The 551,409-nt window shown below is 40.4% G+C and overlaps 2 protein-coding genes and 2 pseudogenes across 4 annotated transcripts; 2 read left to right on the top strand and 2 right to left on the bottom strand.

Annotated features, from left to right (window-relative positions):
• Positions 1–25,568: 25,568 nt before the first annotated feature.
• On the bottom strand, positions 25,569–29,732 carry YAE1 (YAE1 maturation factor of ABCE1). Its single transcript, XM_079786455.1, has 3 exons — positions 29,568–29,732; positions 28,146–28,267; positions 25,569–26,509 (listed from the first exon to the last, which is right to left on the bottom strand). Exons 1-3 carry the CDS (start codon positions 29,694–29,696, stop codon positions 26,080–26,082), a joined length of 681 nt encoding a protein of 226 aa, XP_079642581.1. The 5' UTR covers positions 29,697–29,732; the 3' UTR covers positions 25,569–26,079.
• Positions 29,733–94,161: 64,429 nt separating this feature from the next.
• POU6F2 (POU class 6 homeobox 2) lies at positions 94,162–519,828 on the bottom strand (the record flags this gene model as incomplete). The annotated part of the gene is made up of 10 exons (XM_079786518.1): positions 94,162–94,666; positions 98,052–98,220; positions 105,278–105,446; positions 119,621–119,827; positions 146,401–146,547; positions 215,233–215,603; positions 333,681–333,909; positions 337,270–337,361; positions 430,014–430,185; positions 519,724–519,828. 10 exons carry the CDS (start codon positions 519,826–519,828, stop codon positions 94,162–94,164), a joined length of 2,166 nt encoding a protein of 721 aa, XP_079642644.1.
• LOC307108698 (pancreatic progenitor cell differentiation and proliferation factor-like) lies at positions 198,012–198,685 on the top strand (annotated as a pseudogene). The gene has a single exon. The product of its transcript is annotated as a pancreatic progenitor cell differentiation and proliferation factor-like (transcript).
• Positions 519,829–535,981: 16,153 nt separating the features above from the next.
• Positions 535,982–536,528, top strand: LOC307107911 (ferritin light chain-like; annotated as a pseudogene). The gene has a single exon. The product of its transcript is annotated as a ferritin light chain-like (transcript).
• Positions 536,529–551,409: the final 14,881 nt, after the last annotated feature.

Genomic DNA, 551,409 nt, shown 5'->3' with positions numbered 1-551,409 from the left:
CTGGGGTCAGGTGCGGGGTCAGAGGAGGGGTGTGGCAATGATGCTGTTTTGGTTTCGGGGGAGGATCAAGGTAGATTTTACCAAAGGAGATAAGTAAGGGTGGCAACCAGATGGGGGAGGGGTGCAGCACAGAGTGCCATTTTGGACCTGATGAGTTTGAAGTAGCAGTGGTGTGGTCAAATGGCAGTTGCAATATGGATCTAGAGCTCTGGGGAGGATCTAGGCTGAATTTAGAAAAACCCCAGGTATGTATTACCACATCCAGGCAGACGGCAGTCGCACTTCATTTGAGCAGTTTCAAAACCGCTTCTCCTTTCTTCCTATGTTTTCTTGGGAAAATTGCTGAAGTGTTACATTGAAGAAACCCCCCCCCCATGTGATGATTTGTGCACATCTATAGACTTAATACCCAAATGCTTAATGGTCTGAGGATCATAAAGGTTAGGCTTACAGGGAACTCAATATGACAGTGGTAACAGTATAACATCAGAAACTTGTCAAATGAAATGTTATTTTAATGAAAAGATATTTTAAATTTGATCATTGACATTGGACAGGTTCGTTAAGCTGGCCACAGATGAAGGATTGAGGATGGCAGATTGTGCAAATAACTGCTGAATGGAGAACCAGAAGGAGGATGACTTTAGGAATGAGCAATGGGTACACAACGAAAGACAACTTTAAATTCATTAGCCTGTCTCAGCTGTCTGGGTTGTTCACAGCTGTGCTAGCCTGTCTTAAAGCCCTCAGAAATAGTATGGATCATTTTGAGCAGAGGCTTCAGAAAACCACAAATAGCAAAAGCCCTATAAATAATAGCTACAATGTCAAAGATTATTAGGTTTTATTTTATATTCCTATAGAGCAGCATTTTAAACAAAACATGAACTCTCACTTTCAGTTCTTAGATTAGTTAAGTACATTATTCTTAATTTTCCTAGAGTAGAAATATACAGGGTGTCCCCCCAAAATGTATACACCCCTTAGGAGCTGATAGCTCAATTTTGAAAATGAAATGTATTTTTATAAACCCTGCCTTTATAATTATTCAAATTGTGTGTATACATTTTTTGGGACACCCTATATTTAGGTATTAATAAACCTAGATGATCTTGAGCTTGAGTTCCTTTTGTTTGTTGTTGTTTTTTTTTTTAATATATTTTTATTGATTTCAGAGAGGAAAGGAGAGGGAGAGAGAGATAGAAACATCAATGATGAGAGAGAATCATTGATTGGTTGCCTTCTGCCCGCCCCCTACTGGGGATTGAGCCCACAACCACAGCATATGCCCTTGAACAGAGTCAAACCTTTCATTCCACAGGCCAATGCTCTATTCACTGAGCCAAACTGGCTAGGGCCCTTTTACGTTTTGTTCATTGTATGATCTTAGAAAAGTCACTTAACTCTTTATGACCTTTCTTTTTTTATCCTCACCTGAGAATATGTTTTTATTGATTTTAGAGGGAGAGGAAGGGGGAGAGAGATAGAAACATTAATGATGACAAAGAATCATTGATCGCCTGCATCCTGCATGCCCCCCATTAGGGATTGAGTTCCATACCCAGGCATGTGCCACCAGAAATTGAACCATGACCTCCTCGTTCATAGGGCAACACTCAACCACTAAGCTACCGTGGCCTGGCCAGTTCAATATTTTTAAGGGTTCTATGATACATTTTGGCAAAGTCTAGGAAAATATGCCTTTGGTCAGCATCTGTTTCTATGAAAATTGGTACCCTTTTATTTTTGTCCAGTTTTATAAGTTGCATTATTTTTCCACATACCTAGCATCAATTTCTATTGGCTCCTGTATTATTGTGTGTGTGTCTGTGTGCACACACACAGAATACCTTCATATCTTCATGCTGAATGCTAATTTAGTGTTTAATATACTTCATTAAATTAATTCTATCGTAAATGGATTGATTTGTCCTGGGAAAGCGTAAAGGTAGGGATAGATCAGAAAGAAGGTATTTATAAAGTCAGGAAGGCCCTAGCCAGTTTGGCTTTGTGGGTAAAGCGTCAGCCTGCAGACTGAAGGGTCCCGGGTTAGATTCCAGACAAGGGCATGTACTTTGGTTGTAGGCTCAATCACCGGCCCTGGTTGGGGAGTGCCTGTAGAGCCAACCAATCGATATTTATCTCTCACATAGATGCTTCTCTCTCTCGTACTCTCTAAAGATCAATGGAAAAATATCCTCGATGAGGATTAACCAAAAAATAAATAGAGTCAGGAGGGATCTGGTAAGTAAATAGATTAGATCTGAGAAGCCAGAAGGAGGAATTAGTTAAGGAAAGAGGATTAAATTTATATTTATTGAATATTTACTATATTTCAGACTTTGTACCAGGCACCTTACAAAATAAGGAATATCTGGCTAAATTCTATAAATCTAGGTAGTTTAAATCTTGGCTCGGAGTCCGAAAAATAGTATTAACAAGCAGGACACTTGAACAAATTATATTCCTGACTTTCATTGTTTGTTTTCAGAGAAAGGAAGGGAGAGGGAGGGGTAGAAACATCAACGATGAGAGAGAATCATTGCTCAGCTGCCTCCTGCAGGCCCCTTACTGGACCAAGCCCAAAACCCAGGCATGTGCCCTCACCTGGAATTGAACTGTGACTTCCTGGTTCATTGGTCGATGCTCAACCACTGAGCCATATTGCCCAGGCTACTCCCTGTCTTAAAATACTTATACTATATAGTTTATTATAAGTATTAAAAATTACATGAGCTGGTGCATGTTAATTAGTATAATCAAACCTCCAACTTTTGAACCATACCCATCCCTTCATTTTTTTGAAGGGAAGGCCATCATTCAGTCTATTTGGATCTCAACTCCTATCTACTTGGGAACCTTGCTCCATTAATTATTTTCTTTCTATTGTTTCTTCAACCTCTCAGAGTACTGGTTCCTTGCCATTAGCACGCTCAGTTGTTTAAAATGTGTCCCTCATATATATTCTTCCTCCCTCTAGGTTCTGCCCAAATTTTCCTTCCTTTCATTAAAGAAAAAAATTTGAGAGAATTTTCTGTGCTTGCCATCTCTACTTTGTCATCTCCAAGTTCTCAATCATTTTGTAATCAGGCTTACATTCCCAACACTGCTGTGAAACTAGTCTCAATAAACTCACCAATGTCATCCCTATTATATGATGTCTTAATTTTAACAGCATTTTAACTGTTGACCATTACTTCCTTTTTGAAAAATTTTTTACCTTCTTTAATAACACAATTCACTGTTTGTTTCCTTTCTGGCCACTCATCATTGTCCTTTGGACACTTCTATTTTTACTTAAATATTGCCATTCCAAGGAATTCTAAGGCTCTTGTCACTCTAGTGCAGTGATGGGCAACCTTTTGAGCTTGGTGTGTCAAACTTCGCCAAAAAATGAGCATAACTCGGGTAGTGTGTCACTTTGAGGAAAAAACTAACTCCAAGACTCTAGTCGCAAATGTTTCATCCTCAGGAGCAGCAAATGTTTCATCCTCGGCATGCAGCCACGTGTCATCAGAAATGGCTACGCGTGTCAGTGCTGACACGCGTGTCATAGGTTCGCCATGACTGCTCTAGTGTAATGTACACCTTCTTCTTGGATGATTTCATCTATGCTCATGATTTTGCTTTCTATACATTGGTGACTTCCAGCCATGAGTTGACTCCTAAGCTTGAAAACCATATATTCAATTCTCTAGTTGGTATCTCTTAGGTGTTTTATAGGCATCCAACTCAAACACTGCATGTCCAAACTGAACTATTGCCATCATACATTAAATGCCCATGGAATCTAAATGTTTTTTAAATTTCTATCTTTTTCCTCAATATCCACTCAGTCATCAGGCTGTTAAAACTTCCTCCATAGTATGTTTTGGAATCATCCATCCCACTCCATTTCTACTACTACTACTTCCCTAATTCAAGTTATTATTTATTACCTGCTTACCGTTACTGCAGTATAGATAGATCTCCAGTAGGTTCAGCCTTTTCCTTCTCTAAATCCAACATTCATACTGAAACCATCATGATCTTTCTGGAAGGCAAATAGGATCATGTATCTTCTCTGCCTAAACTTTTTCAATACTTCCATTAATCTCAAGATAGTCTGTATTCCTACAATCTAATTTCTGTTTCTTTTCAGTAGTCTCATCTCTGGTCACTTACTGTTTCCCTCACCACACACACACACACACACACACACACACACACACACCTGGCTCCAAAAATATAGGTGCCTGCTTTGTACATATTGCAGTCCAAAAAATGAAAGTTAAATGAGTAAAAGTTAGGTTTTAAAGATTATAAAGATATAAAAATTCTAAAATTCCCAATTGTATAAATTTGTATAGATTTGTTGTTTTTTGTTTATTGTATAGATTTGTTGTTTTTTGTTTATTTTTCTTTTTTACTCCCTCTTGTTTTGTTTCTTTATCTTTTTTTGTTTTTTGTTTGTTTGTTTTTAAGTTTCAGTTTTGCCTGGCTGGTGTTGCCCAGTAGTTGAGTATCGACCCATGAATCAGGAGGTCATGGTTCAATTCCCAGTCAGGGCACATGCCTGGGTTGCGGGCTTGATTCCCAACAAGGGGTGTGCAGGAGGCATCTGATTTATGATTCTCATCATTGATGTTTCTATCTCTGTCTTCCTCTCCCTGTCTCTGAAATCAATAAAAACATACTTAAAACAGTTTTAGTTTTTAATCCCTGCCATGTGTATACATATATATTTAAAACATAGATTAAACATAAAATACCATAAATTAATTTCTTTACTCACATTATGATCTCATTTGTGGTGACATTTAATAGACAAAATTTATTTTCACATTGGAAAGAAGTTGATAATGTAGATTTTGCAGTATTGGTGCCATTTCTGTTACTGTTTTATAAACTTTGAAAAATTACTGAAAATTTTGAATTCCAGCTTTCTGTTGATAACAGATTCCTTAGTAAGTTGCATCCCTATTTTCATTTATCCTATGTTCTTTCTGTGTTTAAATCATTGGAATATTTATGGATGTAATTATCAATTGATAATTTTAATGACCTTTCCATCTCTTTTGTCACTGTATTTTATGTCTTAGACACAATTGTCTAGTATTTCCCAAATGTTCTTTAATGTAGTTCTTTTCCTTTACATATTCTTAGTCAATTTCAAGTCCAATAAGCATCTGATTTAGGCTAAAGATTCACAACTTTAGGCCAACCTAATGATTTTTTTTTTTTGGCCTTTGTCTCAATGATACTGTTGTTAGCAGCACTTTAATTTTCTCATTAAGTTTTGTAAAATATTAAGTTCAAATGCAGAAAATTATTTAAATAATTGCACAAATAATGTTGTGCAAAGGTGGCATTACTCTGAAGTTAGACTATTAATTGACAATTACCACTATGTAATAACAGCTTCACTTTTTATCAGTGGATGTGTTGTGATCCCAATTCAGCCTAGAAAAAGTAGAGGGTGGGGAAGGAGGAGATTAATGTGTAAAGTCCAATGCCACCTCTCTGTGCTCTTATCCCTGCTGTTTTTTCTGCCTGGAGGAAAATCCTATGCTCCTCCCCGTTCAACCCCCTACTTCCCCTTCATTCATCTTTTTATCACTTCATCCAGGAAGCTTCTCCTCACCTTCCCATAGGTGGTAGGTGACAGAAGCCTGAGCTCCCTTTGTGCTCTGTACTTTCCTTGGCACATATCACACTTTATTGGGATTGTAAGAAAGAGAGTTCTTAGGAAGGCAGGAATTAGATCTATTTTGTGTACTGTAATGGCCCTATATTAGATCAATATTATTTTTAAATGAATGAATCATGGCAAAAAAATTATGAGGGGAAGTGCTTATCTGTTAATCAAGATAAGGTAGGTTATAATGCAAGAACAGAAAGCAGAAAATCTCAGTGGCTTAACATCACAAAAGTTTATTGCTTGCTTTTGATACACTAGAGGCCCGGTGCATGAAAATTCATGCACTGGAGGGGGCGTCCCTCAGACCAGCCTGCCTCCTCTCACAGTCCGGGAGCCCTCAGGGGCAGGAGGTGACCCGGCGATCAGGGGAAGGTGATGCCCCCATCACACCTCTGCTGCTGCCACCGCCAGCAGCGCAAGCCTCGGCCGGCCCTGGTTACCTGAGCCTCGGGCGGCCCTGGGCAGCTGGGCAGCCACCATCCGAGGCTTGCCTGTGCCTCGAGCCAGCCCTGTGTGGCTGGGCAGCCAACATTCGAGGTTTGCCTGTGCCTCGAGCCAGCCCTGTGTGGCTGGGCAGCTGCCATTGAGGCTTGACTGCACCTCGGGCCGGCCCTGGGCAGCTGGGGGGCTGAGGGCGGATCTGGCCGCACTGAGCGCCTAAATGGACTTTGGGAATCAGGTGGCAGGCACAAGGAGTAGCTGGACCTGCCTGAGGGCTGAAAGGACTGGGGGACTCTGGCAGCGCTGAGGGGAATGGGTGCCGCCATCTTGTGGCTATGGGTGCCGCCATCTTTGCGACGGCGTGATGGTCAATTTGCATATTCCCTCTTTATTAGATAGGATATGCCAGTTTGCTGGGATTTTCTCCTCACTGTCACTTAGGAACTCATCTGTTGGAGGCACCAAGTGACAAGTGTTTCCACAATCACTGCAGGCACCGAGAACCTGGCAAATCTTTCACTTGCTCTTAAAGTAACATACTTTTGCTCTTAATTTATTGACAGAGCAAGTTATATAGTCGTGCTATTCAAAAAGGTAACCCCCCACATGCCCAGAAGGAGAGGGAAACATGAACATTTATATATAACCCAAAGATACCATACTCTCTGTCTTAGTCAAGACTCTTTTAGTTGCATGTGACATAAATCCAGCTCAATCTAGTTTAGGAGATAAGGGAATAATAAGATCTTAGAGCTGAAAGAGATTAAACCACTCAAAATGCAGGAGTGGCTCTGAGTTGTCATATTTGTAACCAAGACTTTTCCAGATCTTTCTCTGATTCTTTCTGTAGGTTGGCTTTAGCCTCTTCCAGTTCAGAATGGAAGCTATCATATGGCCACTGATAGCCACTGATATCTTCCCATCTTTACTTCTCAAGGCTGCCACCACAAAAGAGAGGGCCAAGTGTTTTTTCTAGATTCCTTTAGTACATCCTTAGTCAGGCCTTTGTATAGTCTTGTGGGTGTGATATGTCCACTCTTAAACCAGCCACCTGTGAGCAGGAGTCACAGAGCACAAACATGGTGCCTGCCACCCACTCCTCAAGAATTGGGGGCTGTGGTGGTTAATTTTATGTGTCAGCTTGGCTACACTATAGTACTCAGCTATTTAATTAAACTCTAGGTGTTGTTACTGTGAAGGCATTTTGTAGATGTTTAACATCTACGATCAGTGGATTTTAAGTAAAAGAGATTACTCTTGATAATGTGGGTTGAATTTGAAAGCCTTAAGAAAAATAACAAAGATTTCCTGGAAAAGAGAAAATTGTGTTTCAAGTCTGCAATGGCAACTTCTGCTGAGTTCCCAGCCTGCCCAATGAATATATGGATTTGGGGCTTGTCAGCACCCACAATCACGTGAGCCAATTCATTAAAATAAATTTCTCTCTATATAATTGGTTCTGTTCCTCTGGAGAACCCTGACTGATATAGGGACCATTTCAGGATATGATAGAATCACTGGACTGGGAGCCAGACAGCTATCTCAGCAGTATATCAGTGACAGGAAGAAAGGAGATACATAGGGAGTGGGGAGGAAAAAAGGGGAGGAGGAATAATGAAAAATATATACGGTAAAGAATATTAGAATGTGGCTAAGCATTGACTCACATATGACTATCCTTTAGTTACCTAACCTTGTTCTAATGCATAATAAGTGATCATGTAATCATATTCAAATTATCCCTTTCTAATTCAGATTAATTTATTCCTTCATTTTGAACTTTTGCCAGTAGCTGGTAAGTTTCTATAATTCATGTCTTAGCATGTTCTATTTTTTCTTATCTATTTTCTAAATAAATGTATTTGTTTTCTCGTGCTGCTGTAACAATTACCACAAATTTAGTGACTTGAAGCAGACAAATTTATTATTTTACAGTTCTGAAGCTCAGAAGTCTCACGTGGATTGTTGGCAGGCCTGTGTTCCTACTAAAGACTTTAGGGGAGAATTCTATTCTTTGCTTTTTCCAGCATAGAGAGGCCACTCACATTCTTTGGCTCATGGTTCTCTTTGATCTTCAAAGTCAGCAATTGTATCACTCCAACCTCTGATTTGTCATCACATTTCCTCTTTGACTCTGCCCCTCTTGCCTCCCTCTTATAAGAATTTTTATGATTACACTGGCTTTATGAGAAAATCTAGGATAATTTCTTGATTTAAATATCTTTAACTTAATCACATCTACCAAGTTTCTTTTGCCATATGAAGTAACATATTCACAGGTTCCAAAATTTTAGGACATGAACATCTTTGGGTGTGGGCAGTATTCAGCCTACCACAATAAATCATTATCAAACTGATACACATACTGTAAATAAAAATATAAAATAATATTGAAATCCCTTTTTAGCTTTTACACCTGTTTTTTCCAGTATATTATTTTCATGTTTCTCAATAATGGGCTCACACTGTCATTTCTTATTTATCAGCTGTAAACATTATCTGTTGACTTGCAGTTTGATAGATAATGATTTGGCTCTGTTATAAATAACCCCCTCAACTTTTCCCTTCCTTCTAATTTGGTAACATCATTTATTCTTAATAAACCAATAATGAATGTTTATATCATTATGATGATGTAAATATTGTTCATTATAGAGCCAAACAGAACTATGGTTGCATTTCCTTTTTTAAACACTTGTTTGTCTTTGTATACCTGCCTTGTTTTGCTTATATAATTTGCTATCAAGGTGCTCTTGGACTTTCAGATTATATTTTAATCTTTTTATACAGTTTACATTCAATATTATCTTGTATTAGTTTCAGGTGTAGAACACAGTGGTTAGACAATCATATTTGTTACAGTGTTCCCCTGATATTTTTAGTACCCAAAGGTTATCCTACATAATAAAAGGTTAATATGCAAATAGACCAAACAGTGGAACCACTGGTTGCTATGATGTGCACTGATCACCAGGGGCAGATGCTCAATGCAGGCGCTGCCCCCTGGTGGTCAGTGCATTCCCACAGGGGGAACACCGCTCAGCCAGAAGCCCTGAGCCAGGTTCACGGCTGGCAAGCGCAATGGCGGTGGCGGGAGTCTCTCCCGCCTCTGTGGCAGCACTAAGGATGTCCGAATGCCGGCTTAGGCCCATCAGACATCCTCCGAGGGCTCCCGGACTGCAAGAGGGCACAGGCCAGGCTGAGGGACCCCCTCCACTGAGTGCACAAATTTTGTGCATTGGGCCTCTAGTTATTAATATTACGTTATTAATGACTTATCTTTCCTGTACCGTACTTTACATCCCCATGACTATTTTCTAACAACTAATCTGTACTTCCCGATACCTTCACCTTTCTGTTAGCCTGTTAATAGCTGTGGGCCAACTCTGACAACAGTCTTTCATGTACATATATATCTGTTGGAATTTAGGATTAATTTTCAGGTGGTTATGTCTGTGATTACCCAAAAGAGAGAATAGCCAGGCCCCTGGAAACCCCAGGAGCTCCGCATCTTCACACATGAGCTTAACTCATGTGCTGCAGACTCTGCTACAGAACTAGCCCTGCTTCACCTTCTCCCACCCCCAACAGCTAATGTAAATTCCTTCAGAATGACTTGGTGCATAAAAGTGCTTGCAAAACTCTTGGATGTTGGACATGTCTTTTCTACCTAGCCAAACTGCTCGTGGTTGACTCCATGACCCAGGACCGGTGTTTTTTGTTTTTGTTTTTGTTTTGCTAGCAATGACCTAACCCTTATTTTTAAAAAGACTTTCAGTCCAGCAAGTTAAAATTTTTTGTTTAACAGTAGAGAAGTAGGGAGAGAAGAGAGGGAAAGAAAGGCAGCCAATGCAAGTGTTATATTAAGCTCTGTAAACAGCCAAAGTGGGCACTCCACTATAAAGGCCTGAGAGGATATTTCTAAAGATTATAGTAATTAAGAGGACAAGCTTTGGAGTCTGGCAGATATGGGTTCAATCTTACTGGCTATTTATCTGTAAAATAGGAATATTATCACGTAATGAGAATAAAATAACAGTCTATGTAAAACCCTTAGCCAGTATTTGACACATTTTAAGTGCTCAATAAGCACCATTATTTTATCATTTAATTTCATGACAACTCTGAGATCATGTAAATGATAATTTCTTTAAAAATATCTCCAGTGCCCTAACCGGTTTGGCTCAGTGGATAGAGCGTTAGCCTGCAGACTGAAGGGTCCCAGGTTCAATTCTGGTCAAGGGCATGTACCTTGGTTGCAGGCACATCCCTAGTAGGGGGTGTGCAGGAGGCAGCTGATCGATGTTTCTTTCTTTTTTTTTTATAAATATATTTTTATTGATTTCAGAGAGGAAGGGAAAGGGAGAGAGACATAGAAACATCAATGATGAGAGAGAATCACTGATTGGCTGCCTACTGCACACCCACTACTGGGGATCGAGCCCGCAACGCAGGCATGTGCCCTTGGCCAGAATCGAACCCGGGACCCTTCAGTCCGCAAGCCAATGCTCTATCCACTGAGCCAAACCGGCTAGGGCTGATCGATGTTTCTAACTCTCTATCCTTCTCCCTTCCTCCCTGTAAAAAAAATCAATAAAATATATTTTTAAAAATATCTCCAGTAATTAAAATGATTAACATTTAAGTTATGTTTGATTGACTATGATGTTAACTATGTTATTATGGTTTACAGTATTTAATACAATGTCTTTGTAAATACTTAAAACACTAAACACTTACATAGTATATATTCATTAATAATTCATTTATATACACAAATTTTCACATTGATGGGGTGAGCTGTACTGAAATTATATTCCTTTGTGTTTGGAACCTCCTGTTTCTATAATCACATAGATATTTTACTAGTGACAAATGTCAGGTGTTATCTGTCTCTAAATCCCAAGGTTTGGAAAGGGGATTTTGGTGAGTCATCGTCTTATGTCTTGTGGTGATATGTGACCTTTTCATCTGCCTACTGCCTCCAAGCAGAGCTTCCTGAAATAAGGCTGCAGTTCCCTAAATGCTGACTGATCGCAGTAGCTTTGTTACTGATGTAGATGCTGCCACTCAAATTCCTGAAATTGCCCTTGATAGGCATCATAGGGCCTCCTGGCAAACAGGAGGGTATTTTGTTACAGAGATGTCAGGTACTTTAGTAAATTACCTTTAATTATGGAAAACAAAAAGGCTCATAACAGAATTAATGATCAAAATGGATTATCCTTTTATTTTCAGTAAGAGAAATAAAAATTTAAATATAGAAGTTTTAGCCTCACATTTTAAAAAGCAATGTTCAGATCATATAACTGAGACTGAAAGACCCAATTTACTTTTAAAAAATATTTAAGAGAATGTTGAAAACATATTTTTAATAGTTTTATTTTTATTAAAAGCATGATAAAGATATTATTGACTTCAATAAAAGAAAAAATTTGTATGTGTATTATAAACAGTATGAGAAGTTGAGAGATTTAAAAAATGAATTGTACTCTCAATAATAAATATATTTTAAAAAATAATGAATTGATTAAAATATTCACTTACAAGGTATCAAGATGGTAGTGGAATAGGTGGAAGCTACACTCACCTCCTCCCAAGACCAAACTGGAATTACAACCAAATTATAGAATAATCATCCTGAGTAACCAACTGAAGACTAGCTAAAGAGAGGTCTTATAGCCAAGGATTTACAGAAGAAGCCACATCAAGACTGGTAGGAAGAACAGAGTCATAAAAAGGGCTGGCCCTGCTTTCATGGGCAGTGGCTGAAGTTCTGGAGCAATATTTCAGCTAAGGGGGTTCCCCCTGAGAAGCATGAGGTCTAGACTCTAAGCCAGGCTCCCAGACCAGAGCACCAGAGCCAGGAAGAGGTGCCCACATAACATCTGGCTGTGAAAATTAGTGGTTCTGTTCATCAGGGAGAGATGAGAGTCCACTAGAGACACAGGTGCCCTCTTAAAAGGCTGACACACAAAATTTCATTCACAGCCACTCACCTTGGGCTCCTGCAAAGGAGGAGTGGAGTAGACCAGAGTTGCATGAGGAGAGCCTGGGGCTTGTGTTTCTGGCAAGAGAGCTGAAGGGACAGGCACCAGGATCCCTGTGCTGAATCATTCTTCTATACCTCAGATGCCATCTTTCTTAGGTGGAACACTCCCCTATGAGTAGTATCTGCCTGGAGGCCACAACACCATCTTCCCAGAAGCCTGCCCAGCACTCCCCCTTACGGGACAACCACTTGCCCCAACCTGGTGACTCATTCTGAACCTACCTCAAGCAATATGAGTATTGCCAGAGGCTCTTTCAGTGACTGAGCCTAAGAGCAGCAAGTAGGTGAAGGCCAGCAGAGGCGGATCTCTGAGTGCCTTGAGACTTTTACTGACCTTCCCCAAGCCTGGTGCTGGTAAAAGCCAGTCTTGGTGTGTAGCTTCATTCTTCCCTCATTCACACACTCAGACCTTGAAGAGGTAGCCACAAACTCTGGATCTCTTGTAGCTACAAACAGGTTACCTAGGGCCAGTCACAGACAGCATCTTACATTTTTTTTCTTTTTTCTTTATTTATTTATTTATTTATTTATTTATTTATTTATTTATTTTCTTTCTTGTTTTCTAGTATCTTACATATGCCTGCACCAGATTCCTTCCCAAGAGACCCAGAACCAATACACCCAGTGGCCAGCATCAGATAACATCAGAGCAGGATCTAATTAGCTTTACAAGCAAGATTTCTAAAGGGTGATATCAGCAGGCACCAAACACAACTGAGGTAAATTCTGCTTCAGGTGGTCAGCACCTGCACAGAAGCTCTCATGTGATGGTCAGGGTTGAGCCTCAGAGTCAGCCAACCTGAGGGTCAATCCATGCATAAAGAAGCCAATAGCAATCAAGACTCAATAACGACAAGATGGTCCATATGACCCACACAAGGGACATACCTGGAATACCTAGCTCAGGTGATCAAGGAGACTACACTACTGGATCCCCCAGGACACCTATTACATAAGACCACCACACAAAGACTTGGAGCCAAAATAGGGAGATAAAGAATCAGGCCCCAAATGAAATGACAAGATAAATATCCAGAAAAAGAGATAAATGACATGAAAGCAAGCAATTTATCAGATAAAGAGTTCAAAGTAATGGTTATAAGGATGCTCAACAGCATGAGAAAGGACATAGAAACCATAAAAAAGGACCAATCAGAAATGAATAATACAATATCTGAAATGAAAAAATACACTGGGAAGAAGGCACAGTAGATTTGATGAAGCAGAGGATCAAATCAGTGATTTGGAAAACAACATAGAAAAAACACCCGATCAGAGCAGCAAAAAGAAAAAAATTATTAAGTAGAATGAGGATAGTTAAAGGGACTTTTTGGACAACATGAAGCATAACAACATCTGCATTATAGGGATACCAGTGGGAGAAGAGAGAGAGCAAGGGATTGAGAACCTATTTGAAGAAGTAATGACCGAGAACTTCCCTAATCTGGTGAAGGAAATAGACATACAAGTCCAAGAAGTGCAGAGAGTTCCAAACAAAATGAACCCAAAGAGGTCCCCACCAAGACACATCATAATTAAAATGACAAAGACCAAAGACAAAGTGAAAATCTTAAAAGCAGCAAGAGAAAAGCAGTTAATCACCTACAAGTGAGCTCCCATAAGACAGTCAGTAGGTTTCTTAACAGAAACATTTCAGGCCAGAATGGAATGGTATGAAATAATTAAAGTGAGGAAAAGCAAGGACCTGTAACCAAGACTACTTTACCCAGCAATGCTATTATTTAAAGTTGAAGCAGAAATAAAGAGCTTCCCAGACAAGAACAAGTTAAAGGAGTTTGTTTCCACCAAACCAATATTACAAGAAATGCTAAAGTTCCTACTTGAAGAAGAAGAAGAAAGGGAGAAGGAGGAGGAGGAGGAGAAAACAGAAGAACAAAGTTTAAAGAATAAAATGGCAATAAATATGTACCTACCAATAATCAATTTAAATGTAAACAGCTTAATGCTCCAATCAAAAGACATAGGGTAACTGAATGGATAAGAAAACAAGACCCATATATATGCTGTCTATAAGAGACCCACCTCAGAATGAAAGGTATACACAGACTAAAAGTAAAGAAATGGAGAAAAATATTTCATGCAAATGGAAATTTTAAAAAGCTGGAATAGTAATACTTATATCTGACAAAATAGACTTTAAAACAATGGCTATAATAAGAGACAAAGAAGAGCACTACATAATGATAAAGGGAATAATCCAATAAGAGAGTATAACCCTAGTAAACATTTATGCACCCAATATAAAAGCATCTAAATATGTAAAGCAAATAGTGATGGACAAAAAGGGAGAGATTGACAATAATAAAATCATAGTAGGGGATTTTAACACCCCATTGACATCAATGGGTAGATCTTCTAGACAGAAAATCAACAAGAAAACAGAGACCTTAAATTGCAGACTGGATATGATGTATTTAATTAATATCTTCAGAGTATTTCTCCCCAAAGCAGCAAGTATATATTCTTTTCAAGTGCACATAGATCATTTTCTAGGATAGACCACATGTTAGGACACAAAACAATTCTCTATAAATTTAAGAAGATTGATATCATATCAAGCATCTCTTTTTATCATAATGGTATGAAACTAGAAATCAGTCCAGTAAAAAAACCCAAAAAACTGAAAAACACACAAAGATATGGAGGCTAATTAACATGTTACTAACCAAAGAATGGGTTAACAATCAGATCAAGGATGAAATAAAAAGATACTTTGAAACAAATGAAAATGAGAACACAACAACCCAAATTCTATGGGACATAGCAAAACCAGTCTTAAGAGGGAAATTCATAGCATTAATGGCCTATTTCAAGAAACAAGAAAAATCTCAAATAAACAATCTAACTTTACACTTAAAGGAACTTTAAAAAGAATGACAAACAAAGTCCAAAGTGAATAGAAGGAAGGAAATAATAAAGATAGAGCAGGAAGAATGAAAAGGAATAGAGTCTAAAAAGACAATACAAAAGATCAAGGAAACCAACAGCTGGTTCTTTGAAAAGATAAACAAGGTTGACAAATCTTTAACCAGACTCATCAATAAAGAAAGAGAGGACCCAAATAAATAAAATCAGAAATGAAAGAGGAGAAGTAACAACTGACTCCACAGATACAAATAATTGAAAGAAAGTGTCATGAACAACTATATGCCAACAAATTCAACAATCTAGAAGGAATGGATAAAACCCTAGAAACATACAGTCTTCCAAAACTAAATCAGGAAGAATCATAGAATCTGAGTAGACACTAGTGAATTTGAAGCAGTAAAAACAAAAAACCAAAAACTCACAACAAACAAAAGTCCTGGACTGGATGGCTTCACAGGTGAATTTTACCAATCATTCACAGAAGAAATAACACCTGTCCTTTTCAAACTATTCCAAAAAATTCAAGAGGAGGGAAAACTCCCAAGTTCATTTTATGAAACAGGCATTATCCTAAGTCCAAGACCAGATAAAGACACTGAAAAGAACAAAAATTATAAACCAATATCCCTGATGAATATAGATGCTAAAATTCTCAGCAGAATATTAGCAAATCAAATCTAGAAATACATTAAACAGATCTTACACCATAATCAAGGGATTTATTCCTGGGTTGCAAGGTTGGTACAATATCTACAAATCAATAAACCACATATACCACAAACAAAGTGAAGGATAAGAACCACATAATCATATCAATAGATGCAGAAAAAGCATTTGATAAAATCCAGTATTTATCCTACATAATAAAAGGTTAATATGCAAATAGACCAAACAGTGGAACCACTGGTTGCTATGATGCACACTGATCACCAGGGGGCAGATGCTCAATGCAGGAGCTGCGCCCTGGTGGTCAATGTACTCCCACAGGGGGAGCACCGCTCAGCCAGAAGCCAGGCTCAGGGCTGGCGAGTGTAGTGGCGATGGCGGGAGCCTCTCCCGCCTCCCCCGCCTCCCCCGCTTCCCCCGCCTCTGTGGCAGCCAGGGCTAAGCCATCAGTCGGACATCCCCGGAGGGCTCCTGGACTGTGAGAGGCCGCAGGCCGGGCTGAGGGACCCCCCAAGTGCACGAATTTCATGCACCGGGCCTCTAGTTTATAATAAAAACGCTCAGCAAAGTGGGACTAGAGGGAACATACCTCAGTGTAATAAAAGCCAAATATGACAAACCAATAGCCAACGTCATACTGTATAGGCAAAAACTACAAGCGTTTCCCTTTTGATCAGGAACAAGACAGTTTGTCCAATTTCACCACTTTTATTCAACACTAGAGGCCCAATGCGCGAAATTTGTGCAAGAGGCTTGGTCCCCGCCGCGGCAGCGGCCGCCTCTGCCTCAGCCCCTGCCACTGCGGCTTCATCTGGAAGGACATCCAATCTAATTAGCATATTACGCTTTTATTATTATAGATAGTACTGGAAGTCCTAGCCACAACAATCAGAAGAAAAGCATCCAAATGGGAAAGAAAGAAGTAAAACTGTCATTGTTTGCAGATGACATGATACTGTATAGAGAACCTTAAAAGATTCCACCAAAACTCAGTTTACTAGAATTGAGTTCAGTAAATTAGCAGGGTACAACATAAGTATCCAGAAATCAGTTGCATTTTTATACACCAATAATGAACTATCAGAAAAGGAAACTAGGAAAAATATCCCCATTCAGAATTGCTTCAAAAAGAATAAAATACATAGGAATAAATTGAACCAAGGATGTATAAGAGCTGTACTAATTTTAACTTAATTGCCTCTTTAAAGGCCCAGTCTACAAGCGGTCACATTTTGAGGTACTGAGCTAAGGATTCAGCATGAATTCCCGGGGGACACAATTCAGTCCATAACAAGTGGTAATATGGAAGACTTATTTTTCCTAAATAATATATTCTACAATGTTTCTATAATGTTTCAATATTTTACAAGGAGCCTAGTTAATTTTATAACTTAGAAAAACAATGCCAGAACAAAACAAATTCTTTATGTTTATATGTAAAATATAATTAGATTCTAGGCATAATTATAAACAGGTTTTTCATTTACATGAATGTCTTCTGGGCATTTGAAAGTCATGAGGGATGCAGTACCATTCTTTGTTGTGAAGGATCAATCCAAGCATTACAGGACCCCTCTGCACAACTATTGCCAGTAACACCCCTCCTCTGTCACTCTGGCAACCAAAAAATACCTCTACAGTTTCCCAAAACTCCATGGATCATCACACTTTAAAGTATCATTTTATAAGTAATATGTGCAAATGCTTAAAATGTGTTCTTGTTTCTTTGTCTCCCCTTTTCTTTTAAAATAACAACAGAGGAAGAAGTCATACTAATTACTTTTAGCTATTCCTGTGGGATGTTTGGTTGTATCTGAGTCATGGCAGAGCTGCACAATAGCTAAAGTTGTGTAAGGCTAAATCTCTTTTGCTGAAGTTTATCCAAAGTGCAGGCATGATGCACTGAATATGTGCCAGGCACTGTCCTCAGTACTCTGCATATACACATTCATTTATCCTTTACAACCACTCTGCGAGGTAGGCACTATTATTTGATAGGTGAAGATACAGGTACAGGACAGTGAAGTGACTTCCAAGTAACGGAGCTGCGCTTCAGAGCACGCAATCTGGCCTCAGGGTTGCCATGCTTATCCACCATAGGGTACTGGGTGACTGACTGAGTTAAGCCCTCTACACACATTACAGCACGTGATGCTCTAGAAACAATGAGATTGCTACCATTGTAAGATGAAAACGAAGAGGCTCAAATCTCTTGGAAAGCAGACAGCTTATATGCATACAGTTTACAAACATGTACAAAATAATGGCAAACTTAACCAAAGTTATCCCCACAATCAAAATGTGGAGAACCAAAGAAATTATATGAATATATTTTCTCTTCCAAATCTATTCATGTTAGTAGTCAGTCACTTCTTATTGAATTTTCTGAGGTCCTATGTGTTTTATTACGGGATAAGCTGTATTGTGAAGTGATTTATATGGATATTTGTTTCCCCCCGGAATTAATGAAAAATAACTCAATTGGGCTAATAATAGTCCCAATTTTGTGAAGTGATGTTTCTCTTTTAAAACAGAAGCAATATTGTGACAAATCCAGCAAAAGGTTTTATTTTTATTGTGTTTTATTTTATTTTGTTGTGAGAAGGCAGTCCCAGAGATTTTTAAAGAAAGCCAGTTTTCATGCTACTGAGATTATACCCCAAATTTCCAGTATCAGCTAAAGGAAAACCTTACAAACGCTGTCAGAAAATGCATAACAGGCAAATAGGACTGATCCATACCCCTTTATCTTCCATTGGGGTTGAAAGTTGCTTATGAATAATACGTCAAGAAGTAAATTTTAGGTTTTGACATAATTGGAAAAAAAGGTTAAACTTAATAAACTTTTCTGATTTTTTCTTGTATTCCCACATACAGATAGATAGTCTGGGGATTTTTTCTGATTTACTATTTTGAATTAAGCACATTTGCTTTTTTTCCAGATTGAGTTTCAGGATAAAGCCTACATAGCCCTTTTTCATTTTTCTTCTTCTTTTTCTTTCTTTATTGATTAAGGTATTACATATGTGTTCTTATCCCCCATTGCCTCCCCCTCCCACTCATGCCCTCACCCCGCTGGTGTCTGTGTCCATTGGTTATGCTTATACCTATGCAAGTCCTTTGGTTGATCTTTCTCTCTTACCCCTCCTATCTCTCTCCCCCCCCTCCCCCCGCCCACCTTCCCTCTGAGGTTTGAGCATCTGATCGATGCTTCTCTGTCTCTGGATCTGTTTTTGTTCATCAGTTTATGTGGTTCATTATATTCCACAAATGAGTGAGATCATGTGATATTTATCCTTCTCTGACTGACTTATTTCACTTAGCATAATGCTCTCCAGCTCCATCCATGTTGTTGCAAATGGTAGGAGTTCCTTTCTTTTTATAGCAGCATAGTATTCCATTGTGTAGATGTGCCAAAGTTTTTTAATCCACTCATCTGCTGATGGGCACTTAGGCTGTTTTCAAATCGTAGCTATTGTAAATTGTGCTGCTATGAACATAGGGATGCATATATCCTTTCTGATTGGTGTTTTTAGTTTCTTGAGATATATTCCTAGAAGTGGGATCACTGGGTCAAATGGAAGTTCCATTTTTAGTTTTTTGAGGAAACTCCATACTGCTCTCCACAATGGCTGCACCAGTCTGCATTCCCACCAGCAGTGCACGAGGATTCATAGTTCTTTTTCTTAGAAAACAATACTTTCCAAATATTTTCTTTTTCTTATTGTAATACAGTGCATCAACATAAAATTCTGAAAAAAAAAACAACAACCTCTCTAATCATACCACATTAATACATTGAGAATACTTTTCCAGTTTTAATCTGCAAAATACACATTTTTAAACATAGTTTGTCTATATTACATTTTCACTTAAAATATACCACAATTATTAAATTTCAGGTGGGTGCCCTGACTATGAACCCAACCGGAGACCTCTTGGTTCATGGGTTGACATTCAACCACTGAGCCACATGGGCCAGGCTGTGCTGAAAGTATCTATCACCTATTTATTTCCTTAGATCAAATTTCTTGGGATACCTTTGATTTGATACATTCCTTGCTGTAGCAGACCAAAAGCTATATCAAGGTTCTTCTTGCTTCTTTGTCAGCATCTCTGCTCATTCTTTCCATCAACTTTGAACATTTGTCAATGGCCACTCACTCCACCTGACTTTTTCCATTTGTCCCTTGGCTACTTCCTTGAAGACAACAGTCAACTGTGATGAGGTGAGAAGGCTCAGGCTCACAGTGAAGAGGCAGAGCCTGTGAGCAACTGAGTGACCATGGCTCACATCTCTGACCTCACTGCTGCTGAGCGCAGGCCTGTGTTAGCATACTGAAAGAAATAAACAAATGGGGTCACAATGAACACTGTGCCAGATTCCAGCTATCATCTGAACCTCATACAGGCCTATAAGATGACACGACACAGACTAACAATGTGTTACTTGGCACCTTGAATAGCAATGTGATTTCAAATAAAAAATAGTTTAATTGGCTCCCACTTGAAATTTAAATGTCTAAATGCATTAAATGAGTTTTCCTTCCATAATCAATTCAACGTCAGTAATTTCTAGTACAGCTGACAGATTAAATTTTTTATGGTTAGTTTTTAACAAGTAAATGATTTCATCATTGAAGGTTCCTAAGTATAATTTGATGTTTCACAGTATAGTTTATAACCACAAATTAGAGTCCCTGATTATTTTAGGATCTGACTTTAAAAAACACACACGTATTTTACAATGTCTCCAAATAAGAAAAAGAAAGGTATTTTATTTTAAGGTTATTTACATTATACCCTCATTTCAGTCCAGTTCCATTTATTGGTAAGAACTGTCAGTACTATTGTTGTAAATCTCTCTTATTACAAGGGATTTGATAAATCATTTGTTTAAAAATTCCTTACAGAATCATATAATTATTTTATAAATAACAAGGCAATATTATATAATGGTGATTATGCAATTCATAGGGAAATAGGCTTAAATATTAGCTGGAATGAGTTGTATTCGATGTGAGGCAAACCTATTTGTAGACTAAAAAAGAATGGTTATGAAATATTTAATATGTTTCCAAGATAACTTGTCTCTCCATATCTTTAAATTGTAATTAATTTAAAGGTACGGAGACCTCTTGTTCATGGGTTGACACGCAACCACTGAACTACATGGGCCAGGCTGTGCTGAAAGTTTTGATCTAGTTTTCTGAAGATGAGAGAAAGAGAGAGAGAGAGATAGAGAGATAGAGAGAGAGAGAAGAGACTGATTTTTAGTTTAGGTTCAGTCCTGCCTGACAAAGATGCTTCAAGCATATGAAATTATAATTTTATATTACTTCTGATTAAAGGCTGTATGTTTTGGATTCTAGGTGTTTATTTTTAGGCCTCAGGGGTTTGGAGAGAATAAAATGTGCTTTTTTTCTTGTGAATGGGTTTCCTTATGATTGGTTACTTTGCTTTAGAAAAATTATCAGCCCAGAATTAAAAAATGGAGGGTACCTTAATTTCCTGAGTTTTTGGACATACCTCAGAAAACTGTCCTCACCCACCCAACCTGACAAACGACTCTGTTTGGCACCGTTTTAGGGATAATCACTGGCTTTTTGTCTTTGTGACCATGAAAACTCAGCAAAGAGCACATTACAAATCAGGATGCACCAGCACCACCCAGTGGCCTTGAACGTATTTAGCAGCTCCTTGGAAATATGACCCAGAAGTCCAGCGCCTCTCTGGATGGTGTATTACATGCATGAAAGCACCAGGATTTAACTTTTGCAGAATTGAATTCATTGTAGGTAGTTCTGATCTTACTTTGTTATCCTACTTTCTGGAAAGATCAGACAATTTATAGGACAAGAAAATGGAGTTTGGTTATGTTAAGGACTTTTGGCTCTTTTTGGCAATACATGTATTTGTAAGTAATGAGCTAATGTCTGTTTTTGAAAGTTAAATAGGAGTTTATAAGAGCTAAGAAGCATCACAAAATGAGTGACACAAATCATCCTCTCCACCAAGAGTATGGCAAGTCTAAGGCATCCAAGGAGAATTTAGTTTCTGTATAAGCTCAAGACACCTTTCTATACCACTTCCTAGGTGACAAAGATTCTCTTCTTCCAATAGGGAATGGTATTTTTTTTCCTAGATGGATAGCAAACAAACTTCTGATAAATTTTTTGTCCTTTGTAGCTGCTGATTAATATACACATTATAAACAATACTTTCGGCTGGGTTAGAATTGAAAAGTGCACAAAAGTAAAAATTAACAAGGGGAAAATATAGTTCATAGTCCCTCTACTAAACACAATGACTGCTACTGTCACTATTTTGTGTGCCTCTATCCTGAGCAAACTGTGGAGCTAGATTTGCCTTGCTTTAAATCTCAACTGGACCATTTGGTGGCTGTGAAATGGACAAGTTACCCAGTCTCCTCGGTGTCCCAGTTTCCTCATCTCTAGGATGGGGATACATAATAGTTATGCTGATAGGGTTATGAGGATTAAGCAAATTAATATATGTAAAGTTTTCAGAATAGCACCTGCATATCACTAACACCATGTGTTAGCTATTACTTTTCCATTCCTCTATTTCTTCCAACTCCTTCTTACAGTTATTAGATACTAGGCACCAGGCATCCTGATAGAAAATATTTTTGGGTGTTCTTCCAGGTTTTTTTTTTTTTTTGCTGTTTCCTTCTGTCCTTTATTATGTGAAACTGTACTATAAGCATAATTTTGTATCTTTAAATATTATATTGTAATATTATTATTCATTAGTGCAATTCTTTTAGTGATTGATAAATACGATCGTCTGTTATAATTTAGCCTGGTACAAGACAACACAATTTGTAGATGTGGACTTTTATTAACATGAAAATGAAAATAAACATTTTTAAAAAAGGCAACAAAATGGTTTGTTTTTTAAAATAAAAAATATAACATGATGTATTTTGGAATCTTAAATTTCCAATTTTCATTGGTAGATGCATTTAAATATTTTTTTATCTCACCAAATACCACCTATGCATCTATGTACAGGGAATGGTGCTAAGTACTGGTGATGTAACAATCAATAAGGCACTTTCTTGAAAAAACAAAACAAAACTGAAGTCTGAGATTCTCAAAACAATGCAGAGGGAACACTGGGAAGAGCAACTCACTCAGTTGAAATTTGAGCTGTAATTGAAGGATAAATAGGATTTTTCTGGTAAGGAGGGATGTGTAAAAGTATTCTGGGCAGAACAGTCAGGAATGAGTAATATTGCAAGTTGGGAATTATCCATATTGTCTTATCATCCATAATGAAGTGTGGTGTGTATCGGGGAGCAGGAGGCAGGATGAGATCAGAATGACAATGTTGCTTGGGCCCAGAAAAACTCAAGTGTATAACTGGTACAGTAGAAATAAGTAGTAATAATAATAAGAAAAAGTGCTGCTGTAGAAGGAAGGATTATGAAAGTAGAGATGGTTCATGTTCAGTGATGGAGACATGTGATAGAACTAAAACAAGTCAGGGGCAGTTGTGTGATTTTGGCCACCAGTGACCTTAGCCAAAAGCAGTTTGAAGCTGAGGAATACGAATGGGAAGAAAACAAGTTGAGACAGTGACAAGACTCCTCTCCTAGTATTCAGTCAGGAATGAGGAAGAGGAGTAAGATTGCTGGGGAAAGGCAGTAGAGAGCCAACTGATTGTGAAGTATCTTCATGATGGAGCTTTGAGAATTTCTGGAGAGCAAGAATCTGATTGGTAGTTTATTAACATAGCATGTGATATTTACTTCATCCATTGGTCTGAAACTAACAATGACTTAGAATTAAGTTAGACTTGCCCTGGCTGGTTTTGCCCAGTGGATAGAGCGTGGGCCTGCAGACTGAAGGGTCCCAGGTTCGATTCTGGCCAAGGGCACATGCCCGGGTTGCGTGTTTGATCCCCAGTAGGGGACAGGCAGGAGGCGGCCGATCAATGATTCTTTCTCATCATTGATGTTTCTATCTCTCTCTCCCTCTCCCTTCCTCTCTGAAATCAATAAAGATATATATATTTTTAAAAAAAGTTAGACTCTATTCCTATATACTGAGTGGCCAGATTATTATGCGTTCAGAGATCATAATAATCTGGCCACTCAGTGTATATATCAATATATCTTCAGTCTCTTAGACTGGAACACAAACCTTTAATTTTAGTTTGAAGATGGGTGAGGACCACAACTTGGATTTGGTTCAAAGCTTTCATTTTGGTTTACCACAAGCAGTTAATAAGCAGGGTTAGGATATAAATGAAATAAGGATGCAGGTAGGTGAATTTAGTTGCCCAATTCCTGTCAATCACAAAAAATTTTGGCGGCCTCAGCAGCTCTAGCAACTGAAATGTCAGAAAAGCCTAGTATTTTGGGCTTCTTTACCCTCATCTTTAGGAAAACAACAAAATGCCAGATATATCAGCACCTAGAAATAATATACATAAGATGAAATTCTGTTTTTAAGGGAGCCATATCAACCAGACCTAATGACTGTGTCCCAGGCCTTGAAACTCTGGCTGCCTGTTCTGGGGCAATTTTGCCTTGCATTTATGTTCAGTCAGGGCTCTTATATGGCAAGACTTGTCAGGCCTACATGTGAGACAGGGTAACACACAAGGTGAGCAAGGTTTCTTCCCTCACTCTGGTTGGTTCTAACGGAGGCTCATGTAATAAAAGAAACAAAACACAAAAGGAAAATGAACAAACAAAAAAAGAGAAAAAGGGAAAAAAATAGTAGAGGCTCGCATTCATAGATCATAGGTATAATGAGCATACCATTAATATTCTTTTGCAGTCCAGGAACTTCTGTGCTTTTTAAAAGTCAAAGCAAGTTTAAGGAATATTTTCAATCCAAAAGCCTCATCAACTCAACTAATTTTCTTGATTTTTCCTATGAACATCTACACAAAAACACCCTATTTCCAATGGTGGCAAGGGCTGTTATCTTCAGGGAATCTTATCAGAATGAACCCTATAAAATCTCAAAATTGGCTACACTCATGACATTTTTTACTCAGGGTGTCTTTCTTGAGTTGTATTATTAGATATTTCATATCTAATATGCAGGGCAGAGCAACATGAAGACTTTAGAAACTGATAATATTCCATGAGGATTTAAGATTTTTGCTGCATCTATAAATGTGAAAAAAATTAGTAAATCTCTGAAATATTGCCTACATCTAGAGATTAACATACTTTTAAAAAACCAGCTGTCAAGTCACTTGATATCTTCAGCATGTTTCAGTAAATCCTGAAACACTATATGATCTTCTGATTTCAAATGTTTCAATTCCTTAATGTCATGTGAACTTTTCAGGAGGTTGTAAGATCACAGTAGTACATTTTCTTTATCTCTTCAAAGACATATTTTATCAATTTTTCTTACTTTCCCAGGATGTCTGCTTTTTAGAGTAGATGGTAGATAAAAATATTAGTGAAAAAACAATTAAGGCTATCAATATGGGCAATTATTTGGGTGTCTCTGAAGTCTGGTATCTCACATAAATATTTCAGGCAAAAAAGTGATGAAAAATCTTTTCGTAATTTTATATACTTAGGTCCTGGAAGAAAAGTTTGAATCTAATTTTATCTATGCCAGACTAAGAATATTATTACAAGTCAGAGATTCCAGTGTTTATTCCTATGAGGATATGAAGCAGAACTACAGTTTAGATATAATAATCTGGTACATTTGCTAGGCAAAACTAACTCCTAAATACTTGGAAAGACTAAGTAGTACTTGAGCATGAAATGTATTTTCTGTATTTTTTCAGGGAATTATGTTTTTACTCTTAATTAACATTAAAATAAACTCTAATCGATTTTAGTATTTATAGCATGTTTTTAGTCATCAGTATAAACACGTCTTCAGTTTCTTATACTATGGCCTCTTATTTTCAATATATTATCTACATATCTTTGTGTGTTTATCTATTTACGATGTTAGCCATTATATTTGGTAACCTTGGTCTGACTAGCTGGAAATGAGGTCCTAACTAACTGATGGTGACAGAGCAGAAAGTAGGGTTAGGTCCTTACAAAATGTTTGATTCACTTTGGCTAGTGAGTCTGAAAATGGTTTTGATCAGAAATTTGAAAATGACAATGATAACTGGAATTTCTGAACATAATAAACTTCGTAAAAATTACCAGTGACAGAGAAAAAAGGCTTATATTACATTTAATAGTGTTAATTCTGAAGATGTTCAAACTTCCACGAAGGATGGTGAAGTGTTCAATGTAGAAACCAGTACAAATTTTGGTAAACTTGTTAAGAAACAAAATGCCCCAAGGAATGTTCTGAACATTATTTTCACCAAAAAAGTGAAATTTTCATAGTTGTTTGAGGTGCTGTAATATGTCTACTGATACTCCCAGCTGTTTTACCAAACTAGCTGTCTGTTCTAAAATCCAAGTGAGGCTTGGGTTTTCAGAATGTGTATGCTCCCGTGTTCCACAACATTCTAAAGATGAACAATCTACCCCACTAAGACTATTACTACAGCTTTTGTTAAACTCAGCATTATTTTCACAGAGTCTTTCATCTTCAGCTTCATAAATCTTTTTCTCAGCTGGAGATACATGACAAAGGTCCATGTCCTGAATGGAGTCCAATAAATCTACAACATGCGGCTGTGGGGTGATTGATTTCAGATGTTTGAGCACATACTCTTCACAATGGCCAACTGCATCCAGAAGATTATTTATTTTACTGATCAAAGCCGAACTATTATCATGAAGGTGACACCAGGAGAGCAAAGCACTGAATGAAAATATAAACAGGAGTTACATAGGGAAAAAATTAAACAACCATAGGCTTTTAGAACTTTCTATGCTACATGTTTCTTTTCTACATAACACCATGCAAAACGAATTAATAACAATAATGCAAGTCAAAATAAAGAAAGTAATAATGGCAAAATAGGATTAAAAAATATATATCTTTTAACAGAAATTAAATAATTGGGCTTGACCATATAAACTGTTTCTATATCATAAGCCCTCCTTCACAGATCTACATCCACTTTTCCTCATTTTAGGTTTTCCCCTTATGACCGTGTAGCTTCTGTTGAAGAGGGATACAACTCAGAGAGAGAGAGAGAGAGAGAGAGAGAGAGAGAGAGAGAGAGAGAGAGAGAGGCCAGAAAAATTAGTTTTTCCTTTAAAGACATCAAAAAGCTTCTAAACTAGTGATTCTCAATCTTGGATGCACATTAGAATCACGTGGGGAGCTCTTGAAACTATCAAGATCTAGGTCATCCCAGACCAATTAAACCAGAATCTCTAGGGGTATTATTTTTTAAAGCTGCCCAGGTGATATCAAGGTGCAGCCAAGGTTGAAAACCATTGTTCTAATCATAATACAGCAGTTGCTTGCCATCAAAACTGAAGATTAGGAAAATAAGTTTTTAGGCAACTTCACTTTCCCAACTTTGTTATAAGTAGACATGGTTTGCTGAGCTAACTAACAATTTTCTTGAAGAAGGTAAAAATCATTCTATTCCTAATAAATATTTTTCTTTACTTTTCTAGTACAGATAGTACTTTTGTTTTTTGATAGTTCAGATAATCATGACATAAAATAGTTGTGAAAAGTAATGATGTTTTAAAATGGAATCAATTGATGAAAAAGACTTAGCAATAAGCTTTCTAAGCTTATAAAAGATTTAACCTGATGTAAAGATGAACATGATCATTTTCCTATGGTAGCAGACTACATATTCTGATTCTTACCATTGAATTTTCTAAAACCTTAGACACAGTACATTTTTTGTTGTTTTGATAACTTATTTTCTACCCTTTTTAAAATCATTGATTCTTTGCAGCATTTTCTCTACTGAGGGCAATTTAAAAGATACAGAGAATCAAAAAGGACAACTCTGTCATGCTCTTAGCTCCATGTGCCGTTTGGCCACTTGGCTCTGAAATATGCCATTACTGCTATGGAATCTTGACAGGTACTCGATGTTCAGGACTAAAGTAAATGGGATCATTTTTCTCTCTATTACCAGCTATAATTTTCATCATGTACCTCTAGTACAGACTTCTGTCATGATGTGTTCTGCCACATGTGCAAGACTAAAACCTTTATTCAAAACCTGAAGATCTTTTAAATGACGTTGAGATATAGACTGGTGATAGTTCAGGTAGTAAAAAATACACACTTTCCTATCTTTTCTTTTCTATAAAGGACACCTGGCTCACATATTAAAGTGGATGAACTGATAATCTTGACCTTTTGAAGGCAATATTATTCGAATGCTTTGCAGCCCTCTTGTGGATTTAACACTAGGAAAAGCACTTTCGTTTAAACACTTTGTTTTTACATACTACTTTTATAAAAATCTCCAAGTAGTCCTGAGGTTAAAATGACTCCAGATTTAAGTTTTAAAAATTACCTCAACGTTCCTCTGAGTTGTCCATAGTTTATAATGCCTTCTGCACCTTCTTTATAACCTTGATTGAAGCCTTGTTGAAGGGCAACTGCTTTGCCAGCTTGTAGTCCATCTCTATAGCCTTCCTAAAAATAAGTAATGAAGAACTGCAGCTGTAACAAACATCAAGTGAACCATTGTAGGTTTTTCTAGAAAGTCATAGAATCAATTTAGAAAATCAATGAAAACAAGCTTTTCCTGTGTTATTTAATATCATGGTTCTAAAACATATGGCGTAGCTACACAGAGTAGACTAGACTATACTTCTCATGTAAATATATTATTGGTCCTATCCCATTGAACATGCTATGTTAGCAATGGCTTCACAGAAAGGATACATAGAGAATTTCATGCCTGGCCCCTTTTGCAAATGATTGGATTGGTAGGGTAGGTGAGGAAGCAAGGCAGTAAGTAGGGTTATCAAAGGTCTTGGATAATTAACTGAAGTAGGGAAAGAGGAAATTGGTTTAGCAAAAGGAAAATTAGAAAGCTAGCTTTTGAAATTTTTGCTTGATATCTAAATTCAACTGAACTGCAAATTCACAGCGGGCAGGGATTTTTGTCCTGCATCTCCTCTGGTGCCACAGCACACAAAAGATGCGCAGTCAAAAGATGCCCCCCGCCCCAGCCTCACATACAGCGTTTCTGAAATTGACAACATGGTTGTTGGGCTAAGCAATTATTTGACTGAAACATTAAACAAAAGCCGACTTAGGGCAATTTAATTGTTGGCAACGGTAGTGAGTGGAAGTGGACCTCACCATTTGGTCCTGTAATAGTTCGAGCGCTCCCCCTGGAAATTGGGGGTGTGGTATTAAGCTTAATCTCATGAATAGTGAAACAAATCAGAGCTGGGTAAATCACACCTAACCAATACAAAAACCCCAACGTTAACACTTCCTCACCTAGTCACCAGTATTCCATATTACTTCCCCTTATGGCCCTTTGACAACATCCTTACATTCCCTGTTTCCATATACGCACATTGATGAGCATCACCCCTAACTTTAGGCTCCTCACCCATTCAAGCAATCCTGTAAACTGGGTACAAGTCCTCTCACAGCCATCATTAGTACAGTCAGGGCACACAGTTCCCCCACCCGCTTCCCTGCGACCCTCGGCACACACCGATCTCTGCAAAGTCTGGCCAGCTGACTGCGGTCGGACCCAGCGTCCGCCCCACCCCGCGGGCGGGCGCTCGAGGAGAGCGCGCCGTGGTTTCACACGCCTTAAAGGAACCCATTGGGTCATCTTGGCAGGATGCGGGCCGCACTGGGCCAGGCCACACCGCTCTGGCCTCAATGCCAGGCCGAGATTCTTCACAAGCCCGCGCCCCTCTCCCCGCCACCCGGCACAGCAGGGACACCGCGCCCCCCGCAGCTTTACTTTGACTCGTCTCTGCATCTGGCTCCGCCATTCCCGCTGCACCAGGAGCGACTCGTCTGCTTCCTCGTCAAACACTTCCCCCTCCTCTCCGCCACCCCGGACCAGAGGAGCTGCTTGGACCCAGGACATCACCGGGCTACCCCAAGGCCCGGGGAGCAGCAGGAAGCGCCCGCAGCCCCTTCCGGTCTGAGGGGCGGGGATGACTGGAGTCCTGACTGGCTGGGCGTGGGGGGCTGCGCATGCGCAGAGGGTGTGCAGGTGGGCGGGGCGGGCTCGTGGGAGCTGGCCGTGGCTGGAGCTTTGCCCTCACTGGGGTTCCTGAGCATGTCAACTTGAGAAACGTTTAAACCTGCAGAGAATATTTAGAAGTTTATTTGAGCCAAACTGACCACAATGGCCGGGGAGCAAAAGCTCAACGGATTGAGAAAATGCTGCAGAGAATGGCAGCTTTGCACTTTATTTTATGCATTACACCCAAAGGAGGAGGCCCGAGGGGTTACATGAAATCCACTGGTGATAGATTAGGGAGGTGGGAGAAAGCAAAGTCTCTGGGATTGGATAAAAAGTAAAATGAATAGACACATCTTTTATATTGGTGGGTGCAGGATAGTTAACGATGAACATTTACAACACAGAGAGATGGAACAAGACAACAATGAGGGGGTTCTGTGGTCTGTTCTGGAGGGAGATTGTGCCCTGAGGGGTATGGCAAAAGGGAGTTATTCTGACATTCATAGATGCCAAAAGACAGTGACAGCAGATAGGCTCAGTAAAGAGGGGCTTTTTGTCAAGGAAGATACTGGCCTAAGACATGACTACCCACCACGATTCGCTTTTAGTTAGGAAGTTTTAGTTTCAGACAGTACTATGTGGTTACTTTAGGTCTCAGTTTGCGAGACCCTGCCATGCAGGCCTCCCCTGAGCTTGTCAGGTTTAGTATTTGGTCCGTTTTTTTGTCCACAGGCTTCTTCAGTTGACTCGAAGTGTCAACTTGCTCCTGTTGTGGGTAAAGTGATTCCTTCCTCACATCAGGGCCCTCTGACCTTGACCTCTGCCAAAGGCAGCCTGGGTCTCAGAGAAACACTTTCCATTTCCCCAGAGAGTCTCCAGAGTAGTTTGAGTTTTGGAGAGGCTGGGTTTGTAAAACCATTCAAGGTAGTTCAGTTGATGGGTAACTACTGGCCAAGGACTGCGTGTCTTTTAGAATCTCTCTCAGTGCACATAAGGGATTTGACAGCTGACGTTTTAGTTATTAGGAGTGTGGAGCAAAGGAAAATAGAATTAAAAATTAGATACCACGGCCACTTTGAGATCAATATACAGGGTGGGGCAAAAGTAGAGTATGTTTATAAAACATACATTTCTTATTGATCACAGTATCCTTCCCTGGCTCTCTAAAAGTAGACTATTGGCTGGCTTATACTCAGCTCCAACAACTAGGAAACACGAAGGGCCTAATCACACTAGAAAAATTGGAGATTAAATATTTACTGCAAAATAGCATGGAGACATTTTACAGTTAAATCCTTTTTAAAGAAAAATAGAGAATAAAAAAATTTTTTTTACTATTCTCTGGCAGAGAAAAAGATGGAAACTCCTTAAATAACTTAATGAAGCCAGGCTTACTGTAACCTGACATAGATAGAATCACATCCTCTCTCTCCCCCACTCTCCCCACCAAAGTTCAAGTTAGCTTATGAGTATGTACTCAAAAGAGAATTCCATACCTTATCAAAAGAATAATTCAAGAGATTTTATTCCAGGAAAGTCAACTGTTGCAATATTAGGCAATTTATATGGATATTTTATTTCTTCAACAATTTAAAGGAGACAAGCCATGTTATCTAATAAATGCTGAAAAGTTACTTGAAAAAATTTAAAAACCATTCTTAACAAAATAAAATAGTAACTACACATTGATAAAGATGTTATTAAAAAATCCAACATCAGGTAGTATTCTAAACACTCAGATGTTAATATATTTCCTTTAGAGCAAAGAGAGAACATCTGGTGATCACCATTATTCAACATTCTTTTGGAGACTAGTGAATGCAATATGAGAGGTAAATACAGTAATCTGTATAAATGTTGAATAATAAGAGATGGAATTATTTCTTTTTGCTGTTTAAAGGTTATATGCCTAGAAAACCCAAAAGCCATTAGTTAAAAACATCAGAATAAGGGAATTTTATAAGGTCTTTGGGCATAAGAAAAATAGACCAATAGCCTCTTTATTTTCTGCAATAACTGTCTAGAAATGTAAATGAGGTCAATATTCCACTTGCAATACCAAGAAATACTGTTAGGTATAGTATTTATATATTTGTTTAGTATTTTGTAGTTAGTATAGTACTTATAAATGTCAGAAATATATTTAAAAAAATCAGCTTTATGCCCTAGCTGGTTTGGCTTAGTGGATAGAATATTGGCCTGTGGACTGAAGGGTCCCAGGTTCGATTCTGGTCAAGGGCACATGCCAGGGTTGTGAGCTCAATCTGGAGTGTGGGGCATGCAGGAGGCAGCTGATCAATGATTCTCTCTCATCATTGACGTTTCTCTCTCTCTCCTGCTCCCTTCCTCTCTGAAATCAATAAAAAATATTTTTAAAAAGTCAGCTTTATTGCGGTATAATATTCATTATACACAGTGATTCGCATACATTTTGAGTGTACAGTTTTGACAAATATACATACCTGTGTAACCACTCCTAATCAAGATATAGATATTTCCATCACCCTGTAAAATTGCCTCATACTTCTTTGCAGAAATTTCCACACCCTCTGAGGCAACCCCTGATCCAATTTCTATCAATCAAAATTAGTTTTGCCAACTTTTATGTATTTGGCTTCTTTGACTCAACATGTTTTTGAGATTTATTCATGTAGTTGCATGTATTATTAGGTTGTTATTTTTTCTTGCTAAGTACTCTTTTCATAATTTATTCTTTCACAAGTTGTTGGACATTTGGATTGTTTCCAGTTTTTGGCTATTTTGAGTAAAACTGCTATGAATATTCTTGTACAAGTCATTTTGTGTATACATTTTCCTTTTCCTTGGGTAAATATCTAGATGTGGGTTTGTTGAGTCAAATGGTAAATAAAAACTAACTTTATAAGAAACTGCCAAACTGTTTTTCAAAGCGACTTTACGCTCCCACCAGCAGTGTATTTGAGTGTCAGTTGCTCCACATTCTCTTCCTCACTTGGAATTGTCAATCTTTTTAATATTAGCTCCTCTGATAGGTGTGTAGTGGCAACTTATTATGCTTTTTATTTTCATTTTCCAGATGCCTTATGATATTGAACATCTTTTCATGTACTGACTTTCCATTTTTCTGTCTTTGGAAATGAAGTCCTTGTCCTTTTAAAAAAATGGGTTGTCTTATTGCATTTTAAAGTTTCTTTATATATTTTGCACATAAGTTCTTTGTCAGATACATGAATTGCAAATATGTTCTTTGCAGTAGTTATAATCCATCAGGGGACAGCTGTGCAGAGAGAGATAGTTAGGAGTTCTTGAAGTGTTTTAGGGATAGGGAGCATAGTGCCTGTGAAAGATAAAAACAGGAGGAAACAGGGAAAGCCCATAAAAAGGGATGCTGAAGAGTGCTGAGCAAAACAAGCCAGTTCAAGAAAGACAAGTATCACATGATCTCATTCATATGTGGAATCTAATGAACAAAATGAACTGATGAACAAAATAGATCCAGAGGCATAGAAGCATGGAACAAATTGGCGAATCTCAGAGGGAAGGTGGGGAGAGATTAACCAAAGAATTTATATGCACAATCCATGGACACAGACAATAGTGTGGCGAAGGCCTGGGAGTGTGGATGTGGAGTGGAGGAGGTCAATGGGGGAAAAGAAAGGGAACATCTGTAATAGGTTCAACAATAAAGATAAATTAAAAAAAGGGAGGGGGGCCCTAACCGGTTTGGCTCAGTGGATAGAGCGTCGGCCTGCGGACTGAGGGGTCCCAGGTTCGATTCCGGTCAAGGGCATGTGCCTTGGTTGCGGGCACATCCCCAGTAGGGAGTGTGCAAGAGGCAGCTGAATTGATGTTTCTGGCTCTCTATCCCTCTCCTTTCCTCTCTGTAAAAAATCAATAAAATATATTTAAAAAAAAAGAAAAGGTAGGGGGATGCTGATCTTATCCCTACAATAGGAAAGGAAGGAGGAAGCAGGATTGGGCTGAGGAATCTTCAGATCGGTATGTAGACCTGACAAAGTCTTGGCCAATATAAAAGGGAGCTTTGGGGCAAAAGGCAAAGAGAAGTTCTGTGTTATGCACACAAGGCCTGGCCTTGGTACCCCTGCCACGCTCAGTTATTGGCTGGGGCATGACTTTGTAGAGTGTGACCTTGGTAGGAAATCCGAGGCAGATTTCCACTTACTAGTAGTCCTGTAGGTGCTAACAGCTGGAGGCTGACAGCTGTATGCCTTTGTCAAGAACAAGATGATCTTTCAAGGTCCTTTCAAATGTGATTCTATTTTTTTTCCAAAATAGCGTTTCTTTTTAAAATGAACTGTAAATAACGGTGACAATCCCCTGCATAAATTTTGGTGTCACAGCGTGAACTTACTCAAAGTATTTAGAAACTTATCTTGCAGTTCAATATTTCTTATATAAATACTCTATGATGAGGAGGTCAACCGTTAGGATGCACTAGATTTTTTTTCCCTATTCTGTTTATCCTTCATCCTGTCTTTTCTTTCAAAGGCCTCCAACAATTCTTTTTTATGTCCTTCTATCTCCCATCTCCTGCTAAGTTTCATTCTTTATCTCAGTTTCCTACACTTTATTTGTGTCTTTGTGAACTGCTATTTGGTAGTTGGTATAATAAGCTCTAAAAGGGCACAGACCTTTTTCTCGGTTCCTTGCCAAAGTTTCTAGCATACTGGCTTTAATCATTAAGTCTGGCAACCAGCCAGCAGAATTCCTGATTTCTATTTGTCAAGGGAAGTAGTTTTCCATTTTTCCTTGTCCCTTCTAAACTTTCATATCTTTTATGAACTTCAGTGCTGTTCAGTTGACTAAGTCTTTGGGTGTCATCTTTTAATTTTAATATCATGTTTTCTCTAAGGCTGTATTAAAAATATAATTGTTGCTAGTGTTGAAAATGTTGGGAGAATATGGCTTCTAAAGAGGGCTTTAGAATAAGTACAGTAGGTAGGTTGATTCTGGGTAGAGTTGCCTTTATTTTAAAGTATTGTGTCTACAGAAGATCCCAGTTATAATATAGCTGTCAAAGCTATGAGGAAAATTATTAGTCCAATATGGAATGTTTGTTGAGTATTAGATAAGACAAAGTAGAAATGTCAGACAGGAAGGCTGATTGGTGTTTCAAATGGCCAATTGATGGACAGCTATGTCTGAAGCATTTAAGCATGTTCAAATCCGTCTTATATTTCAAAAATGCTTTCCTCAACTCCAAGCTCTCCTTTGGCTACTCTGGGGGGTAGGGTAAGGAAAAATATAGATCAATTGTCTCCGGTATGTGTCTGGACCAGGGATCAAACCTGCAACCTAGGTATGTACCCTGACTGAGACTCAAAACTGCAACCTTTTGGTGTACAGGGATGATGCTCCAACCAACTGAGCCACCTAGCCAGGGCTACTAATATTCTTGAAGAGACTATCCTTTTCCCATTGACTATTCTTGGCTCCCTTGTCAAATATTAGTTTAACGTATATGTGGGGGTTTATTTCTGGCCTCTCTAGACCTGTTTCATGGTGGGGATTTTTTTTGGCCTGTTTTTATGTTAGTAAAATACTTTTAAAAATACGATAGTTTTGTAATACAGTTTAAAAGCAGAAAGTGTAATTTCTTCAGTTTTGTTTTTTCTCATGCTTGCTTTGGCTACTTGGGATCTTTTGCAATTCCATAGAAATTTAGGATTCTTTTTCCTATTTCTGTGAAAAATGTTATTGGAATTTTAATAAGTATTAACTTAAATCTGTGAATGGCTTTGGTAGTATGGACATTTTAATAATATTAATTCTTTCTATCCATAAATACGGGATATGTTTTCATTGGTTTATGTCTTCTTTAATTTATTTCATCAAAGTCATATAGTTTTCATTGTATAGATCTTTCACTTTCTTGGTTAAATTTATCTCTAAGTGTTTTATTGTTTTTGATGCTATTGTGAATGGAATTGTTTTCTTTATTTCTTAGGTATTTCATTGTTCATCTATAGAAAGGCAATTTACTTTTTCTTTTTTTTTTTGATTTGGATGTCTTTCATTTTGCTGTCCTGTGTGATTGCTCTAGCTAGGATTTCCAGTACTAGGTTGAATAAGAATGATAATAATGGTCACCCTTGTTTTGTTTCTGATGTTAGAAGATAAGCATTCAACTTTTCACCATTGAGTCTGATATTAACTGTGTTTTTCAAATATGGCCTTTATTATGTCGAAGTATGTTCCTTTTATACCCAATTTGTTGAGGGTTTTTAAATAATGAAAGGGTGTTGTATTTTGTTAAGTGCTTTTTCTGCATCTATTTAGATGATTATATAATTTTTATCTTTCATTCTAGTAATATGGTATATCAGATTTATTGATTTCATATATTGGTCCATCTTTGCATCCCAGAGATGAATTTCACTTGATCATGGTATATGATCCTTTCAGTGTGCTGTTATATTTGGTTTGATCAATATTTTGTTGAGAATTTTTTCATACCTATATATATCAGGAATATTGGTCTATAATTTTATTTTCTTGTAGTATTCTTATCTGGCTCTGGTATCAGGGTAATGCTGACTTTGTAAATAAGTTTGAAAATATTTTCAATAATTTGGAAAAGTTTGAGAAGGATTGGCATTAATTCTTTCTTAAACATTTAGTAGAATTCAATAGTAAAGTCATCTGGTCTTGAGCTTTGCTGTGTTGGGAGGTTTTTGATTACTGATTCAATCTCCTTACTCATTATTGGTCTGTTTACATTATTTTTCTCTTCATGATTCAGTCTTGATAAGTTGTGTGTTTCTAGGAATTTATCCATCTCTTCCAGGATATCAAATTTGTTGGCATATGCAGGGTGGGGCAAAAGTAGGTTTACAGTTGTGAGCATGCGAAACACAGAGTTTATTCTTGTATTATTATTTATTGCATATTTTCTGTAAACCTACTTTTGCCCTACCCTGTAATTGTTCCTAATAGTCAATTATGATACTACTAGAGGCCTGGTGCACAACATTTGTGTATGGGTAGGGTCCCTAGGCCTGGCCAGTGATCAGGGCCAATCTGTGGGGCAACCGGTGGGGCGATTGGGGGGCCCCACTGGCACCCACCTTGGCAGGCCTTGGCTTGTGGGCTGGGGCAGTTCCTGCATTGAGCGTATGCCCCCTGGTGGTCAGTGCACATCATAGTGACCAGTCGTTCCACTGGTCATTCCACCATTCAGTCGATTTGCATATTAGGCTATTATTATATAGGATATATTTGTGTGATATTAGTTATAATGTCTCTTCTTTAATTTCTGATTTTATTATTTGCTTATTTTCTCTTAGTTAATATAGTTAAAGGTTTGCCAATTTTGTCTACATTTTCAAAAAAATTTTAAAATTAGTTTTGTTATTTTATATTATTTTTGTGGTCTCTATTTCATTTATTTATTTTCTTATTTTTGTTTAGTAACTTCATTCTGGTAACCTTTGGGTTAGTTTGTTTTTATTTTTCTAGTTCCTTGAGGTTAACATATATCAAATATGTTACTTATTTGAGATATTTAAAAAAAATATATGCATTTGTTGCTATAAATGTCCCTCTAAGAACTACTTTTGCAGTATCCCATGGATTTTGATATGTTGTGTTTCCATCTTCATTAGTTTTGAGATATTTTTTTAATTTCTCTTTGGATTCTTCTTTGACCTTTTGTTTGTTCAGGGGTGGGTTGTTTAGTTTCCACATGTTTGTAAACTTATTTGTTTTTCATTACCTTGACAGCCCTATGGAGTACTGGCTTGGTATCCTGTAGACTGTCCCCAGTATGAGTTTGCCTGATATTGTTCTCATAATTAGACTGGAGTTAGGTTGTTGTTTTTTATTTTTATTTTTATTTTTATTTGAAAGAATACTAGAAGGGTGAAGTGCCTTTTTCATCACATCATATCGGGGTAAATGTCATCCACATGACATACTGGTGATGTTAACTTTCATCACTTGGTTAAGGTAGTGTTTGCTAGGTTTCTCCATGGTAAAATATATTATTTATTGTCTGTCTTCACCATTAAAATTTAAGATCTATCAGAGTAGAGATGATATATTTTGTTTACTGCTATATCCGCAGTGTCTAGAACAGTATATGACCCCTAGGCACTCAATAAATATTTGTTGAATGAATTAGTCAGTAAATTGAAAGATGAATTAGATGATACTTAGCTTCCAATTTTGATAAATTCTTTTTGAAAAGTTGTTCTGGCCTTACTTGTGATTACTAAGAGCAATTATATTAGGTTACATAGTCTATATGTATGAAATATAGTACAGTGCCTGACACAAATTACCTAACATGTATGGACATTAGCACACATTGGTTGATAGATGACTTACTTATTAAGACTATATTTAATTTTGTCTTGAAAAGCCAGGGCAAGATTATCTAGGCCAACTTTGTCCAGGTTGGGAATTTGTATACAGTATTTGAATGAGGTTAGGTTTTAGTAAGACCTAGATTTTTAAACCTTATTTCTACCACTTCTTAGTATTGTGTTTCTTGGCAAGTGATCTAGCCTCTTTGAATGTTTTCATTTCTGATATGGGAGAAATTGTTCTTTTTTTGTAAGTTGATATTAGAATTTAGTAAAATTACATAGCAAGTCATCTACTCAGTGCCTGACATTTTGTTCAATAAATGCTGGTTTCCTTCATTTTCTACAATCTTCTGAAGCATGGTATCATATTAGTTCTCTTATTCTGGAGCAGTCATTTTCTCTGGAAGATCAGAGCAGACAATTCTATTTCATTAGAGAACTGGTGATTTAATAATTTACATAGAAACAGGCTAAAACTTTCATTATAAAACTGATCTGGCATATGTGCAAAGAAACATTATTATTTTCCTGGTGGAATGTAAATATTTTACAAATGTGCACCGAACAGTTTACCCTCATGCAATGTCTGCCCCTGCAGTTAATGTAGCTCAACATAAAATTTGTCACTTTCTAAGCACTTGAAATATTACCCATTTCTTATACCCCCGCACTACACTTGCTTACTTGATAACGTCAGTCTGCCTCCTTATTTCAGTAGCTGAGTGACATACCTCTGTTTTACTGGTGTACCGGTTAATAATGGCAGACTTTGTAATCAAAGAAAACACAATAATTTCAAGAAAAACATCAAAAAGTGCTTTATTCAAAGTAATGTCCATCACTAGCTACACATTTCCCCCATCTTTCAGGTAATTTGTGGATGCCGTCCCAGTAGAACTTTCCTTGTTTTGAGGCAAACCATTCAGAGACCCAATTTTCCACTTCTTCGTACGTTTTGAAGTGCTGCTTTGAAAGTGTGTGTGCCATCAATCGGAACAAGTGGTAATCTGAAAGAGCAAGGTCTGGTGAATACGGCTGGTGGGTTAAAACTTCCCAGGCAAGATCTTTTTCACGTGTCTTTAACTGGTTTTGAAGTGTGTGATGGTGTGTCATCATGAAGCAAAACTGCTGTGTCTTCTGGAACATCTTGTCATTTCACGATCAAAGTGTGGTTCAAATTGATTATTTGCTATTGGTAGTGATCAGTATTAATGGTTTCACCTGGTTTTAGAAGCTCATAATACACCACACCTTCCTGATCCCACCAAACGCAGAGCATTGTCTTCTTTCCGAAGTGATTTGGCCTTGCAGTCGATGTTGATGGTTGACCTGGATCAACCCATGATTTTGTGCATTTGATATTTTCAAAATAAATCCACTTTTCATCACCAGTCACAATTCAATGCAAAAAAGACTTTCTTTTGTGCCGTTGAAGCAACATTTTACTGATGACTTTTCAGTTTTCCATTTGTCTTTCGTTCAGTTGATGTGACACCCATTTTCCTTCCTTTAAAATCTTTCCCATTGCTTGTAAATGATCGGAAATTGTTTGCCGAGCAACGTTTAATCTTTCTGCAAGTTGTTTTTGAGTTTGACATGCTTCTTCATCCAATAATGCTTGTAATTGTTGGTCTTCAAACTTTTTCGGTTGACCTGGACGTTCTTTGTCTTTCACATCGAAATCATCACTTTTAAAGCGTTTAAACCAGCGTTCACAAGTATCTTGAGATGGAGCATGTTCACCATAAGCTTCCCGAAGTATATGATAACTTTTTCTTCAAAATAAAGTAATGAATTAAAACTTCCTGCAAATGCTCTTTTTTTGGCACAAAATTCGACATTTTTAAGCATAAAAATACCTATGATGTTAACACCTTCAGAAAATTTGATATATGAAGTTTTGAAGCTTGCTGTCAATACAACAAAATAGCATACATATCAAATTGCATATATATCAACATATGTGTAACTCCATCTAGTGAAAAAAGTCCGCATTATTAACCGGTACACCTAGTATAATTTGCCAAGTGATTGAAGGGGCCAGGCAAGTCTGTATTACCCAAGTAACATCACTAATTCCTAGTTTTTAAAAAAGAAGAGAGGACAGTAAGACTTAGCTTGAGGGTGATATGTTCTGTGGGAATGTATATTCTGTGCAAGTTGTTTATGATATTTTTCTGTACAGCCAGAGGAGTGGAGGGACATATTTCAACTTCCTATTGGCATGGGCTCCCAGTTCTTTTATAAGGATTTGTAAAATTCCATCCCTTTGAATCTTGCCAGTGATCTCTGGATATCCTCTAGGCTTTCTTTCATAAAGCTTTCAACACACAGAGTTCAGTGAACTGGGCAGGAAAATGTGTATGTGAAAGTGTGTGTGCGTGTGCGTGCCTTTGTGAAACTGCCTTGATTGAAATGCCGATATTCTGTCACTTTCTGGTCTGAATTTACTCTGGTAATAAAATGGAAGCATCCCCCTGTATAGTGAAGTGTAGCCGTCAAGTCTCACCTTTTATTTAGTTGAGTCAGCTTAATGTAGTTCAGTGTTCAGTTCTTCCTTTTGTTTCCTTTCTGTTTATCTTCTCTAGAGCCTCTCATCATGTGTTGAGTTCAGGGGAAAATCATTTCCCTGGAGCTGTGACAATTCTCCATGTGAATAAAGACAGGGATCATGTTCAATCTTCAGGGATGACAAGGGTGAGTGAAATTTGCCAAGCGTTTTATGGTTTCCAAGTGTCTACATTTTCTATTTTCAACTTTTCAGGGGAAAGTATAAATCACTTAAACGTTGGAGAGGCAATGTTTTCCTTCGCAAATCATCTGACAATAATCGGTGATGGAGGTTGTCCAGCCACACAAAATTTTTATGACACCACCGGGGCAGAAACCATTTACTTCACACTCTTGCTGAGGAGGAGGAGGAAAGCACCCAGAGCAGACTTGCTCTTATAGTTTTGGAAGCTGGAGGTCCAGGGTGCTAGCCTCGTTGGTTTCTGGTGAAGGCCCTCTTCCAGGTTGCTGACTGGTAACTTCTTGTGCCCTCACTTGGTGGAAGTTGGGCAAGTGAAATCCCTGTGCCTTTTTTAAAAAAATAAAGTCTAGGAATTGAAAACAGGTTAGTGGAGCTGGGATATGATGAGCCTTGGAGAGAGTGATAGGAGATGGAGTTATAGAGGTAGTCACGGCCAGCTCTCCTGTAACGGTGTATAACCCAATAGGAAGTTTGAATTCCATTTGAATGCATAGGAAGTCCCTGAACTTTCATAAGCAGAGGAATGACCTGATTTTATTTACGTTTTAAAAAAGATTACTCTGACTACAATCTGGAGAATGGCTAGGAGGGAGATAAAGAGCAAAAAGAATGATGTACCCATCTCTGGGTTAGGAATCCCTCCTAGATATTCCTAAAGAACCTGGTACTTTTTTTTTTTTTGAACAAAGCACTTATTAATCATAAAAGCAATTTTCCGTTTATTTGTTTATCATCTCCACCACTCTGAGAGCTCCTTCAGGGTAGGGACTGTGCCTTAAATCTCCATGCCATACAATAAATGTATTTTTTTAAAAATGGGGGAAAAAAGCACTAAACTGAGCATCAGAATTAACTTTTTCTTTCTGAGTCACTAGCTCTGTCATCTAAAAAAAAAAGTCTCAGTTAAGGACCTGTCCAGATATAAATTCTGTAAACTATGTTTGGTGGAGAAAAAGGAACACTTTCTATGAGGTATCACAGTAAAAGTTCTGAAAAAGAGTGGGATGAACAGAATGCATATATAGTGGAGGTAGGGTGTGGATAGGAGATAAATTAGGTGGCTCAAGAGTCATTATTTTTTAACTTTTAAAAATTTATTTTTTAATTACAGTTGACATATAATATTACATTAGTTTCAGGTGTACAACATAGTGATTAGACATTTATATACTTTACAAAGTGATCATCCTGAGAATCTAGTGCCCATCTGATGCCATAATACTTATTGCAATGTTATTGACTGTATTACCTATGCTGTACTTTACAGCCTTGTGACTATTTTAATCACCGGCAGTTTGTACTTTTTAATCCCTTCACCTTTTTCACCCATCTCCTCAACTCCCTCCCATCTGGAAACCACCAGTTTGTTTTCAATGAGTTTGTATCTATGAGTTTGTTTCTGTTGTGCTTGTTCATTTATTTTGTTTTTCAGATTCCACGTATAAGTAAAATTATATGGTATTTGTCTTTCAATGTCTGATTTATTTCACTTAGCACAGTACCCTCTAGGTCCATCCACGTTGTTGCAGATGGCAAGATTTCATTATTTTTTATTGCTGAGTCATAGTCCATTGTGTATATGTTGCTTCCATATCTTGGCTATTGTAAGTAATGCTGCAATGAACATAGGGATGCATGTATCTTTCCTAATTAGTGGTTTGGATTTCTTTGGTTAAATACCCAGAAGTGGAATTGCTGGGACATAAGGTAGTTCTCTTTTTATGTATATGCTGTTATTCCTTCAGCCACCATATATCTTTTGATTGGAGCATTTTATTCATTTCCATTTTAAGTAATTGTTTATAGAAATGTAGTTATTGCCATTTTATTATTCATATTTTTTATCTTTTTTTCTTCTCTTTAAAGAAGATCCTTTAACATTTCTTGTAATACTGGTTGGGTGGTGATTAACCTCTTTAGTTTTTATTTGTCTGGGAAGCTATTTATCTGTTTTTCAATTATAAGTGATGACTTCATTGGGTAGAATAATCTTGGTTGTAGGTCCTTGCTTTTCATCAGTTTGAATATTTTGTGCCACTCCCTTCTGACCTGCCAAGTTTCCATTTAGAAATAAGACGACTGTCTTATGAGAGCTCCCTTGTAGGTCATTAACTGCTTTTTTTCTTGCTACTTTTAAGACTCTCTGTTTGCCTTTAACCTTTGACATTTTAATTATGATATGTCTTGGTGTGGGCTTGTTTGGGACTCCCTGCACTTCTTGGACTTGTATGTCTGTTTTCTTCACCAGGGAAGTAAGTTTTTATTTATTATTTCTTTAAATAGGTTTTCAGTCTCTTTCTCCCTCTTTTTTTTCTGGTACACCTGTGATGCAATTCTTGGTACATTTGATGTAGTCTAAGAGGTCCTTTAAACTATCCTCATTTTTAAAATTCTTTTTTTCTTTTTGAGTGAATGTTTTTTGCTACCTTGTATTACAGATCACTGATTCAATTGTTTGCTTTATCTAACCTGCTGTTGATCCCTTGTAATGTGTTCTTCATTTCAGTTATTGCATTCTTCATTTCTGATTGTTCTTCTTATGTTTTCTATACCCATTTCTATGTTCCCTATTTCTTTATTTTATTTTATTTTATTATGTTTCCTATTTCTTTGTTGAAGTTTTTACTGAGATCATCTATTCTTTCCCTAAGTTCATCAAGCATTCTTATAACCAGTGTTTTTAACTTGGCATCTGGTAGATGGTTTGTCTCTTTTCTAGAGTTTTGTCCTGTTGTTTCATTTGAGACAAGTTTCTTTGTCTCCTCACTTTTTTCGACCTCCTGTGTTTGTTTCTGTTTATTAGGTAGATCTGCTATGTCTCCCAGTCTTGACAGAGTATCCTTATGTGGAAGGTGTCTTGTGGGGCTCAGTGGTGCAGTCTCCCTGGTCACCTGTGTGGGTTTTGCATGTGGATGAGCCCCAATTGCCATTGTCAGTGCATTGGGTTGACTCAGACTGACTGTGAATACAACAGATGAGCTATTGTGTGGGGACTGATTCCACTGAGTGCTCTCAACTTTAGCAAGGCTCTGGTGCCAGCTGAGTCTGGCCTCAGGTATGTCATTTGTGAAGCTGGTTGGGTGGTGCTTTGGTGTGGTCTGAAGCCAACCATCAGGTGTGTTGGTTATAGAGCCTCTTGTGAGGTGTTTCTGGGAGGCAAGGCCAGACATTCTTTTGCCAGGCTTGGGGCCCTTTGGTAGGAGCTACAAAGTGATCTGTGGTTGGTTGCCACTTGTGCTGTGCTTGGAGGTGCCTAGGAGAGGCTATGTTGTGATTCAAGGTCAGCTGCCACTTGTGCCATGCTCAGAACCCCCTGCTGGGCACCCCAATGTGCACTGAAGTCAGCCACCACTTGTGCTGGGCTTGGGGCCTCTTAGCAATTGCTACAAGGCATAGTGAAGTTATCTGCTGCTCTTGGGGGTTTGTGGATCTTTAAGAGGGTTTTGGAAAGTCCACAGCATGAGCTGAGGCAGGCTGCTTGTGTGGAGGAGCTGTTGGAAGACATGGGTGAGTTGGCTGGGGTAGGGTCTCAGGGAATCACCAGGGTGGAGTGAGTGGTGTTAGCTATGTTAATGGAGAACATAGATATGACATCAGCCTGTTTCTGGCTGGGTAGGTCAGAGGGTGTTCAACAAAGGAACAATGGTACCTGCGGGCACTTCTGTCCCCAGAGAGAGTTGTCCTGACCCTTACCCCTTCAGCCATTCACCCTGAAGCTAGTCAATTCCACTTCCCTTCAAGCTGTGGCTCCAGCACTGGAACTCACAGCCAGTGCGTTTGTGAGTGAGTGAGTTTGTGTGCGGGCCCTATAACAGGACGTCCGTGTCTCCACAAGTCCTCTGTCTCACTCAGCTGCAATTCCCGTTGGTTTTCACAGCCAGATGTTATGAAGACTCCTCTTCCAGGCACTGGTACCTTCATCTGAGAAGCCTTGTGTGGGGCTGGAGCCCCTCACTTCTTAGGGGGGACCTCCATAACTGAGATATCCCTCAAGATTTTTAACTGCCACACATGAGTGTGGGACCTGTCTGATCCTTATCTCTGTCACTCCTGCCGGTCTCAGGGTAGCTTCTTCTGTGCATCTTTAGTTATAGGAATTCTGTTCAGTTAGTCTTCAGGTGTTTTTTAATGATGATCGTTCTGTAATTTAGTTGTAATTTTGATGTGGTTGTGGGAGGATGTGAGCACAGAGGTTACCTACTCCACCAGCTTTACTGGAAGCCACATAAATAGCTATTTTTAATTACTAGAGATTTCCTGGGTCGTGAAAAAAGATTCTACATGTAGGGAGAAAACAGCCAAATCCCTCTACATTCATCAGGGTAAAAACAAGGCTAATGTCCACTTGGGCAACCCACTCTCAGAGCTCACTTTGACTCGTCTACCTAAAGCAAGGAGCTAGCAAGCTCTTAACTCTCAAAAGTTTTGCAGAATGAGAATTTATACACCAGGCCCCTGTTTCCATGCCCTAGCACAGTGAAGATAAAAAGTGCAACAAGTTGTGTGAATGAAATTAAAGGTAGCTATAATAAGATAAATTTAATGTTTCATAAAATCATTTTGAGGGAGGGAGAACTCATCAGGTTGTAAAAATGGATCACAGTGAAAACAGAGTCCCACTGGCAGAGCATCAGTCACTGCAGAGTAATTCTGCGGTTGTCATGGGCCTCTGCATGGAGGGTGGATTGATGATGAGCCCTTCTTTATTGAAATTTTGTTCTCACATCTCATTTATGTTTATGCCTGCCAGGTGGCAGAGCTCTTATTTGTCACTGCATTTCTTAGCCGTTTCTTAATCTCTGAGGCTTGAGTGCATAGAAGCTGAAGTGGTACAGTAAGTATGCCTGGCGAATGCATCAGTAAACACTAAGATAAAAAGACAATGCTGAGGACATAAGCTTATTCCACAGAATAACAGGGATGAAGTTACGAAAAGGAAAGATGGATGTTCAATATCAGGAAAAATACCCTGGCCATTCTACTTGAAAAGAATAACTTCCCAAGGGAAGCTGTGAAAATCCCATTGCTTAAGGCATTTGAGAAGCGATTGGATGACATACTGAAGATTATCCTGCAGGGAATCAACTGTGCTCTGCTCCAGAGAGTGAACTAAAATAGCCACAAAACCCACAAAATGGTCTTTTGTGGTTATGATCCTGGGTATCCAGTCAGCTCTTGCTTTATTGAATCCTTTGCTGCAACCAATATGAATTTCTCCAGGCTGAACTTAAGAGTCACACTTTAGTGTCTGAGCCTTGGGAAGCCCACATGCCCATGTCCTGGCTAGTTAGGTATGGCACCTGTCTTGCACATTGCACCAGCTGATCCCCTCCTTACCTCTCCCCACAGCTCTCCTCTCCTTCCTTCCTCTCTCCCCTCTCTTTCCTTCCTTCCCTTCTCCCCCCTCATTTCCTTTTTTCCTGCTCTTTTTTCCCTTCTTCTCCTCCTTTCCCTTACTCTCTTCTAAATAAAGAAAATGATATGGGATGGCAAAGGCTTGGAAAACATTCCTCTGAGAATGAGTCATTATGGTGTTTCTTAGGATGTCTGCTCTCTGCTGTTCTCTGCTTTGTGGTTTGGTGTTTGGAGGAGAATATAGGTTTAAGCCCACCAGAGTCAACATGAGATGTAAGAATTAATGAGATGTGCTGGCCATTTCACAATGGATATACATACACTATTTAGCCTTAAAAATGATTGCATGAAATCTCGCCATTTGTGATAACATGGATAAACCTTAAGGCTTTATGTTAAATGAAATACACCAGACAGAGAAAACCAAATACTTCATCATCTCACTTATTTGTGGAATCTAGAAACCAACCAACCAAACAAAAACAACCAACTAACCAACCAACCAACCAAAAAACTCAAGCTTATGGACAAAAAGAACAGATTGGTGGTAACCAGAGGTGGGAGTGGGGTGGGCTGAAGGTGGGTGAAATGGGTGAAGGGGGCTAAAAAGTACAAACTTCTAGTCACAAAATAAATATATCATGGGATATACAGCATGGGTACTATAGTTAATAAAACTGTATTGTATATTTTAAAGTTACTAAGAGTAGAACTTAAAATTTTTTATCACAAGAAAGTAAATTTTGTAACCTGTGTATGATGTTAATTAGATTTATTGTGGTGGTCATTTTTATAACATATACAAATATTAAATCACTAGAGGCCTGATGCATGAAATTCGTGCAAGGGGCTCGGCCCCTGCTGCCATGGCGGCCGCCTCTGCCTTGGCCTCTGCTGCCACAGCTTCATCCAGAAGGACATCCGGAAGGACGTCCAGTCTAATTAGCATATTATGCTTTTATTATTATAGATTATGCTGTACACCTTAAAGTAATATAATTTTATATGTCAATTATACTGCAGTTTGAAAAAGAGGCCGAGAAGGACTCAAGTCAGTTCTTGGGGAGTTTCTCCTCATTAGTTCAACTTACCTTACATTTTCTCAGTTGATTGGGCTGTGCAGCAGTTTTTCACATCCTAGTAGATTCTAACCATTTATAGTTGTAACTTTTACAGTTTAAGACATTTGAGTGTGATTTGGAAATCCATGCTAAAAGAAAAAGTGCAAAATATTGCTTGGGCATAAATTGGAATAACCAAAACTGCCAGGGAGCTGTAGCTGAGAGTCAGTTACCTAGTTACCAGACCTATCTTGTTGCCCAGCTTCTACCTTTTATCGTAGCCCTTTCCATTCTTTCTTCCTGTAAGGTTTGGAGACCTATCCTTGGTGAATACCACGCTTCTTAAATTATTCTGTGTAAGATTTGGAGACTATCCTTGGTGAATGCTATGCTTCTTTTTTTTTCTAAGCATGGAACGAACTGAAGAATTTCAGAGGGAATGTGGGGTAAGGGTGGGTGGGTGGGGTGAGAGTTAACCAGGGAACTTATATGCATATATGCATAGCCCATGAACACAGACACTAGTGTGGTGAAGGCTTGGGAGTGGCGGGTGTGTTGTGGAGGGGATCAGTGGGAAAGAAAGAAACAAAAACAAAGGAGACCTCTGTAATACTTTCAACAACAAAGATAAATAATAAAATAAAATAAAATGAAGTGAGGGATCTATAAATAGGATTTGGTCAGGGGGAGCTATTGGGACTTTAGATTCTAGGCATGATAAGATGCATTTGCTGGTTTTCTCCAGAGAAACAGAGCCACTAGGATATATATCTGTAGATGATAGATAGATGATAGATAGATAATAGATAGAAAAGAAAACTATGGACTGATCTGTGTCTCCCTAAATTGTTATATTGAAGCCAATCTCCCCAATGTGATAATATTTGGAAGTGGGGCTTTGGGGAGGTAATTAGGTTTATTTATTTATTTCTTAAATTTAGATTTTATTGAGGTAACATTGGTCAACATGAACATATAGGTTTTATGTGTGGATTTCTAGGTTACAAAATCTGTATATAGCACCATGTGCCCACCACTCAAAGTCAAATCTTCTCCTGTCACCTCCTATTAGGATCCCCTTTTCCCCCACCCCATCCCTGTGGCAACCACCACACTTAATGCCATGCTTCTTAAATGTCTGGTGACTACAAGCCATAGCCCAGCCTAGTCCAGCCTGGCCTTCCTAAACATGCAGGATCATGAAAAAGATCCAAGGAGCAGTTGACAAATAAGAACCTATTTAATATTATTTATTCACTAGCGTTCCCGTTGCAGGAAAAATCCTGCAATAGGGTTTCCTGCTGCACTCTACCCCGCCCCGCCTCCGCTCCTCCCTTGTCCCCCGGCCCAGCCCGCCTTCTCCACCAGCCCGCCCCGCTCTCCTTCCTTCTCCCCCGGCCCCGCCTCCGCTCCTCCCTTCTCCTCCCCCTGGCTTGCTTGCTTCTCCGCAGCTTTGCTCCCTTCAGCATCTCTTGGCTTCTTTTTACGCTGTCTTGATATGCAAATTAGCCGCCATCTTTGTTGGGGTAATTTGCATACTCGCCCTGATTGGTTGGTGGGCGTGGCTTGGGCATAGCAAAGGTTCGGTCAATTTGCATATTTGTCTATTATTAGGTAGGATTAGAGCCCCGGTGCATGAAAATTCATTCACTTGAGGGGGGATCCCTCAGCCTGGTCTGCCCCCTCTCACAGTCTAGGAGCCCTCAGAGGTGGGAGGTGACCTGGCGATCAGGGGAAGGCACCACCCCCATCACACCTCTGCTGCTGCCTCTGCTGGCAGTGCAAGCCTCAGCTGGCCCTGGTTACCTGAGCCTCGGGTGGCCCTGGGCAGCTGGGCAGCCACCATCTGAGGCTTGACTGTGCCTTGGGCCGGTCCTGGGTGGCTGGGGGGCTGAGGGGACTGGGGGACTCCAGAGGCAGGCGTGCAGAGCAGCCAGATCCGCCTGGGGGAAGGCCCGGCCGTGCCATGCGCCTGCTGCCCCAACAGGGTTGAGGGGACTGGGCACTGCCATCTTGTGGCTGTGGGCACCACCATCTTTGAGGGTGTGACAGTCAATTAGCATATTCCCTCCTTATTGGCTGTGGGCACCACCATCTTTGTGGTGTGTGATGGTCAATTAGCATATTCTATCTTTATTAGATAGGAGCTTAATATAACACAGGCCCTGTGCTAGGTGTTGTAAGAAATACAAAGATGAATATGAACACAATTTTTGTCCTCAAAGAAAATACAACCAAAACAAGGGCAGGAGGTCCCAACACAAATGACTGCATCATAGCACAGTGCCAGATAGTCATTTTGGGGTGTTTACATGCCAGCGAATAATTTTCTGATTCTCTAGACACCAACTAGGTGTTCAGTGATTCAGTTTAATTCTGACACTACCTGAAGTTAGTGCAGATGCCACAGGTCTCAGTCCCATAAGATTTCCCCCTTCCCACTTCAGATGCCAGTTACAAATACTGGGCCTCCCCTACTTCTGACCCATCAGCTATAAATTGGGAGATCCCATGACCAACTTCTTAGGTTTGTAATTTGCTAGAATGTTCACAGAACTCAAGAGCACACTTTACTCACATTGACTGGTTTATTATAAAGGACTAGAGGCCCAGTGCATGAAATTCATGCACGGGGGTGTGTGTCCCTCAGCCCAGCCTGCACCCTCTCCAATCTGGGACATCCCTCTCACAATCCAGGACTGCTGGCTCCCAACTGCTCACCTGCCTGCCTTATTGATTGCCCCTAACAACTTCTGCCTGCCAGCCTGATCACCCCCTAACCACTCCCCTACCAGCCTGATTGATGCCTAACTGCTCCCCTGCCAGCCTGGTCATCCCTAACTGCCCTCCCCTTCAGGCTTGATTGCCCCCAACTGCCCTCCCTTGCAGGCCTGGTCCCTCCCAACTGCCCTCCCCTGCTGGCCTGATTGCCCACAACTGCCCTCCCTTGCAGGCCTGGTCCCTCCCAACTGCTATCCCCTGCTGGCCATCTTGTGGTGGCCATCTTGTGTCCACATGGGGCAGCCATCTTGTGTTGGAGTGATGGTCAATTTGCATATTACTCTTTTATTAGATAGGATACAGCTGAAGAAGTACATAGGAGGAGGTCTGGAGGGGTCTCCCATCCTGTGGAGTTGGGGGACAGTACCCTCCTACTACATGGATATGTTCACCAACCCAGAAACGCTCTGAATCTTATTGTTTTGAGGTTTTTATGAAGGTTTCATTACATATACACAATTGTTTAATTGGCCATTGGTGATTAAACTCAAGTCCCTGGTTCCTCTCCCTCCCCAAAGATTGGAGGGTGGGGCTGAAAGTTCCAAGCTTTTAATCAGACACTTGGTCTTTATGGAGACCAGTGTCTGATTAAAAGAAGCCATTTAGGGGCACTCAGCCATCAGTCCTCTCATTACCATACAAAAGACACTCATCACTCCAGAGATTCCAAATGTTATTATAAGAGCAATGTGCTAAGAACTGGGGACAAAGACCAAATATTTCTTATTATCTCACAACCACCATCAGGAAATTACAAGGAAAGTGTTACATGATTAAGAGAAAAGGAAGATCAGATACATTTTTTCAGATCTCATATTGTGATAACACAGTATCACGTAATGTGGAAGAACTTGGATTCTGGAATCCGGATTTGACTTCTGGGGCAAGTCTCATAGCCATTCCCCTGCCTCTTTATTGGTATCTTCAATCACAAAATAGAACAATGTCAACCCCCTGGAAAGAGTGTGAAGTACCTCTCACAGGACAGGAACTTCTTGCTGTACAGTGTTGTTTGGTTTGCTTGTCTGTTTAGTACTTTATAGAACTTAATTACGTTGCCTTTCTACCCCCGCCCCCCAGAAAGCACAATAAGATGAGGAGATTACTGCTTGAAACTTGCAATCCCATTATCTGTCAGCCTATGAAAGATAGAAAGTGCCACTAGTGTATCCAGAAAGTCATTTTTCAGTAGCCATGGGTGACAATAATTACATTTCTTTACCAGGACATCTTGATGTGGCATATCATAAATATTCAGGTTCTGTAGACTTTAAAAAAAGATACAATCTCTCTCTCCCTGTTTTTTATTTATTTTTTATTTTTTTATAGAACACTTCTTCAAGGTCAGATTCAAAAATAGAAACTAGGGCCTTAGCCAGTTGGCTTAGTGGATAGAGTGTCAGCCTGTGGACTGAAGGGTCCCGGTTTGATTTCAGTCAAGGGCACATATCGGTTGCGGCTTGATCCCCAGCCCTGGTGGGGGCGCATGTGGGAGGCAACCCATTGATGTGTTTCTCTCACATCGATGTTTCTCTCTGTCTCTCCCCCTCCTTTCCACTCTCTCTAAAAGTAAATGGAAAAATATCCTCTGGTGAGGATTAACAACAACAACAACAAAATAGGAATTAGGAATTCTTATACTTGAGAGAAAAGAGCAGTTGGGAGTGGGCTGAAGAGGATTGAGAAACTAGAAACTGAAAAGTGAAGTAAGAGTCAGGGTATGGGTTTAGAAAGCATATGCTGGGGTGTATCCTTAGACCCAGGCAGATGGGCCTCTGCTCTGATTCCATGCTTTCAAGGGCATGTCTGTGGCTTTCCTTCACTGTGCCTTTGCCATGGGATGAGAAGTCCAGGAGGCCAAGGAATGTGCCCACCTGGAGCCAATGCCCTTATGTCTAGTCTATCTGCTAGGTACCAGGGACACTGGACTTACCTGCCCAAACACCAAGCCTCGCCTGAGTTTCTTCCCTAGGTCTGTCCTTTTGAGGGCTAATGGTGCCACCTGTGTGCCCAAGGTGTGGCCAAGGAGTGCCTGATTGGCAGGGGAGGGGAGAAATATAGATTGGCTGGGTGAGCTGGGATAGCCATACGCATATGGAAAGGGGCTTTTATGATATGAGTAGAACCAGGGGTGGAAAGAGAGAGGAGTGGGCTGTGAGCCAGGGGCCTACATTTGCATTATTGCCTTAGGTCTGCAAATGAAGTAGGCCTGTGCAGGAGTCCAAGCTTATAATTTACAAAAAAACCACATTGAATTTTCAAATAGTTCCTGTTAGAATTGAGCTGCTATGTCACTAGTAGGGCAAATAGTTCATGGTAATGAACTAGTCCATAGTATGATCCTTGATATACTGGAGTTACTTAAAAGAGAGAAGACTGTCTGGTTTAGAATTTAGGAGCATCCCATGATGTGCACACATTCTTAGAGGAAGGAGGTAGTATTCTTTCTGAGACTGACTCAGAGAGGGAGACCTTCACCGAGGCTTTAAAAAAATACCTTTATTGATTTCAGAGAGGAAAGGAGAGGGAGAGAGAGACAGAAACATCAATGACAAGAGACTCACCAATTGGGTGCCTTCTGCATGCCCCTTACTGGGGATCGAGCCCACAACCCTGGCATGTGCCCTCGACTGGAATCGAACCCTGGATCCTTCAGTCCACAGGCCGATGCTCTATCCACTGAGCCAAACCAGCTAGAGCTCACAGAGGCTTTTGAATGAAGTGCAGTCTGTCCTGAGACGTAGGCCCCTGACCCAGTCTTATACCTCAGAGGACTCTATGGAATATCTTCCTTGAACTTTTCTTATTTCATTTCTGATACTGGAGATAGGCAGGAGTAGCAGGGCCATCCAGGTGGGATTCATTGGCCCTGCACCAGGACTCATGTGGGGCTTGGTGGCCATTTGTCCCCTTTAGGACATTCTCTTATCCTCTACCATTCATATGGGGTTGATCAGATGCCTCAGAAGATCTGCAACTCATGCCTGTGATGTTCTGGGATTAGAGACCCAGATCCAGTGGGCAGCCGGGAGGGAAGATAGCTCGCACTCATTGGCTGGCATTTCTTTTGTGGGATCACATGAGAAACTGGGCCAACAGCTGTGCTGATACACAGATTTTGGTGACTCAAATTGTTTATATAGACAGAGGCTCTGCATACAAATATTTGCTAGGGTCCCACACACCGTGACAGGAGCTGCCCTGCTTAAGTGCTTGTGCAAATAACAATTGCTTCCCCCAATTTTCCTCCTAATTCTGCTCTCTCCTAAATCCGATAACAAGGATCCCAGGTCTAAAAAGAGCAAAAACAAAGAGACAGAGGGAGAAATCCTGAGCATTTAATTCCCTCAATCTTCTCTGACATAGATGGCTTAGCTACCTGACTTCCCAGCTACACGGAGCCTTGCCTTTGATTTTCACATCGGATGGTGGCCTGGTTGAATCTTGGCAGGGACTTTAAGGTTGGCAATGTCAAATCCCTGTCAGTGGCCAGGGGAGGAGGGGAATTGAAAAGGTCTTCTATCAATAAAATGGAATTCCTAGCCCATTCTGCTAGGTCCAAAGTGGCCTCTTTCACCACCCAAACCTCTGTTGTGTCTTCTCTAAGAAAGGGTGGGTGGAGGAGAGAAGATGAACACCCTGCTGCTAATCATGTGGAGACAGCAACTCACATCCACTGGGCACATTATATTCATTATCTGGTTTAACCCTAATTACAAAGCTTGAGGTAGGTACCGCTATAATTTCCATTTCATAGAAAGGATATAGAGGTCAGTGTAGAGAAATAATTTGCCCAAGATCACCTAGCTCAGTGGTTCTCAACCTTTCTAATGCTACGACCCTTTAATACAGTTCCTCATGTTGTGGTGACCTCCAACCATAAAATTATTTTTGTTGCTACTTCATAACTGTAATTTTGCTACTGTTAATGAATCGTAATGTAAATACCTGTGTTTTCCGATGATCTTAGGCGACCCTGCTAGCGGTTCTCAACCTGTGGGTTGCGACTGTAGAACCGCTGCTGTAGAGCCTAAGACCATCGGAAAACACAGATATTTACATTACGATGCATAACAGTAGCAAAATTACAGTTATGAAGTAGCAACGAAAATAACTTTATGGTTGGGGGTCACCACAACATGAGGAACTGTATTAAAGGGTCGCGGCATTAGAAAGGTTGGGAACCACTGAGCTAGCTGGTTAGGGGTGGGCAGGAGTGGACCCGGGTCTACCTGCCTGCTTTAGGCCTGCGTGTGCCCTGAGGGACTTAGTGCTTGGGGAGGTGAGAAAGATCTATCCTGCCAGAGGACACCTGGGGCCCGGAGGGTTTCACTGGGGCTCAGGAATAAGCTCTTTTGTTGTTTTTAAAAAGCTTTTAAGTACGTTCAGTGACCAAATCCTGATGCCAAGTGAGCAGCGTTGGAGCACCACAAACTTCCGCTGCTCTTAAAAGGTAACTGAAAAGTGGGTGCGAGGTATTGACATTAAAAAATAAAAATAAAAGATTGTGTTATGGTTCTTTTCACCCAAGCACTTCAAAACCTTTCTAAAACACCTCGTGGGAATCCTGTTATCACACTTTGCAGAATAACAACTGGCCATACTCACTCAGGAAAGCAACGGCAGATCAAGTTTGCTTTGGAAAAATGGAGCCAGGTGTAGGCCTGACTCACAGCTCAGACCCAACCCTGCCCTCAATTAATCACATCTCAATGGGGCCACTCCGGTCCCAGGTCACTTAGAATCTGGTCCTAGGTGATTTGGAATCTATGTTGTCAGCACGTTTCTTTTGAATTCTTTCTTTTTTATACGTTATTTTTAAAGGAGTTTTTTTAAAAACAGGTTTATGAAGGCGTTGAAGAATACTCGAAATCTGACAGGTTAGCATAGGAGCCTAAGAAAGAAGTGAAAGAAGAGCAGGGAACGAAATGGAGCCTGTAAGGAGGCAGAACCAAACTGTCTGAAGTCGGAACCTGTCATTCTTCGGCGAGGTGCCAGGGCCGCCACACGCCTGTAACTTCCTCCAGGGAGCGCCGGGCCCAGCAGCAGCCTTTACGTTTGGGACCCCCTCTGCCATCACACGGTTCTTGATGCCATACTCAGAGCCAGGCAGATCTGGCTCAAGTCCAGCTCTGAGTTAACTGTGTTCTTGGACAGGAGATCTCATATTTCTGAGCCTCGGCTTCCTTATCTTCAAAAGAAGATCATAAACTCCACCTCTGTTTACTGTTTGAGGCATCACTGAGAGGACAAATGTAGAAAGAACACTTAGTGCAATGGGCTGAATGCTGTGACCCCCGGCAATTCATATACTGAAACCCTAACCCCAAAGTGATGGCATTAGGAGGTGGAGCCTTTGCGAGGTGAACAGGCCATGAGCCCTCATGAATGGGCCTAGTGCCCTTATAGCAGAGGCTACAGAGAGCTCTCTTACACCTTCCCAGCCTCCATTACCGTAAGAAATAAACTTCTGTTGTTTATCGGCTACCCAGTCTATGGTATTGCTGTTATAGCTGCCCGAATGGCTTAAGACCCTTAGCATAGCTTTTGTACCTTGCAGGTTCTTAGTAAGGGTTATACACGTCTCTCTCCCTTCTTCTGTTTTTCCTCCCTTCTTTCTTTCCTTAAGTTTCCTTTGGAAAGCAATATAATCAACTCAATCTTTCTCTTAGAATTGGTCAAACCTTAAACTGTACTCCTAGGAGAGTAAACTGGGCAAAAGTATTTTTCTGCAGGGAGGGATATTGAAATTCTAAGGCACCATGTACAGTTCCCAAGGAAGATAAGGCCCCAGGTGGCCACTATAGGGCAAAGTGCAGGGCCATAGAGGTGTAAGGGGTGGGTCGGAGGGGAGGGGTGTGTGTGTGTGTGTGTGTGTGTGTGTGTGTGTGTGTTTAAGTGGGCACAGGTGTGGATACATGTGTATGAGTGTGGTTGTGGCTGTGCATAGTTGTGTATCCATGAGAGTGTGAGTGCATGTGCGTGGAGGTACAGGTGAGGGTGTTTGTGTGCGTGGAATCAGAGGAAAATGTCTGATAGCGCAAGACTTGCTGCTCACTCTGGAGGTTAAGAAACTAATGAAGAGTCCGCCTCAGGCTTTTGGTGTTCATTGAAGACTGGAGGCTTTTTCCTCCGCTCAGAAATCCCTTGCAGGACATGAGGGTGTAAGAGAAAATGTATAAAGGCACCTTTGAGCAAGGCTCTCTTTCTTGCGGTGTGAAGGGGCTCTCAGGGGTCCCGGCAAGAAGTCAGGGATTCTCAGTCTCCCATCCCCCCTCCTCGGTCCTTTCTCCTCTCTCACTCCAGTTCCTCGATCTGCTTCAGCCTCCCCTGCCCCATCTTGTTTCCCTCCCTGCATGTCCCTCCTTTTTAATTTTTTTTTCTTTCACCATCCTCCTCATTCTTCTTCTTTCCTCTCATTTTTCTTCTTTGCTTTTCATCCAGAACGAGGCAGATACTTGGTAGAAGGCATCTCTATTTCTCTTTTGCTCACATTCCTGTTCAGCACACCTGTAGGCTTTGAGAAATGTCGGTTTCTTGGTCTTTTTTCTTCTTCTTCTGGAAACCATTATTTATTTAACATTTTTCTTCTGCGGAATATTCCTACAGACAGAATTGCAGAGCTTGCTGTTTAGAAACACCGCTGTTTCCTTTTTTCTGTCACCAAACAATTGCCAACTTCTTTCATATCAGCCAAAGGGGGAAAGACACCTGCACACGGCAAACCCTCCTAAACTCACAGCCTCCGTCCTTTGTACCTCAGTGGTCGCCGCGCAGGAGTGGGTATAAAACTTAAATATTTACCTGAGGTGTTATTTTTATTCTTGTTAGTCAGAGCCTTTGTATGAACAGATGTCTCCTTTTTAATAAATACCAGAGGAATTGGAGTCCAATGGTTCTCATATTAAGGATGGACACAGATTATACTTTTAAAATTATTTACAGCCAGTCAGCACCTGTGGCTTTGAATTGTTGATGTTGTGATAGTTCCCATTAGTGAGACCAAGCCCTTCCCAGAGGCAGCAGCACTGGTGACAGCTGGGTAACTCAAGGCTGGCTTGATCTAGCACCCTACCCATTCTGGACAGGAGAACAGATTTGTGTTGTATTTGACACAGGTCTTTCCCGGGAGAGGGTTATTCTGATTCTTTTGACAGAAGTGGGTTCACACTGAGCTTTGCTGCTAACTAGCATCGACACTGGGCAAGTAAATTAATCTCTCTCAACACCAGTTTTCTCTTCTGTCAAACATGGAAAGAATAGTCAACACGAAAACTCTTGAGGAATCAGAAGAATCAGGTGTGAAGATAAATGAGATGATGCATGTTAAACACTAAGAACAGTGCTGGGCAGATAGCAAATGCTCAAAAGTTATTTTGATGATAACTATTTGTTTGACCAATTCCCTCTTGGTTTGCCCTCTCCACTTAGAACAATACACTCTTGAAGAACTTATTTCAGATGACATGATCCTCATCATCCAATAGCTCAGGGCCTTCATCAATTTCTTTCAGGTCTTGACTCCGTGGGACAGGTTATATGTGAAAATTTTCAAATATGTATTCATTTGTAAGTTCAGCCATGTTTGGTATAGTCTGGTTTAATTAATAGAAATGTTTTGCTGCACTCAATTTTAGGGAATAGTATAATGAAAACACACACATCAACTTTTAAGGTACATCCCGAGATCTGAGTAGGTGTTTGTCTTCTGTATATATACTTTATTTTCAGAATGATAACTTTAAGGCCATATCAAAGCTCCTATTATTATTTGTATTTTCTCAGGGAGATGGGCACTAACATCCTTATTTTATAGGAATATTCTAAAATATGAAAAGAAACAAACTCAACATTTTTTTGGTTAACTCTTTGCTATGGGTAAAAGTCAATTAGAGCAGTGGTTCTCAACCTTTCGAATGCCGCGACCCTTTAATACAGTTCCTCATGTTGTGGTGACCTCAACCATAAAATTATTTTCGTTGCTACTTCATAACTGTAATTTTGCTACTGTTATGAATCGTAATGTAAATATCTGTGTTTTCCGATGGTCTTAGGCTCTACAGAAGCTTTGCTCAACCTGACCCTGAGGGTCGCCTAAGACCATCGGAAAACACAGGTATTTACATTACGATTCATAACAGTAGCAAAACTACAGTTATGAAGTAGCAACGAAAATAATTTTATGGTTGGGGGTCACCACAACATGAGGAACTGTATTAAAGGGTCGCGGCATTCGAAAGGTTGAGAACCACTGAATTAGAGAGAGCTTACCTTTCTTTAAACATTTTAATTACTTGAGGCATTTTTCTTTAATATTAAGCACTATGCAGGTGTCCCCTGCTGTACAAAAGTTCGCTTTAGGCCACTTTGCTTGTAGGAGACTTAAAAGACCTACCCGTATCATTATCTCTTTCACTAACCAAAAGAAATCCGAAGAGAATTTTTGCTTTTAGGAAAAAAGGCATAAAGCCAAAATGGTGTTCAGCATGTAGCGAGCCCTCACAGAGGCAGCGAGCACCCCGAGCAGCGAGAGTGGCCCAGCCGAGCTCCTTCCCAAGCTCCCCCGAAGAACACAACCAGAATCTCAAGCTACCGCCATAGCTTTGAACTGTCTATGAGCATCTGTGCTTTATCTCCATTTATTTTGTGTATTCCTGCTTTTATTATGTTTTTTTTTGGGTCTCAGAACATTACACATTTTTGTTTGCATATAAATTGATGGTAATTGCATTTATTATTTTTATCATTTAAAAAATCTTTATTGTTGGAAGTATTACATATGTCTCCTTTCCCGCTCCCACCCTCTGCCCCAGGCCTTCACCACCCTATTGTCTTTGTCAATGGGTTATGCATATAAGCATACAAGTTCTTTGGTTGATCACCCCCCCCTGTCACTTTTATCATTATTTTTTTAATTTTAGCAAGGGAGGATGGGAAAGAGAGAGAAACATCAATGTATCTTCGGTTGCCTCCCACACTCTCCCCAACCAGACATAAAACCACAACCTAAATATGTGCCCTGATCAGGAATCAAATCCATGACCTTCCGGTGCAAAGGACAATGCTCAACCAACTGAGCCACTCTGGCCAGGGCGGTCAAATTGCTTCTTTACATTATACCATTTCAACTTACAAAAGGTTTCATAGGAACGTTCTACTTTCAGATAATGGGGAACACCTATATTTGTTAGATTTTTCAAGTATCTATTATTTGTGCCTCACAAAAGGCAATTCATTGAAAATTTGAAAAGCTACTATATCTTCATTACTAAAACTTATTTTAAATTCCCCTCTTTTGAAAATAACAGAGATGGCAATAAAAACAATTATGGTTGCTCTTGCTTTTACTGTGTACTATGCCCTGTGATTCACTGGAAGAATGGCAATGCTAATGTTGTTCTTTCATCTGAATGCTACCTATGTTTGTGAGCTCGGCACTGTATAATTAGACTTTTCTGTGGTTAGGTCTTCTAGAAAAGAAATTTATAAAGGTATTTTTAATTTTGTTGGATAAAAAACTGGTTAGAATAGTTAGCACCAGGTGGCGCTAAAGGACTGAGCTTGGAAAGAGATTATTTGGTACAAACATGATGCTTTTTTAGAAGTTTTATTTATTTATTATTAAACTTTTTAAAAAATTGAATTTATTGGGGATACACTGGTAACAAAATTATACAGGTTTCGGGTTCACAATTTTACAACACATCATCTGTGCACTGTGTGTTCCCCACCACCGTCAAGTCTCTGTCCATCACCATTTATACCCCCTATGTTCTCCTCCACCTCCGGCATACCCGCTGCCCCCAGCAGTCATCACACTGCTGTCCGTGTCCATGATTTTTTCTCTTTTTTCCTTTGTTGTTCGATACCTCCACTCCCCACACCCCACACACACATAGGTCCCCTCCCAACCAACAGCTGTCAGTCTGCTTTCGATCTATGAGTCTGTCTCTATTTTGCTTGTTAGTTCATTTTATTCATTAGATTCCACATATGAATGAAATCATATGGTACTTGCCTTTCTCTGACTGGCTTATTTCACTTAGTATAATATGCTCCAGGACCATCCATGCTGTCACAAAGGGTAAGATTTTCTTCTTTTTTTTTTTATGGTTGAGTTATATCAACTCATCTACTGATGGACATTTGGGCTGCTTTCCAATCTTAGTTATTGTAAATAATGGTGCAGTGAACATAGAGGTGCATATATTCTTTCAAATTGCTGTTTTGGTTGTCTTTGGATAAATCCCCAGAAGTGGAATCACTGGGTCATAGGACAGTTTCATGTGTAATTTTTTGAGGACCACCTATACTGTTTTCATAGTGGCTGTACCAATTTGCATTCCCATCAACAGTGCCATTTCTCCACTTGATATTTGTGGACTTACTGATAATAGCCATTCTGACAGGTGTGAGGTGCTATCTCATTGTGGTCTTAATATGCATTTCTTTGATGATTAGTGAGGTTGAGCATTTTTTTTATATGTCTACTGGCTGTCTATATGTCCTCTTTGGAGAAGTGTCTATTCAGGTCCTTACCCATTTTTTAATTGGATTTTTTTTTGGTGTTGAGTTTTATAAGTTCTTTATAAATTTTGGATACTAACCACTTATGAGGTGTACTGGTGAATATATTCCCCATTCAGTGGGTTGCTTTTTCATTTTGTTGATGGTTTCCTTTGCTGTGCAAAAATTTATTAGTTTGGTGTATTCCCATTTGCTTATTTTTCTTTTGTTTCCCTTGCCCAAGGAAATATTTCAAAAAAAATATTGCTATGAGAAATGTCCAAGATTTTATTGCTTATGTTTTCTTCTATAATTGTTATGGTTTCAAGTCTAACATTTAAGTCTTTAATCCATTTTAGCTTATTCTTATGTATGTGTAAGAAGGTGGTCTAGTTTCACTTTTTGCATGTATCTGTCCAATATTCCCAACATTTTTATTGAATAAACTATCTTTACCCTTTGTTTTTGCCTCCTTTGTCAAATATGGATTGGCTATAAAGGGGTGGGTTTATTTCTGGTCTCTCTATTCTGTGCCATTGATCTATGTCTATTTTTATGCCAGTACCATGCTGTTTTGATTACTATGGCTTTGTAGTACAGTTTGATATCAGGTAGGGTGATTCCTTCAATTTTGTTCTTCTTTTTTAAGATTATGGTTGCTATATGGGTTCTTTAGTGGTTTCATATACATTTTTGGAATATTTGTTCTAGTTCTGTGAAATATGCCATTGTTATCTTGATAGTAATTGCATTGAATCTAGAGATAGCTTTGGGCAGTATAAACATTTTAATGATGCTAGTTCTTCCTATCCCTGAACACAGTATATGCTTCTACTTATTTGTATCTTCTTCAGTTTCTTTCTTCAGCGTCTTATAGTTTTCTGAGTACAGGTTTTTTTCTATCCTTGGTTAAATTTATTCCTAGGTATTTTATTCTTTTTGAAGCAATTGTGAATGGGATTATTTTCTTAGTTTCCCTTTCTGATGGTTCATTATTGGTGTATAAAAATGCACCTGATTTCTAGATATTTATTTTGTATCCTGTTACTTTAATGAGTTCACTTATCAATTCTAGTAGTTTTTTTGGTGGAATCTTTAGGTTTCTCTATATGCAGTATCATGTCATCTACTAATAATGACAGTTTTACTTATTCTTTCCCAATTTAGATGCATTTTATTTCTTCTTTTTGTCTGATTGCTGTGGCTAGGACTTCTAGTACTATGTTGAATAAGAGTGGTGAAAGCAAATATTCCTTTTTTCTTCCCAATCTTAAGGGAAGTTCTTGTAGTTTTTGCCTCTCGAGTATGATGTTGGTTGTGGGTTTATAATATATGGCCTGTATTACATTGAGGTATGTTTCCTATATTCCCACTTTACTAAGAGTTTTTATCATAAATGGGTGCTGGATTTTGTCAAATGCTTTTCTGCATCTGTTGATGTGGTCATGTGGTTTTTATCCTTCATTTTCCTTATGTGGAGTATGGTGTTAATTGATTTGTGGGTAGTGTACCAACCTTGCATCCTTGGAATAAATCCCAATTGATCATGGTGAATGATATTTTTAATACATTGCTGGATTGGTTTGCTAACATTTTGCTGAGGATTTGAGCATCTATGTCCATCAGGGATATGGGCCTATAATTTTCTTTCTTTGTCGTGTCTGTATCTAGTATTGGAATTAGGATAATGCTGGCCTTGTAAAATTCGCTTGGGAGTTTTTCCTCTTCTTGAATTTTTTTGGGATAGTTTGAGAAGGATAGGTGTTAGTTCTTCTTTGAATGTTTGGTAAAATTCACCTGTGAAGTCATCCAGTCCAGGACTTTGGTTTGTTGGGAGTTCATTGATTACTGCTTCAATTTTACTGGCTGTAAGCTTTCTATTCAGATTCTCTGATTTTTCCTGATTCAGTTTTGGAAGATTGTATGTTTCTAGGAATTTCTTCCTTTCTTCCAGATTATCCAATTTGTTGGCATAGTATTTTCTTACAACCCTTTGGTGTTAATTGTTACTTCGCCTCTTTCATTTCTGATTTTACTTATTTCTTTTTTAGAATAGTGCTTTTTATTTAACTTTTGGGCTAAAAAAGGAAGGGCGAGCATTGCCCTTCCTGTGCCCTGTTACCAGCGATGCTAAGGATTGTCTAGGGTCCTTCCCCGGAGAGTTGACACTCCCTAAAGCAGGGGTCCTCAAACTACAGCCCGCGGGCCACATGGGGCCCGCCGAGGACATTTATCCGGCCCGCCGGGTGTTTTTGCCGCCGCTGCCTGTCCTGCTTAGTAGCCAACTTAGCAGTGTGCATAGGAATTTGTTCATAGTTTTTTTTTTAAACTATAGTCCGGCCCTCCAACGGTCTGAGAGACAGTGAACTGGCCCCCTGTTTAAAAAGTTTGAGGACCCCTGCCCTAAAGGTATGGATCACACAGAACCTTTACTGAGGTCTCAAGTGGCAAAAATATTCACAGTTTTCCTAAAGAAAAAAGAAAACAAATCTCACCTAAAATTGTTTTTTGAAGGGGATTCAGTCCTGCTCTCACCATTGGAGGTACCCAGAAATGTAGATTGGACAACGGTAGCAAGAGAAGAAATAATATCCCCTAAAATTCCTTTTTTCAGGAAGAGACTGCAAAAGCAACTTTCATGGCTCCATGCTCACTCACTGTGGGATGCCTGGGATCAGCATTCCCACCAGCTTGGCTGTTACTATTTAATGCAATCCCCCTTTCCTGGAAGCCTCCACTGTGCTCATGAGTGTTTTCTTTAGGACTATTATGAGGAAAATAAAATCTCAAAACAGAGACCATAGATTTAAAAATCAAAATAAACCCCCAACTGCTTCCAAGGAGACAGAAAGTAGACAAGCAGGAGGTGAAGTAAAAAAGGTGTGCAACAGGTATATGCCTGAAATATGGAAGCTATGACGTAAAAGAATGACAGGTCTTTCTGGAAGGAATCAAGGAACATAGAGGACGGTTCTTAGGGAAGGAGTACGGGAATAGTGAGAGTGAAGGTCTGTGGGAAATGATTTGGAGACCGGGCTATGGAAGGAGAGATTTTTTTAAAAAAGTGAAATTTTCATTAGTTCTGCTTTTTATGAAGTCAAGTCCACTAAAACAACAGGGCAGGAGTCAAGCATCTTGCTGGTTTGGTTGCTTGATTTACAGGAATATCTTGCAGAGTGGTGCGGCCACTTCTTTAGAGGAACAGTGCACATCACTGAGGGACATTTTTGATACAACTTTTGAACCACGTAAGTCACCCTATTTCAGTAACCCATCATCTCACCTAACAGGGTCTGACCTGGCACCCACAGGAGGTGTGTGGTCCCTGTCATTCCCTGTTCATGTTATTCTCCTGCTGTCAGAGGGAGGCCGAGCATGCACAGTCTTGTGTGGGGTGAACTCCACACCCAGTAGCACCAGGGATTTCTGATTTAAAGTAAAATAATTTCTTCTCTCCCCACTCTCTTCTCTCCATGTTTCAAGGTCCTCTAGGAGACAAGGGGGAAGAGAAGGTGGCGGGGAGGGTTAACTGTCTTGGTGTCTTTAGCTTAGTTCTAACCATTTTGCTTCGCAGAACCATTTCACCAGGCAGCAGAACGGAAAAAGCAGCCGGAGAGCAGCTCATTCCTGGCCAATAGGGAACAACTTTTTCTCCGAGGTCTTCTTTGTTCTATTTATTTCAACGCTCCCTTTTGGAACCACTATTTAGATATGTTGATGCTAACTGAAACTTGCTCAGCCTCTGAGAGTAGTAGGAAGAGAGAAGGAATATTATTAGCTTTTTAAAGAGTTGACCCTAAGGTTAGAAGTGTGATTAAGATAATCTTCTCTTCCCCTAGCTAGCCAATGATTCTACATTACTCCATACTTCTATAATATCTTTCATGTATGGTTTCAAAAGGATTCTAAAAACATGTACTCATACAGGCCAAAATATAAGATAGGTTTAAGATAGGAAAATCATAAAGACACAGTAGTTAGAGACCCAAGTATGAGTTTAGGCATAATCAATGGTTTGCTGTGGTGCAAATCCTTCAAGTGTCAATTCCTCATCAGCAAAATGAGTGGGATGCAAAGGAGGTGTCCCCTTTACTCAGTACTGGGGAAGACGGGCAACGCTCCCTATTTCCCTGTCCTCAGATCCGCCCTCCCAATATGACAGGGGGATTTCCCACTCACCATTTGGGGGCTAGTACTGTCCAATTATTCTGCTCCCCATGATAGCGTCTCTGTTTCTCCAACAAGAGTGCCGGGGGCTCCTCAGACCCCCAGAGAGGAGCTGGTGCGTCTCCTCTCAGGGTGAATTTCCCAGGACAAACAGTAATCCTCAGCACTGGAGGAGTCTGAACCTATAGACAAATTCTTCCTAACTGCCCTGACACTAGGCAAGCCACTTCCTCCCGGTGGCTGTGGTAGGGAAGGTTGTTATTTTCTGGCAGAGTTAGTCCTTTCACACTTTTGCAGAATGGTTTCTGTTGACGCTACTTACTATCTGGTGATTACAAGGAAACACCATTTCACCAGGTGGCAGGTCGGAAAAAGCGTCACCTGTGTAGTACCCGAGGCGGTTCTAGCCAGCCATCGTCTCTAAGAATACGGAGCTAAATAACCAAGGTGTGGGCACAGGCTCGCCACACTGTCAGCCAGGAAAGCTGATGTAATCCAGACTTGGGTGGTCTGGAGGACGGGACACTCGTGGGCAAAGCCATTGCAGACAGTGTTGAGGGGAGTGTCTCTTATTTTCCTTTCGAAGGCGACTTCTTACTGCGTCATGAAACACTGACAAATGCCTTGATGCTTTGGGGGACGTCTCCCTGGGTAGATTTTGTTAAAGATGTGGGACCCACCATATGAATCAGCGTTGTACTACAAAACCACCTCTAACTGGGAGGAGATTTGAGGCTGGAAATTGGGCAGGGACATACCAAGGACCCGCAGGGACATCAGCCTCTCTTCTGTCCACTCAGAGCAGAAGGCCCTGCTGTTCTCGGTGGACAGTACCAGGCAGCACGGAGGGTACTTAGAAAACATCTGAGGCCTTCATTACAATTTAAAGTGATGTGTTGAGAGTTTGTATATATCACCCAGGTCTGTTAATAACTGTAAAGCCTGAAACATAACGTGCTATTAAAAATCTCCACATTTAAGCTACTCTGTGTATGTGTGCGCGCACACATCTGCTAATCATGTTCACTATTGCCATGCTGTTTGTATTTTAATGAATACATTTGTCATTGCAGGGAGTATATTGCAGATGCATTACTGTATTCCTTTAGTCACTGAAAGCTTTTAAGAAGTCAGAAAATTTGAACTAATGGAGATAATGTTTTATGTAGTCCCTTAGTGCATCTGATCATGTAGCAAAGGAGTTCATTGAAATAAATGCTGCGGTTGAATTTTTAACAATGACTGCATAAATATGCGGCCGTCTGTAACCTTCATGCCCGTGGGAACCAGGAAAATGATCTGTATAATTAACCCCTTGATTGATCTGGTCTTTCAGCTGTCAGGGTGGAGACTGATTTTTCATGCACCTGTAGAGTAGGATGCCGGTGAAGCTCAGGATAGATGAATATTTTTGTAGGGGAAAGTTTATTTTGAAATAATAAGGAGACATTCATTTGACAGAATCCTTCAAATAGTCCACCTCCTTAAATTTCTCAATTTATGCTGAACTGTTGGGGAGGTATGAAGAAATCATCAAAGATTTCACATTAGTTACTCTGACTCAAAAGGTGTGATATGTAGAATTCTGAGATGGCCCCAAGATTCCCACCCTGTGTAATACCCTCATTGAGTGGTTATATCATATGGCAAAGGTGAGATAATCATCATTATGTTATACTGCATTATATTATTTATGGTTTTTTCTTAGCAGTCTGTAGAGATTCAAAACAAGAGAAATCTCCTGCAAATTATCTGTGGAGAAGGCCACGTGGCATCCTTTAGGAGCAAGAATGGCCCCTGGCTGACAGCTATCAAGAAGGCAAGAACCTTAGTCCTATAACTACAAGGAACCGAGTTTTCCAAAAAACAGTGAACTTGGAAAAGAACTCCAAGCTTCAGGTGAGTTGACAGTCCTGAGCAATGCCTTGATTCAGCCTGGTAAGGCACTGAGCAGAAGAGTGTCCCTGACTCCTGACCCATGGAAACCATGCATGTAGTGCACGTGCTGGTATGTTGCTTTAAGCTGCTGAATTTGTGGTAATTTGTTAAGCAGTGATGGAAAACCAAAATAATAGCCTGGGTCTTGGGGTGTTCGGCTGAGAATTTTTGGGGTGTCCAGCTGAGAATTTGCATTTGTAAAAATTCTCCGGTGATGCCCAGGACGTTGGTCCAGGAGCACTTTGAGAAACACTGTTATAGTTCAACTTCCCTGGCAGCTGACTTATCCGCGATGTCAGGAATGGACACTCACTATATGCTTCTGGGCTAAAACTAATGTTAATCAGAAGCAATTTAGCTGTATGTTTTAAGTCACAAATGCATATAAGTAGTATGGTTTAACCCTTTAAGAGATCATTTATATGTGGCCAACAAAAAAAATACAAAATGCAATATTCAAAAAGCAGTTATGCCCAGCTGGCATGGCTCAGTAGTTGAATGTTGAATCACGGTTTGATTCCTGGTCAGGGCATATGTCCGGTTGTACGCTCAATCCCTGGTGTGGGGCATGCAGGAGGCAGCAATCAACGATTCTCTCTCATCATTGATGTGTCTATGTTTTTCTCCTTCTCCCTTCCTCCCTGAAATCAATATATATATATTAGTAGCCCATCGCGTGTTATCGCGCATAGTAGGCCACCTGCCGCTTCCGCTGGGAGCCTCGCTGCTTTCCCAGGAGCTGGGAGGGACCCGCACCGATTCCGTGGGAGGTGGGCCCACTGTCTACTCTCCAGGCCTGTGTTCAGCCACAGAGGCTGCGGGTCAGCCCCCCTGTCCCTGTCCCCCTGTCCCTGTCCGTGTCAGCTCCAGCTCCAGGGGGCCGGCCCAAGCTGGGTGCGGTGATGAAGCAAGCATTCCGCCAGGCGGCTCACCCTGCCTGCTCTCAGCAGCCGCCCCCTCCTTCCCCCCTGCCCCGTCCCCCCTCCCCGGGACTGGGGGACTCCAGCGGGGCTGAGAGGACTGGGTGCCACCATTTTTGTGATGGTTAATTTGCATATTACCCTTTTATTAGATAGGATATATATTTGTACAGTTAAGATCAGGGCTTAGAAAATAAAGGTAGGATAGATAATGTAAAGTGAGGTGTGAAGTTGATATACAAAGTGTGTACATCACTATTAGTTCACACCTATGTGGCAAGAGAGACTTAACTATTACTGCCTGCTTCTCTTTTTGAGAACCAAACCCCATCTATACTGCTTATGAGTAAACTTCATATTCTGACTATACTTCATTTAAAAATTAAGTGAAGGTTTATAACATGACATAAACTTTCCAATGTCCACCACAGAGAGAATGAAAGACAGTGCACTCTTTTTTAATTCTCCAAAACATTGGTAAATTCTCTGGCATTGCTGAATCTGTGGGCGTAATGGCAGTGCCTCTTTTATAGGTAGAAGAATAGCTTCTGTGTCTCTAACTCTGTGCGTCAGCTATCTTCAAGTACTTTCCAACCCTTTCTGCGACCAAATTATTCCTCCTCCCCTATCCCTCTCCTTGTTTCCACTTGTTTTTGTTGAGTAATTTTTGAAGTTAAGAACATTCAGCTTCATTGAGGTTTTCCTGGTAGAAAACAGCTAGAGTCCTGCTTAATCCTGAGGCATTTACCTCTCTCCTAGTAATCCCGGTTCCCCCTGCTTTACTATAGGCTTACTGCTGGGACTCTATTAGCTGAACCATCTGGATTATTGTTCTATTTAATACTGTACCCATCACCCAAATAGGAAGGCTCTGCTCTCCCCAGCCAGGTGTTTCATATAGCCAGGTCAAGGGACTCCAAGGAAAAAATAGGAAACTTGATTTTGAAGCTATTTTGAATGTTGCTGGATATAATAACTGCCCAGCCCAGGTCTGTTGGACTAGGAAGTAGGAATATGAATGTGAGTGTGTGAGAGCATGTGTGTGTGAGTGTGTGAGCATGAGCAAGCGTGTGTGCATGTGTGTGAGTGTGTGTGTGTGTGTGTGTATGGTGGGTGTAGTGGGGGTAGTGAGGGACTGGAGGGTAATAGTCATTATGGGTGATGATGGGAGAGAGGGCCTGAGGAGCCCTGTGGAGTTATTTATCCTTCTGATATAAATACCACATTCTTTTATTCAGAGCCAAAGGCAGTGAAGATATTTTTTTTCTGACCCCTTAAAATAGCAACTGTATTTTATAACTTTTTTTTTCTTTTTAGAGATATGCAGATTCTCAGACAGCCATCAGAAGGTAAAAGTGTGCAGGCCTCTGACCCCCTGCAGCACCCTGTGCTAGATCCTGTTTCCTTAAGAAAGGAGACTCTAATTGCACCAGCTGCCTTTTCAGAGCCACGTGCCTGAATCTCTGTGTTAAGTTAGTAATTGAGTAGGTTTCTTTTCTGTGTAAGATAGGAAGTAGGGAAAAAAGAAACCTTATGTATTTTCCTTCTATTTTAACTTTAGTATCCTTCCTCATTAGGAAAGCTTTATAAGCAAAATAAAAATGGACCACTCCCTAAAGCCTGGGGAATTTTATACAAATTTGTCAAACATGCGTATGATATCTAAGTGTAGATCCTGTAAGGTGGTTGGATGCTTGCGATGCTCTCTGTTTTATAGATTAGGAAATGGAGGTATAGAAGGATTGTCAGCTTCCTAAGATAGTCATGGGGACTCTGGTCCACGCTGCCAGTCTGCAGATAGGCAACCATGGCAGATAAGATTATTATTCAAATTAACACACAGGGTGAAAGACTTAGCTTGATATTATGGCTTTAGAAATCTCAAACTTGGCAAGCTGAATTCCATTTCCATTCAGGAGCAATTATGGGCCCTTAATAATCATGCTCCTAGACAGTGAATTTTGTCTAGAAAATATACTCAAATTGGAAAATACTTCTTGTGTTCTAACCAATTTATTTGTTTAGTGATGGCCATTTAAAGACAAGGAGTATTAGATCTATAAGTGGTGGTTAATAGAGATTGTGAACTCCACTGAGAAGTTTTGGGTTCTGGTAAGTCCAACTCACCTAGCAGACGTATTCTCTGTCGGAGTAACTTCTCTGACAATGGCTCCTTGTCAGCACTGCCTGTGCCAGTCTTGTCAAACTGTTGCCATTGGAAATACATTATCAGCTAGCTAAGAAGGATGGCAGGATATCTGAATTATGAGTGGGCTTTGGAGCATGGATCTTAAGTTTGAAGTGTTTAAACCTATTTGTCAGTTAATCTCGTAAATGCTCCATTTATCCATGGCACATCATGTTTTCAACTTTGTGCCTGGTGTTAAGTGACCTTGGAACATTTATCCAGGAACAGCTTCAAGAGCTTCACTGTGAGGAGACTGTCACCAGCTTGGCTGAAATTCAAGATATGCTCTATCTAGAATATGTGAGCTCCTTTGGAATGAATATTTGATGATGTAGAGTGGATCAAGTCAGCTCAGTGATTCATAAGTGAAGATGGACATGATCTAGCTTGGTGAATCAGAACTAAGAGAAGAGAAATGGTTAATATCTAGGAGGAAGACTGCATTAGGGAGAGGGGTTGAACTTCATTAAACTGGCGTGGGTTTTCAACTTTTAGTCCATGATAGTTTAGATGGTGCTGATTAGAGTGTGGGGAGAAGACTATGTAGAGAACTAACATCTCATTTTAACCTCTCCAGGGCAAGATTTCCCGACTTGTGTGTTAGAAAACATTAGGGTTTCTCAAGATGTTGAGACATTTCCAAAATCAAGTAATTTTCACAAACACTCTATAAAATGTCTCAGTTATAAAATTTATAATGCATATTGGCTTACTAATGGTGATCAAAATTCTGTAGAATGGAAACCTATTACAGTAAGATGACCAATAGATGTTCAATGGGTGACCCAACCTTTCCTGGTTCAGATTTATAATCTTGTGTTTCTCCTCTGCTTGTCTCTAGAAGATTCTGAGGACAGCAGGAATAAGGGCTAATTTACATTTTCACAAGAGCAAAATACGTAAAACATACTTTAACAGTGATAGTCACAGTTCTCTATTTACCCTTCCAAGTTTACCATGATTTAAATTTTTAGTAATCTCTTGAGGCTCCATCAATTAAGAAGATGAGTAGACTGACTAGAAATCTGGATCCAATATTCAAAGAAATGAAAAGCAAGGACCTCCAACCAATACTCTGCTCATCAATTCTATAATTTAAAATTGAAAGTGAGATAGAGTTTCTCAGATAAGAAAAAGCTAAAGGAGTTCATCACCACCAAACTAGTATTATAAGAAATGTTAAAAAAACTTCTTTAAGAAGAACAAAAAATATGAACATAGATATGAATAATAAAATGGCAATAACTACCTACCTATCAATAATCACTTTAAATGTAAATGGTTGGGGTGGTAAATACACAATACAATATATAGATGATGTATTATAGAACTGTATACCTAAAACCTATATAACTTTATTAATCAATGTCATCCCAATAATTCAATATGAAAAAACTTAACTAAAAATTTTAAAAAATAAATGTAAATGGATTCAATTATTCAATCAAAAGAAATAGGGTACCTGAATGGATAAGAAAACAAGACTGATATATATTCTGTCTACAAGAGATCCAGTTCAGATCAAAAGACACACACAGACTCAAAGTAAACGGAAGTAGGAAGATATTTCATGCAAATGGAAAGGAAAAAAGAAAACCTGGGGTAGTAATACTTATATCAGACAAAATAGACTTTAAAACAAAGATGAAAAAAAACATTTCATAATGATAAAGGGATAAATCCAATAAAAGGATATAACCCTTGTAAACATTTATACACTTAACATAAGAGCACCTAAATATATAAAGCAAATTGGGATAAATCCAATAAAAGGATATAACCCTTGTAAACATTTATACATTTAACATAGGAGCACCTAAATATATAAAGCGAATTCTGACAGACATAAAAGATCAAGAATAACACAGTTATAGTAGGGAATCTTAATACCCCATTGTCATCAATGGATAGATCTTCCAGACAGAAAATCAACAAGGAAATAGCAGCCTTAAATGGCACATTAGACCAGATGGATTTAATTGTTAGTTTTAGAGCATTTCACTCCAACATTTTTCAAGTGCACATGATACCAGCATTAACCTATCTAATAAAAGGGTAATATGCAAATTAACCATCACTTTGTCACAAAGATGGCAGTGCCCATAGCCACAAGAGGGCAGCACCCAGCCCTCTCAGTCCCGCTGGAGTCCCCCAGTCCTGGGGGGTGGGGGCGGCCGCTGAGAGTGGGCAGCGTGAGTGGCCTGGCGAAATGCTTGCTTCATCGCCACTGTGATGAGGCAAGCGTTCTGCACCTGACTGCGGATGGGCCTCTGGGTGCGGAGAGCCTCCGGGCAGTGGGTATGGAGCAGCTAGGCCCTGCAGAGAGCTACTGGTGCACGGATTCGTGCGTAGGGCTACTAGTTTACAATAGCCAAGAAATGAAAGCAACCTAAGTTCTCATCAAGAGACAATTGGATAAAGAAGATGTGATACATATATACAAGGGAGTATTACTCAGCCATAAGAATGAAATCTTACCATTTGCAACATGAATGGACCTAGAGGGTATTATGATAAGTGAAATATGTCAGACAGAGAAAGACAAATGCTATATAATTTTACTTATATTTAGAATCTAAAGAACAAACAGAACAAACAGATTCAGAGATACAGAGAACAAATTGATGGTTGTTAGCGGGGAGAACTGTTGGGGGCTGGGTGAAAAAGGTGAGAAGTACAAACCAGTAGTTACATAAAATATTTATGGGGCCCTGGCCAGTGTTTCTCAGTGGTGAGAGCATCGGCCTGCACACCGAAGGGTTGTGGGTTTGATTCCAGGTTGAGGGCACGTACCTGGTTTGTAGGTTCAATCCCTTGTCCAGTCGGGGTACATGTGAGAAGCAACCAATCGATCTATCTCTTTCACATCTCTCTCTCTCCCCCCCCTTCCCTTCCACTCTCTCTAAAAATCAATGGGAAAAAATATCCTGGGATGAGAATTAACAAAAGAAATAGCTATGGGGATGTAAAGTACAGAATAGAGTATATAGTCAATAATATTGTAATAAGTAAGCATGGTGCCAGGTGGGTACTTGAAATATTGATGAGATCACTTTTTAAATTATATAATTGTTGAAAGAAAAAAAAGTATTAAATAAAGAATCATTAGTAAGTTAATTAATTGAAATCCCAAAAAATAAAAATTAAAGAAGTACAAATTGGTAGTTACAAAATAGTCATGAGATTGTAAAGTACAGCATAGGAAAAATAGTCAATAATCCTACCTAATAATAGACAAATATGCAAATTGACCGTACCTTCGCTATGCCCACGATTGGCCAGGAGGCATGGGGAGGCGGGACTCAGGGTGGCTGGGGTGGCTGATTGGGCCGGCAGGATGCTGAGCTCGCGTCGCCAGCGGCGGCGTGAGCTCAGTGTCTGCGCCATGGCTGTGCTGCGGCACAGAAGGGGCCTCTGGGGCAGCGAGCCCACGTCCTACTGCGGACCATCAAAAGCAGGGAGCGAAAGTGGGGGAGCTGGCTGGCTGTTCGCTCCGGCACCAGCAGACAGACAGACAGCTCCCCCGCGATCGAAAGCCGGGAGCTATGTGTCCGCTCCAGCACCAGCGGACCCCCTGCCATCAAAAGTGGGGAGCAGGCTGCTAGCAGTGTCCATGGAGCGTGCTAGGCTTTGCGGGGCAGTGGATATGGCCTGGATGGCAGGTTAGGCCTAGGGGACCCTACACGTGCATGATTTAATCATGCACTGGGCCTCTAGTATTATAATAAGTATGTATGATACTAGATGAGTACTAGACTTATTGGGGGGATCACTTCATGAATTATATAAATGTCTAACCACTATGCTGTACACCTGAAACTAATATAAAATAATATAGCATGGCAAGTATAATTGAAAAAAAGATATTGTTTCTCTATAACTTCCTTTACATGTTTGTGAAAAAAGCCAATTGCCCACATATGTGATGGTCTATTTCTTAATTCTCTATTTTGTCCCATTGATCTATTTGTTGATCTTAATGCCAATGCCATATTGTCTTGATTACTATAGCTTTATAATAAGTCTTGAAATTAGCTAGTATCTCTTTCAAAGTGATTGTGGCTATTCTAGATGATCCTTTGCATTTCCATATGTCAGAATCGGTTTACCTATTTGTAAAAAAAAAAGTCTGCTGAGGTTTTGATTGAAATTGAATAGAATTACAGATCTAGTTGGAGAGAAATGACATCTTAACAATATTTAGTCTTCTGAACATGACACATTGTCATTCTCCATTTATTTAGGTCTTCCTTAATTTCTCGCAACAGGGTCCTGCAGTTTTTCATGACTTTTGTCAGATTTACCCCTAATTATTTCATATCTTTTGATGTAAATACTATTTTTTGAATTTTAATTTCTGATTATTCATGGTTAGTATAAAATACAATTGAGTTTTGTATTTTGATACAGTATCCTGTCACCTTACTAAACTTAATTATTAATCCTAGTAGCTGTTTTTCTGGTAGATGCCATAGGATATTCTACATGAATATTCATGCTATTTCTATAGAAATAAGGCCAGAACCTCCAGTACAATGTTGAATAGAAGTGGTGAGAGTGGACATTCTTATCTTGTTTCTGAGTTAGGGGAAAAGCATTCAGTCTTTCATCATTAAGTATGATGTTAATTGTGGGCTTTTCTACTTTGTCTGATAAAGGACAATGAACTTTATGTATGACTTTCCCTCAGAGTTTGCAGATGTAGTTTACAGAAGTTAATTACTTTTTTTTCTCTTCAATTTCACTGAGCTGCCCTAGAGTTTTCCTATAGCAGAGTGACTGGTCAATACCTTGCTAGCTACTTGGTCTGTCAATGCCATCAAAATATTATTTAATAGTTTAGGAACAACCATGTAATTTTCTTCCCTAGCAAGAGCAAATTAGGCACTTACTAAATAATTGACAAAAATACTTAATTTTAGGGATGTCTTGAAGATTTGCTATTATTAAAAAAGAATTTGAAATAAAATTTGCCTTCAACTATTTGACATGCTACTTTTATTTTCCTGCCTGGTGATGAAAACTATATTAGAGTTTGTCCCCCTACCAATCCCAATTTCCTGACTCAAAAGTGGTTTACAAGTGTCTGTAGGGTGTGCATTGCTGGGGCTTAAGTGGGTTTGACAAAACCCCTCTTCTTTAGGCCTTTACCAACCAGGAATACCAATAGGGGCACCAAGAAATGTTGGTCCTTAGAGTTCTAATTTCAAATAATGAGATGCTGTCACCAAGGAGAGTCACACTTGGAACCCTTTTCCCTGGCCGCCTGCCAAGGCAGGTGCTCCCACGTGGTCAGGCTGTCGGGCTGAGATCTATCTATCCAGTCAGGCCCTTTCTTAAATACCCCGTTTGCAGGCATTTTACTCAACACTTAACTACTGAAATGCCCTGGGCAGACTTACAATTCATAGGCCAGCATATTAACCGTCAACTTTACAAGTTAAAGGGGAAGGGAAAGAGTAGTACCAAGTCTTCTGTCCCTATTTCAATAGTCACTTTCTAGAATGTTCTATTCTCACTGTTCACTCCCAAAAGGACAAGTCCAAGAATAATACGTTAAATTATTCCAATAAGAGTCTTTCTCTCTCTCTCTCCCTCTTTCTCTAACATTTCTCCACATTGACCTAACACCGAGGGAATGTAGGAGAGCATCAGCCCACCTCTCTGATACCACGCTCTCCCTACCTGGCTCCTGAACACTGCAGCTTCCCGAGGAGCTGACATTCCTTCAGTGACCGTCACGTGCTGAGGACTGTTCTTGCCCCATTGGCAGCATGAGTCACAGGTTGTTCCAGAATCCTTGAACCCTGCCTCAGTGACAGAGACCCAAAAGTTATTCTAGAGACTACCTTGATGGATGATGATACAATCAGAATTCCAGCAGAGGACAATGTTGAAATCCAGGCTACTTTTTTTTACTTAAAAAAATTTAAAAATTTTGTCAATTACAGTTTACATTCAATGTGATTTCATATTAGTTTCAGGGGTACAACATGGTTGTTGGACAATCATATACTTTATAAAGTGTTCCCCCTGACATGTCCAGTACCCAACTGGCACCATACGCCGTTATTACAATATTATTGACTATATTTCCTATACTGTATTTTGCATCCCCATCGCTGTTTTGTAACTACCAATCTGTACTTCTCAATCCCTTCACCTTTTTCACCCAGTCCCCCAAAACCCCTCTCCTCTGGCAACCATCAGTCTGTTCTCTATATCTATGAGTCTGTTTCTGTTTTGTTTATTTGTTTATATTATTCATTAGATTCCGCATATAAGTGAAATGACAGGGTATTTGTCTTTTCTGATTAACTTATTTTACTTAGAATAATACTGTCTAGGTCCACTCATGCTATCACAAGTGGTAAGATTTTATAAAAATATGGAACACCACAAATTTGTATGTCATTCTTGCACATGGGCCTTGCTAATCTTCTCTATATCATCCAATTTTCATATATGTGCAGCCAAAGCAAGCACCAGGCTACTTTTTACACAGGGGTTATGATCAAATACACACATAGCAATTGAGATAATTAATGAGTATTTTAGCCTTTCCTTGAATCTCTGAAAGCACATTAATAATAGCACATGTTTAAAAGTCTTGTTCTTTTTCCCTCTTCTTTTCACACATTTTGTGGCCCTTGAGATATGCTCTCTCTATAAACCTCCCTCTCTCAGCTCTGTTTCTCAGGTCTTCTTGGCACCTGCCCCCGTCCATGCTTTGGCTTTTGTTTCTGATGGCCTCAGAATTAGCCTTCATTTGATTTAAATATCACAGCAAGTGATGTTTACAGGTATCAGGGTGTGGGATGAAATTCATCCCTGCCGCAGATCTAACGGCACCAATTGGGAAAGGCCCCGAAGGTTGAGGACATTAGCACAAATAAAGAGCTGGAACCTGCCTCTTGCAAAAGTTTCTAGTTGAAGAAACCTAACAGGTAGGAGTGAGAGGAATGTTACTTTATCTATGACAAAGACATTACATCGTCATTAATATTGCAGGTCACTGCTTTGGGTGCGGGGGGTGGGGGGTGGGATTCTTGTTTTATTTTAAGATTTTTAGTAGGGTTTATTCTGAGGTCTGGAAAACTCAAGAGAGTCGGACCTTCCAGACAAATGCATTTGCCTTGACAGAACACATTTGCAATATTTTCCCAACAATGGCCTGGAGACTACTCTCAATTCACATTGGACTTTTAAAAAATATATTTTTTTATTCTGTTTTGAAAATGGACCATGTTTGGGGCACTGATTCACATAGCTACCACACCCACTCTTTCTGCCTAGAGAATGAGGAGAATGACTGGGTCAACCAGCTGACATATTTCCATCCAATTTCAAGTATGGAATGTGTTCGTTTTCTGACTAATGGCATGTCATTTTGCAGAAGCCTTTGGTCGCAAATTAATCCTGGAATCAAAACAGATTTTCCGGGGAGCAATCTTCCATCAAGTATTGATTTTTTTACACTCATGGAGTCTGTACTCCCTAATTTAACCTGACAATGATTCTGCACAATGGCCTGGGAGCACCTTGGCAGCTCGCTGAAGGAACTTTTGCTATCTTTTCTTTCTGAAAAGTAGAAGGGAGAAAGCCCACGCCAGCTAGCCCAGGCAGTCACTGGGGGGCACTTATGACTTGATACTTCACTTCTGGCAATTTGGAATGGGCAGAAAGCTGCCTTCTAACTTTTACAACAGTTCTAGGAGCGAGAGCTTTCCTTTGCTGAGCCTGTTCAAAGGAACATTTTTTAAACTGCCAATATTAAGCAAATCTGTAATATATTGTTCAGTCACAGCCAATGTTTTCAAATGATGCTGTCTTGCTGTACCCACCAAACAGGAGAAAATGAGGAAGCATTTTCCAAAGGGAGGCTTTGTTTCTGAATTTCTATAAACCTTGCTGCCTTTTTTGCCCCTCTGTTTTCTCAAAGGTGCTTTCAGATCCCTATGTTCCTTGGTCTGTATCTGATTCCTGTGAACTCGGCAAAGATTCTTGAGCAGTGCTAGGTTTTAAAAGGGGCCTTAAAGAGCTGAATATAACATAGTCCCTGACTTCAAGGAGCACAGGGGTCAGGAAGTGTAGAGAAAACAAGCACATCCCATCTGTGGCAGAAAATATAAACATTGCAAGGCATGAACCTGGCCCAGTATGGTGTAGGGCAGTGGTCGGCAAACTCATTAGTCAACAGTGCCAAATATCAACAGTACAACAATTGAAATTTCTTTTGAGAGCCAAATTTTTTAAGCTTAAACTTCTTCTAATGCCACTTCTTCAAAATAAACTCTCCCAGGCCGTGGTATTTTGTGGAAGAGCCACACTCAAGAGGCCAAAGAGCCGCATGTGGCTCATGAGCCACAGTTTGCCGACCACAGGTGTAGGGTATTTGGAGCTAAAATGACACCACACCTATTTGAGGAGGATTGCAGAAAACTTTGTGGAGGAAAAAAACATTTGAGTTGGGCCTTGAAGGATGGTGTGTCATAGGCTGTTAATAATGTCTATGTGCTGCCTTCCATTTCTTAGCTTCTCTTGTAAGCGAGTTGGGACCATGTGACCAGTTCTGACCAATGGACTAAAAGTGGAAGAGCCATAGAGTCACTTTTATGTTAAGGCAATTGTCCCTCCTCCCTCTGCTCTCTTCTTATGTTATAGGGACTAGAGGAGAGTCTTGCTTTCCAAAGCAAGGACTTGTGTGAGCTAAGGCCAAACTTTTAGGTTACAAAACCACCAAGAAATCTTGGTTTATTTGATATCACAACATAGGTTAGCTGAACTAACAAATGGGCAGAATTACTTAATGAGAATTGATGTCAAAATCCAGAGTGATGTGATTAAGAAGATTCATTTATAGACAAGAATTTTGATAGACCCAGGAGCCCTGAGCTCATAAAAAATAAGTGCTTAAGCAGCTCATAGAAGCCAGTGGCAGGTTTTAAGTGAAGTTGAATTATCTTGTACTTACTGAGCTATTGTTTGGAAAGAGGGCATGTACATTTATTATAGATGGAAAATAGAATCAATAAACTAGATAAATAATGCATTAAGTAGTGTTAGTGAGTCCCTGAGTCATAGGTATCCTAATAGATTAGTGTGGTTTGGAAGTCATGTCCTCTGCATTCAATATCTTTCACCTAAAGAAGAATAAAATTATTATTAGTGCATTAATTGAACAGGCACCTGGAGAGACAGGAGAAGCAGAGGTAAACTTTTGGCCCTTGGAGAACTTACAGTCTGGCTGGGGAAGCAAGATTCCAAGCCCTGTATGGAGCGATGAAAGAAAGAAGTGAGGGATGATTAGCATGGACAGTAGCATGTCCAAGAAGGGTTTCTGGAAGCTGAGAGTTGAGTCCTGGAGGAAGTGAGAATTATAGACTGCCAGAGAGTCCCACTGGAGGAGTGAGTAAAGGACTCAATGGCCTAAGTTGTTGATGGACAGAATTCATTACAATTTTTCAGATCCTTGTGGCCAGGTCCCTTTGGTGGGCATAGTGGAATACATGTTGTCTTTCCTATGTGGGCATTTAGAACAAAGACAATTTGGGGGAAGAATTATTTCTCCCCCACCTCAAGACCTGATTCTAGAATATACATTTTTTCCTTTTTGAACATCTATATTAAGTACTCCTCATTGGTCATTGGTCAAATCTAGATTCATTTAGATTGCTGAGTAAAACTAGGTAGACAAAAATTACATTCTGTATAAAAGTTTGGAATTAATTGGATTTTGTGTTTCAAATAATATAATCCCATGGTCAGAGGAATGAGTAAAGTGTCTAAGCTTGAATTTTGAAACCTTAGGAGCCATTCAAAAGTGCAATAAAACATAGAATTGATTTGGATAGTTCAGAAACAGTTGAAAAAAGGAAGAATCATAACTTTGTATTTTAATCTGATGTGGGTATTTATTTCTATGGTTTAGCAAGAGTTTTATAATGTAGGATGTTTTTATAAAAAAAAAATAGCTTTGGGATCTATTTTGTTCACTTTTATCTCAAAGATTCACCTATGCTCACTAAGTGATAGATAATGGTCATTTGAAATAAGGAGATTTAAAATCCCACATAAAAAGTATGAAGCCATGTAGTAGTAAAGAACATTAAAATTTTTTTGTGTGAAGGTTTATATTAGGTGAGCCTAGAAAATACACTTTAAGAAAACAAAAAGGCTAATAAATCTGGTTTTCAGTATGTAAAAAGCCCTACAGTAATTACACAGTAAAACAACTTGCAGTTGGCATTTTTCTAGGATGTTTGCATTTTAATTTGGGGATTTTGAATTCTTTCTTTAAAAAAATATTTTATTGAATTAATTGGGGTGACATTGCTTAATAAAATTATATGGGTTTCAGGTGTACAATTCTACATGAGATTCTTTCTGCTCAACTAAAATTTTTGTAACAAAATTTGATTGACATGAGCAAAATTTCTGATGTGTAATGGGAAAATAAGAATCTTAAATTGTTAGAAAGCACACCATCTTTGTGTATTTAATTGCCATTGACAGAAAAAAGGCCATTGGGTAGGAAAGATAATCATTGTTCAGCCAAAAGGCATTATACCGGTTGAAATTAAGGAAAAAAGTCTATTAAATTAAAAGAGCTGGAAAATGAAATCTAATAAAGCAACTATTTAATTTAAATGATTTGCTTTATTTTTTATTTTATTTTTTTGGGTCAGTGAACTTTTTCACTGCAAATGTGACATGTATGACTAAATATCACATGTCTAGGCCAGGTATAAACTGATATTTATTGATAAATGTCAATCTTGAGAAAAAAATAATGGACCTACTGCTTTTAAGTTTATTGCATTTCCATACCAAGCCAATTTCTTTCTTTCTTCTTTTTTTTTTTTTCATGGCTTCAGAAGAACACTGGCTCACCTGACCTATGGGCCCAGGAAAGGCATTCTGGGCAGACATTTTGATCGAGCAGTTCACTTGTAAAGGGATTCAGACAAGATCACAGCAGCTGGGGTTCCATTTCCCTTCCTGAGTTGGACCATAGCTCAGATGAAGGTATCTGTCTTTCCCAACTGAGGCTTGTGTTTGTGTTTATGAAGTCTTCTGTTTCTTCTGTTTTCCTTTCTTCTTCCTCTCCTCCCCTCCCTCCTCCTTCTTTTTCTCCTCCTCCTCCTCATTTGCTACTTTATAAGTTTCCTTTCAAAGCCCATCCATCTGCCCTTTGCAGACCACTCCCTCTTAGCCCTCAACCCTCACACTGAAGGATTATGGCAGGTAAGGCTTTTCTAGGTGACCATGTGATTTAAAATATTGTAAAGTATTAATGTATACATGGTCTGAAGTTGTGTGAGTTTTTCCTCCTCTCCCAGAGTCTAAGTCTCTGTACTGAAGACAGGCAGCATCTCCCACATCCATATTCATATTCATGGATCCAGAGGAGGTCCCAGGACCAATGTTCATCCACTCCGGACTCAGACTTGCTCACTCTACTTTCGCTCCTTCTCATCAAGACTTCCTCCAACCCTGGATGGGTACTCTAGTATGTTTTCTCTTCCTCATTCTGATTATTCCTGTCACAGGAAAGCAGGTCAAGAATTTGCACTTAGTATTTGGAGGGGAAGCAAGAAATGGTAGAAGACTATATTTAATAGTGTTTATTTTCTCTGTGGAGTGGGCGGCAAATTCAGTGCCCAGAGGCAGGGTAAAGATTAAGAAGAGTATTCAAGTGTAACCTAGGTCACTCTAGCTCTACATATTTTTCACTAGGTCTAGCAACCCTTAAAGATGCCCCACAACTATTTCAGGAGTTACCAGAGTGTCTTTTATATGCTCAGGAACATGTTCATTCTGTGATACCAGGGTCTCCATAATGCTTCCTGGGCACTGTTGGTTTCTTGCCAGTGACCCCAGTGGATGGCTGCTACTGTACAGCCACATACAGGGGCCACTCCTTTGACCCTATGCTGCTTTTCTGGGCTTTGGTCTATATACTGCTTCTTCTGACCTGGCAGTTTCCTACTGCTGGTTCCTCGGGTTACTCTCCGTTAGCATATTCCAAAGCCTGCATGGGCTTCAGTGTGAAGAGAAACAGCTCCTTCAGTTTTTATTTCTTTCTCCCTGGTATACAGACAAATACCCGAGGACTGCATTAGGCATACATTTGAATAATAGCCTCACAAGACTTCTATCTTGAAGGCATCTTCAGATTCCATCATCATCTCCTGCCTCACACCACTGTATCGTCTAAAACTTAGCTATGGGCAAATCTAGGTCCCATGTCAGCAGACTTCAGAGAACCCTCTCTTAATACCTCCCCTCAACATATCCAGACAGGCCAGAACATGACCACATCAAACTGAGACTTAAGTTAGACTGCATGCCAGGAAAGTTTTAGAACAGCTGCCTAGGGAATGAAAAATCTACAAGACCAAGAAAAAGTTTCAAAATTGCTGAACTCCACTCATTGCTCCATGGAGACCAGAGACCTTTGATTGAAATGGTTCCTTTCAGCATCTGTCTGTAATTTTTCTAGCAGCGTTGGCAGCCCAGGAAGAAAAGAGAGGTTTGAATTGAATCAGGGTTGAGGATGAGCGGGGTGCAGGCCTGGTAGGGCATAGAAATACAGAGTGAGGGAACTGAGAAAGTTTGTAAAATTGTTGGAGTGATTGATTGGGAAACTCAGCTGGGTGGAGCAGAGAAGGAAGGGGAATCTGGGGAGTTGATGGAGTTATTTGTTTAGCATTTATTGGTCACTGACAACATGCCAGGCAGCTACAGGCACAAGTTCTGAGAAAACTGCCCTTGAGAAGTATACAGGCTAGTTGGAGGGGTAGATAATGAAATAGTATAGTGTGCTAACTGCTACAATGATCTGGGAGCTGGAGGAAAACAGATGAGAAGCATCTAACTTTGCGCTGGAAGATTGGTTGAAGGAAATTACACCTACATGGAGACCTGGTAGGCAAGAAGGAGTTAGTCAGGAGGAGAGAGGAAAGTATGCTCCCAAGTAGAAAGACCAGCTGTGGTGAAGGCTTGGAGATGGGAGAGAAAGAGGATGGGAAGATCAGTGCAGGATGCTGAGGCATACAGGACTGTGGAGGAGTAGTGAGGGATGAGGTTGAGAAGTAGTCAGGAACCACATCAGCAAGGGAAATAGGGTCTTATAGTATACATTCAGGGCTGTCTACCCAGCCCAGTCCTTTTGCCTTCCACTGAGACCATCATTAAACTGCCTTGCCATCAAGGGTAGAGCTCAGAATCTAAGTTTGTGTCATGTTGACTGTGCTGCCCTAGACATAGCTGATTAGACCAGGGTGGATATTTAAGGATCATCATCTAGCATATTTACAGAGGAACATAGAGAGCTGGTTTATAAAGAGATAGAAATAAATCAGTGAAATTCAAAATCAGGAAGCCACTGACTTAACAGATAAGAAAACTGAGTCTCAGAGAGGCTGAATGATTCCTACCAGCCCTAGCTAGTGCAGATAAAGAGACAGACCTAATTCCCACAAGTGCCTGCTGCTTCTTCCCATTGGCTCAGGGACATGTTCATTCTGAGATACCAGGGTCTCCATAATGCTTCCTGGGCACTGTTGGCTTCTTGCCAGTGACCCCAGTGGATGGCTGCTACTGTACAGCCACATACAGACTACCCCTTTGACCCTATGCTGCTTTTCTGGGCTGTGGTCTACCCACTGCTTCTTCTGACCTGGCAGTTTCCCTAAGGCCCTGAGTTCATCCACCCCACTCAGACTTGCTCACTTTACTTTTGCTCCTTCTCATAAATACTCCTTCCAACCCCGGATGGGCACTCTAGCATGTTTTCTCTTCCTCATTCCTATCATTCCTGCCACAGGAAAGCAGGTCAAGAATTTGGACTTAGTATTTGGAGATGAGGCAAGAAATGGTAGAAGACTATATTTAATAGCATTTATTTTCTTTGTGGAGTAGGAGGCAAATTCAGTGCCCAGAGGTAGGGTAAAGATTAAGAAGAGCATTCAAGTGTAACTTAGGTCACTCAAAATCTCCATATTTTTCACTAGATCTAGCAACCCTTCAAAAAGCCCTACAAGTATTTCAAGAGTTACAGGCTAAGAAAAGGAAGGAACCAAGGAGGCTGGGAAGCCAAGTGTATAGCTAAGGCCTCACTGCTGAAGTGTCTGGTTAAGGAGATGCCTCTGGAGCCACTGGCTCTTTGTACCTCCTTTGCTGACTCTTAGCTCTGCCGCCATCAAAGTGTCTACTAGTCACCGTGCCTCTAAGTTACTCCTTCATGATCCAAAGTTCCAAATGGGAGCATCTGAGCCACCTTGCCTGGCCCAAGCATCCACACCCTATAGCTACCAGAAAGTGGGGGAGAGGAAGTAACCTCTGAGCTATACGGTGAGAAGAAATTTTCTAAAGAGGAAAAAGTTTTGAATTGGGGTAGCAAGAAATGACACATATCCACCGAGGACTTAAGTGGACTTCTCAGAACCTTGGCCGATGGGAAGAAGCAGCAGGCACTTGTGGGAGTTAGGTCTGTCTCCTCATCGGCACTGGCTAGGGCTGGTAGGACTCATTCAGCCTCTCTGAGGTTCAGTTTTCTTATCTGTTAAATGTGTGGCTTCTTGATTTTGAATTTCACGGACCAATTTTTTTTTTTTTTTGCTTTGTCAAGTAAAGTATAATATTGCTTAAAACAGCTATTTTAATACTAAGAATTAGGAAGAACATTATGTCAGAGTACCGATTAATTCTTTAAGTTGAGTTAGGTTTTGGAAAAACTTACTTTATTGGCTTTTTTCTAACTTTACTTAAACCAGCGAAAGACTGGCTCTACAACATGGGCTAGTGTTTGGAAACAGTCAATCTTAACAGCTTTACCAAGATTATAATCCTGGGATTTCTGAAGGCTGGAGAGAGGGATTTTTGCATAGGTTTGTCAATGGCATTGCAAGCTTTTCCTTTTTGAACCCCAAGCAAACCTTGTTTGGATGACCCTCAGAGGAAGACATAAAGTCTACCTTTAAATGTGCATTTAAAAAACTCTCGAGTGACAAGAGGAAGCCTTTGGGACAAGAACAATTTACCTCTTTATGTTGCTTAATGTTACTATTATAGAGGTACCCAGAGACCTTGGCAGTGAGCACACTTTTATAAATCTTAAAAACCAATCAACTGATCAATAAGTAGGGAGGGCAGGTAGAAGTGCCCACTTAAAGGACTAAATGCCTGGCCCAGCATGGCCTTTCTCATTATTGAGAAGACATTGATAATGGGGATATGCAAAGGATCATAAAGATGACTCTTGTCTCTCCTCCCACTCTTTTCAAAATCATTCAATTTGAAGGCAGCTGGGATCAAGGGAACTGAATCTGCATATTTTGAAGGAAAGAGACCATTGCTGTGTCTATAAATAGCGAGGAGTAATAATGGAAGGAAAAGAGACAAGTTATCAACTGTGGTTAAAAGTATAGTAAAGAATAATGGGTTCCATCAGAATACTGGAAACTTTTCAGTTATGAGGATTCAACTTCCCAACAATGTGGGGAGTAGGGAGAGGTTTGTAGACAGATGTTCCTCTCTGGGTGTTCAGAGCCAAGAAGATGAAAAACGAAAAGGTTTAGTACAGAGAACAGTATCCCTTCACCAGGGGCTTTGTATGGATGGTCCTAGTGGTTTGCTTTTTCAGCTCTAAGATCTACAATTCTATTTTTCTTTGTATATTTTCTGTCAACTCATTTTGAGTTCTTTATTTCTTCCCTCCCCTTGCCCTCCTGTGCCTGTGGTTGCTTTTTAAAATTTTATCTTGTGAGTCCAGTTTGCTTTCCTTTTTGTGCTGATCCTTTTGGTTCATTGAATGCATGTCCATGTTATTCCTTCTTATGTTTTTCCTTCCAACTTTCTCTTGCTGGCATGGATTCTAGGCTATTTGAACACAATAACTACCTTTTAAAAGAAATCTTTCCTTTACTTACTTTTTTAGCCAAATTGCCTATTGCTGCTCTTTGCAAAGCTCATGACTAACAATAATATTGTCTTTGCACATAAAGGATGTTTTGTTTTGTTTTTTATATGTGGGTACATTTATTCTGGTACTGTGAGGTAAAACAAAATAAAACTGATTTCTAAACAAACACCAGCATTTACTTAGAAAAACAAAAACCCAAACTATCTCTCCCAATAGCCTCTTTATGCTACTGTCAAAGGTAAAACAACACAAACATTCAAAACAAACCAAAACACCTCTGGACTCCTCTTTTGAAATTGCCCTTAGAGCTTATCTATAAATCATACTGGAAAAGTAGCTTAATTGCTTATTAATCACCTCTTGTTATTTGACAAAAATTATATTACTTAGCATTATCAACCCAACTTATTTAGTTAAATCTGTTTCATATAGTTATATACAGGATGATATTGAAAATATTTGACAACACAGGTTGATTAGAACAGATGCTGGTTATGAGGCATACCTATAGTGACGTATATACTTTGAACATCAGTTCTGCTTTATGCTATCCCAAAACACTTTTTAAAAATAAAATATCACATTTATGGTGAACTTTCATATTTTTTGCCTTTCCAATGTCCAATTCTAGCTGCTGTATTGGGGGTAATCCCCACTGTGTGTGGCTTTCATGATGTTGTGGCTGGAATCCACTCTCTTGCTACTGATGGTAAAAGGCCCAAGACTTTTCTCTCCCCACGCCCTGGCTTTGAGGCAGGTGCAGAGTCTTGGCTAATTAGATACTCTGTTTAGCAAATCCAAATAAGACAAAGGGATTTTCATGTTCATTCAGGATGGAGGCAGCATCATGTCATGGGCAATGGCAATGGTGTCTGCAGGTGGTAGCTGAAGTAGCTTAGATAGATTATTTCTACTGAAAAAATAATTGTCCTTCCTGCTTCTTAGTCCTCAAAAGACAGTTCCTACACATTTTCTTAGCCTGGTTTTCTGGACACATTTCAATTCTCTGAGGTCCTAGTTCCCTCTCAATAAGTCTTCCTTTTTAATCTAAGAAAGTTATAGATGATTTCTTTAATGTGTGATGAAGATATCCACTTAGGAGCTGCAAAATGTTGGCCTTCGATTTTGAGAGCAAGCAGATATTTTATTAAGTGACTAAATCAATACGAGAAACACCTTGGTGGACTGGGATGTGAGCCCAAACTAACGAGATGAAATTAAACAGGAATGCATACAAAATCCTGCATTTGGATTAAAAACATAAATTAATTTTATGAGGTGAAAATATGACAACAGCAGTTCATGTGACTGTTCTGTGGTTTTATCTTGACTTACAGCTCAATGTGAGAGATCCTTGAGGTGACAGGATCACCAAACAAACCATCATTAAGGAAAGAAGGTGGTCCTAGGAGCCTTATATTTGGTTCTGGGTATTTATTCCTTCTGAAACCAAATTAATTTTTAGAACATTCAATCTATCTTTCTATTATAATTTTTCTAGCTCTAGTAAACAGCTCAAGTGCCCATTAGTAGATGAGTGGGTAAAAAAGCTGGGATGTTATGCAGGTATACAAAAGAAGGATCTCTTACTCTTTGAGACAACATGGATGGACCTGGAGATTATTATGCTAAGCAAAATAGGCCAGTCAGAGAAAAACAAATATCCCATGATCTCAATCATATGTGGAATCTAATGAGCAAAATAAACTGATGAACAAAATAGGTTCAGAGACATGGAAGCATGGAACAGACTGACAGATCTCAGAGAAAAGTGGGGAGGGAGGGTGGAGGAGATTAAGTAAAGAACTTAAATGAATATATGCATAGCCTATGGACACAGACAATAATGCCGTTGAAGGCCTTGGGTGGGGCAGGAGCTGGGTTGAGAGAGGCAAAGGCGGGGGGAATAGGGGCCTTCTGTAATAGTCTCAACAATAAAAATAAATTAAGCAAACAACAACAAAAAAAGAAGTACAAGTTGGTAATCACAAAATAGTCCCAGGGATGTAAAGCACAGTAGAGGGAATATAGTCAGTAATATAATAACTGTATGGTGCCAGGTAGGTATTTGAAATATTGGGAGGACCACTTTGTAAAGTATATGATTGTCTAATCACTGTGCTGTACACCTAAAATTAATATAAAATAATATTGACTTTAAACTGGAATTGAAAAATAAAATTTAAAAGGGGGAAAGAAAAAGAAAAAGAAAAAAGAGAGAAGTAGAAAGTCTAGGGAGAAGAGAAGCATATGTTTAGATAGATTTTCATTCAATACACTAGAAACCTCTTCAGATGCCTTCTTCCCCTGACCAGGACTTTCCTCATGGCACAGCAGATAAGCCAAATGGGTCAGAGGTGCTGTTTGCTTGGACAATGGATGAGGAGCCCAGACCTGCTTGGGTTAGTAAGGAGCTGGTCTCATCTACTTTGTGACTGATTGCTTTTGAACTCTTCCCAACCATAGATTTTTTTTTGACTAAACTTATTAACCATTGTCTCTCTATACTCGCCATTAAATAGATTATGTGTATATGGTTGGCTTAGTGGAAAATTATTATTGGAATGGCTTTTGGAATCATTTAAAACAGATACTGCTGATTGACTTGTACACCTAGGCTACTTCTAACCATTCATTTACTGTTTCGATGTCAGCCTCAGAATTGCTTTTCATCATTTTAATTCAGAAATTGATTTTATTTGTGAAATGTTGTAGTACCAGAAACATGAGATAATTTTAATTTCTGGGGAAATATTACTGGTTTTTGCACAATGAATATGAGTTTTTTGAAGGCAAGGATTTTTTAAATTTTATTTCTGGGTCCCTAACACATAAAAATTTCTGGCACATATAAAATGCTTAGCAAATATTTATGGAATATGAAACTAATCGAATAATGGCTATCTTTTATATTTTTATTGATTTTTTACAGAGAGGAAGAGAGAGGGATAGAGAGTTAGAAACATTGATGAGAGAGAAACATCGATCAGCTGCCTCTTGCACACCCCCTACTGGGGATGTGCCCGCAACCAAGGTACATGCCCTTGACCGGAATCGAACCTAGGACCCTTGAGTCCGCAGGCCGACGCTCTATTCACTGAGTCAAACCGGTTTCGGCAAATAATGGGTATCTTTTAAAATTATTTTTATTTTTTAAATTGATCTCAGAGAGGGAAGAAGGGAGGGAGGTAGAGGGAGAGAGAGCGAGAGAGAGAAATATCGATGTGGGAGAGACACATGGATAGGTCACCTCCCACACACGCCCCCACTGGGGATCTAGCTCACAGCTCAGGCATGTGCCCTGCCTGGGAACTGAACCCAGACCTTCGGCACAGGATGACACTCCAACCAACCGAGTCACACCTGCCAGGGCTGATGGCTATCTTTTTAAAAGAAGATATTTTAGGGTAATAATATGTATCATAGGCAGTACCTTCACCCAGAATATTTTGAGTACTTTAGATGGAAAGAAAGCTTGAAAATGACTTGATTTTGCCTTTCTCCACCCATGAAAGTAGAAGCATCAGCATCTTTGTGCTCCTCTTAAAGTCAGCCTGGGAGCTTCCCGGCCACTTTCCTTGACCGTTTATAATGTATGGGCACTCAGATTTTTGGTCCCGTTGCTTGCTCCAAAGCACTTCTTATCAATCATAGCATGAAGTTGATATATGGGTCTCTAGATAGTATAAGAAATATTTGCTAAAGCTCACTAAAAGTATGAAGATTATGATCCACATAATCCACAAAAATTTTATTGGTATTTTTAGCAAAAGCTAATTCACTTTTGAATTAGCAAATTATCCAGCAACATTAACTCACCCCTCCCATCCACATTAAACTTCAAGCAGGAGCATGTTTTACATTCGAAATCTCCCAGAATATGTGATGACAGGCAGTGCAAAGAGTAGCAAAACCTCTTTCCCAGCAGAGTTCTCAATAACACCTGGCACACAGCTGGGTCTTAGTAGCAGACTGCGATGGCTCTGGGTTTGTCTGCCTACTTGTTCCTCGTCTTCTGACTTTTCATTGAGACGTCCTCCTTCACCCCTGTGGTCCGCACGGTTGTTATCATGAGGCCCCTTACCCTATCCCACAGACAGGGCTGGGCCTGTGATCCTGAATGGCCTATTCAATCCCCCAATGCAGAGCTTAGTTTAGAGACAGATGTATGACAACGTCTGGGGTCTTTGAGAAAGAAGCCAAGCAGGACAGGCTGATGGCATCTTTGGAACCACTGTATCCAGCTGGTCTTGTGGTCCACAATCAGACTCCCCAGTCAAGTCAAACAACATAGTTTCTTTTTGGGTAACCAAGTTGGATTTCTGTTACTTGCAACCAAAGGAGTCCTAATTCATATAGTATTTCGTTTAAAGTAATCACATTAACCCTTTCCTTTCCTTAACATCTGGGGTTGTAACATATTCATACTTACATACTTACAATGTAAATGACATATATGGGGTTAAGACACAGTTAGCCTAGAAGCTCATGTCAAACAATTCTTTATTTTTTTATGGTACAAATTAAAAGTGACAGATCTGAAGCTGTTAAGAAATACACAAAGTGCAGCTTTACTGACCATACAGATATTGCTCTAGATTAAGTACAGTTTTGTCAGTTTTTTTTTTTAAACGTTAAGCAACCTGTGCAGATAAATCAGCTTTGGTTTCAATGTTAGAGCAAATAAGGAGCTTTTAAATATCCAGTTTGGCTTCTTGGTCACAAGTCCATCATGTCAACTTCTCATCATGATGATTTTTCAAAACAACCCAGTCTGTTTTCCTTGTCCTCCAGCCTCTGCCTGCTCCAGGCAGGGGAGGCGGCTCCTTCGTGGTGCCTCGTCAGGGACCCTGGTGACCAGTCTAGATCATAGCACGTAGGACAAAAAAAAAATCACTCTCTTAACAACAATTAAACAAATGTGCCTCACGTACTTTCAAGTTGAAGACAAACAAATCACATGACAAAAAAGCTCATTACAAAATGTTATCCAAACAGATTTTACAGTCAAACATTTAAATGAAAATCAATTTCCTTTTCTCCATTTGTTTAAGCTTGGTCATTAACTGGTACAAGTAGAGTGCTGAGGTAAAACATTGATGAACAGTTTGTACTTTTTTTATTTTCTTAAAATAGGAACAGTTTAGTATTGCGAGATTGTCAGCAACATTTAGCCATATCTATACAATGTGCATATACCTACAAATATTGAGCTTTGGTCCAGCATAGAGAAGATGAGCAAAGGCATTTCGCAATTTCTTTTTGGTTATAGCTTGAGTTCTTTGATACGCCTCTACTTGTTTGTTTGTTTTTTTTCCTAGCTCCTTTTGCCTTTTTGTTTTCTCTTTTGGTGTGTGTGTGTGTTTGTGTGTGTGTGCGCACACACACACTTGAATGTGATTTATGTGATTACAATAGTGAAACCAAAACCTTGCAATGCAATTAAAACTCTCAACTGTTCAAAATGTTTTCTGGTTGAAAAAAACTCCCACAAAACAAGTGTAAAATATAACACCAGTCGTTTCTCTTTTTCATCAAACAATAGAGAAAATGAAGATGACAGTAATTTAAAAATATGAAAGAAAAATATTGAAGCTTGAAATACAATCACATATGCCCAAAGTGGCTTTTATTTTTTGTTAGTGGCAACCTTTACCTTCAGTTCATGAAAACATATAAAACACTTAAATGCTATTGGCCTATGAAGTTGTTTACAAGTGAAAATAAGAAATGTCATAATAAAATTAAGCAATAGGTGTGGTTCCGAAGACTTATATACACAATATAATTGATATTCTTAAGAATCTGTTCAGGCACCTTTTTATGCCTTGTAGCAAAAAATTTATCTGTAAAAAATCAATATAAGAAGCATTACAACACCTTATAAATAATTTATAAAACAATACAAAATTATAAAACTATAAAAAAATGAATGGGTTTACGACTGTGGGATAAATATATTTCTTTTATATTCCATTTTGGAAGACTACTTTTATTTTATATCTTCACTGTCCTAGTTGTACCCTCCCAGTTATAGATCTTGAAACTGAGCAGGCCTTATGTCACTGCTGCTAGCACATGTTTAAACACTGAGCATTCTGTTATCTTGTTAACTTTTCTTTGGGAGCTTTTCTTGGTGAAATTTGGAGCAGGTCTTGGGAGAATACATAATCTGTTTAATCCATACACGTTTGGATGTCTGGGTTGTTGGTATTTGTACAGTTTCGGAGGTGGCGAAACGGGTGCCACGATGTGATTGCCATTGAAGATCAAGTCAGCTGTGGTCCAATTAGTATCAGACTGGCAAAATGGAAACACCTTTGCAAGTGATCACTTCCTCTTCCAGGCTTTTTCTTTCAGAGTTTCCTTGCTGGTGATGTCCTGATTGCTTCATGAATCATCGGTGGTGGTGGGGGGGGGGCAATTATACCATTGCATTTACACAACCAGCAAAGGGGCTACCAGAAGAGACTCAAACCCTCATCAGGGAGGGAACATGGCATTTCTCATCAGTTGGGCAACTTGAGGTGGGCTTTCTCTTTTTTCTTTTACAATTTACTTGTAGAGAGTACATGAGCATGCTTATTCATTAATTATTCAGGAATATTTACATTTTAACAGCAGGCATGTGGATGGTTTTTCTTTTTCCCTGCTCCTTTAACAGAACACCTTTTGCCTATACTTGTAGAAAATACCAACCACAGGGTTCAAGTGCTCAACTGCACAGCCATCCTCCCATCTTGCTTTTCCTTCTGGCTTATTAGGTTATTTTGGCCCACAGATCTTTTGAGTAACTTATTTTGAAAAATGAAATAATCCCTAAGTTTTAATAGTGAAGGCTATTCTGACATGGTAGATAAGCCACTCTGTATTTTTCCTTTGAGAGGAGGCACTTCATCATTAAAACTTCTTTTCCCCTCAAGAACCCAGAGCCCCATTCCAGTGGTTTAAATTTGTCTGCCAACTTTCTGCTCCATTTATATATTCCAAGAATAAGTGACCACTCCCCCCACCCCCCGGAAAAAAGTCTGCCATTGTTATTGGAATGAAAGAAGTAGCAGAAAAGATGGGATTTACAGGATACGTGATGGCCTTTAAAGATCCAGTCACTCTATCTTTCTTTTTGGCCCGTTTTCTTTGTGTGTGTTTATGTGGGTCTGTGCATGCTATGTGTGTATTATGACTGAAATCTCGAGACATTTCTTTGGCTATCAGACTTCTGAGAGAAATTGCTTTGCACAGAAGCATAACATAGATGTAAGTATTGAACCAAATGTGCAGCTTATGTTTGTTTATATTACAAAATTAGTTTTGATCAGCTCTCCATGTACGTGGCCAGCAGACTGAGAAAAAATCCCAAGCTCTGGTGTGGACAGTGAGCACAGTGACAGCTTATGCCATTGTTGACAGTTCATCGAGCAAAGCCCTAGTTATTCTGGAGTCTCTCCTGCATGTCACTAGGATCTGAGTGGAAGAGACACTGTTCACACTCCGTGGCCTTCCAGCAGATTGGAGGCCACGTATGAGGGAGATGGAAGATGGAGGGGAAAACAGAAGTGCAAGCTCCATTTTCTTTTCTCAAACCCACAAGTCATAGTGAGAAGAAAGCAACAAAATGCTTTGGCACACAATCCAGGATGGCCCCTTTTCCAAAAACAACAACAACAAAAAAGAGAAAAGAAGAGAAAAAAGAACCCTGTCCAGACAAAGTAAAAGCAAATCGTGAGCCTCACAGAATGGCTTCACCAATGGCACCCACTCCATAGGTGACAACAGATGGGAAAGATGGGAGAAACCAGCTTCCCAGTTTTCCAGGAAGTACAAATGTGAAAATTTGTAACACAACTTGACACGCAGAGAAGAGCAGACTGACGATCGCATTGGCAATGACTTTGGTTAATAGGTTTCGTAGTGAATCAGCACTTAGAACCTGAAAGCAGGCCATCCTTCCTCCAGGTGGCAGGCTTGTCTTCGCTTTGAACAGATCAAAGTTTTTGTTTGTTGGTATTTCTTGTGTGTGTGTGTGTGTGTGTTTGTTTTTTTTTTGGTTTAGTTTTGTTTTTCTTTTTCCTTAAAATGTGTTCACATTTTCATACTATGCAGAAAAAAGTATGTGGTTATTTGGTTCGCTTTTAGTCCATTAAAAAACGGGCTGTGGGGAGACAGGTGGGGGAGGGAACTAGCTTACCACACACACCTGCAGTGTGGTGCATTCCTTGTTTAAAAATGTTCAAAAACAAATTCTTCTTTTTTGGAAAACCAATGGACCCATATAAACCACTCTGTCCACTTGGTAGGTTTCTTAGTCTTTTACTTATAAGGAGGATGACGAGGGCTATTTTAAAATTTTATTTTTAATTTGTTATGTAATTTGTTTGTTTCTTTGTCTGTTGGTGGAGTCCCAAGGATGGAGCTTCGTTTCTGTGGAGTTTGCTTCTGATTCTGGGTGGGCGTCCCTTTAGGAGTTTTCTTCCAGAGAGTCTGTTAAGGGCTCCAGGGGGACAGCTGTGGCAGGCTCGTGCTGTTTTAAGCGTTTAATTGTGTTCTTCAGGGCTTGCCTCTTATTGCAGAACCAAACTCTAACTACCTCCCGGTCATAGTTCAGCTTTTCGGCAATTTCGGTCATTTCCTGCCCGGAGGGGTGTGTGTTCTTCTCAAAGTGGGCATTGAGGATCTCAAGGGCCTGGGGTGTGAAGGAGGTGCGCCGCTTGCGCTTTTTGGACGGTTCACTCCCAATAAACTCGGTCAGGTTCTGCATACCTGCTCGATGGCGGGCCTCAGCCTCAGCCATCCACCGCTCAAGCACCGGCTTGATCTTCTGGGCACTTTTAGGGGTGATGTCCAGCTTTTCAAACCTGGCAGGATACAAAAGGCCAGGGTTCAGTTTGGCTGTCAGACTGCTAGCTATAGTGTTCTCTTGGGCTTCCTGTGGTAGGAAAAAGTGGCTTCTCAGGATGGTGTGTCTGGGGGGAAAATTGAGAAAGAACAGTCTTAAACTGAGTCCTCTGCCAGGGTGGGCCTCCTGCCTGCCTGCCTGATTGATTGGCAGAGCGAATCCACTCCAGATTATCAGCCAGCTGCAAGGTAGCTGTGCCCGCTCAAGCCAGCACCCACCCCCCCGCATGCCTCATGCCAGTGCATGCAGCCCAAATGCGCGCGGACACAGACCAGGGCGGGGGAAGGTGGAGACAGGGCGACGCACGAGCCTTCACAATAGAACCAAAACCACTCCTAGATCTTTTTCCGGTAAGCTTTCGAGATACAAGCTTTTATTTTAATCACACCACACCATTTCCCCAGTCTTCAGAACTCCAAGGTAGAAATTAACACCAGAAAGTGACATCAAAGACAACAGCTCTCACATTCTTCCATTTAAAACGATTCATTTTAATGTTTTCCTTAATTCCCCCATTCATCGGACTATAGGAATATCTCTTATAACAGTTAGTGATGGCAACGAGGGCCAGTTTCTTTCACAGCTCTCTTTTTCATCTCTGTGTCTCATTGTAATCTCTCTCTCTCCCCTTTCTCTCACTCTGTCTCTGTCTTCCACGCCAACCCTCTGGTAACAAACAATTTTCACCATATGTATGTCAACAACATGTTCCTTTTTCAGGTCAAACATGTCCTGTTGCTACTTTACTGCTGGACTCAAACAGCTGGACACACTGTAATTACCGTGAACACCCCTCCCCGGATGTGCTCCGGCCACCTCGTGCCCTCCAAACCCTGCCCAGCGTCAGTGAACTTTTGCATCAAGCTGGGTTTCGTGTGTGATATCTGCAACCTGTACTTGAATGATACCATTTTCTGTAAATGAGGCCTTCTGTACATCAATTGCCATCAGCAACTCTTTGCCACACTGACTAAAAAATAGGGAGCATCCTGGACAAAATTATGTAGAGTGCTTTAACATCTTGGTATAAAAGTTATGCTCATTTTCAATGAAATACAAAAAAAAATGCAGTTCCTCTTGTTTGTTTGTTTGTTTATTCTAAATCCAAATTCACGACCCTCTAATCCGACAACTTTGGGCACACAGAATTCTCCTCTCTCTTTTAAAGTCCAGAGCTGTTGAAAAATAACCGTCGGATGGCAGAGTGCATCTTATTACAATAGTCTGTTTTCATGGAGCCAAAACGAACCTGCTTTAGTCAGTCAGAGTATGTTCTGTAAGGAGGCTTGCGAAAGGACACAAAAGGATAAGCTTCCTTTATGTGCCATGATCTTATTTTTGGAGCTGCATCTTAGATATCTTATGTTGTGATAAATAGAGCAAACAGTATCACATTTCAATGCAATTCTTATAGCACTCACTTCCAAGCATAGTTCAAGGAGTTATTGGTTTATTTTATAAAAATAAAATGCAACTTCAAAGTCCTGGTCATAGAGGGAAGGAGTACATTTTGCTTTCAATGAAAATGAATTTAATGAATTTAATGTCATTTAATGAGCTCATCACTTGTGGCAAGCTTCCCCAGCCCTCTCATTGTCCTGTTAATTGCCACATAACACATTTTACCATCATTCACTATAAAAGTCCTAAAGCTCAAACTCTTCACAGCGCCATGGCACAGGGAGAAAGCCTATGATAGGGGCGTCCAGTCATATTGGTGGTGTTTTTTCCTCTGTGTCTCTAATTAGGAGGAACTTATCAAAACAGCACCTGGGAGTCCCTGCAGCAAAGAAGGGAGAAGTGAACCTGGGTGTGCAGGCTCAAATGCAGATTCCTTTTCACCTTTGAATGAACTTGAGTTTCTATGTCAGATTTTGGTTTCTTTCAAGACTTTTTTTTTTTTTCTTCATGGTAGTGAGCTCGTAAAATTACCTCACTGAAATACCAGAAGCTACAGAAAGGCCAAAGAGTCAAGGCATTGACATATTCTTTTATACAATGAATTCCCAAGTCTCTTTTCATTTCAGCCATAGCTTTTTGGCCTCCCCTGGGGAAGACTTTAGACATCAACATATTTGATTGGGAATGCGCAAGAAACACTCCCTATGTCAGTGAAAACATTAGATGGCACTTAAACCTATAAAAAGAAAATCAGATTTTAGGACTAAAAATAAGCCAAAGAGGACTTTAGTAACAATAGCAAATTGGCAACAACTTAAAAACCCGTGGCTGCCTTTATCACAAGGCTGTCAAGATGATCCAAAATTAATGTTTCCCAACAGGGAGCAACAGTGTTCGTATCATGGATGCTGCTTGTTAGTGTTGACGTTTCTGTACATATTGTTTGGAATAACATATACAAGCCTTGAAACAAATTTCCCAGCAGCGGTCTCCTTGTGTAGACTGAATAAAGGTTATTTTCTACAGGGAGGTATCTTATAAGAAAAAACAGTAGGGGAGGCCATAGAAGTGAGAGGATCCTATGGAGCTTTTTGTATTTAACAACAATCAATGGGTTTTATGGAAAATCATTGAGCAAAATGTAAGCTGCAAGCTACTACCCCATACTGATGTTATTTATAACCTTAGTCTCAAACTGCAGGAAAAGTACACTTCCGTCCTTTGGGGAATACATTAAAAGTATAAAGAGCAGATAAAAAGGCAGCATTTCATGGATCACCAAGAACAAAATCCACTTAAATGAGTTTAGAGTTGGTTTCTTGGCTTTTCCTGATGGAGGAGGACTCGGAAGGCATTGCCCAAGAGGAAAAAGCTCTTACCGAAGTGCCTTTCTTGCCTCATGCATAAACAGCGGGTTAGTGCAACACACACATGCACGCGCGGGGCTGCTTCGGGCGGCTTGACCCAGGTCAACTTGAACACAACCAAGGCTGGATTCTGTCCTTTATTTATTTAAAAAAATTTTTTTTCGGGGGGGTGGGCCACATGAGGCCAGATTTTCATTACCCCTTTTTGGAGCCATGTAAAGCAGGTGCTTCTTTTTAAAAATGTGCTTTTAAACTTATATCTGAGAAGGAGAGTTAATTTGTCTTAAGGTGAGTTTTCTTGGGAAATCCTGACAGCCATCCCTTAACAGAAATGGTGGGAGCATTAGCACCCACGGGGACTGGCAGCTTTCCATTTGCACACCACACCCACCTGCAGACAGGAGGCGGCTGTCAGCCTGGGAGGAGGGTGGGACAGGGTATTTGCCAGGAGGCCGCCTTGGAGGTTATTTGTGAGTTGACAGGGGTTATCAAGCCTTGGCCTGCAAGTCTGTGTCAGCACCTTCATTTCCAGCGATACCACCAATTTCAACATAGAGCCACCCCAAACTTTGTTCCCACCCTGGACCCCTCCAGCTTTGCCCACCCGAAGAAGAAAAGCCGAGCTGAAAGGTCAAAGGAGGCCCAGGCCGGCCAGGAGAGGTGAAGCATGCAGGCGCGGGTTACCTGCAGATGGCTGACTGGCTGTACGCCGGGCCCTCTGTGGCACTGAGAGCCTGTCCCACCTGAGTCTGGGTCAGGCCCAGGGACAGGCGCCGGATTTTAAAAGCTTTGGCAAATTCTCGGATCTCCTCCAGATTAACCCCATCCACCTCACCCGCTGCCGTTTGGGGATCTGTAGAGATGTTTTTAAAAATAGGATCAATATGTCAGCATACATCCGAATAATATCTGTTTATTATGGCTTATGGGAAAACGGTCCTCTTTCAAACAGAGCCGTGGGGAAACAAACATTGCATGATGTTCCCTCTGTCTCCCAGGCGAGGTACCCAAGCCCCCATCCTCAGCACCTCCACAAGTTATCCTTCAAGATGTTCGTATCCCAGATAAAACCATAGGTTGCTCACACTGCCACTTCCACAATACAAGAGCGTCTTCCTTAGGGCTTAACAAATAGCCAGGGCAGGAAGGCACCTGCTATGGGGGGAGGCAACATAAATGTGTCCAAATATTGTGCAAAAATATAAGATGGGCAAGGTTTCAATTTGAAATGTCTTGATTGGAATCTCGAGTGGTAAAAATTGCCCTTGAGGAAAATAGCATTTTGTATTTTTCCTTCACTCAGTCACCAATGCAGCCAGGCTAACAGATGGCAAAATTGCCTAATTTCTTATGTTCGCATTAACCCTTCAAAAGAGCATGCTTATGATGAAGCTGTGAGGATAATATATCCCACCCCAACAAGGCAGTGTGCGGGCCCTGCCGTCTTTGTCCCTGGAAAGGGCACATCATAAAAACTGCCTACTGCGGGAAGGCTCCTTTGGTGCCAGATAACTCGGTCAATTAAGGACTTACCAAGGGAAATGACACAACAGCTGGAGAATGAAACTCCCCTCCCCTGGCTACTGATCCCTGGATAAATGAAAGCACACACCAAGCTGGAGACAGCATGGGTTGGGGATGGTGGAAGATTTCAAAGTGCGGCTGGATCCCGCCTGGAGCGAAGCCATTCTCCCTGCCTGCCGATTCCATTGTTCTTCAGCTCGTTCCTAGGATGCAGGTGAAAAGTTTTTCTCTTCCTCTGTCTGCACAATAACCCATCCATTTCAATAACTTTGAGTACTTGTCTAAGGATTGCGGTGGACTATAGTATCCTTCTGGGCTCAGGGGTCTAGACACTCTTGTTATCATGAAAAGAAAGAAATATTTGCATCCCAAGAGCCAATTTTTCTAGGACTGGATTAAATCCCACCAGCACAGCAGCCTGGCGCAGCTTGAAGGGTTTGCTAGGGATTCTGGGAGGTCTCATCCACACACAACAGCCTTGAATCCCTCCTCTAATTTCTTACTTTAAACGATTCCTAGATCAGAAGCTAAAAGCGAGCAACTTTTCAGCAAATAAAACTCAGCTTTTATGATACTTACACATTTGTTTAATTACTTGCAACATTTAAACACTGGGAAGTTTCTAAAGAAAAATCTAGATTTTTCATGTTCTTTTGAAACGTTAGAAGATTTGGCTGCACCAGGGCTACATTTGAACTTGGGAACAACCAGTTAGCTGGAACCGACTCTGGCTGCCTCCCCTCCTTCTCCTCCTCCTCCTCCTCTCCAAGCCCTTCTCAGACCTGCTGCCTTGCTGAGCCCATTTTGCATTGCCAAGGCGAGACTGGTGCTGTGTGGTGGTGGGGAAGGTGGAAAAGTCTTAGATAGCACAATGGTTCTGGCCCCCAAAAGGCCACAGTATATACACAGAACAGGGGTGCAGTATATCTGTGGTATTAACATTTCATGGGGGAAGGAGGGCAATTATGATAAAAAAAAGTGTAAAAGTTTCCTTATGGGGTTGGGTGTGGGGATGGGAGGACTATCCTATATAATAAAAGGATAATATGCAAATTGACCCTAACAGCGGAACGACCAGGAACAACTGGTCGCTATGACGCGCACTGATCACCAGGGGGCAGACACTCAATGCAGGAGCTGCCCCCTGGTGGTCAGTGCACTTTCACAGGGGGAGCACCGCTCAGCCAGAAGCTGGCTTATGGCTGGCCAGTGTAGCAGCAGTGGCGGGAGCCTCTTCCGCCTCCGCAGCAGCACTAAGGATGTCCGACTAGTTGGACATCCCCCGAGGGATCCCAGACTATGAGAGGATGCAGGCCGAGCTGAAGGACTCCCCCACCCCCCGCCAAGTGCATGCATTTTTGTGCACCAGGCCTTTAGTAGTAAAATAATCATGGAAACACTCTGGTTAGAACAGAGAGGGACACTTGTAAGAAATGGCCCAGTGAAAGAGGGGCCTGGCCTCTCTCCATGAGAGCAGACAGAGGGGCTTGGCAGACTTGCAAGCGTGGGTAGTGTAGCTTCAAAACCGAGGGTGAGAGAATGGAAGCCAGAGACTTTCCTTGTGACAGTGTGGTTTGTAGGAAGGTGGTTGACTTAATTTGGCTGGTGTGAGAGTTACCTGGGGTCCAGGGATGTGCATTTTTAACACGTACCACAGGGGATTCTGATGCAGCAGATCCACGGTCCGCACAGACAGAGGCCTTCTCTGTGGCTCTGTCATGACCAAGTCTGGGCATGGCACCTTCCGCATGTCACTGTCTTTTTTGAATCCTTTTGCCATTTTTATTCACCAGGTTCCACTCCACAGAGAACTTGCTCTACCACTTGTGTAAGACTGGTGGGCCAGAAGGGAGGGGCTCCTGGTTAGGCACCCAGTCCTTGCTCTTCCCCACCCCAACCTGCACTGTATACAGCAAGTGGCAAACATCTGGGTGCCAGTGGGCTGGGGTGAGCAGTGTGTAGTCTGGAGTTGGGGAGAGAGTTTGTTGCTGAGCAAAGCTAAGTAGCCTGTGTGGGAAGTGAAGTTGTGCTTTCATGAGGCCCATCTCTAGATCAATGGGAATCAATTGAGTCCTCCAGCAGGTGAGGGGTGGGTCTTGAATCTGGAAGGATGTCCCTCATCTACTCCAGTCCCAGGGCCTGCACTGCCACCAGAATTAGCCATGCAGTACCAGGCCGGTTTTTGACTTGGGCTGAATTTTATGTAAATTCATTCAACCTTATTTCTCTCTCTTTCCCTGCTGCTTTTATCATTTGTCTCCTTCCTAGTTCCTTGAGAACAGGAACTAAATCTGTGTGTGTGTGATTGTGCAGGTTGCCTTTTGCCAGATCACTGACAACAATCAGCGTTGGAAAGAAAGCTATGGACTCTTACCCCCCGGCGCACTGAGCAGTGTTGCTATCGAACTTGACTCTAAGGCTCACAGAGGTGGGCGCCTGTCTCACTGAGCCCAATGGCTTCCACAAGGCCCCACACAGGCATTTATTACACCGGAGACAGAATTCCTTCTTCCTCCTCTCACACGTTTCCCACTCTTGTCTTTTTCCTGGTTCTACTTATGTAACTGATAAGATAGATTTCCTTGGGAAATTGAAACAGGGTGATGGTGTATTGGACAAAGGCCCAGGGAGGAGAAATCAGTATCACATTGTATAATTCGTTGATTGCTGGAGATGAGCGGCCTGGCTTTCTTTATGTTAGTGCTCTTACCCGTAACATCAGATGGCAAAATGTCTTATTATGGTTTTGATCCATAGGTCTCAAGACCACAAAAGTCTCACCATGCAAAGAAGGGGTTCACCCCTGGAAAGAAGGGGCCCATCCACGGACAAATGTTAGTTTTACCCTGATCACCACATGTGTAACTTCTCTTCGCACATTGCGAGAGTTCATTAGATGGTGTCTATAAGATGTTTTGAATTAATTAAAAAAGTTGTTGCTACCTTTTCTTTTCTGATCCCAAAGTTTCTGTCTTAAACTCTTGAGGTTTTTTTTTCCCCTGCTGTTTGAACAGTTCTTTAAAGGGATAAAGGGGTGGGCAAAAGGCAGTTTATGATGACAAAAATACAAGAATAAACTCTTGTGTTTTGCATACACACAACTGTAGATCTACATTTGCCCACCTCCGTATGCTTTTCTGATTGAGCAGGGAAATGAAAATAAAAAATGAAGCCTTGTAAGTGGAAGCCCTCCGAATGTCACCTCAGCTCTCAAATTAGCTCAGAGGTTGACATTCCACCCTGGGATACGTCAATCTGGCTTTCTGTCATTCATTCTCCTGGCTCTGGGAGGTTGTATCAGTTTTAAGGTTGAATCTGAGGCCATACTGATGGGGACCTCAGAGGGAGCCCTCATGCGTGCACAGGGTGGATTCAGCACCTCCAATCAGCTCTAGGACCACCTAGTCTGGGGTTTCTCTGCACTGAAGAGGAAGTGGCACCTTTTATAGAAGTTTGCTCCAGATTAAGTCAGCCCAATATATTAATTACAGGGCCAGAAAGCACTAGCAATGACTGCCAGGGTCCACTCTGAATCTCTCCCTTGTTAGAGGAGCCAGAAGACCAACCTATATGGGGTCTAACTGACCTGGAGGTTTAGAATGAACTGGCATTGAAAATCGGCAGTGACTTGTAATATAGTGATGATGTTTCCCAGATTAATCTGGAATGCATGGGCTGAAAAGCAACAAGATTTTTATGGGCGCTAAATGCAAATGGTGTGAAAGCAAACCCGCTCTGTAGAACCCGGGTGTGTGGTCACTGGGCCAATACTGAACTTGAAAAATGTCCCAAATGAGTACTCAGGACTGATGTTTTGTTTAGTTTTTAAAATCTAACTCCTTCCAACTGTTAGCCTGGGCATCCGTGTAAGGGGTTGTTAAATGGGTTGTTGAATAATCACCACCTCTCAATATCACCCTTCTATAACCTCTGCTTGTGGGATTGTTATAGGAGAAATATCCATCTTTAAAAAAGCTGCCACGCATGAATTAACTGCCTTATGTAAACATCCATCTGCTTTTTAGTGCTATTCTCACAGCAAATAATGGACAAATTTACCAAATATTTCTGAGAAATAAGAAACCATTTGGGAGCATACAATGCAATTTGGGAGAATAGCTTACTTGCAATATGGTGACTTCATTGGGTTGTGGAAAATGTTGTGAATTATGATTATGTGAACCAGGGGTTCCTCTGTGCCACAAGCTGTCGCCATTCACCTTTAGGTTCACTTTATAGTTTTGGTTTTTCTGGTATTGACGATGAGCCCTTTGTTGTCTAAGAATCAAGTTTATAGATCAGGGATTCAAGACGAGTGTACTGAAAAACCAAACCCAGCAAAGAATAAAAAATTCAAAATCTACCTATATTTAAACAGTACCGTGTAAATCAACCCAATTTGGGACATATTTCAAAACAATTGTTTGACTCTTCTAGACTTTCCAAAAGCTCTGCTTATAGAAAGTATATTCACCTCTGACGACTGTAGAGCCTGATCAAGGTTTAACATAGGGCAAGCTGTGTAGGTTCTGTGAACAGGCATTGTGCAGATGTCCTAACGAATGTGCATTTCTGGTAATTCTGAGCCCAGATGTGGTGTTCTTTGCACATGAAGATCCCATTATCATTGCTAACACATTAATTCTGCATTCTTTTGCTTGGAGTGGGGAAGATTTTTGTATGATTTGCCCACTACAGTTCATCTGGAACAATGAGAGGTTGTTCAACCCTTTGACTATGATATGGGGCTGTTCATTAACCAGGGTTTCGACCATAGTTTCAGCTATGACCTTGCTTTTTGGAGGGATTTGTTGCTCCATTTACCATCTGAACTCAATTTAAGGATTAACTACTATAGCAAGTCCTTCCATTCTATCTCAGCTTCTAAAACTGAGATAACCATCTACTATATCTTCATCGTCCCTATACATATGTTGATCATAGCATTCATTTTGCTTTGTTCTCTGTATTTCTTTGTAATCAGTTCCCCGGTATACACATAGTGCTCAATAAATGTCTCTGTGTTTTTCTTTTTTCTGTTTAGGTTGGCTGAACCTTTGTTTTCCCTGTAATTTAACCTACATGACAACTACATCTGAAGTATGGGGTTAGGGCTCCCCACATTAGCCTAGGTGCAGATTAGGTGAATTTAACCTTGGACAAAAGAATTTTAACTGCATATTTCATGCTTGATGATATATTTCCTAATACGCAAGATGTCTAGTTTTCCTCTTCAAATTGGCTCAGAGAAAAGATTTTATGTTTTAATGATAAGGCATGGGCCCAGGCTTTTAAAAATATTCAAAGATATTGAGGCGATTTGATATATTTTACCATTCAGATTTCACTGGCTAAAACTCATGTGTAAGCATTCACTCTTTTATAGCAGCTGTGGTGTATGGAATATATACAACCCATTGACTCAGAGTCTTGGGTTATCATCCTGGCTTTGTCACCCATTATATTGGTCATTCAGGGTGTCAGGGTCTCTCAACTAAGACTGAGTCTGGTTCCTCTGACATAAGATGGTCAAAAGGGTTGCAGTTTCCAGGTTCTACTTGATGCTAGGTTCAATATCTAAAAAGGAGGATTTACAATGCCTTGTGAGTATTAAAATGAGTAAAATATTGAAAGCGCCTTGGAAATTCTACAAATGAAGGCTCAAACAGTAGTTTGAGAAATCACTCCATGTACTATTATTCATCAGAATACACTGCATGTGCTATTCATTCTGTAGTCGGGTTTTGAGACATAAGGGAATTAACCAAGTAACATGCTCAAAATATGTAACGCCTGTAAGTCCAGCGATGGATCTAGCCCATCAGCTTCCCCCACATGCCACTGGAGGCAGCTCATTGTGCACACACAGCTACCCACCCACAGGCACGCTCTCTTTTATTTCCTCTGACACCTACAAATAGAATGGCAGGAGACTTCAAACACACAGAAAAGCATTTTGACCTGTGGGCTGAGTGCCTGCTGTTGGTTATTTCAGTTCTGAGCTATACGGCTCATGCCCTGCAAGCTGATCAGTTTCTCCCTTCTGAAGTGGCAGGACTGACTCAGCACATCAGAAAGCACTTGAAATGGAGACCAGTCCCTACAGGTACTTATGGAGGAGGTGTGCTTCGGGGGCCTGCATCCCAAAGGAACCATCTGGCCCACGGCATGGACTTCATGGAAATATTGGCTTAGCAGGGCCAGAAAATCCCTCTTCAAGGTTGAGATAATAAAAAAGAGAGAGGAAGGTAGAGTATGAGAGAAAGAGAGAAGAGACGAGAGGAGAGGAAAAGAGAGGAGAGGAGAGAAGAGAGGAGAGAGGAAAGCATTGCAAACAGATAACAAGGAGGCCATTATGACTGAACTGAGCCAGAAAGGATACTTACTGCTGACTAACTGGCCCACGCTCAAAGCTGAAGAAGAGGAGGACGAGGAGGAGGAAGAAGAAGCCTGCTGGACAGGGCTTTGAGACATGGATGCTTGGCTGTGAGCCAGGTGCAGAAGATTGCCTTGGGAGGCTGCTTGACCCACTGACGTCTGGGAGGGTTGGTGGAGCTACACGGGAGGATGTAAAAAACACACAAATGAATGAAAAATTAGGAGAAAAATGCTAGGGACCAGAAGTTTCATCTGGGGTTGAATCATTTTATTTCCAAGAATATGTACTTCTTAGGAAGAACGAACATCCTCCTACACAGCAGGCAGGATTTTTTTTTTTTTTTGGTATGTAATATGTTGCTGCTTGCTTGACAGGCATTTTATTAGTAATTCTGAATATATTATTAATCCCCTACTTGGCTCACTGGAGCACCCAATTTTCTACATTTCTTCAACACCGTGTATAGCAGAAGTCTTTCTGCCTGTTCAAACAATTACACCACATTTGACCAGCTTCGCAAGTACATGTAGATGAACTATAATGCTTACAATCAACTTGGAATGCAAAACTCAATTATAAAGGTCTGGCTGTGTCCAGCGATTTGTCTTAGGTAACTGGTATTTTTAGGCAATTCCCAATTTAATATGGCTGAGTGAATATGAGAACTTTCTGCTCTCCCAGACCAAAGAGTCTGGGTGTATTCCTGTGGAGCCAGGAAAAAGGCTCTCTAATATCTTATGGAAAATTGAGAAATTGGGACAGTCAGACAAAAATACCTATTAACATTTGTAGATCTTACCGGTCACTTTCCTACTCTCCGCCAGCACTCCATTTAGGACTTTCATGCACTCTCTCATTTAATTCTCATGTCAGCCTGAAAATTTTTTTTGTTAATCCTCACTTGAGGATATTTTTTCCCATTGATTTTTAAGAGAGAGTGGGAGGGAGGGAGGGAGGGGGTGAGAGAGAGAGAAAGAGAAAGAGAGAGAGAGAGAGAGAGAAGGAGAGACAGAGAGTGAGAAACATCAATGTGAGAGAGACATATGGGTGAGTTGCCTCCCACACTCGTCCTGACCAGGACCAGGGATGGAACCTGCTGCCCTTCAGTGTGCAGGCGGACACTCTAACCACTGAGAACACCGGCCAGGGTGCGGGTTAGTATTTTGACGGCTTTTTTATAAACAAGAAAGCGGAGGCACTGAGAGGTTAGAGGTGTTGTAGGTACATCCGGTAGGTGTGGGGGAGCTGGTCCCTGGACATATGACCTCTGACCCTGGGCTCAAGCTCTTAGGCACAATGCCACAAGCAAGAATTTACTTAATTTAAAAAATTTTGTGTGACTTCAGGAACTCTGTTTTAATGTCCATTTATTCATGACTCCTTCACAGGTTATGAAAGGACTGTTGTTCTGAGGGGTGAGGAGAGCTCCGCTGAGGAGAGGAAGGAGAGAGGAAAGGAAGTGAGTGCGGGTGCCAGGAAACTAAGGCCTGGGAGGCATCTCTTGATCCGTGCCTTGCCCTCCTAGAAAGCTGACACAAAGGCAGCCCGGGACCCTGAGCAGGCGCAGGAGAGGCCTCAGCAGTGGCCACCTGCCACCTCCGTTAACTGGACACAGCGCTTTTTGGCTTGCAAAGTGCTTTCATGGCCATCATCACACTCACAGAGGGGTAGGAAGGTTTTCATGAAAGGAAGTCAGCCTGGGAGTAGAATCAGATCAGGCTCTGAACTTTGATGCGATAGCCAACGACAAAACAGTCACCAATCTTTGACACCTCAGGATGTGAGAGCCTGAAATGTTACAATGTCACATTTGCCATTGCTTTCCCAATATGTGTGTGTGTGTGTGTGTGTGTGTGTGTGTGTGTTCATTCCTTTCACTGAACTTTATTGAGATATAATTTACACATAATAAAATACAATCCATTTCAAGCATACAGTTTGATGAATTTGTCAAAGATATACACCCGCGGAACCACCATCATAAGCAAGATATAGAACCTCCCTATTATTCCACAAAATTTCCTAATTCCCTTTGCAACCAGTTTTCCCTGAACTCCCAGCCGAGAAAACCACTGCTCTGCTTTCTGCCTATGGACTTGTTTGACATGAATCTAGAAATGGAGTAATTCAGGATGTACTTTTTTTTGTACCTGGCTTCTTTTGCTTGGATACTATTTTTGAGATCCACCCATTTTGTTGCATATATCAGTAGCTCATTCCTTTTTTATTGCTGAACTAGAAGCCCAGTGCATGATTTAATCATGCACGTGTAAGCTGTCTGTCCGCTGGTCGGCAGCTCCGAAGTCCCTGGGCCCCTAGGGCGAGGCGGGGCGGGGGCGTGGTCCTCCTGCGGCCGGAGCCCAGGCCAGGGTCTTGCCTTTGCCTCCCGCCCAGGAAGGCTGGGGCCACCGCCACATGCTCCTGCGGCCCAACTGCCGCCAGACTCCTCCCGGGGGAGCCGCGCCGCCTCCAAACCTCCAAAACACCGGCTCGCTGCCCCGGAGGCCTGTCTGTGCCGCAGCACAGCCATGGCGCAGACGCTGAGCTCGCGACGCCGCTGGCAACGCGAGCTCAGCGTCCTGCCGGCCCAATCACCACCCCAGCCACCCAGAGTCCCGCCCCCTGTGTCACCCGCTGGCCCAATCATGGGCGTAGCGGAGTGATGGTAATTTAAATATTACCTTTTTATTATGTAAGATGGTATGTATAGTATATATCTATATCTAAATCTATGATATAACTTGTTTACCCCATTCATCAGTTGAGGTACATTTGGGTTATTTCTAGTTTGGAGCTTTTATGAATGAAGCTGTTATAAACAAGCCTTTGTGTGTCCTGTGTTTTCACTTCTCTTATGTAAACACCTAGGAGTGGAATTGTGGTGATCACTGGATCATACTGTAAATGCATATTTAATTTTAAAAAAACCACCAAGCCAATATCCAAAGTGATTGTAGCATTTTATTATTCTCACCAGCAATGTATGAAAATTCTAGTTGCTCCACATCATTGCCAACACTTGGAAATATCAGTTTTTTAATTTCCTAAAGTGTTTTGAACCACCAATTAACATTTGCCTTCAAACAATTGTTAGTAAGGTGCTACTTTGGAAATGTGTTTAAGAAGCTATCCCCTTTGTGGTTCCCCATGATAATGCTTTTGCTCCCTGGATTCACACCATATTCCTATGCGGCAGATGTGCCCGGCATGATTATGAGACTTAAACGACTGGTCCAAGGCCATGTGGTCTGCTGAATGTTAGAATCCAGATTCCTACTGTAGTTCAGGGCTCCACGAAGCCATCCTGTCCTCTACAGAATTGCCAGCAGTTACATTTCAAGTGAACATCCTTATCGTTACAAGACTGTGCTAAGTGGAGGCTACATTGTAAACTAAAGATAGTTATAATCAACATGGAATCCAAATTAATATGCATCAAGCATCTGCCTAAAGTAACTAGCCAATCTGCTGAGCATATAATCAACAATTATATCCAGTAAATTCTGTTCTAGGGACACACATTAAAGATTAAATCTATTTTAATTTGTTCAATAAAATGTGATGGATACTTGCATGTCAATCTCTTTCCCCTAACCTATTGAGTTGTCCTTCTAAATATTGTTATGAGACAAAAGCTTTTTACAGTTTTGAGTTTCTGAATCATGAGATGGTCTTCAGTGTTACCACTTCATCAATATTTTATTGGACCTGGGTATGGTAAAGTACCATCAAGGAACTGGATAAGACAATAATCAATTTAAATTTTCTTCCTCAGAACAACTCAGTAAAGAAAAAATGACAAGGCTGCAGTCTCACTTAGAAGTCACTAAAGCAAGCTAGGGTTTATGCATTTAGCTATGCAGGAGGAGGAATTTGAAAGGAAAATAAAATAGTTCTTTTAAGAGCTTATTCTATGTTTACACGGTCAAAGAGAAAGATGAATCTAAGATATCCAAAAATATAAGGAAGATACATTTCTTCCAAAGGAAATAAATCTATTTTTAAAGACTCTGGGGGTCCTGCTTACCTTCTAGAGTTCAATCAGACAGTTCAGAAAAACCAATACAAATTAGAAATGTTTCTTACTTGTCAAGAATCAAGATTATATAAGCAGTATCATCCTAATGGAGCCCATATATCTCCTTCCAATCGCCAATATAGACACGTATTTGTTAATTCCAAAATCACTTGTGAGCCCAGATAGACTAGCTTATTAGGCATATCAAAATCATCCCAGAGATTGACTTCTCTTTCATAACTTCTTCCCTCAAAAAAAGAGAATATTAGAGGTAACATTTCTGTTACCTCCCATGCCTAAAACTACAATTCTTTCAGGTAAACTCTATAAATAGTCCTATCTTTAATATGCTTGGTTTAAATATTTTAGTCCATTAATCTTTAGAAAGAAATATTTCTGAAGATTAATGCACTAAAATACTCATATTGAATCACAGAGTTTTTTTCATGAAGTAGCTTAAAACTGAGATTGAAGCTACTTCATGAAATATCAATGCTAGGATTCAATATAAGTATTTAATATAATTTAAATAAGCAGCATTAGAAAGTGTTATTTATTTTTTAAAAATATATTTTATTGATTTTTTACAGCGAGGAAGGGAGAGGGATAGTTAGAAACATCGATCAGCTGCCTCCTGCATACCTCCTACTGGGGATGTGCCCGCAACCAAGGTACATGTCCTTGACTGGAATTGAACCTGGGACCCTTCAGTCCGCAGGCCGATGCTCTATCCACTGAGCCAAACCAGTCAGGGCTAGAAAAATGTTATTTTATTAGATTTAATTATGTTGTTTTTTCAGACACTGACAACTGTGAAAATCATATGTACTTGTATTGATAATAATTGGCAAAAGAAATAGGTATATAAATACCTAAAACATAACTGTCCACAAAAATTGACATAGATTAGCAAAAGAAAATGCAGGAGTTAGGGAATAACTAGAAGCACAAAGGCTCCTTTTCTTTCTTGGAGAGAAAGGGAAACTTAGGAGCTTCTATAAAGGTAGATGTTTCATTATATTGCCTTAATCTTAAGAGGCCACCTCTATGGACACCATTTATAAGACGCTTCCTACGTGTTTTTATATACATTACTTTTAAATCTGGGACTAGCGCTCTTTTATAGGTACTGATAACCATCACAGAAGAGGAAACTGACTTTACAAGGCTACATGGCTTATCTGGTATAAGTACTACGCAGCTGGTATAAGTGAGATTTGAATCCAGGTAAGTCTGATTCAAGAGTCTGATTCATATAATGGTTGATTATATGCTCAGCACTCCTTCCACCAGGAGCCTCTTAACTCCTGGTGACCACTGAAGATGAGTGGTTATGAGTCCAGGAAATAGCAGGAAGCCTTAGTTGAGAGGCGTGGGAACAAATGAGATGTGTTCTAGCTGAGCATGGTGACCTGCACTTTAGAGTTGATAGCACTTGTGTAGATCGTGATCTATCAGTTTGAACACATTTCATCTGTTTTCTGAAATGTGAAAATGTAAATATTTTTCTAGTTTAGGATTATTTTCTGCAGGTGCCAAAGTCTGTAAAATATCATATTTTAAACACAATACTCTTAGGTGGCTAGAATGTTATCTAAAAATGTAACGATTTTGGGGTAGTCTAGGATGCTGTAGGAGTTGCCTATAGATTGTCCTTTGCTTAGTAAAATTAATCCTGGTTACCTGTTGTACCCCAAACTTACTTTTCTGTTTCCTGTTTATATGATCATATTTTCTATTTATTTACGATAGCCCCACTAGACTGCCTAAAGGAGCTGGAGTTTACCTCTGAGTTCCAATAATCACTTTTTTTGCCTTTTTTTTTGAGCTGTAAGTCAGATGTAAATAGGCTGTGTTAGGGGCTGAATTGTGTCTGACCCTAAATTCATGTATGTTGAAGTCCTAACCCCCAGCACTTCAGAATGGGACCATATTTGGAGATAGGGTCTTCAAAGAGATAATTAAGTTAAAATGAGGTGATTAGGGTGGAACCTCATTTAATATGACTGGTGTCCTTATAAGAAGAGGAGATTAGGACACAGACAGGTAGAAAGGAAAGATCATGTGAGGACACAGAGAAGATAGCCATCTGCAAGACAAGGAGAAGCCTCAGAAGAAACCAACCCAACTGACACATTGATCTTGAACTTCTAGCCTTCAGAACAGTGAGGCACTACATGTCTGTTGCTCAAGCCGCCTGGTCTGTGGCACTTGCACTTTGCTATGGCAGCCCAAGTTGACTAATGCAGGCTGAAAGAATGGAGAGTCTACAAAAAAAGAGTTAAGAGGCAGTTCATGTTAGCCTGGGGCTCAGCATTATCAGAGAGGAGGGAATGGTGTCCATTCCAAACAGGGAACGAATGAGACACAGGGCACACCAGGATTCAGAGTCTGAAAAGCTTTATAATAGGCACATCTTGTTTTATTGTATTTCACTTTATTGTGCTTCAAAGATACTGTGTTTCTTAAAAAGTGAAGCAAGACCCTCCACCAGCAAAAAGGTTACGACTCACTTTATTGTGATACTTGCTTTATCGTGCTGGTCTGGAACTGAATCTGAACTATCTCTGAGACATGCCTGTACTTCCTGCTGCCGCTCTCAGGCTGGCTTCATTGGTTTGTTAGTGTTGGCTGGCACTGCCAGGGTGTTTAATATATTCAACAAAAATAGATTCAAGTACAAGCACACTTTCAACGCTTTCTTGATTTTCTGTGCCACTGCTCCCCATATATCTTCTGTGTGTAACACAGTATATCCTTAATAATGTTTTAGTTTCTGGAGTAAAGCATCTTCTAATTAAATTCACTATCAATATAAAAATAAGTGGTGTGACAAGTGTCTTGGAAAATGGAATAATATGCAGAATGTGCTAGACAAGTTGGAAAGGTAAATGCATATAAGCGGTAAAATTCAAATGGGATTAAATATAGAGAAATTCCTTTGGGGAGGACAGAACTCTCCAAATGCTCAAATGCAAAAGGAGGGAGGTCTGGCCTTTTCTAAATATGCCAGGGAGCCATATGGACCACAGGCTAAGTCTCCAATGGGGGCAGTGGAGAAAGTGAATATAACCCTGGGAAGTTGAGCAGAGGTGAGAACAAGCAGGACATGTGACTCTCCCTGCCCTCCGCGCCCTCCCCCGCCCCCCCCCACCCCCCCGGGATGGCATTTTGTGAGTACTTTGTACCTTGTAATAGCTGGAAGAGAAATTAAATCAGTGGTGCTCAAGATTTAGCATTTGGCTGCCCCATCCCCAGAGTGTCTGATGCAGTACCTCTGGGATGGGGCTCAAGAAGTTGTGTTTCTAACAAGTTCCCGGATGATTGTGGAAGAAGCTTCTCTTAGAAAGAGGGGTAAAGAAAAGGAATTTATTATGTCTAGACCAGAGAAGCCAGAACTCAGATTTAATAAGAACCGTCAATAATTAGGAGAACATAACGAACACCTGGATGTTATTGAGGAGTCCTTCTACTGGGGACAGGACAAGACTGCAGGTCTTAGTTTTGCTGAAAGATTTACGGTTGACATCAGGACAGTCTAACTTGAAAAAATGTGAGGGACATGAGATCTAGGGGAGAGTTTAGTTATCTTTGTGGAATATTTGAAAAAGCAAGTAGGGAGTGATCCTTCTGGCGGAGTTTAGGAGACGTACTGGGTCTCCCTTCCAGCTGCCTTCCACAACTTGGAAACAGCTCTTTAACCTAAGCAGGAGGAAGAGCCCCAAATAGGAGGCTCCATTTCAGACACTTCTTGTCTGCAGGGAAGTCAGTATGGGAGGAGCGACCATGGTCTCAAGAAAGAGAGCTGAAAGCAGAGTGGCTCCTGCCAGGCTGTGAAGATGTGAAGTGAGGGGAGTAGAATAAGAGCAGGATTCAGTGAAGACCAGGCACAGGCAGGGAAGGCCAAAGCAGTCCTCAAACAAGGTTGGGACACACAACCAGGACTCAGCAGGGACAATGACAAGCTGGGGGTCAGATATTAGTGCAGAACAGAAAACGAGGGATTAAATGTAGTTGAGATGATGAGGTGGAAAGGTGTGGCAAGAGGAGGGCTTTGATAATTTTAAAAAAGAGATAAATAGAGAAGACAGTGCTGTGTGGAAGCTCTTCCCAAACTCCCTGCAGGGGCTAACCTGGAACATAACGGAAAATGACAGAAGACACAGAATCAAAAAGCCACAGGAGGGCCTGAGCTGGGCTTCTCTGGAAGCATGGTTCCGGGATGCTGGTGTCCTGGATGGAGAAACACTACAGTTCGGCAACAATTCAATTGAACACAATAGACTGAGCATCCACCATGGGCTGGATTCCGAACAAGGCTGAGCCAGTCTGGTCCCTGCTTTTCAGGAGTAGATTCTTAAAGACAGTACAGTTTGATGAACATGAATGGAGCATGGGAAAATCAGAGATGAGGGAACAATGCAGGGAAGCTTCATGAAGAAGGGGTCCTGGACAAAGGGCCAGTGGCAGGAGATTGGCAGGCAGAGGATGTGGGTCAGGTATTCTTGTCCAGGGACCCAGAAGGTGCAGGGAGCATGCCCTCTGTTGGCTGGGCTTGACAGGGAGTGACAAGGGGAGACCTGAGAGGTGAGATGCCCAGATGTGTGGCTGGGAGGTCTAGGGCTGTTTGCACAGGGGCCACTAATACGCATTTCCTTCTTCTAGGAGCAGTACCCCGACGGTATTTTAGATCCTCTGTGGTGGAAATGCTTCGTTTATGTCTCATTCTGGGTAGCTCCGAGAAAAACTCGGAACCACTAATTTAAGCAAGTGCTGGGAAGAGAAATGCATTTTCAAAAATAGATAAGCAAGAATATTTTTGTATTTAGTTGAAAAAAAAAAGAGGATAGATTTGGATAATCATATGGCATTTAGAGAGTTAATTTAAACCATCCTCCTTTCACTCCCTATTAACATGGTTACCTTTTGAAGAAAAATTGACTGCCTTCATGGATTGTACTCTCCAAGTATTATAGCTATTGTTATAATTTCAATGCTTTGATTTTACAAATTGATTTTACCAATTGCAACATGTTTCCTTTCAACTTCTGTTAGGATTTATTCAACAGAAGAATAAATATATACAAAAATGATGTCTGTGCTACTTATGAAGAAATAATTCATAGTCACAGGATGATAAAGGTAAACCAGGGGTCCTAGGGCACTCTAACTATGGGGGATTGGAGTTCACCACCATCCATCTTAGCTGAAAAATCCCATGGAGGGAACAAAAAGTTACTTTAGAGCTCCACCAAATATTTTTGAATTAAGTAATTTTTTTTTCATGCACAAGAAGATTCTCTCTCTCTCTCTCTCTCTCTCTCTCTCTCTCTCTCTCCGTGTGTGTGTGTGTGTGTTTCTCCTAGTCCTTTTCTGACTCTTATTTTCTTGTATTGCTCACCAAGGATCTCTGATGTGATACTGGAAGCTATATCTAGGGCTATCAAATCCTGGTACTATATATTTTTTTAAAAAATGTTTGTATTTCAGATGATAAAGTTGCAGGTCATGGAGCTTTCATCATTGAAAAAAATCATCATCAAGAGTAGTTGACCCTTCACTCAGATTTTACTCAGGCTCTCTTAGTTAGGGGAGGCAGATAGAAAAATTAAATTAAAGATGTAATTATCTCTCATCACTCCAAGTCATCTGGTCAGAGAGCCCTGTACTTTACTCCATAAAGTGGGACTTCCTTCTGAGTGCAAGTTAAGGATCTCTGTGCTCCTGTAACTTATGACTTATTTTATTGTTGGAACTATGCTCTTGTGAGATCAAGCATTTGTCATAAATCACATGAAAAAATAAATTGAGAAACTTCTCTACTGCATGATAGCTTATATTTAAAGAAAAAATTGAAGAACACTAACCTCACATCTCCAGCTCTGAGCTTTTTACTTTGGGACTCTGAGCATTTTATGATCCTTTATCCTCAGAATCCCAGCTTTTATAAATGGGACTCAGACTTGTGAATCTCCTGTCAATTCATCCAACTTGTTAATTTACTACATGTTCTAAGGCATTTTAACCACAGACGATGCAAAAAAAAAAAAACAACAACAACAAAAGTTATTCATCTATCTCCACCATTTCCCTGATATTTCTGACCAGGTTCACCACTGGTTCCCTTGATCTTACTGGAACTAGAATAGACAGCTGGCACATGCCCTGAACAAAAGGGATGGGGGTGCTGTGATTTGGAGATTCAGTGCCACTCTTTTGATCTGTGAGTATGTGTCCTCTCAGTGCTCACATACATGCAAGGAGACTCCGCTCTCTGGGATGCTGGCTGTAACTGCCATGAGGTGCCATTTGCAAGGCACTCCCCTACCCCCCAAGAGGCTGTTTCTTCCCAGTTGCTAGATCTCCAAATCTACAGTGACGAGGACGGTGGTGGTGGTTACACCAACAGAGGACCAGACGTTCCTGCAGGGGTAGTGAGGTTTCATTGCAGGGGCCAACAGTGCGCTATGAGAAAGCTCCTGAATTTGTGCTTATGAGAGAGACTGTGGAAATGGATTAATGATGTCTACTGAGGGCAAAGAGTTGAGGAGTGGCCCCAGACCTGCCTCTTATTTGCCATTTCTAGGTTAGGTTCTTCTCCTGGTTTAAAAGATTACTTACTACCTCAAATCCAGAGCTGTAATTTTATGTAACTGCAATAGTTTATCACCCAAATACCCTCCTTCAAAATTCAAGGTGAAAGCGGGAGCTACTTTGTATTAAATGTTGATGATTTCTAATTACTTCATTACTTTTTTGGGGGCAATGTACAGCTATTTGCTGACAGAAATAGTTTTTAACAGATTGTATGAAAAGAGGTAATCTCTTCATTTACCCCTAGAGATAATTTTGAACATAAGTTTGAACAGAGAGAATTAGGGCTTAATGCCTGGCAGGCCTGGCTCAGTGGTTAAGCGTGGAACTGTTAACCAACAGGTCACGGTTCAATTGCTGGTCAGGGCACATGCCCAGGGTTCAGGCTCCATCCCCAGTGGGGGATGTGCAGGAGGCAGCCAATCAATGATTCTCTCTCATTCTTGATGTTTCTATTTCTCCCCCTTTCCCTTCCTCTCTGAAGTCAATAAAAAAATATTAAAAAAAATAATTACGGCTTAAAAAGGCAATGTAAGAGAGAGAGAATCTTGCCTTATTTGGGGAACTATTTAGAAAGAGGATACAATGGAATATTGTAAATGGCAAAATAAATAAACCAGCTGAGGGATGGGGGCTGTGGAGGGGATGAAAGTCCTCAATGACATATTTAGCTGGGGCTGCCCCACTGGCTGAGACAAAGCTGAGGAAGAAGAGTGTGTCTGGGAACCTTGGCTCCCCAAGCAGTGATTTAGATTTAGAGTGAAAATCAGAAGGATTAAGATGGCAGTCTCATCCCTGGGAAGTGTGCTCAGACCTAGCTTGCTTTTCCTTTCCTTGTGTTGAACCCCTCACTGGAGGAAGTCCCTGTGCTGAACACCCTCATAGATCCCCTTACTACTCCCCCATGGCATCTACTGAAGATCTTGGGTACATAGTTGTTGATGAATGTCCATCTCCCTCACTAGACTGTAAACCTCATGAAGGAAGGGCTCATGGTATCGTCTTGTACACCAGCCTAGTTTCCATGTACAGTGCCTGACAAATAGTAGGTAGCCAATAAATACTTATATTGAAAACGTTTTATATTTATTGGACAAGCAAATGGATATTTCAAGGATAGCCTCCAAGAGAGCCACCACGAATAGGCTGTTTCCATGGTTGGCTCAGAAGCCAATGGCTGAGGTCTCTGGAAGGACAACTCCACTTTGTTGCCAGTGAATGACGCATCAATGGTTTCTTCTTTCCTTTTCCTTTGTATTTTATTTCCTTGCTAAATCCTTTACATTATACAGTCTCCCAACAACTCATCAAACCCTGTACTCAGTCATGCACTCACTGCCAGTCTCCATCATTCTCTCCACCACCTTTGATGTGCACCTTCCAACTGTAAATCTGGGCCTTAGCTGTGCCCACTTCTTGCCGCCTAACTCACCCAGTTACTCGTTTCAAATGTTTCAAACACAGACAATCCAGGCTTTAAGACATTTCAAAAAAGAAATAGAGGAGATTATGTTTCTCCACGGCTTTACCTGATTTCATCTCTGCAGCTTTGACACTGTTGTGCACTTCCTACCTTTTTAAAACTCTTGGATGCTAAATCACCATGCTCTAGGTTCCTTTCCTACTTACCCAGCCATTTCTTCTCTCCCTCCCTTCCCCTTTCATTCCTTAAATACTGATGTTTCCCAAATGACTTCTTTGTCTTCCTTCCACACTTGCTCCTCATGATTTCTCTGGTTGTCTTGCTTTCAGCTACAATATAAGTGTTCATGATTCTCAGATCCTGTCCTGAGCTCTACTACTATCCCAGACCCTTGGTTTCATCTATCTGGTGCCTGCTCTTATGGATTTCTAGTCGTATTTTGCTATAGTTTCCTAAATAGTGTGTTTACAATGGATGCTTTACCACTTCAGTCCAACCTCCGTCTGTTACCTGTTTTCTTGAAAAAATAAAACCGAGAGTGCCAACTTTCTCTTAAACACCTCTTACCGATTCCCAGGTCTGCAGGGTAAATCATCATCACCATCATCATGACTATATGAGTGTCTGCTGTGTGCTTAGCACTGTTCTAATCATTACATTGTGGGGAGCCCGCACGGCCATGGCATACTCAGCCCCAGGGCGCCTTATGTACCGCGCCAGCTCAGCCATGTTCAGTGAACCCGAGTGGGGGCGGTGAAGGATTAGAAAAGACAGACAAGAGAATGAAAGCTGGGACTCGGTGGGACGCTGCTTCCCTGATGGGGACCCAGCAGTGCCACGGACTACAAGCCGTGTCTTTATTTTATAGCCAGATGCACGAGGCAAAGTAAGGGCGTGGTCAAGATGTTTACAATATTCTCCTGGGTTTCGATCCTACTCAATTACATGCACCTGATCAAGCTTTGTTTACTTGCAGCCTATATCACTCAGGCACGTGGGGCCACGTGTTCGGACCATAGGTTCAAGCTTACAACTACAGCTGTTGGCTATAATTGTGCTGGGAGGGCTCTGTCCTCCAAGCTGGGACTTGCACGTGGCCACGAGAGGACTGTGCCCTCTCATCAGTCCAAGGCTTGGACCTGTCCAAACACTGTAGCCGCGCCCCACATTTCATATACAACATATTGTAATTCTCATACCACACTGGGAGGTAGGTACTGGTTATCCCCATTTTACAGATGAGGAAACTGGGGCACAAAGATGATGTGTAGTGTGTTCAGGATCGTACAGAAACAGAGTCCATCCTTTTCAGCTGGATTACAAAGCCCTTTTCACGACCGCTCTCAGCCTCCCTCTATTCTCCAAACGCATGAACCTTTCCCTTGTTTCTCAACACTCCTCCCTCCTTCACATTCCCCTGCCTTTGTGCCTGCTGTTCCCCCTGACTGGAATGTTTGTTAACTCATCATTTACCTGGTTAACTTTTACTCATTCATTAAGACTCAGTTCCCAAATAATTTTCTCCAGGAGGACACAAAACTCTCTGGGCAAAGTTGGTCACTCCCATCTCTGTGATGATCCCTAACTTTGTGCCCATTTGTCCTGTCACAGGACATTCTCTGCTTTATTGCACAATGGGGCTCTGCTTTGCACCTGTGTCCTCTGAGCTCCGTAAACCCAGGAAGGAGCTCATTGTCTTCTTTGGCTCCTTCAGGAGGGGCCTGCTATATAGTTGGTTATCAAAAAATGTTTGTTGGAGGAAACAAATAACCAGAAGCTCCCTGAGGTTAGGGACCACATTTTTCTTCTTCAGTGCTGTGTACCCAACCTTTAGCACAACACATAGAAGGTGCTCATTGATATTTGAATTAAAAAAAAAAAAGAACTGGGTTGTCAGGGTTTTAATGAAATTCAACCTCGTAGAACTTCCTATTTTTCGCATTTCCTAATTTGTAGGCTGCAGTCTCAGCAGCACGAAGATGGGATCTCTTGGTGGTTAATAATTAAAAAAAAATTAAAGTTAAGGCATAACTTGTCTTGGTTTCTCTTGACCCCTTTTTAAATTTTCTGAAAATAAAAATCATAGTGTAAATAAAGAAGAGTGCATCCCTATTTTAGACCACTGTCTTTGTTTATAATTTAATAAATTCACATTTTATATTACAGAACTATTTAGATCTCACCCATATCCACTAAAAATAAAAAGTAAAGCTAACTTGCTTTAGAAGGATTGATATATTAGTGGAATTAAAAATTGCTTTCCATTGATTGAAACCAAACAGGTGGAAGGTGGTAAGGAGAGGTGGAACCTTTACCTGCTGGCCGGGCTTGATGGGTGAGAGTGTGATGCCCTGGGTGTTGATCACTGGCAGGATCTGGTTCCCGATGACTGTGGCGATGATCTGGCCCTGGGCGTTTGTCAGGAGCTGGGGGGTGATCGACTGCACTTGGAGGCCCTGAGTGCCACTCGCTGCCTGGCTCGATGGCCCCGGATTTGGCATCAGAGGAATGGTCCCAATTATCTGCAAGAGACAGGCCCAGAGGTGAGGTGCCGGCTCTGCCCTGGGTCCCTACCTGCACCTGAAGACCACGCCTCCCTGGTCTCTGTAGGAGGCTCCACTCAGGATCTGTGAACAGATCTGGAGACCTGGAGATGCGAGCAGGGAAGAAAGTGGGAGGAATGAGAATACGAAGGACAGGTAGGCACACATGGACTGAAGGGGAAACATCTTGTTTAAAAATAAAATCAAGCACCGGTGATGGCAGAAACATGTGATTGCTGCCAGGGCATCACAGATGTCTGCTTTGGCTCAGAATCAGCGGGAAAGCAAACTTCCCTTGGCACTTACGGCCCTCATCCCGCTGGGAGCCACAGCCCTCGCCCACAGTGGCTCCTCAAGCACGATGTCCCTTCCTCCTTTCCTCTCCTCAATTCCCCTCCGCTCGCTCCCTCTTTTCTCCTCCCCTTCATCAACATCCTGTGCCTCTCTAAAGCCAGGGGTCAGCTCCCTGACCCCCAGCAGGATCGGGGGCCTCAGCGCCCTGGTGCTCAGGGTTGAGAGGCCAAGTTTTGGAGTCAGGGGGATACCTTCCAGAGCTACCCATTAGCTCTGTAACATTGGTTGCAGCGCCTAAGCTTTCTGAGGCTTGAGAGAACTGGGATCATCAACAAATGTTTGAAACTCTTAAAATAAAGGCGAAATGACTACTGAGGGCTGAGATGGAAAAAAAATGCATTTTAAATGGATCTGAAGGTTAGAGGTCAAGGCTTCTGTGGCAGGTGGCAGGGAAGACCCTCTTCCCATTTGGTAGCCACTGGCTTCCATGGTGCGATCGTATGGAGCGCCACAGGAGGGTCTGACGGGATCCCATTACTGTGCTGAGGAGAAAGGGAGATGAGCGGAGGCAGCAAGTGTGTAGGGTATCTGTGAGATCTAGACGCATTCAGACATCGTCAGAGACAAATTAACTCTGCAGAGAACAAAGGATTGCTCTGTTTCCAAGGTTATAGACTGTCCTGGAGGAGTCTCGGAGCTTGGGCCTGGAGGCTTTGCCCTCCACGCTGCTCAGGCTGGTTAAGCAGCTCTGCTCTGCTGGTCATCTTCCATGGCCACCTCCCAGACCAGCGCTGTGGCGATGTGGCCTGGGGGCCACCACCAAGACATATTAATAATGCTTCCCCGTTGAAATGATTTCATTTCAACCCACATTCTTACAACAGGGGTGGCTCTGCTGTGACTTGATGGAGGACTTTGTAAGTGATGCGGCTGGAGCTGGAGTCCAGGTCTGTCTGACCCCCAAATGCTTGCTTTTCCATTATGTCACCTGGCTCCCACCACAGGGAGAATACTGGAGGGAGCCAACTTTTTAAAAAGACACTGCATTTGCCCTGGCTGGTGTGGCTCAGTTGGTTGGGCATTGTCCGGTACACCAAAAGGTCACCCTTTCAATTTCCAGTCAGGGCACATGCCTGGGTTGCGGGCTCCATCCCCAGTAGGGGGCCTGCAGGAGGCACCCAATGGATGCTCCATTCTCACATCGATGTTTTTATCGCCCTCTCTCTAAAAAACTCTATAAAAATATTTTTTAAAAATTCCCTGTACCTTCGTCCATTATAGCCATCTTTACCTGTAAAATCTTAAAAAAAAAAAAAAAAGACACTACATTCTGCCTGCCATTTCCCACCAGACAATAAGCTGCTTCAGGACTGAGTTTACACATACATGATACTGTTTTCCACCCCCATGGTACCCCAAACAGGCTTTTAAACACAGCCTCTCAAGAAGTGTCTTTCAAATAAATGGCTTCCAGACTCTGTAGTCACTGGATTCGAAGTGAAGCTTCAGCTCTGCAGAAGAACTACGAGACCACACATCCAGCGACAAAGATTAGGACTGCAAATTGCCCCTCTGCCTCCCTCCTCATTGGCCGTTACCTCCACCACAAAAGCCTTGTGGGAGAGCACTAATGGAGGAGCTGTGCGAATATCAAGTATCAATGGCAGTTGTCAATGGATGCGATACAGATCGAGGAATTATTGTGAGAGTGGTCAGCAGTCCCGTAGGGAGTTTGCAGCCCCTCAGTCTCACGGATTGAGCCTGTGATGTCTATCCCACAGAAGCAGGAACGAGCATGTCCCATCAGTGCCGGCAAGGTCAGGAGAAGTCCACATCGATAGATCAGAGCACGTAAGTACTTTATTGATGAGTGGCCTTGCATTAAGCAGCTGAGTATCCAAAGGCTGTTCCTGTGACCCCACAGGCAATGTGAAGAGGCCTGCGGAGCCTGAGAAGGGTCCTCCTCCGGCTCCCACACTGTATACTTCACCTCTGCACACTTGCCCTGTGAACTGTGCATCCCCCTCTGCACACTTGCCCCATGAACTGTGCATCCCCCTCTGCACACTTGCCCCATGAACTGTGCATCCCCCTCTGCACACTTGCCCCGTGAACTGTGCCATCCCCCTGCACACTTGCCCCATGAACTGTGCCATCCCCCTGCACACTTGCCCCGTGAACTGTGCCATCCCCCTCTGCATACTTGTCTCGTGAACTGTGCCATCCCCCTCTGCACACTTGCCCCATGAACTGTACCATTCCCCTCTGCACACTTGCACCATGAACTGTACCATCCCCCTCTGCACACTTGCCCCGTGAACTGTGCCATCCCCCTCTGCACACTTGCCCCGTGAACTGTACCATCCCCCTCTGCACACTTGCTCCGTGAACTGTACCATCCTCCTCTCCACAATGCGCTATGGAAACGCAGTAGCTGACCCATCCACTCTGGCTTCCCCATGTCATAAGCCTGAGGAGCCCCACTCTGTCTGACTGGCCTGAATGGAAAGCTGGGTTCATTTAGGTGGCAGGGTGCGGGTCCTATTTTAGGCAGGATGCCAGTGCATTTAGGAGCCGTGTGAGTGAGGAGCCTGGGCGAAGGCTTCGGAGTGAGGCACAGCACCTGACAACTAACATACACACTGTGATGCAGAGGCAGGTGTTCTGCTTCTAGAAGATTGACACAACTCTGTGCTCTCTTTGTGTAATAGATGCTCTGCCTGCTTTCTGAGTGGAGAGAAGAAGAAAGGCAAATGCAAATGACTCACCAGCTCCTTTCCTATGTGCAACCTCGCTTCCACACACTGCGCGGGGACATGATTAAAACACGGCACTGCTTAGTTCCTTCCTCCCCGGCTCCCCTCTTCTTTCTTAGTCCCTAGCACCACTTACCGAGGATAGGACAGCACTAGTGTCAGAGCCAGAGGGATCTGGAAAGGCATGACTGAAGGAAGCCTTTAATAAAGAGAGTTTGCCTTCAAGGTGGGGGCAGGGGTAGGGGTCATTCTAGTCAGGAAGCTTCTGTGAAGTTACGAATTTCTCATTCTTGTGGGCCTTTTGTGGGAGCTGGGATCACTATCTCAGCACGTCAAAAACTCAGCAGTGCACGCCGATGACTTTCCTAGTACTCCACAATGTATTACAACATGCTGGCTTTAATTTGCTCCCATTAATCCAAGAGTAAAGATGACTCCACATTGTGTTGCCCTAAAAATTGATGGATGTGCTTATTTCACTTAGGCTGGTTCCCACCCCCCTCGACACTTCCACAGGTGTCCCCAAAAATTCCTCCTCAGACTCTGATTTCAAAGATCAAAGAAGGAAATGAGAGGAACCGAGGCGGCCAAGGTGTGAGGCTGTTAGGACTCCTGAACAGCTGGCAATTATACCTGTGGAAATTGTATTTTAAATGAAAGGCCTTTGCTATTCAAGGGAAGTATTTGCATCTACACATATTTCAACTATGTCAGGAAATTAAAATTGAATTTTGATATTAGGGAAATTCTGACTTGAGGGCAAAGATAGAAAGAGGATGCTTTTGAGACACTTGTAGTTCTGGAAGCAACTTTTGGAGTTTGAGTTTCTGGCTCCCAGAGCTAAGGATTTACTGATAAGAGAAATCAGTGGAAAGACATGTCACTGAGCAAACACAGCTGCTAGGCTAGGGCTCCCACTCAAGGCATTCACTTCCCAAGACAGATTCCAGCTCTGTTTAGATGCTGACGACGCTGGTAGAGCCACCTAGTACCTGCAGACCATTCTCTATGTAAGGCATGATGATGTCATGTGCCATGGAGGACACCAGAAGATGCTATTGGGGAAGGGGACGGGGAGATAAGACAGGTACATGGCATGCAAAGATTCTAATAATCCAACAGAGCAATGCTATGCTCCATAGGAGAGTCCAGGACTATTCCCCAAGAATCTCTGTACCCATGTGGAGGATGATCAAAAGAATACTGAGAACGAATGAGTGATTTCAGAGAAAGAAAGGTGGGGTTGGGTGGGAAAGATTTCACAGAAGAAATGGGGGCAGGACAGTGTCTTGGAGATTGGATGAGATATGGAAAGGCAGACAAAACAATTCCAAACAAGATCTAGCCTGGAGGTGAAAAACATGGATGGATACCAGTGAGGGTAGAGAAAGTGGAGAGATGACAGGTTAGTCAAATTCCACCTGGCAAGGGGTTTCAATGAATGGTTTTTGAGGGGCTGGGGAGGAGTGCGGAAATGGAGCTATTTCAGGTGTGAATGTGACAGTGTGGATAGAATGGACTGAAGTGGCAAGAGACTACAAACCAGGAGCTCAGTCACTAGGATGCTATTGTAGTCGTCCAACTGTGAAGCAAATGCCTCAATGAATCCTTGACATAGGGGTTGCTTGATTGGTTCGCTTCCACTTCAATTCAAAAGCACGGCCTACTTTATGCCTGGGTTGCAACATTAGAAATTTTTGAGTGGGGTTATTGCCCCATCACTCCCACAGGAAATAGCTAAGGCATCGTTTGCAATGATCCTGTATGTCTTTGCCCTGACTCTAACAGCCATGATTCATCTCTGATGAATGCTTTAACCAGGCCAAGGCCCACACTGGTATTGTGATGATAATTTTTGACCTAAAAGAGTTCCGGCCTCTCTGACAGGAGACTTACTTGATTGTTGCTATTCATGTTCACCTGTCTATTTCCTCAGAGGAGTCAAGAGCATGAAACACGACTGAGAATAATGTCCATGTTGCAAGAGCAACCAAAAAAATCATTAAAATGACTACTAGTGGTCATTAGCACACGTATCCCTATTTCCCTAAGAGTTTGGGTGGCTTACACATAAATGAGACTATTATTAATGCAGCAGCTATTATAATTTTAGCCACCATAAAGCTTATCTTGCAATTGTAGAAAACTCTGGCAATTCAGGACCATGTAACCAGGTTTTTATTACTATGCCCTTATGGACTTTAGTCTAGTTCAGGTATTCAGTAGGGATGAATTATGACTAATGGAGGGTAGCATGTGCTGAATTTATTCCCTGCCAACATGTAGGTGTCATCAGTTGCAGCTGAAGGTGATATCACAGAAGTCCAGAGCCTCCAGACAAGTTGTCTGATGGGCCACATGTTGTAATAGTCTATGACATGCTGTTAAACTCTGCTACAGAGTATGAGATTGCAGATGTCAAATTGACAAGTAATTTTGCTGCACACATATCTTTAAGAAAAGAACCCACCGATGCTGTAGATTGGTGTCTTCCTCATGTCTTTCAATCCATCACCAGAGACAAATATTTGTGTAACCTCAGTACTTTTTGGCCAACAGGCTTTTGTTAACAGTAACATCACTCTGTCCATTCTGGAACAAAGTGCTTATAGCATTTGAGAGCCAAGGAGCTGGTGGTGAGCCTTCACCAGAATGAAAACAGCCTTCCCCTTCCTTGGTCTGGCCTCAGCCACTCTTCTCTCTTCCTCCGAGGGATGATTTTGTCTTCTTTACATAACACATTCATTTTAGTCTCATTGTGCTCCAAGCTTTAAGGTTAAACTCACAGAGTTATTTTGGCAGCTCTGATGTTGATTCCAGGAGGAGGAGTATACAATTATTTCCCAAACAAAATTTATTTTTGCAAGATGCAATCTAGTGCCTTCTTGCATTGAGCTTTGTTCAAGTTGGGGAACAAGAGAAGTGTGAATGTTGAGAGGGTCCTCTAGCAGAGTGTCTGAACCAGAGAAGAGTAAAAGCATGAAGATAAGCAGATGAAGGAGTTCAATTAGCAAAGCCACTCAACTAAGGACAAATAGAGTTAACATTGCAGGCAACATCAATCAGTTGGCTTCCTCAAGCTCTGGAGGTCGCAGGGTTTAGGGAGAAACAGCACCATGACTGATTACCAATGTCTGGCATGGGTATGGGCATAGGGAATGGCAGTGTGCCCAAAGGCGGCATAATTGAAAAAGCCCAGGATATGAGACAAATTATCTTAGACCAACTTGAAAGCAGTGGATGACACACATTTTCTTAATGAGCACTTGTGAGAAAGAACTTTATAAGGTATACATTTTCATGCTTATATCATGAGTATTGATAGGTATCCTACCCTAGGGAATACCTACCTAGTCAATATTTTTCACTGTCAGAATTAGGATCCCTGCTGGGTGTGCTGTATTTGGTTTCAACTTTAGAAACACATTCACAGACAAGACTGAAGAATTGGAGTTGTCATGATCTTTAAAATGTCACTTTCAGTCACATTATAAGATAAGTTGCATGAAAATGGATGTTGTAAAAGCAGCAATAACAACAATAAAAGCAATCTTCTCCCCTAAAAACTTTAAAAGAGTAATTAGAGGTAATTATATATATATATAACAAATTTCCCATTGGCTGGATTCAAGCCCAGGCTTTGCCACTAACTAGTGGGAGATTGTTGGTGAATTACTTCACTTCTTACAACCTGTCTACTCATCTCTAAAATGGGAATAATAATTCCCTTTCATAAGGTTATTGTGAGGACTAAATAAAATAATGTATGCAAAACACCCAACACAGTGCTTTAACAACCAAAAAGGTGTTCAATAAATGTTTTTTCATAACTTCATTTTGCTTAAATGCTTTTGTGGTCACTCCTGGGCTTATGCACTAAGTTGTAAAAGATCTTCTGAAATTTTCTGAATGTTATAACTTCACCATGAAAACAGTTTACTGTGAAGAACAGAAAACAGTTTACCCCAGGGAAAAATGAACTCTTCCTTGTCTTGTAATAGAATGCTAAGTTGGAAGTTTCCATAGAATCAACAGGTGCCACATTCTGGCGGAGGGAGGAGACCTTCAGACAGTCCAGAACTCAACCCTCACGGTTTGAAACTGTGTGTCTTCTTCCCTCCCAGGGATGGGGCAGGGGAGGCTTTCTCCTTTCCTCAAGATTAATGAAAGTGGTTGAATAAATATTGTTCCCTTAAATTTAAGGGACACCCCCCTGAGGAATTTATGGGTGAGAGGCCTTTGAGCTGAGAGGGGAGGAGAAAAAATGCAGGGAAAGGAAGAAGGAGAAGGAGAGGAAAAAGAGAAAAAGGAAAAGGAGGAAGGAGGAGAAGAGAGAGAACGGCACTGTATGGGCACCAGCTACACTCTCACGGATAGCAAGGCAAGGATATGTGGGTGTTCCCCAGGGCTTACTGTCATGAGTCTGAGCCATTTATCATCCTGTCCCAGAGAAACCCCCTGGCGAATGGGCACTGTGGCAGAATCACAGAGAGAGCCTTGAGAATGGGCCTGTGGAAACCAAGCCCTGAGAAGGGAGTGGGCACAGGAAGAAAACACATTGCCCACAGCAGCGCACCATTGCAAGGTCCCAGCTGGGCCTCAGAAGCCCTCATGAAAGTGCCTGCAAGAGTTGGCTTGAACCATCTGCTGGCCCAGAGAGCAGTAACCATCTTCTGACAGTTCAGCAAAGTGAAGTCATTGTTATGCCCCACCTGGCCCTTCCCCACCTTCACCTGACCTGTCAGAAACAGGGTTAGCAAGCCCAATGGGGCAGGAAGTAGGACCTGGCAGCTCTTTCCCATGTAGCAGGCAGCAGGAAGAGGGCTCAGCTGGGGCTGTGGAGGTGGTGGTGGAAGTTTGTTAGGGTCGCAGTTTTCATTATTGTCAGGAAACCGGGCATAGAAGATTGTAGTCCCCAAGAGTGCCCAAGAGAAGTCATGGGAGAAGACTCCCAGCTTTTATCAAGGGGGAGGGGAAGGCCCAGAAAGTTGAAAGGGACAGTGCAAAGCTTTGATGATTATATCCCCAAATACCAGTTCTGTCCTCTTTCCCCACTCATATGGGAAGGGGTTTGATAATCACAAATTACTAGACAAAGAAATTCAAGCTTGTAATTCTCTCCTAATCTCCCAGCCCCTCGAGGCTCTCTTACTGTCATATGTGCAAGGGGGTCAAGTGTGAGAGTAATGTACTGTCTTTTTATTTTTAAATTTAATGTTAATGTTTTAGGTCTATAATTAAGAAGTTTGTATAAATTAAACATGGCTTATTCATTAATATTAGCAAGTATTTTTTAAGCCATTGCTATCCATAATTTTAAAATCAGGTAAAGATAGAGACTGCCGTTATCTTAACTAAGGTCAATAACACTAAAAAAGGAGATTTCATGGATTATACTGTCAGGACTTTGTTAACTAAGAATGCTTGAAAAAATAGAGGAGCAAGGAAGGCAAGAAGAGAAGCTGGAAGGAAAGAGAGGAGAGAATTTAACAAGTTACCAGAGGTAGAGAGCTTGAAATTGTGAGCAGAACATACATGTTCCCTTAAACTAGGAATTTAGTTTATTTCTTCGAGGTAGTTGCTATTTATCACACTGATTGTCGAAGTTTCAGTTGACTTAAAAATGGATACTATTCAAATGCCTCAGTTGCTGAAGTTCTTCTGAAGCTTTTGAAAACCTGAAAATTATAAGAGAGCCAGTACCTGCCACAGGAGAAGGTAGTGACAATACATAAGAAAAGAGTTGGGAGGAATTTTGACACAATCATTCAAAAATTATGTTAGCAAGATTTTTCTCACTAGTAATTAATAATATTTATAAGGAACAATAAAGATGTGCATTTATGGTTCTCTATTCCCCTCTTATCTTTAAATGAACACAAAACTAACCCAAACTCCCAAACTCACTATTGAACACAGTCTTTCATTGGTTTAATTGTTGGGAAGGAAGAAATCTAATGTGTATGCCTTTGTTTTCCAATTACAAATGATGAGGTGGGGTTAAAGGATCCTACTAGATCTTAATGACATGAGACAGGATGAATGATGTCAGTTTCAAAGGTGTTTTACAGGAATATGTTTATGGAGCATACAACCTGAACCTTGGTTATGCAGCCCATTAGCAGCAAACATCATGGAAGAAACTCCACTTCTAGGAACTGACAGGTCTACCAGGGAAGAGTTAACTCAGTTGATACAATGCTCATTCTTATTGGACCCAAATCTTTCTCATGTCCTTTGGCAAAATGAAATTAGCAGCGGCAGCCATGTTCTAAACTGTTGACAGTTTCTACTACAATAACACTACAGCTGAATCTGGCATACTCTACAACTCTGGAGGCAAGCGTTTTTTTTTAATTTTTAGTTTTAAGATGCATCATAATATCTGTTCTTACATATTTTACTACTAGAGGCCCAATGCACGAATTTCGTGCAAGAGTAGGCCTTCCTTCCCCCAGCTGCCGGCACCGGCTTCCCTCTGGCACCTGGGACCCGGGCATCCCTCCTGCCACCAGCAGGCACCTGGGACTGGGGCTGACTTCCCTTTGGCCACCAGCAGTTACCAAGGACCCAGGCTTCCCTCTGGCCCCGGCTTCATCCAGAATGATGTCCGGAAGGATGTCCAGTCTAATTAGCATATTACCCTTTTATTATTATAGATAATTATGAGACTTGCTATTTTCTCTGTTATTTGGATTCCCACTCAAGTGCTAGGAAACATTGACAGAATAAAAGTTTTGATACAGAGTATAATCAAAATATTAAATTAAATTTACGCAAGATGATATTACATTGAGATGAAAATTAGTGAGAAGTCATTGTAACTGCCTACATGGCTTATTCTTCTGGAGTGACTAGTGGGCAGGGATTAGAGTCCAGGAAGTCAACCATTCTTCTTCTTCTTCTTCTTTAACACATTATTGGTGCCCACCATCAACAGAAGTTTAAAAATTATACCTGAATTCTAGACCTACTAAACTGAAAAGTGTATTAGCAAGTTCTGGATTATTTAGAGATTGTTGGTTTTTCCATGGCGCTGTTTTCCTTCCACTGCTCTGCTCCTTGTTACTCTACGGGAAGGTGGGATGAGGAAGATAGAAGAAGGGAGAGTCAGTTTTGCAAAAGGTTAGCCTTAGGCCCTAAGGTTTGTTTGGGCATGATACTGGAATCAAAGGTTTATTGGCTTCATCTGTGACTGTGAGAGATACTCCATGATACAAAGTAGGTTCTCCCAGCAAAGGTCAAGTAAGCAAGACTCTCAGTACTACCTGCAATTCTCCTGGGGCAAGGAAAGTGGGATTTGGAGAGACTCTTTGGGAAAAGTTGGAGAACTTGCCACTTGCTCCATGGCTGAGTTTTTCCTTGGAAACGTATTGCCTATTTATTAGCATATATGGAAAGGCTTTGGATATATGAGTTTAGTTGCTTATACAAATATTAATACTTTACATTAAAAGTATCCCTAAATGAATAGATAATACAGACATATTGGCAGCAGAAGTGGAGGGATTGGGATAACTGTAGATAATTCTAGCAGATGAATAAAAACCTCCTCCACTTTGTCTGGAAATCTAGTAAGTTGTTGTAATCTCTTTGCTTTATTCTGAATGATTTCAGAATTAAGAGTGTTGTCTTATTGATGCATTGATTCATGCCCAGATTGATCACTCACATACTCACCCACCCACTCTCTCAGCAAAGCCTTTCTTGGGCATCTGCTGTGTGCCCAGCATGAGGCCACACCACATGGCTCACATTCCTGTGTAGAAGATTGGGAAATTAGCCATCTGAATTCATGAAAATAGCTTCGTTTGGCTTAATAGGAGTATTCTGTAAATCTTGCTATCTAAGGCACCAATAACCCACCAGTGAAGAAGAAAGTCACAGGAGAAGGTAGTGACTAATAGTTAGGATAGTCAAGATGGTAGCCTTTACATAATGCTAAAACCCCTGCTCTTTAAAAAAATTTTAAAAAAAAAAAAATTTTCAGTTACAGTTGACATACATCATTACAGTAGTTTTAGGTGTGTACATATCCCAGTGATCAAATCATTCTTAACTTAATACATGATCATCCCAATAATCTTGTACCCATCCAGCACCATACCTAGTTATTGACTATATTCCCTATGCTGTACTTTACATCCTCATGACTATTCTGTTACAACTAATTTGTACTTCTTAATTTATTCACCTTTTTCACTCACCCTCCCTCCCAATCCACCTCCCCTGCTCTTGACAAGAGTCCTGCCTGATCTTTTCTTATACTGGGAAGCTTCTGTGATTGTGAGGTGATCTCCTGTGACTGTTTGCATGCTCAGATATGTCATTGGACTACTGAATTCACCCTTCACTGAAATATGTTCTTATTTTCTCCTGAAAAAATGATAGTTTTTTAAACTTTGAAGAAGTCCAATATTATATAAATTTGATATCAGGCACTGTTTTAGACTTTGGAAGTCTAAGAAATATCTGATGACCTTAAATTTTGTCTTTAAATCATTTCGATTGTAAAAAAGAAGATGACTAAAATGCTTGCAGAAGTCAGACAGTAAGCAGGGCTGAGTAAATTCATGGAGACCTCTGGTCCCCAAGAACATAACTCCCACTGGAGAGTAGAAATGGCAGACACACAGTGGGGAATGCCCTTCAGTTTGCACAGAACAATGTCCCTCCTCAGTGACCACAACCCATTCATAACAACCTCTGCTATCTTGATTCCACCACCAGGACCAATATGAATTCATTATGTGGTAAACAAGGTGGGCTCAGCTCCTCCAGGCTCTCAGAGTTCCCCTTCATCTATAAATATGCTATATTAATTTACATAATTTTAATATTATGATCTTTATATAATTTTTTAATCTATAGAATCCTAATTGTGTATTTCAATCTATAGCTATTTATAGCAAGGGGAAGTGTGACATGTTACACAGAGGCAAATTCCTTCAAGTCAATGAGAGGAAATGAAAACATTTGTAAATATGATCTAGTACTTCAATTTTCAACTTTCTTCAGAGGTTTTACATTTTTATTATAATTATAATATTAGAGGCCCAGTGCACAAGGCTGGGCTGATCGGGGCCAGGCCTGTCCAAAGGAGGAGACGGCAGGAGGTTGGCCAGCCAGCCGGCCCCGATTGAGGCCCAATCAGGGCCAGGCCATCTGGGGGGAGGGGCCGTGGGAGGTTGACCGGTCATTCTGGTCATTACAGCGTTCCGGTCACTGGCTTTTTATATATATAGATTCATTACCATATTTTCCAGCGTATAAGATGACTTTTTAACCCAGGAAAATCTTATATATTCCCAGTCGTCTTATATGCCGGAAAATATGGTATGTTTTTCCAGTAGGACAAAGACCAGAAACAAAGACAAATTCTTAAGGATGAACTGGAAAAATTTCTTTTCATCATCTTTTTCCACTTTCCCATATTGACTACAAATTAAACTATGAGTAATTTTCATTTTCTTTGCAGCTGCCAATCCTGAAATTTCTAAAACATTTTTTTTCCTTCAAAAGAGAATCACTACTATGGTGAAGCCATAATTTTGCAGCAAGACCAACTTTGTAAGCTTTTATATGGCTTTGCCTAAGACTTAAATTTTTAATGCCAGTAAAAAATCCTTAGCTGGGGTAGGGGTGGGGGTGGCCAGGGCAGTGTGAAGGTGGGCAAAGGGGTTGTGGGGGGGAAGGTGGACGTCTGTAATATGCAAAAAATACAATACAATACAATACAATACAATACAATACAATACAATACAATACAATACAATCCCAATAGTAAAGAAATCTGTTAAGAAGAAAAAAAGGATATATTTACAATAATTAAGATGGGCCATTATTTTGAGCCTAAAATTCATGTCAGATATTAATATTAGATAGTCAGAGATATGTGGCATGCATTGCTATGGAAATAAAAGGTTTGAATAGAAAAAAGGAATTTGGGCAAGTATTTCTGCTTTGCCTGCTGATGCCAGATGAAGTGGCTAAATCAGACTAGAGTTATTTATTGCTTGGGAGAACACCTTTTAGTTTAACTCAGCTTTGGCCCTTAGAAGCTTTAGTAAACATTCCTAAATGAAGCCCTGGACCTATAAGCTGTCTATATTTCTTCCCAAATGAGAGAAAAAAAGAGCTAATAGCAATCAGAGCAACCTCCCCCCACCCCCCACAACACAACAAAACAAAACAAACAAAAAACCTAAATAGGGGACCAGTCATCTCCAATATTTCAAATTGTTTGGAGCAATGGATTTTGGTGAAGGAAATATTTGGCAATTCCTCAAGAAAGTGCTGCTCGCATTTAGTATCTCTAGTGCTGAGTGCAGTCAGGCCATAAAGCTGAATTTAAATTCGTATAAACAACAAGCCAAGCCTCTAAGGAAAAAAAAGGATGTGGAATGAAGGCACTCCAGGTGTCATTCAAGATGCATCTGTTTATCACACTCAGTTTCATGAGTCCAAGATGGTTCATAGGATTTTTGTGAAGAGAATATCTATTGTTGTGGCAAAATTAAATGTATTTTGATATTTGCACGCAATATTTATCTATCTGTTCAATCAAAAAGTGGTTGTCCTCATCACTCTAACACACATTACTTTTTCCAGTTTCCTCTTATAATCTTTTCTTAACGTTCTTTAGAGTGAGACCATGAAATTTCTCATTTCTCACAACAAAGACCATAACTCATTAGAATTATACTGATGAGTTTTTCCTCATAAAATTGTATTCTCATTTTCATAAGTGACCAATCTGTACTCTTACCCCTAACCAACAGGCAAGTTTTGACAGATACAGGTAAAGGGGGCCACTATATTCTTCCAATTGTGTTTTCTCACAGTTTTCTGTCCTATGGTTAATGCATTACATTCAATTGAATCATGCAAAGGCCTACTTCTGTACACTGAACTTGAACCTAGTTCTTCACTGTTCTGTGATGTGACTTTCCATTTCTACCTATGTACGATCTATTTCTCATTTCTCTCTTATTGTCCTGTGAGTTGACATGAAGTCTAGATCTTGAAGAAGAATTCATCATGTCAGCAACTTACGGACCAAGGAGAAAGTTGGGTGCATTATTGGCATGTGATATAGTAAATGGAACAATGAACATTTATTTGGAAGTTGAATGCATCTCACATGTGAATTTAATGTTTCCCCTTCTCTGATAATGCTCTGCTTAATCTTAAAATTGTTTGTAAAAAAACACAAAACAAACTGATGTTGTTCTAGGAATTCTAAGTTGAAATTTAGAATTTCTTCCCTTTCATTGTCCCCAGACCCAAATCAAGTTTAATTTTCATTCTCTATTTAGAAAACTGAGATGTAAATAGTTTCCTCCTCCATCCCTAACTTTTTACTAGAAACTAAATACTAAAAAGAGAGCCATCAGCAATAGCCCAGTATATAATCATTCTGATACTGGTTTTGGTTAAAGCTATTTAATAAATAAACACATATTTCCTCAATTATAAGACTCCACATTTTTTAAATTAAAAAAATGTTTTTATTGATTTTAGAGAGAGAAGAAAAGAGAGGGAGAAAGAGAGAGAGAAAAACATCAATGTGGAGAGAGATACATAGATCAGTTGCCTCCCATTGAACCCAAAACCTGGGCATGTGCTCTGACTGGGAATCAAATCCGTGACCACCTCAGTGCATGGGACAATGCTCAACCAACTTAGCCACACTGGCCAGGGCCATTTTTTACATTTCTTAAATTTGTGAAAGTGGCTGCCCCTAACCTCTGACACACCCACAAGCCACGCCCACCATCCAATCAGAGCGAGCATGCAAATTAACCCAAACCAAGATGGCTACAGCCACAGAGAGCAAGGTTTCCTAGGTAACAGAGGAAGCCAAGCTTTCCGCCTGCCCTGGCCAGGCCTAAGCCTCCACTCAAGCTACAAAGTTTCAATTATAGAAGGTAAACAAATTCAAACAAATGGCGGCAGAATGGAGCTTGAGAGAGCAGGCCAGGGTTGCCGCCGGCAACAGGGGAAGCAAAGCTTTCTGCACACCCTGGCTGGGCCCACCCGCTTAAGGCAACAAAGTTTCAATTATAACCCCCACACAAATGGCTGCCGGCCTCTCAGAGGGAGCAGCAGGCTTGGCTCCGCTCCAGGCTACAAAGTTTCAATTGTAGAAGGTAAATAAATTCCAGATACCAGTGCCTCCGCTTGGGTTGCCAGGGGGCGTGGCCGGCCTGCAAACCACCACAGGCCCCTCGCTCAGGCCGCCCCACACCCCAAGGGAACCCCCACCTGATCCGGGACACCCTTCAGGGCAAACCAGCTGGCCCCCACCCCTGTACCAGGCCTCTATCCTATTTAATAAAAGAGTAATCTGCAGATTGATCATCACTGCAACACACAATATAGCTGCCCCCATGTGGTCAAAGATCCTGCCCCCATGTGGACACAAGATGGCCACCACAAGATGGCCAGCAGGAGAGGGCAGTTGGGAGGCACCTGGCCTGCAAGGGAGGGCAGTTGAGAGGGACCAAGCCTGCAAGAGAGGGCAGTTGGAGGTGATCAACCCTGCAGGAGAGGGCAGTTAGGGGTGACCAGGCCGGCAGAGGAGGGAAGCTGGGGGCAAACAGGCTGGCAGCAGAGTGGTTAGGGGGTGATCAGGCTGGCAGGCAGAAGCGGTTAGGGGCAATCAGAAAGGCAGGCAGGCAAGCAGTTGGGAGCCAGCAGTCCTGGATTGTGAGAGGGATGTCCGACTGCCCATTTAGGGCCTAAACGGGCAGTCGGACATCCCTTGAGGGGTCCCATATTGGCGAGGGTACAGGCTGGGCTGAGGGACAACCCTCCTCCGTGCACGAATTTCGTGCACCGGGCCTCTAGTAGTAATATATATTTTTCTTTTTCTTAGAGAGGCAGCCTCCAAAGGGAAGGATCTAGAAATGTCTGGGGCCTACCACTTTGGGAGCTTAATTTATTCTAAAATCATTTTGCTCGGCGATGTTACAAAATGCCCAACAGAAGATTCATTGGGAATTTAGCTCCGAAAGGCTCACTTGCTGAGCCCCATTTGAAGCACTCACCATGCATTGTGTTCTCTCTGGATAGGATGCCTCCTGAAAGGCAGCAGACCTATAGACAGCCAGACCCAGGCGCCTGGAGGCTGATTTTCTCTGGCAAGATTAAGTGGAGACCTGAGGTCAATTTATCAAGATTATCTCATTGCTTTAGAGATTTCCTTGAACCTACTTGTCCAGTTCCTTTGATCAGCAAAAATAATAATGGTGAGAGTATTGATTAAAATACCCTATATTTATTTTGGCAAGCTTTACAGCTCTTTAAAATTTTCAAGTGTGTGAGTGTTTATATACCTTCAAGAGAAATCTGAGGTTGATAGGTCAAGAATTACAGTTCCTGTTTGCAGACAATGAAGGTTCCGGAGTGACACATTTATGGAGCATGGCGGAAATGAACCTCGGTCTTTGAACCCAAGACTGTGAGGGAGGTAAGAGAGGATGGGTGTGGACTTTGGGCTCCGATCTCAGTTCTGCCACTTACTGAAGGTGTCATCCCTGGGAGCAGACTTAACTTGCAGCATTCTGAGAATTTGCTGATCTGAGCAGCTGGGATAATCACACCTACAGATTACAGATAATCAAACCTGTGCTCCAACAGGATCACAGATGATAGCAGCCTGTTGTGAGGGCTCAGTGCAAGGGAGATATCATTGTTTTCATGATCTTTTATAGAAATCACTTAGCCTGAAGGAACATTAGGCTGAAACCTAGCTCTGCTCTAGGAAATAAGATGATTAAAGAGCATTGCACACTGAAAAGAGCCAAATGAACCTTAGAGTGATATTATTTTGCTATAAGGGTGCACTAATTAGAATGTAAACTATGTTGGTGAAACAAAGATCCCAGAAGTCATACTAGCTCTGAGAAGCTGTCTATATTTTTGTGGACCTCAATTTAACGAACTTCAGATTTAAAGGACAAAATTTCCAGTCCATATGTCATATGTGAAAATTAACACTGTTAATTTTAAAATGCTCTTAACCAAGATTTGCTTATAATTAACAGATTATTATTTTTTATTAATTCGCTGTTATTTTCAACAATTTTAGTGAATAGGCCATAAGTTGGGGAAAAATACTAGTTATTTTGCCGACATAAATAAATATTACATATCTACAACCATAGTGTCTACATACTTAAATCCAAGAGTCACCACTTGTAAACGATGTCTGGGGAATGATTAGCACGTGATCACACCATATCTTACAGTAACTGGTTCTGTTGTCCCCCGGCATGACTTTCTGCAGCACTTTTAACCCAAGGGGGCAGATAGATGTTCAGAGGAGCGCCAAGCCACCCCCCAGGCGTGTGCGTTTGTTTATTCTTGGTGACTGGTGAATGCACGCATTTACTAGACCTATTCAGTATAAATTTAAAATTGCAGTAATACTGTATTTGAAGAGAAAAATGTACCCTCATCTAAGGTTTCAATTCTGACCAACAGGTCAAAATCCTCAGACTTGGCATTACTTGCTATTTACAGTGAATATTTACCATTCATACTGGGGTGGGGGAGAGGGGCAGAGGGATTGGTCAAAAAAAGAAAAAAAACTCATGGACATGTAAAATGCTGTGGTGATTGTGGGGTAGGTTTTGGGAGGTGGAGGAGGGTAAAGGGGGAATACATGATGATGGAGAGAGATTTGACTTGGAGTGGTGAACACACAACACAGTGTACAGATGATGTGTTGTAGAATTGTGCACCTGAAACCTGTATAATTTTGTCAACCAGTGTCACCCCAATAAATTTAATAAAAATAAAAAAATAAAAAAATAAAATAAAATTTCAGTAATACATATAGAAACCTTTTCTATGAAATTAAACTTTTCATACATAGTGACTTTTAATCACACAAATGTGTTTACATAATTAAAAACTAATTTATCAATTTTTTTAAACATACCCATTCAGAAAACCTACTTTATTATATAACAGACTTTCAGCTTTAATAGACACCCCCCCCCCCCCCCCCACCAATTAGTCCGCTATAGCAAGGTTTTACTGTAATTGATTACCTGTTTAGAATTATGGCTATTAGATTACTCCATTAGTTAATTGGCCCTTTTCCTATTCTTTAAGGATGTGCCAACAGGCTTGATCCAAGAACCTACACAAGAAAACATTTCCCTATTCCCAGGAAAATGAAACACTCATGGGATGAAGAATAAAAAAGAAAATGCAGTGGCCAGGAAAAAAAAAAGTAACGGCACAACAATCCAAAGCCCTGCTCTAGATGGGAGAGGCCTTGGTTCTCTCCGGCTCAGTCTTCGGAGGCGGCCCCGGAGCTGGACTGTTTATTGTGGAGTGTTGCGCACCCCTTTAATTATAGGGGAGGTGGCACTGCTGAGTTGCTGGGGAGGAAGGCAGAAGGGTTTCCGAGGGTGCTTTCCCTTCACTTCTCCGCCGGCTCTTTGGGCTGAGGACACTAATGGGATTAACCCTTCCATGTCAGAAGTGGGGGAGGTGAGGCGGGGAGGGATGGGAGGGACGGGAGACCTTTGGCGGGGAGGGAAAGGGAAGGTCACAATGAGGGACAGAGCCTCGCTTCTGCTGAGGGCGCTGGCCGCCTCTGAGGCCCGATTATGTCCCGCGCCTCCTGAGTCACGACAGGAGCAAGGCCTCCCAACAAAGCCATCTCCCGCGTCATCGCCGCGGAGCCGGCCAAGGGCCATTGGGGCTTATGAGCGCCCTTCGCCATCAAGGGCGCCCCACTCTTCCGATCTGCAAGAGCGGGAGGGGCAGCCCCGTCTCACTCCGCCCCAGCCCCAGCCCCCCAGTCCCAGCGTGTGGCCGAGCGGCCCGGGAGCGCCCGCTCCTCCGCCCTGGGGGTGCCCTGCGCCGTCCCGGAGCTCTGGGGGCAGCGGAGAGAGCCCCCCAGCTGCCAACCTGCTGTGCAGGGGTGCGCGCTCCCAACGGCCTCGCGGAGCCTCCTGGAGGCCGTTCCCTTCTGATTTGAACCGAGACCGCGCTGGGGACCGCGCGGGCAGGGACGCCTGTGAACTCCCTGCAGCATTTCTAAAGCTGCGCTGCCACCCTGTTTCTAGGACAGGTTGGGAGGACGGTCAGTTGGGAAAAGCGGGGTTAACCAAGCGAAAGGGGGCGCGGCGCGGCAGCCGGGTGCGGGGCCATCCGCAGCCTCCGGGGGCTGAGCCGGGCGCGCCTCCCCGCGTCCCCCCGGGCGCCTCCTGCGTGGAGCGGGTGAGGGGCTCGCGCTCCCGCCCACGGAGGGAAATAGCGCTTCCGTGCAAAGGCCTCTTCTGAACGGGAAATAAAGCTCTCAACCAGGCTCGCCGGGTGCATTTGAAATGTTAGTAGAAAGACTGAGGCTGTTTATTGTTGTTATTGTTTTATCGTTATTACTCAGATGAAGCCAGGGTAAAATTCTTATAATGTTACGAACCCCATGAACCAACATATCCCAGCCTCTAAGAAAGAGCCGATTTTAAAGAATGTTACTCTGTTTAAAAATGCCGTTTGATAGGCACTTAACTGGATGTGATCGGATTTTTACACCTTTTTAAAAACTTCACATTATGACATTTGCAAATGAGAAAAATAAAATCTTTGGCCAGACATTTTGAGTTTTGGTTTAGGAAACAGGGCCAAACCCATTATTAGTTCAGCATATTGCATAAATAGATTGCTCTGACCAGAATATTTGGGGGAAATATACAGACAATGACTGAATTCTTAGATATCTATGCTGAATTTTCAAAAGGTGTTTATTATTTATGCAAAATGTCTTAAGCCCAGCAGGGTGGCTCAGTTGGTTGAGCGTCCTCCTGCCCCGCCCCCCCCCCCCCCCCCCCGAAAAAAAAAGGTTGCGGCCTTTGATTCTGGTCAGGGTACACACTAGGTTGCAGGTTTGATCCCTGGTCGGGGTTCCGGAGGCAACCAATAGATATCCACATTTTTCTCTCCTTTTCTCTTCCTCTCTCAAAGCAATGAAAATACCTTCGAGCGAGGATTCAAAAAAATGTCTTAAGAATATATTCAATTTTTTTTGTATTTAAATGGTATTCTGTATATATGATTTTGCACCTATTTTAAAAAATTAACATTTTTGTATTAAAAATGCAAAACTTGCACAAAAGAAATCACTAATTTTATCACAGTAATCACCTTGGGAAGGGAAGGAGAGGAATGGGAGAAGAGGATGTTAAACAGTATTTTTATTTCTCTTAAAAATAAGCAAAAGAACAGAACTGAAGCTTATGTGGAAAAATGTTAATATCTGGGTGGTGAACAAGGATGCCTTTTATATTAATTTTTTGAAAAAATATTTTAAAAGTGTTTCTATACTTTTAATACATTTCATTATTAAAAATGCAGCAAAAGAGTATGTGTGAAATTTCCCAAATTCTTGATCAACCGGCATTAGCTGTGTACATCTAATGCACTTCATTTGCTCTAGTAACATTGTCAAAGTTATACACTTTCTCTCCTTTGCACAGGGTTTGAAATTAGTTTTACAAATGCGGGCAGCTCAGCTTTGTTAGTGCTCCTACACAGATCTAATAAACCCCTGGGAGGGCGCAGGGACACTCACTGAATGAATTGATTATATCTCAATCCTTTGGTTAAAATCTGCATTTATTACAACTCAATCTTCGTTCATCTTGTAGTGCTTTTCCTCTCTAAAAGAGTCTCATCTTTCTATTTAAATGATGTGAATTACTTTAGCAACCCATACATAGTTCAGAGTCAATGGCTGTTATTTTACCCTAAAAAGAATAGCTGTAACATTCATATATTGATAAGTTAATGCAATTTATTAAATGCTTAAGCCATAGCAGGCACTGTGCTAAGCACTTTTCCTGCTATTACACATTTAATCCCACCACCAAAAAGTATGTGAGAAGTCTTATGACTTCTGTTTTACGGATGAGGAAACAGAGGCCCAGAAGAGTTCTGTAATGTGTTCCCATCAGACCGGTTTCCTTCAAAGCCCATGCTCTAACCTACTCTTTCATCTTCTTGAGATATCCTTTAGCTCACTATTGCTATAATTCTGAGGAATATCCTAATGTAAGCATCATGTTTCTTCCTACGATATGTACTTTTCACCACATTTGAAAGTTATAATACTAGACTGGTCTTCCAGTTGGTGTGTGGAGCTGGTGGTGTTCCGGCATCTCTACCCACCTCTATCCAGCTCAGGGCTGTTGAATAGAGGGGACTCACCAGGAATGGTTTTGTACCATCCAGGGTGTAGCTCTAACCCACAAGGCACAGGCCTCTGTTAGTATTAACAGACTGTTTTTCATTACTCAGGGCCTTGTGGTCCTTTTAGGAGGCAACTCCTGTCCCATAACAAATCCTTTTCCCTCCCCAAACCAGCTCCCCTCAGCCATTGTTTATTCATAAAATGGTGTGCGTATTTGTGGCTAACTTGAATGGATCCTTTTAATTTTTTCTTCTTTATCTATATTAAAAACACATAATGTTTAGTTGATTTTTTTTTTTTTTTACTTGACTGGATCTTTAAAGACCCAAGGGGTGTCTTGGACTTGACTTGGTGCCACTTAAGATAATTTCACAGCAGTCAAGAGGTAATTTCATCAAGAAACATTCTGAGCTTCAGTTAAAATGTAAGAGGCTTTTTTTTTTTTTTTTTAGCCCCAGGATAAAATAAAATTTCATTTGCTTTTATTTTTCTGCAATAATGCCAATAAGGAGATATTGCCAGGGGCACAAGGGAAGCCAATTCTATAGTTGAACAAATCGATGGTAAATCTACTTGCCAAATCCTAAATGTGCCCACTGAATGAGTGTTATGAACACACACACACACACACACACACACACACACACACACGCTGAACTATCCAGGGTAAGGATGAGTTCCCCTAAAATAACTTAATCTCCTATTACTAAGATTCTCACATTCTCAAACTCTTCACACATGAAGTGGATTTGTTATGAACAGTTATGAATTGAAACTACATAGCATCTTGATTATTAATAACAGATAGCACTTACTGAGTGATAGCATTACTGAATGGCAACTCTGTGCCTGACTCCATTCTAAGCACTTTAATCCTGGAAGCTGGTGCCATTATTATCCCCATTTTTCAGATGAAAAAAACTGAGGCACAAAGAGGGTAAGTCTATTGCTCAAGGTCTCACAGCTAATAAATGGCAGTCTTATTTCAAACCTTGTATTTTTTTTTGCCTGTACAAAAAAAAAAAAAAAAAATATATATATATATATATATATATATATATATATATATATATATATATATACAGGGTTTGAAATAGGGTTTGTATTGCCTCTTGCTGTATCTTCAAACCAAATATAGGATTCCAGAAAATGCTACACAAAACTCTAAATGATGATGATGATGGCAACCACTTACTGAGTCTTTATGTATAGGCACTATGATGGAGTGGAGATGGCCTTTCTTTTTTAACATATCTCATTTAATTTTACTAATCTAGGGATTTAGATTTTATTATCCTTAGTATAGTAAAATTGAAGTTCAGAGAGCTCAAGTAATTTGCTTTAGGTCACAGAGCGAGTTATTGACTGACTTGGGAATTCAAGCAAGTCTATTGCTAGTGCTCATTGCATTGCCTAGCTTCCACACTTGCACGAGTTCCTAATTTGGTAAGTAAAGAGAACTAGAATATTCTTCTAAGCACTATAATCATCATTATAAAATTTATGATCACTAATTACCAATAGGAAGCTTGTTATCTTCCCACCTCAGAGTGAAGTTGGGTATAATTTTAAAATACCTTAACATGGTAATATATATACTTTGTGGCTTTATAATTTAGTATTTCTGTTAAAATTAATCACTCTGTAGAATAGTGTCTGACTTTTGAATTAAATGCAAATGAATGGCAGGGTCAGAAAGGTATAAACAATGACTGCCCTTTTTCCTTCATATTTGCTCATAATTATTGATTGGGAGGGAGAAAGAACAGAAAATAAACATTCTTAAATAAATCAAGATTTTCCATCCCTTTAAATTTACTGAGATCCAGTAAATGGAAACATAGTCCGATTCCAGACAATAAAAGCAAAACGACAAGTCCCAGGTGGTGGGGTTTCGTGTTGAGAGTTGAAGGCCGAGAGTCTGAAGAGTGATTTAGAAAAGTCTCCCTGTGAGGAGAGGCATCTGCTTCCTAGGCCTCTTGCCCAGCAAGCACAAGCCGCTGGCCCAGGCTGCCTCATAGAAGTCAACGTAGAAGTTTGAGGATGAGGTTCTGGTTTAGGAAGGTTAAGTCACTGCCCCAAGTTCATACAACTAGAAAAAGGTGAAGCCTAAACCTAACCCCAGGCAGGTCTGAATTCAGTCAGGGCTCTTAGCCATTGGGCCATTCCACCTTGGTTTCTAGTTAGCCAAGAGACTCAGCAGTGGAGATGGCTTCTCTGTAGGCTTACCTCACCAAATTACCAGTGGAGTAAAACATGCTTTTCAAATGTTCACTGGATTTTAATATTACTTCTGGGTGCATTTTCAAATATGAAAAATAGTTAATATAAAAAACTTACAAGAAAAGAATCTCCAAATATATTAAGAGTTTTCTTTTTGTACCTTTTCTGGGAAAGCTCTTTGGAGATTTTTAAGGAAATGAAAATGGGCTGGGTATAGTAATCCTATATTATGCAGTGTTTTGAGCAAGGCTAATTGTATTAACCCAATTACAACATATTTTTACTTTTCGTACCACATTAATACAAACCAAAGAACACACACTGAGCAACTAATTTTTGCCCTTCTTTTTTGTTGTAATTTGACCACTTTGTACAGATTCAGGCATGTACTTTTTTTCTGAGAAGATGATGGTGTTTATATTACAAAGATTAAAAAACACACACACAGTGCTACATGAATGTGGCCAAGTCATCTCCTTGGAACTGTAAGTATCTTGGTCTCTTCTGGCCAAGGAAAACATGATGCCATTGGGCATGTTTCTAAAACTCTCAGACAAGATTTCATGAGTGGGCCCAGCCGGCATGGCTCAGTGGTTGAGCGTTGACCTATGAACCCAGGAGGTCACAGTTCGATTCTCGGTCAGGGCATATGCCCGGGTTGTGGGCTCTATTCCCAGTAGGGAGGCAACAGATCAATGTTTCTCTCTCATCATTGATGTTTCTATCCCTCTCTTCCTCTTTTTTCATCTCTGAAGTCAATAAATATATTTTTTAAGATTTCACGAGTAGGCAATATTGATTTCTCTGTAAATGTATTTCTTTTTTCACTTTAGAAGGTTTGTGTACTATATAAAATCAACTATTTTAATACAGTTTCTGAAATAAAAAATTTAAATACAATCAATGCTTACTCACTATATGCAGAGTACCAATCAAGCTTCTACTTTGAAGCTCATTTCCTTATGAGTAATTATGGGCTGGGAGAGATGGGAGCAGGCAAAGGCCAAAGCGAAGGATGAAACTCTAGCCCGTGATAAGGAGATGGGTTTGTAATTGGCAAAATGATCAGCCATTAAATTATGAGAAGAACAAACTCCTAATAATCCTTAAGGAATTTTCTCCATCACAGATTCTCAAGTGGTGGTACATTTTACTTGGACACTGGAACAGAAAAATCAGAGGGAAATACACATCAGTGGACCGGGTTTCTATCGTGCACTCTTAAATTCTACCTCGCAAGGGCCAGCGGCCTCGCAGGAATAAATTGGGGTGTTCTATTTTGGGCATAACTCTAGGAAACAGCTTCTAGGATTGACCTGATCTAAGAATGAGTTATAGATATTATAACCAACTTTTCCTCCACACCAATACCCGTCCCTCCAGAAATCTTAATAGGCTTTTGAGAGCCCCCATTTAGAGCCGCTGCATAAAATGATACTTTGATGAAAAGGGATTGGAACACGGGTTAAAGCCGACATTGAAAGGTGACTGTGGAGGGCACAGCGTTCATACAATCCTCCTTTAATATGTGTGGTGTGCACCTGTGATAAGATGATTCATTACCTGGGGCCGCTCTTTGACAAGCTCTATCGTTCAGCCCTCGGGGTTCTGACGGGACAATCCTGCACCCGCCCAGGAAATGTAACAAGGTCAGCTTTTTTTCCCTGGGACCTAACTGGAGATGGGTTAGCTTATAATGCATCTCTGTTTACTCTTTATGTAAAATAAAAGCAGGGTTCGAGATATCACAATTCCTGTTCTCCACAGAGCAGGCCAAGCAGGGGTGCATAAACTCGCTGTCAGGTAAATAACTGGGAGGAAGAATCTTGGAGAGGGTGCAAGCTCCTTCTCCCTGGTGTGTCATCATCAGAAATACTTTCAATAGAGATGAAAAATGCATGTAAACTACACACACACACACACACACACACACACACACACACACACACACACACTAATACAATAATAGCTGGGGAAATAAGATTAAAATGGTGAGCCTAGGGCCGTGGTCGGCGAACTGCGGCTCTCGAGCCACATGCAGCTCTTTGGCCCCTGTGAGTGTGGCTCTTCTACAAAATACCACGGCCTGGGCAAGTCTCCTTTGAAGAAGTGGCGTTAGAAGAAGTTTAAGTTTAAAAAATTTGGCTCTTAAAAGAAATTTCCATCGTTGTACTGTTGATATTTGGCTCTGTTGACTAATGAGTTTGCCGACCACTGGCCTAGGGGGAAAAAAAGAAATGGTAACATTTGAGATGGAGTGTCAGGCCTCTGGATGGAGGGCGCCCTGACACCACCAGCTTCAACTCTGGTTTGTTTTTCAAGCAGCTTTTATATTAATTGGGGTTTTGAAGATGGAGCCACCCTCATCTTAAGCTCCATCAGTATTTTGGTGACCACAACGCTGGCACGTAGGTGGTGTACCGCTCAGGACGTGAGGAAGGGCCCCCGGCCTGGCAGACTGAAGGAAACCTACAAGCTACAAGAGGCCACCGAGCTTCCGTGAGAATCAGCAGGAAGCTAGGCATGTGCAGACTTCACTCTAACTCACCCTCTTTCTTTGAGTTTTTACACAAGTTTGTCAGTCTTTTCCGATCACCTCCCCATACATTCAGAAACTGGCTTATAATGTCAATTGATTAAGTTTAGAAATTTTAGAGCAATTAGAGAAGGAAACTTACCAATTTCCAAAATTACCCAAGTTGTAAAAGAATGAAAAAATAAAAAAGCAAAACCAAAATTTTATTTTTAAAATTTATCTTTTTTTTTTAAAGAATACCCTATTATGAAAAGTTAGTTTCTTCAATTAAGGTCTGAAAACAAGTCACCATATAGAAATAAAAACAAAATGTGACAGACATTCTGGGGAGAAGGAAAAAAAAAAAATCTTCCTTCTAAAATATAGAAAAACCTCCCAACCCTTCTCCTATTCTTGACATTGCTAGTAAACATTATTTATTTGCCTCATATAGATGTGGTTACATATCACTGTCATGCAAAAGAAATTCATTTCCTTTCCAAGTTCAATCTGCCATAAATATTCACTCTTGTTCCCATCTCCCACTCACCTGTCCTTGTGCATTAGTAACTAGTTGACCTGTGACCCCCTGAAGACTGGAGAGGGCATTGCCAAAGGCCTGTGAGCTGGCTATGGAGCCCATGGCTGCTGCTGCTGCAGCCGCTGCAGCCTGACTTGCTAGTGGATTATTAACCAGCTGCAAAGAGAGAAAAGATCAGGGTGAAACCACCGAGAGACGCACAGGTACAGCACACGAATACAACATTCACTGGAGGGAGAGTTCTCGCCCCAACTAGCTCATGCAAAGGGCCCGGAACCCACCGGAGGGGGCCTGGTGCACATTCCCTCAGAAGCTGTGGGGGTTAGGGGGTGGCTGGAAAGGAGGCTGGGAGAAAAATATTCTCCACCAAGACTAGGGTGCTTAAGGGAGCCTGGGTGAGGCCTAGGCCAGGAGAGAGTGAGGTGGGCCATTACGGTCTTCCGAGGTGGAGAAATGATTTGGGAGAAGTCCCTGCATTTTGTCCTCTAGACTAAATCAAACTCTGAGGAAATGTCCACTTTCCTTGAGGGAACCAAACAGAATGTGGGATTAAAACAGGAATAGGAGTGAAAGAGAGGAATATATGTGTTTGTTTTTTGGATTTTTTCAGATACATTGATCTTTTTCATTTGGGAATTGCAGTTTCTTTTAGAGTTATTGGGTAAGGCAGATGGCTCACTCCACTTCCTTCTCTAAAGAAGAAGGAAACCAAAGTCAGCAGAAAGGGAAGCCTCCAACTTCTGTGCCTTCAGAGGGTGAGACTAGAGTCCCTTTTGGAGGGACTCACCCTGACCATGAGATTCAAGGCCAATGAGAAAGGTCCTGACATCTGCTTACTATTTTAGCTAATATATACCGTTCCGTTGGCCTCTTTCCTGGGACAAGAGTGAAATAGAAAGAAGAATTTGATTGGGGAGGGGGGGCACTCAACAGGGAGGTTATGGCTGCCAAAATCAGTTTTTCATGGAGACCAATTCAATATTCTTTATCCTGCCAATTTTCCACACCACAGGTTTTCAGGCCTTCTGACCATGAGGCAGAAGTGTAGCTTGAACTAAAATCTGCATTTAGGTTAATGACTAGATATAAATTCAAGAAATATTAAAACTATTTTCACAGTATTGGTTTTGATACATGAATTTCATTTGTATTTATTCTAGGGTGTTATTTTTTCCCATATAGTTCCTCTCAAGTACAACAATTGTTGTGTGTAGCAATGCATTTTCCATCACCAGTTCCCACATCCATGAAATTCCTGCATTTTAGCAGGAACCTGCCAAGACTAAGACTTGGGAGAAAAAGAATTAATGCCATACTTAATTCAACTCCTAGAAGCTCTTTGAAAGATACCTTTTTTTTTCTTTCTTTCTCCATTCTTTGTCTCAGTCTCTTTCCTTTCTCTCTTTCTTCCCCCTTTCTTTCCCTCAAAAAAATATTTCATTATTTAATAACTTTGAAAATTTGCCTAGAATTTATACTATTTCACAATGAAGGAAATACTAGTTGTCAAAGAAACATAAAAAATAGGAATTAATAATTCTTTTTTCATAAATGTGATATCCTTATCTTATTGGTTTCTTTATTCATTTATAATCAATTTTCACATAACTAGTTCTACAGTAATTCCATTGACCTAGCACATTTTTTAAAAAAATGAAAATCCGTTTTAAGCTCATTCCTTTATGTCTTTTGCCTTTATCTCTCTCCTAAAAGACAATAATGATTTTCTTTTTAAGGAGAAAAAAAATTCTCATTCATCAGCCTAAAGAGAAACCCTGTCTTATGCCAGATTACCACCATGAGATTTAAAATTCAGGTTGCCTTGATCTTGGTTTCCTGAGTATATTTTGACAGTGTCTATGAGGCAAGTAATGGTAATATTAAGAGAAAACTCTTCTTGATTTTGGCTTGACTACCTAAAGTGATAAAGTTCATAGTGTGTTCATTTTTCACTCGTAAAGCAAAGATCCCTTAAGGAATCTCATCCCCAAACTGCCAGACAGGGACTGCCCATTGGTATACTAGTCTCAGATTGTCTGCCAGCTGCTATGTTTACATTTCTTTTATGCAGTACAAGTTGAAATCATAATGAAATTCCCGAGTTTCAGGGAGATCTCAAAATAATCTTCTTAATCCTCAAAGAAAGATTAAATTATGTGGAGTTTGGTTTTAGTGTTGAATATACAATTTTGGATGAAAAATTTAAGTCAGCATATATGGAATTCTCTCTGAAGAAAATAGACACTGATTCCTATTTAATGAAGGGAAAATATTTTTAGAAATTGTAAGACATTTCTTAACATCTAGGTCAATCAAAAATTCATGTAGGAAATTATGGAATTGCTCTCTGGATACAATACAATAGTGCAGAGTGAGAATTTCCTCCATTTAGGACACTTGTATGTTGTTCAGCTATAGTCCTATGTATTTACTGTAAATACAGGCATCACATAAAGGTTAAATTATTATTCTAAACGTAAAACTGTTGGAAGCCGCCCATTGTCCTCACTAGCAGAGAGGTGTGGACCAGGAACCCAGAAGGCTGGTCAACCTTGAAGCTCTGAAAGGTCAGAGCCAACCACCCATTGAGACATTGGTAGCTGAAGCAACTTCCAGCTTTTGGTTTTATGTAAATCCTTGCTGATTGGCTATTATTGGAATTGCTTGCCTAACGGCTATGGGTGTATCCCATAGTCTTCATAAAAGGGATAGCAAGGACAGAGCGGGGTGGAGTCCTTCCCCTTGAGTTGGGCTCCTGCCTGGCCCCCAATATTTCCAAATTAATATTTTCTAGTCTCTTTCATTTGTGCATGGCCTCCTCCAGAGCCCGAACCCTGAACCACACGGGACATGAAAGGGGTTCACTACATAAAACCAAGTAGATAATTAACAGTGGGCTCTGAGTCTTTGTGTTATGGGGCCAGGAATGGGTACCTTTCTGCTGCTTTGGAAGATTGCTTCAGCAACCACAAATGTACAGATTTTGTTCATTTTTTTTTTCTTCTTTTAATATATATTTTTTATTTTATTTTTTTACAGAGAGGAAGGGAGAGGGTTAGAGACCTAGAAACATGGGATGAGAGAAAAACATGGATCAGCTGCCTCTTGCACACCCCACACTGGGGATGTGCCCGCAACCAAGGTACATGCCCTTGACTGGAATCGAACCTGGGACCTTTCAGTCCGCAGGCCGACGCTCTGTCCACCGAGCCAAACCGGTCTGATTTTGTTCATTTTTAATGTTTATTTCCTCTATATGTGGGCCTAGATCGAAACCCAGTTTGTTCTTTTTTGGTGCCTTTCTTTCTTAATGGTGCAAATGCCAATGGATGACTCTTTTATCTCCTGTCTGGCATCCCTAGGACTTGGTGAAAAGTGAGTGGGCTCTCGGGAGATGCCTTGTTGGCCCCTAGAACTAGAGCTAGAACTAGAGGCGAGGGAGTGTGGTGCATGCAGACAGTGGCTACAAGTCAATCTGTAAGCTGACAGCATTTCAGGTGGACCATGGGGCTGTTGATGGATACAACTTTATATCTTTTGGCTTTCCTGTCTGCAACTGCCAAGGCAGGGATGTTATATGCATAAGACATGTGGCAAGGAGGGGGGAGGGGATGTACTCACAAGTGTTCTCTTCATCACCTCGGGTCATGTCACTCTGTATTGTCCCCAGTCATGTCATATTAGCAGTGTTCCTATCAATGCTTCCTCTTGATTGGAGACTCAGGGTAGATTTGGACAGCGGGGCGCCCAGGCACAATAAATGCACATAATGAGCATGCTAACGTTCTGGGATCGACTGGATATTTTGAAGTTGCTGCCAAGTTTATGCCTTCAGATCTTTCATTGCCAGTGTGCCTGACCAGCCAAGGATGGCCCAAATAAAATCTGACTGCATTACATACTTGTGTTTTCAACAGACCAACTTGAAAGACATGCTGAATTCTGGTGCATGCTATTTATAAACGTGGAAGATCTCAAAGCAAGGATGTGCAGAGGGCCAGAGTTCTTATGTTCCATCCAAATGGATTCTGGTCTGTGAATACATCACGCTATAATTCTGGGATCCTCAGATAGTCTAAAAACCTACTAAGAGAAACACTAATTTCTTAAGATACCATCTCCCAAACTTTTAGAGAAGAAAATAACAGAATAATTTTTAAAAATAGTTTTGTTCAAGTAAAGAACCTCACAGAGCCCTGTCTTCCATTCATGCAGTTGGAGGCATCTGCTCTGAAACCAGACTGCCTGGGCTGTGACTTTTAGTAAACCATGCCTCCTTTTCTCATGGGTAAAATGGGTATAAAAAGAGTATCCATTTTACTATGTAGAAAAATGGAAAATGTTTATGATATAAGTGAATAAAACAATACAAAATGAAAAAATATGCATTAAAAAATAGCAGTTATTTCAGGTTCTCGCTCACAGAGTTATGATGAGAATTAAGTGAGATTACACAAGCAAAAGTTTGAGAACAATAATTGGCACATATCACGTTCTTAATAAATGCTTGTTATTATTCTCACAGTTCATATTATGCTTAAGAATGTTGAACTAATCAGTTTATCAGAATTAGAACTCAACTCAACAAATACCTTTCCACTTTTGAAATATTGTAAGACCAGGTATAGTCTCTATTTTTATATTTTAACTGTATTCTCTAATTTTGCTGTACTTATTTTTTAAAAAATATCTTTTTATTGATTTCAGAGAGGAAGGGAGAGGGAGAGGGAAAGACAGAAACATCAATGAGAGAGAATCATTGACCAGCTGCCTCCTGCATGTCCCCCACCGAGGACTGAGCCCCCAACCTGGGAATATCCCCTTGACTGGAATCAAACTTGGGACCCTTAGGTCCGCAGGCTGACGCTTAATCCACTGAGCCAAACTGGGTAGAGTACTATACTTATTTTTTTAAAAAAATATATTTTATTGATTTTTTACAGAGAGGAAGGGAGAGGGATATAGAGCTAGAAACATCGATGAGAGAGAATCATCGACCAGCTGCCTCCTGCACACCCCCTACCAGGGATGTGCCCACAGGCAATGTACATGCCCTTGACCGGAATCGAACCTGGGACCTTTCAGTCCGCAGACCGACGCTCTATCCATTGAGCCAAACCGGTTTCGGCTGTACTTATTTTTTAAAGGGTAGTTTAAAAGAAAATATTAGCTAACTAACACAATTATTAGATGAGGTGAGTTTCATGATTAAAAAGACAAGTTGGTTAAAAATATTTCAGACTGACCCAGCCAGTGTGGCTCAGCGGTTGAGTGTTGATCCAGGAACCAAGAGGTCTCTGGTTCATATCTGGTCAGGGCACATGCCCAGATTTCAGGCTCAATCCCCAGTAGGGGGCGTGCAGGAGGCAGCCTATTGATGATGTTCCTTTCTCATCAATGTTTCTATCTCTCTATCCCTCTCCCTTCCCATCTCTCTCAAAATCAATAAAACATATAAAAATATTTCAGACTGGAGGACATCATAAAGAAGTATTTAAAACATGATTTGTCCTGCTTGTCTTGGGCTTCTCATGTTTGATTATTTATAGAGAACTTTATAGAGAAAATGGTGTTTTAATTTTGAGGCCAGGGTCAGTGTGACAGACCAGCAAGGGAAACCTCCTTTCTAGTACATTATCCACACACTTAGTTTACATTTGTTAGATTTCTACAAGGACACCCATTTTGGAGTTTAATTCCTGTCTTTTCTCAAAATAATGTGAATAAATCTATCCCACACTTGCTGATTTGATAGTGGAGCCATGCAGGAAGAAGATTTAAATTTTTTTGTAAAATTTGCAATTTCTACATCAACATATCAACATTGGTCTTTGGGTATAAATCTATAGCGCTTTTGTGCACATCCTTGTTATCTGTGGACACAAAAGGTAAATGGTAGTGAGGAGAAAAACTTTGAAAAAGTCTCTTGAAGGCACACTCTTAAATGATGTCATATATGTATGACATCAAATAAGTGTTACCATACATGATGGAGGGGGTATCTTGATCCAAGTCTTGCCCCATCTTCTCTTTCTCAGAAATATGCACATTCTACCGCTTGGTAAAAAATTCAGCTTTTTTTGGAATCTGAACATTAGTAATAGCAATACTTTTCATGAAATTTGGTGATGATGTTATTCTATTATTAGAAATATTATTTACAAAAATATGGCAGCAGGATGAGGCAGTATAGCTATGGTATTATATTCCCATGTTTATGCCTTTATTCCAAGAGGGCCTTATGAATGCAGAGGCCTTATGAATGCAGAGGCTCAAAACCTTCCTTCGGAGCTTAATGGACCCATGATCTATAGTTTTATCATTCTCTTCATGAGCTATGTGGATTTTATGGAGTATGGATTTTGGAGCAGCTTTCTTTGCTACTAACTTTTCAATTTAGAATCCTGAAAATGTGGTGCAATTTGTTTTTAAATGAAGATGTTCATAAATGCATTCATCTCACTCAACTCCTTATTTAAGGTACAAAGTGACTTGCAGTGGCTGCCTGGAAACAGGAAGACAAACGTGGCTTTTTTAGTTCATTCACTTACATTAGGTCTTGCTTTTCTTACACTGTACATGTGAAAACTGTGTCTCAGTTCCTTAGGATTCTTTTAACCAAATCAGTACTTCCACGTCTTACCCTCAAGTCTTCTCTTCAAAGGTCAAGGAAATTCCAGCTGTGATGGGGATACATATAGGAAGGGTGGTCATATTCATCTCAATCTCCTACTTGATGTGTGTTTTAGCCTACTAGGCTTTCCCCTGTGGTCTCATGACTGATTTGGGTGTGGCTGCAGAGCCTAACCCCGGGGCCCCGTCACAGCTGACTTGGGTGGAGCTGCAGAGCATGCCCCCAAGGCTCCGCCAAGACTGACGTGGGCAGAGCTGCGGGGACCCTCAGGGCCCACCACAGGAGGAGATATATAGGCCAGAGCCTCCCCACGAGTGCAGTTCAGGCTTTGGATCCGGAATTCCCCTGGACTAGCAGGTCTGTGAAATAAAGGTTAAACTTGCCTCCCTCAGAGTGCTGGCTGATCGTTCTCCCGTGCATTCTGACACAACAATCACCTGTTATAAAACTCATATAACAGTCAGGAATAATGTACTAAAATACCTTGATTCATCAATGTAAAAATCACATTGAGTTCAGTAGAGTTTTAGAATAATTTATATTTTAATTTTATCGTGGTAAAACTTTAAGTATACTAACTTTCTATTAATGCTTTAAGACCCAGCCATGTTGGTTAACAGAGGAATTTTAAAGTTACTACTAACTTTTCTAACTCTTAGTAACTTTTCTAAAAGAAGGTTCCTACTATCTTTTCCAGAAAGGATGAGGAAGGGAGGAGTTCCGATCCCCCAGGGAATCTGGAGTGTGCGTTAGGTCTGGCTCTATCTAAGGCAAAGAAGCTGGGTGTTCCTGCTTCACTGATAGTCCCAGGAAATAGCTCCTGGGTAGAGGAGAGGGCTGGGAATGAAAGCCCAGGCCATGTCGCATGGTTGGCTCTTTGCTCTTGGGGGAAAGTGGAGTCCTTGGAAGGAGGGATGCAGGTGCTGCTCATTGAAACGCCTGCCTAAGGGGTGAGGGAACTCACAGAAGAAAGGGATTCCAAGGGATCTGGGTGGAACATTAGCACTGCCCGCTACAGTGCAAATGTCACTTCCTTCTACTCATTAATGCTTACTCCCATAAACATGTATTCAGTACCCACTATGCTTTGGGCGCTGTGTGAGGGGAGACTGTGAGTGACAGATTGGCATGTTCCTTCCCCTCATGGCACAATTAAATAGGCAAAGAGCTTTTGGTGGGAAGGAATGGGAAGTAGAAAAAGATGAGTGGGCAAGGGGGCAGGATCCAGACCTTTTTATGGATCCTCAACTTTGCCAGGATGTTTGTATTTGCTGTTTTTAAGTCTATAACTCTCCCATTCAGAGATCTCTTTTCCCAGGCTTACTCCTAAGAGACACCTTCTTGACTACCCTAGCTAAATGGCATTCCCTTTCTTTTAGAGATTCATGCCAAAACACGTATGAGCACATGATATAATGCTTGTGTTTATTTCAAATTAATCCATGGTGGGGTGGGGAGAGTGAGTAGGGAGAGAGATAAGGGTCTTGGTTTGATCACTGCAGAAGCATAAAGGTGGATATTGACCTTCAAACAACATGGTTTTGAACTCTGGGTGTCCAGTTATATGCAGATTTTGAAATAAATACAGTAAATATATTTTCTCTTATGATTTTCTTAATAGCATTTTTCTTTCCTCTAGCTTATTGTAAAGAATACAGTATATGATACATATATCCAAAAATATGTGTTAATCAACTGTGTATGTTATTGGTAAGGCTTCTGGTCAATAGCAGCCTATTAGTACAGTGGGCCCTCCTTATCTATAATATCTATCCAATGGTGGATCAAATATACCATGTTTGATCTGTAGTTGGTTGAATCCACGGATGTGAAACCCATGGACATGAAGGGCTGACTGCAGTTAAGTTTTTGAGGAGTCAGAGTTACACATGAACTTTTTGACTGCATGGAAAGTTGATGCCCCAGCCCCCTGTTCAAAACTATTTTTTCTACTTTTATATTTGCTTGCAATTTTCCATAATAAAAAGTTTTAAAAATTTATTTTTCACTCTCCATCGCATCTTCTTACTTGTTTCACAGCATTTTGAATCTAACAGTATATTACTCATTTGTTTACTCTTTTCATTCCTCTCTCTAGGATTTAAATGTTTGCTGACTGCTAAATCTTCAGCTCCTTCAATAGTACCAGGCACTCAGTAGGCCCTCAACCAATGTTTATTAAATAAATGTGCGAAGTGAGTTGAAGATCTCTAGGCCTCACTGGGAACCTGGTGGGAGTTTGACCCTTCAATATTTATAGAAAAGAGTAAAAATTTTGGAGGCAAATTTGTCTAAACTCTTCTTTTCTGACATCATCTTACTTTACAGCAAGTATGTCAAACTCACCGGCTAATATGGGCCAAATAAACAAGGTTTACTAGTAAGTTTATGTGGCCCACAAAAAAATAAAAGCTTCAATTTTCATAGAAACATAAATTTATTTCGATAGAGACATGCTGAGTAATCTTTAACATAAAATAATAGAACATTTTAATAAAAAATAATTTTTCTTGGACATTAACTTACCAGATACTGAATAACTGCACAAATTAATAAGCATAATGCAAATAAACCTATTTTTCTTGTTATCCGAAAGCGAAATATTTCCTGTTGCTCACTCCAGGAAAGGTTAAAGGAAAGTTTAACCTTTAACAAGTCAGTACAAGACTAATGATGTGGCAATCGCGTGCTTAAATATTCGCTGCTAGTATTAGTGGAGAGAAATGGTGTGCCTGTGTGCAAAGTGAGTAAGGGAAATGAATGCAATATAATTATTGTAATCAGTCATTAGCGAACGCTGTAGTTCGTTATTAATAATTATATATAACAGGATATTATAAAAATTAAGTTATGAAATATTTATTAAAATGTTTCTTACATACTGTTATTTTGGCTGGGCCGCAAAAATATTCCTTGTGGGCTGCATGTGGCCCACGGGCTGTGAGTTTGACATGCTTGCTTTACAGTCTCCCACACCACGCTGACTGACTGGTAAAAGCCTAGAACATGGGTGACATGGTTCTGAGGTTCTTGAATAACCCCTGCTGTGTCAATCATGTGAGTCGGCACCAGCCCTTACAGTTTTCCTTCAGCTGCCCAGATTCCCAGAAGGTGGAAGGGGACTGGACAGCCTTTCTGACTGGTTGGGAATACTCCAGGATGTAAAACTCAACAATGACAGCATTTAAAGATGAAGACCCAGAGATACCCTGGGCATCTTGGATCAAAAGTCCCCTGACATTCCTAGAATTTGCATGGCTGGAATTGAGTGGGGACATGGGTGGGAAGAGGGCTTAATCTCTAGGTTTGATATTATTTGGGAGCTGAAGGATAAGGTGGCAGTGAATGAGGATTTTTACATTTATCCTTGGGCTGTGGTGGAAGAGGTAGAGTTGGGCTATGGAGCCTACATTTGTACCCAGCCTTGTGGACTAGAACAAAGCCCATGCAGACAACAGCATGGCCAGGAGCAGAAGGATGGACTCAGGTGCTTCTGGGCACAAGCAACGCTGCTTTGAGGCCAGGTTATGGGGGCGACATCAATGAATGAGGGGGCAGGCTCTCCCTTTGTGCAACCTCACTGTGGTGGAACTTCACAGGATATCTGCCCACTTGGGCATTTAGATGGTTTGTGGCTCCTAGAATCAGTGGACACAGGGTCAAGGGTAAGACTCTAGTCAGATGAAACAAACCTTGGACATCATTGCATCTATGAGCACATGTGGACACCTACGGGAGTGTTCTAGAAGCACACCGAAGAAAGAGGTAGATTCTGCAGGTCAGATTGTGCAGGATTACCTATGAGATCAACACTGAGGAAACAGGGACCGCTTGAAAGAGGAGAAGGAAATAAACAAGTCTGGTCGGCACACTATGATTTGGTAGCAAACTATAAGGAAGCTCTCCAAAGGGAAGCATTTCTCTTTTAGTTTTAAATTTACTGATAAAATAGTCAAGTCCAGAGTTGAGGGGGAAAAATAGCTTTTAACTTATCCCAGTACATTTGATTTTGAAGTAGAGAGGTCAGCATTATGGAAACACACCAACTCTAAATCAGATTTCATCTAAGTTATATGTAGACAAACACTGTGTTACCACAAGCCTACACATCTCATTTCCTTTTCTGTCTAGTCCTCCATTTAATAACCTGAAAATCTATCTTTTTATTGAGTTTGGTGCTATTTTCTTACTTACATACAATAGTGCTACTCTTACCAATTGCCTATTGTCATGGCACATTAGTTAGGTGAATTTGTTGATATTTCTGTGTTTTTTTATTCTATCATCCAGTTTAAACAAGTGATTGGGAGCACTCCTGTGATGAAAGAAAAAAGGTTATACTTTAAAAAAAAAGAAATAAATTGCTGCCACAGTACAGTAGTTGGTATTATTTTAGTTTGGACCTATAGGAACACACAGCACACTCTTCCTGCCCATGCCCAATTTACTTAAGTTACTTCCCAACACTTGTTGAGACCCTGCAGGGAAAACAGGTGCTATCAAAGGCAAAAGAAAGAAGAAAGGATGCAAGACAGAGTATGGTCTGCCCTAGGGAGCCTCAACTCTGTTCATTAGCTATTTCCGATAAATAGCCCTGCCCCCAGGCTAAAGCAGTGGTGAACAAGGCCAGAGCCTCTTGCCTTGAGGAGCTTCCAGTCTAATTGATCAACTGTTGATTTCTGTCCCTGGAAGCCCTGCTGTTAGAATGTGGAGCAGGGAGTCCAGATGAGGCCTCAGACAACCAAACCACTTAGGAACCAAATCTGAAGGGAATTTTAGGAGTTGACTGGGGAAGGGGAAGGGGAGAAAAAGGCTTCCCAACCACTGGGAATAGTGTGGTCACAGATGTGGAGGCGAGAGACAGCGTTTTGTGGGTGTGGAGCCACTAGGCTGGCACTTGGATATCTTGGGAAACAGAAAGTGAAAGAAGGGAAGTGGCAGATGATGAGGTAAGGCGCGAGCTGTGGGTATGACACTTTATAGGGCTTGCCTTTCATTCTAGGGCAGAGGAACATGATCAGATCTGGTTTAGAATGGTCACTTTGGAGACTGAGTTGGACTGGGGTGGGGGCAGATCAGACTGGAGGAGAAGGAGAACTGGAGGCCCATGAAGCAAAGACAGAGGCAGAAGGCTGCCCTTCACTAGGATAAGGGTGTGGCTTGGGGTATCTTTGTATATGGAAGCACAGTCTAGCTCACCATTCATTGATTCAGCAAACATTGAGAATCAACTATATGCCACGTACAGAGATGTGGTCTCTTTCCCAAAGATCTTCCAGGATGTACAGAAATAGATATGTAGACAGATAAATTATGAGCCAATGGGTCCCATGGTAGGGGTGGGCTCAGTGAGCTGTGGGTGCATTGGAGAACTGGCTAGCTCAATGCAGGAAGAAGAGGGGTATCAGGGAAGCTTCACAAAATAATTGATAGCTCAACCCTGAGTAAATGATAGGTCTAGTAAGCAGGCATTCAGAGCTGAAAAAGACCAAGTTCTAAATTATGGGAACATCTGAATGTCTGGTATGTTCTAAATGTCCAGAGCAAATTAGGCAGGAAAATTTTGAGCTGGGTTCTGAAGGCACAAAAAGCAGAATGTATGTGTGTGTGTGTGTGTGTGTGTGTGTGTGTGTGTATGAATGGCAAGCATGTGTTCATATGCTGTCTCCTGGGCAATTTCCCTGTAAGCTGTTGCTATGAAAACACATAAATATTCAGACCCTTTTGCAAGATTATGGAGATAACCTTAACAGCTTTGCAGCTTAGGTAACAACACTGATTGCTAGTCAGCAGGTCTTAAAATACTTATTTATTTTATTAAAGGGAATCTAAACTGCTGACCAAAAGTTAACTATTGAATTTTGAGTAATCAAAACAAAGTCATCATCTTTTGTCTGTTACAAAAAAATTACAGACATGTATTATGAAGGGCCACCATTGTATCCATGGCTGCCTCTGCATGTGAAGACTGAGCTGTGAATTTTTAGAAATTATAATGTATATATAAATTAATTATAAGTTTATGATAAGATTTCAGGTCTCTGAAAATCTATCCAGACAAGATGGAAGTCTCTTATTTACTTTGGGGTTATTTTACTCCCAAATATGTGTATTTTTTATAGATATTAGTTTTACCATTGAAACTTAAGAAACTTTTTATAAGTTCAACCATTCAATTGATCACTTATAAAGAACAAACAATATGTGCTTTTTTCCTTCCATCCCACTAACCACATTGGTTATTAAAATGTGATTGTAACAAATGTTATGCATAATATCTTGGTTTTATCCACCCATGGGCAAGCTGTTATTAAATTTTATTGTTATGCATAATGGCTTGCTTGCCTCATAAAATTTATTCACTGAACAGCTGTTGTAGAAGAAAGCTAGTCAGAAGACACGCTATTCTTCCCACAAAGCAATACTACATTTGGGTCATACATTATTTTTTCCCAAGGACCAGCAGAAATCAACCCACTTATTGTTGGTGTGCAATTAAACTTTTGAATATCTACTTTCTTGAATTCACAATAAGGATCAGATTTTCCATTTAGACTATAAGGAGAAGAAAATGGCATTTCTGGTCATGTTGTCTTTAAGTGAGTGCCCATATGCAGCCATGGGGTAAAAACCTATGATGCTTCTTTCATTGTAAAGAGTACAGAGGTGCCCTGGCTGGTGTGACTCAGTTTGTCAGGTGTGATCCAGTGAGCTGAAAGGTTGCTGGTTCTATTCCCGGTCAGGGCACATACCTAGGTTTCCAGCTCAATCCCCTGTAGGGGGCATGCAGGAGGCAGCCAATTTCTCTCTCTCTCTCTCTCTCTCTCTCTCTCTCTCTCTCTCTCTCTCCTTCCTCCCTGTAAACAAATCAATTAAAAAAAAGAGTACAGAAGTATTTTTGGCAGATACCATACCCATGTCAGATTAGCTGTGGCCTTGGTGCCCAGAGGAGAACTCTACCATTAGAAAAAACAAATGTCCAAACTATTAGAGAAAATATGGCTGTAGAAAGAGGAAGATAAATACATGAAAGAGAAAGCAAAAAACATCAGAATGCTCAGTAAAAAATAAAGTTCTTCTGTGTTCACAAAATATATTGGTTATAGGTTGTTGTAAAAAATTAAGCTAATGGTAAGGACCACTACCTGTAGGAGCTGTAAGCCCAGAGAATAAAAAAGTTGTTGTATAGATTGTTTTGGAACTTCCCATTAATAAAGCCAAACATAGGCTAAAAAAACATAAAGCTTAATCTCACCAAGAGCAAAAACAAAGCTGTGTCAGAATTTTCCTCATTTAGAGAGAAGAGATATAAAGTCATTGACTGAAGAAATCAATCTACTAATCAGCAAAGAGGAACATCTGTTTAAAAATTTTGTTACAACACTGGTAACTATTGAGAAAGGACTGGCTGTGCATTTAGAGGCAGAATCTAGGTAACTAGTGATGGAGAAGGGAATGTGAAATCATTGCAAGTCAGGGCACCTGGGTCCTCTTCTGAGTCAGCAGCTAACTGGGCATGCCATCTTGCCTTGCCTGAGCCTCCATTTCCTACTATAAAATGAGAAAGTTGGACGCAATCAGGAGTTCTCCAAAATGATCCCTGATGGGTAGAGAAAGGCAGATGGTTTTAGGGACCTGTGTTACTAAGTTAGTCTTTCCTAATGAATGCCTTGGATAAGCATGGAGGGCCACAATCCCTCATCCCTCATGCTGCTCTGAGGTCTGGAGAAATCACGATTTCCTCCCTTCTCTGACAGCTCCGTGGGGTTTGGGTTGAAGGCCAGCTCCAGGAATGCTCAGGTTCTCCAGACAGGCCGGAAGACAGGGCTTCTATCACAGAGGTTCTCAACATGGGGGGCCTGGGACTAGCAACTTCAGCCTCACCTGGGAACTGTTAACAATGCATTTCTTGGCCTCTACCCCAGACCTGCTGATTCAGAACTTCTGGGGTGGGAGCAGCAATCTGAGTTTTAACTACTTATCCGGTGATGCTGGTGCACATTAAAGCCTGAGAACCCTGAACTAGATGATCTCTAAGGCTTCTTCTACCAGCAAATTCTACCATGATGCTAAAATGACTGAATAACATTCAGAACAGTACTATAATTTTTCGAGTTCTATTCCTGCAAGAGTTACTAAATAAATATGTTATAAATGTTTTCTAAATCTTCTTTAGCAAGTGGAGAGTAAGGCTGGAAGTTAATGTTTAGGTAACAGCTTATAGCCAGTTTCTAATGACGGAGCTGTTCATTAACTTCCGGGCTGGTTTCCAGCAGCCAATGGGCAGCAAGCAGCACAGTCCCCGCCCATCCTGTGCTGAGACTGCGGCTATGAGCCTTTCCAACATCACCAGAGCTCTCACAGTGTTCTTTCATAGGGAATAGTGATAGAATTTGAATTATATAACAGATTTTTAATAAAAAACGAGTTACCTGATGTTAAAAATTAAATAACTCCAAGTCAATCAAGCAAAAGCTTTTGATGGTGATCACAAAAGCTAAGAACAGGCCTATCCCAGTATTGCCAAATATTGAAGAAAACCACTGCAGAAGGGAGAAAAGAGGGCTGGTCATCAGGCAGAGATACCTGCTGGGGATTTGTGTCAGTATAACTTTACCTGGAAACACCTGAATTATTTGGCTGGGGCGATATATTCATGTGCCTGGATGGTAGAGAGTTTTACTCATGCTTTATTTGATTTTTCAGATCAGCATGTACACAATTTAGCTCCTGTTGGAATATCACTTTAAAAAAATAAGAGCACATTTTAAAATTATTTATGCCTTTATGCTTCTCTATTGCAGTATACGGAGGAAAAATAAAGCAAAATGATCAAGTGTAAAAAGGGAAGAAAATATATGTACTTTTTAGAGGTGACTATATAATCATTTTATAGAAAATATCACTTAAATAAAATAAAATATAGAAATAGAAAATAAAAAAACCCTATTAAATAAACAGGTTTACTTTTAAAAGATTTTGGTTCAAGAACTCAAACAAATTGACCAAGATAGTCACATGTATACTAGATTTAGCGGGGTGATAACTTTGTAAGGTATATAAATGTCTAATCACTATGTTATACACCTTAAACTAAAAGGTATATAAATGTCTAATCACTATGTTATACACCTTAAACTAATATAATATTGTATGTCAACTGTAATTAAAAAATAAATTAAAAAAATAAAAGCCCTCCAAAAGCCATCAGATAACAAAGGGAAATGTAATTTCTAAGAATTTATCAAAATACATTGGAAGTTCATGTCTTTAGAACAATCTATTTTTAGCTTGTAGATATGTGCTAGCAAGCAATGGCATTTTGGTAGAACAGTTGAAAATTACAGCAATTCCCAAAGTGTGTTTAGTGCAACTCTGGTCCTGGGATTTGTTGTGGAATGCAAGGTTTGGAAAACACCATGTGAAGCATTAACTTCTTGGTGATTTATTTTTTATTATTAAATATATATTTTAATTGATTTCAGAGAGGAAGAGAGAGGGAGAGATAGAAACATCAATGATGAGAGAGAATCATTGATTGGCTGCCTCCTGCATGCCCTCTACTGGGGATTAAGCCTGCAACCCAGGCTTGTGCCTTGACCAGGATCAGGAATCAAACCGTGATCTGGTTCATAGGTTGACACTCAACCACTGAGCCACACCAGCCAGGCTCTTGGTGATTTACAATGCATCTCAAATGTTAAAGCTTCTGAAAGTTGTCCACATGTAAAGAAATGTTTATCTTTTTTAACTCTGTATTTCCCAAGAACATTTGATCCTAGTGTCCCCTTTGCAAGCAACACTAACGTTTGTTCTGTTATGCACTCTGAGAAAAGTTGGATGATAATTGCTTTGTTATCCGAAGATTTAACAAATGCGCTAATGGCATAAGTTTGAAATCCACCTTGGCTATTCTCATCAACTATATCTAAATAAAGGACTTTATATTCTAAAACTAGCTGCTCCACAAACCATCTAAGTTTGAACAAAATTCCCTCTGGTGCTTTTGTTAATGTTCATGCAAATTGGTTTGGATAAGATTTACTGATTTAAGATGAATCCTGAAGAGGAACCTTTGAGAATTCACAAATACACCTGCGTTACCATTAAGTGTGCACAAAGGTACTATTTCTCCTTAGCTACTAGGTGAAATGTCATTGTTAAGAGGGCATGATGGTGTCTGATGGTATTTTCATGATTACCACCTGAGGTAGCACCTTTCACATCTCAGAAAAAAAAAAAAGAAGAAGAAGAAGAAGAAGAAGAAGAAGAAGAAGAAGAAGAAGAAGAAGAAGAGGAAGAAGAAGAAGAAGAAGAAGAAGAAGAAGAAGAAGAAGAAGAAGAAGAAGAAGAAGAAGAAGAAGAAGAAGAAGAAGAAGAAGAGGAGGTCAGAATGGAATAGAATTATAGAATTCAATGGAAAGCAGCACACCTGCTAGAGAAAAACCATTAAGAAAGGAAAACTAAAAGATAGTTCACTGTACTGGCATGTGGAGATTTGATATAGGTCCATGTGTGTCTGTGTGTGTCTATTTTAAATCATATAGGCTTTAAACTTGATCTGTGACTAATGTGCCTACTTTTAGTTTCAAAGTAATACTCTATTATTTTCTATTGCATGTACCCTAGTAAATAATTGCTAAACAGAGGGCAAACAAATGGCCACTAAGGCTTTCATTTTGTTTTAAAACCCTCAATGTTAACAAAACCAAGAAACACACATTTTCATATATCTAAGATTTAAATTAAGAAAAATTATTTTTTTGTGTATTTAGAAGCAAATTTACATTTGTTCCTCTATTTGTTCCTCAATTTACATTTGTTCCTTTGTTTCTGTTACCGAAACATTTTTTAACCTTAGAAATATTGGCGGCTAAATTTATTTGCACCTATTGATCTGTTGCTTTAAAGGCAAGTTACTCAAAGATGTTGATTTGGCTATATCCAAAGTTCCAAACAAACAACCAAACCAAAAATTCAGTTTTCTTAACACAAAATACAGTTCTTGTAAATTATGATTAAATCCTACAATTAAAAGCCTGGATCCTAAAACAAATCAATTTTGTTTTAGAACTTGTTAATGACAAGGTTGCATTGAAGCATGCCAGTATAAAACGAAAGTATGTAAAATTATTGTTCTGGGAAATAAATTTATTTAAAACATGATATAATCATATGCTTCTGTCTTTTTCCTTAATTTTCACTATGTGTGTAGAAAGTAATATAGTACAGTGACTTGATATTTCTGAAAATGGATGACACTATTTTTGCTTGTTATAGCCATTGTTACTAACACTATCACCACTACATATATAGTTTTTGTGACAAACACCTTCTCTAGGAGGGAAGAGAATCAATGAACTGATGGATACAGATGTCTATAAATTGCCTGAAGTAAAACAATAAAACTATGTTAAGTAAACCCAGGAAATGTAGTGAAAATTGCATTTCATTTCAGAAAAAAATTGGAAATAATCCTATAATTTTCTATACATTTTTTAATGCACCTCTCTCTCATGAACTTTGTCACCTAGTATTCAAATAGTAGTCCTGGAATACATTATAAAATAGGTTATTTCAAGTAGCGATGATTTCAAATATAAAATTGGGTTAATGTACTATATATTAATTTAACAGAATTGAAAAAAGATGAAGTTGGCAGGAAAATAAGGGTTTCACCCAGGGAATTCAATTCATCATTAAGAGAGTCATTTCACAGCCCACTTTACTTTGTTAAAAAATCATTTTTTATAAGAAAATAAGGATACCAACAGGACATTCAAATAATAGAGGTAAGGAGATGACTTTTATTGACTGGGGTCTGTGAGGACTCATACAGAAGTTCCCTCCTGTTCTTCGGGTAGTTAAATTTTCCATATGAGCACTGCACAAAACAGTGAAACACTGCATTGTAAGAACAGATATGTGGTCAGATATGAAGGTTGAAAAGCATCTATTCGGGTCCTTTCTTGAAGGGTTATAACCCAAGGTATTTTAACTTTCAAGAAATAACTCCTGGTGTCCCTTGTATAGACAAAGTTAGGACCTTCCACCATATGGAGATTCACAGTGATACCACGTTATGAATCCCCAGCAGACTAACCTTATGCCAGCATTTAATCGCAATCCCCTTTTCTTTAAAGAGGAAAATGTATTTGCTAGAGACATAATGGAATTATAGAAAGCATACTATCAGCTCTGTTTGTGGCATATCTTCGAAGATGGAAAGATAGACAATAAAATAAAGATGATAAGCACCTTCTCATGGAGACAAGGACTGTGGAGATTTAGGCAGGACTTCCCACTGGGTGGCCCAGGCTCTGGGAGATGAGCGTGAGTCCCAGTGACTTCCTGTTCCCACAGCAGGTTGTGCTCCATGTGGGCTCAATCTGCCACCAGGCCTCTCGGTACAACTGGTTCCAGGCAGCTCATGCTCCCAGCTGGTACACAGCTTCTCTGAACAGTTGATGCTTAGACTGTTTCTGCCCCACATTCAAGGCTGATGCCAGGAGCCCAATAAAGGGGAGGGGCAGGAGGAACGCAGCATTAACTATGAAAGTCATCTCCCTACTGCCTGTGGGCTATGTATTCCAAGCCCTCTTTGTGCTGAAAACAGACAGGGAGTCAACCATCTATCTGTTTTATGCACAGGATAAGTGTGCTCATCGCTTGTAGCCCATCACTCTGACCCAATTTATTCTTGCTCTTTTGCGTTACTTTCAGAAAGTTAAAGAAGGGATTGTAAATAAAACAAGGAGGAACTGTGACCTAACCACAGCCATTATGAAGATAAAGCGACCTTTTCCCTTGTCCCTGTGCTTTTGGCAGAGTGACTGTCCTAAAACATATGCCGATCTCACGCTCCCACTTAAAATCTTTGCTTCTTCTCCCTTGGACACAAGGTAACATCTCACCTCTTTGCAGTGACACAGAAGAGCATTCACAGTCTGGCCTAAGTTTACAATTCCAGCCTCATCTTCACTCTGCCTCAGGTATCAGAGTAGGACTAGAAGCTCTGGAGTCCTATGGCCTGGGTCCTGAACAAGGTTTCCGTCTAACCCACCCGTCACCTTGACTGCGTTACAGGTGGGTTCCACGGACAGCAGACTCGGACAACTTGGCTGGCAGGACCCCTGAAGGAGGGCGGTGGAAGCAAGAGAGAGCGGAGGAGAGGCTAACAGTGATAGGTTGCCATGTTAAAAACCCGTAGAGAATCACAGTTCTGTGCAGAGGGAGAACAGCAAGTACAAAGGCCCGGAGGTAGAAACAAGCAATGATGTTTATAAGCCCCAGGCTTGAAAAACATTTGTAATTATGTCAATATTGGTTACTTTAATTCGTACCTGGTACACATGGCAGATTTTTTTTTAACCTTGGTAAATAATCACAAATCAGCTGTAGACTCCAATGGACTCTTCAGTTTCAACTCGTACATTTGTATAGACTTCAGCACAATCACCAATATCAGTACACTTTGAGTTGCAGTGTATTTCCTTAAAACTTTAAAAAACTTTATAAGGTTTTAGCATGGCAATCTGTCATTGTGATTGCAAAAAGGAAACAGACCAACCATGGTGTCTGGTTCAAGCCCTGGAGCATTTGATCCAAACCAATTGCAAGCATTTCTAATGATGGAGTATCTATTATTTTATGAGCCACAACCAATAAAATTCCTTTCTCCATATGTTAGTGGAACAAACCAGAACCACTGGGGCCAGTTTGAATTTATCCCCCACTCCCTGACCTCTAACTGGGCAGTGCTTTAGATTATTGAATGAGCTTTTGGATCAAAGATCTTTGCACTCCTTATGTTTGAATTTTTTGTTATTTTCCATCCATTTTAAGACAGCTGGGAGAGGGGAGAGGGGGAGGGGGGGAGGAGGGTGGCTTTCATCATATTAAAATGAAGCATTTGGGGAGAAGATCGAATTAAATTATGCTGCCCTTGCAGAAAAGGGTAAGTGAAAACAGCAAAAGTTGAAGATGCATTTCCAGGTGGTCTCACGCAACAGGAATAATGAGAGGTAGGCAACGGACAAATGAAGAACTGAAGCTCAGAGAAGTTGTCCAGGTTCTTACAGGCGCAGAAGGCCCTGACTACAGATGCTTCTTGATTTACAATGGCATTACATCATCAATTGAAAATATTGTAAGTCAGAGCACCACTTCGTTCTCCCAGCCTCCCCATGGAGTGTGGCTCTGTCCTGAGCTCCAGCCTGTTCCGCAGGGCCTGTGTGGTGTCTGTCTAGTGACTTCCTGGGTGTGGGGCTGTCTCCGCTGCTGGGATCTGCGGCTGAGGTCTGTCCCTGCACCTTGGTTCTTCTGGATCCTTCCACCCTGAGGCTCAGAGCTGGTGTTGCCCTCATGGCTACAGCACAACTTGCACCCTTTGCCTCGACCGGACACAGGCCCAGAGGGCTGTGCTTTCTGGGTTGTGTTTCGGTATCTTCCCGTCCTGAAAGGCGGTGACATTTTTCTCAGCCGTCTTTGGCCCTGCTCTAAGAGCGCCTCTCCCTCTTCTTACCTGCTGCTTATGATCTGGTGTGACTTTTGCAACCAGATACAAATCTCATGGGATCTGGATGAGAGATTAAGTGTCTTTTCTGTCCTCTAAATAATGTGAATGGATATTTTGATAAACATTTTACAATTTCATCATTACTTGTTGTTGCTGTTATTATTATTATTATTATTATTTGCTTGTCTTTCGGTTTTCAGCTGCTTCAAAGAGGTAAGTTGCTGACCAGATGGGTTTTTGATAGGGGAGTTATTATCCTGGTTGTGAGGGAAAAATTTTGTTTCTTTTACATTTCGTCTGAAATTATGTAGCTCAGGAGAATTCTTAAAGATATAAACAGTTTCTAGAAGAGTTTGTATAACTTTACTAAAGACATAAACTGGGTTAATAAACAGAAATCAGGAATCTAATCAACTGATTATGAGACTCCATTTCATAATTAGGTCATTTTTCTGTTTAAATTAGAACAGGGGCATGGTCCCTTGCAATCATGCAAATACCCTGAGGAAGAAAAACATCTATGCATACAAATCAGTCTTTTGCAACCCATAACAAAAGGCTTTATTGGGGTTCTCTGGAAAATAGCTTTGGATGGGCTGGTGAGTGGTGACTCAAGCTGAAACCTCAGTGTGTAGGGAGGAGAAAGAGAGAGCCCACCAAGTTTATAGAAGTGAGAAAAGAGAGACTGGACAGACTGCTGATCACATCTTTCCTACATCACATACATGCGGGGGCTCTTCCTGGGTAGATATCCCTCATCTGGGGGTGAGGTAATGGAAGGGCAGATGACTCTCCCCTAAATGTTATGTGGCAACTTCCACAGGGGACCACTGGAGAAACCAATGGTCTGAGTATGAGTAGAATCTCGGATGGACATGGTACCATGAAGCAGGACGTGGGGATCTGTTTTGAAATCTGTGTCACATTACTAAATATTACAAAAAGGGAAGACCTCTGAGAGCAAAAGGGTAAGAGGCAGTACTTCTGAAACTTTTCATAGTTTTGCCTCTGTACAGAAAGTTATCACAGAAAGAGATAAATGTTGATATGAGAGTAAAAAATAGTTACACAAATGAGGATTCAATTTATGATTATTATTATTTTTTGCTCTCATCTAGCACTCTTACACTTATAATATTCTCATTTATGATACTTTAGACATCTCTTACAAGTTGCAATACAAGCAGTGCTGAGCTGAGAATAAAGGTGTGAAGCATAGCACCCCCTCCCCAGTAGACTAGTAGAGTGGTATATAGCCACAAGACTGGAGATACAAACAGATTCTTGCAAAATATGACTTTGTGCATGTGATAATATTTACCATGTAATGTAGAATAGATGTCAGATGCTTAACATCTCACAGAATCCCATAGGACTGTGATACATAGATCTTATTATGCTTAAAGTTCAGTAACTTGACCAAGGGGCATGAACACAGTTATAATGAGAACCTGGGTCTCACTCACTGCAGGGATTATGCTGCCTTCTTAGAGCATAACAAATAAAAGACAATTTTGTAGGCCAGCTTACACAGCCCAAATTAAATGAAAATATCCAGTGAGAGTATCTACATTCCTCATGTGAATAATATGGCAATTTTTTTCTGAGTTATCTATATTTCCTCAATTGGGTTGGGATGAATAGATCATTTCTAAATAAAACAGGAGAGCATAAAAAAATGAAATGAATGGGCTCAATCCCAGTTGAAGCAAGAAGAGTAAAATACTTTTCCCTGCTTGAAAGAAAGCGATTCATCTATTTGAGGTTCTATAAATGCCCTCTTTCAGAAAGTCATACCGCTCTGTCTAGAAGGGCATTTTACCTCTAAATGACGAGAGCTTTCATTTTGAGGAAGAACATCCTCTCACGCACTGACCCAAGTGAAGGGCGGCTCTGAAAACCAGCGGAGTCAGTGTTGGTGATGTGGGGGTTGGGGGTCGGGGGGGACGCAGGGTGGTAGAAATGAGAGAAGAAACTGGCTCTGGATTTCATTTTGTTTGAAGAAAATTAAAGAAAGAAAAAGAACAATAGTAATCATGTGGGAAATAGCAGAGCTTGTAAACTATCTGGCTCCACTGTAGGATTATGGGAACTGGGTAGAATTTTACCTGAAAGCATTTAATAATGGGTCATGCACAAAAGAAAAATAAACAATTTATATGTGTTCCTAGACATCTAATTTAGGAGGGTTGGAACTTAAGAAAAAGAGCTGAAATGATACTGAAAAAAAGTAGGTGAGAGGTGAAGAGGGATGGTAGTTTGGGGAAAAGAGGAAAGTGGCTTCCTAAGTGGCTACATGGACTTTCAAAAATGCAATAGTGACTACAGAGCTTAGAGTGTAAAAGCAGGGAAGTGACTGCTGGAGGAAGAGCAGGGTATCAAAGGCCATGTTCACTCCAGGAGAGGTTCTAGGAGCTGTGACTTCCATAGGAAAATCTATGGTTCTAGCTCTCACTTTGGCCTACCTCCAGACAAATCGCAAGGATGTGTTGTATATTTTCATGTAGTGATACACTGCACCTGAAACTCAGCTTGTTCATAAGGAGCTCAAGCTCCTCCTCCCAGAGCCTCTCCTCCTTGATTCCTAGGTCATTCTTCCCTGCTTCCTCTCTCCTCACCAAGATTCAATCAGTGACTAAATCTTGTCATTTTGACTTTGAAAGTCCGTCTACTTCTCCTTTCCGCTGCTGTTGGCTTAGTTAAGGACCCCATCTTTTCTCATTTGGATGATTGCAAGATCCTCCTCCTGAATCTGCCCTTAACATGCTCCATGTTTTAATTTCTCCCCCAGGAGAAAATCTCGAATAGCTACATAACTCAGTCACAATATGAACACTAGACATTTCTCTGCTCACATTAATTGCCAAGAATGACTTCAGTCTTTCAAATGATCAAAAATAACCTAATAAGCATCTCACATTGGTCCTCTGAACATTTGGAGAGTTCTTGCCACTTTTTGAATGAGTCAGGCTGCAAGGATGATACCCATGCTTCCTTGGGTAAATGCCACAATGTTGGAGAAAGAAGGGGTCTTACACATGAACTATGGATGGGCTCATTTTTCAGAAATAGAAACTGAGGCTCAGTGATGGCAACAGATGTACAGGGCAGGGTGAGAGGCAGAGGCAGGACCTGCTCAAACGCTCTCTTCTGATTCTTTGGGCTCATGCTCTTCCATGCCACACCATACCATGTCATGGCACTTCACACTGTGTCATACCACACCATGGCAGGTTATGCCACCAACATAAATTGATCATTGCTCGAGTTCCAGGAAGGCTGACTGGTACAGAGGATGGGTTGGGTGGCATCTCAGGGAAGCAAGGAATCCGGGAAGAAGGTCAAGAGCTATTATATTCTACTTGTAACCAGGATGGTGGCAGTGGGGGCAGAGAGAAAGGAATGAATTTAAAAAGGAAAACATGACCACTCACTCCTCCCACGCTTATTGTGTTTGTTTTATAGCACTCAGTGTTAGCCTCACTATCTGTCTCGTGTAAGGTTCAAGCAGCACTGTAGTGGAGAAAAAAAGAAAGTTTCTGTCCTAAGGTGGGACTCCAACAGCACATTTCCATAGCTCATGGCACTGAACAGGTCAGTAGTGGAGTCTTGAATGATACCACAAGGCAAATTAATTACCAACGTGCAACACTCTCTAAAAGGGCACAATTGAGTTAACAATACAAGGTACAATTTATAGAGGGCAAATGGCAGAAACTGTGCTAAGTGGTGTTTTTGTGTTTGTTTGTTTTTTGTTTTTTGCCTTCAAATAAAAATGCCTTGACCGGTGCAGCCACAGTGGAAATCAGTATGGAGTTTCCTCAAGAAATTAAAAACGGAACTCCCATTTTACTCAGTCATCCCACTTCTAGGACTATATCCTAAGAAACCTGAAACACTCATCAGAAATTTTATTCTTTATTGTGAATTCTTTGCTTCTTGTGATTTTGTTGAGAAATAGTTTTCTTTTTTTCCTCCTGTGAAAAGTAGAGGTATATATGATCCTCAGCATTTAAAAAAATGTTTCAAATATTTCATATTATAGAGATTTAGGAGGTGCAAGAAAGATGGTTGCATAGCATCTGTCTAAGGCAGTAGAATCTGTGAGTTTCTGAGATTTTATAAAATGTTTCCTTCTATATCTAAATCATTGTATTATAATAAAAAGATAAACACACACAAAAAAAGAAAATGCCTTAAGAGGTAAGTACTATCATGGACCCATTTTACAGATGAGGAAATGGAGGTTCAGAGAGTTTTAGCAGCTTGCCCAAAGTCACACAGCTAGTGAGTGGCGGAGTAGGATTTAAACTCAGTACAATCATGATGCTCTACTACCTACTGAAAGGGACAGGGACAGACTTTGAGGTGGGGGGAGAGAAGCTACAAAACAATCCTTTTCCCCATCAATATATTACTCTCTCAGCTGAAGTGTCTCGGGAATGAAAGCCGCCCTGAATACTTAGACAAAGGACAGTTCGGCGTATGTCTCTTGGGATTAAGTCTCTCCTTTAGGGCTGTTTTTTTCTGGGGGGTAGGGGGAGCTGTGTTACATTTTTTTCTTTTTCATTCCCTTCCAGGGAGTTTTTATATTTGCACCGTTAAATAGGAACCCTGAATATTAGAAAGAATCAAGGAGGAAGCAGGCCTTGGCCAGAGAGCTCATCAACCCGCCATCCAGACAAAGGGAAAGGGGGCAGGGTAGAAGTCTCTAGAAAGAGCACCGTTAGGCTGGCTGATGGGTGGGAGGGGGGGTGGGGGGATCTCACTGGATGGCCCCGAAGGCTGGGGGATGCCAGGGGCACCAAAGGCTCAGGGCACAGCCTGCATGGAGGTTGAATTTCCCCACCCTGAGCTCATCCCTGAGTGAGAGCTGGAGAGTAAATGAAAATAGTCATCCCCAGGAGAAAAATACTTATTCATTTAATGGCGGAAACAAAATGCCATCTCTGTTGTGACAACAAAAGGTTTGACGTGCGTTCCTGTCGGTTCTCAGTACACTCGTGGTCTGGCTCTGGGTCAGATGGTGCAACCGTCCATGTAATCCCCTGGACGGAAAGAAATTAGGCTCCAAGCGCCAAATGGACGCCCACAACATGATATCTGGTAAAACAAGCATATTCTTCCTCCCGCCCACCCCCCCACTTCCAAAACCTCCCCAAATGTTAGAGAAATAGAGAGAAATTCCAGTCATTTCTCATTACTGTGAAGGTCAGCCTGGCTGGGAAAATTGTTTCTGCTTTACAATTCCCCAAACTGTAGAAAGCAGTTAGACTTCTGGACAAAAACTAATGTTGCATTCAAAGGGAAAAGAGGCTGAGGCGGCATTGCTGCAGTAATAAGAGAATTTTTTACTCTTTCCACTTCCCTGTGAACCTAATCAACTGTGACATGAGAAAATATACTGGGCTCACCCAGCCAGAATCGGACTGCCACCTGAAAATGTCCTTAATATCCCACTGTTTGGGACTTTACAATGATCCTTCCGACATCAATTTTGTGCATGTACATCAAAATGCCATTAGAAATGCCCGCACACTCCCCTGGTCACAGGCCCGCCCTGGGCCTCCAATCGGAGTCTCCCAGCAAAGATTCCCCGGGATTGATGAATGGTTCCTTTCTGTGACTCATGTGAAAACATTTGCTTATATGGAAAGTTGTATCTTACCTCTAAGGTTCTCTAGGCTGACCTCTCTCTATAAAATAACTTTTGAAAATCATGGGGATACTAAGAATATGAGGGGATTTAAGAATCTACCCTAAACCTTTGATTAACATTCACTGAGTTATTGAGTTCCAAGGCTTTTCTTCAGACCCAGAGAGTGGTCAGCATCCTACCGTAGATTGGAGCTCAAAAAAAAAGTGAACCCACGTATGTTTGTACAGGGGCTGCCGCACAATCCTAGCAGCTGTCAGACACTGTGCTGCATGGGCCAGTGTAGGTGGACAGGCACACAATTGCTCTTCACTCTATTCTCCTCCATGTCACACGTGCATGCGTGTTTCCTGGGCTCATACACAGACACATATACATGCATAAATACTGTGCTGCTGTTTTGACAAGTGCTTGGCATATAAAATGAAATTCGTGATGACATTTTATTATTTTGTCAGTTATGTGGAGTTGAACAAATCTGATGTGACTCTTCACAATGGCATTATCATCTGTTCCCTTTGCCCTAATATTTACAGGAAGTATTACAAATGTTTGACATATAAATTCAGCATTTGACTGACTTTAATAACCATGTGATCAATAAGAAGTGATATTTTTATAGTCCAAGTTCAATATTTAAAGGGTCATGGATAGCAAATCTTCATCAAGGCAATAAGGCTAGATATTTTTATTTTTCAAAATCCATTATTCCATTTCTTTTTAAAAAATCTTCTATTTGAAATGAATAGAATTAAGAGTTAAGATCTAAGAACATTGGCCACATTACAAAGGTGTGGGCATTATAGGGGCACAGCTATATAGATACATAAGCTTTAACAGTGGTTTGATGTGGGGATATGGAGAAAAATTCAACATGATGAGCAGAGATAGAAACTGGATAGAAAAATCAATGAATGTAAGTCTGGGAGCTTATTCTTTATTCAATAAAGACACCATTTCCTAGCCTCTTTGTAAAATTATTGCGTCTCTAGTAAACTCACAGTTAGCTAAGACCAGGTAGGTAAGTCTGTCTTTCTGAATAATTTCTGAAGGTAAGTACCAACATTCTTCCATATCCCTTTCTCCCCAGCCCATACTCCTCTGAGTTTATAGGGTCTTCAGAGTAAATGAAACAGGAATAATACTGATGGCTGGGCTACAACATAAGACCAGGACTTTTGGTGCTTGGAATACAAGAGTATGTCCCACATTTGAGTTGCTAGTAGGGCTAGTACTTTTATTTGCATTTTAATACGGAGCAAACAAGCATAGAAGAGCTAAACAAAGTGCCTAAGATCATGCAGCTACTAGGCAAGAATCAGAACTCTAACCCATGCAGTTAGGCGTTAGCTTCCTCTCCTAACTGTACACGACACTTATTTTTAAGGGCATAACTATTATTATTATCATTAAAACATCATTCTGTAGCAAGGGTTGGCAAACTACTGTTCACAGACCATATCTGCCCCTCAGCTTGGTTTTTTATGGTTCATGAGCTAACATTTGCAATTTACTTGATGAGGAGGACCACTAATTCTGAAACCCAGTTAAGTAAAATGATATTCCCCTGTGATAGCTAGTGTTATGTGTCAGCTTGTCTAGATTACTTGCTCACACATTATTCTGGATGTTTCTATGTTTTTAGGTGAGAATTTACATTTAAATGGGTGGACTTTGAGTGAATAAGACTGCTCTCATTCAATCAAGTAATAGAACTAAAGGTTGACCCTCCCCTAAGGAAGAGGGAATTCTCTTGCCTGTAGGCTTTGAACTTTAACTGGGGAATTGGCTCTGCAGATTTTGGACTTGTCATCTTCCATAATCACATGAGCCAATTAATTAAAAGAAATATCTTTTTATATATATTTAATATTTATTATATGTATCTTAATCAATGGATATATATGCAGTAAATGTATTTTCTATAAATATTTATATATAATATATAAAATACCCCCAAAAGAACTTAACTCTTCTCATTAGTTACCTGTATTACAAAAAGTTTTACTCAGTTACTATTACTATATTTTTAATTTCATCAGTAAAAATATGTATGGAAATTTACGCTCTTTTGTTATACAAATACAAAAAGAATGTCTTCAATTTTGCCTCTCAACACTTAATGTCTAAAATATTTACTATTTGGCCCTTTACACGAGATCTTTGCCATCTCCTGCACTATAGCAATGAGCCTGTGGTGGAGATCTGAACTAGTTAGAACCAGTGGATCAATTGCTCACATTGATTGAGTGTTTGGCAAAAGGTGACTTTCGGTGTTAGGGAAAGCCACAGCACTGGCTCAAGGGTAAAACCTGTACAGGAGACATGATGACTGGTGAACTGCTTTTGAGTAGAGCAGTGAAGGTTGAAACAGGGCCTTTATGCTCTGTGACTTGGTTATTCTCAGGTTGAACTTGGAGAATCTCTCCCCAGAGTCTGGCTTCTTTTGCAACAGGAACGTCTTTGAACCTACCTAATTTCTTCCTTTCACCCACTACACAGGTTTATACTCGGCCAAGGAGAATTGTATTACCTCTGTCTTTCTGAAAATTCATATAATTTATGAGAAAGATACAGTATTAGTCAGGATTCTACAGAAAAGTGATACTAATAGGGTGTGTATGTGTGTGTGTGTGTTTATCTTACAGAAAGAGAGAGACATTTATTTTAAGGGATTGGTTCATGAGAATATAGAAGCTGGCAAGTCCAAAATTTACAGGGTAGGTCAGCAGGCTGGAGATAGAGAGAAGAGCTCATGTTGAAGTTCAAGTTTGAAGGCTGTCTGTTAAAGAATTCCCTCTTGCTCAGGGGAAGTCAGCCTTTTGTTTTATGTAGGCCTTCCACTGATTGGATGTGGCCCACCCACATTATCGAAGGCAATCTGCGTTACTAAACTTCCACTGGTTTAAGTGTAAATATCATTAAAAAATACTTTCACAGAAACACCCACAATAATGTTTGGCCACATATGTGGACATGATGGCCCAGTCAAGTAGACACATAAATTAATCATCACAGAGACTTATTTAGGTGGAAGGGAGAGTGATGGGAGAAAGGGACATTTGACCAAGGCAATGGTACACACCTGCAGCAAAACAGAGATATGCAACTGAATAGCTACTGCTGATGCAAATACCCAGGAGCACGCTTACTGTAGCCTCTGGCTCTTCTTGCCCTTGTAAATTCTGCTAGAACTTTGGAGCCCTGCTTAAGGTCCACTGCCTCTTGCAAGTCCTCTCAGACATTCCAGTCCTCATTGACACCTCTTTGGGTCTCTGAGGGCACTCGCTATCTGCCCACACAGTAGTTTGATCCTTCATTACCTTCTCTTATATTGCATGTTATTCTTGCCTTCTGGGAACATCTTTATAATCTATATAGACAAAAATGGCCCAGAGTCCTCAGGAAGTAGCAATTATGTTCTCTTTCATATACATTTGGGAAATTCACACCCTGTGACTGTCCATCTCACCAATCTGTCAAATCTGTGTTATGCCTACTTCACCAGGATATTGGAGGATAATATAAGATAATGTTTGTGAAAGTACTTTGTAAACCACAAGGAATGATACAAATAGAAGATTTTTATTACTGTGATACTGTGGTTAAGAACACAGGGGATGGGAGTAAAATGCTTTTAAATTATTTTCATTTTAGAAGTTTTATAGTTATAGCACTAAAAGGTTTAACCCTTAGCTTTTCTGGGAAAACTCAGCTATCAACAGAAACTTATTTCTTTGAGGGTAATGGATATCAAAGATGTTCCTGTACTATCCTGATATTCTTCCATTATGTGTTTCTAAAAGTACATGCCTTCTCATATTTAAAAATTAGGTTTATTTTCATGTAATGGGCACCTTACCTATTAGATAAATGGCTTCCCAGGTTCATTATACATTTGAATGTTTTAATTTAAAATTAAAGATTAAAATTTAAACACATCAGAATTTTCTGAATAATCAACGTCTTTATTTTTTTTGATAAATGACTTAAGTGTTTGGCATGAGTGAACAGGGCCCAAAAACCTCCATGTGATTCTCAAAATATTGCCCCTCTCCTAGTCTCTACCTCTACCTTTGGGAATGAAAATAAGTCCCAAAACTTGGTACTTTTGAAAAAATCCCCACGCCTGTGTCCTCTGAGCTCTCAAAACTCCCTTCATAGCGTGTGTTGGAGGCCACTAGGAGGAAGTAAGTCATCTATCCTATGTCCTTATTTGTGTTTGTCACCTTTTGCCCCCACAGAAATCTGGTTCTCCCCTGAGGGTACTGTTTCCCTGAAGACTTCAGAGCTGGAGGCTGCTGTCTACTATTCCTGGAGTCTCTGGGCCTGGAGGCAGAGTAGTGTCCTGCTTGCTTCTCATTTGTGCTCTCAGGCCACGCACCCTCCAATCTCCTTGAAAACCCCAGCTTTGAAGCTCATGTCCTCAGAATATACCACTTGCTACCCACTGTTGCAATAATCTATAGATGTCTAAGTATTACTCCACTTCATTCCTTGAAGTTTTTGCTCCTGACTCTCTGTTACTCTCTGTGGAATCAAAACTGCTGTGTGTGTGAACACACATACAATTTTTGTATTCTTCCGATACCCTGGCCTCTTAGTTGTTTGACTTGCTGCTCTCTAAGGAGCATGCCCATCACCTTACCTCAGCCATCTCTCTGAAGGTCACACTCTGATATTGTCCAATAACCACATCCCTTTCATCAACTCAGTTACAAACGTCCCACTCTCTGGCCTCTCCTACTATGTTTCTAGCTCATTCCTCTAGTACTTCAAACTCCAACAATTCTTTATCTCACTGGAATCCATAATCCATAAATCCTACCACCTTTCTACTACACCTCACCTCCCTGTCTTGAGTCCTTTTTTCCTTTTTTCCTTACTCAGCTTAGATTTCATGGTCCAACTTTCTTTTTCTCTGTGCCTACACCCACACAGATGAACTTGGCTGGAGAAAACGTCATAACTGCTTAGTTGCCTCACTTTAAATACAGAACCATTAACCTCATGTAGACAGATGCTTGTTACCACCTAACAAGCCTATGACATTTCCCAGGTCAGTTCACTCTCCCACTCTCTAGGAAGACCATTTTACATCTTCTCATTTCTCTTCAGACCTCCAGGACCTCCCTGACCATTATTGCTCTCAGCTGTTGACCTTGATCCTTAGTTCACTGAGAAAGAAGAATCGATCAGAAAAGAACTTCTAGATTGTTTCATTGCTGTAAATACCCATCCACAACATCTATGTTTGTGTTTTACCTGCGTATGTTTTGTTCTGATAGATGAGCACACTGAGCTCCTTTCTAAAGCAAACCTCCCACTAGTGCAATAGATCCTGTGCCTCGCCTATTCAAGAACATCCTGGATTTATTAAATCAAATTCCCCTATCCACAGCAGCTCTATGAACTGCACATAATACAAAGTTTCAGTTTTCATCTTATAAACCAAAGCAAAACAAAGCCTTATCTTAATCCCACACCTTTCCAGCTAACTCACTTTTGCTTCCATTCACAGCAAAATACCTGGAAAGATTTCTTTCTTTTCCTTCCTTCCTTCCTTCCTTCCTTCCTTCCTTCCTTCCTTCCTTCCTTCCTTCCTTCCTTCCTTCCTTCCTTTCTTTCTTTCTTTCTTTCTTTCTTTCTTTCTTTCTTTCTTTCTTTCTTTCTTTCTTTCTTTCTTTCTTTCTTTCTTTCTTTCCTTTCTCTCTCTCTCTCTCTCTCTTTCCTTCCTCCCTTCCTCCCTTCCTTCCTCCCTTCCTTCCTCCCTCCCTCCCTCCCTCCCTCCCTCCCTTCCTTCCTTCCTTCCTTCCTTCCTTCCTTCCTTCCTCTCCCTCTCCCTCTCCCTCTCCCTCTCCCTCTCCCTCTCCCTCTCCCTCTCCCTCTCCCTCTCCCTCTCCCGATTATTGGATAGCTTTGGAAATTAGCTTTTGCTGCACATTTGAAAATGTTTCTTAATGAATTCAACTTATAATTATAAGACAGAACCATGCTTATATGTGGAACTTATACTATAATAAGTAATTTAATCAACTAATGTTATTTCCTGAATCATGAGTAATGCCAAGCTGTTCTATTCATTTCTTGTGTTGTTAAATGTTAAAACAAGATCTGCATTCTACAGATATTTGGAATAGGTACATTTCCCAAAATCAAACTGTAGCTACATCAGCATTTTCACGTCTTAATAAAAAAGGAAATTTCCTTATTTCAAAATCCATTTAGGTTCCCAATTGAGAAGCCACCACATAAACTTTCAATTGGAAATGATGACTTTGCAATGCAATGACATAATAAAAGACAAATATCAAGGGAAGAATCCAAAATAATACTAACTGCCTTCTAAGGTATAATATGTGCAATTAAGACTTGTGTATTCCTGATGTCTCCAATACTTCTTTCGTATCATTTTTGAATCCATTTTAAGCACTCTACTTCATCACCACCACTTCACGGAAGCTCTTCCCAAGGGCACTACTTACCTCTAGGTGCTCCAATGTTAATGCTCAGCCCTCCTCTTACTTCACCTACCAAAAGGAGTTGACACAGTTGATCACTCTCTCCTTGAAGCACCTGATTTACTGTGGCTTCTGGATACCCCCTTTTCCTACCTCACTGGCCCCTCTTCTTAGTCTCATTGGCCAATTTATCTTCCTTCACAGGAATTCTTTTTTTTGTTTTGTTTTGTTTCATTAATCCTCACCCAAGGATATTTTTCCCATTGATTTTTACAGAGAGTAGAAAGGAAGGAGGGAGGGAGAGAGAGAGAAAAAGAGAAAGAGAGAGAGGGGAACATAGATGAGAGATAAACATTGATTGGTTGCCTCCATTATGTGCCCCAACTGGGGCTGGGATTGAACCTGCAACCCAGATACATGCCCTTGACTGGGAATCAAATCCTTGACCCTTCAGTGCATGGAATGATGCTCTAACCACTTAGCAACACTGGCCAGGGTTCTCCACAGGAATTCTTTAATGTTGGGGTTGTCTAGGGCTCAGTGCTTGAACCTCTTTTCTATCTATGCTCAGTCTTTGGATGATCTTATCCAGGCTTAAGGCTTTAAATACCAGCAGTAAAATGATGAACTCCCAAATTTATTATCTCCAGCATGGATCTTTCTCCAGAAATTGTTTTTAAATCTTTTTTTTTATTGTTTAAAGTATTACATATATTAGTACATATATATCCTTTTTTTCCCCATTGACCTTCCCCCAGCCTCCCCTACCCCCTGTCGTTTCTCCAGAACTTGATTACCCAACTGCTCCCTTAACATATCCTCTCAAACATGTAGTGGTCTCTTAAACATAACTTGTCCAAAGCTAAAATGATAAAGACAAAAGATATGCCCAAACATGCATAGTCTCTCCCATTTCAATAATTGAGGAACTTCACACTTCTAGTTGTATAGGTCAAAATCACTGGAGATAACTTTGACTCCTCTCTTTCTTGCACCCAAAAGCCAATCCATCAGCAGATCCCGTCATCTCTTCCTTCAAAACATATACAGAGTCTGCTTACTTCTCACCATCTCCACTACATCCAGCCTGATGCAAACCATCATTATCCCATCTGATTTATTGCCTCCTAACTGGACTTCCTGTTTCTGCTCTTGACCACCCACAGTCTGCAGGGTGGGGAAAAAGTAGGTTTATAGTTGTTTGCATGGAAAATAATTCAATAATTAGTAAATAATAATACAAGAATAAACTGTGCTTCATGTATTCACAAATGTAAACTTACTTTTGCCCACCTTATATTCTCTCCATAGCATCTACGGGGCTTCCTGTTTCATTCAGAGTGACAGTAAGAGTCGTGACCGTGGCCTATGAGACCAAAGATGATCTGGCCCCTGCTTCCTCTCTGACCCCATCTGCTGTGCTCTGTCCTCACCTACTAGGCTCCAGCCTTGCTGCTCTGTCTGCTCTTCCCTGTGGGCTTTGCACTTGTCCCCACCTCTGGAGTGCACACTTTTCATACATTGGCAGGTTCTCTCCTGATAGGCCTCCTGTTCCAATAGAGATGCCTTCTCTGAATAACCCATGTCAAATAGTGGCCCCTTCTCAGGCACTTGCTCTCTCTTTGACCCCATTTATTATTTCCCCATAGCAGTTATCAGTGTTTGATATGCTATATGTTTAAGTGTTTACTTGATTTTTTTTTATTTGTACATATCTTGGATTCTTGTTCTAGCTCCAAGAATAGCGCTTGACATCTGTAGATGCTCAATACACAGTTGCTGAATGAATGAATGCATGACTTGAAGGATTACTAGGAAAATGGCATCAGAAATCTAACATACAATCTGAAAACAAGTTCCCCAGATTTGCCATAGACTCCTGTGAAAATCTCAAGTACGCTATGCATCCTTCAGGTTTTGCTCTTCTAAGCAGGTATGTCAGAAAGATGGGGCCTACCAAGGGCACACTTGCAGGTTTTCTCTTGGGCTACTCAACCCTTAAATTTGCTGGAATAAACATTTGCATTTCCTACCCTATCCTCCCTCCCTCCCTCCCTCCCTCCCTCCCTTTTTCTTCTGGCAATTAATAGCTTTCAATGGGAAGTAAAAAAAAATTGCCTAAATGCATGTGCTCTGAATTTTGGTCAGCACTGGAAACTTCAAAATGTATTTTAATGGAAGGTGCTTTTCAAGCAGTTTAAGATTAGATTATAATTTTGGGGAGATTCACCAAAATAGCCACTTCACATTCCCAGACAAGAGTTGGCAAGGACTGCTGTAGAAATGTAGGCTGTGAAATAACACTCACACTCTCTGACATTGCCACCAGGTGATGGCACCAAACGGGGGTTTGGTACTGTCCTGGGTGGCCAGGTGCTTTGTCCACTGGCACCTGGTGAAGGGACACACTGTCTCTATGTGACAGAGACACTTTCTGTGGGCTCCTCCAGATTATCTGACCCATTCAGTTCTGCAAATAGTCTCAGGTTCTATCTAAAACTAGAGCTCAAACATTTGTGGGTGTTTTTTCTTCAGATTTGAGAACTCACAATTTTCACCGCGACCTCTTCAAACTGTGAGTAGGGTCAAGCAGTGGGAAAAACACATTTTTTAATGTTTCCTGACTCTCAAAGTAAGTTACATAAAAAAGAGAAATATTACACTTTAAAATGTTTCTTGAACTGTCATTTAATATGTTCTGCAATCTTCAGAAAACAGTTACATTACTACCGCGTTAAGTAGAAAATAAGGTAAATAAAGATTTCCAGCAGCATGCCAGAAGGTTACCATATTGTCACTCAATAACCTGTTTCTGAAAACCACAAGTGCACTTTAGTAAGTCCACAAGCTTTCAACTTCTGGATCACATGCTATGTGCAGGACACCCAAAAGAAAAAGAAGCTGTCAAACCGACAGAAACCTAAAAGTAAATCTTCCATAATTTTTGAAGGTAAAATAACAAGTTTTGCCTCTTCTCCTAAAAACTTATCTATAGTTAGGCTATGTGGTTGAGAGAAAGCAGCATACTTGCTGTGTACAACAGCTTTAAAGGCTACCTTTGAGAGATCCAAGATGGCAGAAGGTACACTCACCTCCTTCCAGGACCAAACTTGACTTACAACTAAATTATAGAACAATCAACCTGAATAACCAACTGAAGTCTAGCTGACCAGAAGTCTTATAACCAAGGACTCACTGAAGAAGCCACATTGAGACTGGTAGGGAGGGCGGAGACATGAAAGAGCTGACCCCACTCCCACAGGCAGTGGTTGAGGTTCCTGAAGGAAAGATCAGCTGCAAAGGTTCCCCAGAGAAGCATGTGGTCTCAACTGCAAGCCAACCTCCCCCCACCCTCAGAGCATCAGAGCCAGAGAAGTGCCCATATAACATCTAGCTTTGGAAATCAGCGGGGAAAGTCAGGAGTCTGCTAGAGACACAGGTGCCCTCTTAAAGGGCCAACAAACAAAATCTCATTCGCAGCCACTCATTCTGGGCTCCAGCTAAGGGAGGGCAGAGGGGACTAGAGTTCAGTGAGGAGAGACTGCGGTTTGTGACTCTAGGGAGAGAATTAAAAGGACAGTGGCCCAGATACCTGTGCTTAGTTCCTCTCCCAACTGCAAACATCATCTTTCCTGGGTGAAGCACTTTCCATATGGCATCATGGGAGAAAGCAACAGCTCCATCCTCTGCACTCCTATAGACCCACCTGCGGAGTTTGTGCTCTGCTGAGAAGTCAGCTGCCTGAGCCAGGGTGTAGAGGTCTGGGCAGACTCAGGGGTTGTCAGTGACTAAGTTGTATGTCTTTGGGTGGGGGCCATTACCCCCACTATCCCCCAAACCTGACTGGCACCTCCCCTTCCTGGGAGATCCACTATCCCCATCTTTACTACAGAATCTGGGACAGACTGAATGGTGTGACTCTAGGACACGGGCCATTTTCCCCTCACATGCCTCAGCAGTGAGGAGCCCTCCCTTGACATGGCCAAATCTTGGTCTGTTTGGACCTGATACAATCTGCTGGCCTCACACTGATGACTCCCTGATCCTCACAGTCAGCCAGCCTGAGAGTCGACCCCAGGCACAAATAGGCCAATAGAAATCAAGACCCAATTACAACAAGAGGGTTCACATAAGGGACATTCCTGGAGTACCCAGCTCAGGTGATCAAGGTGTACAAACACTCAGTGGGTGACAGCTAGACTTGGTATAACCTGGGAAATTTGCTGAGTGGCTTCAGACCTAGCACTGGCACTGACCTTGAACCTGTATCAGTCTGGTGAACATCACTTGCCCTCTACATGGTGACTCACTGAGACCCTAACTCATGCCACTTGAGCACCACTAGAGGCTCTTCCAGTGACTGAGCCTAACAGGCAGCCAACAGGTGGAGTCAGGCAAAGCAGATCTCAAGGTGCCTTGGGACTTTTGTATTGTTTTTTTTTTTTTTTTTAGACTCTTTTCTATATTTCTGCTCTGATCTTTATTTTTCCTTCCCCTCACTTGGGGTTTTGTTTGTTGTTCTTTTTCTAGTTTCTTTAAGTGTAAAGTTAGATGGTTTATTTGAGCTTTTTCTTGTTTCTGAGGAAGGTCTGTAATGTTATGAATGTCTTTCTTGGGACAGCTTTCACTGTGTTCTATAGATTTTGGGTTGTTGTGTCCTCACTTTCATATGTTTCCAGTCAAGGGCATGTACCTGGGTTATAGGTTTGATTCCTGGCCCTGGTCTAGGTGCATGTGGGAGGCAACTAATCAATGTGTTTCTCTCACATAGATGTTTCTCTCTTTCTCTTCTTCTCTTTCTCCCTTCCCCCACTCCATCCCTCCCTTCTGCTCTAAAAATCAATGGCAAGAAATATCCTTGGGTGAGGATTAACAAACAAACAAACAAACAAACAAACAAAAAATACATATAGATCAATGGAACAGAATAGAAAACCAAGAAATAAACACACGCCTTTATAGTCAATTAGTATTTGACAAAGGAGGCAAGAACATACAATGGGGTAAAGAGAGTTTATGCAATAAATGATATTGGAACAATTGTATGGATAAAAATGTAAAAAATAAAACTAGTTCCACCTTCTTACACAATACACAAGAATAAACTCAAAATGGATTAAAGATTTAAATGTTAGATTTGAAACCATAAAATCCTAGAAAACATAGGCAGTAAAATCTTGGACATTTCTCATAGCAATAATTTTTCTGAAACATCTCAGGCAAAGGAGACAAAAGAAAAAATAAACAAATGGGACTACATCAAACTAAAAAGTTTTGCACAGCAAAGGAAACCATCAACAAAATGAAAAGACAACCCACTGAATGAGAGAACATATCCTCCAATAATACATCTGATAAGGAGTTAATAACCAACATTTATAGAGAACTTATAAAATGTAACACCAAAAAATCCAATTAAAAAATGGGCAAAGGACCTGAATAGACACTTCTCCAAGGAGGACATAGAGATGGCCAATAGACACATGAAAAGATGCTCCACGTCACTAATTATCAGAGAAATGCAAAGTAAAACTACATTGAGAAATGCAAATTAAAATGACAACCTCACACCTGTGAGGATGGCTATCATCAATAAATCAACAAACAACAAGTGTTGGTGATGATGTGGAGAATAGGGATCCCTAGTGCACTGTTGGTGGGAATGCAGACTGGTGCAGCCACTGTGGAAAGCAGTATGGAGTTACCTAAAAAAAAATTAAAAATGGAGCGACCTTATGACTTAGTGATTCCACTTCTAGGAATATATCCAAAGAAATCTGAAACATTAATTTGAAAGAATATATGCACCCCTATGTTCATTGCAGTGTTATTTACAATAGCCAACATTTGGAAGTAGCCAAAGTGTACATCAGTAGATGAGTGGATAAAAAAGCCATGGTACATTTATACAATGGAATATAACTTAGCCATAAATAAGAAGGAAATCTTACTCTTTGAGACAGTATGGATGGACCTGGAGAGTATTATGCTAAGTGAAATAAGCCAGTCAGAGAAAGACAAGTATCATTTGATTCCACTTATATGTGGAAGCTAATGAACAAAATAAACTAAAAAACAGGCTGATAGGTACACAGAATAGACTGACAGCTGTCAGAGGGGAGGGGTTTGGGAGATGGGTGAAAAAGGTGAAGGGATTAAGCAAAGAAAAAAAAAGCTCATAGACACAGACAACAGCCTGGTGATTACCAGAGGGAAAGGGGTGTGAGGGGAGGTAGAAGAGGGTAAAGTGGAGATAGATGGTGATGGAAGGAGTCTTAACTTGGGCTGGTGAACACACAATACATATACAGATGATGTATTATAGAATTGTACACCTCAAACCTATATAATTTTATTAACCAATGTTACTCCAATAAATTCATTAAAATCTCTCTATATATAGGGCTATTATGCACAGTGTCCTCTCAGGAGTTCGACCAAGAGACCAGGAGTTTGATCACTTGCTATGATGTGCGCTGACCATCAGGGGGTGGCAGGGAACGAGGGGAGGCCCTGGACGGCAGCCGGAAGGCCCTGATTGGCCCTGATAGCCGGCCAGGCCTAAGGACCCTACCCATGCATGATTTTCGTGCACTGGGCCTCTAGTAAAAGAATAAAAGTGACTTTTGATTACTTAATTCATATTTTTATTAGTATTAAGAAGTCTGCTTTGTAGAGCTCATACCTACCTTTATGCAGCAACTCCTGATTTATAAGACAAATCAAGGCTGAGTACAGCTGAACACAGGAAAATCACCACATACGAACAGAAAGTAAATTTTATAGTGAGGGCGTCATTAGATGAAAATCTTTTGTCCCTTGTGGTAAGCTGTTGGATTTTTGAGTTTCCTTCAGCCATGAGAAAACTCTAGACTCCCTACCCTTTGGACTACATGCCTATCTCAGGAATGCTGGCAGGTCACATCCTGTCAGGCTCTCTGTGCTTACCAAGAATGCAGAATTGGATGTCTGAGCAGGGTCTCCAGAGGCAATATAGTTTCCATGAGAACAGACATGTGAGTGGCCAGACTGAATTCCGTCAGTAGAGGAGAGGGGAGAAAGGGAGCAAAACTAAGATTCACTAAGTGGTATTAAGTTCGAGGTAACGAAAGGTGCCTTATCTATGTTATTTAATCTTCAGGACAAATTGAGTGCACCATGTAGTATTTCACAGTTGTAGAAAGTCTCCAAATGTTTGTATGTGACTTCAAAGTTTCTACTCTTTCTACTGTAAACTGGGTACCTGAAATTTAGAGAAATTGTTTACATTTAATGCTTTTTGTTGTTGTTTCAACCACTGTGTATGGCTTGTATCTCATCTCCAAGAATACATATAGTGTATTTGTTACAAAGTTTTCGCCTAATACTAAGTAATACCAATTAACAAAATCCTAATTAATAGATAACTACATTGTGGATGGTATATCTCAAAAGGGACACTTTCTCTTAGCTAACATTTCACATTTGAAAATGCAATTCTAAATAAGGATATTAACTACCCCCTTAAAAAGTACTTGAATACTTCAGTGCAAACAAATCTTGCACATAATATATAAAAATCCTCTGTTGCATCTGAAATCTGATAAATATTTATTGTCAATGCTGTTTGCTTTTAATCGGTTCAGGATATCATTTCTCCAGCTTCTCAGTAGTTAAATAAAAATGGCATTTACATTACAATATTGCTTGCCAACAATCTCATTTTCTGGTTTAGTCAGCAGTCCTTCATGCTTGATTAGTCTTTAATTATACAAATACCTACATATTAAAAAAAGTTTTCTTTTTTCCATACTTTGAGCATGTAATTATTTTCTCTTGCATTCAATAACCTTTAATTTTAGGATTAAGCAACTGATTCCTTTTAGTATGGATGGATCTTTTCAAGTGTTAAAGCAAATTTGGTTATTGTATTATGAGAAAAATTAACTTTGGGAAACCTTTCATCAATGCATTTGGTAGTGCTCTGATCAGCTGTTACAGAAAGCATCAGGTATCCGAAAAATAAAACTTTATTCTCCTATTTTTTTCCTATTTCTCTCTGTCTCTTTGGTCTAAGAATGTGATAATTTAAGCAATTAAAGCCTGTGATATACCTATTTTCTCATTTCCATAAATTGGAGCTGAGAGCAGATGCTTTACATTAAAAATATTTCAATACAAAGGCTGTTTATAGTTTTGGTAGGAAACCCCACAAACTATGAACATTTATAATTTTTCTATAATAAATCCACAGAATGTTCAAAAGTATAGGAGCATTTTATTGAGTGAGATAATGTTTCTCTCAACATATCAGCCTAACATGAGGCCAAATAGCAATGAGACGTAGAAGTGGTACCTCACTTTTCAAAACTAACAGTGGAGATGGGGAAATCCTTCATATACAGTGTGACACAGTGTTGGACGCTTATTCCTTATTAGTTTCCTTCTCTATCCTTGGCTACTAAGTCTAGAAAAAACAACAACACCTATTTCCTTGTGGGAGTCATTTGAAAGAGAAAACTAATTTGAGAATATCACAGCATGCAATTAAGCCACATTTATTATGTAACATGTTCTAGGCTCTGTGTTAGGTTTGAAGGACATAGAGGTGAGCGACTCACCATGCACTAAACCAAGCCTATGTAGTAAGACAGTCTGTGTTTAAAGTGCACCAAGGAGTTTGTTCGTTTTTGTGATTTATTTTTAACTTTCCTCCATCCACAGTTTAATTCAGCTGGAGATAAAGTGTCTTCCTCTCAATCCCAGTTTTTATACAGATGCCTAACTTTTTTTGTTGTTCTACTTTCAGGGATGAGCTCAGAATCTGAGCTTTTCCAGGACCACCAAGCTCTTCTGGCCCAACATCTCTCACTACAAGAGAACCAGTAAAGTGGTTACTGATTCTCCCTGAGGGTCATCTCAGCAGCTTACCAGACAGCACAACCTGTCTTTGCACACATCTCGCAGGAAGCTCTAGAGTTTGTACCCACTGGTCCTAGTTCTACCACTGTAGGTAATGTATTGTTGTTGGAATACAGCATAAGACCAAGTCCCTGTGATTATGAAATTTACATTCTACTTGGAAGAAAATAAATAAATAAGCAAATCGGTGTCAGGTAGTGATAAGCCTTCTGAAGGATAATGGAGAAAAGTAAGAAGAAGGGTGATGGCCCTAGCTGGTTTGGCTCAGTGGATAGAGTGTTGGCTGGTGGACTCAAGGGTCCTGGGTTCGATTCCAGTCAAGGGCATGTGCTGGGGTTGCGGGCTTGATCCCCAGTAGGGGGGCGTTCAGGAGGCAGTCAATCAATGGTTCTCTCTCATCATTGATGTTTCTATCTCTCTCTCCCTCTCCCTTCCTCTCTGAAATCAATGAAAATATATTTTAAAAAAAGAAAGGTGATGAAACAGAGATACCATATATACAATTTTTACATAAGATGGTAAGGTAAGGATTCTTGGATGAAGCAAAAGTTAAGCCAAGACCTGAATAAATGAAGTGAGGGAACAAGCTAGGTATCTAAGGGAAATTTTTGTAGGCAGAGGAGACAGTAAGCACAAAGGCCTTAGTATAGAAAGTCAAAAGTTGACACAGTATAAACTTATATAACTCAAGCTTCTTGGCCCCTAAGGCTCCTCTCCAAATTCTTCTGGATGTTTCTCTGGTATTTACCTCCAGAGAGGTAAATATCTGTAATAATAAAAGGGTAATATGCTAATTAGACTGGACATCTTCTGGATGTCATTCCAGATGTTTTCCCTGACAAAGCCAGGGCCGGCGGGAAGGCAGCCCGGGTCCTGGGTGCTGGAGGAAAGCCAGTGCCAGCAGCTGGGGGAAGGAAGGCCTACTCCTGCATGAATTTTTGTGCATCGGGCCTCTAGTATATAGTAGTATATATATGGAGAGAGAGAGAGAGAGAAGCATTGATGTGAGAGAGAATCATTGATTGCTTGCCTCCTGTATATGCCCTGACTGGGAATTGAGCCCACGACCTTTTGGTACACAGGATGATGCTCCAACCAACTGGCCACCTGGCCAGGGCTAGTCTTCCTTTATTATAAAAAGTTTTTGTTCTTACCAAAGTCAATTATTGCTTTCCTGTTTGTTTGCTTAGTGTTCTTTGTTTCTGTCCATAATTCTCTCCAAAGTCATCACAAGAAAGGCAAAGTTTCTGTTTTCCATAAGGCCAGCCACACCAAGCATTCTTAGTTTCTCTCCTGCTCCCTTCCTCCCCCTCCCCCAAGGGACATCCCTCCCGAAGTCCTCCACACTTTTGCCCCAAGATGGACTGGTGGCTTTCTAAGTCCATTGTGTAGCGGTCAGCCTGGGACTTCTTTTTTCTCCTTTCCTCTGGTTAACCTCCGATCTTCCTCTTTTTGTCGTGGTGGAACACTTCCTCCAGTAGAGTTGAAGGATACATGACAGATAGATTTGAGATAAATCTTCCAGAGACTCTGCATCTGACTCTAGTTTACACTCACATTTGGTAGATAGCTGGGCAGTATATAAAGTACAAGTTGAAATGATTTTCCTTCAGAATTTTTAAGGGTTCAAGTTTTGCTATGGAAACCCAATGCTATTCTGATTCTTGATTCCTTGTATTTTACCTACGCCCACCCCATTCCCTCTGGAATTGTTCACAATGATGTGTTCGAGGTGGGTCTTTTTTTCCTTTATTAGTTTTGCATTCAGTGATATTTTCAATGAGGTAACAGATTTTGAATCTGGGAAATTTTCTTGAATTAATTCTTTGGTGATGTCATCTGTCTTTTTCTTTCTGTTCTATTAGTTAGAAGTTGGACTTTCTGGATTGATCTGCTATTCTCTCCTGTTTTACTTGTTCTCTGTTGACCTTTTGTTTTACATTCTGAGGGATTTTCTTTACTTTGTTGTTCTAAACCTTCTATTGAACTTTTATCTCAGCTATAATGAAGTATTTTAACTGTTATCTAAACATTCTTCAAATTGTTTTTTAAATGCTCCTCGTATATAGCACCCACTAATGTGTTTTGTAGATGCAATGTCTTCTCTATGGATATTCTATAGGATATTAATTTTTAGGGTTTTGGTTGTTAATCCTCACCAGAGGATATTTTTTTCCATTGATTCTTAGAGAGAGTGGAAGGGAGGGAGAAAAGGGAGAGAGAGAGAAACATAGATATGAAAGAGACGCATCAATTGGTTGCCTCCCACACTTGCTACAGGGTAGGGGATTGAACCAGCAACTGAGGTATATGCCCTTGACCGGAAATCGAACCCGTGACCCTACAGTGCTCAAGCCAAAGCTCTAACCACTGAGAAACAATGGCCAGGGCAATTTTTAGGTTTTTAATGAAGTTTTTTGCCCTCATGTGTTGTCCCTGTTTCCTGTGAATTCCTTTTATTTTCCAGTTTATTTTGGTTTCTGATTTCAGACAAAGGCATTCCTTAAATATCTAGTCCTTCTTTGTTGTTATCCTATACTAGAGGCCTGGTACACGAAATTCGTGCGGGGGGGTGTCCCTCAGCCCAGCCTGCACCCTCTTCAATCTGGGACCCCTTGAGGGATGTCAGACTGCCCGTTTAGGCCCGATCCCCGGATCGGGCCTAAACGGGCAGTCTGACATCCCTCTCACAATCCAGGACTGCTGGCTTCTAACTGCTCACCTGCCTGCCTTCCTGATTGCCCCTAACTGCTTCTATCTGCCAGCCTGATCACCCCCTAACCACTCCCCTGTCAGCCTGATTGATGTCTAACTTCTCCCTTGCCAGCCTGTTTGCCCCTAACTGCCCTCCCCTTTAGGCCTGGTCACCCCTAACTGCCCTCCCCTGCAGGCCTGGGTCCCCCCCAACTGCCCTTTCCTGCAGGCCTGGTGTCCCCCAACTGCCCTCCTCTGCCAGCCTGGTCACCCCTAACTGCCATCCCCTGCAGACTTGATCGCCCCCAACTGACCTCCCTTGCAGGCCTGGTCCCTCCCAACTGCCCTCCCCTGCTGGCCATCTTGTGGTGGCCATCTTGTGTCCACATGGGGGCAGGATCTTTGACCACATGGGGGCAGCCATCTTGTGTTGGAGTGATGGTCAATCTGCATATTACTCTTTTATTAGATAGGATAGAGGCCTGGTGCACAGGTGGGGGCCAGCTGGTTTGCCTGAAGGGTGTCCCAGATCAGGGTGGAGGTTCCCTTGGGGCGTGGGGTGGCCTGGGCGAGGGGCCTGTGGTGGTTTGCAGGCCGGCCACGCCCCCTGATGACCTAAGCAGAAGCCCTGGTATCTGGGGTTTATTTATCTTCTATAATTGAAACTTTGTAGCCTTAAGCGGAGGCCTGGGCCAACCAGGGTATGCGGAAAGCTTGGCTTCCTCCATTGCTGGGGGCAACCCTAGCCTCTTGCTCTTTCCAGCTCCGTGGCTGCCGCCATTTCTGTTTGGATTTATGTATCTTCTATCATTGAAACTTTGTAGCCTTGAGTGGAGGCCTAGGCCAGCAAGGGCAGGCGGAAAGCTTGGCTTCCTCCATTGCCGGGGAAACCCAAGCCTCCCGCCTGCTCTCTGTGGCCGTAGCCATCATGGTTGGGTTTATTTGCATATTTGGTCCTGATTGGCTGGTGGACATGGCTGGTGGGTGTAGCGGAGTGATGGTTAATTTGCATATTACTTTTTATTAGATAGGATAATAAAGAGGTGACATGCAAATTGACCCTCACTCCATCATGCCATCACAATATGGCAGCACCCACAGCTGAGGTAGGGTTCCCGTAACACAAAATGGCTGTGCTCACAGGGGAGGCAGGTTTCCCATAATGAGCTGTAATGAGCAGGGCCGGGGTGGGGGACCTCAGGCTGCACCCCTCTGCCCCAGGGCACCTGAGGCTGCGCTTCCCACCCGGAAGGGCTTGACGGGGGTGGGGTTGGCTGGGTCTGGGTCTCACGCCCTTTCAAGGTACATGCAGGTGGGCAGGGACTTGACTCTGGGTCCCAGGGCATGCCCCAGACTCTGACAGGAGGAAGATTTTCATATACATTTTACTAATTTTCTTTCATCTCTGACACTTCTATTATAGAGAAAGGGCAAATAACAATATTAAAATATTTCCTCTAATTAATTCCCTTTTAATGGGCACGAATTTTGTGCACCAGGCCACTAGTTTTATATATAAGAATAAGGAAGTGATCTGACTATGTTGTTGGAGATCCCAAATATCAATAAATGAGTCTTTCCTCTCTAATTAGCTGGGGAATTTCTTCAGACAAGAATCCCACAACTACCTGGGGGTGGTGATGAGGTCGGGAGGTAGGAGGATGCTTGCTTACTTGAATACCTGTATATATAATCTGAGTGTCCCAGTGAGGGCAGGCCTAATCATTTAGGATGTAAACTTTCCCTCCATGCCATGGCCATTAGTAAGGAGCTCTCCCCAGCATATAGCTATACCTGATGTCTCCAGGTGTAGAGTTTCTCATTCAATTTCTCATGTATACAGCTACTGGAGAGAGAGCTGAAGATCTAACTATTCATTATGCTGTCACTAACCTATCCCCCTACTTTCAGCAACATGCCTTCCCCTTCTCATTTTCTATAGCAGCTGGTGTCTCCAACCCCCACAATTTTTTGGGTTCCAATGTTGCCTTACTTTTCCTTGTGTCCCTCTCTCTGGCCCTTGGTATTTAGTTTTTTCAGCTTGGTTAATTCCTCCACCTGCTTTTCCAAATGTTTGTTGACATTACTTTTCTGCTGTTGTCTTGTCTCCACTTAAAAAAATTTCTCTTAATGTCATTTTAGTGGGGTTCCAGGAGGATGTAGAAATAAACACACTTACCCAATCTACCTTATTTAATAGAAAGTCCTCCCATTTTTTTCTTTTTGAGAATTGAAAATACATTTCCTAATTTTAGTTTTATATTAGCATCTCCACTTTTTAATTCCTCAGATATTAACAATCATCTTATGTTATTTAATCTTTCAGTTGAAAACCCTCACGTCTTACATATACTGTATCTGAACCCATTAACCATTTTTGTGTGTGTATTACCCCTGAGCCTTAACTAACCTATCTTGAACTAATAAATTGTTTATAATTCTATAGAGTAGGAGTTCTTAAATCTTTTTGATCATCAAAATTGCTGGCTTTACCCTAGGGATCCTGATTTTGTAGTTCTTGGCTTGAATAAGGGAAATCTATATTATGAAAGAATCCCCACGTGATTAAAACATTTTCTTTAATTTTTTCTATGGAAAATAGTGAACAGATATAAAAGAAGACACAATACTATAATTAACTCCCATGAAACCATCACTCAGCTTCAGTAATTGTCAACTCATGCCAATCTCCTTTCATCTGTACCCCATCCAACCCACCCCACTCATATTATTTTTCCCCTCCCATAGATATCATTTTAGAAAAATTCCAGACATCTGATCATTTTATTTGTATTTCAGTATGTACCTTCTATAATACTCTTAAAAAAACAACAACTACATACCACTATCGCTCCTAATATTATAGCCCCTTAATATCATCTGATATCTAGTCAGTGGTCACATTCCCAATTGTCTCATAAATTTCATACTCTTTTTATTTTTTTTAAATTTCAGAGAGGAAGGGAGAGGGAGAGAGAGATAGAAACATCAATGATGAGCGAGAATCATTGATCGGCTGCCTCCTGCACACCCCACACTGGGGATCGAACCCATAACCCGAGCATGTGCCCTGACTGACAATCGAACCATGACCTCCTGGTTCATAGGTTGATGCTCAACCCCTGAGTCATATTGGTTGGGCCATACTCTTTCTTTTTTACAGTTTGCTTGAACTGTAATCTAAATAAGGTCCACAAAATGAGATTGGGTACTGGGTCTTTGATCTATAGGTTCACATCCCTCAGCCCTTCTCCTTTGTCTCCTTCTCCCTTTCCCTCTATCTTATAATTTATTTGTTGAAGAAACCTCCCATTACAGTTTAATGTGTGGCCATCCTGGCAATCGTGACTGCTCGGAAGCACCCTCTGGGCCCACCTAGGAGAGAGGCTGGAGCTCCCACCTTGTGTATGAAACCTTCGTCCCCTTCCCCTCATGTCACCTGGAAACCTTGTAATAACATTGCATTTTTGACTCTTGTTCACCCTGAGATTTAAAAACATCATTAATAATTCTACTCATGTGTGTGTGTGTGTGTGTGTGTGTGTGTGTGTGTGTATGTGATATCTTTCCCTCTCCTTACTGAACTTTTTTTTTTTTTTTTTTGGTAAGGGATCCTCTCCATTCTAAATTATAATTCTGCTAGCATGGTATTGGTCACCTCAGCCAGGTTCCTAGAAATATTCCTGTCAGGTTTTTCCAAATGATTTGGAAGAAGGGGATGTCTCCTGTTGCCCTTCATCCAAGGATTTTCTTGTCTCAAGTAGAATCACATTTTGAAAAATGATTAGTTACGTTGTCCAGTAGAGGGAATACAATATATTTATAATTATTACTATTTCCATCTTTTCAGTATATTAAGAGGAAATGCAAATGCCTTAGCTTTTGTGGTGTTTAGTGAAGTGAAATCAGGTGGGGACAGTTTGCATAAATGCTGGAGGTGGCCTAGTGAGCGTGACAAGTTACCCACACAATTTACTGCCCAAACCGGAACAGTTTTGAGAGTGAAATGAGTGCTATTAGTAACTACACTGGACAGCGGACATGTACAGAGACTGCCCAGCTGAAAGGGCCTGTGCGGAGACGGGGCTCAAATCCCCTGACAAGCTGTGGCCCTCCAGTGAGTTCCAGCTTCTCTGAGCCTGGGTTTCCTCCCTCCTGTAGGTGATGTCAAGGCCTAAGTAGGAAACGCATACACAATGACTAGCACAATGCCTGGCACGTGTTAAATGCTCAACAGTATTTTTATTTTTTAATCTGGATCATCATTTTCTCCTGGGAGGGTCTCTATGCATTTCTCCAGGTACCAGCAGGGTCCGGGCAGCCAGAGCACGTCAGGTGAGAGTCCCCAGTATCCAATGGTGGGGTCAGAGGTGCCCCCACGGGGAGAGCCACTGCTGTTTCCCTTGGGCCTACCTGCTTTATAACACTTTTATGCTTTGAAAAATATGATTTACCTCACAGGTGAATCAGATCTACACTCTATTAAGAAGGCTTGCTCCCCTCTCTATTATATTCTGAATGTCAAGAACCACCATATGTGTTGAAATGGTGGGGGAAAAGGAAACAGGAGGTTAATTAGAACACGATGGTCCTTATTTTGATGTACAGTTGATGTACATTTCTTCCCAAATGAAAGAAGCTGATTTAAAGCAGTCTAAATCAAGTCTGCATTTCCCAAAGGCCATTGAGAAGATAGTGTAAAGAACAATGGGGCTAAAATAATTTCTGAGGAATCATAGTCCTATAAGATCTATTTATTTATAGCCCTTACTATGTGCCAGGAATTGTTCTAAATATAGAAATAAATAGGTGACATTTCTTTCATTAGTAGTTATCTTTATCAAGTAATTTTGCAAATAAAATTAGGATGGCCTGATAACAGACACTTATATGTTTGTGAAATGAGTAGCTGTTCAATGAGAAAGCATCATTTACAACAATTATTGATAGTCCTGGGATACACAGAGGTGTGAGACATGGTGTTTGTCCCTATGGGGCTTATAATTCAAATAAGATAACAAACTTGTTCAAATTAACTATGAAAAAAAAAAGGCTCCAATTGCACATGCTAAGTGCCCAATCAGAAAACAGAGGAATTACTGAGGGCTGGGCAAGGGTGGGCACTTTGTGGAAGGAGTAGGAAGTGAAGGAAGGGATGTGGGACCAGTGGTGAGGAGAGCAGGCACTCGTGGCTGTGGGCATAGCAACAGCAGAGCCAGTGGGCTGCACAGGGACATTAGGCACCGACAGAGGCTGAGTACAGTGCAGGGAGGTGGGAGGCAGGGTGGAGAGTAAGGCCAGAGTACCCAGGTTAAAGGTCAAAAAAGGGCTTTGAGCATGAGGGTGATGTGAAAATGTTGTTGTTTTTTTTTAAAAAAAAATATATATACTTTTATTGATTTCAGAGAGGAAGGGAGAGAGTGAGAAGGATAGAAACATCAATGATGAGAGAGAATCACTGATTGGCTGCCTCCTGCATGCCCCCTACTGGGTGGATATCAAGCCCACAACCCAGGTGTGTATCCTGACCGGGAATCGAATGGTGACCTCCTGGTTCATAAGTTGATGCTCAATCACTGAGCCACACCAGCTGGGATGAACATCTTTTAGGAAGATTCGCTTGGCAGTAGTGTGCAAAGTGGGTTGGATTAGGGAGGAACAAAGTGGGAAGAGCAGGTCAGGGAGGACGGTGCTAGCTCTGCCCTGGGCCGGGACCAAGTGGGAGAACTGAGGAAAGTTCTAGGCACCTTGAATGTGAGCTCCTGTCGCCCAAGGTTTCTCTGGCCAGGGTCCATGGACCTGGCTGCTGACTTGCAACTCTCAAGGGACAGAGCTTTTTCCCTTGATAAATCTTCTAGGAACCGCCATCAGTTTAGGGCCCTGTGCTTCCTTCCTACCATTTTCTCTCTCCTCCTTTCTTTCTCTTTAGAATTATCTACTTATTTTGTGGGACTACATTGTCAGCATTTAATATATCATTTAATTTCTCAATTTAATAGGTAAACTAGTAATTATATGTGACTTTTCAGATTGGGGATAAAAGAGTACATCTGGTCCAGGATGTGTGTGTGTGTGTGTGTGTGTGTGTGTGTGTGTGTGTGTGTAGGGGTAGTGGTGGCATTACTGTTTTGTTTCTCTTTGCTTGTTTTTAAAATATGTTTTTATTGATTTCAGAAAGAGGAGGAAGAGAGACAGAAACACTGATGAGAAAGAAACATCAATTTGCTGCCTCCTACTGGGGATCGAGCCTGCAACCTGGGCATGTGCCCTGACCAGGAATTGAGCCGGCGACCTCCTGGTGCTTGGGACAATGCTCAACCAACTGAGCCACAGCGGCAGGGCCTGTTTTGGTTGTTTTTGACTATTTGGTACAGTGTTCAGTGTTTAGGAGCTCATCATCACAATTAATATGTTGGGACACTGATAAATTTGCTTCCTGAGCTGTTACATGTCTAAGAGTTCCTGCCTCTGCCTTCCTAAATAGCAGTCTTTCAAGGCAGTGTTTTTCAAATTCTTCTGATGTCACATAGTAAGAAATATATTTTTCAATAGAAGCCAACACATACATATATACAAAAACATAATTACAAATATTTCCGTCTATATGTAGATGTATATCTTTTTCTCTATATATAAAACAGAAGCTTCAAGAAAAAAATGCATAGCCTTGACCTCCGCACATCTCGGTCGTGGTGTGGCCTCCAGCCGTCTCCTCTGCAAATGGGCTCCCTGGCCTAGTGACCCCATTCCCGACCCCATTCCCACCACCGTGATCTCGCGCTGAGGTCCGCGAGGGGTTGCCGCCGAGGTTTCCCCCAGTCCACAAGCAAGAGCATGGCAGCCATCCCCTCCAGTGGCTCACTCGTGGCCACCCACGACTACTACCGGCGCCGCCTGGGTTCCACTTGCAGTAACTGCTCCCGTGGAAGTGCCGAGTACCCTGGGGAAGCCATCCCCCACCCCCGGGTCTCCCCAAAGCCGACCCGGGTCACTGGTGGGCAAGCTTCTCTTTTGGGAGGTCCACTCTCCCATTCACGGCCACGGTGTTGGAGTCCCCAGAGCACTCGGCATCTCCCCAGGCCGCCAGCAGCGTGATCACCTGTGACCTGGCTCGGGAAGCCACAAGGAAGCAGCTTGGCGGCCAGCCTGGCAAAGCCAACGCTGGGCCCCCATCCTGAGTGGCCGCCACCAGACTTCCAGAGGCGCTAGGCTCTTTGAGCCCAGCCCCCCTCCCCTTCCCTCTCCTCACCCCACCTCTCGTAGACTAGGCCGACAGCAACAAGCAGAAGCTGTTGGGTTCTTTCATATCAAAACAGCAAAACACCAAAAAGGAAGTTGAGAGAGCCCCACTCTTTACTACCCAAGCCACACGCAAGCCTGCCTAACACCCCATAACCATGTGCCTTGCACCAAGTGGAAAATAAATGAGAAGCAGCTAGCATAAAAAAAAAAAAAGCATAGCCTTACTTTTTAAATTTTTTTTTTTAATTCTGGTTAAAACAACTAAACTAATATAATAACCACTCACAAAAACAGTCCATAGAAAGGTCCAGAAGGTATTGACTCTTGAGTGCCAAGGCACTTTGTTTTCTGTGATTGCCTACGTCCCTCACTTCCAAAACGTTCCATGTTCATTCCTGATGAGATAGAGAGAGGACCAGGGCCTTTTCAGATTGGGGGTAAAGAGCACATCTAGTCCAGGAATAAATATGTGGAATGTGGGCAACACCTCGGATGACCAAAAAGAAAACTCTTAGTGCTGCAGAGTCATCGATGACTATGGATTGGGAATGAGGCCCCCTCCCCTGATCCTCCCCAACCCCCTGGTTTAGGGTGAGTCCCCTCAGGGAGGCTTATCTAGTTCCTTGATAAAGCAGAACTGCTTGGAGAAAAGTCCTGCACTGCTCCTAAATTTTACCTTTGGAGAATTCCCAATTGAATGTCTAGACGGGGGCCATTTTAGGGCCCTTTCTTTATGTCACTAATGAGGAGATGTGTTTTATAAACTGAATCAGTCATGATGAATCACAGCTCAGTGTCAAGGTTGCACATGGAGAAGAATCTGGACTCTCGTTTGTTTCTTAAAAAAAAAAAAAAAAAAAGTGTCCTTCACCCATCTTACCCCAAACACGAGGTATGGTATAAAGTGGTGCTTCTTTAAACAGTAGGACTCCAGGACCAGACCTCCCTGAGAACTCCGTACTACAGCTTAGGTTTTTGCCCCCCTGGGTGACACTCCAGATTATTTCAATCCATGCCCCAGCTGTAGAGTCATTTTGGCAAGGATATTTTTCTAAAGGTTTTTTCTCATTGCTTAGAGCCAAAGGTTTTGTCCTCTGACCTTTTGATTCTCGTTCTGCATCTGTAATCAATGTCAGGTCACTGAGAGCAAAACTAAAAGGAAGTTAAGTGGGGGGAAAAAAAAACCCCAAAGCAGAACGCCCTACAAGCACAAAGCCCCAAGTCTGCCCAGCCAAGTTTTAGAAGCTCACCATTTTGAAGTAGTACGGTCGCTTGGATAAGAGAATATTTCCTCCCCCTACCCCATTTGTTTGGTGCCTGATTTGTTTCTAGTTGCAGCAGGGAGGTCAGAGCAAGCCAAGAAAATGAATGGAGCCAGCCTCCTGCCAGGCTGCCTGGAGCGGGCGGGTGTTACGGATCAGCTAAAGCCAGCTCCCTTTCCCGGGCCAGGCCGATGTAACTCACTGGAGTGGCAAATTACATCAGACCTACAGCTGTAACCCGACATTATGATTAATTTGATCAGTAATTTCTCCTGTTTTTCATTTTAATCGGTGTGACTATTCTGCTGTGGCAGGTCTTTCAGATCTAATTAAGATAAATATCCCAGTAAAAGACTTGGCAGACTTTCCGAGTCAAATCCAGGCATCAAGTGTGAAGACCTGCAGCCCCAGTCAATCACTCTGGGGGAGGGCTGGCGCTGCTCTCAGCAATCAGCCACTCACACTTAAGCAAATTCATAATCTCCAGCACTGTTTAGTCATTCTCTCAAAACATGTCCCGGGCAAAAAAGGAAAGCCCCAGACAATGTCATTCCTTCCCCCATGCGCATACTCCGCTGATTTGCCCAGACTACATGGACAACCCTGTAAGTGGACACTTTACAGAATCCCTGAGTTGGTGTTTCTAAAAATATTCTAAATAAATCCGTGCATATGTATATCTCAAATAAACATAAATATGTGTACACTCAAATATGGAACGCAGATACCTATAACTATGAAGATTTAAAGTCCACATACACATATATAATCTGACCCTTTAATGCAAGCACACAGCCATCCACTGGTTGGATTTGCATTGACAGGGTTTAAGAGTTTATTTTCCCAGTTTGTTTTCTTTTAGGTCAACCAGGCATGTATTTATGAATCCTAGTGGCTAATATTTGTACATGTTCTGTTAGGTTTCTGTTCTTTTGAGGATGAAGGTGTTAATGAGATTTTTATCCTAAAGCCATCTAATCAGCAGGACCTGCCTGTCCAATCTGGTGCCTGCAGACTTTGGGCAAGTGTGAAGGATTTGCCTGGGTTACTGGGTCTACATGCCCACTCACAGGAAATACAGAAGAGCCAGGAACTTCAAAAGAGTGGATGCTTTTGAAGACTTTTTTTTTCACTTTATGAAGAAAACATTACAATGATGGCACAGTTCCCAATAATCATAAATCAAATTCCCCCTTATAATAGGAATAGCCATTTTGGAAAACAAACATGTGACTGGAGTACAGATGCTTAACCTCATTTTGTACACGGCTCCCACAGCCCTGATTCAGAGGGTAAAGAATGTCTACAAACTACACTATAGGGTCTTTCGCCAGGTAAGCGGAACCACGCTCTGACTGTGTATGGCCTACATTTGGAGGATGATTCTGCTACTCTTTTGGCTTTTGCTCCTGAAAAAGACTGTTGAAATGATGGTGTAAAGGAGTCCCCTCGCCCCCTGCTGAGGCAGACAGACTCAAATGCACTTTTATTGCTGAAGGAAAGGTGGTGGGGATGTAGGTAGGGTGTGGTCTTCGCAGTCCTAGAGCTAGGTCATCTTGGGTCTGAAAATTGGAATGAGAGCTTGGACTTCTCACAGACCCTGTCAGCTATCTCAGCTCTACTTTATTGGTGGTTGCAGACCACTTTAATCTCTTTGTGCTTGAGTTTCAATTTGGTAGAAACAGCTTCAACAAAACTAACATATTTACTAAAGAAAAAGAAGTGTGGCCACATCCTCACCGCGCTGGCCCCCTTTCAGAGTTACTAGTTCTTGAGGAATGGTAAGATCATGATTTAGATCAGAAGCTGCAAGAAGACCAGGCAGGGGAAAGGGAGGGTCTTTCTTCCAATAGTGTATCTATCTCCATCTTCATTTGCAAGAAAAAAATCATTACGTGATCTCTGCAACTTTCTTTTCTTTTAAAAAATTTAAAAATTTTTTTATTTTACAGAGAGAGGCAGGGGGCGGGGGGAGAGAAACATTGATCGGTTGCCTCTTGTATGCACCCTGACCAGTGATCAAACCGGCAACCTGGGTTTGTGCCTTGACTGCAACCTTTCTGGTGTAGGGACAATGCTCCAAACAACTGAGCTACACCAGCCAGGACCTATGATCTCTTTTAAAAGATGGAAATCCCACAATGAAAAAAGAACTAAACTAAAAAGAGGCAGATTAGTGCAGTGGACAAGGTTTTATGTCAGATCTTGGTTTGAATCTTGCCTCTTATAGGTCCTTACCCCTAATTTCCTCATCTATAAAATGGAGCTCACGGAAGGAATATCAAAGATTCATTGAGTAGAACTTTACTACTCAAGAGGTGGGCAATGTCAGCAGTGTCAGCATTACCTAGGAGCCCATTATCAAAGCAGAATCTGGGGTGGGCCCTCTACTCCAGAACTACTGAATCAGAGTCTACATTTACCAAGGTCCCAAGGAGATTCACCTGCAAATAAAGCTTGAAAAGCCCTAGTATAGTTTAGGTGAGGTGACATTTAGCAGCAGTTGGACATCGAATAAGCTCTCAATCAGTAGCAGCTATTCTTGTTTGGAGAGGATGTTAAAGAGTCGAAAAGGCCGAAACCGGTTTGGCTCAGTGGATAGAGCGTTGGCCTGCGGACTCAGGGGTCCCGGGTTCGATTCCGGTCAAGGGCATGTACCTTGGTTGCGGGCACATCCCCAGTGGGGGGTGTGCAGGAGGCAGCTGATCGATGTTTCTCTCTCATCGATGTTTCTAGCTCTCTGTCCCTCTCTCTTCCTCTCTGTAAAAAATCAATAAAATATATTAAAAAAAAAAAAGATGCGTGAACAACAGGTTTGTCTCACCAGCTGTTCATTTTGAAAAAAAAAAATAAAGAGTCGAAAAGGATTATTTCTTTTCTTAGTTATATTTTTTTAGTATAAATCACCAGGGTTGAGCCCTGGCCAGTGTGCTCAGTGGTTAGAGGTCAGCCCTCACACCTAAGGATCATGGGTTCGATTCCTGGTCAAGGGCATGTACCTGGCTTGTAGGTTTGATCCTCAGCCCATTATAGGAGGCAACCAATTGATGTGCCTCTCTCACATCAATGTTTCTTTCTTTCTCTCCCCCCTCCCTTCCACTCTATCTAAAAAGTCAATGGAAAAAAATATATCCTCGGGTGAGTATGAACAACAACAACAACAACAACAAATAACCAGGTTTGAGTTTTTCCGTAAATATTGGCTAATAACCCAACTTCAGGGTCTGGGAGAGGCTCGAATGAGTGACAAAGTACAGACATGATTGTTCTTATTCACTGATGGGCTGTGAATCTGGGGGTGGAGTGAGGATGAAGTAACACTGGCTCATTCTTTTTAGAAATCAAGACCTAGTTTTATTATATTGCAGCAGTAAAGTTAGCACCAACTGATGCAACCAACACTTTGGATAAAAAACATGTTGTTTAAATAAGAGGTAGGAATCTGCTAGTTTAAAAATAAATGATTGGAGGCCTACTTGCAAGACCATAGGTACTTGTCTTAACCCTGGCCCCATATTGGAATTGCCTGAGGAGCTTAAAAAATGCCGATGCCCAGCCCTGGCTGGGTGGCTCAGTTGGTTGGAGAGTTGTCCCGTATACCGGAAAGGTTGTGGGTTCAATTCCCGGTCTGGGCACATACCTAGGTTTCAGGTTTGATCCTCAGTCAGGGCACATATGGGAGGCAACCGATGGATGTTTCTCTCTCACATTGATGTTTCTCTCTCTTTCCCTTCCTCTCTCTTTAAAAATCAATAAAAACATATCCTCAGGTGAGGATTACAAAAAAATGCTTATGCCCATATTGCATCCCACTCAGGTTCAATCAGAATCTTTGGGTGGGACCCAGGCATTAGTATTTTTTTTAAAAAAAACTGTTCAGATGATCCCAACGTGCAGCAACCCTGAGAACCACGGCCATTGTGTTTGGAAATGTTTTCTTGAAAAAGAAAGCAAAGGATTGAACAAAATGCTACAGAGGTAGGAGCGCGGGCATGGCCTCAGCTGTTTGGAGATGGTGTGGCTTGGGTGAATCAAGAAGAGGGAGGAAGGTCAGGCAAGGTAGTGAGATGGCACCAGGGCCCAGAGAATACTTACTAGTAATTATCTGGTGTGAAGATACCCACTATAATACTTAAGGAGTCTCATTGGCAATGAAAATATTATGCAGATTGTGCCTTGAAGATGCTTAAAATGGATTCCATGTGATTGTTACATTCAGGAAGCTTGGAGAATATCCTATCTTTGCTTAAAGTCTTTAATAACTTTCTTCTTTGTCCAGGTTGGGTCCACGACCATCTGGTTTTAGCCTTAGGCTGATCAAATTCCTCCCATGCAGTGCAGACTACTGAAGGTGGCAACTCCTTTAAGGAATGTTAAATTTTAAAACCTTAGATAGGAGCGCAAGATTATTTTCGCTCTGATTTAAAAGGTAGAAGTTTCAGACCCAACCAGACTCAGGAGAGCTTTCCTTGGGGGAAGTGAGAAGGTTCCCCTGAAATCTCCTCTCTGAACCCATTCATGTTGCTTTGTTCTCTTTAAGTACCACATTTGCAGCTTCACAAGGCAAGGATGAAGAGCTGGGCTCTGGGAAGAACAGCCGAGAAAAGGAGATCCCTGACTTGACTTATTTTTATGACAATTAAAGAAATTAACTGTCTATATCTTCTGGTATAGAAAACTAAGCGGCAGTGCCAGGCTGATCCCCGTCAGATGACAGTTCAGACAAAATGTGTCGGCTGGAAAGGTTGCACGGATCAGAAGCCCACCTGGGCATTTAGGTGCAGACCACCAGTTCCCAGAAGAAGCTGATCACATACAAATGCAGAGTGCTCCCTCCACTACTGTGTTCATCTGTGGCTTCTCGGCATCCCCACCAGGTGGCCAAGGATGCAGAATTGCCTTTTCAGGTCAACAACCACTCCAAAGAGCACCTGAACCTTTGCCATATGGGTTCCTCTTATGCATGAAAGAAGAGACTCTGGCATTGGTATTCTCAACATGAGGCCTTTCTCGGTCTTAACTCTGCACCCACAGGACCCAGTATTCATGTTTAAAGCCAGAATACCCAATTTAATTCTCCACAGTGGAGGATGAAAGAGAAGGGAAACACAGTGCCTCTGAGGGCCTTTTTAAAAACAAAACAAAACAAAAAAATAGAAAAAGGAGCCAGGATGGGAGCAATGCCTCACAGATATAGTTTCACAGCCTGGTACTGAGGACTTAGTCCTGATTGCCACACAGATTTCAGGCTGATTGGACCTGTTGTATGGAATCCAAACCTTGTTAAACACAGGGATGGAGCCCTGGCCGGGACGGCTAAATGGTTAGAGTGTTGGCCTGTGCACCGGAGGGCCGAGGGTTCAATTCCTGGGGAGGGCACATACCTAGATTGTAGGTTCAATCCCTGCAGGAGGATGTACTCTCTCACATTCATGTTTCTTTCTCTCTCTCCTCCCTCCCCCCTCCATTCCACTCTCTCTAAAAATCAATGGAAAAAATATCCTCACTCCTCAGGCGAGGATTAAAAAAACAAACACACACAGGGGTAGAGAATGAGGTTCCAGGGTATTGAGGAATCGTCTGACCACTGGAAATTACTCGGTCAAAAGACAAAAGGGTGGAGGTAAGGTGAGTCGAGGGCATGCCATCTCTCATTTCTCTTGATTCCATGGGTTTGGGGCTGGGTGGGCCAGTGGTGCCCTGTCTCTTCTCCATGCCCTAGAGGGACTGGTGTGTGAACAGGAGAAATAATGGACAGTGAAGAAGAGGGAAGGGAGTCACCATGTGAAGGACAAGGTCTCTAAGACCTCAGCTGCCGTGAGAGGCAATCCAGCCAGACCTTCCCTTGTTGTTCTAAGTGATTTTGCTCGTTGCCAAATGTAAGGACCATTCTTGCTTTTGGCTTTCCCTGCTCTGGCTGTGATTTTGAGTTTTTCCTTCCCTTCTTTCCCCATCTTTCTATACTTTCTTTCTCCTTTCTCTAGTCGACTGGAGTGGGTCTGTGGACTTTTATATAATATTCTAGGTAAGGAAAAGCAGTTATGTTAGTTGTGTGGATGCTACAATAATTAGAGAAGGAGGTTTTGATGCAATGGTTCCCCAAAGATTTTCTATGGTATTTTAATTAGTGTTAAATGGAAAAAAGGAAAAGGTTCAGTGGTTACATAAATTTGGGAATTCCTTGATTAAATCATGTTAACTAGATATCTTTGCTGCAGGATGTCTTTTAGCTTTCCATATTCTAATGTTTATTGAGAAATAGCTAGCAGTGACATACAGTGTGTAGTATCTACCTTGTATTTATCTATCTATCTATCTACCTACCTAATCACCTATCATCTATCTATCTATCTATCTATCTATCCAACTACCTATCTACCTACCATGGATTCTGTTTTCAATCAAAATTTTTTGAACTTGTATTTTGTGGAAGACACTTGAGAAATACTGTATTAGAAAATGCTGGATGCCAAATAAGGAAAGAAGAATATATATTTCACTTACAACCCAAATGAACATTGTAGAGGCAGACAATTATACTGTATCAGCATGAAAAGGTTATTGGGTTGAGAACCAGAATTTTGTTAGACAACTGAGACATCCCCCCTATCCCCGAACAACTTGGTCGAGAACCAAATTGATCGAGATGGGAGATGTTCAAGAACTGAGGTTTGACTGTATTGTATATAGTTCTTTCTTTTCATGCAATTCCAACGACCTTATTTGAGCTATTTCATAAACAGAACGTGGAGCTGGAGAGGACTTCAGATCATCTAATATGAACTTTCTGTGTAATAACTGATACAATGGAGTCCCAGAGATTAGGTCATCAAAACTGGGATTACCAAGATTCTTCCTGTTTACCCATACACTAAAAACCACAACTCTGGGAATTTAGAAGAAAAAGATAATTTATTTGTAATAATATTGGTGGAGAAACCAAGGTTCTGTGGGTTGAAGTGAAAAATCTTTAAGATGATGCTCACATGCTACAATTCTCTTCCTTCCTGCTGCCCACACCCCATCCCAGGCCTTTGTGCAGGCTTGCCCTGTGCTGCGTGTCCCCCTCCTCAGAAATTCTCCTACCCTCTCTGACTCGATGTTACAAAACAGATAGATGTGTAATTGTTAGCCTCATTCAAGCTTATATGGGTTTTTCTGAAGTGTGCAGTGAATAATTTTATTGTGTACACACTCATTTTTATATTCCCATGACTAATTGCCTTTTTAAAAAATTTTAATCATACAATCATTTTATTATAGTGTATATTGATGTTATATACTTATTATTTTTCTTTTTTTATTGTTTAAAATTCAACTTTGGGTTGATCTGTTTACCTAAGATTCCTCTTTAGATTATAGTGTCTAGAGTCAATGAAGGAAAAAAGGCAGGCAGGATTCTGATATCCTGCTGTCTATCAAGAACGGAATTAGATACTCTCACTTAAGTCATCTCATTTAATCCTCCCATCCACTCTCCCACCAATGAAAAAACCAAGGCTCAGAAGGATGGGTTGACCTCACCCATGTGCCCAGCAGAGCCAGCATCCAAGCCCAAGTCTGTCTGCTTCTGAAGCCCACCTTGTCGGTTATGCAAACCTTCCCTGGGGCCACAGTGCACAGCACAGACGCTTGATGATTGTTTGTAGATAAGGATAAAAGTGCTATCTCTCCAACCTGGATAATATTCACTTGCAAGTCTATACTTTGGGGTCAGTTTAAAAGCCCATGGACAATTTACCCCAAACCTGTGGGAAATGAATTGAGGCTAAAATATGAGGACTAGCACTTGATCTTGAAAGCACAAGAATACTTATAAGGTGACAGGAATACTGCCTAGGTTTTGCTCATTCAGAGTGAAGTGCTAGCCAGCACATTTGGGGTATCTCAACTTGCCACTATAACCTGCAGCTAACCACATGGAGGCAAAACTGTTCCAGGACATTCTGACTTTGGCATTGGTTTATCAGCCACATTCAACAGACAGTGATGGGACTGGAGGGTGTGTGTGGCTCAGGTTCACTGCTGAGCTCACTGCTGAGCTCGCTGCAGACAGGCCATGGATCTGGCCCCCAGCATGATCAGAGCGGTGCTGTTTTCCTTGAGAAGTTCTAACTTGCCATGTTCAGATGCGGCAAGAATATTTCCACCCCCATTGAGTCTGGCACCCTTTCCATCTATCAGTACTTGATGTGAGCTTCCATAGTCAGTGGTGTGAACATGCTGCCTGCTTTGTTAAACCCCTTTCGACACGATTTGACTACGACAGAGCAGCACCCAGGAATGGGAAATCTAGACAATGACAAAGAAGCACCGGAGTATATAAAGTACATTCTTGGTAAACTAATTTCCCCCCTGCCACTCTCAAAGCAATATAAACTTTGTTGTTCCTCCTGGATCTCAAATGCTTGCAATAAATTCTTTGAAATGTCAGTAATGTGAACTGAGGGTTGTTGTTTTTCAAAGGAGATTTTCTTTCTTTCATAAAAGAAAAAATTGTCCCTTGCAGACAATGTGGATAAGTATGTTTTGTTTATTTTATTCAGTGCTGAATATGGTTGGGTAAAGGGACTCCCATTTCCCACCCAACCTCTTCCTGAATGAGTGAATAATGAATCAAGTGCTCAATTTGCTGGATGGTAGTATAAACAGAAATAAATTCATAGTCTTTCATATCTATGGTATAATCAACATTTGCATAGCAAACTTATAGCATGAAAAGCATTTTCATCAGTATGTTATATTTAATCTTCACAATGACTCTCTGGGTTTGGATGGATTTTCTCACCCATAATAATAAAGTGTCCTTTGGTTTTATAGCCCAAGAGCAAGCCTTACTCAGTCTGTTGGACTCTTCCAGTTTTTAAAAGTTTCTAAGGTTCTGGATTGTTCTGGGAGAATGTTATCTATGTCCATCATTTTCACCAAACATACTCAATTTCATAAAACCATAAATTAGTTCAGTGAAAAATGTCAGCCAAAAGAAGTTACTTGATTGTTCCTAACATTTCAATTCAATAAAAATGATTGGTTTATTAGACTTGTGCAATACACAGCTAAGGAGGATGGATTTCCACCCCACCTCCCTGCCCCATCTATTATCCAACATGTACTCGTGTTTTTCTACTGCACCAAATTTAGTGTCATTTTCAAGTTAAATTGGACAGTGAAATCCAAGGTCTGAAGGAAATTTACAGTGCACAGAATGCCACTGACCTTGGGGAATATTTACTAACTAAACAATTTACACAGCTGGAAACCAAGCTGGAAGGGACTTCAGTGATGGGCAACCTTTTGAGCTTGGTGTGTCAAACTTCGCCAAAAAACTGAGCGTAACTCGGGTAATATGTCACTTTGAGGAAAAAACATTATTTCGCAAATGTTTCATCCTCAGGAGCAGCAAATGTTTCATCCTCGGCATGCGGCCGCCTCAGTGGCCGCGTGTCATCAGAAATGGCTACGCGTGTCAGTGCTGACACGCGTGTCATAGGTTTGCCATCACTGGACTAGGTTGAGGTGAATGAGGCACTCATCTGGGGCACAGAATTTAAGGGTGTGCTCCAAAACACAGTAATCAAGATGAATAACATCTAATTCAATACTTGTAAAAACATAAAAATGGATGCAAAAGTTCATGATCAACAGAATCAGTATTACTGATTTTTCTTTTTGCCTCAGGCTCCAATATGGCACAATACTGTTACTAATTCCAAATATGACATTTAGTTCACCCTGGATTTTGGCGTTCATTTTTGATTTTTAAAAATATTGTATTAAAATATTATTGATTTTAATGATTACTACATGTTTGGGTGCACCTTGAGTTTTTTATCTGAGATGAGTGCCTCAATTGCCTTGGTCTAGGCTGGGAGAATTCTACACAGTGATTCAGCCCTGTATAGGCACGGAGATGTCTGAGTCCTATTAGCATTTACAATGACCACAAAGGGGTTATATGAATGCCTGCAAATGGTAGCAGAATATGCCACCCCAAAGTGTGTCACTGCAGCATGAGGATTTATTTTATTTTTTTTTGCGCTGAAGGCAATTGAGAAAAGCAGATACGAGAAAAGCTCTCCATTATCCCCCTATTTACCTAAAAGCAGGACATAAATTTGTAAAGGTGTCCCCCTTACCCTCTATAGAAGGAAGGACATAAATTAATTACTGGAGACAATTCTAGGTTCTTATCAGCCCAGAAATGGCACCAAAAGAATTTGTAAAACAAATCTTTTAAAACTAGCCCTTATCTACTATTAGTTTCCCCATATATTCCCACTCCCACAATTTGTCACCCCTAGAAGCTCATAGTCTTTTTCCTTTGTGTTGTCACTTCTCTAAAAATGTGTTGTTTTTTTGTTAAGATGCTATGTCAGCCAAAGTTCTGACCACCCCTTTTGAGTTACTCATTACTAAATACCCTCATGTGGACATGTGATGCATGTGTTAATAAACTTCTGTTTGTTTTTCTCTTGTTAAGGTCTTTTCTTAGTCTAATTTATGGAGCTCCAGCCTCAGAACCTAGAACCTAGAACCTTTTCTCCCCTTGCACTGGCATACGTCACCCAACTGTTTTAGGGGTTTGTAACATAAAAATCCAAATAGAATGGAAGAAGTTCTAAAAATATTTAATTTTACCCCTTCCTTTTATAGATGACAAAAGTTAAAGACACAAAGCTTTGACTAATATTATGTTAAACTGATTAAGACAAACTGCTGGGGAGAGAAAGGGTTGGCCCAGGACACTGAGTCTTTTCTATAAGAAGGAGCCATGTTTGGAGACCATTTGCTTTAAAAAGGATGAAAGTCACGTAGGTCTAGGTCTAACTATTTCTCAAGGGTTTGGGCTCTTTGTTTAAAAAAGTGAGCATATACCACTCTCTGTATCACTCATCCACTTTGGAAATGAGTCCTAAAGTTTGCCAGTGAGAAAATATCCCAAATGGGAAGATCAGGAAGGAGGCTGTGCCTACTGCATAACAGAGGTGGAATTTGGATGCAGTTTACTATTGGATGCCTGAGTGGTAACAAGACCTTTATATTAGCAAATGTACATAGTCAGGGACAATTTTATGCCCTCTTGAGCAACTTCACCGCGGAGAAGGTGACCATGCTCCTCATTCCTCAGACAAGCACAGATAGCTTTCTCTCTCCTAGCTGCTTCCGCTGAGCACTCCCTCCCTCTGTTATTTATTAAAATGTGCAATACACCAAGAAAAGGAAAGATTATCCTGCTTCCTGCCGTGCAAGACGGTGTGCCGATGGCCAAGGTTAAATGCAGCATTTGGTTTCTTAAGCTTCTTTAATGGGTAAGTGGAAAAGCAATCTGGGACCAGAGCTTGCAGCAGTGACTCTCTGAGGATTAAAACTTGACTTTAATTTGGACTCCATGGCTAAGATTAAATCTGCTTCTTGCTATCATTATCCCACTTATGTTTGTCCCCACTCTGTTTCCACTCTACCAACCAGCTGAGTGGGAAGAAATTAACCTGACCTTGAAGAAAACTCACAGAATCGTTAAGACCTCAGGTTTTCAATAGCTAATACAATTCTAGAGGCCTGCTAACATTTAGATCATAGATTCACAGGTCTGAAAAGGATTTTAAAAATCATATAGCCCACACATTTAACAGATGAGGAAAACAGAGTCCAGAGAACCAAGGTGACTTGTTCAAACTTGCCAGCTAATTGGAAGCAGGTCTGAACTAGAATGAGGCTTCAAAACCTCAACCTCCCCATTCCCATGGCACCATGACTAGGCTCCAACCATGTCCACTTCATCTCCAGATCACCCAGGAAGGAACATGCACACATCCGGGCTTTTACACAATGTTTGGAATTTTCCTTGTGCAAATAAAAACACCCAAGGAACAGTCTTATACTTATGGGGTCTTTATCCCGATCAAAATTACATATTGAAATTAAAAATTTACATAGTTTTTTCCTACCCAGGAAAGATTAGGCCATATTTCTCTCCCAAAAGTTAGCTCCTTCCATTTATGTTTCTGATCTGTTTCTAACCAACATACTCAAGTTTTAAATTCTGGCACAGCCTACAGCTGATAAACTACAGCAAAAATAGGAGTATGGATTTATAACCATCCTGGAACCCAAAGGTTCAATTCAGCTCACAGATGCATTTTGTTTGTCTCATACTGTTTTCAAAATTTGACTTTGAGTTTTATACCCAAGTTGCTTTACTTAGTTATGCTTACTACCTGGCCCCTGAAAATCTTTGTGTTTATGATCCATGTTTGGAAAACTTCTTTCCAAACATAGGTAGGGTAGGCAGGTATTGAGTCTCAATGCAGAATCTAAAGACAAACCTCCACTCTAGACCATTAGCCTCCTATAACCCTGAGGATCAAAAGTAGTTAATGAAGTCAGTCCCCTATCTGGTCTTCTGTGAAGTGATAATACTTTAAACTTATATCTGTCTTGAAACAACAACCTGGTTTTGTAAATGCAAGTTATTGCATGGAATTGAGCTAAAGAGTGAAAAAAATTATACTGCAATATTATGGGAAAACCTGATGAGAACTATTTGGAGAATTTTAGAATTTAGTCTAGAGTAACCTGCCAGTGCTGCTCTTTTTTTTTTTCTTCTTCTTTTTTTTTTTTTTTATCTCAAATGACCTCACCTAAATACACCTACACAAGCCACTTCCATTTATTTCTTTCTGAAGACATCTGTACAGTTTCAGAAATAATTGTTATCTTTCAAAGTTTTTTTAAACAAAAACCCTGAATTATTGGCTTTCCTTGACAATCTAACTTGCACAGTTCTAAATTAATATCTCCCAGACAGATCTTGAATAATGTAAAAAGGTAAAGCCCACATGAAAATAAAAAAATTAAATAGAATTTAATCTGTCATATATGAATTTAGTTTATCTTTATTCCTTTAATAATCTTCAAACAAAAACACTTTATTCTGCCGAAACCGGTTTGGCTCAGTGGATAGAGCGTCGGCCTGCGGACTAAAGGGTCCCAGGTTCGATTCCGGTCAAGGGCATGTACCTTGGTTGCAGGCACATCCCCTGTGGGGGGAGTGCAGGAGGCAGCTGATCAATGTTTCTCTCTCATCGATGTTTCTAGCTCTCTATCCCTCTCCCTTCCTCTCTGTAAAAAATCAATAAAAAAAACACAAAAAAAACCACACACAAAAAAACACTTTATTCTACTTCAAAAATATCAGTATCTTGGCAGTTTCTTTTAAATAGTTTTCTTCTTGAAAAGTTCAAATATTCCATGTTCCACAAAACATATTTCAAAAACAATATTTCAAAATCATGGAATTCTCCATTTCCTTTACACATGCCTATAGTAAAGGAAAAAACTCCTTTTATTCCTAGAGATATAGATTTATTCAAAATTGGTTTTTTATCTACTTGGTAATACTTTTACCAAATCACTTTTGTTTGTTGTTATCCATTAGATCTACAGAAGAACTTGGAGTACTATCTTACCAGTGTATTTATTAAATTTATAAGTTAAAACTCCAACAGTAAAAAATTAGAACACTACCTCAGAGTTATAGAGAAAGAATTGAGGCTCTGAGCCTTCATTTGTTGCAGAAACAAAACAAAACAGTCCCTGGATTTCCATGGCAAACCATAAGGAGAACTTTTGGAAATTATCCTAATACAATTTATTTTCATGAGGCTGAGTGGTCACCTCTTCTAAAGCCTTGTCAACAGTCATTGAAATGGATTGTCTTCATTTGGCTTTAACTGGCTGATAGAGATGTATAAACTGTAAGTGTTCAAGAAGGCTGATGTCCACAGACCTCAGCTGAAGGGACTACTGGATTACATACAATGACTGAAGTCAGAGCTGAGTAATCTCCTCCCTCAGACTGGGGCAGGTTTTTCTTTGGTAATTGCACTTACTTTGATGACTTGGAAAGAGGAAGTGTTTAATTACATGGTGTGCGAATACATCTAATTTAACTGCTCTCAAAAAGTATTAAACTCATTCTTTGGGATAATAGAGGTGAATTCCAAATGCAGAAAACATTGGGATTATTGTAATCACGCATCTTGTACATCTGATTACGTCTACTGTTTCCGTAGCTGTCAAGTGTACAGTAAAGACTTTTAAAACTCATTTCAGTCCTATGTCAAAAGTATTACGTTGTCTCATACTTGTGATATTTAAAAAAAAATACAACTTCAAAGCCGTCTCAGGAAAATGTCCAAATGGAAAGTAGCTATGACCCAAGTGCCAGGGAAAACACAATTATTCATCTCACCCAAATGTTTTCATTTCCAGGAAAACTTTAGGCCACCACTGAGAATCCAAGTTCATACGAAAAATGTTGGTTCTAAAATAACAAACAAAGTTGGTTCTAAAAGGCTAAGTCTCTAATTTACTTCCTTTCTGCCTGTGTACCAATTTATTGCGACTTTTGTATACTTTCCTATTTGGGCCTTAAGAATGCAATGGCTATTGCCATCCTAGGGTAGGAGGATTGCATGCCCCACCATCAGGCAGGGGGGGAGTTGGCTTTGAAATGAATGCATAGGCTGCCCACTCTGCCAGACTTTGTCACTGCACTACAAAAGTACTAAATCACCTGAAATCTCACGCGGGAAAACATCATTATGTAAGTCTAAAAACCGAGCTATTAATTTCTGGATCTGATGTGTTGATATCACAGTCACTATGTTTTGAAAAAGCTAATTATTTTAAAGGCCTCTAAGTTAAGAATGGTTTTCTGAACTCTAAAGTTATATATTCCTGAATGCTCCTATCCATTGCTCCTCAACGATAGCAGGTTAAAGATGAGCATTCATGATTTAGCCTGAAGTATCTATTTTGGTTGCCCTCAAGCTTCACAGTAATCATACAGAAGCCTTACTACTTTTTCAAATAATCGTTATAATGCATACTCGTGAGGCCCTGGGCATGAACCTAGAGTACTTGTTAGTCCAGGGAGTGATGGTTGGAATCTGGGACATAAGACTGGGGCTAAATTTCTTTACCCTCCTAACCCCAGAGAGTCTTTAGAAAAATAGAAACAAAAGAGCACAAAGTACTTAAGGTAAGACACTGTTGTATTCATAATATAGAGAAATAACCACCATGCCTCATGGACAGGAGATACAGTTCTCCGCGGGGCTACAAAACGGGGCTAGTAATAATTTTAATTGGATGCTATCTTTGCTGCCTTCAAAGAGTATCATAAAGTGGAATTATTACAGGCTACAAATGCACTTACAGTGCTGGCCTCTCACCGGAGGAAGCAGATAACATTTATCCTTGGGAGGGTAGCATCAATGGGGTTCTATTTGTTCCCTTCACATGCATCCCCAGTTGCCTGCTATTTGCTTCCCCTTCCTCTGTCTAAGAGATCAATTTGAATCAGACGCTGCAGAACGGGATGCTAAGTTTTGCTGGCCTCTGCCGTGGGGGAGGGCACAGCCCCCTGGAAAGGGCCTGTGGGCTCCTGGGCCGGGCGGAGGGCGTACCTGCAGAGGACTGGGTGGCGTGAGCTGCGACGGAAGGCCGTGTCCTGGAGATGGGCTGAGTTTCTGAGGGGGGCTTGCATTCTGCTGAGTTGGAGACGGTTGGTTCTGGTTCTGGTTCTGGTTCTGGTTCTGGTTCTGGTTCTGGTTCTGGGGGTGAGGGTGGGACTGAGGCTGCGGGGGCTGCGATGGCGGAGCTGGCAGCTGCTGGGAGGCGGGTGGCGGCTGCTGGGGCGGGGCCGGCTGGGGCTGGGGCTGCGGCGCTTGGGACGGTGGGGGCGCCTGCGGGTGGCTGCTGGGCGGCGGCGGCGGCGGCGGCTGGAGCTGCTGGAGCTGCTGGAGCTGCTGGAGTTGGGAGTTCAGGGATGAGGTAGCTACAAGAAAACAAACACACACACACACACGCGGAGGTGAAACAAACACGACAGAACATTTCGCTGTGCGTCTCCGGCAGCTTGTCTGGTGTGAGCTGCCCTTGAGGAAAAGTTGACCCTCTCACCTTTGGTACCTGAAAGGGTTGTGGGGCACGGGCAGAAAGAGCCTCTTTGCCGGTGTGGCTCAGTGGTTGAGCCTGGACCTATGAATCAAGAGATCCTGATTCAATTCCCCATCAGGGCACATGCCTGGGTTGGGGGCTCCATCCCCAGTAGGGGGCTGGCAGGGGCAACCCATTGATGAGTCTCTCTCATCATTGCTGTTTCTATCTCTCTCTCCCTCTTTGAAATCAATAAAAAAATATATTTTTAAAAAAGAGTCACTTCTTGGGAAAAAATGTAAAAATTCAAGGAAGATGAGAATGTACCACATCAAGTTATTACTTTGATAGGTATTGAGCAGTACAAGCCAAAATATCACTAGAAATGGAGGTCATGTTTAAAAGTACTTTCTCTCTTCCTTTCTACATTGCTTGGGCAATACACTTATGCTTTCAAGATTTGATTGAAGGTTCAACCAGTTTAATTCTTTTGGTAAATGTTGGACTGGAGTTAAGAACAGAAAACTAAGTGGTTTGTAAGCTTTTCATCATCAATGCCATTAATCGTGTCCTTTTCACTTGCTGGTTCAGGCCTCTGCCATTGGCTTAGACATGTTAGTTTCAAGTTTCTACAATACGTGATTCTCTGTTTTGCAGAGTCAGAATCCTGACCGTGAGGTTTTTGCCTGCTGATCATAGATATAGAGACACCCCTCCCCCCAAAAACTAGGTTATTGTAGGCGATTGTGAACTGTATACGGTGGTAACCAAACACATTAGCACCCCAAGGACACGCAAGAAACTGAGAAAATGAGATCATCTTTCAAGATGTTCTTTCTTTCTTTTTTCTTCAAGATTTTCTTATTATGTGAAAAGTAAGAGTTGGTAGGACAAGCTGTCTTAACACTGAGCACACGAAATTTGTTCTCAGACGCCCATCTAGCACTGAACAATTTCTACAGCAGAAAGGCATTCAGTTTGGCCAAAGAATGATCTAGAGAAAATTGCTGCTGCAAGTTCACGTCCTTCTTTGCCTGAATCTCAGTCTGAAAACTTTCCAACAAGCCTACAAATAAATATAAGGATCAATGTTGAATGCATAGGGCTGCGATGTTATCCTGCTCTTCCCTTACCGAGAATTTGTCAAGATTTCCAGAGGTAATAACTCCTGGTTGCAACATTAAACTAGTCCCTATTTTTAGAAAATGTTCCTTTAAAAAATGTAGTGATTCCATAGTGACATATACGTGTCTTTATATAACAAGTATGTTCTCAAGAACATATTTGTGTGTACTTTGACCCATATGTTGAGGACACCTAAAGGATGTTCTCTGTAAGGAAATCAACCAGTGACTATCTTTTTGAAGTTAAGAATAATTTTTTAAAATTCATTGAATAACAGTCAGGCACTAGTACTGTGCCAGGTAATATGTTATATTTCAAAACTGCCTTTAAGGAGTTTATAGTCTATTTGTGGAGATCAGATTAACTCATAAGAAATGATCAGGCTTGAGGTAAATGTTACAGAGTCCTGCTAATGATAGATGTTTGATACATATCAATTGATTGACTAAGTGGTCAAGAGTGTGCAAACTGACCAAAATGGCCAAGAGAAGATATTCTGGGTGGAGAAACATCCAGAATCCAGCATGGTTCAGGCGATATTTCTGGACAATGTGGAGAATAGACTGCCAGGAACAGAGGCTTTGGGAAGTTTTGAGTGACTTTAGACTTTAGAGAAGGTGAGGAACTTATCTTGTGAAAGTGGTGGGAAGAGGGAACACTCCCAATTAACCTCTGGTGTAAGTCAGATTTCAAATATATGGTAGACTCAGGTTTGTTTCAACAAGGCATAGCTGTAGTGATGAAATGTAACTTGGTAATTCTCGGGGACACCAAATATCCATTCTGTGCTCTCAGCTACCATGTAGGGCTTCCACGTTGGACCAGCTGGGATGGCAAGTCCTCACTGGGTCAATGGATTACTCTAGGTCTGCTCAGCACTCGGTCTGGTGTGTGTCCTTCCTTGTGTGTAAACCCAGAGTGCTCTGAGCTCTAGAGGTAGAGGTGGTGTGCATGAGAGAGGGCTGGAAGATGCCCAGTCAGTAGGAACTCTCTGAACTTTATACTCAATTTTGCTGAAAACCCAAAACTGCTCCAAGGAATAAAGTCTATATAATAAAAATTCTCAGTCATCATGCCATTTATTGGAACTTGAAGAGTGTGGTTTGGTTTTGCCCTTCTCTGCCCTTCGCCGCCCCCGCCCGCCCCGGCTCCTATTGCACAAAATCACATCTTATTGAAGGTCTGGGAGCCCAGCTCCATCCTTGCCTCCCAGGATCTTCCGCATTCATCGGGGGGGGGGGGTGGGGTGGGAGGGGAGCTGGGGGGGGGGGGGAGTGGGGCTGGATGTCTCCTTTGGGTGGACTTACAGTCTTTGGGAAATAATTGCATCTGGCCTCCTGCCTGATTCAAATCAATCCTGTCCTGCTTTCTTTCAGGTGGGAGGCACATCTGTCAGTGCTTATTCTCATGGTTGACTTAAATACCATCCTGTTTCATTTTGGTTAGAAAAGCATTTATCTAAAGCAGCCTTTAGAAACAGGAAAGACGAGGGAATATTGGCAGATAGATACTGGCCGACGGGTAGGTGCAACAGACCCTAACCTACTTATGAGACATGGTCCCAAATCTGTCTTCATTCCTTTATGTTGGTGAGTTCACATGGGCTATTTCTTTCCCATGACCTGCAGCTTGCCTGGAGAGGCATGACCTAAACTAAACTTCTGAGTTACATAAACTAATTTGGCATCTGCATGCAAAGTGGACAATAAAATATGTTCAGATATATCCTGATGCAAAGGAAATCGTGAGAGGGTCATACAAGAATGTAATGTAACTCTTGTCTAAAAAATGCCAAATCCACCTACACAATAGTATGAAAATAAAAGCTTAAAAATGCTAAAATATCAAGCCTTTAAATGGCTAATTATATAAAGCACACTGAGATATGGACACAAGTTAGGAAGGTTCAAGAATATATTTGAACTTTAGGGAATCTTTGCCAATAAAATGATAATTTTGGAGGATAAAACTCTGACCCTATTTATGATATAAAGAGTTTATTCTCTCCCCTGGTATTTATATCTTCTTGTGATTATTTCCTCTATGTCTGGTTACTACACTATACAGGCCAATGTTAAATATAGAAGTTAACTACAATAACAGTAGCTATGAAAGAAAAAGAGATACCTAGAAATTTACATTAGGCTACTTAAAAATTTTTAAACTCATTGAAGAAGAAATACAGGACAAAATTCAATCACACTCTGAATTTCCTAGAGAGAAGGGAATACTATGGCAAAACCAGTGGCTTGAAATTTCCCAAATAAATAATTAAATATGACAAAGGATTAGCCAAGAATCCTGCATTTCTCCATTTGTTCAGTTTCTTTATGTCCACTGTAAATTAGAAACAAATTCTTACTTTGAATATTTGTTAAAGGTTTTCCCAGGAAACCACACATGTAAAGAGAGCCACACCAGCAGAGGTATGGAATTATATTGAATGGGATTCACATAAGACTACTTTCAAATCAGGGAAATGGAAAGTAAAAGCAAAACATATACCCATTTATAAAGAGTAAGAAATCCATGAAAGATTCTGAACAAATGTAGATATGTCTTTCACTTAGCAAAGTATTTGAAACATCTTAGGGTTCACAGAAAGCACAATAGTATTAAAATGCTAAAGGAACAACACCCTCACTTTTGTTAACACAAAGTATAACATCATGTTATTATCAGCACTCTAGTGGGGATCTCAGCATTTCTTGGACTTTTCAGGTTCAGGCATATGTGGGCATGTTTGGGTTTGAGTGCCTGCTGGGAATGAGTACGAGCTATTACTCATGGCTGATGTTTACACACTCCTGGACATATCTGGGACTACAGTAGCTTCATAGAAATATATTTACAGTGGGGATAAGTCTCATGCTAAGGAAGAAGGAAGCAGATGGGGACTTAGCATTGAAAGTGACCAGTAGTCCTGAACAGGGCATGGTAGTAATGGCTATTCAAACCCACTGTTAGCCCAGTCAGCTGGCACAAGCCTGGTCCTAGGGAGAGAGAGAACACCAAGTTAAATAAGAGCAACCTTGAAAGTCTGATGCTAAGTGCCAGAAGCCAGATGCCAAAGACACATATTGAATAATTCCATTTATATGAAATATGCAGAATAGGTGAATCCATAGAGACAGAAAACAGACGAGTGGTGACCGGGATGGAGGTTTCCTGCTGGGGTGATGAAAAAGTTCTGGAACTAGATAGTGGCGATGGTTGGACAGCACTGTGAATGTATTTAATGCCACTGAGCTGTATATTTTAAAATGGTGAAAATGACAAGCTTTATGCTATGCATATTTTTTGATGATGATGATGATGATAATAATAATAATGGCTGTTTCTATATAGTCACACACTGGAGAGCAAGCCATATTGCCTGGGGACACCACCAGGGAAGAGAGTAATCTTCCCCTCCATATGGCTGTGTAGTCCAGAGGGTTAAAGGCAGCCGCCAGCAAGGACTATACCTGGTGGAGGGAGAGATGTGGGCAGGGCCACTAGATGCTGGATGGCACAGGGAGGAGAACGCTGTGCTTGCTGCAGAGGCATAGGTCTGACAGAGCGGAGCAAGGGGATTACTATCAAAGGGGACCATGGACTCATATCTGAGCACACACAGGCACCTCCTGTTACTTCCAGAAATGCTGGAGAAGTCTTGGAAGCTGGACACTGTCAGCAGGCGGAGAACCGTGATGACAATGTGGGTTCAAAATAAGACAGTGCCTCATAGTTTGAAAAGTACTTTCATTGAATATGCGTGCATTCATTTTTCAAGACAACCATGTGGAGAGATGCTATCAATGCCATGTTATACACATAGAACTTGGGCTCAGAGAGTTTAAGTGACCTTTCCAAGTTTACATAGCTAGTGAGTGCTATGGAAAACTCAATCCCAGGCCTGTCGCCTCCCAAAGCCTCTTAACATAACAGAATCACTTATATAGACAGGGCAACCTATTTCTCCCTGAGAGCTGGAACAAAGATAACTACCCACTCGTACACAGGTGCCCTCCACAGCCCTACGCTTGAGCAGAGGCGGCACCGGTACTTGGCTACAGAGGCTAATTTGAAGGTGTCCTCTCAGTGATGAATTGTTCAGCTCTTGGCAAAGTGTGTAAAGTTGTACCTCTGTCTTGCTGCAAGCAAAACCTTTTTTTAAAAACATGCTGATATGAAACACAAATGTGCATTTTGAGGATAAAGATGCTAATTTGGGGGTGAATCATGAGTTATTATAGAGAACAGAGACACGGAGTTGCAGGAACGGAGGTGAGAAGTAGGACTGCAGGGAAGGTGGGGAAAGGCCACAGTACCTTTATTCATGGCACATGTTTGCCTTCATGGTAAGAGAATGTTTCCTTTATGCTTTACAGAGGGCAGCAGCAGCACTGTGATCAGGCTTGGCGATATTTTAAGGAAAATAACTGAGTAGGACATCAGCTTATGTTGTCCACAGAACTCTGGGGTGTATTGCCTCTAAAGTTGGGTGGCAGTTATAAGTTCCCCAGATGGATTTGTTCTTCTTTTTTTAAAACTGTTCTCTTCATTTTTTTAAAATGTATTTTTTATTGATTTCAGAGAGAAATGGAGAGAGAGATAGAAATATCAATGATGAGAGAGAATCATTGATTGGCTGCCTCCTACATGCCCTGCACTGGGGACCAAGCCTGCAGCATGTGCCCTGACCAGGAATCCAACCGTGACCTTCTGGTTCATAAGTTGACTCTCAACCACTGAGCAACACCGGTCAAGCAGTAATGAACTATCTATATATAAAAAAGGCTAATATGCAAAGTGTCCCCTCAGGAGTTCGACTGGGAGACTGGGAGCTTGATCGCTCACTATGACATGTGCTGACCACCAGGGGGTGGTGTGGAACAAAGGAAGGCTCTGGCCGACAGCCGGAAGGCCCTGATCAATCCTGATCATCGGCCAGGCCTAGGAACTCTATCTGTGCATGATTTTCGTGCACTGGGCCTATAGTTTTGAATATAAAATATGCTTAATAAAAATTTTTGAGATATAATTGGTATGTAACATTTCATTAGTTTTAGGTATACAGCATAATGATTTGATATATGTATACATTGTAGGATGATTATCACACATTTTAGTTAACATGTATTACCACACATTGTTACTTTTTTTGTGTGTGATGAGAATTTTTATTTTTATTTATTTTTATTTATTTATTTTTCAATTTAAAATCAGATTCTTTGTTATTGAGTCCAGTGTGATGAGAATTTTTAAAATGTAATCTCTTAGCAACTTTCAAATATACAATACAGTGTTTGTTTGTTTTTAACTACAGTCACTATTCTGTATATTACATCCCCAGTTATATATCTTATAACTGGAAGTTTGTACCTTTTGACCACCCTTACCCATTTTATCCTTCCCCCCTTTCCCCATGCCCCTTCTCTGGCAACCATGAACCTGTTCCCTGTATCTATGAGTTTGGGTATTTTTTGTTTGTTTGTTTTTATTGATTTTTAGAGAGAGAGTAATGGAGAGGGAGAGATAGAACCATTGATGTGAAAGTGAAACATCGATCAGCTGCCTCCTGCATGCCCCCTACCAAGGATTGAGCCTGCAACCTGGGCATGTGCCCTGGCCAGGAATCACACCAGCAACCTTTCAGTGCATGGGATGATACCCAACCAACTAGGCCACACCATCCAGGGTGAGTTTGGGTGTTTGCAATATTCTACATGTAAGACTGTACATGTCTTTCTCAGACTTATTTTACATAGCATTATGACCTCAAGTTCCACCCATGTAGTCACAAAGTGCAGGATTTCCTTCTTTCTCATGGAAGAATAATATTTTATTATATATACAAGATGAGACAAAAGTAGGTTTACAGTTGTTCGTACTGTAATAATAATACAATAATAAATAATAACACAAGAACAAACTCTGTGTTTTGCATACTCAGACTGCAAAGATACTTTTTGCTTTACCTTGCATATTACATTTTCTTTATCCATTTTTCTGTTGATGAATGCTCTAATAAGGCTGCATGGATTAATCTATAGTCAAGCTTATCCAGTGTGATGAAACTAGTTAATTCACGCTGCTGAGAAGCTTTAAATGAGTGTAATAAACATCTTTGATTGATTAAAATTGCAAATATGTGTTAAGAGGGAATATGCATATGAATTTCTTTAAAAATGCAGTTTTCTTGAAGGAAAACCCTTTTAGATAGTCCAGTAGAAAAGAAGAAATAACTACAAAAAGGTTCTTGAAGGGCACAAAGGTGGGTACCATAGTGGACCTTCCTCTGAATAGTTAGGACAACCCGGGCCTAGCTGACCTCTCCCCAGGCACAGGCAAATGTTAGACACGGTGAGCTGTGAGAAATCTGGTGTGGATGCCTTCCTCGTTAAGTAAGTGTATAGCATGAGTAGAGGAAGAAAATGCAGTCATACTGATGCGAACTTTAAATATATATATATCCTATATAATAAGAGAGAAATATGCTAATTATCCGTTACGCCTTGAGTGTAATGACCAACTGCTTAATGACCAGATCACAGATCTGCAGGAGGGTGGGGCAGTGAACTATAAGTGGGGTGGCGAAAAGCTACAGGAGGGGGCAGGGCAACAAGCTATGAGAGGGGAGATGAGGGAGGGGGGTGGGGGGAGCTACAGTAGGGCGGGGCAGTGGGTGGAGAGCTATAGGAGGGCGGCCTAGAGCTACTGGCACATGGATTCGTGTGCAGGGCTACTAGTATTAATAATAAAAGCATAATATGCTAATTAGACTGGTCATCTGAACGACCTTCCAGACGACCTTCCCGATGAAGCAGCTGCTGCGAGGGCCAAGCCTCTTGCACGAATTTTATGCATCGGGCCTCTAGTGTGTGTATGTATATATATTTCAGAGAGGAAGGGAGAGGGAGAGAAAGACAGAAACATCAATGATGGGAGAGAATCATTGATTGGCTGCCTTCTGCACACCCCACACTGGGGATCGAGCCTGCAACCTGGACATGTGCCCTCACCAGGAATTGAACTGTGATCTCTTGGTTCATAGGTCAATCAATGCTCAACCACTGACCCACACCAGCTGGGCCCAATGCTAACTCTTTAAATAAGATTCCTCTAGAAAGGCTTTAAGTAATTCCCTCCTGCCATTTCCATCAGATTTTCAACTCCTCTTTAGGTGGTGACACCAGATCAAATGAGAACTCTTAGAATTTGAATGTGTATTTTGACTAAATTCCAGTGGATAGATGCTACATGTCCCTTGATTTTGATTGATTGATTTCTGCATACCCTGCAGGGAGTCATTGACTGTATATGGAAACATTTATTCTTGATTTAAAATCCATTTGTTCAACAGATAAGGCTAAATTTATTCATCAGCAACCCCCCCCCCCCGCCCCCAATCACTGGTTTCCTTCTCTCTCGGATTTTGGAGGAGGCTTGGTGAGGAAAACAGCTGAGACAATGGGACTCTTGCTTGTCAGTTCTCTATGAACTCTGCTCATTCTCCAATTCTCCATGAGTAACCACGGGTATTTTTTGTTTTGTTTTGAGAGGTTTGGAGTTCACAGTCCATCACTGACTATGCCACCCTCACTTCTTAATACCATATGAGTTCAATGACAGAAAGTACATTTGGGTGAGCTAGGAAGCAGCTCAAAGAAGTGCTCATGTAACATTCAATCCCGTTATTTTCCCTCCATAAATGTGAAAAACAGTTATTTACATCCTTGGTGACCCCTTCTCAGAAGGCCCATCAACCTTCTAACTGGAGGTTAGAAGGTTTAAAATCATAGGTCACATTTATTGAGCATGGTTTTTTCCAGGGAAACTTTTGAATTATTAGGGTAGAAGTGAAGCCATATTCATTAAAAACCAAGCTGTTCACATGGAAAGGGAAGATGCATGCTCATTTTATATTCCTATGCTAATGAGTAATTGCATAATTCTTTAAACTTATCCCACAAAGTAAGATGTGCCCTGGCTGTCAAAGCATCAGCACTTCCTTTCCTTTCAAATGGACATCTGCAGGAGAATATATTACAGGCAATTCTACGGATATTGTGCCTGGTTGAAACACGGCTCTATGTTCACTCAAATTTCTTTTAGGCTATAGACACATGGGCCAGTGCTTATATTCATGGTTGATTTAATCCATCCCCTCTGCCCGTGTGGGGATTATTCCCTACAGTTATTCTCCAGTGATCTGTCAGTTCAGATTAAAAAAGTTAAGTGAAGAAGATGCGGTGGCTGATTCCTTTGGAAGTCTGTGGATGCTGGAATGGAGAGCAGGAGCTTTCCTTTTGAGAATCTGACTGCGCTCTCCTCTTTTTAATTTCTCCCACAGCACCACAGACCTTCCTTACAGAGGCTGAACTTCCAACTCTCTAAGCAGGTAATTCAGCTTTGTTCCTATACAATAACATCAGGGTTGCCAAAGAGCTTAATAGATTTGACGACACTTAGTTGTTATTTTAAAAGAAGGGGAGATAGCGTGTATGCCTTCTCACTTTACAAATGAAGAAATATGAACTCAGACATGATCCTAGGACCATGTATGTTCTAGTTTTTCTTGGCCTGCACAATAAATTATAATGTTTTCCTTAAGCTACATCTATTTTTATATTTTGAAACATAGGAATTAAAAATATGCCCTTGACAGATTTGCAATTCCATTCCATATTCATTAAAAAGAATTAAATGACTTTAATTGTGTAGCAAAATGTTTACCATTTAAAATGTACTCAGATTACATCATAAATATTATCATTTTCATTTTTATTTTCTCTTTCCATAGCTATAGTAGAATTCTCCAGCAGGAAAATTAATATACTTCATGGCTAATTTGGTTATGTTGTATTAATGTGCTCATTAGCCATTCAATTTATATAGTCCAGTCTAAGCTTTCATATGTAGTAAGTTGAAAAAGAAGACAACTAATAATTTAATGGAATTATTAATTACATTACCGATAATCCTACTGGAAGAAGAGTTATCAAACAAAGAATCTTGGGAAAATTCAGAAAAAGAAAGAGAGGCTGGAAAATTAATGAGGTTAGGATATAATATGGTCTTACTTAAGTGAGTACAAATGTTTTTGCACATGTTTCATGGATTCTTGTCAGGCTGGTTGATTTTGCTTATGGAAAGCAAAGTGGCCTTATTTTTACTTAGTTGTTGCTGTGTCGACACAAGAGGCAAATACAAATGTATCAGTAAGGATAAGTTAGGTTACGTGGTGGTAACAGCAGCCCTAAAATCTCAGTGGCTGTGCCCAAGAAAGTTTATTTCTTTTCGTGGGATCCTAAGTGGGCAGGGGGCTTACCTCATTAAAGAGGTGCACAAGCTGATGGAGCAGCCGCTATCCTGACCCCTGGATGATGACAAGAGAAAAGAGAGCTCTTCAGGGTGGGAATTAAATGCTCTGGCTCAGAAGTAGCTCTGCCACTCTCTCACAACTCATTGGCCAGCACTAGTCACATGGCACCACTCAAAGGCAAGGGCACCAAGAAGTGCCATGCTTCAACTCCCAGAGAGAAGAGCCAGAAAAAGTTGGCAAACAGCATTAATTTCCTCCACAAAGGCATCACTCTTCCTCTCAGATAGTTTCTGTGTTTAGTACTCTCTTTCCATTTCCATTTTCCTAAGTTAACCTCCGTGTGCCTCGTCTGGATCATTGAAAGAGCCTGTTTCCTGGCCTCTAATCTCTTAGCTTCCCTAATCTTTCTCTTTCCCATTCATTAATTCAACCACTGCTATCAAGTTGTTTCAAGTGCCATCTTCCGTCAGCATTATCCTTCTAAAACACAGAGAAGAGCATACCATGACTTTTTTACAAGCGCACAATAGTTCTCATCATCCAGAGATGAAACCATGGTGCTTGGACCGTCTTGGAGAAGGCCTGCACCGTTCCAGACTCATTCTAACCCCCTCTGAACGCTCTCACCTCTAGTTCAGAGACAGACACTTCTGGGATATGGCTCAACACGGCTTCTGGAAACAAGTCTTAGAAAAAGTTTGAATTGGTTGACAACATTAAGAAATCAGGAGTGTCTACATAAAATATGCATTGTCATTTTTCTTTGAAAAAAATCCAGAAGGTCTAGCAACGTGATTCTTGTTCCTGCATCAGCATTGGAGCTGAGTAGCAGCTGCCCTGCCAGGGAGGGCTGGCACCCCGGTCGTCAGGAGGAATTGCTCTTCTCGGCACCCTCACAGGGGAACATGCATGTGGTGCCTTGCACTACAATGAATAATGTGCACCTGGTTGCCTCTTTTACCCAATAACTTCCTGCCGAAGACAACTCTGTTTTAGTCAGGTCTTTTATTCTCTCAATCTTCCTGCCTCCTCGCAGTAATCGCATGTGGTAGCTGTTCACTAAATAATTGAGAAATCGTAATTGCAGGGAACTATAATTTGATTTGCCATTTGTTAACTTTAGCTTATTCTTCTTACCCTCACCGTGTCACGTGCTTGCTCTGGCTGGGTTCAAAAGAGAAGAGATACCATGAGAGAATTCCTGAGTTTGAAGAGCTCCACTGCTCATACTCCCAGGAGACTACATGCAGGTGATGTGTTTTCTGAGCATGCCGGGATCTACAATGAACTGTGGGAAATATTGTAGATGCATTTTTTAAATTAAGTAAGATTTCTGTGTTCCTTTTTTATAACTATACTAGAGGCCCAGTGCACAAATTTGTGCACAGGTAGGGTTTGGCCAGCCCGGCCCCAATCGGGGTGGATCGCGGCTGAGCCTATCAGGAGGAGGAGAAGTGTGAGGTTGGCCTGCCGGCCCACCCTGATCAGGGCCCGATCAGGGCCCAGCTGGCTGTGGGGAGGGGCCGAGGGTGATTGGCTGGTGGGCCCCACCCCTGATTGGGGTGGGGGGCTTATTTGGGGGCCAGTGGCCTGGGGAGGAGCCATGGGTGGTTGGCTGGCCAGACCTGCCCCTGATTGGAGTTGAGGGGGCTGATCTAGGATGGAGCTGGCTGGGGTGAGGGGCTGCAGGAGGTTGGCCAGCCAACCCGCCCACTATTGGGGTGGGGGCGATGATCAGGGGCAGGGCCAGTTGGGGGGAGGGGCTACAGGCCAAAAGGGGTGGTTCGGGCCTATCAGGGGTGGGGCCGGACAGGGGGAGGGGCTACAGGAGGTTAGCCGGTCGGTCCAGCGCCCTACTGGGGTGGGGGGGCAATCAGGAGCAAGGCTGGCCAGGAGGAGGGGTAGCAGGGGGTTGGCCGGCTGGCCTCACCCCTGATCAGGCCGATTCGCTGGCCACAGTGGGTGTCATAGTGACCGGTCATTCTGGTCATTATTGTGTTATGGTCTCTGGCTTTTTATATATATAGATAGACAAAGGTAGTCATCCTGACACACCTGGAGCCATGTCCTAAAAATTCTGTAGAATAATTTTGTTTGTGACCTAGACAGTCAATACGGGAAGCGAATGAACATGTAAGAATTCAGGTATGCTATTGAAGGTATGCTATTAAAATTCACTTGAAGTATGTATATAAAAGGCGGTCAAAGAAGAAATGACAAGCTTAGGAAGCCCTGAAAGGTTATCTGGGAAGACAGAAAGTGTTTCAGGTTGACATGGGTCTTATATGGACAGATTAAATCATAATCTTGGACGAGTGAAAAAAATATCATCACAACCCATGGCTGACCTAAAGTCCACCAAATCTGGGCAGAAACATCACAGAGCATATGGATTAAGTGGGTTCGAGTTGAAGGTCAGGTTTTTAGTATGTCTGGGCTAGTGGGTTGTGAAAATCGGCCATGTGTAACCATCGTGCTGCCCTGTTACATGAGTGGGTGATAAAAGGGCAGACTCACAATGGGTCAGCTACCACTCTTTCCATGGCCACCCTCTACTCCGTGCCACCAACAAACGCATGCTGTGTTCATCAGAAAAACTGGACAAAAGGGTAGGATAGATGAACACAAATTCACTAACAGTCTTGATAAAACAACACATATAGATCCTTTCTACCTATAATGAGTTAAAACATTAATTACAAATCCTGAATAGGTTACAGAAAAGCTGTTCAGAAGACCTAGATGAGAAAATGAATTTGATGGCAACATAGTATCTCATAAATATGTTACTCCCTGCATAAAGACTCTCACTGCTGCTTGTAATGACCCGAATAACAGTCTCCTGTTTCCTCTTTATATAGATATTTATTTATATTTAAATTACTGCTCCCTTCCCACACCTGTGCCTCTGTCTTCCTCCTTTCTTCCTCTATCTCTTTCCTCCCTCCCTTCCTTTCTACCTATCTTTCGTCCTTACTCTAAACAGTTATTAAGCACCTACCATGTGTCAGGGAATGTGCAGGAAGCATAAACAGAAATTAGACTCTGGTTCTGCTTTCCCACATTTCATTCATAGTCTATCTGGGAAAACTGACATGCAAATGCTCAATCATGATATGTTAATATTTATTCTTGCTTAATGATTTTCACTATTTCTTTACTTCCCTCCAAATAAGTATAAATCACCCTTCAAGTTAAAACCATTCACAGCATGGCCCCAAGCCCATTTTTCGGTGTTAGTCCCAACTAGTCTCCTATGCGGAACCTCCATTCCAGCTGACCTTCTGAACATAATTGCCCATACGTACTTGGCTTTCTTGTGTCCGTGTCTTTGCTTATGTTACACGTTTGAAATGCAGAAATAGCATTTGATAAAATGCAGTGCCTATTTATGTTAAAATCACTCAGTAAAGTGGGAATAGAGAGAACATACCTCGATGTAATAAACACTGTATATGACAAACTTACAGCCAACATCATACCCAATGGGCAAAAACTACAAGCGGTCTCCTTAAGATCAGGAACAAGACAGGGATGTTTGCTTTCACCACTCTTATTCAACATAGTACTGGAAGTTCTAGCCACAGCAATCAGACAACAAGAAAAAATGGAAGGTATTCAAATTGAAAAGGAAGAAGTAAAACTGTCATTATTTGCAGATGACATGATACTGTATAAAGAGAATCCTAAAGATTCCACCAAAACAAACAAAAACAAAAAAAACTACTGGAACTGATAAATGCATTCAGTAAAGTAGTAGGATACAAAATAATATGCAGAAATCAGTTGCATTTTTATGCACCAATAATGAACTATCATAAAGGGAAACTAAAAAAATCATCCCATTCACAATTGCTTCAAAAAACAATAAAATACCTAGGAATAAATTTAATCAAGTATGTAAAAGACCTGTACTCAGGGAATGATAAGACACTGAAGAAAGAAATCATGGAAGCATGATTTTAGAGAGGAAGAATTCACATCATTAAAATGTCCATACTACCCAAAGCAATCGACAGATTCAGCAAAATTCCTATGAAGATACCAATGGAGTATTTCCCAGAATTAGAACAAACGTTTCAAATATTTGTATGGAACCACAAAAGACTCCGAATAGCCTTAGCAATATGAGAAAGAAGATCAAAGTTGGGGGAATCACACTACCTGATTTCAAACTATACTACAAGGCCATGGTAATAAAAACAGCCTGGTACTGGCATAAAGAGACATATAGACCAATGGAACAGAATAGAGAGCCCAGAAATAAATTCATGCCTTTATAGTCAATTAATATTTGACAAAGGAGGCAAAATGAAATGAAAAGACAATCCACTGAGAGGGAGGACATATTTGCTAATTATACATATGGGTTTAATATCCAAAATTTATAAAGAACTTATAAAACTCAATACCAAAAAGCCCAAACATTCCAATTAAAATGGGCAAAAAAACAGAACAGACACTTCTCCAAGGAGGACATACAGATGGCCAATAAACATATGAAAAGATGCTCAATGTCACTAAAAATCAGAGAAATGCAAATTAAAACCACAATGAGGTATCACCTCACACTTGTCAGAATCCCCATCATCAATAAATCAGCAAACAAGTATTGGTGGGAATGTGAAGAAAAGAGAACCCTCATGCACTTCTGGTGGGAATGCAGTTCTATTTTTAATTTTTTGAGGTAACTCTATAATGCCTTCCACATGGGTCATAAGGCAGTTCTATTTTTAATTTTTTGAGGTAACTCTATAATGCCTTCCACTGTGGAAGGCATTATAGAGTTACCTCAAAAAATTAAAAATAGAACTGCCTTATGACCCACTTTTGGGAATATATCTGAAGAAACTCAAAATACTAATCAGAAAAAATCATATGTACCCCATGTCAATTGCAGTATTATTTACAATAACCAAGATTTAGAAGCAGCCCAAGTGTCCATAGGTAGATTAGTGGATAAAAAAGCCATAGCACATTTACAGGACAGGATATTACTCTGCTATAAAAAGGAATAATACTTTACTCTTTGCAACAGCATGGATGGACCTGGAGAACATCATGCAAAGTGAAATAAGCCAGTCAGAGAAAGACCATATGATTTCTCTCCTGTGTGGAATGTAATGAACAAACTGAACTGTCAAGCAAAACAGAGACTGACTCATAGAGAGGGGGAAGACAGCTGGGGGGAGGGGGAGGGTAAAGGTGGAAGGACTGAGCAAAAAAAGAAAAAAGAGAGAGAGAGAACTCCTGGACATGGACAACAGTGTGGTGACTGTGGGGGCAGGGGAAATGGAGGTGGAAGAAAGCATAGAGGGGATAAGTGGTGATGGAAAAAAATGAAATAAAAGTAAGTAAGCAAATAAAAATAAAGATAGATTTCTGGGGGGTGGGGGGGAAGAAAAACAAAGGGTCAAATCTGTAAGACGCCAATCACAGTCAAAGAGTGACTTATAATTTGAGAATTTCTCTCCCAGAATCCTACCAAGTGTATGAGAATCAGAGCTGACAGGGTTCTTGAAACTCATCAAACCAAACTTAACCTTTGAGAAATATGGAAAATGAAACCCAGAGACTTTAAGTGGTTTGCTCAAGCACATACAGAGAGAAGGGGAGAATTGTTTATTTGTATATTTTCGATATATCTTGAACCAATAACCACTTATACCAAGGAGAGTCTTTCAGTGGCTTAGAATTCTAGAGGCAGTTCTAATCTAATAGCTAAAATCTCTGTAATTATATAATTAAATGAGTGAAATAATTAAAAGTACTGTAAAACTTTCTTGTTGAAGAACTATTTTACCTAAGATAATGCAAGTAAGTGAAAAAATCCCCATGGAATTTATCTCCTAGCCTTGGACCATAAATTATTAAACTTGAAAAATACCATTGACACCAAAACGGAATTGTGTATGCATCTTCATTTGTTCAGTCAACACATATTTACCAAGAGCCGACTGTGTTCCAGACACTCACTGCTCCCCCGCAAATCTGAAAATTTCAAGCAGGAGGCGTCCACATGAGAAAGGATTGCAGCTCTTTCGCACGGGCAGCCCGTTGCTAGGTCCAGCTGGCCGAGAGTCCATTTTACACGCTGCTGAATTAGGAGGTCCTCTGCGAAACACTGTCCCTCTAATGCATGCAAGGACAGGTAAAGCCTCTTGTTGACATCTACTTCCTTCCAGCCTCAAGGAAGGCTTACTGCAGAGGAGGGGGATTCGGGAAGAAGTTCCTGCTCTGGAATGGAGTGTCTCACATCTCAGGAAGGAAGGTGAGCCCCTGCTGCCTCGCAGACTGAGACAACCCTGTGTCACTGGGAAGTTTTTATAATCTTGGGCCATGCTTGCATTGGCGCCCTCTGGTTTTGCCCCTCACTTTTCAAGTTTGAAAGCATTTAAATGAGATTGGACATTGAAAAAGACTTAAATTCACATTCGTAACTTTTTCTCTGTTAAAATTAGGCAGTTAGTAAAATCAGTTTCTATTCTGAAAGTCATAATTGCAACACTTCATCTTCCTCTGGCTACAGTAAAGTGGGGCAATAGGACGGAGGAAACGGCTCTTGTCTTATAAATATATACATTGAAAGTATGTGGCTCCAAACTTCAGAAGGTAAGCAAGAAAGCGAAAGTCTTTCAGATGATTCTACGCACTGAGCACCGACCTACGTGCTCCCAAGTCCTAAGTCTTCATGGAAAAGAACACAAAGGACTTTGCAGATGGTGGGGGCTGCTTGGTGCTCTGATCTGCCCTGCACCCCTGTGGTGTGACTCACTGGTACTGACTGCAACCAGTGGGCACTGCCAGGGACTCAAAGGGGGCCTGGGGCAAGCTGTGTTCTTAGGTACTTCTCAGCTGCATGCCTGAGATTCCAACCTTTGTTGTCAAATGTTCTCATTTGAGGCCCTGGATCTGGTGGGAATGAGTGTTAAATGCAGTTCTGATTAATATAATAATCACTGTTCGTGTTAGAGCTAAAAATGGAAATCAAAACACTACATTCTTACTAGTGTTCAGAAGGTCCCTGGCAACATGACAAATTCAAATCTATAAACTCAGGGACCTCTATGAAACAATTTGAGCTGCTTAGCTTTGGATAAACAAGTATTGAAACCTATCAATAGATCCAGAGGTATATGGCTTATAAGACTTCTGCCACTGTCATTCTTGCTGTTACTACTACTGTGACTGTTATTACTATGACTACTCTCATTGCTGTTACTTGTGTTGTTGCCACTATTACTATTAGAATACAGTGTAGGACCCAAATGCAAGGAGGACCTCCTCAATCTGCTCTCTACCAACTTCTCCCACCTCAAGTGGCTGGATTTCCTCATAGGACAAGTACGTCAAAATAATGAAATAATAAATTTGGGGCAAATTGTTTAACTGCATCTTAGGTCCTTTGTCTATAAAATTAGAAAAATCAGCAACTCCCCCTGGATGTAATAAAGCTAAAATGATATAGTGCATGTAAAGCCCCAAGCACTGTGCCAGCCACCAAGTAGGACCAGCCAAAGTATTAATTCTTTCCTTTCCTTTCAACCCACCACATTCCTGCACAGAAGTGAGAGGTCTGCGAGGTAGGTGGGGAGTTTGAAGGAGAAAAAGGAATGGAATGAAGAGGTATAAAAGGAAGGCGTTCTTGTGGACAAGCAGGCTACCATCTCCAGTCACCATGAGAGGCCAGTGGAGTTGGAAGGCTGCCTGCCGGAGGGATGGAGGAGAATGGAAACTGACAGGAATCTCGTGGATATTTATTTTTCTAACAATACAGAGTTATCAGCCTGAAAACACCAACTAACACCATCAAAAAGTTTACCGATCGTTCTCTGAGAACTTGTGCACCACACTCAACCTCCTGTGACCTCTGGTGGTTAACCTGCTTAGGTGGCTTACGGACCTCTGCAAATGACCAGTCGCAAGTCGGGCCAGGAAAGTCCTTCTTGCAGTGACCCAAGAGTCTGTATGCTTCTCTGGAAAAATTAACATTCTAAATTGCTAGGGGACACTTAAGAAAGGGAGAGAAGATCCTCTCCGATAGCTTATAGAATTAGACAGGGAGCTTCCTTTAAAAGTCCTTATCTGTACCTTGCAGTCCCGCACTCGGCAATGAATGGGAAGCACAAACCTTGCTTTCTACGGCTGTCAAGCAGGATACTAAAATGGACAGGACCATAAACCTCCGTCATGGAAATGCTATGAAACACAGTGGACGGGTGCACTTATGACCACAGAAGTTTGGGGTTTTATGTGTTAAATTTGATCACCTGACACTTCATCCAGACCATCTTTAGGAAGATTATCACTGTCAGGGCTCCAATGCAAAAAGATTGTTGAAAAGGTGCCCCCTTTAAAGCTCAGGAGGCTGATGGACTTCACTGGGGCTTGAGAAGGTGCATTTCAAATGAGCAGTTGGGAATAATTATTTTCTCTCCCCCCCCCCATATCCTCAAATCTCTCTAATGCCTTTGTTTAGTTCATGTATTCTATAAAATAAAGTCATAATTAATTTAGCTTCCAACTTCCCTGTCCAAATTTTTATGTAGGAACAAGAGTTTTAAATTTTGACTGTTTCAATGAATGTTATTATGAATTTCACATCTTGCCAACTGGATTCAGAAATAGCAATAGTCGAATAAAACATGATTATTAAAAATGATAACAAAATCAAAATACAAAGAAACAGACACATTTGTTTCATGCTCTTCCTTCCAACTCCCTGTTGACAATGTGTTCTCTCACCAAAATGCCTAAAGCTAACTAAAATATCTTCAGAATCTTTAGCTTCTTCTCATAAGGTCTTTTATCTTTACTGCAGGGAAATGTAGAATATTGCTCCAAACAAGGTCATATTGGTGTAGTCACAATTTTCAAAAGACATAGGAGGAGATCTGCTTACTCAGTTACAGTAAATGGGTTTCTCCTGTTGGTATTACTGCTGAATTGAAAGTCTCTTTAAGAAAGACCAGTCAGGCCTAACCGGTTTGGCTCAGTGGATAGAGAGTTGGCCTGTGGACTGAAGGGTCCCCGGTTCAATTCCATTCAAGGGCATGTACCTTGGTTGTGGGCACATCCCCAGTGGGGTGTGTGCAGGAGGCAGGTGATTGATGTTTCTCTCTCATCGATGTTTCTATCTCTCTATCCCTCTCCCTTTCCTCTCTGTAAAAAATCAATAAAATTTATTTTTTTAAAAAGAAAGAAAGACCAGTCGGCCTGCTCTGCTAGCCTCCTACCAATGGGGGGTGCTGCAATTCAATGCACAGCCAGCAGGAACTAGTGAGGCACCAGTGACCCAGTCAGTATAGTTCCAGTCCCCAAATGTAAACATCTGCAAAATCCCATCACGTGCAGTGGAAACTGTGTACCATGTGTGCAGAGCATCACAGAAGTTCAGAGCAGAAGGAGAACTTGGAGGCTGTTGCTAAAGGACCTTGGATTAAACTCCTTCACATGGTGGGAATTTCGTTCATAGGGTTCCCATCATAGGGTTTCGTACATAGGGTTCCCTATGAATTTCGTTCATAAGGTTCCCGTCAGAAAACAGCCAACAGGTTTCACATCTCCACTGGCTGGAAGCTCAGTGTTTATGAGGAGGCCAATTCCATCATTAGCTCTGGCTGCACGGCGATTCTCTTGGAAAACTGAAAATCTACCTCTCTGTAAATGTCCAAATTCTGTTTTGCAACAATACCAAAGCAGCCATACAAGACTTCTTTTGACATTCCTTCTAATATAGTTAGAGTAAATGAACACAAAGGCCAAGTATTCATTAGATTCTCCCAATGAGATCTGGTTTGCAGACTCCTCAGTGTACTGCTTAAAATCCCAAATATTAAGGGGATGGATGGGAATCAATGGTCTTGTGCCTCAGGGTATTTATGCATTCATTCAATAAATATTTGAATTATGTTCCAGCATTGTTCTAAGGATAAAGAAATAGACATAATAGATAACAATTTGTGTCCTTAGGGAACTTATAGTCTATTTGGGGGAGACAGACAAGAAATAAGAGGCATAAAGAAGGATGTTAGCTGGTAATAATTGCTAAAGAGAAAAATCAAGCAGAGCAAAATAGAGCAGGTGTCAGGAGGTATTAAAATTTTAGATAGAGTAATGAGGAAGGTCCCAAGAAATAGGTGAGGGAACAAGACATTCAGACATGTGTTGAAGAACCCTTCAGGTACTAGTAGAGGGCATGGTGCAAGGCCAGCCGTGTGGTTGCTATATTTGGTGATCAGTGAGGTGAGTGAGGCTGTAGGGCAGGGGTCCTCAAACTTTTTAAACAGAGGGCCAGTTCACTGTCCCTCAGACCGTTGGAGGGCCAGACTATAGTTTAAAAAAAACTATGAACAAATTCCTATGCACACTGCACATATCTTATTTTGAAGTAAAAAAACAAAACGGCAAAAACACCCGCATGTGGCCTGCGGGCCGTAGTTTGAGGATGCCTGCTGTAGGGCATGGAGCGAGAGAGAAGGTAGTGGATAACAGGGTTTGGAAGGTCAAAGAAAGCAGGAGGTATGAGAGCTTGGAAACCATTGTAAGAACTTTGGCTTTTACTCTGAGTGATTCTTTGTTGAGTGTGTTTTCAATAGTGCTATGCTCCTTGGGCTTTCACATAGTAGTGATTTTAATGCTGGTGACTGCTTGGCCTGGTACAAAATGTTTAGGCCACACCTCTCTAGGCTTGATTAACTTGGCCCTATCATCTTGTGGAATTGAGTACTTCTGTAGAGAAGCTGGACACCAGCTTACTATTTATCCGTTTTAATTTCCAATTTCATGATTATGTGTCTGAATAATTAACTGCTAAGTTCAGTAACAATAGCAAGCATTCTGCGCTAACTCCCCCCCCCCCCAACATATTTTTCATGCTGAATCAGCCCTTTCTTCATATCCAGATATTTTTTTTCTATTACAGCTTCCATTTACTTTGAAAAATCAATTATATTATCTTGGATCTTCTTTGTTTATCCTCCATTATCTTTTCCCCCTCTAGTTGCTTTAATCTATGATTTTTTTTTCCTTTTACAGCATAGAGATACAGTGTCATTTGGTTTTCAGCCATGACTATTCTGTTCATTGATATTTCTTAATCCTTTCTTTAATAGTATTTAATCTGATTCATACTGTGTTATACTCTTACATTTTTTCTTTATAAGTTTCATTCAATGTTACCATTACCTCATTGAGGTCCTTCCTGTTTCACAATTTTGTATTCTATTTTATTTCCTTTATAGAGGATTAAAAATTTTCTAATATCTTTTCCAGGGTAAATTCTTCAATATTCAAATATATTAAAAATATTTTTCAATATTTTTTCCAGGATAAAAGGGCTTTTGCGTACATGTTTCCTTTATTTTACATCTACCCATATCTATCTCTGCCTTTATATGTGGCTTTCTTTACAACTATAGCCATTTTCATCTATATCTTTAGGCCTACACCCACATAGCTACATAATTGAATTATTTCTTCTTTAATGCTGTAACATTATTCATGCATCCATGGAAATTTTAGTAACTAATTAATTAATTTAACAAGTATTTACTGAATACCTACTAAGTGCCAAGTACTATTTTATATACTAAAGAAAAATTAGGAATAAAAGCAAATGAAATCTCTGCCATGGTAGAGCTCACATTCTAGTGGAGAGGAACAGAATGTTAATAAACATAATAAGTAGGTACATTACATAACCTGTGAAAATGTGATAAGTGTTATGGGAAAATCTGAAGCAGGGTAAGGTTACTAGAAGTGAAATGAGTAACCATTCGAGGGTTTTAAGCAGAGGCGTGATAGCTTTGATGTATAAAATAAATACTCTGGCTGCTTTTAACCATTCATAACATGTGCCCCATCTGGCCATTCTTTGCACCGTGTGATGTGGTAGATTCTCCTTGGCCCTTTTCTTTCCTTATCAGTGAACCTTTGCCCCTCAGAGCTCAATAGAAGGCTGAGGCCGATCATTGATAAGGGAGTGAGGAGGAGGAGAGAGGTCAGCCGGAATCATGAACCGCCACTGTAATCCACTCCTTCCTCTCTTTTTCTGAAATCTTGTCAAAAATCACGTACCAGGATGACTTTACCCAAACAGGGATGTATCCTGCTTCCGGGTTGTTCCCCAACTCAGAATGCTTGCTGTTGTTCCTGGAAGTAAAGCAGGTCAACTCCGGGTTTTCCTTTTTCTGCTTCCTGTCTTCACCTTCCTTCCAAAGCAGCCCTCCTCACTCCTCTCTTCAACAGAAGTTGGGAACAGGCAGAGGAGTTCGGGGCCCTTGGTCAGAGGTGGCCCTTGACTGGTGTGTTTTCTCTTTTGTCGTTCACTCAGCCAAATGCATGCTTTTTGCTCTGAGTGACTATAATAGTCTGACTTTCCTCCTGGCTGGGGGAACAAAGCTAGTGTAATTGAACCACCCCCTTCAGCATAACAAGTACAAACTGACGTGTGGTGGTGATGTTCTAGTAATTTTAAAAAGAATCCGTCCTGTTTTAAGGGGATTGCATTTTTATTTTGATAGTTAAGGCAATGACAGATGTTTTTCATCAATACTTGAGAATTCAAATTTCTCTATCAGACTGGCTGTGGAAATGAGGGCTTTTTATGAATAAGTCCATGCTGATGGATGATAATCTCCTTTTTGTTTCCGAGTCTTATGAAACGAAAACATAATAGACATTTGTGTATAACCAATAAGGACACTTATCTCTTCCACACCTTAGACATAAAGCTGTTATTTTCCTAAGTGTGTATAACATGTTGAAACTTACTTTAGTTACTTTTCAACCTTGAAAAGTTATTTTTCAAAAAAAAAAATAAGAAAAAAGATCCAATGCATAGATCTGAAAGGCTTCCCATCTTTTACAAGATTTTTTTCTTTTCTTTTTTTGCTCATTGAAAAACACTGTGAAGTATTGCGCTAGGAGGCTACATACTCTGAACTGCCCTAGATTCAGGGAATTCAGAGTTAAGGCTCCAACAGTAACCTTAACATTGCCTTCTCACAGGGTTACAGCAGCCTTTTGTTATGTGATTGCATCTTCCAAAAGAGCTAAATTCTCCACCGCTTATCTGCCATTCCACCTGCAAACCCCTCTTTGAAGTTGATGGGGCTCTGGGCATGGTGGGGGACCAGATATACTACGGGAGAATTAGGCCCTGTGCATTCAAAACTACAAACTGACACACGTGTGTGTATTTCTTACCCGTGAGGAAAGGTTTAAAAGGCCAAAATGTAGCTACTTGATGGTGCCTTCTGGAAAAAAAAAAGAGTATGAGCTCTTCCATTTATGTAAGTCACATCCTAAGTCATGTCACCAACTCATATCTAGTTGTTGGATAAAAGCCTCCATTGTACAGGAAAGGTAACCTTGTAAAAATGATAAGTGTGGTCTTTCTCGGTGTTTTATGCAATTAAAATGTTAACCTTGACATTATACTAGCCCTTCAGTTTTCTTTAAATGTCCTTCAGTTTGTGAATCTAAAGGAAAAAAAAATTTTTTAAGTGTTGGATATCTGTAGTGAGGCAATCTCCTTCTTGTCGGCATTCTCTTTATAGAGAGTCGTGGGGATTGGCTACCTCAGCTAGTGGCCATGGCCACTGTTTGGAGTTTCCCTCAACATCTCTATTCCCTCATTTCTTTCGGAACTTTCTTTCTCACCTTATCCTGCTGTTTAGCAACTGGAGGAGAGAAGGGAGAGCACAAACAGCTAAGGTCATTCCACCCCAAGTCTTCCCCAGCATGGGTGGTGGCAGGCTCAGTGCCTCAGCCCTGGCTTGGTGGGAGAGTCACGCCCTTCTTTGCATCCTAGGCAACCATCAGCAGCCATTTGTGTGTGTGTGTAAGGGGGGGCGGGGGGTGGGGGGAGCAAGGGAATAAAAAATCTTACTATTTTTTGAGTAAGTATTCTGATTTTGCAGTTGAAATAATGAGGCTATTTTGACATAGAAACATGGGCTGAATTCTCATTTGTCTATAGCCCAAGACCCAACTTTGGGTTCTGAATTAGGATGCTTGTAGGGGCAGCCTGGCAATCTCCCTTTTACTGTGAAGTTAATGAAGCTTAAGCCCCAGGCCCTTCACGGGCAAAGTCCCTGGTGAAGGTCCCAACAATACAGGGTGGGGCAAAAGTAGGTGTACAGTTGTTCGTATGGAAAATAATACTTACTGAATAATAATACAAGAATAAACTCTGCGTTTTGTGTACTCACAACTGTAAACCTAGTTTTGTTCCAGCCTGTGTGTTCTACTGATACCATGCTTTACTCAGATACTTTAGCTGCAATTGGCTATAGTCTGTCTGTCTTTCCACTTTGTTCACCGTTTCATCCCCTACCCCAGTCCTTCCCTTCCATCATGTGGTCTTTGGATATGGTGACCAGACGTCCCGCTTTTGGTGGGACAGTCCCGATTTTTAACAATTTGTCCCGCGGTGTTTTAAAAAAGTCCCGATTTTTGGAAAGAATGCACGACAAGCTAGGGAACCGCGGGAGAACGGCGGCCATGTGGCTATTCTGCCAGGATATGAGTTTTATATTATTTTTGTTAATTTTATAATGTTAAACTTTAATAATAACAAATAATTGTTGAGAACTGATTATCGAGAACTGCTTATCAAAGTTCGCATTGTTGATCAGTTGTTAGAATTCGACCACCATTGTTTGGACTTAATGAACAATGGCATTTTTGGGGATTGGCAACGACGAAAACATTTTGTAACTGTCTCTCAGACGATACACATCGTACTGCGTGCTAGTAAGCTAGTTAAACAAGTGATGTCATTACAAATCAGCTATTCAGATTATTTAGGTAAGTAATTTATTTATTTATTTCATAAATACATAAATTTTCTTGAATTTAGCAGACAGTACTCGTATTATTTATATTTTATAGTGGCGGCAAAAAGTCTAGCGCCGGCCTTGAAAGTGACACTTACGACTTACTTTATGGCAAATTCATGACCTTTTAAACAACGACAGCAATCTACTAAAAAAAATTCACTCAAATGAGAAATATGCCAAAGAATAAAATAATACTATACATAATTTTTTATTTATTATATTTGTAAATTGTACTTATGTTGAAATTTAAAAAAATATATTACAATACTATTTTTGCATTCTATGAAAATTTTTGTTGCTCCATATAGACCAAATTTTTAATCAAGAACCCCCCCCGCCCCCCCCCCCCCCCCCCCCCCCCCCCCCCCCCCCGGTCAATGGTGTCCTGCTTTACCAATGTTAAAATCTGGTCACCTTATCTTTGGAGTGGTTGTGAAGATTCATGGGGAGGTTGAGTTGGGGCTATATTTAGCACTAGAGGCCCGGTGCATGAAATTCGTGCACAGAGGGGGAGGTCCCTCAGCCCGACCTGCACCCTTTTGCAATCTGGGACCCCTCGGGGGATGTCTGACTCACAATCTGGGACTGCTGACTCCTAATTGCTTGCCTGCCTGCCTGACCGCCCCTAACCACTTGCCTGCCTGCCTGATCACCCCTAACCCCTCTGCCCGCCTGCCTGATCACCCCTAACCACTCACCTGCCTGCCTGATCGCCCCTAACCACTCACCTGCCTGCCTGATCACCCCTAACCACTCACCTGCCTGACTGATCACCCTAACCACTCTGCCTGCCTGCCTGACTGCCCCTAACCACTCTGCCTGCCTGCTTGATTGCTCTTAACCACTCGCCTGCCTGCCTGATTGCCCCTAACTACCCTGCCTGCCTGATCGCCCCTAACTGCTTGCCTGCCTGCCTGATTGCCCCTAACCGCCTCTGCCTTGGCCCCGGTGTCGTTTGGCTGTCTGGTCTAATTAGCATATTACGCTTTTATTATTATAGATTGGTTTAGTGGGATGTCTTTATGTGGTTTGCAGTTCCTTCCAATAAACAGTTAAGTTACTGCTAGATGTGTAGGTGTAGGAAGGGCTGCAAGCAATATTCCTCCCCCCATTCTTGTGGCAGAGATATGCACCAACATAAGAACTTGTTCAGTGGTGCCTAGCACTGCAGGTATGTGGATAGTGGAGACAACAATTGAAATGTGCAAAGCCAGAAGCTAATTTGTGAAAAGTTATTTTCTTTTTTTTTTAATAAATATATTTTATTGATTTTTCACAGAGAGGAAGGGAGAGGGATAGAGAGCTAGAAACATCGATGAGAGAGAGAGAGAGACATCGACCAGCTGCCTCCTGCACACCCCCCACCGGGGGACGTGCCCACAACCAATGTACATGCCCTTGACCGGAATCGAACCTGGGACCTTCCAGTCCACAGACCGACGCTCTATCCACTGAGCCAAACCGGTTTTGGCTGAAAAATTATTTTCAATCTCACAATTCTGATAAGGAAAATGACTAATAAAGATTTTTCTCAAATTTGACAACAATCCTAAAACTTTACTTGACCAGTAACAAATTAAGCTCTAAGAAACTTTTCTAAAGTATCAATATTAAAAAAAAAAGATTAACTATGACAGAGGAAACACTGAATTATTATTCAGTAATCACTATAGAAATTGATGTTATACTTTTTGTCATTTGAAGAGGTGATCAAAGATATTAATCACAAATATGTAGAGATCATAGAGAGTATGATAGGTTATATTTGTAGATTTTGTGATATTTATGGCCTTTTCTAACTTACACATTTGTAACGTGTTATGACTTTTTTCCCATTCTAAAAAATATTAACTTTAATACATACATTTATTTTTAATTTTAAATTCGTTTTCTTAAAGACAGCTCCTCAAATTATATAAGCTTCAGGTTCTATAATCCCAGACTTGTCCCTGAAGAACAAATTTTTCAGTTTTAAAATAGCGACCTAGCAAAGATATATTTGATTTTTAAAGTGGTGGCTGGTTGTCAATTGTTTTAAATGTATCACAGTAACTGCAGAAACAGTCTTCTGAGAATGTTGTAATTCAAATCCACACCTCATGAGCCATTATTTGGTGGGTCTCTTGGATATCTAAACAATCCCGTGCCCTCAGACATCTCTCATGACTGATGCCTTCTGAACATCTTCTAACGGATCCTCCAAAATCCTACCCCAAATCAGAGCTCAAAGTTTGTAATGTCAATACTGATTTTAGAAAGGAGCAAGTAAAACAAACAACCTAAATTCTAATTCTGAAAGAAACAGCCAATAGATAGTGTCCTCTATTGGTACAAGAAATAGAAGTCATCTCATTGGGTTTGGACAGAAGTCCTCCATCTAAGGATTAACATTAAAAACAAAAAGATGCTCTATCCATGCTTTGAATACACACAAATAGCATGCCTTTCTATTTGGAATGGATGCCTCTAGGCTTTTGGTGTTCTGTAGAAATTTCTGAATTCTTGGTCAGTTCTTCTGAATTTAGTAAAATATTCAGATTAGGTAGTGACCCCAAAAGTGGGACTGGAGCTAAAAACCCTGAGCCAATTATTACAATGGATGTCAGAGTGTAACAACATACTCTGTTCTAGAAAATAGAATCATACAGATGTAGGGTAGTGTAGTGGGGGGGGGGGCATGCATTTTGGAGACATGGGTATAGGTCTCTAAACTTACTAAGTGACCCTGGCCATGCTACTTAACCTCTTTAAGCCTTGGTTTCCTCATTCACAAAGCTAGCATCATAATACCCAATTAACAAGTATGCTAGGAAGAACAAATGCAGTGCTGTGGGTAAAATGTCTGGATATTGGTAGATAATTAAAAAATGATAGCTATTATTTTTTTTTGTGGGTTTATGACACCACTGCTGTTCGAAGGTCAAGGTCTTAGACTCATCAATAATAACTGCTTTATAAGCAAGCGTGACTTATTTTCAACAATGATAATTTATTGGCTACTGACAGGCTGGCAGTTCTGGTTGATTTAATAGGTTGGGTTGTCTTGATTTGTGAACCTGGTTTCTATCCGTTAGAAGCCCAGAAATTTTCAATATTGTTCATGCATAGGATTTCATGGACTGAATTTGAAAATGTAATGTCTCTCACTACAGCTAAGTAATTACAAATAAAAGAGAAAAAGAAAAAAAGAGTAAGAAACAGTAATGAGGGTTAATCTTAATGGAAAGAAAATTACATCATATTTGAGTGGCTAAAGAATTTGCTATTCTATTTCAACAACAACAACAAAAAAACAACAACACCAAAACCTGTCTATTGAAGTATTCTAGGGATAAATTTAGCTCATTTCTCTTTTCTTTTACAAATATCCAGTGGAATTCACATACCTGACAATTCAAGTTATCATGCTTCAGGATGTTCTTAAAAGAAAGGTCTATTCACCATCCTACATTTTTTCTTTTTTTTTTTTTTACTATAAATGATTTTTTACTTTTAAATTACAGTTGACATACAATACTATATTAGTTTCAGGTGTACAACCCAGTGATTAGACATTATATAAGTTGCTAAGTGATCATCCTGATAAATCTCATACCCATCTGACACCATACATCAGGGGTCCTCAAACTTTTTAAACAGGGGGCCAGTTCACTGTCCCTCAGACCGTTGGAGGGCCGGACTATAGTTTAAAAAAAACTATGAACAAATTCCTATGCACACTGCACATAGCTTATTTTGAAGTAAAAAAACAAAACGGCAAAAACACCCGCATGTGGCCCGCGGGCTGTATTTTGAGGACGCCTGCCATACATAGTTATTACTCTATTATTCACTCTATTCCCTATGCTATACTTTGCATCCCAGTCACTATTCTGTAACTATGAATTTGCACATCTTAATCCCCTCACTTTTTCACTCATCCACTTAACCCCCCTCCCATCTGGCAACTGTCAAAATGTTCTCTGTCACATTTGTAATACCTTAATCAATAAAGAAAGAAAAAAAAATGTTCTCTGTATTTATGAGTCTTTTTCTGATCTGATTGTTTGTTTATTTTGTTTTTTAGATTCAATTTTTGATAGATATGTATTTATTGCCATTTTATTATTCATATTTTTAATCATTTTTTTCTTCTTAAAGAAGACCCTTTAACATTTCATGTAATACTGGTTTGGTGGTGATAAACTCTGTTAGTGTTTTCTTGTCTGGGAAGCTCTTTATCTGTCCTTTGATTCTACATGATAGATTTGCAGGGTAGAGTGGTCCTGGTTATAGGTCCTTGCTTTTCAACAATTTGAGTATTTCATGCCAATCCCTCTGGCCTATAAAGTTTCTGTTGAGAAATCAGCTGACAGTCTAATGGGAGCTCCCTTGTAGGTAACTAACTGCCTTTCTCTTGTTCCTTTGAAGATTTTTTGTCTTAAACTTTTGCATTTTAATTATGATGTGTCTTGATGTGGGCCTCTTTTGGTTCATCTTAATTGCGCTTCCCAAACTTGTATGACTATTTCCTTCACCAGATTTGGGAAGTTTTCAATCATTAATTTTTCAAATAGTTTTTCAAGTTCTTGCTCTGTCTTCTCCATCTGGCAAATAATCCAAATGTTGGAATGCTTGATGTTATTCCAGAGGCTCCTTGTACTAGCCTTACTTTTTTTTCTTTTTTTTTTTAATCCTCACTGGAGGATATTTTTCTTGTTGATTTTAGAGAGAGTAGAAGAGAGAGGGAAAGACAGAGAAAAATATCCATGAGAGAGAAACACATCAATTGGTTGCCTCCGGCACATACCCTGACCAGGGCCCAGGCAGGGGAGGATTCTTGACCAGAATCTAACCTGGGACCCTTCCGTCTGCAGGCCGACGCTCTATCCACTGAGCCAAACTGGCTAGGGCCTAGCCTTACTTTTTTGGATTCTTTTTGTTGTTCTGATTGAGTGTTTTCTGCTTTCTTATCATCCAAATCTCTGATTCGATCCTCTCCTTTATACACTTCACTATTGATTCTGTGTAATGTATTCATCATTTTAATTAATGTATTATTCATTTCTGACTGGTTCTTTTTTATATTTTCTAGTTCCATTTTCATGTTTCCTATCACTTTGTTGAAATCCTCTCTAAGTTCATCTCCTCTTCCCCTAAGTTCATTAAGCATCCTTACAACCAGTGTTTTGAACTCTGTATCTAGTAGATTGCTTATCTCCATTTTGTTTAATTCTCTTCCGAAGTTTTGTTCTGTTCTTTTATGTGGGGCATGTTTATTTGTCTCCTCATTTTGGCAGCCTCCCTGTGTGTGTTCCTATGTATTAGGAAGAGCTGGCCTTGGTAGAGTGGTTTTAGGTATTATATAGGGTCCAGTGGCACAGCTTTCCCAACCACCAAAGCTGGGCCCTCCAGGCACATCCCCCAACCGCCCATCCCCCCTCCTCCCATGGGCTTTGAACACCCTCCTATTGTAGTTGAGCCTTGATTGCTGATTATCTTTTGAAACTGATGTAAAAATCATCATTATTAAAGGTACTTCCTGCCAAAACCGGTTTGGCTCAGTGGATAGAGCGTCGGCCTGCGGACTCAAGGGTCCCAGGTTAGATTCCGGTCAAGGGCATGTACATTGGTTGCGGGCACATCCCCAGTAGGAGGTGTGCAGGAGGCAGCTGATCGATGTTTCTCTCTCATCGATGTTTCTAACTCTCTATCCCTCTCTCTTCCTCTCTGTAAAAAATCAATAAAATATATTTAAAAAAAAAAGGTACTTCCTTCTGTCACATATGTCACAACTATTTTTCTCAATTTTTTTTATTTGGGGATTTTTAATATAAAGATCTTTTACATTTTTTATATCCAATCTTTGAAGATTTTTCTTTAATGGATTGTTTTCCTTTGCTTTTATTTTTAGAAATGCCTAATCCCATTTGAGATGAGATAAGTATCATTGAAAGGTGTTTGTACAGGGGTTGACATTATCAAGACTGTGGTTTAGTGAACTAGTCTGACATCATATATATATTTTGATGAAAGACTATTTAATTCTTCAAGAATCTAAAAACAGACCAAACGTGTTTTGCTGTGAACACTTTGTAGAGACAAAGTGAGACAGGGGTTTGTGTTTAAAGGGAAAAAAATCAATACAGTGATGGAGTGATAAAGAATGCAAGCATTCAGGCATTCTGTGGAGGATTACCTTCTCTCCATTAAGAGGTCCATAAAAAGGAGCAAACTGAGATCCATGCGGGGAGTCAGCAGGAGCCATGTTTGTTTTCCCCATCATCTGTGATAGCTTTTTGCTGAGGGGCCACTGCTAGGTACCCATTTGCTCCCCTCCATTGGGCTTGAGGTGGCAGGGCAGTACAGGGCAGTGAGGTGGATTGGAGTGGAAGATGAGGAGTGCTGAGTCTTGTTAAGAAATAATAAAGGTCTGGACTAGGTGGTCTTTCATGAATTACATTGACTAGCTACATTTTTTTCCTCTATGAGGAATTAACAAGACTATTTCTTAGAATTTATGCACATTCTTCTCTCCCTGCCTCCTTTTCTTTTCTATGAATATACAGATAGCATGGTTATTCCTAAGGCTGCAACTTGAGGGGAGCTGATGTGGCTGGGTGTATTGTGAATGTCATCACATGGGACATAGTTGGCACAAAGGTTTTGCTCCCATGTTTTCTGAAAGAAGGGAAATCAGTCTAACCTCCAGAGCATCACCCATCCAATCCAGTCTACAAGACCAACTTTTTTTTGCATCTTCCAACAATTGCATGGATAAGAATATTGTGAAAAGATAGAGGATAAAAAGAATTATAATCTGAGATTGTGAGATGTTTTTCCATATTCATAGATGATATCCCAGCAGAGGAACTAACACATAAAGTAGTATATGCAGTAAAGGTTGTATCTACGCTATAACAGCTGTAGCCTTTTCAAGCACATTGACAAGGGCAGAGGTTCCCCAAGTGTGGCTCCCCAATCCAGCATCATCAGCATCACTTAGAAACTTGTTGGAAATGCACATTTCAGGCTCCATCCCAGACCAACTGTTAGAAAACTCTTGGTGGGACCCAGCAGTCTGTTTTAACAAGTCCTGCAAGCGACTCTGATGCATGTCAAGGGTGAGAACCACTGGACTAGATTAGCCCTCAGACCCAGATCTCTGACATTTAGTCACTCACCACTCAACAATCATTGAATGCTACCAAGTGTTCAGTTCTCCAAGCACTTGTTACACGCTGCCTATAGCCAGCTCTAAGGTCGAGACTCAAGCTTCAAAGAAAGAAAAGATGCAGGTGCACATGTCACTTATGAAAAATGTAATTTTGCTTTTACTCCACTTTCTTGGCTCTCATTGATCGGTTCTTTCAAGTCCAGACAACTAGTACCTGTTGGAATTCGGCAAGTCTTATGTTGTGCTAGTCACTGTGGAGGCCCCTAGGGAAGATCAGCCATAACCCCTGCCCTCGAGGAACTTGGAATTGCATCGGGACCAGTCAGACATGCAGGGAAGAGGCAGTGCCAAGACAGGATGTGGTTTAAATACACAATTCAGCAGTGCAACCTGGAGTACGTACGGTTCCTCCTTTTCCACTCTATTAATTTTCAAAGGCCTGCCTTACCCAAACATTTTGACATTGGCTAGAAGTCCCCAAGAGCATGAAGTGTGAAGGAAATAAATATCACAAGTAAAAACCAGTGTTTTTGGTATCGGGCCATCTCTTTTGAACTTTATTCCTGGGATGCAGAGAGCTCCCATGTGGTCCTTTACCCCCTTTTTGGTGAGTTCTTAGGTTGTAATAGTTCAAAATTTATTTGAACACAATTTGTCTCATATCTTGACTCTGCACAGGAGAATGAGGCATACAATTGAGAAAATTTGTGAATTTTTTCAAGAGGGAAAATTATGTTCTCTGAAAATGATAGACTGGAGGAACAGATTTTATTCTCATGCAAAACTCACCGCTATTGCATTAAATAAGTGACTTGTAGCTGCCTAAGAGGCAGTGTTGACAACCGAGAGCTGGCATACATGAACCATGAACAAATTAAAAGGAAGAACTGTTCGCTTTTTTCTTAAAAAAATAAAAGTATTAGCCTTGTGGATTTGGGGGAAACTATAAACAAATTACTATCATGATCTGGGTTCAGGAAGAATAATCAACAACGTTTCTCATATGTCCATGTGAATAAGTTAGAAAAATGGAGGTTACTGGTGGTTGAAGTTCATAAATGACTGAGCAAGCAAATGGGCAGTGTCAACCCAGATGGAGCTCCCTGATGCGCTGCCTTAAAGATCTGTCCCTGGCCCTTTCCTATTGAACGTTTTCATTAGTGACTAGAATAAAGGCCTAGAGGGAATGACTGCTAAGTGATGACTAACAGAATGAAGGTCCAAAAAGTTCATGACAGGCTGGTATAACAGTATTGATAAGAAATGTATCAAAATAAAATATAATAAAGGTAGAGTTACAATTCAAGTGCTAGTTTAAAATACACACATGCACGCACACACGTGCCTCTTCAGAGGTGCTCGAGTGGGGACCCACGGGGGACAGCAGCACACATTAAAAGGCCTTACAGGTTCTGGATGACAATGAGCAACAACATTCAGCAGAATGATGTGGTTGCCCAAAGCTAATGTGATCGATAAAAGCACAGAGCCTGGAACAAAGGCTGTAAAATGCACCTGCACGCAGAGCCAGCAGATCCTTCTGGGGAATATTGCGTTCAGTTCTGGATGCCGTGATTTACAAGGGGCATTGAGAAGGCGTCCATCATTTCTTGATAATGCAGAAGGACCCTAAAATAAACAAAACTGAAGCTTGTAGGAATGGGCCAATCCTAATGTCACAGGATGACCAAGAAAGGGAATTGAAAAATTATTAAATAACACTGAAAAACACTTGAATTTCTAGGTAGCCTTTTTTCCATCACAGAGAACTGAAATGTAAAAAACCTAAGAGTAAAAAGGCCAAAATTACAGCTTTTCATGAACAAATGGGGTTCAATTTTCCCTACAAAATTATAAACAGCATTCCAAGGGAAATGACTGAATGGTAAACTTTCCACTAAGAAGGTTGTTATGGGCAGAATTGTGTCTCCCCCCCAAATTCACATGTTGAAGCCCTAACTCCTAGTACTTTGGAATATGACTGTGCTTGGGAGACAGGGTCTTTAAAGAGGACATTAAGTTAAAATGAGGTGATTAGACCAGGCCCCAATCCGGTCTGACCGGTGTCCTTAGAAGAAGAGGTTATTAGGACACGGACACAGACAGAGGGATGCAGGAAGACCCAGGAAGAAGATGGCCATCGACAAGCCACGTAGAGAGATCTGGGACAGACCTTCCCCTCGGAGTTCTCAGAAGAAACCAACCTTGATCTCGGACTTCCAGCCTCCAGAACTGGGAGAAAACACATTTCTGTGGTTGGAGCCCCTCAGTCTGGGGACCTTTGCTTCAGCAGCCTGACCAGACCAGTGCAGAAGTCCAGTGAGGGCTGAACGTGGTGACTGTCCTCTGGGCCCTCCCCCAGCACTTTCCATTCCTCGTGTGGCACCGGGCACTCTCACTCCTCTACCCGCTTTCCGTGCCTCCCTGGTCTGCAGGAATCTTGGCATGCCCTCTGTTATTTGGGACACCTCCATCCCACCGCTAACTGAATTCTGGCTGCCACTTTATTTCAGGTTATTTTTATTTTTTAAATTTTTATTGATTTCAGAGAGGAAGGAAGCGGGGGAGAGAGATAGAAACATCAATGATATGAGAGGAGCATCATCGATCGGCTGCCTCCTGCACAGTCCCTACTGGGGATCAAGTCCTCAACCCGGGCATGTGCCCTCACTGGGAATCGAACCGTGACCTCCTGGTTCATAGGTCAATGCTCAACCACCGAGGCAATTTCAGGTTATTTATTACAATGTCTAGTTGACTCATGTTTTAAACTTTAATAAAATCAAATTTATTCATTTTTTTTGTCTTATAGCCTTTTTTGTGAAGTATCTTCTTTTCTACACTTGGTTTGAGGTTCTCATTAGTGAGTGAAGGTGATTCATTTGGGGAAATGTACCAAGTTACAGGGCCTCCCTGATTGGGGAGGGAACCAAGAGCTTTGGTTCTCCAGCCAGAAATCAGGGAGGCCGCTCTGGGACTGCCGGAAAGGCAGGCAGGATGCTGAGAAGGAGTGTGCCTGCTGGCTGGGGGAATGAAGGACCAGTGGCTGGCTGGCAGCAGAAAGCATGGCCTGAAGGAAGCTGCCTAGGGCACATGCCCCGAGTGCTAAATTAATCCAGCTGTGGCTCCCCACTCTCTTCCTGGCTGAGAATTCTCCCTGAGGGACCCTGACATCAGCAAAGGCCCTTTTGAGTTGAATGAGAACCCACATGCAATCCCTGCAAATGCCAGTAAGATGGGGAACCTCTGAGCGTTGTTTAGGTTTTAAGCAAATGCTCCATCAATCCAGTGTATGTAATTCTCACAATTTTTAGATGTCAACATTCAATTATGAATGAGGCTTATACCACATGTGAAACAATTCCAGCCCCTCATTACCTATTTATCAGTAGTTTTCTGCTGGGCAGGGAGGGTCATTTCATGGCCTGCTGTGAAATTGACACACTTCTGGCTGTTTTTGTTCTGTTTATTCTCAGTGTCTTTCAGAAATACTAATGCTGTGGACACCATTCAGGAGATGGGGTTTATTAATTATTTGGGCTCCCTCTCTAAGTGGACCCAAACAGAGCTTTATGAGACATATGAAATACACAGCAGTGGCCAAAAGGGTGGACAGATAAGATGGTCTGTTTATTCAAAAAAGATGAAAAGGAAAATGTGAAGTAAGCAATGAAAAATAAAACTGCGAGGCACTGACGGGCCAGACTTCCAAAGCAGGCGAGGGGTGGTTTAATTGGACTGTGCTGGGCGGATCCCAGCCCAGACTCCCGTGACATTCCAAAAGGGGGCAGCTCCAGCCTGGCAGCTGTCTTGTAGCAACATCTGGCGGGACACACATCTTTATTTAAGACTGGAATTAAGACTGGGAAATGTTTGTCACAAGGGTCTCCCAAACGAAATCAGGCTATGATTATATATGTTAAAGCAATGGCTTTCTGGTCCCTGTATTTTTGGTTCTAGGACTAGTCTGATAAGAGATTGGTCTGAGACAAAACTATATACTTAACCAACTTTTTCTTTTATTGTAATAAGTAGAGGCCCAGTGCACAAAATTTGTGCACTCAGTGAGCAGGGGCGAGAAGAGGGTGTCCCTCAGCCCGGCCTGCGCCTTCTCGCAGTTTGGGAGCCCTTGGCCTAAGCTGTCAGTCAGACATTGTGAGCCCAGCTTCTGGCTGAGCAGCGCTCCCCCTGTGGGAGCGCACTGAACACCAGGGCGCAGCTCCTGCATCTGCCCCCTGGTGGTCAGTGTGTGTCATAGCAACTGGCCATTCTGGCATTTGGTCAATTTGCATATTAGCCTTTTATTATATAGGATGTGGCCTATGTTACCACTTGTTAAATGTGAGCTTCAAGTGATTTTTGTCTTATAGTAAAGGTAAAATGCCAATAGGAAACTGGATGATTATGGTGCAAAGTTCCAGACTTCTAACAGGCATGCTTAATTTAGCCTAAGGAAAAAATGTGTATATGTATGTGAGTGTGTGTGCGTGAGTGCGTGTGCATGCATGTGCATGCATGTGCATGTGTGTGTGTAAAAACCACTATTAAAATAATCAAGCACAACATTAAAGAATACAATTTAAACAGGATTTTTATTAGAGACTTTGCTCTAATCATTAACTCTTAATTACTCCCTAATCCAACTCTTCTAGCTCAGGTTTAAATACACCTAGATTTTCAAAATTATTTAGAATAAAAAACTCTCTAGGCTTTCCATATTGTTGTGATACTTTAGGGTTTCTTGTGTCCTTCAATCAGATCAATTCACTGAGCCTTTATTCAACAGTTATACCTATTCATTCATTCATTTATTCATTCATCCATCCATCCATCCATCCATCCATCCATCCATCCATCCATCTGTGGGTCTGTCCATCTATCCACCCGTTCCCTGCCAGACACAAGCCAGACACTGGGGAAACAATGATGAACAAAACCAGACATAGAGCCCTGGTCGGTCTGATTCAGTGGTTAGAGTGTCAGCCTGTGAACCAAAAGGTCATGGGTTCAATTCCCAGTCAAGGGCACGTACCTAGGTTACAGGCTCGATCCCTGGCTCTAGTCGGGGTGTGTGCAGGAGGCAACCAATCGATGTGTCTCTTTCACATTTTCTCTCTCTCTCTCTCTCTCTCTCTCTCTCTCTCTCTCTCTTTTCCCCCCACCTCTCTTGCCTCCTCCCCCTTCCCTCCACTCTTTCTGAAATAAAATCAATGGAAAAATATCCTCAGCTGAGGCTTAAAAATGAACAAACAAACAAACAAAAACAAAAACAGACACAGAGCCTGTTGTCACAGAACCCTGGGGCTCTAACTTTCAAGAGGGGAAAACACATTAGTCCATAATCACACATATGAAAACAAGATGACACCCCCTCTCCCTCTGGGAGCCGGGCATGTGGAGGGCAAGGGTTGCCCTGAGGATGAGTCTGTGCTGATGAGGTGGAGAGGGGGGAGCTTCCAGGCATGGGGAGCACTATTTGCAGACTCTGAGCAGCGGGAGTGGGCATGACTGGCGGTGGACCTGGAGAAGGAGGCCTGGGGCTGTGCTCTGAGATTTGGGATTTTATTTTAGAAGCTATAGTGGTACAACATGCTAAGATTTGAATTTTGAAAAGATCACTTAGGTTGCAATGTGGAGAACAGATTGGATTGGGGGAAGGGAAGGAGAGAGGATGGGACCTTTTAAGTGTATTTATGATTATCTTACTCTGCAGGGTGCTTAGTAGGGGAGGCAAACATTAAGATTTAAAATTGTTTGGTAGGAAAAATAGAGGGGAAATGATTAATTTTAGCATTATTACAATTGATGAGCATCACTCTTCTATTTTCTTGTGGTTCCACAAAGCATAAAAATCCAGAGAATTCTTAGAAGCAATTTATGGGGGAAAACTGGGCTCCACTCTGAAATAACCCAATAGAAAACTATATGCTTAATATCTCTAGGTTTCAATTTCCTTAAATCTATAACGTGACTTTGTTCTCATTAGGCTATGACAGCGGACACTTATGTGATAAATTAATTCAAATTAAAGTGTGAGGGACTGATACCAGCATCATTAGCTCCTCGTTAATTCCCACTAAGGTGTGAAAGGCTGATAATAGTGGCTATGCCCCTCTGCAGAGGCAGGACAGGGTCCCTCTTTATGTCCTCAGATCTAGTCTAGTGTCTGGCACATAGTTATTGTTATGAAATGCAACTGTATTATCTTAAGGTACTTGTGTTTTGAAAGAATGTGTTTAATAATATATAGGGAGAAATGTCTAAGGGATGAATTTTAGATAATCTGGCATAAAGACTGTGGAGATCATGTTAAGTAATACAGCCTTTCCAATACTTATCAAGACAACAATGCACAGGACTGCTTGATCTCAATATTCGGTTTGGGTGCGCACTTTTCTTCCCCACACCCAACTTCTTATTGTCACCTCATGATTCAGTTTCCCAAGAAAACAGTGAAACTGATTTTCCTGTGTTGCTTAGAAAACTCAATCACACATATGATCCAGGTTTATCATTCAGGAATCTGTCAACTGTATACTGTACAGGAACTGTGCAAAAGGCAATCAGACTAAATATTTTTTGGGGAAAATGAAAACTCTTAAAATAATCATGCTTAGCACTACAGGAACTCAAACTCATAAATAGAGTCTTTTGACCTGAGAGTAATTCATAGCATGACCCACAGATGAGAATATAACAGTCCTTTTCTCAGAATGCGTGCTGTGAGAGGCCCTGACTCCCCCGCCAGACCGAAGGCTCTGTCTCCCTGGACCCAGCCCTGATCCCACTGCACAGCATTCACTGATACAAGTCCAAGATCGACTCTAGAATGTTCTCATATCACGGGCAACATCCAGCAAGTGTCTCACAAAAGGTCTGTCCTGGGGTCAAATACAAGTCAGCCTTGAGGAAGGAGGAGGTCAAGTGTCACCTGCAGACCAGGCTTGGTAAATATCAGTCACCCGTCAGGCAGACTATGGGTCCTGCAGGCTCTTGGTGATCTGGTTCTACCAAGATCAGCCTGCCTCTTTCCTGAGCTCTGGAATGATTCAGGATGCATTTGGTGGACCTCAGTGGTACAGCAACTAGTCAAACAACCATCATTTTTAGTCCATGAAATTCAAGAGTAAGATAAACTTTTTTTCCCCTTTAAATCTAAATCGACATAAACTTTGTTCTGGAGCCAGACAAACTCAGACCGCTTGCTACTTCGTAGGTCTTGGGTCTAAAGAGACAGAGAAGAGGGGAGTGTGTTTTTGTTTTTCCTTGTCTGAGATCATTCATTTTCTTTTTTCTTTTCTGCAACGAACAGTGAAGTACTGTTAGTAGGAAAAATTATACTTGATGCACTTGTTAATAATTTGGCTGGGAAAACCTACTTGTAATTGACAAGTAATATTGGGTTGAAGTAGCTGCCTCCACCATGGGGGTTCTGACCAGGCCTTTGATGCTCCCACAGTGAGATGATCTCATGAGACCTAACTCTCAAAATTTAAAGACAGTCATTATTTTCTTCCATTGCTAATCGACTTAGCCTGTTTTAAATTTCATAATAAAATCTATCAGCAAACTGTGTTTATTTTGTACCAGAAATGTACCAGCTTATCTTTTTTCCTTCTTCCCTTACAGTTTTCAAACCTTTTGCTCCATGCTTGTTTAGCCCAAGCTGTACCTCCCCATCCAGTCTTCCCAATGATTCAGGCTATGATGCTTTTATACCAAGAACAACCACATTCACCCCCACTTCAGAGAGGTATGAAAAAGGAGATGTCCCCATTCGTCGGAAATAAAAGGACAACGGACTTTAAAAAGAAACTGCACCCAGTTGCTTCATTTAAGCTGAACATTTTAACTTGGTCCTAGGATGCCACCGATTTGATACCATATTTAGATCTTGCACAAAACCTGATGCAAGGACTCGGCCACAGAACTCTCCCTGGTCACCATGTTCACCCAGCCCTGAGAGCAGGCCCAGCGGTCCTCATGAGGGAGCGTGCCTTCTGCCTCAATGCCAGGGCATTCACCGTGAGCATGGCTTACGTGGGTCAGAAAGGGAAGCCAAGAAGAGCCGGTCAACAAAGGAACGAAGAAAGGAAAACAAATTCAAGGGGAGCAACACGGGCCCCCAGTGGCCTTATTATACGAATAGACTGCAGATAACTCCATCTTTCTACCTGCGCGCGTCATAAATTCTGTCATCTTGTTAGGACTGTCAGGAGCACTGACCTCACTTCCTCCATTAACGAGCTCTCCCTGTTTTGAGGGGAGATTCTTTCCAAACACACAGCGGCAGAAACACCTCATAAACAGCTTGTCAGCCTTGTGATTCTGGAAGGAACAAACTCCAGGCCAAAGAGAGGGCGGGCGGTGCCTGAAGACGAGCCGGCCAGCTGAGCAGACTGCGAAAATGTGCCTGGCCCGGTCACGGCAGGCCGGCCGGGGAGGCAGGCACTTGACTAGGTCTGGGAAGGGAGCGGCTAAAGGAAAAGTGTAATCTCTGTTTACTGAGAAAGGTGTCAGCGACAGATTGGTGCATTTTCACGCAATAACCCGGTTTTTCTTCGTTTGTCTGGATGCTTTCTCTCTCCCGTGTGACAGGGGAAGCCAAGGTGCATGAGTCAGGTTGGAAATGTGCTACCGAGAGGGCCCATCTGTACACAGACTACTGTGATGTTTCATTTTGTTTCCAAGAGCCACTCAAGTGCCATCCATCTCCGCACCACCCACCCTGGCGCTCCGATTTCAGGCTCGACGTGGGAAGCAGCTTTGCGTTTCCAGTGATCCAGGATGGATTAAATGGTCAGAGATGGCATGCCACTTCTGTGAGACTGGGTTTGTGCAGAAATCTCCAGGACGGTCATGAAAAAGAATCTCGACTCTATAAAGGCAAGAAGACGTCCCCACGGCCAGCTTATACACCATAAAGCCGAGCTCCATAAAGTTGCCTTTGCTGATGAGCCTGGGTTTGAGTGCCTTGAGACAAACCGCGTCAAACTATATATAAAAACAAAGCACCCGGATGGCAAAGAGGACCGTATCTCTCATTCCTAAGGTGTCTGCTCTCCCTCCCAGGAGAGCAGACACTCCTGCTGATTTACGCCCCCTCCGTGGACTCGGGGTGGACAGAGCACAGACTGGTTAGCGCTTGCATTAACACATAATGAAAACGGCTTGGCGGCCCGGACCCAATGCCCTTTCTTTCCTGTAATGATGGTGCCGAAACCCTTCACAGCACACACCACAATCAGAGTCTGCAGACCATCAAAATTCATCTGAGGCCTGTGGTGGAGGGGGAGGTAGGGAGCTGGGGAAGGCTGGGCTGGGAGGCCGGCTTAGATCTCACCCCCGCTCTCCTCGTTGCACATCTAGACCAGGTATATGGGGTCATCAGTTATTTCCACTTGCTATTTTGGTCAGCCACATAAAAAATATCCCTGACAATTCTGAATTGCATGTATAAACCATTTTATGGCTGTTGGTCTTGTTGCTCTCTCTTCCCGTTCTCAGTACCCCCACTCTGAGTTTCCCATATTTCCTCCTCTCTGCTCTATACAACATAAACATTTATCTTCTTGGACCATGTATTAAAAAAAAAAAGTAAAGCGAATAGTAAAAATTCAGAGTCAAATGTGAGTGGCAGAGCTATAATTCTTTATGAAGTAGCAGGTAAGATTGATTGTCAAGGGTCAAAAGGCTAGGTCAAACTCCGCTCATTCGTCAGCTGAATGTCATTTTTGTTTTCCCTGTCACCAGATAGCTTTAAAAAAATTGCAACTCCTTCCTCATTATCTGGGACTTGGCTTCTTTTCTGCCATCCAGTATTAATGAAACCGTGCTTCAAGCCTGGCCCTCATCTTCTCTGGTCCTTCTTCATGTGCTGCCTTCCTTTCTTAAGCATGACAGAGAAAGCACCATTTCAAAGGCCATTTTCTCCCACAGCCACATTGGAAAATTGCCACTACTAGTAGCATGAGAATGATTTGAAAACACACGCGAGGTTTAAATGTTTGACTGAACAAAAATGTAATTAAATCCTAGCAAGTGTAAAGCTTGTGATCCAATATAATTGGATGGTTGCAATATCTTTGCATCTCATAATGAGGAAAACAAAATGAGATGTAATATCTGGAAGCCATCTAAAATTACGTGTCATATATAAAGAAAAAAAATCCCCCCCTCCCTTATCATTACAGCTGGTCACAACAATGTAATGTGAAACCTAAAATAATGAATTGTATTTTTTGGAAATTTAACATGTCATCCACAGCAGGTCAAATGTAGGTTAACACTGTCAAATAATTTCACCTCCAAAAGACTCGTTTAATTAGCTCATGTTTAAATGTTCCTAAAATGAAAGAGAATTATGATCAGTTAGATGGGAATTAATTTGTGAATGCTTAAGCATAGGTCTGCCAAATGTTATGTTATTAGATAATAGAGGTAACTCATTTATATCCACAAATTTACATAAACAGCTAGATAGTGGATTAAAGTTGAAACCTTAAGCAATGATGATGAGTTCCTTATTTTGTATTTCTATGTTCTTATTTCTGTCCTCTTTGCCTCTAAATATTGTTAGTACAGAGACCCAGGCCAAAGTGTATTGATAAATCTAAGTTAGACTTTTCTTAATAGTAGAGACATTATTTGGACCAACTATCTAATCTTTTCTACAGTATTCTTAATTTTCATTAGCCCAGATCATTCTTATTGGTTGGCAACTGTATAGTGTAACTAAAGTCTTATGTGGGCCAGCAAATTTTGCTTTGTTTCTTTTTCATGACTACAAGCCTGCAGTCCCTAGGGGAAGGCTGCCACCACAGAAAGTCCTGTTGAGTATCTCAGGAGGCTGGAAAAGAGAGGGCATGGCTGACTCCGTGTAAGAGCAACACTTGTGGTGGCTTTCTTAGGGAGGAAAAATAATGATAAAAATAAAAAAGAACCTTCAGTGAAATTCTAGGCTAATTTTAATCTACTAAGAAATAATTAACTTTGAATACGATACCTATTGGTTTTGTAGCACGGCATGTTTGGCCTTGAAAAATGGCACTTGCAAAGTCCTTCACCAGGTTCAGTTTGAAGAAGCGGATGAGCCCTGGCCAGTTTGGCTCAGTGGATAGAGCGTTGGCCTACTGACTGAAAGGTGCCAGGTTTGGGTTTGATTCTGGTCAAGGGCACATGCTGGGTTGCAGGCTCCATCTCCAGTAGGGGGCGTGCAGGAGGCAGCTGATCAATGATTCTCTCTCATCATTGATGTTTCCCTCTCTCCCTCTCCCTTCCTCTCTGAAATCCATTATATATAACTGATATATACATATATATCTTGACTCTATAAAGGCAAGAAGCCTGGGTTTGAGTGCCTTGAGACAAACTGCGTCAAACTATATATAAAAACAAAGCACCCAGATGGCAAAGAGGACCTTACACACTGATGGTTATACACACACACATACACACACACAAAGAAATACGGCATAGCCATGTTTAGAATCTGGAATATAAGAGAAAATTGCTCAGAGAAAAAATTATATATGGGAGAGACTTGCCCAGGCAGCCTTAAGTTTTTAACCTGCTCCAGGGAGATGCTAGAGGTGAAAGCTGAACGGCTGCAGCAACAAGAATCCTAGGAGTGAGATCTGGATTCTGAGCGGGGATGGGTGCGAAGGCTGGCCCCGGGGTGTGAGTTGTGAAGAGCTAGTCAGGCAGTTCTCCATAGAGGAGACGGACTAACACGAAAGTAGAAGCTGACAACACAAAAACATGAAATGGATTCTAAAAAACTTGAAATCCATGTATATAAAAAATTTTAAATAAACTTGTTAAAATGTTATGTTACAAAATATACTTTTCCTTAGGTCATACTTTTATCCTAACCTCGGATGGTGTTTCACTTGATAATTTGTAATGAAAGGGGATGGTTTTACATTTTATTATTATGACCCATATGCTTATTCTTTATAAGTGTTGCTGGGGCTTCTTGGTGGTCACTACAAAGCCCCAAGTCCATATGGTTTAGCTAAGATGGCTTAACAGTAACACTGCTCACACTGCTGCCAGCAAAAATGAGGTGCACAGTCCAGAGATGACATAATAAGCCCCCTACGGATTGTCTCAAACTACAAATAATAATGGAAATGTAGCATCTCTAAGTTAAGTGACCTAGATTCTATTTTGTGAGGCTACAGAATTTGTTCTAATGGACTATCAAAAGTAGGGTCAACTATTTCAAACCATAAATTCAGATTATTGGAGAAAATTGTTAAAAATGATCATATTCATTTTCTTTTAAAATACCATTTTAATATTGTTGAATGATCAACAGGAGGAACCAGATCACTGGTAGACACAGCAGTGAAAAATGATAGCTAATATTTTCCACAACTCAATCAAAACGCTAAAAGACATCAAAAGTTTTTAATATGGGCATCAATGAAAAAAAGTTAAGTCCTTCTTTTAGATTTAAAAAAGAAAAAAAAAGCTCTACAAAGATAAGACTAGAAAAACTTGGGTTAATGGCCATGCATAAGAAACAAACAAAAGATTTTAGTTGATTATAACCCAACAACTGGACATGCTATAAAATGGTCATGTGGTGGGTGGTTTAATAGTTGGAATAGAATCCAAACCATGGATATAACAGCCCTTCTGGGCTTTGCTGTCTAGTTTACAGTATGGGGGCTGGGCGACCCCAGGGAAGTGTGGTCTGTGCAAGGTAATTCTGGAGTGGCCACGCAGAACCAACAGGAGTGTCTACCAAGGCAGCTGGATAAAGGTGCCAAAGTGAAAGAGATTATGGGGGAATGATGAGCAGAAAATGGAAGCATGGGTGCTGACTTAACATATTTTAAGAGATTATGGGGGAATGATAAGCAGAAAATGGAGGCATGAGTGCTGACTTAAGCCCTGAAGAAAAGGGTTTATATTTAGGCAGTGTAGTTCAGTTTAGGGCAAGGTCAGAAACACTGTTTGGAAGCAGAAGGAAGGTGGGGTTTGGGCTCAAAATAAAAATAAAGGAAGGTGGGGTTTGGGCTCAAAATAAAAATAACGGCTTAATAATTTGATTATAAAAATGGAATGTGCTATCTTAAGCAGCACTGAGCACCTACTGCTGGGGCCCTGTGGGCAGAGGCTGCGTGACCACCTGCTTGGAAGAACAGCTGAACTGGATGGGGGCTTGGACTAGACGTCTTCTAAGGCTGCATATACTAGTAACTATCAATTTTCCCAACTAGTTGATGAATAAATTTGAAAGCATTGATTGAACATCTCTAATGTACCAGGCACTATAATTCTATGAAGTACCTGGAATTATCTGCATCCACATGGAATGCTGATTTTTTGCAATGTGGTTTCTATTGTGGGTAACTGGAGAAGGGACTAAAAACTTGTCACTTTGCTCACTGTGATAACTGTAGGCACTGTAGGACAGATGGCTCATGATCTATGTCTCAATGATGGGCTACAAGTCAAAGAACTCGGTGGATGTACTTCTGAAACACCTTTTAAAATCCCCCTTCATGGTGGTTTTCATGAAGAGAAAGTTGGGATGTGCTGAAGGAAGGAACCAATATTTATTGAATGCTTGTTACATGTGTGTCACTATGCTAGAAGCTCTACATGCATTGCATTTGTTTATTATTCCTAGCCCTATGAGATGGGCATTATCTGTTACAGATGAGGACACAGAAGCTCAAGAGAGTGAGGTGAGTTTCCCAGCATCACACAGCTAATAAGAGATGGAGCGAAACTCTGAATTCAGGCCTATCTCAATGCAAAGACCATGGTCTTGACATTACATTTTATTGTCTCTAAGGATAAATAATCCACTGAGTAGTTAACATTATCTTCAAAATTTAAACCTTTTATTATAATCCAAAGAGATTAAGTAATTAAAAACAATTTAAAAAAGATAATTCTAAAGCTGGGTCTTTATTTTTTAACTAGTAGCCCGTTTGCACGAAGATTCGTGCAATAGACCTTCATTCACCTGGCTGCCTGCACCAGTTTTCTGCTGGCACCAGGGACCCAGGCCTTGGCTGTGGCCACCGCCTTCTGCCTTTTTCAGGGTCGGGGCTTGGCCCCAGGCGGTGGCCTTGGGCTCAGCGGCACTCAACATCCTTGCTAAGGATCGCAGGAGCCGACCCCCAGTGGTTTCCTGTGATCCATGCAGGCTCCCCGCTGGTGCCCAAGGCCCGGAAAGCCTCCCCTGGGACCCCCGGGAGCGGCGGGAGGGGCCGGGCCACGCACCCCCAGGTGGCCAATCGACCTGCGGAACCCCCGGGAGGGGCGGGAGGGGCCCGGCCACGCCCCCCAGGGTGGCCCATCGCCCCCCGGGACCCCCGGGAGGGCGGGAGGGGCCGGGCCACGCACCCCCAGGTGGCCAATCGACCTGCGGAACCCCCGGGAGGGGCGGGAGGGGTGGGAGGGGCCTGGACACGCCCCCCTGGGGTGCCGATCGCCCCAGGCACCCCGGGGAGCGGCGGCATGGGCCCGGCCACGCCCCCCCAGGTGCCGATCGCCCCAGGCACCCCCGGGAGCAGCGGCATGGGCCCGGCCACCCCCCCCCCCCGTGCCGATCGCCCCAGGCACCCCCCCGGAGCTGCGGCCTGGGCCCGGCCACTGGGCACCGCCATCTTGATTCTCTCAACGGCGGATATGCCACCTGGAGTCCCGCCCCCAGCCTCCCGCCGGCCCAATCGTGGGCATAGCGGAGGTGCGGTCAATTTGCATGTTTCTCTATTATAAGGTAAGATGTTTAAAACCGTATCTGCTCTTTGATCTTATTTAGGCAAATTGTAGTAATTGCTATGAGGCAAGCCCTCTCCTATCTACCTTCGGCATGCCTTTGAATCCAGAATTCCCCAATCAGCAATTCCCTTACTAACAGGTTTCATATAGTTGCAGTTAATAAGCACTGATGCTAGAAATCCCCAGTGAGCTCCTGCAGGGTATAGAACCCTGGGCTGGGACCCTGAGCGCTGTGTGCACCCTTTAGGCCAGCATTTCTCAATTCATGTACCCTCACATCGCCTGGAGATCTACAGAAGATGCAAGTTCTGATTTTCAATCAGCTCCCAGGTTCTTGAGAACCAAAGAATGATCTTGGACAGGTAAGTTTTAGATCATTATGTGATTGACTCAATGCTTTCTCTCTATGTGTCTTCTGGAACCTGAGTGTGAAAGGCAAGACCAAAACATGATTAAAAGGGAACAAGCCCTAAATTGAAGAGAAAATAGAAAAACAGCACATAGAGGACCCTTACATAGTACTTTACATACATGAACATATTTAAGCTTCAAAACGACTCAGTGAGGTTGATGTATTATAACTTTTCCCATTTTTAAGTGAGGAAACTAAGGCACAGAGAGGATGAGTAACATAGCCAGCAGCACCTACACATTTGGAGTTCTGCTTCAACTTGTTGTGCTTTAGAAAAGTTACAACATATTGAGAGAAGAGTCCACAGAAGGGTAGGGGGGACTAACTTCCTTTAATAAGAGACAGGCTGTATTAAGTCAACAAGTAGAGATGAGATTTCAAGTACCACTGATGGTGGAAGAAGGAACTCATTCACTTCTATTCACTCATTACTTTCCTAATTCACTCCATCATCTAAGAATCAGGAAGTGACTCTTGCTGGGATATAGCCACATACTTCCTCCGGTCAGGGAATACATGCATTCAGTTTAAATATGAGGATGGGGAGGAGGGCACTGGGTGGGGGCTGGGTCAGAGAAGCTGCACAGAGGGGAGATGATGGCGTCCTGGGACGGGATTAAGAAACTTCTGCACCTCAGGTTGGAACCAAGGGGAATCCTTTGAGAGCATTTTGTATAATTTCTGATTCCTTTCCTCTGTGACTGGTTGGAATATATATTTTTTCAAAATCTAACTCACATGATTAAACCATGTTTTAGTTCTTTAACAGTTTTAGTTTTTTGCAAAATGTTAAGATCCATGCATTTGATATCTAAGTTTAAGAAACACTGTGCAGCAATTGGGTCCTAGGCAAGTATCATTTTTTGAAACAAGCTGGCAACACTGCCTATATTCCCAAAGTGAAATTCCTGAACCTTTGTTACTAGATATTAAACATACCTCATATTTAAAAGGCCTTTTGCTAGTCAGTTGGTCAAAAAATTATGGGTGACTAATATACCAGGTATGATGGATATATGGTGGGTATACAGCCTAGGTTTCAGGAGCAGTCTTGAAAAATATACCATCCCTTTGTTGGTCTTTGCATTATGCACATAGCCAACCACAGCATCGAAGTTTCCATGGAAAATATGAATTCTGCAATGAGGGGTACATCACAGGAAATTGAAGAGGAGTTATAGTCCTTGGGGGTGGGAGGACCCAACAAACAGAGCTGAGACAAATTAGAAAGAATGATTTATTTGGGATCTGAAGACTTGGGAGTGAAATCTAGTTTCTGCCACACCCTATCTGACCAAGGCAGGCCATGGTAATAGCTGTGTTTCCCGGTCTGTAAGATGGGGGTTCATCCCCTGTGGCTACTGTGGGGCCCAGGGCTGTGTGGAGATGCCATGGATGAACTTGGCAGAGACCCTTCAGTTTTCACTTTGTCTGGACCCCACAGGTCTAGCTGAGAAGCAATGGCTGCAAAGAACACCCTGACTGAGGACTCAGGCCATCCAGGTGTTGAGGGCTACATACACCCAGGGATCTTATATGGTCATAGGATGAGGAGACAGCCCCTGCAATGGCAAATATCATATTATTACCAACCTTGACTGAACTTAACTTGGGAGGAAAATGCCATTTCTTATTCCTTGAGTGTCATGAAGAAACACAAACCTGTTAGGATTTTAATGTTTAGCTCTTCCCAAACAGAAAGCATTTGAAAGCTAGCACACAGAGAAAGAGATGTATATTTCTCCAATGGATATAGTATCTTACTCCCACTCAGAAGGCCACTATTTTAAAGAACAAAGATCAAATTAAATGTTCAGTGCTATAAAGTGTTGTTGCCACATATGTCAATATACTTATGAACAATTTATAATTTGAACTGTTTTCCAGACAGCTGGTCATATGTACCTTAAAGTAGTCATAATAACCTGTCAGGAGAAATTTCCTACAGCACATTCATTGGAGAAAATACAGGTAAGCGTGGCAGCCTTTTCAAATTCCACCAGATCCCTTTATCTTGTGAACAGCTACTGCCACAGCTACAAAACCTGCAGAGAGCTCAGAGCTCACAGGGTTTATTGTATCCCTGCCTTGTAAATTTGCTCCCCACTGTGAAGACTTTGGACTACAAATATCCATTTGTGTCTACAGAGTTGCACCAGTCCCTTGTATTCAATGGAATCCACCAGATCTCCAACACACATATAAAGGATCTGCCTTAATCACATGCATGCAGGGAAAATTTATCTCACTACCCATGGGCTTGCCTGGCTTCTGGAGACTACAGGATCTTGATAACGTGGGCAGGTCTCGGATGGTATAAGAAAAAGTCTTAAATTCTGAAAGAGACAGATAGGATTTGGTTCTGTCAATTATTTGATGTGTGCTTGGGTGAGTCACTTAAAAAGTCTAAGTTTTTGTATCCTCATCTAAAATAATTGCAATAATAATGCATGTCTCACATTTTGAGAGAGCTTAGGTGCTGAATTTTTTCAGAAGTTAGAAAGGAAAAAGGGTTGTCTTTTGGTGGAGCTATTCAGAACCATGTTTGTTCAGTGGACAAAAATCTGTGGGTCTTGGGACTGAGTTAAAGTAAGCTTAAAAAGTCATGATTTGGCCCTGGCTAGCTAGCTCAGTGGTTAGAGTGTTGGCCTATGCACCAAAGGGTAGTGGATTCCAGTCCTGGTCAAGGGCAGGTACCTGGGTTGCAGGTTGGATCCCTAGCCCTGGTTGGGACACGTGCAGGAGGCAACCAGTTCATGTGTCTCTCCTACATCGATGTTTCTCTCTCTCTCTCTCTCTCCCCCCCACCCTGCTCTATCCTCTCTCTCTCTCCCTTGCCTCATTCCACTCTCTCTAAAAAAATGGATAAAATATCCTCAGGTGAGGATTAAAAAGAGTCATGATTTGCACAACAGTCAAAATGTGGAGGAAAAAAACAAGTATCCACTGATGGATAAATGGGTAAACAGAATGTGATATACACATGTATTAGAATATTATGCAGTCTTAAAAAGGAAGGAAATTCTTTAAATGCTGCAGCATGGATGAACTTTGGAGACGTTATGCTAAGTGAAATAAGCCAAACATAGAAGGACAAACACTGTATTAATATAAGGTACCAAGAGTAGTCAAATTCATAAAGACAGAAATTCATAGAAACAGAAAGTAGAATGGTGGTTGCCAGGGGCTGGAGAGAAGGAAGAATACGAAGTTATTGTTTAAGGGGTATAGAGCTTCAGTCTAGAAAAGATCGAAAAGCTCTGGAGATGTAGAGTGGTGATGGTTGCTCACCAGTGTAAATGTACTTAGTACTACTGAATTGCACCTCAAAAAATAGTTAAAATGATATGTATATGTTAATACAATTTAAAAAACTAAAAATAAATAGTCATGATATATAAATGCATTTGCTTTTATATGCCGTGCATTCTCTGTGTATATTCCTGGTACTTCCCTTTAGCAAATGCTAAAGCTTTTAGAAGATGTGTTTATCTTCCAAAGTGTCCTTCTGTGCCACCCTAAGAGATGTTGCACCAGGATGCTCTGGATTCTAGCAAGATCATGAATGTCTGCAAATTCACTGGTATCTGCCAACTCAGGAGAATCACTGAGGGACCTAATGTGGTATTTAATGATCACTTTGTAGGCAGAAAATATCTTTACCCACGGATCTTTCCCAGTGTTTCAGTGTGAGATTCTAGTGAAATCCCAAAGCAATCAGCACGTTAACTTATTTTTCTCTTGGTTGCATTATCTTAGGCTCACTTAGGTAGTTTTCTTCCTCCATTATGTTGTTCAATTATCTAGTGTGAGCTTTCAGCGAAAGAACCCACCTATCCCGTTTCACTGCCCCCTTAAATTACCTATGAGAAATATATCAAATACATAATTTCAGAGAGTAGTCATAATTATTTCCATTACCAACATGCAGCTGTAATTGCCTCTCCAGCAATTTTCAGGAGCAATTGAGAGGAGAGTAAGTTCCAGAGACATGGTCTATTTGAATCTTTATCTTTGGGCTCGTATTCTATGTTAGTGGCATGGTTTCACACTCTGGGGTTCCTGAAGGTCAGCTGTGAACTCGTGTGGGAGGGGAAGCAGCACCAATTGTCTTTCCTTTAATGAACACACACATTTAGTTGACTGTTCCAGACCCAAGGGTTGACCCTGAGAATGGAGTGAGCAAGCCATCTGAACACACTGGTGGGAGAGCATGGGCTTAGCACAGACCCAAACTTTGTATTTATTATTTCTCACGGGTTGAATTAAGTTCCCTCCAAAAGCTATGCTGAAGTCCTAACCTTAGAATATGACCTTACTTGAAATAATGTCTTTATAGAAGTATTCAAATCAAACTGAAGCCTTTAGAAGTCCCTAATCCATTACAACTTGTGTACTAGTAAAAGGGGAAATATGGACACAGATATGAACCATGTCAAGACAGTGGATTGAGGTGATGCAACTATAAGCCAGAAATGCCAAAGATTGCCGGCAAACCACCAAAAGCTAGGAAGAGACAAGGAAGGATTCCCTACAGTTTTCAGAAGGAGCAAGGCCCTGCCAACACCTTGATTTTTGGACTCCTAGCCTCCAGAACTGTGAGACAATGGATTTAGGTTGTTTTAAGCTACCCAGTTTGTAATACTTTATTAAGGCAACTCCAGGAAACCAACACATTATTTCATTGTATTTCTACAACCACTCAATGGGACAGGGGTAATTTTTCTCTCTCCTATTTTACAGATTTGGAAACTGAGGCTCAGAAAGGTAAGGACTAGAACAAAAGTCATGTGAGTGTGGTGAGAAGCCCTAGGAGAAAACTGCTTAGGAAAGTTGATGGGGGCATCTGAGTTGGGCTTGTAGCATGAGCAGAGTCTGCTCAGTTGAGGAGTGAATTCCAGGGTGATTTGAAGGAAGAGGATGCTGCCTGAAGAGAAGTTCTAGCATACATGTTGCCAAAGCGAGCACAGAGAAGTTCCGAATGACTAGAATATAGGATGTGTAGCAAGGAGGGGATGAGAGGACATAGGAAGGGCAGAGGATCCCAATGGCTATGCCTTGCCAGGAAGTTGGGAGAGACACAGCCAGTAGGGAGAAGTTGGGAGGCTGGGCAGTTCCTAGTTCCAGTTAGAAACAATATGGGTCAGGACTCAGGCTATGAGAGTTAGGGAATGGGAAGTGAATTTGGGTGCTATTTCAGAGATCGAATCTAATGTGGGGGTTCATGGCCTTGAAAGTGATTGGCAACGAGGGAGAAGGAAGTCTGGCTTAGTTCTCCAGCCTGAGGGACCTTTTTCCTTTTCACACTCTGTTATGGAAGCAAATCTCTGTTATGGAGAACAGAGTGAGGAAAGAGGCAGAATCGAGCTCCACCTCCTGGAGGGCAGAGCATATCTGTGTATGTCATTTGAAATTCTTCTTTAGGGAAGACTTGAGAATCCTTTTTATCTTCTTCTTATCTCTGACTTGCCTGTGTTAGTATCTAAAGGTCTTGGTTAATATCTGGCAAAGGATCACATTCCCATGCTCTTCATCATCATCTCCCTATTTTCAGACTCTAAAATGTTTACAGTTTACTAAAAGTCATCTTTTATCCTCATTATCAAGGAGTTCTGGAAGACAGTCAGCAGCTCTCACTTGCTCACTGCTTGTTGTGTAACTAGTGTCAACTGCTTGTTGTGTAATGTGATCAAAATGCTCACTAACTCCCTTTCTACTTGTTTTAGAAGAGAAAATTTGGGCACGGAGAGTTTTTGTCACTAAGTAAATTATCTTTATTTAAGAATTGGCCTTTCTTCTTAAAAATAGGTCCTTCTAAAACTAAAAAATTATGAATCCAAAAGTAAAGCATAGCATAATGCTTCATATTTTTTTACTGATGTGCATTTAACCAATGTTTGAGGAAGTCGATCTTGACATTTAGGTTTAAAGAACGTCTGGTGCTGTAATACTTAGCACATTTATTTTCAGAGAGATCCAAACTCAATAAAAAGTATCTCCTCCCTTTACTATCCCCCCCAAATTGACCTAATTTGGTAGTTGGTTTTACTTAACACTTTACTTATTGGGTATCTATTATGACTCTGGCCTTAAGGGCAGCCAGTCCATGGATCCACTTAGAATAAAACATGACCCTGGTCTCCAGGGGCTTCAGGGTTGGCAGGAAAGGAAGACACATCAACAGAGACATTCAATGCAAACTGGCAGGTGCTGGCAGGGCACAGGAGCAGGTCCCCGGCCCAGAGAGAGGAGGACGAATGAAAGTGTCTGGGAAGACTAGCAGCTGCTGTGATGGAAGTGAAGTAGGAGGTAGCTTGACCCCTGCCCCTGCTGTGGTACCTGGGGGAGGAGGGAATGATGAATTGACTAGTTCTTAGTAAATTTCTATTTGGTATTTATGACTCATCTCTTTCCAAGCAACCACTAAGTGCTGTATTTTTTTTTTAAATAACACAATATAGGTTCTTCCCCAGGTTATCTCTGGGCCTCCCTGAATTGTTTATTAGTTATCATAATACTTAAATTTATCTTCACGTTTACCACCTGTTTTTTTTAAAAAACGAAAGCGCCAGGAACACTAGCCATTTTGTAATCTGACCTAACAACAACCACACACGTATACAAATACCAGTTCCTCCTCCCCGTCACAAACCTTAGGGAGCCCCCTTCTTGAATAGAAATGATCAAATCTCTCAGTTTTTTTTCTTCCACAGCATTTCCATTTCCAGGATTTTGAGTTAAAATAAAGTACAATAAATCGAATCACTGGTTGGACTACTCCTGGACTTCTCACCCCCACGTTACAGCAAATTACTCCTCCTGGCAGAGATCATGTTTGAAAATGAGCGTTTAGGCGTGTTAGTGATGGGAAGTTGTGACGCATCAAGCTGGTCTCCTCCGCCACGAGAGGGGAATTTTGAAAAGCTCACGCTGCTGTGATAATCTGCGCTCCCTGTGGCTCACAGCTGCCCGGCCACTTCTGCCGGCACATAGCCAGCACGTGGGCTTTCTGTGGTTTCCTGACTATGGGGACTGCTCCCTGATCATAGGAGACATTTGTTTCACTGATTGAACACAGGACAGTACCTAGATTTCCTTTTTTTTTTTTTTTTTTTTTTAAAGAAAAACAATTTGGAAATGTTTTCTCTTGCTGTTCATTGAGATCCAGGCTCACAAACTTTTTTTGTACAGAGCCAGCTAGCAAAGGTTTGGGACTTTGTAGCCTTATGGTCTCTGTTGTGACTATTTAACTCAACCATTGAATGCAAAAACAGCCATACACAAAATATAAATAAATGAGCAAGGCTGGGTTCCAATAAAACTTTTATATTGGACACTGAAATTTGCATTTCATACCATTTTCATGTGCTATGAGAGATTATTCTTCTTTTGATACCCCCACCCCAACCGTTTAAAAGCAGGGCTGGGCTTACCCTTGATTTAGATGAATACAGGGACACATTACCCAGCTGCCTCGGGGCCAGACTGGTCCCCTTGCTGGTGGAGGAGTTGCTCTGTGCTCTGTGGGCTGTGTGATGGGGACACTGAATGGCTCAGGACACTGAAATAGAGTTTTAGAGTCCTCAAAGAAGGAAAAGATCTTGAAGAACATTGAAACACAACAGCCTTGCTTCACAGGTGAAGAAAGTGAGCCTCGGAGAAGACCTGCTGACCTGAAGTTAGGTGACTAGATGGAACCAGAATACTAGTGTTTTGACACTCTGATCTAGCCAACTTTCTTTTAGTCCATATTTTAGAGAATGTGAAATAATTGATTGGAAAATAAAGTTTGAGTGGCAATATGACCCTCCAAACCTCACAGTGATCAACAAGGATGAGTGTTGCTTTCGCACCTAATTTATTATGAGATAAGAATCGGGTCTAGGCAGGGTAAGCTGGAAAAACCCCAGTGACACTTCATTACCTGAAAAGGTTCATGCCCTTCATTTCCCTCCAACCCACAAGAGAAGGGAAAAGAAGGAAAACAGCAATAAAAATAATAATAGCACCAATGACTACATACACTACATATGCATTAAAAGTATGATCTCTGAAGTCAAACTGCCTGGGTTCAAGTCCTATCTCTACCTCATGCTCCCTATTGGAACTTGGCGAGCCTTTACCCTCTCTGTGTGTCAGTTTACTCAGCTGTAAAATAGGATTATTATGAAGGAAAAATAAAAGGTAAATAATTTATAGGGGGAAAACCACACTTATTTCCACTTGGATATGCCTGGATATGACTATATTAAAAGACATGGTGAAGTAGTCTGATTTTTGTACCTATAGGTAGAATCCCATGGGATTATGCTCTTAATAGAATGATGTAGGAGCATGAGATTAGCGATTTAAATACATCAGCAACCTCTGAATTGGAGGCTTTCTCAAAGAAGTAAAAACTTGGTAAATTTGGTAGCAAATCCAAACAAAACAAAGTTTAGTCCTCCCTTGATGTCAACATTATGGAGTTGCACTCCTGGAAAATTTCCTATGTATTAACTCTGTACATAACATGATTTGGATGTGTATGTAAAATGGATTTATCAGCTCAGATCATTATAAAGTTTTTTCATGAACATGATGTCTGGCCGGACATCTGAGAGGCCTGCCGGATTGGGGCAGCTCTTCCTTGTGTGGGGCTGGCCCATGTGCTGTAGGACATTAGCTTCTCTGTCCCTCAGCCATTCTTCTATGCAATACGAAGCGACAAAGGAGCTCTTTCTAAACACTGCCATCGAGTGCCCTGTAGACACTTCTGCTTGAGCAACTTCACGACAGTTCTCTCTCTCAGATAAAAACATCCACTAAAAGTCATCAGGCACCTTTTGCCTCAGTGCATTCTATACTTCCCTCCCTTTCCCCGTGTGAGCCATCATCCTGACACACTTTCTATGATTGTCCCACAAGTATAAACACTCATAAAGAGAACATCAGGCAGATCTAAACTGGCACCAATTAGTGTCCGGGCACTGAAATTCCAGCTTGGGTGGGTGCAGAATGGGCATGCGATTTTATTTTATCTATTTTCCATTATCTTTGATGGACTTTACAGCGGTAACAAAATTGCAGACCATGTGGCACGTGACTCAATGACTTTCACACTCTGTTGCCACGTCTCCCTATGCAGACAGTACATAAAAACAGGGCAGGTTATCTCAGAGGCTGAAATTGGGAAAGTCACTAAGAGTTAATGCTTCTCTGGAATTAGTATATTTTGAAGAGAAGCTCAGCATTGTTGTAGGATGCACCTCAAGGACCAACCTCAGTAACCCCTTCAATTCAAACTCTACTCACAAACAAGCTGTGTGCTAGTTACCTCACTTAACCACCTGACAGACAAAGGCTGTGGGCAGGTAAACCTCATATTATGAATAGATTTAATAGCCGAAAAAATCTGACAAGAGGAATTGAAGTGTCAGCACACTGGCTATTTATGGTTAACAGTATGTGCTCAATTAATCTTTAAAATTTTTATGAAAAGTCAACAGCAAGTAGTTATCAATTAGGCATATTACTTTCCAGAAGACTATCTTATGCAAATTATGGAAAGTTACCTGGATTCTCCTTATGTCAGACTGGTCACAAATTAGACCTTCACAGGGTATGTGGTGACAGCAACAGATGTGGGGCTCCTTGCAGCCCCCAACTCCCGGCCTGGCTCATGCCTTTCTCAGAAGAGGCACTCAACGAACATTTACTGAACACATAAGTCAATTAATTTATGAACTAAAAATCAGGGATTTTCAAAGGATATGAAACCTACAGAAAATGACACTTACATAGTTGGAAAAAAAAAGAGAACACAGAAACCCAATTCCCTTTGTTTTTTTCTACAATATAATCTTTTAAGTAGACTTTATTTTCCAGAGCAGTTTTAGGTTCGCAGTAGAATGTACAAAGATTTCCCATAGATCCCTGTTCTTGGCCATGTGTAACCTCCCCCATTACCAACATCCCGCACCAGACTGGTACATTCCTTATAGTGACTCAACTCAACTCAACTATGCAATACGATGAACCCACATTGACACATGTATCACTCAAACTCCATAGTTTACATTAGGGTTCACTCTTGGTGTGTACATTCTATGGGTTTGAACAAATGTATAATAACATGTACCCACCATCATAGCATGATACAGAGTATGCTCACTGCCCTAAAAATCCTCTGAGCTCCACCTAGCTCTAACCCCCGACAACCACTGATCTTTTACCATTTTCATTGTTTTGTCTTTCCAAGAATGTCATTAGTTGGACTCATTCAGTGTTTAGCCATTTCCAATTGGCTTTTTTCACTTAGTAATATACATTTAAAGTTCCTACATGTCTTGATAGCTCATTTCTTTTTAGCACCGAATAACATTCCATGTTTTGATGTGCATAATTTATTTATCCATTGACCTACTGACGGACATCTTGGTTGCTTCCAAGTACAATATAATTTTCATGTGTGTGTTTTCTTTCTTATTCCCCATCCTCCTCACACACTGCAATTCACCTCTTACTTTCAACTTGCCTCTTTAGTTTTCATACTGCTGCCATTTTACTCTCCAGTTATGCTATTTCAAGCAAGTACTACATCCCAGCACCCACCAAAATCATTCTTGGTCATGATAATAATAAGATACAAGGCAGTTTGCGTTCAGAAGATGGAAGCTTCATTTTTAAATCACTAAACAGGGGAATGAATGCAAGGGCCAAAACCCTGGGCTGGTTGAGGGTGATTCCTGAAGGCCCGATGAGCGGTGCGGAGGACCAGGGCCTAGTTGTGGCCCCTCTGTGATTTCCTGGGGAAATCAGCTCTTTGCTGATGAGCCATTACAACATTCTTCTGATCTGGTGCAAAATAATGTCTGGTGACCTTGCCCTTGCTCATATGAATATCCCCCACACCCAATTTAAGTTATCGTTCTTGGACATTTTTTTCTTAACCATAAAAACTTTATTAAAGCCTCCCGTGGATCTTTGCCAAAGGAACTCAGTTGATGGGTCAAGCACACACCCAGCTGGATTCCACTCCATGAAAAGAGCCTGGAAATCACAGTGTCTTCACAGGAATTCTTCCTTCCAGGGGGCGACATCCAAAAACCTACACTTGGAAGAAAAAAGCAGACTCGCCTTCCTCTCCCCATGATTACTCGATACTTTAACAAATAGAAAAATCTGTACAGACTTTGAACATGAAGGGTTAAAACAGACTTGAACTGAGAAGGGGGAATTCTTCCTGGAAACTCCTTGGAGACACTTGTAATTAATTTGATCTTCTTCAGTCATTAACTCAGACCTGCAGTGCGTCGTCTGCACACTGCTCTATTAATTCACTGGAGATCACTTCCTGGGATTCATTTAGTTAAGCAGCACTGTTGGATTACATTTTAAAACCCTTAAAACTGGTTGTAATTGATGTCTGTTTATAGAGGCTTACTTTAATGGAGTCAAAGTGAGACGGAAACCTCGCCTGCCCACCTGGGATCCCGCCTTGCCACATAAAGCCCAGCTCTGGGAGTACTGGGTCAAATAAAAACCACCGCCGATTAAATGAAATTATTAGTTTAATCTTGATAATAGGTTCTAAAATAGGGAGTATTTCAGTTGTAACAATATGGATAACACTTTAAACTGCATGCTCCTCTTGAAACGTGCATGTAAACACATGTAAATGTATGTATTTTACTATCAAAGGAACTAAATATAAGTAATAATAACGTGGGTTATAGTTGATGGAGGAAAGCCTTGGGCCTGGGATTTGTGGAGTTCTGGTTTTCTCTCTGCAGGAAGGCAGGGTGGAAGGGTAGTAATGCCCCAGGAAGACTTCCCCGAGGCCACCGGGCTCCCCAAACGCCCCAGAAGCCTGCTGACTCTGGGGAGGGGGTCACACTCAGACCAAACACCCTGAGTCCCAGGCCTGGGGCTCACCTTGCAGCTGGATTTCCTATCCCAGATACTCAGAATCAGTGTGGCCCTGCCTTTTGAATGGCCTCAAGGCGGTGTATCTTTGTTTTTCCTAGAAAACAGCAAATCAAGAACTGCCTGAGGTACACAGTTTGACCTTTCCATGTATCTCACCGCCCGCTTTCCTCTGCCAGGCCAAACGCTACCTTCCCCTCAAAGTTCACCTCAGGGCCTAACGACCTCTCTAATAATCCTCCGCTGACCACACCTGACAATAAGAGCAAATGCGTTTTGTTCAAGAGACATTTTCGGTTTTGACATTCAATTCGGATACCTTTTAGATTTAGTCTTTGGAATAATTCTTTGTGGTATGTAGGGAGCATATATGTGTGTGTGTTTATTTACACAAACACACATACATATACAAATTATACATACACATGTACTCACTGAACACCTCCTAGACTATTGATTGAATGTATTTTTTAATTTAAGTGTTTTATTGACACTATTGCAGATGTCCCCCATTTTCCCCACTTTTGTCCACCTCCACCCAGCCCCCACCCCAGTCCCTTTGCCCTCGACACTCCATTGTCTGTGTCCATGGGCTATGCATATATGTTCTCTAGCTAACTCCTTCACCTTCCTTGATCCAGTCCTCCCTACTCTACTCCCCTCTGAGACCTGTGAGTCTGTTCCATATATCTATGCCTCCGATTCTATTTTGTTTGTCAGTGTATTTAGTTCATTAAATTCCACATATAAGTGAGATCATATGGTATTTGTCTCCTTCTGACTGGCTTATTTCATTTAGCATAATGCTCTCCAGGTCCATCCATGCTGTTGCAAATGGTAAGAGTTCCTTCTTTTTTAGTGCCATGTAGTATTCCATTGTATAAATGTACCACAGTTTTGTTTTGTTTTCACTTATCTACTAATGGGCACTTGGGCTGTTTCCAGATTTTGGCTGTTGTAAATAACGCTGCTATGAACATAGGGGTGCATATATTCTTTCTGATTGGTGTTTCAGGATTCTTAGGATATACACCCAGAAGTGGGATCACTGGGTCAAACAGAAGTTCCATTTTTAATTAGTTGAGGAAACTCCATACTGTTTTTCACAGTGGCTGCACCAGTCTGCGTTTCCACCAACAGTGCACTAGGATTCCCTTTTCTCCACATCCTTGCCAGCACTTGTTGTTTGCTGATTTATTGATGATAGCCATTCTGACAGGTATGAGGTGATACCTCATTTAATTTGCATCTCTTTGATGATTAGTGACCTTAAGCATTTTTTTCATATGTCTATTGGCCATCTCTATGTCCTCTTTGGAGAAGTATCTATTTAGGTCTTTTGCCCATTTTTTAATTGGGTTGTTTGTCTTCCTGGTGTTGAGTTGTATAAATTCTTCATATATTTTGGATATTAACCCCTTATCAGATGAATCATTGGCAAATATGTTCTCCCATATAGTGGGTTTCCCCTTTTATTTAGTTGATTGCTGGTTTCTTTTGCTGTGCAAAAGCTTTTTTAGTTTGATGTACTCCCATTTGTTTATTTTGGCAAAAAATTATCTGAGAGATGTTTGAGATTTTACTGCGTATGTTTTCTTCTAGGATTTTTATGGTTTCAGGACTTGAAACCGATCAGCTGCCTCCTGCACACCCCACACTGGGGATGGAGCCCACAACTCAGGCATGTGCCTTGACCAGGAATCAAACTGGCAACCTCCTGGTTCATAGGTTAACACTCAACCACTGAGCCATGCCGGCCCGGCTATTTCTTCTTCTTTTTGTCTGATTGCTGTTATATATATATATATTTGTTGTTGGGCCTTAGAGGAAGAGAACAACATGCCAAAAGTCAGATTTTGGAAAAGGACAGCATAATGGGCCAGGACTATTGGCCCCTGAACTGGCCCAATGCACTTGTGCTCATAGGCACAGTGGCTGGAGAGCGCACAAGGTCATGTCCAAACAGGTGCTTGTTTGGCCTGAATTTCAGACTGGTTTTCTTTTCCCAGTGTGCCTCGAGATTAGCAAAAGTTCTTTCCACAGATGCCAAATCATCATCTGCTGCTATGTAGCAGCATAGAACAATTTTGTGCTCCTTTTTTTTTATTTTATAAATAACTAGTTTTTGTTTTTTTTAATACTTAAGAAAAGCATAATAACATAACGATCAACACCATACCAGGAAAACTTTAATGTTATCAGTCCAGAAATGTGTAGAATTCTCATATCAGAACGTAAACTTCTTTACTTTCATGTCTTATAATATGCATTTTATTTATAGCATCGTTGTAGTTTTTTTTCCAACCTACATGAATCATGGAGTTGGACTTTTTTTTTTTTTTTTAGAATATAAAATGCATTGGAACCTGTAACATATACTTAACAAAATTACCCAGTGCATTTTCTGTGAATAGTACCCAACTCCCTTTCCCTTCTCTTCTGACAACAAGAGTGCTATTGCTCAGAAAATCGCCATTTCCTTTCACTTTTATTTGACTGAAAACAGCCAAGTTTCTATGGGTTTCCTAAGGTAGGGTGTTCAGCTCATCTGATATGAGATCACATTAAAGATGATTGTGGCAATTTGTTCCCTCTTGGTGTGAAACCACATGCTGTCCCCAGAAATTCAACCACATTTTCAGAGACCTCTTTGTGTGCTCCTATTATTATAAAGACATATATGCACAATTTGAAAATTCAAAAAAATGCAGAGAAATATTAAAGAAAACTAGAATCACTCCTAATTTGTCATAAGATTACAGAAAATTTTCTTTTTTGTTCTTCTCAGTATTATTAAGTTTAAAAAATTGCTTTGATAGCATTCAGAATCTTTTTAACCACAAACAGGAATCTTTAGAGCTCCTGTTTTCCAGTTAGGTATGCAATAGATGAGGCTTATATTTGGCTTTACACTTATTTAAGATGACGTATTTTGAACAACTAGAGGTGTCCCCAAACTGACATGGTTGAGCAACTCTTGTGTGTCCCAGGCCCCCTGTCCAGCGTTACTTCACCCTTCCGCATTGCTTCCTGACGTAGCCAACTCAGAACACATATTCCAAACTCTCCCTCGCCACCAATTCCCATGAAGCCTTAAATCAGAAATGAGAGAAAATAGTGAACGTGTTTTAGATTAACTGGTTCATTTCCTTTGCATTGGCTGAGACTCCTTAAAGGTATAAGACTAGTGAATTTTCTGGTTAAGCCAATCTGCATAAACATGACAAAAATAAAAACTCATTTACCTGAACAGCATAGAATAAAACAGATCACAGAACAGAGAGATGAAAAGGACCTAGGGAGACTAGCTCTCTTTTGCCATTGCTTCAATGAGAAATGACAGCAGAATGAAATGTGGTTGGATCCAAGTTCAAGTCCTGCCTCTGCCACTTACTAGCTGAGTGGCCACGAACAAGTTAAGCGTTCTGTGCCTCAGTTTTCTCATCTGTAAAGAGAAGGTTAATGACAGCATCTACCTGAGGGCTGAGGGGAAGATTCAGTGAGACTCCTCAAGAAAATTGATGAGAATAATGCCTTATCAAAGTGAGGTTTAGAAAAGCCAATTCAGGATAGCCCCAAATGAGAAATTGGTTCCAAGCAATTAGAGAAATACATATTACGGCTTGGATAAGTACTTAAAGGTAGTCATTGGAAGCATAAACTTTAATGAAGTGGCATAAGGCGTTAGCTTAGAAGGTCTAAGGGAGGAATTCGACATTTTGCAGATGCTTAACTGAAGGGAACAGAGCTGGTGAAGCAGAAAGAGCTCCTGTTATATCACGTTCCCTGCAGGACAGACGACTTGGTTGAGTCCTGGCTGCTTATGGAATTGGAAGCCCCAGAACTTTTGCCTAGGATTGTTACCATGGCAACTTTTATTGTTGGCTGAAGGAGGCAGGAAACAGATTGGGGGGGGGGGTGTATGTATGTATGTGTGTGTGCGTGTGCTCACACTAGTGTACATGCACAAATGGGTGCACATGGGCTCCCAGCCCCACCAGCATCCCGCAGGGCCTGCGGCTGCAGTTAGGCTCACAAGATGAGGAAGCCCTGGGCCTCTGGGTTCTGCTTTGTTTATAACAAAGCCGGGAATTGGGGGTGGGTGAATAGGCTGAAATGGGCACACCACAGATTTTCCTAAGGAGAGAGGAGGCTGTTGGAGAGTAAAAGGAGACGAATAGAGAGCTATAAGCTGGAGCAGCCAGATGAAGGGCTTTGACACAGACATTTCTAGTACATACACAAGTACACCCACGGCAAGAGCATGCCATAAGCAGACGGCAGTGGCAATGATGTGGAAGGGATTGGAGGTAGTGGCCAGAAGAAAAAAGGCTTCATTCCGGAAAATAAGAGTTAAGTGTGGAAGCTAAGCTGGTGTTTATTGGGCTTCTCTGGATCCCACATTTCTGCTCTCAAGGTCTGGAGAAATTGAGAATGCACAGGCCAGTCTACTTGTGTGTCCCTGAGCAACCTGATCATCACTGACTTCAGAGAAGCAGCATTGCCCTAGGGAAGTCCCCAGGGAGAAATTTGGTGCCAAGATTCTGGGCTGGGAGCGTCCCTGAGCTTCCTGCACCCACTAGTACACTCCTGGCTGGCTCTCTGGGCTGGCCTCTTGCCTTTGACTTACCCATATAATGTGAATGGCCCTGCCCCCCCCGCCCCCCCCCCCCCCCTTAGGGCCCCACAGGCCATTTTGTTTTCTCTCTCCTCAAGGGCAAGAACTGAGAAGCTTCTCAACACTACGTCAGGCTAAAGAACTCATTGAGGATTACATTTGGATAAATAGTTAATTGGCTCAAAAAGCTGGCCACTGTTTTAGTTTTTTATTTTTTATTTTTTTCTTCTTCTGATTACAGGACAACACTGAGACTGGAAAATATAAAAATCAGCTGTTTAGAAGTTATGCATAGACTGTATTATTATAAAGGTAGAGCTGGTTGTTGTTTGTTTTTGTTTTTAATTAATCTATGATCTTTAAATCCCTCTGCTTCTAGATAATCATCTAACTTTTGATAGAGTGATTACCAGCTAATGCTACCAAATAACTATCATAAATTAAACAAGTTACAGGAGTCCTCAGGCCCTGAAGCAATTTCTGTAAAGAAATGAGTTTGTCCTTCAAATGGTATAATAAGCAAAAAATTAGGTGCAATTCACCCAGAACAGTATGTTATACTGGGAGAAGGTGCTATGCTTACTCATTCTTAACAGTTACAAATGGCCTACAATTAGCTTTCTTTCTTCCTTGCCATTTATGTTTTACCTTCTTTGTGCTATGAAATGAGCAAGGTGCTTTATAGCTGCTGTGGTGATTTTCTGTCCACTTGGATCACTTTACAACATCCCAAATCCTGCCCACCCCCTTTACCATGTAAGGTAAAAATATACAAAGAATCCAGAAAACCATTTGTGGTTATTGGTGATTTTTATATCTGAGAAGTCAAAAAAGATGTTAAGCATAATTTGAGCTCAGTAAGAAATTAGCAGGTGACAATTGTGTTACCGCACTACAGGTTGTCCTAGAAGAGTCTCTACAGAATGAAATGACCAGGAAAAAAGATGGGTTAATTTATTTAGGCATAAAATTCTTGAAATGTAAAACTTGGGGCTCATGCCAGCTGCCAAGGAGGACAGAAAAAACTGAAGCATGAAAGGTCTCTGAATGAAACCCAAAGGCCCAGCATAAAGATATTAACATTCTTTCCCAATTTTCTCATCTACACACAGTAAATGTTTTCAAAAAGTAAAAGGCAGATCTTTCCCCTTCAAAGCTCTCAGAGTCCAGAGAAGTGCTGCTGCCTCTGGGTATTTTTTCTTTCTGGGAGAAAAATAAATGAAAACAGAAAAATAGGGGACTATTGTTCCTATTGTGAGTTACAATCATAACCAAGTCATCTGCATGGTATCATCTGAAAGTTAATCCCACCACCCAAACACATGAGAGCTAAGAATATTTGATATTTTTTCTTATGTTTTGTTTCAATGCACCTTAAATTTCTTCCCCACTGCAAATCTGGCAACAGATATGAAATGGAGAGGGATAGTTTAGCTGGTGGACCTAATCATTTAGTTTCAAAATCGTGGATGTCAATAGTATTAAGCACGGATTTTTAAAAAAATGTATCTTTACTGTTGACTGATATTTTCTTTTAAGAATTTGTGGTTGCCTTTGCATGTCTGAAAGCTTTTACACACAAGAAAACTTACTGATATAAAATAATAAACGTAGAATAAGCAGGGGGGGTGCAGTGCACATCTAAATTTCCCCTATGCCCACTCTGCCTCCTAGACACACAAGGTTTCCGTAATTTTTACTTTCTGAGTGGAATTTGTTATTCTATATGTGATTTTTATTTAGATGCATACATATTATCTTTTTGTTTTAGGCTTGGGGTTGCAGTTTAAGGCTCTATTTTAAGCCCATTTCTCCCTCTTTTAAAAATCTTGCTCTTTATTTCTCAGTAGGCATCTTTTCAACCTTGGTAGGTATTTTATGGGGCCCATGGTTGTGCCTTTCACACCCATCCACAGCTGGATTGTGGGTGTGAAACACTGCATGGAGACACTATGTATGCAGTTTAAAGAAGGTGGGTAATGGTTTTTGTTACTAGATAATGCCCAATAATTTTCAGATGGGTATCAGAAAAACAAAAACCAAATACAAATAGGAGTTTAAACTTTCACTGCATTAGGAAGATGTTTTCCCTTCAAAAGTTGAAAATTATATCTAAGCATACTTCATTATTTGAAATTCTAACTAGTTTTACCATGGCTAATATCTAGATTTTCTAGAACTAAGTTACTCTTGACTTTCAGGCAGATGTATTTCCCCCAAAGTAGTAGGAATATGCCAGTCACAATAGGAGAAAGTGGAAAGTCTCCACTGCTTCTTCCCTGGAGTACCCATTCTCCTTTGTCATCTAGGCCAAGCTTCCCAAAATATAAATATATGTGGTTGGTGAGCTTAGCTTTGGCTTGTGGAAGCAAACAGATGGGACAACCTTCATTTTGAGAGGGTCTGATGGGAGTTCCTCAGAAGAGAGCTGGTAAACATTTAGGTGCATATATGCCAATTCATGATAGACTCCCATGGTGTGTCCTCGTTTTCCACGTGCTGCTGTAACAAATTATCACAAATTTAGCAGTATAAACAACACGAATTTGTAACCTTAGATTCCTGGAGGTCAAAAGTCTGCAATGGGTTTTCCTGGGTTAAAATCAAGGTGTCACAGAGCTGCATTCCTTCTGAAGGCTCTGGAGGAGAATCTGTTTTCTAACCTTTTCCAGTTTTTAAGGTTCCCCTACCTTCCTTAGCTCATGGCCCCCTTCCTCCATCTTCAAAGCCAGCAATGGCTTGTTGAGTCTTTCCTATGTTGTATCACTGTGACTTGCTTCTGTCATCATATATCATTCTTTGACCCTGACTCCTTTTCCACTTCTCTCTTCTGCTTTTAAGAACTTCTTTGATTGGGTCCACCCAATAATCAGGATATTCTCCTTATATTAAAGTCAGCAAATTAATAACCTTAATTCAATCTACAACCTTAATTCCTCTTTGCCATTTAACATAACATAGTCACGAGTTCTAGGGATGACGACATGGACAACTTTGGGGGTGAGGGCAACATTATTTTGCCTACCATAAGGAGAGTTTAACACGGAATACATTCTATTCTGCCCTTCCTAACTCGTTTCCTACCCCCTAAAGAATTAGTGACCTTTCTCTTTTTCCCCTCAGCCCCATGCCATCTTCTCTGGGGGATTTCAACATCCAGGCCTTCCTTTACTCCCTGGCTTTTGAGCACATTGTTCATTTGCCTCATCAGATTTTATCCTTCTTGTACCAAGTACTTGTTGAGGGTATACTGTGTCCAAGGCCACATGTTTTATGAAAAAGAAGAATTATACAAATAATAAGCTGAGAATGATGAAAGCTCTGAAAGAGAAAAATGACAGGGTCCAGAGTACGTCCTAAAGGTCTCAGTGTGGAACAAAGAAGCATCAATGGAGAGCTCAGGGGACTGAGTTGGGAGGGGCAGAAATCGTTCTTCTACTTGTAGCCCCCTCAACTCTACCAACCCATTGAGACACTGTCCTGCACTCCTGGGTGGGTTTTCATTTTGTCTAAGTATAGAGCAATCCATTCACTCAGCAAATAATGTGCTAGAAGCTGGAAAAGCAGAAGGAGCTCACAGTCCAAAAACTGGGAGGGAGGCAGAGGGCTATTTTCAAAGGGGAAGAAAATGAAAAGGCAGATATCCACACACCAGCTTCCTTAGACTAAATATCTGAATCTCTGAGAGTTCCCTTAGTTTTGGATGGAGAGCTGGCCTGAAATGTTTTTCCTTACCCAGGACCATAACTGTCACTTCTAAAGTTAGACAGGTGCCAGGCTAACAATGATTCCTCTGATGATCAGTTAATCAAAACTAGTCATTTAGCTGGTTTAATTTTTAAATAACTTGAGCTGAAACCTTTTTATTTCCCAAAGTAGTTTACATTCTGCTCTATTTCCCCAAATATTAAGACCATATTCATTTATTATTAATTCCCTAAACATTTATTGACCACTAACTATGTGTCAGATTCTGAGCTCAACACCAGACACACAAAGATGAAAAAAGGCATGCTTCTTTGTCCTGAATTATAACATGGAGAATAAAGTGTTTTCTTTCCATTAGGCATGTCTAATAATTCAGTGGAGCGTATACTCATTCACTCTGTGAAGGTATACTTTTATACCTGTGAAAATAATTTTGACAACAGTAAATGTTTATCACTAAGTGAGAAGGCCACTTTTATTTTGATTTAAATAAGCCATATTAATTTCAAACATTGTAATAATTTCTTTAAAACCAAACTTTTGTTTCTTTTTTTTAGGAATGTTTCAAATTAGTATTATTTACTTGTATACTCAATTATTAATCAAAGGATATATTCACACTCTCAAAATTATCTAGATATCTTATAAACCAGCCAGATTATTTAAATTCTCTGTAGATTAATCTGTGTAGTTGTTCTTGGGCTGCAAAATGATCTGAACAGATTGAGTAGAATTATAAGATTAAAAAACCCTTTATATTTAGAGCTCATGTATCTGCTAGGGTTCTGAACTGGGCCCAATTTCTTCATAAAGTCTCTATGGTGTTCCAACTCACAATTAATTCTCTCTTAAAGGATGGATATGTTCTGGCTTAAAGGAATGAGCAGGGCCAATCATATTTCTCTCTGAAATTTGAAATTAGGAGCTAAGAGATCTTTGGCAATGGGCACTGACACTGAAGTTACAAAAAGGACCAGAAGGAGGGCAGGCAAGTGGCTGCAGAGGCCCAGTTGTAGGACAATTATGACTAACCAGAGCGCTACAGGTGCATGGAGATAAGTTGAGATGCTGTGGGAAGCAACATGTTGGCCACTGGAAGTAAAACACAGGTCCTGGTGGTTTCTCAAAGTTGGCTCCCTAAGACTCAATTGTTCTGCTCTTTCTTTTTTAGTGAGCCTCTACTCACATTGAAAGAGCAAGACCAGCATGGAATGGGGATGGACCTATTCAAGCTCAGTCATTTGCAAATCTCAGTTCTTTCTTTTGACAACTTTTTGGTGATAATGTAAGAGCTGCCCTCTTTTTTGAAGGAAATGTGCAAGGAAGATTGTGGCTGGATGAGCAATTAGCTGTTGAAAATATTTTAGCAAAGAAATAGGAACGAATTAAATCTTGTCATTGGTTTCCAAATTATTCAGTCTTTCATACTTTCTGCAAATATTTGTGCAAGGGTTTGTGCTTGGGTTTCAAATCCAGAGACATATAAGCCAGTGCCTGCCCTCGAGATGTCTAGCTTCTGGGAAAGGGTTGGGAGACTGCACAATGAAAAAATGATGACACAAAGTAGCATGTGCTGTGGGAGAAGAAAGCATAGATTAATGAACACTTTCTTTGCACCGATTTTCCAGTGACCCTAAAGTGTGTCTTGAGTTTTGAATGGGTTCATGGCAACAACTTGTGGCTTACTGTCCCATATTTACAAAACACATTCTAGGCAAGATATATTTTAGCAAATCAATGGAGATGAATCCAGATATTAAGAGGCAGGATTTTGATAATAAATACATTCTAAGAGAAAAAAATAATGGTTTGGTTATCTTAATGGGGAAGCATAATAGGTACCAAACAGTTAAATAACTTCATCATAAACTTAGAAGAGAAAGGAAATAAAGGTTTCTCCAGAGTGCCACATTTTCAGTGGTTGCTTTAGGCATTTCCATGCTCCCCCACCTCCCCCTCTATCCGCTTCACCACTTTGCACGACACTGGGGTCCCTGGCTTCTCAATATTGTGACTTACATTACATGCTTCTCATTTAGGTGACCATGGGCAATAGTGATCTGCTGTTGTTCTGGGCTTGATAGCAATTCTGTAATTTCATTCCCTCATTAGAAGGTGTGTGTTTATTTATTAAAGCTGCACATTGCCCAAAGGCAATGTACAGAAAATGGAGAAATACCAAAATTAAATAAAGGCTATTATTGCTATTATTTTTATAAGGCTTGTCTATCACAAGCCACTGTAGACCTTTGCAGAAGAGAGGCTCTGTTAGCCAGGCGCTCCCCAGCACCTCAATCAGCAAGCTCTGCACCTCCCCAGCTCCCAGCCTTTGTCAGCACACAGGCTCTCTCTCTCTCTCTCTGAGGCAAAGAAGGCAACAGACACGTTTAGGGTCTGACATCTTCTTGGAAATTCTCTAGCCTCCAAACCACCCCTCCATGTGGATACAAGGGTCCTTCATGGAGTCTCTGTTGAGCTCAAACATTCCTCATGGGGTCTCTCTGCTGAGCAGCATGCTGGGACTGATGGGACATTTCTGTTCCTAGATGGGTTCTTTCCAGTTGAAGGGGGAAACTGAGTCAGTTAGGCTCCCTTCAGCACAGGAATATTGATGGAATGCCCACAGTGGGCAATGTCGCAGGAGCTGGGAGGCCAGTAGAGAGCAGCACCCGCAGTCACTGCCCTGCTAGAACTTACATTCCATGGGGGAGACAGAAAATGGACAAATACGCCAGGAAATATATGGTCTGTCACATGGTGTTAAGAGCTATGGCTAAAAATAAGGCAGGGAGAATGGCATAAAGTGTGCCAGTGGGTTTATATTCTATAGGGTGGTTCAAGAAGGTCTACTGATAAGATGCCACAAGCAGCCCCTGGAATAGTGAGCAAGCCAGCCATATGGTCATTGAAGGGAAAAGCATTCTGGGGGTGGGGGGTGGGAGGGGAGGGTGGAGAAGAGCAAATGCAGACTCTGAACATGCGTGAACAAAAGCAGATGTGTATGTTTCTCCAAATCCAAGTGTCTGACCTCTGCACACAGGAAGTTCTACACAATTTGATGGAAGGACCATCTCCATGGGAAAAATGCTGTGTGGACTCCCAAACATGCTTTTGGTTAATGCTTTCATTTCAAGTAAAGATGTCTCTATTTCAAGCTGTCAGTCTGTTGGATTCCCCCCCCCCCCCCCCCAGAATCTGCAATACTTACGTGTAGAATTAGAGCCAACTTTACCGCCCATACCCTAACTGACCTGCACAGACAGGCCCCTTCCTCCTCATTTTCTCTCCCAAGCAAACACCAATGCTTTTATCAGATTGTGATGTAGCTGCTAGTACAAAAGGGGCTTCTCTATGAAACAGTGAAAGAGAGCTTTCAAATTAGACCAAAATGCAAATCCTGATTATGTTATTTATTGGCTGAGAGACCTTGCCAAGTCACTTCCTTCACCTTGGTTTTTCATGTGTAAAATTTAAAAAATGCTACATACTCAGAAACACTGTTATGAAGACTAAATCCTACAGCATTTGTAAACACCTAGCTCCCTGCCTGGTACTTAATAAACAAGTATTTTCTCTCTCTCTCTCTCTCTCTCTCTCTCTCTCTCTCTCTCTCACACACACACACACACACACACACACCACAGTCACTACCACCATCTAGCCAGACCTGCCATCAGAAGAGGCTCTAGGAAGCTGTTTTGGCAGCATTCTATAATGCTTTCTTTCTTAAAAAATGTTAAATTGATTTGAGAGAGAGGAAGAGAGAAAGAAACATCAATTTGTTGTTGCACTTATTTATCCATTCATTGATTAATTCTTGTCTGGGGATTGAACCTGAAGCCTTGGCATATTGGGACAATGCTCTAACCAACTGAGCCAACTGGCCAGGGTGCATAATGCTCATTCTTAAATACCCATAGGGTCTAGGAAAGTCCCAGGGCTGCTCACAATGCGCGCACGTGTGTGTGTGTGTGTGTGTGTGTGTGTGTGTGTGTGTGTGTGTGTCTGTTTCTGGTGACTGTGAACCTAAACTTTATATCTAAACTTTGTAATTGGTCAATAGGGTTATCCAACCTCCTCAACACTCTCTTTGGGTCAGTGGGAACTGTGCCCACATTCAAACTGAGGAAAGACAGGTAAAGGGAAGCACATTGGAGTATTTGTCCCTTGATGAGAAGGTAATGAGAAATCCTCCCATGGCTCACTGGATAGACTCTGGCAATTTAGCCTCCTTTCCCATTATGTGCTGATCTCTCCACAGAGACTTGAGGAGATGACAAGGACAGCCACGCATCGAAAGGATGTAGAGCTGGCCATTACACTTCATTGTTCCTGCCAATGACGGGGCAGGAACAAGTTTTGGACATAGGGATGGGTTTAAGGCAACAGGCATTGAAGTGACACTGTGGTGCCTGTTACTGACCCTTTGATGTCTTTGAGTCTCCTTATTTTCTCCCTAGGGTATAATCAAATTTTGTGGGTTGGGGGCAAGGGGCAGTGAAAGGAGCCAAAAAAGAGAGGAAGGAAGGAAGGAAGGAAGGAAGGAAGGAAGGAAGGAAGGAAGGAAGGAAGGAAGGAAGGAAGGAAGGAAGGAAGGAAGGAAGGCCATGCTGGTGGTCTGGAGAGCAGATTCTGGTTTCTCGGGGGTACAATCCTGGTGCGTGTCACAGGCCCCCATGTCTTTATGAACATCTTCCAGAATCCAAGACTTGAAACTGCATTTCCTAACTTTCCAAAATGTGGGGAGGAACCTCAGAAATGGGAGCTAGTTGGGTTAAGGAGCTCTTGTCTCATTTTTATTTCTTTTAATTTAACCATAAAGCATTCTTATTTTGACCAGTTGGTGCTTGAGCCAATTTTAAGGAGAGGGGTTTATCAAATAAAGCATTAGCAAGAGAGTTTACTATATTTTCTTCACAGATTTTGTTTCCTATTAAGAGCAAACAAACTGGTCCTTCCCCCTCACTCTCCAGCCTGGAGAACAGGCTCATCTCCAAGCTTCGGCTTCCAAGAGTCACTTCACTCATTCTCCTTGGCCGAGACTCATATCAAGAGCACTGCTCACTATGATAACTTTGGTTTTAAGTAGAAATATCTCCCATGATACCATCAACTGGAAATAAAAAGAATAATTTTCAAAACTATTTTCAAATAATGAGCAGCATTGATGAAGCTGATCACAGAGGCAGGCAGCCCCTTTGGAACCGGGAAATAGTAAAAGAATTAAGGATGAGAGAGTCTAGGTGACCTTTCTGAGCAATGGAAAGACTCCAGATGAACTCAGGTCCACTCCTCCTTAAAAATAAACCAGATAGTGTTTGCATTCACCAAAGCTAATGCTGCCCACGTGTGGAGTTTATATCCTTTATGAGATACTGAACTTTGAATCTCAGCACCCCTCTTCCTCCAGGTTAGCAAGCTAAGAGGGGAATGTTATTATTGTTATTCCAAATGGTTGCACAAAGGGAAAAAGAAATGCATTTGCAATTATTCATTACAGCAAGACCCTGCTTTGCACCAGGATCTTTATTTAAAAGAAAATAGTGACCTCCTTTTGGTTGACTCTCTCCGGCTAATAGAGATTTTTAAAATAGTTATCCCCAACCCCAGGCCAATTCAACTTAATCTTGAGAATTTTAATATCATAATATAAACTAATTACATCAAATAGCCCAAGCTCATGTGACTGGGCAGGTTAGCTGTGACCTAGCAATTATGCCTTCTGGGATACAGTGATATCAGACACTTGGGGTAGGATTACACTCGCCTCTTGTTTCCACTAGAGAAATCTCCTAACAGAATGATTGCACTCCACACAGAACATTTTAAATCATAAAGACACGAGATAAAGAACTATTAATGAATAAGGAAATCTCAAACAGGGCCAAGGCAGGTTAAATGGAATGTGGCTATTAAGAAGGGTTGCTTTTTCTTGTACTTGTGTATCAATGAGCCACATCTTTAGATAAGGCTTTTTTTCAGCAAGTTATCAGATCTATCAAATGTTACACACTGTTTAGTCTCCAGAGCCGACACAAAGGACGGAACACAACAAAACAATGTGGAGAAAACCAGACGGAGGTGCAGTAAGTGGGTCTGGTCTTTACCACAGGGGCTCTCTATAAAGCTGAGTTTCACCTGGAGTGGGTGGAGAGGATAAGATGTGTGTGAGTGGATGAGTGTGTATGTGTGCGTGTGTGCGTGTGTGTGTGTGTGTGTGTGTGTGTGTGTGTTGTGGGGGATTTTAGAAAGGAGATATGAAAATACAGGAGGGAAGTAGAAAATAAAATTGTACCCGGGCTGCCAAGATGGAGATGATATTTGTTTGCTCTCACACTACACCAGCCAGGCAGCGCCCTCCCCATCCAGCTTTTGTCCTTCAGAGCTGGGAGAACCCACGCCGTAATGCCTGCAGGTTGACCGTGCATTGTTATTATACAGTCTTCATGTTCACATCATGTGTCATCTGACCAAAGGAGAGTCTACAAAGTGAAAGGCTCATGCAAAATTTATGCTTATATGGCTGTTTCAGCCGGTGGAAAAATCAATACTGCAGGCTTGATGCACAGAAATGACTGAGTGCTCTCTGACTGACACTAAAAGCACGCGGAGATTGAGAGCCGCATTTGCTGTTCAAGGAATCGAGTGTATTAGAGCTCTTATAATAGTCTGCTCACCTTATATTAGCCTTTCCTTGGGATTATTTTTTGATAACAATTATGATTGTGGGGTTTAAGGCAATTACACTATTACAAAGAAAAAGCTGCTTTTTATGTCCTGTAAAGCTGTCATATATTTCACACCGCAACTGCCTTCCAATTATTTTGCTACAATGCACTTTGGAAGCAAAATGTCCTAACTGATATATATTAGTCCTTTATGTTTTATAAATAAAAATCAAAGCCATAATGTAATCCTTCAAAAGGAGCTTCTCAGTTTCCCCAGACATGGTTTCTGAAAGAGCAGGAACGGAGTGGGTGCCGTGCGTTTGGAAAGAGACACATTACAGCAGCCGAGGTTCCCTGAGAAGGGGGCACACTCCAGGGGTGCTGCCGAAGACGAAGAGGGAGACCTGGTCTGAACCCTGGTTTAAAATGCTGGTAGCATCTGCTAAGTGAAGGTTCAGGGAGGTTTACAAGTTGGAATTTAATGATGAAGCAAAAAAAAAAAAATCCTTGAAATTAATTCAGTCAGAAAGGAACTCAAAGACATGTTGTGACAGCACATTAAGTAGTCAGCAACAACACAGATCTTCCTCTTGTTCTTCAAGCCCTGCTGCAATAAAGATTCTGTGGCTACATTGGGGCCCAAAGGTCAGAGGAGTGGGTGGGTGGAATACAGAGACTGGCGGGGAACCTGGGAGAAAAGTCAGGGACCAAAATGAGTCTCGGGAACTGGGGTCTGGAAGGTAAACTGTGGCAGGAGAGAGCTCCTTGCTGGGGAGCCAGGAAAGACTGGGCTTATGTGTCCCAGGGGAGGGAGGGAACTGCTGTTGTTTCCGGCTCTGAGAACCCTGGAGCAAGATGGGCAGTCAGCTCAGTGGGGATAAGAGCGCTCCTGTGTGGGGACAAGCAAAGCTAGCCTGTCTCTTTCCCCACGTGACATACAACGACACCGCGGCAGCCAAGGCAAGTGAGTTCAGCCTCTGAATTAATGATATGAAAGTTGCTTTATGTATGTGTTCCAAAAATAAACAGCAGAATGACTGAAAACTGCTGGAAGCACACCGGCTTATTCTGATGGTAAGAATTTAAAATGTGGAAATGGCATGCATTGTGGATGCATTTCACAAAAATTACCCACCCCAACATGTTATCCATGCATGCACTGCACAGGCCTTTGGGGCTCAAAAACTCAACACAGGAAGGATGTCTGTGATTGCTGGACCGCCATGTTGCAGTAGAGAGGCACAGACATCTGGCAACCCTAGGAGTATTCTCACACTAGAGCTCTGTGATTGGCCGAGGTCATCTTTCATCCTCTGTGCGTTCCTGAACACACCTCACCATTTTGAAATACCTTTCTATTAGCTCCCTGGTAAGAGTTCTTTCCTAAGTTTTGTTTTGTTTTTAAATTGGGAAGATACTACTTTAACAATGTTTTCTTTGCTGATGCTTAGCATGAAAATGAGTTCATTGGCCAGAAATATTAGTTAAATCCCATATCCTGTTAAACATCTTTCTGGCACTTCAAAGTTCAACGATCTCTCTCTCTCTTTTTTTAAAAAAAAATCTTTATTGTTGAAAATGTTACATATGTTCCCTTTTTACTCATTAACCCTTTCTAGCCCACACCTGTTCCCCACCCCAGGCCTTCACCACACTATTGTCCATGGGTTATACATATATGCATACAAGTTCTTTGGTTAATCTCTTCCCACCCACCCACTCCTGCTTTCCCTCTGAGATTCAACAGTCTGTTCCTTCTGTGTCTCTGCATCTATTTTGTTCATCAGTTTATTTTGTTCATTAGATTCCACCCATGAGTGAGATCATGTGATACTTGTCTTTCTCTGACTGGCTTATTTTGCTTAGCATAATACTCTCCAGGTCCCTCCATGCTGTCTCAAAGGGTACGAGATCCTTCTTTTTTCTTAAGTCAATATGTCCCCTTCTCCCAGAGTGGTAACACCACCCTGCTTTTTGTCCTGGAAAAGAGAACACTCATTTTAAGGTCTATCTGAATCAGCACACTGAATCCTATCTTTAATATTGGGTATATTTTGAGGTTTCCACATGGCACACATTCTGAGGAATTGAATGTACCTTATAATCTCTTGGGGAAAAGATCCATCTCAGACTTTTAAGAAAGACCTAACCACTACCCAGTAATGGCAGCGGTGCCCAGAAAACAGAAGATGACTTTCAGGCTCCGACAGGGATGCCACTACTTGATGCTCTGGAATATTGTGTCACAAGTGACCATTAACTTGAGAGTATGTAACCTCTTGACTTTGGTTGAAGCAAACGCTAGCCTAGGAAAGTGATTGCTAAAACATCTCCATGGTCTCTTATGGGAGTGAGATTGGTCATTAAGTAGGTGTTGATGAGTACCAGTTGTATCAATGAGTGCACTGATGCCTTGGTGACTACATTAGAGTAGAAAGGTCATTGGATTTGAGGTGGGAAATCCTCAATCTGAATCCTTTCCTGCCATTTATTAGCTGTGTGACATTAAGCAAACTTCTTGAGCTTCTTTGAGCCTCCATTTCCTCATCTGTACGGTGGAAATAATAATCCTTAACCAACTGAGGTCGTAAATAAATGCTAACACTTTATGAGGCAGCACCTAACACAGAACTTGGACTATTTGAAGGCATTGAAGAAATGTTGGTTCTTTAACTTGTTCCTCAAGCAGAGCGATTACTGGCTAAAGAAAAGAGCCACCCTAGATTTGAGGTGAGTTGGAATGTACCACAAAACTGATCAGAAAGATAACTTTCAACCTCTTTTTGGCTGGAAACATCCATTGAACAAATGGCTAAAAAAAAAACTGAGTGAAAAAAGATAGTCCTGTTTCATGAGATTCTTTGGGCTCAGTTTACTATAACTATTACTACTGGTAACAAAACTATTGATGATAATGATGATGGTGGTGATGGTGGTGGTGATGATAGTTGATATTTATTAAACCAGGTATAGGAATTAGCACATTCTCAGGGAATCAGGCCATTAATTTCAGAGATAGATAGTTCACTTTGTCATCTCGATTTTATATGATGGAACAAAGGCTCAGACAAGTTAAGTAGATCAAATAATTAGGGCTGGAATATAGACTCAGTACCAGGCACCATGGCTTAACCATTGATATTCCTCAAATATTACTTGCAGTGGGTATGTGTGTGTATGTGGGGGGTGGGGAGGGTGTAAACCTGCACTATTTCAATCTAAATAACAACCCCCTGTTTTCTCTATCTGACACTGTTTTCTCTCTTCACACTACTGATAAGTACTGTGCAGTCTGTGCACTTCTTTGGCTAAAGGACTGCCCTTCAGTGGAATGTCCCTTGGGAAACCAGACCTTTTTGGGTCCCTTATTATAGTCCCAATGCCAACCTTAATGCCCGGGACATAGTAGTGACTCAGTGCATATTTGCCAATGGAAGAAAAACATGATTTTATGAATCATGTCTCCCAGGTTGATGAGTATTAATCCAATGAGACAATCTTAAAAGGTGGCAAAAAAGCCTTGAGTTCAGTTTTAATCATGTTAAAGTTTTATTTGTTTCTTTCTCTCTTACCAGTTACCCCAAGACTCAGGAATATGCACTTCCCGATATGGTCAATGAGGAGAAAGGGAAGCTGAATAATGAAAAATTTAAGTTTTTCCTCTATTTATCTACTGCTTATCTTCAGATGTCATCTTTGTTCCCTTCACTATGTTTGTATATATATAAAAGGTTTGAAATTGTGGTTAAGGCAGCAAACAAAGACCATCAGAGCCATGATATGCTTGGTCAAATCGTTTGGTCTTTTACTACTTCTTAAGGATTGTTTTTCTCCCTATCAGTAACCTCTACTAATCTAGCTGGAACTATGTACAGTCCCTTGTGTTATGGGGGGACAACCAAGGTTTTTATTGGGGATGATTGATTTCCTGCAACAACTAAGCTCTTCCTAGATGGAAAGAGACTCGCCTTTGTATTCAATCCTAATCCAGCATGTAAAATTAAGAGACTGTCAAATAAAGAAAAACTTGTCAGGGACAGCAGTCTCTTGTTGATAGGTTTAAGTAGAAGGTGAAAAATAGATCGAAAGTCAAGTTGTAAAGAAAGATTTTATTTCACAGTGGTAGATATTACTACTAAGGCAAATTCTTGGGATAACAACTTTGCTAATATTCTCCCAATGGGTCTAAATAATAGGCAGAATGGAGAGATTCTGATGATGTGGTGCAAAGTGGAGGGATGGACAATCACATAATATTTGCACTTTTTGGAATTCAGAAGTGCAGCAGAACTGGGTAGTCCTCATGAAAATTGTACTTGGGCCAAATTTTATGAAGCTATCTGCTTGTGTGGTGAATGGATTAATTCGATTGTTATCTTCAACTCAAGATCTTAAAACAGGGCCACCAGATACTTTCTTCTAGCAAGTTTAAGCTTTAAAAATATTTATCTACATGATTTATAGAACAAAATTAGACATTAGGTTTCCTTGTTAGTAATTCGCTCAACAAAATTCTTAACTTTGGTAATCCATTATCTAAAGCCCCACATTATTCCTATGAGATACGTACAAGGTAATAGAATTTTTACATTTTCAGGAGACCTTTTTTCATGCACTGCTGGGAAGTTCAGAGATTTCCAATGTTCCTTTGGAAATATTAAAGAATATTTGGAGTATTTGTGGCTGCTATTGACTTCTGAATCATTAAAACATAGAATTCTTATAAATCAAATCTTTTTCATTCCTGGGCAAGGGGCAGCTATAAAGTAATATTGAAGAAGAAATAATGGGCAGTTTTAGGTCCTCTGAGTTGAAGTGACTCTGTTCATAGTAAGTATGAATAGGAATCAAGATTTTAAATACCAGGCTTGGATTTGGAAACTTCATATTGTAGATAATATTGAGCTATGATCTTTCCTGTATTAATATTATATGCCTTGTTTGAAATGTGTGAATTATTGGTTTACATACGATTCCTTGGGATTTTATGATATTATAAAGGAACTATCAATATGTTAGTGACTATTCTGTTCCAGGCATTTCACACACATTAATGTATTCAATCCTCACAACAACCCTAAGTATAAATATTCTTTTTAAAAGTGCAAATAATTTTATTCAGGCATTAACAATTCTACTAAAAGGATTAATAATGATATTTATGCTTCATATTTCATTTTACACTAATAGATTTTATAGCTAACACTATTTACTGACTAAACTTTATTAGTCTTTTGTTGATTTTCTCTATCATTTTCTTTCATTGACTTTATTTATCCTCCTTTTTACCTAGAAAAATTTTTTTCAATTCATTTTTAATTGACTGTATTTAACATAAAACATTGTGTAGATTTAAGGTGTGTAACATGTTCACTATGTACATTTATATATTGTAATATGATTATAATTGTAGAAATACTTAGCACCTCTATCATATTACATAATTTTTTAGTGGCTAGAATACAGTTCTAATCTCCTAGCAAATCTGATAATTATAGTACAAAAATGTTGTTTATATTCATCATATTGTGCTTTAAATCTCTATGGCTTACTTATTACTCATTGCAAGTTTGTACCCTTAAACGTTGATCTACCCTCCACCCCCATAACCACCATATTACTCTGTTTTTATGAGTTCATGTGTGTTTTTTTTTAGATTCTACATATAAGTGATACCATAAATTTAAATATACTTATGCCCACTTTATAGATGAGGAACTTTGGTTTCTGAGAAGGAAATTCACCATGGCTACATAGACAGGTATGGGGTAGGGAATAAGATGCTGTCTTCTGTCTTCCTTTTAGAAGCAATTTCAAATATGACTACACCTTGGAATGACACAGCTCAATCTAAAGTTAATGACAGTAGTTGATACTTATTATAAAACTAGAGGCCCAGTGCATGGATTCGTGCACTGGTGGGATCCCTCAGGCTGGCCTGTGGGGATTGGGCCGAAACCAGCTCTCCAACATCCCCCAAGGGGTCCCAGATTGCAAGAGGGTGCAGGCCAGACCAAGGGACCCCACTGGTGCACAATCAGGGCTGGAGAGGGACCACGGGAGGGCTCCAGGGCATGTCCCGATAGGCTGGACCCCAGCAGCAAACTAACCTATTGGTTGGAGCGTCTGCCCTCTGGTGGTCAGTGCACATCATAGCTACCCGTCGAATGGGTCGCTTAGGCTTTTATATATATAGATATCATCACAAAATTGGTCTTTTAAAAAATATGCAGTTTTAGGGGTCTTTAGTTTTTCTACTTTGCAATCTTACTTTATCTGGAAGTAATATAAATTTTTCCCTTGGGAGAACATATCTCTGATTTCACATTGGACATTATTGAGAAGAGATTAAGTGAGTTAATGTAAATTTATCAAACACTGTTACCATTTTGATTAAAGGTTTCTTCAAGTCTCCTCTCCTAACAAGCATTTTGATTTAAGAAGTTGAAAATTAATGTTTTGAGTCTTGAATTGTCAATGGTGTGAAAACTTTCTGGCACCAAAAATAGGCCTGAAACTTCTGTATAGCCTCCTACTCCCTCATTGTCCACAGATGCATCTTGGTTAGAGCAAATATCAAATACCCGTTTGAAGGAAGGTTCCCAGTTAAAAAAAATCAAATTCTCAATTTCCTAACTGACTAAGAGACAAATCACATGGATTCCAGGGACTTCATTTCTAGAGATTAAGTACTATCTTAACAAAGTTGGGCTTTTCATACTCTTACGATATAAACTCTCTAAAAATGTGTCTGTTTTGATTGAGTGGCGACAATTGACCTGGTCCTTAGACTAAATTATTGATCCTACAATGAGCACCTTATCTCTTCTTTGGAGACTCAGGGAAGTAACTCTCTTATAGCTGAGCCAAGAAATGAGAAAGGATAAAAGGACTTTCTGTTGTGCTTTTTTGTTTGGTTTGCTCATTCTTCTGGCTCTGTAGAGTGGTTTCAAAGGTGGGTGCTATAGTACTCCTCAGGGCATAAATGCTCCCACACAGTGATGCTGGACTTCCATTGAAGCCTGGCGTGGAGAGCGTGCACATCTGGCCAAGTGAGGAAACTCCTCAAATATGTAGTGGCTAAGTAGGGGGGAGGGTGTCTGCCCTTTCTATCAGCAGGAGGACAGATTTGAGACAGTCACAGAAAATGGATAAAGAACCCTATAGTATGTTAAGTTTGGAGACCTCCACTCTTGACCCAGTTGGATAAATAAGGAAGAACATTGTCCAAACAAGATGGCATATATGCCGTATATTATTGAGAAGAGTTACATCTGATGTCTCTATCAAACCAGTTTTGATTCTGAAAAGGTATGACTGGTGATTTCTTTTATAGTTATTAATTCGGTTAACTCAACAAATGTTCATGGAGGTGCTTCAAGGAGGTCAGTATCATGTGGTGATTATCAGCATTCAAATCCCCCAGCAGCCACTTACTAGTTGTCTCTCCCCCTTCCTCCCACTCTCTCTAAAAATCAATGGGAAAAATATCCTCAGGTGAGGATTAACACACACACACAGACACACACACACTAAAACAAATGCTATAGTAAGAGACAAAGAAGAACACTACATAGTGATAAAGGGAGCAATTCAACAAGAAGATAAAAGCATCGTGAACATTTATGTACCTAATATAAGAGCATCTAAATATGTAAAGCCTTTACCAGCCCTTGAGCCATACCAAACCATCCCAGTTCAGACTATGCACCATTCTCTCAGTGGCCCCTTCTTACCCACACCAGTCCGCAGTTACATCTCCATTCAGCGGAATGCTTTAAACCTGTATGCATGGCCCAGCAGGAACACTGCGAATGGTGTAGTTTCTAAACTCTGGGCAGAATCAGCACTAGATAAAACCCCTCTCCTGCTCCTTCAGAGAAATCCTCATACCTGTTCAAGGACACTTAGCAATTTCTGTCTTAGTGGAAGAAGTAGCCACTTGGTGATGTGATAGAAAACAATCTCTTTTAAGAGAGTCCCAATTGTGCAGGTTGCCTGGTGATTCGGGGCTTTGACCCTCTGTGAGTTTTCCACCTCTTTCCCATAAAGTTTGCTCAAGGGAAAGCTTATAGATGATGATCCTTAGAGACCAGGCTCATGATGGTTTTTTATAGTTGGTGTCAACTGGCCCTATGGAAAACAACAGTCACAAGCTTTCTTGGAATGGGAGCAGAGACCACAATTAATAATATTATTCTCAGTAGAGTGTTTGCATGGACCAGGCATTGTTCTAAGTCCTCTTTGGGTGCTAATCTATTTAATTCTCATAAACTCTGTGAGCAGCTATTATTCCATAATCCCTTATATAAACCATTGGGGCAGATGTTCTAGAATTCAGAATTTTTTATAGTTTAGGAAGTTAGTATGGAAAATATATATCATACATCATATAACATCCTTAATACACTCTAGGGCTGCATTTCATAATAGAACACATTAGTATTTTTGTGACAAAATTACTTTTTACACTAAGTGGGATGGATAAAACTCTAAATATCAATACTAATTAAGCTCAGTTTTGTTACTAAATGAATTATGAAAATACTTCTGCTTTTCAGAGATGTCTGGATTTTGGAATTGTAAGTAGGGAAATTTAGACCTATGCAACCATTTGGCTGTTTTATGGTTGAGGTGATTGAGGTTCCATGAAGAGAGTTGCCTCATGTTCCTTAACTAGTCAGTGGTAAAATCAAACCCTGTCAGCCTCAGCTCAGATCATTCTCTCCTCTCTCCTCAGATATAACATACTAAGTAGAGGGAGTGAGTGCATTTGTTTTAAATCTACAGCTCAACAGCCCTGGCCAGTGTGGCTCAGTTGGTTGGGTGTTGTCCTATGCACCTAAGCGTTGCCAGTTTGATTCCTAGTCAGGGCACAAACCTGGGTTGTGGGCTTGATCCCCAGTAAGGGGCATGCAAGAGGCAGCTGATCAATGTTTCTCTCTCACATCAATGTTTCTCTCTCTGTGTCCCTTTCCCTTCCTCTCTAAAAATAAATAAAAAATATTTAAAAAAATATACAGCTCAACAAAATTTTATATATGTAACTACAATATTAAGCTACATGTATTAGCAGAAGGGATTTAGCAGAAGGTTTTCCTTGTACCCCTTTCCCAGAGACCACCCTCTTCTCCAGAACTCCAATTTGTATCACCATGAAATAGTTTTGCATGTTCTATTTATTAAATGCAGCCAAACTGTAACCTTCTACACCCAGCTTCTTTTGCTAGATCCATGTTTCTGTATGTAGCAGTAGTTCATTCTTTTCATTGTTGTATGTCATTTCACTGTGCAAATACACCATGATATATTGATCCATTTTCCTCTTGTTGAGCATTTGAATTGATTCCAGTTTAGATTTGGAGTCTTGATCATCAGATTTACTGCCACCAACTGTCAACATCTATCCCAGATCCAACCTCTTATAGGGCAAGGTGATGATAGGGATCAACAGATTCCTCCAATCAGGATAAAGAGAATGACCTGCAAATGACCTTGACTTGTGCCAATAGCTCTAGAGCAAGGGTTGGTCTTTTTTTTTTTTCTATGTAAAGAGGCTGCTAGTAAATATTTTGCAAGCCATATACTCTTTATCCCAACTACTCAACTCCGCCAGGGTATCACGAAGGAAGCCACAGTCTATGTAAACAAGTGGGTGTGCCTGTGTTTTAATAAAGCTTTACTTAGAAAAACAGGTGATAGGTCAGATTTGGCCCAGCCCTACTTTCCCGTGGATGCCTCACTTCCTGATAGTCTAAGAAAGGATACTGACAATGACTAGGCAGCTACCATGGGACAGGCAGGATTTGTCCTTGTACACTTACTGTCTCATTTAATCCCCACAACAACCCACTCAGGCAAGTTCTATCTCTACAGATGCCCACACTGAGTTCAGAGAGGCTGAATCACCTGCCCAGTTTGGAGCTAATGATTTGAATCCAGTGCCCTTTTCACCGTCTTCGGGGATCCATGGGTGAAGCTCAGATTATTGCACCCCCTGAATTATATGCAAGACTGTGTGTGTTCCAGGACATATGCATTTTTCATGGAGATGATCCACAGCTTTCATTAGCATCTCCCAGACTTTGTGATCCAAACAGCAGGAAGAAACATGACCTTCAGAGTTTTATTAACAGGAGAAACAGAGAAAATCAAGTGGTTTGTTGCCATATATCTAGTCAAGGTGTTTTCTCAGTGGCCAGAAGTGATGTTACATTTAAATTCTGTGACCTAATCCTTTATTCCAGAAAGAGGCATTCTTCTTTATAAAACAATATGTGAGTTTTCATCTTGGAGTCATCTCTCCCTGCAAGGCAGGCCCAGCTCAGCCATATTTACATGTGGATAAATGAGCTTGATGCTGAAACATACTGTTGTTTCTGAAAAACATTAGTCCCATATGAATAAGAATGCCAGGGCCGCTATCTATATTTTAAATCTTTATATTAGTGCCCGTAGCCTTCGTTTTTCCACTTGGGTTCTATTCGGCTAAAGCACTTCCTAGCCTGTAAGGAACAGGGAGACAGCAACCAAGTAATTGTTAGCTGTATTTCATGTTCACAATTCCTTCGAGAAAGGTCCTAATTAGTCGAAGTGGTGTTTAATGTAAATCAAGTTTTACTTTAAAAATTTCAAGGGCCCCATTCTGACAGAAATGTAGATTTTTTTATACTACACATAAAGCACAGATGCTAGTAAAAGCACTGTGATGACAGGCAGGGGAAGAGAAGAAATCAATACATGAAAAGTTACTGAAATTAGGTGGGCCTGACCTCCTGTAGCAGCCTCGAAAAATCACCCTTTAAAAAAGACTTTCTAAGCTAGGCACTCACTCGGAGCTTTGTTTTTCTTGCTTTCCATTCACAGATGCACACCTCCTCCAGCTGAATTCCAAATTCTCAGAATGCTGGTTCTGACGTATGGCAGTTTTCACTTAAGGTAACAGGAGGAAAATATTGAAGGGCTTCTTCTGGTGAGAAGTGTGGCACCAGAGAACCCTTGAAACACTGTTGAGATTTCTATGCCCTGATTTATTTCACAATGTAATTCAATTATTGAAAATAGACAGCATTTTTGTATCTTCCAATTCTCTTATACACCAAATCACAAATGCCAGGTCCTTTCTACTAGTGTTCGATAGCATGTGGTTAGCAGGGTTATAAAAAAATAAAGGTTATTTCCAGATTTAGTATAAACTGTGATGAATTTTTATTAAGAGGATACATTTATATATCACAAACTGACAATTCATTTGAAGATCTTTTTTTCCCCCCTGTGAGTAGGGAAGTTCCCCTCTGTGCAGAATGCAGAATTGTATATGAGATATTTGAGTGTCTAAAACGATGTATGATAAATGAAGTAGCATGCTACTTATACGCTTATCATGTTCCCTGACTAGCAACAGGTTCAGCAAAGGGCACAGCCAGTAAATGAAATTTTCCACCAGGACAATATATCATCACAAGAAATGGATGCTCTGGAAACTTACAAGCTTGCTCAAGATGCGAACAAGGTGTGAAATGGTACAAAATGAAAAGCAGAAGCATCATATAGTAAATTCAAATTCAACTACATATTGGTCGGGGCTGATACTTTAACTGTTTCTAACCATAAGGATGAGGAAAAAAATGCAAACACCTTCTGAAGGCAGGAATAGGTTTCCATTATTACCATTATTCCATTAAAATAATTTATAAATTATTTTTATCACAGACACCACTGAAGCAGAGAAAAGTAAGGGGTACAAAAATGTATATAACTGCCATGATATTAATTTGAGAGGCACTTGAGTTATATTCTCTGAGGCATCCTTGTCATGTTTAGCTTTAAGCAAGTTTCTTGATATTTCTGTGCCTCGATTTCTTTAGTTGTTAAGAGAACGTGGGGACAAATAGTTTCTAAAGTCTCTTCCACTTAAAGAAAATGTTGCAGTTCTCTGATCCTTTGAGCACTCAAAAGGAAGTGGTCGGTGCAGTTTGCTTTTCCCATACATGTTATATTAATAGTTTCTTAGAACAATATTATAATTGCATATTGCTACTTAACAATGAAAGGAGGGAAGATCCAGAAAATGCAGATGTGCCTGTTTAGTATCTTATTTCAATAATGATTGTAACTTAGAGGTTAATCTTTCCTTCTGCTTCCTTCAGCCATCAAATGATGCTCTTGATCAGAGACAAGACATCCAAGTGACCCAAGAGGTACAGGCTCATCTTCCCCCAGGTAAGCATCAGGTGACATTAAGGCTCTCTGTTGATAGGCACCATGCATAAGATTTCCCTTTGCTGGCTGCTTCTGGTGACAGTGGAAAGTGACAGTTTGCAAGGGTGAATTACCTGCAGGATAGTGTCAATTGGTATAAATTACAATAGGTGACAGCTAATCTAAGGAAGGGCTTCCTATATGTTAAAAAGCTCAGTGGAGACAATGCATGGGGAATAAAGGGATGAAACATAATGTGATCTAGACAGAGGTCTTGTCAACACCAAAGACCTCCAAGAGAGGACAAGCTGAGACTTTGACTTCTGGGCGAGAAAGCCCAAGGAATTAGAAGGAGAAGTGCAATGTTGTGCAGTGATTAAGGCATGGAGACCTTGGTTTTTAATCTCAGCACCAACATTACTAGATGTGTGACCTTGAACAAGAGTAATGCAGGTGATAATAACTCCATCACTAAATTTTTGCATGTAAAAATAAGATAATAGATGGAGAGTCCTGAGCATGTATTTGATACTAGGATGATGATTTTACTGTGATCTGCCCAGATACATCTATTATACTGTTTTTGTTGCTTCTTCCTTTTTTTAAAAAAATAAAATGAGTGGCTATAGATCTGAATCAAATAAAGGGAGGTTGCTAAGAGAGGTGAGGATGTAAGCAGTAGGTATCTAGATAGTGAGGAAAGGAAAAGATGGTGTAGTAATTAGGAAGCTAAAAGTAGCAATCATAGAATCAAGAGGCTGAACCAGAATCATCACCTTGGTGGTATAGCGTATAGCCTCAAAAAGACAGCAAAGTAGGGACCTACAAGGTATTAGAAATACATGAACTAAAAGTAGGAAGACAGGTGTTTTAGATTAGCCTAAAAGAATCGGCTTCTGATCACACTGATAGAGCCAAGCCCAGGGAATAATGTCCAAGGTAGCTTGTATTCAGTTAGCAGTCTGGCAAAAACTTACTTCATTGGCTGGTGCCCTATTTGGATAATTTTACTTCTAGAAAAAAATGTTATATATAACAGAAGTAGATGGAAACAATGGCATTAACGATGCATGAAAAATGCAATGTGTTGGCCAGAAAGTTGACATTAGTAGAGAGAAAATTTCTTGGTAAGTCTGAACTAAATAGTTTTGCTCATATAGAAAAAGGGTAAGAGGTATCATTGGAACAAAATATGCTTTTGAATCTAGAGAGAGGCTGCCTCATATATACCCGCACACTGCACAAAGCAAAGTGAGTTTCCAAAGCATCAGGTGTAATGTCATTCCTTTTCTGTCAACCTCCTTTCCAGAAAGGAACATGCAGCTGCATGGTCACATTTGTGTTCATCTGGAAATAACACTAAATCCAATAATGGATCAAGATAATCTTCTGCACATCAACTGTCATAGAGGCAAAGGCTTAAGAGTGCCCAGGCCACAGCACTGCACAACACCAGGGGGCATGATTTACACTCTGTCTTCTGGAATAGGGGGCATTCAGTTAGAATACAGGGAGAAGGGTGCTCAACAGGGCAGTACTGAAGGCACCAAGCCTTATCAGAGGCCTGCAAAATATTTCCATCCAATAATCTAATTTTCCTCTCAATAATATAACTCTAATCATAAGAAGTCCTTAGCCCTGGCTAAGTTGGTTGGAGCATCATCCTGTACACCAAAAGGTAATGGGTTCAATACTTGGTCAGGGAATATACCTAGGTTGTGGATTTGATCCCCAGTCGGGGTGTGTACAGAGACAACTTATTGATGTTTCTCTCTCACATCAATATAATATATCCAATAAAAATATATCCTCGGGTGAGGATTTAAAAATAAGAGAAATCCTTAGAGTACCATCCTATTCAATATCTGAATGGGCCAATTTATCATTAAAAGGGAAACGTGCATTTTACCTGAGAAATTACAGTTACTTTCCTCAGGTGGGACTCTTAAGGTGCTGTATGCTTAGCATGTGCTAAAGATGTGGTGTCCATAAAATTCATATGAAACCAAGGAGGACATATATATGGGTAGCAGGACATTAAAGATTCAATACTGCCTTTCTCTGTGTTGAATACCATTTAATGAAAAGTCTCAGAGGAAATATCCACATCCTCTTATTTCACAACCGGGAGACTGGAAAACACAAGTGGGAACAACCGAGCAGATGGATTGATATAATTAAAGTTATTGGGTTTTATGTTTTTTTAAAGACTCAGCTGTGCAGGAGAAAATGAGTCATCAGGAGGTTCAGTAATGTAGCCGTATTGTGTGGGGTGACACTCACTTGCTCGCTTTCTTCTGGGGAGATGATGGCTAATGTTAGCAGAACCCTGCTGCTGACATTAGTACAGAGAAAATCAGTGTGAAGGGACGCCTGGAGGGGACAAAGATATCCAGGAGCTATACCTGGCTTTCCATAACCAGCTCATCACCCAACCCCGCTAGGCATGCTTCCTCTCTGTTCAGTGAAGGCAGGGAGGAAATCATCCTTGGGATTGTGGACAAAAGGGGCCACATGGTAACTTGCCAGCCCAGGGAAGGCCTGCATGGTGGTCTTGCAAACTCAGAGACCTAAAGTAACCACAAAGGGTGGTATGAAATTAAACTTTAATTAAAAGCAGTTATGGTGGGCAGTTATGTCCTAAGCCGGTATCTTCACTGACAAGGCCAACCTTTACCTTTACTGAGCCTATCTGTCTTTTTGCATTTATGATAACATATCCTCTAAATGTCTGGGTAACTTGTAACTTCCCTTTTCCCGGACCTCTTGGGGCACAACCTAATGTGCCTGGGCACCAGGACAGATACCACAAATTCCTTCACTGTTATTGTTATCATGTTAATTGTTGACTGTTAACTATCCTGCACCCACCTAAGTGTGTGTCTACCAGTATCATTTTACTTTTTATCCAATCCCAGGGGTTTCCTCACTTTGTTTTTTCCTGCCTCTCTAACCTATCACCAGTGGATTTCATGTAACCCACCTACATCCCCTCCTTTGACTGCAATGTATAAAAATAGATGAGAAACCACCATTCTCTGGAGCAGCAGTTGCCAACCTTTCGGACCTCAGGGACCACCAGTGGTCCATGGACCACCGGTTGGCGACCGCTGCTCTGGAGTATTATCCCAATCTGTTCAGATACAGCTTCCTGGCAACTGTCGACAGTTTGGCTCAAATAAACTCACAAAAATTCTTTACAGGTTTGAATGTTTTAACATTAACATTACTCAGGATGGACACTTCCCACAACCCCAAAGAATGAGAACCAATAGTGTAAAAAGCTTTGCAGTGACCTCTTTAAAAATTACTAATAAGATTAAAATTTGACAAGCACCTAGCCAAGATAGTGGTATAGGTAAACTCAGTACTCTCCTCCTCCCACAACAACATCCAAATTACAACTAAACTGCAGGACAACCATCATTCAGAACCGCCTGAAATCGAGCTGAATGGAAGTCCTACAACTATGAAATTAAAGAAGAAGCCACATGGAGACTGGTAGGACTGGTGAAGACATGAATGGGCTGGTCCCACAACCACGCGTGGCAGATCAAAATGGGGAGGGATAGCTCAGCTGTGGAGGTTCCCCCTGAGGAGTGAGGGTCCAAGCCCCACACCAGGCTCCCCAGCCCAGGGTTCCAGGGCCAGGAAGAGAAATCCCATAACTTCTGGCTGTAAAAGCCAGCGGGGGTTGGGGCTGAGGGAAACTGAGGCTGCTGGAGTCCCAGAAAGTTTCTCTTAAAGGGCCCATGCACGGACTTACTTGAACTCACTCTCTCAGAGCTCTAGCATGGGGCAGCAATATGAAAGACATGAGAGACATACTGTGAAGAACTTAATTGTTTGGCATCAGGGTGAGAGCTGGGGGCAGCTTTCTCCAAGACAGAAGTGTTGGCAGAGGCCATTGTTCCTTTGTTGAGCCCTTCACCAACAGAGTCAACAGGTAGGCATCATATATGAGACTCAATCAACCTAACTCACACTATTCGCCCCACCCTAGCAATTCTCTGAGGCCCCGCCCCACCCAACTTGTGGGCCCACCAAAGCTGTTTCCAGTGGCTTTTTTTTTAAAAAAAAAAAATATGAATGCCTGTCTTGGCTCATGCTTCAGATTTTCCTAAAACCTATCAAACAAGCAGCATCTGGTCTCAGCAAGCCCCGTACCTCTCACTAAGTGGTCCCAGGCTGGGCACTAGCAGCAGCAGGCCTTGGTTCATATCTTGGCTTTGCCTGGACACCTCCAAACCCAGCATAAGAAGCAGCCATCACTTTGTCGCTTATACAGGTAGTGGCTGATCTTGGCCTGCACCTCCTGGGAGGCCCCAGAGCTAGCACACCTAGTGGATAGCTTCAGACCACAATGAAGCACCACCTTCCAACTACCTCCACAAGTGACACACTCAAGTGGTGGACTCAGTGGGCACCAGAGTCTTACTGAAATAAGTCCTGCTGTGTGGGGTGGGTCCCTGCACAGTTGATCCTTGCAGCTGAACAGCTGGGTAAATCCCTTCCATTGATGTGCCAACAGCAATCAAGGCTCAACTACAATAGGAGAGTGTACAGCCCAAAGAGGGGAGGCACACCGTGAATACTCAGCTTGCATGATCGGGGAGGCTGTGCTACAGGGCACCTGCTATCTTAAGCCACACTACCAAGCCTGGGAGACAGCAGCTCTACCTAATACATTTAAACAAACACAGGAAGGTTGCCAAAATGAGGAGACAAAGAAACAGCCCAAATGAAAGAACAGAACAAAACTCCAGAAAAAGAACTAATCAAAATGGAGACAAGCAATCTCCTAGATGCAAAGTTCAAAACACTGGTTATAAGGACACTCAGTGAACTTAGTGAGAACCGCAGTAGCATAAAAAGAACCAGTCAGAAATGAAGGATACATTAACTGAAATGAAGAATAATTTATAGGGAATCAATAGTAGAGCAGATAAAGCCAAGAATCAAATCAGCAACTTGGAATATAAGGAAGCAAAAAACACCCACTCAGAACAGCAAAAAGAAAAAGAATCCAAAAAATTGAGGATAGTTTAAGGAGCCTCTGGGACAACTTCAAGCATACCATGAAAAAAGAAAGCAAGAAATTGAAAATCTGTTTGAAAAAATGACAGAAAACTTCCCTTATTTAGTGAAGGAAAAAAACATGTAAGTCAGGAAAGACAGAGACTCCAAATAAGATGAACCAAAAGAGGCCCACACCAAGATACATCATAATTAAAATGCAAAAGCTCAAAGATAAAGAGAGAATCTTTACTAGTAAAAGCAGCAAAAGAAAATCAGTTAGTTACCTACAAGGGAGCTCCCGTAAGACTGTCAGCTGACTTCTCAAAAGAAACTTTATAAGCCCAAAAGGATTGTCAGGAAATATTCAAAGTGATGAAACGCAAGGACCTACAACCAAGATTACTCTACCCTGCAAAGCTATCACTTAGAATCAAAGGACAAAGAGCTTCCCAGACAAGAAAAAGCAAAAAGAGTTCATATCACCAAACCAGTATTATATGAAATGTTAAAGGGTCTTAAGAAAATATGAACAACAAAATAGCAATAAATACATATATACCAATAATCAAATTTAAAACAAAATAAATGAGCAAGCAGAACAGAAAGAGATTTAGATATAGAGAACATTTAGATACAGATGGGAGGGAGGTTGGAGGAATGGGTGAAAAAGGTAAAGGTTTTAAGAAGTACAAATTGGTTGTTACAGAATAGTCATGGAGATGTAAAGTACAGCATAGAAAAAACAGTCAATAATCTATCATCTATCTATCTATCTATCTATCTATCTATCTATCTATCTATAAAGAGGTAATATACAAATTGTCCAAGACGCCATAACGTCATGACCACTCAGGAGGAGGCTGCAGGTGGGCAGGAGGGGACTGCGTGCGCAGTGAGGCAAGCCACGGATGGTGCAGGCCCAGAGAGAAGAGGGCCTGCCAGCCACCGCGGGTGCAGGGAGGACCGGAGAGAACAGGGCCTGCCAGCCGCAGTGCGCCAGCAGTCCCGCCTCTGTGCGTGAGCTGCACAGGAAACATCTTTCTGACCGCTCATTGGCTAAGCTCCCCATACGCCACTCTCAGTGTTCTTGGTAACCTGGGTAATAAGAATCCAAGAAGGTGATCTAGGGTTTTTCCACCTCACTCCTGGAGGAAGAAATGAAGGTCTGCTGCTGGAGGGGCTAAGAAATGTCATATTCTGTCCTAGCCGGTTTGGCTCAGTGGATAGAGCCCCAGCCTGTGGACTGCAGGGTCTGGGTTTGATTCTGGTCAAGGGCACCTAGGTTGCAGGCTCCTCCCTGGCCGGGGCCCAGGTCAGGGCTCATGCAGGAGGCAACCAATTGAAGTGTCCCTCTCACATTGATGTTTCTCTCTGTCTTTCCCTCTCTCTTCCGTGCTCTCTAAAAATCAATGGAAAAATATCTTCAGGTAAGGAAAGAAAGGAAGAAAGGAAGGAAGGAAGGAAGGGAGGAAGGAAGGGAAAGAAGGAAGGAAGGAAGGAAGGAAGGAAGGAAGGAAGGAAGGAAGGAAGGAAGGAAGGAAGGAAAAGAAAGAAGGAAGGAAGGAAGAAAGGTCATATCCTATGAAAGAGACATCTTGAAAATGCCTAAAGAAAGTTTGTCATTTTTTTGTGGTAAAGGGACTGGACTCCATGTTAATGAAAACACCTTGGCAGCTGCAGCAGCTGGCAGTGGCAGCAGTAGCGGGGTGATGGGGGCGGCATCTTCCCCTGATCAGCCCGGTCGCCTCCCGCAGAGGAAGGCCAGACTGCGGTTTATGCACGCTCCCCGTGGGGAGTGGGCCTAAGCCATCAGTAGGACATCCCCTGAGGGCTCCTGGACTGTGTGAGAGGGGGCAGGCTGGGCTGAGGGACCCCCCTCCAGTGCACGAATTTTCATGCACCAGGCCTCTAGTATTCTGATAACTATGTATAGTGTCAGATGGGTGTGAGATTTATTGGGATGATCATTTAGTAAGTTATGTAATGTTGAATCACTGGGGTATACTAGTACACCTGAAACTAATATAATAATGTATATTAACTGTAATTGAAAATAAAAATAGTGTTTAAAAATTACTAATTAAATCACCAACAATATTGGCAACTTAATTAAAAAAAGTAAGTTAATAATAATTTTGAGAAAAAACAAGTGCTAAATTCAGACAGGATCCCACTTAATATAAATATGTTTTTGGTAAGATAGATAAGACCATCATTTCTTTTTCTTTTTTTTTAAATTGTTGACAGTATTAGAGAGATCCTCCATTCCCCACCCCTTTGCCCCTTCCACCCAGTCACCACCCCACCCAGGCCTTCTTCACACTCTTGTCTGTGTCCATGGGCTATGCATACCTGGTATATGCCCATATGTTTTTTGGTTAATCTCTTCCCAATCCCCCAACTCCCCTTCCCTCTGAGATCTGTCAAACTGTTCCATGTATCCATGTCTCTGGACCTATTTTGTTTGTCAATTTATTTTGTTCATTAGACTCCACATATGAGTGAGATCATGTGCTATTTCTCTTTCTCTGTATGGCTTATTATGCTTAGCATAATCTCCAGGCCCTTCCATGTTGTTGCAAAGGCTAAGAGATTCTTCTTTCTTACAGCCACATAGTATTCCATTGTGCAAATGTACCACAGCTTTTTTATCCACTCATCTACTGATGGGCACTTGGCTGTTTCCAGATCTTGGCTATTGTAAATAGCACTGCTTATGCACATATGGGTGCATATATTCTTTCTGATAGATGTTTCAGGATTCTTAGGCTATACTCCTAGAAGTGGGATCACTGGGTCATATGGCAGTTCCATTTTTAATTTTTTGAGGACCATCCATACTCTTTTCCATAATGGCTGCATCAATCTGCATTTCCACCAGCAGTGTACCCATTATTTTTTAACAGCCATTTTATGTCCATATTCTATCATATTATTTTGTAAATTATCTTTTTATATGTCTTCCTTCCTCACTAAACTATGAGCTCTGGGTTACTCGTGGTAAAATATTGTAATATTGAGAGTGTGTTGAGGTGCTGGATAACTGATAACTCCTGAGCGAGATAGTTAATAAAATGTCTGATAAATAAATGAATGAATGAAAAATTGTACATCATTTATAAGAAAATATCTTAAATTTGCAATAGGCTACAATGTGATGTACAATAAGCTAAAATATTATTGACAATAAATGCAAAAGCTTAAAAATAAAAAAATAGCCCCCAAAAATATTACACACAAAGTCAAGAAATTTTGTAGATGTCCTTGAGAGAGCACTAAACTTCATTTCATGGGCAAGTCTTACATTAATGCCATGGAAATTGATGCCACACAAGAAGATCCCAAACCTCAAGCAAGTACATCATTTCAGGGAAATGACATGGGCTCTAACTACTTTTGATCTTCACATGTCATGGCCATATAACATGATTGCCACTGTAATGGTATTTGCTCAATATGTTGAGTTTAATGAAATCACTGGAAGCCAGTGAAAGGAAATCTACCAGCAAATTTAGTTTGTGTTCAAATATTACAACTGTAGTAAATAGTACTATTCGGATTCATTCAATAGGTGTTTGAATACTGACTACATGCTGCAGGAAGCTATATATGTTCTTGTAAAATGGGATTCTTCTTATTAAGGAGTTCTCCATCCAGTAACCATGGGTCTTAGTCGTTTCAGAGGTGTTCCCCTTTGTTCTCCAGCTTGGAAATGCAGTGCTTGTCTTCCTAGTTCATGGCCTCTACCAATCATCGTCAGCACTTTAGTATGATTTGGAATAAGAATGGGCAAGTAGCACTTAATTCTTCTAGTCCAGAAAAGTTCTCCATCTTCTTTCCATTTCTCCCTCTCCCTTCCCGACCCCCGAAATCTTTGTAATCAATTTAACTGTGTTTTTTTCTTGGAAAGCTGAACAGCTGGTAGGCATCTATTTAATATCTGAAGAACACGTCAAGAATAGTGTCTCTTTGTATGATAATCATAAAATCATACATTTATATTTCTCCTAAAACTGTTGAATATTTATATACTCTAGGGATATATTTGTATCAATTTATAAATCTTCATAATGAGAAAGATGCACTGATAATTATATACTTTGGTTTTTCTATCTAGAAGCAACACAGGGAAAATCATAGGCATCATTTTTGGAAATAATATGTACTTGTTTTGAAAAGGTTAATAATCATTTGTTTGTGGCATAATGTAGTAGTCACTAACAGGGGCATCAAGATCAGAAACACATGAGTTCAAATTCCAGCTTCCTTACAAAACTTTTTGTGTTAATATGGGCACACTAACCTCTTCAAGAAACAACCTTCATTTCTTAGTAGTTAACTGCAATAAATTTTTTTTCTTCTCTTTTACCTTAAGGTGCCAGGAGAAACAGTAGGGGCTCTGTTCCACACAGTCATTCAGGGACCCAGGCCATTTCCTAGGGCTCCAGGAGTCCTCTACTAGATTCTCTGTATCTGGCCCGCAGGGAAGAGGGAACATGCAGGATTGCATGGATATATTTTTAGGAGCCAGTCCTCGAAGAGCTTATCTCACTTCATCCATATTCCCTTGAACAGGGTCAGTGACAGAGCCCCTCTTAACTGTGAGAGGACAGAAAATATGGTTTGTGTGTCCAGGAGGAAAAGGAAATGGGGTTTGGTGAATACAGACATAAATATCTCTGCCACACCACTCAATCTTTTACAGCCAAAATCCCATCATATATAGAAACACATAATTATATATACCTCAGAGTTGTGATGAATAAATAACATAAAAGTAAGCATCAAGTAAATGCCTGGCATACAGTCGGTAGTCAAAAAATGCTACTTATCATCATTGCTGTTTTCTAGAAACTTATCTCCATCTGATTGAAATTTCTTATGAGGCTAATCCTATCTATACTAATAAAAGCCTAAGTGTTGTCTTGCCCTCACGTCATCACAAGATGGCTGCCACAAGATGGCCAGCAAGGGAGGGCAGTTGGGGGCGATGGCCAGCAGGGGATGGCAGTTGGGGGCGATGGCCAGCAGGGGATGGCAGTTGGGGGCGACTGGTCTGGCCGGGGAGAGCAGTTGTGGGCAATCGGGCCAGCAGTGGAGGGCAGTTGTGGGCAATTGGGCCGGCAGGGGAGGAAAGTTGTGGGCGATTGGGCTGGCAGGTTAGGGCAGATGGGGGTGATCAGGCCGGCAGGGGAGCAGTTAGGCATCAATCAGGCCAGCAGGGGAGTGGTTAAGGGTGATCAGGCTGGCAGGTAGAAGTGGTTAGGGGCAATCAGGCAGGCAGGCAGGCGAGCGGTTAGGACCCAGCAGTCCCGGATTGTGAGAGGGATGTCCTAATGCCAGTTTAGGCCCGATGGCAGTCGGATATCCTCTGAGGGGTCCGAGATTGGAGATGGTGCAGACTGGGCTGAGGGACACCGCCCCCCCCCCCCCCAGTGCATGAATTTCATGCACCGGGCCTCTAGTTAAAATATAAAGGTTGCTGGAATAATTTTTTCAATCAAACTAACAATATTAATACTCCTTTCTTATCACAATTTCTAGCCAGAATATACTTTCACTTTGAAATTGTAAATCCAGTCAGGTTTCTTTACCCTTTGTCATTTTTTCCCCTTAACCCTAATTCAGGGTTTCTGAACCTTAGCACAATCAATACTTGGGGCCCAATAATTCTTTGTTATGAGGACTATCCTGTGTGTTATAGGATGTTTAGCAGCATGCATGGCCTCTACTCTCTGGATTCCAATAGCATCACCATCCCTAGTTGTGATAACAAAACGTATATCCGGGCATTCCCAAATGTCTGCTGGGTTTGGGGGAATCACTCCCAGTTGAGAGCCACTGTTCTAATCCTTTGTAGCATCTCCTTACCCGATTACCACACAGAACTTTATGTGTGCGTGTGAGGGGGTGGGGAATAGAATTCCAATTTAAAAATTTTAGCAACAATATTCATCAGACACACAAAAAAGCCACAGTAAGTATACTGACCAGTGCTGACTGGCAGTCTTTCTTGGTTTATTTAAGAATGACGCAAACTACTTGAATCAGTTCTTATGTGGGGCCACAATGATTTCCCCCCTTTATGGTTTTACTTGCAAATTCTTCCATTGCTGTGGGAAGTAGAAATATTATATTAAAAGGCAAGAGGTTGCCCTAGTTCATCAATTCATCATTTAACTGAGCACCTACTACTATTCAGCATACTAGGTTATTTAATCCAACTGTGCTACATTGAACATTTTATAGAGCTTGTGGGAGCCATTTTAGATCTCCCAAACCAATGGTAGGTAAACACAACTCCTCAGGCCACTGTAGCATTACAGTGGAAGGATCAAGGAAGTCCCAGCCAGAAAGCTCAAGTTCAAAATCAGGCTCTGCTGCTTCCTGGTTGTATTATTGACGGAAAACCTCTGAATCATCTGTGCGTTGGGTAGCTACTGAGCACACATCAGGGGAATAATGCCCGTTTCTCCTGAGTGCTTGTGAGAGCCAAGTGAGCTAAGTTTTGAGAGTGCTGATATTTGAGTTAACATCTCCCCTTCCCTCACAATGTCCATGATCACATGGGCTGTTTAGGGCAAAGATTACAAGGCAAAAAGAGGCACTTATTGCTATTATAAAATGCCCACCTGTTTCACTAACACATACGTACTTGGAAAATGTGGGACTGGATGACATCTTTTGTGTAGATAATATTTGGATCAGCAGCAGTGGTTCTACATACATCAGCTTATTGTGAGTAAGACAATCAATGAATCAATGATTACATCAGGCCAAAATCCAGTTAACTGATGCCTGGCTCATGCCTTTCCTTTTCTATAAATGTTCTGGAAGTGCTATTAGGAATTATAGCTCAAATGGGCAAGTTTGTTGGGACCTTCCCTGGGAAACAGTTTGGACCTGGAGAGGGAGCATAGCCCTGGCCAGTTTTGCTCAGTGGTTAGAGTGTCGGCCATGCACCAAAGGGACGTGGGTTTGATTTCCAGTCAAGGGTACATGCCTGGTTTGCAGGTTCTCTCTATCTCCTCTCTCTCTCTCTCTCTCTCTCTCTCTCTCTCTCTCTCTCTCTCCCTCCCTCCCTCCTTCCCTCCCTCGCTTCCACTCTCTCTAAAAAGCAATGGAAAAATATCCTCAGGTGAGGATTAACCAAAAAAAAAAAAAAAAAAAAGAGGAGAGGGGGCATATAGCCTGGCAACTTAGACAGTTTTGTGGTAGGGTGAGGAGGGGAGAGAGAATGAGCATCCCTGAAGAGGGCAAAGGAAAATTGAGGGCTCAGAAACAAACTTGGCCTTGTTCACCGTTTTGCCTATGGATGACCCTTCAGACAAGAGTTTTTCCAGCTCTTAAAGATAGTGTACTGAAGTAGGGCCTGAGAATACACAAACAAAAGTGGCCCTGTTCTTTTCTCTCTCTAGAGCTCTTTATACATTCACACTAAAAGTCAAGAGGGCTGCTGTCTTTCTTCCCACCAGAGCTCTGAAGCCCCTGGAAGCCGCATATATTCAAGGCTCGCTTTACTAAACAGGAACTTAGTGCTGAAATGGATCTCCTCATCCTCTTCCTCCACCACCACTTACCACTTTGTGGTCTGTGGAGAGCGATATCTGATCGCCAGGGATGTTCCTGTGGTTAGGAAAAGATGGGGGCCAGGATGCTTCCCAGCACCTGAGCCTGGTCCCCAGGGTCTGTTTACCCCACTAACACTGTCTGCAGAGCCCAAAAGACGTTCCTGGAACAGCAATTGCAAACTAACCCACGTGCCCAGGAGCAAGGGTCCCAGGTTTAGCAGCTATTAATTAGGCTAATGATTCCCAGGACTGCAATTACAAACCCAAAGAGCCACTTAGCATCTCTTCTTGAATCTCCTGTTCCTGTAATGCTGATGTCCCTAAAAGATTCATTTGCAACCACTTACTGATTACATTTACTCCAGTATATTGTTTCGGATGGACAGGACGGAAAGCCAATACGGAATATTGACCTCAGCAGCATCCCGTGATTACGCAGGCTGCCCCAGCTATCATTAGCCACCCCATTTTATTTTCTGAGTGACAAAAACACTGCTGGTGACAGATCCGTGACCTTTCCCCTGGAAATGTTATGAACAGAACGAACTGCAGAAATGACAGGAGGGATGGATGTCAAATGGGCTGCTTTAATGCTACGTCAGCATCCACAGCTCCAGTCTTGGGTCCTGATGTGAGAGGACATTTTGGTAGGGGGCTATTTGCTTTCCATTTGAACGAAACAACTGAAAATCAAGCTAAGAGGATGGAAGCAATAGACCATTCTCTGTCTACAAAAACAGACACTTCTAGCTGGCTCTCAGGAGCAAGGTTTTCAATATTTTAAATCAGAACAAAAAAAAATAAATCTCAAGTTAAATGATCAAATACTAAAAAAACAGTTTCAAAGTACATGTTGAGCATACAATTGAAAATGCAATTAAATAAACAAAGCAGAATTCTCTTAAAATCTGCTTGCATGTGTGTTTGGGTCAAATGCACAAATCCAAATTTTATGGGTCAAATAATGATTCCTGACACAAAAGAACGGCGGCGTGTAGGAAAAGAAGGCGGAGCTGTGTCCCTTAGTAAAGAAGGAGCGAATCCACCTGCTCCTTGGGCCTCCCCTGGCCTCTCCCCCCATTAACTTCACCAAGAGTTTCCCTCTGGCCTGTTCTTACAGAGCTGTAGTTTTTAAAAGGCTCCAATGACAGGACGTGCCCTGGGCCCATTAAATCGGAACTCTGATGTGGGCTAGGCATTGATATTCTCTATAAAGCTCCGAGTGATTCTAGTGGGCAGCCTTGCTTGATAGTCAGCACTGTAGTTACAGGGATAAAATGTTATCATTCTGGATGAAATAAATATGATACTATTTTAATCTACTGAAACAACTAGCTATTTTCTTAATAGAGTGAATAGTAAACAAAGTAAAAGTAAGAAAGTTCACAAATAAAAAATACTCCAGACAGGAGGAGATTGCGTGCGCAGGTGAGGCCCGGAGCGGACATGGACAGGGACAGGGGGGTGGGGGGGCGGCCCGCCTCCCGCGGAAGCAGCTCGGCTCCCAGCGGCGCGCTGCGGCTCCCACCAGCTCCATGGAAGCGGCAGGCGGAATACTGCGCGTGATATCGCATGATGGGCTACTAGTTTAATATAAAAGAAAGCAATCCAAACTGGCAATCCTAAAAGGAAGATTTTTTTTTGTATTTTGTGGTTTTGTTAGTTTAAATATAACAAAAGTAAGTAAGAATTTAGCCACAGACCTTAATGTTCATAATTTTTAAGTAGTTCTACTTATTTTCAGCTGTGGTTCATGGAGGAAGGGATGAAAGAAAAGAGACAGAAAATGGATTTCAAAATTCTAAGGCAAATAATTTCATGGCTTATGCTGTAGCACAGGGTCAAAGCATTTAAATTATAAAGTTTAAGGTGCAGTAATTCAGAAATAATATACTTTCAAAAAGTCCTGGCCACCTGTACATGTAAAGGGAAAAAGAATAACATGGAATTAAAGCCACTATACGTTGTTTTTTTTCACTATGCGTTATTTCTTTAAAAATTCACACCAGCTAATTAATAATAAAATATGGTGAGCATTTCTTATTAAACAGAAAAAGAAGAGGTTTCACTTTTCTTTACTTGAACATACTTCTCTGATCACAGAAACAATTGTGATTGTTTTTTAAAAAATAAGGGAGAAAATGGGCAACTTCTGAATAATCCATTTCTAGGAAGATATAAATTTACCATTTGCTAACATGTTCTAGGTTTTGGTGAGGTGTTAATCATACTTTTGAGGAAAAATATACAACAACAACAACAAAGGGTAAAAAAGCTTTTTACTCAGTCCACTTGCCTCTTTCGTGTACATTTCAAAGGTTCATTGTTGGACATTACCTAAACAATGCAGAACTAAAGGGAAGCTGCAGTGAGCTTTTAAATGTGTGGTTAGATTGTATTTGTGAGCGTTTGATGTTCTTCTTTAATAACCTCAAGTAAAAGGCTGAATGCATTCAACAACAGTAGCTGAAAAAAGTGCAATGAGTCATATTATAGGAAAATGGAGAAAAGGATACAGGACTCTCCACTGAACACAATCCTATATAGTAGGCAATCTGTGATAACACCCTTTTCATTTCAGTTCAGTCCCATAAAATTACCACTAACATTACAACTCATGCAGAACACAGATAAATGTAAAAATGTCACAGAATTCTTCCAGATGGGACTTTTAGTTCCACTAGATCACCATCTACTTTTTTACTTGTCTAATATATCATTACCACCTTCCATAAGTTAATTTTCTTTCCACTGACCATGTAAATCACAAATCAATTTTCATTTAAAATGCCTGACTACAGATTGCTTCTGAAAGCTCAGAGCATATGCTTCAGTGAACTTCTCCAACATCCTTAATGTACATTAGAAAAATGTTGTGCTTTAAAATTTTTTCTCTTAAAGGAATTAATTTTACATTAAAAATCTAGCCTGAGACCTGAAGCATTCCATTCTCCCCCTGAAATGCAGATGCATTTTCAAGGCATGGAATCACTCACATGTGTTCAAACATTTGTCATGATAAAACAAATATGGCAACATTTTACACCTGCATAAAGTACAGCAATGAACCCACACATTTATTACACACACAGGCATACAGCCATATAGTGTCGTTTTAAAAATCAAATTATAGATCAAATTTTAGATAAAGTCTCTCTTATACCTGATAATTCTGTGAATATGGTGGATGAAAATTTTGCTATGTGGAAACCCACTTTGAAATCTGGGTTTCTCTTTAGTGAGGGAAAAGGAGTTCAACCTCGGTACACTGAGATTTTCTAGGAAAAGGTCATCTTAAGCTTTTGTTATGAGAATGTAAAATATCCCAATTAAAACAGTAACTTATGAGAGAGTTGGGCAGTTATGAACCCCCAAAATCATTATGAAATAGTAGCAGTGATTATTTGGTTAGTTTACATTTCATAATATTATCAACCTTGTGACCAATAAATTACTATATTTTCAAGTCACTGGTCAGGATAAGATAAGGTTCTGTGATTCCAAGATGTGTGTGTTGGGGAGAGTCTATGGGGTCTCATTGTACCCTCAGTAGTACTCTGCCCTAACCACTCCTTTTTATTCCCATAAAAGGGGTAGTTTAGCTGAAGATATAACTGAGTATAAACCTGGGCAGAAATGCTGGACAGGTTAACAATTTCAGTAGCTACTTTTGTTATTTTTTTTTTAAGTGAAGAAATGCAATAGCATTAGTGTTTTGAACTGCAAATAGTCTCAAAGCAAGGCTTTGCAGTTAAAAGAGAACACTACTACCTAGGAAACACAACTTTCTGACTAGAATTTGGCTTAAAAATTAATCCTATTTTATGACCCACCCATTAATCTCCTGAAAAAAGCATGTAAGATGGTTTTCTGAGCACAAATGACTTTATGATTTTCGAGGGGGCTTTTGTACACCAGCTCTTCTCTTTGAGGTGACCTGCCTACTGCATCCTGCGTTCTGTTCTCTGTCAGGGTATACCGTAGATGGTATCCATTATGAAAATGCAAAAAAACTTGCTGGTGAAGCGTAGGTCTGCTAAGTGCAGTTCACACGTGACTTCAACAATACCATCTATTGCATATGAAAATGAACAAGTAAGGTCTAATAAATGTATTAGGCATATGAGATTGGAAAGAAATGGTAAAGGAGAGAATCCATTTATATTCCAAAATATAACTTGAAGCTTAAACGATAAAAACTCAGGCTAGAATAAAACAAGAACTAGAGCACAGCATTTACTAGAAAAGTAAATATCATATTTCAATTTATTAGAGAGTGGTCCCCACCAGACCGAAGCATGAGCATTGTAGATACATTTATAGGATTCGAAGCAGCAAGTAAAGCAATACCAAGCATGGACGAAATTCGTATGATTTGGGAAAGAACTCAAAGGCAGGGAAAATTTCAAGACTGGAAAAAATGCTGCAAAGAAGCTCTGGCTGGTGTGGCTCAATTGGTTGAGCATTGTCCTGTGCACCAAGAGGTTGCTGGTTTGATTCCAAGTCAGGACACATACCCAGGTTGTGGGTTCGGTCCCAGGTTGGTATATAGGAGGGAGGCAACCGTCCCATGTTACTCTCTCTGTCTCCCTCTCCTTGCCCTCTCTCTCTAACAAATCAATAAAAATATATTTTTAAAATGCTACAAAGGAAAAGAGAACTATTGTTTAGGTCCTGAGTCTCTTCAAACATTACTTCTGTTTAATTTCAACAGTTAGCCTGCCACTGAGCAGGCCACTATTTGAAAAATTTCTTCAAGGAACTTTTTCATTTTATATAAAATTATAGGTAATTTTTTCCCCCAGTGAAATCTTTAATTAAATGGAAGTCAATAGGAAAAGAGCATTTGCATGGCAGGGTTTTATTCATGGCAAATACTGCTAGCATCTGCATATATAACACATTTATATATACCTGAAAATTTAAATCCAACTGCAATTATACAAATATAATAATAAAAAATATTTACCATCTGAAGGGCATACAGCAGAAATAAATCAACTTCTAAAGTGTACATTCTCCTTAATATTATTTTAAAGTTTGGAATCAAACATAAATATGATTAAGCAATATCAGGAGAAGTCAGTGGGTAATTAATTAGTCTCTCAAAAATGTTCTTTCAACCACAATGTGATACCACTTCACTCCTGTTAAGATGGCGATGATAAAAACATAAGCAACGAAAAACAGAGTATAAGTACTGGCAAGGAAATGGAAAACTGGAACTCTGTGCATTGTTGGTGGGCATGTAAATGGTGCAATCACTATGAAAAAAACCATATGGCAATTCTTCAAGCAATTAAGTATAAAATTACCACATGACTCAGTAATTCCACTTCTGGGTATATACCCCAAAGAATTGAAGGTAAGGATAAAGGTTATTTCTACACCCATACTCATGGCAGCATTATTCACAGTAGCCAAAAGGCAAAAGCAATCTGAGTATCTATCAACAGATGAATGGATAAACAAAATGTGGCATATACATAAATGGAATATTATTCAGTCTTAAAAAGGAAGGAAATTCTGACATATGGTACAATATGAATGAATCTTGAAGACACTATGTTAAGTGAAATAAGCCAGTCACAAAAGGACAAATATTGTACAATTCCTCATACAGGAGGTTCCTAGAGTAGTCAAATTCATAGAGACAAAAAGTAGACTGCTAGTTGCCAGGGGTTGGGGGTAGGGGGTGATGGGGAGTGATTTTTTTAATGGGTACAGAGTTTTAGTTGTAAAAGATGAAAAAGTTCTACAGATGAGAGTGGTAATGTGAAATGTGTTTAATGCCACTAAATTGTACATTGAAAAATGGGTAAAGTGGTAAATTTTATGTTATGATACTTTATCATAATTTTTTAAAAAGATAAAAAAATAAGGGAGAAGAATAGGATCTGGGAGTGTTACAAAAAGTGCTTCAACTGTATTTATAGTACTTTTTAAAGAAACAATATAAAGCAAGAAGGGCAAAATGTTAGAATTTGATAGAATGTACGGTAGGTACACAAGTGTTCTTTATGTTATTCATTGTACTCCTCTGTTATGGTTTAAATATCCCAAAATAAAAATATTAAGAATTTTTTAAAATGCAGAATTGCCATATTCTTAATTTAAAAATTAATAAATACGATTTTATTTAATAAAAATTTAATTTAAAAAATACCCTAAAAGTAGAAATTTAATAACCTAAAAATTAAAAATTTTTAAATTCTATATTTTTTCCTAAAATTGAAAACTTTCTTAACCTATTTATGATTCCTGTCAATTACTTATTTTCAAGACCAAAGGTTAGATGAATAACCTTGGGCAACCACACAAAATTTGGTTTGTTTAATAAGAAACATAAATAGGCCTCAAGAATACCACTCAAAAATATCCCAGAGGAAATGCTAGAGCACAATATTAGATACTAGAGGGCCCACTGCACAAAATTCATGCACTGGGGGGGCGGGGGCGTGTCCCTCAGCCCAGCCTGCACTCTCTCCAATTTGGGACATCCCTCTCACAATCCAGGACTGCTGGCTCCCAACCGCTCGTCTGCCTGCCTGCCTGCCTGATTGCTCCTAACCTCTTCTGCCTGCCAGCCTGATCACCCCCTAACCACTCCCCTGCAAGCCTGATCGACGCCTAACTGCTCCCCTGCCGGCACGATTGCCCCCAACTTCCCTCTCCTGCTGGCCCGATCACCCCCAACTACCCTCCCCTGCCAGCCTGGTTGCCCCTAACTGCCCTCCCCTGCTGGTCTGGTCACACACACCTGCCCTCCCCTGCCGGCCATTTTGTGGCTGCCATCTTGTGACTACATGGGGGCGGCCATCTTGTGTGAGGGTGTGACAGTCAATTTGCATATTACCTCTTTATTATATAGGATATTTGTAGTGGGCCTGTTGCTTTCTTACTAAACATTTCCAATACTTCCATGAAGGATATTTGCAAATTTATAAAAGTTCCAGAAAACATTTGACTTAAAACACTACCATATTCAATTAAAATAATTGAAAATATTAGGAATTATCTATATGCTAAGGATTAATTACCCAGATTCAACCTACCTAGAAAAATTGACAAAAGGAAGGTAAACAGATTTTCATAGCAAAATATTAAATTGACCTAATATAGAAATTGTGGATAAAATATATCAAAAATTTAAATATACACACAGAAAGGGAAATCCTCAGGCATCAGAAATCAAGAACAAGAAGACCATTAACTGCCACCCTGCCCCCATGAAAGCAGACATGGGTAAAAGCTTGGTCATGTGATGTTTTTAAGATAAAAGATCTTAAGCAAATGTGGCAGAATGTTAACATTTTAAAATTTGAGATCATTTTATTATATATTTTCCTCGATATTTGAAACTATAAGGTATAACTTTTCAAAAGGAAAGAGAATTTTAGATTCTGATCAATGGGAATTGGTCTTAAAATTGTCATCCTTTTTCTTTCTATGTGGATAAAAATCCCAAGCAGTTTCTAAACCATAACAGAGGACTCACAAAAATGTATTCTCTCTGATTTTTGTGACCAAAGAGCATGCTTTGTGATATTCTATTTGAAGGTCCAAAATTCAAATATGAGTTAATTATTTTTATTTTAATAAACACAGCTTTTAACCATTGCCACATGTGTATGAGATGGAGATCCTCCATGCCAGATCAGTGTTATCCAATAGAAATATAATGCAAGCCACATATATAATTTAAAATTTTCTAGTATGCATATTAAGAAAATAAAAGAAACAGGTGAAACTAATTTTAATACTATATTGTGTTTGACCTAATATACCCAAAATATCATTTCAACATGTTATCAAGATAAAGATATTAAGCAGATTTTTTGTATATGTGTGAATTTTACGTTTACAGCATATCTCAGATGGGACTGGCCACATTTCTTTCTTTCTTTTTTCGGTTAATCCTCACTTGAGGATATTTTTCCCCATGAACTTTTAGAGAAAGTGGAAGGAAGGGAAGGAGGGAGGGGGAAAAAGATCTTGAGAGAGAGGAGAAATATCAATATGAGAGAGACACATCAATTGGTTGCCTCCCACTGTGCCCCAACTGGGGCTGGGGATGGAACCTGTAGCCCAGGTACATGCCCTTGACCGGGAATTGAACCTGCGACGCTTTGGTGTGCAGGCCGATGCTCAGACCACTGAGCAACACTGGCCAGGGCAGGACTAGCCACATTTCTGGTGCCCAATAGCCAAATGTGGCTCCTGGCTACCACACTGGCCTTTGCAACTCTACGTAAGAAAAGTAGCTCTCATTCACTGCGCACTCGCTAAGTGTCAGCCTCTACACTAGCATGTTCCATACAGCTCACATTGTTCTCAAAACAACTCTGTAAAATATCTGAGGAAAAGTAAAATAAAAAAAAGAGATGCCAATAAACATTTTTGCAGAATTAAAATACTTGTTAATAATATTTAAACAATATATGTGAGGAAAACAAAGCTCAGAAATCAAGAGTGACTTGCCCAGGTTACACAGCTAACATACTCTAGGGCTGGAATTAAACCAGGTCAGTGTAACTCATGGCCCACGCTATTAACCACCCTGCCCAAAGGTCACCGAGGGACAGAGACTTTCTCCTTAATTAATCTTCTCCTGATCACTTACTAGTAGCTTCTATATTAACTGGAGACCTCAAATCTTAGTCTTGCCAGACATTTGGGTTTTTAGTTGGGAAAACACCTAATCTGGGCCCAAAGCTGGTGATTTGGACACCCCCTCTCTTTTGCCCCATTTTTGTCAAGGGGCTGGAAAATGGGATCTGATTCAGAATCCCTTCAAAATAAGGTAAAACGAAGGAAAGCAGCAACTTGCAAAAGAAAGGGAAAGGCTGATATAATTAAGCTCAAGTGCACTATAGCCATATTTGATCCTTTTGTCTATGTCTATTGCTCAACTGTTTGACAAACTTCTATTTCTAGCCTCTCCATAAAAGTCTCCCTAATTGGGGAAGTAGTGCACCTTTTATGGCTTTATAATAAACGGGAGGTGAGGACCAATATGGAATCAAAGGAAGTAAAGCTCCAGTGGCTGCTGCTGCCGGGCTTGCCTTGTGAACATGGCTTATACAATATTTCATCTGTGCTGACACCTTTCATTCTCAATTATTTGGCTGCTGTCAAAACAAATCAATCAAATTATAGCACTGTGTCTTCATGTTACAATTCCATTGTAAGTTAGGGACATTAGCTTTGAAATATATGGAAGTATAAATTTTATCTCTATTATTTATTTAATGCAACTTTCTCCCATGTGAGTTATTTTCCAAACACAGCAAACTCAAATTATCTTATGTCAAATATTGAATATATATGCGTTCTGCTAAGAATTTCTAAAATAATGGCACACAGGGGAACGGAGATGCCTAAGAGTGTATTAATGCACCTGCACCTGTGTGCTAATCTTAATCCAGTGACAAATGGCAAACATACCAAGTTCTTTTTCTCTGTTTGTTTATTTTTGTTTATTTAAACTTGGTGAGCTCAGCTGATGAACATAATTTGGGAGATGAAGATGACACTACGCCAAAGGAAAAGGTTAATGTGGTAACAAAAGGTTTTCAGAGGTTACTTTTGCTTACAGTAAGACATAATTTTCCAAGATAAACCATTTCCAAAAATTAAAACTATATTATCTAAACTGCAATTTTCTCAAGCACAGACATCCTCTTCTTTAGCACCAAGCATCACAATGCCCTGTGTAGCTATAGTCGGCATGAACCAAAGTGTTTTAAAAAGAAGGAAGAAAAAGAAAAAAACAAAAAAAAACGCCTCAAACATTTTCATTTTGAAATTTTAAGGCTACAGCTACATTTCTAAATAATAGATTTAAACAATTGAGTTGCTTTTCAGAAAAAGAGCAAACACTGCTGAAGCTTTTATGTACAGCTCTTAAAATAGCGCTTTATACATGAAACTTGGCATGTCTTTAGAAGATAAAAACCAAACTGACAGTTCTTATTTTCTGGCTTCTTCTAATTGCACTCTGGCTGTGTAAGGGTAAGTGACAATCAGAAGTTCCATCGAGAATGTGCAGATGATGTCCAATGAAGGAGAAGTAAACCCAGGGAAGCACAGGGGCCCCCGCCCAACCCGGTGCAGAGCAGACATACATGTTGGGAGCTCTTTCTCAGTCTCCACTGGGCCTGCATCTTCCTCTGCCAGTGGTTTGAACTGTTGTGTTCCTTCCCTACTCTCTTCTCCCCAGAGGTCTCTCCCCTCCCTGGCTATGGTCATTTATGTTGATGGTTTCAGGATCTCCAGCACCAAATCCCATCCTGAATTCTAGATCCATGTATTTCCATTGAAATTTTCTTTTTTTTTCCTTGCTGTGTACTTCCTTTTATTATTTTTCCAATTCCCAGAAGCAATCACTTTCTTTCTTTTTACTTTTTTTTTCTGTTTCCTCTGGTATTTATGAAAAATAATATCTCTAAATAACATGATTATATTTCTACTTCTTGATTTTTTTCAGCTTCAGATCCATTGAAATTTTCTATAGGAAACTTGAACTAACATGTCAAACTGAATTAGCAATCTCCCTCTCTTTCCTCTTATCATTCTAAATTTAATCCATCACCAAATCCTACCAAACCCACCTTGTTTATGCCTCCTAAACGAGTCCTCTGCCTTTCATCAGTGACACCAGCATCCTTTCTTTCCTGGTTGCTGCAAAATCCCCCTCCCTAACTAGGAAGGAATGCCTACTACGCACCTGGCAAATAGCAGATGCTTAGTAAGTATTTGTGCACAGTTCATGGGGAGAAAGGAGGCTTAGCTTTTCCTAGAGAGGGCTGAGGAATAGTAGCTGTGATTTCTCACTGGGAATCTGCCCTGCAGTAAGTGCATACATAAGAGAAGGCAGGACTGTGGGAAGCACTATGGAGTTACCTCAAAAGATTACAAATGGAACTGCCTGATGACCCATTATTTCTCTTCTGGGAATTGACCTGAAGAAACCTGAAACACTAATTCCAAAAAGTATATGGACCCTCATGTTCATTGCCGCATTATTTATAATAGCCAAGAGCTGGAAATAGCCCAAGTGTCCATCAGTAGATGAGTGGATTAAAAAAAAACTGGAATACTATGTGGCTGTAAAAAGGAAGAAAATCTTATCCTTTGTGACACAGATGGACCTGAGAACATTATGTGAAATAAGCCAATCAGAGAAAGACAAGCACCATATGATTCACTCATATGTGGAATTTAATGATCAAACCGAACTACCAAGCAAAATAGAGACAGACTTATAGATAGAGAGCAGTCAGATTGCTCTGGAAGGGTGGGGAGGAGTGGATGGATTGAGAAAAAAGAGAGAGAGAGAGAGAGAGAGAGAGAGAGAAATAGAGAGAGAGAGAGAGAGAGAGAGAGAGAGAGAGAGAGAGAGAGACCTCATGACATGGACAACAGTGTGGTGATTGCAGGGGTGGGCGGGATGGGAGGCAGTGGGAGAGGACATAGAGGGGATAAAAAGTGATGGAAAAATAAATTTAAAAATAAACATGTGTAGAACACTTTTAAAAAGAGAGCGAAGGCAGGACTTTCTTGGGGAGCATTATTCCTCTATTCTCTAAACACGGGGCAGAGGGGAAGTGGGGACCATCTCTAATTTCCCTATTTTCAGAACCTCCCCACTTCCTGCCCATACAGAAGCACCCTGTAACTGGTTCCAGAGAAAATCTGAAAAAATAGTCCCAATTTCCTCTCGTCCGTGACAATGGAGTGAGACTGAGAAACACGTGCAGCCTTCCCTTTCGGGCATCAGGGCCTCCCCAGGGCTGCCATCTTGAAAGGAACTCGTCTTGGAATCCAATCCTGATGGCACCTCCGAGTGTATTCACGTTGCTAGATGTCATCAAGAGCCCTGATGGATTTACAGTCTTATTATGTGCAAACCAGGGATCACATTACTCCCCTGCCTTTTGCTTTGAAAATAAATGCTTTGGCTTTGCGTTGACATTTATGTGGCAGCTGGAAACCATTATCCTTTGACAATGCTTTATTCCATTGACAGTATCTTTTCTTACCCAGTATAGTAGTCATACTCCTCATTCATGTGCTTCTGGTTTAATCTATGCCCCAGTGCCTCAGCAACGCCTGCTGCAAGGATAATGTACTGGGGAGCAGGCTCTCCTGGTACTTTAAATAAAAAGTCTGAAGCTTCAGACATACGGAGGTTTAAAAAACTGCCAAAGTAAGACACATGGCAACAGCTTTTCCTAACTTCTTTATGGTGGATTTGGCATTACTGGATGGCATGTCATGTGGAGCTCCTCTGAATAACAGTGCAAATATGAATTCACGTACTAAGTATTTTTAATATTGGACTCTGTGCGCAAGCCACGAACCAGAGGTTGAGAAATCATTGCATGCTAAAAGCCAGAGCCCGTTCTCCTCATTTCTGTGGCAGGCACTGCATTGTCCTTTATCCTTGCTGAGGCTGATATTAGACCTCTGCCCGCACAGTCACGATGCCCCTGGGAATGCGACGTTCTGAGCGTGGGCATCATGAGACGAGCACAAAAGTAAATCACAAGAAACAGCATCGCACATGGTCGCCTACTTGTTTTCCTCTTTAAGAATGATACCAGCATGATCAGTCCACATTCCCACCCCCATCCACTCCCCGCCAACAATTTCTCCTGTGGTCAATAAAGTCAAGGCATTTAAAGGCAATTGTATTAATATTAAATGTTGCTCATACATAATGAATGTATAGAGATGCTTTGTGGTTGTATTGTTTTTAATTTGAGAATTAATCCACTTTGAGTTGAGAGATGCTTTCTTACAAAGGTGGTTAGAAGGTCAAGACAACAGACCCATAGACAACGTTATCAATGCTAGTAATGACGTTTTGGATATGATCTTTCACCTGAATGAATACAAAGTATTTTGATTTTCAAATAATACTTATTCGTGTAGAATCTTTAAGAAGGAAAGCAATCACCCATAACATCTCACTGTCTAGAGTCCACAAGTAACACTTCATTGTATATACTATTTCTCTTTTCATATTTCTGTGGTGTGTGGGGGAGGGGCTTCTTTTAAACAATTGGGATCAAATTGTGTACATTTGAAATCTTTATTTTAGTGTTAGCATCTGCTTCTGAGAAACAGAGCCATTAACACTTTCTTTAATGGGACAACTTGAGTTTCTCATTTCCATGAGGAGTTTCCTAGCTTTCATTTTATTAGTAGTTTTGTACTCACCCGTTATTTTTAATGTTTGAGGGAACAGAACTACTGGGGATGGGGTACAAGGATGATGATAGGTTTGATGCTTTCTGGGGAAACAGTGCTTCAGGCAGAGGGCACAGCCTGAGCAAAGGTTCCTGGGTAGGAGTATATTCAAAGAGCACCAGGGAAGCCAGAAACCCTCACATCAAGGTTGACTGAATTGCAAGAGAGAGAGGTGTAGAAGTGAGAAAGCAACATAAATTAGACTGAAGATGTATGTCTTGGAAAAACCTTTGGCACATGGAACTGACTAAAAGCAAAAGGATCAGAAGTATTCTTGGATTCTGAGAGAACTAGATTCCCAAAGACGCTACAAATCTTTAACTGTTGAAAACTTCAAACAACTGTTGGCCCCCAAAGAAAGGTATATTCCTCAACTTTTTCTTCAGATGTGGCCCGGGAAGATAATGAGCAGGGAAGGGTCTCCCAGCAGTGCAGCCAAGGATCTTCCCCAGAGGATCCTCTCCCTGTCCCCAGGGGAGAGGGCTTGCAGGAAGTCTGCCTACTGGGACATAGGAATGGCTATGGATAAACTGTGGCATATTCTTATGATGGAACACTACTTAGAAATTAAAGAAACTGCAGATCTACACAACAACATGAGTGAATCTCAAAGACATTATGTCCAGCAAGAAAAGCCAGACATGAAAGAATACATACTGCACGGATCCATTTATATGAAGTTCTAGAACAGACAAAACTAATGCATAGTAACAGGAAGCAGATCAGAGCTGCCTTATTAGAGGGAGGTATTGACTGCAAAGAGACAAAAGGGAACCTTTTGGAGAAAATGAAATGTGTTATGTATTGACTGAGGTGGATGGAGGTTGCAAGGGTGTACACAATTATTAAAACTCATTGAGCTGAGCACTTAAGATTCATAAATTTTATTATCCTATCTAATAAAAGAGTAATATGCAAATTAACCATCACTCTGCCACATCAACAAGCCACGCCCACCAACCAATCAGGAGAGAGTATGCAAATTAACCCAACCAAGATGGCTGTGGCCACAGAGAGCAGGAGGGAGGCTTGGGTTTCCCCAGTGATGGAGGAAGCCAAGCTTTCCACACACCCTGGCTGGCCTAGGCCTCCACTCAAGGCTACAAAGTTTCAATTATAGAAGATAAATAAATCCCAACAAAAATGGCGGCAGCCACGGAGCTGGAGAGAGCAGAGGGCTAGGGTTGTCCCGGCGATGGAGGAAGCTAAGCTTCTGCAGCCCTGGCCTGCTTTGGCCTCCACTTAAGGCTACAAAGTTTCAATTATCCTATCTAATAAAAGAGTAATATGCAGATTGACCATCACTCCAACACACAAGATGGCTGCCCCCATGTGGTCAAAGATCCTGCCCCCATGTGGACACAAGATGGCCACCACAAGATGACCAGCAGGGGAGGGCAGTTGGGAGGGACCAGGCCTGCAAGGGAGGGCAATTGTGGATGATCAGGCCAGCAGGGGAGGGCAGTTGGGAGGGACCAGGCCTGCAAGGGAGGGCAGTTGGGGGCGATCAAGCTTGCAGGGGAGGGCAGTTAGGGGTAACCAGGCTGGCACAGAAGGGAAATTGGGGGCAAATAGGCTGGCAGGGGAGCAGTTAGACATCAATCAGGCTGGCAGGGGAGTGGTTAGTAGGTGATTAGGCTGTCAGGCAGAAGTGGTTAGGGGCAATCAGGAAGGCAGGCAGGCGAGCAGTTGGGAGCCAGCAGTCCTGGATTGTGAGAGGGCTGTCCGACTGCCCGTTTAGGCTCAATCCCACTGGGATCAGGTCTAAACGGGCAGTTGGACATCCCTCGAGGGGTCCCAGATTGGAGAGGGTACAGGCTGGGCTGAGGGACCCTCTCCCCCCCCCCTGTGCACGAATTTCGTGCACCGGGCCTCTAGTATGTAAATAACACCTCAGTTAAAACAACAACAAAGCAAACAAAAAGGAAATATTATGTAACTTGCACATGAAATTCCTAATCTCAAAATTAGTCCCACATACTTTACTTGGCACAGCCTTTAATTTGGAAACTCACAGAAATCCAGGTCAAGTTTCATGCCAATGCTAAGGGTAGGAGAAACCATCCTTGGCCTTGAGTTTTAACTTGCTTTTCCATTTTCTAAGGTAAGCAGCACTTTCTAATATACTTTATGGTAATTAATTTAAATGTTATGCAGAGTTAACTGGAATGTTCGTAGTTTGATATAAATCTCCTAGGTAGCACATTTATATTCTCCATTTATGTGGCCCTTAGTGATTAGTGGGTTATCCCACCTGGCCTGTGAGATGAGAATAAGTCACTACCCTGAATCATCTATCCTAAATGTAGACCTACCTTTGCTGTCCCACTAACCCCTTTGCTACTTGTGGTCACTTGTACTGAGGCTATATTTATCTACATGTTCTCCTCTAATAATAAAAAAAATAAATAAAAAAACAACACAAAAAATCCAACACATTTGCATGAGTTCTACACTGAGGACTTTATTTTATCACATTAAATAATCATCTAGTTTCCATACTAGGACAAATGAAAATTACATTTTTAGTACAGCTCTCTGTGTTTCAAAGTAATAAGTAAAATGGAAGACACTGCTTTTTAAAGAAGTTTATAAAGTATGTGACAGAGAACACTTAGTCATTTTCTTTATCTGAGGTTTATTGTCATTATTAGTCTTATTTCACAGGTGTGGGTTTGCTGACAGTCACCTAATACCAAATCCCCATGAGCACACAGTAGACAAAGGATACAAAGTAGTGATAGTGGGAGGTACATAGAAAGGGAAAAGGTTCTCAGAAGTAAGATGGGAGACAACATGAACTTCATCTACTTCATTCCTAGGTCTTATCTGAGTTTGGGGCATTTTGGGGCTTGAATTCAAGTCAGAACTCCAACCAGCTTCCCTTAAAATATTCAGAACCTAGACCCCACCTTTGACATGTCTTTGAGTTAAGGGTTAGTCTCAGTCTCAGTTCATGCCCATAGGAGGTCCTTACAGGTCTATACAGTAATCTCAGTGTTCAGAGCCCCTTCCATTGATGAGGGAGGCCCTAACATGTTTCTTAAACATGTTGCCCGTGTTCCATGCCACATCATCCAGGCTTCCCCTCCCACACCCTTCTCATTACAGGTGGACACTTCAACACGGGACAGTCAACCTCTAGTTTGGCCAGTGACTGATGAGGTAGCCTGGAATGGAAAGACTCGGTCCAACCGGAACTTGAGTTGTGGGGAATTTTAGATAATCGTGGAGATAAGTATAGCACTGGAGATTTCCTAAAGATACATGATTTGGAAAGATGCATGTACTCTAAGGAGACAAAATGGGACATGAGTGGACCAAAATGATGGGTTAGTCAAAAGTCAACCAACACAGTACAGGACAGGCAAGAGGAGGAGCAGGCAGAGGAGACAGGTTTTAGTCACTCTGGACATGGAGATCAGCATCTACCTGCTCAGAGGGGAGAATGATACAGCTTGAAGCCCATTGGTTCACTGGATTGTCTAATCCCCAAATCTCATTCCACGACCACTGAGGCAGGGATACAGGGCTATCCCTAAAATTCTGCAAGATTTTTATCTCCCTACTCCCATCTGTTTCCTTACAGGAAGATCCCATCATCGATGAGACAGGAGTGCATCTCGTTCTTGAATGGGAAGATCAGAGATAGTTGGAGTTGCCAAATGAATTTTGAAAAAGCTCCCAGACCAGCTTGACCATCAACTCCAATACACTTCTGAAGATGAGGCCATAGGGAAATTATGTGAGCAGCACCAAGGGATAAAAAGAGCTAGTGCTCTTACTGAACTTACAGCACTTAATGAGGACCTTGGGATCATTTTCTGAAACCAAAGATGCCAAAAAGAACCAAATTCCAAACTATAAGCTAATACTAAATTTGATATTGAGAGAGAGAGAGAGAAAAGGAACATCTTGATGGAAGTTCATACTGGACCAGTTGCTAATTCTGAACCCTTAAAATAACAAAGTAATAAAGCCTTAAGAATACCAAACTGTAATAAAGATATAACAAGCCTGTTTTTTTGGACTCTGATTTTGGTGTTCATTTTTACCAAGCAGGATTAATCCATGTCCTACAAGCTCCACAAGCTTATGTTTATTTATAATATCCAATATTCCCATAAGCGCCAATGTTCCAAATGGAAGGTTGCATTTAGATAATGGCTATTTCTTCATTAAGATTTCATCATCCACCTACATTAAAAAGCTTCTCCCTACACTTTGCTGCTGTTGCTTTCACCTTGTTTATTCCTGCCTTATTTGCTTAATCTTGAGATCCTAGCTTCCCAGGCACTCTCAAATTTGAAACAAGCAAAGTTTGTGCATTAATGTGTCCTGGGCATGCATGATTTATGAATGGCAGCTTTCTTGGCACAATTTAATGGTATAAGAAAGACTTTGTTTTAAACATTAAAGTAAAAGTCAAGAAGTGGCAACAGTGGATGGGATATTAGAACATAATAGTGTGTAAAGAAATTTGGGTCAAGAGTTAACCAGTTTTTACTTGGTCTTTTTCTTGGTCTATCTGTGGACTGATGCTCTGACCAATTTAATAGGTTATAAGGAGCCCTAACATTTGATCAAACAAAAAAGTACTTCATATTGTTGTTCTAAAAACTTACCCAACCAAACTCTCACTCTGCAGGAAAAAAATTTAGTCGTTAACATTTATATCAATAGAGAAAACAAATATCTTTGACTAGTCCAAAATAAATGTTTTCTCTTTGTTAAGCATCCTAATCAAGTTTTTCTTCTTTAGAATTCATTTGTAAGTCAATTTATCAGTTAGTGTTATCAAATCTTTTAAATAAAAGTCAAAATCTTCATACTAACAAGAATAATACCCTTTCTGAGTAAAGTTAGAGTCCAACTTTTGCTATATGCTCATGCAACAGAAAGACTCAATATTCAAAGTCTACTTTTCTTATTATAAACTATTATCTTAAATAATATAATTCTGTTTAATAATTATAACTAAAATATACTTAGTAACCAAATAATAATTAAACTAATTATTCCAAACGATACCTTGTTGAGATGTTCCAACCACCTCCTACACAAAGCAGTCATGTCTAACCTTTCTTTGAAGATGACCAAATTGAAGAACTCATGAGATCATAATTCAAGTCTTCAAATAACAACATAATAATTTTGCATGTAAATTTTTTATGTCATGCAATGATAGCTCATAAATGCTTCCAGAGGACCTGAAATTAATCGTAGGAAATGAGAACTGACAAAACCCAGGGCTTGAGCAAGCTAAGGACTCACAAGACAACTTGATACTTTGCTCCCTACAAAAGCCTCCTATATCCTGTATGGTAGAAGGAGCTCTGAACCACATTCAATATTCAGAGAACTTGCCCACTGCAATGAACACTGGCCCGTGGATGGAGCCCTACGTGGCACACAGACACAATGGGTTACCTTGTAGATTTTGCAATGGCAGGGTCATAATGCCTCCAGCTGCAGCTGCTGCTACCAGCCCTTGGATGTTGGTGAGATTCGCAGTAGGCAGTGTGAGGACGAGTCCTTGTTGCCCTCCTAGCTGTCCGGCCATGTTGAAGGGGATGAGGATAGGCTGGTTCAGGGCGGGTGTGCCCCCTGGCATCACACCAGCGACAGCTGAGGCTAACTGCTGTGCCGTCAGAAGTGGCTGCAAGGAAACATAATCCTAGCTCACTTTCCAGTGGAACCACAGCATGGGCTTTTAGATCATTTTTTTCTTTTACTTATGTGGGGTCAAAAGGTTCCTGAACAAGTAGTGAAGAAACATGCTCTGGTCCGGGGGGGGGGGGGGGGGGGTGGGGTGGGGAAGGTTGACTGATAGGAAAAAAAAAAAAAGGAAATCACATTTTATTTATATTTTTGGAAAATTCCATTTGGTTCTAACATCCTCTAAGGAGTTCAAACACCTTTAAAAGTAATACTTTACACTTATATATTATCCCAATGAAGTTTCATTTGATCCTACCCTTATATATTTGAAACTCTGTTAATTTATTCTGTGTTGTTCCAGAAAGAATTCATTGGGGTCAGTGAATTTTTGTTGTTGTTGTTCAAAAATAGCAACAAAATACTATTCTCATCTATTAAATTAGCGAAAGTAATGTAAAAGATTTACTCTGAAAAAACAATAAAAGATTTACTCTGTGCTGGTAAGTCTGTAGTAACACCATTATGTAGATTTAAGACATGTACCCTGTCATAAGCCTTTTGGAAAACAATTTGGAGATCCATATCAAGAGCTGCAAAAATATTCATCCCCTTTTGACTCAGAATATACTCCTAGGATATAGGCTGAAGATATAATTCAAACAGAAAAAAAGAAATGCATAAAAGTATGCATTACATTTTAAAATACATAAATGCTGAAAGTAGTTTGTTACAGTACTAAGCTTGATAAGATATCACCTAGTCTTTAAAATGAATCATTATGATACCTTTTTAAAAATAGAGAAAGTTTATAAGAATACATGAAGTAAAATGAAAAATAATTAAGCAAATGATAATGAAATCATTGTTAAAATGAAAAATTTGACAAGATCTAACAAGAAATATAGAAAAACAAAAATGTTTAATGTGGATAAATTTTAAAATGTTTTAAATATTTCCTTTGTTATCACTCTAGCATTCATTGCCCAGCTAAAACAACATTAAAAATACATGTTTATGTCCACTATTTAGCCAATAGCCATTGTGTGACATGGAGAGGCAGCCTCACAGGGATGTACTTTGGGCACTAGACACACTTGAGCTGGGCGAGGGCTCCCCCCCAGAATGATGTGGGAAGGATTCCTGCCCTGGCTGGGCCAGATGACCCGAGGGGCCATTGATCTTAGAGTCTGTGGTCCAGGACTTCCATTGCACCCCTTTGGGAACTTGGGGAGACATAACATCATGTCCTTTTTTTCTCTAGACAAACCAATGCAAAACTCGTATTGAGAGGTTTCAACTTTGTTTTTAATGTAGCATTATTCTATAAAGTAAAGGGTAATTCAATATGGGCGTAGTACAAACCCCAATATGTAATAGCCAGGCACTATTCTAGGCTGATGTATGTGTATTAACTCTGTTGCCCTACCACTGAGATACAGAGAGGTTAGTAACTTGCCCCAAAGCCCACATCTAGTGGGGGTGGTGGGGAGCTCAAGGCCAGAAGGCTGCTCCAGAGCCCACATTGCACCCCTTTCTCATCACTCCTTCTTAATTCATGGAGGAGATTTAGAAAAGTGGGGCTACTTTTTGCAGAATGAGGGGGGGCATGGTTGAGCCCACTCTCTGCCATTTCCTTTAGTCTTCCCTCAGGGCTGCGTCTGAGGAGCCCTCTGAAGAAGCCCTGGGACTCCATGCAGCCTTGTTTTAGAACTGCAGCTCTAGACTCTGTGGGCCAAGCTCCTAATATATTTGCTAGACTTATTACATTCACATAGATTAACTGTGCCTTAAAAAAAGAGAAAAGGTAAAGCACAAACATAAACATATTTTTTAGAAATAAATACAAAGTTATAAGCTGGTTCTCAAATTGCTGATGTTATATCACTGACCATCGTAATTCAAGATAAGAGGGGAGGCAGACTGGTGGTCCTCAGACTGTATACAGGATACACATTTGGGGGTTTTGGCCTGTACTGTTTTTTAAATCGAATTTGCTGGCTTAAAGCAGGGCATGCACTCTTTAGCTTGTCATGGTGTTCACCACTTCTCTCTGTCTCGGGCTGCCATGCTTCTTATATAAAACCTGGAAGCCTTAGAGTTTGTTACCCTTGGTATGTACACACACACACACACACTCACCCACCCACACACATACACAATGCCCTAAGCCAGTGGTCGGCAAACTCATTAGTCAACAGAGCCAAATATCAACAGTACAACGATTGAAATTTCTTTTGAGAGCCAAATTTTTTAAACTTAAACTTCTAACACCACTTCTTCAAAATAGACTCACCCAGGCCGTGGTATTTTGTGGAAGAGCCACACTCAAGGGGTCAAAGAGCCGCACGTGGCTCGCGAGCCACAGTTTGCCGACCACGGCCCTAAGCTAAGCATGAAATCAGAAGGGGCATGGCCAGAAAAGGCTGGTTCCTACGATTCCCACTGAACTTTCTCCGGCTTTCATAAGAGAGTAGACATCTCCCTGGCTTTCTGTCCTCCCGCCCTTGTGCTCCAACACGGACAGTGGGATTTGAGGCTATCAGGGAACTTGGTGGCACTGGAGCAAGAAAGTCAAGACAACCCATGTTCTAAACTTGGGTTTTCAAGCCTTGAACTGGTGAGCCCTCAAAGTACTGAAAGTGATAAATTTCTAGGAACAAAAAATAACAGAAAAAAAAGAGAGAGAAAGGCTCGAAGATCAGCTTCTTTTTCCATAAATTGGGGTGAACTCGGAAAACTTCACACTAAATAACAGAGGTAAAAAAAAAAAAAAAAGCCCAGCCTTTTATAATTGTGTTCTACATCTCCATGTTCTCCATGTAACCACAGGCTGCAAAAAACCCCACAAATATTAGACTTTAAAAAATAATGAATGTATTTCTTTATTAATGCAGGGCTGTATGTGATGTACAGTATTGTCAAACCCAATAAGCTGAACTTGCATTAAAATTGCATTAACTTTTTTATATTAAGTTATGTCTTATGTTGCAAAAATGGCTGTAGTAAGGTTGAAATAACTTAATTTTCTTCACACTCCAGTCATTAAAATTTTACTTTCTAGAAAACTGCACAGTAACTAACAGCACAGTTGTAGTGGGTCTTAAGAAGAAAAAGAAAACAGGATTCCAAATGATTAAAACGAACATTTCCTGTAAAAAAGAGAAAAGTTCTGCCAACTCACTTTTTCTTGATGGTATTTAATAAATAATGTAGTCATACAGCTTCCCATACAAATATTAATCACCGTCTTTTCTCTGTTGGAGTTAATTGGATTGAACTCATTATTATTTATTTGGTTCTTTATGTAGTTAAATCATTCTATATACAGCCTAATGGAAAGCAGTTGAGAGATACTGACCTGTGGCCCAACCGGGAATGGGGGGTGGGTCTGACTGGCCTGGGGGTGGTCAGGAGTGCCTGGGTCTGATAGTGCTGGGTTTCCTCTGGCCCCTGGAATCCAAAAGAGAAGTGCTCCTTTAATACACAAGCCAGCCTGGGAACTGCACAAGACCCCTCTTCCTGAGACATCCCATAACATTCAGGCACAGATGACTTGCCAGAGTGGGTTATCAAAGCTCCAGCACTCACATCGCCTGTCTACATACATTTTCCTAAGGACCATTCAGGATGGCCCAAGTCATTCCAGGAGGTAGCAAGCTATGACCGCAGGGAGAGTGACACTATCAACAGTGGTGCTAATGGGCTTGTGTTACACATCAGTTTGCATAGGGTACACCAAGGCATCGATTGTGTGGGAAACTGTACCCTTTTTAAAAATTTAAATATATTTTTTATTGTTGATAGCATTACAAATGTCTCCCTCTTTACTTTCCTTTACCCCCCTCCTCCCAGCCCCTACCGACCCACCCCAGGTCTTCACCCCCCTATTGCCTGTGTCCGTGGGCTATGCATATAAGTATATAAGTCTTTGGTTTATCTCTTCTCATCCCCCCAAACCCCACACCGAGGTATGTCAGTCTGTTCCATGCCTCCATGCCTTATGCATAGGTGGGCGACAGCTAATCTGATTCTCCAAAGCCAGAGACAGTGTGGTCTCAGACATGACCAAGTACAATTACACTGCCCCTTAATATGACTTCATACACGTCCGCCCTTCTCCATACATCGTCAGACAATGAATCTCACAAGTGTGTTTTCCTAGAAACAAAGTCTTTTTCAATGTCACCTTACATGATGTCCTAAAAAAAAGAATATGGGTCTCTTTAAGCAAACTTCCTGGGTGCTAACTGAAGCAATGAGAACCCCACACGACCTCCAAGCATAGAACACAACTTACTTCCTTTGCTGAAATCCTGTTGGACACCAAAGCATGAAAAAGGAAATGCCGCCAAAACAGCAGCACTTTTGAGCCTTCTTAAACATTATTGCTTCTCTGTGTGGGCTTACGTGCTTTTTTTTTTTCAGGACAAACCATATAGCAGGTAAGACAGTGGCAGTACAATAAATACATGAGTAAATAAACAAATAGAGCTAGCAGCAAACTTTGAAGGATTTTAGTTGGTAGCTTTTCTTTTGTTGGTGGTTGAAATCCAATTCCATGCCACCCTTAACAAGACTCTCTGTCCAGAAATTTGTCCTATGAATACAAGTGGAAGACAACTCTGTTTACTGGCATGTCATGGATGACCAAGAAAAAAAAAAGATATGACTCTGTCACACTTATAAATTTTAAAGAAGGTATTATTGGCTCATTTAAAACAAATTCTTCTATATATTCTCCAAAGGGGCAGACTTATAAATAATGGAAATGTGGGGAAAAATACTTCAGCACATTAAGCTACAAATAAAATTGACTGCTACATATTATTCAATTGACTTCTATCTCCACTGTGATGTGTCAATCATAATGGCATTTTATAACAGGATTAAGCAATAAATGTGCAAAGCCATTATGCAGAAATCTGAAAATCTGATTAATTTGTAATATTTGTGTGTGTGCAGAAAGTCAGGAATGGACATTGCTTGGGGAATACTTACAAGCATTCTATTGAAATTTCTAAATTGATTTGGAGCAAACTAATAAAAACACAGACTTGCTGACATTTTATAAAGTGAATTCTGTCAAAATATGTTTGGCATTTTAATGATTGCTGTCATTTAATAACAAGGGTTAGATGACCCATCATAAGATGCCAACAATTTCCCCATAATGTGCAGGAGATCGTTCCTTTAAATTTTTTATATGTGACTTACTTATTGTGCTTGACTAGCAGGGCACTTTAAACTGGAAGCTGTATTATGCATCGTAAATCTCACAATTTCTCTTCTTATATACCCAAAGTCTTATTTTGTCTTAAAATTCTCAGCAAAGCTTTATGTACTTTTATAGAACTAACCAGGTCCAAAGTGATGCTTTTGGTCAAATACTCAGATTAGGTAAATTCTCAAATAGCTAAAACCCCACTTTGGTTTAGTTTTAGAAGATGTTTTAAAATTTTGGTTGCTTCCCCATACTCACCAGGTATGGGTTTTTACTCAAGGCTGTGAAGAGAGAGTTTTATATTGCACAAAAGAGAAAAACCCTTTACACAATTAAAAAACACATGTAATTTAAAAATGTCTATGCCCTGTCAGGTCCTTCAGTTTCATATTTCGTTCAGGAGTACCGCACCCATTTTTGACTCTGTTCCTAATGACATACCATTGTAGGGTTTAGGATTCGTCCCATACAGGTACTGTGTCAACAAGAGTGTGTGTTTGTTCCCGTAACTTTACACAGATTACATCTGCTTACATTTCATTCTCTGTGGCTGGAGGCCCTCACTAGCGTACAGCAGCTTGTTTCGAGGCTGGTTATTTTCAAAAACCATGTTCAGTGCAGTACAGGGCAATTCCACACAATTTTATGTGTAAAATGAAGTCTTTCACAAGCTCTAGAAGAGATTATGTATGCTTTCCTGCCCGGATCAAAAGGTAATGTTTCTTCTTAATGCACATCTCCATTTTCCCCCAACACATGTATATCACGCTTAACTTTGTAGGACCATAAACCAATCTGTCTGGCTGTAAGGCAGCTCCCAATTCAGGGGTCTTCTCGGAGTTAGTGGGGGAATTTAGCAGTCAGAATGAATAAATGACGTTGGCGAAGGGTTTCAGAGAGATTTGAAGCAGTGCTTGGCCTATGTTAGCAGAGAACTTGAGGTTAGCTATTCCCATGGGCACAGATATAAAAACAGGAACTTAAATGGTTGAGCAAGTTCCTAGGAAACAGTTACCTCTCTAGAGACCAAGAATGTTCAGAAAGCTCTCGGTGGCCTGCTCAGAACTTAATAGTCTGTGTTTTTCAGGCAGCAACTGTGAACTCCAATAGGGCAGGACTGTGTTCGCCAGTTCACCACTTACACCCAGGTGCGCTGAAGGCATGTCACTCACTTTGAGTATTCTCCCAATAGAAACGGAGGCTTGGCTTTTAATTTGGGAGTGGTATGATTCCTTCAAGAGAGGTATTGGCATCCAATTGACTTTTTACCACAATTTAGCATAAATCTTAGAAATAACTTTAAATCATTAGCTTGTTGCCAAATGCTACCTCAATTCCAATTTAGATATTAAAAGCAGTTTGTTGTACAATTTAAAAGCAAGGACTCTTTTTTTCTTTTGAGAGAGAGAACAAGGGAGAGTGGGGGGGAGGGAGGGAGGGTGGGAGGAAAGGAGGGAGGGAGAGAAACATCAATCATCAATGTGAGAGAGACACATTGATTGGTTGCCTCCCGCTTGTGCACCGACAGGGGCTGGGGATCGAACCCACAACCCAAGTAGGTGCCCTTAAAGGGAGTTGAACACAGATCCTTTGGTGCACGGGCCTGTGCTCTAACCTGGAGTAACACCTACCAGGGCAAAAAGCAAGGACTCTTAAATTTTAAGCTCTGCCTGGGTCTAAATTTAGCTCTGCTACTTCACTAGTTACGTGAATTTGGGCTTGTTTCCCCTCTTCTTTATGTGTCAGTCTCCCCTTGTAAAAGCCTGGGAAAATAACAGTACCTCCCTCATAGGATTGCTGTTGTGAGGACTGAATGAGAAAATATGTAAAATTTGGTACCGTGCATACTTGTCACATATGTGCTATTTCTCTTGACTATTATTAATTAGTAAGATTTTTTTGTATTTAATATCATTATGTAATTTGCCCATAATATTCACCTGCCCTATGTCAACTCGATCCATACTCCCATCCCTGTATGGGCAAATCCACATCCCCTCACACACTGCCCCAAATGCACACTCTGTACCATTTGACTGGTAAACTAGGATAAAACTTATTTTTAATTGTTAAAATACCTGCTTGTCCGAGTATTGGCTTATTCAACACCATCCCTCCAGTGTTGATCTCACATCTGAACCCTCCAGGCTGCCTGCAGCTCACTCTGCTTTGGAGGGACTGGACTTACCCGCAGAGTCAAGAGGGTGGTATCCCAGTTGCTGGACTCCTCCCTTCAGTGCCTTCCTGAGGAGAGAGCCTCACAAGTTCCACCTCCCCACCCAACTCAAGGTCAGAGTTCCTGAGTGACTGCCCCTTGTTCCTCATGGCAAGTTACTTACTGATTTATTTATTGGGAATAACGGGTTTTCATTAAGGCAAACTAGGCTCGGTATCCCTCAGCTACTCTAAAATTAAAATAGATGTGCACCCCAGTATAGAGTTCTAAATCCTATCCCCCATTTTGGAATTGACTTCCAAATAAGCCATTTTAAGAAACAACAAAACACTTAAAAAAACACACATATATTTTTACTGATTTCAGAGAGGAAGGGAAAGGAAGAGAGAGACAGAAACATCAATGATGAGAGAATCATTGATCGGCTGCCTCCTGCATGCCCCCCACTGGGGACCAAGCCTGCAACCCAGGCATACGCCCTTGACCAGAATCAAACCTGGGACCCTTGAGTCCACAGGCCGACGCTCTATCCACTGAGCCAAACCGTCCAGGGCAACAACAAAACACTTTTAATGCCGAGAGGCTATACCTCTTTCTGGAGCCTTATCTCGTTACCTTGGCAAAGAGGCTACAATGGCCATGGCATTGAGAAGGAAGCAGAATTGCACATATAAATTGCTCACCATGAATAAACCAGTTCTACCTTCTCCCATGTGGTGGCCATGCCTCCCAGTCAATGCACCATATGCTCTTGTTAATGACCAATGTATTTTTACTGAACCAGGTTCTGCCGAGGGAGCCTTTGAGTTTCTTTGCTCTCTGCATTAGCACAAACATAATCACATGAAAGTTACAGGGAGCCCTCAGCTTTTTCTGGCATTCATATCTTTCCTGCCCACTGTTTGTGTTTTCACCAGTGAGTCAGGCGATGCAAAGGTTGCTTATTATAAGATGGACAGTTGAATGCATTATTATTTTATGTTGGGCATGTGACCCCAGCTAAGCAGGGCAGAAATCCCCTCTAAATTAAACTTCCCTTTCTTTCAATTTCTTCAAGATTACTAAATGCCAAGAAGGGACTTGGCATTTAGTGAAAGTGTCTATAAAAGTCTTTTCAAAGCCATTGCCACTGTTTGCCCCTTTTTATGGCCAGTCAGGAGTTCTTTATTATACTGGCCACACACACTATACAGGAATCCAGTGGAAATGGAGACTTTAAAGTAATAAACACACTTGAAAATCAAACATTCATTAATTCACATAAGGGTTTGCATGTTTTCATAAGTTCTGTTGTCAAGTACTTGCAACGTCACCCATTGAGGCCTGGAGGACAGAGACTGCCTGAAGACATTAATGTGCATAATGGATCCCTTTCTTCTAGCAGGTGACTAAGTGGTTCTGCTGATCTTTATTATAAGGCTTCACAGATGCATGAAAAGTCAAAATGAGATTTGGGATATCTAGATAAAGCATAACAAGAAACCCTACAAATCCCTTATGTGGACTCCCTTATGTTTTTGTAATATTTACCAAAGTTATTCAATATCGACTTCAGTTCTACAGGTAGACTTAGTCTACTTGTGGTATAGGAGACTTTAAATACATTTTGTTCTCTTAAAATTTACTAAATCTTCCTCAGTCTTCCTCCAAGAATTTTTAATCATTGTTTTCACATCCATCTAATAAAAGCAGAGCTGAAGTCCTTTGATATCCGAGCCAATATAGGTCTCAATTTCTGTAAATGCTTCCTCTCAGGAGAAAAAAAAAGATAAAAAGGAGAGAGTCATCAAACATACTCGGGCAATATTCCATGACACACTGTTGGCAGCATATAGGGTGTTTTGGGGTATGGATTTTTCCTGAGTACTGCTATGTCCACAAGAGTTTAAGTTATTTCAAGGCAAAGACTCTTTCTAACTCAACTTTGTATCTCCTCCAGGCAAGCTCTGGGCCTTGGCATGTGTGTATACATACAGATGTATACATATACATGCAGACATATGTATATATGCATATTGGTATTTATGTATTTGTAGTGAGTTGGTATTCTTAAAGTGATGGAGATATGTATCAATGTAAGCTGAAATCATTTCAACACATATTTTAAAGCACCTAATTTTGTCTAATTTAAAAACGCCTTTTTTTTTAATCTAAGAAGGCTTGCTCACTTCAACACACTTCTCCCAAGAAATGGACACTTCCTCTGACAAGTTCATTGCTAGGGGAAATGCTCAACCCTGCACTCAATCCAGGGATAAAGTCTTTGCTCTCAACTGATTGATGGCCCCATGGATGCCAAGGTTATATATAGCCTGTGCTTTTATGCTCATCTACAGAGTTTTCTTTCTCATGCTCAATCCTACACCAGGGCCAATTACATAATTTGTGGGACTCAGTGCAAAATGAAAATGCAGGTTCCTGGTCTGAGGCTGGGAAGTCAATCTCCCTTCCCCAGGGCTGCTGCCCAAACCTGTGGCAGATGGGTAAAGCCGAAGAATGGCAACCTTTTTTCTGGGACACCTGGACCAGGGGTGGGTATGAAGCCCCTTCTCAGTTGCACACTGAGCCAGGCCCCTGAGAAGGGCAGAAGGGAGAAGGTGACAGCCACACATGGGCTCCCAGAGGTCTGGGGATTCCAGAGGCAGGAAGCAAGTAGCCAAGAACTTACCCTGGCCTGCAGAGTGAGGAAGTAGCAGCTGGACCACTAGATGCTACAAGACCCATCCACCCACATGCTCTTGCTGTGCCATCAGACTTTCCTTACAAAGCACCCATTCAAAGATACATTACTAAGAACTGGAATACAGTGATCTCAGGGCACTAATCCTGCTGGGTTGGGAGCCCTATATGCCTGCAGTGGTCACTGACCCTTAAAGCAAGCCCTGCCCACAGTTCACTGTCACTGTCCATGGATTAGATTCCATATAATTTTGAGTTACTATTTTTCCACCCAGCAGACCTCCTTATAAAGGATCCTCAAATTTTGAGAAACTGCACCTACATTTACAACTTCTTTAAGAGAGTTATTTTTCTAAGTCAGCGTACATTTTGAAAAGACTGTGTCTACAGAGGAATTTAGACATGGCTTTTTTCCCCAATAAGAAATTGAACTTATAAATAATCAATGCATCTATTATAAGTAATTACCATTGACTACATAAATATACCATTTGGTGAAAAATTAAGGTGCAATATGGTTTTATTTCCTATCAATTTTCAGTTACCTATGCCGATAATGGAGAGATGAGGCACGAATTCCTCAAAAGAGAAATCATATGGAAGATGTCACATGTCTTTTCTCAGTTGTAGACCTTGCTTCCTAACAGTGTTACGCTTTCACTAACAAAAGCAAACAAATATTTTTCTCCCCTGACTGCCTGCTGGATCATCAACAAACTTGACAGCAAGGTAGTCCAAGGCAATGCAATTAGCTGTTGCCTATCTTTAGCATAACATGCAAGAATTACTAAGTACTGACTTTAAATGTACTTGAAAAATGTTCAAAGCTCTTGAGTAATCTCCTTTAAAATTTATATACTAGCTCAGGTAAAGAGTGTGTGTGTGTGTGTGTGTGTGTGTGTGTGTGTGTGTGTGTGTGTATTTTGGGTGGGAAAATGAGCCTGAAGGGAAGGGATGGGGACTAGTCCATTTTGTCTCACTTAACACTTGTTTTATTAGTTCTATGGGATTCAAATGGTAGAGTCAGAAGTCCCTGTATTTCTTTTTGCAGAAGCTCATCCTCCAGTCTTCCAGCAACATTTGGGTTTGTTTTCTTATATCTTTGAGGCTCTCTTTGCAGCCCTTTAGATGTATAGGGCTGCCCCCTCAAAAGTCTTATGAATTTTTAAACTGTTTTCAGTTTATTGAGACTCTTAGCTTAGCCATCCCACATGGATACCTGGAAACCCAAGTGTGGGGATGAAACAGAGATAGCTACATGGTAACGCAAGCCCAAACTCTAGGCTCAAACCAAAGTTAGATGCCAATAACAGTGACGTATCATCCCTGTTCTCACAGACCTAGATGCCTTCCAGAGATCTGAACTCTGCCCAACCCTTCAGCAGCCAGGAGGCCGCTGATCTGACATTCAGAATATGATTTAACTATGAGCTACAATAGAAAAAAACCACATTATTTCCATTGGAAATGATGGCCTCTGCATGCAGTCACTTCTAATAATACCCATGGTACAACATCTCAGAGACCCTCCAACACAGAAAACATGTGGCCCTCCTTCTGCCGTGGCTACACTGTGACTACAAAGAGCAGGTGATCAGATAACCAGAGGATATGAACCCTGACTTTCCAGAGTCTGAGAGTTCCTGGGCAGTTACATTAAAGGAGCACACTAGTAACTGTGTGGCTAGGAAGATACCAACATCTAGTTTTGTCAAGTGACACCATTCTTAAAATCTCCATGCCCTTCCCCACCCCAAAGGATGTGTTCTCCATTTGAAGGACACTCCTTTAAGTTGAAAAAGTTTCCCCTAATGAAAAACTCACTGCACTGGACTTTAGTTCCCCCTTCGACCCGTGTCTGTCTTGCTGTAGAGGGCACTGCTCTGTCACAGGGCACTGGGGGCGTCTGTGGGCGTGGTTGGATTTGAGGAATCAGCATGCCCTCTCCTTCTGTGTTCCTCCAGGCACAGGAAATGTCTGACCAAACACTCACTCATAAACTGTTTCTTCTTTCGAATAAATAATTCCTCTTTTCCCTCAGTTCTTCTTGAGAGACATCATATAATTTTCTTTGCATATATGTAATGTTTTGTGTGCCAGGCAATACATTATATATAATTTTCTCAACCCTTACAATAACCTTATAAGGAGTTTATGAGTATTATGTCCATTTATACAGGAAACTAAACTTTATAGAGGTTAACTCACTTTTCTATTACATAACAAGGAAGTTACAGAGAAGCAGTTTGATCTGTCTGATCAAGGAAGGTGCACATCTCTATCACCTAGTCCTAGGCTATCTACTGCTCAAATATTCTGTAACGACTACCATTTAGTGAATACCTTCTATGGGCCAGATACGTTGCTCAGTATCTATAATAATAAAAGCATAATATGCTAATTAGACTGGACATCCTTCCTTCCAGGCAGAGCCGCAGCGGGTGGGGGCCACGGCAGAGGCCCCCCGCTGCGGCGGTGGTGGGCAGGGGTCAGGGCCAAGGCCCTTGCATGAATTTCGTGCATTGGGCCTCTAGTTTTATATATATTTTCTCATCTAATCTCCACAGAAGCCCTGTGTTGTCAGCGTTATCATTTCCGTTTTACAGATGTGGAAATTAAGGTTTAGATAGATTAAATAACTCAACTACAATCATACAATTAGTGAGTGACAGTACCAGCATTTGAACCCAGTTCCTTAGACTTCATGATTATACTACCCTATGCATCAAATGCAAATGTATCAGGGAGACAGAACACAATGAATTCCCAATGCCATGACAGAAACTGTGTTTTCCAGATATTTTCCTAGTGGAGCATGACTCCAGAGCCCTTTAGGTCCAGATCTGGGAAAGTGGGTGATGAAGGAGAGGGGATGGCACAAATGATGGCTGCATTCTTAATTTAGGATCTCCTCACTCAAGGCATGATCTCTGGACCAGCAACATCAGCGCAGCCCACCCACATCTCAGATCCACTGAATCTGAATCTGCAATGGAACCAGATCCCAAGGTGATTAATACCCATCTTAAGTGTGAGAACACAGTTTTGTTGCTGTAGTTGTTGTTCTTTGTTTGCTTTAAAATACGTTTTTATTGATTTTTTTTAGATAGAGGAAGGGAGAGGGAGAGAGCGAGCGAGCGAGAAACATCGATGTGAGAGACAAACATCAACTGATTGCCTCCCATATGCTCCCCAACCGGGGACAGAACTCATACCCTGGACATGTGCCCTGACCAGGAATCAAACCGGCAACCTTTCAGTGGAGGGGATGACATGCAACCAACTGAACCACACCAGTTGGGGCAATATACTGGTTTTATAACTCCACTCCCTTCCTCCCTCCTTTCAGACTTCCCTTCCTCCCTCTCTCCCTTCCTTCTTTCCTTTCTGCATCCCTCTCTCCCTCCTTCATCCCTTTCTTGTTTCTTTTCTCCCTCCTTCTTTTCTTCCTTCCTTCATTTACTTCAGTGGCACTTAAGTATAAATATGCCTAAAATTTCTAACTTTTATCAGACATTCTCAATAGATTGTCATATCCTATCTCACAAAAGTTAGAGTGGAATGCATGAGAATGTAGGGAAATCAACTGTTCATGAGGAATATGCTCCATCACAGTAATAACCCTCGGCCACTCTCACCCCTGCAGTGGGGAAGGACTGCCAGTCAGGAAGTTCACAGTAAGAACTGGTCTTACATTCTTAAAGGGAAGCATATTTATCCTTTTTAAAACACAACCAAACTGAAGTAAAATGTAGCCCAATATCCTTGCTCTGTGATTTACGGAAATTTTCCTGACACCTTCTCCTTCCATATCTATATCTTTGCTTTTCCCTTTGAGAAGGTCCGTACAGATAAGAGTCTGGCCTAACCATTTCAGTTATTTGCTCTCTGAACACTACATTTTGTGTGTGTGTGCAAAAGTAGCCAGAGCGCCAATTTAAAAAGAGGGAATAAAATTTTTGAGTCCCTTAAAGCTAAAATAAAACTGCAGTTCTACACTGATACTGCAAAAGGGTAGCATTTGCAGTCACTCTTGTGTGCAACTAGAGATTGGTGAAAGTGGGACCATTTAGAACTCAGCAAAGGGCAGGCGGGAAGAACCCCTAGAGGAATTACATCGCATGAAATTGTAGCATCAGACACAGTTAGCAACCCCTTATGGTAATGGAGCTTCTCTGACAGCATGACAACACAAAATTGTGCAGGAAGAGAAGGATGTCGCACAACTCAGTATGAACAAATTACCAAGTGCTACAAAACCTTCTTCAGAGATACAGCAACAAAACATTGCATCTGTAGTAAGTTTAAGTAGATCTAGAACACTGAAAACTCAAATTAATGGCCCATCAATAGATTATTGGTTAGATTCCTCCCCCCCCCTTACCCCTTGAGAATTGGTTATAAAAAAACCAAGCAGACAAACAACTATTTCAATTCCTGTGTCTCTGGCCATTTTGCTCTTACTTCGTCTATTTATTTCTCAGTATTATGGTCATTGAAAAAGTATCTATTGCTAAAGATGCTATTAACTTGAGTGCATTCAGAGAGTGTTTTATCACCAATAGATTTAGGTCAGATTCTTTTATCCTTTTAGCAAAACATTATTTTGTCATCCTCTTGTTCTGAAAAATTTGTTACACTTAAAGTCAAATAGAACAAAAACTTCACAGGACTTGTTTAGGTTATTTTTTAATTATTATATTAACTCCATTACATGACAACTTCAAATGTGTAACAACTTCTCTTTGTTATATTAACTTATTTTGGGATATGTTTCAGAGTTCACATTATAAAAATATGTCTACTAAGCATGACTTGGACTCAGATAATAACTGTATGGTTTTGAGTCCAAGTACTTTTAAAATCTACTTCTTGAGTTACATTTGACTTTAGAACTGTATGTTCCGATGTGAAATAGGAAACAGAGCAAGCTGCTAACTACCATGGTGAAAAGGTGAAATAGTGAAAGAACAGGTGTCCAATCATTTCAAAATATATGTCATATTTCATCAAGTCCAGGATGCTATTGATGTAAAACTCATGAATATTTCCACTAAGAAATAAATGATCTGCCAATTAAACCATGATTATAAAAGACATACCAATTTTTACCCGCAAATCTTCTCTTTAAGATGTCACATTATAATATGAAGGGAAAAATCAGTGTATCTTGAAATTAATAAAATATATACTGAGTGGCCAGATTATTATGATCTCTGAACGCATAATAATCTGGCCACTCAGTGTATATCTTTTATAATAAAAGGCTAATATGCAAAATTTCCCCTCAACCAGGAGTTCAACCAGCAGGTAGGCCAGCCAACCACCCATGTCCCCTCCCCCTGGCCAGGCTGGCCGGACCCCACCCATGCACAAATTCATGCACCGGGCCTCTAATGTGTGTGTGTATGTATATATAATATATATATTATATATATAATCTATATATATACACACGCACATATATACACTGAGTGGCCAGATTATTATGCGTTCAGAGATCATAATAATCTGGCCACTCAGTATATTAGTACTTCTTGGCCTTTATATGTCTACTAGAGGCCTGATGCACGAAAATTTGTGCAAGAGTAGGCCTTCCTTCCCCTAGCTGCCAGTACCAGCTTCCCGCCGGCACCTGGGACCTGAGCTGCTTTCCCCATCCGGCCACCCACAAGCCCCTGGGACTCAAGCTGGCTTCCCTTGGGCCACCCACAGGCACCCTGGACCTGGGCTGGCTTCCCTCTGCCCCGGCTTTGTCAGGAAGGACATCCAGAATGACGTCTGGTCTAATTAGCATATTACCCTTTTATTATTATAGATACATTTTGGCACAGATAATAGGAATAGAATAAACTGGACATTTTATATACAACCTCTACAATATCCTCAAGATTTGGATGCTCTCTGGAAGTGAGGGCAATTTTATGATTGACTATTTTAATAATTCTTGTGTAGAATTATTAAGCAAGGTTAAAGCTGTGATTGGTAAACAAACAGTTTTCAGTCCTGGCCCAGTGGCTCAGTTGATTGGAGTGTTGTTCCATGCACCAAAAAGCTGTGGGTTTGATCCTGGGTCAGGGCTGGATCAGGGTGGGAGACAACTGATTGATGTTTCTCTTTCACATTGATGTTTCTTTCTCATTCTCTCTCTCAAATCAATAAAAACATATCCTCAGGTAGGGATTTAAAAAAAAAAAGAATAGTATTCACACATATTAGCCAGGATGGGTGACTATTTGGTCTTTCTGTGGTTTGGATAGTGTTCTTGGTATCTTTGTCTTCAGACATGATGATGGAGGGAGCTTGGTTTTGTCCCAATCCATTGTGGTCAGAGTGACCTTGTCTGATGTTGGTGTTCTATAAAATTGTTTCTGCTCAGCAGGAGGACAGTGAGGTCCAAGTGCAAGTGCCAGGCCAGTTCTTTTTTTTTTTTAGTTAAAAAGTAAAAGTACAAGTTTTAGTTTGAGGGTATATGATATGACCCCAAATCAAGAGGAAGATGTGGAAGATGCTATCTAAGCTATTATATATATATATTTTGGTAAAGAGGAAGCACTTGGTAATGAAAAGCTAGCTTCTCCTGAAAGTATTTGTTAAAAACAGGGTATCTGATAAGTTCCCAGTGGGCTTCTCTGACAGTTTCGTCTCTCAGGAGAGTTTGTAAGAGTGGTATTCTTAGTCTAGACTTAATTCTGATCAACAGGGCCACATTGAAGTAACAGAACCTACAGGATAATGTGACCATATATTACTAGAAGGTTTATTTATCAAGAAAGGGAATGTGGGACAGACTCAAGTTTGTCTAGAAAATCAGATTCCTAAAAATTCAGAAACATTATCCTCGTGATGCCATAACTAAAACTCATAAGAAGGAAACAGAAGTCTTTAAAAATAATATTCTCCACAATACAGTTTGGAGTCAGAATAACTTGTATTTTCCTCTTTGCATCACATGTGCTATCTATGTGACTTTGGACAAGTTTCTTAACCTCTCTGATCTTAAGATTCCTCAGCTGCAAAATGGAGGTAGAAACAGCACCTGCTTTATAGTTATGAGTGAAACAGATTATTACTAAGTGAAAAGAGTCCAGCATTGTACCTGGCACATAACAAATGTTCAACAATGTTGGCTGCATTTTCAGTTATTATTGGAATATTGTTACAAGTGACATTGACATGATTATCCAATCACAAATGGTCTAGCTAAAAGGGGAAGAGGAGAGCATGTGGCCACAAGAGGATATCCTTAAGTAAAAGGACGCTCTAGAGGAGCCTGTAAAATCAGACACGGGCAGCCAATATTCTAGAATAAATTCAAGTATAGGAGAAAATGCAGGAATACTGAAGAATGACAATTTCTAGCTACATCTAAAAACTCCTCTGAGTTCCTGTCCAGTATCTTTAAACAGCACATCTCCCACAGGTTAAAAAAAAAAAGTCCAATTCCTCCTAAATGCAATTTCCATTCATGTTCATCATCCTAATCACACATGTTCAAAACACAAATCTCTATAAATTACCTTTGACTGGTCTCTCTTGCCTCACCCCAGAGATAGCCAACTACCAAATCCCAAATCTTGTCCTCCAGTATTGCTGACAACTGTCCCCTTCTCTGCTTCAGCTCCCTCGCTGTCCCTCACCCAGATCATGGGCATAGTCACCATGTCTCTGGTCTACCCTGTCTCCTTCTCATCCTACACACTAATGGCAGTTAGACCTGTAAATACTGCCACCCAATGACGTCCAACAGGTGCCCCTGGCTTTGGTCCCTATCTCTTGGACAGAACACTGGGTCTAGAGATGTGGGTGGAAGGATTTGGCGGGGAGGTTGGGGGGCAAGGAGACAGCTTCCATCGGGAGACCTGGCAGGGGTACAGGCCAGTACCACAAGAGAGCCAATAGCATGATAGCTTTATGGGGAGGGACACAGGCTTGAAGTCAGACTACCCATCTCCAGCACTTACCAGAGGTGGGACTTCAAGCAAGTGGCTTAATCTTTCTGGGCTCAGTTTCATCATCTGTCAATTGAACTAAAAATGGCATCTCCCTCATAAAGCGAGGATTAAGTAAATAATCTATATAAGTAAATTGCATAATCACTGTTTTTGACACATAGTAAACACTCAATACATGTGAATTTTCTCATCATTACCATTCTTTTTGGAGGAGACAGAGACCCACTCTTGGGTCTGAATTGTAAGGTGTGTCAGCCAGGTGTGTCAGTTCCCGTACCCACAGCAGGTGGCACTCCAGGCGGCAAGCCTGAGAAACGTGGTCACAACTGTATCAGCAATGCCTCGAGGGCAGGGTAGAACCCACAAGTGTGTTGGGAGAGGGACACAGGGACAGGAAGGTGCAGAACTTGACAGCAACCTCCCCTAGTGGTCTGCAAAGACTCTGTGACAGGGGGACGACAGGCACTGTTCACAGCTCAGACACAGGGGAGACGCAGCTCAGGACTGAAGTACATGCCATCATGTGTGAGCTGCAGTGGAAAAGAATGAAAGCCATTATATGGAACAGAGGGTATCATTTTCAGGACAATGTCTGGTAGTGAAGGCTTTGGCCCCCAACTGCCCTCCACTGCAGGCCTGGTACCCCCCCAACTGCCATCCTCTGCTGGCCTGGTCGTCCCTAACTGTCCTCCCCTGCAGGCCTGGTTGCCCCTAACTGTCCTCCCCTGCAGGCCTGGTCACCTCCAACTACCCTCCCTTGCTGGCCCGGTCACCCCTAACTTCCCTCCCTTGCCAGCCTGGTTGCCCCTAACTGTCCTCCCCTGCAGGTCTGGTCACCCCTAACTGCCCTCCCCTGCAGGCCTGGTCGCCCCTAACTGCCCTCCTCTGCAGGCCTGGTCACCCCTAACTGCCTTCCCCTGCAGGCCTGGTCCCTCTCAACTGCCCTCCCCTGCAGGCCTTGTCCCTCCCAACTGCCCTCCCCTGCAGGCCTTGTGCCTTCCAACTTCCCTCCCCTGCAGGCCTTGTGCCTCCCAACTGCCCTCCCCTGCCGGCCATCTGTGGCGGCCATCTTGTGTCCACATGGGGGTGGCCATCTTTGACCTCATGGGGCGGCCATCTTGTGTGTTTGAGGGATGGTCAATTTGCATATTACCTCTTTATTATATAGGATCTTTATTTTTTGGTAAGAACATTTAACATGAGATCTGAGTCCTAAGATCTGGTTGTAAGCTCATCCAAAAATTGGGATTCTAACACTATTCTCTGGTCATTCATTCTTATGATATTAAGTTTTTGCTAGGTGGTAGATGTTTTCAAGGTGCTAGGGACACATGAAAATAATACTGCATTGTCTCATTTCTCCTCATTACTTAATTAATTCACTCGTTTGCAACAAATATTTACTGAATAATGACCAGATATGCCTCCTGAGCCTTTGAGATTTACAGCCTAGCAGGGAAACTATGCACTAAACTAACAGTTAAACAAAGAGTTATTTCAGAAGGTGCCCCGAACGAGGCTCCAGGGAACCCCAGAGAACTAGGGGCAGCACCAGGCTCTCCTTCTTCATTTCTACCATTTACACCATTAAAAGAAGATGTTTGGGAATAGTTGATCTTATTCTTATCAAACTTCCTTTGAGACATATCCTTCATGTTTAAAAAGACAAAATCTGTAACATAATCCTAATGGCTTGTGCAATTAAAAGCGGAAATGTAAAGACCTTTCATCCAATGTGCTGGCAGGAGGGAGAAGGGCTCAGCAGCCGTCTGGGATCCACCACCCCAGGATGCTTCCAGCAGGGCTGGGACTCCTGTTCCTTGCCCCCTCCTTCTTCTCCCTCGCCTAGGGTAATGCTGTTCTAATGACTTCACGGAGGTGTGTGTATAGCCATCACCACTTCCTTAGGTAACAATGGATAAACAGCAGCTTGAGGAATCCCAGTCTGTATTATTTATGAAGCTGCAATTCTCCTGTAAATAACCCAGTTGTTAAAATGATATGTATGTATGTAATTGAGTCTTCTGTATACAAATAAATAAGGCTTTATTGCAATGTCAGAAGTTAATAGACCAGTCAATAAAATCAATAACTCACTTTTTCTTGCTTATATATCCAACTTTCCCCCACCTCTCTTATGTCCTCTGTTTGTTCTGGTTACGTATTACCACTGAAAAGAAAGCTCAGATCTTGTGCTGCTGTTATTAAATGGTAGGTGAGAGGGGCCGTGGCAAACAAAGGGAAAAAGAAACCCATGAAAACGTCCACCCAGGTGGGTTTTCAAATTTCACTATATTTATCTGAGGAAACTAGAGAAAAGAGAAAAATGCTTTGTTGTATGTCAGAGTGCAGATATTTTTAATATGAGTGCCCCAACGAAGGCACAAGTAAATCAGGTCACAAACCATGGGCTTGGTGTCCCCAGGCCCATGTTACATTGTCTCCTAACTGCTGTTAAAACAACCCTGCTGGAGAGATGCAAATTAAAACCCCTATGAGGTATCGCCTCACACCTGCCTGAATGGCTACCATCAATAAATCAATGATGTGGAGAAAAGGGAATCCTAGTGCACTATTGGTGGGAATGCAGTTTGGTGCAGCCACTGTGGAAAACAGTATGGAGATTCCTCAAAAAATTAAAAATGGTACTGCCTTTTGACCCTGTGATCCCATTTCTGAGAATATATTCTAAGAATCCAAAAACACCAATCAGAAAGAATATATGCACCTCTATGTTCATAGCATTATTTACAATAGCTAAGATCTGGAAACAGCCCAAGTGCCCATCAGCAGATGAGTGGATAAAAAAGTTGTACATTTACACAATGGAATACTATGTGGCTATAAAAGTGATGAATTCCGTACCCTTTGAGACAACATGGATGAACCACGAGATGATTATGTTAAGTAAAATAGCCAGGTAGAGAAAGACAGGTATCACATGATCTCGCTTATATGTGGAATCTAATGAACAAAATAAATTTATGAACAAAATAGGTCCAGAGGCATGAATGCATGGAACAGACTGACAGACCTCAGAGATGAGGAATATGGGGGTATGAGAAGAGATTAACCAAAGAACATATATGCACATAAAGGCAGTGTTTATTAAAACACATTTCATTTTCAAAATTTAGCTATCAGCTGTATAGTATACATTTTGGGAGTGGGGGCGGGGTGGGGCACTGTATGCATAGCCCATGGATACAGACAATAGTGTGGTGAAGGCCCAGGGTGGGGTGGGGGCTGCATGGAGGGGTGCAAAGCTGGGAGAAATGGGGGACTCTGTAATACTTTCAACAATAAAAAAGTAGACAAAGGAACTTTGTATCAACAACTTTACAATGGTAAAGTGTAAGGCAGAGCACGTTTATACTTTTGACTATTTAAAAACAAAACAAAACACAAAATCCCTGCTGCATTGGGGCTAGAGCTGCACCCTTTTGCCACTGAGGCTGAGGTCATGCCAGCATCTCCCTTTTGAGAAGGTGGTAATTCAGCTACAAAAATTTGCTCTGCATGAACTTTGGCATTACTATCTCTGAAGTAGGGAAAGAGTTATTGGTAGGTTATTTTTTAAAGCTTTATTGATTTGGCTCTTGTTGAGCTCACCAAAAGAGCTTAGAAGGGCTACTTAATATTTGTTTGCATTTATTTTTAAAAAATCCAATTAAACAAAATTGGCATTGATTCAAACTTTCTGCACCTGAAAGGGGAAAGATAACTGAAATAGAGAAAAAGAGAAATTAGTAGAGTGGGTCACTCCAATCTTCATGATGATTCTATTGCTGTGCAAGTAAGTCCATGATTTAATGGCCCATCCACATGCACCAACCTGTCTTCTCCCATGGACCAAATAGGTACATGAAATTGTCCCTCTTCATTACCTACCTGAACAGGACTGGGACTTTTGGGAAATGAGGTCCCTGGCATTTACAAGACTTGACAGGGAATGCAGGTGTCAGCCTGGACTCATGGACCTTAATTGGATGGGTGGAATACTGGATTTTTAGTGGTTTTATACTGAGAATATAGTATATTCATACATTGCTTGGAGCATGAAATAGTAATTCAGATTTGCATAGCATATTCTGTTTTATAATAATAAGAAATTGTATTCATCATTGTGGATTATAAATAGTAATGCCAATTTTTAAACTCACTCTTTGGCAAATAAAGGTTCTAGGAGAAGCTACTCTACAAGAACTCTTGGCATCATCAGGGCTAAGAAAATGTGAGAATTATTGGTATCAAGGATATTTTCAACTGCTGTCAATCCAGGTTACAGAGCCCATGGTTTTTCTCACCATGTTTTTGCTGGAATAAAACGTTCAAATTTGGATGTAATGCACAGAAATTGCCTGTGGGATTTCAGTGGAGATGTTGATACTGCCAGATGCTCAAGGAAAAGAGGATAAGTGGAGACACAGACTCTGGAACAATCAATTAACAGATGGTATTTTAAACCACAGAGTGGATGAACTCCCAGGAAAAGTGTGTTAGAAGGACAATGACTTGGGGTGCAATTCTGAGGAACACCAACAGTTTCTGGTTGCAGCAGAAAAGAGGAGCCCAGGGATTAACCGAGGAGAAATACTCAATGAATTGAGAGAAGAACTGAGTTCACAAGCATTCAGTGGCTAAGGAAGGAGAGATTTTGTAAGAGGACAGTATGATTGGTCATTCCAAGTCCATGATTAGAGGGATAAAGTAAAAGAAGAAGAGAAAGACATCCAGTACACTTGCTAATATGCTAATACATACTAGCTACATTTGGATGAATAAACATTAGCATGGGCAGTTTCGTTGGAATAATGGAGATTGAGGCCACATTTTAGTGAGTAAAGAAATATATAGCAAGTGAAAAAGTTGACCTATGTGTTTAAAGAGACAAGACAGGTTAGTTAAGTGATTTTTAGACTATGGGTTGTAGGCTATTAGTAAGATGTGAGATAAGTTTATAGTAAGCTGCAACTCGCATTAAAAAATTTAAAGAGTAAAGAATATAATAGAATGGAGTAAAATATAAAATAACAGATGTTTAGCATGTATTAAGGACAAGTATTATTTCAAGAAATTTTAGTTTCAGTTATGTATTATATGTAAGTGTATACTGAGTCCCAATGTGAAATATGTTTTGTACTATAGAAAAGTTTGACATCCACTGGATTAGAAAGCTAAAAAGACAGTATTAATTGTTTGTTTAAAGGAGGCTGAGACTAGAGCCTGTTATAATCTGAGTAGAAGGAGATAGTTAAGAAGGTAAGGTATTGGTAAGAAAGTTGGTACTCCCCAAAAGAAGTTTGAGCAAGAGGAAGGAAAGATGGCCCTTCAGGACTGGAAGGAAAGAGGATGAGTGTGTGGGGAAGAAGCTGATGGAGAAGAAACCTGATGACTTCAAGTTTCTAAGTGAAAGAGGACATCAGTTGAACTGTTGTGAGAGAGGGAATGGCTTGAGAGGGGTGATTGGTGGTGTTGTAGACAGCCATTGAAAGGATTAGGAACATGGCCTCTTTGTGAGCAAGTGACAGGACTGGGTAAGAGGCTGGAGACTTTTGTGGCTCCAATCTGCAAAGTACCGTGAGTTTATGTGGTGGCTCCCAAGAAGATATAGTTACATCCTATTCCCCAGAACCCGTGAATGTTACATTATTTGGGGAGGGAGAATAGGATGGTAGGAACAAAGGGCTGAGAGATGATACAGAGTGAGGCTGGGCTCAGCATATGATTTTCGAAGTGGAGGAGTTCTAGGTGATAACAGAATTAGGTAGGAGAGTGCATGTCCAAGGAGAGAAGGTGAACACCATTGAATCTGAGATGGCCAAGGAACATTGCCCTCAACAACAGAAATGAAATATGTATTATACTGCAGAAGAACAAGCTTCTCAAAGGAATACTATCGAGAAGTAATGGTATGTTAGCAACATGTGGGGGATGTGATCATTCTGACCTTCTGATGCCTTTGTGCATAGAGTGGACAAGAATGAGCATTCTCTACTTGACAGGACTGCAAAGAAAGTCATGTCCGTAGGGGATAGCCAAGTTCCAGTTAAAACCAGGAGGGGGAGAATGCTTTCTGCAAACAAGACAGTTATCCACCTTAGAATGGATGCATACTAGAACTGAATGTCCATCTTAACATAAATATCCATGTCTGGACCCAGACCAGCAATTCTGGTCTAATTGTCTGTGGTATAACTTAGATAATAGTCTTATTTAAAATGCCTCAGGTGATACCGATGTGGAGACAATCAAGAACCATTAGTGGGGTGAATTGAAAGTTGTTCTAGAAGGGAAAGGGGAAAGGTTGGCAGGAAGATCGGCAGTGAGTTAATTGGTAAGGAGAGGAGGGAAACCAAAGCCAGCATTGGGGCTTTGTGCAAAATGAAAATTCATGTCCCTTATTCAAAAACTATTAAGAACCGGGGGTCCCGTGCACCTGCACAGATTGCACATCCATGAGGCTGGCCCTGCTCGAAGGGAAGCCAAATGACCAAGACAGCAGAGATGTTAGGTTGGAATTTCCCATACGATTCTGGGATCAAGCCTTTGGTGCAGGCATGAGTTAATGTCCAGTAGCACCTAGGCTTCCCAGAGACAGTATTAGTGGCCATGTGTGTAGGCTTCATCTGCACAATGTTCCTGGTAAATGGAGGGGCCTATTTGCCAAATGAGGGATCCTAAAAGTGCTTCATAAAATAATTCCTCTTTTGTCTTTGCATCAACTCAAAAGGCTTCGATCAAGATTTCAGACACAGTGTTCTATCTTCTCTTTTATGCTCTTTTACTCTGACTTTAAAGAAATGTCATAGCTCATCAATCTTTGAGGTGTACCCCTCACTGAGGAAGCATGTTAGTTTATTGTGGCTCATGCATGCATGGACACACCGCCCCCCAACATACTTTCTTCTTTCTTCTGTCTTTGTGATATCTGTTTCCATTAGCAGTTACTTCTCAATTGGAGTAACAGTGAATCGGCCTCCCTAGATACCGCCTTCAAACTCAGGATTAGAATTTACTCTTCTGAGGAGCTCTCCATTACCGGTCAAACATCATTCTGCCTGCCCCTCCTCCTGTTATATTGATCCTTTCACAATTGGGCAGCACTTTTAATTTTTCAAAGAGCTTTCACATACATTTTCTCATTTGACCCTTACAACAATCCTGTGAAGTAGGTAGAGCAAGTGTTATTATCCCCATTTGGAAGATGGGGAAAATGAAATACAATGCACTTAAGTAGTGGGCCCTAAGTGATATGACATGCAGCTGGTCAATGGCAGAGTGGGGGCCGGCACTGAGTGTTCTTCACTCCCTGCGAGCTCAGGGAACTTTTCAGTAGACAAGGAGTGATTGTAATTGGGGCTACGTTAATTTTCTACTCTTAAGAATATTTTCTGTAAACCCTGCCCTTCATCTGCTCTAGACTTCTACCATTCAAAGTGTGGTCTGTGAGCCAGCAGCAACTGCAGCATCTCAGGTTACCCTGACCTAACCTGGGGTTTAAGATCCCCAGGTGTTTGTGACAACATGGAGGAACCTAAAGGGTATTATGCTAAGTGAAATAAGTCAGACAGAGAAAGACAAATATAATAGGATTTCACTTACGTGTGGAATTCCACTTATATGTAGAATCTGTAGCAAAAGAAGAAAAACCAAACTCATAGAAAAAGTAATTAGATTTGTGGTTATCAGAGGTGGAGGGTGAGGAGAGAGGGAATTGGATGAAGGTAGTCAAAAGATACAAACTTCCAGTTTTAAAATAAGTAAGTAAGTACTGGGGATCGAATGGACAATGACTACAGTTAACATTGTCATATGGTATAGTTGAAAGTTGTTAAGAGAGCAGATCCTAAGACTTATCATCACAAGGGGGAAAAACCCCTCATTTTTGTATCTATATGAAATGATGTCTATTAATTAAATTTATTATGGTAATCATTTCATAATATAGGAAAGTAAAATCATTAGACTATATATATACCTACATTTACACAGTACTGTATGTATGTCAATTATGTCTCAATAAAAACTGAGGGGGAGACTGTCAGACCTCGGGGGGAGGGTAAGGAAGGGTGGGGGTAAAGGGGGAGATCAACCAAAGGACTTGTGTGCAGGCATATGAGCCTAACCGGTGGTTAAGGACAACAGGGGGGTGGGGGCATGTGTGGGGAGGGGTGTGGGATGGGAATGGGGGGATGAGGACAAATATGTTATACCTTAATCAATAAAAAAATTTAAAAAAAACACCAAAAAAAACTGAGGGGGAAATCCCCAGGTGGTTTCTATGTGTATTATATATGAAAGATTGAGAATCATTGTTGAGGATTGTGTGTGTGTTTGTGTGTGTGTGTTTGTGTGTGTGTGTGTATGTCTCTGTGTGTGTGTCTGTGTGTATTGTCTCTCTTAGTACCATGAATAATAACAATAGTAAAGATTCCCATTGGGTTTATCAGGTGCCAGACTAAAGATATGACATACATGAATAATCTCCACAACAACCCTAGCTACCCAACGCGGGGCGGGGGAAGGGGGTACCACTATGATCCACATTTTACAAACAGCCAGAGCAAGGCATGTGACCTGACTTGCCTGGAATAATTTCTATTTATGCCAGTTATTGTGGCTTAATTATCAGTAGTATACCTTTTCACATTCACAAGTGACCTAATTTGGACAATGAAATAAAGAATGATGCATTAGTTTTGGATATGATTAGTTTGAGGTGCCCTTTGGGACATGTGAGTCAAAGTGTTTAGGAGAAAATTAGAGCTATGAGTTTTGGAAGTCCTAAAGAAAGACATGTAGTCAAAATACAAGGTGTACAGTGATGGCTATTTAAATTCCATTAAAGCCATGGGAGTGAATGCATGAGAAAAATAGAAGCTAGAAGAAGGCCCCCCAGGAAGTGCCATTCCAGGGAGGGACCGTGGAGGAGGGCCTTGTAAACCAAATAAGATTGTGTGGTATCACAAACCAAAGGATGAAGGAAATAGACAACAGTATCAAACATTGAAGAGCGGTCACATGAAAAGAGGAATAAAAAGTGCTTGCTGCATTTAGCTACAAGGAGCACATTGCTGACTTAGGCATGGAAAGCATGATTTCAATGGTCAGTCGGGATCCAGATGATATGATTTGAGGAGTACGGGAGGCTAGGGGAATAAATGCAGCAAGTAAGGCCAGTTCTTCCAAGTGTTGGAATTATAGTAAAGCAGAGAGAGATCAGGGTTCAGGAAAGCTTACTCTTCTTCTTCTTCTTCTTCTTTTTTTTTTAAATAAAGGTGGGAAAGACTTGAGTAGATATAAGAACAGTTATGAAGAAGTCAATCAAGAGTGATTGGAGTTGAAGCTTGAGAAGAGAGGGGCGTTGATCATTTGGGGGTGTTGATCATAATGGGAACACATCATCTACTTCAATAAGAAGAAAGGATAGGCATGACTGCAGTAAGTTTGTAGGTATTTTGAGCACTAAAAACAATGAAAATAAAGAGATCACATCAATATTTGAATACCATGAAAATTAGATATAGCTGGTCATCGTTTTCTAACTATACTTACTCTTAAAAATAATCCTGATGATAATAAAAATGTAAAAATATCGTGGGTTATTTTTCAATATTCCAATATTCAATTTCAATTTTCAATATTCCAAAGCCACTACAGAAAAGGGGCAACCATCAGGAAGTCACACTTTAGTGTGACCTCTGAATTCAACAAGGGGCTCCCAGTTTTGTTTTAAGTACAGTCGGCCTGGGGAGGGCCTGTTAGTTGACCAACAGGAGTGTTTGCCTTTCACTTAGCATTGTCCATCACCTTCCTGGCATTCTCAAAGTGAAAAGGCTATGCGATTGCAGGCAGTGTTCTTCTGCTTTAAGGAATCGAATCCACCTCTAGGGTTAACTGAAGGGAGCCTTCTCCATGCACATCTCTCACATGAGCTCTCCTAACAGGTGTCTCCTTTCATTTTGAGGAAGCACTAATGCACATACACTTGAACCAGCATGAGAAATAAGCGCTCTGGCTCAGAAATCTCTGCTAAACTTTTCAGTTGTCTCTGTTAGCTCCTTGCTGGGGCTGGAATATTAGAAGTTGAGAAGAGGGACAAGATACAATTAAATCTTTGCTAAGTAACCCATGCAAACTACATGGCAGCCACCAGGCAGAGTAGGTAGTTGTTTTAAGTAGTTGTTTTAAGTACCTGTGGGTCTCTCTACATTCCCATCCATCACCTGGAAGAACTGTGTTTGGAACATATTACACAACAGGCTACGACAATAGAGTGCAGCCCTCCGGTATAAGAGGACCGACGTGAGTCATGGGGAAGGCCCATCATTAATCTTGATTAAAAATAACAAAGAGGCACATGGTTCCATGTTGCTTTGGTCATCTAGGCCAGTGACTTTCAACCTTTTTCACCTCACGGCGCACATACACTAATTTACTAAAATTCTGCGGCATACCAAAAATGTATTTTTTTTGCCGATCTGACATAAAAAAAACCAGTATAATTTTGATTCACTCACATTAACCAGATGTTGTCATTTTTTTTTAAATCTAAGGGAAAAGTGGTCAGTGCTTCTGACTAAATAGGTATTGCATGCTTTAAAAATCCTTGCAGCAACCGGCTAACAATCACTGCTGTAGGCTGTGGGTGAAGTGCTAGTCCCTTTCTCCAGAGCATGAGAGAGATCATCTTCTAAATAATTCCCTTTTAGGGAAAATAGTGACAAGATTAATGGGAAAAATCAAAACTACTGAAACTGGTTAAATGAGAGTAAGATCACTAGCTATACTTTTTCATGACTCCTAAACAGGACATTTATTGAGTATTTATTTCATGAATATATCATCAATCTAGATCAACCATACACAGTAGCTACTATTATTATTCCCATGTTAGTATATTATTAAAATTAATTTCTCCTGTTACTTTTTATTTTTTAATGTGGCTACTAGAAAATTTAAAGTTCCATCAGTGGTTTGCCTTTGTGGCTCATATCATACTGGACAGCAGTTCTCTATCATTTTGAAAAGGGACTTAAGATGACAGGCCTTTGGTAATTCTCACCTTCAATTTTCTGAAATAAGAGGGGGAGGTGTGTAGCATTTTCTTAGGCTTCCTGGGTTATAGATGTCTTGAAAATAATAATATCCTAGTTAGGAATCACATTCAGTATTTTTTCTATAGAGTAATCCATTAAATTCCATAGAGTCAGCTACTTGTGGCTTATTCTATGTGAGCAAGAAATTAAATTAATATAAAAATTCAGGTCTAAAATAATATTTCATGAACAGCTGGTAGTGGTCTAAATATCTAACAGTAGAGAATTACTATGGAAATTATGGAATATACATAAGATGCAATGTTAATTAAAATATTAAAAATGATGCTTCTAAAAAGTTTCCCCCGATACTGAAACATGCTTATGATCTAATGTCAGCTGTGCAGTATGACCTTAAAAATGTGAACAATGTGTACAAAGGAAAAGCAGAAGACAGAACGCCAAAAAGTTAACAATGACTCTCTCTTGGAAGATATGAGCTTTGGGGTGATTTTTTATAAAACTAATCTCTTTAAACCTGATTTTTCTGATTTCTCTAAAGTGAGCAAGTATTTCTTTTATAAAAATGATTCTTTAGAAAGCCAATCACCTTTCCTTTTCCAGACTCTCTTTGCATTCCTTCCTTACTCCCCAAACAGCAAATAAACAAGAAAACAAAAAAGGAATTGCCAAATTGTCTGATGGCAGTACTCGTTAACAATCATAAAACTGTTGAGCTCTAAGGAAGTGAATTAAATATAAGAAAGTCTCTTCTGACTTTTAAGTTTCTAACACTTGTACATGTTAAAAGACCAAAGTGATTTTCAAAGAGAAGACAGAGTAGATGCTGCTGCTGCCTAAGACAGGGCCAAGGACAGGGTCCCATCTCTGCCTGCCTAAGACCGCATGAAAAGAAACAATGATGGTATCCTAGGGCTAACTATTCTGAAATTTGGATTCTTACTGGAGTCTATTAAGGACAGCTGTTAACCAACTGAAAGATTATTTTTGCTTTAGAGTTTAACTTATTTTTTTAAAAATCCAGGAGCCTCTTTTTCCCCTCTTTTCGATTCAATTTTTAAAATCTAGACAATGCTGAGAAATGCTTGCTAAAGATGTCTAAGAAAAATCTAAATAATAGACATCTTGTGATTTACAGATTACTTGTTTGCACATTAGAATGTGCTCTGATACTTTAAAGTCTATTCTATATTTATATATAACTACTAATACATTTTGATTAAGATTAACTTCTAATTAATAATGTGAAAAAATTCACAGCAGTATGTTAGAGCAGAACTTATCATATAGATATATATTTAAAATAAATCTAAGATATATGTGAACACTACCTCAATTCTAATTTTTGTTCCATATTTGCCAAAAATTCACTTAAAATGGTTAATACTTTTATGGAAATATGAAGGATTTGGATTAAATGAAAATTAGATATACCTTCTTTCTCTATTGTTCTTAGTTTATGATTAAATATACATAAAGATATTGCAATATTGAAATTGCACAGTTATGCTGCTCAAAGCCAGCATAACCAATGGAAATTTGTAGTTTTCCTGGCCATATAAAATAACCCACAGTACCCAGACCTAATTGTTTTAATAAAATTATTATCAAAGTCTACTTACAGCATATAGTTTGTAAAGGCTTTGGGGTATTTTCTAACTTTTACTTCATTTTTCCCTTTGAAGAAGATAGGCAAAACATAAGAATATGCACTTTACCAATTTAAAAGTATAGTAAGGGACAAAAAAATGGAAAGCCTAAAAAAAAAACAACCCTTCATAACAAGCAATAGGATATTTTATCTTTTAATTCAGTTTCTATTCACAAAATGTGATGTAACATGTTATTAAAATAATTTTATTATGAAACATAAATATTTTATTCTGAGCATTCACCTTTATTTCATTAATTTATCCAGTCATTCAACAAATAATTGTGGCACCATGATGGACCCTGTTCTGTATGCTCTTACAGGTAAGATAGCAATCAAATAGGAGTGCTGAAAGTTATGTAATATTTAGTCACAATCTGGCCCAGTGTTTCTAGTAAACCCAAAAAGAACATATAAGTTACATTTTCATGCAGGAATGACTGATCACACTTTATTTACTGCGATGCATGCGTGCCTGTTACGTGCTAACTCTCTATTTCCCTCAAACAGGTTGCTGCTGTTTGCTCATTTGTCTGTTTTGGAGGATCCCTGACACTTTCAGACCATGTCTCAGGTCATATACTAGTATATGCTTAGCAAGCATAACAGTTTCCCCAAAAACTTTCATTCGCAAAGCATAATTTTAGAAATTAAGTAAACAAGGTAAATTAAAGGGGGTTTCAAGTCAATTCTTTTAAGAATAGGAATTTCCTCTGAGAATAAAAATCAGTAAGTATTAAGATAACGTTGTAAAAAAAAAATAGATGCGGGATCTAATCAGATCTAAAAACAGTTCCTTGGACAAAATAAAACTCCTGTGTACTGTTCACACTTCCTCTGGTCTAATTTGCATTCTTTTTTATAGCCCGGCCTTTCTTTGGGGATACTATTGAAATGTGCACTGCGGTTAATTCCACGATGCAAGATTGTTAAACATAAAATAATGTACTGAGGTAGAACATCATTTCATCCATCACCACAGGCAAGTCGGGAAAGAGAAAAGCACTGCATCTTCAGAGTAAAACGCAATATAATGACCATTGCTTTGAAATGGATCAATCTGGCCGCCCCGGCGCCGCAGCGCAGCATTCAAAATAGCAATCACCGCGGCTCTGGTGTGGCACTTTTCTTCCCAATGTCATCTCATTTTATCCCCTCAGAAAATGGCAGTGGGGACAAAAAAGAAGCAGGAGAGACACATCAGGTTTTCCTTCGGAGTCCTTTCTATTGTGTTAACAACTCTCAATTGTGCTAGCAATTTCCCACTGTCTGGTATTAGGAATTACACTGGCACAATTTGCACCTCTCCACTTAAGCCTGCATGGACACCCACACCAGGCCCATTTCCAGCAGGTTTGTAACTCAGCCACAACCATTTCTGTGAGGGCAGAGATGGGGAGAAAGGGCTCGTGGCCAATGGTCTTAATAAATCTCTATTGCTTAACTTAAGGCTTTCACTTTTATTATAGTTAAGATTTTCTGCGTTGGGATTTTTTTCGGATGCAGAATAATACCTGGTGCACATGTTACTGTTATTATTATAGTAGAAAAAATAGATGGATAGTAGAAAGATTAGGAGGAAAGTATAGAGAGTTGGTTTCTAGCAACAATGAAACTATTAGTTATCTTAGAGACCTTACACAAGTCATTTAAAACAAATATTATATGCTCTATCTACCTCATAATGTCATTATGATGCTGATAAATATTTGGCCAATTTTAAGGTGCAATCAAATATGAAGCATTTTTGTCATGTTATGACTCTTAAGCAAATAAACATAGTCTATAGTTGATGCTTGGCCAAATAATTAAATTTATTTTTTCTAAGACTTTAAAAAATAGTTTATAAGACAAATAAATAGTGTTACAATTGTCAATCTTTTTTCTGTGGTATCCTCATTTTAAAAATTCCTATCACATACTATCCACAAAAATAAATTCTAGATAGGTTAAATTGCTACCTGTAAGAAACAATAATGAACTTGAGAAAGTACTTAATGAAAATACAGGGAATAATTTTGTAGGTCTGAGTTATAAGAAGCCTTACTAACATGGACAAAACCTAAAAGCCAAAAAGAAAAAGTGCAACGTATTGATTATATAAAAATATATAACTTCTCTGAAGCACAAATGAATTTTGGGGACAATGAAGAATTGGTATAAAATATTTTCACATATATAATAGTCAGAGCATTAATATCCATAAAAAATAACATTGCCTATAAATCAATAATAAAAAAGATAAACTACCTAATAGAAAAATAAGCAAAGTATAGAAACAAACAATTTACAAAGGAAATACAAATAGCTAACAAACGAAGGAGAAGTTGCTTAGCATCATAGCAATTGGAAAAGTGTTTGCAATGGCACAGTCATTTTGAAGGGAAACTTGGTAGCATCTATTAAAGTGAAAGGTGTTCGTTCATACAGGGGACCCAGAAATTCTATTTCTAGATGCCCTTCTTATACTGAGAGTCACACTAATACCAAGGTGTTTATAGGATATTCATGGAGATATTCTCATTATAGGTGAGTATTTTGCAAATGACTCAAAGGTTAATCCATCAACAAGAGACTCTAATTAATTATGAATCATCCATAACATGGGAAACTAGGATACTCTGCAGCCATTAAAAAGTGAGCTTTGCCATAGAAAGATGTTAATAATGTTTCCTGGTATGATAAAAAAAAATCTTTCAATAATATGGGTAGGTTGAGCCTAATTTGTACCAAAACAAAACTATATTTATATACATATGTATTTATCTAATCTACCTTCATGTATACATATATGTATATGTCTAAAATTTTATGAATATGCATAATGTCTTGAAGAATGTAAACCAAACTATTTAAAATGTTTACAGGAGAATGTAATGTGAGGCAGTGCATTGAAATGTCTGTATTATTTGAATATGCTGTAATAAGCATGTGTTATTTTGTAGTAAGTTAACAGCAAAGAAAAAAATTTCCAAGACCTTAAGTTTCTCTATCCCCATATATAAAACTCACTAAGCTAACGTTAGGAAACCTCATGTTGGGACACAATTCGTCACCAAAATGGCTCCTTTAGCCCCCAAGAAGCGAGCCTTCATGGAAAGAGGCTTTCTGCCTTTCTAGGGAGGGTGGAACATTGCCCAGGTTGGTTTAACTGTTTACCGGTCATAAGCAAGGACCAATTAGGGGTAAACAAGGATCACAGGGTAAAGGAAAACCTCTGAAGGCCTCAAATGCAACTACTAAGGCATGTGGAATACAGTTCAGGTATAATACAAAGAATGCTCAACTGGCTTCACGGATTTGGCCTTTACTCTATCTCAACAGATGTACTGTGGCCTACAGGTAGGCTGCAAAGTCTTGTAAGTTGGGCTGCCAGATTTTGATGAATGTATATCGTTTATTTGTCCTACAACTGAAGAGATATTTACTATGATGTCTTTTGGACAGAAATTAGGACAAGGAAGTTCAGACAATTAAAGTAAAATGGAATAGCAGATAAAACGTAAACCCAAATTCCTGTGTAATGCAATGTGTGAGAACAATGTGCATCTGGAAGAGAGAGTCGTTTGGGCACAGGGCAGCTCTCATTAGACAGTACTAGTTTGCCAGGGGAACAGTGATAACTAGAAAGATTGTTTTATTTTGCTTTGGGGGTTTCTTGTTCTTTTTTTTTTTTAATGGAAATTGCATTTTTAAAATTAGCAAACCACCAAAACCTCTAGTATACTAAAATGTGGCAAAAATATAAAAAACAAAAAGGTTAAAGTACCACAGCCAGAGATGATGGAATGGGGCCAGGGAGGTGAGAAAGTGGAGGAAGAATAAACTCTGAGCCAAACCGAAGGTGTTCAGTCAAATCCACTCTCTCAAACTGACTATGCACACCTGTAAACTTGGACAAGTTATCTAAGCTCTGTGGCCTTAAACTTCCTCGTTGGCAAAATAAGGCTATTAATTCCCTCCTGATAGTACTATAGAAAAATTAAACATGATAATATATAAAATGCTTAGACTGTTATCAGCATATTGCAAAGGTGTATAAATGTTTGCATTATCATTATTCTCACCTCTATTTTGGAAAGCCACTTCTTTCCATTCTCTCATATGAAATGGGGTAGATTATATAGTCTCTTAAGATTTCCTTGGGCCTTCAAGTTCAAATAGTTTTCATCCCATCAAACCTAAACACATAGTCAAAGCCTGACTTAAAAAGGTTAACATATGAAGTGTGTAGTCCCATCTGGGTTGCCACTTTATGAGGGGCTGGAGAGAGTGTGGCTGCCTTTTCATGACATATGTTAGATTATAGTTGGCCTGGAAAAGCCCTGTGCACACCCTAAGTGGGCCTGCCAGTTAGAGTGGGCTATAATCCCCTGAGACATAATAATTAAATCTTAATTTAATGACATAATAATTGATCTTAGTGAAGTTGTAATATTAGAAAATATAAACTCCTTGCATAATTTAAATAAATAGGCCAAGGATGACTTCAAGGAAATGAAAATAATTGATGGGATGGTGGAGAATATTAATGAGAAGGAAGAGTGGAATCATACTGAATGCAGAGTTGAAAATTTAGCTAATTAATGATGGAAAGCCTTACCTGGCTCATGATAGAACCAACAACACTTTGTAAAGCCTCCCATCCTACCTAATAATAGACAAATATGCAAATTGACCATACCTCTGACACACCCACAAGCCATCCCACAAGCCACGCCCACTATCCAATCAGAGCGAGTATGCAAATTAACCCAACCAAGATGGCTACAGCCACAGAGAGCAAGGTTTCCTAGGTAACAGAGGAAGCCAAGCTTTCCGCCTGTCCTTGCCAGGCCTAAGCCTCCACTCAAGCTACAAAGTTTCAATTATAGAAGGTAAACAAATTCAAACAGAAATGGTGGCAGAATGGAGCTTGAGAGAGCAGGCCAGGGTTGCCCCCGGCAACAGGGGAAGCAAAGTTTTCCGCACACCCTGGCTGGGCCCACCCGCTTAAGGCAACAAAGTTTCAATTATAACACCAACAGAAATGGCTGCCGGCCGCGGAGGGAGCCCCAGGCTTGGCTCCGCTCCAGGCTACAAAGTTTCAATTGTAGAAGGAAAATAAATTCCAGATACCAGGGCCTCCGCTTGGGTTGCCAGGGGGCGTGGCTGGCCTGCAAACCACCACAGGCCCCTCTCCCAGGCCGCCCCATGCCCCAAGGGAACCCCACCCTGATCAGGGACACCCTTCAGGGCAAACCAGCTGGCCCCCACCCCTCTATCCTATCTAATAAAAGAGTAATATGGCCTCTATCCTATCTAATAAAAGAGTAATATGCAGATTGATCATCATTGCAACACACAATATAGCTGCCCCCATGTGGTCAAAGATCCTGCCCCCATGTGGACACAAGATGGCCACCACAAGATGGCCAGCAGGAGAGGGCAGTTAGGAGGCACCCGGCCTGCAAGGGAGGGCAGTTGAGCAGGACCAGGCCTGCAAGGGAGGGCAGTTGGAGGTGATCAACCCTGTAGGAGAGGGCAGTTAGGGGTGACCAGGCCGGCAGAGGAGGGAAGTTGGGGGCAAACGGGCTGGCAGCGGAGTGGTTAGGGGGTGATCAGGCTGGCAGGCAGAAGCAGTTAGGGGCAATCAGGAAGGCAGGCAGGCAAGCAGTTGGGAGCCAGCAGTCCTGGATTGTGAGAGGGATGTCCGACTGCCCGTTTAGGCCCGATCCCCGGGGATCGGGCCTAAACAGGCAGTCGGACATCCCTCGAGGGGTCCCAGATTGGAGAGGGTACAGGCTGGGCTGAGGGACAACCCCCCTCCGTGCACGAATTTCGTGCACCGGGCCTCTAGTAACTAATAACAGCAGACACAAATCCTTGGTAGAAACCCACTTTAACATTAGTGGTAGACTTGAGCTTTCCCTTCTCATCTTTATTCCCCTCCTTTGTATAAACACGTAAAACCAACATGCCCTGTCCCTCCCTCCTCTACACTGGACTGTGCCTCCACACAGCCCTCTCTATGAACTCTGGGTCTACATCCATGCCAACCTTAATGACCACCCACAGCTCTGGACAGTGGCCGCATCCAAAGCTCCCTTCCCAGTCGAGACCATTCCCAGCACTAATCCGGATTTAGTGAGCTCAGAGCCTGATTGCTGATGGAGACTTTAGGGAGCCATGGTGCCCATAGCCTGGCCCACAGAGTCTTGCCTGGTGGGCTTCCAGGGGGTACATTTAGGCTTCCCTTGGAGAGTGACAGGGAGGCAGAGTAGTGGAACTCTAATTTCCATTTCCATCTTAGCAAGTATGCTGTTATCCATTTTATAGAAGTGATTTCATTTGAAAAAGCATTGGGTGTGAGAAGGAAAAGATGGTGAAAAATATCATTGGTTTAACTATTGTATGTTAAAGATGAAACTGAGACCAAGAGAGGTTTTAGGGCCTTGTTCAAAGTCACCTCATAAGTAAAGTGCCAAAGCAGGGACCAGGCCATGAATCTCCATGCAGAATTCCTCCCACTACAGACACTGCCTCGTGCATGATGCCTCGTTTTCTGTGCTATAGCTTCCACCATCACCACGTGCTTCTAGAAACTTCTACTCAACTTTAGTCAGCTCCAATGGGCAGCTTCCTATCTCACTAGAGATTCAAACAGAAATCAAAGCAGCTCCTTTCAGTCAATGTTATTGGTTTAGAAATGACTCGGTAGCTTTTTAGAAATCATCCAATTAATTGCCCAGTCCACTTCCTGAGTTAGACCATGGCTTGATGGTCATTTCACCTCAGGCTGATTCTAGTTGAACACACCCTGTCTGACAAATATTTATAATGGTCTGTGATGAGGAGATAAGAGTTAAACTCATGCTGACAAAGGGTCACAAGCCAGCTGTTGAAAAGCTAGGCAGGGTGCTGACACAGTGGTGTATGGATCCTCCAGAGGGTGCGGGAAAACAGTAGTAGCCACCCGCAGTTCCTAGGTTCTACTTTGTTCCTGCTCCAACCTTCCTTCTAGTGAGACAGTGAACAATGTCACTGATGCTGGAAAACCCAGGCTCTGTAAAAGCCTTTATCCAATGTCTTTGTTTTCCAAGAGATCTTGATGTATGTTCTAGGGGACAGCGTTTTATTAATTAAAACGTCTGGGAAACTGAACACCCTTCCCCCTTTGGAATGTATCAGCAGAATGTCATTACAACTCTGAGAAAGTCAGATGGTAAACTGTTTATACCAAATTTATCTGACTACAGAACTGCAGATGTGCATCATACCTCTGACCATCCTGCTGAAGTGGTACTCCACACTTTGGGAAACACCATGCCATAGGATGACAATAGCTTGAGTTGTGAGGATTTATCTGACTTGGTAAAATGGAGACCATCTGACCTTGGGAAAAAATAGGACTACCAGTCATAAAACATTTTCAAGTTGGCGGGAAACCAGGCATGCTTAGTAAACATGTACTACACTTCTATAGAGCTTCCATTGTTAGAAAGCAAAATGCTAAAAAAAAAGTCCTAAGTACTTTAAATTCTTCTCACACAAGTCTTATTTTCACACTCCCGTATCCTCACCTTATGCTCTTGCCATAATATTACATGGCTGCATTTAATGGGCTCCTCTATTGCTACATGCACTTAGCTTCCTCATGTTCTATAGCCACAGACTGTATCCACAGCCCCTTACTAGGTGTCTTATAAAAATTCATCTGGTCACCATGGAAACTTGATGAGAGGGTATAAATGTATCAGCAGAAAGGCATCCTCACAAACATGAAAAACAGGTGGGGCAGGTCAATTTTTCTGATTGAAGGACAGCATTACTACACCATGTGGGTTCAATGAATGTTGAAGAAGATGACCTGTATACCACATGGGATGATGAAAACTAAGAAAACACCAAATTCTTGGTCCTAAATATTATAGCAAAATGGATGTAAGTATGAAAAGGGCAGCCTATCTCCTGTCATACATGATCAATTTATCCTTTCCCCTAACCTTCATCGCTTTTTTCTGATATTCCCTGATTTCCATAGTACTGCTGTGGAAATGTTACTGTTAATCATGAAATTGTGGGGAGGTAAGGGGTCTGTCATTGACCAATGAGACCATGAATCAACCAACACCCTCATGGCTCTGCTCTCAGGCTTGAAAGACACCTCATCCGTCTACACCGGCCATTCTGAAGCCAGCTACCTTGAGCAAATCACTTGAGCTCTCTGGGTTCCTATTTTCTCATCTATAAAACAAAGACACCAATATGGATCTGCCTGGCAGGGTCAGTCCTATACCAACATATCTGTCATACAGCTGTCTTCGGCAGATTGAAAACTAGGGAAACACTAAATTTTAGTACTACTATTCTACTAACCTTTGCAGGAATGAGAATAAGTTCACACCAAGAAATACACTCAAGGCAGATTGAGATGACTCAAGTAGCAAATTAGTTTCAATGAGATGCAGGTGAATGTTCTATCAAAAGATCTGTGATGATAAATCTTAGGAGAGAAAAGGAAGAAAATAAAGGGAAAAGGGATAGTCTAAGAGATTTTAGTTAGAACTAGATGGTGACTAGAATAGGTAAAGACATAACTAAGATGTGGTGAATCTTCTCTGTAGTAGTTATTCCTTAGCATTTGCTTCTCCTAAGCTCTAAGCAGTTCTGATAGTCTAACACAGAATTTTCATCAGAATTAATCCCTACTTTGTGCACGAAGTGTGAAGACTTAAGGGTAAATGAAAGATATTGGTGATTACCATGGACTCAATTTAACATCTGGATTCCCTGCAGTGGTGCATGATCCAGCTATAGGACAGAATCACTTGTAGTCAGTCATCCAAACCATTTACCTAAGGCAGTGATCGGCAAACTGCGGCTCGCGAGCTGCATGCCGCGGTTTGCCGCTCTGTTGACTAATGAGTTTGCCGACCACTGACCTAAGGGATACATTTAAAACACGCATTATGTGCAACAAAAGGGTAAAACCTCGAAAAGGTTTTATTTGCCAAGTAAAGGTAGCTGAAAATGACTTTATTGCAATCATCGTTCATTAATATTTAATATATTTATATGAAGGATACCACTTCACAATTCCCTATACATTCAAGCATTTAATAATGTAGAAACAGCTTATCTTCTTCAACTCACTGAGACTGGATTTGCAATAACTAGTAATGTTAAATGTATTTTTTTAAAAATCAATAATAAATAAATGCATAAGCACTTCCCTCCAGGTGCTTCTGATGTTATTTACAAAATTAAAAAAAAGATGACAGACCCACAAGGGACTTGATAACCATTTCATTACCACCTCCCTAACTGTATATGGTGGAACTGTGTAATCTCTTTATTGAAATTGAAATCTTTGGAAGGGATCCTCCCCACAGACATTAACAATAAGCATCTCATGCAATAACATGGTACTTAATGTAATATTAGTATTTTATGCACCAGGCCTTAACCGCTCGCTGGTTCTCCCACTGGAATTGAACATTTTTAACACTCTGTGCTCTGTCTCAGTATTCAATTCTATATCCAATTTACAAGCTGTAAAACACAATATTCACAGATTACAATACATACAAAGAAGTTCTGAAGACATGCTTGGTGGTGGCTAGGATGAGAGAGGCTGGTTTCTTTAAAGTGAAAACAAAAGAAGCCTCTGCTTGGGAAATGGTAAGGTCCTTACAAAGGTCTGATGATGAAGAGCGCTGTTCCGTTTGGCCAAGCAACACAAAAGCATTACACTGACATCAGGTGGTGTTTCCATCTGTGTGGTCCATGGTCAAAATATAGATGTCCCTCCCAGCTGCCCTTCCTTGAAGAGGTCGGCACAGAAGCGAAAGGGCCCTGGATGAGCAGTGGGCAGAGCTGGTTTCAGCCCTGAGTCTTCAGAAAGGTCCTGAATGATTTTGAGCAAGTTATTTAGCTCCTCGTTAAAGAAATGGGTAGAACTAGACTGTCTTGAAGATTCCTTCCCTCTATAAAACTCTAGGGCTAAGTCCTTCATATGTGTAGATAGTTTGCAAAGCCCACTCTGACATTTTCCCATTAACCTAGTGCCTCTGAAATTTCCAGCTCCTTTCTCAGTAACAGAGCAGTTATAACACGTGTCTCATGTTGCACAGTTCCCCAAACTGTGTTTTATATATCATCCCAATCAATCTAAAGCATATATAGGACATAAATGGTGTGGCTGGATGAAGACTAAAGACAGGACTAAAAGGGCAAAACCACAGGAAACTGCAAAATAACTACTGAATAATGGAAAATTCTCAAAAGTAAATGAACACTAGCCAATTCTTTCACGATCATTCTAACTAAGTGATATGATAAGGGTCTGTGGTTTATATGGCCTTGTGCAAGATGCATGTTTAGCTACCATACCGTAACCCAGTAACTGTAGTAACAGGATGTGGCAAAAGTAAGTTTACAATTGTGATTACGTGAAACACAGTTTATTCTTCTATTATTGTTTATTAAGTATTGTGTTATTTTCCATACGAACAACTGTTAACTTAATTTTGCCCTACCCTGCATATCTTACCTCATTTAATTCTACAGAAACTTTGTATGGACATTAGTCTTGGGCCAAGAGAGCTTATATGCCAAGGCCATAAAGCACTATAGAAACAGGATACAAACTCAGCTCAACCTTTCTCCAAAGCCTAATGACTCTCTTATAGGCCTTGCACAGCCACCGGGTCAGAGAGTGGAGTAATGGGGCAAACAGGAAACATAAGCTTTGTAAGTTAATTTTAAACAACTTCATTGAGGTAATGTTTGTACTTTGAAATCTTTCACTTAGAGAATCTGCCTTCATGTTTTAAAGCTAATTACCACCACAGAATAGCCAGATTCCCAGTAGATCCTATACATGTTTATTTGTATCTATCACTTAGTTGTGAACGTTATATGTGGCAGGTAATATTAAGTTAGCTGTCACTTATCCTTACACCAGTGGCAAGGGTACCCATCTGGTCACTTGCCCTCCCAGCAACCTGGCTGAATACATTTATCAAAGGCCAATTGTGGTACTACAGTCTCTTGCCAGGATGTTCAGGCACTCAACTACTGATTTTTACATTCTTATTTTTTAGAAAGAACTGAGCAGGTAGCACCACAATTTTACTTGGCCGGTGGAAACTGAAAGACCATCAGCTTAACCACTGTGCCTGTTTCCTTCTTTCAATTAATTTTTAATTAATTGTCAAGTACAATGGTGGTATCGAGACTGACTTACTGACGTACCCTGAAATAGGAATGCACCAAAACCCTTTTGTTGAAATCCAAAATCTCTGGATATAAATTTAGATGTTTTGAAATGATTCTTAACTTTTTCAAACTCTTGGCCCCTTTATTTCCCAAAGGATGGAATGCAGCCTTATTGTAGCAAAATAAGGGAAGCCACTGTATCTGCGAGCCTTGGCAGGTGCAGGGGAAGTACTAGTGTTATATCATCTCACCTTGGTTTCATAAATTGATGCCATATCAGTTCAAATACAGATCAGTCTATTTTTTTTAAGCAATAGAAACTGTTATCATTGGTGTTGAATGCTTAGGATTGCTCTTCAACCTTCTAACAATACTACTACTACTAACAACAACAATAATAATGATTTGACACTAAGTCTCTCTAAACCACCTTTGTCCAATTCACATAACTGCAGAAACAATTTCTTATTGGCTAAAAGCAGATAAACTTGACAAAAGCCAGTGCTTACTTCTTTCCCAGGAGACCACACTTGACTAAGTGTAGGCGAGCATAACTCTGAGAGTTTTCTTGCCCAAAGTGACAGGCAGTCCGAGAACAGATCTGCGTGTCTGAACTCCGCACCCTGGATTTGGATGATTTAACTATATATAAAGGCAGCACTAGGTTGATTTGAAAGATACATTTTATCAAGTTGTCAGCTTTCCAGGGCCAACTGTTTCAGAATCACTTATAAGTAAACTAGAAAATGATTTGGATTGTAGGAAATTTAAAGCTTACTTTCCCAGAATGTTGTAGCAAATCGCTGAAAAATAGACATGGAATCACACTCTGAAATTAAAGTGTCCTGAGTGTGTCCCGCTGGCGCTGAGAAGCTGCATGGTCTAATGGATGGAGACCAGGAGGCAGAGTCAGGGGACCTTGCAACTGATTTCCACTCTGGCAGCAAATCACTGAGTGACCTTGGGAAGCTCAGCCAGCCCAGCCACGGAGAGACTGGGGCTCTTGGGCTCCCGCCGCTCACTGCTTGTCCACCCACCATCTCTTGGGAGGCTCTGTCCACAGGAATGGGAAGCCTCTCGGTACAGGGGGACAAGGGAGGAGAGGCCTGGGCCCCACAGAGAACTGCAACCCCGCTCTTTTCCTCATCTCTCTCTCCAGCAGCCAGGATGACAGGCAGGGCCTTTGGGGACAGAATGGTTCTTGTGCCGTTTCCAGACCTCTGAAATAAACAATTGCCACGGTCAGCCCCTAGCAACCATTTGGAGTCCACTTATTCATCCACAAGTCTAGAAGATAATAATGGCCCTTGGCTTATTCCCAGGGGTTCCTTGCGGAGGATTAATATGTACTGACCATTGAGGACCTTATTTAAGGATGCTGAGCCTCTCAATCATGTAAACATTCCTGACACTTTTGGTCTCTGGTTTCAGATATAACCATACCCGACGAAAACTCGTAGGCAGCAGCATTTTCTTATCTTGCATGAGTATACTTATATAAAACACAGATGAACAATGTCCCTGGGCCTTTAGGTCCCTGCTTTCTCGGTCATGTGCCCTCTTGGCTACTTAAGGAAGATAATTCTGCCTGAATGTTACCCTCATCCTGATCATCTGACCAGTTACAAGGCACAAGCAGAAAAAAGTACCTACAGAAATTTCTGTTACCACAAGACAGGGAGCATCTGGGTGGTGGGACCTTGTACCAACATCTACAGCGCTGCCCTGGGATTACACGTGGCAGGATGTGGTAGAAAGCCAATTTCCCATCTTTCAAGAGGGTTTACGACAGTCCCACTCTTTATTAATTCCTGACTCAAATCCTCCCCTGTCGACTGGGAACCACCTGATTTGAAACTCTTTCTCTCCTAAACCCTCACATCATCTGTGCACATAGAAGAGTGTGGGATTATCCACAGAAAGCCATCATTCTCATGACATTCTGTGTATTAAAAGTCAAATTAATTCAGCTATATCAGAAGCCATAAATCTGGTTTATTAGACAGTTAAATGGAAAAAGAAGGTATATGGATAGTCAAGCATTGTCTCATTTTAAATAAAAAGGCAATAGCTATTGTACTGCCACTGGATAGCAGATGATGCTTTGTAGAACTCTCTGTACAACAAACTATGTGAAGCTCAATTTATCTACCTCAGAAGAGCCAAGAGCTACATCAGCTCAACAGGGATTTGAACCTGTGGTCCTCAGGTCTTCTGATCTAAGGAAGCAGATGGTGACTTAGCAGACCACTAAGTCGTCCCCACCAGTTAATGGGCCCCCAGAGAGGATACATGTGATCAGAATGATTTATTGATTAACACTGACCTCTAAAACTACTTTAGGACAGGACTGGAAACATAAAACCACTTTCACTGTGTAGTGGCTCAGGCTGTTGTTACTCCAGCTTTGTAAAATGGCACACGAGGCTGGAATCAATCAATGCTAGACCTTGCAGCTTGCTGACCTCCATCAGGAAAAGAACCTTCTAGAAGAGACAAAAAACACACGCCCATGTTTAATAGCAAAGAAAAAAAATGCCACCTCAGCATTGTATATGAGATCATGGGACCTCAGAGGACAAGGCTTCCCACTTCCCATAGGACAAAATACTTCTAGGAGAATAAGGTGGGAAGAGTCAATTCCACATTGTTCCCCCCGGAATAAGTTCCAATATCAGAAAAAGCCTTTTGTTTTTCTGAATGAGGAATCTTCCCTCAGTTCTGTCAATTACCTCATACTTTTTCCCCAAAAAAGGTTTTTTGGTAATATTTTGCCATAAAATTCCGGCAAGTAAGTATGTGGCTAGATATAGACTTAACTTGCACATGGGTCATCAATGGAGAGCCATGATCATTCATACATAGCAAGCCCATGTTGTCCAGAGATAGGCTGACTCGTTCGAGGGATGGAGAGAGAAAGTGATGGATGGAACAAAGCAAAAGTATCACAACCATCCAGACAGCATGGCTCAGTGGCTGAGCATAGACCCATGAACCAGGAGTGGTGTGGAGACACAGCTAACTCAGTTTGGGGCTTTTGCCCATTCATTTCAAAATATGTTTCATGGAATCAATTTTTACAAATGAAAACGTGTTTCCTTGTTTGTTTGTTATTTGTTTACAAGCAACCTTAATTGACAGATAGATTAAATTTATATTTTTCAGAACATTTGTGTGCTATATGCTCAAGTCCAAACAGCTCAGATATTGTTTCCTACAATTAAATGCATATACATATGTGCTACCCATGCACTAGGGTTTACTTGATTAAGCTACATTTAGTTTCCCTGAAAATTTTATCAGACAGGAAAATATTTACAACCTAAAATAGTTTTAATAATTTAGAAAGTAATATATTCTTATTGTAGAAAATTTGGAAAATACAAATTAATATAAAGAAGTTAATAAAGACTATCCATCATCCCACCACTCAGTTAAAATATTTAATATACATTCTTCCATGCATTTTTCTATGTATATATGCAAACACACATAGAATATACAGAAATGTATTTACATAATCAAATCCTTATTTGTATCTAGTGTTTTGTAATTTATTTTTTTCATATGCTCCAGGTCCTATAGTCAAAGGGTGAGACAGAGCTAATAAAACACTTGAAAAACCTCTTCAAAGTGATCCCACTTTCATTAGGACCTGTTAAAATCATTGCCAGATAGAAGTAGGAAGATGCAAAGTCAGGTAAGTTCATTCCACACATTTGCAAATAGGCCTAACAAATACACCAAAGTTTGGTCATTCTTTCTTTCTTCCCTCCCTCCCTCCCTCCCTCCCTCCCTCCCTCCCTCCCTCCTCCCCTCCCTCCCTCCCTTCCTTCCCTCCCAGGCAGGTTTTACTTGACTACTTATAATAAATGACAAATGCTGGTCAAAACTGTGTAATATGGCTCTCTCTCTTTGTGTGTGTGTCTCACATATATGCCATATACACACCAACTCCAAGTATGGTCTACAAAGGTGATGTAATTGTTTTCCAAGTCCATATTTATGTAAGTATAATACATTGCCTCACTGCAGATATCTCAATGAAATATTATATTGTCAACTTGTGGAGGGAATAAATTGTTTGGTTTAATATTTAGTAAATCTTAAAAAAGACATTATAGAGTGACAAAATTGGCTTGCTTTGATTTCTTTTCCCCTGAAATATCAGATTTGAGTGGAGAGAGACTCCTGAAGAAGGTGCATCTGGGAAACTGGCCTGGAATGTGCACCGTAAATGAGCAAATGTGTCGTGATGTGAGAGAATCAAGCCTTCATTCCATAAAGCCATCGTTGTCTTGCCTGTAAGTCAATAATGGCCAGACTGGCAGCCTCCTTTGGAAAAAATGAGGCTATGATAAGCCAAGGAAGTGTCCGGGAGGAGATGCAAGCAGAACCCCAAATCTTCAAAATGTCTAACACTTTAGACCCAAAAAAATAGCATTGGGTAATTCTAAGGGGATTTGTTCTAATAATTACACCAAACGAGAGTCCTACCTGAGGTCTTCCATGTAAAAAGTAAGCATTTGGAAATATAGTTGGCAATTTCCATGGGGTATTAGAGAGCAATACAGATTATCCAAACCATGAGAGAAACTCGCAATGGTGCTGCCTGACCACAGATAAATTCTGAGGTAATTATCCACACTCCAAAGATCGCTTAACCTTACATATGTTTCTTTAAACAGCAACTTCCCAAATAATTTGGTTATTTACTTAGAGTGACAATTAGGGGATAGATAGGGGATAAAATGGTGGTAGAATAAACCACAGAGAAAGTGAAAGAAGGCATAGCTGACTCAAAGGCTACCAACAGTCATGATAGAGCTCTGAAGAAATTACAATACATATCAAAGAAAATAGATATTATTTTGCAATTATTAGATTTACCCACAGTTTTTCAGAAATAATTATTCAATAGAAAAGAAACTTTTTATTCCAGACCAATACTTTTATTTCTGATATATGATGGTAAGATGTAGAGGCTCCCTATTAAAAATGAGCTTTTTCATGTGTTTATCCTATGGCTTCATTCAAAAGCATTGAGAACATAGTAGCTTTCTTTTGATTTACTTTAATTTTTAATTGAATTTATGGGGGTGACATTGGTTTATAAAATTATATAGGTTTCAGGTGTAGAATTCTATAACACATCATCTGTATATTGTATTGTGTGTTCACCACCCAAAGTCAAGTCCCCTTCCGTCAACATTTAAGAAGGCAATTCTTCAAAGGCAGGGGCCAATTTGTGTTCAATTTCACGTTCTCAGTGCCTGGCACCTAGCAGTTACTAAATAAATATCCGAAGAAGAGAGGGAGGAAGGGAAACAGGAGAGAAGGACTTTTCCACTAGTCCCCATGTACCTTTTGGCAGCTGCCTTCTGATCCTAAACATCATACTGAGGACCAACTGGGAGACCAATGAGGTCTGGATGCATCATACCTTCATCTCATGGAGTCCTTAAACCAAAGCTATTTCATATCTTGAGACTTGCTTCAGAAAAGAAAATCTACTAGAATGTGTGTGAGGACAGGAGTTTTTATTTGTTTTGTTTAATGCTGTATACCCAGCATCTAGAACAATGCTAGATACACATAACAAATCACTAAAAATATGTTAAATTAATAAATTATTATTTTAACTAAATCTATATTAAATAAATAAATGTATATGCTTTTTAAAATCTAAATATATTTGCATAATTTTCTAAATGTGTACAAAAGCACAGGACACATGGAAAATTACAACTGCTAACATTCATTAGCTCAGGGTCTGAAATAGTGGGGGTGGGTACATAAGTTTTTCTTCTATAGGAGGAGAAAAAGGTGATCAAGTAGAGTACTTTAACAAAAAATTGCAAAATTCCTTCTGGGCCAGGAGAAGATGACTCAATGTATTTCTGATAGCCAAGAGTTTTAAAATTCATCAATAAGGAAAAAACTTCAAGGGCATATATAGTTTCAAGGCAAATCCAATTTCATTATATAAACTTTATTTAGCAATAATTTAATTTGTTTCTAAAATGTATTCTTTATCTTTTTTTTTTTCATTAGTTACCAGAGTGAATTCTTTCTCTTCCTTTAAAACAGTAGCTAAATGCAAAGGGAAATCTCCAAGCCTGTATACAATTTTCACCAGTTCATTATCCATCTTCCTTGCCCTACACACAGTGTGGCAAACGACCTGAACAGTCTCTTCCGCTGGCTCCCTCAGAATGTTCTGGGAAGCATGAACAGAACACTAGCTCTCTGCAAAGGCAGAGCTGATGCTGCCGGCCACAGAGGCTCCAGCTCATGCCATCGACTTGCATCAAAGAGGAGAGCTGGGCCATACATTAAAATACACGGTGGTATTTTATTGAGACAGTGAGGCTTGGTTTGGTGCGACAAGATTTTTAATACTTTTTTCAGTCTTCTTTCGTGACATTCCATAAGTTCCATCTGTAAACATATTTTTCCAACAACACAAATATTCATTGCAATTATTATTGATAATGTATTGTGGGACTGAGATGGAATTTAAGACCACAGTATTTCATTTTTACTTGCAGTATTAGGGTATATGCTTTCGGGACTGAGGGATAAACCGTAAGGATAGAACTACAAAGCACTAAAGATCTCTGGAATTATGTTTAAGACACATAAAGAATGTGATAAGGCCTTTCCTTGTCCCACAGCGCAATCAGATGGCTGGGTGTGAACTGGGATTTGGGAAAATCCTAAGAACAGGGTGAACTTTGCCCTTGGAAGGAGGTACAGTCCATTTTCCCCAAATCCCCTCCAACTGCTTCCTAATACCTGAAATACCAACCAAGTTGCTTTATTAAGACTTGTTGCTCATTAGGCTAGAAATACTCCTGAGAAAGGAGAGACTTTGCAGTAATGGTCAGTGCAGCTTGTGTTTGCTCTCATTCCTTTTCCGGTGAAAGGCAGAGAACATAAGACCAGGTGCACCGCAGGGAAGAACACCGTCCCCTGAATGTCTGACTTAACCTTCAGAGACTTTGGTGTGGATTAGATCAGAGCACCTGGTGGCACAGGAAGCCCTCAGAATAATTTGCAACTTTAAGATTGGCCAAAAGAAATACACTCTCCAGAGTCCGGGGAAGGACATGAATTCCTTCAGAGCCCAGCATGCACACCTGGCCTGCAGCAGCGCTGTGGCTGGGCTCCTGACCTCTGCTCTGGGCCACCAGCCCTTCTCTGCAAACCTGTGCAAACCTGCACCAGCTTGCAAGGACTCCCCCACTGCACTGAGATAACTTGCACGCTCCTGAGCAAGGCTCACACTGTCTTTCAAGATCCTACCATCTCCCTTCCTGGGGTAGGCAGAATAATGGCTTCTCAAAAGGTACGTACGTCCTAATCCTTGGAACCTGTGAATGTCATCTTATATGGCAAAAGGGTCTTTGCAGATGTGATAGAATTAAGCCTGCCAAGATGGGGAGACTATCCTGGATTATCTAGGTGGACTCTAAATGCAATCACAAGTGTCCCTAAAAAAAAGAGGAGCTGCTTAATGACATTATCACGCTCCCAAATCTGTCTCAAATGCCTTTTCTGGTCTGAATCTGTTGTGAATGTTCAGTGTCCCATAAAATAGCATTGGCATCCAATCTTCAGCAGGAGTTCAAACAGTCTAGCTCCTAGATACAGAACAGCCATTAAGCACAAGCCAGCCTCAAATATCTTTCCAGAAAAGACAGCCTGGGTCAACCTGCAAATCCAGAAGTGACCACTCACAGAGCACTCTAGGAACAAGTGCTGATCCCTGTTACCCACTTTCCTGGATTCAGAAGCAAAGAAGAACCGTTCATGATCCAAGGAAACCCTCTTCTGTTTACACTAGAGAGCGCTCCCTCAGAAACCCTTCCCAGGCTCACTTCTGAAATAGATATCACATGAGATGAAGGAATTGAGTGCAAATGGCAGTAAAACATCACCCAGAGAATCTGGATTAAAAAGGAGTGAATGTCACCAAAAGCAGGAGCAGTGTAGCTTTGAGTAATGCAAAAAAATAAAAAATAAAAAATAAGAAAAAACAAACAGCAAAAGTATAGTAGTCACCCTGCAAAATAGCTCAGGTAGCAGACAGCATGAGCAGAACAGATCTAAGCATGGACTCAAGATCAGCAGCATATCAGCACTGAACTAAGGCCCTAAACCTGTCTGCGATAATTTATTTGACTTGTTTCTTGTTGCAATTATTTAAACTGAGTTTCGATGCTACTATTACCAATGTTACAACGAACATCTCTATTCTTAACTGATCTTCACCTCTACTCACTTCTAGGATTCTTAGAGGAAGAACCACTGGATCAAAGACTTTTATTTTTATGTTTAAAACTGCATGTTTCAAAAGCACATGAAAATCGCTATCTTAAAATGTTTGTTCCAATTAGCGTACTATACTTTTTTACACCCCAGCCACATTACACTTGAGTTTTTCAACATGTTGATCCCTTCATACCCCAAGACTTTGGCACATGCTGTTCTATTCACTCTGCCTGGAATATTAACATATCCGAGGATCTGTTTCAGAGATGTCTGTTACTGTTCTTTGATCTGACCTTTATTTCTCAGGATGGTACCTTTCTATTATGTTTATACCATTATAATGTCCTACTAGATACCATTTTAGTATCTAATAGGGCAAGTCCTACTCCACTCTCCCCATCATTTACTTTTGAAATTTTTCTTGTTTTCTTTTTTTTAAATACTTTTTTATATTTAAATTTTGTCAAGCCAACCAGATATTAATTGCAGTTATATGAAAACTGCTAATTAAGTGAAAAGATAATTTTATTTTATAGTATTTCCATCCAAGAATGAAATATGCACTCCCAATCATTCACATTTTCTTTCATATTGCTCAATAAAATGTTGTGATTTTCTTCATAGAGGTGTCATACATTTCTTGATAATTCATAGTTGTAGTCATCATTATATCTTCTAACATATTTATTGTTATTATATAGGAGTGTCACTGATGCTTGTGTATTTATCCTGCAGCCATTCACTTTTGATTAACTTGCTTATTAATTCGAAACATTATTTAGTAGTTGTCCTGGATTTCCTAGATGTGTCTAATCATACTGTCATCATATAACCATAATTTTATTTCCCTTTCTATAGTTATTCTTCTTACTTTCATAGTTTATTGTATTTGCCTGAACTTTCAGACAATGCTAAATAACAATGGTGACAGTAAGAATTCATCTCTTGTCTCAGGTTTAAATGAAAATGTCTCCACTGCCTTACCATGAAGTATGAGGTTGGCTCTTGGTTTCAAATGCCCTTTATCAGGGTAAGGAAATTCCCTTCTATTCTTAGTGTTCCAAGGAATTTATCAGGTATAGATATTTAATCTTATTAAAGACCTTTTCAGCATCTACTGAGATCAACATTCTTAAAATTAGTGCACTTAGTGATTTGATGCATTATATGAATGCATTTGCTAATATTAAACTATCATTATAATCCTGGAATGGGTATAGATGAGTATTCTTTTAGTGTATATTGAATGTCCTTTCCTGGTCTTTTACATACATTTTCCCATCTCTATTTATATATGTGATTGGTCTATTGCCCTCTACATGTGTGTTATCAGAGTTTGACACTAGGGTTCATAAAAAGTAAACGTCACACAGGCCGGGATTTTTTCTGTTTTGTTCACTGCTATATTCCCTCTGCCTAGGTCAGTGCCTGATAAGTACTAGATAAATAAATTATATTTGATATTTTTAAAGTTCTTGAGTTAATGTTCATAATTGCTATCTTATAACATTATCTATTTCATCACTTTTTCATATTTCTTGGGAACCTATTCTTTCAAGTATTTACCAGAAGTTTGTGTCGTATTAGTTTCTTCAAGATCTGTTGCCTGGATTTCATTTTTCTTTCTATTTCTTTTTAGTTTCCTAATTCACTGAATACTTTTGTCTTCACTTTTATATCAATCTTCTTGCTTTCTTTAACTATACTGCCTATTTCATTTATTTGTATTCATTCTTTTATTATGAAAAAATATTAAATTTTGAACACAACTTTGATTAAAACCTTGCCCATATTCTGTAAGTTGGAGTTTAGTGCGACTGTATATCAGAATCATCTGTGAAGCTTTTTAAAAAGACAAATCTCAGCCCTGGCCAGCTTTGCTCAGTGGTTAGAGCATCAGCCCATATACAAAAGGGTGGGCGGGGGGCGGTTCAAGGGCATTTACCTTGGTTGTAGGTTCAATCCTCAGCCTCAGTCAGGGGTGCGTGCTGGAGGCAACCAATTGATGTGTCTCTCTCACACTGATGTTTCTCTCTTTCTCTCTCTCTCTCTCTCACTGATGTTTCTCTCTCTCTCTCTCTCTCTCTCTCTCTCTCTCTCTCTCTCTCTTTCTCTCTTTCTTTCTCTCCCCACCTTCCTTTTACTCTCTCCAAAAATCAATGGAAAATATATCCTTGTGTGAGGATTAAAAAAATAAATAAAAGACAGAGCTCACCCAGGACCTATTGACTCAGAATCTCTGAAACAGGGCCCAGGCATCTGTATTTTTGGAGAGCCCTATAGGTGATGCTGATACACTCCCGAGTTCACACACGTAGTTCTTCTGTGCCCATATCTCATACTCAGAGTTTAAGTGGGATATAGGAGAATGGCTGGTGACTCTCAAAGATAGCAGATAGCTTTAAGCACTGGGTGGAAGGATTTGGACTTTGTGCCGAACTGTAGATACAACCATCATCAAAAGTTTGTAGCAGGGTTAAAGTTTAGATTTTTAAAGTTTAGATTCTTTTGGAAAATAACTCTGGAGTTCCAATACAAAAGAAAGAATGAAGAAGGCAAGAGAGAAGAACTGTCCCTGGCCTCACTGCTATCACCACTGTCACCATCACTACCTGTGGGGCCTCATAGCATGGTTCTCAGAAGCCTTAGGATCACTGGGAAAGGTAAAATGCAAATTCCTGGGCCCCAGATCAGGAACCCTAAGGGTGAGGCTCAGCAAGTTGTGTTTTCAATTTGTGTTTCTGCAGATGTCTCTCATGCATGTTAAAGAACCAATGCTTCATAGTTATTTTATTTCTTATTCAATAAAGGATATGGTATTTTATCTGTCCACAGTGACATAGAAATGTATTCATTCATTTCAAAGGTATTTATTATCTGCTGTGTTCTAGCCCCTCAGGGATGCCATGCAGAGCTTACACAGTTGGTACATTGTTCTCTATGTGGCTAGCACCCCCTGGAATTGTGCATTGCACAGCACAATCTATCAAACCACAGGCTATTACTTCATCCCAGCTATGCATTAGGTTGATATTATGGAGAAAAAGCCAGACAATATTATTGTACTCATAGAGTATGCATTCTTTTCAGGGAGACATTAAATCGGTAAACAATTAAATGCATAAAATGGTTATAGACTGTGGAAGTGCTTTGAAGAAATTAAACAGACTACACAACAGAGAAAATATTTCACTCTCAAATCCTTGGGTATATTTACCAATGCACCCACAGTCTTTTTGAAACAAGGTGAGGAAAGAGATCGCCCGTTCAAACATACTCCATCCCTCTCTTGACTTGCAGGTATTGACACAGTCCTGCTCCCTCTTATACAGCCCTTCAGAAATCACAGTGATTGACGTGGGTCCTCATGGCAAACCACACACACAGGCTTCACACAGCAGCTGACTTCATCTGACAGGACATTCTCTGATTGGTCATATGCATGCTATGGGAAGTGGAGCCCCTAAAACAGTGGACTAAAATGCTCAGAGGCACCATGAGCAATGACACCTTGTTCTCCCGGCCGCAGTAGTTTACATTATTATTTGACTGCATGCAAATGGTGGGAAACACTTTCAGAATTTGTATTCATCAAGTAGATCCCTGTTCATAGGCAGAGATTTAGGACATAGTAGAATGTGGGTTTTATGAACTAGGTTGACTTGTTTCATTGTCCACAGGAATTTATAAGACTTCTGTCGAAGAGGTAATCTCACCCTGGAGACGTGAATCAGTGGTTAGAGCATTGGCCTACACACTGGAGGGTCGAGGGTTTGATTCCTGCTCTAGGGCATGTACCTGGATTGCAGGTTCAATCCCTGCCCCAATCAGGGCTTGTATGGGAGGCAATCAATTTATATGTCTCTCAGATTGATATTTCGCTATCTATCTATCTATCTATCTATCTATCTATCTATCTACTTACCTATCTCTCTTCTCTATCTCTTCCCTTGCCCCCTCCCTTCCACCCTCTCTTAAAAACCAATGAAAAAAAAATATCCTCACCGCTTGGGTAAGGATTAACAAAATAAAACAAAACAAAGAGGTAATCTCTATATGGTCGAGATGTTCCTTGAGTGGAACATATCTGAGCATTACTTCTTTTTCTTTTTGTTGAATTTATTGGGATGATACCAGTTAACAAAATTATACATGTTTCAGGTGCACAACTCTACAACATATCATCTGTACACTGTATTGTGTGTTCACCACCCCAAGTCAAGTCTTCGTCCATCACCATTTATCCCCCCTATAGCCTCCTTCACCTTCCTCCACCCCTTATCCCCTAATCCATATCTGAACTTCCAATGGAAACTACTTCTAGTTCTCTCTCTCATGTCACCAATGGAAAAAAGTCAAGGTCCTGTAAATGTGTTGCAGAGTGAAGTATAGTGACTAGAGAAATCAAAAATCATGTTTTAAGTAGATGGAGCAAAATAATTCTCATTTCTCTTTCCCCTTCCCCTTCCCCTTAAACACAGAGTCTAAAGGCTTCCATCTACTTCCTCCCTGAACTCCATTTTTGTCTGATCAATGACAAGTCACGTTAACAGCAGTGTTTAATTCTATCAATATGTGACCAATTGTGCTAGATTGTTTGGCCATTGATTTCACTTAGTCTTACAGTTGAGTCTGAAAAGAACTGCTTTTCCATGCAAAGCCTCACACAGTGGCAAATGCTGAGTGCTGGCTTTTGGTGTGGCTTGTACCTACTGATGCCACTTTATTTTATTATTATATTTTTAAAATTTTTATTGATTTCAGAGAGGAAGGGAGAGGGAGAGAGAGATAGAAACATCAATGATGAGATAAAGTCATTGATTGGCTGACTCCTGCAGGCCCTCTACTGGGGATCGAGCCTGCAACCCAAGCATGTGCCCTTGACTGGAATCAAACCTGGGACCCTTCAGTCCCCAGGCCAATGCTCTATCCAGAGCCAAACTGGCTAGGGCTGATGCCACTTTAAGAATACCTAGCTCACATATCAAAGCCCAACCCCATGATATAAATATTATTTCTGAAATCACAGGGTCATCACTTGCCCCCTTAATTAGCCTTGAAAGAGAGCATGGCCCAAAACGTCCAGTGAAGAGATAAGAAAGAAAACAAGAAGTGTTGGAATTAAGCAACTGAAAAAAAAAAATGCAGTATCTCCATGGGTCACGAAAAATAGGGTCATGAACATCTCTGAATTCAAGTGGTCAGGCTTTGATGCTCTTCGATTACTTTAGCCTTATGAATAGTTTTCCAAAACGGCCGAGCCACATTATTTTGGACTTGGGACTATGGTTACTATTCACGACCCCGCCAAGCCTGCCTGCCATGCATTCACACACTCATGGACATCCTGGTACGTCTCTTCCTTCGCTTCCAAAGTGGCTGTCGCTTTTAGGAAGGTGAAGCGCCTCACTCGCCGTCCAGGCACAGGAGCCTCGCCGCGGTAAAGGTGACAACGTCCTGAACACTAGCCCACCACCTCCTGAGTGAGTCAATTTTAGGGAACGCCCACGCCACATCCAGGATCGGGACCGTAAGGGGCAGCCCTTTAAGAAAGAGGAGCTCCCAGTCATTCAAGGTGACCTTAGCTTTGGAGTCTGTGCTCCTCCGGCCCGAGTGAGTCTCAGTCAAGGGCTCTCTTTGAAAGCGGGCCGCCTCGGTCCGGTGAGGTGGTCAGAAAGAATAGCCCCCCGAACGCAGCGAGGCCAAAGCAGCAGCCCGCCACCGCCAAGGCCTCGGCCCTTACAGCACCCGGCTTATCAATTTACTTGCAAATGGCTCCCTGAAGTATTAACCCAGGTTAATTATTCGTCAAATATGATTATGCAATGGTAATGTAAAAAATCGGAAATGCGGGATGGAATTTTTCACTCCAGCGGTTTGGCAATTGTGGCAGCTGGTAGAGGAGCTAGAGTAATTACCAGGCCATTCCAGCTGGTGGATCAGCGCTCTGGTGCAGGAGGGGAAGGGGGGGAAAAAGCAATAAAGAACTGGAGGAACGGGGATATGAGCCGTGCCAATCGACGTGGGGAAAATTTCACAGCTGCTGGTGGTGATAAATGAGAAACGGTGGCCCTGCTTCTAATCAATACATGTAAATGCTACTCATTACAGCCTTTATACACACTTCTCAATTAGCTCTTCCTCCCACTGGTAACAGGGAATGTCATGCTTTCTGGACTGTGAAAGTGGTTCACCTGCAGCCAGCAGCCGCAGTGACAAGGCTCACAGCGCCCTGGGCAGCAGGTGGGAGCGCTCAAGGTCCAAATTCCTCCCTAACGCCCCGAAACCAATTCCCCAGGGCGGCCTTTTAATTAAATCGCGCCTTTTAAGATACCACTTGTTCATTTGAGGTGACTGACAATCCCTCCCAGACCCCACTTAGCATCTACAAATTCAAAAGCGTTTTTAGGAGATGGTCCAGCCTAGACTGGTTTTTCAAACGAATTCTTTTCTTCCTCTTTGGAAAAAAAACACCTTTTTTGTTGTTGTTCTGAAAAATAAACTTCATTGTGATCAAGTGCCTTTTCCGCATGTATTTGTGAAACTGTCTTCTAAAAAAACAATCCCTAATCTGTTGTAGGAGTTTCATTTTACTTTTGTGTAGGGAGATAAGGAAATACTTTAAATCAGAAAATCCCAAGCCATAGTCCGTACGCTTAGCTCAGCATGTTGGTTGCACCTACATAACTTCTCTCAAGTGAATTTTTACAGCTCCGATGCAGTTCCATACATTGTCAACAGTGTCAAATAGCGTGGCCTCTACGTTTCTAAATCAGGCACCCTATTTTTAAAGAGTAAAATTCTTAAGGAAAAGTGCTGGTCTCCTGTTCTATAGGTACAGAAAAGGGGAAGTTATTTTAATTTGATTACCTGAATTTGTTTTGTTTCATCGGATAAGAAATATAATCTTTCCCAGTTACTAAAATATATCCTACTGAAAGGAAAAGACACTAAAAAGACACCTTTTTTAAAGTTTTTGAAATTATATTTTACTAGAGTCTATGCAGTGAAAAAATGTTTAAAGAATTGTAATAATTCTATTTAAACTTTGAATTGTTACCTGATTTTTAAAAATCACTTGAGTCGTCATAAAAACAATGAGTAAGGAGCCAGAATGTCCATTACTTCAAAATCAAATTGGATGATAAGTCCACTGTCAAAGTTGAATGTGGGAGTGTGGGGGGAGGGGAATCCAGTTCTAAAGACTTTCCTAAAGAATGTTTCATATTTCAATCAGTTCAGGTCAAATTTCACCTATCTGTTATTTCCAGAGCAGCTGTTGTATGCTAAGCGCTTTTCTGGACAGTAAGAGTGCAATGGTAAACAAGGTAGGCCCAGTTTCTATGCTCATGGAGCCTGGGGTTCTACCCAGCTTCTCTGGTGTTACTACATCTTGAGATTCCCCAGGAGAAAGCTGTTCATCTCTGGAAGCACAGATATAATGGCCAGGCACAACTTAAAAATAATTTTTCTGCTCACACTAAGAAATGCCCAGTTACCAAGATAAAGGGTCTCCTATTGAATCATTCCGTCTGATCTGAGGAGCGCGCACCCTTTTCAGATACGTCTATTTTCATCATGATATTCCAAAAGCAATACCCACTGCTATCCTGATCCTGGATTTTATCCTAACTGCATTTGGAGTCTTTTACTAAATAAGGATGCCGGCAAGAGATTTGTTCTTAGCGTGCAATATGCTCCCACAGAATTTCAGTTACATTCCTTTTCAGAGGTAAATGCACTTCCTTCCCTCTGCAGAAGACTTAAATCAGAGAGCAGGAATAACTGGTGATTCTAGTAGGAGATAAGAAATGGCTTATATCTGGCTGCCAGGCTGCCTGAACACATGACGATGAGAGATCCACGCAACTGGATACTTTCGGTTTTTCTTTCTTATTTCCTAGTGATATACATGTTGAATAAGAATAAAATACCAACAATTTCATCCTGTGCACATTTGTTACTGATTATAATCAGAATTTTGTATAAAAACTGACAGTGTACTAGAATTTTATATTTATACACCAAAAACCCAAACCATACAGTTCTTATGCAGAAATATTTCCCATTAATAATAATCAAATTGAGATACACACATATTGTGACACTTATTTATATGTAATTATCCATATGTCCCAATTTTTGCTAATGTTCATATTAGCTGCCTACGCTCTGCTCCAGCCCTAATATGCAATTTAAGTCTAGGATTCAACTTTTCTATATTTGGGTAGCAGATCTTACCATTAGTTGCTTGATTAAAAGCATTGTTTGAGTAGAGTTTAGAAATTTTATGTTGCCCATATTGAATTTAATCTTGGAGAGATGATATAGTTAAGAGGAAAATTAATCAACAAAATAAATGAAAATATAAATGCAAATACATATAAATGATATTGCCCAAACTGCCTATTCTCATGAGAATCCAGATAGATCTTGTCATGTCTTGGCTCAAACATTTCCAGTAAGTTATTTAGAGTAACATAATGTCAGAGTCCTTATAGTGGCCAAACATGACAGTCAACAGTAGACATAAAGGAGGACCAAGGAGCCTGGCATTCAATTCCAGATCCACACTTTAGGTTTGCCTTCACCTTCTCACAGTAGGCCCCTCCTCAAAAGTTTACCTGTCCTCCAGGTGGTGGATTTTAAGCAAACACAAGTTCTTGAGTTTGTGAATTCTCAGGAATCCATGCCTTGCCTCCACTTTTCTTTTTCCTGATCCCTTTGGATATGACGTGGTTTGCACACATGCCCACAATACTGTATCTTACGCCTTAGCCAGGCTGGATTAAATGTACATGGTGAGGAGGGTTAGGTTCATGGTGCAGATAAAGATGTGTGTCCTTGCTGTCTGGTGTAAGAGCTGATAATGAGCCAGACTGAAATGGAAGCTGTCACTTTGCATCATATCAGAGTGACCTGAACAATGTAAAGAAATTAAAAGCTCCCGGTGGCAATGGATCCCATTTCAGTCATTAGCTGTGTCAGAGGGACAGGCACCATTCAGAAAACTGGATCCAGTGGGAGTCTGTGGTCCCGAGGGAATTTGCCACTAATGCCACTTTATGCCCCACTTCTTTTTAATGCACACCAAGTACAAATAAATTTCTATTCTTTGTTTTTATTATTATTTAGGTTCAGCTACTGTGGATGGAGAAAGAAAAAAAAAACCCAAAAGGAAAACAAGGCAACAGAAGCGAGGAAGACCACATGCATTACAATCAAGACAGCAAAACAAAAATATTTTAACAAATGTATACGCAAAAGAATATTTGTGTTCATCTGAGAAATATTAAAACAATGAATGTAAAAGTGTGACTTCTTTATAGTACTTTCTCTCTCTCTCAAACAAACCACCTCTCTCTCTCTTTCTCTCTCTCTCTCTCTCTTTTTGAAGCTGGCCTGCTGAAAATGAATGAGACAAGCAAGCCTAGGACTGACTCTTATTTCAGGCTCAGAAATATGAAAAAAAAGTAATATATTTTTTAACAGAAAGTCTCAGAATATATGCTTCAATCTTGGGAGTTTCAAAAAAGGCAGCGAATCAGGCAGAAGGACAGAAGGTTACAGATTAGTACTGGTCATTGCTCAAAGAGTACAGGTTATAAATAATAAAGGAGGAAAGGGTGAAGGACACTAAAATATAACTGGGGACCCACAATGGAATAATCAAAGCAGAGAATCTAATTTCAGCTTTAAAAATACCATCTCACATTGAATTCCAACTGTATAGGAATCTTTCTACTAACACATTCCACAGATACATAAATGCCCACCTCGCATATACACAGTTCATATAACTTTCAATGTAAGTACTGGGCTAGTATGTGATTTCGAGTCTAACAGCATGGTATTTTTTTTTAAGTGAAAAACAGTATTTTCTATGGAAGTCAAAGTGCAATTAAAAAATAGAGAGATAGGAAGAATAAAGAGGATAGTGATAAATATTTTCACATAAAGCCCCAGGATCTATAATTTTATATAGTATATAAATTGTATGATACATAGACATCTTACATTAGGTGTCTCACACACACTTGGGTTATTTTGGTAAATGTACCGAAGTTTCCATAGGCAATATCCAGCTTCTCCTTCCTCCATACGCAACCACACATGCAAGAAACATAAAGCCTATCCAGACACTTACGGATGTATCTGTATCTCAGCTAACTGTCCTGACCAAAATACAGATAAATTCAACTGCTGAAAATATATCTGGCTTTATAGAGTTAGGAAAACCTGTTAGATGAATCTCAGCAGGCACCTTTTGAATTATTCTGTGAGTCCATAATTTGTATCCACTAAATGCTTGTGGTGGTTTTGCTACAAGAATCAGTCAACAACAATTGGCTTTTGGTTGTTGTGGTTATTGCTGCAACTTATTTGTAATCTCTTTCCATGAAATGAATCCCTAGTACTGGGTAGAACATTCGAGAATTACACTCTCCAATATGTCTCAGAAGCCACTGTTGTCACCAGAATGACGACAGCCATAATGACAATAGCAAGAGTATTCACACTGTCTGAGAAGTTATTCTTATTTATTTCAAAATATAGCCCAGCTGGCATGGCTTAGTGGTTGAGCGTTGACTTATGAACCAGGAGGTCGTGGTTCGATTCCTGGTCAGGGCACATGCCCAGGTTGTGGGCTAGATCCCCAGTAGGGGGCATACAGGAGGCAGCCGATCAATGATTCTCTCTCATCATTGATGTATCTATCTCTCTCTCTCCCTCTCCCTTCCTCTCTGATATCAATAAAAAAATATATTTTAAAAAAACAACATAAAAAATGCAACTGGCTGTTTCATGAAAGCACAGTGTTGACCACCAAATAGTACATTTGAATAGTGCAATTTAATTTCTGAAAATGCACACAGATAAATAGAATTTCCATATCTGTGGTAATTTAGTAGCAAACTGAATTTTGTAGCAAAATAGCCAGAAATGGAAGTGACCTTCACGTCCACAGCCCTAGTTTACTACAGTGTTCAGATGCAATGTCCCATAGATGTTAATATGAATGTGCCCCAGATCCCCATGAGCCTATATCAGGGAAGCCCACTCTATGGACGAGGGGACACAGCCAGGCAGGGTTCTGAAGGGCTGGAAAACATTTTTGGTTTCTTGGTCATGGTTAGTCACTATTGGCATGCATATACGAAATTTAATTTATATTCTATATATGTTTATAAATACTTTTATTATTACTAGAGGCCCGGTGCACAAAATTCATGCATGGGGGGTGTCCCTCAGCCCAGCCTGCACCCTCTCCAATCTGGGACCCCTCGAGGGATGTCCGACTGTCCGTTTAGATCCGATCCCGGTGGGCAGTCAGACATCCCTCTCACAATCCAGGACTGCTGGCTCCCAACTGCTCGCCTGCCTGCCTTCCTAATTGCCCCTAACCGCTTCTGCCTGCCAGCCTGATTGATGCCTAACTGCTCCCCTGCCAGCCTGTTTGCCCCCAACTTCCCTCCTTTGCTGGCCTGGTCACCCCTAACTGTCCTCCCCTGCAGGCTTGATCGCCCCCAACTGCCCTCCCTTGCAGGCCTGGTCCCTCCCAACTGCCCTCCCCTGCTGGCCATCATGTGGTGGCCATCTTGTGTCCACATGGGGGCAGCCATCTTTGACCACATGGTGGTAGCCATCTTGTGTGTAGGAGTGATGGTCAATTTACATATTACTCTTTTATTAGATAGGATAGAGGCCTGGTGCATGGGTGGGAGCCAGCTAGTTTGCCCTGAAGGGTGTCCCAGATCAGGGTGGGGGCTCCCTTGGGTCGTGGGGTGGCCTGGGTGAGGGGCCTGTGGTAGTTTGCAGGCCAGCCACACCTCCCCAGCAACCTAAGCAGAGGCCCTGGTATCTGGGATTTATCTATCTTGTATAATTGAAACTTTGTAGTCTTGAGCGGAGCCAAGTCTCCTGCTCGCTCTGTGGCCACAGCCATTTTTGTTGGGATTTATTTATCTTCTATAATTGAAACTTTGTAGCTGTGAGCAGAGGCCAAGGCAGGCCAGGGCTGTGGAAACTTGGCTTCCTCCATTGCCGGGGGCAACTCAAGCCTCCTGCTCTCTCCAGCTCTGTGGCTGCCGCCATTTTTGTTGGGATTTATTAATCTTCTATAATTGAAACTTTGTAGCCTTGAGCAGAGGCCTGGGCCATCCAGGGTGTGCAGGAAGTTTGGCTTCCTCCATTGCCGGGGAATCCCAAGCCTCCTGCCCGCTCCGTGGCCGCAGCCATCTTGGTTGGGTTAATTTGCATACTTGCTCCTGACTGGCTGGTGGGCATGGCTTATGGATGTAGCAGAGGTACGGTCAATTTGCATATTACTCTTTTATTAGATAGGATTAATTTACAGATTCCAAAACTAGTTATTTAACTTTTCTTCTTGTCGTATGTGAAGCTGTTGAAATGTCAGTATATATAGTTTAAATTAAAAAAAAATAAAAAGAGAATAAAGGTCTAATCAAGAAAACCTGCAATTCCCCTTCCAAGAAACTGAGGAATCATTGCTGAGGCATTACAATCAAAATAGATGCCTTCAAATTATCCAAGACATTTTGAAAATGAACAAGAGATAATAGAAATGTTACTGTTTTTAAATCCTGACCAAGCAAAATGGACTATAAAAGCAGCTCCACAAATGTTTTGAAATTGCCCCAAATTTGAAAGCAATTGATTCTCTAATAGTATTTGAGAAAATCATGCTTACCTATAAGAAACTATATTTTAGTTTTAACTTGGCTCAAACCAAAGAGAACTGAAGAGTTTTCTACAGGCATCGAACTGAACAAGTGTTCTATCTCCTACCAACTTTGTGAATGCTCGATTCCTTGGTTGTTGATGGAGGACTGTGATTGGGGGATTTTCATATTTCTCTGATGAAGAAGCTAACTTTCTAGTTGTTTTCCCCAGCGCCTGGGGATTGTGCACCTCTGCCATGGGAAGGCAGACTGATAAAGAAAGAGCAAGGGCGTATTCATATAGCACCACAGAACAAGGGCCTTTACTGCCTGAGTAATTAACTTCCTAGCTTTAGCTCTTACTGAGACCTACTATTTTTGTCAGTCATGACGGTCGATTTATGCACATTAGCTCTCACCTGCAAATCACTAAACATGGCTTAGTATTTACATATGAGAAAACAGAGGCTCAGTGAAATTCAGTAACTTGCCCAGATCACACAGTTCATTACTGGTGGAGTGTTTAGAGGCATCTGTATCTCTGACTTCCCCAGTGTAGGCCTTCACTGAACCCACTCAGCAGCAAGTTGAGGCAGAAGTAGTCAGTTTAAAATAACGTCTTGGCCCTGTGGCTCAGTCAGTAGGAGCATTGTCTCGTACAGCAAAAAGTCCTGGGTTTAATTCCCACTCAGGGCACATACCTAGATTTAGGGTTTGAACCCCAACCCCAGCTAGGGCACATGAGGGAGGCAACAGATATTTCTCTCTCTTCTCTCTCTCTCTCTCTCTCTCTCTCTCTCTCTCTCTCCTTTCCCCTCTTTCTAAAGTCAATAAAAATATTCTTGGGTGAGGAGGAGGAGAGAGAGAGAGAGAGAGAGAGAGAGAGAGAGAGAGAGAGAGAGAGAGAACAGAGCAACACTGTCTGTTTCCTTAGACTTCCACCCCCTCCCATCCAGTTATATCTTCAAGTTCTCTTGTTAAAGATATTTTAGCTGCTTATCTGCATGGGGCCCTGAGCTAAATATTATACAAACTTTACTTTACACAGTGGCCTATGGATATGCCCATTCAACTAATGGAGAAACTGAGTCACTTTAGAGATTAGCTTGTATAGGATCCATGGTAGGCTGGAGAGCTACCTTTCAAGTGGTGGGTGTCTGCACCAGAGCGTGTGCTTTCCCGGTAGGTCACGCTGCTCCTCATGCGTCCAAATTCCAGTGCCTGCGAATCATGTGAATTTTACATATTTGTCCTGCTCTAAACACACAAGGAAGTTTATGACTTAAAGGTAGGTTATAGTACAACTTGCAGGAAATGTAAAATCCTTCTGCAATATATGTTTCATAAAACATATTTTACCACTATATTACAAATTAGGTAAGAAAATGGGAATGGAATCAGATCTCTTAATCATATATATATATATATATATATATATATATATATATATATATATATATATATATCAGTGATAGCCATCATTATCTAAAGCCTGATTATTAAATATTTATTTATATGGCACCATATAACCTAACTTAATGCACATTAACCTTTTTCTACTGGTTGGACATATAAACTTTTGAACAAAAGATTCCCTGGACAAATGCATAAGTTAAATAGGCTAACATACTGCTGCCTATAATAAGGTAATGAATGAAGAAGAAGCACCTGGTTTGAAAGATAAATATTGACCAATATCTTCTAACCAGTCAAGAAACATCACTATAGCAAGGCATTCTGCTGAGAGACAAGTCTGGATGGGAGAAAAGACTTGATAATGCAAGCCAGCATCTTCTGAAGGCTTTAGTATTCCCACTTAACAGATGAGGAAACTGAGGTTCATAAAGGATAAGCAACTTGCCTGAGTTTTATGAACATACACACATAATTGAAAAACATAATTTTACACAATACTAATCACCCTTAATTGCATTCAAAGTTTTTCCTCTGTGGGTCATGGTAAAAATCATTTTTAAGGGATTGAAAAAATCACTAAGTCACTCTTGCAAGCTGGCTAGAAAGTCTATCAGAACAGCAAAACTGTTGGTTCACCACATGTCTCTGGACTTGAGTGTTTTTCACCAGTGCTGGACTCCTGTACCAGGTTCCAATGTGGATTGAGGCTCTGGAGAACTATAGTGAAAGCAGTATGATTTCTATAAAGGAAGCATAAGAAGTATGCTGTATTTTTCAAATCAGGGTCATAAATACGCTTTCATTTCATAATAGTCTGCAATATTCTATTCTATTCCATTTTTAAATAGATGTTATTAACCCACTATGTTGGCTTCATGACACCAGTTGGAAGTCAACATTTAAAAAATAAACTAGAGAAGAATTGAATAGAATTATTTTCAATGTAAAGATCACCCTATTGAGATGAGTCAATAAATTAGAAAACGTGGGTTTTCTTTTCAGTCATTTTTATCATGGAATAGCTGTTAAAAAGAATATATTTTTCATCCAAAAAAATGACATGATCATCATAAATATGTTACATACTAGAGGCCCAGTGCACGAAATTCATGTGGGGGGGGGGGTCCCCTCAGCCCAGCCTGCACCCTCTCCAATCCAGGACCCCTCATGGGTTGTCTGACTGCTGATTTAGATCGGGCCTAAACTGGCAGTCGGATATCCCTCTCACAATCCTGGACCACTGGCTCCTAATCGCTCACCTGCCTGCTTGCCTGGTCGCCCTTAACTGCCCCCCTGCCGGCCTGATTGCCCCTCACTGCCTCTGCATGCCGGCCTGATTGCCCCTAATGTCCCCCCTGCTTGGCCTGGTTGCCCTCAACTGCCCCCCTGCCAGCCTAATCGCTTCCCAACTGCCCCCCCCCCTGTTGGCCTGATTGCCCCAACTGTACCCCCCCCCCCCCCGCCAGCCTGGTAGCCCCCAACTGCCCCTCCCTGCTGGCCTGGTCACCTCTTACTGCCCTCCCCCTGCTGATCTGATCGCCCCCAACTGCCCCCCCCCCCTGCCAGCCTGGTTACCTTATGCAGCCTGCTTGTTCAGTCATTTGGTCGTCCCTCACTAACACCCCTGCCAGCCTGGTCGTAGGCAGCCATCTTGTGAGGGCATGAGGGTTAATTTGCATATTACCTCTTTATTATATAGGATGATATTGTTGATTTTTATTAAAAGTATGAATTTTCATGAAAGATAGAGATAATAGTCTATTGTTGGCTGGTATCTTATTCCTGTGTTATTAGTAACTAGAGGCATGGTGTGCACCAGTGGGATCCCCTCAGCCTGGCCTGTGGGAATTGGGCAAAAACTGTCTCGGGGTCCCGGATTGCAAGAGGGCAGTTCTCGGGTACCGCACCCTAGAATCAGGTTCCCTCCTCTCTGGTTCAGGGTGTGTCACCCAAGAACTGCAGCTTCTAAGTCACCGCAGCTCTGCAGCTCCTGTGTTGAGCGTCTGCCCCCTGGTGGTCAGTGCACATCATAGCTACTGGTTGAGAGTGTCTGCCCCCTGGTGGTCATTGCATGTCATAGCTACCGGTTTGGACAGTTGAATGGTTGGATCAGAGTTCCTCAAACTTTTTAAACAGGGGGCCAGTTCACTGTCCCTCAGACCGTTGGAGGGCCGGACTATAGTTTAAAAAAAACTATGAACAAATTCCTATGCACACTGCACATATCTTATTTTGAAGTAAAAAAACAAAATGGCAAAAACACCCGCATGTGGCCCGCGGGCCGTAGTTTGAGGACGCCTGGGTTGGATGGTCGCTTAGACTTTTATATATATATAGACTATTTTAGGTATACAGGACACTATAATCAGATACATGAATTTTTTTTAAAATATATTTTATTGATTTTTTTACAGAGAGGAAGAGAAAGGGATGGAGAGTTAGAAACATTGATGAGAGAGAAACATCAATCAGCTGCCTCTTGCACACCCTCTACTGGGGATGTGCCCGCAACCAAGGTACATGCCCTTGACCGGAATCGAACCTGGGACCCTTGAGTCCACAGGCTGACGCTCTATCCACTGAGCCAAACCGGTTTCGGCAGATACATGAAGTTTAATATGGTATTGAATGTGTTTGATAAATATTATCATATGCATAGGATTAATGAGTTCTGGTCTTTAAATGTCTGGTGTGATATTTGTCAAGCTCTTGTGGAAAAGTGCTGTTTTATCATTTCTTCTTACCATGCAGCTCTTTAACTTGGCTTGGATTTTATTTCATGCCATGTCAAACATCAAATAAGGGTCTTGTGCTCCCCAACCCTAAGAACTTGAATTCATCATAGATTCCTTTATCTTATGCATGGCAAGCTCTTGATTCAAGACATTGCTTGTATTTGAACCATTTATGATGTATATTCTTATTAATCTGGAGAAATTGTGGCACAAGGAATCGAAGCAACTATTAATTTGCTTTAGGTCTTAAATAAGAGTGCTTTTTCTATAGGTTAGGTCTTCACATTTTCTATTTCATTTTTAATTTTTACTAAAGTAATACATCAGCACAATTTTTTTAAAGTTAAGTAGTACAAAGCTTGTAAGAGAAACTGTTTATGCTGCCCCATCCTCCTTCACTCCTTAGTTCCCTTCCTCACCCACATTTCTATATATTTTTAAGGGCCATGCCATTTCTTGATTTTCCTATCTTAGCCATTATTCATAGCTTTCTGTAGCATAATTTTCTTTTTTCAGAGTTGGCTGTGTAAGATTAAACTGGGTTTCTCTTTGTTTCTCATCTATAAATGGGAGATGATAATATAAATTTCAAAGGGAGTGAGAATTAAATGAAGTTATATATGCAAAGTACTTAGCAAAGTGCCTAGTACCTTGTAAATGCTCAATAAATAGTAGTTAATCATGACAGTGATCATGATCATCATAACTTGCTTCATAATTATTTAATCCTCACCCAAGGATATGATTTTATTGATTTTTAGAGAGAGAGAGGTTGCGGGGGAGAGAAACATCAATGTGAGAGAGAAACATCGATTGGCTGCCTCATGTATGAGACCCGACCTCGGTCTGTGCCCTGACCAGGAATCGAACCTGCCACCTTTTGGTGTATAGGACAATGTGCCAACTAACTGAGACGCCCTGCCAGGGCAACTTGCTTCAGAATTTTAACTAGAGCTGGCCCTGAGTGACTTGGAGCAAAGAGATGATACCCAGATGGAGGTGCAGGTCTACTGAGTAGAATTTGTCCCAGTTCACTGCAAGAGAGTGAATGAGTTACTTCACCTCAGAACAACCTCTTCCATTCTCATCTATAAATGAGAACCAGTGATCAAAGTCGAATTTGGTCTCTAATCAAATACGTACTTTCCTAATCCAGGTCAGAATTGCTGCTTCCAGAACCACATACCTATATTATACAAAGAGAAGGCTCCTTGTTCAAAAAGAGATTTTACTTCAGTTTATTTTTGCCAAATGCTCTCTTTCTCCTCCCTGTTCAACGTGGTTGTGTGTGAACATGTACCACCTGAGCTCCTGGAGCGCCCAGAGCTTTGACCTGATAATGGCCACCTTTACTCAGAAAACAACCTGCTAGCCCAAGTCCAGGTTCCATGGTTTCTGCCTCCGTAAATACAGAAAAGTTTCTGCTCTCACTTCTGAGACTCTCAGGTCATGGAAGAAGTCTTATGGGTTAGGCAAGTCCTGGTATGGCTTTTAAAGATGTGAAGCTTTTTGGGGCCGGGGGCAGGGAAGAGCAGGCTCCATGGACGGAGCCCAGGGAACAGGGAAAGACAGCCAAGAGGGACTCCTGACTGAAGTTACCTCTTTGGAGCCTCATTACTTGAAAACAAAGAGCAGGGGAGGAAGGGAAAGAAATATACATTGAAGGTACATTTCAAAAGCTTTTCCCTGGCCAGTGTTGCTCAGACCGGAGCAAGGCCTGTGCACCTAAGGGTCATGGGTTCCATTCCTGGTCAAGGACAAGTACCTCGGTTGCAGGTTTGATCACCAGCCGGTTGTGACACGTGCAGGAGGCAACCAATTGCTGTATATGTATCTCTCTCACATCAATGTTTCTCTCTCTCTCTCCCTCCCTCCCCACAACCTCCCCCCCCCCCATCCCCTTTCTCTAAAAAAAAATAAATGTCAAATATCCTTGGGTGGAAATTAACAAACAATAAACTTTGAAGGTTTTGAGGAAAGCTGAGATTTAATATGAGAGTGAGAAGAAGTTGACATTTGTTAAGAAGAAAGATATGGTTGCATATCTCACCTCCTGACATCTCATCACATAGTAAGTAAGAGAGCTCTGAGGAATGCTGAAAGTCAGGAGACCTTGGCTGGGTCTGGCTGTCCCCTCAGTGGCTGCATGATCACAAACACCAATCTAGGTCTTATGGTCTTATCCGCAGAGTGAATAGTAAGGCCAATAATCTCAAAGGCTTGCTTTCCATGCCTGCCTGGTATTAGGGGTGGCTCTTCTCTCCTTTCACAATTGGGAACATAAACTGCTCATTGTATATATTTTAACTGCGAATAATGTATTTTAGCTAGCTAAATCACTATGATTTATAAATCATAGGAATACAGGCATATCACACAAACACATAGATATGCACATATCTACCTACTTATCTGCATATGTTCTCACATAAGTGTGTGCATAATTAATTTTTATGCATTTTATAAAAATAAAAATTCCTCTTCAGTTAAGATACATTGGTAATTTCTCAAATTAGCAGCACAGTGTTCCAGCACAAAAATATTATTATTAAACATTAGAAGGTAATCTTCTTTTGGTATAAAGTTTTAACATCTTTCTTTTTATGGCATTAAGCTCTAACTCAGCACCTTGTGCACAACAATTTTGTAAATAAAATCACTTGCCTTTAATACCACAAAAAAAAATCAGTTCCATCTCTTTTCTTCCCCCCGGAAAAATCGCCTTTTCATTAACTTGAACTGATAATTTCCATGTGAATGATATTGTTTATCTGCACTTTTTCCACATTTGACCTTATTTTTTCTAAGAAATACAGAATATTGCTTTGGACCTTTGAACGGCAGGAGGCTGGAGGAAGTTTCTGTTAGAATAATCTTCACCTAAAGAGGTTTTAAGACTCACCACCTATCCATTGACCCATGAAGGGTAAATGCTAAGTTCCCATAGTCAAATATTCATTCGAACCCTTCAGAATAGATGAATGAGCTTGCCTCTTATTTAAATTACTCTAAGATGGATAAGATTTTTACTATCAGTTGAAAGGTAATAATCATGACCACCATCACCATCACTTGGTTGTTAGAGATGACAAAATGACAAAGAAATTTGGCTTCAACCAATCACTTCCTATGTAATGTTTATGTGGTGTGTGTGTGTGTGTGTGTGTGTGTGTGTGTGTGTGTGTAAGACAGAGAGAGATATCTAGCATTTTTCTATGCATATCCATATTCAATATGTTTACCTATGCATTTTTTGTAAACCTTACAGTCTAGCATCCTAGTTGGCCCCAAATTAGCATTCAATTAAACTGTTTCTTAAGTGATACAACCTGCTGACCTCTACAAATTAAAAGTATTCTCTGGATCTAGCCAGAGGGGCATTTTTCTTGAATTTTTTTCCTTATAACGGGTACTTGCACTCCACTCTCCACACTTGCTCACCTTGTTAGCCTGTGACCAACAGCACTGCACCATGTTGGAAGCAAATGTGTGCTGGTGAATCTGTGTTCACAGATTATTTGATCTAGGGTGGATTTTATCGAAATGAGGCACTTTTCTAGGTTTTAGAAACTAGAGATGAACTATTTCTGAGGACCCATCCCTGGATAGCCAATTGACAATGAAAAGAAACAAATTTAGGATGAGAGATGCAATATGATCACATCCAGTTCTTCAAGTTTCTACCTCATTTGTAAGCTGACTGGGGTGGCAGCTAAGTCTGTAGGAGCCGTGCTACTATCTTGTCTCATTTCAGCTCCTGTTCCCTATCTATAACTTTAAGAAAAATGTTATTTCCCTCAACTATTTTCTCTCCTTTTATAGTTTCCTTCCTTTTTATTCTGATTTGATGAGAAAACATGAGGTTTGTTTTTCCCAAGCAGCAGCATGGGCTACTGCCACCATGAACCTCTGAGAAAGCAACCAGAAGCCCAGGAAAAGATGGTTTGGTGGTATGTTCTAAACTTCTGGCAAATTTTACCCATTCATTTTACTTAGGTATTTCTTTTTTATATTCCTGATGCTTAAAAATTAAATTTAAACTAAGAGCGTATTTTCTCTCTTTTTTTCCTTGTTTTGCAAACAATGGTGCTATATTTTCATAAAGTGGATATCAAAAGGCTTTCCTTAATTTAAATTTAAGACAATTATATACTTCAAATGTTTTTTCCCATATTTTTCTTTTTATATCTTGTGGATCTTTGCCATTTATTTTCCAAACTGACCAAACCTTAAATTTTCCAAACCTTAAATTGTAAGGATAAAATTAGGGTATTTATTTGAGTTTTCTGATTCCCAGAAATAGTTCTTTTTCCCTGTAAGGATAAAATTAAAAATTTTCAACTGCCTTATAAAAATCAAGAATACTTAATTAGGGGGTTAAAAATATAAACATCTAATCCATAATAGCTTAAGATGGCAGTATGTTTTCTCTGGGGGACAGAAACTTTAGAAGTCTGATTAGCATTGCTAATCAACACAGATCCTTTCAGTACACAGTTAGTATATAGCTACATGCCAGGTCTAATTAATATTCCACTCTGCCAGTCAAGATTCATTTTTGTTCATTTGATCTATGAACTTTTTTTAGTATAGCACTGATTTGGGGAATATAATTGGCCCCTAGAGGGTATAATGTATGTTAAAAGTAGAAGGAAAAACCCACTCAATTCTTATGCCCTAAGCAATTCCATGGGGATACTCATTGAAATAGCTTGAGAGTGGCAATTCAGTTTAAACAGTATTTTTAAATGTTTTCTCTCTGCCCTGTCCTCCCCACATTTTTTTTTAGTTATAAAATAACTGTATTGAAAACTGAGTGGGCAAAAAGGGAATTTGTGATCAAGCATAGTACCAATGGTATAAGCATACAATAATATATCATCGACTGTTACTAGATGACAGGGCTTATGTGCTATGTGCTCCTTCCAGTATACAGAAACATTTTTGTTACAGAAAACACTTCTTTGTAGAAGGATTTGTTCCAATGGGATTTTACCTGAAACCATTCATTTAAAAGTCATATATGGTCACGTGTACATTTCAGTTACCACATTTGAAAGGCTAATTTCATTTTTTAACTTTCTGAACCAACAGGTTGAGCCAATTTTCAAATAGGCAGACGCATTTACAAGGGCTGGCTCCTCCTTTGCAGACAAGTGAGAAGTCTGGTGGCTCACAGAATTAGAGAGGTAGAAGGGTGCCCACAGAGGTCATCTGTAACAACCCTCAGCTCCGCTTGAGGACTTCTGATGAAGAAATCGCTGCCTCTTTAGGAGGCATCTTTTAATTTTGGACAGCTCCAGCTAAGAGATAATTCTTCTTACATCGTGCCAAATCCACCCCCCTACAATTCCATATATTGGGGTTTGTTAAGCTCTCCGAATCTACTTAGACTAAACCCAGTCTTTCTCCAACATAGTTTTTTAAACCTTCCAATATTTGCAGACCTCTGTTATAGCCTTCAAAATTTTCATTACTGCAGGTTGATTCTGTTGTTTCATTATGCAGTCCTTGTGTGACATGGTTATGAATCCTTTTATCTTCCAGAGCACTCTCACCTGAGCACGCTGTAGTTCTTCACTTCTACACGGGGCAGCATGCAGAACTAAAGGGCCCTCGCTTTTAAGGGCATATCATGTCATTTTGGTCTCTGTACGTACATCTATACATCTAAATTTTTATCTGCATCTATGTCTGTTCTATTTAAGTACATAGGTCCCTAATGCAGCTATGGAATATAAAAGCTAATATCCATGATTTTAATATTTCTTGAATTCCTTAGACAGAAAAACATCAACCAAAAAGAACCCCACAAATGATTGAGCAGAAATGCTATATTCAACTAATTTGCTAGAATTTCACCTTAATTTTACTACCCATAAATACTAAGAATAACTCATAATCAGCTGCTTCTTTTAAGAAAAAAAGAAATTGGTAGTGAAGTAAAAATGCTTCTATAATAACCTTTCCTAAAAAATCTTCATGGGCCCTAGCTGGTTTGGCTCAGTGGATAGAGCATCAGCCTGTGGACTGAGGGTTCTGGGTTCGATTCCAGTCAAGGGCACATGCCTGGGTTGCGGGCTCGATCCCCATTGGGGGGCATGTAGGTGGCAGCCGATCAATGATTCTCCCTCATCATTGATGTTTCTTTCTCTCCCTCTCCCTCCCTCTCTAAAATCAATTAAAAAATATTTTTTAAAAAGTCTTCATGGTATTTCTGGTGTCAAATAAATCTTAGTAAAACATCTTAACCTCTTTGTGGGTCTTCACAAGCCTAAAGCTGAATGTTCAGACCAAGATTCAGAAATTATCTTGTTTTTAGGGTTAATAATATCCAATCAACTATGTGCTAGTAACTGATTAATGGCCAGCTCTTTGGGGGGAAATGTATGCATTTATTATAAATTGAAAAATAATTATAACACACAGTTTACAATAATAATAAGATATACAATACTAAAATTCTGCATACCTATACTTCTTTGATTTACTACTTCTTACTAAATCTATGATAAGTGAAGGGAGGGAGCATAGGTCCAAGGGTGATAAGGACATTATGTTATTAATCATTGGGGAGGAGGGTCCCACTATCACTTGTATTTCCCTACATTCTATCTAAACTTTTATAAATACTAATGTTATTAAACTCTCTTCAATTGATGCCGAAAAGTATCTGACAAACTCCAGCACCCATTTATGATAAAAACTCAGCAAGTGGCAATAGAGGGAATATACCTCAACATAATAAGGACCAATTATGTCAAACCCACAGCTAACATCCTACTCAATGGGGAAAAACAAAAAGTGTTTCTCTTAAGATCAGGAACAAGATAGTCATGTCTGCTTTCACCACTCTTATTCAACAGTACTAGAAGTCCTGGCCATAGCAATCAGACAAGAAGAAATGAAAGGCATCCAAATTGGAAAGGAGAAGTAAAACTGTCATTACGTATATGCAGATGGCATGACACTGTGTATAAAGAACCCTAGAGATAAAGATTCCATCAAAAAACTACTAGAGCTGATAAATGAATTCAGTAAAATAGCAGGATACAAAATAAATATCTAGAAATCAGCTGCATTTTTTAGACACCAATAATGAACTATCAGAAAGGGAAACTAAGAAAACAATTCCATTTACAATTGCTTCAAAAATAATTAAATGCCTAGGAATATATTTAACTAAGGTGGTAAAAGGCATGTACTAGGAAAAGTATAAGACACTGAAGAAAAAATTAAAGAAGATACAAATAAATGGGAGCATATATGGTGCTCGTGGATAGGAAGAATTAACATCATTAAAATGTCCATACTACCCAAAGCAATCTGCTGATTCAGTGCAATCCCTATCGAAACAGCAGTGGTGCCCTTGCCAGGTGACTCAGTTGGTCATCCTGAACACCAAAAGTTTGTGCATTTGATTCCTGATCGGGGTACATACCATACCTAGGTTGCAGGTTTGATTCCAAGTTGGGGTAGGTAGGGAGGGCATCCCATTAATCTTTCTCTCACATCAATGTCTCTCTCTCTCTCTCTCTCTCTCCCCACCCCGCTTCCCTCTCTCTGTCTCTTTCCTCTCTCTCTAAAAATCAATAAAAACAAATTCTCAGGTGAGGATTAAAAAAATACCAATGGCATTTTTCACAGAATTAGAACTAATAATCCAAAGATTTATACGGAACTACAAGAGACCCCAAATAGCCACAGCAATCTTGAGAAAGAAAAATGTTGGAGGTATCAGACTACCTTATATCAAACTACACTACAGGCTAGTGTTATCAAAACAGCATGGTACTGGCATAAAAACAGACATACAGATCAATGAACAGAATAGGGAGCTCAGAAATAAACTCACTCCTATATGGCCAATTAATATTTGACAAAGGAGGCAAGAACATACAGAGGGTAAAGATAGTCTATTCAAACTGCTGCTGGAAAAACTGTGCAGATATCTGCAAAAAATGAAACTAGACTACCTTCTTGCACCATATACAAGAATAAACTAAAAATAAATAAAGATTTAAGTGTGAGACTAAAAAACATAAAACACGTAGAAGAAAACATATGCAGTAAAATCTCAGGCATTCCTCTTGGTGATATTTCTTAATATATCTCCTTGGGCAAGGGAAATAAAAGAAAAAGTAAACAAATGGTACTATATCAAACTAAAGAGTTTTTGCACAGCAAAGGAAACCATCAACAAAATGAAAAAACAACCCACTGAATGGTAGAACATATTCATCAATAATACATGTGATAAGGGGTTAATATCCAAAATTTATAAAGAACACATACAACTCAACACCAAAAGAAATAAACAATCCAATTTAAAAATGGGCAAAGGACCTGATAGACACTTCTCCAGGAGGACATACAGGTGGCCAATAGATATATGAAAAGATGCTCAACGTCACTAATCATCAAAGAAATGCAAATTAAAATCATTAATAGATATCACCTCACACTTGTCAGAAAGGATATCATCAATAAACCAACAAACCACAGGTGTTGGGGAGGATGTAAAGGAAGGGAACATTTGTGTGCTATTGGTGGGAATGCAGATTGGTGCAGCCACTATGGAAAACAGTATGGAGCTTCCTCAAAAAATTAATAATAGAACTGCCTTATGACCCAGAAACTATACTTCTGGGTATATAGCCAAAGAAACCCAAAATACTAATTCAAAAGAACATATGCACCCCTTTGTTCAATGCAATGTCATTTACAAAAGCCAAGTTATGGAACCAACCTAAGTGCTCATCAATAGACAAGCAGATAAAAATGTAGTGGTATATATATACAAGTGAATACTAGTCATAAAAAAGAATGAAAGCTTACCATTTGCTACAGCATGGATGGACCTAGAGGGTATTATGATAAGAGAAATAGGTCAGTAAGAGAAAGACAAATACATGTGACCTCACTTACATGTGGAATCTAGAGAACAATATAAATGAACAAAACAGAAACAAACTCATAGATACACAGAACAGACTGATGGCTGCCAGAAGTGAGGGGGTTTGGGGGCTGGGTGAGAAAAGTAAAGGGATTGAGAAATATAGATTGGTAGCTAGAAAATATTCATAGGGATGTAAAATACAGCATAGGAAATATATTCAATAATATTGTAATAACTGTGTATGGTGCCAGGTGGGTACTGAATATATCGGGGGAAACGTATTGTAAATTATGATTGTCTAACCACTATGCTGTACACCTGAGCTTAATACAAAATAATATTAAATATAAACTCTAATTGAAAAACTTTTTTTAATTTAAAAAATTTTGCTTGTAGACACACTCAGTAATCTACTTTATTATGAAGTTTTTCTAACTGGATTTAAATAAAATGCTTTTATGAAGGGTTCTGTAGACTTGCATTTCATATTTCTATATTTATGGCATATGCCATGATCTACAGAGAATGGTTGCAAGCACCAAACTCAGTATTTTCCCATGATGCCCTACTGCCCTTCCCATGTATGCACATTTGCTGACAGCACTGTGTGAAGGCAGGCACCCAGCAAAGTTCTATTCCAACATCTCAAGTATTCTCTGGGGGAAAGGAGGGCCAGAGGGTATTGGTCCAAGGAAAACAAGATTCTAAACTATAATTCTTATCATAGTAAAAAAAATCAGAATTCAAATCATGACTTTTTCTGTTAATAGAATTATTTAGTCTGTCACTTGAACAACACACAACAGTTGAGCACATTTTAATTTGCTGGGTCCATACTTAAAATAATCACAGCTAAATCAGAGCTTTAATGGGGTCTTTTGCATTAGAAAATGTAGAATCAATTTTTATGAGAACTCAATATGCTTGAAGAGGAAATATTCTAGATATAACCAGAAATTTTTGGCAGAATTTATTTAATTTAAATATATTTTTAGAAAATTGTGGTATAGATAATTTTCTTATAAACAACAATAATTACTGTGAAATGCCTTCAAACATACCAACTTTCTTTGACCAGAGCATCCTTCTTTAGAATGGCCAGTGGTAGACATAAAGCCTCAGAATAGGTTATTATAACTGAAATTTCTGTCTGTTATTACCAAAGAGAAATGTATTGAACTTAATATGTTAGGTTTGGGAAATCTATTTTCATTTGCTATAACCAATGGTCTGTCATAAGTGTGGACATAGTGGACTTCCAGATTCTATCTTCCATTTGTCCCTGATGCCCTAAAATTGAGACTTCCTTTATTTTTTTTCATGTTTTATAGAGTAACAACCCACTTTCCAAAAACTAAACTATACCTCTTAATCTCTATGAGAAAAAATGAAAGTGATAAAAAGGTAACTTTCAGTAGAACTTAACACAGAAATATCTAGAGATACTGAGCTATGCTTATTATGTGTGTACAAGTTATCTCTGTTTAACCTTGCCCCAAACAAAATCTTCTGTTCATTAGGAATGTCTAATTCAATAGTAAGAGAATAATGCCTCTAAAATGAATTTATTTATTTTAACTTATCAGAGGAAAAAGGAATAGATGTATAAAAGTAACATTGCCTTTGTAGTGGTCCTATATGATTCCCCTATTTTTTAAACATTCTTCTCATAAAAAAAAAATACAGTTTATTTCCCTTCTTTTTTGTTTATGAGACAACCTTAATGGTATGATTTCAATAAACAGAAACTGGTGGAAGTGAATGATGTTAACTTCAAAGGAGAGGTTAGATAAGCCTCATTTATGAAAGCCTAATTGATGAATTCATTCTCTCCTCTCTCTCTCTCTCTCTCTCTCTCTCTCTCTCTCTCTCTCTGCCCCTTTACTCTTGGAAACCACCCACTGTATTGTGAGCAAGCCCAGGTCACATGGAGAAGCACATGTAGGTATTCCAGTCAGAAACTCCAAGTAAGTCAGAATCAACCACTAGACATGTGAAAAAACAAGCCTTCAGATAATTCCAACCCCAGCCTTTGAACTAAACTGCCACAGTTGAAACCAAGTGGAAGAAATAAGCACTCTTTCTACTAACCCCTCCCCAAACTGAAGATTTGTGAGCAAAATAAGTGTTGTCATTGTTTAAGCCACTAAGCTTTGGAGTAGGTTATAATGCAGCCACGGATAATGGGAACAACCATATAATGGTAACCAGAGTCCTTGGACTCGAAGAACCAGTGGTAATTTAAATGACACCTTAGTAGAAGACACTTAGAGCTGGTGGTAGGTGGTCTGGGTGGGTCTAAGATGAGGCAGGAAGAATGGGAGGCAGCTGTAGAATTGTAGCCTCTGAAGTTTCTCTCAAGCTTTCCCAGTTTTGCTAATTCAGAGGCAGATTTACATATTTGTAGCTAACACTCCACCCGGTCCTACCTCTTTTTATACTAGGAAGGCCTAATTCTTTACTTCCCATCAGAGTGAGTTGTAGCTGAACACAGCTCTCACTCTGTTCCTTTGCCCATGCTGTTAGCTCAACCTGGAATGCCTTCTCTGTTCTAACTTTGAGATCACAATTTCAGAAAACTGCCTTGTCTTAATGTAGCTCTGGAGATCATGAGCATCCGGTACAAAGGTTATTCAGTTGCAGGTAACATGAAACTATTTTGACTTACTTATACAAAAAAGAGAAAGGGAGATAAAATTTGTTGTAAGAGCTTGAGGTAGCTCACAGAGTCAAAGGAAAAAGCTACAGATGCAGATCTCTGAAAAGACAGTAATGAAGACTCTTCCAGGAATCAAGGTTGGTAAAAACCAGGGGCAGCCTCTAGGGTTACTACCACTGAGACACACTCTGGCTGCTCTTCAGTCCTTGGATCACTCAGTTCAAGAATTACCTCCCTAGTAGAGAGCACCTGATTAACTACTTTAGGGCACATTCAATCGCTTTATCGAGGCAAATATGAAACATCTCGTTTGATAGTTTCACCAAGACTGTTTCCAGTTGAAGACAAGTAATTTGCCAATGTAATACCACACATTGTGAACTCAATGTCCACCATAACACCCGATCCTTCAAATAAGGCCATGCCCCCTATTATTCATTCCTCTGGCACCCAGTACTTCTCTTGCAGAGCATGCCTCACAACAGTAAGGCCTGGAAGCAGGGGCGGGAGTGGGGGTCAATAGGGAAAAAGGGGGACATCTGTAATACTTTCAACAGTAAAGATAAGTTAAAAATTGAGGGGGTGTCACTGTTTAATACCTGAGTTCCCTACCATCTGTAAACTCTATGAAAACAGGGACCACTTCAGTCTAATTTCATCACTGTATTCTCAGCACCTAGTGTAACAGCAAAAGGTTCTCAATAAATATTTGTTGAATATGTGAACAAACACTTCTTTACCTTTGTTTTGTTATCTATTCTTGCTGATACACAAAACACACACACACACACACACACACACACACACACACACACACATATATATTCTTACTTTAGTTGAATGGTAGATTCCTGTGGGAAGAGTCTATTTCCCTTAATATTCAGTAAGTATTTGCCAAGTGTGGATGATGTCCAGAAACATCCAATTCAGAAGCAGTTCAATTCAAAAAACATTTATCTGGCACTTAATATAGGCAAGATCCATTATCTGTTCTCTAGGGGCTTGCTACCCAGCAAGGGAGGCAGACAAATGCACAAGTCATGATAATACCAGACAAACACTGGAAAGGGCTGCAAACGAGGTTAATAAATGAAAGGAGATCTGGAAAGCAAGGGAAGGCAAAATTCATTGTAATGAGAAAATCAAGAAGCTTAGCCAAAATATTTTGACCACAAAAAAGGGGGTGGCAGCAGTTTAGGATACGTGCAATAGGTATTTCTAGATAAAATAACCTCTCAATACCTTCATTATAAGCAACTTAAAAACCACATCAAGATATGAAATGGCTATTTGTACCTGGCTCTTTTATCTAATTGATATGGGGTGCTATTAGCTAGCAGTGTACCGCTATATAGAATCTATAGGTTTTTCTCTAAAATGCGAATAGCTGATAGAGGAAAAGAATGCATCTCTGATGAAACAGAAAACCAAGAATCAAGGTGTCCTTTCTAAGGGTAATATAAAAGGACTGCCGTTTTTATGGGGCAAATCACCTTACAGAGTGCCTAATAGTGAGAAAGCCTTTTTAAATATTTAAATAAAGAAGGTAAACTAGATATTCCTAGGGGTGTCTAAGACTGTTAAAGTATCAAGGATTTTGAGGAAGGTAGGTTTTGAACCCCCATGAAGCATAGAATCAGAGAGAGCAATACTTCTTAAAAATCTTATATAGAAGAAGCAATTCTTCTCCTATGCACTGACTTTTAATCAGGACTTGTTAAGAATGAAACTTAACTTTTATAAAAACATGGAACATTCAGCTATAAAGTGCAGTGCTAGATGAAAGTGTCTTTAAGGTGGTGGCTAGAAGGGAGCAGGGTGGGGAAGGCACATAAATGCTGGCTAAGAGGCTCAATAAATAAGTCTGTACCCAATGTATAGCACAGTATGAGGAGGTGGCTTGTGTTCCCTCTGTACAATGTAAATCCCTTAATAGAGCTCAACCTTGTCTTAGTTTTTCGAACATTATCCTTTCCATGATGACACTACCCAGTGGGGCAGCCACTGCTTAGTTACCCCACGACAAAACCACCGAAGGAACTGCAATAAAAGCTGGGGTACCTAAGGGGCAAACATCCTGTTCATTCAATGAAGAAAGTCAGCACTGTCAAGAAACACATTATATGAAGGAGATAGTCACTGCCACTAGCACTCTCAAGGAGAGTTTCTCTCTTAATAGTCACACGAACATGTACATTAATTCAATCTGGAAACATGATTTAATGTTTTTCAGTATCACCATATATTTATCGACATCAATTGACACATGTTAAATAAGTGGTTTTAGAAGTGCCAATAATTTCTGATAGGCATGTATGGGGCATGAATAAATATGTAATTTAAAACGTGTGGGGTTGCCATGGTAATAGCAACAACACAAAGATGCTCCCTTAGTGATTCTAACTACTTTGATGTCTGTAAAAGGAAGTAGGTTGTAGTAATCTCAACCTAAATCTCTAAATATCCTTAGTAAAAATAACCATATTTTCCCCAAATATAGTTTTAAATGTCAATTTAACCTACTTAAATATTCATGGCACGCTCAATTCTTAAAAGTGTTGCACTGAATGTTTTTTGAGGTTATCTTATTTTTAGTATATTCCTTTAAAATCTATATATATAAAAGCCCAGTGACCAGAATGGCAAAATGACCAGAACGACTAGAACGACTAGTGGCTATGATGCGTACTGCGGCAGCAAACTGGCCTGATCCGGGCCCCGATTGGCCACCCCCTGGGCTGACCCAGCCCCCCGATCAGCTCCCAACACCTCGATCAGGAGCGGGGCTGGCCGCCAACCGCCCACAGCCTCTCCCCCCAGTGGGCCTGGCCCAATGGGCCCCCATTGGGGTGGGCCAACCAGACCCCATCAGTGCATGAATTTGTGCACTGGGCCTCTAGTATATATATAAAAGGTTTTCCCCAGCTGGGTATCTCAGTTAGCTAGAGCATCATCCTGATACACCAAGGTTGCAGGTTCTATCTCTGGTCAGGGCACATACAAGAATCAACCAATGAATGCATAAATAAGCAGAACAACAAATCATTTTCTCTCTTTCTCTCTCTCTCATCCTCTTAAAAAGAAATCAATGAATTTTTAAAAAGGTTTATTCTTTTTTTAAAATATATTTTATTGATTTTTTTTTACAGAGAGGAAGGGAGAGAGATAGAGAGTTAGAAACATCGATGAGAAAGAAACATCGATCAGCTGCCTCCTGCACACCCCCTAATGGGGATGTGCCCGCAACCTGAATCAAACCTGGGACCTTTCAGTCCACAGGCTGACGCTCTATCCACTGAGCCAAACCGGTTTCGGCAAAAGGTTTATTCTTAAAGATTAGACAATCCTATTTAAACATTGGCTATAAAAATCCACAGAGGACTGAAGATACCATAGACATCTAGTCACAGCCATGTTCCAGGACCGCACATACCAAACCCTTTCAGACAAGTGCTTTACTTTGGAGGCAGAAAGGGCACCCCACTAGGAACTAATCGAATTCTCTTTACTTCTGGAGGAGAGATAATACTCTCAATATCTAGCTCGAGTTTGGGCCTTTATGGAGAAATTTAGATTAGGAAAGCAGATCTTATCATATAAAGCCCCTCCCTCATGCGATCATTAATATCAGATCCACACTCCCTACAGGATCACTTCTCTGACCTGAGAAAGATACACTATTGCTCTAAGAAGTGTGTGTGTGTGTGGGGGGGGGGGGAGGGGGGGGTAGGAAAGAACTCACATTTACTAAGCATTCCCATGTGCAGGCTCCTTACTTGCCTTCCTTTCCGTAATCTTTAGCACCCTATCGGGTTGTTATTTGAACTCTCATGTTCAAATACCCCTCTGTGAAGGTCAAGAGCAGTGATTAGACCCTTGGTTACAATCCTTCTGTCTTCATGTGACTTCAATGGGATGTTGCTCTTGCTCTGAAATTTTTGTCTAGTTCACCTTGATATGGTCACAAAAGCATCCTCTGAAAGATATCTGAGCATTTAATTGGAGGCAAATGCTATATTCCCTAGTGTTGGCAACAATGTGGTCAATGTAGAAAGAAAGAAGTGCTTGGTCTAAGAGCTGGTAAGTTCCCCGGGAGAGGCAGCTAGCACAACTTGGAGAAACACTGTCCAAAGGCAGGCTGCCATCGGGGTATCTGACTGAACCACAAGTTAAAGAAGCATTTGCTGTTGCCCACAGGCGTCTGGTTTCATATCATTTGTTTAATGTCAAAATTATTTTTAAAATCCCTATGATTCAAAAGAATCATATCCAACATTTTAAACTTAGAGAATAAAGTATGTAATCGCCCCTTTCCATCCTTGCTCACCACCTTGCCCACATATTGTCCAAGATAAAGATAGTGAGTCTGGCCGGTGTGGCTTAGTGGTTGAGTGTTGACCTATGAACCAGGAGGTCACGGTTTGATTCCCAGTCAGGGTACACGCCCAGGTTGTGGGCTGGATCCCCAGTAGGGGGCATGCAGGAGGCGGCCAATAGATGATTATCTCTCATTGATATTTCTCTCTCTCCCTCTTCCTTCCTCACTGAAATCAATAAAATATATACATATATTTTAAAAAGATAGTAAATTAGTGTCTCTTCTAGAAACTGGTTGTTATCTATCCATTTTTTCCTGAATGGACAGTCAGAGAAAGCCGTGTCTATTGTGCCTGAAGAAGGAAGGGGTGTTGTCATCTGGAGAAAAGGACGGAACTTTTCTTTGACCGAGAAAGCCCTGGGGCTGATGCTTCCTTAGGGAGGAGCAGGGCTAATTCTGAAGGTCTCGGATTTTTTGTTGTTGGTTTTCGGATACCTGCTGCTAAAAGGTAATCAAATTCCTTCTAAAAATGGCAAGCTCATTTTCAAGTCTTTAATAAAGTGTGGTACGACTGGTATTTATTCAGAGCTGGTTACATTCCAAGCACTCAATAGGGCTTACATGTCACCTCATTTCAACCTCAAGCCTGCTCTATGAGTTAAATGCCATCGATATCTCCATTTAGAGATAGAAAAGATGAGGCTTGAACCTATATGAACCTTGCCCAAGGTCTGACTCCAGAGCTATGACCCACTATTATATTACAAATAAGCAAACATGAATTCTAGAAGAAGAACAGAGACTGGAGAGATAGGGAGGAAGAGATAAATCTAGTTCCTTCTCCCTTTGGACATGAGGAAGAAACAATTACTAAAGAATGGCATTTGACAGCTGTCACAGGGAAGGAGGCTGAGAGGCTGGGTGAAAAAGGTGAAGGGATTAAAGCAAAGAGGGGAAAAAAGAAAAGGTGCATCCAAAACTCACAGACAACAGTATGTTGATTACCCCATGGAAAGAGTTGGGGGTGGGAAAGGTAGGAGAGGATAAAGGGGGGATAAATGGTGATGGAAGGAGACTTGACTTGGGGTGGTAAACACACAATACAATATATAGATGATGTATTATAGAATTGTACACCTGAAACCTATATAATTTTATTAACCAATGTTACCCCAATAAATTCAATTAAAAAAGGAATGGCATTTGTGTTTTGCAGCAGTAGGCACCAAACTCTATGATAAGAACATTGTGAATGTAATATGTCCTAAATCGTTTAGCAATCTGCTCTTCTTTCTCACATTTTGGGTAATAGTTTTTCTCAAATATTTAGGCTTCTGACCAATGAACAACTTCTGAAATACATGAGTGTGAAGACTGAGATTTCCTGGAGAGTCACAGGAAACAACGAAGCAAATAGAACGTCAATATGTAATGCAGGCTGTAGGCTCTTCGAAGGTGGGGTGACTGGTTCGTTTTTCCATCCTCAGCATCCCGTGCAGTGGATGAGCTAGACTAGGTGATTGATTCTGTCTGGTGTATTCCCCACCGAGGCCCCAGAACCATCCCACCTCCTGCCGCAAGCAGGTGCTCACACTGTTGGTTGAGTAGATGAATTCACTGCATGAATGGTATAGTAGAGAAAACATCTATATAATAAATAGAACAAAGTATGGGTTTCACTTCTATTGTACCACGCTGTACCTACACTGTATGTATGTACATCTTTTTATAGGGGAAAGTAGCACAAATGTGAGAAAATCCGTTTCAAAACTTTTCACAGCAAAGAAGAGAAATATACTAGTAACAAATGGACACACAGAGTTGATGAAAATTCCTTGAGAAAGTAATTTCAAAGATACAATATAGAAATGATCCCAGGATATTATGGTTTTATTTTCATCAATTGTTCTATTTTGAGAGGAAAAGCTGGTTCTTTTAACTTCTATAAATGTGCCCCTCTCCAAAAAAAATAAAAATAAAAAATGTTTCTTTGTACAGCTTTGTGACTGTCAGAGAGCAAAGGAGGAAACGTGATAAATTTTGACAGAGAATAATAATAATAATTTATCACCTGTTTTATTTATTCTCTAGTATCTTCTCTGGAAAAGGGCATATATACTAAGAATGGAATTAAATGACAAATAAAATGACATTGTAATTTCAAAGAGTGCAACATGTTAAAAATTTGATAACCATTATAAAATACCCACATAATCACATTTATATTGAAAATGTCATCACCTTGTATCTATATTTTAAATATATAAAGTCAATCTTTAAAGTATTTAAAAATAATTTCACATATATATTTCTTTCTTCTGATGGACACAATTGTGCTATTTTGCTTTTACAGTACATGAAGTGTTTCACTATATAAGCTCATTTCAAATATTGTTAAACTAAAGGCATTAAATTATTTTTATGTTCACTTGTTAAATGTTCAAATATGGTTATATTAAAGGAAACAATTTGACTTTCAGCCATCTATTTTTGAATTTTAAGTCTTTTTTTTTCTAGGCTGCAAAGTGTATTACCAAATAAATTGACAAAACATCTCAGCAACTAATATAAACATGTAATTTTAATGCCTTCTAATCACACAAATTAATATGAGATTTCTCTGCTTGTGCATGACCTTCTTCAAATTATCCCCCCATTTTGGCTGAATCAGAACAAGTGTGGGCTATTTGATAAAAAACCCTAAGTGTGTGAAATAAGAGCCCTCGTCTCTTCTGCCAGACTCCTCTTGACAGAAAAATGATAGAAGCATCACATCCCTGGGAGAGTAAATGCAAACTGACAAGAGATGAGCCTTTAGATGTTGAATATAATCTTGAATTGTGCTTGAAGTGTCTTATTATCTTGTCTTTTGATGTCTGAAGGGGTGGCTTATTGTTAGAAAAAGGAAAACCCTAGCACATCTTTGCCATCTTTAAAAATTGTTTGGCCTTTAACAACTGCTTTTCCAACTAATGTCCATTTCTCCTGACAATAAATATGGCAGGTCGTCGGCAAGTGACAAACAATTTACTTTACATGCCACACTTTTATGGGTTTTGAGAGCTCATGTGGAAGTGTATCTTAAAAGGCCCACAGAAATTAGCGGTATTATAAATGTTAAGAAGTCTGAGGTCTGTGTGCATATACTGATGTGAAGTTACTCGTCATGGTTACTTCCTGCTGTTTCTGGTTTTGTTGTCTCGCTGGTGCCAAATTCAAAATTCAAGTTCTTTATTTATTGACTAAAAATAGCCGGGCAAAATAAAAAAGTAACAACCCAGTCTGCTAGGTTCCATGAAGGAAATGCACTATATATATATATTTCCAGTGCACACTGCAATATTCAGAATAATATTGAAACAAAATCCTATTTCTAAGTAGGATATCAAGGGCAACGCTGGCCTTGCTGAATTTTGCCTCCTACCTCAGGCTCTTCAGCACTTTTGAATTTCTGCTGTCCTTTTGGTACCCCTACCCTTTGTATCTACCATTTGTTTTGTGGTTTTTGTTTTAACTTAAAAGTTTAATGATGTTCCCCGTCAACAGGATTCCTTGGCAGCTAAATCACAGCCATACCCGTTTTCTGTCACCCAGCCAGATTTTGTGAAAGCTTTCAAGATCTTTTCTCAGACCTCCGTCACTCTAAGAATCCATAAGAATTCTCCAAAGGACCATAAACTGTTACAGGGTTCAGGTTATTGTATCATTATAAAAACATATTGATACACTACAGATGACAAGACGGGTAGCTACCATTCGAGGCCCGTGCAACCCCCTCAGCTCAGTGCCATCAGCAGTCTCCAATCGGACCAGTTCTGTATGTTTTTTTGTTGTGTTTTTAAATCAGGCACCTATAGATGTTAATCCCTTTGAAAACATGCTGCTTACTTTTTAACACTTTACTAATTGCCTGCAGATTCTGGTTGGATTGTTAGAAAATTACTATAAACATGGAATCTAATGGGAGAAGTAAATATTCTAAACTAAAGCAAAGAAATAGACCAGTATTCCTGTAAATTTGAATAATATCTTAGCTAACTCTTAACAAAAACCTGACTTAATCTTAGGAATCATAAAATGATGAGCCAATTAACACCTAAAACAACAGTGTTTGTTTCCTTCCAAAAGTTTATGGAAGTTTTCCTACATAATCCAGATGAGCCCTGTTCTGAATATTTACCCACAGATAGACTGCAGTGCTTTTCATTTTGTAAACTGTATGTTTCTTTTTTGACACATTTACATCTTCCGATATTTTGCTAAATGAAATTAGATACATTAAGGGAAAATGCAGGTTTGGGAAAGGGTATTTCACCACCTACACCACGTTCCACAACTATAAATTTTTAAATTCAGGAAAATTTTCCATTTGACTTTTTTATTCTCTCTTAGCCTCGGTTGAGCTTACCGAGAATGCATTCTGCAATATACTTTTTTGGGCTTTTTAGACAATTCTGAATGTTCAAATTTTTAAATCAAATTAATCCCTCAGCTCCCTTCTACTTCAACAGTGATGATTTTTTGTCATGCAATAGGTAACCACACATCATTAATTTACGAAAATAAGTTTTGCCATATTGAAACTAAAAGACAAATCAGCACATATGTGGCCATCAAGCACTGCAAAAGGAGATTAATCACACCATGCTATTTTAATATCAAATGCTTAAAATATGATTCCTTTATTGTGCATCTATCTTGATATGTGTACATGTAAATGTATATTTAGGCACATGGAATCCTAACAGGAGGGTGTAACAAAAACTGTGCTTACTAACTACTGGACACAAAATACCTTCCACTTAAAAAAGGGAAAGATGTTTATCTTGTGATATATGTATATCCTACAAACAGACAAATATTTAGGCACCCAATATTTAGATTTCAAGAGTCTTTCTGGCTTGGGCAAGTTTGGTATGCTTTAAGTATATATAAATCATAGTGTGCAGGAACCCCTAAATCTCCTGGCTGAATTAAACGGCACAAATTCTGAGAAATCCTGTTGTCTCTTGTGCTCAGTGTAATAGCAGCCTCAAAGAAGACACTGGAACTTGGATTATCGCCCAACTATGCCTGAAGCAATCCTATAATGTAATTACTTGTCCTTTATTCACAAGCGTAATTTGAATAAGCTTATCTGGAAACTTTCTTTCATTACTATACTTAAGTATAGTATAGAAACTTTTTTCCAATACTATACTTAAGTGATGTATGTATAGCATGAGCAAAAATATTATAAATTGGGCTTTATTAATTTTATGATAGGGAAAATACACGCAGAGTAGTAATTTGACCAGACAACTGGAAGTCTCACACAAACACGGGAAAAATATGGAGGACACACAGGGACACACGCACGTTTTCCATGGGTGGCATCACATTTATTTGCTGTGCAGTCATAACGCCCAAGAACAAAAGCACAGAGAAGCAAAAATAAAGTATGGGACTGATAAGTAAATAGAATTGCAAGTGGAATTTCAAAATTGTTATTTTAAAACACTCGATATAATCTTTAAACATGCATTTCCTAGCTTTCACAAACTTTTACTACTGAATTTCCCCCCTCATTAACAGGATGAAATTAAAGTAACACAAGATACTTGGAAAGTACCTCAATCTGGAAAATACTGATTATTTTACAGAAAAAAAGATGAAATACTAAGAAAACTGCTACCGCCAAATACATTCATTAAATCATTAAATGGTTTCATGCTGGTTATCATTGGTACATTATAAATGTCCTAAAAATATCTTAATTCTACTTCATTCTCAGGCAACAGTAATAGGTTTTATTTTAGTTATTTACTAAGGATATTTTAAAGCTCTTGATAAAAAAAAAAGGTTTAATTACAGATTCTTATTTTCAAATGGTCTTCAGTAAAGCAAACCTCTTAAGCATGTAGTTTATGTGTAATATTACTTAGTTTGTCTAATTGTAATCTATATTTTTTCCTCATATTTTCAAATAGTTTTGATGGCAGTATAGTCCTCTAATAAAAGTGGCTGAGACTGTATAAGTTATGTTGTTCCGAGTGGGTAATTTTTTAATTAAAATTTAAAACTGTATATTCTTGTCACATATAAGATCTTAAAAGCACTTTAAAAGGAAAGACTGAAAGAGAAGCTTGAGTATGGATTTTCTTTTAAACTGTCAAATAAAATATAGACTTTCATATAATATACTAAAACTTTTTTAAGTGGGTAGAGGAAAAGGAGGGTATTGGGGGGGGGTAAATGGTGATGGGAAAAAATAAAATTAGAATATACCTTAAAAAAGAGAAAAACTATGTTAAACAGGTAAAAAAATGTAAAATAAAAGAGATGTCAAAAACTATGGATCTTGATTAGGTAGTTTTTTTAAAGTGATTTTTGAATACAAGAAAGTTAATTTCCATTCTCTGAGAATTGTTTTTTCTGATTTCTGTGTTCACACTAAAAAAGCTTGTCCATTTTTGATAGCTCACAACAATGTCACAAAATAGTGCAAGAGATGTCACCAAACTATTATGCCCTTGTTTCATACTGTTAGGAAAGCTGACTTTGAAAATCAGAGGGTGGGAGTTTACATTTAAAATATTGGGTCAGGTCAACATGTTTAATAAATAGAAATCATTAGAATCCCCCAGACTGCCAAAGCCTAAATACTCCTTTATGAATGAATTTTAGTATACATATTACTTAAAGGTATTCCCAAAGGAAAGTCCAGTGTTGACAGATTTAGAACCTCATTTAGGCTCGCAGCATAAGGTATATGTGCAACTGTAAAATAGCATATTGAAACAAATGATGCTCACTTACTTCCCTCTAAAAGCAATGACACTTGAAATTTAAAAGGATAAACATTTTGAAAGTAAGACCGAAATGGAATTAATCAAAGGAAAACTAAACAAAAACATCAGCGAAGTACAGAACCTAGGAAGCCAGCAAACAAGAAAATTCCAGGGCCACGCTGGATATTAAAGATAAACCCATCTGCTGGAGAATGGCTGTTACTATGAGCTTTCTCCAGCTACCTCTGCCTTTGGATATTTTTTAAAAATTTATTAACCTGACAGCAGGAAACTTTACACAGATTGCCCCCCTGACAGGGTGCCAGTTTGGTATAAACACTTCGCTTTCTTTTTCTTTAGCATAAGAAAACCCAGAAACGTGGCAACTGGAGCCAGGTGCATATTTGGGTAAATGGGACGGCTCCTCCAAAGGTCTCCGTTCTCAGGGAAGATCTGAACCATCAGGGCAGCCCAATAGCGAAACTGCACCCTCCACCCTCCCTCCTTCACATCTACTTTCTTTTTAATGTGCGAGTGTCTGATGTATTATTAATCCCCAAACATAAATCAGCAAGGTCGCCAATCAAAGCAAGTGCCAGTCCTCTCCCAAATTATCTGTTTACTGTCTAATAACAGGCAAGGTCCACTTCCAACAGTCACGTCTCATTTTTGAAGTGAAAGGAAATTTTATTTGTTCAATTCTTGAAAAGAGCAGTGCTAACTCTATAATTAAATCAGGTAATTGGGAAAGAAGGCAATTTACTCAAGGGCTGAGCCTGGGGAGCTTGAATCTGGAAGGCACCTCTATTTATTAATGATGACATAAACTGGCCTGGACGAACTACAAAAACATTATTATGCCATGTAACCTTTAAATCAGAAACAACCCAGACATTAAAAAGACGAAAATGAAATCATTTTATGGGGTGATGGTACAGATTAATATTTCTAATACTTTGTCTTATTTCCAGTTGTTTATAGCACCACTTAACAACAAGAAAATAAGAAGCCTAACAGTCAAAATAAAAGAAAAAAAATGCAAAACCGTATCAGCATTTTGATTTGCTAATGTGTTACCCAGGCAGTAGCATCCTCACACACTGCAATACTGAACTTTCTTCTCTAAGCAGAGGTCTGATCTGAGCACAAGCATGGCAAATGGACCAAAAAGGAAGACACTGAGAAAGTCCCCACTGAGTCTCATGTCAGGGTTAGGCACTATTCTCCATAGCTCAACAACGAACATGATGAAAAGTTTGAACATCACTGCCATTTAACATGAATTTACTTTTATTTTGAAGCTTACGCCTGCTATTTAAAGTAGATTTATTTATCAGTGCAGTGTTACAATGGGGTAAAAAATACTCATCTAAATTTGTTTAAACACACACAGACTCTCACTGGAGTGTTTTGGGGTGTGTGTGTTTTTAAAGAAATACATTAGTGCATTAGATTTTCTTAAATGTTAAGACATGTATTTAAAGGTGCATTTCCCCCTCAGTCATCAGAGAGCAGCATGACAAGGGCTTGTTTGACTATTAAACTATAATTGATTTTTGACAAATACCTTACATGCATCCCATTTACTTACACAAATACAGGTTTCTACTGGTTTCTTTTAAATAATTGTTTTCACCTAGAATCTATCACTCAAATTACTTAGTTGATCTAAAAATATCCTGTTATAATATTTCCCTAGCAAAACACACGTTCTTCAGTAAAAAAAAAAAAAAATAGTATCCATTTTTAATTGACATAATATTGAAGCTTTCAAAAATATAGAATTACGATGCATATTTTAAGGAAATAGATTTCTCTAGGGAATGTTCCTCATCACCTCCCAGCAAAATCCCTCTTGGGCTTAAGCCCTATATCCTGATTATTGGCCCCAGCATATTTTATCAGAATATTACAAATATCCAAGGCACTGAAACCTTGAGAGAGACATTTAAATAAAGTCATAAAGACAGTGATGACATAATGAAGGCTCCACTTCTGCACAGGAGAGAGGCAGCATCACCAGAACGTGCAGTCCTCATGACGCCCTACCAATGACCTCCACGCTGACCTGCAGAGACCACTCTCTCAAGGGGTGACAGATAATTTCGTCCTTTATCCTTTTGTCATTGAAAACGACTCTACTGCCATAAATTCTAATCAAGTCAAACTGGATGGCAATTTAAAAAAATAATCTTATAATGCATGTTTCGATGAGGAAGATAACAGAGAGGAAAGGAACGGAACAGCCCAGGACACTTTCTAGCAAGGAAGAATCGCTGACTCAACTTTCAACCCTTTCCCAATAGTTCACAGATAAATGACATTGAAAATACCCACTCGTACAAGTACCATTGCATGCAGTTTCTTTTAACCTAGGAAAACGTAGTATCGTAAGAGGAAACCAAGCACCCATTTTTATTCCAGGGACAATGTTTATATATGGCTTTTTGTTAACATCTCAGCTCAAGGCCTGGGAGTTGTGTGCCACAATTCACGTGCAGTGTGATACAACTGAGAGGCAAGACGCAGAGACAACTAACCCAGCCACCCAAGGGAGTTGGGGCTTTAACAGCAATCATGAGGTTTAACTTGAAACAATAAAAATATTCCTAAGAGGAAAACTGTTAACAAATCATCATTCAAATTTCAATCATGTACGGGAGAAAATATTTGGGGTATGTTTTATGTGGTCTCCCTTCTTAGCTGACACTGCATGGGCAAACTTTAGCACAGATATTTTTCTAGGGATATATATGACTTTCATCCTGTCTGTGGCCATTTTCCTGGCCAAGTTGTTGATGCTACCATTTGAGTTTTAGCATCCAACTTGACTGAATGTGGAACACTGAATTCTTGATGGGCATAACTAAAAATGAAGCACCACATTGACACGAGAGCTATAAATGTCACTAGAGAAACACAGCAACCTCTTCCTTTGAGATTGTTTCCCAAAGTTCAATGTTGAGAATGGTTTTGAATATGTCATCACATATTAAACGACTGGCCCTGTGTGGCATCACTCATTTGACCATGCAGCTGAAGCACAGTGAGACACAGAACCAGAATCTCTGGTAATGTCGCCCCCAGAACACACATCTGTTCTCCTACAAATGGTTTCCTACGGCTCGGAGCTTAGCATAATACAGTCAGGAACAGAAAAAGGAGGTAGTTCTTCTACAGGCTTTACCAGAGTAAACAATGCACCACTTAATGATATCACAGAGAACGAGCTAACCACATGTTTCTCAATGAAATGTGGATTCATCTCTCTTAAGTGTACTTTAGTTTCCATGGCTGTTCAAGTTAAGCAAAACGCTGCCTCTGATGTAATTACTCTATAAAACACAAGGGCGCTTTTCTGAACTTTCTACTTAGGCTGGCATATGGCTTCTGGTTTCTCCTTCTGGTATTCTGAGCTGCTCAGAGCACTGAAATATTCTGCACAGTATGTTTCTCTTTGGATGCTGTTAAGTGCAGAGGTGCAATTTAAGGGGAGGCATAAAAGGCCCAATGGCTCCTGGAATTTCCTTTGTTTATCCATAGAGGGCATCAGCATTAGCCTTTCCCCTGCAGTTCTGTGCTGAAGGTGCCATACTGTGAGAGAAACAGACTTGTCCTCTGGACTGCTAATGTGAACAAGACACAGGAGGAGGAGTAACCGCCAAAGAAATCTATTCATACTGAAACTTCTCCTGGTGTTGCTTAATGTCTCCCCACAAAAGTAAATATATCAAGAGGTACACGATTTGTCATAATCTGCTTCTTCCATTAGAGGAGCACAGTTTTCAGTAATGCAGTGCATATATTATAGGAATGATGCTTTAAGAGAGTATTTGAGAAAATCATTATTTAGGAACAAACTTGGATATTCTCAGTTATTCAGGAAATAATGTAATTCTCCATTATCAAGTAAAAATTTAATCAACACTACATATAAAAGCAAAAAAGTTGAACATAAATATGGCAAATAAAATAAGGGTCTATTAAATGATCACCCGTTGAGTGTTGCCAAAGTTGCTAAAAATTCTGGGAGAGAAAGTTTTAATCAGTTCCATAAGCTAGAATTCCTAAGCTAAGGTCCCAGTGATATTAAAAAGTGAGAGCATAACAGACCCCAGAGCTTAGAAATTTTAGACAACATGCGATGCTTTCCTTCCAATGTGCATTCTGTTTTCTCTCACATTGTCTCCAGGTTCTTTTTTTCAAGTTTTCAAAACTGTTCATCTACCTAATTGGAAACTGGAAAATATTCACTCTAGAGGCCAAACACAATTAGATGATATATAAAGAATATAAAATATAATATAGATTGTTCTGGGTTCTCTCTTACAAATTCAGAAGTAGAGAAATCCAAAGTGGAGATGAGTATCTACTATGATTACTAAACTAAACTATGATTCCTAGTTTAACCGTAAAGATTCCACTTATGATATATCTTCAATGAAGTTTTAATTCAAATTTCTTTGACTCTCTTGGATTTTTAAAAGCGATTTCATTACACATGCAAATCAGTAAGGAGTGACATAAATCTATAACAATTTTCAATGGTGGAAAATCTAAATAAATGTTGAGAAGCCAAATTAATTACCCCTCCATTCAAACCAATGGGGGAAAAATGAGAAGAAGAAAAAAACAAGTTGGGCTTATAAGCGAAAGTCTACAACATGCATTTACTTTTAATAATGCATGGAAAGTTTAGGGACAAATAATCCTTTTTCTGCAGTTAAATTAAATACACAATCAATTACTTTTGAAAAGTCAAAGTATTAGTTACTCAACATTAGAGAGGCTGGGCATGGCTTTTGCATTCCTGTAATTTATGATTTTATCTGACTTCTCTCACTAACCCCCTGAAATGAAATGAGTGTTTTAGGGCACAACTCTTCCTACACAGATAAAAAGAGACTACAACAAAATATTTCTTTAGAGTGAAAATGCTGACACCTTCATGCCTAGGTATGGAAAATTTATGTCAGAGGTAGAGAGGCTGCTTTTCGAAGAACGGGTAATATGCTAGAATCCCTTGAAGCTGGAATCTACTATACAACGGTATTTTACCAGTAGAAAAATTAACAAAGTTTCTCTGCAGCACCCCCCCTAATGTTTGATTGAGTGAACATTTGAAATCAGAGAAACACTCCTCAGGTGAAGCTGGCCTAGAATTGCCAAACTATCAAAGCTCTTTTCTTTCTACAGGTTAAACAAAAATAAAGCTCCTATTTTACACTGAATTAATGACTTTCTTAGCAAAGCAGTCTATGCACTGATTTTTTTTTTTTAAGTTCAGGAACACAATTGTTTATAACCTGAGACCAAGCAGTTCTCTGCCTGATTATGTACATATATAGGTATCAGGTTTATATGTCAGGTTAATATAAATACACACACATACACAGGTAAGTATGTATTATAGAGATATAGATATATAGAGATATTTAGATGGTTAGTGCTATAAACACTGGAAAATAATTAAAGCAAGTGTTTCAGGAGCCACTGTTCTGAAAGCCACATGTCACCCTGTCCCATAAAGCGCTTCTCCAGCAGAGACAAGTACCACCATCCATCACTCAGTCACCAGCCCCAACAACCGCTCCCCTCTCTGATTAGAGATCACAGTTGCTTGAGTTGGCTTACAGAGTGTCATCTGTTTGAATAACAGATGTCTTTGCTGGAGTGGCACTCTGCTTGTTTTTTGTTTTGTTTATGAAACAAAGATTCCTAAAAGGTCCCGAGCTGCCTCCACACTTAGGAAGAGGCTATCAACATCCTAAAGGGGAGAAGGTCAGGCAAGGGACTCAAAGAACCTATTTCCTTACCTCACCGCCCTTTTTTTTTAAAAAAAGAGAGACACTAATTGTGATTATAAAATGTTATTTATTTGAACCATCCCTGCAGTCACCTTTGTTTACCTGCCACAGAATGACTTGTATTGATATTTCTCAGCTCCCCTCTGTGGTCTTTTGACTACAGATAATAACACTTTACTCTCCTTCCCCTTAACAAAAGGCTGCAAAGCAAGCTGAAACCGAGTCAATGTTGATCCAATAATTGTTAACCAAGTCTCACAATGGCCCTGATTTCCTGATTATTATTCCCATCTCCTTTTTTCCACATAATTTCTAGCTGGGGGACTCGCGCAATATTCGACAAGTCACAAATGGGCAGCGAAGAAGTTCCTTGTTGGGAAAAGTTTGGAGGGCATCCTCCTAGCCCGCTGGACTCGGCTGCCTGCCGAGGCTCTGCCCCTCCAAGACCCGAGCCTCCTCTTTCTAGGACTTAGGAGAACATTCAATGAACCACAGGGGGGAAAAAAAAAAAAAAAAAAGAAGGGGTGGGTGTGGGGATTGCTCTTCCGGACAGCAGGGTAGGGCTGAAATGAAATACCTAGACAGACTTACCGAAGAGCTTGCTGGGAGTGTCCTCGCTGTCATTTGATTCCACAGGCGCAAGCAGAGGCTCATTCAGCTCGCTGTCTGAAGTAGCAGCCTGGTCCTCACCTCTCAACTCCGCATTCATTTCACTCCGCACTGACAGCGAGGGCTTACTGACTTGTCCGGCTATCATTGGATCCTAGGATGGGGGGGAAAGAGTGCCGGGGAGGAAAAAAGTGGCAGCTTTAGTGTGCGTGGTCCTCTCTCCCTCTCCCTCTCGTCTCCCTCTTCCACACGCACACTCTCCCTCTCTCCTCTCTCTCTTATCTCTGGCTGCTCCCGCTGTTATTGCTGGCTGCAGTCAAGTGAAGAGCTATTACAGATCCGAGGAGTTCTCCATTACTCCCCACCCTATTAAAGCTCAACTAGCATGTGAGAGATTCAGGAGGCTTCGGAGGGGGAGAGAGGAAAAAAAAAAAAAAAGGAGAAAAAAAAACTTCTTTGAAAGCAACCTAACCAACACGGCTTTAATTGTGGGGTGTGCTTTTGTGCGAATGTTTTTACACCTTGTTCTGTCTTTAATGCAGTAAGAAGAAAGAAAGTGCTGGGTTTGTACTTCAGCCACACGCTGAAAAGGAAGGCGCACCCTATGGAGGAACCGCTGGCTATTTTAAGAAGCCCTCTCCCTGGGGGACAAGCAATTAAACCCTATCCCCAGAGCAGAGAAAAGGGATGGGGAGAAAGGAGTCCGCCAAGTGCTGTCCCTGGAATAAAAGCGATTTCTTATGTAAATTCCATACACGCCCTTAGAAGTTGACTCCACCGGTCCCAGATTTGGGACTGACGCGAACCCCAAATCAAATGCACATTTCAAAGCAAACAATGCACAACAACGTAGATGAAAATTGGTTTAAACATTTTTAAAGGAATTGGAAAATACTTACAAACTGTGTTTCAATAATTCGGAAACCTAGATCATCATACACCCAGAGCATTAAAGAAAATGGAAGGAAAAAAAAAATCACCTTCAAAAAAGGCAAACTTTCTGCCCCAGTAATTTAAATCTGCTTTATCTTCAGCTCATTAGAAGGGCAATTTAGGATCAGAGAAATACTGTCCAAGTGTAGCCTTTTATTCCATTTGCAAACCAAGACGCACAATATTGTTTTAGCAAAAGTATCGGATGCAGAAGGAAAAGAAAAGCAAGAAGTGCCCTCTCTTTGCGTTATCTGGGAGCTATTTATTGCCAAGTTCATGCCTAAATGGTTCCTGGGCAGGAAACAGGTGACCAGTGCAGGAGCAGGTGGGGCCGCATGCTCTCTTGTCCCATCATTACATTGGTTGTGGTTTGCCTGTGGTTATTTTTTTAAATGTATTCATGCCTGAAAAGTGAATTTGATATGACACATGATAATCTATGAAAATGTTAATCAATACAAATAGTTTAAGCTGTCATCAAATGCACTTCTTTAGTCAATACTCATACCACTGAAAACAATGTCACTGTCACCAGGGCTTAATTTGCACAGCACTTAAATATTGGACTCTGTGCATCAATGCACTTCTTCTTCAAATACTGTAGGTAAACACATTTTCTCCCTATTTAAGGCTGAAGCACTCAGCACGCATTTAGCTGAGCCGAATCCTCCCTTTTGAATACCTTGATAGGTCCACTGGAGGGCAAAATTAATACTTAATTGAATCTCACAGTCATCAAAATAATCAATACTTTTTTATTATTTATTCTTTACAGTCTGTTGACTGTTTCAAACCTCTGAGGGAATGGTGGAAAGGATTCATGGCTTTGAAACACTGTCATTTAACAAGGTAATTTTCAGTGGGGCATTAGGGGTTGTGAAACATATAATAAAACAAAAATGGTGGCTTATAATAGGAAGAAAGAAAAGAATTATATTTCTGCCATCTAACAAAACAGGATAAACAAAAAGCAAGTGCAGAGAGAGAGAGCGAGAAAGGAGGGGGACGGGGGGCGCGAGGAAGACTGGCTTTTGAAGGGTTTTATCATATCAAGAGCAGAGCCGAGCTTTCATAATGCTGACATTTCTCATCCTGACAATCCTAAACAAGTGGAAAGGATGAGACCGCAGATATCATCTTTCATCACATTCCCCAGCTTAAGAACCAACATGACAGCTCCTCTCCCCTTTACACTGTTAATTACTAAATAAAATACCACTCTCTGTCAGCATCAGATGATTGCAGATAGCAGCCACAAACATCTCTCCATTGTCCCCCCCACCCCCCGCCCCCAACCCTGAAACACTGATACCTACCCTTGAACTCTTTAGAAAATAAATTAGGCTTGTCTGCCTATATTGTAAATATCTGAAATATAATCAATGTAATCAATAGGGTCGATTCGTAGTATGGCAGCCTAAATTTGCTGGTGATAGATTAGCATTTCATCTACTGTGTCTGGCTGCTGAGATGTGCAGAGCTTGACATTCGGGAGGGGAAGCAGGCAGAGGGGAAAGGAGACACAAAATTCTCAGATTTCCCCCAAATTTCTTTCCTGTGTACCTAAGAAAGAATGTGTGTTTGGATTCGTCGGATTCAGTTACTAGAGCTGAGTGGGTTGAGCAAGGAGCGCTCACTGCTTTATCTCATGGCTTTGGATATGTATACTTATCACATGAAGTAAAGAGCCTGGGTTTGCATTCTAATACGTTCATTTTCTTTTATGAAATGCTCAATACTCAGTATCTGTAATCTAAAGGAAGGGGTGTGATTTGTGCCTTCAGGATACCTGATCCTTGAGGCCACCCTGCTCATTTGAGCATTTTTTAAGGTAGTGTTCATGGTAAACTGTGTTTAGAATGGCATGCACTACCTCAGGATAAGCCAAACATGGTTATTAGCGTATCAGTGAATATCTGGGTAATCTTAAAAAGAGAATATTCTCTTCTTGCTTTATTTGTAAATGGTTAACTGAAGCTTGAATCACACAGAGGAGCTGAAATGCAGCTGCTAAGTTCAAGTGCACTTAAATCTCTAAGATGTTCAGTCTGGTTGATGTGTGCAAAGCATGTACTGGCAGATGGTATATATTCACTGACCATTAGCTCTCCTTTTTAAAATTACTTTTATGCACCTCATACATGGCTAGGTCCCCAACTAGTATCTTTCGGTGACTTGAGCTTGAAAATTTCAGGAGTTTGTTATTCAAGTATTCATTTGATTTTTCATCTTACAACACACTTTACATTTGCCATGATGCAGCTGCAGCCCACATATATATGTGCCTGACATGGTTAAACAGGAAACCCCCAGTGAGGCAGAGAGCAGACAGCTTTTAATCACAGCTGCAGCCACTGGGGGGTCCATTTGAAAATGTGTCACAAGCAGTAACCACCGAGTACAGTCGTATATGTGATGGGGGAGTGCCTCTTTCAAGCAGCACAGGGCCTCGAAGTCATTCTCTCCCTGCCAAAAGCGACGGCAGTCTGTAAAATCCCTTCCTGCCAGAGTGCAGAAATGGTTTTCCGATGTGCACCTGCACGGGGGCTTGCAGGGATGTAAGAGAGCTGCAAGTTCCACATGTACAAGGATGCCTGCAGCAGCAAACGGGAACAGAAATAGCCAGCGCCAGCAAAAAATCAAGCTGGTGAAGACTTCTTACTTGAAAATCTGAAATTGTCACACTACAGTTGAAGAAGCTGGAACTTCCCTGCAATTCGTTTATCAGCCCTGATAGAAGAAAGTGACTGGTCCAATATGAACAATGGTGAAATGTGCAAGAATGGGACATGGTATGTGCCAATACAGGACACTCACAAGGTTCATCAGAGACCCAGGAGCCAGATGGTAAGAAAAGAAGCGTGAGAGGTAGTTTCTATTAGCAAAATCTCAACAAAAATTTCATTGCAGCCCCATAATGAAAGAACTGCAATCAACATCAGAACTACACAGAAATTATTGAAATCTCCTCCAGGCATTGTTACAGAATGAAAAATACGTCCCATGTAGCAAATGCCTTTACCAGATAGGTACTTCATATATATATTTAATGTCACCCAAACTATGCCAGGTATTAGCCCCATTTTAGAGTTACAAGACTAAGACTCAGAGAGGCTCAGTGACTTGTCCCAAAGCCATAGAGCTAATAAGTGGTGAAGCTGTATTTGAGCTGTAGTAGACTCATCTCCCAAGATCGACATCTTTCTATGCTGTACAGTGGGCACTGTGTGAAAACACCCATGGACTTAGGAACTCATGGCGTTTTCTAGAAGTTGAATTATGGACCATGAAGGGTCTTTAAACCTGGATAATGGATTCCCAGAGGATGCTCTGTTGGTATCTCTTCCCTTCAGACTCTAAGAACAAAGCACTTGTCTGTCCGACACTGCGTGGGTGAAATCCATGGGGCGCTATGGTGTGGTAGAGAGCACAGCAGGCAGCATCAACTATCCAGGCGTGCATTCAGGTTCACTCTGTACATAAATTTAGCAAATCATTTAACCACTTTCACCTCTGGTTCTCTCATCTGGAAAATGAAAACGTTGGAATAAAACAGTATTTTCAAAAGCCCGTACCACAGAACACTTGTCCCAAAAGATATTCTACAATAAAAGAGTTTTGCTCCTGGCCGGTATTCTAGGTGGTGGAGTGTTGACCCAGGAACCGAAAAGTCACCGGTTCGGTTCCCAGTCAGGGCACATGCCCTGGTTGCAGGCTCCATCCCTGGTGGAAGGGTGCAGGAGGCAGCTGATCAATAATGTTTCTCTCTCATTGATGTTTCTATCTCTCTATCCCTATCCTTTCCTCTCTCTCTAAAAATCAATAAAAACATTTTTTTAAAAAAGGAGTTTTGCAATTACACACATGAAAAACACAATAGAAAAGTCTTCCAGGAAAGAAACAAATTCAACTCTGCTTAACCTAACATTTCCTCAAATTATACAACTATGGAAGGCCTTTCCCTTATCATCTTTATTATATTACCTAATGGATCTAGTGCTTCTTGAGACTCATTTTAGAATGTGCACACTTAAATGACAGTGAATGTAAATGAGCTCATGTAAGTCAGAGCTCTAACTTTTAACGATTCTGCCATAATAGTCTAGAAGGCTTCACTAAGTTCACTTCTGTCCAGTGCTTCTCATATCCTAATAATTTTTACCTCATTAACATTCCTTTCCGTTTATTTATATATAACTATATGCAGATTAGTACGTAGTAACTGCAGAACTCTCATCATATATTAGTTCATAATATTTTAATATAATTTTTAAATAAAGATGTCCCTGTGTATTTCTGTTATGAAACCTTTATTTGAAGAACAGATATAAGGCACTGTATGAAGGAGGAGAATTCAACTTGGCTTTTAGCAAGTTGTTAAAAATTCCAGATAAACAAAGATATAATTCAGCTAAAGACCATCAATAATTCAACCAACGGGGTTTTGTGAGCATAATCATTCTCATTTTGTAGTCAGAGAAACGAAAGATAGCAAGATTATTAACTCAGCAAAGCACCCGTGTAGAGTGACGGCCATGCGATGGAAATACCCACACCCCTCTAAACTGAGCTTGAACCAGGTCCCACATATTTTTATGTACATAGAAACCAACTATGAAGCAGGCAGTCATAAGGGCTTTTAGGAAAATGTACGTAAGACAGTCAAGTTTCAAAAATCCAAGGAAACCATTCATTTGGTTGTGAAGAGCCAGAGTGTGGCAAGGTGATACTCAACAGATCAATAGAAAATTTATATCAATTATAAAGAAAAAATGTACTGGATTCCCCCCTGTCTGAAAATGCCAAGATTCAAATAGGAAAAAGGTGAAAACAAATTATCTACAGCCAATTTAAGAGGCAAAGACAGCATCATATTTTGTATTTAATTTCTCCCACTGAGAATAGGTAAAAATCAAAATCACAAATAATTAAGAGGAAGAAACTAGACCTTCCTGGGTTTAAGGTGGGTTTTTTTTGCTTATTTCCTTATTCACAAAGAAAAATAATCTTTATCTTTCTTTTACCAATTAGCAAATATTAGTAAATAGGTTAGTTTTCGATATTTAAAGTAGTATAGAATGTTTTCTCTCAAAAGAATTTCTAATTTTTTATCATTAATATTCCCTCCTATCAACAATCTTTAAAAACACAATCTATTTGACTTTGGGGAATAAAGCATAGTTTATTTTTATGTTTTTTATTGATATAAGTATATATATTTATTGTTGAAATTTTGAAAATTAATGACAATCAATAAACACTAAAAATGTCACTTCCTAGACTACAAACAAAAATTGTTTTAAGAAAAGCAGAAAATCTCACATTCTTAGCAAATACTAAACAGACAGAAATTTGCATAAATGAACTTAATTTCTAAGCTTAAACAGATTTACCCTTGATTATTTCATAATAGACATTCACAGCAAGATATTGATCCCAATCTACATTTCCTTCCTCAACCCAATAATCTCAACTGCTATTTCCCTCATCTCTCCACTTTACAGTTAGTGTGGCTGAAATCATTTAATTTAATCCAATCCCAAAATAAACAAGTATTGTGTGAAAACCAGGCAAGGCATTCAAATTTCAAAGTGAATCACCACCTCTTCCATCCTGGTTTCCATACCCACATGGCTTTATATATCTCAAGGGGGATCCTGTGAGACTAGAGTGAGGTAATGTACAGATAATGTATATGAATATGTTTGGAACAACAGAAAATGTCACACAGATAGACATTTCCATCACACCACCTCCCACAAAAGAGATGCAATTGACTGTGGGTTACTTTTCTCGCCACACCTTCATTTTGGAAGAGGAAAATATGCCGTAGTGGATGCTGTGGTGTGACGCCCAGATCCCCTTTTTTAGGGACCAACTTACTAATTTCCCAGCTGCCACAGATGATGGCTGAGGATGGCTCACAGCTGAGTCCTTCCCCAGGACTGGCCTTTGCCTAAAGGTCATGTCCTTTCCTCATGGGCTGCCAACATTTTGCTCATGGTCTGCAAAGCCTAAAATATTTACTCTCTGCTTCTTTACAGAAAAGGTTTTCAGATCTCTGAGCTCCACCTGAGGTTCAGTCAGTTCCCTTCATCAATGCTCAGGTGCCAGGGCTAGCATGTAATCAGAAACGCCCCCTCCAGGCTTGGCCACCACAAACTCTTCAGTTCTACCTCTGTTCACGATTCACTGCTCACCACTCCCTCAACCCTGTATTTTACTGATTAGTATAATTTATATTAATTTCAGTAAAATTCCTGACTTGATCAGCATTAATGGGGGTTGAAATATGTACTGGCTAAAGTATTTTGGAGCTATCCCCACTCTTGTGTGGAACCAGAGAATATTTAGAATCTAGCAAGTCCTATCACCTATGATCTTGAGGCCAGAGGACTAGGGATTGATCCCCATACTGTCCCATGTCCAGTCTTTCAGTCAGAGAGTTCTAGTTGCCTGATGCTGACTGTGATAGACACAGATCTTGCTTCTGGAATCTTGCTCAATCTTCCTTAATGAATCTTCCATGCAAGGTTCGTTAGGTTCACTAAAAATAACAGAATTATGACTTCATCAAGCTTACAGACACACTGAAAAAACTATTTTGATATCGTACTTGGGAAGTATCTCTATGTGTGGCAGCTTTTGGTCTCAGGGCTTGTTTTCATTATAACTAGGTAGCTAGACTTTGGAGATATAGTGAGCCCTCACCCATCTCCAACCACTGGGGATTACCGTTATCTACCAAAAAGAACCTAATAGCTGTGCATACAAAACTGGTATAAGCCCACAGTTAGAACACTGCCTTAGGGGCTGGCAAGATCATTACAGAGTGAAATAGGGTTTAGAGCTTCTGTTCAGAATATGCCCTGGGCAAATTACACTATTTACTGCCCCCACCAATCCCTAACACTTTATCCAGAAGCTATTTAGCTAAGGTGAATGTCCAGAATCACTCTGAAAGGATAAAATAAGACTGCAAAATATCTGATTTGCTTTAGTGTCAGAGGATGGTATTTCATTTAAGTGTGTACATGTGGGCACAGTTTGTCTCTTGTCTTTTTGTTGAACCTCAAGTAAATGTGAAATCTCCTTCTTCACCATTAGTCCCCACCTATGGTCTCTATCATTCTTCCAATCCCACCCGGAGTGCCACATCCTCTTAGCAATGTTTATACTCCAGCAACAACTCCAATTAAAGAATAAAGCATTAGGAAACAGCTGTATTGAAACAAAACCAAGCAAATAATACAAGCAAAACAGCTCATCAGTGCAAACCTGTAGGTTGAAAAAACAACAGAACAATCAGTCAAAGAGGTGTCTGCCAGTTCTTGACTTCTACAAAGTATCTACTGTGCAGTTAGACACATCTCACCTGAACCATCACCTTGAATCTCTATAGCTCCTCTGCCCCCGAGAGGTTAAAATGACTGTATGGGTGATGCTTCGTATATACTTATCTGGGAAGAAAGGGAGACACTGGTATTGACAACCTAATAGCACCATCAATTCAATTTCTGCTGCCTTTGTGAAAAAGCATCAATAAGAGTTCAATCTGGGCTCATCTAGATCTGGTCTTTTGGTAATGGGTTTATACAGCAGTATCGACATTGCATACACATACCCTATATTCATATATTCTTCATAATCTGATGGCTTCAAATGGGTATCAAAATTTAATCAGAATGTAACTCAGATTAAAGTGAATTTCCATTTAGTTATTTGAATGTACAAACAGAGAACATCCAATCTCTATCCTAAAAAAGCTTACTTTCAACATCTTAGAAATTCTTTTTTTAATTTATTTTTTTAATTTTATTGTTTAAGGTATTATAAATAGTAGTACATATGTCTCTTTTTTTTTCCCCACTGACCTCCCCCTGGCCTCCCCTACCCCCAGGCACTTGCCCTCGTCCCCCCACCCGCAGTGTCTTGCGTCTGTTGGTTGTGCTTATATGCATGCATACAAGTAACATCTTAGAAATTCGAACAGACATAACTAATGTGTATATGTCTGTATACATATATACATATATACATATATACATACACACACACACACACACACACACACACACACATATATATATATATATATATATATATATATATATATATATATATTTGTGTGTATAGTATACATAATTTTGGGGTCTCAACATTTGTAACCTTTGGAGAAAGTGGATGACGTAGACCTGGTCTTTAGTCTCAGGGTTTTTAAACTGAGCACTGAACTGAGAAACCTTAAGGTTTTTAGGGCGATGCCTCCAAGACCTCAAAGGGAAGCAGAGGAGGACCAAAGTGCCCACTCTGGGTGTTTAACACCACAGTGGCTCCTCTCACCTATTTTACATGAAGTCTTCAGTATATGTGAAGAAAGGCTTTCCCAGATCTGCCCATACATATTACATATTTAAAATGCATCACAGATGCAATAAAATCACAACACTTTTTCTACTGGATATTCAAAAACACTGAAGTGTTAGACTCTACAGCTGAGATTTTTGAGTTTTTTGTAGGCATACGTGTCTCAGAATTCCCAATACAGGGCATTGTGTCAGATAGAAAACAGGCTCTCAATAAAGGTGTTTTGATTCATTGATTAATGGATTGCTTATGAGGAAGGAAGGAAGGAAGGAAGGAAGGAAGGAAGGAAGGAAGGAAGGAAGGTAGGTAGGTTAAGGGCAAGGATTGTCCTTGGTTGATATTTTTAACATTTTAGGAATACATTTAATCATGTCTAAAATTACCCCAATATGAAACTAAGGCCTCACCTGCTTATCCTACTTGTCTGGCATGTTCACACCTACACTGACCCATATTCTGCTTCTGAAATGGAAATAAATTTGGTTTTGTGTGACTGTGTTACTTTGTTTTACTGTAGGACAAAATGGAAGAATTTAATAGCAACACTGAAAGGGGAAAATGTTTTTTATTTTCCCTGGAACTGAGTTTGAATAAGAGAAAAACTGCTATTGGTCCAGGGAATAAACTTGCCCAAGCAAAAGCACGAGCACTGGAACTCAGGGTGGCCCCAGATGAGTACAGCCTCGTAGCTCTGTCCATGCCTCTTGTTCAGCCTGGAAGCCTGACACCACCCCTACACAACTCACTCTTCTTTCCAGTAGCCTCATTGGGCATTCAGGAGCAGTATCATCTCACACATACAGCATTTTAGAAATACAACCTATATATATAAAAGCCTAAGAGACCATTTGACCGTTCGACAGGCAGCTATGATGCGCACTGACCACCAGGGGACAGATGCTCAATGAACGAGCATGGAAACATGGAACAGACTGATGAATCTCAGAGGGAAGCAGGGAGGAGGGAGGGTGGGAAGAGATTAACCAAAGATCTTGCATGCATACTAGAGGCCCAGTGCACAAATCCGTGCACCGGTGGGGTCCCTCGGCCTGGCCTGTGGGGATTGGGCTGAAATTGGCAGTCCGACATCCCCCGAGGGGTCCCAGATTGCAAAAGGCCTCTAGTTTTATGAAATTCGTGCACTCGGGGTGAGGGGTCCCTCAGCCGGGCCTGTACCCTCTCGCAGTCCAGAAGCCCTCAGGGGCTGTCCGACTGATGGCTTACGCCAGTCGGACATCCTTAGTGCTGCCACGGAGGTGGGAGAGGCTCCCGCCACCGCTGCTGTGCTCGCCGGCCATGAGCCCGGCTCAGGGCTTCTGGCTGAGCAGCGCTCCCCCTGAGGGAGCACACTGATCACCATGGGGCAGCTCCGGCATTGAGAGTCTGCCCTCTGGTGGTCAGTGCACATCATAGCGATTCGTTGTTCCTCCAGTCAATTTGTATATTAGCCTTTTATTATATAGAATGCTCTAATTCTGTCATTTTTCTCAGAGGCTAACATTCATTTAAATAATACATTAAATATGTGGAGACATCTAATTCTATTCTTTTGTTCTGAATGGCAAAGGACACACAGTTGAGGAAAAATACTTTTTATTCAAAATAGGTCCAGTTTCCTATAGTTCCATAAATAAATAGAAAACTCTATTCTGCCCCCTGCTGACAAACGAATATTCTTAAAAATTCAGTGTGAAACCTGACAGTTTCCTCAGTACCTTCTCACTTAGGTCCAAAACCCTGCTTAACACACCAGACCCTCCACATCCAGCAGCTGCAGCATAGAGATAGTCACTGCACAGCCATAGAACACGCCATGCACATTTTTGTAATGACTGTAGACATGCTAAGACGATTTTCTGGCAGGTGCCAATCAAGTGTCAGGGCACTGCCTGGACTACCTTGCACTGAGACGCCTTCCCTTTGGCCCACGGAGGCCAGCCTCACCAGGGCCTTGCCCATCCGGAGGCCTGCAGGGCCAGGGTGAGAACTTGGACACTGGAGCCAAGAGCCTGTGTGCACCCCAGGGGTCACCTTCTACTCACTGAAAGGCCTGGGGCAAGAGACCCGCTGCATCTCTCTGAGCCTCAATTTCCCTGAAGGAAATGGGAGTAATTATAGCATATGCCTCCTGGGAGAGCCGTGCAGATTAAATAAATAATTCACCAATAGTGCTCAGAATAGGCCGACTGCACAGTAATAATACGAGATGTATATACTGCACTTTGCGACTCTTCTGACAAAGCAGGACAGCGTGTCCATTTTGTTATGGAAAAGCTCCTTAGCCTTCATCAGGCTTTCAAAGAGATTAATGATCCACCTCCCTAACCATCCCCCCCACCCCCACGCCCCCCCCAAAAAAATCAGTACGTAACCACTGCTTAGGTGAAGGGGCCTGTCAATGCATCTTCTTACTCCAAATATTAGGACAGTGCTTGGCACATAATAAGCCCTCACTAAATATCCTCTTAAATAAATATTGATTTTATTTGAAAAACAAAAACAAGAATCAATATTTATAAATGAAGAAAGGTCAAAAAAATAGATTTTTGAAAACTAAATTACTTTGACATCTTGCGAAGGAATTTACTTTATAAATCCCACGGCTTTATTATTTTAAGAAATTAACCATCAGGGGGCTGTACATTCTGTAGAATTGCATCCCTGAACTAAAGCAATATCTGGCTTTTCATTTTCCAAGGTTCAAGTGTCCACATTCTCTAAAGGAACCATTCCATTTCTGTTCAAAAGGCCACTGCCTAATTGATTTCACTAATAGGTGTTTTCCTTTCTTCCACTCTCAAACTGCACTAGCACGGGCCCTGGACACTGATAATGTGGGTTGCTAGTTGCTACTTCCTGTCCTTCCTAGCAATCCGTGCAGCTTTCTCTCCACCAACAGCAAGCAGCTCCTGTGGCGCTTTCTCTCATTTTCTGCCTTGGGTCTGTACATGGCCGCGCCTGGCCCCAGCTGCTCCCTCTCCCTCTCTCTCTCCTGTAATACACTCTCCTTTAATATTCCAAGGGTGACCCTTGACCGTCCTTTGAATGCTGCTCCAAATCAAAAGGCTTCTGAGCTTTTAAACTGAGCAGAGATAACATAATTCCAAGGAGATGGATGAGGGGAGGGAGGATGGGAGAATGTGATTGGAAAGATTAGCTAAATCTTCTCATTCCTGGGGATTTGTGGTCTCACAAATACAAGGACTGGGAGGTTTGTTTTGTTATGGGTTCTCCCCACCCCATCAGCTACCTTGTTAACCCCAATTAAAAATATTTTCTTTCCAACCCAAACTATAAAAAAAAGAGGCTTAACTAAATATTTCTTTAAATCTCTAACCTGACTTAACTAAATATTTCTTTAAATCTCTAACCTGTGAAATTGAGGACAATTTTAAAACAAGGCTGGCTTTTATTAATAGTTATTTATGTCCCCTTTGGTTTGCATGATTAGGGTGGCTCTGAATCAGGGTCTACTTAAAACAAAACTAAAGCAATTCAACAAATATTTATGGACTATTCATCCTGAATGAGGTGTTGTGTTAGGGACTATGGGGAATGTAAGGATCAAGAAACATTTGCTCCCATCAAAAATGTCACAATCTAGCCCTGGCCTGTTTGGCTCAGTGGATAGAGCATCAACCTGCGGACTGAAGGGTCCCAGGTTCGATTCCGGTCAGGGGCACATGCCAAGGTCACAGGCTCAATCCCCAGTCGGGGGACATGCAGGAGGCAGCCAATCAGTGATGCTCTCTCATCATTGATGTTTTCATCTCTCTCTCCATTTCTCTCTGAAATCAATAAAAATGTATTTAAAAAAATGTTACAATCTAGTACACATCAATAAAGGATACATTCCGCAGCTTCTGTGAGTCTAGTACACTTCCTTTCTGATACATTTTCTTGGTGTCCTTCCCTCCCCTTTCTGCGAAATGCCAATGTATACTAAGCACTGGCACACGCGCGCGCACACACAAACACAACACGGTTTCTTTGAAGCACTGATTTAACAGCATTACAGATGCTAATGAATAAACATGTGGCTCCTCCCAGGGAGTATCGGCTTGGTTTTTCTAGACGTAATGCCGCTGTGTTTTGACTCACACGCTAAAACAAGGTATCAACACAGCAATCCGCAGGGTCACTGGCCGCCAAGGCTGCATGGCCAAAGGAGCAGTTGAAGCATCTGAGTTTGTCACTGAGTATTTTTGAAGAACTGCTTCCCTAATATCCTCAAGCACTTACAGTCATGAGAATCGGTATTGTCTTGTCAAGAGGAAAGCAGAGTTTGTTTTAACAAATCAGTATGGCACACTCATAAAATCACATAAAAACAGATGTGCTAAAGTCTTTACAAACAACTGGCTCTTATCCGTGGGCTTAGAAGCCTCCATCTACCCCCATCCCCACCCCTCTACCATTAATTTGCTTAGACTAATGCAGTGGTTGGCAAACTCATTAGTCAACAGAGCCAAATATCAACAGTACAACAATTGCAATTTCTTTTGAGAGCCAAATTTTTTAAACTTAAACTATATAGGTAGGTACATTGTTATTAACTTAATTAGGGTACTCCTAAGCTGGCTTTTGCTAAAAACTCAAGGGGCCAAAGAGCCGCATGTGGCTCGCGAGCCGCCGTTTGCCGACCCCTGGACTAATGCTTCATAGATTAAAATAGACCATTTCAACTCACTGCTGGCTGAATTATCCCAAATCTGACTATGTAAGAGGGTCCATTCCAATGACATTAATGTACCCCAAGAAGGCCAGCCAGCTCTGCTGGAATGTGACCTCATCACACAACCCTCTTTCATTCTACTCCATTGAGCTTCTGCACTATTTCTCCACATGCGCCCGCATATTGCCTGAGAAGTTTTCTGTTTCCTGCACAAAACAAGTGAGAAATGGTCTATTGCTGGGTTCTCCTACTTTCCCACTACTTAGACGACAGGGCCCACGTCCCTACCTTCCGCCACGCCCACTCACAGATGGGCCCTGCTGGGAAGCCTGCAGACCTGCACTCTGCCTGGAAGGCTTTTGGATCTTCAGGGGGCCACCTGCGGGCACTTGTTTCCTTAGTATGCCAAGCAAACACTCTAACCAAACCTGCAGAGTGCTCTGTTTTAAAAAATCAGCGAGAAATCATCTTTTTTTATTAAAAGCAAGCAGAAAAGTGAATTCAAATTAGCACTGAGATAAAGTAGGAGACAAAGTCCCTAAGTATTTGACATAAAAGTAAATATAGTCGATTATGATAGATTTTGAAAAATTGGATAACTTTTTTAAATCTAGTGCGAAACAGTTTGGTTTGTTCTTGCACTTGGAGATTTTTTTAATCCTCATTTAACTTTGATATTGGGAGTGTTTTAAATGCTAGTTATTCATTTATTAAAGCAAATAGGTATCCAGTGAGTCCTGTATGCCAAGACACCTACGTGGCAAGGCAATGGGAACACATCATTGAACAAGTGCAGGCCCTCCCACAACTAAAATGACAGTGGGGAGACTGACACTAGCAGATAAATAATTCAGGAAATATCATGACGCTGGGTAGTGGACAGAAAGAAAGCAGGCTGAGGTGTGTGGGTGTGGAATTTACATAACAAGATCAAGACAGGTTGCACAGACAAGGGACCCTTGGAGATAAAAAAAAAAAAAAGCCCTAGCCGGTTTGGCTCGGTGGATGGAGCGTCGGCCTGCAGATTGAAGGGTCCCAGGTTCAATTCCGGTCAAGGGCACATGCCTGGTTGCGGGCTCGATCCTCAGTGGGGTGCATGCAGGAGGCAGCCGATCAATGGTTCTCATCATTGATGTTTCTATCTCTCTCTCCCTCTTCCTTCCTCTCTGAAATCAGTAAAAATATATTTAAAAAAGTTTTTAACAGCTTGATTGAGATGTAATTGATATACAAAACTCTGCACATATTTAATGTATATAATTTGGTGAGTTTGGACATAGGCACACATGCGTGAAACCATCACTATATTATAGGTAATAAACATATCCATCACCTGTAAAAGTTTCCTCATGTACTTGTGGATAAATTTTAGATTGCAAAAGATCTACTGTACCATATAAGAGGTCTACTGTATCAATCCTATGAGACCAGAAAAAATTTCAATAACTTGAATCTTATGAAAACCCAAATTTAAGCCACAATTTTTCCTTACTGTGTTACCCCAACAGCCTTTATATCAACTTAATTTCTTTTGAGAAGTAATCAAATGCATCATCTCTCAGCTTCACCTGCCTTTGCAGAACCTGCACTGTCTGCTTCCCTCTGGCCTGTTGGGCTTGGCTGAATTATTACAAGAGTCCCCCTGGGCACCTGAGGCCAGGTGGGGAAGGGATCGGGTCCTTACTAACCTCGTTGAAGTCCGTTCTTGTTGATACCTGATTAGCTCCCACTGCAGTTTTAGGACAACCACCTTAACTTCTCTGAATATTTCCTTCAGTTAAAATAACACCTGCCTCATCCCAGTGGGACGTAAAGACTGTACAGAGTCTTAAGCTTATAAGAAAAAAGTACATCACCTACAGGACTCTCTCTTTCCAGGCATTAGTGCTCCTCCCAGGGCCTGGATATCATTTGGGAGGATGACACATTTGGTCCCTCAAACTCCGGGCTTCTGACCAAGTCCTTCATGATAAAAACCCCCTTTTGAAACTGTTAATGGCTTGCACAGACCTCAGTTTAGGGACCTCTGCTTTTAAGAGCCCTCTTCTTAATGCAGCTGTTGGTACCGCGGTGGCACTAGCAAGAAGCATGTGCCTTTTAAGCCTCCACTTCAACCCTAACCCATCTCTCTATTGTCATCTATTTTGGGTCACTAGTACCCACAATAGCCAGCCAGGTTCTGGGGATATAATGGTGAGCCAGGTAGGCACTATATTTACCTTCATAGATATTATTGTATTATATTGTAGGCCTGGTCTCAAAATTAAATATTATCCATAGCTGTGATTTCAAACAGCTGCATAATATTTACTCTGATGAATGTGCAATGATTTATTTAACTCTTTTCTAACTTCAGAATAGTCCACGATTTGGTCTTTGGAATGGGGTACATGCACACCAGAAGATGTTTCAGATAATACATTGAGGTACAGGAAGAAAGTGCTAGAATTTCTATTTTTACTTCATTTTCTTTTTAATTATATTTGTTTTTATTTTTTAAATATATTTTTATTGATTTCAGAGAAGAAGGGAGACTGAGAAAGAGATAGGAACATCAATGATGAGAAAGAATAATTGATCTGCTGCCTCATGCATGCCCCCTACTGAGGATCGAGCCCGGAACCCGGGCATGTGCCCTTGACTGGAATTGAACCCAGGACCCTTCAGTCCCCAGGCTGATGCTCTATCCACTGAGCCAAACCAGCCAGGGCAATTCTACTTGTTTTTAGTGGTAAAAATGTATAGTACAAAAAAACAAGAAATACATTTATGTATATTAGGAGCATATGGTAAAAAAAATCTTTTCATTGATAAAACTGGGATATCACAAAAACTTTGAGTCCCTTGATTTAAGATATGCTCAATTATTCCCACAAAAGTAAAATTTAGACAGTTTTAAATATATTCTCAAGAGTGAAATTACAGGTGAAAGAGTACGGACCATTGCCAAACTGCCTTCAAGGTCAGTTGTGGGAAATTTATGTTCCCAGCGTAGGATAAAGCTTCTCTTTTGTATTATATTTAAAAGTTTTGTCTAATTTATTATCTGGAAACTGGCATTTTATTAATGTTTTAATTTGCATCTCATTAGCAAGGCTAAATTTTTCAAGTTTATTAGCTAATTAAGTTTCTTCTTTCATCAATTACTCACATCCTTAGCCTGTCTCTCTATTGAGATTTAAGAATTTTTATCATTGAACTTTGCATAAGATATATACAAGTAGTAATAATTATAATAAATAATTGCTGACACTGTTTTGAGCACTGGGCTGTGCTATATTTATTTTTAGCCTTCTAAACAACCAACAACACTATTATTTCTATTTCATTGATGATGAAATTGAGATGAAGTTAAAATAACATATAATTTGGGAGTCTTCCTGATTTCAAACTGTAAGAATTTCAAATAGTTTTTCTAGAATTCATTATTTTCCTTTAATTTTTATTAATGTTGATTTTTTTAAAAAGATGTTATGTGGGTATTTGGCATTAACTGAAAAACTCACAATTCCACAAATAGTCAAATTTTAAAGCACAATTAGTTGAATGACCCATTTGCATATCATGCTTTCTTCTTTTATGAATCAAAAACTAAGTTTTAATGTAATCTTGGTCTGTTTTTGGACCATATACACATATGTGTGACCATACATAATGCCATATATACATGCTAAGTATATAAATATATGCTATAAATAGTATATGCATTTTTATTTTGTATTTCTAATATATATTTTATGTAATTATATATGTATTATATAGTATATAATATATATTATAATATGTAATAGAGCAAAAATCCCCTATACATTCTTATGTTTTCTCGATTGTTATTTTCCAGATGAACTTTAGATCACTTTGTCAAATTTTAAAGTTAAAATTGTGATGGATAAATGTTATCTTTGTAATATTCTGTGTCACCATCAAGAAACTTGGTCCTCTTCATTTATTTAAATTTTTTTTGTAATGTATGGTTATTTTTTCATATCTATTACAGACATTTTTATTTTAAACATTACAAGCCCTGTCTGGTGTGTCTTGGTTACTTGGGCATTGTCCCATGCACTGAAAGGTTGCCAGTTCAATTCAGGTCAGGGCACGTCTAGGTTGCAGGCTTGATCCCTGGTTGAGGGGAGGGGGAAGAGCATGCAAGAGACAGCTGATTGATGTTTCACTACCACATTGATGTTTCTCTCTCTCTCTCTCTCTCTACTCCCTTCCACAATCTCTGAATATCAATGGGAAAAATATCCTCACTCTTTCAGTGATGATTTAAAAAAAAATTTTTTTTTAAGAAATGGTGTTGTATTTTATCAGATGCTTTCTCTTTTTCTTTCAGCTAACTTCCTAATGCGACATATCATGCAGACAAGTTTCCTAAGGCATCTTTGGATTCCAGAAATATTATGTTGAAAATTAACCTGAGTATATATATATATATGTGTATATATATATATATATATATATGTATATATATATATATATATATATATATATATATATATATATATAGATTGATTTCAGAGAGGAAGGGAGAGGGAGAGAGATAGAAATATCAATGATGAGAACCATTGATTGGCTGCCTCCTGCACGCCCCCTACTGGGGATCAGGCCTGCAACCCGGGCGTGTGCCCTTGATTGGAATCGAACCTGGGACCCTTCAGTCCTCAGGCCAAGGCTCTATCCACTGAGCCAAACCAGCTAGGGCTAATCTGAGTTTTGATTTCAGAGTATTTCATTGCATATTATCCATTGATATCTACTATAAATCAAATTAATTTATATATTTTTTCAATTGCTGTGTTGTATGTGAGTGTCAAGATGAAGATGGATTAACAATACGACTAAGGTTTTTTTCCATATTTGTGGAATAATTTATATAGCAGGGGAATAGTTACCTTTTGAAATTCTGAAATAACTTACCAGTAAAATTATTTGCACCGAGTCATTTTTCTCCTCTCTTTTTTCTTTGGGAGGAATTTAAAAATACTTTTAGAGTTTTACTATGGTATTTCTTAATCAAGTTAGATAATTCATATTTATCATGACTTTAAAGTATAAATAGGATTGTGCATAATATCATTTTAATGTCCTTCATATCCATTGTTAAATTTCATCTCATTCATGTTGCTATATTTTCCTATTTTATGTTGCTTAGATTTATCAAAACTTTATTACTTTTTTCAAAGAACTTATTCTTGCATTTGTCAACTTAAAACTTATTTGATTTCTTTTATCTTTAACATATCTGTCTGCTTGATGTAATTATGTTTTTTGATTTTCACACTTAGTTAATCTATATATTCAATTAAAACTAATGAAGGTGTGAATTTGACATATCCTGTTAATCCTCAAATTTTTTCCTTTATATTTTTTTAGAATAGTAAGTAGTTCATGCTGTCATTTATTATTATTATTTTCTGACCTAACAATCATTTTTAAGATGTTTTAAGTATAGGAGAAGTTTTGTTTTATTTTTTAATTAGGCCTTTTTTATTTTTTTAATTGTAACATTATGGTGGAGAATGTGATGTTTTAATTCTTTTGAGAGAATTTATGTGTATGAATAAAATGAGTCTGTCATTTCAATGAAAACAACAGAAAGTATTTGTTGCCAATGATAAAATTTGAGTTCTAAAGAGAAAATTATAATTTTTGAAAACTTATTATCTGCCACAAAAAGACTTTTCTGGTAAAATAAGTGGTGATATAACAAACATGATTTTTTATACTGTGTAATGAAAAGTGCCAACATTTGGAAACACAGTGAATGAATATTTTCCAAATGATCAATGCATGATGCTACAAAATTATGCATTAATAAAAAATCCATTCAAAGTACAGGATACATCAATGGATTTATTTTAGTGCAAATGAGTACAAAAAGTTTATTAATATAGTTTTCAAATCTCCATCATAACAAAGCTTTATAAAACAACTTGGTTGTGGTATCAAAGAATAATCACAATTATTCTAAAAAAAACAACAAAAATTGCCTTCCTTTTTCTATCACATATCTGCAAGACACCTAATTTCTTCACAAACTTTAACCAAAGGGACATATCACAACAAAATTAAATGCAGAAGTAGATATAAGATTCCAGCTGTTTACATTTTTCAAAAATAAATATTTATTGTAATTTATAGCTTTTAATACAATCTTTATGTTAGAATGAGTTAAGTAATAATTATTGTTATTGTGGATGAAAGAAGGTGAAGAGATTAGCCAAAGAACATATATGCATAGCCCTTGAACACAGACAACAGTGCAGTGGTAGCCAGAGGGATGGGGATTGGGAGATCCGGGTTGAGGTGGGCGGGGTGGGGGGGGGGGCGGGGGGAGAATGAGAAATATTTGTAATAGTGTCAACAATAAAAATAAAGTAAAAACGATAGTAAAAAATTTAAATGCATCAATATATAATATTTCAAATTTTTCCCTATTTGTATTTCTAATTTAATAAATATCAACAGATATTACCCACATAAATGAAAGCTCTTTGCCTTTCTCAATAATTTTTGATAATTTAATGAAGTCCAGAGATCAAAAAGTTTGAGAACCATGGTTCTATTTTGTGCAGACAGAAAGAAACAACTTTCCACTTTCTGTTTCTGGCCACATACTATGGTTGGACCACCAACGGCACCATTCATATTTCATCTGTCTCGAAGTTAGTAAAAATTACTCTCAGATTTGGATAATAAATAAGTGGATATTAATTTAGACTTGGGGATTTTTTTAATTGTTATGTGTTCAGTTCCTTTACATATTTAGTGGAAAGTTGAGAAGTTTCCAAAAAAATTGATATAATTCATGTGCTATAAAATTTATGATTCTAGAGTATACAGTTCCATGGTTTTTACAATATTCACAGAATTATGCAGTCATCACCAAGTAAATTTTAGAATATTTCAATTCCTTGAAAAATAATTCTTTAGCTATACCCCCATCTTCTCATTCCCCTAGCCCTAAAAAAAGGGCTAGTATCCTTTCTTTTTCTATAGATTGATCTCCTCTGGACATCTCCTAGACACTGTGTGACAGTGTGTCTGGCTTCTTTAACTTAGCACAATGTTTCCCAGGTTCATGCATATTGTAGCTTGTATCAGTACTTCATTCCTTCTTATGGCTGGATAATATTCCATTGTATGGATATACTGGTTATTGGATGTCTGGGTTGTTTCTACTTTTTTTTAGTTGTTATGAATGATGCTGCTATAGACATTTGTATACAGGTTTTTTTATGTACATATATTTTTAATTCTCTTAGAAATGTACTTAGGAGTATAATTACTAGATCATATAATTATGTGTTTAAGTATTTTAAGGATCTGATAATGTTTCCCATAGCAGCTGCACCATTTTATATTCCTATCTGCAATGTATAAGGAATCCAATTTCTCCACATCTTTTCTAACACTTGTTATTTTCCACTTTTTTATCATAGCCATCTTAGTGGGTGTAAAGTGGGTTTTAAGAAATTGAGCATGTTTTAAATATTAATTTACGGATAAGGTCTGGCCATTCATTTAAAACATTATATGCAAGTTTCTAAAACTTTTCAGTTAACCTTTTCCTCTTGCTTCATTTTGTTGTTTTTGTTCTCTTGAGTCTCCTAGAAGTAAATATGCATTTACCTAATAACTTAATCTAAAATATTTCAACACTGCTTTCCTTTCCTAATTAAAACCCTTCTCTAAGTATAATATTTGAAAATTCTTCTTGAAGCTTATGATTGAGTTCCTATGTGAACATTTAAGAATTACTTGGTCATTCTCTGATAAGTTATTATGGAAATGATTATGCTATTTCATTATTTCCATGCTGTTTTTTTCAGATCACCAAACAGGACCTATACAAAAACATACAAAAAATGCTGTGTCACAGCATTCTTCTAAAAGGTGTGGGGTTTTTTACATTTGTTATTTTCCTAAGTCTTTGAGACTATTTCTTACCCTCTCAGGAAATTAAACACTAAATTTTCATAAAATCTACATTGAATTCATAAAAATAAATCTCTAAAAATTAAATTATGATTATGGGTGTTAGTCTGGAGTCAGCAGATGTGAATATTCAATTTTTAAAAAACTCCTTGTCCCAATATACACTGAGTGGCCAGATTATTATGATCTATGAATGCATAATAATCTGGCCACTGAGTGTGTGTTTGTGTGTGTGTGTGTGTGTGTGTGTGTGTGTAATAATCTGGCCACTGAGTGTGTGTTTGTGTGTGTGTGTGTGTGTGTGTGTGTGTATGTGTGTGTATATATATATATATATATATATATATATATATGCATGTATATATTAGAGGCCCGGTGCATGAATTCCTACATTAGTGGGGTCTGGCCAGCCTGGCCAGGGGGAGGGGACATGGGTGGTTGGCCGGCCTGCCTGCTGGTCGAACTCCTGGTTGAGGGGACAATTTGCATATTAGCCTTTTATTATATAGGATACACACTGAGTGGCCAGATTATTATGCTTTCAGAGATCATCATAATCTGGCCACTCAGTGTAAATCACCCATAATTTGAATTTTCATAGATAATCTCTTCATCATTCAAATGACATAAAAATTTTAATGAACATTTTTAATACAAAACTAGTAAATAAGTAACCCCTTACAAAGAAGAATTTATTCCCTAAGACTTTGCAAATGTTAGAATCATATAAATCTGTTTTTGTAATTCCAGGTTTCCATAGTGATAGATTCACTCATCTCCAAATTCTACACATTAAGAGCCCCCAAATGACTAGACAGTAGACTCACTCATCTCCAAATTCTACGCATTAAGAGCCCCCAAATGACTAGACAGTAGACTCACTCATCTCCAAATTCTATGCATTAAGAGCCCCCAAATGACTAGACACTAGAAACAAGAAAGCAGACTGATGAAAAAAGATGATCTGCCAAAGCCCAAGGGGAGATGTCCAGCAATTGCAGTGCCAGTGGTTGGTGATGAACCGGGACTGCTGCAGAAATGCATTCCCAAAACACAGGCACTCGGCACTGTGCGGGAGACTGCTTGGTTCATGCCTTCACCTGACCTGGCACTACTGACAGCAAGGATTCACCACTAAGAATCTTTTCATTTTTTCCCTCTATTCCCACCCCCACCCCCCGTCAGTAACTGCACTCACTCTCCCAATTCATTTGAAAATTCTGGTTGACTCTGAGTACAGAACTCACCAACAGGCTGGTGTATTGCCCTCTTTGAGACCAGTTACATGAGAGAACTGAGGGTGTCTTGGAGAAGAGGATGCATGCTAGAGTACACCGCCCTTTATGTAGTACATTTAAATAGGGAGCAAATAAATACTGTCTCTGGTTTTATGGAATGATGAGAAAGTCTGAGTTGGAAGAGGAGAGACATTAACTTGAGTCAATCAGACCTTACAGCCTGAGGACCTGCTGGGCACCAGAAATAGACAGATTCTGTTCATTAACCTCGCTGGCCAGCCAGGAGCTGAGTGGATGGGAGGCTAGCTAGAGACAATACTGATCTCCATCTGGAGGAATGAATCAGCACCCAGCATGGGCCTCACTATGCGAGGAATAAACCAACTTAGAAAACACTACAGAAAACATCACCCATCAATGGGAAAGGAAGAGATTGTTTAGTTAACGATTTGGGGAAAATGATTATTTGGGAAACTCTCAACTGAAATCCTCACCTCACATTAACAGTGAAATAAACTAGAATAAAGAGCTAAACACAAAAAGTGAAACTAAAAAAAAAAAGAATAAAATTGTAAAAATTAATTGGTCTTAGAGTAGAAAAAGTGCAGTGGAAGAAATCACAAAGAAAAATGTTAATTTACACAAAACTATTAAACTTCTATGTGTCAAAAACACTAAAACAATTAGGAGGCAAAAGCCAGGCTAAGACTAATAACTGCAACAAACGAGAGATATAATGAGTTAACGTTATTTTGCAAATTAAAAAAAACAACAATAAAAATGGGTAAAGGTAAGAAACAAAGCACATTAGAAGAAATAGGAAGAAATAAAAACAAATTGAATGATTAATATTAAAGAAAATGCAAATTAAACTAAACCCAAACTCTACTATTCTTTTTTAATCCTCAAACAAGGATATTTTTTCCATTGATTTTTAGAGAGAATGGAAGGGAGTGGGAGGGAGAGAGAGAAAGGGAGAGAGAGATAGAGGGAGAGAGGGAGGGAGGAAGGCAGGGAGAGAGAGAGAGAGAGAGAGAGAGAGAGAGAGAGAGAGAGAGAGAGAAACACTGATGTGGGACACATTGATTGGTTGCCTCTCACACATGTCCTAACCAGGGCCTGGGATCGAACCTGCAACTCAGGTACCTGCCCTTGACCAAATATCGAACTGCCACCTTTCACTGTGCAGGCCAAAGCTTTAACCACTAAACAACACTAGCCAGAGCTCTACCTTGTGTTTTTTGTTTTTTTAATTTAAAGTATTTTATTAAAAAATGTTTGTTTTAAAATCATGGGGTAAATGTGTTATTTCCCAATTATCTCTTTAAATGCATGCAAAAATTTAGAAGCATAAACTCTACCTTCAACAAAACCAAGAGACATCTGAAACCTTGAACTACAGAAGCAACGAAGGGATAGTGGAGTAAGGGAAGACTTAAGAGAAAGGACAGCCACAACTGTAGAGCTCAGAAAATGCTACCATGCACCCTTCTCCAAGATGGAGGGCACACTGAGGTTAAAGCCAACAATTATTATTTTTTAACAATGGAACTGGGGAACTGGAGCTGACAGAAATAAATCTCTGAGTTTTGTTTGATTATAATGAGAAGAGAAGAATCAATAGCAAGTCATATTTTCAGGAAGCATTTTATTGGTAAGAGAGTAAAGAAGAAAAATTGTGTATTGTCAACTTGTAAACTACCCTGCAATGCCTATCTCCTTTGACTGGGGAGAAGTAAAGTCTAAAAGAGCACCCTCAGATGCACAAGCTTGTCATTTAAAGAATTCTTGGCTGGCATGGAACATAGCATTGGCCAACACCACCCTCACACACACAGCTTCTGAGTTCTAACCACGAGTTCTAGTTCGGAGTTCCGAGAGAATAATAATAAACAGGAACCAATACTTCAATCATATAAAAATAATACTATATTTACAATAGCTAAGATTTGGAAACAGCCTAAAAATGCCCATCAGCAGATGAGTGGATTAAAACCTGTGGTACATCTATACAATAGAATACTACACAGTTGTAAAAAAGAAAGAACACTTACCATTTGCAACAGCATAGATGGACCTGGAGAGCATTATGGTAAAGTGAAATAAGCCAGTCAGAGTAAGATAAGTATCACATGACCTCACTCATATGTGGAATCTAATGAACAACATAAACTGATGAACAAAAATAGACCCAGAGGCATAGAAGCATCAAACAGACTATGAAACCAATGAGGGAAGGCAGGAGAGGGGACTGGGGGGGTGGGGTGGGGGAGAGAGAGATCAACCAATGAACTCATATGCACACATGCATAACTCATGGACAGACAACAGGGTGGTTAAGGCCTGGGGTGGGAGGGCAGTGGTGGGGTGAGAGAGGTCAATGGGGGGAAAAGGGGACATATGTAATACTTCCAACAATAAAGATTAAATTATAATAATAATAATAATCTATATATATTAAAGCCTAAGTGACTGTCCGACCATTCGACCATCTGACCAGTAGCTATGACATGCAATGACCACCAGGGGGCAGATGCTCAATGCAGGAGCTGCTGAGCTGCAGTGACTTGGCAGCTGTGGTTCTTGGGTAACACACCTGGAACCAGAGAGGAGGGAGCCCAATTCTGGGGTGCATCACCAGACAACCTCCCTCTCAGAATCCAGGACCCCTCGGGGGATGTCAGAGAGCTGGTTTCCTCCCAATCCCCACAGGCCAGGCCAAGGGACTCCACCTGTGCACGAATCCATGCACTGGGCCTCTAGTAATAATAATAATAATAAAATTAAAATAATACTATAAAAAGGATAGGGAAGGAAACAACAAAAGAAAAGCACCAGGGAAATATCAGTCATCAGAAAACTTCTACCATGAGGCAGTTTAAAGAAATGTCCAAATATATTATTATACGTTTTTAAACCTGATGGAACAATAACCTCTATAAGAACAAGAATGTGTGTGCTACCTGCCACTGAGGAGGCCCCGACTCCTTGTAACCCCATTGAGTGATGTTCACAATGTCCTGTCCCCAACAGCCCTGTTCAGCTTCCACAGACTCCTTCCTGCCTATGACTTCCTTCATAGAGTCAATGTATTTCATATTTGGTCTTTCGCTTTTCCCACTGCCTTCCATTTCTGACCAACATTATTGTCCTCCTCAAAGAAACCTGCCTTCTCAGGATGTGCCTGAAGTAGAACAGCTTCAGTTTTGTCATTTTTTGCCTCCAGTGATGTTTCAGGTTTAATTTACACTAGGACCCACTTGTTGCTCATCTTTCTGGCACTCTAAAGTATCCGTAGATCTTTCCTCCAATGACATTATTTCAAATGAATCAATTTTTTTTCCTTTTCAGCCTTTTTCAGTGCCCAACTTTTGCCTTAGTACATAGTAAATGGGAACATAATGGTGTGTGGATGATCTTGGTCTCTGATGACACACCTTTGCTCTTGGTGATCTTTCCTAATTCTTCTATTGCTATCTTTCTGAGTATCAACCTTCTCTTTTTTTTAAAAATTTAATCCTCATCAGATGATATGCTTTTTTATTGATTTTGAGAGAGAGAGAAACATTGATGTGAGAGAGAAACATGGATCAGTTGCCTCCTGTACATGCCCTGACCATGAACTGAATCTGCAACCTACGTATGTGCCCTGACTTGGAATCAAACCCACAACCTTTTGGTGCATGGGACAATGCTCCAACCAACTAAGCCACCTGGCCAGGGCTCAACCTTCTCTTGATTTCTTGGCTGCACTCACCATTTGTATTGGTGACTGAACCAAGGTAATAAAAATCTTTAAGAATTTCAACTTCTTCATTGCCTTTCTTAAAGTTGTGTATTGTTTTTGTAGTCATGATTTTTGTCTTCATGGTGTTCAAATGCAGCCCTGCTTTGGCACTTTCTTCGTTCATTTTCATCAGAAGTCATTTTAGATCATTGCTACTTTCTGCCAATAAGACGGTGTCCTCTATATAGCTTAGGTTATTGATATTTCTACCACCAGTTTCCACTCCTCCTTTCTCTAAATCTAGCCTCGTTTTTCATCTGTATACAGAGTAAAGAAATAGGGAGATAAAATGCACCCTTTCCTGACCCTGTGTCTTCAGAAAAACTCTGTCTCTCCATATTCTGACCTTACCGTGGCTTCCTGTCCACAGTACAGATTACACGTTAGGACAGTCAAGGGTTGAGGCACGCCCCTTTCTTTCAGAGCAACCCCTGGCTTTTCATGACCCACGCAGTCAAAGGCTTTACTGTAGTCCGCAAAACATAGGCTAACCTTCTTCTGAAATTCTTTGGAGCACTCCAACATACCTTAATAACATTTTCTAGAAATAAATGAAGGCAAATGTAGAGTTTTAAAAGGTCCACCCCTTTCTCAGGAAAAAAGTACACATAACAAGTTTTGTTCTTACACACAAAAAAGGAAAATCTGTATGTTGTATTTGGGTGGATATAGAAGGAATCTACTATTTTCCGTTTCTGGGATGTTGTTGTTTTTTTCCCTACAAATGTCTAGAATTTTATTTACCTCCTTTTCTTTTTGTCTTAGGTCAAACACATAGACCACAAAATGAAAGAAATGGGGCTTCACAGCGGAGAAAAAGAAGGAGGGGAAAAGTCATGATTGAAGGAAGAACAAACTTTCCATTTGCTCAAATTGAAGGTAACTTCAATAAATTATTTGTTTAACATTCACACTCATGAAGATAGAATTTTTTTAAAGTATTAATCTGGCTATCGTATTAGTGTTCAGAACAACAGGATTTGCTGTCAAAAATAAAAAGATTCTGAGTGTTCTGAGCCTGGTGGCTTCCTGAAACACAATGATGAATCATCACCTGCCTTGAAGGAAGAAAGCCTGCCATTGCATCCGTTCTCTTATCCAAAAAGAAAACTGTAAACAACATATAAATCATAGCGCCACACAGCTCTCTTATACCTTTATTAATAGCCTCGACCACAAAGAAACCAAACAAAAACATTCTAAGAGTAGCACCCTGAAATATCCTTTTCCCTTTCTCATCACCCACACTTCATCCCCAAGGGTAATCAATTCATTTCCTTCACTATCTTTTGACTTTGTCTTCTACTGTGTCCCCATAGTCCACTGCTTCTAGTCCACGTCCCTTCCAGGTGACCATTCTTGACCCTATCCAGTCCATCCTCCTTCTGTACTTAAAGTGATTTTAAAGAGCAAATATGACCAGGTCATCCTCCCCCATCAACAGACTCCAGCCCCCCTTGAGATTCTGCAGTGGGGATTACCCTGAGGATAATGAATATTCCTTACAGGATGTGCCCTCACCACCTTCATCCTCCACTTCTCTTAATTTTTTCTGGTGCTCACACAGCTGTTCTGTCAGTTCCTTCAAATTTAGGGACTTTCCTCTCCATCCTTCTTCCTCAGCCCATGCCATAGCCATCTCCCACTCAGCTTTTGGGTCTGCTTCAAACTCCTTCATCAGTGTAGCCTTTCCAGAGCTACCACTCCCCTTTCCTCTCAGTATTTGTCTCTTCCAACTCGGTATCCATATCTGAAGGGCCATCATTTGTGTTAACTCATATTTCCCTTCTACTTCTCAACACCAGGAAATTAAATAAAAGATGGCTGTTTTGAAGGTGTCAGAGACCCAGGATGAACCCAACTCTTTTAGATTTCCCTTTCCTTCATTTACTCAATTTGTCACCATCTTGTAGGTTTGAGTAGGTTGCTTAAACTTCCTGTGGCTTAGTAATCTTACCTATAACATAGAAACAATTAATTACACCTCCCTTGACTGCTGTGAGCGTCAGAGTTGGTAAAAACATTTGTAACTTTTTATAAATAATTGTGAAATACTAATTAATAGAATAAACATTATAATTATTTGCAAAAGGCATTATTTAACCAGTCATATATCTGAATATAAGATATAGAAAAGTGCCTTGTGGTACTTCAGAAAATAGGAAGAAATGCAAACTTTTAAAAACATCTAAGATATGTTTATTAATTTATTTTATTGTTTTGTTGGCCAGTGCTGATTTCTTTAAGGCCAGAGACCTGGAGTATTTTAAAACTATTTAAACAGCATTTCAACCTTAGAAAAATTTCCATTACACTCAGATAAATGGTAAAATTAAATGTAAGGGGCAGGAAAAAATGAGAAATTACAGTAGTTCCCCCTTATTTACTGTTTCACTTCCCATAGTTTTAGTTACCTGCACTCAGCTGCGGTCCAAAAACATTAAATGGGAGATAATCAATAATAAATCATTCATAAGTTTTAAATTGAGCATCATTCTGAGCAGCATGATGAAAGCTCATGTGGTCCCTTCTCAGTCCCGCCTGAGATTCAAATCATCCCTTTGTTCTCCACACAATGTCCACTCCCTGCCTGTGAAGGCACTTACTAACCATCTCCATTTCCAGATCAACTGCCACAGTATTGCAATGCCGTGTTCAAGTAACCCTGATTTTACTTAACAAGGGCCCCAAAGCACAAGGGGTAGTGATGCTGGCAATCTGGATATGCCAAATAGAAGCCATAAGTGCTTCCTTCAAGAGAACAGGAAGAAACATAGTAAATGCAGAGTTCAGTACTATCCATCGTTACAGGAATTACTGGGGGTCTAGGAGTGCATCCCCTGCAGATAGTGGGGACGACAGTACCTATAACATGTGCTTGCAGATCATACATATCCATTTCATGTGTTCAGAAAAACTTATATCTTAAGTAACTCATCATCATCCTAAGGATCTTCTGAGAGAAAAAGGATAGTGGTGTTGCCAAATGTGTATATATATTTAATACTAGAGGCCCGGTGCATGAAATTCACGCGTGGGTATGGTCCCTAGGCCTGGCCTGAGATCAGGGCCATCTTCCCCGGCTGCCCCCAGCCGCCACCCACCCCCAGTTCCCCATTCGCCATCGGGCAATCGGAGCCTGACGGCCGGGGGAGCTCACCGGCCCCGCCCCTGCTGTGGGTCGCCCTCTGTGTGTGGGGCGACTGGCGGGGAAGGGGCCTTGGCCTGGCGCCACCCACATCCCCTGCCACCCACCCTCGGTTCCCCGTTCACCATCGGGTGATCAGAGCCTGCCGGCCAGAAAGGTACCAAGAGGTGGTCAGTGCGCCCCATAGTGACTGGTCGAGTGGTCGTTCTGGTTGTTCCGTTATTAGGGTCAATTTGCATATTATCCTTTTATTATATAGGATTATTATTTAGGATAACTAAAAAAGAAAGAAAAAAGTAGGGAGCAAGAGAGAGAAGGAAGAAGGGAGGGAAAAGGCCCTAGCCAGTTTGCCTCCGTGGATACAGTGTCATCCTGTGGACTGAAGGGTCCCAGGTTCAATTCTGGTCAAGGGCACATGCTTGGGTTGCGGGCTCGATCCCCAGTAGGGGGCGTGCAGAAGGCATCAGATCACTGATTCTCTCACATGATGTTTCCATCTCTCTCTCCCTTTCCCTTCCTCTCTGAGATTAATAAAAATACATTTTTTAAAAAGAAGGGAGGAAAAAGAAAAAAAGGATCAGGATTCCCTATTAGAGAGTTCTCAATGGAACTCTTCAGAATAAAAAATTATTCTGAAGATTCAAATGGACATTAAACTAGTCCAGTACAGCACCTGTCACACTGTAAAGACACAATATGTAATGTTTATTTTCCACTGTTGTTCCAAAGTTCCCAAAAGTGACATGTGCCACCTGATATGCAGTGTTTCAGAGAATATAGAAAAAGCAGCTTGACATAATATATTGTAAACTTTCACAAATGAATAAACTTTCTGGAATAAACATAACAGACCCATAGGATGGAGCTGTGATGCTGTTCCTGGGATTTACCTTCTTCACTTTAGGAGTTATTTCTGAAAAAGGAGAACTAAGTCCTTTCCCCATCATCCTAGAGGGACCATTTCATCATAGATTAGCCCTGCCAAGGCCTTTTCCAGTGTGATGCACTGTGCCTCTTCAATATAACCCTAGAGTTTCTGATTCAGTAGGTCTGGGGCAGACACAAGCATTTGCCTTTTTAATCAGTTTCCACATGATGCTGATGATGCTGGTCTAGGGATCCTGACCTTCAGGAAGCTCTGAAAGCCCAGAGGTAAGGAAGCAGAGTTAGGTTTTAAAAGAGATAGAAGAGTGGACAAAGCCAAGATCCAACATGTTTCTGGGATACATTGGCACCCCCTAAATACTGAACAGATGAATGAATGATGAATGATGAATGAGTGACATCGTTTTTTTGCTAACAGCTTCTATGAATGGCCAAAGGAAGCAGGATATCAAAATAGCTCTGTGTCATTTGATTATTATTTAATTTCTCTGGGCCAAAATTTTTCTCATCTTTTTACTGGGGTCATAGTATCTACCTTACAGAATTATTCTGAAGATTCAAAATAATGGACATTAAACTAGTCCAGTACAGCACCTGTCACACTGTAAAGACACAATATGTAATGTTTATTTTCCACTGTTCCAAAGTTCCCAAAAGTGACATGTGCCACCTGATATGCAGTGTTTCAAAGCTGAATCCCCTGGTACCCAAATGATCATCAGTCAGCCACCACAACACCTACCATAGCTACTGGTATGAGTGTGCCTAGCCAGGCTCAGAGTTCATGAATACGTGAGAAGTGAACAGCCACACAAATGGAAAGTATAGAGTGCATTTATATACTTTCCAGACTCCACATTACTGCGCATTGCAAGGATACCCACATCTTCATCAGCATAGAATGATGAACCGGAAAGAAGAAAAACACTCATCGATACCGTGAGTTTGAGTAAGGAGCTAGAGTCAAACCTTTTTCATGAGTTTCCTGTTCACTCCCCAACACAACTAAATCCATATTGCTCCTGAGAACATGCATTAGTAACTGTTTTAACAGAACATTCTTCCTTTGCCTGGAGAAGATGGCAATCAGCATGAAAAAAATAGCTACACCTCAGTGTTAGATTCACACACCAAGAGCTTTGACTTTTTCCAGATTAATATTTCTGCAGAGTGTCTCTGAAAAGCACAGGTGGAGAAATGTGATCGTTCTTCAAATGGTCTACGTTCCTTAATCAGATACTGCAGGGCCCTGAATATTATGCACATAAAGTAACAAGTAGACTGTTGAGCATTAGCTCTCATGGGCATTTCCTAGCTAAGTCCTTTCAAACATACACAATAAGACACAAAACAACATGAAAACTAGCCAGCTCTACAGTTTGATCTTAAGCAAAAGCAAGAAGTGAGTTGTCATAACTATAGGATTGACAACCTTAGAGGGTTTCAAGGAAAGTCATCACAAAGTGAGGAACCTATGTACCCCACAGAAGACACTAACCAGAAGTCACTAACCAGTACAGCTGTGGCAAAGTAGATTATATAAGATTTGCATCTGTTGAGGGCCCAGAAAGAGGCAAAGTCATGTCCCTGAAATGATCACAGATAGGAATTCACCTTGTGCAATATAAAACTAAAAGCAACAAATGAACAAACAAGAAAAACAAGCAAAAACTCATAGACTCAGACAACAGTATGGTGGTTACCAGAGGGAATGGGGCTGGGGAGTAGAAAGGGTAAAAGGGGTCAAATATAGGGGGACAGAAGAAGATTTCATTTTGGGTGGTGGGCACACAATGCAATACACTGATCATGTATCGTAGAAATGTGCCCTTGAAATCTATATAATCTTATTAACCAATGTCACCTCAATAAATTATTAAAAAATAAAGAAATAAAAATATTTTACATCATTTCAATTTTAAAATGTAAATTTAAAATAATAAAACTTAATATTAAAAATTCAAAAAAGGGGGGGAACTGGAAGTAATACCAATTAATGTTTCCCAGTTAACCCAATCACAATTACAAAAAAATACCAGTCATGTGAAAAGATATCTTTTCTTCTTGGGAATGCCAGCTTGAACACATTTTTTTCTGCCAAAAAAAAAGTGCTCATATTTATCAACTTATTCATGGGCTTGCTCAGCAGCTTTTAGCCTGTGAGAAATGATGTCCTGTGTTGACCACAACAACTTGCAAGAACAGACACGGATTTCTAATTTAATCATATCACAGTAGTGGTGAAGTTCAGAAAACATTTGTTATTTCACAATGGAGGTGACAATATTTTGAAAAGAACTTTATAAACTTGGATCAGTCTCCAAAAAACTAATGTTTTAATTTCAAATAATAATATTACCCACTGCTCCTTTACTAGATATGATTCTCTCAAAATATCTTGAAGTTTTTCATTGTCAAAAATGGCACCAGTGACCCTGCACAGGTGACTCAGTTGGTCAGAGCATCGTCTGTACACCAAAAAGGTTGCGGGTTCAATTCCCAGTTAGGGCACATACCTAGGTTTCGGGTTCAATCCCCGGATAGGGCGAGTATGGGAGGCAACCAATCGATGTTTCTTTCTCACTCTGATGTCCCTCTCCCTCTCCCTCTCCCTCTCCCTCTCCCTCTCCCTCTCCCTCTCCCTCTCCCTCTCCCTCTCCCTCTCCCTCTCCCTCTCCCTCTCCCATCCCTTGCACTCTCTCTAAAGATCAATGGGAAAAATATCCTCACTCCTTGGGTGAGGATTTTAAAAAGTACATATAGACAATATTATGGGGATTTGTGAAAACCTAGATAATTGGGGACCAAGGACAGAATGGATGCAGACTAAACCAAGGAAGCAACTTGAAAATGTTTTCCTTTGGATGATTCAAATAATCATACTAATACAAAACCCAAGTCACGTAACATCTATGTCTTCTATGAGTATTCAAGCAGGGCAATTGCTAATAATTGCCCCCTGATTACTGAGCAAGACATAAATGCAAGGCAGCCTGAGGAATCTGTGTGGGTATTACCATGTTCTTTTCTGGTCACAAATCCAGTTGGTGTGCAATTACTCCAATGTGACACCTTACATACGCTAGAAATCATGTCTTCACTTTAAACATTGTAAATCAATAAAATTACATTGTAGCCAATGACAACACATACAATTTTGCCTGTGTGATGCCCCATTATTGCAACAGCACTCGCCTTGCTTTGGAAAGCAGTCCTCTTCCTGAGAGCATTACAGGAAGTTTCCCTGCCTTGGTCTTCTTGCATCTAGGACATATGTATAGAGAGCAGTATAATCTCATAAAAATTGCTGCTTTATAATATTGGTATCCAGTCCTAGGCAGAGTGTGAAATTTTCAAGATTTTATATTTTTTCCAGTATCTTTTGTTGCCATTATTCTAAAAAGATATTGGAGTTAATGACTGCATTCCCGAATTAAATGTATAAGGTTAAACATAAAAATGTGCAACTTTTAACTTGTTAAAAGTTCAATCCTATGTCATTATTTGCAGATGACATGGTACTGTGCATAGAGAAGCTGAAAGATTCCACCAAAATCTAATAGAACTGATAAATGAATTTAGTAAAGTATCAGGATACTAAATAAATATCCAGAACTTGTTGCATTTTTATACACCAATGATGAACCATCAGAAAGAGAAACTAAAAAAAAAAAAATCCACTTACAATTGCATAAAAAAGTACCTAGAAATAAATTTTATCAAGGAGGTAAAAGACCTGTGCTCAGAAATATATAATACACTGAAGAAAGAAACTGAAGAAGATACAAATAAATAGAAGCATATACCGTGTTCATGGATAGGAAGAATTAGCATCATTAAAATGTGCCTACAGCCAAAACCAATCTATAGATTCAACACAATGCTTATCAAAATACCAATGGTGTTTTTCACAGAACTAGAACAAATAATCCAAAAATGTATATGGAACCACAAGAGACCCCCAAATAGCCACTGCAATCTTGAGAAAGAAGAACAAAATTGGATGTTCGTATCATGCTGTCAGATATCAAACTATACTACAAGGCTATAGTCCTCAAAACAGCATAGTACTGGCATTAAAACAGACATAGAGACCAATGGAACAGAATAAAGAACCCAGAAATAAACCCAAACCTATATTGTCAATTAATCTATGAAAAAAGAGGTAAAAATATACAATAAAGACAGTCTATTTCATAAATAGTGTTGGGAAAATTGATAGATACATGCACACAAAAAAAATGAAACTAGACCACCTTCCTAAACCATATACAAGAATACACTCAAAACGGATTAAAGACTTAAAGGTAAGACTGGAAACCCATAAAACTCCTGGAAGAAAATGCAGGCAGTAAACTCTCTGACATTTCTCTTCGCAATATATTTTCTGTATCTCCTCGGGCAAGGGAAACAAAAGAAAAAATAAAATGGAACTACATCAAACTAAAATGTTTTTGCACAGCAAAGGAAACCATCAATAAAACAAAAAGACAACCTACTGAATGGGAGAACATATGTGCCAATGATACATACGATGAGGGGTTAATATCCAAAATTTAGGAAGACCTCATACAACTCAAGACCAAGAAAACAATCCAATGAAAAAATGGGCAGAGCACCTGAACAGACACTTCTCCACAAAGGACATATAATTGGCCGGTAGACATATGAAAAGATGCTCAACATCACTAATCATCAGGGAAATGCAAATTAAATCCACAATGAGATATCACTTCACACCTGTCATAATGGCTATCATCAGCAGTAAATCAACAAACAACAAAGGCTCCTTTTCAACACATACTCCCATGACCACTATAGCTGAAGGTCTCACAACCTGAATAGAATGTTCTGGATGGGTATCACACTTCACTCCTCCCTATAATCCTATGGCCAGAACTTGTCAAATGGCTCGTTCTAACTTCAAAAGGACAGAGAAGTAAAATCCTCCCATGAACTAGAAAACTGTAAACACTAAGAATGTGTATCACAATAGGGAGTATCATTTTAAAATCACCATTCATTTTACTTTAGGTATCTCACAGCTTGACCACTCACATTTTAACTGCCCATTTTCTTCTGCCTCCCTAACATCTTAATTTCATAGTCTTAACTAGCAATGGAAATGAACTTTATAAAAATGTTCCCAGGGAGACACAGCTGTTCTCTCTGTTCCTCCCACATTCTCTTCTGCCCACCCTTTCTTTATACCTTAGTGCATATGGATAAGAAGCCAAGGGCTATGCCATAAGAAACTATGACTTTTAACACTCAGGCCACACACACATTTGTAAATCTGGCCCAATAAATACTCATAATATTACCAATCATATTAGCAATTGCTCCTTGCAAGTAAGGAAGCAGAGAAGAGATCATTCCAACATTCTTTGGTTATTTGGGTGGGAATGGAAGTGCCCTTTTCCATGAAAACATGTGGAGAAAGTCTTAAAGACATAACCAATCTCTCTCTCCCTCTCCCTTCCTCCTGAAATCAACAAAAAATATATTTGAAGAAAAGAAAGCTTTATTAGTGAGAGTTTTCTGATTTCAGTGAGGTAAACACTCTTACCATGGCTATATTCCAGCTACTAGTGTTTAATAATAATTTTATAAGATTTTTTTAATTTATTGCTTTTGAGAGAGAGAGAGAGAGAAATATCCATTTGTTATTCCACTTATTTATGCATTCACTGGTTATTTCTTTTATGTGCCCTGACCAGGGATTGAACCCAAAACCTTGGTGTATTGGGACAGCATTCTAATCATATGAGCTACCTAGCCAGGGTATTTGCATTTTTAAAAAGTACATATGTGTGTGAGTATGTAAGTGTGTGAGCATGTATTTGCATGCGAGCATCAAGGCACAGAAAATACATCAGGAACTATAGCAAGATCAAGTGGGACAAGAGGCAAAGCACCATTCTGTACCTTTCATACTTTAATATTCTTTGAGTTGGTTTCACTGAACATGTATTGCTTTAATAGTTTTCTAAAATCAAGATTTAAGTATTTTATTACAAAAGTAATATATTATTACTTTAGAAGAATTGCAAACTATAAAAGAGGATAAAGGAGAAAATATAAATTACCCATAATTATTTTACTTCAGAGTAGCCACTGTTAATATGTTGGTGTAGTTTCTTCCAATTATTTTTCCTTAAAAAAAACAACATAGCTTTAGGTTTTTTTCAAACAAAGCTTACATTTTATAAATAATTTAAGTGTACATAAATTTTTACTTTGTTCCTGATTATTTCCTTAGGAAATAGTGTTGTTTAATATAGTAAAAGTGGTATTAATTACTGATTAAAAGTAAGATTATAAAATATATCTAAAATAGGATGATGAGATTTTATTCAATGCAATTTCAGACTAATACTATTCAACCATATTTTTTTAAAAATATATTTTATTGATTTTTTACAGAGAGGAAGAGAGAGGGATAGAGAGTTAGAAACATCGATGAGAGAGAAACATCAATCAGCTGCCTCTTTGATGGGGATGTGCCCGCAACCAAGGTACATGCCCTTGACCGGAATCGAACCTGGGACCCTTGAGTCCGCAGGCCAAAGCTCTATCCACTGAGCCAAACCGGTTTTGGCATATTCAACCATATTTTACTTCCTTTTTAAAAATCCTCATCCAAGGATATGTTTTTATTGATTTTTAGAGAGAGAGGAAGAGAGAAACATCAATATGAGAGAGAAATATCAATCAGTTGCTTCCAGTATAAGCCCAACTGGGGATTGAACCTGCAACCTTTTTTTTTTTAATTTTTATTACTGATTTCAGAGAGGAAAGAAGAAGGAGATAGAAACATCAATGATCTGAATCATTGATTGGCTGCCTCCTGCATGCCCCTCACTGGGGATCAAGCCTACATCCAGGCATGTGCCCTGACTGGAATCCAACCATGACTTCCTGGTTCATAGGTTGACACTTAACCACTGAGCCACACCAGCTGGGCTAACTTGCAACCTTTGCTCCAACCAACCAAGCCACCTAGCCATGGCCAGATTTTATTTCTTAAATGTACTAAAATCATATAGATAGGTGTGTTTTTTTTATGGCAGTAGAGATAAAGAAATGCTATTAATATACAGGGGTGGGCAAAAGTAGGTTTATAGTTGTGAGAAAGCAAAAGTTTATTCTTATATTACTATTTCTTAATTATTGTATTATTTATTTTTATTAGAACTGTAAACCTACTTTTGCCCACCCCTATATTTGTTATATATTTTATTACATATTCATTATGTTACATGAAGAAAAGTGTAATGCCTACAACAGAAACAAAAGACAGAAGTTGCTTGTGTTAATTCCAGATAAAGGAATTTAAGGGGTAGAAAAGTGTTCCACAGATATGTCAGGAAGAAAAGAAGTATTAGAGAGAAAGCAGGACCATTAATAAATGGGAAAGATGAAGAAATTGGTGATGACTAAAATGGTAGAGCTACCAGTGGCTTTTATATATATATAAATATCAAACTTTAACAAGAAAAATAAAGCAAGCCAGTGCAGACATTTAAGAAATAATGAAAATCTTGTCGATAGAGCTGCTGATAAAAAGCAGGTAAGGGAATTCAGTACAACCCACTTAAGCCCAGGATTCCAGACATCTGCCTTCACCAGGGATTTGAAGTCATTGAATCCAGCTCTGTGGCTAATTTAATGCCTTCTTTGTCGAGCCCCTAACTTCTGGTTTTACAGTCTAATTTCCAAATGCATTCTTCACCTAACCCTCGCACAAAATTCACTGCTCAAAAACTGGAAATGCAAATTTTCAGAAATGTTTTTCATCAGGCACTATATTCAAAGGTATCTCAAGATCTGAGTATGTGGCATTATGTGTGTTTCAGGCCAATAGTTTCACTTGGGATTATCAACCCACATGATTATAGTTCCTTACCCAACACCCACCCCCACTCCCTAAGTTATTTAAGTAATTGATAGAGCTCTGATATCCATTGAACTAATTGGGATAACTGGGGATCACTATTGTACCTTTCTTTTCTTTTTGCAATTACGAAGAATGTCCATAAGTAAAGTGAGTAAAGGAAAAAAGTAGTCTCTTTCTTTAAGCAAATTCAATTAGTTGATGCATCCATAAAGGGGCTCACCTATACTTCGCAAAATTGAAGACACAGAATCAGAAGACATAGATGACCAAAAAAAAATTTCAATGGAAATTAATAAGGTATCTCAACTATTGATTCTACTTCTTCTTTTAATAAATTAGAGAGAACAAAGTGAATGTCCCAGAATCAAGGAAATTAAACGTGATGCCAGCATCTATACAAGAGTAACCTCTTGTATCTGCCATTTCCAAACAGAACTTTTGACTACAGTAACACAGCAAGGGAAATGTTGAGAAAGTCAGATAGAGAGTAATGGAATCGAGGAGCCAATAAACTGCAAATCAGTAGAAAAAGGGACACCCAAGAGGCCCTAATTTGGACGCGGGTCAATACTGTGATACAATTGTCCAACAAAAGTTACGTGAATTCAAACTGGCTTGAATCTATGCCATATAGAGAGAGATAGATAGAGATAGAGATAGAGATAGAGATAGAGATAGAGATAGAGATAGAGATAGAGATAGAGATAGAGATAGAGATACAGGTAGAGGTAGAGGTAGAGATAGAGATAGATAGAGATAGAGATAGAGATAGAGATAGAGATAGAGATAGAGATAGAGATAGAGACAGAGGTAAATAGATAGGAGATAGATGATAGATAGATAGATAGATAGATAGATAGATAGATAGATAGATAGAAACATAGATAGATAGATAGATGATAGATAGATAGATAGATAGATAGATAGATAGATAGATAGAAACATAGATAGATAGATAGATAGATAGATAGATAGATAGATAGATAGACAGGCAGACAGACACAGATAGATCACCTCTTCCCAAGGAACCTAAAACATTTTATAGGTAGTTTTGTCTTCTACCCTTATTAAGCACCTACATTTTCCCCTCTGGTGTCTCTGCGGTGACAAAATATTCTTTGTAAACGGAAGGAGAGACAGGGGTAAGAGGAAGCTTTCTTACTTGCCCAGGACAAATCACAGAGGTCGGTACAACTAAGGTCAGCCCAAGTAGTATTATTTTTCAAGGGGCATACTCTACACCAGTCCAGATTTAACCAGAGAACTGAAAGAGTTAATTAGTTAACAGGAAAAGCAAGGGTAAGTATAGATAATAAGGTTTTCGGGAGTTTGGCAGCAAAGGTTTTTAAAGGGATCCACAAGAAAGAATAAGTACTACATTTAATTTCAAGGTTCTAACAAAGTCAAGTCATATTGAAAAACTGGAAGACATTTCTCCAAGATTCAAATTGCCTTAAGGCTAAATTTTAGAGATGTGAATTTTTTGTGAAGGACCTTTGCTATTAGTTATCTTCTTTTAAACTAACTTAAATCTTTTGGGATTCAAATACATTTACTCTAGGCAAAATAAATCTACCATTTTCTCTGAAACAGAGGCCTTCAAATGTTCTCAGCAATATTCAAATTCTTTAGAAATAGCTTAATTTTCTTCTGAAACAAATGCAAATTTTAATACCCAGAGGACTACATGACCTAAACAATGGAAAACTATAGTACAGTCAGTATAGTTTACTCTTGAACAGCAGTATGGGTGAGGGGTGCTGACCCCCACCATTTGAAAATCTGTATATAACTTCACTCCCCCAAAACTTACCTATAGTTGGCCCTTGGCATCTGCAAATTCAGCCAACCAAGGCTGGGAAAGTGAAAATATTGTTTTAGTTGAACACCTGGATATGAAGGGTCAACTGAAGTTACTGAAAAAAATCTGCACATAAATGGTCCCATGATGTTTAAACCCATGTTGTTCAAGAGTCTCAATTGCATTAGAGAATAGTGTACATGGCAAAAAAAAAAAAAATGTGAACTGTACCTATATCTTGGTGGGACAGAGTAACAGGGACTCTAGAGTTAGCAAAGCACTTCCTTCCTTAATCTTTGAATTCTCAATTAGCTGCAGCTCCTATTGTCACAAGACTGTGGACAACACATTCATTCAGCTGGTCACTTCAGCACTTTACCCAGGAGAGTAAATGTTTCCAACAAGGCTCCCTTCTTTAAGACCATCACATAAGTCTACTGTCTATTTGAATTCTGGGAGATTTATGGGAAACTGCTTACTGCACATTTCCTATTTGCCTAATCTAATTTGGGGCGATAAATTGTGAAAAGATGTTTTCTTTCCTCTTGGCCTTCAGAAAACTAGAAAAACAGCCTAACCTCTACTGATGATACTAAACCATCAGGGTGATGGGAAAAGGAGCATAATCAATCAAAACCGTTCTCCAGAACTAGACCCGTTTTTTAAAGAAGATCAATAAACATGACTGTGATACTGAAACCATGGGAGGGGCGCCTCCAAATAAAAATGAAAACAAACCATATAAGTGCAGAATCAGATCCTATACCTCTTTATTTGCCTAGTGTATTGCCAGAGGTGCACCGTAGAAAGCAAACAATACAGGAAAGTGGGGTAATTTTTTTTTTTTTTTGAGAAAACAATAAATGTTTTCTCAAAAAAAAAAAAAAGTAAGATAAAAAAGACAGCCTTCATCTCTGAAATTAAAGAAAAGCCCATTGGGGTCTAAGACATTGGGAAAAAAATTGCACCCAAGCAGTTCATCTGGGTGAAAATATGACCTCTGTGACGTTATCAAGGTCTCTAGGCCCCGGGGCAGCTAAAGAGACACTTTAATTTATGTGCTCAATTTTTCTGAGATCTCAAAAAATAAAAATAAAAAGAAGAAAAGTGGTGGAAGGGCATGAATGAGGTTAATTTTCGGGTTGGTGCATCCAGGGGTACTTTTGAGATTGAGGATTTTTCCATTTCCCAGTATCCTCACCTGAAGGGAAGTGGTTTTGTAGGAAGAAACATCTCAGTGGCAGTCTTATTTCACTTTCTCCAAAATGCCTGAGGGTCTCAGATCCATTTTTCAAATGAGGATCTTGTAAAAAAAGATTTCAAAAATCATAAGCAATGAGGGGAAAGGGGGGAGGGAATCTTTCATTTTACCATGGACTCTACAAGTTAAAATACTGGGATACTAAGAGTTAAATAGAATAATAAATAGAATAATAAGCATAAAAGTGAAATAATAAATGTAAGGATTAATAAATATAAATGGAATGAAAATATAACAATACTAAATATAAATATCATATAATACACTGCAAAATATAAAATGGCATATGCTTTAAATTCATATGCAAATTACATTTACCAGGAATTCCTTCTTAGAATATAAAACATGTGATTTTAAAAACTCTTTGTCAGAAAAAATTTAAGCATCTCATTATTTTTATAAATAAACATATTTTGGAAAGTAAGAACTGCAACTACAAATTTCAAAGTTCCCCCTTCCTCTCATTTTTAAAGGTCACATGTCTTACAGAATCACTGGTTAAAAAAAAGAAAAAGTACATATCATTCTGCTCATAAGGCAAATTTTGTATTTAGTATTATGTAAAACTAGAGGCCCGGTGCAAGAAATTTGTGCACAGGTATGGTGCCTAGGCCTGACCAGCAATCAGGGCCAATCTGTGGCATGACTGGTTGGGTGATTGGGGGGGCCCCCGCTGGCACCCGCCTTGGCTGGCCTGGAGCCTGCGGGCTGGGGGCAGCTCCTGCATTCAGCCTCTGCCCCCGGGTGGTCAGTGAGCAACATAGTGACCAGTTGTTCCATCGATTGATCTGCCATTCAGTTGATTTGCATATTAGGCTTTATTATATAGGATAAGTGTTGATCACCCTCTTAAAAATTACTTATTGATGGAGAACCAAGATGGCGGCATAGGTAAACGCCTGTACTTGCTGTCTCCCACAACTACATCAAAATTACAACTAAAATACAGAACAACTATCATCCAGAACTGCGGGAAAGCTGGCTGAGTGGAAGTACTACAACTAGAGAGGTAAAGAAGAAAGCATATTGAGATTGGTAGGAGGTGCAGAGGCATGGAACAGGCTGGTCTGGCACCTGGGTGTGCCGCTTTTTTAATCAGAAGGGAGATCACCTCTGCAGAGGCTGCCTGGAGGAGCAAGGAGTCCCAGCCCCATACCAGACCCCCAGTACAGGGTTCCAGAGCTGGGGAAAGAAGTCCCTATGGTCAATAAGAACTACAATCTGTAAAAACCAGTGCAGATTGGGGCTGAGTGACACACAGGCTGCCTGAGACCCAGCTCCTCCTCTTAAAAGGCCAGCACCACAAACTGAATTTACAAGCTCCCACTTGCTCTGAGCTCTAGTGCCGGGTGTGGCTCTGGGGGACCCAGACACATACAGGGAGAAACTGGACTGTTTGGCATTGGGGCAGGAAATTGGGGGCAGCTTTCTTCCAGACGGAGGTGCTCACAATAGTCATTGTTCCCATGCTGGGACCTCCCCAGTGCAGGGCTGACTGGCAGCCCTTTCTGTTTGCTCCGCCCTGGTACCTGAGACCCCGCCCCACCCAATTTACAACCCCACTCAAGCTGTGAGCAGTGGCTTTTGCATATGAATGGCTGTCCTTTTTCAGCCTAAAACCTGTCAAACAAGCTGCAGCTGGATCAGGGAGCCCCAAATCTATCAATAAAAGGCCCTAGGCTGGCACCAGGACCAGCCTGCCTTGCTTCACAGCTGGGCCTCATCTGGGCACTTCCAAACCCGATACAAAGAAGAGGAACCTGCAGATCTCTCTGTAGCTCCTGCTGGGTGGCCCTAGGCAGTGGCTGACTTTGCACCTCCCTGGAGACCCAAGAGCCAGTGTACCCAGTGGTCAGTGTGAGACCATACCGGATTACAACTCTTCAGATCCATAAGTGACATACTTAAGGGGCAGACGCAGTGAGCACCAAAGACCCACTGAAGCAAGTCCTGCCCCATAAGGGTGTCTCCTGCACAGCATCTCTCCCACTGTAGTCACAGCAGGTCCCCACAGCCAATTGGCCTGGAGGTCAATTCCTCCCAGTGACACCAAAGCAATCAAAGCTCTACTGCAACAAAACTGTGCACACAACCCACAAAGGGGTGCACCAAGAGTGTCCACCTCAGGTGATTGGGGAGCCTGAACCACTGGGCCCTATAGGATACCTACTACACAAGGCCACTCTATCTACTACAGGATACTTAGCAGTTACCCAATACATAGAAACAAACACAGGGAAGCAGCCAAAATGCGGAGACAAAGAAAGATGTCACAAATGAATGAAATGGAAGAAAGCAAACTACTGGATATAGAGTTCAAAACCACAGTTATAAGGTTACTCAATAATCTTCTAGAAACCTTCAAGGAACTTAATGAGACCTTCAAGGATCTTAGTGAGAATGCCAAAAAAATGGAAAAGGACCAGCCAGAAATTAAGCATACACTGACTGAAATAAAGAATAATTTACAGGGGATTCAACAGTAGACTATAGGACCCGAGAATCAAGTCAATGATTTGAAATACCAGGAAGCAAAAAACACCCAATCGGAAGAGCAAAAAGAAAAAAGAATCCAAAAATATGAAGATAGTGTAAGGAGACTTTGGGACAACTTCAAGCATACCAACATCTGAATTATGGGGGTGCCAGAAGAAGAGAAAGAGCAAGATATTGAAAACCTATTTGAAGAAATAATGACAGAAAACTTCCCCACCTGGTGAAAGAAATAGACTTACAAGTCCAGGAAGTACAGAGAACCCCAAACAAGAGGAATCCAAAGAGGCCCACACCAAGACACATCTTAATTAAAATGCCAAGAGCAATAGACAAAGAGAGAGTCTTAAAAGCAGCAAGAGAAAAACAGTTAGTTACCTACAAGGGAGTGCCCATACGACTGTCAGCTGATTTCGCAACAGAAACTATGCAGGCCAGAAGGGAGTGTCAAGAAAGATTCAAAGTGATGAATAGTAAGAACCTACAACCAAGACTACTCTACCCAGCAAAGTTATCATTCAGAATTGAAGGGCAAATAAAGAGCTTCACAGACAAGAAAAAGCTAAAGGAGTTCATCACTACCTAACCAGTATTATATGAAATGCTGAATGGTATTCTTTAAGAAGAGGAAGAAGAAGAAAAAAGTAAAGATAAAAAATTATGAACAACAAAGTGACAACAAATACATATCTATCAACAAGTGAATCTAAAAATCAAATGAATAAAAAATCTGATGAACAGAATAAACTGGTGAATGGGATAGAATCAGGGACATGGAAATGGAACAGATTGACGATTCTCAGTGGGAAGGGAGTTGTGGGGTGGTGCGGAAAGAGATTAGACAAAGATCTTATATGCATGTATGCATTACCCATGGACACAGACAATAGGGTGGTGAGGGCCTGGGGTGGTGTGGGAACCAGGTGGAGGGGAGCTTTGGGGGTAAAAAGAGGGACATCTGTAATAATCTCAACGATAAAGATTAAAAATTTAAAAAGTTTAAAAAAATTTAGCCCTAGCTGGTTTGGCTCAGTGGATAGAGCCGTCGACGGCCTGCGGACTGAAGGATCCCAGGTTTGATTCCAGCCAAGGGCATATGCCCAGGTTTCAGGCTCGATCCCCAGTAGGGGGTGTGCAGGAGGCAGCCAATCAATGATTCTCATCATTGATGTTTCTATCTCTCTCTCTCTCTCTTTCCTTTCATCTCTGAAATCAATAAAAATATATATATATTAAAAATTACTTATTGACTACAATTAAACAGTAGAGCATCATTCATGACAATTAATTATAATGAAATAATTATTTCCATACCTTCCAGATGTTTACATCATATTTCAAATTTCTGAGATTTAAGGTTCTACCAAATGGAAACATACTCTAAAATGCCATTTTTAGTAGCTTTTTTCTGAGTTGTTTTGGGCTTACTATAATTAAATATACAAACTCAAAAATGGATTGGCTAAACTCTAATCATTCCTAGAGATCATTAAAAGAAGACTTTTGAGGGCTAAGAATGATAATGCGAACCAAATCACTACATACAAAGACCCCTAATTGCTGGCACAAAGACACCCTATTTCAATTGCAAAGGCCCTGAAAACAACATCCTATAGGCAAAATTCTTTCCTTGTTCTCAGCATTCCCTCCATTCTTATCAACTCTTATTCCCTGGGGGCATTTTTTTCAGTTTCAGCAAGTAAATTTAGACCTTTTTGTTTTGACCTGTACTATTACAAATATACTCAATAGCTCTTCTAAGAAAATGTTCACTTGAATGTGAAAGGCTGCCAGGCTTGTGTGAAGGAGCATGAATTTGGCTTTCTGCCATAGGTCAACAGTGATTTAACTTATTTCCTCTTGCCTTCTTTTACTAAATTAAAATCCTGTTAGTTCAAATTAGATTAAGTTTAAATTAAAAGCTGGCAGCAATGTTATCTTTTTCAGTGTAAGAAAAAGCTTCAAGTAACGATTCAGTGGCAAATGAGTTTTAATGTAATGGAAGACTAGTATTCCTTAATTTCCCCAGCTTCCTAGCCCTTTCCTAACTGAAGCCTTTGGATTATTTTTCTCAGTAGATTAGAACCCTGATTCATGGGAAGAAGTAAAGTTTTACCCGAAGTCAAATGCAAAATGGACCAGTTACTTTTGTCTTAGGGGCCGGCAGACCTCCTGTGGAACAGAGTCAAAGAGGTGTCCCCCATAGCCTTGCTTAGAATATTTAAATAATTCCCAGTCTTTTCTCACTGGCCTTCTTCCCCAAGTAGGAAGACAGTGCCTTCTCTCCATCATCTGTTTCCTGAATGACATACAGCCTGTCTCAGTGGCCATGTGACAGGATGAAGAGGAACCAATAAAAGATCTTTCAGCAGTTCCAGCTTTTATTCTGGTGGGAAAACTGCATTTGTAATTTGTCCTTTTAAATAGGGCAGGGAGCAAGAGGGCTTGAAGAGCTGACGCAAAATCAGAACTCTTCCAGCTTCATGGACTATCAAAAGTCTTCCATCCACATTCCAACCCAACAAAACATTTTAAACATTTATTTTATAAATGGTACGGATGAAAAATGCATACATTAGAAAATCCTATCTTCCAATAAGCAAACTGTTGATGGATGGACAGATTATGGATGGGGAGCTGGATGGATGCATAGATAAAATATAAAAAGATTTAGAAATATTTGGTTTTAGTAACAATTTGTTTTTCATTTTTAAGAGCTTCCCTTACTTTTTGATTCATTAAAGTTAGCAAAATAAATAAAGAACAAGGTATCCCCCAGCAATCAAGTAGGTACTCATTTGGTTGCTCAGATAACAGGGCACCAACTTGAAAGCAGCACTTGCCGACTGCCTCTCCTGTTCCGTGTTCGCCGTATCATCTCATCTCAATTATTATAATAAACAGCCTATTTGCACTGCAATCTACTCTGATCTGAAAAGCTGAGCCAAACCCCATGTGACACTAGAGACTCACACCCAGCCGGGTCCACTTTAAATAGAAAAACCGCATTGATTGCATGCAACTCAGGGCTCATTTTGGCCCATCGATTCCCCTAGTGACCTTCCGCAGCATCAGAGCCCAGAGCGAACCCAGTCTGACCCCGACTTTATGTGCATTATTATATCGAAAGACAGGAGCTACTTACGGTCCATGCCATTGTCTCCATAGACATGTAATAAAGTATCTTAGAACTGCTCCTGCCGAGAACACTTCAGGTGCGCCTCATTTCCTTCTCTATCTCTCTCCTCTCTCCTACTTGCACGCAAACACTTCCACACCAGCCTCCTGCCAGCATTGAAATTCTTCTTCGTTTACGGAACCTTTCTTCCCTCCCAATGCAGAACAACTCCAAAAGCAACTTCAGACTTTGAGTAATGCTCAAATAACTCCCAGTAAACAACATCCCTCACCCAAATCCATAACTAATAATAATGCTCTTTATTAAGCTCTTCTGTGAAACAGTATGTCTAATACCAAGCTCCTCTCCACACTGTTTTAATTATAATAAATCACCTTCATTATGATGCATACTTCAGTATAGTATGCCGGCTGCTTCGCTACTCCACTACTCCCATAATGAGGGGCAGCCGACGTGTACGTCTCCCCGTTATTTACACTCACGCTGAGAAATGCTACAGCATCCCATGGCTTTGTAGCATGAATTTCAACAACTTTTATCTTGCCTTACTGTTCAGAACCTCACAGCTGAGAAGACAGGGGTAGCAAGAAAAAGCACAGCAGTTGAAAAATGCTGTTTACACAAATAACAGTACCCTGAATACATCCACTCGCATGGAGAAATAAGTCCTGCAGTATAATCATTTCTCTATAAATGTATGAGAGTATTTCACCTGCCTGGTGCCACAAATCAGAGATGAGACTCTCGGCTGTGGCGTGCAAGTTCCAAGAGACTGCGTGTCAAAGTCAACTTCCCAGACGGTCCCCTGAGAACTGCGCTGGGCACATTCTCCTGAAAGGTGTGAAAATCTGATTTTCTAAAATGGATCAGTAATTCTCTATGAAGGGGGAAAGGATCGATAAATCTTTGCTAAGTAGATTGTAAAGGAAAAATTATTCTTTCAGTGACAGTACATTAGGATCCTCCAAACAATCTCAATAAACTGAAGACATAGCATTTCTCCACCAGCTACTTCTGACTCCTGATATATTTGTGTAATCTCAGATCATTTTGCAATGCACATACATTTATATTTGCTAGGCAGTGTTCCGCGTTGATGTGATTTATGGGTTTGTGCCATTGTAATGTTTGGCTGTGACTAGAGAAAGAAAATTATAAGCTGCTTGTGACCTGATAGATGTGATACAACAAAATGTCATTATAACCGTACACACGTCTGTGTTTCTAACTACATCAGTCCTGCAAGTAGCCACATGGTAAGCTTCAGGCGTTCCTCAGCCAAATAGGTCTGTGCCGTTTTTAGGTACCTGTTTATCAATGCGTAGTGTATCTCTTGATACCTCAAAATACCTGGGGTGCGGTAGGCCTAGAATCGTGGGTGTTACTAGTCTTTCCAGGACTATCTCTTTCTCTTCCTAGGCAAAGACCCCGGAAACCTAGTCACTGGTTTTATCGCACACACTGGATGACACAGAACAGGTGTGGCTACCAGCCCTTCCGGACTTACACACTCTCTGTTTGTCTCACAACCGGGGAGCCCAGGCTCGTTACCACTCCAAGGCCAAGAATCCTTGCTGAAGAATTTAGAGGGAAGATGTGTGTCACGAGAAAACAAGCCTAGGAGCGGGCCGACTGCTCCCAGGGGCTCCCGGATTGTAGCCTCCTGAGCGGTGAGTGGCTGAGATCTGCCCTGCACTGGGTTAAAGCAGTTATTAAAAAATATGGGCTGTGTGGTAGCAAGGTATTTCAGGGGTCTCAGAGCACGCTGAATATCCCGACTCTTGCCATACCCGGATAAAGCCAAGTAACTCTCAGCATGGCGGGCTTAAATCTGAATTTCCCTGTACTTCATGCACGTTTATGTCAGAATTAACAGCAGGATGGCTCCTTTGGGAATGAAAAGCTCTTCCACGGGATGTACTATTTTCCTCCTTGGATTAAAAAAAGTTAGACAAAGGATTGCCATGTTAAACCCTAGCAAACAGGTTTGATTACAGCATATATTGACCTATAGAAGCTTCACCCTTCTTTTAGTCATATCTCTTAGTTTTCCACTTTTGTAACTTACTCCAGGGTTGTTTATACCTAAGAAAACTAGTAGCAAATAAATAACCTCCTGTATTTTAATTCTAAATTTTATTACATAATTTTTTTCTGTTTACTAAATAAATTGAATTTATTTTGGTGTACAATGTGAGATAAGGTACTAACACTTTTTAAACAGATAATCCATTAAGTAATGGATGTTGGTGGGCCCTTTGGACAGCAGACACCGGGCTTTCTTTAGAACAAGAAAGAGAGTTTCTGATAGAGCACAGATCATCGATCCACTTCACTTAGCTCCCAGGATGCCGCTATGCCAGCCTCTCCTGCCACTTCACTGGCACTCTTTCTGAATCCCCTTTGCTGTTTCTCAACATGCTAGGGGTTTCTTGAAGAATATCAGTAATGTGTGGATTGGGTTTATATTATCTGCTTCCATAGCTTCTACCCTAGCATCATCTTTTGCACACTTTGAGAGCTCAATTCATCCTCTGCAAAGAGCAATTATTGGAAGGGGTCAGGGTCAATACCATTTTTGATCTAATGAACATTTTTAATTCTGCCAGCCCTCAGAGCTTTCCAAGTCCTCTCCTCTCATCTTGAGGACCACTTGAGGTCAACAGCTCTAACTGAATTCCAGTGCCTGGCTCTCATCTGCCTAGTGTGGCACGGCTGCCCCAAAGCAGAGGGAATGCAATGGCCCCGGTCCTATGGACAGCAGCTCCAGTGCTCAAGTCACTGAGAGAGCATAAGTGGCCGGCTCGGTTGGCCCACTTTTTAGAGAGACCCTCATACCTCTGAAGTGGCATCACGTGTGTGTGTGTGTGTGTGTGTGTGTGTGTGTGTGTGAGTGAAAGCTCTGCACATTCTTCTTGGCAACTGTGTCCTACAAAATGAAGTAGAAGCTGATGATCTCCAACAGTCAGATTAGCAATGGCAGTGAACGGTTATCGCTTATACTGTGCCCAGTGTGTGACGTGCCTTCCTTAACAGTCCAAGGAGGTAAGTACTGTTTGCTACATATTGCTCTACTAAAGGTCACCAGGTACGTCACACTGCTAAATCCAACAGTCATTTCTCAGCTCTCATATGCCTTGACCTTTTAGCGGCCTTCAAGACAGTCCATCACTCCCTTTTCCTTAAAACCCTCTTGGCTTCCAGGACACTACATTCATCAGGTGTCCTTTCTATGTTCAGGGCTTCAGCAATCTGTTTGCAGGTTCCTCTTCATTTCCCACTGTGTGAGCTCGAAAGTGCCTTAGAGCCCAGCCTCCTGCCTTTTTCTCCCCCATCTACCCTTTCTCCGTTGGAGACATTACTCGGGCTCGGCCTTTCAAGTCCATCCATATGCTGACATCCCCAAATGTGTACTTCTAATCTAGACCTGGTTTCTAAGTGCCAGTGTCAAACACTATACCATGCACTTCATGTATGCCCACTTAAATATCGAATAGCATGTTAAGTTTACTTGTCAAAAACTGAATGGCTGCTTTTCACCCCGTAAAACCTGTCCCTCTTATAAGCGTCCACACCACAGCAGATGGCAATTTCATCCTCTTAGCAGCTCAGGTCGACTCCCCACATCCCACATTCAATCTAATAGTAAATCAAAATATAACCAGGATCCAAACACTTCTCACCAACCCTAGCACTTCCACCCTGGCCCATGTCACCATTCACTAGGACTATTTTAATAGCCCCCATCCGCTGTGCCAGTATATTGTCAGTGAGGGTCCCTTGTTCCTATCACGTCATTCTGAATAAAATACTCTGATAGCTTCTCATTTACACTCAGAAAAAAGGCCCAAGTCCTTATAACGGCTTAGAATCATAGATGACCCAGCCCACCAGCCCCTACTCACCCCGTCTGCAAATGCTTCCCCTTGTTCCCTCTGCTGCAGCTGCCCTGATCTCTCTGCAGTTCCCTAGGCATCTCAGACACTCTCATCTCCCAGGCTTGGCAGGTGCTGTCCTTCTGCCTAGATGCTTCTCCTACAAATAACCAAATGGTGCCCTTTCCACCCCTTCATTTCTCTGATTCAATATCATTTTTGGATAGGTTAATTTAAAAGCAAAAGAAACAGCCCTAACTGGTTTGGCTCACAGGCGTCCTCAAACTACGGCCCGCAGGCCACATGCGGGTGTTTTTGCCGTTTTGTTTTTTTACTTCAAAATAAGATATGTGCAGTGTGCATAGGAATTTGTTCATAGTTTTTTTTAAACTATAGTCCGGCCCTCCAACGGTCTGAGGGACAGTGAACTGGCCCCGTTTAAAAAGTTTGAGGACCCCTGGGATAGAGCGTCGACCTGCGGACTCAAGGGTCCCAGGTTCGATTCCGGTCAAGGGCATGTACCTTGGTTGCGGGCACATCCCCAGTAGGGGGTGTGCAGGAGGCAGCTGATCGATGTTTCTCTCTCAACAGTGTTTCTAACTCTCTATCCCTCTCCCTTCCTCTCTGTAAAAAATCAATAATATATATATATATTTTAAAAAAGCAAATGAAACATAACCAAAGAGAGCACTGAACTAGAAGATATAGCTAAAGAAATTTTCCAGGACGCAGTACAGAAAGACTAGCAGAACAAAAACACAAAAGTTAAGTGAGGAGACATAGTGGATGCAATGATAAGGCCCACTTTTCTTTAACAGAGTCCCAGAATGAGAAAATAAGACATAAGTTAGGGAAGGCAATGTCTGAAGAGATAATAAAATCAAAAATTTCCAGAAGTGATAAAAGGGTGAAGCCACAGATTTAGGAAATGAAACATTTTCCAAAATCACTAAATGAAAGTAAATGTAAACCAGACATATTATAGTGAAACTGCAGAACATCAAAGAAACAGAATTATTTAAATCAAAAAGAAGTAAAACTGTCAATCTATAAAGATTACCTTTAAAGAACAAGGATGGAAAAGAGACATTTTAATTAAGTACACATAGAAAATTTACTATCAACAGATTTTTACTGTAGGATTTTTTTTAATGTAGTTTAATTATTTTTTAATGTAGGGTGGCTCAATTGGTTGTAGCATCATCCTGTACACCAATAGGTTGCGGGTTCAATTACAGGTCAGAGCACATACCTAGGTTGCAGGTTTGATCCCTGGTCAGGAAGCATATAGGGGACAGCTGATCAATGTCTCTCTCTCTCTCTCTCTCTCTCTCTCTCTCTCTCTCTCTCTTCTCTGTCTCTCTCTTCCCCTTCCTCTCTATCTAAAATAAATAAATGGATCCTCAGGTGAGGATTAAAAACAAATTATATGCTGTTTGAAAGAGACATATATAAAATACAGGAAAGTTTATATAAAAGTTTAGGAAAATATATACCAGACATGTACTAATAAAAATAAATCAAAGAAGACAGTATTAATTAACATAAAACATTTCTGAATAGACATATTACAACTAGTGAAATTGAAGCAGTAATAAAATTTTTAAAAAACTCCCAACCAACAAAAGCCTTGGACCAGATGGTTTTACAGGTGAATATTACCAAAAATTGAAAGAAGAACTAATACCTATCCTTCTCAAACTATTTCAAAAAAAGTCAAGAGGAAGGAAGACTCCCAAGATCACTTTACAAGGCCAGTATTATCCTAATTCCAAAACCATATAAAGAAAGAAAATTATAGGCCAGTATCCCTAATGAACATAGATCTTCAACAAAAGATTAGCAAACCAAATTCAGAAATATATGAAAAATCTCATGCACCATGATCAAGTGGGATTTATTCCAGGGATACAAGATTGGTTCAATATCCGCAAAACAAAAAATGTGATACACCACATAAACAAACTGAAGGATAAAAAACACATAATCATATCAATAGTTGCAGAAAAAGCATTTGATAAAGTCCAGTACCCATTTATGATAAAAAATTCTCAAAGTGAGAAAAGAGGGAACATATCTCAACATTATAAATGTCATATATGACAAACCTGCAGCCAACATCATACTCAATGGACAAAAACTACAAGCATTTCCCTTAAGATCCAGAAAAAGATGGGGATGTCCGCTTTCACCACTCTTATTCAACATAGTACTGGAAGTCCTAGGCACAGCAATCAGATAAGAAGAAGAAATAAAAGGCATCCAAATCAAAAAGAAGTAAAACTGTCATTATTTGCAGATGACATGATATTGTATATAGAAAGCCCTAAAGATTCCATCAAAAAAACTGCTAGAACTGATAAATGAATTCAGTAAAGTAGCAGGATACAAAAATATATATCCAGAATTCAGTTGCATTTTTATACACCAATAATGAACTATCAGAAAGAGAAACTAAGAAAACAATCCCATTTACAATTGCTTCAAAAACAATAAAATACCTAGAAATAAATTTATCAAAGGATAAAAAGGACCTGCACTCTTTTATAAGGATACTAGAGGCCGGTGCAAATTTGTGCACTGGGGTGGGGGAAGGGTCCCTCAGCCCAGATTGCAAGAGGGCATAGGCCAGGCTGAGGGACCACACAGGTGCACGATTGGGGCCGGGGAGGGTTGCGGGAGGTTGGCCAACCAGAGAGGGACCATGGGAGGGCTCCAGAGCTTGTCCAGCCTGTCTCACTCTGTCCCGATTGTCCGGATCCCAGCAGCAAGCTAACCTACCAGTCAAAGTATCTGCTCCCTAGTGGTCAGTGCACATCATAGGGAGCAGTTGAGCAGCCTTAGCATATCATTAGCATATTATGCTTTGATTGGTTAAATGGAGGATGGGACAACTGGACACCTAGCATATTAGGCTTTTATTATATAGGACTAGAGGCCCGGTGCACAAAATTCGTGCACAGGGAGGGGGCTGTCCCTCAGCCCAGCCTGCACCCTCTCCAATCTGGGACGATTCAAGGGATGTCCGACTGCCCTGATAAACGGGCAATCGAACATCCCTCTCACAATCCAGGACTGCTGGCTCCCAACCACTCACCTGCCTGCCAGGCTGATCGTCCCCTAACCACTCCCCTGCCAACCTGATCAACGCCTAACTGCTCTCCTGCCGGCCCGATTGCCCATAACTGCCCTCCCCTGCAGGCCTGGTCACCCCTAACTGCCCTCCCCTGCCAGCCTGGTCGCACCAAACTGTCCTCCCCTGCAGGCCTGGCCCCTCCCCCCCAACTGCCATCCTCTGCAGGCCTGGTTGCCCCCAAACTGCCCTCCCCTGCAGGCCTGGTCCCCTCCAACTGCCCTCCTTTGCAGGCCTGATCGCCCACAACTGCCCTCACCTGCCGGCCATCTTGTGGAGGCCATCTTGTGTTCACATGGGGGCAGCCATCTTGTGTGTTGGAGTGACGGTCAATTTGCATATTACTATTTTATTAGATAGGATTATAAGACAAGGAAGAAAGAAATTAAGGAAGATACAAATAAGTGCAAGCATATACCATATTCATGGATAAGAAGAGTTAGCATTAAAATGTCCACACTACCCAAAGAAATCTACAAATTCAATGTGATTTCTATCAAGATACCAATGCAATATTTCATAGAAGTGTGTATGGAACCACAAAAGACCCCAAATAGCAACAGCAATCTTGCAAAAGAACAAAGTTGGAGGAATCACCCTACCTGATATCACACTATATTACAAGGCCTAGTAATCAAAACAGCATGGTACTGGCATAAAAACAGACATATAGGCACCCAAGTTGGTTTAACCATTTGAAATACAAATCAGTTATTATCTTTTAAATATGAACATTCTCTTAACCCAAATAAAAAATAATATCAAAGAGTGAGAAACAAAAGGAAACAAAATAACAACATGTATAAATAGATGGAGGCTTGAAATAATAAGACATTTTCAGAATATTCCAGATAACTGCACAAACTTTTTATGATAGAGCACCAGGTGTATGTTAATGGGGGAAGGGAAAGAGATGTGATTAGCAACATGGCAAAGAGGCAGCTCATAGTGAGGAATTTTTACAACGTTAAATGTTTGTAGTTTGTCCCATATATCAAACTTTTCAAGCATTATTAGTCACAGAACCCCCTGAAATCTAACTTTTGAAATGTAAAAAAAAATCACAATAACAGCTGCTCTACCTAGACTTAGAGGACATTGGCCCATGCGAACACAACCCCTCCTTGCTCTCCATGTGGGTCTCTGAGGACATAGCATAGTGTTCCAAAGGTTTGGGCACAGGTTGAAAAAAAGCCCTTGTGAGAAATAGAGTTGTGAGCTCTGCAGGGTCCCAATCTTAATTTACATCAGAGAAGCATCATAGAACATTAGCGTGATTAGATGATGGCAGAAATCCTAATGAGTGGTTTTAGAAAACACCTGCTCAAAGCACAGGAATGAATGGGCAGGATTTCCAGTTATTATATCAGAGGTACCCAATGTTTCTCAAAGAAGACTCCAAGGTCTCAAGCGTAACAAATGTATTTCCTATTACTCATTTAAATTGCTCAAAGCACTCTGAAAGTACACTATAATAATCTTGAGTAGTTTATTTGCATCGTTTTCTGTGCTGTAAGGAAAAATTGCTTAGGTCTTTTATTAATCCTAAGCAAAACCTACACGATACTACTTTCAATCACCAGATAACTGGGCAGTCAGATGTAAAACAAAAACAAAAATAGAGCCCTCGCCAGTTTGGCTCAGTGGATAGAGCGCCAACCCTTGTTGGACTGTTTGGTTGCGGACAAGGGCACGCACCTTGATCGTGTGCAGGAGGCAACCAATCGATGTTTCTCTCTCTCTGTCTCTCCCCCTCCCTTCCACTCTCTCTAAAAAAATTAATGGAAAAATATCCTTGGGTGAGGATTAACAACAACAAAAAAGTACAGGGAAGAGCAGTCAATTGCTTAAATACATTCCTGAGAATCAGATGGGCACCTGATCTCTGTGTCTTAGTTTGCCAATCTCTAAAGTAGAAATGAAAATATCAATCTCCTTACACTTCAACATGAAGTACTCTAGCATCATAGTACAAATATACTATAGCATAATTTTTTGGAGTATCAGTATTATTATAATAATAAATGATTTCAGTGATAATTTAAGTTTTAGTATATGTGCTGCCGAAGCGAGCACTGATAATTTAAGTTTTATATGAAAAAACACAAAAGAATGTTTAGAGTCTTTGAGTAAACTATCACACTGACCTAAATGGAAATATGAGCTCTTTGACCCCTGGGCATTTTTTTTTTCCCCGTGGCTTCATTTTCTCCACCTAGGAAGTGGGGAGAATACCTACTTAAGTATTATCCAACTTAAGTGAGATTATATAAAAGTGTACATAGAATAGAGCCTGAATCATGGTAAGTGCTCAATAAGTGGTAGCTATCGTATGCTATAAAAAAAGAAGACCATAAATCTATCAATTAGATGAGAAAGCCTTCCCAATATGAACTCTCCCATAAGAAAAATGGAAAACTCATTTTGACATTTGTGTGTCATTTTAAACTATGATTTCTCAACCTCTCGGCTTTGATACTTGGGACTAGATAATTCTATGCTGTGAGAAGGCTGTCCTGTACATTACAGGATACTCAGCAGCATCCCTGGCATCTACCCAGTAGTTGCTAATAGTACCTCCACTCAACTGAATTGGGATAAACAAAAATGTCTCCAGACATTGCCAAATGTTCACGGGGGGAACAAAACATCTCAGTTTGGTCATGGTATGAAAAGCAGCAACTATAAAAGAAAAACATGGCACATTGGACTTTATCAAATTTTAAATTTCCGCTCTTAAAAACTTTTGTTTAAAAATGAAAAGGCATGCCAGAGACTGACAGAAATAGTCAAAATATTTATGATAAAGGATAGACTATATAATATATCTAAAAAAGTTTGTAAAATTTTTAAACTAATTTAAAAACTGGAAAAATACTTGAAATAATACATCAAAATCAGATATACAAATTGCCAAGAAGCCTATGAAAAGATGCTCAACATTATTAGTCACCAGAGCAGTGCATCCCAAACCCATGAGATACCAGTACACACCTATTAGAATGGCCGAAGGTGAAAGATCAACCATCCACGTGCTGGCGAGGAAACGGAGCAGCTGGACTCTCACAGCTGCTGTCGGGTGTGTACTGTAAAGTGGTAAGACCGCTTGGAAAACTAGATGTTTCTTATCAAGTTAGACATATACCTAACCCGTGACTTAACAATGCCAACCCTATGTATGTACCCAAAAGAACTGAAAACATATTTGTGTAAAGACTTGTACAAGATTGCTTATAGCAGCTCATTCATAGTATCTCAAAACTGGAAACAATCCCAATGCCTAGGAGATAAATGGATGAACACAATGGTTACTCCCCCAGTGGAATACTCCTCAGAGGGAAAAGGAAGAAAGGAAAGTAAAAAGAAAGAAAGAAGTACTGACAATGCAAAAACATCAATGAATCTCACAGACATTGCACCGAGGGAAAGAAGCAAGACATGAAAGCATACACACTGTATGATTCTATTTATATGGAGCCTTAGGACAGGAAAAATTAAATTGTGGTGGCAAAATCCAAACAGTGGTTGCCGCTGAGGCACTCGCTTTCTGTGCCAATGAAAATGTTCCATGTCTTGGTTGGGGTAGTGGTTACACAGGCATACACACGTGTCAAATATTATTGAAATGAACATCTGTGTGTTTTATTATAGAAAATGAGGAGCGAGGGGATAATCAGGCTGAGCAATCAGAATTAATGACACAGAAAAGAGTGAATGCAGGAAACTGGAGAACATTAAATATCCATATACTGTATATTTGAGCCATTTTAGTAAATTTTGAAAAGATATTTTATCCAGGAAAAAAAAGGAGCAAACTGCATGGAAAATAAGCAATTAACAAATGACTGGAAGACAAATTAGTAAAGTCAAAGGCCAGAAATTTTAAAAATGCAGAAAATAACAAAAAGAGCATATCGTGAAAGGAAAGAGAGAGCAGAGAAAATGGAAGAAAAGCATTAATCAGAGATAAAAAAAAAAAAAAGATCTCCTGAGTTGAAGAAAGTCACAAGTCTTTCTATCCAAAGGTTTTCCTAAAATCAAAGCAGGTTTATTTCTAAGAGGACCATTTCTTGAAACATCTTGGTAAGTTTTGAATTCTAAGGATAAAGATAAAATCCTGAGGATGTGTGAAAAAAAAAAAAAGAAAGAAAAATATTAATTTCAAAGAAAAAGTGCTAGTATTGTGGGTTTCCAGAATTGGATTTTAGGTACCAATATAACATTTTCAAAAATGGTTGCCAAATTTTATTTGTACAAGTAAAAATTTTATTATGTCAGCATCATCTATCACCATCATCTAATATCAGCACAAGAAAACAGGAAGGATATGTCAAAATTACAAGCAGGCATTGCTCAAAAATATATATACACACACAAATATACACATTGTTCTTATTTCCTTATTTCTTTGCAGATCAGTAAATATATTTTCATACAAAAATCTCCATACAAACATTTAGATATATAATAAGATTTCTAGAAATCTTCCACAAAATGAACTATTTTCCTGGAAATATATTCTTTTTTTAAAATATATTTTATTAATTTTTTACAGAGAGGGATAGAGAGTTAGAAACATCAATCAGCTGCCTCTTGCACACCCCCTACTGGGGATGTGCCCGCAACCAAGGTACATGCCCTTGACCGGAATCGAACCTGGGACCTTTCCAGGCTGACGCTCTATCCACTGAGCCAAACCGGTTTCGGCTGGAAATATATTCTTATGGAAATAATAATTTTTATACTTTTTAATGCAAGGACTAAGAGATAACATCATGTGCCCTTTGTGAAATATTATTTAAGGAAGATATGAATCAACATAAATATAGTAGAATGCAAGGAATTTATAATATACAGGAAATATTTTATGAATAAAGCCAATAAAATATTCAGCCTAAGAAATTGTTAACAATATGGTTTTAATAAAGCTTAATCAATTATGAAAAAATACTTCTTTAAAGTAAAATTAAATAAAAAATTTTTAATAAATTCTAGAACTAAAATTTCATATGCTTACAATAAAATATGGCAAACTGGGTTAGAATAAATGATTACTAAAACTTTTAATTTATCCTATGATATGAAGAGAGGCTGCAAATACAGTTTAGATCTTGCTCTTAGAAAAAAAATAGATATTTGGCCAAGTACATTTCTTACAAAAACTAATATTACCCACTAGTGTAAGAGAAGTAAGATGTAGGACTTCCAAATCAGTAAGAAAAAAAATTTGACCACCCCAAGGAAAGATAGCAAAAGATTGAAACCCACAAAACAAAATGTAGCAGGTAAGAATAAGACCAAGACCAAACAAATCAATTAACATAACAAATAGAATAAATTAAATTTTTCTATAAAAAGCAATGCCTAAAATTGTGATGAGAACAGAAAGGCAAAATCCGTCCAGAGGCTTTTTAAAAGAGCGTTTTTTTAAAAAACTTTATTGTTGAGAGTATTGCAGATGTCCCCTATGGCTCACCTCCACCCAGTTCCCATCCTGCCCCTATTGTCTGTGTCCAGGGGCAATGCATATTTGCATATAAATTCTTTAGTTAATCTCTTCATGCCCTTCTCCACCCTTTGCTCTGAGATTGGTCAGTCTGTTCCATGTTTCCATGCCACTGGTCAATTTTAAATAAAATGATAAGATTGAAAACAGTTGAAGATCTGATAAGGAAATAGAAACAAAAGAAAAGCAGGTGACAATATTACTATAAAAATATAGCTTGAGTAAAATGCATTAAATGGGATATATTTAATATTTATGAAAGATACATTCTGCCAAACCAATATATCAAGAAACTTTATACACTGGAAAAAAATCTAATTTCAAAATATATTAGAAAAGAAACTTTTAGAAATACAATGAAAAATTGACAGAAACTGCAATCTTTAGGGAGATAAGATACCTCTTTCAGAATATGAGAGATCAAGTAGATAAAAAATATAGAGAGCACTTCAGTAACACAATTAAGAAGTTTGATTTATTGAACAGAACGAGTAAGAGAGAAAAAAAAACATTTCATCTATCAAACGTAAAAATACTTTTTCCCCCCAAAATTTTCAAGGAACAGTGATGAAAAGGAGTCATGGACTGCAAAGACTATCTCAACAAAACCTTAAAGCAGAAATACCAGTTAGTCTACACTTATCCTCAATGCCACAATTGTGGAAATTAGCACTACTGCATGCTTTGGAAATGAAAGAGATCACATATCAATAGGGGACTGAAAAAACAATATGGGTGGTATCAGACCATTACATAATATCCTGAGTAGATATTTGAGTGTCTTGAGTAAATAAATACCATTTACTCCTTTCTCTTACCATTCTGAATATTTCATCTCACAGCCTTATATAAAAAGACTTAATTATCTAGTCAGAGCCTGAATGAGGGAGTCCCCTCTGATCCTTGTCAACACTTTTTGAAATGGCAGCACTAGCTTCCAGAGTAAGGAGAGGAACCCACAGTGGGGACCAACTTTCTTTTGGGGTCTGTGAGAGCCACTCAATCTGATAACCTCCTCCCACTTCCACTCATCACAGAGTGAATTCTGACCTAAGTAAGCTCAAAGGAAAGCCATGATGGCAACACGTAATAATTATCTTACTCCTTCATTCATAAATACAAATGGACAACCAACTATTTTCTGACTCCTGAAAAAAAAAAATCATAGTAAATAACCAAAAGAACCAAAAAGAACAAACAATCCACTGATGCTGGAGAAAACAAATAATTCAGGAATGAGAAGGGAATCCTACCGAATAATAGAAAATATGCAAATTGACCGCACCTTCGCTATGCCCAAGCCACGCCCATCAGCCAAGCCACGCCTACCAGCCAATCAGGATGGGTATGCAAATTACCCCAACCAAGATGGCGGTTAATTTGCATATCAAGACAGCGTAGAAAGAAGCCAAGAGCTGCAGAAGGGAGCAAAGCTGTGGAGAAGCAAGCAAGCCTGGGGGAGGAGAAGGGAGGAGCGGAGGCGGGGCTGGGGGAGAAGGAAGGAGAGCAGGCGAGGCTGGGGGAGAAGGAAGAAGAGCAGGCGGGCTGGCGGAGAAGGGAGAAAAGCAGGTGGGCTGGTGGAGAAGGCGGGACAGAGAAGAAGGGAGGAGAGCAGGTGGGGCGGGGTAGATTGCAGTAGGAAACCCTATTGCAGGATTCTTCCTGCAACGGGAATGCTAGTCTTAAAATAATTTTAATTGGTTTTATGAGAGAGATTTGACAAATTATTTTATGCATAATACAAGAACAGTTTGCAATGGTAAATAACGGTTTGTGAAAATTCAAAATGTAATTCTTGACATTTGAAAGCCTGATGAAAAAGTCAAGAAAACTTTCCAGAATCTAGAAAACAATGACAAACAGAAAAGGTGAAAGATTTTAATACAGACAACCAATTCAGGAGGACTGACATCCACCCAGTAGTTCCAGAAAGAGGTAACTAAGAAAAAGAGACATGAGATTACACCAAACTTAAATAAACCAATAATAAATATGTCTTCATTTTAAAAGATTCCATATGATGAGCAGAAAAAAATGGGGGGGGCAGGGGAGAGATCTACATGCATTACCATAAAATTTCAAAACACCAGCATTCTAAAGATGTACTATATAATTGTTCACCTGAAACCTGTATAATTTTATTAACCAATATTCAAAAAAAGGAATTACTTGAAAATGTACTCCAATAATAATAGCAACAAAAACAAAAAAATGGAGTTTAAGAGTTGGGAAATATGAGATTTAAGAAACCATGCAACAAATAAGACATCAAATTGAGAGGAAATGCCAAGAGATGGCCCTGCTGTGGAGTCCTGGAACTCTGAACAAAGTGTTTCCCAGAAGCAAATTAATTCCAAATAATAAATTTATTGGTAGAAGAAGTGGATATTCTTGATGAAAAGGTAAAGGCATATTAAAATATTTAAAAGTAAAAGCACCCTGCTCTATTTCCCTCTCCACTTCCAACTTTTATTGTTTTTCTACTTTTAGCAACACTGCTTTAAAGATCTAAGATTATATGTCTTAACCTATGAAACGCTCTATTTTGTTCTCTAGTGAATACTTCAGATACTGGGATTTTCCTTTTTTATATTCAACTTATAAATAAATATGCAAAATTTAATTATACAGACTCACAATCCCCTATGTGATTCCACTGGAGAAAGAAATGAACCAGAACTCAGAATTTCAGAGATTTTACAAGGATAGTATAATACTTAGACAATACATAAGTACAACATAAATATATTAAGTAACACTTCCAGCATATTCTGGGACATCATGCTGATTAACATTTCTGCAGGGAAAAAAAAAATTGTAAATGTTTGACATATCAGATCAGATCAGATTTTGTGAGGTAATTGCCTCAAGCATGGTTGATCCTGCCACCGGACCCAAAAACTAACTCCAAGGTGGGCTTGTACCCCCAGAAAGACCAATCAAAATCATTCCATATTTCCTACTACAGGGAGAAAGTATTTCTGAAAATAAACTGATACAAAGAAAAATAATGGTAAGAGACAGAGACATAGCCTGAAATACTTACTTGAAACTCAAAGTCCACCTTTTCCTGAAGACAGTCCTGCCTCTGGACTTAGCAATTAGGTAAGCCAGCTTGCTTAGCAGTTTGATTTGTGTTTCTCTCATTTGCAATGAAAAGAATTCAGATTGATCCTATACTTAAAACAAATCACAAGAACTTTCAACAGGCTGGAAGAAAATAACCATGCCTGCTATCACTATGACATTCCTACATGGACATGTGAGGAATAGCCATAAAGCAAGACAAGAAAAAGAAATACATATAACTATCAGAAAAAAACAACAACAAATTAACATAATTAACAGATAGTATAATGAAAATCCAGAAGAAGAGAACTAACAAGAGAATTCTGGAGAGGGGGAGGAGGGAATCCATTCACATCACACAATATCCTATATAATAAAAGCCTAATATGCTAAGTGTCCCGTCGACCAGTTGGCCGTTCAACCAATCAAAGCATAATATGCTTAATGATATGCTAAGGCTGCTCAACTGCTCGCATAATGTGCACTGACCACCAGGGGGCAGACAGCTGACTGGTTGACCAGTCACTACTGTGCACTGACCACCAGGGGGCAGACCCTCCAAACGTTAGATTAGCTTGCTGCTGGGGTCTGGGCAATTAGGACTGAGCAAGACGGGTTGGACATGCCCTGGAGCCCTCCCGTGGTCCCTCCCTGGCTGGCCAACCTCCCACATCTCTCTCCGGCCCTAATCGTGCACCAGTGGGGTCCCTCAGCCTGGCCTGTGCCCTCTCACAATCCAGGACCCCTTGAGGGATGTCAGAGAGCCGGTTTCAGCCCTATCCCGCAGGCCAGGCTGAGGGACTCCACTGGTGCACGAATTCATACACCAGCCTCTTGTCTAGAAATAAGCTTAATAAAAGTTTTGAAAGTCTTATGTAAAGGAGGAGTCATGTAACTATTTGAGGGAAGGGCATTCAGGCAGAGGGAACAGAAAATTCAAAGCCTCCAAGTTGAGAGCATGTGTGGCACGTGCTTGGAGAACTACAAGAATGACCAGTGCGGCTACAGCAGAGTGGACAATGGCGCAGGTGGTAAGAGATGAAGTCTTCTGGACTATAGGAAGAGAGGCACCATACTCATCAGATCCACGCTCCTGAACTGAGGCTGGCTCACAGTAGGGATTCAGATAGTTAGCTGAATAAGGGCAATTATCATTACATTGCAATTATTTGTTGACAGTTTTTATAATAAACCAAAGCTCCTTGACTGCAGAAACCACATATGTTTTTACTTTTCTCTTTGGTATTCAACAAAATGCCTACCACATAATAAAGCTGAACAAATATATTTTGATTATTTGGTGAATGAATAAATTAATGAATGAAATTAATGGGGAAACAAATGAATAAGCAAATTAACTTTTCCCTAAAACCAAGTTCTACTTCTGAATTAAATCTCTTTCTATTTTATGTCATTAGAAGAAGGATATACATATAATCAGACCAACAGGTATTTGTTAAAACACAGAAATTAGATTTGAAGAGCAAGAAATTATTAGGCATCTACATTTTTAAAAAATTCTGCTTGTAAAAAAATTGAATATACTAACCATTACCAATAGATAAATAGATAGATATAAATATAGGTATATAGATACATAGAGATATGTTTTAATTCAGTGTTGTTGTTAATTCATAGGTAAAAAGGTAAATATTCTTAGTGGTCATCTGAATGGGAACCAATAATTTAGTTGGTTCCCATTCAGAGGGAGACAATAATTTATCCCCATATGCAATTCTTTTGCCAAAAGGCTCTTGAACCCCACAAATAGAAGTGAAAGGTCAATAGCAGTAGGAAGAAGGAAGCAATAGCTTCATGGAAATAATTCCGTTTTTGCCAAAAGGAAACTAAGAACTAGGGAAGGCCCATCACTTATTAAGCCAGGGATATATTTTTATTGCCTACTGTGAAGAAGAACTCTCCAACATTTATGAAAGGACGCTCCACGTGAACCCTTGAAGTTCAGAGAAGAACAGGAAAAGAACTAGGGAAACAAATAAAAACAAAACCTGAAGAGTTTCCTTTCCAGGTCTAAGCAATCACGACAAGTAGATGGTAAGAACGGAATTAAAGTAAATTGACCAAGCATGAAAATCCTACAATTCAGCTCTGTCTGAATCCATAAGATTCCATATGTAATATGTTAGTGGGATTCATCAGGTTATTAAGCCTCGCCCTGTACATAGATTTCTCAGAAAACTACTCAATAATACTGTCTTCACATTACCCAAGACATAGAAGAAAGATTTTTTAACATTAAACGTTGCTAAACAATGTCTAACATTTTACTATTTCTATAAGACTAATTTTCCATTTATTTTTCAGTATGTTCACCTTCATTTTTAGAGTTACAGCAACTACTCTCAAGAAAACATGCTCTTCCAATTAGCGGGAGGAGAATGCCATGCCACCTGCCATTTCCACAGGCCCATCTGAAGTCCTCTCCTGTGGGGAAATGTTCATTTAAAGCAGCTTTTGCACACTGCCGGCATTGGGCAAGGCTTCTCTGAAAGTTCGGCTGCTAAACACTGGCTTTTAAGTAACTGCTTAAAGACACTCCCACGAGATATACAGTTAATGGTCTCATAAAGAGTCGATTCTCCTGGCGAGAAAAGATATTTCCGCCACATTCATATTTGATTTTCTGGAAAATCTATAGTAGCCTAAACTTCACGCCACTATAAGCTTATTATAAGCCTTCGGTTTTTCTTTTTGTAACTCGTGTGGACTCTCCCTCAATGCTCTGGGGTGGAAATCCAGAAACAAAGTAACTTGACAAGCTGAGTACATAAATTAAGTGCATAAATTCTTTACAAACGGGGCTCTTGATAGTACATATAAAGTGCAAATAGTAGCTCTACAGCACACCCAAGGAGTTCATTTTTAAAACGAATGACACGATGCTGGAAAGATGACATTTTAGAATTATTTTCCCCACTCATTGACTTACAGAAGCCCTGCTCTCTTAATGTTTTTAGACGAATGCTGTTATTAGAAAGAAAGAAACAGGTTCTACATGCATGCTGCCTTTTTTACACCGAGGAACACTATGAAATAGCATTTTCATGGAAAAAGCAGTTGATTATATTATCCCCAGTGTTCTAAAACTCTATCCACCAAGACACTCTGAAGACTTGTCCCATTTTAGAGAAGCATAGGTACAATATAAAGAGAAGACAATCAGAAAGCTGGAGACAAAGTGTGTCCTAAATCCTTCAGCACTGACCTAGGTCCCCTTTAAACAACACTGTGCCTTTAAGACACAGGAAGTACATGTAGCTGACATTTTCTTCCCCATAAGGGAATCTTCTTCATAAGGGAATTGTGAGTATCACTAGCTTAACATCTTGGAAACACTTTGGGCTTTCCAGATAGACAGATCATATGAAAATGCAAATGTAAAATAATTACTCAAGGATCTATAGTATCATTCCCTATAAAAGCCACACTCTACCTAGCTTATTTTTTAAATGAGATATAACAATAGGAAATAAAAATTCCATAAAAGATCAGGTATTTGCAGTTTGTATTTAGAATGTAAATTCTAATAGTCAAATATGTAAACAATATGCACTCAATGCAGGTGTTCAGCCAAATAAACCACTATATCACCCATGAAAACAGGATTAACCACAGGTGGGAACAGGGAATAATTCTGGTGTAAAATACATCTAACCTTCTGGAGAGGCAGCAGGTCAGGATAAAAGGGGATCTCACTGTTTGATTAAAGGAAACTCACAGATTATAGCTTTGGGGAAATATTCCTATTGGTAGGCTTTCTGAAAAATCAACAAAATTCCTGAAGAAGAGCATTCATTTGCCACTTTCTCTTGTATCATTATAAGAACACTAGGGGCCTAGTGCACGAATTCTTGCACCTTGAAAGGAACAGTGGGCCACGAGGTTGTGGTAGGCACAAGGGCGGGTCTCGGCCCATCCTCTGTGTCCTGCCTGGCCCCTCCTGCCATGACCCCTGATCCCCTGGCTGCCGGCAGCCCTGCTCCCCGTCCCTGCTCCCACCATCCCCGCTCCCACGCACAGACAGCGCCAGCTCCACTTGCACCAGCTGACAGTGCAGAGCAATTGGGGCCAGCGCCAGCAGCAGATGTGAGCAGGGCCGGCACCATGAGCGGGTGCGAGTGGCGGCTGCTGCCCTGATTGCCCCTTAGGAGCAGGGGTAGGTGGAGAAGACCTCAGGGGCAATCAGGACCAGCAACCGCTGCTCACACCTGCTGATGGCACTGAGCGATTGGGACCGGAGCTGGGCACCATCAGTGGCTGCAAGCAGTGGCTCCAGTGCCGGCTGCAGATGCGAGGGAGGCCAGCACTGGCAGCAGGTGTGAACAGGGCCAGCACTGGCAGCAGGTGCAAGTGCCGGGCGGGAGCAAAGAATTTTCAGTAACCACCAGAGGCTCACCCCAATAACAGCGACTGGCGTGCTCCATCTTGGTCTGGCGCCCCTGCTCACCTGCTCCACCATCCCGCCGTGGCCGACACCCACCATGTTCTGCGCGTGCCCTCTGGTGGTCAGCACACATCATAGCGACCGGTTGTTCGGTTGTTCCGGTTATTCCCCCGTTTGGTCTATTTGCATATTAGCCTTTTATTATATAGGATTCTCTCGCGTCTTAATGGTAAACAGCACATAGGATCACACAACCCAAGAGAGTTCATGCCCAGAAGGAAACCCCAACATTTGGTTTAAAGGATGGCATTGCAAAGAACACTCAGCTGAAATGACAGACATACTTTTGGTAGGCCTTGGCAGATGGAAGACTACACAACTGAGTTCTAACTGAATGAGCCAAAACTCTTCCAAAGAACTAACTGTACAGTAACAGCAAAGCCTTCATGCCAGACTTCATCTAGAAATGAAGGAGAAGTAATTGGAAGGTGTGGCCTGAAGATTAGTTTTGTTTTGTCTTGAACAACTCCTGGGTTTCATTATTAATAACCAGGATGAGGAACTTAGAAATATGATCAAGTACAACATGTTTACAAATGCCTCTGACCCCCCACACTTTTAAACTAGATTCTAACTCCGAATTATGTTCCCCGGCACCATGTAAATGCCTGGCGCAGCATTCCCTTTCTTTAGGGATTATTTTTTAGGTGGAAAATCTGTTATTGTACATTGTGCAATTAAACACTATCCCGGGCCTTTGTCAGAGATTAAATAAATATGAATTTGGCTGCAGAGAGCTCCTTTCTGTAAGGCCTATTGTGCCACTTGATGCCAAGATGTGATGAAGAGGTCCAATCATTTCTGAATATAAATATAAATTTGCAGAGTTCTGAAGAATCCTTTAGAAGATAAAGCCACTCTTGGCATCATTATAAATGGTTGGCTTTAGGAAAGTCTGTGCCAAAACAAAGAAAATCAACCCTGGATCGTATTCACTTGAGGAGTAAAACAGGCAAAAACAACAACCCTACCAGTGCAGGTCAAGGTAACATGTGACTATCAACCAGAATCCACACGTTCATTTCCCTCCTTCCCCCGCCGCCCCCCCCCCTCGCAAAGCCTTCATAATAAATATCCACACAGATGACAAAAAGCCTCCGTTTTCCTCCTGCTTTTGTGTGCTGTGTCAGGAAGCAGTTGTCACTGCATTCATGAGAAATAACAACTGCAGACACTCAGACACTGAGACACATGCCACAATGTTCCAGTGGAAATCAAACTCTGAGAAATTTTTTAAATGTTTTCAACACATCAGCATGAAGCATCGACCTAGTTGGAATCACTTAGATCTAAAGCAAATGCACTGATTGTTTTCACAGCAGGCTTTTCTTCTCGGAGCTGGAACAGGGACGCTGGCGAGGGCCGTGCGGAAAGGTTTTCAGCCCCCTGCCTCGGTCTGCTACAGCCTGTGACACGATCAATACCAGGGTGAGCAGCAGAGGAAGCTCAGGGAAGATTATGAAGATGAGGTGAGTGACAGAATCACCGTTCAGGATTTGTTCTTTCTCTCACCTTGAAGCTCATCTGTCTCAGACCTAGATGGAACACCATCCGGGCACAGACCAAAAATGAGAGGTGGACAGGGGGTAAAGGGCATCAGATACCATACGTGCCAAGGGCCTGGACATTGTGTCTTTTTATGTGTTATAATCATAACGCAAGGACAAGTCCTAGAGCAAATCAGGAGCGAGAGTCACTGATTATGGCCAAGACCAATGCCAGCATCTCTGGCAGGCCTGGCACACAGCAGGTGCACAATAATTGGCAACTAGGATTTTCAATGTCTTTTTATTACTATTGATACAATTACTTCTCCTGTCTGTACTTTTTTACCCTAGACAGGTACCGTTCATGTAAATGTCACGTATGAAGTACAACTGACCCTTGAACAACGCAGGGAGTTAGGGGCACTTACCACCCCTTCCCTCACGCAGTTGGAAATCTACCTGTAACTTTTGACTCCCCAAAAACTTTACTAATAGCCAAGTGGTGACCAGAAGCCTTACTGATAGCGTAAACAGTCAATTAGCATGTTTTTATGTTATGTTTCATATATTGCATTCTTATAATAAACTAAGCTAGAGAAAAGAAAATATTTTAAAAATCATAAGAACAAATGCATTTACAGTATACTTTTTTAAAATCTGCATACAAGTGGACCCAGACAGTTCAAATCCATGTTGTTCCAGGGTCAACTGCATTTATCTTCCAGTTAAGACTATGGGATGGGATAGGCAGGACCAAATGTGCTTTAGGTGCCCTCTAATCACTCACTTATTTATGGGGGCCTCCTTTGCATGGGTCACTGCTAGTCCACAGGTTTTCTACCCCCAAGCCAGGGGGTCCAGGGATGGCTAAGCAATTGGATCAGTTCACATACTGGGTTTGTCCTGTAGCTTAGCGGGGGCACCGAGGTTAACACAACCAATCCTTATTCCCTATGTCCAGAATGCAAGAAAACCTTCAGGAAACCCTCTGTTGCTTATGAACCTAATTGAACTCTCCTAATCAATTGCACGGAGTTGATAATGTGTCTAACAATCATAATAACAAGCATATGTCTGAGCTGTAACTGCTTAACAATGCACTAGTTCTATCCTAAAGCTTGAGACTCCTTTGCATATCGAATTTAAACAGTATATACGTGTCCAAGAAAGTCAAAGCTCATATTCGCTCTTATTTATTTCAGCCCTGGGTGAACACAGAAGAGAGTAACACGTTCTAGGCCTAATTATTTTCACCAAAACAACTAAATGAATTCTTATCTGGGTCATCTTGTTCTGATTGTTTTCATAAATTATCAGTGTTTATACATCTCATTTTAAAGGGAATACCTGTTCATTGAAAATTTAAGAAACATGATTTCCCAAACCTAGAAATTATACTGCCAAAAGTTTAGTTATTTAGCTATGGTCTTTTTTTTTTTTCTACACATACATTTTATGTTTTACCTAATTAGTATCTTACTACATGAACTATTTTTTTTTTTTGTCATTTAACATTACACATTAAATCATAAGCATACACCTAGGTCATTCAACTTCTTTAAACAAAATTTTAATGGCACATCATCTGTGGATTTACCTTAATACCACTCCCCTCTTTTATGATCCTTCTTTTTGTGTGTGTGACAAAAGTGACATAACTTGTTCACCCAGATATCTGATTATTTTCAAAATTACTAGAATTACCAAGTTAAAGGCAAAAACAACCTAACACTTTCTTTGTGGTTTATATTTAAACTAGAGGCCCGGTGCACAAAATTTGTACACAGGATGGGGGAAGGGGTCCCTCAGCCTGGCCTGCAACCTCTCGCAATCCGGGACATCCCTCTCGCAATCTGGGACCACTGGCTCCTAACCGCTCGCCTGCCTGCCTGCCTGATCACTCCTAACTGCATGCCTGCCTTCCCGATCACCCCTAACAACCTCTGCTTTGGCCCCCACCATGACAGCTTCGTCTGGAATGATATCCAGATGGTCATTTGGCTGTCTGGTCTAATTAGCATATTATGCTTTTATTATTATAGATGTAGCTTCTTCATTGCTGAAATTTTAGAACTTAGGAAAGGAAAAAACAGAAATTTTTCTCAAAATATCCCTCTAGTTAGAGGTTAACATCAGTGTATTCTTTATGGCCCTTGCATGCACATGTAAATATTTAGATATGCATTTTATATTTTTGTATTATTTGTAAGATTGAAGCATGCACTACATAATGTGTTATAACTTGCTTTTCCCAATTAAAATAATTGAGATTCTTTTCATGCCATTAAATCTTCCAAATTCAAAAACAGGAGGTAAATATATTGTGTTGGTTTTTCACAAGGGATCGCCCCTAGATAATGGATAAGACTAAATATAATCATCAGCAACTTAGCAAATTTTAAAACACTGTGTCTGTTCATATATAATACCTGATCCTAATGAAACCTTCATATTTATATGCAGGAGAGGGGAGAGATGGAAGAAATAAAAGAGCATAGTGGAAAAGGAGAAGCTAACCATCAGAAAATATTCAGAAATTCCACTGAAGAGAAAAATAAGCTAGTGCTTAGAAGAAATTGATCAAATCAATAAATTACCAAAACAGCAGGTCAGTAATCATTTTATTGCCCTAAAATGTTCTTTTTCCCCAGATACTTGTGAAGCATTGATCTCAAGACATAACCAGTACTATATTAAGAAACTGATTTCAAAACTCCTGGATTTTGCTTAAAGAAGAGCAGAGTAACAGTAGTCACCTTGTTTTGTTTCTAGAATTCATTACATAAAAAGAAAAAATATGTTAGTGTTAGAAATACTGTTTGCTCCTTTGCCACTAAGTATACTTTCAAGAGTAAATTGTTCATGGACAAAGGTAAGCTTAAACAAGTTATTTAATATCACCTTAATCATTATTCCTAGGTCTTCTTGGATAAAATGTCAAAGAGCAACATTTGATATAACTTTGTTATTTTTAACTTAGAGTAGTTTTAAACCTCATTGTGGTTCCTAATCATTACCACCACCACCATCATCACCATCTTTATCACCATCATCATCATTACCACCATATCTCTCCCATCCCATCAACAGCCTCATTATTCATAAAGCTCACCATTTAATCTTCAGGAGTTAGCTTAAACATGGCCTGCCCACTTTCCCCACAGCCAATCATAATTCACCTTCTTAGAAATATTTTTTATTTTCATCCTGGTACTTATCACAATTTATAATTTTTCTTTGTTTTGCTTGTTTTTTTTTCCCTTATCTACACTGCAGCCTAGGTGAGGACAATGACAGTTATCTTGTCCATCATTTGACTTCCCAGTACATTATTTAGTGCCTGGCCAATAGCAGGCACTCAATAAAAATCACATCAATTAATTAATCAATTACCATTACATGTCCTCAACTCTGGTTATAAACTCTAACCTAACTCAAAAAAAAAAAATCAAAATTGCCTGTGATGCAAAATGATCTTTCTAGGATAATTTTTCTCAGTATGGAAATTTAGTGCTACTATACCCATAAGAAATTTTGTTTTGTTTTGTTTTTGTCTTCTTAAGAAGTTATTTTTAAACTGTCTATAAACCATGCAGGCACCATCAAGAACAAGCAGAGGAAGTGGCCTTTAAGTGGATGGATTGAGAGCTTGAGTGAACTATTCACTCAGGAACATCTCTCACCTGCCCAACACAAAATCCCTACCATTAAATTAATCTTTAAGGTTAGCAGACTGTAATGCCATGAAACTCCTTTTAAAATATAATTACTATGTGGTAGTTCACACATTAACACTTAGGTATCAATTCATTTATCAGACTGTTTGAACAAAGAACACTGGACAGGCCACTTTTGGTTTGCCAAAGACTGGAGTGCTGGAAGACTTAAGGAAAAGGCACATTCACATTAATACAGATGGCTCAGATATTGTGCCAGGAGACCCTGTGTACAGGGGCCAAGGAAACAACAATGGACAAGAGTGATAAAAAAAAAAAGAAGGAGGAGGAAGAGAAGGAGGAGGAGAAAGAGGAGGAGGAGGAGGAGGAGGAGGAGGAGGAGGAGGAGGAGGAGGAGGAGGAGGAGGAGGAGGAGAAGAAGTCGTCTCCTTTTAGCTTCAGCTTTCTAGATATTCTATAAGCAAAATTTATTTTTATTCCATTTCAACAAGTGTGTTTGAGTAAACTCACTTATGAGTTATGAAGGAGAAAGAAAGAATCTAGGTGTACAGTCTTGAGGCCGGGGCTCCAGATGTAAAAGAGGGAGGGGTGTGTGTGTGTGTCTGCGTTTGTGCACGCACGCTCACGTACATGCTGAAAGAATGGAGAGGATGGGAAATGTGTTAAGGAACTAAGAGCACACCAGCAGAAGAAATGCAGTGGAGAGGAGCCTGGTGCAAGCGGCTGATGTGTAATAAACACTGGTAAACTATCCTATTTGCTTCACTGTTTGAATGATCACCAGAAGGGTAAAAGCCTTATAAGTAAATCAGTCTTAAGAAATAAGGTGCTCTCAATTTAGAAAGACAAAGATACAATGACATTTCCCCTTAGAGAGTAAAACAGATAGATCTCTAAGCTTCAAATAACACACGCAGAACTATCTGCTGGCTCAAAGCCAGTCTGTTTAAACACCGTGCTCCCACATCCGCCAGACGGTGCTGCTGGAAGCTGGAGCGGGGAGCAGTGCACTCCGCTTGCCCTCTCCTCCCACCCTCTCACCAGGACACTGCCCCGTCCCGGGCTTTCTGTTCATGAAGCTCAGTCAGGAACTCAGAGGAGAGCTAAGAGGTTCAGCTATTTCTCTAAATTTCAAGACACTCCTTATCATCTGTAACGATAAACAAAGAAAAGTTGAAAGTATCTACTTTAAGAAAGCAAAACCAGTATGTTTCATCCATGAGACAGGATGAAGTAACATATTTATTCTACGTCACTGTCCCTAGGAACATCTTACATAATCCAACCAACCCTTGAATTGATCCTCCTTTCAAACTGTTAGGTGTAATATAAAAGTACCCCTGACAGAACAACCGTAAATATAAAAATGACCTTCAGAAACATGGCCATCGTGTTGCTAGCAAAAACACGATGAAGCACAGAGTTATCATTATAATCCGCACATAAGCTTGTAGCTTGATGTGTCAGCCAAACTGAGGGCCAGGGAGAGGAAGTTGGGCATGAAAAGGTTGTACAGTGACTCTAACGTCTGCATAGACTAGAATGGCCAGCAAGGGCTTATCTTAGATGAGAAAAGGCCTGTGGTTTCCAAAACAACTGTAGCTTAACCAGTTACATGCATAGGATACTGTGACACGAAAGCTGACACCACGTACAGAAATACTAACTACCACACATGCTCCAGGGGTACACGTTATGGTTGCTATGGGAGCTGTACGTTTGGAATGGAAGTAAAAATGGAGTAAGAACCACCCAAAAAGCTTTGGAGCCTGTCTTTATGGAAACCCTATGCATTCATACACTGGGCCAATATTTACTGAGTGCCTACTATGGGTAAAGCATTGTGCTGGAAGCTGTGAGAATCCTGCCACTGTAGCTTACATGAGACTATATCCTCTGGGATCCTCCAGTTGTTCTACAAGGAATGGGAAATTCCTTCTTCTGTGGCCAATCAGCAGAAACTTTCTGCCATGTTCTTCAAATGCCATGTGGAGAAGCATGTAACGTGGAAATGCTATGAGAAACTCCCCCCAAATGACCACTACTTCAACTCCAGCAACTGTCTCCTAAAGCTCACCCTCCAATGCCCACAGCTGGGCTTTCCACGGCTGGGTCTTTAAACTTAACGTGTTGGTCTACCCTTTCTTTCCTGTCCCCTTCCAAGTCACCCTTAAAACAACTAACACGATAACCCCCTTCCCCTGTCCAAAAAATGTTTACTGCTTACATTTTTTCCAAGCGTAATCCTTGAATTAAAAATATTTTACAGAGCGTGTGTGTGTGTGTGTGTGTGTGTGTGTGTGTGTGTGTGTGTTTATATATGTTCAGATTGCATAATGGCTTGCTACATAGCCCATGAAATCTCAATAACTGTCAAAATATGCCCATGTCCAAATATAGCTATGCTATTTAAACATGAGACATGTCATGTAAACTCCCTCTCTCATTGGGAACTGGCTGAAACCCCACCTTCCTAAGTTAACATCCACTCTAGGACACCTTAGTTAGGACAGTGCAAGCTAGGATGTACCTGATAAAGAACTTGGGAGAACACTCCCTCCCCCACTCCTAACCTCAGGAAGCTTGAGGGTCTAGGCGATGTCACAGGTAATTTATTAACTGTGACATTTATAAGTAGCAGGACAATAGTAAATGTGTCTATTGTTCATGGGATTGTTGGGAGGGGAGGTGGTTTGCTGGTAGTGATGGGAGGGAAAGGAAGAAAAAAAGAGAAAAGATTTAATTATTCTAAAAATGGTCACGGAAAATAGGATATAGCTCTGGTCAGGTGGTTCAGTAGGTTAGAGTGTTTTCCCATACACCAAAAGGTTGTAGGTTTGATTCCCAGTCAGGGAACATACCTAGGTTACAGGTGCCTAGGAAAGGCAATCCATCAGTTCTCTCACATTGGTGTTTCTCTCTCTCTCTCTCTCTCTCTCTCTCTCTCTCTCTCTCTCTCTCTCCTTTCCTCCCTCTCTCTAAACATATCCTTGAGTGAGGATTTAGAAAAGAAACAGGACATAAAGATAATTTTGCAAACTTTCTTGCCCACTTTTCTGTTAGCATGCCTAGGCCCCATCAGAGGTAGCCTAAGAGCCATGACAGAACGCCCAGAGAATGAGTCTCCCTCATCTAGATTTGGCTACTGACCTTGGTTAAATCATTTCACTTCTGAGTAAAACAAGGGGCTTGGGTCAGGTGGCCTTGGTGCCCTCTTTCCTCTAAGATTCCCATAGCCATATGGAAGTCATACCTCTGCAGAGGAGGACCTTATCCTATCTGCTCACCTGTATCCGTACCTGCTGTCAGTGTCAAAACAGCTGGGACCTTGCATCTCCAGGGCCTAGATATTCGCCTAACAAATGTCCAATAGACAACTGTTGAATGAAAGAATCGTTTTTCACTAGCTTCAATACATTGTGTTCAATAAGTCTAGATTCATGGCTATATGCTTAGTGCTAGAACCAAAGAGATATAAAGAGGACAGCCCTTGAGAGGTTAGCCTCAAAGGGAAAAGGAACACAGGTTTACAGTAACCCTAATACAAACAGAAGATGGATGCCAAAAGGAGGCATAAAGTGCTCATGGTCCAAATGGTTAGGCTGGTAGGTAGAGGCTTCCTGAGGATGCCGTTGTTTCAGAGAGACGCACAGGATTTAAGTCAATAGAAACTGTGGTGGAAATCAAAAGACGTGAAGGAAAGAAACTGCAGATGTTTGAGAAAGATGAGTGGCCCGGTTCTGGTGGATTAGAATGTAGAGTCTGAGTGGAGGGAGGGAGGGAACATAAACAAACCTGGGAAAGACACTGGGAGCTCCCTTGACCTTATCTTCAAGTCTTTAAACCATCGAATGTTTCAGAACAGGGAGGGATACGCTCGGAGCTGTGTCCTGAGGAACTTATCCAATATCTGGCTCAGTAGGAGATTTTACACTGAGTTTCCACTGAGGCAGCAGGAGCCGCCATGAAAGACAAAGTCAACACAGGGCAGAGAGGAATCTGAGTTTCTCCCCCAACTTCAGCCAGAAAATCTGAAAGGAGAAATGTTTGAAAGTCACTGATGTACAAGCAACACAGGAACAGGAAGACTAGAAGTGGGTTGGTTAGCTCCATATTCCAGGTGAGAGGGGAAAAAGTTTGAAAGGGAGGGTGGAAGCAAAAATGGACAGAGAGAATTTTGAACCCAGGTAGATTCCATGAGCTGTGACCATTCATTAAGTGTGGGAGGGGAGGGCAAGGCAGAGAAGCAAAAATGACTGAGGTTCAGCCCTAGCCGATTTGGCTCAGTGGTTAGAGTGTTGGCCTGCAGATTGAAGGGTCCCGGGTTCGATTCCAGCGGGGGGCACAGGCCCAGGCTGCGGGCTCGATCCCCAGTGTGGGGCGTGCAGGAGGTGGCCGAGCAATGATTCTCTCTCATCATTGATGTTTCTATCTCCCTTCTTCTCTGACATCAATAAAAATATATATTTTTAAAAAATGACTGAGGTTCAAAGCTTAAGTGAATGCAAGGCTGTGACAATCCTTTGCAGAAAATTAGCAAGTCAAGAAGAGTCAGATTAAGTTTGCATCCCGATTTTGCCACTTATTTCTTTGAGATAGATATGCATGTAAAGTTCTTAGAACACTGTCTAGCACAGTGGTCGGCAAACTGCGGCTCGCGAGCCACATGTGGCTCTTTGGCCCCTTGAGTGTGGCCCTTTCACAAAATACCACGTGCGGGCGCGCATGTACAGTGCGATTGAAACTACGTGGCCCATGCGCAGAAGTCGGTTTTCGGCTCTCAAAAGAAATTTCAATCGTTGTACTGTTGAAATTTGGCTCTGTTGACTAATGAGTTTGCCGACCACTGGTCTAGCACATAACAGGAGTTCATTAAGTGGATGGGTTTGTAGAAAAGATGTCTTTATTTAGAGATGCCTGCAAAGAGAAAGCCCAGTATCTGGGTAGACACAGTCCAAGATGTGGCCAAGACAGGAAGTGGATTAGAGAGTAGATATGCAGAGAACTGGTAAAGTCACTGAGGAAGGGCCTCGTTTCTGGAGAGCAGAAAGCAGCAGCAGCAAGTTAAACAGAGGAAAGGTAAGAAAACAAGGAGTGCAAGGTTAGGGTCAAGAAATTCAAGTTATGCCCTGGCCAGTGTGCTCAGTGGTTAGCACTGAGTTGAAGATGATGGTGACACATTTCACCAAATCATCACCTTGTTTCTTAACCATATATCCATGAGTTCTAACATAACTGAATTATGTGTAAAAGTTAAAGGAGATATTTAAGAGTAAAATCTACTTGGTCCTACATCCAAACACAGAAATGCAAATGAAATAATTGTTTTCTGAAAATTTCAAACTACTGAGTAGAGAACAGATTTCTCTTTTTTAGCCTCACTATAGTCTCCAAGACCAGAAATGTTAAAAATGCCATTTGACAGAAAGAACTTTAGTTGAAAACAGGTAAGCAGGATAAAAGATATCCTTTATTTACTTCAAATTTTTTTATGGAATTGTAATAGAATAAATACCACAAGATCTTATATGCATATATGCATAGCCCATGGACACACACAATAGTGCCATGAAGGCCCGGTGTGGGTGGGAGCTGAGCAGAGGGGGACAAAGGGTGGGATAATGGGGGGCATCTGTAATACCCTCAACAATAAAAATGAATAAATTAAATTAAATAAAGGAAAAAAAGTTTTCCAAAGTTTAAGAAATACCTCCTTGGTACAATCACTGATTTTCTATAAACTTAATCCTTAATTACAATATAATTAGTTCATAAAAATTAGTTTAGATGTGCCAATGGCCATTTGGCTAGAATTTACTTGAGTTTTTATGAAGAAAGAAGAGAGAAAACAAACTCATCTTGCAAATTTAATGTTTGAATTCAGATTCAGGCAGGATTATTAATCAGTTAGATAGATCGATAATAAATAGAATGTTAATAATTAAAAGATGAAAGACAAAAGAATGAGGGTAGTAATCTCAAATAGTGAGGACTATTAAAATATAAACTTGTTTATACACATTAAAGCATATATCAGATAAAATATAAGTATTTTATAAATTATGTATATAATAAAATATAAACTTGTGTTTAAACCTTCCCAGATACCAGACTAACCTCCACCCTTTTTTCTGCTGTGAATTTATGAAGGGGGAGGGGGAACATGCCTTATTTAATCTTCACTGCCTCCTTTCTTATTATTTCAAATAACCTTCATTCATTTTAAGAGGTACTATGATACAACACATTAGAATAACCGGTAAAACCTTTTAAAAATACCAATACCCAGATAAATTAAATCAGATTTCTGGGAATAGGTCCTGCATATCATATTTTCCAAAGGTTGTCCCATGTGGTTCTAAAGGGCAGCCAAAGTTAAAAACTGATGGAGAGGAAAACAGTCTTAGAGAAAATGTCTGGCTTCAAACCTCACTTCTACTCAGTAGTTGGCTATAAATAAGACACATGACCTCTCTGAGTCAGTTTCCACTTCCATAAAATGGGAATGATGGTTTGTAGCCACTTCTCACAGGTGTAAGTTTCACATGAGAGCATTACTCTCAATGACATGCTCTGCAATTTGCTCCTGAGAACCTGTTTTGAGCCTCCAGTGAGGGAGGCAGCTGCTTTTAAACCTATAAACGAAACATTATCATTTCCTATCCAGGGTACTTGTATCAGCATCTGTGGGGAAGGCCAGAGAGGGAGAAAACATACACTCACCCAGCCAGCAGTTCCACGGAATCAATTCTGAGAAAAATATCACGGTCATACTTCCACCTTGTATACACATGTAAGATCTCATTATTACCCACTTCACTTTCTTCTTAGCATCTGTGAAGTGGTGTGGTTAAGAGGATGAGCAGAGACATATCCTAACAGAAATGTACATCATAGTTTTTTCACATTCTCTTAAATATTTTAGTATATCTTTTTGTCTACCTTACCAAAACCCTAATAAATTAGTTGAATTCAAGGGCTACGTTGGATTAATTTGGATTCAGCCCTTTGCTGGCTGCATTATTTAACCTATGAATCATGGTTGAAAGATTGGTCTGTCAATATGAAATATAGAAAACAGAAATTTAATTGACATTAATTACCATGAATTTCTTCTGGTCTCTTTTTTCACTAATCTAGGCACACGAATTGAATAATGCATTGAAAACATACATCTCTGTCAATTACCTTATACACAGCATTGAGGCCCATGAAAGAAAATGTGCTATGCATTTTGGTCAGTTGAGTGGCTTGGTTGGAATAAACATAGAGGTTTTAAAGTCACAATGAACCTGCTTGAGAACTGGTGCTTTAGGTCATTAGCTTTTATTCTTACTTCTTTATTACAAAGTAAAATACTGTGATCCTTATTGCTATTTTAATTGGTTTGAGTATTCATTTTATAAATGTCAAATATCTATTCTTGTGGCATAAAGCCATCCTTCACTTTTAAAATTGCACCCATTTGGAAGATTCTGGAATTTTTTATACTAAGAAATTAAACACCTCTACTTGTTAGTCCCACTGCAGAGAATAACATTTTTTAAAAGCTAAACACTCATCAAGAGAAAACTGGTTACTTACTATGGTGATGATTTTGTAATATATACAAATTTCGAATCATGGTGTACATCTAAAACTAATATTTTATATGTTAATTATAACCCAATAAAAAAGAAAAATAATTGGTTAAATAACTCATAAAAGGGACTGTCAGACAATTACTACAATATTTGTAGTAATATGAGATATTCAACATGTTTTTAAAATGTAAAAGTAAGTTGCAGCCCTAGCTGTTTTGGCTCATTGGATAGAGCATCGGCCTACAGACTGAGGGTCCTGGTTTGATTCTGGTCAAAGGCACATGCCCAGGTTGTGGGCTCAACCCCCAGCAGGGACCATACAGGAGGCAGTCAGTCAATGATTCTTTCTCATCATTGATGTTTCTATCTCCCTCTCCCTCTCCCTTCCTCTCTGAAATCATTAAAAATATATATATTTTTAAAAAGTAAGTTGCAGCCCTAACCAGTTTGGCTCAGTAGATAGAGCGTTGGCCTGGGGACTGAAGGGTCCCAGGTTCGATTCCAGTCAAGGGCATGTACCTTGGTTGCGGGCACATCCCCAATAGGGGGTGTGCAGGAGGCAGCTGATTGATGTTTCTCTCTCATCGATGTTTCTAACTCTCTATCCCTCTCCCTTCCTCTCTGTGAAAAATCAATAAAATATATATATATAAAAAAGTAAGTTGCAGAACTCTATGCATACTATGGATCTACTCAGGTTGTAAAAAGTTTTTATTCTAATTTTATATATACATAGAAAATTTCTGGAAGGATAGAAAAGGAGTTATTGACTATGGTTATTTGTGGACAGTGGAATGATAGGGCACTTACTTTTCACTTTGTACTCTCCTGTACTGTTGAAATTGTTTGTTATAAAGCCTGTATTACTTTTATAATTTGTTTAATAGAGATGTTTAAGCCCTGGCCGGTGAGCGTCATCCCATTCACCGAAAGGTCACCAGTTTGATTCCCCAGTCAAGGGTACATACCCAGGTTGCAGGTTTGATCCCTTGTCGGGGCCTGTGCAGGAAGCAACCAATCTCTCTCTCTCTCTCTCTCTCTCTCTCTCTCTCTCTCTCTCTTCCTCACCCTTCTTCTCTCTCTAAAATCAATAAAAACATTTTAAATGTTTAAAAGACTCAGAGGGTTCCACCATGTAACTCACCTCAATCATCTGCATATAACAATTGTGCTCATGTTCTGCAGGTTTTACACAGATGCTCCACTAGCTCTGCCTGAACTAGCTGCTTAAATTCTATTTGATGGATAATGGTAGAAAGGGAGAAAGCAATCTCCGTTGATAGGTTTCAGCACTGGTAGAAAGTAGCTATAAAATGGAAGTACATTGCAAAACAAAGCACCCCTGATTTTGGAAGGAAATAACCACAATAATCATTCTTTTACAGTATAGTGATCAACTATGTACACAGATTTCTATAAGAATCTTGATTTCCAGAAGTTTCAATGTATTTTTCCATTCACTTGAACAACATAGTTGAGAGGAGCAGTATTTTAAGTAAAATTTTTTCATGTATTAAACTCGAAAACAGAGACTTAAAATATTTTTAGATTATTAGAGGATAGATAATCAAGTGTTCCTAAAATGTCTAAGGAGTATGTGTGTATATGTGTGTTTTCACTAATTAGATTGCCTCATTTTCATTTTTACTCTAAATTCTTTAGTCCCTGGAAATCTAGACATAGTTCTATTTACAAATGGAAAGTTTTCAAAAAAGAAACAATTTTTAGTTCCTGAATTCAATATTAACATTTTGCCAAGAAGCAAAGTATGATTGTCTTGTTTAAGCAATAATGTTACCCTGTGTTTCAGAAACCTTTTGAATATTACTAGAAACACTTTTTATATTAACAAAATTAGAAATACACTAAGAAGAATATGTAAAAACTCACTCTGTTCAAGAAAGATTTGAAACAGATAAAATGAATACACCAGTGTTCTGCTTTTTAGACCCTAGAATACCATCTGCTGATATGAATAGTGAGAAATTTTCAAAGTTGGGGTTCATGTATCACAGCCAAATTTCCACAAAATCTCTTATTTTTTCCCCAAATTCTGACCTGGGGCATTTTGTCCCACAATCATCACTTCTGCCTACCATTCAAACAGCATCTTGTCAAATCGGGCTGCAAGATTAAGTTTCCCGATTCAGAATTCAATATTGTAACCCTAAGGATATAAGATCCAAGCTGGAACATTCTGTGTGTGTGTTGTTTTTTTTTAAAGGATAAAATTGTTTCAGCCCAGAGACCACAGTGTGCCCTGACCATAATGATGAATCATCGGACTGACACTAAGTGAAATGAGCTTGATGTCTTGTCTTTATTCGTGCGCATTAAGGAGCATTTTACATTTGTCCCAACTCTCAACCTTTTCTCCAAAAGGTTGAAAGAGCCTTGTTCCCCAGTGTTATTTAAGGCTGACAAAGTTAACCAGCTCTGTCTGAAGCCAAGACTGGCCTGTTAACAGCCCAGAGCTGTATGCCTGGTTCCATGCTCGCCCAAGCTGGCCTTCAGTTTTGGAGGAATACAGCTTAAGATCTAAGAAACATCTACCTATTTTCTCAGATAGCTTCAATGTCAATTCGAGTTTCTGGCATCCATACGTTTGTGTGGTTGCAATATTGCCTCTCAGTCTCAACAATAATTTCAACTTTTTTAAAAATCTGTATATGAATTCTACACTGTAAACTAACCTCTCTGTAAATGATGCGCTTTATTCTTTTCAAGGGTTTACCTGAGTTCTGATCTATGTTAAAACACCATTTAATAGGCATTTAATTTTTTACAGTATACCTGTTTCTTTAAGTTTTCAGAGGCTATGGGTAAATGTTTTCTACTTAAAATAGTTTCTAATTATTCATGAAAAAAACCAAAGTCATAAAACATGCAAACAGAGTCAACATCATACTAATAGCCAGAAGCATCTGTTTTAATAGGGCTGCTATGTCACAACACCCAAGCACTGATTAAACTCTTGTAAAAAGGTAAAAAAAAAAAAAAAAAAGTGTTGCTTAATTTTGAAATTCATATTTCCATGGCACAAGCACTGTAAAGGTGTGTTGTTTTTTTTCTCTTTTTGATTTGTTTTTTAATTTTTTGTCCTGTCCTAAAGCCTTGTTTTACTGCTTACCTCTGTAATCTACACTTGCTCGGTGAGATGACATACACTTACGAAATAACTTGACAAAAATACTAACAACAGAAGCAAGTGTGTTGGTGAGTTTTCTGCTGCCGTTTTGCTTTGTTTTGCTTCAGGCCTTGTCTCTTTCCAGTGCCCTGTGCTGCCCAGCCAGCCCACAAGGATTCACTTTCCACTTATTACTCATCAAACTCACTCCGGATTACAGTGGACAAGAGAAGGAAAGCTGATGGAGAAATGATGTGAAGGAAAAGAGCAAAATACCAGAGCAATGCATTTGAGTAACTATTTCCTTTTCACTCGAGTTGTCAACACATTATTTTGCATCTTTGACCTTAGGAGGCGGGAGTTGGAAATTGTATAGGTCTCTCTTCCCACTGGAATATTCCACCCCCTGAGGGAAAAAACAACAACTGAAAATAGGTTAAATTTAGAATATTCTCTTGATCCTCAATTTTCTTGCTCTTAAGGTTAGAAAAATGCTGCCGAAGGGAGTAAGGATTCCTGCAGCTCACCAGGAATCAGTTTCAAGTACCAACAGCTAATCTCTGTCTTCGGAAGGTTTTGAAGCAAGTGATAAAACAAAAACTTATTTTCTGAAACCAGCCTACTTGGAAAATAAAGTGTTTCAAAACCTAAAGAGCAGCCTTTGACATAAATAATCAGAAATGTTTGCAATTGTTTTGTGACTACTTACATACAATGGTTTTATATTTAAAAGAAGTGATAACTCTGAAATGACAATATAGTCTATTATAGCTGGGGTGAAGAAAATAACACAAGCATAGGGCAAACCCGGAAGAAAGACTTCAAATAAATATTAGACAATTTTTGCCATAACCAGCTCACATTGTTGAATGGGAAGAACAAGAAAATAATAGAAAAGAAAAAGGATCTTACTGAAATGTAATGACAGTCTCACACAATCCCTTCTTCAACCTAAGATTTAGAAGAAATATGTAAAAAATAAAATTGGTACAAATTTTGATTACAATTCTGGACGAAATCAGGACAACATAGCTAATGGGGTAATCGGCATGCAATCCCAGAACAAGGCTTGGCTCCGTAATTTACTTTATTGGGCACAGATCTCACCTACAACCACTTCTACTACTAATAGTAATGAAGGGAGAAAGAGAGTGAGGGAAGATGGAAGGGAGGAAAGGAGAAAAAGAACACAAATGGAGATTTGGAATTATATTTAGAACAGCTTATTATCTCCCAAGTAAAAGTTTGGTCACAAAATACAAATTAATGTAAAATTTGCATAATTTGGATTTTCTGTTAGTGTTCAAATAATGGTCAATATTTAGTTTTTTGCATATTTTTTCAAGCCTAATCCTTTTAATTTTCTCCTTATTTCACAACCTTACTTTTTACTCAATCAAATGTTAGAAAACAACAGTTTATAGGATATTACAATGTAATTGAAAAGTGGAGTTCTACAGTATTTGCAGACATTAAATTCTAATTTTCGTCAACAATAAGGATGAAAACAGAAAGATGCTTTCAACTGTTTGATAAAATACGGTTTACACAGTGAAGAAACAGTTAACAAAGAGGCTTTTTTCACCCACCTCTACAACAACTACTATATATTTCACACATAAACATTTTACATAAGGGGGTGGGGCAGGCCGGCCAACTTCCCACATCCCCTCCCCCTGGCCAGTCAGCCCTGCTTGGGGTTGGCTGGCTGGACCCCACCTGTGCACAAATTCGTGCACCGGGCCTCTAGTAGAATATAAAAAACTAACATCAACTTCCTCTAGGTATAGATGGAGCAATGAATGAAATGTGTAAGGTCAATTGGAAATACATAGTATAAATTTAATGTTAGTGACCCCCACACTTAAAAAATGAATACCAGCACTATTTTGTATTCATAAAGAATAATCCTTAATTAATTTGTATTTTCTTACTATATTATTCACCTGTAATACCCTAAAAAAGGTATTAAATCCATTTAAATCCAAACAACAATTTCACATCCCCAAAATATATAAATTTGTGGAAATGACATGACACCTACAAAAATGAATTTTGGGAGCATATGAGTTATGCTTAGTATGTGTAAAACAGGGTTAGGTTAGCCCCAAAGTTTAATTTTCATACAGAGGGCATGAAAATCAGTCTAAATGGACAGAGATCAACCTGCAATCGTGTTATTACTGCCAGGTCCCCTCCCCTAGACCACTTTCCTTTCGCATCAGCTTCAGTACGTTCTAGGCAAGCCACATTAAATACCTTTTGGAACAAGGGAGGGGAAATAAAACGATACATAAAGTTGTTTTTGGTACTAGAACAGTAAAATATTTTTGTGCCCGAGTTTATAGGAGAAAACACGCACTGAGATGCTGTCAAGTCAAATGCACTGTTACCCTCACTCCCCTCCTGAGCCATTATTAGCACACTGAGCATCTGTCTGGGACAACTGCATCCACTTTCTAATGTGCCACTTTCAACCACTTTAAAATGTCTGACTATACCTTGGAAAAAAGACCCATTTTACTGGTAAGGAAAATTGCAAAAGGTCTTGATTGCACTTGCAGTGTTCTCAGACCTGGTTTGTCCGCTCTTGCACTAGTACCTTAGCCATGTCCATGGCAGGTGCACCCAGGAGCACTTTTAACCTGCGGTGTCTCTCCCATTCCCAAACGCATTCATAGATATGCTCAATAAATACGTTTATCTAATTTGCCTCATCTGTTGTTTACTTATTAAAAGCCAATTCAATATCCTCTGTTCTGTAATATTTGCAGAAGTCAGTATATAGGCACGTGCTGCCAGCCCAGACCCTCAGGCCTGCGCATCAAGATGGCAGGCTGGTCCAGGGTCCTCTGGGGACAGAAGTGCAAGAAGGAGGATTGGACATGGTGACCCGTATGTGTGAGATGAAAAAAAAAAAATCAGGAGGTCTGTAATTCTGATGAACTAATATGTCCCTAACAAGCTCAGTTTTGCAAAAAGGAAAAGACGCAGTAAACATAGTATAATGACTATGAGAGGTGGAAGTGTGAGTCTTCCTTTTTAAATGATATTCAAACCCTCTGCTTAACTGTTTAGTTTGAAGTATTTTTAAAAACCATTTGCAAGTAACAATCCATCCTATAGTTTCAAGGGTTAGAAGGCTCGTTACAGATAACTATCGAAAATCGGGATTTATTTCCCAAAACTGTATGAATGACCCAAGTTTCTTGATCTTGATATGCTAGGCTGGAAGTGTAAGTACTAGACTGCTTAATTGCTTTTTCGGGGGAGAGTCCTGGGGAAAAGATATGAGCAATATCTGCTCCATGAAGCCACTACACTCTCCCAAGCTGGATCATGGCCAGCAACCCAGAGGTCTACGCCTTCCCCTCCAGTGGAAGTAACTGGATATTTGATCCTAGAGATGAATGGGGGGGGGGGGGGGAACTAACGGTCATATTTCAAGGGAACCTTTCAGTATCCTGAATGGAAAATGTCATTGAAAACTGGTTATTTGCTCTTCCAACCCCAAGCCATTGAGTAACAGAACTCAGAACAGAAAAAGAAAAGGACAAAAATAATTATTGCAATATGTATTTGAGAAGGAACACACATAAACATTCTCATGATCAAATGGGACTTTTGCACCTGCTGAGTAAGGTATAAGTGATATTGAAATCCAGAGCTGAAAAATAAACCATCTCTTTCTGATTATGAGTGACTGCAAAGCAATAAAATATATGTTCACGTTCTTTTATTTACAGTTAGGAATAGTCATTTGAGTCAATATTATTATCTGTGCTATAACAATTAAAAGGAGATCATTTCAAATTTGCATGCCCTCTTTCTTTTTATATGTACAGATACAGTTTCAATTTAGGTTTTCTGATCTTTATGGTATGCATATGGGGCAGTATACTATGTTTCTGTCCTTTTGAATACTTAGTGTTTCAGTTCTAAAAAATAAGGAGCATTTTAGTTTGTTCATTTTTAGTAGAGCAAATTTTACAACCTTCAGAACAATTACTTTTATAATTTACTAGCTTGACATAAGTATCTGAGTTTTTAAACAAATAATTTATGAGAAATTACATCTTCAGAAAACTTTGACACAATTATTTACAAAACATTCATAACAAATGAATCGCATATATAGTTCCTGGACCTACTGAGCCTTTAAAAATTAGAGAACATACTAAATACAGAGAGAACTATGTAATAATAACCAATTGTAAATCCTGACAAATTAGAAGTCTGGTATCTGTAAAGTGTATACTGATTCCTTTTTTAAAGTATATACTTGAACCTTTTAAAAGTATACATCTTTGCAATTATTTCCAATAAACATTATTAAATGACATATTGCAAGTATATCTCCTGTGTTGTTGTTTTTTCACCATCTCTTTCCCCAAGTAAGAAAAAATATATCCAAAATAAAATCCTATTTCTTATTTGGGACTAAAAACACAGTAATTTTGTACAGTATTAAGATCATACTACGACATATGGAAGAGAGAATATGCTTACAATCTAAGTAAAGTTTCATTAAACAGGACAAAACAGTTACCAGGAATTCGCTTTATTTATATACAAAAAGGTCCTTAAACAAATATGTATTTAATCCTATATGCCAAATTTAATTATTTAAGCTATATTTCACATACTTACTCATCATTGAACATGTACACTGAAATGGGTATCAACAGTATATAAAATCAGTTCTTACATATTTTCTTCTGACAAATATATTCCTGAAGACTTCACTTTATATATGTCTGTATAACAAAACCAATTTGAAAGTTTAAAACAATATTGTTCTGCTTTTAAAAGAGTATAAGCCTGTGGAAACATGGTATTATATATCTGACATTTTCCATCTAAAAGTACATTATGAAGCATGCCGGTATTAATAAACCATGTGCTTTCAGAACCCTAAAGTGCTCTGCTGTAATTTTGTTGAAAACCGATTAAGGTGGTATATCTTCTCCCCATACTATTAATATACAGCCAACAAATTTTATGCCATCACTTTGCCAGGATGTCTTGATTGGAAAGTGTGCAAAAAAAAAAATCCCACAACTTTTAGGAGTTTATCAATGTTCATAACCATATTCTGAATGATAAGTTAATAGTTCATAAGTAAGCACAGAGAACTTAGGAAAATGTTGGTCAAAAAATACATTACAAAACAACAACAACAACAAACAAACCCCAGATATTCTCTTTTTCCTCACCCCACCCCCACCAATCGTCAGAAAAATCACCCTTCCTTTGCAGCCGGACACTAGCATTCCTTTCACCACTTCAGTTATCTGAAAGCAAATGAAAATACAACGATCCTTTCCTCTCCCGATTTAGCTTCCAAGGCAAACATTTCAACACAAACAGAAAGTACCGATTTAACAGAAAGCACGGAACCGAAAGAGCAAGACTCACTGACCCATTTGGAAGACAAAGACGACAGAACAGGAAAGCTCTAAACATCAGCTTGTGAGGCCTCTGAGAGAGATTCTTCTGGCATTTCATCACAGCAGCCCCAGACCAGTTCACCTCCCTGGATACCGGGAGGAGGAACTAAATAGAGCTGTTTATTAAAGCTGTGGTGCTGGATTGCATTAGGAAACGCAAGCAGACCACCTGGACCTTTCAGATTGTGTCAGTGTTTAATTTGCAGCCTGCCCCTCTGCCGCAGCCAAGACCACTACTACATTTACCAGGCTCGATCACACACCTCCTGGGTTAGAAGTAAAGGCACGTGTACTTATATATTCAGATTTTCCAGAGAGAGAGAGAGGAGAGAACACAAAAAAAATATCAAAATAACAATACTGAACAGAACATGTTTAACTACTACCTAGGAAACATAACACTTGATTCTTGCCTCACACTTTCTTTCCAAGATCACAATATCCACAGAAAATCAATTCTTAAAAACAGATTTTTTTAAAAAACCTTCAGACCAAATTGTAAATTAGATTTGTTCTAGATTTTTGTTGCTGTCTTAGTTTTAATTTTTAAATATCGCCATGAAGTTTTAAGCTGAGGTTTCCTGGCTAGATTTAATGGGTGCCTTTTGCCTTTTGCACTTTCAGCACTACCCTGGCAGGTAACTGGAGATACAGATAGAAAGATGGTACTGTAAATATGAATTATGTGAATGATATGGTGAGACCCTTGCGGAAAAAAAGGGGGAGTTGAGAAATGGCTGACTCCATACCTGACCAATTACAGCTCGCATGGTCCCTGTGTTCTGCTGGGCTGAGAGATCGCAATCCATCATATGTTGTCTTTGAAAAGGAGAATGGGGGTTTCTGGCATGCATCTGTCAATCAACTTCTGTACTCACAACCATCACCAAAAGCAAGGGGGGAAAAAAAGTCAAGCTGCTCCACCAAATAGGATGAAACCGTCATGTGACCTCCGGCAGGCACGCACACACACATTCACTACCTCTATAGAGCGTAAGAATTTTCTGTAGATATGAAATGACATTGACAAATATCCAATACCAAGTAAATAAAGTGAGACAAACAGCTATTCACCAAAGACAAAACATTGGCTGTGATCTTCCACTAAAGGTTTAATAAACCTAAGAGGATTTTTTTAATGCTCTAGGAACCTATGTTTAACACAAAAACAAAAACAAAATTAACTGTTTCATGCACTAATTGAGACTTTGATTTCCACATACAAATTTTTTTCCAATTATAATTAAATGCCCTACTTCTCTTAAGTTGTCCCTAATGATTTTATTTTCACATTCCCTAAATTACCTTTTGATGATAGGCAGTAATCTCTGCAGTTTTTGTTATCACCTTCCTAGAAAAGCTTAAATGTTAACCCTTGCATAGCAAAGGTACCTTAACATTCATTGATTAAAAATGGATGTACACAATCGTTTGTGCAAACTGTGATGACCACTCAAATATAAAATATTCAAAGTGTGTAAACAGTAGTCACTAAACTTCTCATCTTCTAAAAGGTTAAGAAATTATTTACTTGCAGCTCACCTAAACTGATGTAATGTGATGACAAATATTTCAACTTTTTTCATTTAATTTAAATTATTTGATCCCACACACTCTGAGATAGGCTGTTGATGTATTATGGGTCAGCTATTGTAAGGGTAGCATGAACATAACCTGGAAGCTACTTAACCCTTTCAGGATTAACATCAGAACCTGATTTTCCATACAACCTGACAGATATTGCAAAGATGCTCTTTGAAAGTCCAAAACCACAGATAGTATCCATTAATTTGGTAGCTTTGTGGAGTTATCAAAGTTTGCATTTGTCCACTTTTTAAATTTAAGCTCATTAGTTGGCCTACCCCAACTTTTCAAAAAAATTTACCAGAAAACTTGGTGTTGTTAAAATGGGGATGCTTTTTCAAAGGTTCGAAACTAACGTTAAGATTGAGAGGTAGGGGAGTTATTAGAAGTGTTTAATGCTGACTATATACTATTATGTATTTTATGGCATTGTATTATAGCTTAAAAATTAAATAAAAGGAACTTAAAATAAGGAAAATGTTTCCAATACTTTAATAGAAACACACACACACACACACACACACACACACACACACACACACACACGTCCTCCTAAAGATGATTGAAATGCACAGTTCGCGCTGAAACCTGTCCACGCCCCTGGAGACACGGACCTACCCCAGGACCGGACGCTGCTTGCAGGCCTGTCGCCACCCCTGGAGAGGGAGGAGAGGGGGCGGCGGCGGCACCAAGGTCCCAGCCCATCAGCCCCAGCCCTGGTGGGACCCAGTCTGGGCGGTGCCAAACTTGCCCAAAGCCTGCGGCTCGCAGAGGGCAAGTGGGGCGCGACCACTCATGGTGTCGCCTTCCCGGGACTCTGCCCACGCACACGCCAGACACGCATGGAGTGTGGGGGGACCAGGGAAACTTGCGGAAGAGGGGGGAGCTGAGTGGCTTCCACTCGCTCCCTACGCCCCATTCCAGCGGCTCTGCCATACAAGGCGCGCCTGAGTGCGGAATTGCACCTCCTACAGCCGGGAGACTGGGGGAGGCTTGGGGCTGGGCTGCCTCCCTGCACCTCCTGCCGCAGCCCCGTGGCCACTAGCCTCCACCTCACTGCAGGCCCCTCCCTCCTCTGGGATCTAAGCTTCTTGGGCGCCTCCCCAGGGAGGTACAGGGGTAGGGGTCGGGGATGTCCAGGTTGCAGGATGAGGCCTAAGACCCCCTTTGAAGCTCCATCCTCTAAACTGCCACAGTCCAGGTCAGCATAGGGACAACTCAGGTTACTTTCGGGTTGTTTTACCTGATCATCTGGTCTATATTAATTACAACCATTACTAGTCCACACTGCTGGAGTCCTGAGCCAGGCACTGGGTCAGACACTGACTTACATTTGCTCACTAAGTCCTCAACACAACTCAGTAAGGCAGATACAATTATTCCCATTTTACAGATGAGATTCAAAAAAAGAAAAAAAAAAGAGGAAGATAATTGCCCAAGATAAACAGGGCCATGATTTGAACCTGCTCTGAATTAAAAGATGGAGCTTTATGTATGAAAGCTGGTAATCAAGGAACATTCTGAATGATGGCTGCCATATATAAAGTATGAGGCTCATTTAATAAATATTTATAGAGCCTGTACTATGTGCCAGGTACTCTGTTATGTGCTAGCAATACAGCAAAACAGTCATCATTCCTCTGAGAGCTTCCATTCTAGTGGTTTGGACAGATTTTCGTCAAAAAAAAAAAGAGATCACAGAAATGTAACTTTTTAAAACTATGCTGAGAGCTAAGGAAAAAAAGCAAAAGATTAATATAAGAACCTATATCAAAGGAACTGACCTAGTCTTGGGTGTGTATGTGAGCAGAGGGGAGTTAGCAAACCTTCCCTAAGCAATTGACTTGAAATAAACTAAAATTGGAAGGATGCTAGGAGAACACAGGAAAGCAGGAAGTTGGGTGATGGGTAAATATTCTCCGCAGAAGAAAGGTGGAAATGGGGAGGAGCATGGCTTATTGGAGCTCGAGGCAAGTCTGGTGTGTGGAGCACAGCACGGAAGAGAGAGGCCAGAGCACACAGGGTCTCCTGGGTTGCATCAAAGGTTCGCTACCTTAGTCAGAAGCACTGCAAGGCCACGGAGAGTACTTTAAGCAGTGTCTTCTCACATTTAATTTTGAAACATGTCTCTGCTGGAGTGGAAAGTTAGGGGTGGGGGAGTAATAAAAGGGGATAAAGTGGATTTGGCGAGACCAGTTAGTTATAAGGCGATAGTGTTGGTGATGCAGGAAATTGGATGATTTCAAGATAAGAAGTATAATTCACAGAATTTGGTGGTTTATTGATAATGGAACTTGAAGAAGAGGGAGCTGTTTTTCTGGTTTGCACAAAATGCACATCCGGTGATGCCATTTACTGAGATAGGGAATCGAGAGGAAGACCATGTTGGGCAAGGGTGTGTAGGTATTATAATTTTGGTTTGAGATTCATTTTCACTACAATGCTTAGGGTATGAATGATTATCCCCCTTTTTAAGGAAAAAAACTCTAGAGATCTGAGAGGTGAAGCAACTTGCCCACAACCAGGCAGTAGCTGGTAAGGTTCATATGAGGGAAAATAAAGGTTCTTGGCCCCTTCATTAGACAGCTGTGGAATACGTTGGTGGTTCTGGCACTGCCCAGTTGATTAAAATCCTCCTACCAAGGTAAAATTGATCACCAAAAGCATTCTTAGGAGCCCCCATAATGAAGTCTCCAGATAGCATGAACGAAGGCATGTCAGTTTGGCATGAAAAGTATAATTGGAACCCTAAGTCCCTGTCCCAACAGAATGGAAGGACCGGTCTCCAAGTCTAACATGGCAATGGCAGGAGGGATGTGAAGATAAAAACACAAAGGTAGTTTTAAGTTTTTCAACTAACAACTTATATGTAGGCACCTCCTGGTAGTCACTCTGGATAATACAGAGACATGAATAAGACCTGCTTCCTGACATTCAAAGATTAATAATCTAGTGGGAAACACAAACACATATAAATGACTTAAATGCAGCACAGGTTGTGTTTTTAAAAATTAACTAAATGCATAAAAATTTATCTGTGGCAATTGTTTGATTCCACCTAGTTGAAGATGCATACATTTTTAGGTACCCAAAGTTAAGGTTGGATTACAATCTGCTCCATCTCTTACCTCCAACTAGGTGTGGCCTTGGGAAAGTGGCAATTTCTTTGTGTCATGAATTTCTGAGAACTCTTCAATGGTACTGTAAGTATTTGGGGGGATAATGTCTTGTGAGAGCTTACTGAGTTACTAGAGGCTCCGTGCACGAAATTCATGCACTTGGGTGGGGGGAGCCCTTCAGCCCAGCCGGCACCTTTTCACAGTTCAGGAGCCCTCGGGGATGTCCAACTGCCAGCTTAGGCCCGATCCCGACTGACAGCTTAGGCCCACTCTCCATGGGGAGCGGGCCTAAGCCGGCAGTCAGACATCATTAGCACTGCTGCAGAAGCAGGAGAGGCTCCCGCCATTGCCACTGTGCTCGCCAGCCATGAGCCCAGCTCAAGGCTTCTGGCTAAGCGGCGTTCCCCCTGTGGAAGCACACTGACCACCAGGGGCAGCTCCTGTGTTGAGCGTCTGCCCCCTGATGGTCAGTGAATGTCATAGCGACTGGTCATTCCGCCGTTTGGTCAATTTGCATATTAGCCTTTTATTATATAGGATACTTTGTAAGTACCCAGCAAATGTTAGTTATTTTCTCATATAAGAGGATTATAGAGAGGTAGGAAAGGTGAATTCTGGGCAATTAAGGAAGGCTCCATGAAGATGGTAGAAGGATTTTGATATAAACAGAAGTCATCTTGTATTCAGGTCAAAAAGAATAGCATGAGCCCGACTGGTGTGGCTCAGTGGTTGAACTTTGACCTATGAACCAGAAGGTCATGGTTCAATTTCTGACTAAGGCACATGCCTGGGTTTTGGGCTTGATCCTCAGTGGGGGGCGTGCCGAGGAGGTAGCTGATCGATAATTCTCTCATCATTGATGTTTCTCTCTCTCCCTCTCCCTTCCTCTCTGAAATCAATAAAAATATAATACATGCACACACAAAAATAAGAATAACATGAGCAAAACCATCCCTCCATCAGTGTGGGTGGCAGACACTTTTAAGGTTAGAGCAATGGAAAACAAATGGAAAAGAGCAGAAAGTATTTCAACTAATTTTTACTCCCACTTCCACAATCGAATTTAGGAACAAAAATTCCTTAAGTGAAATATTCACCATTACCATCACCTCTTCTGCTCCCCTTTTCCCCACCAAATTTCCATAAAATCCTGCTTTTTCCAACCCTCTAAGTCTGTCTGCCTTCTTACATCAGAGACCAGCTAGACCTGCCCTTTTCCCAGTGCTGACCACTTGGTGTACACAACAATAGATCACCACAAATTAGATCTAGTCCCCAACTTCTTAGGTTAGGGATGTTCTTTGTTGTTGTTGTAGTTGTTTGAGTTTGTTTGTTTGTTTGTTTTTATTGATCTCAGAGAGAAAGAGAAACATCAGTGAGAGAGAGAAACATCAATGTGAGAAACATCAATTGGTTGCCTCCCACACACGCCCCAACAGGGGATAGAACCCACAACCTGGATATGTACTCTGACCAAGAATTGAACTGGCCACCTTCTAGTGTGCAGGACAACATTCCAACCAATTGAACCATACTGGCCAGGGCAGAATAGGGATGTTCTTAATTTCTTATTCTTTAAACCACAAAGGATACTGAACGATAAATGTTACAAAGAGAACCAAATAAAAGTGGAGGTATCAGTCATCTCTGGTATTCAGTCAATCCTTTGCAATGTTTCAGGTGAGAAGAGATAACACACTAGTCTCCCCTTATCCAAGATGGATACAATCCAAGACCCCCAGTGGATGCCTGAAACTGTGGACAGTGTGACCCTATATACTGGTATACTATGTTTTTTCCTATACCTACAGATCTATGGTAGTTTAATTTATAAATTAGGTACAGTAAGACATTAACAGCAATAACTAATAATATATAGAAAAATTATAACAATATGCTGTAATAAAAATTATGTGAATGTGTTCTCCCCTTCCCCCCCATAACTGATCTGATAACGAAGACAGATACTAAGTGACAAAGTGACTAATGTATACAGAGTGGAGACACTGAACAAAGGGATGACTTGTGTCCCAGTCAGAACGGAGTGGAATGGTGAGAGAGTTCATCACACTACTCAAAACAGTGCACAATTTAAAACTTATGAATTGTTTTCTTCTGGAAGTTTCCATTTCATATTTTCAGATCAGAGTTGACCATGGGTAACTGAAACTGTGAAAAATGAAACTGTGGGTGGGGATCAGGGCTACTGTATAAATGGGTGCCTCCAGAATGCCGGAACCAAAAGAAAATGTTCATCAAGAAAAATCAAGAGGAATCCACTCCTACTTAGACTTCCTATATTTCCACTTACGCTGTTGCAACATGTAGGGTTACTTCAGTTCTATACTCCTGCCTTTTATCTCTGCTAAGACTTGATCTTTCTCTTGCTTATTGTTTGTTCCTTTGTTACAGTTTTATTTTCTTCATTTCTCTACTTCTCTTCACCATTCATTCTTCTGCTTCCGGGTCTCTAAAAAAATTAATGTCACCATTCCTTCAACCAGTCTATTTTTTTACCCCAGATCTCCCACCCACCCCTATTGTTTTACACGTCCACATGACCTTAGCCTTCCTTCTAGAATATAAATCATGGCAAAGCATTCTCTAGAGTTTGCTCACTGGGCAGCTACTGCATGATTTTCAAGGCTGATGTAGGAACCAGATAGTAGGTGGATGAGAGACAGTGTGGTAGGAATAAGTACACACAGTCAAGATTTCTTGTGGCTCCCTTTCCTCAGTCTTCAGTTCACGCCCCTTTGGCACAACTCCTGCCCTCTATTTTGAGGTCATTTTTTTCCCCTTAGAATTTCATTTGGTACCATCAGCCTCTGGAATGATCCATTGCTTTCTCTTTGCACCTTCCCTCAATTCCACATTTTTGCCTGTACTTTCAAGTTTTGTAGGTCATTTTTCTGGAATGGTCTTTTCAACCACCATCAGTTTCCTTAAGCAACATTAGAAGGATTTTACTTCCATGAGCCCTTAAGCAATGCAACTAACCTGAACCCTTGGATTTTGTTGTTATTTTCACATTTCTAGGGAAATTAAGCACAGTAATCTATAATAATAAAAGGGTAATATGCTAATTAGACCAGGAGACCTTCCAGGAGACCTTCTGGACATCCTTCCAGATAAAGCCATGGTGGTGGGGCCAAGGCAGAGGCGGTTAGGGGTGATCAGGCTGGGAGGGGAAGTTGGGAGAGAGCAGGATGGCAGGGGGAGCAGTTGAGGGCAAGCAGGCCGACGGGGGGGGGGGGGGGGTGGCGGGGAGTTGGGGGGCGAGCAGGCTGGTGGGGGGGGGCAGTTGGGGGCAAGCTGGGCAGCATGGCAGGGGGCAGGTGGGGTCAAGCAGGCCAGCACAGGGGGGCAGGTGGGGGTGAGCAGGCTGGCAGGGGGGCAGTTGGGGGCAAGCTGGCCACTGGGGGATGGCAGTTGGGGGCGAGCAGGCTGGCAAGGGGGGCAGTTGGGGGTGAGCTGGCTGGCAGGGGCGGGCAGTTGGGGGTAATCAGGCTGGCGGGAGGGGCAGTTGGGGCGAGCAGGCCGATGGGGGGGAGGGCGGGCAAGTGGGGTTGATCAGGCTGGCAGGCAGAGTGATTAGGGGCGATCAGGCAGGCAGGCAGGTGAGTGGTTAGGAGCCAGTGGCCCTGGATTGGGAGAGGGATGTCCAACTGCCGGTTTAGGCCTGATCCCACAGGGAGTCCCAGGAGCTCCCGAGGAGTCCCAGATTGGAGAGGGTGCAGGCTGGGCTGAGGGAAACTCCCCCCCCACCCCATGCATGAATTTCGTGCACCAGGCCACTAGTCCTATATAAGAGGCCAGCCACCATAAGCCTAATGACCGGAATGACCAGAGACCAGAACCACCACGGCCCTTCGCTGGGCTGGCCCACCCCCAAGCAACAGTTAGGGGCAATCAGGCAGGCAGAGTGGTTAGGTGTGATCAGGTAGGCAGACCAGTGGTTAGGGGCAATCAGGTAGGCAGATGGCCCCTCACCGGGCTGGCCTTGCCCCCAAGCAAGCATTTAGGGATGATCAGGTAGGTAGGCGAGTGGTTAGGGGCAATCAGGTAGGCAGACAGGCCCTCTCACAGGGCTGGCCCCACCCCCCAGCAAAGAAAAAGGGAGGCCCAGGCCACCAGTGGCGACTCTGTGGCAGGTGAGTGGCTGGCCAGCGATCACCCCACAGAGGGAGGCCCAGGCCAGCCAAGCCATCGCACCCCAAGCCTGTCGCCTGCAGAGGGAGGCCACCAGTGGCAGGGGAGGAGGGGGCAGTGCTGCACAGATGGCAAGCAGTGGCAGCGGCAGGGGTGGGGCCAGCTGCCTACAGCCGGGGAAGGAAAGTTCCAATAGGCCCTGATCTCAGGCCAGGCCTAGGGACCCTACCTGAGGGGTCCTGGATTGTGAGAGGGTGCAGGCCGGGCTGAGAGACACCCCCCCGCCAAGCGCATGAATTTTCATGCACTGGGCCTCTAGTCTATATATATAAAAGGCTAAGTGTCTGTCCATCCAACCAGTAGCTATGACGTGCACTGACCACCAGGGGGCAGACACTCAACACAGGAGCTGCCATGATGTACACTGGCCATTTGAAAATAAACGGCACCATGGACCTGGCGCCGACAAACCAATACTTGGCTTCCCCCAAGTGGGACACAGGCCCTGCCACCACCCCAGAGCAATACCCCACCAAATCGTAGCCAACGCTGCTGAGACCCCAAGGTGCAAAATGTGGCCCACAGCCCAGCTCAGCCCGGAAACAGTGGCTGTGGGTGCTGGCTAATGACGTCACATAGCAACGCTCAGCTTCCTCTCCCTAGCAACTAGTGTCCTTGGAGTTTTTGCAGCCAAGGAACCCAACTTGTTTTATAGCCAGGTGCAAACATTTTACAGTTTAACCAAATGTTTATAAAGCGTTTTCCCATGCCTCATCTCATTTGATCCTCACAGAAGTCCTGGAGTAGGTAGATAGGAGACTCGGTAGAATCCTATTTTCTTTTCATTAGCAAGACGCGAATAGCGATATTAAAATATTTCTTCTAATTAATTTCCTTTCAATGTGCATGAATCTGTGCACCAGGACACTAGTTATTTTTATAAGAGAACAAGAGGAGGAAGGAAACTTGGCACAAAGACCCAGGGACTGACTAGAGGATGGGGAGTGGCTTGGCAATGCCGAGCCAGGCTACATTGGTTGTGAGGACCTGTGATTTAGATTTTTTTCTACAACATAATTTGGGAGACCTGTTTTCCCCTGAGACAAAGGGACAAGATTTCACCTTCCAAATGAAGAGCTGAGGAGTTGAAGAGCCTGGGAATTCCCTGCAAGGATGGCCTGTGAACATACTAATCCATTATCAGACCTCTGACTCTGTCGTCTCTTCTACCAGGTGTCTGTATCCTGGATAAAAACAGAAAAAGCCAGCACAGGGAGCCAATTATCCCTTAATTTCCATTTTCCCCTTTCATGAATTGCTTTGGAGACAGTTATGCATTTTGGTCTTCCAGAATCTATTTCTTCTCCCTGAACACCCTTGAAGAAAGGCATTGAAATGTTCCTGGATTCATTGTACATCTGCAGTTTTGTTGTCTGAGCCCAAATGCTAACACATAACTTCTCAGGAAAATTCTCCACCATAGTACAAACACACATTCTGTCTCCTTACACAAGAGTACTCTTTATTTCATGGCTATAGCTACATATTCCTGAAAAAGCTAAACACCACTATCCTTTTATTCCTCATATCAATAGGTTCACAGCACTTCAACTGAAACCTAGTTCCACTCTTTCAAAGACAAGCAATTTTTTTTAATATTCACCCAAGAATATGCTTTTATTGATTTTAGAGAGAGAGGAAGGGAGAGGAAGAGAGAGAGAGAAACATCTATGTGAGAGTGAAACATTGATCAGTTGCCTCCTGAACTTGCCCCAATGGGAGGGGGGATCATCAAACCCAAAACCTGGGTATATGCCCTGACCTGGAATCAAACCCTTGACATTTAGGTGTAAGGGACAACACTCCAACCAACTGAGCCACACCGGTCAGGGCTCAGAGACAAGCATTGTTAAGTGGATGTCTGCATGGAACCAGTTTCATTAAGAGAACTTCACAACTCAGAGCTCTAACTTTGGAAAATCCATTTCTACCCTGGTTTTCCCTGTCATCATCATTATCAATAATCATAACAGTAGAAAATAAAGGAGTGTTTCTCAAGGTGTAGTTTATTGGAGGGCTCCTGGGGGTCCCTGAGACTCTTCAGGGGCCCATGGAGTCAAAACTTTCTCAAAATAATAAAATGAGATTTGCCTTTTTCACTCTTATTTTGTGAGGAGAGTACAGTGGATTTTTCCAAGGCTTCCTGATTTGTGATTTCACAGCAGATTGAATGCAGAAGTAAGTGTGGTTCTGAATACATCCTAGAAAGCCAGACAGGACCAAGACTAGATTTGCAAAAATGTAAAACAATGCCACTGTTCTCACTAATTATTTCACTTGTGGAAAATATAGTTGTTGTTTTTTTCATTTAAAAATTATGTTATCATGTAATTATTTAAATGACTTCACAAATAAACCTTTTTAAAGTTTCTTTAAAATACAAAAGCTTTTGGTATTTTAAAAATACTACATAATTTTTAAAGGTACTACATAATTTGGTATTTTAAAGAATACTACATAATTTTTAAAGGTACTACATAATTTTCTAATAATAAAGAGGTACTAAGACCAAAATGTTTGAGAATTGCAGACAGAGTAGAGTATTAACTTTATGCCATGTACTGTCCTAAGCACTTAATATGTATTAATGCATTTACCCTCACCCTGACCCTAGAAGGTGAATAATTTTTATCTTGATTTAACAAATGAGGACACTGATTGCAGTATTTTGACAATTATAAATATAAAGGTTCTTAGACATCAACAAACCAATATAACAATTGGTATACAATATAATATATTGGTAGGTGAGTAAACTGAAAGATGCAATACCTTCTGAATGGGAGTGTTATAAAAATCATTGAGTTAGGGTTTTTAAAGGTTTTACACAGAACACTCATCTGTGATCACTATCAAATCTATGTCATGGTAATCGAAGAGTGTCCCTGGTTACTGCCACATGACTCAAAGTAAAGCCCAAAATAATAATTGTCCGGTTCCACTCCTATCTCTGCCACTAACATCTTTATGACACGGGATGAATGAAGGTGTTGGGCTTTTAATACCCTTTCCAGTTATAACATTTTTGTATTTTCCAAATCCCCATGTCAAGTAGGCAAGCAGAAGTATACAAAACATAAAAGAGTAATATTTATAATTCTTAAACATTCATTTGATTATAAAACTATAGTTGGAAGTGCTGGACCAAAAAAAAAAAATGATGACACCCATGAAACAGAACAGAATGTATGTAATAACATAATTACCCAGCCATGCCATTCAGGATTATCCATTTATGGAGGGAATTTTATTTCTCCAGGAAAATATTTGATAAACTGCTTAGCCAGGAAGACCCAAGGCAAGGTTGAAGAAGACAAGTAACAAAGACGCAATAAACTAAAATAAAATTCTAGGTCAGAGAGAATAGAAAATCAGGAAAAGATAAACAAATGGGACTACTCAAGCTAAAAAATGTCTGCTCAGCAAAAGAAGCCATCAACAAAATGAAAAGAAAACCCCTGTATGGGAGAACATATTCGCCAATGATACATCCAATAAGGCGTTAATTTCCAAAATATATTAAGAACTTAGACAACTTAACACCAGAGAGACCAACGATCCAATTAAAAAATGGGTGAAGAGACCAGCCGGGTTGTTCAGTGGTTAGGACGTCGGCTCTCGGACCAGAGAGTCTCAGGTTCCATTCCTAGTCAAGGGCACATACCTGGGTTGTGGGTTCACTCCCCACCCCAGGTCAGGAAGCATATAGGAGACAACCAGTCGATGTGAGATCTCACATCAACATCTCTCTCTCTTAAGGTCTCAGTTTAAATGTCTCTTCTCCACAGAGTAGAATATCATGTTCGGCTCTCTCTTCTTTCATAGTTTTCTGTACTTTTATTTTACAGTACATTATACATTATAGTTTGTACAGATGCATTTATTTGCATGAGCATTTAAGTCAAGCATAATATTTATGAAATGCCTAATAGGTACTAAGTAAAATAATTAAAAGATATATGCTCCCTGCCTTAATTAAGCTTATAGAGATTAAAAATGCCTTTTATAAACTTTGATTTACCACATGTTTATCATTTCCAGTGCTCTTCGTCATTTTAAGTGGCGTGTCATGTAGGGGTTCACATATGGACAAGATAGAGTTGAAATGAGACAGGCTGCCTAGATTAGGACAAGGCCTCCCAGAGGAGTACCTAAATTAGAAACTCTTGTCAGCATACAAGAGTGATCAGGCCTGAGAAACTGTTTTGGAAAACGGAAGTGTTAAAAAAAACTAAGGTAAGCACCAGAACTACCAGTTTGTTGATTTATGATGAGAAACAAAGGTCAGATGAGCCAAAATTCTGGCATCAGCATGACCAAGGAAAATCTTACAAAAACTCAAAATAAGGAAGTTACCTGGTGAACATGAGTATTAAGTACATGAATCAACAAATTAAATGTTTAACAGCCAGGTTATGCTGTTTTGTCTTTATTTATCTCTACAACCGGGACAATATTGATAATAGAGCACAAAGTTGACGGCCAAGTTCTGATTGTCTTGCCATTATCTTTCTTTAGAAAAATTTTACATTACATTTGGTCACCATTGAATCTTACAAGTCTGTGTTTATTACGTCACTGTAAGGTCATTTTTACTGTTACATTTTATGTGGACCATAAGGATATGCTTCCATTCAGCATGTATTTGTCATTTCCTAACCTCCATACCAACAGCACATAAATAGCACCCTTCATTGTCAAGGAGGCACAAGACTCATTACAAGACCCTTCACAAATAACGGGCTTTACTTTATACATTCTTGTGACAAATATGGTGATGTTCTCTGAAGGGTTGTCTGCTCTAAGCTACCTTTTTCCTCAGATATGAACATCTGAATTATTCTGTTTCATCACATTTTTTTAGTGTTCATGATTGCGAACACATTACATTAAGCTTTATGGACTATTCAAAAGAAGCATCAAAATTGTATCCTTACTCATGAGAAATCTTAATTTCAGTTGGGAAAACTTCTTCATAACTTCATTCAACGCTATTCTGTGCCTGAAGCTGCAGTTACAAAAGGAAAAAGAGTGAAATAAGATTATGGAGATCAGTGTGGGGTGGAACAAAGATAAGGAGATGTTTTGTAGAAAGGGAGGTGAGTTGGATTTTGTGGGATATTTAGAATGGATAAAGGAGGTGGGGAGAACCTTCTAGACTAGGGGCACAGCAAGAAGAAGGACAGATGGTAAGAATGAATACAGTGAGTGAGGACAAGAGAAAGAATGCAATGCAACCGATGAGGTTGGCGCCAAGAGACTAACGTATCAACAAACGAAAAGAGAAGTAACATGTCAGGTGTGTACATTCCTTATCCTTTCAGGCCTCACAAACGTTTCAGGGGGTAGGCATTAGTATCCCCATTTTACTGAGGAAACTAAAGTGCACACACAAACTCTCCCTCCGCTAGGACGTTCTGCATGAAGACTCTAGGAAGGGGCAGTGCCGGATCTGTCTCTGGCTTCAACAGTGTTTGGACGGAACAGTCCCAGGATCACCCCTTCCTCCAGCCTCCCACCACCCTCCTGCGTCGTATCCAGTCACCACCTTCAGAACCACCTCCAGGACTAGCCAACACACTGTTTTTATTTCTACCTTACTTCTTTTTTTTTTTTTTAATAAATCTTTATTGTTCAGATTATTACAATTGTTTCTCCTTTTTCCCCCCCATATCTCCCCATCACCCGGTTCCCTCCCCCCTGTTGTCCTTATCCATGGGTGTATGATTTTTGTCCAGTCTCTTACCATACCCCACACACAGACACCCCTTTCCCCCTGAGAATTATTAATCCACTCCCATTCTATGCCCCTGGTTCTATTATGTTCACCAGTTTATTCTGTTCCTCAGATTTTGAATTCACTTGATTTTTAGAATCACTTGTTGATAGATATGTATTTGTTGTTCATAATTTTTATCTTTACTTTTTTCTTCTTTTTCCTCTTTTTAAAGAATACCTTTCAGCATTTCATATAATACTGGTTTGGTGGTGATGAACTCCTTTAGCTTTTTCTTATCTGTGAAGCTCTTTATCTGCCCTTCAATTCTGAATGATAACTTTGCTGGGTAGAGTAGTCTTGGTTGTAGGTTCTTGCTATTCATCACTTTGAATATTTCTTGCCATTCCCGTCTGGCCTGCATAGTTTCTGTTGAGAAATCAGCTGACAGTCATATGGGTGCTCCCTTGTAGGTAACTAACTGTTTTTCTCTTGCTGCTTGTAAGATTCTCTCTTTGTCTTTTGCCCTTGGCATTTTAATTATGATGTGTCTTGGTGTGGTCCTCTTTGGATTCCTGTTGTTTGGGGTTCTGTGCGCTTCCTGAACTTGTAAGTCTATTTCTTTCACCAGGTGGGGGAAGTTTTCTGTCATTATTTCTTCAAATAGGTTTTCAGTATCTTGCTCTCTCTCTTCTGGCACCCCAAAAATTTGGATATTGGTACGCTTAAAGCCATCCCAGAGGCTCCTTATGCTATCCTCACACTTTTGGATTCTTCTTTCTTTTCGCCTTTCTGGTTGGGTGTTTTTTTCTTCCTCATATTCCAGATCTTTGGTTTGACTCTTCGGGTGCGGTGGTCTACTCTGTATATTCTTTATTTCAGACAGTGTATGCATAATTTCTGACTGGTCCTTTTCCATTTTTTTGGTATTCTCATTTAGGTCCTTGAAGGTCTCTTCAAGTTTCTCAGCGGTTTTTAGAAGATTCTTGAGTAACCTTATAAATATGGTTCTGAACACTGTGTCATCCATTAGTTTGCTTTCATCTATCTCTCCTACTTGTGGCATACTTCGATGTCTCCACATTTTGGCTGCCTCTCTGTGTTGATGGAGTGGCTTTGTGTGGTTGGTGATCTATAGGGGCTGGTAGCTCAGCTTCCCCAATCACCCTAGGTGGTCGCTCTTGGTACTCCCCTTTGTGGGCTGAGTGGAAAGTCTTGGTGTAGTTAAAAGCCCTGATTGCTGTTGGTACACTGGGAGGAATTGACCTCCGGTCCAATTGGTTGTGAGGGCCTGCTGTGTCTATAACGGTAGAATTGCTGTGCTGGAGGCACAGTAGGGCTTTGGTGCTCACTGAGTCTGCCTCTTGAATGTGTCCCTTATGAGAGTGGTTGAAATCTGGTGTCGTCCACAGCGACAGAAAAGTCACTCTCACTCTCCGACCGATGGCCGAGAGTCCCGTAGGCGTCTGGGTCCCCCGCGTGTCCCCAGAAACTGGAGTTCAGAGTGGTTGGGATTTTTGGTATCACTGGCGGGAATTGATCTCCAAGCCAGTTGGCTGTGAGGATCAGCAGTGTCTCCACTGGGAGAGCTTCTGTGCTCAGCTTGGATGGGGCGGAGTCTCCGGGTGGTGCAGACAAGCTTTGGTTTCCCGTCTGCTCCGCCCTAAGAGGGGCGGTTTCTCCGTGCCCGAATTAATGGCTGTGCGCCTCTGAGAGAAGGCAGCTTTCGAGCCTCTCCTGCTGCCTAACAGACCAGTTTCTCCCCAGCTGGGGCTGGGTTTCAGTGCAGACTGGAGGTTTTGTTTTTCTCCCGAACGAGAAATCCAGTCACTGGGAGGGCTGTGCTCAGCTTGGATGGGGCGGAGTCTCAGAATGGCGCAGACAAACTTGGTTTCCGTCCGCGCCGCCCTAAGAGGGCAGGTTTCTCCGTGCCCGAATTAATGGCTGCGCGCCTCTGAGAGAAGGCAGCTTTCGAGCCTCGTCCACTGCCAAACAGACCAGTTTCTCCCCGATCGCAGCTGGATTTCAGTGCAGTCGGGAGGTTTTGTTTTTCTCCCAAACGAGAAAGCTAGCCACGCAGCGTCTGCTGCCCTCCCTCTCCGAGCGCTGCGAGCAAGCCTGCCGTGTATTCAGCCGCCCGCCCTTTCCGCGCTCACGGATCTCCGCACCTCTACAGCTCCTGAGGCTCAGCATCCCCCTCTCTTTTTTTCTCTAGTTGTAGGTTTTCCACTCTCCCAGCTTTCCGGTGGTTCTGGACAGTGTGCGCTCTGTTTTCCAGTTGTAGTTTCAAAATTGTTGTGGTAGGCAACAGTTAGGTGTTTACCTTATGCCGCCATCTTGGTTTCTCTCTACCTTACTTCTTATTGCCAAACAACCATGAGCTCCCAAATTCATCAGCGTTATTCCACGGAGGTGGAGGCTGCTGTCAACCGCCTGGCCAGCCTGCCTCTGCGGGCCTCCCACACCTCTCTCTGGGCTTCTACTTCCACTGTGACGATGTGGCTGGGCGTGGGCCACTTCTCCAAGAGTTGGCAGAGAAGAAGCACGAGGGCAGGGTGCTGAGCTTCTCTTAAAGTTGCAAAACAAGTGCGGTGGCCGCATTCTCTCCAGGACATGCCGAAGCCTTCCCAGGATGAGTGGGCAAAACTGAGGGTGCCATGGAAGCCGCCCTGGCCTTGGAGAGGAACCTGACCCAGGCCCTTTTGGAGATGCCTGCCCTGGGTTCTACCCACGCAGCCCCCCAGCTCAGGGACTTCCTGAAGAACCACTTCCGAGGTGAGGAGGTGAAACTCATCAAGCAGATGGGTGACCACCTGACTCACCTCCGCAGGCTGCCGGCCCCCAGGCTGGGCTGGGCGAGTATCTCTTCCAAAGGCTCACCCTCAAGCATGACCAGGAGCCTTTGGAGCCCAGAGGCCTGTGAGGGGCCCCTCTATATCCCCTGGTGACTAGCTTTGACCTGAGCCTCTCCCCGAAACGATTAGCCATTCTTTTAACCACCCTAAAGCCTTCTCCCATGCATTGGACCAAATGAAACAATAAAGCCTTTCACAGCAAAAACACACACACAAAAAAAAAACAACAAAAAAAAAAACCACAACACAACACACACACACACAACCCTGGGAAGGAAGTACTGTTTTTCTCAAGAAGAGTTAAGCAGACAGCTCTGTCTCACCAGGCAAAGGAACCCTGGTGTGACATTACGCAGGGCTCACACACCGCGAGCCACTGACTGCATGTCTTGCTGACATTTTTGACCCACAATCTTTGTTTTTCTTTTCAACTTTTGTCACTGTCCTATCTAAATAACAGGGCATTTCTCATAAAAATACTGGGTCTGCCTTCCAGCTGAGATGTATCAGAAGACAGGAGCTAATGAGCCCTTCAGGTGAAGCGAGCCCTCTGCAGTTACCACTGGCTGACTCCGGACGTTCCGCTCACGTCCAGAGCCTGGCTGAGCTGCGCAGGGTATGGCTGCCTCACATCCATTTCGTTTGGCCAAGCAGCCTGTAAAGACGTTAACTGGGCACGACCCCCCTCCTGCAAGCGCAGGCCCTATGCAGCTTTCACACGCAAATGTAAACTCTTGATGTGACAGCCCTTTCGGTCAATCTCTGTTCACCCCTTAGGTAAGACGCCTGTGACGCTTACTAAAACTCTGCTCTTTTGAACTGACGAGTCTGAACCTAGCCCAGGAACCCCAAATCACTCCAACCACGGACCATAATAAAGACAGGTGCCCCAGGTTCTGTTGCTTCCTCTGTCTGCACTCTGCCTTGACCTCCCTGTACGGCCTCTTGTAGTACGCTGTGTACTTCCTCCAGGACCTGTGAGTAGTAGACTTCTCTAGTTCAATGTCTTCTTGTGGTCTGTTGTTAAACTGTGACTCACCATCCTGCACCCTGTACTCCACTGAGCAAGTGTTAATTTAACAAAATCACAGCAACTCATTTTTGTTAACTAATTCTTCCCCCTTGATTTAAAAATGCAAACTCTGATTCAGAACACAGGGCTCTAATTTAAGGCATTGTGCTAAGAATTTAGGCTTAGGGTAAACCTCTTCCTTCTCAGGAGCTCTGTGTGTGTGTATGTGTGCGCCTATATGTGTGTGTCTGTGTGTGTCTGTGTGTGTATGTGTGCCTGTGTGTGTGTCTCTGTGTATATGTGCCTGTGTGTGCCTGTGTCTGTGTGTGTGTGCCTCTGTGTGCGTGTGTACATGTGCCTGTGTGTGTACGTGTGCCTGTGTGTGTATGTGTGCCTGTGTGTGTACCTGTGTATGTGTGCCTGTGTGTGTCTGCCTGTGTGTATGTGTCTGTGTGTGTGTGCCTGTGTGTGCCTGTGTGTATGTGTGTGCCTGTGTGTGTGTGAGTTAGCTGCCTCTGATATACTTTATTGATGAGGAAGAGATCCCCAACCCTAAGATTAGGGGTATGGCTGAGCACTTGACACCATTAATGGACAGATGATATCAACAGCAGTTTATTAGTTACGTATACTCACAATCCAGAGTGTTCTCCACACACCACACAGGGACACATGGGGTTTGCATTCAAAAACAGTGAGAGGCAGTCAAGTTCCGTGAGAGGCAGTCCTTGTAGTATCAAGAGGATGGGGTGCCCAGTCAGTGTGGCTCAGTGGTTGAGCATCGACCTATGAACCAGGTCACGGTTCAATTCCTTGTCAGGACACATGCCAGGGTTGCGGGCTCAGTCCCTAGTAGGGGGTGTGCAGGAGGCAGGCGATAAATACTTCTCTCACTGATGTTTCTATCTCTTCCCCCCTTCCTCTCTGAAATCAATAAAGATATTTTTTAATAAAAAGAGGATGGGGTGCCCCCTGCTTCTCAGGGGAGTATGTGGTTGGCTCCTTTGGATGATTCCACGCACTGTCAGGAATGGGAACTAGCAGTGAGGAATAAGCAGGCACTGTGCTTGGTTCCTGAATAGGAGGGTTATTTGGAGAGAACCTTATCTGTGGGAGCAGAGTTGGGAGGGGAGCTGTGGTGGTTCCACCATTCAAGGCCATCCCAATTCTACCAAATGTCAAGGCAGCACATAATACTGAACCTTAATTTTAGGCTCCAAATCAGTGTGTGTGTGTGTGTGTGTGTGTGTGTGTGTGTGTGTGTGTGTACACGTGTCAGGGTGAAGTGAAGTGAACATGTGGCCACTGAGTGTTTGGGGAAACAAAGGACCCTGGAGGCTGATAAGATCAAAGGCAATGCCCGCCCCCCTTCCCTCCTCACAGTCCCGCGCTCCTCAGTCTGTAAACGATTTGCCACCTGTCTGCAAAGGGGTAAGTCCAAAAATCCAGAGTATTTAAATGCTTTTGGAGCAGTTTGACCCAGATCTAGGAGTACATGATTCTAGGCACATGTACAAGGCAAGCACACGGCAGCAGGCATGGTTTCACACTAAGGGGAGCTCAGGCGTAGTCCCAACCAACTTGGACACCGGCGAAAGTTGGTCGACAGGAGTGTTATTTTATTAATGGCTAATTCTGCTCCTGCACTCCTATCCCCATTCCAATTAAGTATAAAATACACATCTCAAGATTTGATGCCAAACCGTAAAGGCTAGAGACAAGCCTCGCCATCCAGCAGTAAATATTAAGGGAAAGATTTAATGTAAACGGCAGCATATGGCAGTGCTGATGATTTCTCATAAACTACATGGACTAATTTAGAAAGAAAGGGAAAAAAAAGGCATAGAAGCCTTCAAGGAAGTAATAACCCAGAGGTAAAAAATATTGATTAGGGAAAAATATTATCTTAATCAAAATATGTCTTTTAGCTGGAAGTTGTTTGGGCTCCAGAAAAAGGAAACAAAGTATGTTTCTAAGATGAACATTTTTCCTTGTGGTTTTTGTTGAATAATGAGCAAGGCCATCAGTCTTTCTGAAGCCTTTGCTACATAAATCAAAACAAAGGCTTTACTAATCCCATAGGAAACCTTATTTACAACTCTGATAAAAAGTAAGCAATGTTAATTGTTTTTAAATATCTTACTCTATACCTGTGACTTTTGGTATTTCTTGAAGATATATCCTAATAAATTTTATAGGACTTGCGACATACTATGTTTCCTTCTAACGAGAGCATCTTACTTCTGATCTTTTTCATCTCTGTCTTCAGAGGCAAATAATTCAAAATAACTTGTTCCTGTTAGCATTAGCTGGTGTTCCAGCAACTTATTTTTTACTCTCTTTCCAGATTTAAGCTTAATCTTTTAAACATTATAATCAGACAATATTTAAATATTCCTCATGTGTTTTTAGGGATTTTTATCAAAATTCAAACTGAATTTAAAGTAGGTAAGAGCTACTTCAAGTCCTAACACCATTCCAGTTTTTTCCAGTTATTATGTGTGGCTGTCCTCAACATTTTATAGATCAAAATACCTTGTTTTCATTTGCCATTTGGACTGCGTGAAGTTTATTCATAGGAGAAACTGCCATGGGAACACGTGACACCATTTTGCATTCTATACGGGGAGAAGCAGAAACAGCGCTAAGGGATGTGCAAAGAGTAATGGGGGGAAAGCAAAATTAGAACACAATTTCTCACTACTCACTCCGTTTCTAGGTACACAAAGTAAGAAGTTGATAAATTATCCAATAAATGTAGTCATTATAGCCGAGAGAATGCAGGTGTAATTGATGATCAATGACCCAAATCCTTCAGGGATCCAAGTCCCTCAGAACCCCAGGCCCGATTCATGTGCAAACACTTCACTGACCTGTGTATGCATTCCTTCACTCTGATTCTGAACATATTTACAAAACCTTCGTGTTTGAGGAAAACTATGGTCTTTAGTTTTGCATGGAAAGTAAAGAAAAATAAAACTGGATTGTTTTGAATCAAATCTTTTTTTCCCTTCATCCAAATATGCAGTGAGCACCCCCTGTCGGCTGCCCAGCAGCAGCGAGCCATAAACATGCAGCCTTGTCAGTCGCCATGGCCAGTACACAAAGAAGGCAGCAAACCTAAGGGCCATGGCCATTTGCACGCCTGTATCACTAGTGGGGGAGGGGAAATCAATATTTGCTTGATAGAAAAGGAAAACATGGATAGGGAAGGAAGTTTATTCTCAAGCTCTTAATAGGGTATCTTAACACTAGGAAGGGAAAATTTCTCTTTTTTTAAACTTTAAAGCTATATTCACTTTCAGTGTTAGATGCGTTTCTGAAAAGAACAGTAGGAGAGAAAAACCTAACAAATATATTTGTTTGACTAAGGCCTCATCTGACTTTTTAAGTTGTGCTTTTTCCTCTATTTTATGCAAATCAAGGGCTAAGAAATCTATTGTAAATTCTAGGTTTTCCCCCTTTCCATGTTTTCATTTTTATTCTCCTTCCATATTTTCAAGTAAGATGGGCATTGACTGGGGAAATGGTTAGGAGAATAATGCATAAGCACATACATATACTTTCATTCTGATATCCTAAGGATTGAGTCAGTAGAAATAGATTTCCTTTCTATTTATCATAAATATGCTTCCAGCCCCTTCAAGTCTACCTGCTAAAATCTGGTTTTACTCGTCTACAGAGAAAGATAGATTTTACTTTAAAATTCTGTTTTAAAAGTACAATAATGGATTACTTTTAAGACAATAAATACTTTATTAATCCTGCTAGTAGAGGAATAAGATGAATTTTTCTCCAAGAAATCTCTTCTGTTGAAAAGTTTAAATATTCATTTTTTATTCTCCATGATATCTTTCCCTTATTATACATTTTAAATATATGATTAGTGAGTGGTATGGCAAGAACAGTAGGCTAAAAATTAAAAGACTTGTGTTCTAATCCTGGCTTTGCCAGTTTCTATCCCTATAATCATGCAGGCCATTTAATCTCCCTGAGTTTCAATTTCCTCATTTGAGATCTGGAAGTCATTAATTTGACCATTAATTCAAGATACATTAGATGACAATTACCAGAGGCATTAGCTCTCCTTGCCATGTGGGAGAGAGACTTATAATAATAACAGTGAGCTTGTATTGAGCTTCTGTTATGTCCCAATCACTGTAAATGTCAGTGATTGACTCATAGGAACTCAGAGAAGCTCAGCTCTGGAATCAGATTGGTTCCCAATCCCATATCTGCCATTTTTCCATCCAGGAAAACCAGTTAACATTTCTGAAACTCCGTTTCCTTATATAGAAACATTGGATTGTTTCCCCAAAGTCACATGGATGGAAAATGACAGGGACAGGTTTGGAATGCAATCATGCACTGGAGGAGCACGTTCTAGAGTGAATTGCCACAAGCAGAACATTGTAATGCTGTTCAACTTTGTTCCTTTATTTTTCATTCTATTCCTTGAATGGCCCTAAATGTCATGCGAAAGGGCTGAGACATTACCTTGTACTTAAAGGGGAGGTAGTGAGATAGTGTGAGTAGGGGAGCAAGATCATGATTAACTCACCAGAATGTTGAGAGAATTTAAGAAGTACTTATATATGAACATAATACATTTGTGTAAAGCATTATGACGCTATTTATAGGTGATCATGTAAGGAAAAGACCCACACACTATTTCTTACTCTGATATTGCAGTATTGGGTTCTAATATGATGGCCTATGGGGATAAAGTAAGACCACTTCCCTACAGTGCAGAGATATTAGAGGAGGAAACTTTCTAGGTGTCAGGCATACTGGAAAAAATATCCAGGAGAAGAAATTAAAAATTGGAAACAGCCTTAATCAGTGGTCAGAGGTAAACCTTTCCTGTCTCCAGTCAGCTCTTCCTTTGGCCTCGTTTCTAAGAAATGCTTGAAAACTGTCCACATTGGTGTGGAAAAATGACCTCTGTCAAGGGAGGCAGCCAGTCCTTCTAATCTAAAAATTCTCTCTCCAGTGACAGCCTTGGAGCACTGTAATGTGATGAAGCTGCAGCAGTATATGTGAAGAGCATGAATAAGGTTAATTTTGTGCCTTAAAGAGAGGCACCCATTTTACTGTTGCCATAAAGCAAATATAAATCAACAATGGCACTTAAGTTCAATATCTAGTCCTGGACAATCAGGAATCTGTTCCAACTAGTGTGACATCCAGCTAGTTAATTTATTGCCAAACTGTAACAGGATTATGTTAAACTTTGGTTATAATTCCTAGTGCATGAAGTGACTGATTTCTGAATTTCATCCTTTAGAGTTCATTTGGGGCTGGAAGTCAGGAGGGGGTGAGCTGTGCTATTATGAAAGGTCAGCATGCAGTGAGTATAGCTTTTCTAAATCCGGGTCATGGGTTCATAAAAGGCTTAGGATCCATCCAGATACTTTGTCTGAGTCTACAGAATGAAAAGAATGTAGAAAAGCTATTGTTCGGGGAAATGCTTTGCCTGTTCTTAATACCTGATAAGTTCAGGTATTAACTTCCTCTGTAACGCAGTCGCCCAATTAGAATGCTCTACTTAAAATGTGTGTCTTTGGAAAGTCACATCATCTTTTCAAAATCGTACGTTTTCCATTTCTGGAAAATTCCTCTCCCTCATGGATTAGGAAGGTGGTTCTCTCCCTTAATAGTGACAGCCTCCTCCTCCAGGACAGATCTGTTTGCCTCCACTTTACCCTGGGGGAGGGGCTTGGCTTTAATTCCCTGAAACCTACAGATACACTCTCCACCCTGGGAGAGCTCTTAGCTCCAAATGTATTTCCTTAGAAAGGTTTACCGAGAAGTAGAGAGGGAGGAAAAAAAGCACAACTCACCACAAAGCCAGGTACTTAAGCAGTTTCTTTCAAGCACCACTTATGGCGATGAGCCGACCTGCACAGATCAAGATTCTGACATCGGACACAGCTACTTGGTGGCTTCTTAGTCAAGGGCTGCCCCCGAGTGAGGGGTGAGCGATGGGGCGTCCGGGCTCTGGGATTTCGTCAATTATTGAAGGAGTTTGGGGAGAAAGAGAGGAAATAAGAAGGACAGACTGTTTCTATGAAGAGGAGAGAACTGATACAGCACTGGAGTGGAAATTTTACTGGAAGAGGCCATCCCACTGGCAAGGCCGAGACTAGGCGCCAGGCACTTCCATCAGAACTTATCAATAAAGGTCGGGGACATGATCTATTGGAGGCTCTTTGGTGCATCGTTTACTCTGGGTTTTTTAAAGTGCAGTTAATGCCACATTTTACTCCTCAGGAAATATTATAGGAAAACTCCTTCATTGAACTACACAGGTTGAATGTTTATGGCTAAACTACAAATGAAGTTTGTGACCATGCAGGGTAGTTTTTTACTAAAAATAAAAAAATAAAAAAAAAATTACAGGTTGATAGAATGGAAGAGGCCTTGGGAGGCCACCCAGGCCAACCCCCATTCTATCAGCCCTTTGAATGGTATCAATTACCTACATTCCTGCATCCACCCACTCCCCCACACGGTGAGCAACTTGAGGTGGGGAACCTTGTGTTAGTCATATTTATATTATCAGTGCTTGGCACTGGGCTTAATTAACATTGGTTACCAGTTAACTACTCTTATGTAGAACTATCCCTTAGTTTGGGGGTTCGTGTGTCTACCCTTACTACATACTAGTTGTTAAACGAATGAATATCATCTGTGTAAATCCTATATAATAAAAGCCTAATATGTAAATCAACCGAATGGTGGAATGGCAGGTGGAATGACCGGTCACTATGACACGCACTGACCACCACAGGACAGACACTCAACGCAGGAGCTGCCCCCGGTCCACAGGCCCCAGGCCGGCCAAGGCGGGTGCCAGTGGGGGCCCCCAATTGCCCCACTGGTTGCCCCGCAGATTGGCCCTGATCTCCAGCCAGGCCTAGGGACCCTACCTGTGCATGAATTTCGTGCACCAGGCCTCTAGTGAGTAATAATAGCCTTGCCTTTGAACAATCTTTAAAGAAAATGACATAGTAATAATATATTGATGATATTTCTGAGTGAATAGGGATCTTAGACACATTTTATCCATGAAAGAATCCAGGAAAGGGCTCAGCACAAATTTAGGGGAGCTCTAGGTCAAGCTGCTGCCCCATATAATTCTTTGAATAGGCTGAATAAAAATTCTCCCAGTAACCTTCTTGCAATGAACCATGAGAGAAAGTATTCAAGCACCCTTTATTCTCACAATATTAACTACATATCAACCAGACTTAGTGTACAGTGAGTCCTCACTGTTTATAGGTTGTGTAACTTTAAGCGAAATAACTTAAAAAACAATTGTACCATTGGCTAATTGATGTAAACAAGAATTAAGTTTCTAAGACATATTATCAATATTATGACAAAATGATGTTGAATGAAACGATGTTATTCAAAGACCTGCTAAATTATAAATGCCAATATCTTACACGTGGAGTGAGGAAGAGCTTCCTGACAACGTTAAGTGAGGGTAGTGTCAAGTGAATAGCTAACAACCTTTACCCTTCAGGAATTCACACCCTGTTAAAGTGGGAGAGGAATTTCTGGTTGAAATACCTGTTATCCACAAGGTAGCACAGATCTTGCATGACTAGTGGATCTGGGGGTCACTCTGGCATGATTTCTAAGAGTTTCAACTAGGCTAGTCCAATTCATGGAATGCAGGACGAGCAAACACAGAAAAGAGCCATTATTATAGAATGAAATGACTCTGGGTTTATAGATGCATTAAAAGCATTGATCCTCCCGTCATTTTGCAGCTATGCAGCACTTGGAGCACAGTATATAACTGTTAGCAGTGAGTCCTTTCCCAGGTATGAAATTACACTGAAATTACACCAGGTCTACAAAGACTATCAATATTAAAGTCTATTTTCTTCAATCCTGAGGTTTAGCATACAAGAAGCATCTTAGATAACATTTACAAATTGTGGGCCAAAGTGCAAACTTAGCAACATTTTAGATCATTAGAAAAAGAAAAACCTATAATTCATTTCAGTTTGTTTGTGGAAGAGGAAAGATTTCCAAGTGTCATAAGATGAGAACTCAAAGAAGGTAGAAATTCAATCTCTGGGAATAAACTGTACCTTATTTAGGAAGGGTTGTAACGCAAAAAAATCATCCCTAAGTCTTGGTTGTCCAGTGCTTTATTCCTTTCTACCGACAAGCAGGAGCCTTCTCTTTCAGCCACATGACAAATAAGTGTCTATGTGTCCCTTTGAACTCAAATAAGAATACTGCTGTGGCAGTTGCATGTAGTAGGTTTTTGGCTGGCTGCCTGGTTGGCCTCAGGATTTTCTTGAACACTCTCTCCTTCATAGTCATCCCACCTCCAGGTCAACCTGGAATGGGAACCCAAGGCTAGTACTCGACTGACCCGGTCCCTGAACCAGATAATAGTATCTTTGAAGGGCTCAGTATTATAGTTTCTCCTGAACTTGAAATTGCCTTTCAAACCGGCTCCTGGTCTGATATTCAGCTAATCTGTGATTGCTTATCTGAAATCCAGCAAAGAAGGCATGGTAAAATCAGTTGCTGGCTGAAATTCAGCTGGTATCAGAAGGGTGCAAAATCCTGCAGGCCAGTGAGGGAGCATATCAAGGAGAGATGGCCAATAGTGTACTCATACAAAGAGCAGGGCATCCAGTCCTGTCTCTATTCTCAGATACCTTTCCTTAATCCCCTTGAGATGGGAACCAAGACCATTCCCCTGGTTACCAAAGCCCTCTTGCCAAAGCAGAGGACAGGGAAGATATGACATAAAGATAGCTTGGAAGAGAAAGCCAATGTGTGTGTGTGTGTGTGTGTGTGTGTGTGTGTGTGTGTGTGTGTGTACATATCATTTAAATGAGTTAGGGCTTTTTAAAAAAAATTTGTTTACTTTTTTAAAAAATTGACTTTATTGGGGTGGCATTGGTTCTCAAAACCAAGTGTACAATTCAATAAAACATCATGTGCCCATTGCCCCCAAGCTGACAGCTGTCAGAGAGGAGAGGGTTGGGGAACTGGATGAAAGAAGGTGAAGGGATTAGCCAAAAAAACATATACACTGAGTGGCCAGATTATTATGATCTCTGAACGCATAATAATTGGCCACTCAGTGTATATCCTATATGATACAAGGCTAATATGCAAATTATCCCCTCGGCCAGGAGTTCGACCAGCAGGCAGGCTGGCCAACCGCTCATGTCCCCTCCCCCTAGCCAGGCTGGTCGGGCCCCACCCATGCACGAATTCATGCACCTTACCTCCAATACACACACACACACACACACACACACACACACACACACACACTGAGTGGCCAGATTATTATGTGTTCAGAGATCATGATAATTTGGCCACTCAGTGTATATAACCCATAGACACAGACAACAGTGTGGAGATAGCCAGAGGGAAAGGAGGTGAGCAAAGGGGGATGGGAATGGAGATGGAAAAAAAAAGGCTTTTTTTTTTTTTTAACTGTAAACATCAGAAAACTAATTTGAACTTGTTTCAACAACAACAAGTTCCTGGGATATCTTACAGAATCAGGGAATAGTTTGCCCTCTCTCAGTCTTAATTCCAAAAATTCCAGAGAAGGAATGAAGATCAACAAATTGTATCCAGTAAGTGGAAGGACTTCGTAGGCACCATGTGGGTGGTGGCCAGGAGCATGGGGTAGTAGGAAGACACATCCTAGGAAAGGGTGCTGGACAAACAATAGAATAAATATCTGCCACGGCATATCATACATATTAAAAACGGGTTTTTCAACAGCATTAGGCCTTCTCAACTGCAACAAACAGACGTAGGATGGAAAAAACCTTGGTCAGCCTTGGCAGAGAGAGTTCCATCATCCACATCCACTGATGGTAGGGCATGGTTTTCTTCTCCATAAAAGACCTTTCCACTCACCGGCACCATTGACAGGCATTGAAGCACAATAAAGAGAAGGGGTTGGGGGGGGGGGGGGAGCAGTGTTTCTAGAATGAGATAGAGTAAGAGCTGGCTTGTGAAAACAGCAAGGCCAGAAAAATCTCAGTTTGAAGTAGGATTTCCAAGAATCATAGTGGGGGAAAGGCGTAAAAGGAAGAGCATTCCAGATGGTCTTGGAAGGAGGTTGGTAGGAGACTAGAGGGGTTCCTCCAAAACTTTTCAGGCATTTATATATCAAAGAAGAAATTGGTTATATATCATCTAGAGACGTCAGGCTTTAGTTCTTGCACAGCTACATAAGCAGCTAGCTATATTTCCCCACTAGCTGTCAAACCGGTTAGAAACATCACGTGGAAATCTAACAACGATTACCTAAAGGTTCAGGTCTGACTTTTTAGTACTCTGGCTTTTAGTACGTGTTATCTTATGCATTCATTTTGTGAACTTCCTTCTTTCTTGTAGTCTTCTCAATATGCTGGGTTTTTTTTAAGGGGTAAGGCTTCCCCAGTCATAGTTAAAGCAACAATCAAAAGACCCTAAATGGTGACTGCCATCAATGGTGACCAAGCTCCTCGGTTGTCACATTTCAATAAATGACTGAAGTCCAGCAGAAACACAATCAAGTAAAAAACAAAATCTTGTGATGATTAAGTGCAGTTTTCTTCATGAAAACCACAAAACCATTAAACCGACATCATGATGTTTTTATTTTATGTAATTACTGGAACTGCAACAGTTATGTTTTCTCATTCCTAACATGTACAGATTCAACAATACTGTGGATTAAATAGTTTTCTGGCTAAAAAACATTTACATTACTGTTTATTAAAAAAAAAGTGAACATTAGATTTCAAGTAATTAACCTACTTACTGGTTATGTTAGAATTTGGAAGACAATTGAGAACTGCCATTGCTTTCATGTAGTGTAGCCGACCCTTCCTCCTCCTCCCCTTTTCTCCTCTTCTTCTTTTTCAATGTTTGTGTCTTTGTGTTTGAAGGACTCATATATATAGAAGAGAAAGGCTCTTGTTCCACAAACATACCTTGAAATTGGATTCTTGCTGAAAAATGGACCTTGTTTCACAAATGATATTTGGATCCAATGGCAGGATGTGTTTAAGTATTTTATTTCAAAATTTTGATTGAAAATGAAAGATTCTCTATAAAATAATACATTTTCTTGGCACAGCTAAACACCTGGATTCAGAGCAGATTGAATTCATGCTTTAAGTTAAAAAATTAGTTTTGTGCTTTCCTGTCAAAAATATGAAAGAAGTTCAGTAAATGGATTGCACATAAGCAGTCTATGTCTGGGGAAAACTCAAACAGATGGTCTTTGAAATATTTATTAGTAAGACATATAATAGGAATCTGAAGGATGAATAAAAGCTTTACTACAGTATTCAAAATGAGCACATTAGTATATTCTTGCTATTTCCAAAGAACTCTTCTTATAACAACTTCAAAGGTCCTCTGACCAATCCATTCCATTTCTGCACATTTTTCTAAGGAAGTATCTATAAATTGTACAAGTGTGCAAAGATACAATGTTCATCACATGTGGTTGATAATAACAAAATATTCAAAAGAGGGTGATTGGGTGCATAAATTATAACAGTCAATTTAGTAAAAGACTATACGAGCATAGACAATTATGTAGCTCTCTATATATTTTACTTGTGTGAAATTACATTTTTTATATACTAATAAGTAAAAAAAAGTTCTACAGAACTGTAGAGTATGATCCAAATTGTGTTTAAAACTCAAACATAGATAGTCCCCTGTATATTCATATGAAAATAATATGGAAAAATAATCCCAAAGTACCATTTTGCACCCCCACTGGTAATAAATGAGGGTTCCTATTGCACTACCTCCTAACCAGCATTTGCTGTTGTCAGAGTTCCAGATTTTGGACATTCTTACCAGTGTGTAGTGGTATCTCAAGGTTGTTTTAACTTACATTTCCCTGATAATTTATGATGTGGAGAATCTTTTTCATATGCCTATTTGCCATCTATATCTACTTTAGTTAGATGTCTGTTTAGCTAGATGTCTGTTGAGGTGTTAATGTAAATGGTATTGTGTTTTTGGCCCAATTTTTAATCAAGTTGTATGTTTTCTTAAGAGTTCTTTATATATTTTGGGTAAGTTCTTTATCAAATGTGTCATTTGCAAATATTTTCTGCCAGTCTCTGGCTTGTCTTCTAATTCTCCTGACATTGTCTTTCACAGAGCTGAGGTTTTTTATTTTAATGAAATTCAGCTTAACAATGATTTCTTTGTGGATCATGTCTTATTCGGTTCCATTGATCTATTTGTCTGATCTTTCACCAATACCTACTGTCTTTTTTTTTAATACACACTGTCTTGATTACCATAGTTTTATAGTAAATCTTGGAGTCAAGTAGCATCAACCCAACAGCTTTGTTCTTGTCCTTTAATATTGTGTTGACAATTCTGGCTATTCAATATTGTATTGGCTATTTTGCCTCTCTATATAAACTTTAGAATCAGTTAGTTGATATCCATATAATAACTTTCTGGGATTTTTATTGGAATTGCATGGAGATTGTAGACCCCATTGGGAAGAACTGACCTCTTGACAATATTGAATCTTCCTATTCAAGAACATGGTATATTTAGTTGTTCTTTAATTTCATTCATCAGAGTTATGTAGTTTTCCTCATATAAACCTTGTAAATATTTTGTTAGTGTTATACCTAAGTATTTCATTTTTGAGGTGCTAATGTAAATGGTATTGTGTTTTTAATTTCAACTTATTAGTGTATGTGCTGATCGAGCAAGCATGATTTCAAATTGTTTTAGGTGTGGTTTGAAATCTCTTCACAATATTAGGTCCTATATACTGTGAATGAGAAGTTGTCTCTTATCTCCACCTCCATAGATTGAAGGTGAGAAAGGTGAACTGATGATGTACAAGAAAGAAGCAGGCAATTTTCCAGAGAAGGAAAGACTGTTAAGCCCAACATTTCTCAAATTTTAATGTAAATATCACCTGAGGATATTATTGAAATCCAGATTCTGGTTCAGTAGGTCTATGGAGAGGCCCTAAGCTCTTGATTTCAAACAAGCTCCTAGGTAATATTGGTGCTATTGGTCTGTGGAGCACACTTTGAGTAGTAGGAGGCTAGAGGACCACCTAGACAAGGGAGCCCCAAACTCTCATTTCACTTGAGGAAACTTGGGGCTTGGAGTTCATCTGTGAATTTCATCTTGCTCATGGGTCCAGCATGAACCTGCTTGCCTCTAGTGGGTTTCTTCCTCTAAGTCATCTTTCATATGTGTCTCTTTACCTTTCTAGTCTGTCCTAAAGGACATAGTAATAGATTCAGTGCTCATCATATTTATTATAGTCAAAACAGAACACTGAATGGGGAACAAACTTGGAGGATCCAGAGTCTCTGAGGTTGTATGAGCAGGGGAGTATCTGCAGTGAACTTTGACTACCTCTTCAATCAGGCCCACTAAAGTTTATGGCTAGGCCAGTGGTCAGCAAACTCATTAGTCAACAGAGCCAAATATCAACAGTACAACGATTGAAATTTCTTTTGAGAGCCAAATTTTTTAAACTTCTTCTAATGCTGCTTCTTCAAAATAGACTCGCCCAGGCTGTGGTATTTTGTGGAAGAGCCACACTCAAGTGGCCAAAGAGCCGCATGTGGCTCGCGAGTAGCAGTTTGCTGACCACGGGGCTAGGCCTATCTCATAAGGGAAAATTACAGTTTTTAAGGAAAGTCAGAAAAGTAGAGGGGCTGGGCTTATTTTTTCCTGTGGATACTTGACTGAGGGTTTCTACAGACTCCTTAGTCTGTGTAAGAGAGTCCTTGTGGGACTTGTAGCCCATCATGAGCAATATTTGGTCTTGTGCTGCTTTGTGAGAAAATGTCTTACTGTAATGGGTGCTTGGCTATGGATATCTAAATGCTTTGGGGTTGGTCTTTCATTATTCTCTTGTGACTCAGTGATAAGCAAAC

This window comes from Cnephaeus nilssonii, assembly GCF_951640355.1.
Source record: "Cnephaeus nilssonii genome assembly, chromosome: 12".
NCBI classification, from domain to species: domain Eukaryota; kingdom Metazoa; phylum Chordata; class Mammalia; order Chiroptera; family Vespertilionidae; genus Cnephaeus; species Cnephaeus nilssonii.
Note: the sequence above shows the minus strand (reverse complement) of the source record. Positions and strands in the feature narration are given on the sequence as shown.

Bases quoted from the DNA above. Each gene is read 5' to 3' on its own strand.
- YAE1 (XM_079786455.1), bottom strand. From the start codon at position 29,696: ATGTCCTGGGTCCAAGCAGCTCCTCTGGTCCGGGGTGGCGGAGAGGAG. The intron at 28,268-29,567 runs GTAAAGCTGCGG...ACTTATTTTTAG, and splicing joins AGATGCAGAGACGAGTCAAA to GAAGGCTATAGAGATGGACT. The intron at 26,510-28,145 runs GTAATTTTTAAA...ATTTTCATTCAG, and splicing joins CAACTCAGAGGAACGTTGAG to TGCTTTGCTCTCCTGGTGTC.